At 36.8% G+C, this 561,563-nt stretch overlaps 6 long non-coding RNA genes across 12 annotated transcripts; 1 reads left to right on the top strand and 5 right to left on the bottom strand.

Moving 5' to 3' along the window:
• The first annotated feature begins 27,608 nt into the window (after nucleotides 1-27,608).
• Nucleotides 27,609-55,028, top strand: LOC140002468 (uncharacterized). 5 transcript variants are annotated; one of them, XR_011809137.1, is made up of 3 exons: nucleotides 27,609-27,827; nucleotides 29,412-29,477; nucleotides 49,903-52,398. It is a non-coding gene; the product is annotated as an uncharacterized lncRNA (long non-coding RNA). The 5 variants fall into 5 exon arrangements; XR_011809138.1 differs by lacking the exon at nucleotides 49,903-52,398 and adding an exon at nucleotides 34,851-35,632; XR_011809135.1 differs by lacking the exon at nucleotides 49,903-52,398 and adding an exon at nucleotides 34,804-35,632 and having other exon boundaries at nucleotides 27,610-27,827.
• A 79,309-nt stretch (nucleotides 55,029-134,337) lies between these two features.
• LOC106015737 (uncharacterized) lies at nucleotides 134,338-185,291 on the bottom strand. Of its 2 annotated transcripts, XR_011809133.1 has the most exons (5): nucleotides 185,218-185,291; nucleotides 177,031-177,161; nucleotides 152,814-152,925; nucleotides 139,375-139,482; nucleotides 134,338-138,002 (listed from the first exon to the last, which is right to left on the bottom strand). It is a non-coding gene; the product is annotated as an uncharacterized lncRNA (long non-coding RNA). The 2 variants fall into 2 exon arrangements; XR_002400217.4 differs by lacking the exons at nucleotides 134,338-138,002; nucleotides 139,375-139,482 and adding an exon at nucleotides 142,190-151,578.
• Nucleotides 185,292-241,866: 56,575 nt separating this feature from the next.
• Nucleotides 241,867-289,483, bottom strand: LOC106015751 (uncharacterized). 2 transcript variants are annotated; one of them, XR_003497286.3, is made up of 11 exons: nucleotides 289,409-289,483; nucleotides 271,805-272,049; nucleotides 269,577-269,845; nucleotides 267,949-268,003; nucleotides 267,501-267,581; nucleotides 267,191-267,316; nucleotides 245,232-245,324; nucleotides 244,783-244,845; nucleotides 244,047-244,168; nucleotides 242,420-242,521; nucleotides 241,867-242,117 (listed from the first exon to the last, which is right to left on the bottom strand). It is a non-coding gene; the product is annotated as an uncharacterized lncRNA (long non-coding RNA). The 2 variants fall into 2 exon arrangements; XR_003497287.3 differs by having other exon boundaries at nucleotides 269,675-269,845.
• Nucleotides 289,484-318,242: 28,759 nt separating this feature from the next.
• Nucleotides 318,243-323,531, bottom strand: LOC140002367 (uncharacterized). Its single transcript, XR_011808737.1, has 3 exons — nucleotides 323,433-323,531; nucleotides 318,711-318,807; nucleotides 318,243-318,320 (listed from the first exon to the last, which is right to left on the bottom strand). It is a non-coding gene; the product is annotated as an uncharacterized lncRNA (long non-coding RNA).
• Nucleotides 323,532-337,592: 14,061 nt separating this feature from the next.
• LOC110351974 (uncharacterized) lies at nucleotides 337,593-559,506 on the bottom strand. Its single transcript, XR_011809124.1, has 13 exons — nucleotides 559,362-559,506; nucleotides 392,637-392,845; nucleotides 387,757-387,877; nucleotides 387,514-387,595; nucleotides 384,631-384,738; nucleotides 381,576-381,740; nucleotides 376,254-376,394; nucleotides 375,458-375,567; nucleotides 363,902-364,061; nucleotides 355,626-355,698; nucleotides 347,147-347,223; nucleotides 338,179-338,279; nucleotides 337,593-338,084 (listed from the first exon to the last, which is right to left on the bottom strand). It is a non-coding gene; the product is annotated as an uncharacterized lncRNA (long non-coding RNA).
• Nucleotides 470,114-477,524, bottom strand: LOC119716921 (uncharacterized). The gene is made up of 3 exons (XR_005265738.2): nucleotides 477,112-477,524; nucleotides 475,223-475,350; nucleotides 470,114-470,699 (listed from the first exon to the last, which is right to left on the bottom strand). It is a non-coding gene; the product is annotated as an uncharacterized lncRNA (long non-coding RNA).
• Nucleotides 559,507-561,563: the final 2,057 nt, after the last annotated feature.

Genomic DNA, 561,563 nt, shown 5'->3' with positions numbered 1-561,563 from the left:
TGGTGACCTAACATTTGGTAATATGAAGGTTCAAAGTATTTTCAAATATATTGGAGATTTGCTTGAATTCTCCTACATAACACCAAAGATACCATAAACAGACTTTCTTAGTTTGGCTATGATTTCAGATTTATACTTTCATGTATTTACTGTTAAAGAATGTAGCTCTTCTACTAAAAAGACTTCTATCACACTTTGGGATTATCAGCAGAGAGTAAGTTAGGTGGCAGTTTTTACTTGCACAAAAAGAGAAACAGCAGTAAGTTGTAAGACTGTACTTTCTTATCGCACTTTGCAGTGAGGAAAGAATAGATCAGTATGTTAGGTTATTATTTAGCTGTGGTGTGACTGATGATTGAGTGCTGTTGCTTCTTGTAAGGCTGTGAAGGTTTCCAAGTCTGCATAAATAATGCTAGAACAAAACCTAGTCAGCTGGCTGGAGTGAAAGGTATTACAAACAATTTTGAATGATTAAATAGCTTAATAAAAAAAAAAAGAGTTAAATACAATTATTATTTGTCTTTTTTTGTTTGTTTGTTTTCAAGACAATGCTAACAGAACCTCTCAGCCTCTGTCATACTAACTGTAGTCACAAAGTAGCTATACACAGAAGTGATCTTATTTTGACCAGGCTGGACTATAATTCCAAAAAAAAAAAAAAAAAGAGACAAGCTTTGAATTTTTGGTATTCCATACAAGCCTCCCATAATACGTATTTTTCAGTGGCTTCCTCTCACCTTACGTCAGGGTTTCTCCTTTTAATTTCCTCCCTCCCCCTTTCTGGTCTCGTTATCAAGACTGGTTGTATAGATACTATATTCTTACCTGCACTATTGGGACCTGTAGAAAAACAGAGCTAAATATGTAGCATAAATATCGTGTTAAAAAACACCTTGTGATTTAATGTAACATTTTATTTTCTTCTCATACTTGATTAAGCTTTAGTTTTAATGTAGACACCTTACTTATTTATGTATTAATAATGTTACTGCATTTTGGTGAGAACTGCACTGTGATTGGTGCAATCTTGTCCACTGCTTAGTCTGGTTGCGATCCTTTCCAACAAGCTCATCTTCCTTTTCTCTGAGAGAGAGAGACTGTGCCTTCCTACCCACCCAATGTGACCAGTGACAGATGTACAGTAGTTTGAGCACATGAGGGTCACAGCAACGGGAATCTGGACACCTCATCACTGCTTCAGTTCACAGGTGGTAGTTACAGACAATCAGTGTAATCTCATGCTATGATAAGCAGTGTTATCTTTGCATTCAGCAAGACATTGCTTTTCTTCCTGTTGCTCCTGCCAGCTTAAAGAAGGAAGGAGGCATCCAGGAGAAGACGCAATGAAGAGGAGAGGCCTGGAGAGGCAGATAGGAAAGTGTGATAGAAGAACCAGATGTTTCCACTCCTACTTGCTGCTTCCCAGCTAGCTTCTGACACCACACCTTGCAAGGAGGGTGCTCCTCCGTGTGAACTGAGGCTGTGTTTACACTAACTGCTAAGGCTGTGCCTATTTCATCGGACACACAAGCAGGGGACATACGTGGGTACTGATCTAATTTTGTGTGGCATTGGTTCACTGCAAAGCATTGTGTCAGATCACTTTGGTCATATTCCTGGGTTCTCTACAGCCTTGGAGACAGTTTCATCCCAACAGATCCCCAGATGCCCTGGCTTTCAGCCTTGCCCTTCAGTCAGACGAAGTGCTGGTTTAAATGCCCATATTGCTCAGACAGCATGTTACCACTGTCCCTCATGTGGGTTGCTTCACTCATTTGGTATGGGTGCTGAATATAATGACCTCTTGAAGGTCTTAGACTATTAATCTTGGGATGGCTAAGTGAGCAACACTTGACTGATAATTTATTTAACTGGTCTGCCAGCCACCCAAAACTGTCCTCTGGTGCAATTAATTTGTTGAAAAGAAGACATCTCTATGATTTTTAAGGTGCCTTGTGTACCACATGGGTCTTGAGCAAGCTTCTGAACATGACATCACAGAAGATGTATATGACTTGCAAAATTAACAATGTTCAGCTGCAACCTTTTTGAACCTCTTTAATCAGAATCACTGGAAAAAGATGCAACAAATTCACTGTGGAGGGGTGCATTAAATACATTATCACAAGTATTTTCTTTTTAGCAGAGAAAACTCTAAGCTCAGACTGTTACGAACAACCTAATTCAGCAGGGCATGTGATATTCATGAGGAACAGATAAAAGAAAAGATTTAATAGTTTCAGTCTTTGGCAGTATATTTTGTTCCAGTAACCGCACAGAATTTAAGCTGTTTGTGTTGAACTTGAACAAAGCTAAACAGAAGAAGAGAGATCATGCTGACTTTCACAGCCAGGCAGAGGAATCCTTTTTGGAAACTTACAAAAGGATGAAATATTCCCTTCCCTAGAATGCTTTATTTAGGATGAATAAACTCCTATTTGTGGGGTTCCTCTGAGGTTGTTCAGAACAAGAAGGTGTCTTTCTTCTTGATCAGCTGAGTGATTGCCAGGTACAGAATGCCAGATACTTAAAGCAAACCAACTTATTATTATTATTAACAGAGTTATTTAGAATAAATAGTGCAATCTCAGATACAATTCCAACTGTAAACATGCAAACGGGTTTTCTGGTTCCTCCTTCAACCTGAGTTTCCTACAAGTTGTTTTATAGGCATTTTTCTATGATCTTTTGTGCAAGTATTAGACGAATTCCCAAAGCCTTTTTTTTTTTTTTTTTGATGCATCTTTCACCAGGCTTTCTAATCAGATTGAGTGTAAATTATCTGCTTAGCAGAAAGAATAATAATTTGTGAAGGTATCAACACCACTACACTATAACCTGGAGGGTGTATTAGGGTTTATAGATGCACCAAGGTGTAAAGGATGAAAATGTGACAGAAGTACTCTGAAAAATCAGAAGAAAAATAATAGCTGAGCAATAAGTTTTTGCTGTCTTGAGACACCTTTACTTTGATAGCTGGATGTGGCCAACCACACAGGAAAGAATAGTCTGAGCAGTTCTTTTTCTTGCTTGCTTTGTCTGACTTCCCTGGCTCTGCTGTATGTGTAACAAAATTAACATTTTGTGCAGAAAGGAACGGAGGAGAGGTTTTACAGTAAACCTGTGATTAACCTACCATGAAAACAGGGGATAAAGCAGGTTCATTCTCGGTCTTTTCTATGCTTCCTATTGGCAACCTACCTATTCTTCCTTGTCAGAGCAGAAAGTCATGAGCCAAGGCAAAGACTCAGGTGAAGGATTTCCAGCAAAGAAAAATGAATTAGTGAACAAATAGAATATTCAGTCAAATGTTGGTAAAGAAACATTTTGAGAGCTTGCTAAACTTCTTCTCAGCTCCCAGGCACTTGAAATTAATAACGTTTTAGTATCGGTTGGAAACTGGGGAACTTTTATAAAGATGAAGTAACTAAGAAATGAGGGAAAAGCTCGCATCAGAACATAATGGCATTATAATTTGCACAAGAACATTAGTCAGAGAGGAAATTATTACTAAATGCTACAAAAGAGTCCTATAACAAAGGAATCTTATGGGAGGAAATGTTCAGAGTTTTTTATGGTCTGTTCTCTATTTCAGTGCCTGATGTAACAACTAGCTCTAATGTGCACAGTCAAGGTCATTCAGTAGAAATGGAGCCAGCAGCCATTTGTTCCAACAGTCCTCTATTTCTTCTCAGGTCTTAACTGAATTCCTAAAAGATTTTCTTCCCATTGTTTAACAGAGGCTGTGTGAGGTCTAGGAGTTGTCCCCTATTCTTTTTATTTTTTATTTTTTTTATTGCCTTCTTTATAATTTCTTATTCTTTGTTTTCATTATCCCTACATGCTTCAATTTCTCCCACAGACTCTATGTGCAAATTCTCTATGTCCCAAATGGATAAAAGCTGCAGACATGCATGCAAATTTTTTATTTTTTTTTCCACTATTTTATGCACCTTCAAAATGTAATTGCCTCTGTTGGAATTTATCTAGTGTGCTCCAAAACCAGAATAAATTTCTCTAACTCAACCTTTCTCAAGCCAAGAAATCTGGCTAGAAGATATGATCTATTTTGCCTCCTATTTGTGTCTCCACACCTGTGAGGTCTCACAGTATTTTTGTGAGATGTAATATTTGGAGCATAGTTTCAGACAGTTCAGCATTATTACCTTGGTGAGACACATTGAATCTCAAGACTGCATTGCCTGTTTTCACTGAGTAAAACATGAGTCCTTGAATTTCATATACATGATTTTTTTAAAAACCTCCTCTCACTTAGGCTTGTCATTGCCGCTTATTGGAGGCATCTGAACACATCAGTATGTCATCTTGGAAACTTGCCAAAGATCCTAAACCCAGCCCAGCAGTTGCAAATTTAGCCTGGAGTGGGGCTTTTCCTTTGGCAGGACAAAGGGAACCAGAAGAGGCTTGAGCACCAAAGCCAGTCCTATCTGTTCCCTCCTGGGAACATAGCTCTTTGCTCCATACCCAGAGAGGTGACAGCAGTGAGCCACTATCTGAGGCTACTGGGACCCGCACAGGAAAGGGTGAGGAAGTCAATCAGTCTGAATTTACACTATCAAAAAGAAGCAATACTTCTGAGCAGTTCAAGATATTTAGACCAAATGAATTAGTCCAAATTCTTTCAAAGAATGGATTTTACTGGAGTAACTATGTTCACTCAGCAAGTATGCATTTTCATAACTAGTTGCTATAATTTGCCATTGTTTTCCTGATTATTTCCTGATTATCATATAGCTCTGTCAGAGCTAAATTAAAAATGGTATTTTCAATATGGAGTTTGGAGTCCTGGTTAGAAAAATAATTAAAACTTTTCAGACTTAGCCAGATCAGCCCAATCTTTAATCCATAATTTAAAAATAGATAACCCTCTGTTTCATTTTCACTTTCCCCTGGAAATGACCATGTAACTAAGGTATCTTCCAAGCTGCTGACATCCTAAACACCTACACATGGAAAATAGGTAGTTTATAAAAGTCTTTTTCCGATCTCTAAAATTAACTACACCTGTTCTTATTCAGGGAATTGAGTGCCATTAAATCATGAAATTGCTTATGATAAAACCAAAGAAAGTGTGAGTGAAAATGTAAACACAATGAAGACTTGGTGGTGCCAAAATTAAACTTATATTACACCAGCTGATAGCTAGCTGGAAGTCAGAAATATGATACATTAAAATAAACAGTTTGAGATTAATCTTTAGCTATCTGGCAGAGCATGAATTAAAGCAAATTTCAAACAATGTCAACATCAGTTTAATTCTCCTTCCCTTACACCCTCTTTCATTCCCCAGCTTTATATACATGCTTTTAGTTGAATTGCAAAATAGGGATGGACTTTCAGCTGGTAGCCAGTGGACCCATGTTCACGTGGCCTGGGTTGTCCAGACATCGGGAAGCACAGTATTTTAACAGGAAATTCCCCAAGCCATCTGGAAAAGGAGTGGGATTTTCTGTCATTTGCCAGCCGTACTGCTTTCTGAATAGGTCACTGTGAGACTTTGGAGTTGTTTGGGTTTGCTATTTATCTCAGTTTGTAGGAAAAAAAGCCATTTGCTGTTTGAAATTCAGGTTTGTCTCAAAGCTCTCACTCCTGTTTATCACCTACGAGAAAGCTTTTTGGTTTTGTTGCACAGAGCTGCATGCCAAACAAAATTGAGTAGTGTTTGGATTTAATATTAGAGCAAGGGCAGATAATGCAGAAAATAAAAAGCACTCCCCTGTTGTGCAAGATATACTTATATGGCTCTGTTCACTTGAAAATCTGTTCTCGTTGATCTTAGTCTGACTCTCAGCAGGGTTTCCTTGGTCAAGGAGGCTAAAATTGATTCAAGACCCAAAGCTCTTCAGCTCAGTGTTGACAAAACCTAGAATCCAAAGTTCTTGTGTCAACACGCTCTGACTTTCTTGGATCTTCAAACCACATTTTGCTGTATGACCAAAAATGGAAGGTGGATCGAAATGAGAAACACATGGCTGAGAATGGAATTTCAAACTGGGGAGAAGAAAGGAGGAGGAGGAGGAGGACAGAGATTGAGAGGAAAAGAGCAGAGGAAAGTAGAAAATGAAAAGAGAAATTAAATTTAGGCCCCTCTATTAAGAAGAAGAAAAACAATGTACTAAACTCTTCTGGTGACCTTCCATGGGAACCTGATAGAGTTTTGTTTTTATGACTTCTCCCTATTGCATTTATTTCCTTTTACTGTTATTTCTATAATATGTTAGGCTTTAGATTTAGGGATAAACTGGAAAGCTACAAATTTTGATTTACCCACTTTCCAAGGTATTCCAAAAGGGTGTGCGCCATTTGAAAACAGGAGCAGTGTAAAGGCAACAGCAGATTTTTAAATGAAGAAGTTTGGCTATGAATCTGTAGTTCCAGGCTATTCAGAGAAATGTCTGAAACAAAAAACTCATCCAATTAGTTCATAATTAAAGCTGACTGAAGGACAACAACAGCTCTGCTATGTGGCAACTTGTGAGGTCCAGAAATTTGGTTTTGCTCAAATATGGCCTTATCTACTGGGAATTTAAAAATTTCCACTTTTCATTCTGACATGAAAAAAAGTTTCGTACTTTTTTGTTTGTTTTTGCAAAATGACAATGTATTTTTATGGGGAAGGGAAACAGACTTTCAGCGAGCTGTACTTCATAAGGCTTAGTTGCAAGAAAGAGCAGTGCACGGGCAGGATCGCATCCAGCCCCTCCTGATATGTGCAAAGTGCTCCCTTGCACCTAAAGACAGTGCTGGTGGCAGCTGTGGGTGTCATCAAGCCAACTGTCTCTTTGTGAATCTCCAAGGCATGACCAAGGAGTCCTTCTGAGTGGCCATGAGATTCTGGATGTGACCAAGCATATGTAAGGTCGGTGAAGGTGAAAAAGTGTGCTCTGCAAGCTACCAGCCCCAACCTTAGGATCACCTGATCACCCCAAGGAGCTGGGAAACCAGCCAGGTGATGAAATAAATGACTGTGGCTGGAGACAAAGTGGTGTATTGCAGGGAATGGAGTGATGCCCTTTCTAGACACCCAGGCAAATTCTGCTGTTTATACAGAGCTGAGAAAGATCTCATTGTATCTTCTATAGCTGCTGTTACTGTGTGTTAGGTAACCTGATTTTCATCAGGGCCACAGAAACCAGGACATTCTTGGCTGGATTGAGGCATTATGTCTCTTGCTTTAGCTTTCCAGACTGCATCATACAAAGATAAAGGGCAAACATTCACAAATAAGAGAGGCACAGGATTCACACAAAATTCCCTGTTATTAAAAATGACAGTACAGTGAAGATGTTATAACTATGCTGCTTCAGATCTAATAACACTTGAGAGACCTAATCACGTTCCTTATTTTGGCAACATTCCCTGTGGATATCATGGGAAAAGCATCTCAGAGGTAAGATTTCTAATGCAGTGGATCCTGTTGGACTGTGCTTCTAAATATACCATGCACTAACTCTGCCATTATCTAAATGAATAACAAAGTTTCCATTGATTTCACTGAGTGGTGATAAATGAGCTGATTATAAGTGATTCTTGGTATATCAGCTAGATTTTAGACGTAGAAGAGAAAATCTGTTTACTACTGACAGATGCTTCTTCACGTGATTTTGACAATCTAAAGAGATTTGTATAAATGTAAAGAGCATGGTTAAACACTAATGTAAGTGTTGATCAGTGAAAAAAAATCTAATAGGGAACTGGAATATGTCTTTAATGAATTGTCATTGCTAGATTCAATAAACTCAGTAAACTCACTTCAGATTTTAATTTACAAAATTAACTTGATACAGAACTGGTCACAGTTATATGAATGCTAACTGTTCTATGTAATTGTATGTCTTGCAGCATTCCACTTTTGTTTACTTTCAAAAACAACAACAACAAAACTCATCTGTTTTGGACAATCTATTAAATACTGTAAAGTACAGACTGCTTTAAAAATAGCATAAGCTAAACATTGATGGTTTTTAATAAACCAGATTTAAACACCGAGTGAGTTTAATAAAGCAGATACTTAAGACAAACATAATGAAAGGTGAAGGTCTGTTTTCTTTTTATTCAATTTCTTAACCTCTACTCTTCAATCCTCTGTTTGGTTTGGGGTTTAAAATAAATTATTCTCTTAAATGAAGTAATAAGAGAACTAGAGTGAGGAGCCGACCTTGCAAAGAAATTTATTGCAAAGAAACTAACAGGCAGTGAGAAAAAGTTCCTACAAAACAGTAAGTGCTAAGACTTTAATAACTTTATTGCAATGAAAATGTTTTTCATAGAGTCAAAACAGATTAGTTACAAAAAATAATAATAATATAATATTTAGTTCTTCTACTTGGAGCCAAATGGTGAAAATTTCAGTTAATCTAAATAGATTTATGGCTCTCATCATAGTCTGCTCCCTCTGATGATTTGGCACCTTTCTGCTGTAACCAAACACCTAGAGACAGCACTCAGACTAGAGAGAAAGTGATCACACATGCCCTGCTGCCCTCTCACAGTCTCATGTCTCTCATCTGTAGCTTCTGATCATCATGGGTCAGTGTGACCATGATACTCTGGCACATCTCTGAGTGTTGGTGTGGAGGAGACACAGGTAAACTGACGCCTCTGCTGTTGCACCCCACATTGTGGGACTGTGCTTATGCACTGCCCAGTACCAGCCCCTTGGGAAAGCAGGGCTGGGTGAGGTGTATCAGTAATCAGCAAAACTGGCGGAGATCCTGTGCAATGCCAGTAAGGACTGTGTCTGCTTAGCAGGACACAATACCTCTCTTAAAAGAGAGCTCATGAATTGCCTTCTTCCCAGCTTCTACAATTTGGGCAGATGTTTGACTTCAGATTTTATGAAGCTTTGCCCCCCGTTTGCATTAGTAATTTTTGCAGCTGCTCCTGAATTTTTGCCAGCACTACCAGGCCTCAGTAAATGCAGAGAATTTTTTCCCAAAGCTTCTGTCCGTATTGAAAACAGCCTTGCACTCTGAATATTTCAAGCAGGATTGTTTCTGGCAAAAATGCAGTTTCAACATGAAATTAAATAGAAAGGAATAATTTTCAGCTATCATTTTACTGATTCCTGAAAAAAAAAAAAAAAACAAAAAAAAAAACACTAAGAGAGACCTACACATATTAAATCTAGATTAAACTTACTTATATGGGAATAATAGTGAAAAGGGTTTATTCATCATATAACAATATTAAAGTATTGTGTAAAGAAGCTCTTTAGAGAAAGGGCATTGTATAATTATAAAGTCTATAAACAATTTTATCTTGACAAGTGTCATATGAAGGAAAAGGAGAGTTTTGTTTTGTTTTGTGTACTTGTGTATGGATAAGCTCCCACTTACTTTATTTATGATCTTTATGAATTTTTATCAGGAGTGACCTCTTTTTATCACATACTTTTGCAAGTTATAATTTGCAACTATTGAATTATAGCACATTAGTACAGTTACAGCACATTTTTAACTGTTTTATTTATTTCTCTAATTTACTTTATATCTAAGGGTGGAACTGAAAATTATGAAAATGAACTAATGATGACAGTCAACTTAGGGCCACTGGCATTAAAGGAAACCTCTTCTCAGGTGATTCTGAGAAGTGACTGGAGAAGCAGATTGACAGATTTTTTTTTTCACTTTATGGAAAGGAAATTTTACAATATGAGTTTCCTTTCCAATTTTAAGATTGTTTTGTTGTTAAAACAGTGGATATAAGAAACAGAGTAACTCTGCTGAAAAAATATGTTAGTGAGGTTAACTAACTGAGTTACACAACACAGTTTTATAATTAATATATTATTTTTGGACTCTCTTCAGCTTTCTCATATTTAGTCTATTGTCTGGATAAAGCATCCTGTTGAAAACAAATCAACAAACTCCATATGTTCTATGTGACATACTCTAAATAATGTCTCCTTTACATGAGTTTAAAAGTTACAGATATATGTAAAAAAAAAAAAAAAAAAAAAAAAAGGATTTGTACATCTTTGTAAGGCAGTGCATATGAGTGTTTCAGCTGATTTTCTATTCCTGTAAGTAGGTGTATAACTCCTCTCTTAGATATCCTATGCAAGTTTGGGGTTCAGTGCCTGAGAAAGGCTTAATTCAGTGTCTGAGAAAAAAGCTTAATCAAGCTTTCAAAACATATAGGAAAAAAAATTAAAAGCATTCACTTTTATGGTGGTATCAGTACTCTATCTGACCAAAAGTTGCATTCTTACTTCTGCGTGTGGAAAACCATTTGCTATGCTCCTATTTTTAACAATATACTCCAAATATCTCTGTATGTTAAGTGGGAACATGTGTTTTCTGAGAGACAGCATTACAGCTCCTGATGCATTTCACCTGTTCACTGTGTTATTCTGAATTCAAGAAAATAATTTACAATTGCTGTTTTCAAGAAACAGAGAGAGAACCTCACTTCAAGAAAGATAAACATGCCTGTCAAGCTTATACAAGTAGGACAAGGGATGGCTTTCTTCTTGACATACTAGGCGAAGCACAGATGGACTGCTCCCAGAATATACAGCCCTGATCAGAGCTGTGAACAAGAAATCAGTGTTCCTTCTCTTTAACACTGTGCTCAGAAGAAAGGGAAAAACTTTAATGTTTTTCCAGCAAAGTCTTGATAGGTAACTCTGGGAAATTCTGGTTTCAAGGCAGCAGTGGTTTGGGGAGGGTTTTTTTTGTTTTGTTTTGTTTTTTAATAATTCACTGTGATAAAAATCTTAATGCATTAGGGAGTGGCACTTTCTGGAGAGGGAAAATTTCTGGAACTGTGAAGATACAAAAGTCCTGTATAGTATCACTGCATTGATTCAGACATCACTTCTGACCAGTCTAACTGTGATAACATGCACAGATGAATTTCAAGTGACTGTTTATACAAGATAATCTTGTTGTAGGACATCAGAAGGACATGACGCTCTCTTAAGCCATGCACGATTCCCAGCCTCCCTGTAGGAGCTTGTGTGTCACTTCATGTAAGGCTTGCTGTCTGCTAGGTGGAGCAGTTATTTCTCCCACTGCAGCTGCCACCCTTGAATTGGGCATGAGGCTTGTTAAATAACCCCACTCCTCATCCAAAAGTGGTTAACCATTGAGAACACTCAGGGCAGGACCCCAGGGCTCAGTTGGAGGGGATGCAGCATGCAAAACAGGGTGTTCATCCTTCCTCAGGATATTCAAATATTCCCAGCTGGAACAGGCAAGATATAAATGTCTGCTGTGTCTTCACATTGTGGGAATAGGGGAATGCAATGGAAACCTTGGGCAGATGAATTATGGCTGAGCTCATATATCTACTGCAGAAAATGTATTTAGCCCTAATGCTTGTCACATAAGTTAATCATTTATTTTTCTGGATTGTTTTTATTTAAATGACTTGTACTTAAGTTTATTCTACCTGGAAGCAGCGCAGAAACATTTTCATATTGATTCCCCTATGGTGACGTATATAATAACTTTTGCACATCATAAATTGTATATCAGTTCAATGAGGGACCATGACCGTTCAGTTTTTGAAGAAGAGTTAGGCTAATGTGATTTAAATATTATGAATACTTATTTCTTGAGGTGTATTTACATAATATGGTTAAGACTAAGATGTAATTTTCCTCCTAGTTGTATGAGAAATGTGCAGTTTAAGATAAAACATTTTTTTCCCTTTTACAAAGAGTTTTTTACAAAATTACTTTTTAATGCCTTTGTAAAGAACTTGGAAAGCACGGAAAGTGATGTTGCAAATTCAGACTACTCATAACACTTAGCAAATGCCTTACACCTCTTGAAGAACTGCTTTGAGCTGCTTGAAGAGCTCCTTGCAAAGAAATAAAGCACCTATTCGCTCCAGCTGCACTTTTCCTCGGTGGTGACACAGGGACTTTTTACTCGCACAGCTGGACCGTGGCTGAGGAGGTGGTCAGATGTGCAGCTGTACTGACTCAGTGCTGAGCTGTGGGGGTCACACTTTGCAGTTTCCTCCTTACTGCCAGAGGGACTCATCACCTGGCATACCTCTTGGAGAGACCAAAGGCATCCCAAGGCAGGCTGTCTGTGCACGGATGTGGTACTACGTGGTACTATGCCGGGCTAAGGTCGAGTAGCCTGCAATCACAGCTGTGCCACTTCCACGTAACACTTGGGTTTGCAGGGTTGTTCCTGTGCTGTACACATACCTTTTGGTAGCCCCGTACGTTTCACTCTCCAACATCAGTACATGTGGCTGTCTGCCTCCTTTAGTTTTTCTCTCTGTCTGTCTCCTCCTTCAACTCCATGTTTTCTTTTCACTTTCTCTTTTTTCTTTTTCTTAGAAAGCTACATTTGTGGTGGGCATAATGGAATGAGTTAAAAGGTGCCAAATTAAATTAGTTCACAAATCTGGAAGAAAGCCAGTCAGGAAATAGCAATTGCTTTTATAAGAGAGCATGAGAGAGAGGGAGACGGGGAGGATCTGTCTGCCTGTGTGTATGTGCAAATGGAAACTGTGCCCCAAAACAAAATTAAATGATTATAAATGCTTTGGATCAAAGCAACATATTTGTGAGTGATTTCTAATACTTCTCCCTGGAAAAAATCACTTATTTGTTCATAGGAACAGCCAGATGTACAGCACTTATTGGGAAGAGGATTAATTTCTGCACTGGTATTTTGTATATGTAAAAGTTGTGTTGCTATGCTGATCCATGAATGAGCTACCATCTATACCAGTTAACTTGATGTAAAAGTGTATAATAGAAATAAGGGCAATGTATGCAACCTAGTAACTACATAGTAATGGTCTACGTTACTTTAGCTCTCCTCTGAGTTTAGTAATGCAGCAGCCATGAGAGCCATGAGGAAATCTTTCCAGCTACAGCTTGCCTTTGCTTTACAAGTTGATCTCATTTCATTTGCTCATGTGACTTCCAGCAAAGTTAAATCTGTGGAGGCTTCCTCTCACTTCATTTTGTCCTGAGCTTAAAATAGTCAAAAACCTTTTATACGTCTTGCAACAGACGACAGCCGTGGTGGCTTTCAACCAATTACATCATGATTATGTAGTAATCTGTGTTTTCTCTGTGTTCCGATTTTTTTTTTCCTGTTATGGTAGATTTATGAAAGAAAAAGGGGCACACTTTCTGCTTTGTAAACTGGATATTTTATTATATAAGGGGATTGCCAAAGTTCTCCTAATATATTTTATGTTGGACTATTGTGGGAAACTATACGAAGCGGAATACATTTCTTACTTTCTCATGATTACTAATCTCTGAAGAAAAGTCTGGAGTAGCCTCCACCAGTTTATTCTCAGTGCAACACTAAACATCTATATGAGATTATAACACTTTGATAAATTTACTGTATTCCTTTAATTCACCATTATCAATGGCATACAATGCATTGGAATACATTGCTCGAAATATTTAAGTTGTGGTTATCAGGTGTGTTTTGAATCATTTGCGTACATGTGCTTCTACTGGAGGTCTTCAGAGTTCTTTACAAACGCTGACATACATTTTTATTCTACATTTATAAAGTATAAGTTACATCATATTTATTAGATGTATTATACATCTAATATTAGTACACAGTAAAAAAATAAAGCTAGAAACCAGGAGAAACTAAGTAAATGACTTGACAAAGCCAGAGAATAACTGTGTGGCCAAGTTAAGAAACAAAAATCAGGAACTGTGATTCTAGGACTGTTATTCAAAGCAATGAGCAGCTTTCAATTCTACATTAACATTTTAAAAAGGCTTGTTATTTTGGAGAGGGAATACATTAAAAAATTTAGGAAGTCATTTTCAGCTTCTCAAATCTGAAGTACTTTTAATTGAAAGAACCATATGACAATGGAATCTTTTGAGACTCAATAAATATAAAGTAAGTGAATAGATGGGATAATACATCATGCCTTTCAAAAGGGGATAGATAGTAACCCAAACAGGAGGTATCCTGCTGCTCTCCCCTTCCCATGGTCTTCTCCAGCTTTTAGACTCCTAATGATGTTGTACACTGACCATAAAGAAAAGAGAAGGTCCTTTCTTTACGTGAAACTGGAGATGTTTGCTAAGGCTGAGATGAGAGGGAAAGAAAAAATAGTTATTCAGACTTTTCTCATCTTTGTTCATACTGTAGTGGATTAAGTGACAATTTTCAAGTATATTTGCAGATTATCTCATACCTAAGAGTAGGGATTGGTGAAGATCACTCAGTTCAGATAAAAATCTGAAGTCTCAGAAACTGAATTCTAGACTGACTGAGCAGTAAAATGCAAACTGTTAAGAAAACAGTTTGCTCTGAAAATAAAGATGGCCCTAAACAAAATGCTGGCAATTCACTGGGTAGATGAGCAGTTGCTCCACTAAAAGAAGTAAGTGCATATTTCAAAAGAGAAATTGTTGCCATGTTCGGGAGAGGACCTAAGACTGCTTAATCATCTTGCCTTTCTACTTATGCTTCTCATCACCTTCCGTCTCAGTCACTTTTATTTTTCCTGTGAAGATCACTAATAGAACTAAATGCTTAATAATTTTTTAAAGTCTAACTAAAGCCTCTGGCCTAGCACTCACTCACAATGGCCATGGCTAAATTCCTTTCATGGATGACTCCAGAGCTCGGAGCTTCTTATACTTAGAGGAAAAACTTAGAGAACAGACTGTGTAGCAATATCAAATAAGATAACTTTCAAGTGTTGCAGAACCAAGACTCTCTTAATCTACTTGGTTTTGAAACATCATTTACCTCTTTCACACAGCTGGATGTCCAAATTCTGGGCACTTTGAGGAGTTTTGCTGTAACAGCACTTTTTCTCACTGACATCAAATGTGCTACTTCAATCACTGTATGGAAAGTGATAAAAGTAATTCATCTTTCTTACATGGTTTACAAAAGGAGCTTGTTTGTCCACAACAAAGGAATATTTTTGAACAGTATTTTGTGTTTCAGGGTTCCTTTTCTCCACCATACTGTTGCATCTATTTACATGCACTCATCCAAAGGGGCTAGCTGTTTTCCGTCCTATAGGTGTAGGATGGCACCTCTGAATGTTTCTAAAACAACTAAGTCATGTATTTGAGCATCTTGCTTCAGTTGGTTCCTATGTTAAATCAGTCCTCTGAAGATGTCCAACTGGTGAATAAAAATCACGTAAACGTATGATGTGTTAAGCATAGTACATTTCTTATGGCAAAAGAGGGTCTTGAGTTTCTGAGACTGGGAGAGAGATTGCATTTCTTTCAAATGAATACTTTATTTCCTTACTTAAATAGACAATCTTGGGAAAACCTCATATTCTGAGCTTAATTTCAATTAATTATTCATGTGATTATTTTTCTTTCCTAGGTACCATCTTTCTGTATTCCATAGTCTGACAATAATTAATATATTTAACATGCCTGTAGTCTTGGACCAAGAAAAACACACTCAACAGTGAACTTATTTTTTTGTGTGGCAATCAAATTTCAATAAATATAAAGAATTAATCCATTATGCATTTATATAAGCACAGAAATGCATTTAAGAAAATTCAGCTTCCTTTATGTTTCACACTCTTTAAACTCCAACTTGGCTTTAGTGACTTTTTTTCCCAACTTAAAACCTTGTTTGCCAAGATTGAAACTGAGTGAATTTTTATTGCACAGTTATAAACCATGGGGGAGGGGGGATTATATAATGGAAAAAAGTTGAAATAGCCTTAACTCTAAAAGTGCAAATAGCATACATCACCCATTAGACAAAAAAAGGTCATCACCAACATTTTCAGTGACACACCCCTATAATGATACAAAATATACCCAGGGTGCATTTCACAGGTGGACTCAGTGAATATATTTGGGGAGTAATGACCAATAGGGAGGGCATTTCCTTACTGCTAATGACTACCTGGGGTGAAAAGTATGGTGAAACTACCATGCCTGATCTTCACAAGTCATTAACTGACAGGAAATGCCAAACCTGAAGCTCATCATTACAAATGCAAGCTGTGAAAATCCAAATAAATAAATAAAACTAGTTAATATTTTTAGGTATTGGAAGTGTAGCTGTCTTTGCCTTTGATACATTTATGGGGGAGGCCTTCTCCTTGTTGGTTGCAGATGGCTCAGCCATGGGAGTCAAGTGAAAAGCAAGTGTGATATTGACTGCTCACTTCCCATGGAATTCATGGCATGGGGAAAGCCTGATGGGTGAGACTGTGTTCACAGTCATGATGAGAGAAGATATATACCAGGTGAAGATATTAGACACAGGAAAACATGTTTGCAATGTTTATTAGGCTCAATTTTAATTATGAACATAATAAATAAATAAATAAAAAGTTAAAATACATAGTCTAAAGGTCAGCTTCCAGTCTTGAATTCAAGCTCAAATCTTATTGGTCAGTACCCTGTTAATGCTTTTCTGCAAGTGAAAATATTCTACTTATTGCCCCTCTGATTCTCCCTCTGAGCAAGTTTACCAGGTGGGTGTAGGCGGAATGAGGACATTTTGGAGAAGAGAAACATTGGGATCCTGATGACATTCGGAGCTTTGATTTTGGTACGGCATGCTGATGTTCCTAGCTGTACAAGAGGAGAAGAGGGCAAAAATGCCAAGGGAGATGTCAGCTTTACAATGACCAGCCAGGAAAATCTGGAAGATTTTTGATCTCTGGTAACAATGGTTTGAATAAGCTTTTGTTTATTTATTTATTTATTTATTTATTTATTTATTTATTATTATTATTGACCCTGAGAAAAGCCAAGACATTCTCTGGTTGTGCCTCTGCATACTGGGATGGAGGTGTCAGTGATATCTATCTCAGCAGATCACAGGCTCCAATATTTTTCAGTATAAATTGTAGAGTCAAATCTTCTGCTGTTTCTATGACTTAGATTGGAATACCATCTGGCAGCAAAATGAAGTACAGTGCAGGCGTTGATTCTGGTGAGGGATCATGCTGAAGTGTAGGAAAGAACCAACTAAAAAGATACAAAAGGAAAAAAAAAATTGTTCTGTATCAGTACAGGATAGTACAAGACCCTTGGGTCTTGCTACTGTCAAGATATTCTCAGACATCAAAGTCTCTCTAACAAAGTTTACAGTAAGCTTTTTTGGTTCTCTCTTATGGTTAAGTTTTATAAGGGTACTGTTCATGAAAGAAAACAGAGTTTTGAGAAAAAGAACCAGGTTTCTCCTATCATAGGAAACTATTTTCCTTTGGTGGAAGATGACTATTGCCATTTACAAATGCATAGTAATGAAGGGGAACAAATAACATTCATTATAATTCTCTTGAACCAACAATCAGAGTCTGTTTAAAAGTCAAGTGTCTAGCAGTACATGAATTAACTTGACAGAATTAGGAAAGTACTATGGAAACTGGAAAATGTACTACATAAAGCTAACTCTGTTTTCTCAATTCATACTCCAATGCATTTGTATAATTTCTATACATAAATGAAGCATTGTGTAATCTGTGTAAATCATTTATAAGTACTGGGAGCTGCAGTATTTAGAGCATGAAGTGTATGGAGCCAGAGAAAAAACTTGGAAGAAACACTAACGTTAATGTGACAACTGAGGAGTAATCACATATCTTAACTGTCTGTAAAATGGAAAAAAGTTAGCTGTTACAAAAGAGATGTTGCAACACTTCCTTTTTTAAGAAATTTTGAAGGTAATATTAATTTATTCATGATTGTGTACTTTTATGCATCAATCTGTGTGCTAATTCAAGAGCAAACAGCTTTTAACACTTTTATTTTTTTATTTTTATTGTTTTTCTATTTTTTCAAAAATAGGATAGCAAAGTAATCTCAGGCAGCTTCACATAGCTTTTGTTAGCATTTGATCTCTAATTAAGTAAAAATACATTTGTAATAGTCCTTTGCTTTGAATATTTTTTTAAAATTAATTTCTTCAGGTTTCATATACATTGTGTTTTAAATGCACTTTTCCTGATGCTTTCAGTGTTTTGAAAGACAGTGATCAGGACAATAGGAACCTTAGGTTTTGTTCTTTAAATGAAGTCATCCTTAAGGGGCCTCAGCTCTTGAGTGTGTTCAGAAAGCAAGTATCCAAAGGCCTCAACCTTTGAATGCTTTTTTGAGGAAAAAAAAAAAAAATCCTCTTGGCAAACTCTCTTAGGTTACAGTGCTCAAAACCTTTTCCTTATTCAATATAAATATTCTAATTCGTAATAATGGAGTCTTTACCTGCCTGGTATGGTCCAGTAAATATGAATAACTATTATTTGTAACAAAACTGATTCTTTTGACAGGACATTCAAACACTATGAAATTAAAACAAACAAACAAAAAAATAAACTAAAAACTATTTAGATACAACAACCTCACATAAGAAAAGAATGGATCCTCAATAAGTTTTGGTATGAGAATATCCAGAAGCTTAAAAATATGCTGATATTCAGTAAATCAAATCAGTTTTGCATATTGCAGAAAGATTAACATTTAAAGAATTTGAAATAGTCACTTCATAACATTCACTAATCAACTATTCTGTTTGAGGGCTTTCAGATTGTCCCCCTTAAAATCACATTTACTTCTTCTCCTTGGATAACTGCAGTCTGCTCTTCATAGACTGCAGTTCTTCTTTTTTGACATCCACAATATGAGCAGTGGTCCAGATATCTAATACAAAACTACAGTTTGTATGAGTAAGTAAAGAGGGACACCTGAGCTGAATTACCTTTAAGTGAGCTAATGTGTGAATTTTTCTCTGGCAATAAGTGCTTTAGTCTCTGGCATGGCTCATCAAAGGCTTACCTGTTGGTTTTTGAGAACATACTGATTCAAAAACCTTGTCTTCTTGGTTATATTCATAGTTCATGCAAAGACCAACCACTTTCTCCAGCTTTTGGCAAAGTATGAAGTACCACTATTCATTTCCAGGCCAGGGATATTTGAAACTTAGTTGTTAACAGCCTAATAAAAAATTTTCTCTTGAAAAATTTGGAATATTGTTTCAATTTGTAATTCATTTTTATGTATTAATAATGACTCCAAAATCATAATTTCAGTGCATGTCATGACTGTAAAGGCTGCCTGACTGTAATGAAAACTCGTGTTAGATTTTTCTAGGGTATAGATATGAATACAGATTTCTTGTTCTTTTTTTAAGAGTATGAGGAACAAGGAAACTAATTCCACTGACTGATTTAGAGCTATGTTTTCTATAGCAGACAGCTGCTGAGAAAGCAACAATCCACCCATTCACTAACCAGAAATCAGATTAATCAAAAAATTGTATTTTTTCCCCCTGATATAAGGCTACATAATCTCCAACTGAAAATGATAGGTAGGTCAAAAATACTTTTTTTAGTTAAGGGGATTGCCATAGAACAAGGCTGAGCAAGTAGGAGAACATTTCATTACAGCAAGTAGGAGAACATTTCAAAGGCGAAATTCATGTTAGAATCTTGGCAAATAAAACATGAGCAGCCTCTGTCAAGCATTCTATGTCCAAAGGTGCCTAGCACCTTACACAGAATGAAACCTAGTGAAACTTTGAATACCTTAGTGAGCTAAAGAGGCCGTAAAAAAAAAAAAAAAAAAGTACTGTTTATAACATGTGCTTTGTGCCAGAGACCAAAATGAATCCACTTGTTCTCCACCAGTGCAAAGGATAAAGAGGGAATTCATGGCAGTGAAATAAAAGAAATTACCTAAGACTTTCAAGGTTTGTTTTTTTTTTTTGTTTGTTTGTTTTGCTGTTTTTTGTTTGATTATTTAAAACTTTTTATATTACTTATCAATTAATTACATTATGGTAACATTACATTATGGCAATGTTTATCTGTGTTAGATTTCAGTGGCAGTTCTGGCTTCTTGTGATTTAAATTCAAAGTTAACATTTAGGCCTTTCCAACAAAAATGACAGAATATATTGTTTCCATTAAAAAAATAAATAAATGTAAAAGTCATGTAAACAGCTTTTACACACCCTGCAGTCACCTGTGTATGATTCCCTAAGTGGCCCAAAGGACTCTGCGTGACAGGCTGTCGAGGGTTCTGGACCACCCTTCCACCCCTGTCCTTCCTCAGCTGGCACTGCAGCCTGTGCCAAAATGAGTGGGCAAGGCTGCTAGGAGCTCTGCAGTGCTGAGGTAGTCTGTTCTCCAGGGAATTCCCTTTTTCCTTTATCCATATTTTTACCTTTTTAATGTTATTTATCTATTTTGTATTTTATGTCTTTATTTTACATTTCTTACATTTATTTTGTTTTTATGTAAATTTACATGTATATAATATTTTCTTTTATCTATTTCTATCATGTAACCGGTAACAGAACACAAAACAACTCAGAAACACAAACGTTCTTCTCCAACAGGAATATATTCATATATTCAATATAGCTCGTATAGAATCATAAGGTTCTTCTCCTCCTCTACTCCAGACTACACAACCCCAGTTCCCTCAGCCGCTCCCCATAGGACTTGTGTTCCAGGCCCTTCACCAGCTTTGAAGGCCTTCACTGGACATGCTCCAGGGCCTCAATGTCCTTCTTGTACTGCAGGGCCCAGAACTGCACACAGCACTTGCTCAGTGCTTTTACCAGCCAGGAGAATTAAACTACACCCGATATTCAAGCAGACAGAGTGAAAGCAGCGCAAAATTTGTGAGCAAATAAAACAAAAAATCTGTCTTGGTCAGGCAGGTACACAGTATGGCATTTAACTTCCCTATTTAGCTGTTGTTCACAGTGTCAGTAACATGCTGACTATATCTTGAATGTCAGCCTCCTGAGCAGTTTCCTAATCTGCGCACAAAGATCTCATTGTAATGGGGAAAAAAAAAAAAAAAAAAGAAAAAAAAAAAAAGCTTGTTTAAGATCATGAAAAGCAGCATGCTTACACAGAGGAAGAGGTTGCTAACACTGTCAAGGAATTATTATTATGAGAGCATAAATTTGAAAACTTAGAATGTCTATTTGATTTGCTGGGTAAGACTAAGACGTTCACAGTTTTAAAGCTTTCTGTGGGAGGGTCTGGTGTCTATATATAAAAGACTGATTTGCCTTTATTGCTGTTAACTCCTACAGGTCCAGAAGGTAGCAAGAAGCTGGGCTGATCACTGCTCTGGGTCTGCTCAGGGCAATGGCCACTCTGGCTCCACAGATTCCGGGCTGGAGCTCTGCAAACAAATCTGACTCCATAATCTGTGCGCAAAGATCTCTCTGTAATGAAAAAACCTCTTGCCCAAAGCAGCGCTGACCATCATTGCAGCCAGAGAGGTTGGTAAATTCCCCAGGTGAGGTCTAGTGAACTATGCTGGCATGATCCTCAAAGGTCCTGGTGCTGGTGGCTTGCCCTGGCCCTGCTGCACATGTGGTTTAAAGGCTGGAAGCTTGAGATCAAAACCAGTTACTGCTTAAAATCAAAATGCAAGGCTGTGGTTGTGCAGTGTGAGGAAAAAAGGACCACTAGGCCCTTCCACTAGGTTGCAACAACTAGATGTTTTTGCAACAAGGATCTCTGACAGAAGGGCATATTGTTCCCTTGTGCCTATGAAATCACCTCAAAGTGAATCTTGACTTAGTTGGCAAAATCTCTCAGGTAGATTTCCTCTGCTTAGGGTTGATTTGCTTTGATGGCAGTTTGTCATGAAACACATTGCATAAGCCATGCTCCAGTGAGAAATATGAATATATACTGTCTTACAACGCATTTATGGTATTTCAAAGTAAAGTTTTAAGGACATGTTAAATGGACTTGCCAACCATGTCCAGTCTCTCCATTCCTTTCTCCTCCTGTTAATGCAAGCCAAAGGTCTGAAACCCTGGGCTTGCTACCTCCTTCAGGGGGGTTAATTGTCCCACTGCAAGGGAAGTAAAAAATGAAAATAAAAATCTTTTGTCACTTTTTTTTTTCTTTTCACTTTGTATTTCTTAAATTGCAGCATTGGCTTTATGTTGCTGTTATGAAAGCTCTTTCCTCACTGAAATATTTTCTATTCTGTCTTTACCAGTTTAGTTTTGATCATAGCTACAGGCTTCTCCCTAATTTTTGTCTTCCATTCATCCCTTGTGCTCAAGCAATAGCTTTAGGAAAAAAAGCTCCATTATTTTTGTTGTTGTCCTTGTAGTTAAAAACTCCTGCTAGATGAGTGTCACTGCTAAGCTGCTCACCATAGCCTACTGTATCAGGGCAAGCTCTGAGCAGCCTTGCGCTTTTGAGCCCCAAAAAGCGTTTGCTGACATAAAACACATCATTGCCACTTGGTGTGTCACTCCCCATGCTCAAGAGCCCTGCTGTGAGGGGCTGTGCTTTGAATTTGCTCTGAGAAGCCACCAGTGCCACACAGATGACAGTTTGCACAGGGCATGTGAATTGCTAGCGGACAAAACTCTGGTGGTCTGTCTGTTTAAAGCCTTAGGTCAGAGTTTCCATCTATAAACATTCTCTTGCATGTTTATGTTTTTCTACAGTTTGATTTATTGGAGGTGAAAAACACTGTATACTAACTTCTTAAGGCTAACTGATTAATTGTTGTTGATAGAAGACTATGCTCATCAGCTATAACTCAGATGATCAGCATGTAACACCATATTATTAAGTTCATCTGTATGATGTACTCTTTAGTTAGATATCAGAAAAGTGGCTGTCAATTTTGTCACCGTTTAAAAAAAATAAATCGTAATTGTAATGTTGTTGTTTTAAAATATATGTCTCCAGAACAGATGATATATCTCTATTACATTTTTGTCTGAATGAAACCTTAGAACTCTATTACACTCACTGGGTGTTCATTTGCAGATTTTCAGTATGAAGAGAACTTTATCTGGGGAGTGGGTAGTCATCCCCGGGTCTTCACTCTAGACACACATGCATCCTATGTGTCTAGAATCAGACATTTAAACTTTGGGCTGTTATTACACTTCCAGTAAAATAATGCTGAACTTCTGCTTGTAAAGTACAATAAAAGCTTCAAGTTTGTTTTAAAGTTAAATATACCAATATATAGCAAGCTGGTTTTATTACATGTACACCTACAGTGTACCTCCACATATAAGGCAGTTATACATGGGCTACAGCAAGAGCTGTGGAACAAGTTGTGTGATTCAGTCACAGCTGAGTGCTTTATTCCCAAAACAGAGGTGGTTCCACACCTGCTGGTCAGACACAGGTTTCTGTGGGCCTGCCTTGTGCCCACACTTAGCTGCCCAAGGACTAGATAACCAGTTATCTATGTGGTGTTGACATCCAGCGTGACTTTGCTTTCCACTTTCCTCAAATGCAGAACTTCCTAACTTAGTAGCTAACTTGAATGTGGAGCAGACAGCATCATTGTTGCTCTTCACTCCTACACAGTTCAAGCTAAACTCCAAGTAAATAAATACAATGAAGTGATAATGTGGGGATGAATAAGATTTCTTTGGGTGTATCTAGCAACGAACTGGTTGCTAGTAAAAATAAAATCACCAAGAAATGTTGTTTTGAAATCTAAAATTATGATGATGATTATGATGATTATTATTTAAGTTGTTAATGTCCTACTTTGAAAAAAATACTCTTTTTTTTTTTTTTTAATCTATTTGTGGGCAGAAATGTGTGTTATTTATTTTATGATGTGTGATTTGATCACAGGTACAAACAGCTTACGGCACTGCAGTCATACATAGGAACCGTCCAACATCAAAAAGCAAACAACCTCTCTGACTTTTACTGTTACATTATTCGGAATAAATTTAGTTCCTGGACCTGAAGTAGCAAGCAGGCATGAAATGTGATATTGTTAAATGGTGAATTTCAAACCTTTTACAGGGGGAATCCAAGAGAAAAATGACCTTTGAGCAGACAGAAATCACTGGCTGCCAACTGCTGACATCTGTACTTCTGGTGATGCTCTGAAATTCCTTGCATATGAGGTTGAGCAAACAGAGTAAATTAATAAAACAAACATAATAACTCTGCATTTCAGCCCAGTTTCTTCATATTAAAAATAGTGAGCAGAGAGGTTTAGCATGGCAACTGTTTCTGAAGAGAACACGTTTTACTTTGATCTTACTTAGACCCAGCTTCAGCCTTGCATTTGAATCAGTCAATGCCTCCAGAGTAAAGCTTTTATGCCATGGCAAGGAAGCACTCCCTAGCTGACCTGGTCTTGAATTCTTTCAGTGTAAGATTTTTTTCAGTCTTGAGATATCTTTTACTAGCAACCCAAAGGTTTGGGGCCCAAATCAAAACTTTCAGCACAATAAGCTCTGCTCCAACTGTTAAAGCTCAATTCTTTTTGTTCATGACTTTCATACTGAAGCTCAAATAGCTACAGGGAAATCCAGCATATAACCATCATTTTCCACTTTCTGCTACAAAGTTTTTATCTTTCTGTGTTTGTTTTTATGGTAGGATAGTTTCTGGTTTGAATTTTATCTAGCATAAAAACTGCCTAAAAGAGCAGACCTAAATACTATTCTATTATCCCTTTCAGATTTTGGCTGAAACTGAAACATGGAGGAAAACCAATTGTCCTCCTTTTTCCTGTTCTAAAAGATAAGTGTGACATGAAGCACATGCCTCTCTTAAACACTCTCGCATGTGCCTAGCATTTTTGGTCAATAAACCCAAGACTGGAACAAGGTTGAGGCAAGCATTATGGATTAAGGATTTGTCAAGAGGGCCAAATTCCAGGCAGAGGTTTCTTTGTTCCTCCAGAAGGGTTTATTCATACATCTTACTCCTTTTTTATGTGTCTGCTTTTCCATGTTTAGCTGCTAGATAATAACAGAACGCAGCCATGTTTCTGCCTTATACCTTCCCCATGCACTTCATCCCTTGCAACACAAACGTTAAAAGGATGTAGATACAGATGTTCACACTGAGTCTCCTTTGGTACACTGGAGGACACCATCACTTCTGAGTTTCCAGGGCTGCCAGTGCCCCAGAACTTGCAGCTTCTCTATGTTGATCTCAATGGGAATCTGAGGTTTTAAACACTTGAGAGCACCTAGAAGCAACTCCTGTCAGCAGGGGTGCTCCTGATGGCACTGCTTTTACCCAGTCCTCAGTTTGGACCCAATGCCTGTGGTTTGGATCCAATGCCCATGGTTGGTGTGACACCGCATGTTATCTCATTGTGGGCTGAGAGACAAAGCAGCATGGGTGCTACCCAAATCACAGAACATAAGGAGGCAACAACAAAGGGGTGGTATTGAGTGCAGCCAGATGAGAAGCAATTAATTTTTTTTTTTGTTTGTTTAAAAAAGACTTTCACATTGTTGTTCTAGTCAGCTGCTACTTCACACCTTGAGAGAAAGTGCACATATACTAAAAAAAAGCCCTTTTGTTCTCCAAGTAGTCCCTCACATTTATATATTTCTGTTGTTTTGCTCTGCTTCACTGAAAACCTCTGTCTTCAAGGACAGGCTGAATATGAGTTTGAATTTGTTGTGGCCTCTTGGAAAGCAGCCATCTTCTATTTGAAGTGAATTGTGTTATCCAAGCAGAATCTGTCCAGTTAGCATTTGCTGTTTTTCCTTTGTTACCTGCCTAGGGATACCGAGAACATGCACACCAGACATTCATATGTCTACCTTCATCAACTAACAGTTGATCCAAGTCTTTCAAGAGGAGACACAGAAATTAGCCCATGATTTCAGCTAGATAAAGCATATTGTCTTTTTATCATAAAAATGAAATTTCTTAGGTGGCTTCTAAATCACATCCACTTTCTGCTGCTCCATTTCCAAGTGCCCCATTCTCTTTTTCCTCTGCTAGTTTGATGTTTTTTTTCCCCTGAAGAGAGAGGGCACAAGCTCTGCTCAAGGAGCAGAGGGCGGGCAAGGGAGCTGGGAATGCTCATATGAAGATAGATTCAGCTTTGCCTTCCAGTGCCTCCACTCCTGGGGATTTTCTGTTACTAAATAATGCTCTTAATGAGATTTAAGACTCTCATAAAAAAATAATTAAATTAACTCTGTCGAAATCCTGTTTTCATTTCTGACAGCAGGATGGGAGATTAATGATCAATTGATTGCCTGTCCCCTTCTCTCACCCCTTTAAAAACATTATAAATATAGATTTAAAAGGATCTGAGAAAGGCAAGAAATGAAAATTACGGAAAGAGGGTGGCCTTGTTATATGTCTGAAGCACAGACTGTGGCTCACCATAGGAAAAGCTGAGTGGCCAGCATTGACAGAGCTGCTTGCCTCATGCACTTCCTCATGGTTTTGTTTAGCTCTTCTCCCATATTTTTGCCTTTCCTCAGCCTTGAAATCTATATCATTTTACTTGTCCACTAGTGACATTGCAATCAAAAAATTTCTCCTTGATTTCAGTCTCATGAGGTGGTTGAGGATTAGTGTGCTGGAGGCAGAGACTTGAACAGCCTTGTCCATGTGGAGGAGTTGGAGTAAATAATTGTGCAAACCAGTCCTAGAGGGATCAAAACCAAGAACCAGACTATGAAAGCAAGAAATCTCCTCACACAAAGGCAAGGAAAATGAAATAGAGTACTCTGAAAGAATTCAAGTGCCTTGAGGCTTGGATGACAGCTTAACAACCAGACAATGCTATGGAGCATTGCCACGTTCTAGATGAATCCTTGCTACAGAGGATGCGTGCCCCCATGTGGTGCTGTGACCAGTGTGCTGACCTCGCTGTCCAAGCAGAAACAGTCTAGTAGGAGAAATAGCAGAATAGACCTGTACATATATATATGCCATTAATGATGGGTGCTGACAACACTTTCATTTTATATCAACAGAATCAAACAGTGAAGTTTAAGTTGCAGCTGGAATATGCCGGAGAGCAAACTAAGCCTGCATATTTTGCACAGGTCATAAAAATTGTCATGGAACAAGGTGTTTTAAAACCTGTTATGGGCAGCCGACCTGGAGATGAGACTCTGCCTATCTATTGATGCAAATTGACTTTTTCTTATTCAGGGTTCTGAGCAGCTCTTTCCTCCACTGCACTGTTCTGCTGTGAGCAAAGTAGGACAAAGTAGGTCCCTTCCAGCATAGCATATTCTATGATTCTACGTCTGGAAGCTCAACTTCTGATTATGCCTTTCAAGTAATTGATAACTGTGTTCCTTAAGTTATCCTGCCTGAGTGTACAAATATATATCTACATATACAGTGTGTCTACCAGATTAGACTTCAAGCAAAATATAGCAATGTTCATTATTTCTTTTAAAATGTCTCCCAAGAAGAGGTGGAAGCGGTACCCTACTCATACATTTTACCATATGGTGAAAGGTTTTCTGTTCCTACGTTGTAGCCATAAAGTACAATGTAGGAAGTTGTACTTCAAAGAGGCTCTTGCAGGTAATGAGCAGCTGGAAGGAGGTTCACCTTAGAGTGTGCTCAGTAGGTGGAATTCAGATACCAAAGGAAATATTTCTTCTGTGGTTATTGAATGCTATATGGGACCAGAAGTAAATGACCCAAGAAAAATAACCTGATGTGGAATACTGGAATACTGAGGCAATAGAAAGCCCTACCAAAGCAGGAGGATTAGATAAAAGGATTCAGCTGTGCTTTGCTTTTTAATAGCATCAACAGCTAATAATTAAATGAAAACAAATTCCTGATGATAGTGTTGTCTGTAACACCTGGATTAGATCAATGCATTTCCTGTTCCACACAGAGGGCATAAAAGGAGCAAACTGAGCTCAGAAGAGGGACTGAAGTTCAGAATGGAGATTCTCTGTATTGGTACTGTATTGATGTCTAGGCAAAATTTGTATGCTTTCTTATTGACTTGCTTCTTCAATAGAAGACAGGTTATTATTTTAACTCCAGTAAGTAAGAATGTCTCCATATGCCTATTGGACAACAACAAGAAGGAAATATGGTCCCCATGCTGCAGCTTCTTATCGGGAATTGTGGTCTGTAAATTCTAAAACATGTAGTCTGGATTATGGGTGTGATTCACATACTTGTGTTAGAGTTCTCAGAAAAGGAAGAGTACCAGAGATAATGAGGACTACTGTCTTTTATTGTAATGCAAAAGCTGTGTTCTTTACTCTGTTGTATTCCTTAGCAGAGCAGGTTTACATTATCAGTAGCCCTATCATAGCTGAAGGCATAACTTCTTTCTTTTGTATTTTATGATGCACGTGTCCTCTGAGATGTAGAATTTAAATCTCATTCATATCCTCAATGTTTCATATTGAAAACTGGGCACTTGCCTATGCTGCAGTTCTAGCATGCTATATTGAGGTAGCACCTTTTATATCATCTGGTTTTAAAGATCACAGTCAGATTCAAGTTACTTACAGAGTATGCATATGCTTACTTTATATAGGGAGCCTGCATGCTTAAGTGAAAGCTATGAATCTTTATGTAGACAAATTGTATGGCTTTATCTGGTAAGAAACATTAAAGAATAGGGGTCCTATTTTGCCCTAAAGTAGTAATAATAATAATTAAAAATATATGTTTTGGCCCTGAGATGTCTTGTATGTTTACTTTGGCCATAACGTAAAGAAAGCAAATGAAATTATTTTCTGAGAGGAAATACTGTTACCTCTGCTGAGAAGAAAGGAAGTTGCATACACTCCAAGAAGCTTTTTCAAAGCTAATTATCTCAGCCATAGCTACAGTCTTAATGGGCAGGTCTTGCTTTTGGTCATTTAGGAGAAACCTTCAATAGCACTGCTCTTAGAAGAGTATTCTGCATAATTTTATTATCACAGCTAGGATTGCCTGCTAATTATTTAGCTGCTCTATGAAGAGTTTTGACACTAGTTTAATAAACGACTATGGATGCTACAGGTACTTTTGCTGGCTGTTCTCTAAAGGTCTCTCCTGCAAAAATAATCCTGGTCTGATTTTGATTTTGCTTGCACCAATCACCTAGTAGAAAAGGTCCATCAAAACCAGTCAATTCATTTTTGACCAATGTAGTCCAGAATGAAAACAGTAGTTTATATCTCGCTTTTGATATTTCTGATAGGAATAGTACGTTCTTGAATAAAACATTAAATGACTGACTGTTGGAGTTACTGACTAAAATGTCTGGGTATGTTCATTCTTTTAAATAACTTGCAAATTTGGTGTTCAAAAACTAAAGCTAAATTTCACTTAGCCTCATTAATACCTTAAGAATTTCTCTGAAAGTAAAGGCAGCAACAAGACAGCTACAATGGTATATTTAATAGCCTCTGTGTTATTGCTGGCATTTTCAAATAGTTACAATAAAGTTCATGTACTCTTCCTGGTAATATCTGGTTTGCCCCAAGGTATTGGCTGTCAGTTATGAACATATGAGGTCTGATTTTTAATCCTGGGCATGCCAGAATGCAGTGTTTGCCTGGGCACAAAGTTAGTTCTGCCTATAACCAGTCTTTTGCATGTATCTGTTACTCAGTGAAATGGCAGTTATGGCAAAGATGCAGAAATAACTTCATGCACAAACTTCTGAAAACCATACCAGCACTCCGAATAATGAACATTTGTATTTATTCCAGGTTTTTTGTATCCTGCCTAGCACTGGCTGAGGGAGCAGAAGAACTGAGTTGCACCACACATCCAAAGTAAGTAAGTCTTGGGTATAAGACCTGGGGATAAGGCGTGTCATTTTTGCTCTCTAGCAGTCTATTGAGCTTAAAATAAACACAGAGAAATAAATCATGTATAAATCATTTGGGAATATCTAAATATTAAGATTAGAGTTCCTTCACGTCTTGTATTGCTTTTTATTCTTTCTATATTCTGAAATACATACTTAAACCACATACGTATCTAATTGATCTAGGCTAGTGAAGGCAAACTTCTGACTGGTACAGCAGCATTATCACATCTCCTTACTTGCTGGCTGTCCATCCTCCTCCTCCTCCCTGCATCCTGGCCCTGCAGCTGGGAAGGCTGATCTGTCCTTGGGTGTCTGGGGAAGGGGAGTTTCTTGATATGAAACACACTGGCAAGAAATTACTGATAGGATCTTCTGGTCACATAGGTAAAGCCAAATCAGAGGAAGCTCTCTTAGGTGGAACCCTTGCAGAGGTACATGTATGCAGCACCTGGCCTGACCACCACAAGTCCTGCTGTGTCTTCAGGATTTAAAGCTAGTCTCACAGCAGTGGGACAGGGCTGGATAGCCAAGAGGTCCAACAAGCACCTTCTCCCTTCGGTCCAGGTCATGGATGAGGGCTTTTGGCTGTGAGGGCACATCAGCAACAAAGCAGGAGATGTCATAAGTTCATAAACTGAAGAAAATGAGCATACTCAAGATCCAGGCATCTTAAACCAGTGTCTCTCATGATAGCAAGAGCATATACTTTAAGAATATACTTTAGTTTAGGACTTCCCAGAACAGTCTCCTTCCAAAGGAGAGGGTATTCCTATAGATGATGTAGACATGTCATAGTATTTTTTGTTTATCTATGGCTAAAAAGAGGGTGTATTAAATTACTCAGTAGCAGCTAGGATAGACAGTTCCATTTTGTCTTTATTAAATTACATACCAAAGAAAGTTTAAACCACTTCAGCAGAACAGTGAATCAAAGTTCAGAGCTGTTGCAAACTCCACTGATTTCAGCTGAGTTGTATCACTTTCACCAGGGTTGAATTATTTGTGAAAGCAAACCCTTCAAGGCTATTATTGTGGTAAAAGGAATGGAATCCTACATTATTTAATATATGATATTGTATCTGTTTTTTCTGCTTTAAGTCCCGTTCTTTACAAAACTCTTCAGTTTAATTGGCTTCAAAGAAGAATTTGCCCACATTTAAGTTATCAAAACTTTAAGCAGAGCAGATAGGAGTAAAGCCAATTATTTATACTTTATTTTTAGTAGACCAAAATGATGAGAATATAAAAGGCAAAAAGATTAACCCAAACTGTCTAACGTTTTAAGGTCTCAAAAAAACAAGATTAAGGTATTGAAAAGCATCCAAGTAATAAATCTGCAGAACCAAAATACACAATTTTAATATTTCAAAGAAACACAAGAGCTGATGGGCACAGATGCTAAGCTGAAACAACTTTAGCAGCCTTTTGTGTTTGTGGACTTTTAAAAATAAAGTGGTCAGATGTAATAAGCTGATGATGCAGTTTATTTCTCTGATGCCAAACCCAGTGAGGTGCTGGAGGAGGGTAAAAGGGGTTGGGAAGAAAAATGCTCCCAGCCTTCTGCCCTGTTGCTGCAAGCAATATGCAAAGCCTGTGCTTCTCCCCTCTTGGATAAAGCAAACACATACTGTGAGATGTAAGTCTGTTTAACTAGAGTGTCCTGACTGAAGTTATAGAGCACCTAGGTGCAATGGGCTGCTGGTGAGACCACAACCATCATCCCTGCCCTAAGAGAGGGTCCAAGCTTCAGGTCCATCCAAAGCAGGGCAGGTAGGTCCAGGGTGGAGCCCCACATACGGGAGACCATATGCGAATGTGCACCTCAGTGAGATTTATCTATTGCTTCTGTTTTCAGATATAAATGTAGTCGCAAACATAAGCACTGGTCTGACACCTGAACTTTACCAATATCTTTTATTCAGCAGGTATATTTTGGGGTTTTGTTTAAAACCATAGCTGCTGGCTTTTTGTGTGTGTGTGTATGGGGGGGGGGGGGGGGGGGGGAAGGAGGGTAACTTTTTATTTTATTCCTCTATAGCCCCACAAATGAGATGATGAAATGAGATGATGAAATGAGATTATTCTAATTCTGAAAACCAACAGAGCTTTCCCTACATGTTGAATTTGGTATTCGTCTGTAAATCCGGTAGAGATAATTTAGTCTGCACACAGCAGGGAAAATAAATTCAGCTTTGCTCTGAAATTTCTGGTTGCATCCAGGACTGACAAAGTAATGCTCTATAAGCCAGCAATTTTGACATGGTAATGAATGGGAGATAGGTGTAGTCTGAAGGATAGTGTTCACTTCCAAGGCACCACCTTTGCAGTCACTTTTCAGAGTAGAATGCTGTTTTACATATTTTCTTTATCATCAGGCTGGGAGGTGGTGAATCTTGTGTTTGCTTTCCCTCAAGGAACATCTCATATAACAAAAACAAAGGAATCAGACCCCACTTCCCTGTAGCCTTTCTTTGTACTTCCTGCTGCCACCAAGAACCTGGTCATGTAGACAAAGGAGCTGTGTCCTTCATCCTATGGTTGCAACCAACATTTGAGAAAATATATTTGTCATTCTTCCTACCTGCAACTCCCATTCCTTCCTTTGTCATGTTCCCATTTATTTGGGGAAGTAACTAGATCGAAAAGCTTAGAAATGAGAGACGTATTCAGACCCAAGTGATGCATCACTGAACATGGCATCACATATTCCTATAAATTTATATTTAGCCTCTGTACTTGAATATCCCACTTAAGTTATATGGGTAGCACAAACTGACAAAGGTGTTAACTGATTGATTGGCGCAGCAGAGCAACTTCTATTTCATCCACGTCCTCCACCAGCTCTACATTTTCCATGCGGCTGGGCTGCCAATTCTCACACCTAACGGGTCAGCCTGTTATTTTCTCTTGCTTGAGCAAAATTCCATTGGCATTTCCAAACTGATGCTTGCACCCAGGCATTTCCTAGCTCAATGGGCAAGGGACTGGAAGGTGAAGGAGATCCCACATGGCACAGGCTCACTTACCAATTATTCTTGGAGGTGCTTCTTGCAGCCTTTCCAAGCAGTCCCAGGGCTCCCTGACTGTCATAGCCTTCTGACTGGTCTACATGTGTTTCATAGCTATTTTAGTTCCTATGGTTCTTTTTAATTATAGCAAAAGTGATGGCAAAGAATCATGGATTCCCTTCTCTAACATGTCTCCAGCCTTATCGGGATCTCCTTCATGGGTTATTTCCAGACACTGCTGCCAGCAGAGTGTTTTGAATAATGTTTTCCTTGTCAAAAGTATTCAATGCAAATCCTGGAGGCATTTGGCATTGACTGCACATGAGGTGGCTTAACACTAACAGATGAAAATCTAAATCCAATACTGTGCTGGAGCTAATGGCTCCAAAGAAAGATGAGGATATTCTGTCTGCTCTAGTTTGTTTTTTTGCAGTGCTGAGTGGTACGATCTGGAATAGGTATGGTGCTTCCATGGGTATAGCATATGGTCATAGATTATTAAGTTAAAATTTCAGGGATTTGTGTTTGTGAAATGAATATTCCATCCCAGCAGCCCAGCCATTTTGGAGGCACACCTGTGTATCCCATCACACCTTATGCTGCAGCAACATCAGGGAGACCACATTTCAGGATTGCTGCCACACCATCCAGCGGTTCTTGCTCATTGACGTGGGGAGAAGAAACAGGGCTGGTCAGTCAAAGGAAGGATGCAGTGGGCCAGGGGGGTTGTAATTTTCTCTGCCTCAGTCTGTCAGAGAAGTATGTTAACTCTAGGTTGCAAAAATGTGAGTTTGGCAAAGCCTGGAAAAGACAGAGGCTGATACATGACTAGTCTAGGCTATAGTCCTAAATGTTTTTTCAAGTATCAACAGAAATAGGAGGTAAAAATGTACTTCCAGTTGTTTAATAGTATCTGAGAGGCTCAGGACATTAATTCTGTTTTGTTAATCCCCAATTTTAGTCATTTTTCCTGTGCACAGAGAAGCAACTTCTACCAGTCTGCGCATGTTTTTTTTCCAAGCATAAACTACAGAGACTATAACAAACTGATTTATACTTGCAAAAATCATTTTTAAAATGGATTTCCCAGATGTAAATTCAATCATCTGTTTAGCCAGGTGTGAGAATCTATCAGCTGTGTATGCAGGTGTCAATGCTTGAAAAATGATCCAGTTTACTCCTCTGTAAAGAGTTCTGCATCACCTAAGTCTATCTTAAGCTGAGTTTTGAGGATTTAAGTGGAATTTGAATGGGGCTTTCTGTGCTGAAGGGCCTTAGCATAGGGCAAATGCTTCATAAAGTATATGCACAGATGGGCAAATTTGGCGGCCCATAAGTGAGGCTGGGCTGGCAGCCCAAATCGATAATCTTGCCCCAGATGTGTCTCCTCCTAAAATGTGTCTAGCTCTTGTCAGGCTCATTAGAGAGAGGTGGTTTTGGCTAGTCTGCCCTTTTTTTGAGTGAAAACATAGCATTTCTCAGTGTATTATCAACATTCCTAAACTGAAATATTTAATAACCTATGCTATCTAATACCTGACTTGGCTTTGCATTAGAAACAATTGCTTGCAAACTGTTTATCTATTGAGTGAGAATGATTAAAAGAAAATAAAAAGTTCTTCATATACTATTTTTGGGCAACAAAATGACCTTTCTGCTATTTTAAATATTTCAGTATAATTTATATTAGCTATAATACCATCAATAAGGCTGCTTGAAAATTAAGTGTCATTCTTGGCTTGAGATGCTGGGTGTGTTGTGGGACTGAATGCCATGTGCCAGAAAAAAAATTAAAACCAAAACCATGGTCAAGTAGCTAAATTTATGGAGAGAGCAAGCAACGTGGGCCTGAACAACACAGCAACTTTGGACAAACAGCCATGTCTACATCTGGGGAAACATTAAAGTCCCCATCAACCCCAACAGCTGCAGAGCTATGGTGGGGAGAACAGTGGCAAGATGACAAAGCCATAACTGATGCTGAAGGTGTCATCTCCCTGCCTGGTAATGCAAGTGGTGGCAAGCTCTGGGGAGTGGATGGGAACTTGCTAGCATTTATGTCCCTGTGTGTAGAAATATGGCGATCACCTCCCCTCAAAGAGGAGGCTAAGTTGTCTACCTAATTCTTTCACCCATTTCCTCACCTAAAGTCTCCACCCAAGTAGCTTTTGCCTCTACTTCTTCCAGTGCAAGTCAGATTTTGTTGAATGTGGAGGACATTATGTACACCATGCCAGACAAGGCCCCTCTAAGGCATTAATGCTTCCTTATCTCTGCTAGAAATCCCTCCCGTTTCATCCCAGGAGAACATTTTGCCTTTTTCACAGCTGCCTCACACTGATGGTTTCACGATCCTCCTGCGCTCCACTAAGACGATGTGAATATTGTGGGATTTGGCAGTGCTTCCCAGCTCCTGGGTCCAAGAGCAGGACCTGGACACATCCCAGCTCTGTGCTGGGATAGGATCTGGATGTGTACTTGAGACCTTTTCCTCCTACCTGTCCATACCATACTTTCCATGAAACTAAACACAGAAATGCTGGCCAAAACGCAGCTTCAGCACAGTACATTTTGGCCTGTCTAGATAATCAGAGAACAGGATCTTGGAAAACACTGAAGCTTATATCAGTTGTTCAGACACAGCCATATATACTCTGTCTTTTTTATTATTTATATTTACCTCAGGTGTCTATAATAGATTCCATTCTTTTCAGCTGATCCTATTTGACATCTTCTTTTTTTCTCATGACACCTGCATGACATAAGATTCTGTCATTGCTTTTTCTACAAAACAGCAAAATCCTATCTTTTCCCTCAATTTAATCTATGTATCTTCTACTTTGTTTGTGACTTTCTCTTCTCTGAGGCTTCCTGAATAACCATCTGCTAAAATTATTTTTTGTACTTCCATGTAACCTGGTTACTCTACATTTTGAACAAATCCACCATCAGTTTCTTCACACACTATCAAATTTCATCAACTTCTGTTGCTTTAATATGCAATCTAGACTGACATTGTATAGCTGACTGCCTTCTTTGTACAGTAACTTCTTAATAATCCTCTGCAGACAACACTGCTTAAAAGGTTTTCTAAGTCCAGTCCATTTAGTGATTTCCATCTACTTTTAGAGCATCTACAGAAAATCCTACTTCTTTTGAAGTATCTTGAAAAATTGAAACAATAAGGATACTAGGAAGTATGGTGCACTGCTAAAAATATTCATGATCTTAATGAGCAAATTGACCTGCTCCTAGAGCTGATCCCTTTACCCACTTGCAGTGCCAAGTCTAAAATTAGGACATAAATCCTTTGAGGGAGAGTTGTATTGCATCATATTTGGAAGTGAGATACATTTGGTTTCCAATGTATCATCCTAACAAGCATAGCTAATCACTTATAAAAGTCTATTGCTAATGACAGTTGTTTTCATTGTTTTCTTACAGACTTATCCCATGAAGGCACAATTCTGCTTTTTTTTTTTTTTTCCCCGAACAATCTCAGAAACGTTTTTGTAGCTCTGCAGTTGTCTATATTTTTGCAAAGTTGGTGAACCCCTAACCTTTTAGCATGCACAAAAGGTTTGTGACATTGAGATTTATGGTGCAAGCCAAAAAAAAAAAAAAAATACCTCTGGCGGTATGCAAAGTATTCAGGGGGTTAGGAAAATAATAGCTTCAGTCTAGATGTAGCAAACAGGTTTTAATAAGTAAAAATTCCCTCAAAAAAAGCTTTAATTAAAAAGTAGTAATGCATTTTATCTACAGAAATAGTTTGGAAAGCATTTCCCTTGTGTTCACCTTTTTGCTATCATAAATACTTGTGAAATATTGCAAGAGAATTTTCAGGGTGCTTCAGACATGTGGAAGTAAGATACCATGTAAAATCTCATGCAAAGTTCTGGAATCACAACATCACCAACCCACTCAGACACTCGAGCAGTATAAGAGCTAAGATGTGCTGCCATGACATCGCAGATTTTTTTTTTTTTTTAAGCTTCAACTCCTCAAGATGTTTTGCTTCACTGAAATTTTCTTTAGCACGAGTGAAGGGTGAATTTCCAATATCCTACATAAAGGTCTTTTACCAGAACTTCCAGTAAAGTCAATGGGAGTCCTGTGGCTAACCTGTCCATATAATGCACTTGAAGTCTGGGGCTAAATGTCTGACTGCTGCATGTTATACGTGTAGGATTTTTAAGAGCATTTTTTTAAAAAAAAAAACAACAAAGCTAAAATATTTTGCCAGGAACATAAGAACTTCAGCACACTAATCTTTTTCTTTCTCTCTTTCAATGATCCCGCCTGGATCAAGCAGGCAACACTAGAGGAGTCTCAAGCTCACACTGCTGGAAGGACTTAATTGCCCTAGGGGACAGAAAACAGAATCCAGCTACAAAGTTTTGGTCTCCATCCCAGATACTTAGTCTATTAAATGAGTCAGGAGGTTACGGCTGAAAAGAAATAAGCCCCTCAGCAGAAGTACATTTTGCAATCTGCTCTGTTTGGAAAGGTGCTGACGCAGAGTCAGGCTGCCAGCATTGGGAGATGTACTGATCGCTGTTGTACCAGATGGGTAGGGGCAGGGGCAGGGGGGACAGGAGAGGGGAAACGGGCATTTGCAGGCTCATTGAAGAGGGCAAAAGTCGTGCTTTTCTATACCTTTTAGATACTTGCTTCTCCCCCCAAATATTAACATACGGTTTCAGCAGGATATGACTGGAGACCGTAACACTTTCCCGATGACACAGGCTATTGAGTTTCTTTGTGACGAGGCTAAGGAGAGTGGGAGGTCTTGTAGCTGGGAGCAGAGGTCTAGGAGCCACTCAGTCACTTTGTCACTTAGGGCAAGTTACTTGACCTTTCTGTGTGCACTTGAGCCGTGTCAGATAAAGTGGCTCAACACCACAATTTCATGGAATACCAGAAACCTAATCTGAAATAAATTTTCTTTAGTTCATTGAACAGGTCATCTGTATAATCTTAAGATTTCACCCGTGTTAACTAAGCTAAAAAGCTGAAAAAATCATCAGTCCACTTTCTGAAGTTGGCACTACCTCTAAATTCTAGTAGACAGAACACTACGCGTTTAAAAGAAATAAAGAATATTGTTTGTACAACACAAACAAGGGCATAGAGTAGCTAACTGAATTGTAACTCAGCATGTGTAATTGTATGTTCTTAATAATTAAAATTTGATGACTTGTAATCATGCAAATCTAAAATTAGATGATTCTGAAAAAAAGGGTCTTTATAGATTTTTCAGTCTAAGTAGTTTGTGACTGGAAAAAGTACATAATTAGGTTGCCATCTCCTTCCAGTTCATTCTGTTATTATTAGACTATTAAACTATCTGTGTCAGCAGATAGTTTAGCTATTCTGAAAGAAAGCATTGGAGCATTTGAATAATTCACAGACATAAAAATATTGCAGTTCTTGTTTTTCTTTTCTTGCTTAGGTAGTTAAGAAAATCATAAATCTTCAAATATCATTCTTGCTTGAAGTGCTTTCCCTTTGCTCTTACTGAAAGGGTGGATATGTATGCTCTGGAGCTTTTAGCTGAAACTGCTCACAGGAATTGCACAGAAATTGATTTGAGGCCACAGCGTAGGTAGAAATACCTCTTATAATTCCATGGATGTTTTTCGTGAAAAAAAGGAATGGATACTAGTTTGGCCTTTTCAGTTTTTTTTTTTTTTGTTTGTTTGTTTTAATTTGGGGGGAGAAAGGGGAGAGTGTAAAAAAAAAAAAAAAAGAAAATCAAAAGAGAAAAGAAAGATTGTGCAATATTTGGGCTTGGGAAGTAAAGTTCAATAACTGGGCTCATGATGTAGATACACAGCCCATTTTTAAAGTAATTTTTCTCCCATTATTCACAGTGAATGTATGCCTGGTACTCACTGTGAGGAGTACAATCAAATGGTTGTGTTGATTAATGTACTTGCTGCAACCAGCTCCCTAAAAATCAAAACCTCTTATTCTCAAGTATAAAGAGCATACTATTTCAGTGGTTGAAACTGGTTCCATATGAATATGCTTATGTACCAGACTTACATGGTTAAGGTCAATTTTAAACCTGCAGTCCTTCTCCATTGGGGCTGCAATTGGAGTAGAGGAGATAATACAAAAATTTCTGTGCTGCTACAGTGCAAATAAAAGTGCTATGTGTATATTCTTAAAAAAAAAAAAAAAAAAAAAAAAAAGGAAAAAAAAAAAGCAACACATGAATATCATAAAGGAAAAGCTTTTTCTTCACTTTTAATTTAAGCAACAAATATATTGGAGAAGGTGTTTCTTCCCCCTCCCCAAGTATTTACTTAAGGTCTTGTTTGCTTACATCAGTATAGCCTCCTCTTTATGTTTCATACCAGTAAATGTATTGTGTAGAAAATACTGAACAGTAGTCATGTTGCAATTGTAAAATGCAGACCTGGCTTGACCTGTTTGATCATATAATGTGTTTTCCTGACTCCTACAAAAGCTTTTGCAGCTCTGCTCCTCCTGATGTCTTCTGCCCATAGTTTGGTGGCTTCAGTTAGCAAAAAGCAAAAGTTAATAACAGGGCCATCTTGTCAGTAGCGTGAGTTAAAGAACATGAGATGCTCATGCATCTTTGCTTTGCACATATGGCATTTTCCATGAGTTCTACTAGTCAGCTATTGCTGTGCAGCTGAAGAACAGAGGTACTGTATACCTTGCAGTTACATAAAGCACTGCTTGTTTTATTTTCTAGTAATGATCCCCGTGCTTCTTTCATGGGTTCAAACTCTTTGTTAAGATTGGAAAATTGTGTAGGTTATGTTTTCAAATTACCTGAAGGCTCATAAAGAGTAAGTACCTGGGGTATTTCTGTTCACAGCACATAGGTCACTAGAGGAGGTGTGTGTTGGGGAGTCAATGGTTTTCATACCTAAATATTTGTTCCTTAGGCCAAGAAAAGATCACAAGAGCAGCTAGCACAGACTTGTAAAACACACCATTATGCATCTGTTGAATACTCTATGTCAAGACCAAAGACTTCAGTTAGTCTATATATTAATACTCAAAAGCATAAAACATGACTTTGCAAGCAAAGACACAGCTGTGGGATTACTGGTGGAATGGATCATGGCATGGCTGGATGGATCCCCTGGAGGGTTTCTTCCCATCCTCATGCAGTAGTGAAAATTTAAAGCCAGAAATGTCTCTACATATCTGACTGGTGGGAAAAATAAATAAGTCTTGTGTTCTCAGTTAGTAAATATCTGAGAGTAACTATCTAAATCACTAGTGAATATTCAGGATACTGAGAGGATTTCTGTCTTACTAGATCCCTATCCCCTGGGCTCAACGCCTTTTCTTCTGCTGTAGACAGTATCTGATGCTGGGGGGAAGAACAAAGCATTTATTACTCATGCAAAAATAATTCTGCTTGACCTCAGCAGAGAGCTATCAGGAAAAGGATTCAATTACAGTTGTTCTGCAAATACGTAGCCATTCGATGTGAAAGTGCATTGCAAGCAGTGCTGTTTTTCAGAGTGAAAGTGAGCAAAGGTGATAAATTGAAGGATCTCATCCCAGTCCTAGCATATATACAGGCAGAAGAAACTCCTGTAAACTGATCAAAACATTTACAGGAAGTTATCTGATCTTACATCAAATCTCCTCAGTGATTCTAATGTTTAACCTTCACAGCTTTGAAGGTGTCCATCTCAAGGCTGCACTACTCTATCTTTAGCTCGAAGTCACTCTATGGCTTTAATAAGGAAGTCTTAACAGCCTTTGCCACCAAACCTCTTGTTCATGCATATAATGTTGTTAAGACTTGCATCATCTCAAAAAATAATATTCTAATTCTGAAATCTTTGAATTCTCACTGATCCTAGCTACATCTCCCTGACATGCAAACATGAAACCTGAACACAGTGTTTATACAAAATAACCTATCATTGATATTCCCATTAATATATTTATTAAATATATTTAAGGAAAAGAAGCTGCAATTGATGCAGCTTTGTACCAGAAGCTCATGTGTAGGTGATTATCCATAACATCCCATAAATCCTCTTCTGAGTCATAGCTTCTCAAGACAGTCTACTATTCTGTGCAAGTACAATCTGTCTCCGTGTTTCCCAAGTGTATTACGTTGCATTTAGTTGATTCAGCGGGATGTGTTTTTAATACATGATCATGTTACCCAGTGAGCAAAACTGTTCCAAGTGGTAATCTGTACTCCTCTCTTGCTGCCCCACTAATCTTTGTATCTGTTGCAAGTTTACCAGCAATCACTTCAGTACACTGTTCATCTCATTTTATAAAAGTCCTGAATAACAGAGATCAAGGATTAGGCTCTGATAGGCCACTAAAAGAAATTTATTGAATCTGTTGTGGTACCTTCTTATGGGTATGTCTCACTACCATTGGCATTCAAGGTGAATTAAGGACTCGGGTTTCTGCAGAAAGTGTATGGGCAAAACACCTGGGTGAAACAGCTGTGATTCTTCCACTTAGGAGCATAAGATTAATAGGAGAGAGAAAGAAGACTATATTAATGTATATCCATATTCCTGCTTCGATGCACCTTGTTTGGATGAAATTCCTTTTGCCTATGGATGTCTCAAAACTGAATCAAAGGTAGGAAACCTGGCTGTGTTAAGAGCATCAGTCGTTTTATCTTTTCTACATGTATGGAATCTTCCTTTAGGCTTCTAGTTTGCCATCAGCTTAAGCAGCTCTTTTTTTAACTGCCATGTAGCAGTGCGGCTGGCTTTACAGATGTGCTTCCCCACCTCTTAAAGTGGATGACTATCAGGATAATTTAATTTTCTGCCTTGCATACTCAGTGAAGTGTTTTCAAGTGTACAAACTGTCTCAAACATAACATGTATAGTTAATCAGCTCCCACAGGCCAAGTTTGGAGTTCTGCGCTACAGGTATTTTTCAGTTATCCTAAAAATCTGTTAAGTGTTTATTTTCTGTAGCCTTCTGCAATAGAAAGAATGAGAGGAATTTTAATTTATTTTAATCCTTTCCTTACTAAGTTAAGGAATGTAAAGTATTGAAAAAAAGAATCTGCTTTCCAGAAAACAGAATAAGACTTCTAGGAATGGATAAAAGAGAAGAGCTACTTGGTAGCTCATCAATCATGCAGTTGTAATCAGGCCTCTGTGATAATGTCCACCAGAATCTGACTATCGACAGAGTTCAGTGCATTGCCAAAGCATCACACACCTCTGTGCTTCAGTGCTAGCATTCTTTGCTCACTGTGGCCTAGGAAAAAATTAAAATGACTTTTATATCAAACCATCACACACTTCCTTTGTGCTTCAAAGTGAACATCCTTTGCTCACCATGGCTGAGGGAAAAATAAAATGACTTTTATACCAATTGCTTCAGTCTTTTTTGCCGTAGGTCCCACAGGGGTGCTTCCCTGTCTTCCTTTTGTTGCCTGGCACCACGTGTGGCAGGAAGCAGTCTCAGCAGTGTCCCAGCTGGGCTCTTGGGCACTGTATTGACTGATGAAACTCCAACCACCATCTGCTCTGATACCCTGACCCCAACAATTCCCCATGGGAATCACAGCCCAGGACTAGCAGCACAACCAGAGCCTGGGGACTAGAGGGCATCAGGGCAGCAAAGGAAAGCAGAAACAACATTCCTACTTGCAGTGTTAAATTCAACACTTGGAAGATTCAGTGCTGTTAGCTGACAGAAAATAGATGCTGGAAAATACTTCTGCAGCCAGAGTGTCTAAGTGCATGTTGGTCTCCAAGCTAGTGATGAATGTAGCTAGGCGAGGGAAACTTTTGGGATTGGAACCTTTTTTAGCTTACTGTAAAAGTGTCTAGCTTACCAGGCTTTCTAATGATTTAATACATCTTTACTTTTAAAACAGTAACTTGTGTGAAGAGTATAAGGTTATTTTTGGTGTAGTGGGCTTACTTTCTGTTCCATGAATGTTTTAAATAACAACTCAAGAAACAGCTTTCTTCAACACTCCTTAGAAATGGAACTAGAACTTATCAGCAATTCCAAGTCACCAGGAAAAATATGGCTAATTGTCTGTTTCATGTGTTTCCTGGAAAGCATGCAAACCTCGCACATTAGTTGAAGTTAACTCCTTATAAACTTAACATATGCAGTCAAATTTCTTGGACACAATATCTTAACAGTGAGGAAATGTGCAGGAAAAAAAAAAAAAACAACACATTGAAATTAGTTTTATATACTAGCAGAGATGATAACTAACTGTTGTCGGGTGACCTTTATTAAGACAGATACTGCACAAAAGTCCTCCTTGCACCCCAAGCCAGTGCCTTGGTCAGTCAGGTAAAATCAAGTGCCTGAATGCACAACACTCCCAGAAAGACATTTGCTTTCATTTCTTCTGTGTGGTAGTTATGGAGGCTGCAATAACAAAAGGATTACATGGATGTGTGATTGGATATTGCAAAGGGTCTTTACAACCAAGCAGAAGGAGGTACTTAATTTGTTTAAAAACAAAAGCTCATATTCTGAGGAAATCTACAGCACAATCTGTGTGAAGCCCTAATTCCCCAGTTCCATCTGTGCTTCCACCAGTATAGAGAATTACTGACCCTAGCAATGTCCCAGATGGCAGATAAGGATGCAGAAATGAATTGCTTATTTTATTAACTGTAGCTACCTGGGGGAAGGGTGTGTGTGCGCGTGCCTGCTATACCCACTGTCTTAGACTGAAGAAAGAAAATACGCTATGACAATTAAATCCAATGACACTATCTTTCACAAGAAAACTTGCTATTTAAAAATAACATCAGAAGGGTGCTTCTAATATCTTCTCTTTTGATGTGACTGGCTTGGAGAAGCATGTGTGTAAAGCTGAAGGACTGAGTCCTCCATGGCAGGAGATGAATTGATAAATGTCACATCCAGGAGGGGAAAAAGGCTATTTCTTTTGTGATTTTTACCTGGGAGTTGAGGATTTCCATGAAGTTTCATTCTCAGAGCCTTAATTAAATGCCTAGTCTTTGCATATAATTATTGGAGAGAGAAAGTCTTCTGCATATGGACTATGAGTCTTCCAAGGAGGACTTTTTGATTGGATGGGAATGTCGGTTCCTGTTAAGTTCTCTGTTCTCTGACATGAGATATGAAAAGGTAGAGTGTGAATATGCTGCAAGTTCTTTCAAGGTCTTCAGTTTCAGGAAATAAATAAATAAATAAAATAAAAGGTAGAACTGATGTGAATTTCACAGTTTTGCCATTGACAAGACAGATACAAAGCTGTTTCATCAGGCTAAAAATGATTTGCTATTTACTGACAATGTATTTGGAAAACAATATAAAGCAAATGTTTTCTTCTAGCTTTTTCAAATTGTTTCAGTGGTGAAAGAGAAAACAATTCATATGATGTGAGTCAGAACCTGCAAGTTTCATTAGAGAAAGTGAGTTTTGAGTGAGAAGACAACATGGACACACTGTGTCTTACAAAGTCAATAAATATAAAGACCAGAAAAAAAAAAAAAGTGAGAGGGGAAGACTATGAGATATAATCTGCTGTAAAGCTGTACTTGCCATTTGATAGCCTCTGAAATGAACCCATGGTATTTTCATGATATAGTTTAAAATCACCCATTCTTCTTAGTTTACAGCCCACATCAACACATAAAAAGGCACTTACAAAAACTACTTGTATTGGATAGGGGAGTACTTTTTTTACCCATCAGACAAAAATAAAACATAATAGAAATGTTAACAATAAAGGCATAAAAATATTTTTTTAATGAGGGAAAATATCTGTGATGGGACAAAGAATTGCAGTGAGACTGAAACTTGTTACTGTGTTTTTTGTAAAAATAGCATATGTAATCTTCATCTTACTGTGATTTTTGCCTAGTATCACACTTACTCTAGAGCCGTATACTTTGAGGATGAGTGACATCTGGTAAAAAGCAGCACTCTGAATTAAGATTGATTTTGACCAGTCAAAACAAGGCAGATTGTACCGTGTAAATCTCTTTAATGATTACAAGTTCAGCTGATGCAGGATGGATGCCAAATGTTAGTATTGTGTTCAATGAATACTTTAGTGTAGTATTTGCCTGATGGATCCCACAGAAAAGACATATGAAGCAAACAAAACCGATGAACTTTGGCCTCCCTTTACTTTCATGGAAAATGGTTACTTTTGCTGGAAAGGTTTTATCTTAGTTTACTCTCTTAGCAGAAAGTGGATTTTTTTTTTTTTTTTTTTTTTAAGCTCAAGCTTTCCTTATTGAAAACAACTGTACAGAATTTAAGCAGAAAGTCAGAGTTTAACTCCCTCATGCTGTTCCATGCTTCTTTGTCTGCAGTCACAGCTATGTGATCAACAGCATTTTAGTTGGGCTTGACAGCCCCCAGAAGAGCAGACACGACAGAAATCACAGAAGATCTTTTGAGACCCCTGTTGAGAGGGAGCTGTTTGGAAAGTGAGAGACCTGCACAAGTGTTTTTTGTGTACATTGTTTTCATATATGGAACATGTAGGAGAAGGAGGCTGTAAGGTCTCCATGGGTGAGCAGATAATGTACATGCGGGCACCACAGCAGAACATTTTCTAGGATCCTCTGAGACTGGGAAATTCTTTCAGAGCACTGTCCGTGTGCTGTACGCACCACAGAAATATCGCTAGACTGGCAGAGATGCAGAGTTACGGGGAAAAAAATATTTCAGCTGAAACAAAAAGTAAATTTAGAATGGCTAGAAAGTGTTTAAAATTTCCTTGCACTAGGATTAATGCAGTGTTCTCTCTTCCATTGGTGACAATAGGAAATGTTTTAAGGCTAATGCAATGACTACCATATGCCAGGAGAAGGTGGCACTCCAAAGGAAGTATTACTGGGAACAGTAGGGTGAAACTGAGCAATAGGGAATGTAGGCTAAGCAGCAGGAAAAAAAAAATCTGTTTTGTTAAGTGAACAGTGAATAATCAGTTGAGGAATATGGCAGAAATTCTATCCCTTGAGTCATAAAAGCCATAAAAAGATCTCAAATGTGTTTATGGGGAAACATCACCATGCTGGTATGAAAGTGACTTGACGGTAATTTTCTAACTGTAGACTTTCTTTGGTTCAGAAAGACCAGTCCAAGTAGACTAAACTTTAAAATTGCAGTTTAATATTTTTTTTCTTATTTATTTAACTTCAGTTTTAGGCACTGAAGTAGATGCTGGTATCAAGTGGGCTTTTTGGGGGAGGAGTTTGTGCCTAGTCAAAAACATATAGGTTTGTGGCACTGGCATATAGGTTTGTCTGGTTATCTGGGATTTGTCACTGTTTACTGAAATAGGACTTTTTCAGATGGGCCTTTTTCCTTTGTCACCTGTGAGAGAGTCCCTCTGTGCATCCCCAAAATGAACCATACCATGGACTGGCCCAGATAATGTGCTTCTCATTGTTTAGGGGATTACCATACAATAACTGAACAGTGACTCCTGTCTTTACTAAGCAATGGGGAGAAAGAGGCAAGGTCCTTCTAATACAAGGAGTAGACTCCTGTTTAAAGAAGTGGCAGAAATGCGAGCAATTCATTTTGAGAGAGACAAAATAAAAATCGAAGGTAGATTTAATTATGAGAATCTGATTTGTAAATAAGCTTTGAAGAAGAATGCATAATCAAATTATTTACCCATATTGTCATTCTTGATGATTTGGTATTTTGTTTCCTGATCACAACTGAAAATGGAGCTGTCAGCTGTCTCTCTTAAGCATTGTGCTAGGGTGCTAATGATCATATCAGAGCCAAACGCTTTATGCATCAGTTTAGGAATGTGTTTTCCCACATGAATTATTTTGTTTGTCCAAAATGATTGATTTCACTAAAAAAAATAAGTAGCACAGCTGCTTCCAAAATCTGCATGAGTGTAGAATTAGACATAAAATAGGCTATTAATGGTTCCTTTAGCCAAATATCTTCCTCGGGCATAAGTACAAGAAACATTGCAATAGCATTTATGACATCATAAAGAAAGATAATGAATACGTGATTTTGCATTTAGTGGTTTTATTTCTCCCCCACATAGGCCGATATATAGCTCTTAATTGTTTTTGTTTGTTTGGGGGTTTAGCCCAGTCCTCTCTCTCCCCCTCCCCCCCTTTTAATTGCAAGCTTGATCTAAATTAATACGGTTGTTACTATCATGTACGCCAATGTCCATTTGTGTTAGGAAAACTGTTCATGCCATTCTTTTCTTTCTGGATTCATGACTTCTCTTAAAGAATCACGCATTCTTTATTGTTGAGTGATGCCCAGGAAAGTTTGAACTACAGGAAAAGGTCAGACTAGTTTGTTTTCACTGGTATTTAGTCATTACTGGAATAACCCATTAGGAGTTGTTCAGGAATTGGATTATCGTCTTGGGAGAAAAAGAAGGTTCACAATGATCGTTAGTTTCTCTGAAGCCTTTCTGTTCTTCTGCAATGAACGCCAAGAGATTGAAGCTAGAAGGGAATGTGCAGGGTCTGTGGAATATGGGAATACTATGAGAGGTACTAACACTGCTCCACAGAAGTTAAACAAAGCAGAGCTGCCTTGATGAAACCTGGAGTCGTCTAAAGAGGAAAAAGGACAGAGGTTATAATTGCACAACTGAGCTATGCTGATAAAGCTACCTTTCAAAAACAGCCATGTTTTTTTTTTTTTTTCTCCACCAGTGAAATCTCTGGAAAGCCCTAAATAATTGACTGTTCAGGAGCCAGCAACTGAAATAGAAGTTGGAAGTGCTGTTTGCACAGGTGGCTGGCCTACTGGGAGACTAAATGCTTACCCTGTCGCCCATATCAATTATTCTGAGACTCTGTCTGTTTAATGTCTGCCAGTTTTGATAACAACAAAATCCTTTTAGAAAACTGCTGATGCAACATTTATCATGCTATCTTTATAGGACTGATTTTATTTCATTCTACTTTTGTGAACATGTGGTAAGCTAAGGTACTGGAGGAGTTGTTTAATTGGCTTGTCACTTCATGTCCTGACAACTACCTCAAATTCTAAAGTCTAAAAGTATACAAGATGAGACACCCCATGGCGATCTAGTTTGGTTTACTTTAAAAGCGCGGCATGGGCTTCTGTACAAACACTGAAATTCAACTGTTCATCCTTGCAGTTGTCAAGGGACTTACCTGTCTGCAGGCAGACTTCACTGCCTGCTCCAGACACTGCAGTGTCTCATACCACACACAGAGATTTGCTTGAAATGAAAGCTGTGACTTTTACTAGCTCCTCCCTGTGCAAACCAGCGTCTGGGACAAACCCTTGGAGATTTCCCCAAATAAGCAGATGCTGAGACCACAGCAGTCCTTAAAAGGAGGTAATGCCTCATCTTTCCACTGAGATCCACAAGCAGCAAGTGGAAAGTCCCCCTTGGAGCAGATGAGACTTTTGGTAGCATTGCACATCTGCACTGTGTGGTTCTCTTCTATGGGAAATGCATATGCAACTATAAATTGCTAGCTCTCCTATCTAAGGAGGAAAACCAGGGAAGAAGAAGAAGAAGAAACAACAACAACAACAACAAACAAACAACACTGTACTTCGCTTTGTGACCTCAGTGCCAAAAAGTGTACAGATTTTTGGTTCCGATTCCTGACTGCGAAACACTTAGGTTGCCAGCTCTGTGCAACTTAGAGCAGCAATAGGGAATCAAACAAATGCCACCCACCAAGTGTTTGGACTCAGCAGCAGCTCTGTTCCTCTTGTTACCTCAGTTAACCTAGACCTGCTCCCTACCCAAACTGTTTGTTTAACCTAAAGAATAATAACTATCCAGTGCTGCCAATTTGTCATGTGGGAAAAGTTATTCAGCCCCTTTCAAGGAGCTCATGGGCCATAGCCTTGGAGAAAGCATGCAAGAAGAGAGAAGTGAGAAGCAGGAAAGCCCCAGCAAAGGAAAAATTGTGGCAGAAGAATGCTATTAAAGTCTATTAACATCTTGAAAGAAATTTGAGATGCCATTTTAAAGTTTCACCGGTCATATAAGGAGTCATATGCACCAGGACAAGGGGTGAGGTGTTGATTTGACATTGCTTGCCATGGGATGGAGGCACCATAGGGCTGCCACTGCAGAGAACGTTTCTTGTCAAGGCTTCTCTATACTGAAGGTTGTACTCTTGTTCTTGTTGCAGTGCACTGTTTGCTCTTGCTCCCTACCCTGATCCCAAAGGCCTTTTTACTTGGCTACATAGAGTTGGAGTTAATCTGTTAGGTGCTGGAGAAAATGTATGAGCAAAGGGAAGATGTGGAAAGCAGGGCTAAGGAACAGAGAAGCCGTAAGTAAAAAGGACTTAAAATGTGTTTGAGTGGTTTCTTTCCTTAAAGAAAGCAGTTATATTGGAGCCTTCTGAAGCTGCTGATATGAATCCAGCATATACAGGCTACTAGAAATGCAAAGAATAATCCTTTACTTTTATTATCCTCAAATCATATTATTCAAAGTCAAAGTGGAAAGATATGGGGACTGTGGCAAGCCAGTTAGTGTACTGGCAGATATTTTTCTCCATTAATGGGAAACTTAGAAAAGATGATCTTCTACAAATATGCAGCATTTAGGAATTCACAATTATTTCATGCAGTTATTTATTCTTCTTTGTTCAGACTGAATGTTTAGGGAGGATTTGACAGACTTTTATGAGATGGAATACTACCATCATCCTGAAATCCTCAGCCACATATTTATGGCTAAAGAGGGGAACCTAGCCTCTGCTGATGTTTGTTCTGCACACCGCCCAAATCTTTGCATTTAGACAAAGTATAATGGAGATTAAGTGGTAATGTTTTCCCTATAATATTTTGTTTTCAATCCAGCTCCCTTTTCACAAGGACCCATTCTTTACAGGCTGTCATCAGGCTCATGCAAGTTAGGAGTGAGAGCACACCTACCTCAGTGACTAATCTTTGTCTTTTAGACAGGGCTGAGTGTGTAGTCTCCAGGTCAGACAAAGCCTATCCTCAAAGGAGAATGATTCGACTTGTGGATTTCCTGTATTTTCATATTGTCTGGGAGCTAGTGTCAGCACTGTGCCTAGTTACCATCAATCCACAAATTACATCGTTAGAAGGCCGAAAAGTCCTCTCTCGCGATGTTGTTTGGTTTAAATTTCTGAGGCAAACTTTCTCATTGGTCTGTGATAGTCTGGGCAGCAATGACTTTTTCTTTGTAAATCATATTTAAAAGTTCAACCTATAATCAAGTGAAATTAGAATAATGTCCTCCAATGTTTCTCTATGATAGTAGATTTTATGCAGTCACCAGTGACTCAGTGCCAACTGGTCATTTCTAATCATTATTGTCCAGTTGCTCTGCAAAAGAAAAGCACATTTAGCAAGTAGGTGAAATGACCAAGAGCTGAAAGAGTGGCACCCCCTTTTTTTTTTTCTTCACAGTTTACCCTTGTGACGGGACAATGGAGTATGTTGGCATTACCAGTGACTGCATTGTTTTGTGGAGAAAATAAACCCTGTTATCTCAGACGCTTGAGACAAAGAGACAAAAGGAGAATCTTATTTGCAGTTCTGCTTTGGATACAGATGCCTAAGTACAAATTGGAAGAAGCATTATGGCCACAGACAAACTAAGCTGTAAAATAACAATTTGTTGATGTCAAAACTGGATATGTAGAGAAACATTGCCAGTGCCTGTTTTGTGCTTGATATGTATGATCCTGGATATTTTTCCAGAGAAAGAACAGAGTCCTCTCTGTGTATCTTTAAGTTTATAAACATGTATATACTGAATCATAGAATATCCCAAGTTGGAAGGGACCCACAAGGATCATCTAGTCCAACTTTTTCAGTATTTGGTACAAAACACCAAAAAAAAATATCTCTGCGTGTATGTGTTATATACAATATGCTAGCCTTAATAACAGATGCATTGTGATAATGATGTCTGTGTGACAAATTGCAGGGTCATTTGATAATCTGAGTCCTCCTGGGATAAAGGGCACTCACTTTTGACCTCTTCACCTACAAAATGTTTTCGTACTAGGACCCTTCCTGGGGGACTCAAACCAATGAGGCTCTGCCTAACAACAGCTGCCTTTGAAAATTAAGCAAAACATATCCATTGCCCCCACTCACACAAGGTCTTCATTTAAGATAAATACATTGCTCTAAACTGGAGTGTACTGCAATAGTTGGCCCTTGGTTTATTACAGGTTTAAGATCCAACAGACCATTGCTTTTAGTGCTAGGAATTTGTTGTATCCTGGTCTGGTTCTCATCCATTTACTCTGAGCCTATCCATGATCTCTCTTGTGATCTCAATAGTTCTAAAGCACAACAGAGATTCTAATGACCAGTGTGCAATCTGGAAAGGACGAGACATTTATGTCAGCTGTACACGTTTTTCTATTTCTGAAGACTGTTCACATATTTCACTGGTACAGGAGTTCACAAAAGAAGCACAGAGAACAAAAGCCTATAAAACATATTTTGAGCTCTCTAAAGAATGTCCAAAATATGGCTGTTTTAAAATGTGACATATATAGAAGACAGAGCCATCTCATTCAGTATCCAGTTTTACTCTTGTTTGTTTAGTTTGACTTACGTGGCTTCCTTGTGGACGTCTAGTCTTCAGAGAAATTTCACTGTTTCTGCCAGTAAGACTTTCTAGGCTGCTCTCACAGTGGGTGGTGTAAAGTACCCACTTACAGCAGTATGGTTTTAGGCTATGATCTCTGTAATAGAGTGAAACAGAAGCTTTCACTAGAGAGCCTTTAGAAGATATAAATCAAGCTATTGAAAAAGATGGGGTTCAGGTGATGGGCACAGTAAAAGTTCTAATTTATGTGTAAGTTCCACAGGCTCACAAACCGCAGTGCAAGGAATACAGAATCTCCTTTACCATAATATAGAATCTCCTCTCCATAAACTCCTTTATGTTTTTATCAGTTAGATGCTTATACTCTTCTCTGTTACTTCCCATTGGCAGAGTAATGTACTACCAACAGTCATAATTAACAATTATAATGGTAAGGATGCATGGATGGAAGCAAATGTATATCTTCTCATGAAAACTCCAGTGATCATTATCTGAATTATTTTTAATTCAATTTTATGGGTTTTAGAAGATGCATTTGAATTTTCAGCTCTGAAAGAAGTGTTAAAGTCTCACAAAACCAAGCATTTCTCATGTACTTTTTTTTTTTTTTTTTTTTTTTTTAATACCATTGCATTCTGATTATTATTCCTTAAACTTATTCAAAATTTTGGGTTACATATTACACATTTGCTAGGTAGTGAATTAGAGGGAGTTGATCCTGTATAGATTAAAGCATAACACATTCAAGTTCAGCTTTTAAATCTTGGTATCACACAGCTTTTACTTGCAATATGTTTTAATGTAAGAGGTGTCAGATTGGAATAGATACTTAGTTTTCCATCCACCTTTTCACATTTTAGTGCTAGTAGGAGAGGATCTTTCCTGTTTCCTCACAAAGCTTGGTGTCAGTTCTCTAAAAGCCTGTCACAAAAAGAGGTTTGTTTTTGTATTTCAGAGAAGTATCTTTTTTAATGAAATTGCCTAATAAGCCCTTCAAGGAATTGGCAGTAACAGAAACTAAGGAAACATGAGCGAAATTCATTATAATTGTGACAAAAATCAAAGGCCACGCATGCTGCCTCTGAAAATAAATATTGTAACATTATGTAATGTTCTTTATAATTTAGACATTCTTTCTAACCCTTCTTTAGGATTTCATGATATTCCCAGTTGCCACATCCATTTATTTGAAATAAAAATCAGGGAAATGCCCTTGCTTGCTCTATTCTGCTATTGCAATTTAGCTTAAGGACAGGGGCTCACCCACTGTGCAGAAGTTAGAAATATTTCAGTACCATGCCCTGGGCTGCAGCATAGGGAATAATGATATTGCTCTGAAAACCCCAGACCAGAAGCATCTCTGGATGTCAGAAACAGACTTTGGAAGGAATACAATGGAAATTTGGAATGTCACTTGCTGTACAGAAGATTAAATGTTGAGTGGCTTGGATGGGTTGGGAGATCATTTTCCTGTGATGGGGAGACCCAACACTTGCTTCTGCTGTCATGCAACTCCTGTAGTTTGGGGTGCCAGAACTTTGTATGAAAGAGGATGGTATCATTACAAGAAATGAAGTTACAGAGAGAGGTGATTTTACCTAAATTGTCAAATGCTAAGTTTTTGATTTTTGTTTTTCTTTTCTTAATTATACAAAGAGGTATTTCCTCTTACTCTTATTTCATCTTGTGTAGTATGCACATCTACACTATGATAGATAGGGGCTGTTCTCTAGCTGCGACTAAGCTGCAAAGGCTTTATGGGGTGGAGCAACTAGTCTTTGAAGACCTTTTTCTTTTGTAGTATGCTGAAGCTGACGTTGCTTGCAGTGCCAGAAAAATAACTGAGGACTGATTTTCAAAATGAGATGCACAAGGGCAGTTGTGAAATGTTATCTTTCATCCTGGTATAAACACATAGACAGTGACTAACATTTTTCTTCAGCATCCATTATGTGCTTGGTTAACCTTGTTTTCACAGACAAGGAAAATATTAATTGGCTGTCTACTCATTTATTCATCCCCTAACTGCAGATGCAGCTGAAGTAGCTACAGTCCAGGTTTCAAAAACTAGGTTCCTAGAGCATTTCTAGAAGCATTTCTATAGAGTAGTTCTGATGTTGATCACATACCTAGCATGAAGACAGAAGTGTGACCATGACACTTGTGCAAACACATTTGGAATGGCTGCTTTTTAATTAGTGACTGTGAGTGCAGCTTGCCAAATCCTGGGGCCTCTCAGTGAAGAGGCGGTTTTATTAAGGTCAGCATCTAGTCATGTGCACTGCTAAATGTTCGCCACTTCTTGATTGCCTACTGAAAGCTTGCAATCCTGCAAGTTTTCTCCATCCACATCAAGCTGAACAAAAATGTCTTGTCAGGCAACTGCAGAAAATGAAAGCAGTGTAAGGAAGGCACTGTGAAAGAATTTCTCTTCTCTACTGTCCTTCCATAAAAATGGTGCCTTTTAACTTGGCAGGACTTACAGCCAGTCTTCTGTGAAGTTATGTCAGCTAAAGCCCTTTTGACATTTCAGCAAGCAGAAATGATTTAGTGCTGTTTCCTTATACTTTATTGGAACTTAGAATATCACCCATGCTCTGTATAAGGCTTGCTTTCTGATGTAGATAAACCACTGGAAATAGTTAGAAATGCACATAAAAAATAAACCTCTAGTGTCAACCTAGTGATTCTACATGTACATGTGCTTTTAACAATTTCTACACTAATTTTCCGGAAGAAATTTTAAGGAAAACATGCTCTACTTCCCCAAATGGCTTATGCTAAAGCAATGTCTTTAGAAAAGAAATTGAGGAAGAAAAGGTATTTGGTCTTCAACTTCTGTTGTCTAAGAATGTCACAGTCAGTTGAAGAATAAGCAGTGAAATGAAAATACATTGAATTAGATGTTTTCTGGGGCCTTACTTTTTACAGTTCTTTTGACATGTCTTCTAGAGGGACTTTGAGGGATTTGGGAGTTGTCATGGTGATTTGTGGATGCCAAAACATTCAGAAAACCTTAGGGATAAGATCTTAGAACAAATGTTTTTGTTTCTGAGTTTTGGTATGGTCAACACAGAATTATTGATGTTTGTGAGGTTCTTGAAGAACAAAGTATGCATTATGGACCATAGTCATGGAGTAGCTTTATTTTTCTCTGTTTCGTAGTGTCTGTGAATAACTCATCCAGCTGAAATGAAACAGTGAACTAGACTGCTGGGAAACACAGTGTAGGCAGGCTGTCGATACAAGCAATTAGCGAAGAAAACGATGTAAAATAAATTTTTGCTCTAAAATGAACTAAATCGTACAAGAATTTGCATCTGGAAACATCTGAATGTCTTCATTTATTGCTTGTCTTGCAGGCCTGGAGGCATGAATACCAAACACAATGGGAAAAGTTCTGAAGTTTCTGTAACTAAAAGCTTCCAAGAAGTGCATGGAAACCAAACTTCATAATACTTTCAGTAGGTTTCTAAATGCAATAGCTTCAGAGAAAGAAGAGTTGGCAGCATCTAAGAGACCAAATGTGTCTCAGAAGATATTTTGCAAGCATCTAGAATAGTTGGGCAGATAAAAAAAATTCAAGGGAATAGAAATGCATCCTCAAAGAGAATTTGCAACAGTATGGAAAATGTAAAGACTGGCCTGTTAGGTCGAAACAGTTGAGGGCTAAGTTGCTAGAAGAGATGGCTGATGTTTAGTTTGCAAAACTAAACAGATTGGAGGAAGACATAAGCAATTGGAAAGGGGGAAATAAAGAACTATTAAGTCACTGCTCACAAACCACTGGGACTAGAACTCCCAGCCTGGCAGCTTCTAGTTCTAATTTTCAGCTTGTTAGTCTTTTCTTTTTGTAATGTTTCTGTTATTGTGATTTATAAATAGAAACCAGCCAGTTCCAAAGTGTTCTGAGCAAAGGTTTCATAATCTTGACATTTTGTCTTTGGATGTAATTTGTGCATAGTGAATAAATAGTAAAAGAGACTCTTTTTAAAAGTGTGGTATATTTTGAATTGTTTTCTATCCTCTCTTCCTTCACTGTTTGGCCAAGGAGAAGTTCTTTCTCAATCAGTTAAACACACACACACACACAAAATCCATAAAACTTAAGGATTTCTATGGAGAAAGCTATGCAATAGTATAGCTTATGCATTTCAGAGCTGAATATGCTACAGCCAAGCTACATGATGTTTTATTCTGTCAGTAAACACTATCAAATATATGATAGCTCCACTTAGAAAAAAATGCAAACTCAACTGGAGCACACCAGACTTAGCACAGATCTAGCACTTATATGCCAGTGCTGCACTGAGAAAGCCACTTTCGTGGTTCTGTGCACAGGAGGACTTTAGCTTACCACCTCCTTGCAGTTTTCCTGGTGCATGATGCATAAGGCTTTGGTGCCTCTCAGAGAATAAAGTGGATGGTAGTACAGGAAGTGACAAATAGAGTGGAAAGGGAGAATCAAAGCTGTGTAGGCATGGCTTAGTTTTGAAAGACTGAATATTGAGCAGCCACAGAATTTACAGGATCTTGCTCTCTTCAATTTACCAGAAATATATAATAGAAAAAGCAACAAACAATTGTAGGTGACACTTCATCAGAAAGACTCTGTTCTCTTATGACAAACATTTTTGTATTAGCATAATCTATTTTTGTATTAAGCATAATCTATTAAGATGTCTATAATCTGACCACTGGGGTCTTAGAATACAATGTTTTCCCTTTTTTACCCTTCTTGAAGACATTTTTGAGTCTCCCCTCCTTGACAAATGAGTTCATGAACTTCACCCATAAACAAGATTGCTGCTATCTGAACTTTTGGTTTCCTTTCAAGAGTTTTGTTGAGACATCTGTGGTTGAATCTTCATGAGTCTGGACATACACTATTCCAAATACTTTTTCCTAACCCCTAATATGGCAAAGCCATTCCTACTCAGTAATGCTCATAAACATTTGCATAAAGTGAATTGTGTACTTGAATTGGGACCTCCAACATATCCTGTTTGATATACTAGACCTCATAAAAACAAGGAAAGACAGACATAATTTGTGCCCGTCTGGAAATGAAGTGCTTCTCTGTTTCACTCACATAAGGATCCCTCTCTCAATGGGAGCATAACTTCTGGGCACTGCTTGCTTTTGAAGCAGTAATGGCAAAGGATAAATTCTTTTATTATGCAAGCAAGTAGTAAGTATGAGAAAAATGTATGTATAAAAGATAAATAGCTTCTGGACAGTCCAAAGCATTTTTGTCTCCCATACTAATCAGAAAGCTGACAGGGCTTTTTTCTACTTAGTCTTCTTCTCTACTTATTCTTCCTCTCTCAGGAGCTGCTGAACATTGTAAGGTGTGAAATAAGAGTAATGGCAAATGACTGTTCAGTCCTATGTCCTGTCTCCAGCAATAACTTATGCTGAGCATAAGGAAGAGTGTAAGAACAGAACGTAAATGGAGTTGTATGTTGATAATATTCAATGTGTGTGCATTTCTATCTCTAACTTCCAAGCTCCACCAAGACTTGAAGTGTGAAGAGTGACTGACATGATTTAAACTTTACTTGATTGATTAACAAGCAGACAAGAAATGCCTATGAAAGGGAAAACACCTGCAGAGTTGCCTTTTTTTTCTCCCTCTTTATTTTATTTTATTTATTTTTAACAAGCATGGGAACAGGAGCAGTTAGGCTAGGTCAATGTACTTTCCATTAAACTCTCATCAGTAGAAGTGTAAGCAGTTCTTAGAGCAAGAACTGTAGTCTGTGATTTTGGTCTCCTCTTGGTCATGCTTTGAGGCCATGTTAACTCTTACTCCCCTTCTTTTCTGTCCCCATGAAGCTGTCTTTCTTGCAATGGAAAACTGCATAATAAGAAGGTGAACAAAGAAAAACAACATTTTGGCAGCAGGCAATTTTTAGTGATAGAGAAAGCATCTGGAAATGTGGTAGGGGTTGGAAAAATATCAGGCAGGGGATCTTCTATATTATGTGCAGTTGCTAAGACCTTTGCATTAAAATGAACCCACACAATCCAAAATTGTCTTACTCATTGACGAATAGGCTGGATGGTTACAGGCTGTGAAGATCTGACAGAAATGCATTTAATATACTGAGCACCTCCGTGCAGTCTAGAGAGTCTATCAGACTCTGAGACTCTCTCCATCAGAGAGTTGTCCTCGCTCACCTGTTCCTTTTCAGCTGGCCTAGAAGGGTGGTTTCTATGCATACCATGTGAAATACCTCCCTCTCCATCATCTCATGGGTGAGTCACAAGTGCCAAACTCCAGGTTATCCAGCTCTTTCCAGGGAATAGGAACCTAAAGACACAGGAAAGACAAACCTTATGTGATGTAGTTATGGGTGAATCTCACAAAGTCTGTGCTGCATTAGGAAATTGAACTTGGTTTTCTGGAAATCAGGTTGTACCACTAGGCCATCCTGCCTATGTACATGGAATACACATGTACATAAAGGGTGATCTTAAGTAAATTATTTGGCTGATACCAAAATTAAAAAGAATAATCTAACTGTACTTCTTCTATTATGTGTAACGATAGAGTTCTCTTCATTAAGGTTTAATTATTTGATATCCCACAAAGAATCAGTGAGGACAGTAGTGTTTTATGAAGAACTGAATAGTTTAGATCACGTTTTTTGACTATGTTTTTAAAGGAGAGAAACAATAGTAAGGTAGCCAGCCAGAAAGCCTAAGGGAATCATTCGCATTCAAGGTGTTAGTATTAAAAGGCACAATAGGAAGCAGATGTGCAGAAAAACAAAATAAAACTGCAGGCAGGAAGGAGTACCTCAGGCTATGGCTGTTCCTACTGTATGAGTTAATGAGAACTCAGCAAGGAATTATTAATTTAATTACAGTTTACAAGCAACATGTTAGCTTATCTTTTATAAATGATGTATTAGAATCATTTGTGACTAAGAAATACAAGCTCTTGCACAGTATGTGTAGTAGAAAAAAAAATCCAGCCTGCATTTGGCCTACCAGCTGCTGTACAGCACAGGGTGTATTATCTCTATATTATTATGGCCTGGCATTCACAACAATTTTGTTTGGTGACCTTATCACCAGATGCAAGAAAAGTGCTTATACAATTTTATGAGGACTTTGCTTGATAAGGATAGATAATTTTGTTATTAAGGATATATTAAGGATAGAATATTTTGGATATGCCCATCCAGCTGAAGAAATGGGGTTTAGTAGATCAGCATTTGCTCCTAGGATGCACATTGGATGTGTGCTGCAGTGATTCAAAATCCCTCTTCCCAGCTGTCCAGAGAAGAGCAAAACGATGTATGTCAACTTATTTCATGATGCAGGGCGTGTAACTGGGGTGAGGAGCACTGGAGTGACTCCAGGTGTCACAGCTGCCACCAGGTCAACACAGATCCCAGTACTTGCCCAGAGCACTGTTAGTTCTTGTTCAGGAGCTGTGAGCATGTCTGGCAGTGTTTCAGTGGTCTGCCCTGTGTTTCATACTGTCACCTGCTAGTGCTGAATTAGGACTACCATAATTAATTTCTCATGCGTCCAAGTCCTATAGCAAAAAAAAAAAGTCATAGTCTAAATCAAGATATACTGAAATTGTCAGACCACACAAAACACTTTGAGTAAGATTTCAGGTCATTCTCAAATTTATATGAATCAGCGGCTGTTCCTGAAATGCGACCGCATCCTTGATGTTAATACTGAAGAATGAAGGTCAAACCCAGGTTTGATAGACAGCTAGTTAGTTTAGAAGCCATGTCCATCCTCAGATGAAGAGGAAAGAAAGAAAAAGCATTGTTTGGAAGGATATTATAGGTTATTTAATCCAGAGATTTTCCATAGTTCTTGCTACTCTCTTTGACCTGATCCAAAAAAGAGGGAAGGCAGAATACTAAAGAAATAAGTCTGGTGCTATAAAATGGTCTCCTGAATGCAAAAGATGCCTTTAGGAACATTAAAGAAGGATTATGTACAGCTCCTGTGTGTCAGGCTCAGGTTTTTCCAAAAATTTTATTGTCCAGCTGGATGTGACAGAAATTAAACTGGGTGCAATTTAATGCCAAGAAACTGATGGTAAAGAGTACCTAGCACTATATATCATTGGGAAATCATTCTGGAGGGGATAAAGATATGCAATAGGAAAAAAAAAAAAAATCACTATAAAAGGGGCTTTAGAAGCATTCTTCTGTTATTCCATATAAAAAACACATCTTAGTAAAAGATTATGAGCTCTCAGTATGAATTACTATAAAGAAGAAGAAAAAGGGCCACACTAGATAGCTTATGATAGGTGCCATGCAATATAACACATCAGTAACATACTATTGGGCCTGAATCTAGGAAGAGACTTACGATGGGTAAAAATATTTTTTTACTTTATTTATTTGTTTTAATTAAAGAAGTTGCATACTAATGCATGTAGTTGTCCTCCGTCCTCCCTCCCCATCCCTCCCATGTGCAGACAGACCTTATAGTATGGCTAAGAAATTTCCATGTCAGGATTATTTTGACATTTGCTCCTCATGAGCTGGAAAAGAGCCAACTTGGAAAAGCTGGAGGGAAGAAACTTACTTCCAGGCATTTGGGGTGCTACAGAGACTTCTCTCCTAGCGTTTCACTCTGTTCCCTTGGCATAGAAGGGAGGGGGAACTGCTCAGACCTACTTGTCCTATTTGTGACTTGAATTAAAAATCTGTTACTACAAATGATTTCTTGGGTACAATGTGACTCAAATAGGCCTTTGGGTATTTGTGTCCTGAGCTGGGTGGAGGAGCTGGCTGCTCTTCTGCCCTCCTACACATTCCACAACCTCTGATCATGAGAGATGTTTATATAGAATTCTACACATGCAATCTGGAATCAATTTTGGCACCAACAAACCAGATTTTAGTTTGTCGGCAGCCCTCATACTAATGTGTGCGTGTGTGTATAAATTTAGAAATATAAATATATACTGGCAAGCTATGAAGCTGTCTAAGGTGATTGCACAGTCCTCATCGGTTTGAAGTGACAGGTGGAGATGCAGAATTGCTCTCCATGTTCTCTTGCTCTATATGAAGACAGTGTGTACATAATTGGACCCGTCTTTTCTGCCTCTTCTAACATTCCTCTGGCTCTTCAAGGTTTGTTGTTATCGCTACAGCACACCAGACTGAGATACTAATGATAGCACATGGGTCAGTGCCATACTGTTTTGGAGAAGGGGTGAATGCAGCAGAGAAAAACGGTTACTGAAAGTTAACACATAGTTCTGCATTTAATTCATGGCTGACCTGTTTCCCTTGCTCACCTTCAGAGAGATCAGCTTTCATTTTCCCACCATACCCTGTCTGAATTTACAGAGATGCCTTCTAGAAATCAGACTGCAGCTTTTAAGATCACAGGCTTTCTCTGGAGATGTCTGCTGATTGTAGTCCTGCCCAGCTCAGAAATGCTGCAAGCTTTCTGTTAGAGTTTCACTGGTCCCTTATTTGAAAGACATAGGTCAGAAAAGGTCTAGGAATTGTGATCAGACAGAGCCAACATCCACAGCTAAAGCAAACTGCTTGCAAGGTCAAAGATGAATAAAACCTCACAAAATTGTGTTCATGTTTTGTTTGACTATCAGAAATGTTATTTACTCTGTTGTTAGTCTGTATCAATGTCATTACCGAAATATCTTGATTGTCACTTGGGTTCTTTCAAGCTGAACAAGCCCGAAATATTTTCTCACAACCACATAATAAATATGTAACACATAGAAAGGTGGTGTAGAGCTATAGTTCACTATGTCATAATGAAGATAACTATCATTTTTGCTAAACTACATCAGGATAAAAATCTTTTCCTGTTTTTTTTTTTTTTTTTTTTTTTTTTCCTCTCTCCATTTCATTTTTAAATGTTTATTTAGAAGAGAAAGGCTCTTAAATGTTATTTCCAGTGCCAAGAGTTAGACTTTGTAATCCATAAATAGATAACTATGGAGCTTAATTTTGTAAGGTTTTGGACAATCAGACAGTAAACCACCTCCTCTGAATAGGTGACTAATTAAGAATGAATGAGGCTTGCTATGTTGTTGTTCATAACTTAGGCTTACAGATCCCTTCTGCAAACTAAAGTAAACTACAAAGAACATAGTTCACGAGCCCCAGAAGCCAAGCCAGCTGACGCTCTGTGTTGATGTTGTAATATACAGTTCAGCTGGTGGTAATGAGTGGGGTGATATATATTTCTCCCTCTGCTTAAACTGACTAAATGAATTAGGGTTTAGGCTTCAAACTGTATATTTGCTCTAGAATTTCATCTAATTCCACTCGCATCACAGCACAACATTTAAACATAAAATAAAACAGTAAACTCAATCTTTCCAAGTCTATAGCTTGTTGACATTGAACCTCACACAGTTCTTATACTGTCTGCTTGGGCCGACATGGCGCTATTAGATCAACAATACCAGCTGTTTTTTTAATTCTCTTGGGAGCCAAAATTTAAATAAAGCTAAATATTAGGTCTGTGCTTAGATCTACTCTATAAATATTGTCATTAATTTTGGAGACATTTGTGCTTTTTTTTTTTTCATTTAATTTTTATTGTTGATCTTTGCAATCTTGCTTTTGTCATTGTTTTTTAAGGTACTCATAAATGTTTTGTTTGTCATACTTTTGTAGTGCAGTTTTTCCATCAAGTTTAAATGTTTCTAATAGGATGCAGGGTTCATTTGGTTTGCCCCTATAATAACTTGAATTACAGGTCCACATACTTTGTCACAGCATATGTCAGATAGAGCACAGGACTGAGACTCAATAAGATTTGGAACCAGTTGCCTCCCTTCTGGGTGCCTTTGTGATGGGTTTTGACCAAAAAATAATCACATGCCTCTGTGATCTGAAATGTGATGTGCTCTCAAACTGTTAGTGAAGATACCAGAAGCTGAATATAGTCTGGTTGTTTTTGTTTGTTTGTTTGTTTTCTTTCTGTGTCTCATTTCTGCTGCTTCATGCCACAGCTGAAGACACTATGGGTATTACAGGCTTTTCCTTGTTGAAGCCTATCTACTGTAGTGGTCCTCTATTTACCAAATACATATGTGTACCTGAATAACAGTAGCTGCTCATGCTTGGTACAGGTTGATCATCTGAATCAGGGAGTGCAAGGTGAGCATACAGCTAAACTGACTAGTACTCATACCTAGACAACATGTCATGGGAAAGTTTATCTTCTATATACAGCCTTCCTAGCAAAAGAGTAACATAACAATTTTTAAAACAGAATAAGTTAAACTTTTTATAGCCTGCATGGTTAATCTGTGTGACGTATCAAGGTGAGATATATCATGGTGTCTCACCAAGGTATCACTGACATGAGTTTGAAACAGGAACCCTTGACCAGTCCTGCAGGTGGAATCTAAAATATTAACTTACCCAAAGGCTGGGAAACTTGCTCAAACCCAACATTTGGATGTTACCTTTGGAGTACCATTATAGCATAGCTTCATTTTGGTGCCTATTTGTGCCTGTATAACACACCCATTCATATATGGTCTGCCTTCTCTTTTATCTTCTGTTTTCTTCCTCTTGGTTTAATATTGATGTTCTGGTACGCCACTGACACCACTCTTCACCTGTGTGAAATTGCTCAGATAAACACAGTGTATCTTCTCTCTGTAGCAGGTATAGTAGTTCAGTGAGGGAAGAAACAAAGCATGAATATATATGTAATGGTTATTTGATAAAGGTCACTGGGTTTTATGCATGAAGATGCAACAGGGTTAATTACCTTTACACCCAGTAGACAAGACATTTTTGTAATGCAGCTGATAAAGTATCTAGTGTTATTTGTCCTTTAACTCAAAGCTCATGTGTTGTATACAAATTTATCACACATGCTTGCTGTATTTTTTTTCTTGGTATTATATCAGGCCATCCAGGTTCCACAGAAACTATAGCAGTGTCTTCCTGCCATTGTACACCAGGAAGTGCCGGCAGATCTCTTATGTCCCATGGTCTGCAATTTCCCTCCTTCGTTTTGGGAATGTGTTATTTTTAAACAGCTAGAGTAACAGGAAAAGAAAGTTGCTCCTCTACAACACAGGAGCAACAGCTGTGTTACTGGGCTGGCTGGTGTCAGTATCCCCACCACAGCACCCTGGATGTTGTGAGTCATGTTGGGTGGTACCAACATCTACAGACGTCTTGTTAGTGACAAGAGAGAGAGATGTGGCCATAAATGCCAAGTCCGTTACCATTTTATGCTTGGCATTTGCCAGCAGGCTGCCTTTCTGTGGGAAAGGAGTATGGTCCACAAAAGAGGAGACATAAGGGACTTGCACACATCCTCACCTTATCCCCATGTACCTTCACCCACTGTGTTTACAGCTTACAGTAAATACCAATTAAGACACATAAAGAATTTAGTGTTAGACCTACATAATTTTATGCTTACAGCATTCTATGAAGGCTATTAAATGTAATTTACCCATTTTACTAAAAGTGGAAAATGAAGCCTACCTTTATGAGAGCTCTTCAGGGTGAACACTTGAGGCATGATGTTTCAAGACCCTTTGTGAATCAGTGTAAAAATCAAAAGCAAAGTTAACTTTTTATTCAGTCCTTGCATTCCTTAATGTGGCTTTTTGACCAATGTCTCATACCACAGTGAACTATTATCCCCAAAGCTCAATACTGTCTGTCAGTGTTGTTTCCTGAAAGATTAAGCTATCATTTTGGTGTGGAAGGTTGTAATTTGCAGGACCTCAACAGAGATAACTAGATTTTGTTTGTTTCTGCATAGAATGGGAACATGGATAAGATTCCACTGCACAAAATAGCTTAATTTCTGAAGTATTAATGAGGACAAAAGAAAGCTTGAGAAGAGAGGTACTAAGTCTGACTCTCTCAGCATTTATACAAGTGCAAATCCACAGCAATTGTACTCATATAAATTCTCCATCAAATGCAGAGGCCCACATCCTTAATGAACTTGTGAAACCATGAGGGAAAAAAAAAAAATAAAAGGTCAAGACATGAAAAGAGTACCAAGAAAGAGATGTAAAGGGTTTTATACTGCAAAAAGTAAGTTAAGAAATAAAATCTGTGTGTTTGAGGGTTTGAAGTATCAAATATTTATGCACACAAATATTTATATCAGTTTATATGCACTAATAAAACGGAAAAATACACTCAGTATGCTCCAAATAACTGAGACTCATCTGGGAATTAGTGAAATGCTTCAACACATAAAAGAAATACATAGCTAACACAGAAAGAACTCGATTTCAAACTTTTACAGCAAATTAGAAAAATAAAGGATCTTCTGTTAATGATTTGACTGGTAGCCAAAGAGTTCTTGAATGCATGCTGCAGTTCACAAACTGATTAGAGAAATGGGATTATCAACTTAATTTTTGTTTATATTATAAAAATAGAAGACTGGAAATATTTTTTTCTTTTACATTTTAATTGAAAAAAATTATGAATAATGTAACTGGAACAGATTATGAATAGATTTTATTACAGAAAAATACAATTGTCTGGTGGCATTCAGTGTCAGGAAATATTTCTTCATGTTCATATGTTTTGGTCCTATTTTTCATGAGTGTTCAAAGTACAAAAAGGGATGAAATGTTAAGAAAAAAAAAGGAAAGGAAAAAGAAAAAAAAAAGAAACACAACACTGTTTTTAACCAGATTTCTCCTCAGAGGCATGTGCTAGAAAGAATTTTTCCCAGCTCTCACAGTAGTCCTCCATGCAGAGCATGGTGAAAGCCCCTCAGCCAGGCATGCTGGGTCTCTATGCAGGAGCTGCATATTCCTGCCTCAGAGAAGTGCTTACAACATTATGGATGCTACAGAAAAACAAATGTTAAATAATTATTTTGTTACTCTGTAAGACCACTTGGGATGAAGGCGTTTCACGTCCTGAACCTTTTGTTTTGCAAAAGTCACAGACCATTGTGCATTGCATTGGTGGAAAGAGGCCCCAAAGTGCTTTGGCAAAGATTCTTAGAAACACTATTTTCAGATTTTAAAAATCTCATCTAGGAACATCATTGTCTAGCTGAGCTGCCTAAAGCATATTATTGAGGCTCCAGTGTTATGCATTCTTGTTTTTGTGATGCTTAGGTTTTGGAAAAAAGAAGTAGAAAATATCTGTCTAATGAACAGAATCCAAGATTTAAAGACTTCTCAGATTAGACATTGCAATTAAATCCTTAGCCCCCCAAAATCCATGCTAAGCCTCTGAGCAATATCAGCAACAACAGGAAAAGACTTTTCCTCCATTTGTTTCCAGCACTTTTAACTTGGAAAAGGTTTTTACTGATGAAGCAGGATTTAACACTGTGGGCTAGAGCAAGGAGGGTGTCATGAAGGTAGGCTGATAAATCAGATGATTTATCCCAGTTAAGGATTTGGCTCCTAATGCAGTTAGTTTAATAGAGACATATTAAAATAATAAAAGGTAGTGAATCAACAGTCTTCACAGAAAACCAAGTAGTTCTGGATACAGAAAGTTCAATCCCCATAAGAAGGGTTGTTATTTTTTTCTTCTTTTATTTATTTATTTATTTTTAAATCGTTGGACATCATCTCTGTCTGCTAGGTCTTCTTGAGTTTCCTCTCTCTAATTCTGAGAAAATTACTGCTCTGAAGCTACTTCCATATTGAAGAGCCAGGGTCACACAGCAGCTGTGTTCAGAATATACTAGAGGCAAGCCCTGCTGCAGCATTGCAGCAGCTGGTAAAGCCGGGGAAAGAACAGCCTGCTCCCAACAGGATGCGCTTCTGAGACTGTTAGCACAAAAGCCTTGGGTTCCTGAAAAGTGTGACGGTCCTCGCCCATGAAAAAAGTGTGGTTTGACTTTATAAATGACTCCTCCTGTAGAATTCCTACAAAAATTGTTTTCTATTGCAGGAGTAATTTGCAAGTTAATGGGGAGAGAATAAGGGAGTCTGTCAGGCTGTAAACACTGGCAGTCTAAGCAAGAAGCTTCCTTGGGTACCTCAGTGCCACCTTGTCTCTATCTGAAGCTGAAAAGTGCACACGGATCATTATACCTTTCCATCAGTATGATTTGTCTTGCCTTAAGAAAAGGAGAAAAAAAAAAAAAGTATGTGTGTGTGTTCCACGATTTCTCGTGCAAGGTGATACACATACGTGGGTCTCAGGAATGCAAGTTCATAATTAAACTGGGAATTTTGGCATTTGGAACTTGTGGAAATTTACTGTAAATGTATTAGGAAAGTAAGGATATATGCTCATAATCAGGATTCTATTAGCAGTGTGTTTTATTAGCTCCACAGTGTTATTTTTTCCTCTGTATTTCCACTTTTCTTGGCTTGTACATAATGATTGGGTTCTGCTTTTGAAACTGAAAAAAATTGCCGTGGGTGAAATTAGACACACTTCTTTGGGGAAAAAAAAAATCCTCTGTGTCCCATTTTACTCTATTATTTTCTGCAGTTAATCAGTTTTAATGAAAACATCTTTGATGATGGATAACCTAACTGGCAACTAAGACCGGAGGAAGTAGACAATAAAAACATCTATTGTGGAGAGTCATATGTTCTTAAGACTTTTAGCCAGTAACCATATATTTTGAATTTGTGTTAATTCAGGTCTGGTAAATTGATCAAATAATTCTTCCAAACATATTGAACTGAATGAATGTTGCATGCAGAAATGTTTGTTCACGTTAACTACAGAGAAGTGTTACATTCACTATCACTTTAAATCAAATCTGCGTGTCTTGACCAAGAGAAAGTAAACTTAAATACGACCTCTATTTAAAATGGCAAAGCTATGTGTTTGTGAGTATTTTTATGCATCTATTAAACAGCAAAAATGTAGGAGTTCTGCATACTAAATCTAAATAGTGTACTGTGCTAGAGTGTTACACATTTAAGAGAGCCTGTGTGAGAATTACTTTTATACATGTTTCTGAAGTCAACAAAAATACTGTTAATAGTAATGCCAGTGCTTTTTCTCACAAAATCTGGCTTGCTATCCCCCAGAGATATTTCTGTGTTGCTTTTTCATCATTTCTTCATGTATTTAAATTTTCAAAGAAAATCAAAACACTGCCTTGTCATGTACAGAGATATTATTCTTGTTACACACATTTTTACAGTACTGTAGTGTTTATAGTTCAGAAGTGTCAATAGATGTGTCTCCTGAAAACAGAAAGATTTGCTATAGCTTTCCTTGAAGTATGCAACTTTGCTTAATGAAAGATATCTCTAATATGAAACAACCTGAAAAAAAAATAAATCAATAGAGTTAAGCATCATCCAATTTTTGTTTGTTTTCATTTATAAACAGAGGATAGATGATATTCAGAATTAACTGTGACTAGTGAAAGTAAAACCACCATACCTTGGTCTCACCTAAACAAAAATATTTTGTTTAAGAAGAGATTTAAGAAGAGATTGGACTGTGCACTTAGTCACATGGTCTGAACTTTTGGGTAGACCTGTGTGGTGTCAAGAGTTAGACTTGATGATCCTTAAGGGTCCCTTCCAACTCAGGATATTCTATGATTCTATGATTCTATGATTTTTGGAGTATGGTGAGACCCATCACTAAATTCTCATGATGCTATGTAATTTAAAATAAATAATTATTGGTAGAAGAATACTACAAGATGAGCTGTTTAGAAAAACCTGTCCCATGTAACACAAGACTTGCTCATACATGTTAAACTTCAACTAATGAAAAGTTACTAAAAACTGTTGAAGATCACTGTTTTTCCAACTCAGCCCTAAACCCATGCAGGTCAGCAGCAATGGAGAGACCAGCCATCCCCACAGAATCCCTTGACCCACATTATCAAACAGTGTTGAAATTCTAAATAAACCTGCACCTGAATGTCTGCCAGCTCTGTTAGACACCATCTTTAAGGTTTTTGTTGTTTTGTTTTGTTTTATTTTATCAGTTCAGCCCTAGGGCTGTACATGCCAGACCGGAACAAAGACTGAAAGGGCTCACAGAGTGAATACTCAGAGAGGTGTGAAGGCTGCTGCTGCTCTCCTGAGGACACTAAGTGCATTCAATATGCTGCAGGGCCAGGGGATCAATCCTGGGGTTTATTGTTTTTGCAGTGGTGAGTGAATGCAATAGGGAAATTATGAGTGGAAAAAAAACAGAGAGCAATTAAAGTCATAGGACTGCAAGTATATGAAATATGGCTGCAACTGTCCAGCCTCCATCTTTCCCCAAATAAATAAATCTGACTTGCAAGTAAGAGGGTTGTGAGCCAAGAAGTTGTGGAGACAGTAAAAAAAAAAAAAGAAAGCCTCTCATCCATCTGGGCACCGGATTTATATCCATAATCTCTGAGGAAACCAAATAAAAGAAGGATGCGTTTTTCATCTCTCTCCCTCTCTGTGAACTGTAATTGTGGTAGAGGTTCCTACCCAGTTTCACGTGGGAACGGAGACCAAGTTCCACCAAAGTGTAAGGAGTCATGTCTTCAGTATTCTCCAGAGATGAGAAAAGATGGAACCAGAAAAACCCCATCAGGTCTCCTTATTTCTGTTGGAATGCGGGAACTGGAGCTTTTAGGTATTGTGAAATCTCAGCTCCTTCTACCCAATGAACTTAGAAAAATTTATTGCAAGAAGAGATGATATTGAGGTTCAGTTTTATTTGTATTCAAAGATCTGGTTTTGAACTTGGCAGAAAAAAAATTTTGCAGGGTTTGGCTGTTCTTGCAGGACCTAATCCAAAGCCCATTGAAGTCAAGATGAATCTCTCCCTAGACTCCAGTGAATTTTGGGTCAGACCCCTACAGTAACATTGATTCTGATGTTTGCAGAGGTTGAGATTTTATTACTGTAATCTACATAAAATATGCCTGGGATTCATTTTAGATATTTCCCTCTTTCTTTCACATAGTGTTCAAGACATAATATATTTTTATCTGGAAAAATATTTATTTTTTGCTCTAAGAAATTATGAAAAAAATCATAATTACTATTACATGAAATTATGGGGAAATCCACAAAAGTCTGGACTCAAAATTCTGACCATTTCTCTCTTTTAATTTACTAACGTCTTTTGATGTTTATTACATGTTTGTATTGTAAAACATGCAGTTTTTAATTCCTTTTCTAGATGAAGATTATCTTGCAGAATGGGAAACAAACTGAGACTACAACATACTTTATCCAGGTTGTGGTCCTAATTCTGCATATACTTCTGGATATAGCTTTATTGACATGAACATCGATACATTTACTACTCAATGCATGCCTAGTTATCACTGAATATAATTCACAGTCTATCAAGTCATTTTGATGCTGTTTTAGTCTACAATGAATCAGAATATGCCATGGCAAAGACCATGAGTGGGTGAAAGCCTAGTGTCAGCAAAGTACCTACAATCCTCCCTCTTTCTCCAGATCTGTGGTTGACAGTAAGTAGGTGGAGGAGCTTAAGCACATTTTCCAACATAGAATGAGATAAAGTGTATGGAGTAACCCCTCTCCATCAGATTTTCACTTGTTATGAAGGTTAACGAGAGACAAATCTAATTACAGTAAACTGTCATAAAAGCAAATGTATCTATTTTAGCAAAAGTTAGAAGGCAATACTTGTAAAAGGAATGGGGTGATCAAGATGCTGACAAAGACATCACTTTGAATGTGAGCCACAAGTAGGGCAGAAGTATGTATATGTATATACATATGTATATGTATATGATGGCTCTCATTCTCCAGTCTCAAGGTGCTAGCTGAGGCTGGGGCACCTCCTTAGGAAAAGCAGTTCCCTTCTGCAACACTGAGTGATTTCTTCTGCTCCATAGGAATTGCTAGGTATTTGCTTTCAAGAACCTCTGTGATGTGAAGCAAGTGAAGAGTTCAATGATGGCAAGCCAAGCAACAATAGTCCTAACTTATTCCTCTATGAAGATGATACATGTAATGTATCTTTTTTTTTTTTTTTTTTTTTTTTTTTTTATTGCAACTGAGCAGCACTGTGCAAAGTCCTAAGAAAACTGCAGGTTCTGGGGCTTGAGGGAGGTTATCGAGTCCCCCCCTGATTTGAAGCTTCCTGAGTTAGATTCTTTGTTGTATGTAATCATTTCTTTCATTTCTATCACCCCTCCTTGCCCTCATGTTCAGTATATAAAGAGAGGTTTTAAACATCTGTCCCATTCTTGCTATATAATAGTCAGACGTTCCTTTTCTCATATTTTTAGTTGTGTAAGTTATAAGGTAAACTAGAAGACCAAATATACTAGACCAAATATACAAATATACTAGAAGACCAAATAGTGCTTTACAATTTGGTTTATATTTTTTAAACTTACAGCTCAGCTTGACTTTCAAAAAATTTTATATAGCCTATCTCCAAAAAATGGTGTTTTGTCTGATTAGTCAGACAAATTAGTATTTTCCTTTTTATTTTGTCTTTTTATCATTATAATTATTCCCATATCTTACAGTTAATTATCAAATTAGAAATCTATGTAAAGTTTTATTCCTATTTTCTTGGGATACAAATATTAAACATTCTCTGCGTATGGGCTTTCAATATGCCTAGGCTACATTCAAATCCCCATGCCTTCTACCCAGGTGAATCCAGTAAGTAGTGTCTTAACTTTTCAAGGTCTGCACTTTCAAAAATGAAATCACTGGGGAATTGGGAAGGGAGTGAGGAGGTGCAAAAGCTGTCTATGTTCTTTGGTGTTATAGTCTAAAAATCTGTACAACACAAATGTTAGGTGTAACTATTCCATATTTAGCAATTGTACTTTTCAGAGAACACAGCATGACAAATTGAAGTAGGTGAAATCGCCATGTTCTTAATATCGCTACTAACAAACGTGGGGTGATTTTATACCCAGTGCTTAATTCCCAGGGTTGCTTTCAGATGGAAGAGGAACAGAGAATTAGTGTTGTGGAGCTAAAGAAATGATGGATGGTGCTGCTGTAAATTCAAATCCCTCAGTCCTTGATTTATTCAGGAATTTTCAAGAGTGTGGCAATATATATTTCTAATTTCCACTGAGGATGAATTTGGTGAAAGGAAAGAGAAATTATTTGCTAAGAAATAAGCTGGAATCAGGTGCAGGGTGCCAATATTAACACTGCTAAAGAAGAGTTGTTTCCTGAACCAGACTGCAGTGCCAGCAGGGCTTTCGGCAGCAAGCTGCCAGAGCTGCTGACAGACACCTCCCTTACAGGAGGGTTGTGTGCTTGGTTAAAAGACAGTGACGAGGGCTTCCACTGCCAGTCCTGCCAGAGCCCTTGCCCTCCCCGGGGTCTCTCCTGGCAGAGGAGGTGGCAACTTCACAAGCAGGCAAAGAAGCTGTGTGCATTACTCTACCATTTTTCTTTCCTCACAGGTTCAGGGAAAAGAAATTATTAATTTCAGCTGCATTAATATGAAAAGTTACAGTTGCTTTCACAGCAGTCGTATTGAGGGTTGGGGGAGGATGTTCAATTAGCTCAGAGCTCTACATTCTAGCAGGGAAAAATGGCTGTTTTTTATTTTTTATATTTTTAATTTATTTTAACTATAGAAAGCATCCATGGCTGAATATCAACCATTATTTTCAGCTCTGAATATAATAATCTGAGTGTGAATAGCACTTTTCATCCAAGGAGCTAAAGTGGCTTACAGTTATTAACAAATTACCTCCCTTACTGATAGAGACAGGAAGCATTGCTATTGGATTTGGGATTTGGGGAAGATTAAGATACTGAGAAATTAGTTTGTTCAAGATGGCAGAGGGAATCAGTGGCAGAGCTGACTAAAAACTGAGAAGACTGTGAGTGCATTGTTGAATCCTCACTGTTTCTGTGGAATTTTTTTACAGAGAAAAGGCTCTCTTTCCTATTCTTGCACAGCTCATTTTTTGATTAAACACAAAAAGACTTTCACATATGTCAGACTGTAGCAAGGGTCACTTGAGGTATAAGATGACCCTTGCTGGACAGCAGCTTAGGACTTCTTTTTTATGTATGACACAGACTGTGCATTATAGTCATTTATAACTTTGTAAAGTGAGCACAAAATAAGCCAAAGGCAATGTGGCCACATCATTTTCACTTATTATTCAATAAGGTGGAAGACAAGGTCAAGCTCTTTTAGAATTGCAGTCATTTTTTAGCAATAGTTTTATTTTTTTATTGCTGCTGTGAGGTATACCAATAAAGTACATCTAAGCACATAGGAATTTCAACTCTGTATCTACCCTAAAGTCTGTAAATTTGCTTTAAACTCTCACTCATAAGGAAGGTGGTGAGTTTTCTAGGCTGTTGAAGGGTCCTATTTTGTTTCTGTTCAGGCCTGGTCAGTTGAGGTCCCTTTGACTGATCCCAGTACACAATAAAGAAAACAGCTAATGCCAAGCCTCAGCATAACCTGCCCTGGTTTTGTTCAAGATTTGGGAGAAAACTAGAACAAAACGGCAGGGAAGGAACAGTCGGTTGCAATCAGTGTTTAAACTACAGATTATGGCTAGTCTCTTTGCCAAAGCCTCAGGTCCACAGCTTGACTTTTCTTTTAGAAAAAGACTAAAGAGACAAGGGAAGTGCATTGGTCTAAATTTCTGGCTCTATAGTTTCTTATGCTGTCAATGAGCAAATGTCAAATACCATATATATATATATATGTATGTGTGTATCCAGGCATATAAATATATATATATATATGTAAGTACACATATGCACATAGATGTATGTATAAGGATTTTCTGCAGCCGTCCAAGTCCAAACTTTGTGTCTGTTGGCTCTCTCTGCACCAAGATTTAACAAACAATAGGTCTGTGCTTTGCAAGAATGCTGCCTTCATAAAAGTTATGTGTTAAATGAAATTTAGCTTATTACAGTGCAGAGAAGGGTGGTGGCAAGCAGCATTCTCTTGATGGAAAAAAAAAAAAAAAAGTCAGGAAAATAAGTATTTCCAAACTTTGAGAATCTGTTTACAGACTGCGGGGAATATAAAATAACATGCATTTATTGAAAAGGTCTTGATGGAGTCTGTTTGAAAGCCTAATCCTGAAATAGTCTGCTTTTAAGAACCAGAGCACTTTGTGATTTGCTTCCTCAGAATGGGGCCTATCGTATCTCCCAACAGCAACCTATTTTTGCAGAGGGAAAGAAATGTTAAATGCTATGACTGCTAGACTGGGAACTTGGTTCAGCTAACATCAGGTTTACGACCTAAAATGGAGGTAAATGGCCAAACCCGATCAACACCCCATTAATCTAAGGATGATCAAGTAACATTGTATTTGGCAAAGCCACAAATAGCCATGTAATAACTTTGTAATTCTATGGTAATTTCTTACACATGGTTATTGATGCCCCATAAAATAGTGTGTTACCAATAATCCCATACTACCTCTCTGCTCTTAAATATAAGGTCACTGACAGACCATGACTGTTTAAAGTACTTTCAGTCTCAAACAGAAATCTTATACAATGGCTATAAAAATGAACCTTAGTGGGTGACCTTCTTTGCTCTTTAATATTTTTTTCCTCAGAACATATCACGTATGCATCAGTGCAACTCTATATAGTTTGTGGGGTATTGGACTTATGGTAGACTTATCCCTTCCTTTTCATTTGTCACCTATCTACAACCAGAGTTTTAAGAAGTTTGGATTGCTTAGGCCATACCTGCTTTCAGGTGTAAAGACCAAGGACCTGGCTAAGGAGGCAAGTAGTAGAATTCAAACCACCCAAAAAACAACCAAATGCTATGGTACAGTGGCATGCCATTTTAAGTCACTGGTGAATCGATAAGAATAATCAGATGCTCTCATTTTAATCTCCTATTGTGAAGACACCAAGAAAGCAGCTGACTATGTACAGACCTCTCAGAACAAGGAAAACAGGCACAGAGGCTAGCCTAGAAGATAAACTGGTGCTCTTCTAGGTTGACGTCTCTCAGCCCCGGACCTTATTAGACTTAAAATGATTGTAAATTTCACTATAAGCCTTATTTTTGTACCTGTGTGCAGAAAAAACTGTATTCCTCCATAAATTACTTTTTCATGTTTGTAGGGAGAAAATTCATGTGGCCAAAGCCCAAGTAGAGTAGAAGCTGGCCATGTCTGTGGGAGACAATAAAAAAGGTTTTTTTAGATATGTGAACAGAAAAAGGAGAACCAAAGACAACATAGATCCACTACTTGATGGGGAACATCAAGACACACAATGACATAAGCAAAGCAGAGATATTTAAGGCCATCTTTGTCTCTGTCTTCAACACTGATGATGAGCTTCGGGACCCAGGGTGCCCTGAGCTGGAGGACCATGATGGTGGGAATGACAAACTCCCAACCGCCCCTGAACATTTGTGGGATTTGATGGTCTACCTGGGTCTGTACAAGTCCATGGGTCTGGATGGAATTCATCCCAGGGTGCTCAAATTGCTGGCTGACATCATTGTGGGACCTCTCTCAATTATTTTTCAATGATCTTGGGAATCTGGAGAGGTGCTAGTAGGCTGGAAGCTGGCAAATGTTGTACCAATTTTCAAGGGTAAGAAAGAAGACCCTAGCAATTACAGGCCTGTCAGTCTCACGTCAGTGCCTGGTAAAATTATGGAGAAGGTGATCCTTGAAGTTATTGAAGTGCACCTGGGGGACAATGCGGTCATTGGTCCCAGCCAACAGGGGTTCATGAGGGGTAGGTCCTGCATAACAAATTTGATTTCTTGTTATAAGATCACCCATCTAGTCATCAAGGGAAACCAGCTGATGTGATCTTTTTGGACTTCAGCAAAGCTTTTGACATGGTTTCCCATAGGATCGTACTGGACAAAATGTCCAGTGTACAACTTAAAAACATCATATGATGGGTGAGCAATTGGCTGACAGGCAGGGCTCAAAGGGTTGTGGTAAATGTGGCTATATCTGGCTGGAGGACGGTTGCTAGTGGGGTCCCTCAAGGCTCCATTTTAGGGCCAGTCCTCTTCAATGTTTTTATAAATGATTTGGATGTAGGACTAGAAGGTGTTTTGAGCAAATTTGCTTACAATGCCAAACTTGGAGGAGTTGTAGACTCAGATGAGGGTGGAAAGGTCCTGCAGAGAGATCTGGACAGATTGGAGAGCTGGGCGATCACCAGCCACATGAAGTTTAACAAGAGCAAGTGCCGGGTACTGCACCTGGGACAGGGCAACCCTGGCTATACGTACAGACTGGGCGATGAGATGCTAAGAGCAGCCCCGCAGAGACAGATCTGGGGATTGTGGCTGACAGCAAGTTGAATATGAGCCAGCAGTGTGCCCTGGCAGCCAGGAGGGCCAACCGTATCCTGGGGTGCATCAAGCAAGGCATTGCTAGTCGGTCGAGGGAAGTGATTGTCCCACTCTACTCTGCGTGGGTGCAGCCTCACCTTGAGTACTGTGTGCAGTTCTGGGCACCACAGTACTAAAAGGACATTAAACTGTTGGAGAGTGTCCAGAGGAGGGCAATGAAGATGGTGAAGGGCCTAGAGGGGAAGACGTATGAGGAGCAGCTGATGTCACTGGGCCTGTTCAGCCTGGAGAAGAGGAGGCTGAGGGGGGACCTCATTGCAGTCTACAGCTTCCTTGCAAGGGGGAGTGGAGAGGCAGGTGACCTATTCTCTGTAATCACCAGTGATAGGACCCGCAGGAATGGTGTTAAACTGAGGCAGGGGAAAGTTAAGCTGCACATCAGGAAGAGGTTCTTCATCGAGAGGGTGGTCACACACTGGAACAGGCTCTCCAGTGAAGTAGTCACTGAACCAAGCCTGTCTGAATTTAAGAAGCAATTGGATTGTGGACTTAGTCACATGGTCTAAACTTTTGGGTAGACCAGTGCAGTGCCAGGAGTTGGACTTGGTGATCCTTATGGATCCCTTCCAACTTGGGATATTCTATGATTCTATGATTCTGTGATTCTCTGTTGAATAATGTTTAGGTCTTTTTGTGTGGTGGATTTCAGTTATACTTGATTTTTTTTCCCTTCATTCCTATTAGAAAAGATTAAAAGATGAGATAAATGCTTGCTTTAATCCTTGGTTTTAGATACTCTTAAAATTACAAAACATTTGGAACTAAGTTTACTCTGCATTTCAGGGCTAAGCCTCTTGTCTTAGTAAACCAAGCATTGGAAAATATGTATTTGGAGTCAAATTTGATTTTGGCAATTTACATATAGCTCTAATTAGGAATATCACGTAAATTTGCAATGTGGTCATACAAAGCTGTCTTGCACTATTAAAATGGATGTGGAGTTCTGCCACGGACTGCAAGAAGAGCAAGATCACGCAGACAGTCCAAAAACACTGGAGCCACCACTGGAGTAGGTCTGACCATGTGCTGAGCACCCTAGGGCAACCACCCCACCATTGCTCAGCATCAGCTGGGGCTGGACCTCTAACAAATCCACAGTGTGAGGCAAGGAAATGCTTGTGCACTTTCAGGGGAAGTTAACATCTCATTTTTTAACTTTTGCTTATGTATAGTTTTGAGATTGTTAAAGTTATTTTTATGTCTGTAATACATCAGGGCTGCTATGTTTTGTATAGCAGAGCAGCAAAATTTGATTGCAGTTATCATTCCTACACAGAGATGTGTAACTGTGGGTTTATAATGCTCCCTAAGCAGCTTTTGTGGACAAGACCGGGTCAGCCTTTTTAGAAAAACAAACAATAAAAGGAGTGCTACAAGATGGAAGATGAATCCCAAGAACAGCAGCTTTCCACTATGCACAAGCAAACATGCTTAGTCCTGTGAGCTGGACCCTCATGTAAATAACATGAGCTGCCCCAGCATCTCAACCCTAAGGAGTGCAGTGCATAGAGATTCACTTGCAAGGAACTGTTTGCAGGATCGTGCTCCCAGCAACTTCGTATTCTCTTTGGCCTGGGTGGAATTAGCATATGACTAGACTTCCTTTCACCGACTGTGATTGTCAGGTAAACAGACAGAGGGGAGAATAGGACCATCTGTGCCTGGAAATAACAGAGAAATCCCCTGGCCTATAAATTTACTGGAAACCACATATACTGGGCTGTGCTGGGTGCTAATGAATAAGAGCAATGTCTCAGTCTCTGGCTGGAAACGATGTTCTTCAAAACACGCTTCTGAATTTAATTAGTTTTTAGAAGTCTGTTTATGTATTCTGTATACAGCTGTGGAGCACAAGGAATCATGCGGTTTTTGTGACCTTCTGTTGCTCCTTGCAGTGTTTTCTCTCATGTTGCCTTTCAGCTATTCCTTTCACCCCATCGTGTTATCACGTGCATTGTTCGCATCCCTTAAAGACGCACTTTGATGCACACATTATCTGCATGCTTCACAAGATATGTTTGTATTTTCTGTACCAATGAGAGAATCATAAAACTGCTTTCCAGTGTTCCTGACTGGGACATAGCTGGTGTTCTCCATGACGTGGAAATCCCTGTTGACCCTCAGTACTACTGGCAGCTTTCTTTCATTACACAGACCCTTATTAAACAGCTTTCCACTTGGGCAGTAGACAGTAGCTTTTGACTTGGGCTGTCTTATACTGCCAGAATCCTTCAAATTATTCTCCAATTTCAGTATTTTTTCATCTTCAGACAAGAAATAGATATGGCATTATGCAATTTCTAATGTAATGCAGCTTAATCATGAGTTTCTCTAGTAACACTTGTATGTGAAGGGAAAAAAAAAAAAAAAAAAAAAAGAGAGAGAGAGAGAGAAATATAACCAGAAGACTTATAAATAAATTCAGATAGCAAAGCAGAAATGGCAACCTTTTTAGCCTCTCTCCTTAAGCCCTGTGCCTGGAAGCCCAAGGGAGAGGTTAATTACTCAGGTGAAAGTCTAAGGCTCGGGGCTCAGAAAAGAGTTACTGAGGTCATTCTCCAGAGCAGAGACCAAATACTGAAAGCGTACTTGGCGAGATAATGAAGTGACAGACCGGATTGTTAAAATTTCTATAGTACTATTTTACTCATAACTCAATTTCTTCTTTGTAGTACTTACCTGGCATTGAATGCATTTTTCTCTGACCCTTTAAGGAAAAAACACCATTTTTGTAGCTTAAAAATATGTGTAACAGGCTTCAGGTAGAACACTATGACTAGGCAAGAAGTTCAATAATCACATAAAGTTTTATTTCAAGTAATGTTCAGCAGCTTTCCAGAAAAGAGAGAAAACAAACAAACAAACAAACAAAAAAGCAAACAAACAAACAAAAAAACACCTTAATGTTTTAAACCATTATTAGAAAGGAATTGCTAAATCCAGGCTCTTTCAAACTTCGGCTTTTGCATGCATGTATTGCAAACTCTGAGCAACATTCTTTTTACTCAAATATTGACTGTCTTGATAGTGGTGTCCCCAGGGTCCTTTTTCTTCACTTTCACTTGGGCTACAAAGCCACTTGTAGTGGGAGTCATTTAATCCTCAGGAATGCCCTAATGTATCATATAAAGCCAAATCTAATTGTACTCCAAGTTCAAAAGGTATTCACAGACTGTTGAGGAAGAGCAATTCTCTTCAGCTACTGTGCCCAGATTCACCTGCTGGTAACTGGAGCTATGATGGGTATTAAAGGTCATTCTCAAAGCCACTGTAATATGCATGTGTTCTGCAATGTACAGTGACAAGGAGCACAACTAAGCAGGCGTAAATTCAGGTCTCTTGCAAACATAGATTTTGCCTCACTTTGAATAAAATTATATAAAAACAATGTTCTTGTGATGTTAAATCATGTTTTTTCACTGCAGAATGATGTGATTCCTCTAAATATTTTGATTGTTCTCTATATACTGAGTCAAGTAGAATATTTCAAACTTACAATTACCTGTAAATTCTACACATGATTTTAAAGGACTAGATAAAGAGATTATGTATATCTCAAGATTACAAATCAAGCTTTTCAACATGCAGATACATAAGATTAAAAATCTACTTTTCACACTAATTGTGAGGCTTATAGAGTTATCTGTATTTACTAGGTAAATTCACCAAAAGTTCATCCTCAAGTCTGATGATCAGTAGGATCATTTACAGGTATGATTACTGTTGGCAGCAGCATTCTTTTTTTTTTTTTTTTTTTTTTTCCTGCAGCTTCCATCCCTCCTCTATGATAATCCCTGATTTTATCATTCAAAACCAACCTTTCCCCAGGTAAAATAATAGCTGCTGCTCACCCCTTATAATGTTTATGCTGTTTATAATGTGCATGGTGTTGGATGATTAGAAGAAAATTGTAAAATATGCATTTTAAAATTGTTTAATGAGGAGGTAAAATAACTGTAAAAATGTTGTTTATGTTTATAAGCCACCTTATACTCTTAGGTGTATACTTATACATAAGGATGTAAAAAAGATTCTTAACCAAGGGGATTTAAAATTAGCTTCCAGACACTTGTAAGCAGTGAAGTATTAATCTAAAGCTTTTGATGTGGTGCAATTCACTTCAACTTGTGGAGGCTAGTGCAGAAAGAGAAAGCACCAGCCCCCTTGGATGGGACAGCATTCCAGCACCAACAACGCCACCATTGTTCTCCTTCCCAGAGAGGCTGGAAGCAGTGGTGACCCCAAAGCAGTCCCTTTGGAAAAGTAAAACTACTTTGCAATAATAATTATTCCTTGAGTTCAAAAGACTAAGCCTTCCACCAAAAGAAATAAAGTGATTGAAAATTCACACAACAGCTGGTTGAAGTTGAATGAAGATGTCAGTTACTCAGATAAGGAAGAAAGAAATGGTCCCTCAATATCCTTTAAAGGAACAACTACATATAAATGTGTTTGAGTTTTGTAAAAATAGATGTACAGTGCTATGATCTGCCCAATTAATGTTTCTCTTTTGTCTGCCACTCCTTTCTTAAATGTTTTCTGTTCCTTGAATAACCACAGGTTTCTCTGGATGAATAAACCTTCCCATTACCTTTTAAAAGTGTCTGAAAGCCTGATCTAAAACATTACTTGATCCTCTCTATCATTCTCAGCCAAATAGTTGCTGTTCACAGACTGATCAGTGTGTCATGCTTACTTTATCAGCAGGAAGAATAGGCTTCTCTACCACCTTCCCTGAGGAATAGGGACAATTTATTTATACTGCTATAGAATAGACATCCCCTCCTGTAGTTAGAGGGATGGTTCATGCTACAGTTAGTGGGCATAAAACATGGCTGAAAGACTCAGGACACAACTGAAAATTGAAACATATGAATTACAAGAACAAAATAAGAATTATTATAAGAATTACCTTTCGATCAATGACAACCATGAATATGCAAAGGGCGTTTTCCACTTAGATTTAAATGTGTCTTGTGTTTGTAACTACTGTTCAAACCCCTAAGTGTGGCAACATTACTGTGCAAATTTCAATGACTTCAGTGCCTATGCACTCAGGACAAACCTCTGCATAGGGAGATGCTGTTTAGACAAAACATTTCAAATGCTAACACCATTTCTTTTATCTGGGTGAGATTTGTCTGTGTCACAGAATGAGGTTAATAGAAGGCTCCCCCCAAGGCCATGCAGTCACTCAAGGATGAACAATTTTGTATTAGGAAATCTCTGAGTTTAAAGCTTGGGGAAATGTGAATGCTATAAGACTTCCAAGAGAAACTGGGTTCTCGGTGCCTTTGTAAGGATGGCTTTTTGTGGAAGAGCACTGCCTTTGTGCAGTTTCAGATATTCTACCTCAGGTAAAGAGGAGGGCTGAGCATCTAATAAATATAAAAATGGAATGGAAGATACTGCACAGCCCCAACCTCCTAAATAAGAAATCAGCCTGCAAATCTCCCTCTCTGTTACCAACTAGCAAAAGGGAAATGGCCCTAGCATCTAAAGAAATGCAGTTATTACTTTATATCTTGTCAAGTCACCATTTTCAATTTATTCTTCATGCATTTTTTTCAGACAAATGATTTTGCTTATGATGTAGAAGTTCCTTTCTAGATGGAATCTATTTACCTTCTATTGGCTATATATGTATTTTATTGACTCAGACATTTGGATTTAAAAGTATGTTGCTGGTAAATGTTTTAGTTCCTTAGACCCTTTTTCAGCTACTTTGTGTCTTCATATAAAAGAAATTCCCCAAAAGGAACATATACTGACTATATAGTTTCATGTTGCACTGCCATTTATTTTCCATATGGATACAAAGAAAATATTAGAGATTAAAGCTTTGGGAGTAGTGATCTCTCTAAGAGTTCACCAGCCTAACAGTCACCACTGTCCTGGGTCATCCTGAATTGCTCATGTTTTCCTTAGTGCACAAGGTGTTGGTGTTACCACAGAATTAATATTAATAGATTCTCATCACTTAAAAGGCACAGACATGGGATGGAGCAGCAGAGCCAGTTCCCCTCTCTGAGCTCATCCCTGTAAAGTATCTGTGTAACACTGAGTTTGTGAGGTTAATAGTAAACATAATCCTTGAAATGATTTTCTTTGTATCATTGTAATATCTGGATTTTTCTTCATTTATTTATTTAATTTTGAAATGTGTTATAAATGCTAAGTGCTTTACAATAATCTGCTTTTCAGGGCTGGTACCTGTTTTCAGACCCGAGGGTCTATCTTTACTGTCATTGTCATCACTCAACAGGCAGTATATCTCTTGGATATTGCTCTTCTCCTCCAAACCAGGAAAATATTTTTTTTGAATTTCATTTGTGCTCTTATTGGTCTTACAGAATATCTGTTCCTGAAGAAAAGATCTGTAGACTAAGGAAGGTGTAAAGGAAAGTCAAAGTTCATACCAAACAAAAGATAATAGGTGCTGTTTCTTCATTTTTCACCTCCCTCTTTTGTACATTTATCTTTTGTATCCTTTCGTTATTACTTTAAGGATTCTAAATATCAATACTACATGCTCAAGCCATGCTGGCAAACATGACTTTTAGCTTGGAAATTCCTGAAATGTTTCTGAAATGCTACGTGTATTTCAGGCAAATCTTGGATGTGTATGGTCTTCAACCATTGTAAAAAATGAAGTTAGAATGAATGGCAGAACTGGGTGCATGGAAAATAAATTCATCTGGGAAATGAAGAGAAAGAATTTTTATCTGCTGAAAATATAATTAGAATGACTGAATTAGAATATCAGACTCTATTGAGTACTGTTATCTTAAGAAAACTAACTTTGACTCAGAGTAGATGGAGAGTGACGGAATAATAATTGTTGATTGGGTTCGTGCTACTATTTGTGTATACACGATAGCATTTTTTACTTTTGTGTGCATGGCACATTCCTAAACTGTAATTACTAGACTTTCCAAGTTTCTCTAGCTGCCAAATCCCCCACTGTGACTCTAGCAGTGTTTTGCATTAGCTGTACTGAACAGTAAATATTATAAAGAAAATAACCATCAGTATTTTGCTAATGCATTTTAACCACTAACCCCCTGAAGTTACTTTTGACCAGTTGTATATGGCCCCAGATTTCTAGGCCATTTACAAAAGAAATCAATCCATCTTTTGTTGTTGTAGTCATTATTCTTATTATACTAGGCATTAAAGCTGTGATAGTCTTTTTATCTTCTTTTACCATATCTGTAATATTTTGTCAACATCTATCCTTTGTGATTTGTTTTACACACCAAATATTGAAACTGTAATTACAACATTGAAAATTCTAAAAGACAATAAAAAAAGAGAAAAAAAAATGTTTCTTGATGGATAAAAAAAAAAAAAAAGAAGAAGAAAAACAGAATTCTGTTGACATAGTTACCACTGAAAGAATACTCTGTATAAAAGGAAGTTCAGCAAAATGAATGGGCATGAATGCTTGGCAACATCCCAGATTTTAAAATTAAATTTTAACTCCATTTTCTTTAGAAAGAATAGAGAGATAAAGTTAAAATATATATATTTTTTCTGCTATTTGGAACACTTTATGTGCTTTTAGACTTTTTACGATAGTGTTTTTAAAATGATTTTTTTTCTTGGAAAAAAGGTATTTTTTTTTTCAAATAAGGTGTACATATTTATCTCACGAGACTGCCTATTATCAATATATCTAGGAATGAGTTCTAACTATTCAAATAAATTGAGATAGCTGGAATCTTTGTTTAGAATTTGATGTAAAGCTATCTCAACTGCAAATAAAGTTTAAAGATTGCTAAGGAGAAAACTGCTTTTTTAAAAGGTGTGAAATGGGGGATTCCTTCAGAATTCCTAGTAAGATTTAGATGATCTAAGTAAGGTCAAAAGAATGAAATTGAATGTGAGACCAAACACGGAAGACCTCATTATGATCAGTTACTGTGAAACGATGCTTAATTTTGGCTGAGGAATTCATGGTGAGTGCTGGAGATTGTGAATCTAATCTATATGCATGTGACTAATGTGCATGGCATTGGTAAAAATGGTTTTAAAGTACAGATTAAATTTGCTGATGGAAAGGGACTTTTCTGCATCCTTTCAATCAGCTCTTAGCAGAGTTCTTGAATGATACACAAAATGAGGCTGGAAAACCATTTTTGGATTAGGAAGATTAATTTGCTAATCACAGCTTGCTGTGGATCAGAGAACTGTTTTAGTAATGCAGTTTTAGTAATGCTTGTGGGTTGGACAAAAAATCTTGACTGGTAAAGGTACACTGAAAAAAAAAAGTAAAAAAAAAAAAAAAAAGAGAAAGAATAGACTTTCTCAATGGGAAGAGAGTTTTCTCTATGCAGCTAGCTTCATCATCCTAAGTAAATGTCCGGGGAAATGTCTATTTGAGCATACAAAACACTTTTCTTCCTATAATATGCACTCTACCTTACCAGTTGGCTGCTGAGAAAGCTCTTGCTGTGAGAACTTCCAGTTCAGTAAGGAACTTTAGTTCTCCTGCTTGAAACAAAGTCAGGTAGAGAGAGGTAATTTGCCAAGAATTACAAAGAAAGATTTTCTTACTCACCTCTGCAGAACTGGATGTCAGTTTTAATTCATCTTTTCAGTCTTCCTGCAATAGGCAGAGACCATAACAGGATTTGATATGTCTTGATTTCTAAAACACTTTTTATGGAATGTGACTTTTGTTTGTCCCTTAAAAGTAAAATAAAAAAAATAATAATACAACTTTTCCTGGTTTACTGTGGTGTAGGAACATGTGGAAGCCAGATCTTCCACTGCACAGATTGCAGAAAGCAAGAAAAGTTGTTTGTTTGTTAGACTGTATTTGGAACAAATTTCACTGAGTACATAGAGAGGCAGACCGTGCGTGGAACTGCGTACTTATTTTCCTCTACTGTGAATTTATACATCTCTTCTGAAATTACATTTCTTTCCTGCTGTGTTGAAATGACAAAGAAACTGAACTTCATCAGCTCAAGTGAGAAATGGTTCACGTTTTAGCTGGGAATTCACATTCATCAGTTTAATATTCTCTTTCAAGATATACTAAGTTTAGGAGAACTACTTACTTCATATTTATGTAATGCCCTGCTAGTACTACACTGTTTCAACAAATCAAGGCATTTAAGTGTTCTATTTGTAGGATGAGGATGACAGATTCCACTAAAGAATATATAAATAATTAGCATCATCCAAGCATAGAGAATTGCAGCAGTGGCTCTCTCTCCTTGCTCTTTTATGTGAGATCTGTGTTGAACAAGTGTACCATTTAATTTTAATGAAATGTTGCGCTGCCTCACATTTACTGGCATGCCAAGTGACTGTAGTCAAAGCGTATGGTAAAAATTCTGTGCTTTGTCAGCTTATACTCTCTCTCTCCTTTAGAATAACGTTCCAACTTTAATTTATTAGCACTTTCCTGTGCTCTGGGAAGACTCCTGTATATATGAGTGTCAATTACCAGGCTCAGCTCCTGCTGTCCCTGGAAGCTATGGAGGAGTTTGCTTTATAAGGTGAGCTTAAGCACTGCTGTGAAAGTTCAGGGTCTTCATCTGCTTTGGGAGCCAACAAAATGTTCATATAAGTTTTCCCTGCCATTTGTGTCTCAGATCCCCTCATGTTACATGACATACCGCATTTTGGAGAGATTCTCTTCTGAGATTGTTGCCCACTTGTGCCATCTATGGCACCGGTGTTTTCTGCATAGGATTTAAGTTTGACTAATAAGTCTGTCAATAGCTTATCTGGAATGAATGCCAGGATGGCAGTGAGACTTTACATTCCATTATCTACTGATAACGACATAATGGTTGCAAAGAACATGGCAAGGTTACATTTAAAGACTATAGCAGAGCCTGAATAAAATAAAAAAATAAGCTTCTGAAACACATTACAAATATTTGTGGTTTGCAAAGTAGCAAGAAAAAGACAGAACTGCCATTTAAGAAAACATTAATAATGCAACTGGATGATTCTGTGACAGCTTATACGTTTTCATCCTGGAAGAAAACATCACTAGCTGGCCAGAATTAAGTAAAGATGAAGAAATCTTTTCCATATACTCAACTGTTATGCACTGTGTGAAGTTCGAGTGTTAACTCAGATACAGTTTAAGGTGGTTCTGATTTCATGCAAATATCATATGGAGAGGAACAGAAGAACTTTAACAACTGTGAAGTTAAAATTATGAGAGTTTCTGTAAAACAACACGTCAATTTAATTTCTCATATATATATATTTCAACCCCTACATCTACACTACAAGTAATTTTTGTTGTGTAAGAAAAAAAAAAAGTTTTACTTAGCAGAAGGTGTAATATTTTAATTGATTGGCTCAAATGATGAAGTTCATTTGACTTCATAAATTTCCTTCTGATACAGAGGTCATGAGCTTTTCACAACTTGGAGTGCTACATCAAAATAATGAATGCAGCAGAATTTCCTTATGGTATTAGCCAGCAAAAGATGCCTTTTGCCATTATGCTCAGAGAGGCAACAATGCGTGTGTGTGTGCAAACACCAAAGATGTTGCATTGCTTAGCTGGATGATAACCTGTTCCTGGAGCAGGCACAGTCAAAAATGTCATTCTGGAATACTGGAATATAACCCTTCTGCTTGATTTTCTGGCTTGTGATCCAAACTGGCAATCTCAAATATGTTTGTGTCCTCTTCAGTGGTTCATTTTCATGTTAAATCTCATGAGGTATATCAGTTAATACTTGAATACATATATATATATGCAAGTATTTAAATGGAAAATTGGAAGAGATTTACTGTAGATGTTCTTCCTACATACCCAACACAACTGCTGTTATCCCTCTATGTATAAGTATCCTTTATGCTCTATTCTACTTTACATGTTTATCTTTTACCAAAAAGCAGATAGATTAAAATTTGAGTACAATCCTCCAATTAAATGTACATTTTACCTCTGGAAAGGGCAAAGACATTCCTGTAGTTTCACAGTCATGTCAGTGAATTCACAGAAAATGGGATTTTTCCACCACTAAGAGGACACTCAGTAAGACTGCATCTACCTTTCTAATTATGCCATCAATGAAAGGTCAGGAAAGTCTTTATAACACATGGTCCTGCTAGGAAAATCTCTGTTTGACTCATCGGCAAGTAATGGTGTATAAGTATATGCTTCCCCTTTAGCAGGCTGTGAAGAATTTTTAAAAAACATACCAGACATTTATACCTCGTGTTTACTCCATAAGAAAATCTTGAGGATATTTTATGAGGAGGTCTAGGAATCTGTACTGACCTTCTCACAAAATGATTATGGATGTAGAAAGAACACCCAAGCACATAGACACCCCAGCAAGCACTTGAGAGTCATTTATGAGGTCTGAAAAGAAAATACAAAGTAACTTTTTCCTTACAGGCAGCACACTCTTAGGAATGGGTTCTCATTAATTTAGGAAGAAAGAACCTCAAATATTTGAAGATAAATAGAGGTTGAAATTTTGAGTTTGATTATTAAATGAATAGTCTAGTCAGGAGATCTGAAAGGGGAGATATAAACAATTATATAAACAATTCACATTGTTAGCGAAATTGGAAGCATTTTTTTTTTTTTTTTTTTTTTTATGGCTCATTTGAGCTTGCTAGAATCTTACCCAGTAAAAAAAAGTCCCATCAATGAGTTTGATATGTGTTAGACATGCAACAGTTTTGAGTGTTGAAGGTATGTGCTGCAAGACTCATCTGTTAGTGTGCATAGTGTTCCAGCTCCTTGGTGTATATTAGGAAAGTTTATTTCTAGTTGTATTGAATTTGTTTTTTCTTACGTGGATTATAAAGATTTGCAACTATAGCAAATACTTGCTTTCATAACAAATATTTTGGCTTTTACTCTGCATAATCAGTGAACCACCATACCACAGTGATTTCCCACAATTCAACACAGGAGAATAAATGAGTTAAAATCTAATAATAATAAAATAATAATAATAAAATCTGTTTGCAGAGACTGAATATACCATATTTTTTCTTTCTTTTTTTTTTTTTTCTTTTCTCATATGCACACATTATTCTCAAGTCATAAACTCAACACAGAGCAAAACTTGTAAAAGTCTTCAGATAAAGTGTATTTCTATCATTTCTATCAATCTAATTGAGTCTTGTCTTCCAGACTGCTGTAAACTGTATTTGGAGGTTTTGTTAAATTTGGGTTCTTTTATTTAAACTTGTTTGTTTGTTTTCTTATTGAAAAGCAAAGCGTAGAAAGATATAATGATTTCACTTTGAAAGTATGTATACGTTTTTCAGGTAGACACCATTATTCCAGTAATATCCAACTAATGTCTCTTAGCAGGGAAGATCCAGAGGAAAGGATCTACAATGACACATTAACTTGAACTTCTAAAGTTTGACCTTTCTCTGATCCAAAAAGTTCTGCAGTTACCAATCTTTCTACTCCAGAAATTTTTAAAGCCAACTTACTACTGTGTCTGAACAGTCATATGGAAGTGCCAATTCATTAATAACTACAAGTTTGCATAAAAGTGGTAATGGCTAATCACATTTACATCAGCATGACTTTTTACATGAAACACTAAATCTTGTGTTTAGTATCCCCAGACAGGATCAGGATATTTGAAGTGTTTGTGAATGTTCCCATAGCACTAAACCAGACACACTGTGCACTGCAGAAAATTTTGTGAATCCACGTTATCATATTATGCTTTTTGTACTTTCTCCCCCACGTTGAAACACTTCCTCTTCACAAGGGGCAGGCATATTTTTAGATGTGATCATCTTCTTTCAAAGGGAATGGCCATCTGAGACCACATAGGAATGATGTTCAGATGAAAAACTGGAAGTGATTTGGCCTTGCCAATTATTTTCCTGTGTGTTTTGTTTTCATCTGTCAGTCTCCGATGTTCAACAGCATCTTCACTGCATTGTTTTTGCAGCTTTTGGGTCCCTCAAATTCCCCTTTAATTGACGTCTAAACTTCAAAGTGTTTTCCTTGCAGGCAGGTTTGCAGATATTTGTTTGCATCATGGGAACCACAACTACTCAGCAAGCTAGAGGAAAAGGCCCCTCAATTGGCTCTGCCAGGAAAACTCATAATTAAACTCTGCTCAAGATTTATGGATCCGGTGCAGAGGGCTTGATTGAGCTGCTTATCAGTTTGGGGGAACCTCATTATTTCAATTTTCATTTGAAATCTGTTTCAGAACAGAGACAACTCAGCAGGACCCTTTATTGAAATATTTGGTCTGCTTAATAACGCGTGGCTACTTGTTAATTATCAGAGGAGAAGCAGGTCTCATTATCAGGATGAGTAGTCACGTCATACCAATACTTTTCACATCAGTTCTTTTAAAAAGTCAAGATGTGAACAATAATTGAAAACTTCACACAAGTCTGAAGTTTCTAAGGGAGTAGGTATTTTTCATTTTGGAGTAGGGAAAAAAAATAAAGCAAAAAATAAATTAAATGTTCTATGTTTCTTTTAATCCATATAAGAGCACTATCACTCTTAACAGATATACAAACAATCAAAGTAAAGTAGCAATTGTTTTACATTTGGAATCAATCTGCTACATCTTAAAAACATATCTCTGGTTAGTTGGTAATTCAAATACAAGTAAAAAACACAATCAGATTTGGATGAAAAAAGGGGGAAAAAATTATGTAACTGGAGCAAATCCATGGAGTTTATTGAGAGTCTTGTTAGGGTTTTGGAGCCAAATAGAAGTAATATTGGGACAATTTCCTACCACTAATGGAACTGTGGCACCTTTTAGATACTTGTTAAATCTGGCTGTTTCTTTTCATCCTCTTATACTATCCAGTAACCAGTCCTCATACAAAATCAAAAACAGAATTATTTTTGTCTATAAAGACATAGTGATTCTGTGACTTTTATTGTTTCCTAGTTGCTTTTTACTCTGCTCCACTAGAATGAATTGTTCGATGCAGTGAGGTGGCCATCACTTAACTTTATGGAGAATTTCTTCCCCTTCACTCAGCTAACTGTTGTTCTTGTGATACTTGAGAATATTTGTGATCAGTTTAATCCCTTCTGATACTTTTTAAAAGGGAACATTTGCCTGAGCTTGTCAAGTTTTCTCAGAGAGGTAACTCCACATCTTTGCTGCTACCAACACTATCACGAGTCAAACACCATATGCTAAGAGCTCCAGCATATATATATTTTTTATTTTTCAGGAATGAAGTATAAACATTTCCTGCGAAAGTACATATAATAGAGGTTTGTTTGCCAAGTGGTTTTATTTTCCTCTTTGGCTGTGATTCTCAGAAAATGTTTAAACAGTAATGTAAAAATAAATGAATAGATTTTCTTCATTACTATTTTCTTTCCCTGCAAGAATATGTGCCTCAGGGACACAGGGGTATAGAACAGATTAATAGGGAAATTTTGGTGGGAGCTGCTTGTTAAATATTGGCAGTACATCACTGCACTGAAGAAAAATGAAAGTTGGTGCCCATGGAGTTACTCCTGATAACTGATTGCAAGACGCCTTCAAGGCTGCAATTTATCTTCAAGAAATGCAATAATTAGATCTGTGTAAGCTTGGGCTGTCTCTTTTCAGTAAAGAGGCAGATATGATTTCATTATTCAATTCCTGTGAGGTCATTAGTGAACCTGGAAATCTATTCAGGCTGAGTTAACTGAGAAGGAAGAATAAATATATTTCTGATGGTGTCAAGAAGAACTAAAGCCTTACTGTTTATTTGAACAAAACAGGAAAGAAGAAAAAGAAACTTCCTTAGCGTTGTCGTGTCATTGTGTATGCCAGCAGCATCAGCATAGTGTCCACATGACGGCACAGGATCTTCCTGCCTTGGCACTAGGTCTGCCTGCCTTCCTAACTCTGAACTTCTTTCCTACTTACAAAAGGAACTTGCAGAGTCTTGCAAATTTAGTGATATTAGTGCATACCTCTTAACTCCTGGGCACCATCAACACCTATACTGGCTAGGTATTTCTAAAGTATAAATGAGTAGTTACTCAACATTTTCCAAATTTTCCCTTTTTTCAATTGAAAACTCACTTTTAGTGAGAAAAATTCTTCCCATGGGAGTGAAGGGGAATAAAAAACACATTTTAGGGGAGCAAGTATACATTTACACGTAAAAGGTTACCATCTATCACCATCTCAAAGCGTTAGCTCATATTTCATTGAAACAAAGTGTTACATAAGGCTTAAATCATTTCACTGGCCAGCAAAGAGGAAAAGCAATAGGTGTATATGTGATCTACCCAAACTACTTCTCATTGGAGCTGTATTATACATAGGTAAAACATAACACTTTTACCCAGTCAGAGCAGCCAAGGAACAGCACAGAGTGCCCAACAAGTTGTTTTGCTGTATTGCACTATTATCAGACATTGAAAAGTCTTTCAGTATACTGAGAAATATCTGTTAACACTTGATAACAGAAAACAGAAGCATAATTAAGGACTGAGAATTCTCAGGGGGAATTAATTATGAATTTACAGGAGCACCTGTATTTCTGGGAAACCCAATCTGGCTCTACTGATTTCAATTTGGAAGTGGCAACAGAGGAAAAAGTGTGTTCACATTGAAGGTGCCAGGAGGAGAAAGAGGAAGAATGGCAGAATGAAGTCCAAATCAACCACAGAAAGGTTAGAGCAATGATAACAGGGAGAAAGAAAGAAAAAAAAAAAAAAAAAAAAAAAAAAAGGAAGTAGGAGAGTAGAGGAATTACTTTGGGGTTATCACAGCAGCATCTTAAATTTTGTCCCTTCTTTGTTTTTCCTGGAGGCTGCACAGAGAGTGAGTAGGTAAGCAGACCATTAATGCAGTCTAAAAAATCCATTTGTTAGCTGTGACCAGCAGGAACCTCTTCTATTGTTTTTTCAGCTTGGATTTTCGGAAGTGTTAAAATTCATTTTTAAGCACATCTCAGATCTCTCTTTTTCCCCTCTCCCCACTCATTAGAATCCCCAGAATCCCCCAAACACTATTTATTGTTTTCATCTTTACGCTCACAAGTCTTATAATTTTGTATATATATATACATATATATATATGCATGCTTGTGCATACAAATATATTTGGAGTTATCAATTACCACTAGGCATTGAGTACATTGTTAAGGAGAAATGTTTCTTATCATCCCCTTTTGTAAGTGCTGTGCAGACTTGCCATCTGCATCATGAATGGAAATGACCAGAGGACTCCTTTACTTCCCATTACTATGTTGCGAAATGTCTACCAACTATCTTATTCTCTAAAAAAAAATCATAGTGGCACCACTTGGTGTGGCAGTAATGACAAGTCACTTTAGATGTACTGTTCAACCCAGATCCAAACTGAGGGGAAGACCAGAGAAGAAAATATAAAGAGCAATGTTTGTTGAGCCTGTCTGTTCCCTGGTTTTGATTAGGCAGCAAACTGCAATTCCACAGGCTGAAACTCAGAAACGTTGTGTATCTTTTGCCTAAGAGCTTATTCTTGTGCTAACAAGCTTGCCAGCTTTCCAGCCTCCTTTCTGGATGCTTATTTAAATCAGATGTCTGGACCGTAGGTCCAGCAGCTTGGTTCCGCAGTGGGGGGAACAAACAAACAGTGCAGAGACACATGCATACGTGCACAAGCCTTGGAAAAGCAGCAGATCTAGGAGGGAAGTGGGAGACAGCCAGATGGAGGATTTTAGGCTCTGGCTGGGGAGGGTCGAGGTAAGAAATGTTGCTGTGGCAGTTTAAGAGATCCTGACCCTAAAGAGGCTCTTGCCTCTTGTATGGAGCTGCTGTGAGATTTGCAAACTCCCTGCCTCCCCCCCACCAGTTGCGGGGGGGGGGGTGGGGGGGGGGGGAGAAAGGGGAGGGGAGAGTTGCATAGTTGATGTTCATGCCCGCTGTGCATGCTTCAAGCAGAGCAACGCCTCTGCTATGACAGAGCTTATTTACGTGCAGTGTACATGTTTTGTACCACACGTGGCTTGTTAAGAATGCTCATGGAGTGCAAGACCCAGTGCTTTGTAGTGTCCCTGAGAGTTACCACTGTTTCTGTCCTGTGTCCGTTTTCCAGACAGCATTTGAAGATCTCCATATCTGTATGAGGAGATCAATTCACTGGTGGACAATTCCCAAAAGGGGCTTCCTGGGCTGAAGTTTAAGTATGAAAGTCATTGGGCACCTCCCTGAGGACAGACTGAATTCAGCATACCAGCCCATGGTTAGGGGTCAGGATCAAGCCCAGGATCTCTCCAAGTCTATGGAGATAAAGGCGCTGTGCCGGTGTGTTAGTTGCGGCAGCATGTACATAGCTGGGAGAGGGACTCATAAATGCTTAAAATTGCCCTGTCGGCTCACGTCAAAGAGTTTGCTGCATCAATCCAGATGCTGCAGCACATGGTAACCACACATAGGCTGAAGCGCTGTATTTCTGCATTAACCAGCAAATTTTATGTTATGACTGGCCACCGAACAACAAAGTGATCCAACTGTACATTTCTCTTAATCATCACAAGTGCTTACTTTGTATTAAAACGAAATGCCTTCAGGGCTAGATCACAACAGAGTAATGATAAATCTTGTCAGAAATCCTGCTTGCCCTGGCAGCAAGCGGGTTCTGTGGTTTTGGCTACAGTGCATCGGTGTTCCTTGCTGCGCTGAGGGCATCACATGTGCCCATTTAAGGTTCAACTTTGGCTCTCTCCCAGCTTCTTGAGAATTTGTTTAACTTTAGAGACTGAGTGTGCCCTTCTTCACGTGAAGCTTATTTTCCAGGGACAAACTGGGGGCAAAAGGATGTGTTCTAGCAAGATGGCCTAACCATCTGTAATCATCAAGTCTAAATGCCTTTTAGACTATGTCTTGATTATGGAGTTAGTATTTAGCTTTTTGTGTGTGTGAGAGATATTTGTATTTGTCTTGAGTGTTGTCTTTTGAAAGAAATAATAAAATGTTGCTTCCAGTCCTCTAAAAGATTCAGTGTTTTCTACACTATTCCTATAAAAACTAATCCTTTCTTAGTTATGAATTGGACCCCACTGTCATATTCTGGCTGTATCTTCTGTAATTGTGTCACCTGAGAGGGACAGAGAAATTTGGTATTGAATTTAGTACATAGCTCAGAGGACAGGGCGGGTATGTCCCAAAGAGCATTCCCTGCGGGGCTTAAATGGTCCTGCTTGTTGATTCTGCAGCATCCTCCCTCACAGGTGCCTGTGTGTCCTTCCCAGGGAAACCAGGGCACTGGGAGAGAAGAAATATTTGTGCAAAAATCTCACCCTGACATAGATTTGGAGCCCAGCTGAGCTGAGGGGATCTGTCTCTAGCCTGTATAATTTTGACATGGCCTGTATGTAAAGCTTACCACCAACGAAAAGTACCTAAATGCCAAAAATGTTCCTGGGAAAATAAACTGTTTGATAGTCTTGCTGTTTTCTAGTTTTTAGCTTTTTTAACAAAAAGTTTTTTTGGAGGCTTATGTCTCCTTGATATTTTATCAGGGGATTTCATAGTGTCCTTCGAGTTATTTTGGTTTACAGGGTAGGGAACAATGGGAGAATGATAATATCAATTGCTTCCTCATATTGTTTTTATTTATTTTTTTTCCTCTTATATTTTGGGAAATAGTTTAATTTTGCAAGAGGCAGCACACTGAATAGTAATCTATTGTACTGGGTCAGTTCATGTCAGATAAATTACTCTGGGAAACAATTCTCTTCTGACCTTCATTTCTATGTATGCTTGTATTAATCATTTACGTGGATTATGTGTAGTAGTTTCATAAACATATTTCTATCCAGTGCTTTCCATCTCATTTTTTTGTGAAGTGCATCATGTCTTTGTGTGTTTTTTGTTGTTTTTTGCATGATGAACTGGTGATGAATTGAATAGTTAGATCATGACTTGATGTGCATTTATCACAGATTGCAATCTATTTACATTATATAATTTTCTCCAGATTTTCTTTTATTATTCACAGTCTGTAACTGAGACTCTTCAGTAAACAGGGATGATAATTCCACAGAATTTCATAGAAATAGTTTTATTTCATTTATTGGTAAGAAATGTTGGCCACCAAATTTGAGATGTCAGCTCTTACAGGAATAGAGAGAGCTCTAGAAAACCCCCTCTGGAGACTGCATTTTTTCCAGAAGAATAGCTATTACCCGTTCCAGAAAGTTTGTGAAGTCACTGTCTATAAAATACCATGGGAAGGTACATATTGGAAAGCCAGAAGGGCTTCTGATTATAGCCACTTATAATGAGTCTCATTCCTTTTACATTTTTTTTTCCCGAGTTTTCAAGGAGGATAGCAAAGTTTTTGTTGATTTTTTTTTTTTCCCCTCCACCCCTTTTAGAAGTGTATTAAGCAGTTGCACTAACTGTTTATTCATCCGGATCCACAGCTCAGTCATGGGTAAATTGGTCTTTTCTGATCCTCAGGAAACAACTTCAGCAGATGGTTTTCATCACTGCATCAGTACAAGCACTGTGACCAGAAGAGGTAACATGGCCAGAAAATTTCTACCCCTTGGTCAACTTGGTAGCTGCAGTGGTCCAGCCCAAGGAATATAGAGTAAGCTCCCTCACACTGTGTGAAGGACGACATGATGGGCACCAGAACAGAAGAGGATTTTGAGTGCCTTATCCTAATTTCGTGCATCCTGTCTTGCACTGCTCTATGAGCATAAAGACCAGAACAAACAATCTGGGCCATTGTGTTAGGAAAGTAAATCCTTAGCAGGGATGTCCCCGGTTAGTCATTTTGTGGTTTGATAACTATTTTCTCCACTAATCTGTCTTCCCTAAATAAACTGAGCTGCTTTGTTGTTTGGATTGAGATAGCCCAGACTTGCTGTGAGTCACTTATTTTTTCAATTAAGATATCTTTATGATTTTCTACATTTGTTGAACTGGGTTATGAAGGCAACTTCCCAGAGGGCTTTTTAGTTCACATGGCAGAGAGAGAGTATGTTTTCTTCCTTGTGCTGATTTTTTTTTTTTTTTTTTAAGTAGGATGTCATTCACAACACACATTAAAAAGATTATCTTTGGTATCAAATGTCCTTTTCATCTTTTAAGCAGCAACCAGGCATGTCTTATCAGGGAACCAGTATGTAGCGCCTTTTGTATGCAGCCCTGATGATCTTTGCATTTGTTGAGGGATCAAATGGTCTGGGACATGCTTCTTTTCCAAAATACCGCTGAAATTCTGCTTCTGTAATGTGTGTCTGTGCTGTGCGCTGTTACAGCATTTGCTGCTGCTATCTGACCAGCCACATTTTCTAGTATGCATTAGCTCAAAACAAATGCAATGAACAGACTGTGGTCTATATGTCAGGATTTTAAAGTCAAACTGGGTAAAATTGGTTTCAGTAACAGACACGAGGACAGGAACAAGAATGGGCATGTGTTTAAGGCATCAGACTGAGATTCTGAAGATCCAGTTTCAGTTTCCAGACCCATCAGAGATTTATTTTTATTTTTTTGTACAATCTCCAATAAGTTGCTAAATCTTTTGGGCATCAGTTCTCTGGCTGTAAAGTGGGGGGTAATATCATCTTGCCTTAAAGAATAATTGCGGGGATGAAGTTGTTTGCTAGGGCTCTAAGGTAAGATGGCAAGGGGTATTGCTTGCAGACTGATCTCACAGAAATGACCTCATTGCTTAATGGTTTAGGTTCCAAATCTGCCAAGTGGGAACAATAACTCTGCTACCTCTTCAGGTCTGTTATGAAACTTACTTCAGCAATATTTGAAAAACGCTTACTTTATGTCCTACCTTCTCTCAAGGGACTTCACAGTAAACCAGCAGCTTCCTCACACTCACCAGATAGTTTTGTGCTAAAGGGGTTTGTCTCAAATATCTAAGCCAGCTAAGGCTTTCAAAGCCTTAAAGTAAAGTAAACCTTCAAAGAAGGGATCATTTAATGATTACCATCTTCATTTAGATTCTAGTTAGTCTTTTTCCTTGTACACTAACCCTGGCTTGTAAGTTCACTGAGCAATATTCTCATTTTGAAATTGTTATTCCAAGAGCAGGAGAACTGTATTCATTAGATAAACTCCTGTGTAGCTGGAATAGTGAAGCCAACAATAACTGATGGTTAGTGCTTTTGTCTTCAGGATGACTACATTTATAATCTTTGCTGTCATTTGAGTACTAAATCACTTAATTGGGAGCCAGTTTTTGTCCCTTTTTAAAGAAATAATAAATAATGGGTATGATATCATGGTCATTTTCTTCAAGCTAAAAACTTGGAAAAAAAGAAGACCTCATAGGCTTGAAGGATGAAAGCAGCTGGCTTTGATGTGCACCACAGACATAGTTCCTCTCCTGATGCAGATTACACATACATGTATTTATAAATCTGTCCTTTTTTTCCTCTCAAGTCACATTTTGTTGCATGTTTTACATGTCCTACTGTTCTTCCCAAAACCTTCAACCAAACCATAGCAATCTAGAGTAAAACCTGCATTTTGTGAGGGATAATAAGAACCCACACTTACAAAGTTCTGAAGACAGTTATTGATTTATTAGCCTGTTATTGATGATGATATAGAAATGTGGCACTTATGAGAAATTGTATCTGTAGAGACAAGATGACATTTGTCACAAAGATCTGTGGTTTTGAGGGGTTTGTTTTTGTAACCAGAATATGCTTACAGCATATTTGAGAGACAAAGTTATTGTACTATGACTTCAACTAATACTTTGCAAACAACTTTCACAAACTTTCATGGTTGCAACAAACACACACTGTATTTTTTGATTAATAGGCTCTCAGATATTATACATGGTAAATTCAGCTAAAAAAAAATTCTCTGCCTACTGAGCCTTCATGTCTGCAGGTAGTGTCCAGTTGTGCTTTATTGTTCTTTTATTTCTCAGCATAACCCCTACAGAGGGAAATCTTGTTAATTTAGAACAGAGGGTCAACTGAACCAAATTTCTTTTAACTTTCATGTTTGCTAAGCTTTTTTTTGTTACCTCTTTTCCTGTTTGTTGTTTGTTTGTTTTTAAGGATAAGATAAAAATTTCTCCATTATTTCTCTTAATCATGTGAGGGGTCCCCTAAACATGTGGTTCCTCTGCAGGGGAAGATGCAGCAAATTTCTTAAAGATGTTTGGAATGTGTGGATGTCAGCCAAGTCTCAGGAACTTGTTGGGGGTTAGTGGCAGCCCTAACTGCATTTTCTGATAAGTTCTCTTTTAGATGGATTTCCTTTCTAGAGACCTAAAGAGCTGCTCATTAATCAGACACTGCTTCTGGGGACAGCAGGAAAACAGAAGAAAAAGGAGGCCCTTACACTTAGTGTTCCTCAGTCCAATCTCAAGACTAAACAACTTGCACAGACTTACAAGGGGAGGCCAGTGTTACAAGTGTTAGCAGTGCACATGCTCACAGTGTTTCAAGAATAAAAAACTAACACAACAGAAAAATAAGACTCAAAGGCAAGTTGTGGAATTTTTTTTGTCTTCAAGAGGAAGAGAGACAAAAATATACCAAGGCTGAAATGTGTTTGCTTTAATGTGAGCAAAGACGGTGATACTTCAGTGTATAACTGTATTGTAAATGAAAAACTATGGAAAAGAATGTCCTCAAAAACTATGGTTTTGTTGTTCGTTTAATTTTATTTTTATTTAAAGACCATAACAGTTTGTTGAACTACATATGTTTCAGTACTGAGATTCTTTACATAATTGACACTTAACATTTTAGGAGGTGTCTAAGGTTCTCTGTTTTGACAAAGACATTTACCATGGTTCCTCATTTAAGTTCAAGTAGAGAAATAACCAGTCTTAGAAATTAGAAGAGGTATGGAAGTTACTGAGGTCTTCTGCTTTTTTTAATTATTTTTTTAAGAGAGCATTTTTTCTTTTTCAGCATTTGTATTCTGTCTTCTTTTATCTTTAAAAGATAAAAACAGACATGGAACCATCTCAGAATTTAAAAAATACTGACAAAATTAATTTTTTCCTCTACCAAAAAAGAAAAGATGAAGGCTGTATCTGTCAGATAAAACAGACAAAAAACATAACGTGATTTCTGTCAGAGATGCATATGGTTTTGGCATATACATAGTCACTTATTATACAAATCTCTCTGGCAAATAATGAGAAGAAGTCCTCACGTTGCATCCACATTAAGTTATTTTAGTTCTGTTTTACATGTATGTGCCAAAAGTTTGCATTGCATTCAGATATTACCTATTCTCTGTGTACTTTCTGACCTTGTCATGCCAAAGAGCCAGCAAATAGACTTCCCTTTCCAGAATATAACAATAATTCAGGTCAGAGTAGGAGTTGTTGTTTTATATGGATGATCTTCACTATGAATAATCCAAAACTGACCTCACCTATACTGGTTGATATGAATGGTCTTAGATATTCATTCAAATATGACTTTATACTCCAGAGTATATGTGAACCAAGTTTGCTTAGACCCTTAGGCTCTATTGAGCAGGACTGGTGACCCCACAGTACAACGGGACTCCCAGGATGAGGAGTGGCTGGTACAAGCCCTCAATAACTCCATTTGGGATCACGTACCACACTCCCTTGTCATGGGTGCTTGAACCTTCTTAGGAATTGAACAGTGGATTCACCTTTGCACAAATGCTACAAAATATCCTGGGTACTATAGCATCACTGCAGTCCCCTGGGGCTATAGTAACAGGATTGTGCTGGAAGAAAACTCCAGTGTTCTTGTTTGGAGCCTTGCTCTAAGGCTGAAAAGCAAAAATAGTCATTTGTATAAAAACTTTGTTTTTCCCCTAATAAAATATTGTATTTCAGTCCTTTCTAACCCTGCAAATGTCACGGAATGGTGGAATTTTGACAGAATTGTTCATTCTACTAGTATTAATTAAAGGAGTGTCTCCATCTTTCTTCTTCTTAAAATAAATTTTCCTTGTAAGAACCAACACTCAACTTTATCCTAAATAAATCCTGTTGAAAATAATGGAAGTATTTCAATATATCTTTTGAAGTATTCATTTAACTATAATGCCCCAGTCTTTGCATTGTACATAAACAACATATCAGTAATATGGAAACAGATCCTTAAACAGGTTTCTAAAAAGTTATGTGATATTTTATTTACTAAGCCTTTTTCAAGGCCAGCTTTACAACTTGCAAAAATAATATTGTCCTTTCTTTTAAATAATTTTGCATAAGACAAACAACAAATTCACTTTGCCCAGTCATCTGTCATATGCTTATAACATTCTTCCTCTATTTCTTGTCTGTTTTTCCACTGGAAAAATAAATTTTCAACTCCCCTATTCTAGAAGCTTTGCCAGTATAGTGTGCCTGGTTTAATCATATTGAGATCATTCTTGTTGCTTGTTCCTTACTTGGAAATCTGGCAGGTTATCATTTATGAGAATACAAAAATGTTGCATTGTATGTTTTATTCTTCCTTATTTCTTGAGGGCACTAAAAATACTAACTTTTTTGAGGTAAAAGTTGCCTGGGGCTACGTTTATTCAATTCACTGAGGTTTTCAGATGTCTCACTACCTTATTGGCTCACTTCTATTTCTTTGATGTCCATTAATATGTGTAGCTTCATTGACTATATGTAAGGATAAGGTTTAAAATAACCTCTCCTATTTAAACAAAAGGTAAAGGTATTAAAAGAACAATTTAGGTGATTATGAATGATGGACGGTCAGTTGAACTATAATTCAACTCCTTATGTCAAGATTCTCATACTACAATGATTACCAGCTTCCTTGAGGTGGATTGTTTATACTTCAGCCTTTAAGATGCCATGTTAATTGACAACATATTATTAAGAGAAAAATCAAGATGAAGTAATTTCTGAAGTCCTCTCTGTATTCTTATTGGGGAGGGAGTATCCAAATCAGGGTTGGTAGTTTGTTTGTTTGTTTTGAGAGAGGGACTTAAGGTAGATTAAAAAAAAAGTTAAATGAGTAAAGGAACCAAATTTCCTTACAATGTCTCCCTACATAATCCCAGCTAAGTTACCTAGAAGAAAAAATGACTATACATCTACTTGCAAGCTTCTGGCTGGCTTGTGAATACAAGTGATACTAGCTATATATTATGTTTAATGCCATGTCTGCTGGGTTTTATCCATCACTACAACTGTACTGTGAAAAGCTTGGTGGCTTTTCTGAACACCCTCTGCTTTCTCTTGTCCATTTACTCTGAATTTCCATCCTAAAATACCATGCATGCCAGGGCAATGAATTTGAATTGAATTTGAATAAATTCAAATTACTGCTATACAGTCTGAAATCTCTGTTTCCTTGCTTATCTCCACAGATTATGTATGACAGATAATGCTTAATTAAAATAATCTAAACTTGATCAGTTTTTAAGGTCAGATTGATTTTAAGAAAAAGATACAGTGATGATGATAGGAACATGTTCAACACATCTTTTTGCTGAAATCTCGTGCTGAGGGTTAATGTGCTACTCACACACAAAACCTGGAGACTTGCAAGTGTGTGTATGTATGTGCTCAGTATTTATTGAAATGAGAGTTTTTACATAAAAAGATGGGATACATGGTTAGCAGCTGGAGCTTATGAGGATCTCTAATAAAATGGTGGTAACTGTAGTAACAGTAGTTGCTGCTGCATTCTTTAGTTGGTGACAAAATGGTGGCACACCAGTAAAGCTATGCTCTTAAGTTGAAAAACACTTTCCAGGAGTTAAGGGGATAGAGAGACAATGTAGTAGCAAAAACCTTATCATTTCCTGTGTTCTCTAAGTTGTTGGGTATTTATTGCCTTTTTTTTTTAAATCTCATGGTGGGTAGTTACTGTCCATACTTGTGGCTGCCCAGAGAGGTTGTAGACTTGTCTTCCTCTGAGGTTTACAAGTCTTGTTTGGCCAAAGCCACAACTCACTCGATTTAAAGTTGCTTTTAGTGGTACTTAGGAGGAGTTGGAGTAGATGGCAGGAGGTTGAAGTAGATGATGGCCAGCCATCCCTTCTAAGCAACATTTCTATGGTTCATTAATTCTGTGTTAAATTTACAAATTTATATCAAGTAACAAGCAGTTTCTCAATTCAAAAAATTGCAATCAGACTTTCTGCAACAGGAAAAAAAAAACAAACAAACAACAAAACAAACAAACAACAACAACAAAAAACAACACATATCACAAACATATTCCCTGTTTCAAGTAAAACCAGCTACCCTACAGGGATTTTCACAGATGTTGTTGAGGTTGCCTTCACAATTGCTGTCTTTCTCAACTCATTTCTTTGTGGGAAACCATTTGTTTCAAAATCTACTCCAGTTTGCACCCAATGTCAACCAAAAATATCCACTTGGTGCTGAAGAGTTATACCACTTTAAAAATGAAACAAGCAAAACCGACTCTTTTTTTGTGCAACAGGCCTGTATAAACATTTTGAAAGATATTTGTCATTCTTTCAGTCTTTCAGTATTGGACCCATACTAAAAACCAATAAACTTCTAAAGTGGGCTGCATTGTTTAGGGAGGCATTTTCTGGTTGTGACACCAAAAAGGCAAAGAAGGTCACTTCTCAAATCTTGCAAAAGTAGAAATATTCATGTTTGAAAAAATGCATAGATTTATATTGGCACCAAAAAGAGAACACAATATTGAAAAATGCCTGATTACCTAATCCTAATATTATTTTCAGCATACCAAACTTGTTCTATCTACCTGATCATGTACAGCAGAACAAACATTGTATAAGTTTATAAACAGTAAAAGAAAAACATAAAGCCTTGTTCTCAAAATATAAACATGAAAAATGATTAAATGTGTCCAGTAAGAATAATAATAAAAATTACTGGACAGGGGAGTAATAACATAGAACAAATGGTAGTCAATCTGAGAACACCTTTGGAAATTAAAGAAGAGATTTAAAAGTAGTTTTTAAAGGTTGGTAGGGAATAAATAAAATCAGATTTTAGGGGGTATTGTAGTGTTTCTGGAGTTAAAAAAAAAAAAAGGCACCTGCCAATTTCAAAAGTGGTATCAGATTCTTGAAAGAGGAGGTTATGTTACTGTATGTCTAAAATTCAGCCAGGACCAATACCTTTAGGCTTTCAAAACTAATAATCCCAATTCAAAACCAACTAAACTCATTGTAGGTAGTTGGGTAGTTGATGGAAAGAACATAAGGGGAGTATAATGTGATTACACTTGCTCAGAGCAGGACTTCTCCATACTATTTGCATTCTGGGTAAGCCCTAATCACTTAAATAGTCCCACCAAAGGTTTTGAAAAAGAAAAAACAAAAACAAGCAAACAAACAAACAAACAAACAAAATCAGTGGGAGACAATGATCTATCGACAGTACTCTTCCTAAAGTTTCTGTATGTGGAGACTATTGTTTGTATATTTTTCATCCTTACACTGTTGAACAGGATGTGCCAGTTGTCAGTTACTGTTACTAAGAACTGATTACTTTAATGACATTAAATGGTATTTCTAATATGCACTAACTAGGACTTTTGCTGGAGAAACCTTATCTTACGATTCAGGTATATAAAGTGATTCACAGTTAAACTGGTTAACTAGAGTTCTGGAAAAAATAAAATAGATGTTGCAATATTTAGTCAACTTTTTCCTTCTATTGTGCCTGTTTCCCTTTTCATGCCTGCCTTCCATTAATACACTAAAGAAAGAATTTAGAGACAGAAATGATTACAAAAAAAAAATAAAAAATGAAAATCAATGAATACTTAAGAGTTTTTTTAAGATGCAAATCCTACATTAGTGAATTACTGTTCACACCAGATCTCTCCCTTGAAGAGTATTGCAGTTAGAACTGGCTTCCAGTAAAGCAGATAGCCAAGACAGATTTAAACTAGATATTTTGGAAGCTTCTAGCTATCAAGCCTCATTAATGAGAAGTGCATACTAATTCACCTGTTTTTGTTGTTGTTGTTGTTGTTGTTGTTTGTTGTTGTTGTTTGTTATTTTTTTTTAGCTAGGTAGTAGAGATAAATTACACCAGACTGCAAACAAATCTACTTTATGCATATTTATATGAAAAATAAAAAGGTATAATAAAAAATATACATATATAGGTTGAGTGTAAGTTGCATATATGCCCATAAATTTATGCATACTCCATAAGCAAATGCAACTGTTTCACAGGATGAAAGCAAGCAGAAGCAGAATTGTCTGTGATAGTTATGTTTGCCAGGCCCGTGAACTGTTTGACGTTTCTCCAATGAAAAATGGTAACCACAGACACCACACCAACAGGGCACAGCATTAAAGGCCACCATGGAGTGAATTGTCCAATATGCATTGCTGTTTTTTTTTTTTTTCAGTAATATGTCACAGCTTGTGCGTTCTGTTTAAGATTTAACTGGTAAGTTAAATGGAAATGGTATTAATTATATGCTAGAGCTATGTCAACCTTCAAAACAGCTGTAGGCTTTTAGTCTAAGAGAGAAAAAAAAAAAAAAAAAAAAGAGTGAGAAGGAAAAAAACCCAAACCTAACCCTAAAAGCATTGTAAGCTTTTTCCAAAAGGATGAGCTTAAGATATGATGACAAGACCTTCAGTTATCTCATGATAAAAACTTCCGAAGTGTCCGTCTTCACCCGTCTTTTCACCTCTTCTCATAGACCTTAGTTTCCACTCTCCAAAGGGCAAAACCATATATGTCCAGGAAAAAAAGGGGACACGGGCACGGGGAGTGAATCTGGGGCCAGTTTCTTCTCCTTGCCTCTCGGCTTCTCTCAACAGAAATTCTGATAAAAGCTGCCAAGTTCTCATGATCTTTTCCTCATTCTGTTTCTATGCTACATGAGCTTCACCTGCTGGTAAACTTGGCTGAAGATTTTGTGTGTACCCTGGCTAAAAAGGACTCCATATAGCCTTATTCACAAGCCAGTGTTGAGATTTTGTGCTCTCTCTGGGGTCATCTTGATGATATAATAAAGCTCTTGGAGCCACTGGCACTGGCAGAACCCTTTTTTCTAATAATCTTTCAGCCAGGAAGAGAAGTGTTGACAACCAGGTACACAACCACAAAAGCATTGTATAAGAAGAATAGAAAGGACTTTTTTTTTTTTTTTTTTTAATATGTATATATATATATATTTTGTTGGTAGGTTGTTTTTTCAAGCCAAGGCACATATTTTGATGATGACTGTATGCTAATGAAAAACTTGCAACTATTTTACAGTCAACTGTGTTGCTGTGGAGCAACACACTTGGTTTCTTGTCTGGTATTTTACTTTTTGAAGTCAGCAATATTTGGTCTGGCATTTACATTTCAAACATAGTTTAGCTCTCTCTTGACACAGTTCTGTGGAGACACTTGTTAGCACTTAGCTTTTTATTAGGCTTCCAGCCTTATCTTGTTGTCATTAAGTGAGACACAATAAATGGAGGAGTTATGCACTCATTGTGTGAGGTAGGGATTTGAATGAACTACTGACTCATTGAAAGTGGTAAATATGAACCCAAAGTGAGATCTAAGTCATTATCTAATTACACTTGACATTTCCGACTGAGAGGCCTCTGTAGTAATAACAATGTATTAATTGCTTAGATTTCTTTCCCAGTCACTGGTGGTGTTTCTTGTTCTGCCTTCTGCCCTCATTCTCTACATGTCACAGTAGCTTGAAACATGCAATTCTATGTGCGTGCTTGGCATTGCTGATACAATGACACAAAGACAGTTTTGTGAATGTTCACTCTAACCAAATATGAACAGCATGGCCAATCACACAGTCAACATCTGCTACAGATCATACATAGAAGTCTAGAGATGAGTTTTCTGAAATATGAATCAATATTTTATATTTTACTTTAAGGCAGGCATGGTTTGGTTTGATTATCTAAAGATAGAGGAGAGATGAAAAATTCCAGAGTGGTTTTAAATTTTTCTTAACGCTGGTCTATTTTGGACCAACTTCTTTATAAAAGTTTTATAAACCCACAAATCTTGGCCACGTGCTTGCTAGCTCTCTTTGTGCGATGCTTCTTCAACATAATATTTGTGTGTTTTCTGCTGTTGGTGGACTTCTAGTGCTGTCCCAGATTTACCCATTTTACTTCTTACCGTTTCATGAAAAACAAATCTCCATCAGCTTAATGCAGCTATGTTCCAGCCACTCAAGCTCTGCACTAAAAATAATTCAAATAATTCTGTTGCTCAGGGGAACTACTAGTTTCAAAGTACATTGATTGTAATGTATCAGTTGACTCAAGGCCATTTAGAAGATGCATACATCCAGCAGGGCTTTTGTTTATTTGTATTTCCAGTGAGCTGTTCTTAGCTTCCATAAAAGAGTAATATTTGAAAAAGCTGTTTCTTGCTTTAACCCATAAGTTTATCTCATAATGAACAGGAAGGTATTTTAGAATTAATTTGTAATTAATATTTTTATTTTATTTTATTTTATTATTTTATCCTATCCTATCCTATCCTATCCTATCCTATCCTATCCTATCCTATCCTATCCTTGTTGGTGGGAAGAAACCCTTGTATATATTTTAGAGTTTTTACCTCAGGAAAACAAACCTGTCCTTAGAATCAATGAGGAATATCAGATCTCAGTGCTACCTCCTTAGGGATGGTTCAAACTTCTGAATCACAACATCAATTTATGGAATTACCAGACTAAGGAGAGGGCATCAGATCCTTGTGTAAATCTTTTTTGTTTGGTTGATTTTTATTTTTATTTTTTGATCTTATTTATGCACTATCCTTTTGACCCAGCCTGCTTTAAAATTGTGTGTGGATCACATATGCAGCAGTAGCAAATTAACCTGTTAGTCTGGATCAGTACTGCATTAACACAGCAGAGCCATCCACACTAAGCTGATTTGTTTAGGGAAAAATCTCAGTTATCTCTGTTATGATGTTACGGTGTGTGTAGATAGACTGAGCAATATCTGCAATGGAAAAGGAATGAAAAGTTGTGGAATATGTGCTTTAAACTTATAAAACATGCACAATGATGTCAGCTGTATTTTCTGAAAGTAGTAACAGATTTATCTTGTGATGAGTTGCATAAGTTATAGTTGGAAATGGTCTTATTGGTCCCGACTGTGAAGAGTTAATTCTGAGAAAATAGTCATACAGGTGACAATTTCCAGTGTTACTTCTTATTCTGAAAGCTCTTTGATGAAACCAAATAAATATTGAGATTCTTTTTCATTTCAGTGAGGTCTAGTCTGGATATCTTGCATTTTGTTATGGTACCCCAGGTCAAGTAGCCTTCTACATGGACACTGTACAGTGATCGCATCTAAAAGCTTTTCAGTCACCTGTGTCTGTGGAAGGGCTCCAGTCACTGTTCCTCCCTCTGACTGACCCACACTCATCATACCATGTTATGGGGGAATGCTCTTCGGAGCGCAACACAATAACTCTTCAGATCAGTGTCTGGGATGACATGAAACCTTTCCTCAGAACGCCATCTGCATTAGGCCTGTCTGGTTTCTAGTGAAAGCTCTTTACAGACAACTTGGCTGAAATTAAATTAGGCTTAGGAAAGAAAATTCTTAAACCACAGAAAGTACATATTAAAAATATGAGTTACTTACCTATGGAAACAAAACCAAAAATACCCAGACATATCCTTCCTTCTGTGACACCAAGCTGCTATAGACTTTTAACGAATTTAAAGAGCTTTAATCTCACTCTTAAGCTTTGTATCTTGTCATTGAAGTAATTGAAGTAATGTTTTTTCTTTCTTCCTGTACAGGAAGAATTAATTGTGATAGGCAAGCAAAGATTCATTTAAGAACAATGACACCTGATTGGGAGCTTGCCCAGCTCTTCGTTCACAGAGGTTTCAAACATTTTTTTTTTTGGACCCTCCCTGAAAGCTTCACAGTACATTATCTCTTGATAGGTGACCTTGGCTTTGGTCTTATGGCCAGCTCAAAGTAAGCTTCTGATTTTTATATAACATGTAAAATGCTGAAACAGTTTTCCTTGTACATCGCAAGAACTATCAGGATCTGCAGATAGCAGGTAGCAGGTTTTGTATTCTCCATATTCTTAGTTAAAACACTCGTAAGTAAACTGTAATGATTTAAGACTCTCTGCACACTCAATAACTTAAATTATTGTGCAGATTTAAAGCCAGAAATCCTGGAAAATATGTATAGAGTCCATTTCCATTTTACTTCTCTGATCTGTTCTTTCTCATTGAAAAGCTCCCAGGGGTAGTGACTTCTCTTCTCTCACTTTAATTCATGGATATGGTTTGAAGTTGACAGATATACAGCTATTTAATGTAGCTTTTGATCATGGTTTAAAAAGAAAGGGAAAAAAAAAAAAAGGAACATAAAATGAAAGAGTACTTTTCTCCATGGAGGATAGAATGCCATTCGAGGCTTTTACTGCTGGTAATTATAACATGGTTTAGTTATGATATCTAATAATAGCTTTTTAATGCCCTTAACACAGAACATTTTTTCTTTTCCTTTTCCATTTTTTTCCCCCAAAGCTTTCTAAATTTCATTTGCTATGCTTTCTGATCAAGAATTGATGACTGTCTATCATTTACCTTATCTTACAGAAGTTTACAGCAGACAAAATCTTTGACATAGATGTATTTATTTGATGAATAGTTGGATATCTTTGTTGTTTTCTTTTTCCTCTTTTGTCTATATTTCCCCCTATTTCTGCTTTAGAATAAAAGACAGAAGAGACTAGCTTGTGAAGCTGAGCTGGAGAGATTGAGAAAAATGAAATTAAACCTGATGACATACAGTTCACTGTGTTGCAGTCATAAAAATGGCCTCTGAATTTGAGACTTTCTAACAAGGCAGGAGATTTGTTGTCTCTTTATTGTCTTTTGAATATGCTACATTAAAAAGAAACTGAACCAATTAAAACAGGGCCAAGAATTCTGGAAAAAGTGATCTGGCAAGAACTAGATTTCTATTTATTTATTTATTTTACTACTCAGTAGGGATGACCAAAAACCATAAGCTGTTTATCTTACCTTCAGCCCTTGAGGTTTGTGTTCCAATGAAACAAATCTCAAATTGAATTGCTCCCTTATCTGGACTTGCAGAATTCAAATCCAACAACAACAAAATCAAATTGAAAAAATAAATTCCAGATTACTTCATTTTTTTTAAGCTGCTACATTTAAACATATTTATCATATGTTCATTTTTAAGTATGTGATAGGAGTAGGTCTGCTTGTTAAGATCAGAATCAGCTTGAACCTTATTGATATGTTTATTATCAACAGCTTACAGATTAGAGGCTTTAATAACTTCTTAAAATGAAGTTATAGCACTAATTATGAAAATCTGCTATCTATATCCCATTTACCTAAGCCTCCAGATAGACAGATCCCTGTGAAGGAGTGAAGAATGTCTTCAGTCACAGTAGACAATTTATATCTAAATGTATCTTTGACCATTGTGGCAGACATAGTTGGTGAATATGCACACCCATTGCAATCAACAAATACAAGAATTAGAGAGGATGCCAGAGGATGGGATATGCTTACATTTCTATTTTAAAAAAAAGATGGTTGTATTTAGGTGAGCCTGGTGGTACTTTACATTCTCTCCCTTGTGCAAAATTTTGCTCACCTGCTCTGGAGGAGGGGAAAAAATCTTATGATTCCATTCCCCAAACTGTTTTGATCTTTGTGATTTTGATCTCTGATATGAATTTATTTTGTGCCTTTTGAGTATAACTATTAATGGCTTTTATGTTTCATCATTTTTCATCTTAACATGAAGAAAGAAATGTGAGGAAAGTGGAGGAGGGGGTCTGCTGCCTATGACTCCTATTGAATCCCTTTGATTTCATGACACTCGTAGTAAGTCATCATGGGGATGTATATACTTGAAGTGAAATTTGTGTGGGAGAAAGAGATTTGATGTGTATGGTATGAAGTAACCATTGTAAAGTCTCTCACCTCAAGCAGAATGGTTTTCATTTCAGTAAGTTCTGGAGAAGGCGATGTTCTGAAATTGAAGCACACATCTGTGAGCTGTTAGGTGGAGTAAAGGAAAGCAGAGATTTTTTTTTTTTAGTTTCCATAGTTTGGCCTAACAGCAGTTCAGACTCTAGAGATAGAGGTGCAGAAAACAGGAACAAAGCAAAACAACTGAAACATTGATTTCTCTCTGACAAATACTGTGGCTTGATTGTTATCTTTATGAGGGAGCTTAACCTTGTAAAGTTTCATGCACATATATGTAAGAAATCTCAATGTAATATCTGTGTTAACAATATTTATTGGGTTCTTTCAATGTATACTGTATCTACAGTTTAGCTTATACCTGTGTGAAACAACTGGTCTTACACAAGATACTATAGGCATAATTAAATGTTTAAAGCACGACAACAGCCTGATTTCTCTCTATAGCCTGATCTTTAAAATAAATCCCAAGATCCATTTTTCAGTTTGGTTGCACCTTCAAAACAAATGGAATCTATATCTACAGTACTGGTAGCATGAGGTAAGGAGCCATACTGAGATTACATATGGTTCTGCAGCTGTATGCATTTGCACTCTGTCACAGCTACATGAGAGCACTGATTTGCTGGCAGTACATAATGTAAATGTGACAGTAATATTTGGTATGTGAGACAGATCTAAAGCTTTCTTGGATGATGCCTCATTGAAAGGTTATTTGCTAGATGTTCAAAGGTATCATTTATATATATATATATATATATATTTTTATTTTTTTTTTGGGGAGGGGGGGCGAGGGAGGAGGACAAAAGTAGTGGAAGCAGGCCCAAAGAAAGACTGAACAAGTGCAGTGTAGACAGGTGCTCTTGTCCATGAGTCAGGGCTGCCCTGCAGCAGCTTGCCAGTCAAAGTTTGTTGGAAATGGAATTTGAGTTTTCTCACAGCTCCAGCTCAATGTAATTGCACAAATGAGTCAGTATTTCCTGGTTGATTTTTTTTTCTACCAGGGAAAAACAAATAAAAACAATTAACTCCACTTTTCACTAATGAGTAAATTCTATTTTTTCCTAATCTATGTATGTTTTCCCATTTCCCAAATGAATGATCATCTCCGAGGGAAGCTGCAGAAAGCATCTCTTAGTTAAAGACTCCTAGTATCTTTGCTATCTCTGCTAAGGTCTTCTCACTTGAAGGGGTTTTTTGCTTATCCTATACCCTTGGCAGGGGATTTGTTGTCTTCCATGAAAACTTCACAATTCCTGCTGTGGTGATTCCCCAAAGTCACTATTAGCATAAGGTGGGTAGGAAGGGACTTTTCTTCACCTTCATTTTGAAAATTAGGCACAGTGGGAACTGATTTATTTTTAATTTATCTAATCAATTTTATTTATCATATTTAATTCATCAAATACTTCAGGATAAGAAAATATATATTGTATGTGATATACCAAAGCGACACAAGAAGATAAATGAATGAAATAAGCTACCTCAGTTAAATCAACCAAAATTCCTGCATAAAATTAAATTGTGTGGTTAAAAGAGCAACTACAGTGGCCCTGGGACAATCTCAGAAGGCTCAACAGAACTGCAGGAAACTGTATTTCTTTTATTTACATAAGCAATGATTAGTTAGCTATTCAACCTTCCCAGAAAACTGCTGAAAACGTCTTCAATATCAAAAAATGAATGATCAGTAATATTTTTAGCGTAATTTAATCTAATTATATCAACAATATGTTGATTAAAAATCCTGATACTAGATTCCTCAAATGACTGGCATGTTAAATCACATGAGACAAAAACAATAAAATAAGATAATTTATCCAGAATGAAAAGCTTATCTTTATATTTCATGCTTATTTGATTTCTGCCACTGTGGGTTTTTTTTTTTCTTTCTTTTATATATATCACCCAGAAATACTTGACACTGTGCCCAGAAATCAGTTATGCCCACAGAGATATTTATATATATTCTCCCTCTCTTTTTATTGTAATATGAGAAAATGAACTTGATCTTGATCTAGAGCAACAACACCTTAAAAGTCAAAACAGAGAAATGGAGGATGAATTTGTGTCTTTTGAGAAAGTCTCAAGTTTTCCTTTATTTTTGTGTCCATGACAGCACTGTCTACCAATAAAGATGACAAGACATATTAACAGAAGCCAAAGGAACTGGCACTAATATTAGGTACAGGATTGCAGAGCATTAAGACCCTCTGAAATCAATTCAAATCAGTATGAGTTTGCCAAATGCATCAGTGGGTTTTGGATTAAGCCCATAATTGAATATATATCTGAGCTGACGGTCTGCAAAGTATAATAATGATCATATATGAAAAAATTATAGGATCGTTGCAAATAATTAGAAATATCCAAAAGCCTGATAAGATATAGACAATATTGCTGTTTCTCTTTATTCTGTGGACTTAAGATTTGTTGGCTTCCATAAAAAAGGAATGCATGGTGAACGAGTTCCTCATTTCTCCCATTTCATGAGGGAAATGAAGATGGTGGAAGTATCCTATTTTTCTGCCTGTTGCTATCACCTAATTTTAACCAAAAGTAATTAAATGTGGCAGATGGCTTGTGCTCTCAAAGGTATACTGTTCCTGTAAATTTCATAGTAATAAAGCAGCTGAGCAGAAGAGACGGAAGGCATATTGAGATGGTCTTGTTAGAGAGAAAGGTTCCATGCAAGCAACCACATATTTGGTACCAGGGAAGGTACGGGGAACTTGCCCAAAAGATACAGATTTCAAGCAATGTACGCTCTCAGACTGGAGTGCTTCTGCTAGGCAAAATATGTTGATTTAGGTTGTCAGCATGTCATCAAGCACTCTTTCCCACTTTTGATCAACTTTTAAAAGCATGCATGATCTTTTGGCAATGGTATTTTTTATTCTCAGATACTGTTGGAACAGGCCTAAAATATCTAGTATTTCTATAGAGTAGAAGCATTTGAGGGACCAGATCATTTCTATCCACAGTGAAGAAATGCAGAAAATAAAATATAAAGAGGAAGATAAATCTAGTTTTTAAAGGGTTTCAAACATATTGAAGATTCTGTACCTTTATTCACGTGTGTACTTCAGCAAATGTTAATTGCCACAGGATCCCATACTGCCAAGCCTGCGTCCTTCTTTGGTGAAGAGCCAACCTTTATAACATTCTCCATGCTAAACAGCTTATGTACAAAATTGCTAGAGAGATGGTTAAAGATGTTTGAAAGCCCCCTGATGTAAATTGATAGATTTATGCTATACCTTGAGTGTAATCTGAAATCCAAACTGGATTCATGGTCAGTCTGATTGGATGAGAGTTTTTAGATGTATTCTCAATCATGGCAGAGGAGAAAGTTTTGCCATGTGCTAGCCCTCAGTCTATTCCCCACAGTACAAAGAATCCACAGAAACCAGTCCTTTACTGTCTATTCCACGTTGCTATATCATGGTGTCATTTGGCCAAAATCTAGGGGACAAGTCAGCGAGAAAACTTCTCACCCCTCTCTCCCAAGCCAGGAAAGCATATGATAATTGCTGAAATATAATCATTTCACTACTACCTTTGGACAATATAATGTGCTTCTGTTTGCTCCCTGATCATTGCCCTGACAGATAACAGAGGTATAACCTCTGCCTACTGACTGAGCCACAGTACCACGCTGAATCCCAGTGGGAGATCAAATGCTGAAGGTATTGTGGTCACAGACTGCAAACTGCAACATGATCTCTGTCTGAACCCTTCCTCTTCAAATAATTTATGTTGGCATTGCAAAGAAGGTAATTGGCAAAAATATCACCAAGTGCTGTAACAGTGCCATTACCAAACAGGCAAGACACTTAGAAAACAATCATTTAACAAGATATATAAAAAACAATCTCAAATTTGTAGTGAATTTAAAAGAAAAAATACATATATACATACACACATATATTTCCTTAACTACAAATAGACTGTCAGCATTGCTTTAAACAACAGTGTTCTGAGGCATCTCACCTAGATAGAGTGGAGCAGCTGCTTCTTTCAGCAGTGGCATGCCTGACAAAATCACACTCTTGACTATAGTACTTATTCATTGTTATCAAAATTAGTGCTGCATTAGGCACTATTTTTTTAATAGATGGATAACTGTGATTTTCACCATGCCCCTCATGGGTCCCTTGGATTATTTCACTTTTCTTTTTCCCCCCCTTCACCTTCTTTACAGGTTCCCTTTTGTTTCTTTTCCATCTCAAGAGATTGGTTCAATGTTTACCAATTGCATATGTATGCATGTCTTAGATAGTGAACTTGCCATGCAGGGAACATGCATTCTTGTATGGCTTGTACTGTCCCTCATTGCGGGATAAATACTGTGATAGCTCAGCCTTGAAGAAGTCTGCATATGCAAGGTGAGTGGGTATTTCAGGTAAACAAAATTCTATCAGTTTTGAAGTAGGTGATTTTTTTATAAGTAGATACAGTCATGACAACTCAACACAGCTGTAATAATCATAACAAAAGATCTTTTACTGATTAGGATAAAATGAGAATAGCCAACACTGGAAAAAAAAAAAAAAAAAAAGAAGAGCCAAATTACTAAGTATATCAGAGAATTTTCTTTTATCACTGGCTTTTCGAACAGTTTCAGTGAAATTAATAGGCTAAAAGACAGCTAGACTTTTAGCTAGGGGAATATAATGAAAAAATATAAGTATTTTTTTCTAGCTTTATGGCCAGTGGGACTTAAAAACTGGAATGAAGTGTTTGAGGATTTGATTGTTTCAGAAGTCTATCTCCTCTCTTGTTCACATCAGCCCAAGCATTCTGTGGAAGACCAATATACACTGTTACAGAAATAGCAGTCCTCACTAAAGTAGGTGAAAGACTGATTTAAATTTGTGAACAGAATGCAGGCACAACTTCAGTTGAGCAAACACTTACATTTGCCCTGGATTTTGTTTGTGTTAGACATTTAAAAATTTCCCCAAAATGGCTTGCAAAAAGGGATACAGGATAGAGTCTGATTCTACTGTTTGAAGTGAAGACAGTAAGCTTCAGAACAGACATAACAGCACTGTAATAGTATTGCAACTTCCCCTGGGCATTTTTAGAAGAACTAGCAAAGAGAAAGAAAGAGATCAGCAATTGATACTGTATATTGAATAAATGGATACTGATATTGGAGCACTAATCCAGTTTTCAACAAATCATAATCATGAATCCAGTAGCTGAATAGAAATGTCTTATTAAGTTTTTGAATGCTCTTGGTTGTAAACTTTGTTTTGCTTGATGTTTTAACAATCCATCTTCAAAGTAGCATTTTGAACATTGGAGAAGATTTCTCATGAACTATTCTCAATACTTTTTCAAATGTAAAAATTTCCATAAAAATCACAAAACAGGAAAAAAGTAATTTTTATGAGGAATATTACTGTGGGAGTTTGAATGAAGAAAAAAAAAAAAACAAACAAACAAACAACAGAACAACCTAGTGAGATGATTAAATTAATAATCAACTATAAAAAGTGTTAACACATGCATAAGAAAAATATGCTAAGTTCTGAAAGGAATATCTTCTGTGGTCTTAAGGAAGTTTGTTAAGCTTCTGTACTTTAATATATATCCTAATCCTTACCCCAACAAAGTTTATGCCAACATTTCTCTTGACATCAGCAGGAAGTGATCAGAAAAAACTTGATAAATTTTATGATTTGTATATCTTTAAATTGAGAGCTTTCAAAATATATGGGGTTGTAATATCATTGGCTTTCTGCTTTTTTTTGTTTTCCTCCAAATTATGTTTCATACATAATCTAAAGAATACAAGTAATGTAAGAAAAAGGTTTATTTTTCAATGATGAACTTTTCTGTCATTTTAATTTTAAAGGATTTAAAGCTTTTCTATTTCACTAATGTGGGATTTACTTTTAAAAAGTATGCAGTCTTACCCTCTATTTTACAATTTTCCATGAAAAGTTTCTCTCAAACTCAATCTACAATACAGGCTGTTCAGGAAAATGTTCGTTTCAAGGAGTAATTTTGGCTGTTTTGCCGGCATTGTTGTAAACTATAGTAATATAGAACAAGAACTACAAAAAATAGGTAAAAATGGAAAGCCATGCTTCTTGTTCTAGGACAAGAGTGCACTCTTTCTCTTGATAAGTGCATTTATTTTCAAGTTCCAAAAAAACATATTTAAATTTCTAAAATACTTCTATGTCCAATGATGTGAATTTAGTTTTTCTCTGTGTGTATCTTTTCCTTGTACTTCATTCAGGTGTTGCTCACTTTCTCCTCTATCTTCCAAAATACACATAATCTATCTTTAAGCGTTTGGCTTATTGTTAGGTCCACTATGAAACGGAACAATACTTTTAAAATATAAAATAAAAATGGCCTAAGTTAAAAACATATTTTTCTTTGAACAGTTTGGAACTGCTCCAAGGTTCAAAGGAGCTATTTTGAATGGCACTATGCACCTAAGGCTGGTTATCACATTGACACTCTTATTCACTATTAGTAACTCATGTATGAGTGCATACTCCAACAAATATAGAGAGTATATTATGGACTCTACTGATTTCATTCCCAGAAAAATAAACTATTAGATCTTTGTTTTCGTTTGTATGTTTTTTCCCTAGCTCTTTTTCATCCTATATGATCTCCAAAAAGTCCACGCGTATGGGAGGTGTACACTCCCGCTGCTTTATAGCAAGGCTTCCCACTGGCATAGACAGCAGTAATTAGCCAGAGAAACAATGGTGACATTATAACACAGATGTTCTTGTGAGGAGGGCTTTTTTTCAGTATAAAAGCTCAGTTAAAGCTGTTTGTTTCATACTCTGCTTTATCGAACAGTTTATTCAATCATCTCTGCAATCTGCTTAAATTTTAAAGTTATTCAGAGCACTTGGGAAATTATATGCATTTGATAAATAACATAATTTTAATGTAGTTTAAGGATACAAATAACACTCCCTAACACTCGAAAATAAACTTGAAATTGAAAGAATTCTGGAAATTAAATCCTAGTTCAGCCTGATGTTTTACCATGGGGTGAGCTCACCCTTCATGTAATGAACAAATTAACCTATGCAACCCATAAAATTCCTCCAAACTTAACAGTGCCCATCAAAATTCTTCCAGTTCAGGCATTCATTACTCTTATTTTAATGGATTTCAAACTGTTTTATGTTAGGCTTCTCTCCTGTCTCCTGTCTTGTCCTGTCCTGTCCTCTTTCCTCTTTCTATTCCCAATAAGGTGTTAAAAGGAATGTCTTTTAATATATTTTCTTTTAACTTAGGTTTGATCAGCATTTAGAAAATGTTAGCAAAAGTGTAAATATTTAAATTTCAGCTTTCCTTAAACTAGTCCAAGTGTTCATAAAGTTGTAGATAACTTCCTTTCCCTTCAACTACAAGTGAAACAGGCTAAATTAGTTATGATTGTGACAAACTACCAACTTTTATTAAATGATCTCTTTCTGAGCATCAGAATGTGTCAGATTTGTTTCAAGTTCTGGCAGTTTCATTTTGCTGAAATTTGTGCTAATATTTCCATCCAGATCGGTTCATAACCCTGAATTTAACTCTGACTTTCAGGACTGAGCAAACTCAGACTCTCAACTGAAATTTAAGGAAAATGACCTGCACTTGAAAGACATACAAAAACATTTAAATCCAAAGCTTGTGTTGTCCCTGGTTTGTTTGAAATTTAGGTCAAAGTTATGTATTAAAGCCACAAAGCTTACCTGTGTTTGATCAGATTGACCTAAGTTTCAACTAAAACCCAGATCCCTTTTCTTTGTAAGTATTGAAAATGTTGCCTGTGGTAACATCAGGGCCTAGACCAACCTTGAACACTATGATGGAGAAATTCAAATCTCTTCTTTGCTGGATAGTCAAGGGAGCAATACTGAGGGGAAGCTGCTTTCAGCATTCCTGTTGAAAATTATGATATGGAGACCCAGTCCAAGTCAGAAAATTTTACCTGAAACAAGAAGCTTAAAGCCATGCTGAAAGAAAATTCATAAAATGTTGTTTTTTTGTTGTTGTTGTTTTTTTCCCTGCATGCTGTTTTGACTCTGAACAGGTAGCTGACTGATTTTGAAATGAATTTGGATTATGAAAGTTTATATTGAATTTACACTGAGAACAAATCTTATTATCAATGGATTTCCTGTGTTATCTCTTGACTTTCCCAAATTTTGCAATAGACAGACTTATATGTATATTTTATCTCTTTCTTCACTCTAAGTGAGTGGAAACTGAAAGGACTAATCAATCCATCCAGCAGATGACACTGGGAGTTCTTTCCTACAGCCAGTATTCCTTTCCAAAAGAAGCATGTTACCTTGAAGGTATTGGACAAACCCTTCCAAGCATTTTCTGAAATAAGGTTTAATAACTTTCTTCAGCAGAGAATTCACTGATAGTGTGTGTTCACCCTAAGAAAGATAAGAGAGTTTGTCTTAAGAAGCTCTGATTCAAAATGTCTCCAGGTAGGGATTAGCTAACATGCTTCCAAGGGGCACATATTTTGCTTGGAGAAGTCCACAGACTGTCAGTCAAGTTAAGTCAAGGCTAGATACCTGAAAAAAATAGGATTTTCTGATGGATGTTTGGGTAATACTAACGGGGTCAGTGCATACATCTGAGCATGAGAATTTGCAGCACTGATGGGTTAGGTGCACTTAAATTTTCTTATGTGGATGTTTTTGCTTGGCTGTTTTGCCATGTGTTTGATTTCCTAGGTAACTGTGAAGTTTCCTAAGAGCGAAGAGAGAGGCATGGAAAACTGAGAGATGGATAAAGTTAATATTTTGTTTTTATTAGATGTTGTTTAGCTGCTGATCTAAGACTGATTACCATGACCGTTTGAGGAAATTTTTATATTTATGTTCATGCTAGAGAATTTAAGTAACAGATATATCATGGATTTTCACAAATCATGTACCTATGTTTTGTAATAGTTTGTATTTGTAGTAATAAAATTCTGTACTGATGAGCGAGGCACGTCAGTCAGCAATAAAAAAGGTACCTCCTCAGACTTCACCAAAGTAGAATAGTCACATTCCTCAGTCATTCATTCTTTAGGCTGTATTGGTGCAACTAAATCAACAGTAGGGTAAAAAGATTAAGATGCTCAGACTTTGGTGTTAACCAAAGAAATAAACTGGAGGCAATGGTAAAGATTAGACCATCTGTCACTGTAGAACAGCAGAAACTGAGAAAATTTACCTGAAAAAAATGAATGCAGATTTATTTACCTTGTGAAATGTCTGTGCAGCTATTTTAACCTAAATGAGTATATTGTATGCTCATTTTAAATGATCTTATTCAATAGCAGAGTTCATTATTTTCTATGTACACTGTATGGTATATTTATAAAATGTAGTGCATACTCAGAGGTACCAAGCCCTGTGAATAACTTCATATGATTTGCTATGTGGTTTATATTATTATTATTATTATTATTATTATTATTATTATTATTATTATTATTATTATTATTATTATTATTATTTTCAGATGTAAAAGTAATAACTTTCAAAAAGCAAACCTGGAATGTGGAAAATTGCAGTGAACTAGGAAAAGTGTCCTATAAAATACCTTTGAATTCCCTCTTAGGAAGTAAGTTTTAACTCAACATGAAGTCGCTTCACAATTCCTATGAAATAGGAAAGATATTGAAAGGATGGTTTGTTCTCTGACTGATAAAATTGGATTTTTACATCCATTATCAGATTAGAGAGGGGCTTTGGACAGCTAGTAATGTGACAGCTGTTTTCTGGTGGAGTTTCAAGCTAAAGCTAGTAAATGTTTACTGTACTGACTAGCCCCAGAGAACACACTAGGAAGTACTGTGCCTATTTAATATTTTTAAAATCTGGGGTGAGTTAATGGCTCCACTGAAATCAATGGCAAAATTCCCAGTGCATTTGTGGGGTCAGGATTCCATACCTCCTGTTTTCCACAGAAGATTTCAGAGCTGTTCATGTAAGGCTTGAACTGCATTTTAGCTGAAAAGATCTGTATGTGGCAGCTTTAATGATCATAAAAGTACCCTGGCTAGTTTTTGAGAGCTCGAAGATTTTTTTTGCCACTCTTTTTGGCAGTATAACAAGAATAAATGGTAAGTTTTTATTCTTTATTGCAAGATTCTTTACTGGCCTTACAAATTTGGACACAGAGAAGAAAGGTATAGAAGCTGGTAATTTTTGTAGCTTTAAGGTTCACTTTGAATAAATTAGGTGCTATGGAAGATTACTGCAGGTAAGTTTCTGGAAGCAAATTGGGAATTTAGGCCATTAATGAAGTTGAACAAAACGATGGTAAACAATATTTTTCTGGGCTTTCATCTGAGGACTGAATACTTGATAAATCCTTCTCTTTGAAACCTCATCCCTCGACCCACAGCTATGTACTAAGTCTGATCTACTAGGTAGATTACCAGAGTACTGGTCATGCACACTGGCCAGTACTGTCAAACCACAGCTTCTGCAGCTTGTTTCTATGTGACTTTTGCCATTTGGTGTAATGTTGTTGAGATCCAGTTTCAATTTTCATTGTGCCATCAAAACCATAGTTAGTGATACGCAGAGAGCTCTGATACCGATAATGTCTAAAAGGGCTAACAGAGTTAGGCAATAAATTAATATACTGGATTTCAATAGTATTCAAGTACCTGAAGGGCCTTCTGATATTAGCTTCAGGAAAAAAAAAAAAATAAATAAATTGATATAATTATCCAAATATATCTATCTATTTGCATGACTGCATGACTCCAGTTACTGCAGTCTCATAATCTCAGTGCATTTGTCTATGCCATACATGAGAAAGAAGAGATAAAACAGATTATGGCAGCTCAGAGATGATTACTTGCCCATTTGATATATTTATCTGAGGCCATATTTACCATGACTAAAGTGCTACAGAACATATTAATGTGGTCTAAACTCAGATAAATTTTCCAGCCTTTCTTTGTCTGTTATCTTTCTGAGGGAGTAAAGGAAGTAACCAAAAAAAAAAGATAAATCAGACCTGGGTTCAATTCTTTCTTTTGCTCAGGAACCCACCCTTAGGGTGTGTCTTCATTGCATGGTTCATTGATGTGAAAATGAACATCAGTCCTCAAGATACATCCATATGTCTTGCGGCAGAGTGATTCTCTTGTGTCCTGAGGCAGTATGACCACTTGTTCCCCGTGAAGTCTGACTTTTAAGTGGCGTGATGTACTCCATTTCATTTAATAGTGTTATTGGACTGTAAAACTGTATTCACCATCCCGCTCAGCATTAGTTAACCTATGCTTCCCATAAGAACTGCACTCCAGAAGTCTCCTAAGGGTATCTGTACAGTGAAAATCAGCAAAAAAAACCAAAAATCTAAACAAAATAAGCACACATTTATTTCCACAGAGTTGTTTAGATACCTACAGGCTTAGTCAAGAGACAGTTCCTGGTGGCTGCAAGGTTTATCTAAATTTTTTGTAACAACACAAGTGACATTTGGAAAAAATGTTCAGCATCATTGCCTCAGTGCCTTATTTATTCATCACTCCTCCAGCTCAGCCACTGAGCGAACGTAGAACATCATAAGATTATCTGCCTTTTTTACCCCCAAAAGGTTAGGCAGTTCTTTGACTTAAAGAAAGTTGGGAAAGACTATTTTGTACAATAGCTGTGAGTCTTTTTTTTTTTTTTTTAATGCTGAAGACACTTTTCCTTCATATCACATGGTCTGAACTTTTGGGTAGACCTGTGCGGTGTCAAGAGTTGGACTTGATGATCCTTAAGGGTCCCTTCCAACTCAGGATATTCTATGATTCTATGATTCTATATAATTCAAGAGGAACAAAATAATTTTACAGCTGCCTAAGACAATTTAAAAGGCTTTTCTGAATATCATAAGAACTTCTGAAGAACTTAAAAAGACGTAGAGAAATGTGTCTTAAGGGTTTCTCTCATAAATATTTTGTCTTAAATTTCAGTCCCAAGATTAATTGTCTCCAGTCTCCAGCCTTATTTCCAGTGCATCAGAGAACAGTCCAGAAGCAAACTCAGCATTTTTTTTGCCTTCTTAGTGGAGCATTAATCTGTAATTTTTGTGATTTAATAACATACTTAAAGAAGTTTTCTTGGCTAAAATCTGATACATAGTGCTGGTGACCTCCAATGACCTTCCTTTCTTCAAACCAAAGGCCTTAATTGTCAGTCCTCTAATATGTACAGAGAGGCCACTCAAAAGGATGAAATCCAATATAAATAAATGACATTTGGTGATGAGGTCAACTTTCAATTTAAGATTTATTTTACCCAGATGCCTGAAATGAGAGGCTAGACTACATTTCAAGGTTCAGGGAAAACTTAATAGATATTTGTCGGTGAATTGAAGAAATGACCTGTTGCAAGCATCTGCACTAAATTACACTTTATGGAGAGTATTCTGTATTCAAACTCTTCAGGCCTTATGATGTTGTCTTTCATGATGAGATTTTCAAGCCTAAGAACCTAAATAGCTCATAACTGAAAAGAAAAAAAAATATATATGATAAATAAGTTCCAAGGCATACATTTATATTTGGACTCTGCAAGGTGTTAGGTCTACCAGGTCAAGTATCTCCTTCTACTAATGTCAAAGGGATATATACTGACAATTTTGGTGGGAATGAACATCTATAAAAGGTATAAACTCAACTGACCATACAGCTGCGTGAGAGCTAAATGACAGTCAAACAAGATTTCTATAGTGACTGGGGTTTTCATCTTTATTCTGCCACTAGTTTCCTTTGCCTTTCTGGGAAATATAAAAATTGTTTCTTGTTCATAAACTATATCAGAAATCCTATTAAAATCTAATTTTCTTCATGCTACTTATGACATGTTTATTTTCTGTGATTCACTTGGCTTTAGTACTCTGGAAAGTACTCTAATAAAGTTCATTTTGTTTTATTTTCAGCTGTCACTGTAGAATTTTCATTCCAAAACTTCAGCAAAATGTTTATAGAAATTAAGAAATATTTTCCATTTAAATTTTAAATGCATATTCATATATAAAATGATTGCTACACAGGCAATTCCCCTTTCTAAATCCATCTTTTCACTGTAATCCCACATTAGTTGACAACACCATTCTCAGGCGGTTGGGATGCTAAATCTTCAGAAGTGGCATTTTTAAGCACTTGAACATCCTCAGGACACTGCACTTACACAGAACTGTCCTTCCCTCTTAGATTTCTAGCTGACCTCTGAAGGTTCATCTCTGAAGAAAAATGGAACATTTTTGTTAGTATGTCCACATCCCATTGTTCTCAAGGAGGAATTGCTGATGTCTAGACATCTGTCCTATATCCAGCACATACCTTGTTTGATATTTATCAGGCAGAACATCTTGACAAATGTAAGACTAAATGCAATGCATTTTAATTGTTATTCTAGAGAGTCAAAACATTTTCAAAAGGAGGAAAAAATGAGTCACAAGTGTTCCTGAGAACACTTTTGTGTGTGTGTGTGTTTGTGTGTGTCTGCAATCCCAGCGCTTTATTCTTCTTTAAGAATTACTGTCTCTATAAGGAAGTATTTACAAGTTGTCTGGTACTGTAGATCTGTTTGCACAAAGCCTACATTTATACCACTTCACTCAGAATACATGTTGTAAAATTAATTAAGAATAACATAGAAGTTGCTGAACTCTGTCCTACTTTGGCTAACTGGCTTCCTGTATGATAATAGTTATTTCAACTGAGTTCTAATATTGCAAAGTGTATAATACTGATGTACACAATACTAGATAACCTATTTATCTCTAAAATCATGGGGCATTTTAAACATGAGGTTTCCTTTCACTACACAGTGTTGTAAAGCCTAAAAATCAGGGTCTTGATATTTCAGAATAGGCATTTCAGAGCATACACCCTAAGATATGCCATATGAAGTTCTTATTTCTGCATGTCCAGCTTCTGAGAGCAAATAACAGGTCTTGTGAGAATAAATATACTGTGAAGAAATGACTAGTGTTATGATGTAAATGCTGAGGGAATCAAGCATTCTCTTAACCATAGTGTTTAAATAGCATCAGGGATAAGGACACACGTTAAACAAATCCATGCAGTGAAATACTGAACTGCTTGCTAATCTGCCAGAGTTCCTGTGATTCAGTGGGTTCTGAGGGAAAACAAAAATAACCCAGTAACTAGTAGGACTACCAAAACATACAAGGGTTCTGAAGTAAATTTATACAGAGAATCTCCCTTCTGGCATTTCCCATATTCTGAGTGCTTGACTTAGGCTGCTATTGTTCTTCCAGCTTTGTTTAGAAAAGTACTATATCCACACACGTCCTGTGTATAAAATACGACTACACATGGAGGACTGTTTTAGTATGGCTTTCTCATGAGAACAACAACTCTTACTGCCATATAGAGAACTAGATGAGATATCCCAATGCTGTTAAAGTCATTTCAGGTTTGCCACTGAATTCTATGGTGGATCAGAATTTCACCCCCAAGATTGTTAAGGATCAAAATACAACTAAAGGAAATGAAAGCAAGCAGTAGTAAAACATCAGCAGTAAACCTGTCCCACAAATTTCTTGTGGCTTTACAGGGGTGTAGTTAATACATTAAGTTGTTTTTACCTAATTGTTGACTTTTATTGTGTCATCAGACAGAAAACTGATGCCAAATGGCATGTGCATATGAATGAATGAGAGAATTAAGACAACATTAACAGGGTAGAAAACCACACCTTTAACATGGTTTCAGCATGGGAGCAGAAAACTTCTGAAGAACATATTTATATGTGGGAAATAATAACCAAATAATAATTAGTAAGAAGTTAATGGGGTTTTGTCTTTATGGAAGTAAACCATACTGATCATAACCAAACTCATACTTACAGTTCTGTTCTAATAATTCTGTTCTAATACAGTTCTGTTCTAAGTAATAGCTGTGTCAGTACCATGGCTGATGATGTCTCCTCTTTCTCTAAGAACTGCCTGCCGGAACTGCCATGGTCCATCCAGTGAGGTTTCAGCTCCTTTCAGTCCTTGTCGTAGAGCATAGATTGGGCTGGCTCTCACAGCAAGGGATCCTGCCATTGTACCCATCCCCAAACCTATTGCAGTCACCAGAACTGAAATGGAAAAAAGACTAAACTGAAGAGTGGATTGAGAAATGTCATAGGTGCTATGACTATCATGCTGTTCTTATCAGTTTCATTAAGCTGTCCTCAGTCTGTACTGTTGAAGAAGCCAGGCAGATACACTGCTCAGGATGGGACCATGCTAACGTTGCTGCTTTTAAAATGAATCCACAAGAAAATGTGAACATTTGTTATTCCATTATCCATTGTGCCCAAAGAACGCATCAGTGGGAACAGGGCTCGGCAACTGAGCACCAGTGTCACCTGCCCCATGGGAGTCTGGTTACTTTGTGCCTCCTGGGAAGTAAATGAATGGTGCATAAAAGAGATATGAGCTGGTTTTAGGTGTTCAAATCTTTTCCTTTATCCATCTCTTCTGCCACAGTAGCTCTACTTCTGTATGAGTTGTGCGTTTTGGGAGAGAGGCTTCCTCCTATGAAAGAGGAGACTTTCTGTGGGTAGATGACAGGCTGTACTTAACAGACCTACACAGCAGCCATTCTTATAAGTTCTCTCTCTCTCTCTTTTTTTTTTTTTCTTTTTTTTTTTTTTCTTTTTTCCTTTCCTTTTTCTCCTTTTTTTTTTTCTTTTTTCTTTTTGGAGCTGAGTTTTTCTACCGTGGAGAAAAATCTCAGTGGTTTACCTACTGCTGTATTTCTGTTGTCACAGATGAAAGGAAGAAATAAGAAGCTTCTTGATTTTTCAGTGAGGAAAATAAAAAATCAGGAAAGGAAGTTCTTCAGCTTTCCATATGTAGGATACTTAAATGTTGGACCAAAATATTTTATTCTGCATTATAGGTTATAAGAATCAGATATAAACTACTTCTTATACTGCAGTGATTTTTCTAGGAGACATTTACAAGAAGGAGTAAAGCCAAACTCTCAAATAAAAAAATGTATTTAGAGCAATTTATCAATCTTTAATAGCTGCCCTGCTATTTAATATGATGTTCTAGGAGACTCACCATGGCTTTGTGGAACAACATTTGTTAAACACAGGCTTCTTCTTATTTCAAACAGTCAGATTTCAAATACACCCAGAGTGTTTCATTTTCCAAAAAGCACTGGCATTTGGTTTAAGAATGATTCACTTGTCTGTCCTTTTTCTATATAGATTTTATTATTATTATTTTTCTTTTCTAGCTAAGGAGTGATCTTATGTGGAAATAAACAGTGATAATGATTTCTCTCTGATTATGGTACATTGCATGCTTCACTCTTTTCATTTGTTTAATTTTTAATGACCAGGCATTATGTCATACAATGAAGTAGAAAGGGGATAATAGCCCATTAAAAGTTTTTTTGTGAGCAATTTTTTAGTCAATTACTGCTATTTATGGGCTTCTCTTTTCAAAAAGAAAAAATTAAAAAAAAAAAAAAAAAGAAAGAAAGAAAATCAAACTAAATAGTAGAATGTTTTACCCATGATATTCAGAGAAATACAAAAGAACTCAGGGAAAGAGGATAGCTTTTATTAGATGAACTAACATATACTTGAATAAAGCAGACAAGCAGATGGTTACCTGACTGCAATTTTGGTCTTGTCATACAGAAACACTAAAATATTAAAATATTAAAAATAAGCTTTTTTTCCTAACAAAGAGTGAAGAAAGATCCTTTACTCCTGAATTAGATCATTGAAGTAAAAGGGAATATATACTTTAATAGGAAAGAGTTCACAGTCACCTAAATGAAAAAAGCTGATAGAAAAGGCACTAACAGCCTTGTGGTACGTTTGTTTCTGAATTTCCTTGGGCACAGACTGAACTTCCTCTCAAAGTAATTCTCTAATTCCTACTGGGCATGGGATTTATGTTAGGGGCTATACAAAGGGCAAATACATTAATTTGTAAATGTCACGCTACAGCAGATTTACAAAATATAATTAAAGTTTAAGAACAAAGCTTCCCTAATGCTACATGACACAAGGCTCAACAAAGAGTACCTCGACAGGTAGGGGGCAGAGGAGGAAAAAAATCCAATAGCCCGTCTGTCTCAGCAGGAACACTTAAATAATGCTTACAGGGAAAAATACTGAAAGTTTGAAAAAAATGCAGTACACAAGTCATACTGCTTTCTAAAACACATTATTTTTGTTAATTCTTTAGGTTCTTTATTACAGTATTTTGTATAAGTGATACCCTGAGAAATATTTTCTAGTTTACAATAGTGTCTGACATGCAGAAGTGCTAGACTGCATGAAGATAATTCAATCAGTCAGCAAATCCTCTTGTCTCTCAGTCTGTAAATTCGAGTGATATTTCTGCATTCATCTAATGTCAATCCATGGCAACAGGCCCAAAATAAGGATTATATCAGAGGAATTTTGTGTGTTTGAGAGAAAGAGAGAGAGAAGGAACTTTGATTTGGAAAGACTCTTCCCAGAGTTGTGCTTTGGGAAATAAACATGTACTAACTTCTCCCTCATATTACATTTTTAAATCCTTTTTTTTCTTGTTTAAACTAATGTTAATGTAGACTTTGCATACACGGTTGCTTTACAGAGCCTTTTCTTTCTGTCATCCCACCAAATATCTCTGATATTTGGATAATAAATCGAAGCCAGGTCTCAGACTGCATAAAGCTATAGTGATATAACCATACATTATATGTACTCATTATGTTAGCCTGCTCAGACATTCTGCCCTTCAAGTATAGAATATATTGAAATAATCAGTCTGAAACTTATACAAGAGTATCTGCACCGCAGTTTCAGTGGTGTGACTGAATGTTCAGCTTCAATTAGTGTAAGTATTCATACAAAGAAACCTAAAAAGTTATGACTTTTGGGTTAGTTCAAATGATAAAGAACTCGCATTTTTCACAATTGCCAGCTTCTTTGCTTTATTCTGGCTCTTCTGTTTCTTTGTGGAAACATCTATCTTTGGGTTGTGATTATAAAATCCTACAGGTACATTGACAGCATCTCTAAAAAACATCAAAATTATACATCCATAAGTACTTTCCTCTGTCTCCATGCGTAAGACTTTTAGTCCCAAAACATCACAGATGTGAATTTTGTCTTTCTTTCCTCTTTATTACTGATCGCTATCCTTAAACATAATCTGGAGCACTATTCTCTTTGCTACCAAGAAGCATGGACCTTAAATCAGTTCACACAAGTGTGTAAGTAGAGGAAGTTTGGGAAGGTGGGTGAGATGCCATGCACCCCAACGTGCATATCAGTGACTACAAGCCGGAAGAACCAGAATGCTGTTCAAACATTTTCACACATATCAAGACAAACCACTGGAAAATGTGGTAATGAATGGATAATCAGCAGCAGCTTCACAGCCCTAAACTTTTCCATTTCTTGAATGTTCCATATTTCTCTTCCTCATAGAACAAGTCTGACTTCACACTCTATAAAAATATTTCTATTTGTTTGAGCAGACTCTGTTAGTCTGAGCAGCAGGCAGAGTGATAGAAAAACAGGGCTGTTATGAAGGTGTTGTTGAGTCTCAGAGGAGCAGTTCACAGCTTTCTGATCTTTCTGCGCTCCTGTTGTCACGCTGCAAAGAATAGTGGCCAAGACAGCCCCAGAGGTGGGGTCTACCTCCCACTGCCACGGACTGCTTGACTGCAGTTCATCCCTCCCATATTGTCTAAGGTGGTAATTAGCACTCTGCCACTTGTATTACCAACTCTTGGCATCTCATTTGAAGCCTGCAGGAAACAGAGCATACTGCAGAATAAATGCAACTGAGGCATTTCAACCCAGCTGGTTTGTGATTTGCAGTGATGAAATGGACCTCTGCCCTCTTGCACTTGCATAAGGACAGAGACCAGGGTGATGTTTATTCTCCTAAGGTAATACTGAGAAGTCAATCAGATGAATGTGTAATGGCTTAGAGGTATTACTGTAGCCATGGATTTGCTTTCTCTCTTTTTGAGGGGAGAGGAGAGGAGACTGATACATATGAGGCCATTCTAATTATTAATTTGTAACAGGAACATTCTTAGTAAATTGAGAACTTCTTCCATAACAAGATGAGTCTCAATTTCCAAGGTAGGCTTCATTCCATTTGAGGATGAAAAGATCTCCAAATTTACTTCTGGAAGTGTGATAATGAAGATTTTATTTCACTGTGTTAGGCATTTCAATCCCATGTTGCCCTTTAACCCTCCTTTATTTTTCCAAAAGCTCCTCATGTGCATGCAGTGTGGAGGGGAATTTCTACTACAATTATTCCAGAAAAACATTGCTTGATTTATGAACAATAGATAGCTACACACTTTCATGGTGATGAAAGTAATTCTTGTTGCTGATGTGTTATGTTGCTGTAGTTAAATGGTTCTCTATACTGCCACTCTTTTATTATCAGTTGACATAGAAATAGAATACACCTAGAAGGAGAGGAGATAAATTTAGCATAGTTCTCCTGCACATATATACTGGCAGCTTTTCTGTCATACTTTATTTACACAGAGTTCCCATTAGTAGATGAAGCAGTCTGTCACAACATGACTTATTGGAAACCTGTGCCCCACATATATAGCACTCACATACAGTCTTCAGTCTCTCGATACTGAATTTGGTACATCCATAAAATAATATTCACAAATTTGCATCCTTTTCCTTAGCAGAACTTTTGTACAGGATTATCCTTTTCTAATTTGTCTTTGGCAGCTTCCAGAGCATGTAAGTAGTAATATTCAAATACAGGAGTCATGCTAGTAATTTTGCTGAGGGTTTTTACAAAGCAAGCTTATTTTGAACAGAAAGTAGATTGTCATGGTCTCGATACTTGCAAACCAGGAGAAACATTGTCTAGTCTGAAATTGTTCATGGTGAAATATCTCCCATCTTTGTATGTGCATGCACATGCATATGGATTTAATTTGTAGTGATTGGATTAGCGGATAATTCCAGTTATCTGGTATCCAGGCATTGACTGACGTTGAGTCCACTTTATCAAAAGTCAGTGCTGCAGCTATCTTCAGCAGACATATTTCCTGACAAGCACTTAATGGAGTTTCTCAGGGCTAAAGTACTTTTCAAAATGAGTCAGACATTGTAAAATAAGGCCTGTTCAATGTGAATCTTTTGGACCTCAATAATTACTGTTTATGTTTTTCCAACTTAGTTTATTCTGGTTCAGATTTTATGCTGGAATTAATTTCTCTTCTGCCAACTAGGTATGATTTCATCATAAATACAATGGCAAACCCTAGGCTCAAACCATAGGGATAAGTAAGAATGTGGTTGTTTTAGACTAACATCTGCAATGTCAAGCAACATAAGGAGTGTTCTATGTATTCTCGCAATGTCAGATTGTGTAGCCTGGGAGAGAAGTACACCAAAATTTAATGCCATGTACAGCACCACTCTGATTAATCATAGCTGCACTTGTCAAATTTAGGCAATGAAAATTAACATGAAATATACAAGTAGATATTTTAAGAACTCTATTGAAAGTAATTAAGGAAAATTACATTCTCCAATTATGTAGAAAAATCATTCAAGTTTTAGCCTGTTGCTTTGGTCTAAAACTAACATCAGTGCTTTATTATTATTAATTATTTTTAAATTTATTTTCTTCAAAGATTTTGTTCAAAACAAAGTGTTACATTAACTAGCAGAGCAACTCTAAAGTAATTTTCCTTACAATGCCTAGCTAAATTGAGCTCTTATATCCTTGTTTTTGTTTTCAGTGGCATGCCTTTGCTCTAACACATCCTGTCAATTAACCCTTTCTGTTGTCATATTTTTAAAAATCTTATTTGTTATTGTAATCTATGCATCCTTAGAACCTATAATAATGAGGGACATTTGGTGATTTTGAGCTTATTTAGAAAATAGATATAACCTAAAAAACATAACTCTGGTTTTAAGGGTAAAGCAACCGATGAGAGTAGAAAAGCAAACTAACCGTGAAGGAATGCATAACTGGGAGGATCATTTGGTGATCTTGGATTTATACAGAAAATAGAGCATTATGGTCTTTTTTGTACTCAACATCCAATGGCTACCAAAGCAGAATTTCTCAATATGACAGAAAAACTGCTCTTTGTTTATATGTATTGTTCTTTGTCTTGTTTTTGAGGTGCTTTCAGGTTTAGAGGGTTGATTGAGGATAGTAACAGCTTCAAAATACTAAGTACTGAGCTCATTAAGTAATCTAGCTAGAGTTCTTCTAAGTAATTTTGCAGTGACAGCCAAAAAGTAATTATTCAAATCAAATTAATTTTACACAAAATCTTATTCAACAGCAAGCACTGCATAGTTCTCATAAAGGAAGCATTTTTCCATTAACTAAGTGTTCTCAAAAAGTTTATCATAAAATACAAAGCACATGCTGTAGTGGGTTTACGTGGCAAGGTTTTGGTAGCAGGGGGCCATAGGGGTGGTTTCTGTGAGAAAGATCTAGAAGCCGCCCCATGTTTGGGAAGGGCCCCGTTGTTTTCCAGATCTGAGCCAATAAGCGATGTTGTTTTGCGCCTCTGTGAGAGCATATTTAAGACAGGGAAAAAAAATGCTGCGCCACACAGCAGCCGGGAGAGTCAAGGGAGTGAGAAACAGCCTTGCAGGTGCCAAGGTCAGTGTAGAAGAGGGGGAGAGGTGCTCCAGGCGCCGGAGCAGAAGTCCCCTGCGGCCTGTGGTGAGGACCATGGTGAAGCAGGATGTCCCCCTGCAGCCCATGGAGTACCACGGTGGAGCAGGGTTTCATGCTGCAGCCCGTGGAGGAGACCACGGTGGAGCAGGTGGCCCTGCACCGACGGAGGCTGCCGCCTGTGGAAGACCCCTGCCGGAGCAGATTCCGGGCCGGACCTGTAGCCCGTGGAGAGGAGACCACGCAGGAGCAGGTGATCTGGCAGGAGCTGCTGCCCGTGGGGGAGCCAGGTTGGAGCAGTTTGCTCCTGAGGGATGGACCCCGTGGTACGGACCCATATCTGGAGCAGTTCTGGAAGAGCTGCTGCCTGTGGGAAGCCCATGCCGGATCAGTTCGTCAAGGACTGCATCCCGTGGGTGGGACCCCACAGCACAGGGGACGAGAGTGACCGAGAAGGAGCGGCAGAGAAGAAGTGCTGTAGACTGACCATAACCCCCATTACCCCGTTCCCCTGCGCCGCTCAGGAGGAGGAGGTGGAAGAGGGTGGATGGGGGGGGAGGTGCTTTTGGTTTCTTTCCTTTGTTTCTCACTTCTCTAGCTTGTTAGTAATGAGCAATAAATCTTACTATCTGTCTTCTTATGCTGAGTCTGGTTTGCCCGTTACACTAATGATTGCGTGATTTTCTCGTCCTTATCTCAATCCTTGAGCCCCTTTCACATATTTTCTCCCCATTCCTCTTTGAGGAGGGGGAGTGAGAGAGCGGCTGTGGTGGAGCTTGGCTGCCCACCTGAGTAAAACCACCACACATGCCATTAATGTTTACTTATGGCTAAACAGCAGATCTGATGATATGTGATAATATCTCTAAACTTTTCAATCCAAATACTATTTATCATACAGAGTTCTAACATAATGACATTACTTGTTTCAGATGATCACACTGAAATATCCTTCTCCAAAGAACAACTCTCAACCTATTAATCTGTTTTACATAAACTGGAGAGATTAAGTGGAAAAACAAGACATTTCAGGTGCTTGAAAGAAGTTCCTAACATGCCACAATGCCTCAAGAAAACACACCATTTTGAGTGAACCGTGTCGGATAGAAGTGCAATCATCCATAGAGGACAATATGAGATAGGAATAGCTTTTTTTATGTAGTAGCATATGACTTATAGTAGTAGGTTCTATGCTCCATTAATCTGTATAAGACTTACAAAAAGGGATAGCAAATTCTTAGATAGTTCAATTTTTTAATATTCAACTACTATGATATAATGTCCTTTTAACCAGCATATCTAGAATTTGTATTAAAATTAATATTAAGTATAGTCTGTAGCACTATCAAAGTCATAAATTTTAAGCAATATAAGATGTTGGAACTATCATGACAATAGCTGAGCAAATAATTGGAAATATTAGTCACAAATTATTGTTTCTATGGGTTATTGAGTGAGTCATTGTCACAGCTCTACTCATAATCATCCATGCTTTCATTTTGTTTGCATGAACCCTGGAAAATCACTACTATTCAGGCAAATTATTCATGTGTACAGATCACTTCAGCTGGTACTGAATTCACACTACAGTTTGGATGTTTTCAGTTCCTTTTGGAGCTGCTGCTTCTCTATTTTTAGAGTTTCTAATACCAGAATTGCACTGCATGACTTGGGAAACCGATCATAAAACATGAAGAATAAAGGAGTACTTGAAAGATCCGTGAAAGCTTGAAAATGTCTCTGAAGTTCCTTCTGAGCTTCTCACCTCAATGCTTCCTTAAACAGCCTCTTGCAGAGCTGCCCTGCCTTCAGGACATGGGTTGTCTGGTGAGCCTGTTCACCTACTTGGAGCTAGAAGAATCTTTGGACATTAGAATTCACAATGCCCATGACACAGCAATGTCCATGTATTTCATATTTAAATATTTATGGGTGGGGAGAGTTCTGGAAGGTGCCTGTCTTCTTAGATATGTAGATGTTAATAACTGTTTCTGTCCACATTGGTTATAACTGCTTTGAACTGACATGTTAGTTAGTGCTATGCTTTGACATAACGCGTAGTCATTGCATTTTTGGGGCAATAATTTTCTGAGCCATCCATTTAATAACATGAAGAGTTCTGTCTTCATTCACTGTAGCATAGCATAGGTGCTGATAAAACAAAGGAATAAGCGATACCACTTTCTGCAAGTACAAGCAAGCTATGGGTTAAGATTTCAACATCACGTTTCTCTGATGTTGAAACAAATGCTTCTTCTTATTGCAGGTTTTTTAATATTTGATATGATATTACTACAGTGAAATTTTTAAACAATATTCTTTCAGATACAGTATTTTGTTTGCTTGAAAAGTTAATAGGCTTTTGCTTAAGGATGTGGTTTTATAGCTGAAACACAAATGTTGCATTAACATTACAAGCAGGGATAATTTTCAATCTGTCTTTAAAACAATTGTATCAGCTTCCGTGTTAATCATCTCCTGCTTGAGAATCTGTATTTATTTTAGCCTCAATATATTCTGTTACTATTTTATAACAGTAACTATTAATAGTGCAAGGCCCTATCCCCTCAAACAGAAGAGAAAGAAGTAAGCATGAGTCAAAAGCTATTAAAAAACAATATTTAAATTGTTTAAGCTTTAAAACATTAGAGGCTCCCTGTTTTATTGACTAGTCTATATTACAACCACTTCTACATATATATTGATACATTATACCTGTTACAGGCATTGTCGAAGTAGCTGTTATTTATAGATTTTTGCCTCTAATAAGGTCATTATTTTATGTTTTATTGAAGATACTTTAGTTCAATATTATTGAATAAATCTATATTATTACTCATAAAACAGCAATAAAAACATTCTCCTAGATGTAACTTGATAAACTACAAAAAGTTTCAATGTATGAGTGATTTTTAAGCTTTGTGGTGGGGGTTTTAACAAAAATTTATCACAGATATTTTTGATTTGTAGGATTCTGGTAGACTGTTATACTGTATTTACTGTTATACTGTATTTCTGGGGTGTAAGGTACCCATAGACTGAAAATGTACCCAACACTGAAAACGTACTGCAATGAACTAACTTAAAAATGGAAACAAAATGTTTAGTTAATTTGATAGAGTTTTCCACGAGTAACTTGATGATTTATTTATTTATTTATTTATTTACTGCTTTCTCATTAAAGGGAAGTACGAGAAGATTTCTGGTACATGATGGTTTCAGGAGTTTTCTTACCCTTGCTACCAAATTTTGACACTTTTATATAGTACATTTAAATTTATACCCGGCAACATTTGATAGTCTTTTTCATGCCACATTTTCAAAATAAAAAATTTCCAAGTCCTTTGAAAAAAATGCATCCTTTTTATTTTTATTTAATGGTAAATGATATAAAGAGATCTCTCTTTCTAGATACCTGTTCCAGCCAGTATGAAAGTTTCCATCATTGTGCAATACACACTGGTGCATGATAATGCACTAATTATACACCTAGAGAGAAGAATGGGATTTATCTTCATCTAATTTCAAAATACTATAATGCAGACCTCTCCATATGAGTTAATCATCATGAGTTAATCTTCTCTTCTGATCTTGGGAAAGAAATAGCCATCTTCAGGTAAATTTTCACATCATCACTTATTTCAGATCATTGCTTTGGCATTAGAAGAGCTGCAATTTAGAACTGGCTAGATAGGGACATTAAAGATATCAGGCTACAGGAATCCCTTCTGGTAACTCACAGAATCACAGAATCACAGAATTTCTAGGTTGGAAGAGACCTCAAGATCATCCAACCTCTGACCTAACACTAACAGTCCCCACTAAACCATATCCCTAAGCTCTACATCTAAATGTCTTTTAAAGACTTCCAGGGATGGTGACTCCACCACTTCCCTGGGCAGCCTGTTCCAATGTCTAACAACCCTTTCGGTAAAGAAGTTCTTCCTAACATCCAACCTAAAACTCCCCTGGTGCAACTTAAGCCCATTCCCCCTTGTCCTGTCACCAGGCACGTGGGAGAACAGATCAACCTCCACCTCTCTACAGCCTCCTTTAAGGTATCTGTAGAGAGCAATAAGGTCGCCCCTGAGCCTCCTTTTCTCCAGGCTGAACAAACCCAGCTCCCTCAACCGCTCCTCGTAGGACTTGTTTTCCAGGCCCCTCACCAGCTTCATCGCCCTTCTCTGGACCCGCTCAAGCACCTCGATGTCCTTCTTGTAGCGAGGGGCCCAAAACTGAACACAGTACTCGAGGTGCGGCCTCACCAGAGCTGAGTATAGGGGTACAATCACCTCCCTAGCCCTGCTGGTCACACTGTTCCTTATGCAAGCCAGGATGCTCTTGGCCTTCTTGGCCACCTGAGCACACTGCTGGCTCATATTCAGGCTCATATTCACCACTCTCAGTGGTACAAATTACTGCAAATCAATGCGTAGCTTTGAGCCTGCTCTACATTTCACTAAAGGCTGATGTGTCTCCCTTGCCACTCACATTCAGATCAGGACAAGTGTTTTTGAACTGAATTTTCCCAACATCCCTAATATCTGTGTTCATCACAGTATACATTGTCATGCAAAAACTCCATTCATTTTGGATATAACTGAACCAGAAGATGAGTAACTAGTGTTCTCCATCTGCTACTGGCTTTTCCCATGGCCAGACCAGAGCAAGTCCAGAGCAAAACCCCTGGAAGCCCATATCATGTGGACATAGACTGCTAAACACAAGGAAGTCCATGCTGCAGACCTGCTCCCATCAGCCTCTGTTGCTTATTCTCATGGATGTAACCAGTGTTAACCCTGTCCAGACACAGAAGCTGGCACAAAGCCTCTCTGTGAGTGCAGCCAGACCTGAAGTGCAGTTTCCGATTTTCAAGCATTTTGCTTTCAAGCACAAGAAACAGGGGTGGAAAGTAAATAAATAGCAAACCACCTGCATAAACAGGACCATCGTACATATATAAGGTAACAGTGAAATCTTTGATCAATTTGTTTATTTTCAGGATTTATACCACAATATCTTCTTTAGGTTTTGAAGAAAACTGTGCAATTAATCTTTTGATTCCTTTTTGCAACATATTCTTTTCATCCCAAAAAGTAGGTTACCAAGCCAGTTTTAGACAATATCATTTGTGTTTTTTTCCTAAGCACAAACTCATTCTTGCTGGACAAAGTAGGATTCATACAAATTAGATATTATGCTGTGTTAGAAATTTAAATATGAAATAATAGTCTGAAAATGTAAAGGCCTGGTAAATGTATAAATACATACATATATGTGTATGACTGTGTGCAAACATGATTTACTACAATGAACTGCATTTAGCAGAGTGCAAAATTCTGATAGTTTGTTACTATGTACATTTTTCTGTTACAGTAATTCAGACTGAATTAACTTTAAGAACATTTTAAGAATTTCAAGAAGATAATTCAAGACATGCCGTATTTTTATATTTTCAAAGACATCCTTATCTCTCTTTTTTATTTTTTTTCTTTTTTTCCTGGCATATTGCCTTTTGGTGTTTCACACAATAAATTACACTCCATCTTTGCACAGATTTATGATTTTGTTCGTTTGTTTGTTTGTTTGACAGTGTAATACCAAAAAAAAGGAAACAAAAAAAGGAAGGAAGAAAAGAGATTTCCTGTCAAAGGATTTTCCTTTTAATTCTTCCCTTTCTTCCAACAGAAAGCCTGTTCTTACAGCCATGGGAATTTCTATTAGTATATGTTTACATCTGAATAGGGACATTGATGATGCTAGTAATAACAAGACTAATGACAGAAAGAATCACTACTGAGAGAGTACTTTACAGATTGAAAATATTGTTTTGATGCTGAACTGGATTCTTCTCTGGAATAACTTTTCATTTTTCATTGTTATTGCATCAGGGAACTTTATCCCTTATGCAATCCCTTTATCTCTTAGTTAATAAAGATTCACAGTTTTCCTTTGATGTATCTATAATAATTTATTCTTCTTACAGACATAAATCCTCTCCAACTTTATCTCTAATTTTATTTCTGACTGCAGGAATTCTTGCTTTGCAATTTTTCACTGTCTGTTTAAATGCCGCATTGTGGTTTTAAAGAGCAAGGAACAATGGAACCCTCCATTTCTGAATGTTAGATATTAAAGTGTTCTTATGAAGAGCAATCTTTTTTTCTTGGCTTTTATATTCCACTGGCTTCTTAGGAACAGTGGATGGAGGGGAAATAAGGATACAGCTGGCTTAGAGGTTCATGTGCAACTTAGGACCTTCATGGACCCAACTCTTCTCAGTGGTGCCCAAGAATAGGACAAAAGACAATGGACACACAATGAAATACAGGAAATTTTTCCTAAATACAAGAAAAAACTTTTTCCTATGAGGGTGATCAAAGAGTGGCTCAGGTTGCCCAGAGAGGCTGTAGAGCCTCCCTCCTTGGAGTTATTCAAAACCTGACTAGACATGACCCTGAGCAACTGGCTCTAACTAACCTTGTTCAAGCAGAGCTGTTGCTCTAGACAACCTCCAGAGGTCTCTTCTCACCTCAACCACTCTGTGATTCTCACAAATCTGTGAAAGAAAACACTTCACAGGCCACAGACATTTTGCAGAGATGCCCCTAGATACCTTTTGGCTCCATCAAGTCTTCTGAGCCCTGACTAGAAGGGCCATCTGCAAGAGCAGGGGGAGGAAATCTCTTTTCCTCCCTGTTCATTGCTTCTTTGGTTGCACCCCCATGGAGATAATTAACCAAGACCTTCATCCTGCAAGTACTTACGTATGCGATAAACTACTACAAGAGTGATTCAATTGAAGCTAATAATGTTACTGATGTGGTTAGAGTTCAAACATATGTAAGCATATCCAGAGGATAAGGCCTCTAAATAGCTTTTTCTTTTAGTTGTTTTCACGTTTTTCAAGGTAGAATAATTTTACAGCTGGAATGTAGAAATTATCATCTCATTTAACTGCTAAGCAGCCATCGGATGATGATAACAGTGTCACTCTAGTGAATCCAGCACCATTTCAAGCTTCTGTAACTGCAGCTATTTAAAAGCTTTGAGTTTCAGGTCCGCTGTAAATCTCCAGTCAAACAATCACCATCAGGTGCTGAAAAAACAGGAGAAGGTTTCAAAGCCTCTCTGGTGCCAGGGCATCCGGCACACTGAAAGAAAAGGAGCACATAGAAAAGCTCTTGACTTCCTGCTGTTATTTAAAAAACCCTTCAACTGTCAAGCAAGAAAGAAGTAAGCTATTGTAATAGACAGCACTCTCACCTCCCATGGGGAAGGAGTATTTCAGAGCTTCATTACATCTCCAGATATACAATTAGCTAAACCCTCACTAAAATATCTGCCATTCTTAATTTAATCCTTCAAAGCAGTCAAAGCTGAATGTTATGCCAATGTTTCCTGTTGCAGAAAGAGACAAGATTATAAAGCATTATAATTTTACTTTAAGCATTTTAATTTTGCCTTTAGATATTTGTTATAAATGAACTTTCATGAGAGTACCTATTATCACCAGATCTATAGGCAGTGGTTGGTAGCAGCTAACTTATCCTGCCTTTCGGACTATTTCAGTGACTTCATATACTTCAAATAGGAAGAGAATCTGGTATTTAACATATTTTATAATCTGGTATCAGTTATTAAGATATATGATAAAGGAAGTAAAATATAACTTAAGAAATTTATCTAAAATGCCCTTTTCAAAAGAAGGAAGACTATTCCAGCCACAAGAGTTTGAACAATAACAGCTCATCTTAGATCCTACTCATATGTTTACAATCTTCTATTTAGTAGCACTGAACACTAGTAGGCATCTGCAATGCCTACAATCAAACAAGTGTCTACAATGCCTACAAACAAACAAACAAACTCCACCATTGCACACTAACTGACATCACACAATAATTTGTGGGCGAAGCTAGATATAGTATCCAGATACGATCCTTTCTAGTTGCTAGACCATGAAAAAAAGCCAGACAGAGGCATGCCAAATTCCATTTATTAGACATGAATATAAATGAAAATAATAAATGTTAGTCTTGTATGCCACTCTGGGCAACATTTAACAAATATAAAGACAGTGAAGTCAGTATTCAACCCTTTTAACCTTTTATGTAGTTGGCTATAAGCATCCCATTATAATGTCATTTTTTTTAGTTTTCACTGCTGTTATATTTGATTGCTTTACAATGGGTGGAAGCTAAAAAGATGAAAGTACTTTTTCTCTTCATTACCTTTTTTTAATCTACAGATTTGTTCTTCACAGAAAATGAATAATGTGCAAGAAGAACTATGCCAATTATCAACACACTTATGTCTTACAGAAGATTTATTTTTCCTGTACAGTTGTGAGCTTTAGCCAAATTTCTTGCATGAAAAAATGTGTCAGTTTAAGTTCCAGGGCAACAAAAAACAATTACTGACTAGGTCCATTTCCTTCAGAGATCATGTGTTTCCCGTTGTAAGAGGTTTTCAGAAGCAGAAAGTGGTGTGAAGCTGTAACAAAATCTGTAAAGACTACCTTACCTGTGCATGAAGAAGTCATCAGCTGATGATGATTTAAATTGATGCTTAGGTAAAGTCACTGTATTTTCAGTTGTCCAGCTTTTCTTCAGACATTTGCTGCTAATAAATCTGTAAATGTTTAGCATATGTTTGGAACATTTTGTAGGTTTTTTTGTTTGTTTGTTTTTAAGAATTCCCTCCACTGAAATTCACTGTTTAATGGTTCAAAGATTATTCATATATTCAGTTGTGTCACCTATATTTATCTGAAAATCCTAAATTAATTGGGAAAAATAAAACACTGCTTGATACTCTGTTATATGCTGCTTAGCAGTGATGCTCGACTAATTCAAAAGCTCTTTTAGAAGAATCATGGCACGCTTCCAAGAAAAAAAGGAGCAAAAGAAAAGCAGCCTGATAGCTTTATGATATTCATAATTAAGCCACTGCTAAAGAAAATTAAAATCATAGACTGGTTCTACAAATAATCACACACATTTCACTTTAAGCATGTCAGTAATACTATTGACTTCGGTGAGCCTCCTTACACTTCTTAGAGTTACTGAAATATTATCTACATGCCAGAGAGAAACTCACATTTAACTTTTGTCTTAAGTACAGGTCCTCCCATTTCTACTAACGCACACACAACAAAATCCAGGCAATTAATGATGCATTAATTTAGCATAGCTAAAATCCTAGCTGCCAGCTGAAAGCAGTGAACACCCACTCAAAAACTTAAACAGAAACTCCATTACAGTAGATGGAAGCATCTGCTTTTAAAATGAGCTTGTCTACCCAGAAGGCTAAAGAACTGAATGAAGAATACCCCAGCCTGTTCATTCAGCATACGCTTTCCATTGTTTATGATACTAATTCATTGTGATGGTATTTTTATGTTAATGCAATTGTATTACTTTACCAGTATATAATAAATTCATAAATATTTGTATACAAATTTATATATGTTAAGTATCTTGTAGGTAGACATATATCTCCTTATGTCAAATTACATACCTCTTTTTTTTTTTTTTTTTTTTTTTTTTTCCTTTCCTTAAGGTAACATATGAAAATATCGGGCAATTTAACCGACTGAAACAATTTCAATCATGTCTGATTGAATGGCTGCCCACCTCATCATGTGGAAATAAAAGCCTTTGTTACACAGTACAGATAAATTACTTCATTTAAACCCTGGGAAAAAAATATTTTGGCTGTGCATACATTCATTAAATCCAGATGTTACACTATTAACTGTCCATAACTGTTTTTATCAATAAATCATAATTGAAAGATTTGGTTTTGCAAGATGGCAGAAGAGTGGTCTTGTTTGTTTTGTTTTTCTTTTATATTACATTTTTATTTGTTTTGTTCTGTTTCCTACTTAAGACCTCCTGGCAATAACAGTACAATATTCAGTTTGCAGAACAGTGTATGTTGTACTGAGAGCTACAGTTAAAATGTCTACAGCTTCCAGAACAGATTGTGCAGCCATTTTGGACTGTGAAAACTGAAAAAGAACTGATTTCATAAATTGTTCCAATGTTTTGCTGCTAGTTACCTTGTGTCTAAGGCAAAAATACACATAGAAGTACATATATTCTTTAACACATGAAAGACCAGGCATTTTCCAGCAAGCTTGCAACTGTATTTAGTAGAAATCCCAAATGTCATCTCCTCCTCAGTCCTATCTCCCATGCAACATGGAACTGAGGGAGCACTTTCATAATTTTAAGTTTTTCAGGCTGGATGATATATAATGGTAACTCATCTATGCCACATAATCCTAAACAGCATTATTTCTGCTGGCTGAGACATCTGTCCATAGAAACAGACTCATTCCTCATTCGGAAAATATTAAGGATGTAAAGAACTGTTATCTCCTGAAAAATGCTTAAGCAACTATTTAAAGGAATTTGCAGTCCTCATGACAGCAGTGAGAGAGAAAGCTATGCCACATCTTGCAGAATTGGACTTTATGTCAGCCTATTCACATTAATTGTAACCTCGTCCTTTCAATGATAAACTGCAACATTGTTAGAAAATGGAGTAGACTCATTTTGAATACTATAAGAATCTCATGTTTATAGCATTGCATACATGTATAATAGTATCACACATCCATGATATAGTTGTACAACATATTTATTACCTCAGTTTATGAAATAAAACCTGCCAGCTAGTAAGCTTAGAAGGTATTGGATGGAATTATTCCTACTTTGCAACAGACAACACTGTGATTTTCCCTAATATAAACAATTTTTATGACAACCACCTGTGTTCTAACTGAATTATTTTCCAGATCTGATGTCATAATTTTAATGAAACCTTCTGTTCCTCTGGAAACAAATGTTTTCGAACCTTTTGTTATATATTTACAGCTTTGGTGGTGTTTATTTTCTGCCTTTTTTTTTTTTTTTTTTTTTGTCCTTTAACAATCAGCTTTCTTTTCTCTACAGAATGCTTTTCACACTCTTGAATCTGTTTTACTGACGACAATAATTAATAGACTTCTTAATAAAATCTCATGTAGTATGGAAGACATTGTGACAATGGTTTCTAGTCCTCTGCTTTTTGAAGTTCCCAAGATCCCCCTACACACATATTGCTTAAAGACCTGGGTAGTATGAAAGCAAAATCCTAGCAATGGTGCTCAGGTTTTATTTTGTTGAAGGCCATTATACTTGTGTATAATGTACTGTACTTACTCTGTTAAAAGCTCCCGTTGCATCAGTACTTCATGTATAGAAAAACAAAACAAAACAAAACAAAAAAAAACAAAAAACAGGTGAGGAGGTCTTCACATGGCTGAGAAAGACCATTTCAGTCACAATAGTTCACTTTTCATGTTTTTTTTTTTTTTTTTTTTTTTTTTTTTTATGAGAACCTATGCCAAAGAGGATAGTGCTGCTTTAGATTTAATCTGGAAGCTTTGGGGTGGCATAAATTATGGCAAATTCAAGTAGCCCAACAAACAAATCTCTTATCCAGAATTGCCAAAGGAATGTATGCTCCAGCCTTACTCCTCTCCGTGTCTTTCTTGACAGCAGAAAGATGCATACGTGAGGGAAAAAGGGCTCTTCTGAAAACAGCCTTACAAAAGTAGTCTTGTATCTCCTTCCCAGGGAGTCCTCTCCTGACTTCTGCATTGCCCCTTTTAAAAGCCCATCACTCTGAGGTTTAGTGTTTTGCAAAGACTGCACAGAATCAGTTATGTGAGGGAGGGAGCTGACCAGGTTAAGATACAAATAGAACTTGCGGCAAGTGGGCAGCAGGAACACAGCCTGCATTCCTATTAAAAATTAATAATTATATATATATATTGCAAGCTAAGTTGTCCACAAAAGAAAGTAGACCTGTATGGAAAAATAAATATATTACAAAAAGGAGGATAATATTCTGCTTTGCATAACTTGGATAAGGCTAAAGATACAACAAAATATTGTTATATTTTCTGGTGAAAACATCTCCTGTCTTACCTTTTCCTGAACTCTTTGATAAAACAGTGAAAAAACAAAAGTGAGTATGCCAGCTTGCATACTTAGTGAGTATGCCAAGATAATTGAGAAAACCAAGAATATTAGTTCTTTGGTTCTAACATATTCCCAGTATGCATTTATATTTTAGAACTTCTTTCTAAATATAATCAATATTGACTACACCCATACCATATGTCAAATGCACACATATATATGGATATGTATATAAAACGTACAAACTATTAACAGGTCCCCAGTTTGTTCAAGAAGAGTGATTGGTATGTCAAAAAAGAGTGATTGGTTTCAGTCTTTAGAAACAATAATATTAGGTGGGGGGAAAAGAAAAAAAGAAAAAGGAAAAAAAAAAAAAAAGAGGCAAGATTTGCTAGATATCATGTTTTATCTTTCATCATTTTCTTTCACAATTATCTTTATTGTCCATGCATGGACACTTGTGTTTGGATGTCCCTCATGTATACTTCAAGCTTTAGTTTGGCCTCAACCTTGATTTTCAGGGATTTTGACGTGTCATTGTTTATCTCCTGACTTTCCAACAAGGAAACATATTTACAGCCTTCTGACCCTTTGCATTGTGCCTTTAAGTACAATATATAAATTTATGTGCATACCAGGAATCCCTATGCATCTAGTGAAATCCACATGTAACTTTCAGTGCCCATATTCCATCATATTTTTACATGAACACATGGCTTTTATAACAGATCCTGCTCATAATTTGAGGCCCTCCTTTTTCTGCGATCCATCTATGGAATGGATTTTTCATTAATAGGGCCCTAAGACTTTACACTTGACTTTGGAAAAAGAGCAGGCACTGGTGCCAAGTTTTGAACTCCACACTCGTTACAATACAGTCTGTTGTGTCAAACACACTCGAAAATGTAATTCTAGGAGAAAACGGGGTCCAGATCCTCAAGCAGACCTTGGTGGGCAGCAGGCAATAAAGCACATTTGACAGTGTTTCCAGGCATGTTGCTGTGGACAATTGATGGCTTAGAGATGGTATAGACATGTGCAAGAAGTGGAACTTGGAGGATTTCTTCACCCAAGTAAGTACTTCACTAGGATGCATGAATGCTTTGGTGAAGTGCCTTAGTTAATTATTTAGTACAAATAACTTCCTTTTTGTCTCAGATTTCATTCAGCCAGCTTCTAGATCCCTTTATTATATCAGACTCCAACCCATTAGTACAATGTCCTAAAAGAAAGGCATGTTCTCATATTAGGATTGCCCTTCCTTACCTTTTTTTTCTTTTTTTTTCTATCCTTTCCTTTTTTTTTTTTTTTTCCAAACAGGCCTGTTAGTGTTGTAATTCAAAGAAACCAGTAAAATGGGGAATACTAATAAATGACTAATATTTTTAATTGTCATTGCCCTTTCCATCACAGAATCTTGTGGACCCCTAGAGGAACATAATTCTATTTTCAAGAAGTACTGTTTTTTATGTTTAACAGTAAGAAGGCATTTGATATCATTGTGGAAACTCTATCATCTATAGTTTCAGAATGGATAACAGATAAATGTTCTTACAGAGGAGACTTGAAATATGAAGAGTTACGAAATGGGAAATCTTTTGTCACATCCAAGGTACATCTTACACAGGCTAGTCAACATCTATCCTGCGTTCCTGATGACTTGATTGAATTGTAGATGAATTGTAGATTGAATGGTTCTACATACATAGAATTAAATAGCTCTTTCCAGGCTGGATGTATTTCTGATCTTACAGGATGTGCTGTGTAGTGCCTGGGACATCATGAGATAAATAGATATGTTGATCATAATTTAGGAGAAAGGCATGTACTGACAGCTCCCAAAGTTGAAATTATTAATTAATTGGCAAATGAAAAAACCTTGGGCATTACTCATTAAGGCTTTACTATACCAATCTGTCAATGGTTTGAAACCAGCCCAGAGGGACCATTCCTAGAAGTGCGAGAGTCAATATCTTGGATCTCCTTTGAGATGGTAGACTGCCAATCAGTGCTAATTGTGGTGATGGTTTATTTCATGTACACTCTGTAACTGTCAGCCCGCAACAAGGCCAAAACCATTGACTTATTTAATTCAACCTTTATTATCTGTTTATCATTATATGCATTTACAAGGTATGCATCATTGCAGCATCTGGACACACTTTGCAATTACATGGACCAGAACAGAATCTACTGGCACTGTTAATATTGTTAAGCATTGATTATATTCCAGCATTGTTCCTATTGTCCGGCACACAGCCCTCAACCACTGGAAAGACAGACTTTGTCCCATGGAGTTTACAGTACAGACGAGCAAGTTTTTATGAATAGCACAACAATGGCATTATGGAGTGGGGTTCTGACCTTTAGCATCAATAAAAACAGAATTTAAATAAAACTTCTGTGAAGACCAAGGCCAAAAAAATACTCTGCATTTGTGTATGGGTGAGAACAGAACATTTCTAGTAATACTTGCATAGCACTGCTTCCCCCAAAGACCATATATCAGGTAACAGAAGTGTCTTTCTGTAATGCATTCTCTTTTAGAGAAGACAAATTTTGATACATACACTTAATAGATATTTCATTTTACCTCCCAGAATTGCAGTTTATGTTTCTGTCTCCTGAGCTTCACATACTCTGAAAACTACAAAATTATTCTGCCCATAGCCATGGAGTCTTGGAGCTCTGAAATACAATGTGTATTGCTCCTAGCTAGCTAGGAATTAATTTAATTATTTTATTGAAAACTTACATCAGAACTTGCATCAGTTTCTGGTATTTTCCAGTGAATATGGGAAATGTTTTACATAAAATATTTCACATTGTTGGTATGGCTAATGCATGTTGTGGGTGCAGGCTGAGAAGGAAAAGCAAAAATGCTGTTCAATGAGGTAGAACAATAAATTAAAAAAAAAAATAAGGAGTGAATGACTCATGACTCTCAGATTTAGGATGTCAAGGCTAAAGTCAGGCAGCAGTGATGAGGGAAGGTCTTTCTGAACATACTTTAAAACTTCTGTTGAAGTGAACTAGTTTTATTAGATGTTATTGTTTCATGGTGTGTGATGTCACTAGAAATCTTGGATGGGTGTATAAGCTGATTCTGTTAGATTTTGAGAATAATTTTTTCCTTATGCATTAGCCATTTTTAACTGGATATCATCTTGGATTACACACATTTGGACATGTAACTACTTTTACACTCCTCTACTTACATCTCAGTAAAGCACTTGTACATTGTGATTATAAAGCCCCGCATACAGCAGGATCTCACTGTTAAGGTTCATTTGCTATCCTCAGAAAGCACTTAAATTTGTTCTTTTAAATTGTATCAGCATTTTTCACATTTCACTTTAAGCCAAAACAAATAATATATTTAGATTAAAAATGAAAACAAAATTCAAGCCTGCTGTGTTTTTCATTAACTCACGGGAATCTAAAATAAGATTAATGGATTTAAGCCAATCCATAGTGTGTGCTTATATCCTGTGAAATTTTCAGTTAATATTCATGAATTGGAAATGGGAAGCTGATATTTCAGGTTGAAGCATGCTATACTATTATCTTTTAACAACCTGAAAGAGAGGACTAGCAACAAAAGAGAAAAGGCAAGCATTTCTGCCAAAATGCTTACGTTGATTCCCAGGTCTCTGCTTACAATGAACAGAAAGTCTGAAACTGGTTATGCTGAACCAGCTAAAGACTCCATAGAGTAAGGCCGGTGTGTGCACCACAAGTTAACTGTGCCCATGTGTGCAAGGAATAGGAGTCAGCTTTCCTAAGCCTGTCATCCATGAGTCTTCCATATAAATGCTTCTCGTGCACCCTGCATTGCATCAAAAAACAGCTCCAAAATAGGTCTCTCCACCGGCCTTTTAAGCTCATGAAAAAACATTTCTTCTGAGACTAGAATCCCAGACCAGACAATGGAGATGCATAGAAGCAGAATCATAGAACCAATTAAGGTTGGAAAAGACCTCCAAGGTCATCTGTTCAACTGCCACCCCCCCCAATATTACCCACTAAACCATGTCCCTAAGTACCACATCCAAGTAAGTCTGCCAATCACCATGCCCAGGTTTCCTCTATCTTTTATGTTGGCCTGAGTTGTGAAAGAAAGCATTTAATAGCATACCAATTCAAAAATCTAGAAGTGTTGAGCTTCTTCACAGTTAGGTGCAGAAGCTGCTTCTACTTGTCTCACATGAAAAATAAATTCCTAAATATCTCAGAAGAAATTTGGAGAGATGTGGGTTATCTCACCTGTTGCAGCATTTGTTTGCTACAAGACTTGTGTTATTGACCTTTTTTAAAAAAACGTTAACAGCTGTGATTAACGCTATTTTCATTGTCACTTTAAATACAAGAAATAATTTGCAAAGAGGGTGAGAAGTTTGCTTCTCCCTGTATAGCTCTTTTCTCATGCCAGATGCCAGACATACACATGGTTGAATCTCTTCAAGCTCTGCTTACAGAGAAGTGGACATACATCTCATATAAAATTGATATCCACTTAAAAAAAAAAAAAAATGTATGCTTATGTTCAGGATAAACCTTGTTAGTAATGTCTAGCTGGGAATTGCAGGATTGCAGGAAAAAAAGTGAAGAGGATGTTCAAGTCCAAGCATTTTGCATCACAGAATATTGCCTTTAGATAGACACACAGGCAGGCAGGCAGGCGTGCACACACACACACACACACACACACACACACACACACACATTTATATCCATACAAGCCTTCCAAAGACTTAGTTAAACAAGCATAATTCTGCATAACCCAGGAAAACTTCTGGACACATTCTGCTTTCCAGAAATCCAGCTGACTCTGGTATTTTGTTAGGGGGAAGTGACTGCAAGTAGGGGATTTGAATAAATATTTATTTATGCACAATTATGTCATCTGCTGGATGCTCCATTATTTTTCTGTCAAAAGAACTGATTGAATGGAAAGAGCAAAATGCATCAACGAATGTACGACCTGTCACTGTTTTGTTTTGCTTACAGTGAAACAGGAAAGCAGTGGCACAGAAACCCTTACCCAAATCATGAAAATGTCCCACATGGCCTTGGTTTTACCATTGCCAGATGTATGTCCGCCATTTTAATTTTTTCCTCAGAAAGAGATTAAGCTGAGCTAGCTCATTTCACATATATATGTATGCATATATATACACACACTTATATAAAATTATTTTTTTGTAATTGCAACCTTTCCTTATTAAACATACTCAAAAATTTGGGGAAAACGTGTTGTTTATTAAAACCATATTTTGCTAATAACATTTTGCAAGAGCTCAGATTACATAATGCACTATTCTTTGCTCCTTTTTAAGGAGGTGCTGTAATTTTGGAAAGCAACCTATGCCCCATTTGAAGCCTGGGTTGCTATGGCAAATTCAAATTTTGGTTCAATCATGTAGTAAATAATAACATAAAATTGTGTGCAAATGGCCAGAGCGAAGGTTAAAAAAGCCTCCCATGTACCCTTAATTTGGGGCAAGATGCTTTTTTTCTGCCAAGTCTTTCAGTTCCTTCAAATGCTCCCCATACAGCCTGCATGTATATCATGTGCACCTTTAAGTGCTTTTTCATACTCTTGGTTGTTCTGAATGTCTTGGCTTACAGACAGTTTCTAGGATACACTACAAAGGGAGATTCCCAAGCCTTGATAAAGATGAGTTTTATGAAGAGGTAGGCTCCAGACACTGTCCAAAACAGCTGAATACTTTCAGGTACTACCTAATATATCTGTTTGTAGTCAAGCAATTGCTCTCCCCTCATACATGACATAAATGAGTGCTGCGGTGTAGAAGAAAACTCTCCAAACACCAGGCACTCCTGTAAAAACAAAGCTGGTAACAACACAGCCATGCTCCACCTCTTCACGTATTCGCCATTTGGGATAAGCACATCACTTCATTCTTCCCTAATCTACTGGGACATGAGATGATTCTTATTCCTTCATAACTGAGAAGAGACATGTGGCATTTAAAAAAAAAAAAAAAAAAAAGTAATAAAAGAGATCTCTATGGACATGAGCTTATTTGCTCTCTCCGTACCATAAGTCAGCTTGTTTTGGCATACATTTTGTGTTTGTTTGTTTCTTTGTCAATGTTTAGAACATTTCAGAGAGAACAAAAATGGTTTGCAGATAGTGTTATATTCACAGAAAAATGAAGAAATGTATGTTACTACATGGCAAATATAAATACATGCTGGAGAGGGAGCAGATCATACTAGTCATTATTGCCCTGCCTGTAAAATATCAGAGATAATGGATAGTGGCCTTGGATCTTCAGCACATTTGCTCCTGTGGGTTTTTGTGACCACCTGCCTTAACAGTGGTTATTTTATACTAACAGCTCAAAGGTAGAAAAGGAGGAAAATTTTTTCTCTAAAATGTAAAGTAATTGTTAAAAATAGATCATAGGAAGAAAATCTGCAAATCATGCATGCTCAAAGACATAATTCTAAGTTAGCAGAGAAATGAATTAGCTTATCTAATTTACAGATTTCCGAGGCTGAGGTCACATGATATACATCTGTGCAGCCAAATGACTCTGACTGAAGGTCTCTCTTCAGGAGACACTGCCAGGAAATGCTAGGTTAAATTTTCTCACTAACTCTGGTTTTTGTTTTCTCTCTTCCTTTGGCTTTTGGGTTTCTATTCCTGACAGGGTCCCAGAGCTGCAGGGACTCTTTCCTCAGCCCCTGGGCATCAGAGCAGCCCCCTGGGGAAAGCTCTGTGCAATGAGCCTTGTGCAGGGCTCCACCTCCCACCTCTTCACATCTGCCCTTATCTGAGTTGCCCTCTGATCCTGCTCTTTCAGAGAGGTTTTCCTGGCTGAGTAAATAATGCAAATGTTAGCTACAGAGCTGCAGAGATGGTGGTAGCCCAGAATTTCTGTCCCTTGGGATTGTTAATACTTTGAGACTTCTGTTTATGATGTGCCAGCATAACATGTTTTAGTGCAGTGATTGGATTATCTTCCCACAGTTTTCATTTTCTCTCATATGTCTTTAAGTTGCTACCAGCATGTATTAGCAGAGAAAAAAATATATATATATTTATAAATATATATAAAAGGCCTTATATATGTCTTTTCAAATCATGATAATGATTGTAATTTTAATGGTTTAAATTCATTCAAATAATTTTACAGATCACAGGGAATGTGATTTATATGACAATCATTTATAAAGTCTATTTCTTAATTGAAGTGCAGTTACAAAGCCACTTAATGCAGGCTGAAATTTGAGAGTTTCCAGTCCTCATTGTAACAGCTTAAATATGAAGCAAATATACAAAAAAAAAAAAAAAAATCACCTGAAGTTTACTCAGAAACTTCTAGTGTCCTTCAGGTGCTTGTTTTCCAGGTAATGTAAAATCAGAAGTCCTATATGATTACCAAACAACCCAGCACTAGTTACACTGGGGGTGTTTCCCATCAAAAGTAACAAACTACTATTTCCCCTACCCTCTGGCCTCATAATTTTGATAACACTTATTTATATAAAGGAGGAAAACTGTATCTGATCTGAATATTGCCTCTAGAAGAGAGAATAAAATGTTGGGTTTTTGCCAGGTCTACTGTCTTGGAACAACTCTTACTATGAAAGCTCACACCACTACTATTGTTATAAAAATTACCTTCTTAATATTGTCAAGACCTTTTCTCGAATCTTACTGATTTTAGGCCTACTGTCTTCTTCTGTAACAATGGCTTTTAAATCTCTGCAGGTTTAGCCAACTGCAGAGGCCACTAGCTGTTGAATCTAGTAAAAATAACAACAAGTAGACTTTATTTCCCATGATTTAATTCAAAAAATCTTGCACGTGTGCTTAATTTAAACTATGTGTGTATTCTCACTGGAATCAATGGGAATACACAGATGACTAAAGGTAAGCAGATGTGTAAGTCGTAGAATACGGGTCTGAAATTAAGACAAGCTTCAACAAGTGAAAGCTGCAACAGAAAGGGAAATCAAAGATGACAGAAGCAATAAACAGTAATAATATTGTGGAGTCAACCTAAGACACATGTATATCATGACCATCATCACAATGCATTTCAAAATAATAATAAAAAATAATAATAATAAAAAAAGATAATTGTAAAAATGAATTCTCGATCACAAATTAGTCTTCCTCCTCAAAGGGAGATAACTAAAAACAGGGTTAAGTATTGAGAATGGAGCTGAATGAGGAAAAATAAGGTTTTCAGGCTGCTGAAAGAGAACATTTCAATTAACATCATCACTGTGAATTCTAGAAGAATAATGTTACAAATGTATATCTCCAGTCATAGGTTGAGAGAGGAAAAAAAAAAAATAAATCAAAATGTGGATTTGAATTTGTCCTTTGACACTATGAAGAAAAAGCAAGCTTCTCTAGTGCTCTAAATGATAACTTAGTGGAAGAATTCAGGGAAGGTTTGACTCTAACAGTAGTGGTAAGGATGGAATTTCACCTACTGTAGCTGTGTGTGACCAAGCCTTAGATAAGTTAAAGAACAGAAGTTGACCATTGTTAAAGATGGTGATGATAAAGATATGGGTGAAGATTTCAGCTCTCTGAGCAGGAAGGCATTAGTCTCAGGAATATTTAAGAAAAATACAAGCAGTAGATGGCTGAGGATGAATATAATCAGAAATCGCCAAACTCTTTATTTTACTTTGATTGACTTCAAAATTCTTCCTTGCCAATTGTCTGTTCAGCAGTTTCAATCTGCATATAACATAAGACCTGGGGAAAAAAAAAAAAAAAAAAAAAAAAAGTGGAAAGAAAGAAGTACTGAAAATGTCATTACAATATCCTCTGATTCACACGTTCATTTTGGATGATGAGACTGGCTTGAACATTTTACATAAGCATCCCTGGTACCTTGCTGCTCTGTCAGAGCCAATGATGTACCTCCCATTGTTTTCTTTAGCACAGAATTGCCTCCTTCTAATGTCTGATCTCCACATCTCTACAAAGTCATCTTTTTGGTACATATAGCCAAGATTCATAAAAATATGCAGGCATTTAGTAAACACATAGGTGTTGATACTAACTATACGGATTGTATCTTTGACATTAAGCACCTGTTTGAAATGATTTTTTGTCTTGGCAACTACACTTTCAGAATGATACTGGGAATGACAGATGACCTCTAATGAAGGTGTGGTGACTAGTGTGTGGGCAGCTTGCAATGACAACTGTGGGTGATCTGGAAGGGGAAGGAGATAAGGTCTTAGTATGATTTTCAAAGCAAAAACACTTAAAAAGAAATTCTCAGTTCATATTTATGATGTACATTACCTGTGACTTGGAAGCTTTACGCTGACAGAGTCAGGGTGATTTCTCATGTCTTGCATTCATTGGGAGCTCATAGTACAACTGAGAACGGGGCTTTTGTCCTTAATATTCTTTTTGGCGCTCACTCTGGTGCAGAGACGGGGCTGAGTCACAGCTTTTGGAGTCAAAGCCACATCAGAAAACCCCTAAAGTTTAAGGGCACTTGGACTGATACTTTTGGCTCAAATCACCTCAGATCTTTTGTAAACAATTTGGCATTCTTCCGATTTGTACATACTCAGCGAATGATGTGAACCAGGAAAGAAAATAAGTATGCTAAAATAATCCTTTCCCCCCTGCTGGGCATGTGAATGAAACTGAGTCCATCAGAAAGGAGGATATCTGCCAGTATCAGCAGGGTGGTTATTATCTTTGCATATGTTGTTTGCTAAGAAAATCCACGTTAAGAACTGTTGTGGTGATATGCAGAATTGTGGAAGGATGCATTTGCACTGTACAAATTTGCTTCCGTCTGACTTCTTAATTTCCTGGAGCTCTCAAACCATGCTACATGAGCAGTTTGCCATCCCTAAATAAACTAGATTGCACTGCATTCAGCTTTATCAGAACAGGACAGAGTTCTTTGGACAACAAGGCTGCCAAACAGTTGCATGCTTGATGAGTTTATGAAAAGGACCTACCTGACTTGTTTGCTGCTGATGTCAGAGGACTGGGCTGGATGACTCAGGACTGTCTCTTTTATATCCCTGTGTCACAACCTGCTTTCCTTTCCACAAATGTACCAGCCTCTATCTGTAAAAAGGAAAAGGAATACATGGGAGAGTAGTGATCACTGTATTTTCTAAGCTGCTGTATTTCTTAAATTTAAAAAAGGTTAGCAAATTGCCAACAGGTGAGAAAGAGAGAGGGAGAGAAAAGGCACATATTTGTGTTCATGCCTGTTTACTCCCATTTGTTCCCAAACTCCTGCTTTTCATTTCATATGAGTACAAACCACAAGCAATTGCTGAAGGCTAGAGGGGAAACAGCACAAAATTAGTGCACGTGAAATCAAGATCAGTCCTTAATAAGGGACAGAGCAGAAGGATTCAAAAACTCAGCAAAGAGCTTGCTGAGGAAAAAAGTCAGTAATGACAATTTTAAAAAAGAAGAGCAAGATACTCAAAATAAAAACCACACCATTGGTGGTCACTGGTGCTGTGCTTAAGCTGTCATCTGTTGAATCTGGCAGTCTGCATGTCATTTAACAGATAAATGCCTTTACCAGAGCCCTCTGGACAACGAGAATATACAGCACACACATTTAAACCAGACTGTGAGGGCTGGGGAAGCTCTGTTGGTGGTCACAGACACCAAAGAACCAGGTATAGGAAATTCTGAGTAAGGCAGACATACTTCTGGAGAAAAAAGAAAAAATAACGAGAAGCAAATCTTTTTTCCTTCTTCTTACCCAAAGTTTTGGTAATCCAGGCTGATTGCACTTTAATGTAGCCACTCATAAATTTAAGAATACACAGAGATTATGTTTGTGTGGCTAAACTGGAAGTGGTCTTTCCTTTTAGATAGCCACAGAGACATACAATTTGCTCTGGGAAAGCAGGACATAAATTTTATCTGCTCTCATCCAAGTTGCTATAAGGAACCACATACGGCTAATGGTACCGCCTACTCTGCAACCCATTAAACACACAACAGCTCTTGCTAAAGCAAAGTGTTTTCAACTGTATGCCATGTGGTGAGTCTCAGCAGAGAAAGAAATGGTGGGATTTTTTGCAGATTATTACATGGGCTCAAAAATCCTGAGCCTGTGCAAACATTTAAAAATACTCAAAATATTTGAACTGGAAAACACCCTCATTTGCTGTAATGCCTGTGGATTTCTTAAAAAAATACAGGATCTTCCTTTCCAGTCATCCTCTCAAATGTGAAGTGGTTTAATGAAAAAGAATTCTAAACAATTTTATTGCAGCATGTTTTCATAGGCTATTTACAGCCGTTTCAGTTTATTCGTTTATGTATATTTTGTCTCAGTTTTCAAACAAAACCAAACCTTTCCTGGGGGTAGCTTCATCCAAGTTTTGTCTTCTGCTCCATTGTTCTTTGACGCGCTCCATGGAAACAGGCATGTTGCTGGAATCTCCTCCATTCACATCAGTGCTGGCATGAAGTTTCAAGGGACAGCAGTTACATTGATCAGCCTGGGGCTTTTAAAAGGCTATTTCTGGGGGCACTGCAGCCTCCAATAGGAGAGCTGAGATTTGGAACAAATGCAGAGCATTATTGTAGTTGTAGATGAAGATGCTTCTGTATGACACAGGGCAGCTTGAACACTCTCTTTTTTGTGTTTGTTACCACTGCTATGACAATGCTCTTTGAGTATATTATCCAGGTTTATTACATAATTCTCACATTTTTCTTTCCCTCTTATAAGACCATGACTAAGATTAGTGTTTTCTATGCTATCTGCTGCATACGCATATAAGGGGATAAGAAAACTAACCTTTTTATAATCAAAGGCAGAGAATCCTCCACAGACTATTTGCTTTACTCAATATATTTTCCATCAAATAACACAGAAGCAAAGTTTTAAAAATATCACTTCCACAGAAATTTCCAGTTCCTTTTGTTTATTCCTAATCTACATCACCCAGGCCTCCTGTGCTTTTGGGTGAGCAGTTGCTGTGTAGTCCAACACATGAATTATCTTCACATGCCAAAGAAAGCTTAGGAATTGCCCAGTCTATTTCAAAACCTAGAAAAAGTACAAGGTTGTATCTGGCAGCAGCAATATGCATTAAACATTCTCAAAGAAAGCTTTGTTATTAAGGAGAAGCAACCTGTTTGGATCAAGTAGGACCAACATAAATCTTCATTCAGGACTTAAGCATACCAGGAACTATTCTGAAATTAAATAAACTTTTTTCTTTCTTCTTTTTCTTTTCCCCCATAAAACATTTTTTCCATATCTCCTAGATCTCTGCACTTCCAGATTTTAGCCTCTAAAGAAATAAAAGACCTCTCTTTTTCCCTACAAATCCTGCACTCTTCAATACTTACTTTGGATTGACTTTCCAAGATAGACAACTTCGATGACTGTCCAGGCAAAGGCTGAAGAACAATTTCTGTTCTCGTTACACTAATTTATAGGAACTGAGGCCATTAGCTCTTAGATTGCCACATTCAGAACTGAGTGCTTGTCCTCCTTCCCTCTGTCAGACAGCACATACAGAATTACAAGCCGTAATAAGGAGTCAAACCTGACCTGACTGAACCGTCTTCAAAACATGATAAGAGGTCATGCAGTCATTCCTCCGTTTACATCGATTATTTCCTTTCATTGCTGTACTAGCGGTTTGGATGGTGTGTTGGAAAGCTCAGTGTCTGTGATGCAGTGTGAAGTAAAATGGACGACATATTGTTGAAAACTCCCTGGCTTGTTTTGCAACAAGCTGCCCATCAGTAATTGTTCCTTCCAGAGAGAAGTGATGTAATGTTTTCAAAGAATGCTATTGCTCCCAGAGGAGAAAACATAAACAATCCCAAAGAACATGCCAGAGAGCTGCCAATTCTTATGATCCAACCTGAAGCCCCCCAGTATTTTGGTGGTGGTGTTAAGGTCTGGCTTTTTGAATCATGTAATGTTGTGGAATACTCAGCTTTCATTAACAGATAACTCACTTTTAACCCTTTGTACTGCAGAGGGAAAAAAACTGTAAACAAGGACTAGAATAGCATAGAAAAGGGGCAAACATGCCCCTCCCCCCAAAAAAGTTCTTTGCAGTTGCATGACTTTTGAACAATGCAACATCTGACTCATGATCTTGAACTATTTAGCAGCAGCAATGCACATGCTTCATTGATTCCACCAGATAGAGCAAACACTCTACGTGCACTCAGGCAGGCTTCAGTGGAGTGAGACGCCCTCCCGCAGACACAAGCTGGGTGGGAACTGCAGCTGGCTGGCCCCGTCACATTGTTCATGCCATGCAGCTGACTAACCTACCACTGGGTAGATGATGCCTTGAGAGAGGGAAGTTCTGCTTAGGGAGGTACTATATACATATATATATATGATTTTTTTATCTTGCAGGGCAAGCTAAGAATAGCAGAAGTGCCAATAAAATAAAAATAAATCAAAAAGCCTTTAGCTTCTTCTTCCAACTGTATCAGTTTGGTCCAACGAATGACAATAATCCTCTGGCAAAGCCCTTAGACTGTGGCAGAACAACTATGGTGGCAGCAACAAGGTACAAGGAACAGGACATGAATGCTGAATAGCAAATTCTCCCACCCAAAGGGTTAATCCTGAATATATACATATATATAGGCTAGTAATCTGCTATTTTTTGGCTTCACAGAGAGGAATGATGAGTTAGGGAAGTGTGGACTTGTAGATGGTGCCTCATATCTGCCTAAGAATCTGAAATATATGGAACATAATTATGCACTGTGTTTGCAAGACTGTGGAATGTGGTTAAAATAATATGCAAATTAAAAAATAAAGATCCTACTGAAGTGTTTGACTGAATGTACCTTAAGTGTGCTGAGGCCAGATGGGAATTTCCTTAAGCCCCAGAATGAAGTGAGGTTTCTGATGTAGATAGCCCACAGTGGAGCAACAATGTTACATGGATTTTATGACTTTCAATAATTCTGCTTTAATCAGAAAATTAGAAGTAACCAAGAAAATCCCCTAAGGCCTAATTTGATACTCTATTAAACCAGTATAGCACTAGAGTAATATCATCATTTTCAATGGAGTTATGCTGGCATAAAATTGATGTCAGAGGCAGATGAATCAAACCCCAAGACAGTTGTGAATTATATTCCTTCTATCTGACATTTTAATGTTCAACTGAAAAAACGTGGTGGACTTGGGAATGAATCCCAAATGCAGTCAACCTGAAAGGCTTGATAGAGAAGGATGTGTTTCTAGTGCTAGTTTAATCATTCAGATATACAGAATATAAGTCTTAACAGAGAACACCACTGAAACGATCTGTCTGCCACGATTCTTAATAAAAGAGTAATGTCCATTTATGCACTAATATTAGCAAAACTTTGCAGGGTATTACAATGGAAAGACACAAATGTTTGGATAAGATTTAGAAATGATTATATATATATCATTATATATAGAAATGATTATATATAGAAATGATTATATATATATATATATATATATATATATATATATATATATATAAAATATATATATATATTTTTTTTAATACAAAGCTCAAATATTTACCCTCTGGTATGAGGAATAATTTCGTAAACTGTAATGTAAGCAAAGAACTTAGCTGCATTTTTTCTCTGTTATGTATCTACAAGAAAATATATAATTGCATTAAGATGAAGAATGCTCTGCTAATTAAAAGCAACAAGAAAGAATAGACGTTACAGTGCAATAAGATTTTTACTTAAAAGAACCTATTCACTTTTGTACCATTTGAAAAATCGCAGTATTGTAATGTTTACTAAATATTTGCAAAATTACATGAAATTGCTTTAAAATAGAAATCTGCAAAATAAGCAGAAAGAAAACATCTGTAAGTAATATAGCATCTGAATATAAAAATATTAACCAGGAGACAAATGTTGCCAAAAGTATACATAATTATTGTACTTCGTTAGACCCAAATCTGATCAATCTCAGTTAAACTTGCAAATACATTTTGAGATTCAACCCACTTTCACACCACTTTTATATCAGCGGAATCCTATTAACTGGAGTTTAGTGGAGACCTTATGTTGGTGTATGAGAAATGGGGGAACCAGTCACTCTCTTTATAGTCTGCCAGGAGAGACATAGCCACTTACAATTTTTGTGTCTTAAGTGGAATGAATGCAAAAACCCCAAAGTGAAATTTTTACCGCCAGGAATTGAACAACTCAAGCATGCAAAATGAAGCAATATGGTATTTTAGTGCCAAAGTAAGTCCACTTAAAATTTCTGAAAAAGTACAGTTTGCCAACTCAACGTCTGCTGCATACAACTAGGCTGTAATGAGGGATAAACATAGGAAGGTAAATGGCCAGCTTCCTGTACAAATACTTGACTTCATCTTAAATATTCAACCCAAATCCCCTTACAGCCTTAATTCAAAACTGTGTCTATTACTCTTTTGTCCCATACTTAAACGGAGCTTTAGCATTTGTTGCAGCAGTTGGCATCACAGAAGGAGTTAAAACCAGTCCTCAGCAAGTTCAACACATCTTTACGAAGTCCAAAATGGTAGGACTGACGAATTTTTTTTCTGCTCCATACCACTGTCAGAACACCTCAAGCTCTTCTACTTAATTTAGGGTTGGGTATTTATTTAAGCATACATTCATTTGCCAGTATACTTGCATCTTATAAAATGTTTTATCTAGAGTATCCCAAAAGCCACCTGATGTCTCAAACACCTTGCAAATAACCTGCAAAGGATGTTCTGTTTCATATCACATTTACCAAACCAAACAGATGGTAATACATTAAATAAATTTTGGTGCTTTGCCCCCTGCTTAAAGTCTCATACATTAAATAGCTCTCTGGGAGGAAAACTTGGGACCACCTGCCAGTCACTTAGTTTTGGCTTGTGCTGTTCACTTCAGAGATCAGTTAGCAATACTTCAAAGCTGCAGTCTTCCACTGAATTGCAATTTTACATACATAAGGAAGAAGAGAGAATAGCCAAGGATTAAAAAGACAACCTCAGATCTCAGTCTTGCTAGTCCAAATATTGCTGTGGCACACTTTCCCTCACCCTTGTTCTTGGCCTATGCTGCCTCCCATCCTACTGCATATAACAGCCATGGAGAATCTGGTTCCTAGCCTAAGGCAGAACTCCAAGGTCAGGAGATACCAGTTCACCTCAGGAAGAAAATTAAATCCACTGATTTTGTAAGTATGCAGCACTCGTCCAAGTAGAAATTCATACTCACTTAACTGAACACCTCATAGGCACACATAAAATGCTCAGCAGTTCACAAGATGCCACCACCAGGAGATTCAGTCAGATGATTATCTATCACTGTTACCAGTGCCGTGAAGAAAAGCAATCTAAAAACACCCCACGAAACAGCCAGCAAGAACTGCCACATACAGAATGAAATTAAATGAAATAGTGAAATGAAATGGAAAAATAAATAAATCAAGTGAAAGCAAAATGCATTTACAAATAATTAGGCAGAATAATAGAAAGTGTATAACACTGGTTGCATGAAGAAGATTCTAGGAATAGAAGAAAAGAGAAAAAGTACTATACCTCAAAAATACCACATGAATCACAAAAACAAATTTTGAGGAAATTTCCTGCAGCAATTTCAACAACACATCACTAAGAAAAACACATCACTGCTTCCCTCTCTTTACAGTAATTTTGCTGAGCAAGATCTAGAAGCAAGAAATCACAGTCAGGTGAAAAATCAAGGAAAAGACCAAGCTGCAATCATCAAAATTCTTAGTGAATAGTTACTTAAAAACAAAGCAGAATAGTCCAAGCAATAAAGTAGCTTTACATGGATTCCTAACCTCTCTTAAGAGCTGGGCAACAAACTTGTTTGGAAAAAAAAGGAATCAATACACAATAAAAAATTGCAGGAACAGGATTACAATTACACTGAATAGATAGTGCACTAGCATGAATCTGCAGGATTTTTTTTCAGTTGATGGTTTTTATGTGCAAAATTTGGTCTAAAATAATTGGGGTGTAAAGGTGGGGGGTGGGGGGGCTGTTTAAAAGAGAGCGAAAGTCGGGGGAAAGAATAAAAATTCTGCTTTACTTCATAATGTCAGTAGACATTTAATTCATGTTGAAATATGTTCAGCAACTTTTCAGCTACAATAAGACAGCTACGTAGAAGAGAGACTATTATATTAAGAAAACATATTTCTAAAAAAAATTATCAGTTCTTTCAGAAACCACCACGGCTGCCTTCTTATAACAGCTATGTAAATTGAAAATCAGACTTCTGTAGTCTTTATTAAAAAATAACTCTTGCCTGATTCAGATTTTTTATTAGTACTTTAAAAAAAATCTTAATAAACTGTAAATTACTTTATATTACTTTCACCAACACAGAAAGTGCATTAATGTTTCGTTGTCTGCTGAGCAATGTTTACAATCACTTTTCTTGACTGTGATCCTAATATGTTTGAAGCAATATCTCATTCTTAATCTAGTTGCCACTGAGTGTATAAATTTCTAAATGTCCATGTTCATTTCCTTATTTTGGTGATTTATCCCACTGTTTAACTCATTGCTTCTTCAGTTGCACAACTTGGGTGTATAATTTTAAATGAAGATATTATTTACTTGAGAACATCTTCTATATCCTTTGCTCAGATGACATTCTCAAAGAAAACACAGGATTGAAGATATTTAAACTTCCTTTTTCTTTAGTTAACTGCCAAATTCTAAATCTTTCATTTCTGTTCTTTCTGCTTTCTTTGAAAATAGCATAATGAACTGACATATCTTTTTAGGCATCGGGCTTCTATAGACAGATGATGCTACCAAGTTTTGCTAGATCCTATTCATCAGTTCTATTACTTGAACACAGAAAGCTGTTACCTGGTGAGATGAAAATACTCTTTGACTTTTTTGTGCTTTAGGGTCCAAGAAAGAAAGAAATGTTCCTTTCACAGTCTTATGAGCCACTAAATGTGTAAGACTTGATTAATGTATATATGCTCAGTGGTTTGTGTTTTTTGATTGTGTTGAGGAGAAGGCCAAGTGATCCTGTTGAGCCAGATATCTAAATTGGAAAGAAAATCTCTTAACAATTTCAATCCACAGGTCTTTCATTAAAAAAAGATTTTTCAGTTCGTCCAGAAAAACCATGTTCAGTCCTCTGGAAATCATTTCCCATGCTTCAGACTTGTTTAGAGTAAATAAATCATGTGCTGGATTAACAGAAAACCCATGTCATGTTTTAGCTTGAGTCTTTAAGCTTGAGAGTTTACAAAAACATACTGCTAAGTTATTCTTTTCTTCATTCCTACCCAAGAACAATTGAGAGAAATCAAGTCTCCAGCAGAGATGTGAGGGGTAGTTCCATTTTGTCACATGAGGAATCCTTCCCAAATGACTCTAGTTACGAATCAGCAGATCACATAGTAAGTTACACATGAGACACCAGACCTCAAAGGTTTAACTTCAACTCTAACTCAGCAAGGGATTTTTCTTATCCTCCAAATTTTTATTATGGTTGCACATGATTTTTGGTACTATTAACTTCAATAATATATTGTCAGAAACTCTTTTCTCACAGAACCATAAGATATGTACTTATGGTGCTGAAAGAAAGATTTTTCTCAGTATCAACAACCCTTCCTCCCCAAGAGCTGTTATATGTTGCCCAATAATAACATGAAGAACTCACATGAAAAATCTGTTGATTAATTCCTTGTGTCTACAGTTTATTAAGCACAATTTATCCAACCTGGCAGTAGGTATTTATGAAAACAATATTGTTATAGCGCTTGTAATTGTGATAACACACACACACAGGTTACCAATTTCTTCCAATGTTGTTGCTTTTGGAATCTAGACAGGCTGGCAGCTCCTAACAATTCCAAGTTTTTCTGTTTAGGAAGTAGAGCAAGTTCATCACAGATTCATCACTAGATCCATGAGAAAATATATGGGAGATAGTATAAATTATGAGCTAACTTAAAAAAACAAACAAACAAACAAACAAAAAAAAAAACTAAATGTGCTAACTTCTGGATCTACTATGACTTTGAATTATTGACATCATCAACATTAGTCAGACTGCAAGGTGAAACACTCAGGGCAATAAAATTGCAGCACCTCTTTCAACATTCCAAAATAAAGTCTAACATACATTATGAAAAGCTAAAATCCAGCAAAGGTGATTTTCTTTGCACCATTGTAAGCATAGATTAAAATTCATTGAAGTGTAAATTTTTCTTTATTTAATTTCATATTATTTTGTACATATGTAAATTCAGGTTTTTCTTTTTGCTTCTGCTATGTTATCACTAATTTTGTGTACAGTTAGTAGCTGCTCCTCTACAAAAGGCAAATACAATTTCATTTGACACAATTCAAAATTAGCTTTACCTAAAGGCTCTTACAATATTGAGGGCTTATTTGTCTCAGATATTATCTTTCTTTTTGGAGTTTTTGAGCCATAAGCATGACATAGACATGCCATCAAAGACAGTTAAATAATTCCTCAATTGTATGTAAGGCATCAGTAGATCTCTAACCCAGTGGCTCAAGCACGACTTTCTTCTCTTTTTTTTTTTCCTTTTTTTTTTTTTTTAACCGCCTTTTTTAAATCTTGGGAACAGGAGGAGCATATGAAAAACTCTACACTGTACATTTTAAGCCTATTTATTTTTACTCGGTGAAAAAGCCAGATGATCATTACAATATGGTTTGGGAATCTAATGAAAAATCTGAACTCTGAGTAAAGACAGAAAGGTCTTAATGAGAAGATATATACATATATATATATATACTCTCTGAATGAAATCTATATATTCTTCAGTCAGAGAGTCTTTGATCATAATTTTTTGCAATGTGAGTCATGTGACTGTTGTGTAGTCTTCATATAGTCACAATCCCTTTGTTGTCCCCTTGTGTCTTCTCCTCTAATGTATGAATTGAGTGGCATCATGTCTTAGTAAATAGCAAGGGTGCACAGAAGCACACAGAGCTTTTCTCAGCCTTTTGTTCGATCTGGATTTTAAAAATATATATTTAAATATATATTTTTTAAAAAAATAAATATAAAGCAAACTGTTTTATAATCCTAAGAATGATTCTGGTTAAAAAGCCTGGAAGCTGGAGAGAACATGCCCATTAATCATTTGGGAGCAGTAGTAAATGACACACACTCGGCTACTCCATACAACATTGTATTTTAATGATCTGCAGCTATTTGTTTTAAGACATCATAACCACTAGCTAATGACACATAAACAGTATTGAATAAATACACATATACATATAAACTTATAGGCATTTGGGCTAAACCCACCTCTTAGGGAAGTGATGCAACTTTCTCTGACCTGCATAAGCAAACAAGTGGCATTTTCATTTTTGTCCTTCCAGCACAACCAGGGTCATGCATCTGCCCCTGACAGCAGGCTCTTCACTCTTTCAAAGGGTATGGATCAGTAGAGAAGGGATTTATGTCAGGATGTTGCTGTTCATTCAATGTTAGAGTAAGACAAAATTCTTAAAATAGCGAGAGACCACTGCATTCCAAAGGGCTTCCAAGTCAGGTACCATGTTACAGGATAGGGCAGGAGGGTGCTGTGTATGACAACATGAATCAACAATTAGGTTAATACAGTTTTAAAATTCACCTGATCAAGATATTCTACCAGAGAATGGAGAGAAAAGTAGTGAGGTGCTTTTGCAGTGCATTGGCAAAAAGATGATCACTTAAGAGAGAGCCCAGTTCAATTTCCTGAAAGATTTTCTTGTTGTTGTTAATAAAGAGCGAGACACTTTCATTTAGGTGATGTTACTGGACTACAGTTCCCTAGCAAAAAATAAGTGATTTCCACTGTTAAGCAGCTGTAAGAAAGACAGAGCTCTCCCACCATTTTCGTAGTGTTCCCAAGATTCACAACAGGGCTGCTGGATCAAAGGTCTGACACTTGACTGCATAACTTTGTGAATAATGCCTTGAAGCTACATAATAAAGCAACAAGCTTTATTCATAATTGCCATTTTCAGGAGTGAGAAGGGTATCTAAAATTTTAGCACTCATCATTTCAATGTCCAAAAATGTGACATTAGAATCCCTGACTCACTATTCTTGTGTCCAAACAAGAAAACAGTGGGGAAAGTCTAAAAATGTGGACTGGCTTTACTAATTAAGGCATGTTAACAGCAAGCTGTGATACATCATTGCTTTTCCCCACTTCAGGAGCCCTCTCTAGTCCTGTCCTGATAGCTAGAGCAATGCTAAAGAGGTCAGCATAAACCTTTGTCACTCATGAGCTGTTTATTGTGTCTCTGTTCATGTCTGGGTATCCATAGAACTCATTTCCCCATATTTTGTGCACATTTAGAATGGAGACTATGTGATTTTGAGCAGGAATTAGATATTTGTTGCAGTAGAGGGCAGCAGTATTCATTCACAAGCCAGACAGAACTGTATACAGTACATATAAATACCAGCATAGTTGTCAGACAATTTAAGAAAATGGATTGATGTGAAAGAAAATGAATTGAATTTTTAACACCTTGATCAGAGTGTATATTGAACTCACATCACACTTTTTACAGATAGAGATAGGTAATCAGACTGTATAATCCCAATATTAAAATCAACCCACACATGTTAAAATTAGCAACCTCTTAGGAAATCACTCCAAATTTATGAGTGAACAGAGTGCAACCACTTGTGCTTCATGCAACAATATGTGTAATTTAAAAATCTGCAGTATTGAACTTGGGGCCATCCCCACCCCATTAAAAATAAAACTCTCCTCCAAGCCAGTGGAAACTGGCAATCTTCATTGAATAGCAACAGCTTACAGAAATATATCTCCATTTGTAATCATTTCAGTGTATGGATGATGACATTTTGAAACATCTGGATCTGATGATGTCCACAGGAGATTCCAAAATGGTAGTGTCTAAATGTGATGATACAATAAATACAAGATGTTTTATTTTAGATTGAAATAGCAGGATAGAGACAAGGGCAGACATAGATAAAGTATGCAAGCAGGGGACTTCAGGTGGCAGCGCATACGCCTCTTAATTCTTGAAAATACCCCCAGCAACAGCCACCTTCTGTGATCTCAGAGCAGCCCTGCAGCTGTTCTCCAGCCAAAATTCTTAACAGGCTTGTGCTCACCAAAATATGTGGCTGTAATTCAAACCATTCACTGCTCAACATAATTAAGAACCAATCTCTGAGTCCAGAACAATAGCCTGCTCAAGCACTAGCACATGGGAGCAAAATGAGACTTTATGTCTTGGCTCATGTTTGCTTTCATCATTTTTTTTTTCTCCAAACAAAATGCTTTCCCTCTCCTCCCTACAGCACATTCGTGGGCAGTTTTCAGGTTACCATAGCTCACTTCAGACTTTCTTCACAGAAATGGAGCCACAAAATTACCCCAAATGTATTGTTGCGCACGAATGCTAAAGCAATAAATTTAGGATCTCTGACTTAGAGACTGCTTGTTTGGAGATCTAACAGCAAGACACTCAAAACTGATGGGGCACTGTTATTTCTGGTCCACTACAGCTACTTTTGGTGCGGAACAAGAGGGGAAATAGCAGACTTTACACAAACTTTGCTGTTGCTTAAACCCCTGATGACTCAAGAACTACTTTACGCCTCAGCCTGACCAAGGGCAGCCTCAGGGACATTTCTGACAGCCAAGAATAGCTAGTAGGGAGCAGCCCAAGGTGATTTCTGGTTTCCCACTACATTCCCTGCTCTACCACGCAAAGGCTGAGACAGCCGAGAGACATAAAACCAGTTTTATGACCCAGTTTTCCTCTGTCAGGCAAATTTCCTGGTAGACTGGGCAGGCATTGCTCAGCTCTCCAGAGCTTCCAGCAGCCCGAGGAAGGCTTGCTGCCCATTGAGAGCAGGTCTTCCTTGCACCAGAGGTGTGTGACACCACTCACCACGTCCCCACCAAGTCAAGAGTTACTTACAGCCGTTGCTGATGAGTCACACCTTCAACATGGCTTGAAGGCTTAAATGAAGACATACAGCAGAGCAGAAAACAATTAACACAGACAAAAGCAGAAGACTTTCTAGGCCAGAAGCAGAAAGTTGCTGTAAAGCACAAACAAGTTCTTCTTCCTACAAGCATTTTACTTTTGAGAGAGGACTTTCCCTGCTTCAAACTACTGACAAAGATATAAAACCTGGAAATATTTTCTGTTTTGCAAAACAAAGTCCTGTGAAGGAGGCCAGGGAAGGAACATAAAATATATTTTGAAGATCTAAAATCAAAACCATGTGGGGACTGATGGAAAAATACTGCAGACAGAGGTTAACGAAGAGGAAATCTCAGGAAGGTTCATGTCATACTTTTTTTGCTATTTATTCCCTACAAATGAAACAGTTTTCTTCCCTGTGGACAGGCTGCCCCTAGTATCCACAGGCCTGGAATTTGCAGAAATTAGGGGGATCATCTGAAAATCAGCTGAAAATCTAAACAACCAGTGAAGAGGACCTCACTACTAACGATGGCTCCAATTTCACAGGAAATGCAATGGGTATGGGGCTCAGGTAGAGGCCCATTAATAGGAACAATGGGACCAGCTTCTTAAGGGTGATTACCCAGTGTAGTGATGGCTAAAATACCTGAAGTTCTTGGGGGTAGAGGGAAGGGAGGAATTCTGCTCTGCTGCTGGATGCCTTCCTCTGTAAGGGCTGTGGGAGATTAAAAACTTTCCAAACAATGCAAGAAAGATATTGCTGCCAATTTGTTTAACCTTGTGTATTTCATGAGCACAAGGGGAAGATCCACCAACTCCTCAGCGTGCTCCAGCTGGGCATGTTATATAGCCCATTATTTGGAGGAGCCAAAAAATTGTGCTTACAGTTCAAACCCTTTACGCTCACCACAGAGTACTGATCATGTTAGATTTCTAACTGAAATCTAATCAAATTAGCATCATTGAAATGCAAAAACATAATGAGATTGTCTTAGCAGAGCCTTTTTATCCCTTAATTAACCATTGCTATCATTAAATTAAAAGCTTCTGAGATTGTCCTTGCAAGACTGAAGTTAAGCAGTACCCACATCTCATTACTTAGCTATCCAAAAATGAGATATGTACACAGTTTATGTCATCTTTCCATGGATGGCTCAGAAGGAATTAGAGCCATTCACTTTCCATTCCATGGCTCATTTCTACTTGGGAAGCAAGGATTTGTTGCCAGGAATGTTTTTAGGAGCTTAAACACTATTGTCATTTCATTAAAATTGTTCCTAGATTTCCCAGCTGTTTTTCAGTGTGTAACGGGACATGCATGCTGCTCACTTCTGCACATGACCTGATGCTTCTGCATAGACGTGTATCTCAGAATGTGAAAGGAAGGAGAAAGCCACCATTGTTAATGTTAGTCTCATTTTGCTATCCACACCAGAACTACAACTCCTTAAAGTTAACATTTGTCTGATGAAGATACACGTGCTACTTATGTGCCATGATAAAGAACAGCATGGCAAAGTCCACATCCATCAGGCCATATTTGTCTTTGTTTCAGACCATGAAATCAGTGGGTGTGAATTACTTAAATGTTCCTATGCCTTTGAGCCAGTGGAACTACAGTCTTTTTAGGTGTTAGAGGTCCCCTTTTGCCTTCAGCATATCTGCCTTGCATAGATTTATCTTCCTCCGCCTTTTTTCCTTCAGGATCTTAAACATCATGTGTTTGCCCCAAATTCTGCCTTATTTTATACACCCTTGCACAGATGTTCAGAGTGACAAAGCTAGTGTATGACATCAGAGTTTATTCTACAGCAATTCATCTTTCTGCATTAACCGTGTGATAAACTATGGAAGAAAGTTCCTTTCCAGTTCTCTTATCTATGAACTGTCGTAAATATTATCGGCAAACTGGTGACCCACTTCCTCCAGTTTCTCATGATAATTTCATTGGATTTGTTTAAACAAACTTGTGTCCCAGTCCTCTGCTACACTAACCTATTTGTTGTGGAATCACTGAGGCTGTTAGTAAATAATATATTTTACAAGAAGACCTATATCAAATGTTTAAGGTCAGATTTGGCTCCATGTCCCTGTCAGACTGAATAATGATCAGTTTCCCATACTAATGAATAAGGGGAAAGTTTGCTGCAGTGAACAAAGGACTTATGTGTAGATATGCAACAGAAGCTAAAAGAAAGAGAGGAATTAGAACATGAGTTTCACTGAAATGCACCTAACTTTGGCCAGACTGGGTTAATAGTTGTTTCAAAAAATATACAAAGAAATGATCTCTTTTTTGTTATCAAGGCTAACATAATATAAACAGTCACACCTCTTATTTGTCATTGCTTTCTTTGTGTCCCTGCATTTTCAGCAAAATCAAATTGTTTAAAAGATTATATGTAATAATGCTGAAATGCTTCAGGTGAACACACTCCCTTAATATATTTCAAACGTGGACTATTCAAATTGTTTTCTACCATGTATCTCAAAACTTTAAAGAGTTGCAAATCCACATTACATGCCTCATGTTCTTTAGCAAGCAAGACAACTACTTCATTAACAACTTCCTACATCAGATAACCCTCTTTGCTATAATACCTGCAATCTGGACCACCCTAAATGCTCTTATCTCTTTGCTGAAGGAAGAATTACAAACGCTATAGACTGGAAGTATACATTACTTTCCTCTGGCTGCTAGCATTCAACCACTATTCTCCTCAGCTTTCTGCTTGCCCAAGGAAGCTTGTCTTTTGAGTAGGAGAGCACTATGCACCAAATACCAGCCAGATGCTCCAACAAAAATTACCAGTTTCAGACTTTAAAACCATGCTTTCATTTCTGTCATCTAAAACCAGGCCTCCATGGTGCTGTGAGAAATATGAAAAAAACATCACCTGAAGACAAAAGTCAGACTCACAGAACACTGGGTGGGAGAGTAGCCATATCTCAATCCAGAACAGTGACTGATTCCTTACCAGCCACACTGATAAACATAAGAGAAGGAATTTCTGCTTTTCCCTATTCCAGTCCCAGTACAATCTCAACATGCTTTGCTGAAGGAGGGGAAAGCCACCAGTTCTGCCTCTCCTTTCCCTTTTCCTCCCAACTCCAGAGGCTAGTTTTCCCTTGCTGCTCTTATCAGTTCCCAGGCACCACCCTGCTGAGATGGAAGGACCTTCCCTACTGCTTTTCTTTGGGAACCTTTTTAACAGTAAAATTCCCTTGCAGCTCCCTATGACTCACAGACTGTGCTTTCTTAGTGCTGGGGTCACTCAGCTAATTCTCTGCTGAATGGTGATGGAAATGTTTTTTCCAAAATGCAGCTTCTTTTCTAACTCATGCCTTCCCTCTTCTGATACTCATCAGTCCCACCTGTGCAACATTTCTTCACAGAAAGCAGCCACACTTTTGTCCTATTTGATCTGCTGAACAGCATAAAATACGTTTTAAAAAAAAAAAAAAAAAAGAAAAGAAAAAGAAAAGAAAACCTGCAAATACCTGAAAAGTTTTTTTTTTTCTGGGGAATTCCTGATCTGAACTATTTCATTGGAAGTGAATCATGTTAATGAAGCAATAAATAGAAACTTAAAGAAAACACAAAATTTGGAAAAAGCAAACATGGAATATGAATTAGCTGGCAGTAACATAAATGTTATAAGTTTCATTTACACTAGCAGGCTGTTTTAATTCCAGTTTTGTGCACTGAGTCAAATACTAAATCCAGGTACCCAGTCAACCTCCTTTTTAAAATTCTGGCTAATGTACAATTTCTGACTGAACATTTTATAAATAATATATGCTGTCTTTTTTTTTTTTTTTTTTTTTTTTTTTAAATGGCTTTGAGAGCTAATGTCTGTGTCTGTCTTGGTATTCAGCATGGAAACTGAGAAGAGGGAGGTGAAACAAGCACAGAAAATGTAAGTTCACAAACTAAACACCCTTCCCCTCAAGACAGCATATTGAAAGTGGAGAGTCCTTTTTCACTATCTTAACTCAGGAGAAAGAAAGCATTCAGATAACTGTAATTTTCCACAGAAATTGAGCCCAGACCTTTCCAAGGCAAGTTGGACTCATAGGCCCAACCTTTCAGGAAACTCTGGGTCTGATTGGGTTTGTATCAGCTTCTTGTAGGGGAATTTCTACATGGTGCTGTGACTGCTGTCGCCCCCTCACATGTGTGGCTATGCAACATCCCCCTCCTTGGGGCAAGAGGGAGAGGAGGTGGGAGGCTGGTAATGGGAAAAAGCATATTCTGTGCTTCTCACTCTAAACCAGCCACTTCTTTGTATGAAATTCAATGGTATATCTTGCCCAGTGTTGCTTTAGAATATGTTCTGCCTGCCAGTGTTTTAAGCTATGAAAAATAGACAACAGCTGAAACTGTGAGGCTTTGATTTTTATTTAATTGGTTGTGTGCACTGTACACCTGCAGCATAAATGTAACTTTTTATTGGAGATGGAAAGCATCCATATGAATTCCCGCAAACAGCGTAGCATATAACAAAAATAAGACTCTCAGGTTTTTGCAAAAATAATTGGAAATCTCAATTTATAAGAATTTTAAAACCCAGTATCAGCTGGTAGCTACTGTTTTTAGGGGATTCATTTGGGTTATGGTAACAAATAATTACGTTTCTTTTAAGGCAATAACGAATAGTAGTTTTAAGCTGAGACCAATAAGGCAAAAAAAACTTGCACCAAAATGCCTGTTACTACAGCTTCTTGTGAACAAAGCAAACATAGTTGTTCCTATGCAGACACCACTTGGAGTGTTTTTTTTGTTCGTTTGTTTTTTAACTTTTCAAGTTAAATGTCATTAAGAATCGGTACCATTGTCTTATAAACACAGCAGATCGTATGCAGGTTCTATGAGAGCTTTATATTTAAAATGAAACTTTAACTCTTGTTTGTCAATGCCAGTGGCAAAAATTAATATTCTGTATGGGAGGAAATTTGCATAAAGAAAATACTGTCCCAAGATCATTAGATACTCCTCTCCAGTTCCAGTAAAAAAAAAAAAAAAAAAAAAAAGTGAAACCATGAAAATAAGAATTAATTAAGAATATGGGATGTAGCATATATTGCCACATCAGCACATCAGCATTTTCTGCAACAGCTCCATACTCTTTGCCAGGCTGAATGTCTCTACCACATGGGTCGTTTGGTCCTAACCCCCCAGTGATGAGGACAAATGTGAGGAACTATGGTATCAAGTGAAACCACCATGTGGATGGCCAGCACAAAACCCTGCTTGTGGGTTCTTCTTTCTTCATTTTAGTCAGCACCATTGTAAGCAGTGGTAAAGCAAGAAAAAAGGCCTTTGAATCAGCCCAGAAAGCTGTCCTTAAAGGGCCTCTCTTGAAAGACTACCAACAAAACTGACTTACTCTGAGCTCTGTTATTGACAATACAGTAGGAGAAGACCATCAAGGTCTTGTCAGATCACAGTCAAACCTTCTGAAGTCACTAAATTTTTGTTGTTGTTGTTGCTTTGCACCAGCTGTAACATGGGATGTATTTGATATAATTCCTAATTTTCTCAAGTCGGTAATTCTAATATACCACAGGAAAGAGCAAATTGTATGAGTGCATTGCACTCCCCCTTGATCTGAGAGCTGACTGATGAGTCTAACTGATGATATCAGTAAAAGGAAAAGTATTTTTAAGGGAATGAGAGTCATGCATGCTCATCAGTGCCAGCAGTCCATCCATTTTACCCAGAGAGTGAGGTAAGCACACATTTTTGAACATTTTTACCAGTATCTCAGAAGCTTGTTTTTTCATATGTACAGCTTTAATGTCTGTTTTCTTACATATATGCAGAAATCATGGAAGTACTTACAAATGAATGCAGTAAATGTAACATCAGTTTGATGAAAGGGTTATACAAAGGATAGGAATTTCTGTGTCAGAAAGAGATTTCTGACACATTCAGGAGATACAGTGAGTGTAAATAGCAGAAGAGTTAGTAGGTTGAAATAAAAAAGAAGGCAACAGGAGACAGGAAGGATTCATACAAGTATGGAATAACTGATTCTGTGGGTATTCAACTGTAGGCTTTTCAATAATGTCTAGTTTCTCACAGGGTAATATTTCACAATTTGACAACTAGCTACAGTAACTATGTTCTGGAAAAAAAATAATATTAATCTGTGTCAATGATTTTGAGGCTAAAAAAGCTAATACTTTGTTTTTCAAAGAAGTTTTCAATTTATTTTTTTTTTTGACATAAAGTCCTCCATAGGTTTATTAGTTCATAGGCAGAGTTGAAAAATGATGGCTTGCAATAGTGAAAGTTTTGAGTTTGAAGGAGCTAGAGAGCCTGCATGAAGTAAAATATTGGCATGCAGATCACCTGCCTTTCATTACAAGGGTTGGATATGAGCCTGATGAGAAAGCAAGGGGACTAGTTCCAATATACTATGAACTGATGGCTGCAAGGAATGGCAATCCAAAAAAAATGGAGGGGACTGAATCCAAATGACATGAATTACATCTGTTGAAAGGGTGCAGAGGAATGGAAATAAACTACTGCAGCTGCATGTACTTCTGATGTAGACTAAGAGATGGGAAGAGGAAGAGGAAAAGGAAACAGAAAGTACAGCTGTTGCAGTGGCAGCTACTGAGTCAATAAAGAAGGGAGCCACAAAGCTGTTCTGTGAGCAGAAAACATCCCAGAGCAAAGGGACAAGAGTTAGCATAGGAGCTCCTCAGGTAGAGGACAGCAATACAATACCGAATCACATTTCTGCCTCCTGGGTGGAGGCACTTACAGTTCTTCTCTTACAGTTTGCTGGCTTATAAAACACGGTATTTCCCAGTTTAAGTTCTTCGGAGGGATGAATGTATATGCTACAGAGGTTTTTAAAAGACAAGTTGAAGTTAAATATCAGGAAAGGATGTAAGGATTCACCACAGTGAAGGAATGGAATTAATAACATTCCAGAATTGAAAATGTACCACCCTCATAGGCATTTCACACAATCACATCTGTAGGCAATCTCTTGAGGGCTGTGAAGGTTTTTTTGTGATCCCAATTTAAATGATCTCCTACGGTTGATTTTATGCACTACTTTAGGACCATAATTAATCATTTTCTTGGACCAAATACTGGATGTTTAGCTAAATATATGCCCTAGAACTTGGAAACAATATCCCTAAAAACTTTGGGCACTGAGATAAATATTTCATCAACTACATCAAAGATTAGAGACCTTTTCAGATTCTTTGCCAGTCTCCCTAATAAATCAAAATGGACACATGACATATACATATGTATCTCTGTATCAAAAAAAAAAGGGTTTAAAAAATTTGCAAGCACATACTACAACAGTTGAAACTTCAAGGGATTGTATGGTCATTAAACAAATTCTATGCTTCAGCTTTTTATGGTGGAGTAGATGTTTTCCGCCTGAGAAAGCATCATGAGGCATTGTAATATTAAAGAAAGTAATAGTAAAAAATCTGGGAAGCTATCGGGAAACAGGTAGCCAGGAAAACTTACAAACTTCACAGAAGAGTGACTGAGTGTTCTTATGAGATTATCTGAGAATCCACAATCACAATAGCAAACCTTTCACCTTTTGTGTGTAGTAAATGTGCTACACCTGCTAGACAAAATACATTCTGACCAGGAGAAGAGATAGTTTGGGGAAATGCATTTTTCTTTGTCATTTATGTTTTAATAAAAACTTTTTTTTTTTTTTTTTTTTTTGCTTTACAAAGACCATGTGTTGAAATGCAGACGATACGTCATGATAAGCCCCTGAAAGCTATTGTTTATTATCTCTCTGTACTAAAACAAAGTTTTCAATGCTCCTCAAGCAGTTTCTATCTTTTTCCTTGTTTGGTTTTGTTTTCTGAGTGCCTTATCCAAGACTTGCCTTTTAACTTTCCTCAGGGAAATAAATCTCACAGAGCAGTTTTCACAAAATTCTTGCAACCGTGAACTCAGAATGTTTAACCAAGTGTGTTGCAATTGCCTGAAGTAACTGGGAAAATAAAACTAGGCTAGGCTCTGTACTAGGTGGGGACTTGATTGTTCTTGTGCACACCGAGACAGATAAGCTGCACTTTTTGCTACTCTGAGCCAAGGACCTGTCATGTTTTGACAAATGCTGTACCCTAGTGTACTTTTGCTCATTATAATATCATTATAATACCAAAACACACCTCCATCCCAAAAGCTACCCGTCTCCAAGGTGCGACCACCACTCACTGAGCATGTGATATGAATTTCTCGAAGCCTATTACTTTAAACAGAGACAGGAGAACTTTTTACCAACCATAAGTAAGATATGCTTGACTAGTCACTCAAGCTCTAACTAAAAGATAGAAAATAATATAAATTGGCCTAAGAGAGAGGGGATGTTAGGGAAGATACCACTGTGAGGGAGATACCATCCCGAGGGAATACCACATCCTGAGGACCTCCTGACTCCTGGGACCAGTCGACGGGCTGAGCCTCTCTTCCCCTACCCCCCTTCCCCCCACCTCAATTTGGACACCTTTGGGTGAGATTTGAACACTTGGTTATAAATCTCTCTAGAGTCTTTGATCCTTTTAATGTGTTAATTTCCAGGCTGTGCACTTGTGTCACCTGTGTATTTCATGCATGCTAGCTTGCTTTTGCAGACAGTCACTATTGCTGGCAATCCAAAGAACCTGTGTACCTGTTGCTGTAATAAATTGCACTTGATTGCATTGTTCCTAGTCATGATAACTCTCATTAAATGTGACTAGAGTAAGGGTGCTTATATGTTATTGGTGAATCCGTGTCTGTGGTAGTTCAGTGTTCTGAATCCAAGCAGACCCCTAACAGTTAATGTGTTATTGGTGAACCTGTGCAGACCCCTAACAGTTAATGTGTTATTGGTGAATCTGTGATTCTGATAGTTCAGTACCCTGAATCCGACTGGGCCCATAACGGTTAATTGGCTACATCCCTTAATGTGACACCAAGCATCTACTGAAAGCACAAAATGAAGCTAGTGTTCCCATAATGTTTTATTAAACCAAAGAATCATACAATCATTAAAGAAATGCCTAGCATTGTGGATGTCAGTGAACTTGAAAGAATTAACAGGACTTCAACAATTAACAGGACAACAACAATGTTGGCACATCAACATTGGGCAGAGCTGCAGGCCCAAAAGGAGACAAAGAAAGAAGGCAATGGAAGAAGAAGAAGCCCCACTGATGGAAGCAGCATTGAAGACCCCCAGCTCCTTTTCTGTTTCTCTGTATTTGCATGTACCCCAGGCTAATATTATTATGGACATGCAATAAAGTCTTTTTAAAGGAAAGAAACAATGCCCTACAATCTCAGATCTACTCCCAGTATTGGGGCTAAATGGTGTTGCACTTCGTGATATAGAGACTCTCCTCAAGAAGAGTCAGCACAAGGATTGGCATCACTGGCATAACTTATTTGCTTGTGGGTAGCAGCCTGAGTCTGCACTGGTAAACATGTAAAAGTGTGGTAGAAGTTTCAGTGAGGGCCTTTTTCCAAGATCTGGATAAAAAAATGATTTTGTGGCATCCCAGGGATGTGACTAACAAAACTATTGTTTTTCTTTCATTTCTGTGCTATTGCTTTAATTAGGAAACCACAAAAGTTAATGCAATGAACTAAACATCTGAAAGATAAAGGTACAGTTAAATCTAAATGTCCTTGATATGAGTTCTTTGATGTAAGGTTTAGTTCAGCTGTGAGATATGTGTAGAAACTGGGGTAGGATGGCTTATGTCTGTCAAGTCTCCTACCATAGCTGAAAAGAGTGATTTGAACAGTCTGTTGTTAAAGTGTCTGAGGCAGATGTTACTTTTACCACCACAGTCAAAGCAAGGGTCCTCAGTGTTTGACTTTCAAAATCCCCTCTAAGTTCCTTACAGAGACGTAAAATGGTTTGTTTACTAAATCTGTAATTTTACAAAACTTGTGAGGTCCAGAATGAAATGTCTGATTCTCTGCAGTCTCCGGTGGGACATATATTTCCTTAATCTCTTTAAGAACATACATCCTTCAGCCCAACACCAAGTGCTATATTTATAATCTAAGAAGACAGTAAAGATCCTTTTTCTTTTTGTTATCATTTTTCCTATAGTCATCTTAAATAGTTTCAAATTTTGCCATTTTATTCTTGTGAAAACATGGAATTGGTAAACTCAGCTTCCTGATACATTTCTTTTTGAATACCTAAATATATTCATACTTATTTGCTTTCTTTGTCTCAAAAGATTTCAAAGGTGTTTTCAAACTTCATATACAAAAGACTCACTTCACCAGTCACAAAAGATTGATCATCACTCAGCAGCAGAAAGCTGTAAAACTAAACACTGCAGAACAGTTTATGTCAAGAAATACAAGTAGAGGCTTCCCTGAAATCCCTGTTCAATTAGTAGATTTTTGTTTCCTCAGCAGTCCAATCAGTCAGTCACATCTTTGCGTAGCAGAAATCAAAAATGGAATAACAGCTCTGTAGCAACATCAGGAAACAATGCAGTTAAATGCATCTATTTTCTCTATTTATATTTCTTCATAGTGAGATAATAGTGATTAATTCATGTCAAAATCTGAGGGAAAGAATACAGCCAGACTCCAAGCAGTGAAAGGGGTTATGGCTCCAAAAAAGTATAGCGTGAACCTCCTAATGCAAAGCAGCATTTAAAAGTCACAGAGGGGACTGAACCCACTGAAGCTGAATAGAGGTTCAGCTCTGGAAGTAAATGGTAGCATTTCAGTGAAGCGTAATCTAATTCTAGTTATTTAAAAATACATTTTTAGGTTTGCTAACACTGGATTGATTGGATTTGCATCTCTTATGACAGGGCCGCATTTAACTCAGTGATATTTGTTTGAAACTTAATTAAAATAATTGTACAAAAAAAAAAATATGCTTTTTTATCTGATGCATTACATTCACCCACTATTCCATGTCTAATGTCAAACAGAAGTTTAAAGACATGAATGGCAGCCCAATGAGACACAGTCTGTCACCCAGAAGGTATCCATATCAGTCTTATCACAGTAATCATCAGCCTCGTGTTTAGAATCACTGCAGTTGTCTGAGATCTGAACCTAAACTCGGTAGACAGTCTGAAAGAATCAACAGCTGAGAAACATGTTACTACAGCATTAGCTAGTCATCATCAATCCACAAACACCACTGTAATGTCACCTGCTGATTGCCCAAATCTGACACTGAACTGACATAAACCAACTTACCTGTGGGTCAAACGTACGGCAGTCTGCACTGTGACACAAGGTGAGCTAGGAACAGTAGCACAGGGAGAAGTGGGGGGTACAAAGCTGGGATGAGGAGTCACCTTTTCTAGTCAGGGCAGGTCTCGTTCTCCCTGAAATGGGAAGTGGAAAACACAGTTTAAAACAAGCAAGAACAAGAAAACAATATTAATAATAACAGAATATTTTCCAGCTGAGTAGCCTTCAAAACCTAAGACACCAAGTATAACTTTAGAGAAGGACTTGGATTTTCTGTTCCATTTCTTCAGCACAAAGCAAACAGGAAAGATCCCCCTCACGTCAGAAATTTTGTTTCTTTCAAATTATTATACACATTATTATTATCCACTGATTCTAGGGAAAAAAAAAAAAAAAAAGGAAAATACATTTCTGTTAAATAAGTATAGTAAAAAAATTCTGTAGTAGCTGTAGTAGCATAAGCAGAAGGATCAGTTATTTTGTGTATAAATATTGTGTGACTTGCATATAAGAGAGGATAAGAGTAAGAAAATCTATATTCTTCAGTTAGTGCACCAATCAGTAATTAGTACATTTTTTAAAGTGAATTCAACCCCTTGATTCAGTTCCGCAAAATAAATGGAAATAGATGACTACCACCAGACAGATTTTTTGTGTTTATGAAAATAACAGAAAGATGACTTCTGTGTATTATAGGGAAGCCAGATAATCAAATACACATCCAAAATGATCTAAAATCTTTCTTAATATATCCCATTATCTAGGTGTTCAGGAAACTCTGAGGTTACTCTTAAAATATTGCAGGATCTTTTTCTTTCCTGAACAACATATCTTTTTTGACTCCTTTCCAGTGTCACTCTTCATCTCACTTCAAAAGTGAGATCCTGTATGTACATTTTTCAATTTTTATTTATTTATTTATTTTTTTGAATGTGTCTGCTGTCTACTTTACTTGGAATAAAATAGTCAAAAATAGTTCAGGGCTGGAGTAACCGGTCAGACCCATGAATGTATAGTTTATTCAGAAACTATCTGAGATAAGCAAGAAGTTTGTAAAGAACATCAGTGTTTGCAAACCATCCATCTTATAATTCCACTGCACAAATGAGAGGCCAGGTCCTGGTGTGCAGTGAGCTCGCCAGGAGCAGCTGCAGTCAAGGCCTACATCTACAGGAGGACACCTTAGACCTTCTGTCACGCCATCCAAGAAAACAACCCAGCCAAAACAACCATAAAGCAAGAAATGTTTTTGTGCACCAATTCTTACAGCCTGTAGCTACATTAAAAGTGTCAAATTTTCAAATGCACATTAGGTGAACTCAGTTTTGGCTTCAGGAGCATATCATGAAGCCCACTTAAATGTAGCATCCTGCACAACTGCCAGCAGAGAAGCATGGGGTTATTTTGCTGACTGATGTTTTTCCTTGTTTTAATTTTACCCCAGAGGGAGCTCTGGGTCCTCCCATCTCTGCTTTCTTATGGTCTCCCAGTAATGCTTCTGGAGGCCTTCTCAGGGAGGCTGAGTTGGGGGGGAGCAGGGGTAGCAGTGCTAAGGTCCTCACTTTCCGTATTACTAGGAACCATCATTAGGGCTCTGGTGGGTTGTTAGCACTGAGTTAATGTTCCCTTGCAGAACACAAGTAGATTTCTGAAAGTCTGTTCATGGGTGTTACACACCATAACATACATAACATACCAATGTTTTCTGATTCTGATAGTATATCTAAAGCATATCAATACATGTGAACGCCTTCCAATGTGTTATTCATCTCACTCTCTGTATGGTTTTTATTGACATCTGGTCACAAAATGTACTTCCACTAGTCAATATAACATTCCTGTCCATAAAATATACATGTTCAGGGTTGTATGAGAAGTTCAGCTAGCCCCTGATAGCGCCCCATACTAAATGCTTAGTAAGGAGTATCCAGACAAGCCAAGCACACAGTGATAGTTCCTGAGAAAGACAGTTTCATTTTGTCCTCCAGTTCTTGTGTCTGCTATATTCTGATACAGCTGCTGAAGGAGATACATAATTCATAATGGAGACCTCCAAACATTCAGACAGAGAGCAAGATAATGCCAGTAAAAGCTACTCTTTAAAACACTGATCTAGTGCTCAGTATTATGACATGCTTAGACACACCGCAGTGTTCATCCTCCCTGGTTGGCAGAATTTCAGTAGCAGTTTAATGCAGAATATCACACTAAGTAAGAGAAAACCCCAACAGCCTGCATTTACACATACCTTTAACTGAAGCACTTGAAACCTGAAAGGAGTCTTGGGTTTTGGAAAAAGAACTTCTTGAAAAGGACATGGCCTCACAGTTTCTGTGATCTCTTTTGACAGACTGTGAGCAAACTGTATTTTAAGAATCTCTACATTAAGTTCTAACCACAGCAACTTTCAGTACTATTCCAAATATATTTTCCCTTTCTAGAAGTGAAAAATTTTATTTCTACTACACATGGCAAACAGAAGAGTTCAGACAACATCATTGAGGAACCTTCTGTTGACGGAATCATGGCAATTTTTATAGCCGAGCTTACATTTACAAGCAGGAGTATCACAGGGGTCACAGCCCTGCTTCATGTCATGTGGCAACTGAACAAAGTTGAACACACACAGGGAGACACTGAGGTGGCCAGCTGGCATGGGGGGTAAATGCTGCAAAATCATTTTGCCCACCCACATAGACAGTGCTTTAAAACCAGTAAATAGAAATGCAACAGTAGTTTTATAGAAAGGCCAGACCATAAATAATTAATCCATTGGATAAATACATTTACATCAAACAGAAAGGCAGAAGCCACAAGCCAAACTTTACCTTGTAGAATTTTTTTTTGAGCACGTGCTGTTTCCAAATGTCATTTATACAAAACATACAACTCTGAAATTACCCAAACCTTTTGTTGCTTCATGCCACCAGTTACAGTAGTAGAAACCTTTGTTAGGAGGCATGCTGTATGTTCAATATACAACTATCTTTACACCATGGAAACAACTACAGTTCATGTCACTGTTTCCCTCAAGATGCAACTCATTCTCCAGTATTTCATTTAATGTGGTAAACATGATAATGAGCATTTTAACAAATGTGAAAGTTGCCCGTGTTTCTCACTTTGGTAACCGTATAGCAGATTTATGGGAATTTAGAGCACAATACAGGAAGATACTAGGTACTGTGCTCTACTCTCTTTTATTTCCAAGAATATGGCTATGTAACTGTATCTGTTGGAGAAAGCCATATAATTCTTCTTAATTATTAAATTAAAAAATATATGTATATCTTATTTTTACACTTTAAAATTAAAATATACACTCATCATTTGCATTGGCCTTATTGGAAGGTAGGTTGATAGCTTATAAATATCAGAGCTCAAAGTAAATCACTTAATAAAATATATTCAAAGGGTGTTTTGCCACTTAATTATAAAAATAATGCTCAAGTTTAATATCACCAAGGACAATTCTGGGAGGTCTAATTCTTAAAGTACAGTTAAACCATAAAATAATACTTCCACTTTTAAGAAGAAGATAATTTCAATAATTTGAACTTTATGTTGTGTAAAGATGACTTTTCCCTTTCCTACACAACTTCTATGTTTCTTTGGAGACAGCTACATTTCACTAGGTTGAGATCAAAGGTAAGGAAGGGGCCAAGCAATGATCCTTCTATACTGATCAGCTCAGAGCTGAAACAGGAAAAAAAGTTTAATTAAATTGTTTTCCGTAAGCTAGTGGAAGGTAATCAAAGCCAATATACCATTGTTCTTCTAATCCCTGCCCAAGGAAGTTACATGGTTCACAAATCAAATTACTGGGGCAGCATGAGCCCCTGGTGGAGACAGGGAAAGATGCAAAGTGGAATTAAGGATTCAAATATCAGCACATACCAATAAATCCAATTTGTTCCTTATTCACATGCTTTGATACGATACATTAAAAAAAAAAAAAATGTGGTTCACTGTATGAACTAATTCCCCTATGCATTTCCACTTTTTTTTTTTTTTTTATGGCAATTTTCTAACAAGTCATAAAAAATAAAATAAATAAAATAAAATAAAAATAAAAAACACTTTAGCAACAACAATAAAATTAAAAAAAAATAAAATCAAATCAAAATTTAAAAATCAAGTTGTTTGGGAGAGAAAAATTTATTAGCCTAACATAATTATGCAGCATTACAGAAAAAGGTAAACAACTCTTAATGTAGTATAAAACTAGCTTTTATTGGCAGCAAGATAACATCAAAGCTAAGAATTTATTGGCATTCAAGAAAAGACTCTACAGTTATGAGACAGCAAGAATAGTCACCATCATATTGAATGGGAAAAATATATTTTGCTAGAGCTATGAAAGAGAACCGCAAGTTTCAGAACATGATCCAACCTGTACCAAATCAGGGAATGAGGAAAATCCTAAATTTCTTGAGTCATACAAAACACTTTTCACTGTTGACAAAGGAACAGGCAGTATTTGATTCCAGTCCGACTGACACTCCAGACACCACACAGCTGATACAAGGATAGAAAAATGTCTGCATTTTGTGCATGCTTTAGAGACCAGTCTCACTCGCCCTGTGTTGCACTGTGTTTTCTGCAGCTGCTCAGTAAATCCCGTTCATCAGATTTGCTGCATATTGCTTACTCAGAGCCCCCTGGGATTTTAAAATAACGCTGCACAAAGAACTGAAGTTTGACTCTCCTATATCCTAGGTTGAGTCAGGCAGACTGCCAGCTACTTGTAATTTTGATTAGAAAATAACAGAAATAATAAAAGGGGAACCACATACAGTTCTTTTGCATGGCCTTTTGTGTGTGTGTGAGAGAGAAAGAGAGAACAAATGAATTTTCAGGTTCTGTTTGAGGTTTAGACACATCACATCAGTTCTTATTTCATCTTTTCTTAGTTTTAACCTGGTTTCACTAGAATTCCTAAAGCTTTACTTCATACATTTGCTCACTTACACTTTATCTCTTTTAAATCACAGGTATGGTTTCATTCTTGGCAAGCTCCACACAGCTACTGAAGCATGTTAGCAATTAGGGAAGTTCACTGTTTGGCTGCAAGAAATAAGAGTTGCAGATCTCCACATCAGATGAAAATGGATCACTATTGTAGCTGACAGTTGGCTCTCCAGAAACATTTTCCCACTGGGTATTTTGTCACAGCATATTGCTAAGATAGTTTTCTACAGGAGCAGGAGACTGTCATTGATTGCAGTCACCGGTCCTTCATGAAAAATCACCAGTAGCTTCACAGACAGGACCTTTACCTTGACTTTCTCTGTTTCACACCCTTCTTCATCAAGACCTTGGATTTTGTTCACTGCACCCCTGTGACAGGACCCCTCTCCTTCTAATTTTACACCACATGTAAAAAAACAGGGCTTACACCTGCTTTACAGCTAGAGTAAGAGTTTCTTCCTCATTAGCATATATCAGATACAATTAAAGTTTTCAACAATATGGTAAACTAATGTGAATGGGATCCATATGTTTAACATAAAACAGTGTTTTGTTTACATATTTCATTAATTAAGGCACTTTGTGTTTTTCTTAACCTCGTTAGGCTATTTTGATAATCATCATGTATGATACCTATTATTTATTTGTTGTTATATAAAAACTAAATTATCACATGTAATCAAGTTGCAAGTTTTTTGTGCAGGAGATTCACATTACAGGAGAATGAAAAATATTAAAAACCTCTATGTTTTTTCACAGAGGACATAAATTACCTCATAATAATTCTACCTCTATTACCAGTGATTTCAGAATGAATAATGAAAAAAATGAATCCTCCACGAGTGATATGATTTTCAAAAGTAATCTCTTCATGGAAACATGGTAGGTTGAATAACATAAGAAGACCATTAGGAATAGAAAATCTTTAAGAGAAATAATGAAGAGGGGCATTTACAATTTGTATTTCCACATGAGTAGGTATTTCACAAAATAACATTCATTATTATAAGAGCAAATCCAGTTTCCTTCTTCAAATTAAAATATTTGATGTTTAATACAAATATCTGTTTGCTGCTACAGAATCACAGGATGTCTGAGATTGGAAGGGACCTCTAAAGATTATCTAGTCCAACCTCCCTACCTAGCAGGATCACCTGGAGCATGTTGCTCAGAATGGCATCCAGGTGGGTTTTGAATATCTCCAGAGAAGGAGATTCCACAACCTCCCTGGGTAATCGGTTCCTGTGCTCTGTCACCCTCACAGTAAAGAAATGTCCTCTTATATTCAGACAGAATTTCCTATGCTTCAGTTTGTGCCCATTGCCTCTTGTCCTGTCACTGGGCACAACTGAGAAGAGACTGGTTTCATTGTTTTGACACCTTCCCTTCAGATATTTATATACGCCAATGAGGTCTCCCCTCAGTCTTCTTTTTTCCAGGCAAAACAGACCCAGTCCTCTCAGCCTGTCCACATATGACAAGTTCTGCAGTCCCCTAATCACCTTAGAAGCATCTTGTTATCTTTTTTTTTTTTTGGGTGCTGATGGTGAAATGCAACTTAAATTATACATCTCAAGTAAAGGCTCTTACAGCACACATGGTTAAAGACGTATTTGTTGGTAATATTTTCCTATTTTAGTAGTTAAAATACAGCTTTATACCTGGGCTGCCTTGTACTTCTAGTCATATAAAGTTATTTCAAGTTCAACACTTCCATCCTTTTAATATTCATCATGGAGAAAACAAACAGGTCACAAAAGTGATTTCTCCTGTACAATGAAATTTCATGTAGACTTGAAATAAGCTCTGAGCTCATAGGGCTGTGACCTCACTCAGGAAGTTCAGAATTTCTAGCATGAGGTCTACAAGCTCCTCCATCTCAAGACCAACCCCAGAAACAGCCACACCCATATAGACCAAAAGAAATGGCTACCATTATGTAAAAATGCTTCATAGCTAAATGCTTATTAGTAATACCTAGTAAGATTGTTATGTGTGAACATATTGGCATTTTATTCCTACGGAGTTTCTTTTTCTTTTTCCCCATTAAAAAGGAGACACCTTCAAACAGATGATGTTTTACCACCAGGAATGAATATCAGTCCTGGATTTAGGATACCCTCAGCTCTTTTTACCAGTTTGAATCTGCCTTGATACCATTTAAAACAACTTCTCTTTCAGTTCCTCTCTCTGTAAGCTGGAAATAGTAGCTCCATACGTCAAAAAAAGAGATAAATGTTTTAATATTCTCCAGGTACGTAGCTGGTACGTGGACAAATGTTCTAAAAGAGACCAAAAGTAAATGTGCAATTCCACACTTAATTCAAGCCTTAAAGATGTGAAAGAGCTCTGTGATGAATAATGAAAAGCAAGAAGAAGTAGTAGGAAACTGCCTAGAGTATGTGTGAACATGTATTTAAAAACTGTACCTTAATGCAAAAGGCAGATGAATTAGAACTGCAAATCCACTTACTGTTAGTACTCCTAACATCAGAGAACCTTGTAGATTAATGTTCTTTTAATGTATTTCCAAGTAATGATGTACAAGCCTATATATGTATAAAAGCACTGAATGAACAATAGATAAGTCTCTGATTCAGGAACTGTATAGCAACCATAGGGAATAAAAACTAGATAAGAAATGTCTTGTACTGGAAACTAGTTTCAAAATAATCATCAGTTATTAATAAGACTAATGAAAAGGAGAGATTTTGCTTTCTAAGTTAAAATTGAAATGTTCTTTATGAAAAGCAAACAACAACAACGAAAAAGACACCACCCGACTATTGTCACAATCAGGCTGAAAAGCATTTTTTTTTTTTTTTAAGTTTTACAGTAAATTCCTATACCATTGCCTTCAGTGTTCAGAGAAAAACTTCACAGGTGCCTGAATATTTTTGTAGATCACAGTCCTTTAGGTTGGGAGAGTGCCTTGGTTCACATCTCTACAGCTGGTGAAATTTTCTCAGCATTGACACAGACACACATGATGCCACATCTTCACATGTGCAGACAGCTGATTACATCTCCTGCACCTGGGGAGACAGTGGCATGTGTGGGCACTGCACGTTAGCAGTGCCAGGCAGGGCTCCCCAGAACCAGCAGCATGCATGCAGGTGGCATGCACCACCAGCAGCCTGGGATATCTGTGATATCTTGTAACAAAAAAAAAAAAAATAAAAAAAAATAGAGCATGCTATGGGCTAGGTAGATACTCACTCTTTTCTTTCAAAGGCCTGCTCAAAAGCTACCTGCTCTGCTCCATCTGTCTCATCACAGATACCAGATTTTTCTACATAACAGGATGTGCATTAGAATGATGCTTCAGCTGCTGTTAATTCAGCTCAGTTAATTCAAAGCCCCAACAAAGGAAAGGAACAAAGGGTAAAACAAATAAAAATAATGAACCAGTTGCTCAGTTGGTGTAATTGCACTAGCTTCAATAGAACTACACTAATTTTCAGCAGCTGCAGTTTTGGTTCTTTTTTCTTTTTATTTACTTTACCTCCTGTTCTTAATTTTCTACCCTTCCATTTGTTTGCTATTTTCATTCATTTGGAGTGTAAATCCCTTGAGGAATGACCCTCTCCTCTCCTCTGCTCTCCTCTGCTCTCCTCTTTCCTTCTTTTCCTTTCCTTTCCTCTCTTCAAAATCATGCAAGATTAGGTTAGTTCCATTATATGATAGGTAGGACAGACATGGTAGGTATAGGGACAGTATAGAACTGGAAACACAAAACAAAGCAAAACAACAACAAAATCTAAATCTGGCTCCATGTATGATTTTCTACCTTCACCAGCCAACTATCTGAGTAAGATCAGGGTGGATGATCATTATGGCAAATGCTGCTATAAGACTCTGTTGCCTTACCTACTCCTAGCGACAGGACATACTTAAAAAATACCAGTTTAATGTACTCTTCCATTTCAGAGCTGTTTTCTACCTGTCAAAAGAAGGAGCTTTGAGAGAATTGCTAGTTTTGTTTGTTTGTTTGTTTGTTTTTTGGTTGGTTGGCTGGCTATTTTTTTGTTTATTTGTTTGTTTGTTTTTTTAGCTAGTGTACATTCTTTGGTGATCTTTTCTTCTTGTATTTGTTTTCCTGGCAACCTGGCAAACCAACAAGGTCTAAATCAGCCAATCATAATTTACTGAAAACTTTTCATAGAGAAGACCCTAATTCAAGTTCTCAAGTTTAAATCTGTTGAATGGCAAAACAATCAAAACGGTAAAGATTAAAGCCACAAACAGATAAGGAGATGAACTGAAATACAGTATAGCACCTTCACTTCTGTAACAGTTCCCCAGAGTCCTCACTACTTGTTTGCAGGCAAGAAATATATTACTAATGATTTATTATGATCATCCTGTGACAGAGCTCATAAAAATTGTTAATAAATCAATCTACATGCTTGTATGCTTGAAAGTTCTTTCTGAATAGCTTAGGTGATGTGACAAAAATATTTAGCATTCTCATTTTTCTCAGGAATTGTATTACTTTAGATATCACAGAGCTAGGTATCAGTAAGTACTCTATAACTATCACTGCAAATTACTGGCTTATTTAATATGCTTCAATGTTGAATTTTTTTTTAGCATTTTTTTGAAGAAAAAAAAAAACACAACAATCTATAAAGGAGTAACAATTCAGTCAGTTCTTTCAGTACAAATTGCACAAAATGTTTACTACTAGGCTTCAAAGAACATAAAGCCTGCAATGTTGTAATGAAAATATAATTACATCTTTCCTGTTCCCAAAGGGTGAAAAAGCTTTTCTAATACAAAATGTGCCTGTAGCTGACCTGCCAGTCTATGTGCAGCAAGGGGCAATTCAGCAGACAGTCTTATTCACAGTGGTACAAAGTTTCATTTTTAGGTCTTGGCTAAAAATTTAATTGTCTTTTTGCAGATAAAACATAGAGTACAAAGACTGTTCTTGCTTTTTACCTTCACTCTCTCTGGCAATTTTCAATTATATCCTCAGACATATTTATCAGGAACTGATACAGAAATCTGCCAGCATATGACACGAAGCAGTGCTTTACTTTCTACATACCTCCCATCTTCTCTGTTCTCAGGGTGCTTCCACAAGTGAAGTAAAAATTTCAGGTTAGAATCTGTTAAAATATTTCAAAATATGAGTTGCTACCTTGGAGTTGTATTATGTGTTCAAAAACATAATAGATTATATATTCATCTTCTAACAATGGATAAGGATGATGTCCTGAACTACAATTCGGATTAAAGTAATTATATTTAATGGTTTCTGCAGCAGAAGTTGCAATCTTCCTCTATAAACCCAATTTATTATCGGTATTCAGTGGTATTCAGTTCTATTAATGAAATGTTAAATACAAATAACTAAGCATTCCTACATTTCAGAGCTAAAGCTAGACTTATTAGGCAAACCTGCTCATAACTTTTCAAAGAAATATAAATTCAGTTAAGTGAAAATACCAACATGTCCCTGTACAAAAAATGAAAATAAAAAAATGAAAAAATGCAGATTTAAATGAACTCTAAATCACTGTATCACCCATATTCAAAGATTTTGGCAAACCATTTTCATATAAATATGCCATATACATTTTCCCACTAGGTTTCTGTTTCCTTACATAGAAATGTCACTGTGAGATATAATTTACTGAATATCATCCAGCTAATTTATACTGATGTGGCACTGTAGGAGGAAGAAAGTGTAAAAACTGTTTTGTGGAAGAACGACTGAATGACAAGGAATCTGGTGCAACAGTGTTTTATAAGAGGAATCATATGTCAGAAAATAGGTTATTTGAACAGTAGGTGTGAATTAGATTTTTGACAGAAGAGTATTACTGTTATTTTCACTTGCATCTGTTTTTTCTTAGAATTTGCATTACAATTTGTGGATGACATAAGAAGCATGAAATAATGCAAATAATATTATAATATATAATAATATAATAATGCAAATAAATAATTTACCACATCTCATACTGATCAAAAATCACAGAATTCCTCCTGAAATTAAACTGGCACTCATGTAAGGATTTAATAAGGATAGCAGCTCAGAGACCAAGCTGAAGATGGAAGTTAAAATGGAAGTTGTAAAATTTGGTTTGGGACTATTACAGAGCCAGTAGTTAACAAGTTTACTCCAGCAGTAAATCAGAAGTCTAACAGCAAAGGGACTCACATGCTTAGTGTTGTCTTTAGTATTGTTCTTGGATTTCAAGAGCTTTCATCTGAAAGTCATAAGGATAGATGAATTTGTTCAAACAAAACCTCCAGGGATTCATTTTTTTTACTATCAGACGGGAGTTTGATTATTTCTTCAGTACAGACCTTATCCAGTTTATGACTCCTCTGAAATTCTTTTGTATACACACATTTATATTTATACATGTATATATATATATACACATATATATATAGTGTGAGAACTCTTTCCATGAGACTAGATATAAACCTCTTTTACCAATAATTCATTAAAATTTATAATAGCTTTACACAATAAATATGTGTATTAAAATGTTCCTAAAAATATCTGAGTTTATTACTGACATAAAAATGACTATCAGTTTTCAAAATTTATTTCTCTTATCTCAGTTATTTTGTGTTGGAGAGTTTTGCATGCATTTGTAATGATAGCAGTCATGAAAGTCTTAAAATCCCTGGTGAGGCAGACTTTTCCTTGGATGAAGCCCACCTAAATGAAATCTGGTGAATCAGGAGACAGGAAACCTAGGAGTTAATGGCTTTATTAGCTTTGATTTTTTTTTTTCTTCTGCTTGACTTCTGCTTTTATACTAAACCTTTCAAAAACTGTATTGTTCTGATTGTCATTAAAAGCTCAGCCATTAAGTACATCTTGGAACAACTTATGCAAGGCCTCTAAATAAGGTTGATTGTATGGAAAATACATTTTTTATTACATTTCATATTTATTTTTAGTTTTTCATCAGTCATAACACAAGTCATAAAGAAAACTAAAAAGCCTATAAACCCCACATATATGCAATGTTTTCTCTTCTTTTCAAATTAACAACTTGGATTTTACATCAATAATAAAATGGACTTTACTAAGCAATGTTTATAGATGACTCTTCAGCTTAAGCACATGTTATGAGGTGTTTTTTCCATTTTTAGTTGTAAAAATAAATTTTAATAATAATAAAAATATGAATAAATTTTAATATTCCAATATCAGTATCGTTAATTTAAAAACCACACTAATTTAACTAGAGGCTACAGAGTTTATTGGTAAGTTATTAATCCATCAGCAGAAGCATTTTTCCTATGATACACTTACTTTTTAATGTTTCTAAGATTTGTGAAGCAAAAAACAAGAACTTAAATATAATTTGCTCTAGATAATGTATTATAATATAAATTCTATCACACATACAAAACACTACACTTATAGATCACAATGTGTATTTTGCAATTATTAATTATTCCTGTTATTATTAATTATGTCCTGCTGTCAGGTAAGAACTAAACTTATAAATTAATGCAAAATAAGAACTCATCCCATTGGCTCAATCTAATTACACAATTAGCATTCATTTATAGACTCTTCCAATAATACTGTCACTTCATTTACAGACTTACTATTTTGAGGGGAAATAAAGGTCCCAAATTGTTTCAGGCTTATATAAAGTACAAATTGCAATTCCAGGTGTAGTGATAATGCAATGACTGATAATGCAGTGAAGTTATGTGGTGGGAAAAAAAAAAAAAAAAGTGTTCATTATAACTACGCCATGTATTTTCATTAGCCTTTCTAATACAGCTGAGTTATTGATATTTCTATGCACCTTTATCAGGCAAGGCAGGAGTCTCTGGATATTGAAGTTTTCTAACATTTTAGGGAAGAAACTTAATTATACTCTTGTACTGATGTAATTGTGAAAACCCAGAGTGCACCTTTACAGCCAATCTACTATGAATCTATGTCTAAAGTGCCTCCAGTGCAAAATTAAACAATTATTCTGTAAAGTAAATGTTATGTTATTGTAGTACATATTATATTCCTTGTCCTGATAACAGCTTAAAATAGATTACTCACGAAGAGATAGGTGTTTTTTTTGTTGTTGTTGTTTGTTTGTTTTTATGTATAAATTCTTACTTGTCAATGACAATGAGTAAAATAAAGATGAAAATCTTAAAACATTTAGGTCCCCTATTGGCCTTTCCTAAATGTAGAGTCCTTTTCCATTTGTGTACCCACCTGGTACTGAATGAATTTGGCCCATTTTAGGGGTATGAGTACATTATAAATATATATAAGTAACAGTTTGCCTTTAAATGTCTTTTGTCCAGATTACATTTCTTGCAGTAAGAAGGAATACCTGCAAATCATCACTATGCAACAACTATGGGCATTTCAATCCCATTTAGCATTTTTTAGAAGGAATAATAGGAGACTGCTGAACTTCAAGGGGTAGATTTTGTTGCACAATAGCACTGCAAAGAAGAGAATAAAAAATATATTCTGCAGGTACAAGAGACTCATCTGAAGAAATATTTAAAACTTCAGAATTTTGAAACTAAAGCTCATAATCCTCCTATTTATAACCTACATGAAACAATGTAGTACTTCATATAGAATATGAATCCGAATATTTCATCAGAAATCAATATACTTTTGAAAATGATGTTGAAAATAGAGAAATGAAGCAAATGAAAAATACACAGGAAAAAGATATTTTTGAACTCTGAATGCATTTAAAAAATTAAAAAAAAAAAAAGGAAAAAACTTTAAGATTTCTACAATAATAATAATAAAAAGAAACATCTGAAAATATGCTTTTTTCTTCTTTTTTAGATGGAATGTGAAAAACCCTTCAACAAATACGTCTGCATTTGTACAACAGTTTCAAATTACAAACTGCATTCCCTAAGTATTACAGAAAACTATTGTATTTGGTGGCAGTATTAATTTTTTTTTTTTTTATTGGCCTAGGATATGTACTAGTAAAAGCAGAACTATTTGGTCAACCACACAGAAAGGACTGTTTACCCATGATTAATACAGAACATGTTAATCATGGGTGAGCAGTATCTGTAGACAGATAAGGGACTGATTGCAAACCCCAAGTTTACCTCCATGATCTGTAAATTGTCTTCAGTTAACCACACAAACATTTCCTCAAAGCACAAGGAGGTGGAAAGACAGATCATCCCTGAATAATAAACAACTCAGCTTTTGAAAGAAGCTCCTCAGATTTAAAGCTGTTTCTGCCACCAGAGCTGCCAGTTTTGTTGATCTTACTGCTGCTTGACCAGGCCAGAGGATGCAAGATGTTTTGAGTTCATTTAGTGACTACATAAAGCAGAAGGAACTGAGGACCATAATCCTCAAGTCTTCTGGAAACAGTACAAGTAACATTTTATTCTAAAGCAACAAACCTTCAGATTTATTGTTGAAAGCACATGGGAAAAAATAAATAAATAAATAGATAAAAAATAAACATAAAATTCCTAGAAAAGTGGTGAAAAAAGAAAAAAAGAAAAAAAAAAGTGGGCTAAGGAATAATATCCTTCTCTCTTACTGTCAATACTGTCAACATATGCAGCAAAGTCAAGTGCTGTATAGAAATGAGTCTACAGTGCTAGAGAAAGAAACCTTCGGCTAACTAAAATAACTGCTGCAAGGTGGATGGTAATGATATTTGCCTCTCACATAGTCCTGAGAAGGTGCCATTAGTTTGTCACTGTTATCATTCTCCATGGAAAAGGAATGCAAAAGCTTTCAATGCTCATCCTGCTTTTATACAGAATTTGTAAATAAGTAAATGTTCATCCTTGGGTTCTTTCAGACTAATTCCTACAAATCTAAGGATCATATTCAGATATAAAGTACTGTAACTAGTAGCGCTGTTTATTCATTAAGATAGCTCACATTGCTGTGTTCTAGCTGATTCTATGATAAGAGGGAATCTTACATTCAATATCCTCTAAAGTCTGAATTTGTAATAGTCATAAAATAATCCAAAACAGGGGAAAGTCTGGTTCTGCACTGTTATCTCTCAGTGATTAAAGAATGTGTAAATGTCATGTATATCCTACAAGGTTGCCCCCCATAAGACTGCCTGGAACACCTTCAGTGTGTTAATCCTACGTGGAACCATTGTTTACATTTCTCACATGAATATTCACCACATCGTAGGAAGCCTTTCCTGCTATTTGCCAACTTTGCTCCAAATGACAAATTCAAAGGGGTGAGCAAGTTCTTTTTAACCAACCTGAATGCTAGATTCTAGATGTGGTACTTTGAAATACCTCTAAAAATGTCATTTTATTTCAGATTTAAATGTAAAAGCATTATGCTCCCATTTCTACAGTGCCTGGGAGACTGTCCAAATAAAACCCAGGGTTGTACTATCCACATTTTGCAAGTCTTTCACAATGTTCTATGCTTTTTTTTCCACAAATAATGTAGCCAAATAACTTCTGTCCAAATTAGCAATGGTGACTTACCCAGAAAAAAAAAAAAAAAAAAAAAAAAAAAAAAAAAAAAAGAAAAAAAAAGAAAAAGGTTAACACTTTGACAGGTCTAAGTTTTAGAGCATGAGAGGATAAGGAAGAGGGAAAGCTCTCTGTCAAATCTCTTCTTTTTGTAGATGATGCAGAGAAATCTACTTCATCAGCTTAGAGGTGAAATTGCATCAACACTGTAAAAACAAAATTTTGTACCTTTGTTCACCTTTAAGTAGGTGAGACAATAAAGAGAGAAATATACACGTCCCCTGTAAGTCATATGAAACTGTTCAACTATAAAACACTAGCATTTCTCTTCAGCTCTAGAAATAATCTCTTTAGTGTGAAGCTTGGACCATTTCTAAATTTTTTTATCCCAGTTCCTTGTCCTCTAACATGCCACCCAAGAAGACTTTTGGTAGAGCTTATGTGTGTTTGGGTCACAGAAAAAGAAAATTAGTCCCTCCGCTTTACATGATATTGACAGTGTGGGATTGTGCTGAATGCCATTAGTATTAACATTCCAGGACATAAAATTATTGTTCTCCTTTGAATTTTTGTTATTACTAGTCAGGGCAACTGGTATTTGGACTTCTTCACAGACTTTAAAAAAGAATAATCACAGGCTCGATCCTGTTCCCATTTAAGCTAACGAAACTTTTGACACAACTTCAATAGGGTCCCAGGCCCTCAAGGACAATTTTCTGAATATCCAGATTTAGCTTTTGAAGTTCCACATGGTTCAACTCAAAAGTTGAATCACTTGGGAGGAACAATTTTTCAAATTCTTATTTGCACACCAAAATTCACATTACAAAAATTGTGGAGGCCAGTTTAAACTAGAAATAATATTATTAAACATGCCATCCTTTTTTCCTCCATTGTTTTCCATACTACCTGCTGTTCACTGTGAACTTAGCAATTTCACATGTGACTTCCTATTATTTCAATAGGATGTGGTTGCTGTAAAAACAAGACAGCAACAGCATGCTCTGTGTCACTGAGTACCAGCTAATTTCTACAGACTGCCTGTCCAAAATACGGAAGCTGAGGGTGGCTTTTATCTCTTTACAGCCTCACTATACTCTAGGCTAAAAATATTGTCTGAAAATGAACTCGCTCCAGAACAAAAATATTCATGGCTGACTGGACCACCTTCTGTGCACATCACCTACCCACAAGATGTGTCCAGCTAATGGAAAGATCTTATATTTAAACACCAAAATATACTGCCACTCCACCTTTGCTCTAATCAAAATCAACCTTTTAGTGACTTACTCATTGATTCAAAAAGAATAGACTAATACTGTATTTTTAAAGAAATGTGAATAGGGATTTGTACTGTGTGAAGAAGTCACTTTCACATGAAAATCATGTTTGCAATCATTTCCACTCCAGTGCAGGAATAGGATGATGTTCTCCCATGATGCCAAGGAAAATAGTATGGCTGCTATGGCAAGGGTGAAACAGCTTTTACTGGGGAAGTTGACATGTTATTTCTTCTGCAAAAACCTTTAGAACTTTCTGAAAAGGGACTCAGTATTTGGTGAAGCATTAAGGGCTTTTTTTGGAAAAAGTGCTTTGCTTCATAAGAAGTTACTCAGAATGTGGTTCAAAATGTGTTTTTTTAACTAAAGAGAAACGTGTGGTGCATATGAAAAAATACAGAAAACCATGAAAGATATCTTTGTTAAATGTCAGTGATATGTGTCTGTTATTTTTCTGTCTTGCAAGCTAATAAACTTAAGACCAGTTGCTTTACAGACAGGGTAGTTATTAGCTCTCAGTAGAAAATAATGTACCACGGGGAATTTACTGTATAAGAAAAATGCTCTTAAATATTTTGGGCCATCTGAGCCACCCAGGGTAAGTGTTTTCTGGCAGTAGAGGTGTTATTGTTGCCATGGCCCTGCCACATGATGTTATTCTCCTAAGTAAAATGTAGTTTTCCTGTTAAAGAGCTCTGCTTAAGCCCAGCAGCAAGTAGCCATGATTTTGTTCTCATACCCAGCATGGAAGAGAGGATCATGCAGTAGTGGTAAAGGAAAAGAGCAAAACTGCAATCTGTGGTTTAAATAAAGCAGGTGGAAAGAAAAGCATGTCATTTCTGACTGTGCTCAGAAAAACTAGAAGAGCTAAAGGAGAATATTATTGATTACAGAGATTTAAATGCAAATTTGTTGCTTACGACTTTCAGAAAGCCATCCAATCTATGAAGAGATATATAACCCTAATGGTTTTAATGGTTTTATTTTCATGGAACCTTACTTTTGCTATTAAATGTCTACTGGTTCTTATTTTGTTTTGCTTTTTTTTTTTTTTTTTGATGAATCTAGTTATTGAAGATCCTGATTAGCAAAAAGAAGAGTTACAATTCAAAGCCCAACAGCTGGACAATGTGGTGATTGTTGGGATTTAGCAAACACCTTCTAGATAGAAAAATAAACATGAAATTGTGTTTTGAAACTCTGAAACAATGTTTGGCTGTACACACTCTTGGCTTTAAAGACTGCTTTTAATACTGTAAATATAAAATGATTCTGCATTAAAACTTGACAACATTGTTTCATCTTTTATTCCAGGGCACCCATACTGAAGTTGAGGTTTTATGAGTGTAAGTAGATTAGACCTGCAATATTATTTTTAATCATGTACTTATTCATGAGCAAAGGTCTTTTTAGATACAAACCAGGTGCGGACCAGCTGCTTTGTGTATCTGTGAAAGTGGCCCCAAATTGAACACAAAAATCACAGATACCTATCTTTGAATAATAGCATTTATGTGTCATGCAATTCCTTTCTGTTATTCTTGTGCAACGATTTTCCATAACCAAATAATTTGTCAAACTATGTCTTGGTGGGCTCCTCAGCTAAGGTCACAGCCGTGTGATACGATCTGCCGCAACATTTTGCTCAAGAGTTTCCAAAGGGTACCCACGTACTGGCGAGAGCAGCCCTCTCCTCCACTGGCCTGTGGACCAGCTCAGCGCAGTGCAGACACGGGGCTATGCTTCTCTAAGGGGCAGCACAGGCAGCTGGAGAGCTGAGCAAGCCCCCACTCCCACTCTTGCCTATTGTCATGGTCACGCACAATTGGTATGTGCTGACAGAACCATATAACACTGGCATAGATATAAAACTGGCAAGTCATGCCAAATAAAACAAGCTGCGGAAACAAGGACTGTAAATCCCAACAGAGGTCAGTGTCTCCTTGACCAGAATCAAACAATAATAACTAATAATAACACACAAATTTCTATAAGAGGAGGGGAAGAGATGCCTGGAGGAATGCTACAATACATAGTGATTTCTCAGAGTGATTTGCAAGTGGTAGCTACTGAATAAAGGTTGGAAGCAATATTTGATTGGAAAAACATTATGCAGCTAGAAAGTGAGAAAAACTTAGAGAAAGGAACCTACAGCATTTGAGTCTGAGGACTGAAAGTTTCATCTAATAGAAAAAATGAATGCCTGTTGATCTGCGGAAAACATAATGTGAAACATGTTTGCTGAGTGAGAAAAATGTTGATTGGGCAATATCAAAAGCAGCTGTCGTGTGACAGTGGAAAACCAATTAAATAAATGTGACATGGCAGCAAAATAGTCCATGTGGATTGGGGTCTGTGACGTTATTAGAGGGGGCAGTGATGTAAAGTTCCTCACTAAGCTGTAACTGTGCCGACAGCATCAGTGACCTGCCAAGGTGGTCACAACATGCATATTGCTCGATGTCTTACTGTATGTCTTACTTTTATAATTACGGTCCATCCCTGATCTTATTGACTGTCATGGCTCCTGACTAATCTTGATCACACACTTCCCATGTTATGGTGCAGATAAGTTACCAACACACGTAGGTTTGCTTACCTGGTAGTTCCACAGAACCACACAGAACCACAGAATTGAAGGGGTTGGAAGGGACCTCGAAAGATCATCGGGTCCAACCCCCCTGCCAAAGCAGGTTCCTTAGAGCAGGCTGCCCAGGTAGGCGTCCAGGCAGGCCTTGAATATCTCCAGAGAAGGAGACCCCACAACCTCCCTGGGCAGCCTGTCCCAGTGCTCTGTCACCCTCACCATGAAGAAATTCTTTCCCATGTTAGTGCGGAACTGCCTGGGTTCCCTGGTATTCTCCATTCTCTGGTCTTCTCTTTGTGTTTCTTGACACCAATCCAGATTAAAAACAACAACAACAAATGAAACAACAAAATACTGATAAGCAATGGGCTCTGACAGACAAAAATGTTATACTGATGACATTCTGTGCCGTGACTTTCAACTCAATAGGACTATAATGAAGTATTTATTAATTTTTACTGTCTAGCGCAGATTTTCTATGGCTGTCATTCTTCTTGTTTGAAGCAATATGCAGTGTCTGTAATGCGTATAATGTATAATTTAATGTGTCAAACACAAGTATGTGGCCTTGATTTTTTCAAGTTTACCCATTCTCCAAAAATACGGTGATCTCAGTGGCACTCTTGTCCTTGTTATGACAGCCTCGTTCCTACACCTGCAGCAATCTAGCCAAGGGAGTATGGTGAGATAGATTTCATTAAAGGCATTGCTACTAGAGCCAATATGCAAATCATCTAATTAGATATCTCTGCTGTTCTACAATCATCTTAATTCAAAGGTTTTTGGGTGTTGGAACAAGTAATCTTAGCATCTATGTCTTTGATAACTAGCAAGCCGTTATCCTCAACGGCTTAATCCTAAGCCTTAATCCTAAACTTATCCTCAACTTAAAAGAACAGAAAGTAAATCCAGTACAGCTGATTGCATGCTGTAGTTTAATGGCCCACCAGAAATCTTAAGAGAATGTGTTATTTGCACTTCGCAAGAGATGAGGGCACTAAGAGAAAGGACATCAGCACTAGATAAAGAAGGGCCCCAAAATCTGCCATCTCACGGCATTCACCAGAAAGAAACTAAGCTGTACATTAGTTAGGTTAATGTATTTAGTTAGGTTAATAACTATTACTACAAGAAAAATCATTCTATGTACAAATTTAAATTATGACACATTGCATCACAAGTTGGGTGCATGAAACATACTGGCTATCAAAGTTTCATAAAGTGGCGTGGGATGAGAAACAACTCTGAGTACCTGAAAACACTGCAAAGTCCAAAGAGGGACAGAGAGGAGCAAGGTATCAGTGTTTACATCCTCTTCTTAATCATTCTCTCTCTCTCTCTCTTTCTTTCTTTCAATTTTGTGAGTTCCTTTTTGAATAAAGAAGTCAATATTCAATCTTCGTGTTTATTTGAATCCCTTGAAATGTTTTTCCAACATGCCACTGTGAAGAGACTACATGAAAAGATTTTTTTCATGAAAAGATAACGTGACAAAGCAAAACAATTTTATGTTCTAGATTATTATGTAAGCATTTAGTTTTCAAAGTATGCTTGCAACAATTCAATATATATATATATATATATATTTTTTTTTTTTACACACCCCAGACAGTATCAACATTTTTTATTTGTAAAGCTTTCTACATTTCCATTGAATGGAAGCAACTTTCATTCAAGCTTCCCCAACACTCTCCCACCTTTTTCTTAAGGGACCACTTCAGGATGAATGCATGGTTTAGTCTCCATGACCCACTCACTCATTGATGCCACTACAATTGCAATTAAATGACTGAAATTAGTTTTAACTGTAATGTGAATACTAGAAGTAGTTAGACAGATGCAACTAATTCATCCTTCATTTAATATACATTTCTGCTACTGTTAATCTGCTTGTAACAGTGACCTACATCTAATGGATTCAATAGGCTTTTTGCTCAAGTCTGATCAAACTATTAGTAACACAGTTGGGCAAAAACAGAGAGAAAAATACTTCAAATCTTAATATGATTTTTTAATGACCTTCTCTTTTCCTAATGCCTACAGCCCACTTGTTTTAGGTCAGGCTAATGTCTAAAGCAATCATCCCAAGCAGGAATGGCTTATCTTGGTGCTTACAATCCATTCTGTTTGGTGTGCTTTCCTTCTTTTTTAGCAGCAGCTGGGAAAGCAATTGCTGGTGGAAATACACGGACCCAGTGAGCATTAGCATCGCCAGGACTGCATTAGACCATGTGGTTAACTTGAATTGCATGTGTTTAGATTCCCTGTCTTAATTTTGAACCCACAACATAAGGGGAGCATATTTCCCTGCTCCCACATCATTAATTGCAATCACTGTTATCCAAATAATCTGGTTCATAGATAAAAATTGTTTAAAAAAACTTGGAAGAGACACAATGGATCAGCTAACAATAGGCCGTCTGATCGTTTAGGAAAACTAATAAAAAAATAGTGACATATTAATAAACCATTCTGACTCCTGGCTTGTCAAGGATTTGGATTGTGAAGTATAACAAATCCAAAATCCATCAGTTAAATTCTAGTGACACTGAAATCTATAGGAACTCCGATTCTTGCATAGGGTGATGGGTCAGCTTAGTGAGTTCAGCCAAGCACTAAGGCCTGAAATTTGGCTTCAGAAATTCTTACATGCTTCTTGTTGTAAATAGCCCAAGCACAAGCATTTGAATGAACACAAGAAGAAGCTGCATTAGGTTTTAGCAATAAAAATGTTGTTATTTTCTGCCTTACACAGATTTCCTACGTGACAAACATCAAAATTAAACAGTTGCAATATTCAGCACATTTTTATCCAGATAAATATTGAAAACATATTTAATGCAATATTGAAGGGATTACAGAATTCAGAAAAGGGAAAGTCTGACTAATGCTGCAGCTGTGCAGCATTCCAGTGAATCCAAGCCATTGCCAGCATTTATTAGCCACTCAGTCTTTGACAATAAACAATCTTCAGCTCACAATCATATATCCAGACAGATAGATGTATGGTATTGCTTACACAGCCACATTAACACTGTCCTGTCTATGAGCCATGACTACCCTTAACTATTAGCTTTCGCTTTGAGTCTGTTACAAAAGGCACAGTCCAATTTTGCTTTAATTTTCTTTAATGACAAATCAATTACAGTATTATACCTTTTGCTGTACATTTATTTTTGTTTTCTGGAAGCTTTACTATGGGCACTTCATGAAAACTTTACTGCTGACATTGAAATAAAAACTTCAGCCATTTTACATTTTTTATTTTTATTTTAAAAAATAAAAATAAAATAGAAATTTTAGGTTAGAAAACCTGTTTATCCAACACGATATCTGGAAAACAAAAGAAAATCAAACTACTTAAAGATGTGACAGCTATTTCAATAGGAAGCAGGATTTCACCCATCATAGAAAGTGTGCTTTGTAAAAGAAAATAGCAATGGAAATGGCTGCTTTAATATTCCTCCAAAGAAGCATGTACAATACTAGGAATAGCAAAGAAATCATTATGATACTGTCTTTTTAAATCAGGTGAAGAAAAATCTCTTGTATCATTTTAAATCATTTTGTGGAATAAGTAACACAAGTTTTGAGAAATCTCTTCTATTTACATATGCACACCACACTGCTTTCAGATCACCAGGCACAAGATGGACTCAGAAAGCTGCTTCTCTTATCTTCAGTCATCACCATATTATAAACTTCAGTGAAGGGCCTTATTTATATTTGGTGAAGGTTCAGAAAGAGAAGAAAAGAAAGAATTGTCATTAACCACACGAAACAACTCAAAGACTATAAAAAAGTGCTTGGCTTCTGAAAATACCTGGTTTGCACAGGAAATGCTCAAGAATTTATAACAAGTATGCCAAAACACTTGTTTTGAAATATAGCATTAGAACTGGAATAATACCAGCCAAGATGAATCTCAGATCAGCAGTTCTGAAAATGGTGTAAACGAAACAAAATAAAACAAAACAAGAAATAATGTTTTGTAAAGTAAAAGACAGGGAAATGTTTCAATGCTTCCAATAGTACAAAGCAGAAAGTCACACAAAAGAACTTCTAATTTACAATAAATATTTTTCAATACATGAGATAAAACAATTATTTGGCCCCCTTTATTTTTTAGTTGCTTCAAGAATGAAATGCCACCATTATTATTCTGTTGTGTTCTTGTCAAAGTCAGCATATCAGAAAAAATCTCAAAAAATATTGAGAAAGAGGTTATTGTCAGCTGGAGACTGTTTTATTGTGGTACCTTGCTAGGATAGTTTTATAAATACTATCCAAGAATGAGTGGAAAAAGCAAGAAAATCTTGTAATATATGGAAGGATTATGGTAAGAATAATATATCTATTTTCATTTATACTCAGCACTGAATGTTCCAATATTAAATACAATGGGAATGTATTTTAAAAGCGTATTTTTCATTAACACAGAATTTTCCCTACAGTGCAACCATCTGTGGGACATCCAGACTTCTAAAAATGATATTTCTCAATCATGGCCTGGATGGTTAGGAGTCAAGGCAGCACCAGTGGGACCAAGGGCTAAAGTGGGGATCCAACTAACATAAGCCCTGTCCTGAACAACCCCCATGGGTGTCAGAGCTGCCAGACATGCAGAATAGTGCATTTTAAGGCAAAAGTTTTGATGTAGAGCAAACTGGACAAGGATGCACTTTAAAATGGCACAATGTACCTTACATGAATGAATAGACAAGAAGCTCATAATGCAGAAACAAGATAGAAAGTTCTAGCTTATACTTTCAGTATTCATTCTAAATTGTCTGCACTTGTTAATCACTAAGCTTCAAAATATTTCTCATGGAATTGTAAAAGATTTTAATAGAAGATATGTCCATATACATATATATGGACATATATGGATGGATATATATATATATCCAAGTCCAGGAATTAAAAAAGGAAGCTATATGGATTTTGATCCATAAGATAGCAGAGCAGTGACATCAGAGAACACCACCAAGGAAGACAGAGCTGACTCCATTCATAGCGAATCATTGCTGATGAAGGTGATCTATGGGAAAATGTTCCAAGCTCAGAACTAGATACTTCTGACATCAGATAATTAAACATTGCTGTGGTTACACTATTTTCAGATATATTTTTTTCAAGATACCACTTTAACATCAAGTGTTCATTGGCACAAAGATGACAGGTGGTCAACCAAAGAAGCTCAACATTATGGTGACATAATGAATCATAATGTTGATAGCATTTGCATCCCTTTTTTTAATGATTGAAGAATTAAGAAAATCTTTTTTTAAAACAAACAAACAAACAAAAACATTAGCTTTGAAAGTCTCAACATGGTTAAAAATTCACATTTACTATAATTTCACTATTTCAGACAGAATTCCACTCTGCAGAAGCAGGATATCACCTCTGAGTTCATGTCAAGTTCAGCTTGAAAAACACAATGGCACCGTATTTGCTGCTGGATAGAACAAAATGAAGAAAATGACTACAGCTAAACTGAGATTATCGAACCAGAGAGAGTTTCTGGAATCCATGATCTGCAATTGAAAGACTACCATGGTGGTCTGGTCTAGAGGACATTTTTTACTGTATAAGGAACACTGGACTAAAAGACTAGACAAAACTCAATAAATATATTTTTCATTTATAAGTGCAGTGATAACCTGAAGAGTCAACTAAGATCCTTTAACAACAACAATAAAAAATAATTTCTTTGGCCTTTTGTTAAATCTTTGTGATGCTTCACGGAGGTTTAGGAGAAACTGTGGTCAGGGATCAGGAGCTCACATGCAACTGCCTGCAGGTGATAGTCATATATAAGATAAAAATCTGTAATACCATATGGCATCCAAGCAATCAAAATGAACACTGACAGAAGAAAACGAAAAGAGAAAGGGGAAGGGGAAGGGAAATACAGAAGAGATACACAGTTAAAGGTGTATGTTTCTTTTTTAAAAAAGAATAAAATCCCACTTTTTAGCTTTTTAATTACTCTTCTTTTTTAAATAACGTGAAATGAAGAAAATTATGACATAAACAGGCAAAAGTAAAAAAAACAGCTTCTAACTTGTCCTTTTCAGAATAGAGGATATAATATTTGTCATTTTTAGTAGTAGCTGCCTATAAAGTCACATCTTTAATGCATGTTCCCTAAATAAATGCCATTATTTTTCAAACATGAAAAGCTATTGAGTTCTTTTGACTCTTGAAATGAAGCCAATTATTTATGTGTATAATGTGGTTTTATCACAGCCATTAAACACCCACACAAGCACCTTTTCATTAGTCATTTCTTAATGAAATGCTTCGTAGATGCTCATTTTAAATATATTATTTGGTTATGAGGAAAGTTTTAAACAGACCTTCTCTCTTACTTCTTACACCTCAGTTTAGGCACTTACATTGGAAGACAAGTCACTACAGGCAAATTCTTAAGGTGATTCATGCAATCACTTGTATCTCAAAGCCTTTCCACTGCATAGACTCCCAGCAGTTAAATCCAAGGTGAGGCCTCTGGCTAAAATTAGGTGGGATGAAACACACCAGAAGGCAGATTTTGGAGTGGCCTTCAAAAGAAGTTTTGCATTTATTTAAGACATGGAATTGAGATTCTCTCTCTTCCCCATTGCTTCCTCCTCCTTAATTTAGACAGTATTTCCTTTTGGCTAGCAGAAGTAATTATTGGGATAATTTCTTTAGTAATTCAAAATCTTATATTTCAGTAAGCAGGCAGGTAGACAGGCCAATGTTAGGCATGTTGTCAGTTGGCATTTTCTGTGAAATTCAGTTCATTTGACAAAATGTCCTATCTGAACTTTGAGCAATTCACAGAACTTGGACTATGTTTGAAGATAAAAAGCAAGATAAAAATAATAATAATTTTGTGTGTATTTCTTATTTCATTAAAAATACTTCACCTTGCCAAAATGTACTTTGTGTATATTCTGAAAACAGAAGTCTTCCTGGAACAACAACAACAAAAACAGAGCCAGACACAAAAGCTTATTTTCTAACATAATCAGGGGAACATTGAGTGTAACAGAACAGCTATCTCTGATTTTAATGAAACAGAAAAACTTACCGAACATTCCCTTTTGTGTTGTTTTCTATTTCTGCTTATAGCTCTGATGGAAGTTAGAAGTAATGTTATAGGCCAAACACAATTATGTGACATTTGTGAGCCTATAAAATGGACACCAAATTGAAGGACTTTGTATTTTATTTGATTTATTCATTAATTTACTTATTATATAAAAAGTAAGGAGACCTCACACTTTCATAGCCCAGAGTACATTTCATTAAGGAAAACAAACAAACAAACAATAACAAAAAAAAAAAAAAAAACACAACACTAAAATTCCTCCCCCTTTGCAGAATGCAGAATGTTGAAGTGACTTTACCTGTTCTTTATCTGCTACCAGAGTTGAAATCACATTTGCATTTTACTGGCATTTCTATGGCAGTCATGAATAATCGTCTGCTTTGGAAAGCAGCATGAAGTATTATTAACTGTTATGCCTTTAACATGACCTTTCTATGACGTAGAAGATGGTAGAAAGAAGGAAAAATAACATTATTGACAACCAGCTGGCACCCCGTACACCACTAACAGACCATCAGCAAGGGTGACCACAGGGTTTTGATGTCTTCTAGCACATGAACCCAGTCAGAAACCCTGAAAAGCCTGGATTAAAAATACGTTAGCTGTGAACAGATACATCACAAATGCTTTGGAGCAAGTCTAAAGACATAAACAACTCTTAAAACTAGAAATTTTGCTCCTCTGTATTCTACTTCCCTGGACAATTTGCTTATAGGTTAACCAGATAAGTTACCAGCAAGCACTCATTTCAGCACAATGTTGGAATCGGAATTAAATCATAGTAGTTATTAAATCATAAGTAGTAATTAAATCATGGCAGTTATTCATTGGGGAAAAAAAAACACACACACACAAAAAAAAAAAAAAAACACAACAACAAAAAACTCTACTTTCTATGCAAAGTAAAATACTGAATCATGATGAAGAGTTGCATCAAACACAAGCTATATGCGTGGCAAGTTGAGGCAGAGACTTTCAAAGCTTTGTAAGGACCACAAACCTACCCCTTCCTATATTGTTCATTGGCTATCAGGCATACAGAGACAATGTCACCTTTGAAAATTTCAGAGTTGATTGGGAGTGTTTCTTCAAATTCCTATTTCATGTTTAGAGGGTCTATTCCGTCACAGTTCAATAAAAAAGATTTTGAGTTCACTTCAGTAGGAGGACCAACATCTTTCATGAGACTGGACTAACAAGGATTTGTGTCTTCCTATTGTTTGTTGTTATTGTTATTGTTGTTTTGGTTGGTTGGTTTTGTACAATCTCAGAAAGTATAACCATGAAGTACTGGCATCTGATATACTCAAAACAGGGAGATATACTGTGCTGCTCTGACCTGCAAAGTCATATCCTGCATTGTCATATCCTGCTAAGATCCCCTAGGTTATTCCAGGGTGAGATTCTGATGTTCAGAGCAGGTCTGGTTTACAGCAGAATATTCATCTCTATAAATGAGATGGGAAGAAATGTCCAGAAGCATTATTTATAAATGAAGATAAGTGCTGGCTAACTTTCCTGCCTTATGCTTATATCATCTAATTACTTTGGCATCGTGTTTTCCTCTTTCATGTTCCAAGTCTGCTTTGTGCTTTAGCAGTTCACATCATTCTCCTTCCTATCTCATACATTTTCTTTCCCCTCCCTTTAGATAAACCATTAACAATCCTAAGTAAACTGAAATTTGGGGGTTTAAATATGCTCTGTGTTACATAATTTCTGCTCCCAGTGTCCAACCAACACTACTTATTTTTTTGTCTGCAAGACAAGATGCTACATTGGGCACACTTTTAATGGGATCTCCCACATTCCTTATCTGTCTTAAAATAACCCAAAAATAGCAAGAAGAGCTATGAATCCCAATGACTAGGTTCAGTAATTTTGGAGAGAGAGGAGGACCTGAGAGCCATGTTTGGCTCTATTCACTTTTCTCTTTATAAAGCCAGGTCTATTCTCCAGAATTGTTTTTAGTTCAGCAACCTTTAAATGGCTTCCTGGCCTACAGCAGATCTTCCCAGATCTTTTAACATCCTAAGAGGAGTGGCTTTCCTCCTTTTATCCCTGGCTGTGTGATTCTTCCCATGCCTGTCACAGTCACTCCCAACAATGCACATTTCTTCAGCAGTGACTTCTTTCCATTTCAAGAACTTCTCTCAGCTGTGCATGCTCCATCTCTTTCAGGGAAGGACCTGATTTCCCTCTGTCCCCCCATCAGGGGGGTTGTTGGACAAAGGACTGCAGACAGAACAAAGCAAAGAGACAACCTTTCTAAGGAACACAGCACATGGTAAAACACAAAGAAATAAAACAGGTACCATCCTGTACAGATTTCAATATTGTTTACAAAATTGTATTCTTTGGCATTCCCTCATATGTGAATATTCTAGACATTTTTCTTACCAGCTCTGAAATGGAAAAAGACAAAGATGGCACCAGGAGAAAATACCAGTCTGGCTGGAGCCATTATGGGCATTTGGGTAGTTTTCGTGGAAGACTGAAAGGTCATCTAAGAAAAAGTGGAGACCAAAGAGGTGCCTTCCTGGACAAAATTTTGTCCTTCTTGATGCAATACCAGGATGCTGAGCCTCTACAGCAGGGTCCTCTGCACTAGTCCCCATCTGTGCCTTAATCCTGGAGTAGGTGGCTTAGCATGGTGTAACATAGCAAAAACAGCTTAACCCTCAGCCAGAGAGGGCAAAGAAGAGCCTTGGTCTCATCCTAACACATTGTCTGCAGTGTTCCGTGGATACAGAGGTTCGTCCAGCTTGGGACGAAAAGCATAAATAATGCTTTTGCAGAGGAAGCTAATGTGTTCATGTGAATATTTTCATGTCAAATTATTATCTTCTACAACACGTTAAATTAAATGGTCTTACAGTCTCAACATCTGCCTAAAAGAGTTTTTTAAATACTTCATCTGTTTGATTTTCCTAACACTAACAAATAATTCTTTCAACCTCGATACCTATATCTCCTTCTTTTTGAGTTAGCTGTGTTTTTACAGTCCTGTTTATGAGAACTACAATCTATATGGAAGCAGTAAAGTTTCATAAATGTATCTTATGTATACAGCATTTCCTAATCCCAAATGGAGGTAATGAGACCTAATTTCTCATTCAAATTGTCTAATTACAATGTATTAGAAAATATCAAATGGAAAATCAGGAAAATAAATAAATAAATCAGCAGGTATCTGGCAGAATAGATTATGTTTAATTATAAATATTTTAACTATATTGTTAGATTTAGAAAAAAAAAAAAAAAAGATTGAAAATGTAATGCAAATCTTTTTGCATCCTTTTTTAAACAACTCTTGTTCTATACACATGCGTATAGACACTATGCATATCTGGCTCTAGCATTAATTTGTTGAAACTAGACCAGTACCAAGGGGATCTTTGATCTGCACAATTATCAATTATATAATTAAAATCAGGAAAGTGAAGATGCTCTGAAGATTTGTTACTAGTTTAATTTATTCTCAGTTATTAATTTCTATTGCATAAAGTTGAAAAACATGAAACAACAAAGCATTCATACTGGCTCTGTAGTGGTCTTTGAACTAAAAAGTCTCCTAAGAGTTCCAGAATGTATATTCTGGGTTATTCAATTATATAGTACAATATTCCTAAGAAAATATAGGCACAGTCTATGAGGGATAGATTTTTGATTTGTATCATAGCAAATAATATATTTATAGTTTTGATTTTAGAAAAAAAAAAAAAAAGCATAAACTTTGAAGTGTTCAATTAAATTATCTTCATTTACTCTAAAAATTCCTTCACATTGGAATGAATTACAGTTCATTACAGTTCAGCTTTTTTTCTTCACTTCAATCTACTGCATGATGGGAGTTAATGCAAATCATCAAACAACTTAGATCATCTAATGATTGTACACAATACCCTGCTGCTTAAAATGAATTAATGAACCCTTATCCTTTCTTACATAGATTAAAGACAAGATTTTGAAACTTACGTTGTCTACTTTTTACCAAAGATGCTGCACAATGACATTGTACATGTATTCTCATGTACAAAGGTACCCAAGCCACATGATTTTAGCCTTGTCCACTTTGGTGCAGGGGTTACTCCATAATTACTCCTTCTGTGAAGCTGAGTATAATTAAGTTAACCAAGTAGTTACTTGCAAACCTAGAGGACAGAAACCTCTGGACTAACTAAGGCAGTGGATTGACCAGAAAAAACATGTTCTTCATGAAGCACTTGAAACAGCTACAGGCCAAAAATTAAAATAAAATGAAATAAAATGAAATAAAATAAAATAAAATAAAATAAAATAAATAAAATAAAATAAAATAAAATAAAATAAAATAAAATAAAATAAAATAAAATAAAATAAAATAAAATAAATAATAAAAATTAAAATAATAAAAATTAAAATAATAAAAAATAAAATAATAAAAAATAAAATGTTGGCTCAGCCTATTTTAAACACTTAGATACTTGAGAGTCACATTGAGCATGAATACTACCAAAATAAACCAGTGTTTTAAGTTTTTCAGTGTAAGGAAATAAAAATAAATAAATAATAATAATAATTTAAAAAAAAAAAACAGCATGAATGTCAATAAAACACATTGGGTATTAAATCCGTAAATTATAAAAATTAGAATCAGTTAAAGCTTTTTCAGTTCAGAAATATTTTTCTGGACCTTTTAAGAAACCAAAGTGTTTGAGTGTTCAAGAAAACAAATTAAAACCTTTATGGAAAATAATTTTTGATGAAGTAGAAACATCAAAAGACACAGGTTCCTTCTGTTAAAAAGTCATTCCAAAAACAAGGTCCTTGTCATCAGAATGTTCTGAGGGAATACATCTGATCAACATCTAAACAAAGAAGGAAGCACATCAGAGAGTTTGAACAGCAAGCCATTGGCCTGATATGACTGATATGACTGAGGTGCACCGTCTACGTATTGTAGAGAATTAGATTGGAATAAAAGGGAGAGAAGGGGAAAGTGGAGGGAAAGGGAAAGAAAAGGGGAAGGGAGGAGAGGTGAAGCAAGGTGAGGAAACATTGGAAGGGACCTCCAAAGACCACTGAGTCACAGTGCCTAACCACTTCACAGATAACCAAAAGTTAAAGCACATTACTGAGGGCAGTGCCCAAACACCTGTTGAGCACTGACAGGCGTGGGGTATCAACCACCACTCTAGGAAGCCTCTATCAGTGTTCAGCTACCCTCACGATTAAGAAATTCTTCCTCATGGCCAGAGCAAACCTCCCCTGGCACAGCTCTGTGTCGTTCACACACGTCCTGCAGGAAGCAGAGGGTGGTGCCTCCCTCTGTGCTTCCCCTCCTCAGGAGGTGCAGAGGGCAGAGAGGTTGCCTCTCGGCCTCCTCTTCTCCAGGCTGGGCACCTCACATGTCCTCAGCCTCCCCTCACAGGATGGGCCTTCCAGACCTTTCACCAGATTCATTGCCCTTCTCTGGAGGTTTTCAACTGCCTTAACATCCTTTTTATATTGTGAGCCTTGAATTGCTCACAATACTCAAGACAAGGCTGTATCAATGTTAAATGCAGTGGGTTAATAACCTCTTTTGACTGGCTGGCTATGCTGTGTCTATAGCATCCCAAAATGCAATTCTTCCTCTTGGCTGCCAGACAGTTCCCAGAAATAAAGCTGTGTATCATAACACCTACATAAACTTACTTCCTTAAGGAAGACCTACAGAGCTCTGTTGTTCCAAATCTGTTTGCAATCCCAAATTTGAAGGTTTGTATCGAATACTCTGTTCATTCACCTCATGCACTCAGTAGAGGAGATCACAATTTTACTATTCTGTACAAAGAAAATAATAATAATAATAATAAATAAATAATAATAATAAACCACAACAAAAAATATATATCCCTTGTCATTAACAGAAGTTCAGACAATGAGTATTCTGCTTGTCAGACTACAGTCTCTATGTAGTTTTTCTTTGTGTATAAAGAGTGAGTAACTGAAGATTCAAATTGCATATCAGATGAAATCCCAAAAGTTATTCTGGTCAGTCACATATTCTACAGTGATTTGTTCTAAGAATCAGGCCTTCCAACATCACCTCATCCGTGTGATATTTTTAGTGTTGCCTGGTTTCAATCAGGCTAGAAATCTCAGAAAGATAGCTTTTATTTTGTCTTTTTCTATGTATTTCTATTGTCATTCTACCTCAGAAGGGAAAAAAAAAAAAAAAAAGCAGGGAAACAAAGCACAGCAGGACAGTAAGTACTGGACCATAAAGACCATAAAAAAAACTGTGCTACCACTTCCATTCAGATGAATAAACAGAAGTCATCAACATGCCTTCAAGGTAAAAACAAAAATCTAGTCCAGCGAACTATTACAAACATGAAATAGAAAGTATCATCTATGTCAGGTGAAAATAATCTCTTCTTAATGTCATGGAACTGAGTTAAGACAAAGTTACAACTGACACTTAAAGCTCTCTGATATAAATAATAAGTGGAATGATATAGTCTCAGACATTCACCAGAAAAAAATATAAATAAATAAATAAATAAAGCCACCTATTTTTGCTTATTATTTCTGTAATGTTTTTACCATTGTTTGGAGTAATTAGGCACTATGTTGAGCAAATATTAACATAAGCTATTTTCCTCCTCCTTAATTTGTTCCAATAAGGCCTAATTATTATTATTATAATTACCATTCTTAAAGCATGTGCTTGCTGTTGTGTTATTCCCAGGGAGGAAGCTGGGAAAGACCCTGTCTTTGACCCTAGTCCATGGCTGGCTACTGGCTTTGCTACCACTGTTGAAGACCAAGTAAAGAGGACAGCTTCATTTCTTACTTATACATTACACAGCACATCTCTCTTTCCTACATTGCTTCTGGACAGTAATAGAGCCAGCAAGTTTTTACCAAACTATTTTTTATGATATAGAAATGTCACTGCTTTCAAGATGAATAAAATACTGTTGATTATATAAAGCATTCACTTGAGAACTCACCAAATTTTCCTTCCAACAGAACATAGTCTGATCATTTAAAAAAGGCTGGAAATGTATCTGAAATTTGAACATAGTTACTTTGAACAGCACATTTCCAGGGATTTACACTACTCTGATAACTTGGAATAGTCAGAAGCTCAGCTCATGGCTGCTTTGCATTCCCAACGTGATACAAAACAAATGAATTTTACTAGGGAATTTACCTTTTCCTAAGTTCTATTCTCTTTTCTCCTTTCTTTCACCAATGCTATATCAAATAATTATTGGGTATATGTATTTAAAACAAATGAGCAAACAAACCCTTTGCTGGAGAAATAAAAAATTTATACATAGAAGCTGCAATTTTGCTTTAACAGAAAATTTTCATATTCCTTTTCCCTTTCTTCAAAAACTTTGTCTGAAAATCTATAACAAACTCATTCAGTCATGAAAACACGCTTAGTACTCTGTATGCACAGTGCATGAAAAATGTGTGCCTTTCCAGAAATACACCCTGGCCACACACATGCACAGTGCAAGTGATCAGGTACATAGGTATAGGGCACTCTAAGGGGCTGATGGGAAGTCTGCCCTTTTGATGCAAAAATGTAATTGAGCAAAGAAATAGGGGGTTGTAGGCTGCAGTTTGCTCTGTGGACTGCCCACAATGAGAAGAGAAGAATTAACTTCAGCCAAAACCAATAAAAGTACCTCTCCTCTCCTCTGTCTCTGAAATCCTCTGGGACACTGAGGTTCACCCAGACCATCACATAAGCCGGACCTGTCAAAATTGTCAGTGAAACTGTGCACCCAAATCCTATCCTAGCCCTCACCATGTGTTATAGACATACGTATGGAGCCCTTTATTTAGTGGGTACATGCTCATACAGGTTCCTTGTAGGGCCAAGGAGAAAGCTGCAGTGTCTGAAATACACATCCACCTACACAGAAGCACAGTGAAGTGGGTAGAAATAGGTGCCCTAGGAGAGAAAATGGGAGTAACAGTTTCCTGAGGATTGCTAAGCCAGCACACTATTAAATACACCATCTAATATTGCTCTGTTCTTCCACTCTTGCAGCTACCACATGTGATGGACAAAATCCAAGTTAAACACTAACACCAGAGCATGCTCCAAGACAGACGACCAGGCCTCAGGCTTTGCCAATACAATACAGTTCTATTCTCTATTTATTTTTGTAGTTCAAAGACCTGGCAGTAGCCCATTTGATGCCTGCCATAAGGACCAGTGCATTCCTGATTACTGCCATGAGATTTCCAAGCCCACAGATGGCTTGTACTCCAGCAGATGCCAGTCACCAAGATAGACTACGTACAAATAGCAGGGGGATTCTCTGAAAGAAAGAAAAAAGCCAGCTCCCATTTCCACTTTGAAAGCCCCGATGATAGGCTGCCAACTTGAGGACCTTGCTTTAATCACAGCAACCACATGAAAGACTTTATTCTGTTTATCTTGGTTCATTGAGGAAGCCAGTGATAAGTCTGCCATGAAAAAAAAATCCATCTTCTCCCCAAAGCTGGCACACTTGTCCCAAGATATGGGCTTTGATTTCATTTTAAGTGCAGTTATTTACAACCATATCATAGAGGGCATGATTTATTTTTTTTTTGTCCTACCAAATGACCTCTTCCTCAAATTCCTCCAAAGCACAGTGGCATCTCTGAGTGGCATCACAGTGGCATCTCTGAGTGGAAGTGGTGAGAAAAAAGAGCAGCAGATCTTCCTACAGCTGCAATGCAAGCATGCAGCCACATTCTTGATGTGTGCACCCAGCCAGGCAGCAAGAGGTCCTGAAAAGAAGAGCTGTGGCCAACACGTAGGAGCGGATGAGGCGTGTAATGCAACTAGTCTTTTCTTCTCCCACTAGTATTTCTGAAGCAAATAGGACAAGTAAAACATGAAATAAAAAGATGAGACTGGTGCCCAGCTACTGAATCTGGAGTATTACTTTTCCATGGAATAGCAATAACAAAGAAAAACAAAGACACAGACTAATTGCAGATAAAATCATATACCGCTCTTCCATATAAGCTAGCTGTGGTTGTTTGGCTGTGGAATACTGTGAATAATTGAGCAGGTACTGCTGTTCCTGTAAATTAGAGCAGTATACTTTTGCTTCTATCTAGAGATTACTGGCAGGCCCCGGTGTTGCTTATGGTGTAGCCAGATTCTATAGTTTTGTTGCATTAGTTTTCTGGGCTCACCAGGTACTTCATAGGGTTTAGATGGCAGTGAGTACAAATGTCTGTTGACTAATAATAAATTTTAGAAGGTGTGAAATGGCCAACTAATTATTTTGAACCCAATGAGTGCAAGGCAGTGACTGTGACAATGAAGGGAGTATGCAGTAGACACTATTTAGGGACAGGTTGCTAAAGGACCTTGGAAGCAGGCATATTAACAGGGAGACAACTGAAAGATATTTATAGCCGTTTGATTCCTGATAGCTACACAAAGCCTCAGCTCCTGGCAAAGACATAAATGGAAATGGAGAGGAAAACTCATTTGAGATTTGCAGAAAGACGCATAATTTTTTAATTCCGTAGGTCCACTATTTTCAGCACAATCATTTTTACTCTTGAAATGTAGGTTGTATTACTACATTTACTTCTGAATTCCCAGCCCCTGGCACCCATAATTCAATTTTCCTGTCTAAAAAAAATGCTGAGGCCTCTATGCTGATATCTCAGCAAACATAATACTTCATCTCTAACTGTATCCTGTTTAGTCTGGATTTGTTCACAAGCAGCAGATTTGAAATACGGTCTTGCAGCATATTCAGTAATAAACACACAAAAATGACAGGCAATAATTTCCTATTTTTTATGGAAGATAACATAAGATATTCTGCAAAACTTTGCCATATTGTGTGATTGTGCCAACTTACCTCTCTCAGTGAGATAGAGTTATCCTTATTGCAAGATAGTAGGAGATGCTACTATAAATCTTGCAGTATCTTGCAAATGTGCAATTACTCTTCACAAGTGCCCAGATGGGGATTATATCTCATTATATCAAGTGCTATACAAAAAACAAACGTCTGGCTGTAATTAATGGGATTGGAAACTTCAAGAAGAACAGATCTGGAGATGAAAAAAACACAAATGGTCAGAGATTCAGCTTGAAAAACAACCCAAATGACTGGATGTTTATCTTAACCTTGTCCAAAGTATGTAATCATCCTGAGAATGCAAAACTGGACTGAATCACAAGAATGACCTTTTTTGCAAGCTTTCCACTATGTCCTTTGTCTATATGTTGAAAATATATCCAAAAATTTTCTTTTTCATGCTACAGTAGCACTTAGATTTCTGACCTTTTTTTTTTTTTTTTTTTTAGAAACAGAAATAATAGAAATAGCAGATCCATGAATAAATAAATAAATAAAACAAGTTTTACACAGCATAGGGTGAGAATAAAGGTCTGTTTTGGTGAAAGCTTAAATTGATTACTACTTTAGGAAAAGGAACTCGTGAACACGTAGATGTAAAATAGCATTGCCAGATTCCCAGTTACAAGCCCTAATCAACATTTCCAGCACAAAACATTCCCCTCCCCCCTCTTAAAACATATCACTGATTAATCACTTCACTTCATTTACCACTGTAGTGTTCTGCAAATACACATTATCCCTGGATTATCCTTCTCAAGAATAGCTTCTGGCCAATCCATAAACTTTTCAGTATTTCATTCTAATTTGACCCACAAACACATTTACCCAAAGAAACATTTTTGGATCATCTCAAAGGCAAGGCAGGGAGAGGTAGCTGTACTGGTTTCTTTTTTTTTTTTTTCCCTTTAGTTTTCTGTAGCATTATTTGCTGAACAGGTTCAACTGAGTATATATTCAGACGTGCTCTTACTGAAATTTGCTTTAATTTTAGTCATTAACAGATCTTCATACTTCTAAATATTCTTTTTACTGCCAACACAGTTAAAAAAAAAAAAAAAAAGTATTCAAACATTTTTTTTTCTCATTGTATAATAATTTTTTGATTAAACACACCAAGTGCTAATCCATCTCTAGAAAAAAATGTTATACTGTGAGATGCAAATTTTCATGTTTTCTTGAAAATTTCATAGTAAATCTATTCTACAAGCATAGGACAGGTCGGATTAGATTTTTAAAGTATAAAGTGAAAACAGCAGAAATCTTTCATTCAAGAAAAATAACATCTTATAAAAAGAAGGCTTCAAATTTATGATTCTACCAGTTTTCCTGTCATTCTCAGAAGTGTTGTGAAACTAAAAGGAAAGCAATCCCTTTTTCTTTCTATTGGAAGAGCAAAACCAGCCCAAAAGCAGAGGTGGGTAAATTCCATTTACCTACTTTTAATTTCAGCTTCAGTGTCACTTGTCGGTCAGAACTTATGTCAGAATTTCACACTTATTAACTGAGACACTTTTATTGAATCCTTGCAACCTTTACTAATGTGTAAACCATAAAGCATGAAGGTATACTTTCATTTTGAGTTAAGTTTACAGAACAAGTAAGCAGGAAAGCTACTGCTCTGCTTTTCAGCTCCCCAAGCCTGTCTTCAAAATATTTAATGACCCTAACCCAGAGAAGTCACTGTGCAAATGGACGCCATAAACAGCCATAAACACATGATGAACAAGTGGAGCCATAACAGCTATTTTGAGATGGATGGCACCGGTTTCAGAGAAAACTTCCCTTAAAAAGAAAGGCTATTGAATTACCCTTTCATATCCGCAGCTACATTAATCAGCCTTGGGTATCTCCATGATGAAAAACAAGCAAGTGATGTCCAGCATCATGCTTGAGCTTTGCTAAAAAGAGAGGAAATGTCCTGCAGGCTGTGTGGAGCTGGAACTGCCACTTAGCAGTGACTTGTTAATTGGTGGGAAACTGAAATCTGCAAATCTGTTCTATTGACTTAACCAGTTTGCTCTTCTAAATTTTCCTTGCAGTTTTTTATATCCTGTCTACAAATAATCAACTTATCTCTCTTTTGTACTTGTTTCTGTTTAATGTTATGCTTTTACAAGAGAACTGAAATATTTGCACTAATTTGTCCTAATACTTGTCCTTGAAAGATTACTGTTGTTTTATGTTTGGGAATACAAATACTGACAAGATATGCCAACACTTATTTTGTTCTTGTACCATTTAGTAGGTGAGTTGACTTTGATGACCCTTAACACCTAAAAAAAAAAAGGGGGGGGGGATTGAACAATGTAAAATAAGTATGCTGAAACATTTCTGCATTCCTGAGCTCTCTTAGCCTCTTTTTTTGATCTGTACAACTCAGAACAAGGTATGAGGCATATTTTGTGCCATATTATTTATGAACAGTTTGTTCAGGAGAATTTCTCTTTATCTGGGAGTATATACTTGATAGTGTATGCTTGTCGAGAAATACACATACTGAATTGTTGTTCCGAACTTTTAATGGATAGCAAGCTAAGACAGAACTTTGCCTAGAGATAAACACAGTATTACCCAGATGTGATGATATGCTCTTGCTTTCATAAAAATAGCGTAACAGAAACCAGAATAAGACTCTGATTTCTTTATCTATAAAATATATTTTTTCCAACAGAAACTAGAATAGTTTAGTGTGTTGATTTTTACATCTTTCTAGAGTCTTTTAAGAAAACCAGCCTGGAGTTTGGAATGTTTGGCCACTGTATTTAGAAGATACTAGTGTCCAGATTGTAAATTTAATTATTCCTCTTTCTCTGCAGCATTAAAGAACATTATGACAAACAGAAAAGAAACAAACTCTGCTTGTTAGTATACTTACATAATTTCTAACATTAAAAAATTGTTCTGTGTTATGTCTTCTATGATTTTTTTCTAACAAAACCAGTAGAATATACTTCTAGCAGTTGACTCAGTGTCCGTCAATATCAACTGAAATACCCAAGACTAGAACTTGACAGAAATAGTAATACTATTCCTAAGAAAAAAGAATAAAGATAAAAAAATTGAGAAAAAAACTTAAACCCAAATCCTTAGAATCCCCCAGAAACCCTTAAAAATACTTACTTTTTCATAGGAAGAAGAAACAAATAGAAAGTTCTGGCCTCCTGAACGAATGCCAGGAAAGCTCCTGTCATTTGCTAGAAAGTGAACTTACAGCAGTGAAAAAGGTGCCTTCAATAAGCCCAAGAAGGGAGCAATAAGAACAGTAAAATGATACAAACAGCCTTGTAGGTAGTAATTACAACCATAAAACTGTTGCTATTTACTCAGTCAGCTTTTTATAGCTATCATAGCAAAATAAATGTGAAAGGGATGATGAGATAATTTGGAAAATTTTAATCATTTGAGAAGCTCATCATGTTCAAGAGAGCTGTAAAGATTGAAAGCCCAAAAGGGCTCACTGGGAAATTTGATAAATGGGCAGTCTAGTGTGTTTTCTGAGAAAACCTGATAAAGACTACTTTATGTGAATACAGAAGTTGTTTAGGATTTTTTTTTTTTCCTGAGCAATTAATTTTTTAATTAAATAAATTTATTTATTATTAAATAATTAAATTAAATATTTAATATATAAATTAAATTAAATATAAATAAATATATAAATTAAATTAAATATTAAATAATTAAATAAATCATTTTTAATTAATTAATTAAAAATAATTAATTAATACATGTTTCTTGTATTAATACTTTCACTATTTCTAATTCAATTTCATGACAACACAAAAGATGTAGAGTTAATGGGAATTTCATACTCAAACTAGTTCTGATACTGCATAGGAAACTGTCAAAATTAAAAATTGTGCAAAGAACACAATTTGTGAAATTTTAGTTCAGAGCCAAAGCATTTTTTTTTTAAATAGTAACTTTCAAATAATATAATTCATAATAGTTTATAATGTTGATATATGAATGTTTAATGTTTTCTAAAGGAAGATAAAGTAGTATGTAAAAACTATCACATATTTGAATTGTGTGTAGTTAAAAAAAAATAAATGAAGTTTCAAGGTTTTAATTTGGTCCTAATTTAACTTTAGCATGCAATGACATTATAGAAGGATTATTAAAAGAAATTGCAGTTTCCATAGTCGGAACCTTTCTGTGTGACAGAAGACTTAAAGTTTTGTTAGTGGGAGGAGACCTAGAGGAGATAAAGAAATACGGTGAAGAAAGTCTATACTGAAGAATTCTTTTCTGTGCTTTTCATATATTTTTGTTCATTCCATATTTTGCATCATGAGCATCCAAGAAACTATTCTTGATTAGTTTAATTAGTAAGTAGTTTAGAGAAACCAAAGCCCACCTAATTCAGTAATGATATTAATATCCAATAACTAGGTCACATTACCGCCAATTACTATAGAGATTACAGAGTTCCTTATGGAAAAAATCTTTCCATATCATACAGGACATGAATAAAAAGCTGGGATATGTCTAGTGCAGTAATGGATTCAGTCAAGCAGAAAATTAACCAACTCACAGTGGAGGGTGGCGGAGGGGATATGGTTGTCTCGCAAACTGTTTAAAGACAAGTAAATTTCACTCAGAAATGAAAGACTAGATACTTTCATCCACCAACCAGAAATTAGTGGAGCAGGTAGCCAGCGAAAGATATCCTTCAGGCAAGATTGGATTTGTTCTGTGTCACTCATGCTCATTTCTCCTTCAACATACTTACTAAGCCTAGCATGGGGAGTCTTGGCAATTAGCAGAGCAGTTATCTCTGGCACTGACTTCCACATGTGGGCTAAGAAAATTTAAAAAAATCCAGATCATGGAAGTCCTTATTATTTCAAATGTCTTCCATCTGTTTTCAGTCAATGAGAGCACTTTCACACACCATGAAAGTACCATGTTGCTCAGAACGTCCAATACTACAAAATATTTTCAGATGACGAATAGCAAAAATCAATCAGAAGAGAGATACGCATATTCCCTAAAGGAAAACTCTTGAGGAAAAGGCTATGCCTAATCTATTTAATCTGCATGTAATGGGTATTAAGGTCCTGATCTCACAATTTTCAACACTCTTCAAGCCTATGCTGAAGCCTTCAGGACTGTTCTGCTTTTCCTAGAAACAATATATTACAAGGAGGATAAAAACTAACATCAGTTTTCTTCCTACCTGAAATCACAAACACTCAGAGTCCCACAGATCAGATATAGCTAAAGATTCCTTATTTGATGGTGTGCACATGCATAGGGTTATGCAAGAAGCTGACATAGGGACCTCATAAGCAAGATAAAAACTGTATCCTTTATATCCATCTACGTATACAGTAATCAACAGTACAAGAGATTTAAAGATTTTTATCAGTTTAGCAGTATTATCAAATGTTTCTCACATGAAGAGAAAGACACTCAAAACCACAATAACAACAACAACAACAACAACAACAAAAGACCAAAGCCAGCCAATAGCAGTTGTAGACATTGTAGACATGATAGCCCACTTAATTTAGATTGATTTATTCAGCATACAGGACACAAACTTCTACGTCTGTAGAAGTAGTAGGTAGAAACAAGCAAATGCTTGCTCTTTACGGTAAACTAAGACGTTATTTATGCTTGAAAAATACTTTTATATATATATATGTATTTACATATGTTACATCAACCATTAAAAATAATTGTAATGAACAATGTAACCAAACCAGACATTCTTGAAATTGTTCATCTTTAAGCTGATTTATTTCTTTTCAAAGCCTACACTAGGTTTGTTGATATGCCTTACTATGATATATGTCATCAGACAGGCATGCATGTTCAGTACTTCCGGGTGATTATGTGGTTATACAGTAGACAAATGTCAAGGTCCTTAAATTTTCCCTGCAGTTTCATTTCAGAGGTCAAGATTTTAATTACTAGGGACAAATTTATTTTCAGGATGGGATTATTATAAGGTTTTTCACCGTGATTTATTCTTCATTGTAATCAACATTGTTAAGAGCTCCAGTAATGTACAATTTATTAGAAATAGTCTTTTTCCTGGTCTTTTTTGAAAATGTATTCTGTTTTGCAACCGTATCTTTTCTTCATAAAATAGTTACAAGTCAAAATGACATGCATCAGCGGCCTTTAAGAATAAAAATAAAACTATTTTCCAAACTGTTTCCCTCATATTAAAACACTGTTTAAGAGAACTGTAGTTTTCAATTTGCATGGTAGAGATACAGTAACCAACTGGAAGACAGTTGCTGCCAGGAACATTTGGTGTCAATTACTGTATGGCTGAAGAAATATATATATATATATATATATATATATATATACACATGCATGTATATGTATGTGTGTGTGTGTGTGTAATTTTTAGAGAAACTGATGAAACCTCACGTTTTCCTTAGGTTTGTCAGAATTGAGGATTTCCTGCGTTTTCTGTTCTGTCAAAAGGCAGTCTGTCCCAGCAAAACGTCAAGATGTCTTTATCTAAGTAATTGCCCCACTTGCATTCTCAGCAGACCAGAAAGTTGTACTATTTTCAAGAGCAATAATGAGAATACTAGAATGTGATTATTAAATGCAGACATCTGAGGGACAGAAATTGTAAAAATGGAGGACAATTTTCCACTTACACTTATATAAATGGCTGCCACTATTATTCCTGGAACTGTCCCATGACCACTGCTATTGGTGGTCACATACCTTGGAGTTCAGGTCTGTCACTGTGCTATGTGTAACTTATCCCATGAGTAGACAGAATCAGGCCCTTATGATCTTAACAAAAAAAAAAAAAAGTCTGATGGTGGATAAGTATTGGTCTTACACTTCTCTTAAAATAATTTTTTAGGCTATAATAAATTATACATAGAGTTTAGTTTTCAGTTCATAAAGAAAACTAGTGATTTCTGGGTTGAAAAAATGACCTCCAATGAATAATAATGTCCTTGCTTGTGGCTTCAGAACTTAAACCCCATAGGTTTTCACCTTTTTCAATCCCACAGCGCAATTCCTTTCCCTATAAACTAAGGCTCCAGCCCACATCTGTTTTATTACATATCTTTAAAATGTCATTTTAGGCTAAAAATGTGCTAAATGAACTTTAAGTATGTTCTACCAATCGTAAAAAGAAAACTACAAATAGACCTCCAAAGACAATGTAGAGTATAGAAATTGTGTCATGCTGGAAAAGAAAATAGTCTAGCCATAGCTGTTCATAGTCTGCTGGCAAACCAGCAGTAGGTCAATCAAGCTGTTCTTGATTCCTCCAAAGAAAAACAGTATTTCCCCTTCAATCTACCTTTGTATCCTAGTGTGTGGAGGCCGCATTGTTGTGCATAGCCAAAACGATCACACTCAACTTCCAAGCATGCTGGTTCACCTGTGCTACAGCTGGACAGGCACCTCCTGGAGATAACCGGGGGAAGAAAGGGTGTCACTGGGATAACAGTTACTATTGAAGTTCAAGTTGCTCAGCATATTATCAAGGTCTATGGCTCATCATTAGCAAACTCCAAGTATATCTACTGAAAAAAAAAAAAAAAAAAGGACAAAAAAGAGCAGCTTTCTTGAGTTGGCACAGTCTCTTCTGTAAGTTTAGCAATCTTGTATATCACCAGAGCTATAAAAGGAGGCCTAGAATGTGATCTCATTTCCATCGCATCTGGAATGATTCCACTGAAGTCACTAAAATCCCTCTCTGGTGTCTCCAGAACAGGCTGCAATTACTCAAAAAACTGTCTACAACCAGAAAGGGAGGTAGGAATTCTCCTTTTCTAGGGGCACATTTGGCTAAACCATGCAAAATCATGTCCCACACTTCAGGACTTCCACCTACTTATGCTGGGGACTAGCTTTTGGAGTTGCTACACATTTCACTCTATTGAAATTTTTAAAAATCTAGTTTTAGGTGCCTCATGAGTTCATTGTGAAGTATAAAACATGTAGTCACTGAAGTTTTGAGCTCTTGCTTCTAGTCACAAGATGCTCAATATTAATGTGAAGCTTTCCTGTACATGAAAACTACTGAAATAACTTATTTTTTTTTCTTTCTTTGTCAGACAATACATTTGGGCCCCGTAGAAATGAGGTTGACTTGAAGTGGTATGTGTGGTGTGAAAAAAATTACTGCAAAGTATAGTTTTTCAAAAGTTCCTAAAATTTTAATTAGAAGAAAACACATTTTTTCCTGCACTTACCTTCAAAGTAAAGTCTGCTTTCACTAGGGAGGATAGCTGATAGGATACCCTCTCTCACAGTAAAACTGGAATTAAAATTGAAATGACATGTAATGTCATTTCAATGGGGTAATGGCCACAAGATAGAGCACAGGAAGTTCCACACCAACATGCGAAAGAACTTCTTCACAGTGAGGGTGACGGAACACTGGAACAGGCTGCCCAGGGAGGTTGTGGAGTCTCCTTCTCTGGAAGGCCCGTCTGGAAACCTAAATGCCTGCTCTAAGGAACCTGCTTTGGCAGGGGGGTTGAACCCGATGATCTTTCGAGGTCCCTTCCAACACCTTCAATTCTGTCTGTGTGATATTTTAGCCTGGTATCTTATACCACAAATCAAACACAATCAGTACAACTCATCATACAGACATCTCAAACTAAAGGCAAATAATACACCACATTTTATTCAAACTTATTTAAGTGTGTTTCTACAACAAATTCACATATTTCTCTTCACAGTACGTATTTCTTCATCCAATTAGCATCCTTATAATTTTTTCTGATCATTATTTACCTGAAGATGTGTGATGAAAACTAGAAAAAGTGTGAAATTAAAGGTCTTTATTCCATTTACAGAAGAGAATATTAACACTAAAGGGAACCCACACAACAATTTCTCTGGTCACTCACTGCCAAGATTCTTTCTAGTTTTATTTTGGTGAAACCCGGGAAAAACATTGTTACCGCTTTTTTGTCTCCTCCTCTTAGCATAATCAGAGAAGAGTTGGCTTAGTCTTATTTTATTTATTTCATTCAAACAACACCTCACCTTCCTTTAGCTTATTTTTCCTTTCCTTCTTTCTCCTCCCACCCACTCCCAGTCATAAAGCTTTCTGTAAATTATGGTAAGCTTCACAGCTCTGCGGGTTTTTAAAAAATCCTCATAAAATAAAGCCTCCCCCCCCTTTTTTTTTTTAAAGCAGAACATACGCAGGCCACTTAAGAGAGATGTGAAAATGCTCTTGTTTGACTACCCTCATCTGAGGGCAATTTTTGGCAACAGATGAAATTCATAAAGAACACAAGGAATAAATTAGCAGGTCATCAACATCTTTGCAGACACAGAGCATAAGGAGGAGCAAAATATTGAGAAATAGGCTTGGTGAATCAACAGATAAATTATATATATGTATATATATATATATTAAAAAATAAATAAATAAGCCAAGAGTGTCAAGTTTGTGTATGTCTTGACACTGTTTCATCCCCCTGAAACTATTAATTTTATTTTTTTTTTCACATCTCCTAGCTTTCAGTGTCTCACTGCTGAGTGCCTATCTTGGGTCTCCCAGAGTCTGCTCTCAGAGATGAATATTTACAGTTCCAAACGAAGTGCTAAAGCACAGTCTCACAGTAAGGTTTAACATTTCTCAAAACGGTCACCCAAAGTGTGTAACCCAATGTTAGTGGAAACATTTCAAAATAATGTTCCACTACAGCACACTGTGTGAAAAAGAAAATAATATTAAACGAAATTTTTAACTTGCAATGTCTACATGTGTAAAACAAGTATTTTACAAGTGTTGTCATAACATATTACTAAGAAATACAAGGGATTTGTCCTTTCTCTGAGCATAAAGTAATGTTTCCTGCTTTCAACTATCTTATTGTTACCAGATCTTTTTACTGCTTCAGAAACAAAGTGAATATATCAACAAATCAACAAGAAAAGATTTATTTTTCTTAATAAGTTAAATGAATAAGAAATGACCCATCTACAGTGGTCTCATGCCAAAACTAAGAGTTAAAACCAACTAAATAATGGGAATAAAACACCTTGCTGCTACAGTTTATGCATTCAGAAATTCACCATATGCTTGACATATGCTAAAGGTCATGGGCAGCCAATGGCAAAATATAAGAGAGTTATAAATGGTCATCTTCTAGCTAAAAAGTTACTGAACCCAACACATAATAGATTTTAACACTGGAAGGACCTAAACCACGATTACATTCTAGTCTGATCTTATGCCGTAAATTTTTTGGACTGGTTGTAACTGATAAAAGACGAATTAACCTGTTTTCTGTATATCATCCACACTCAGATAAACCAGCTTCCCTTGAAAGAATACCATACAGATAACTCTCAGATAAGGTAGAAGTTCATACACAAAACATTTGGCTCCAGACAGTAGTCAAAAGCTGGCAAGAGCAAAGGGCTTTGGCAGATTCCCTCTCTTGCAGATTCCCTAGGGCCCTTTCCCTCACACCCCCTTGTCCTTCCCACCACCCCATCTTCTACACGCTCTTCGCTGAACCCTTCCCTCCTCACAGTTATGGGTAGATAAATCAGTGTGGAGAGCTGTGAAAGCCACTGAAGGTACAAGAAAGCGGGGTACGCAGAAAGAGGGAGGAGAGCTGTGGAGAGGAAGGGGGAAGTCAGCACCAGACACCAGCCAGGACAGCAGGATAAGGAAAGAGGAAAGGGCTGCCCTCACAGTGCAGCAGGTTACATGAGAAAAGTCACACTAACCTTTATTTTTACGTATTGACAGCTCACTCTCCTTGCTGGAGTCAGGTCAGCACTTGAAAGGAAACTCTGGAATTAAAAATCACCTTGTTACTATCATGTACATAACCTATTCTGTGGAGTCACTTCTAACTGTCTACATTAAATACATAGAGATGTGTGGGAAAGTTTATTTATATAAATAAAGGTCTACAAATATGGGAACTTCATGTAAAATGTCAAAAGTTCACATTTCCATAGTAAAGAAAGAAATTCCACAATGAGCCCTGATTTACTATGCTTTTGTGTGTAACAGTCCTCAGAGCTTGACCCCATGCTCTCAGCACTTTTCCAGTACTTCTAGTTTTTCCCACATTTTCTAATTTAATCCTTTCCAAACCCACAGATTATTCTATTTACTAATTAAAAACTGGACCAGAGTTAATTTATACTAGTTGGCTGACTAATACAGCATTTAGATTGATCAGCCCACAACAGCTATGAGCTCAAAAAGACAAAGGAGAAGAAAAGGAAGGGGACACTACCTTTAAGTTCTTTACCTTCCAACCAATTTTAGCCTACTTGTAAAAGCATTTTTTTCCTGAGATCTTTCTACCACTTTAAATGTTCTTGAAACTGCTGAACAGATCACAAAGGGTCAAAGGTACAGAGCTCTGTATCTTGGTAAAATAAATTTGTTTCTCTCAACTTGTCTCAGCTCTCAGTTTTTGCGCAATGCAAAGGCAGTCTTTTTTTTTTTTTTTTTTTAACCTTATGACTCATACCAGTCTTGCAGTCAGGAAAACATATCTTGGCATGTGATTTTTTCTTTATTTTGATTTAGCTCATCTTTAGTTGACGTAGCACCAAAGCTTGTTCCTGAACTTGCATCACATCTGTAGGACATGAATCCTTGAATGATTAAAATTTAAAATCTCATGAAATGGGTCTCACAGACCACATTGTGTCTTGCATATTGTAGTGTATTATATTTGTCTATGGGGTATGTATTTATGCGTAGTGTAATTGCATTAGAAATGGATGTGTATGTATACCACAAAATATTTTTCTGCAGGCTATATTATGATTTATAAAAGCAGGAGGTAGGAGTAGATACAAAAATTTGTCTGCCTTTTTGGCACATGACTCACTAAGCTAAAATTTAGGAACGGCTATCTAAGTGTGATAGCTACTGAAGATTAGCTTAACATTGCATGAGGAAAGAAATCTTGTTAGCCCTTGACATGAAAAGAATTCACCATGTTGGTTTTGGCTACTCAGTTTACTGCCAGTAACACTATTCAGCATGCCAAAAATCAAGCTTATGGTTAAATTACTACAGACCTGACCTTGGGCAGACATAACAAGACGTACAAGTATTTAAAACCCTTTCTTACAATTGGTTGTTACTGCATAAGCCAATGGACTTCTCTTTGGTGGCAATGGTTACTAACAAAGTCATATTTTCCTCTTCAAGCTTTTGGAAGTTAAAGTCAAAATATTGTTCAACAGAGCACTGTGCAAGAGGTTTTCATGCTGCTTTGAGAAAAAAGATCTGTCCATTTGAAATAATCCTTGCAGTATCATGTCTTCCTTAGAATGCAAGTATTGATCTCTTGCTTCAGGATAAAACAAGAAAAAAAAGGAAGTGCTTCACCTACTTTTTTTTTTTTTTTTTTTTTTTTGGAGGTGGGGTAGGGGACAAGGGGGAGCCATCTCTTTCAGAGCAATCAGAGGCTCAGGACAGAATGGAGGCAGTGAGAGGGTAAAGGATGCAAAGCAGTATCCCTGACTACTCTTGCTGATGCTTTACTATGTTGTGGTGAATCACAGAAAAGGAAAGCATACAAACATGGACAGCTGGGATGGGGAAGATCTGGCATCAACACAAAGCCTATTTTTATATTCTATCCCCAAACTGCTGGATGTGAAACTCAGAAACAGGCTTCAGAGTAGGAACAGGAACATAACTACATAACTCTCTCATCCCAAATGGATGAGATCCCACAACCCCTAGGCTGCAGATCTTTGCTCCCTGTTGAAAAGGCTTACACACAGATTTGTACCCTTCTGTACTCACATAAAAGAGTGGAGACAAAAAGGGTTTCCATTCTTTAAAAATTAAATAAATAAAAACACAATTGAAAGAATGCTACTTTTTGACATAGTCCTAGGTGTTTGAACCCTAACGTTCTGGTCTTTACAAGAGAACTGAAATACCTTCATGAAGTCCAGGCACAAAAGAAACTGCAGGAATGAATGGCTAATTATGCAGCATCCCACCAGCTGGATAGACTGATACAGCTCTTGGGCCCTGGCATGTACTCTTGAAAGCACACTCTCAAGTCCCTGCTCTTGCTGGTCGCTGCACTGAGAACCATCACCCCCCCAGCCACATGCCCTCAAGTACATCCTGAGCATCAGGCGGCTTAGTGCTGAGCTCTGAAGTCCTTTGTCAGAATTAGCTTTAATTAACATGCTGCAGACGCCCAGCCAGTTGTGTTGGCTGGTGAATAGGTGAAGTGGGCTTATGAATCCCCAGTCACCTCTGCTTTCTCTCCAGCCACTAATGCTGTCATTCAACTGGGAAAGCAATAAATAAGGTACTTTCAGCCATCGAGTAAGATCCAATTTAATTTTCAAAACATAAAAGCTCTCTGTAAAAGAAATTCCACATTAGAGTACCCCAGAATGTGTTGGAAATGCATTTCACGTCATAGGCAAAACATTTCTTGTTTACTACTGGTGCACTTGCCCAGCTGTCCATAACGACCACCTCTCACATGCATTGGCGTAATTTTAAACATATGGCTTTCTGATAATTTCAGTGAGGAATATATTTTTGCAGGATTAGAGTTTAGAGACTAACTTTTTTTCTACTTGATGTTGTGGCATAAATTTAACTGAGGTAGAAATTTAACATAATGAGTGGTAACCATCCAATCAATTTTTATCTATTTCTTTTTAAAGATCAGTGTTATATTTATTTTACTCTAAGTCTATCAACCTTACCCCCTCCCATCCACACAATTTTGTTAATTTCTCAGAAGTAAATTAAAAGAAAGTAACTCAACATTTCCTGGTGGCCTTCCAGAAAATGGTCATCTTTTCACTGCCCTAAATGAAAAAAAATATATAAATAACAAGCAACTTGTTATTTTAATGATATTTTGAATGCCACACCCCCCCCCCCCCCCTTTTTCTCATTTTTAGGTGGAGTTTTTATTGCTCTTCTTTTCTACAAATTATACTAATTGCTTTAGCAGCACAACCAATATCATGTATTATGGAAAGTGGCCTGGAATACCGCCAGTTTCATTATAAAAGCAAAGAGACTTGTATAAATACTTATTCCTTGTGAATTCTGTAAATTAAACCCACATCAGCCTTTTAATACTAAATCCTATTTATTTTTCAATGCAACTTTTTAAAGCTGAACACAGGCTGTATTTTGCCATTATTTTTCTGTTCTGTCTCATTTCATCACATTTGTCACAATCATCAAAAGCTATGAAATGGTCAAAAACAGATTATTGAAGGTTTTAATCAGCCATTTTTTTACACAGAGACAAATTAAACTTCTTTGTAAAACATTATTTTTAGTGAAGATTTGCACAGGAGAAATTCAAGCGGTCAATAAACAGTAATGAAATTAAAATCTGTTGGAAATGCGCCACTCCCTTTTGATCTTTTTTTAAAATTGTTGTTTTTTATTTTACTACTGTGTCCAGTACTATGTGTATACTACCATGGATTAGACAGGACTCAGCCTACTCCTTCCATAATGGAATCATTAGACACTTTGTAGGCTAGATACTTGGTTCTATATAATTTATTCTTTTATTATATGTGTACTTCCTTTTTTTCTTTTTTCTTTCCTTAACATTAAATACATTGTAAAGAGAGATTAAATTTGTTATGGTGTTTTTTAAAGAAAATATACCATTGCCTTAAATTTGCCCACCAAGGAGGCTTGCTGTCCCACAAAAATCTTCTTAATTAACTCCCTTTTAGGCTGCCAATTACAGCAAGGCTATTTTCTGAAGATAATTGATCAGGGCACAAAATCTTCATTAAAGCACTATAAAAGTACTTCAGATTTGCATGGGAAATGTCTGCCAGCTGCGAGACTCAGGTAATTGCACTATTATCTCTCAAAAGTAGACAAAATACAGCTTTATTTTTCAGTTAAATCCATGCCATCCCTAAAAAAAAAAAAAAAAAAAAAAAAAAAAGGCTGCTTTCAGTCACACACAGGCAGTAATTTCTCTGTAGTGCTTTCTCTGGCAGTCACTGAAGTGCACAGATTGAAAGAGTAGAGACTTATTTCTAGAAATAATACTGCACAAGGCCTTTTTTGAAAGTAAACACATATATGAAATCTCAGGTTATTGTTTTCATTACTCAGTGCTCAGTTTATTGTAATCTATTTTCACCTTCACCATTATTAAAACCTAAAAATGCAGATATTACAGGTACATGTATTACAGGCAGACCACTTAGCACATCTGTGGTTTGTTTGTTCTTCTTTTGAATGGAAGTTCTTGTTCTTTTTTCTTCATTTTACCTATATTCTAATGATTAATTTATGTTCAATTATATTCTTTTTTTTTATTATTTGCCACTGATTTAAATCACTATTTGTATTTATTTCTGAAAGCTGCTTATAAGATTTTAATCCTCAAAAACTTTGCTGACAGAAATGATGTGATAGAAGCAACCACAAGGAATTGTCTTTCACAGAGGAATTAGCTAATCAACTCACAGAATAATTTTCTTATTACACTTAAGAAGAAAGAAAATAGAAACAAAAAGCGATCAGCATACCATAGCCCAGTGGGCTAGTGTTGTTTACACAGCTTAATAGATTCAAATCTGTGATGTATCAGTACCTCTTTTTTCTTTTACCCTGAGGTACCTCCATTCCAAAGAGGCCAGGGGAATCATCCTTCATGTGCAGCACTGTCATGAGAGTGCTGCTCTAACCTCGTATTATGGGTGAGACTTATTAGCAATACTACTTTGTTCTCAATCTCTTAAAACACTTCACAAACATTAACTCTGCTTTCTATTCAAGTACTTCTCTGCAAGTTTGAAAGCATCAGGGAGCAGATTTTCAGCTACAATGAATTAATGAGGATTTGGTGAAGCATCAGGGAGCCACATCTAATTACACAACTGAAAATGTACCACCTTCATGGCTGCACTCATTTTCCTGACACACTCTCTCTTGCTTGAGTTTTGAATGCATTTCAAGCCTCATAAGAAGATATCATGTTTTTACTTAGTACATTAAAGATGTATTCAATATATACCTCAATTATTGCTTTGCCTTTAGACAACTTTGACAGTCAGACATTTTGGTGGATATTACAAAAAATATTATACACCAGAAATCTGTGTGTTTTCTGTTTCCTAAACTGAATATTTGTTATCTGTAATCAGTTGATTCTGCATCAATAATCTATACCCTATTGGTTTCTTGCACTTGTTACTGTGATCTTTCTTCACTATTCTTCCAATTTATTTTAATTTGGGAAGATTACTTAAGAGTAATCTAATCTAAATTTATTTCCATTCTACATATACTTTCTTCTGCTGTTTAAATACAGAGGCATTCTTAGTACAAAAGTTGTAGGGGTTTTATCCTTATGATACCAAACTTATCAGGGTCAGTGCTGCTTGATAACTAGTTCTTCAAAACATTGCCCCCCTTTTGCCCCACAACAACCATTAGAAAAAAGCTTACCACTTCATAAATTCAACTAAAGCTCATTTTACTGCTGAGCAGCTGTTTTAAAATGTAACTCGCTTCCAAAGTGAATGGTGATTTATATTATTTAGCATTAAATAATGGACCTTTGTTGCATCCGATGCATAGATTGAAAAGCTGAGTACAAAGGGGTTTTTTTGACATTAAAGAAATCTTGGAAATCATATTTAAGGTAAAGTGTGTTTGTTTAGAGTTGAGAAGGCTTCAAATATGAAGTGATATTCTAACTCTGCAAAGCTTTTCTCTTAGCATCCAAAATTTAGAATAAGCACCATGCTGTATATGTGTATTTAAAGAACGTAAACTTTAAACTGCAGCTACAAATATTTACTATAGATTAGATACATAAGAAGAATGATCTAGTCATTTTTTACAAGTCCCTCAGTTCACATAGTTAGTAGTAACATAGGGCACACGCATATTTCCACAAGTAATTTCACAGCTGCTATCACAGCTTCTTCACTACACCATTGTTTCTTTTCAATACTAAATACTCACAAGTAATAAAGCCTAACAAGTGAGGTCTGTGTTCTTTTCTTTCCCATGTCTTTAAGGTAACGAACTCCTTCAGTAAATATATGTGGTGTGATTCACATTGCAGTTGTACTGGTTTTATTAGAGGAGCAATTCTCATTACTGATACATTGGCGGATCAAGTGGCTTGGTGAACCAGAGAAGTAGAAGGCACATAGTGAGGGGAGAACTGTGTCTATGAAACAGACATAGAAATTATAATGGAGACTATGAATAAGACAGGGCTGAGCAGGAAGACAGTATGTAGCTAGACATTACCTCTTTGTAGCAACACCCAGTGCTATTACTTCAACAGGCACAACACTAACCCTAGTATTTGCATTCCCAAATATCTTAACATGCATATAGACAGTTCCTTTAGCCTGACTTTCATGACTTCCCATCTTTCCTGGCTTCCTTTGCTGTCACTGATAAGCTTCAGCTTGTAGTGAAATAAAATTGTCAAGTTAAGAAAAATGATGTTCTTCTTGTAAATTCTACTGCCCAAGAATGAACAGCAATAAAACAGGAAAGGGGAAGACAGAAGCTGGAGAATTTACACAGTATTGTAGAAATTCTCTTAATAGGATTTTCCCCACCAAATGAACACCCCTCCCTCCTCCTTTTCAAAAGCTATTAACAGCCTTTTCCAAAGCTACTTAGTGGATTTTTTTTTATCATGTCTACAATTACACTGCTCTTGCAAAATGGAAAGTCTGATTTTAAACATCTCCTGCTTTCATTTAGTGAAATGTCTCATTTGTATAATCCAACTGCTTCTGTTCTTTAGAAAGTATGCTGTTGTGTATGCTTGCTTTGTTTGTTTGTTTGTTTTTTTAATGTAATGTGTCTAGGTTTTACCAGATCTTAGCTGGGACAAAACCTTGCAGCTGTATTTGAAAGAAAGGATTTAAAAAAAAAAAAAAAAAGTAAAAAACAATATATGCTGAGATAATTTTGGTACAGACATGTTTGGTCTTATTCCTAGATTTGGTTTAAGATATTGACCCATGAATTGCCATATCATGACAAAGACCTGCTTAGAGAAATTGTCAACACTAGCAGCCAACAGTAACAATTAATGGACTATTCTGTGGCTTTCATTATGTCTGATCTCACACCCTGACAACTCAAATCAGATCAAAAATTAGCCCCATAGCCATCAAGTATTCTTTGCCATATATAAAAGTTGTAAAAAGATTTATCCAGAGATAAAGATCTCATCACACCAATAGATCTCTTATATGCCCTTGTGGAAGATGTCCTGGGATTACATTTGAGGAAGGCACGTGGCCAGAGCAGTATTTTGTTACAATATTTATTACACAGCATTTAAACGTAATAAATATTGGAGAACCTCAAATCCTTGTAACCTGTGCAACAGTGCTGAACTAAGTAAATCTACTAAGGTCAAGCAAATCAGATGACACCAACATAATTTCTTCACCTTTGAGCATTGAACATCGCTAGAGATTTAGATAATAATTCCTTCACCATGTAAAATATCTAAGGTTACCTTGATGACAAATCTATTGATTTCAAAGGGTACAGTGATGTTTATGTGCTTACAAATAAAATTAAGCCCCACCCTACTTCTCCCCTGCTGTTGTAGAACATAAACGGAACTACATGTATATGCAAATGCAATCCTACACAAATAATTTAAATCTGTCTTTATGCCTGTACGTGTTTTACAATTAAGAAAGAAAGAAAGAAAGAAGGAAAGAAGGAAAGAAAGAAAAGAAGAAAGGAAGGAAGGAAAGAAAAAGAACGAACAAACACAGGCTGAAATCTGACATGCTTTTGCAACATTGATTGTAGTAGCAAAAGTTTTGAGGGACAGTTCCTACTAAATTAAGGAGTGGTGTAGTGTGGAGTTTAAAGGGTCCTCTTAACACTGCATGTCCTCTAAATTTCTAGCCTCCTGGAAGAGTTTATATGGAAATCTTAAGGAATTCTGCATCTCATAAAAAATTCCTGAGCTTTGGCATATCTCATGGTCAATGGAGCTGATTCCAGGACAGATTTACCCCTCTGTGGTGCTCCAGTTGCTTAACAGTGCTACGTCATGAGGACATGATCATAGAATCATAAAATAGAATATATCATAGAATATCCTGAGTTGGAAGGGACCCTTAAGGATCATCAAGTCCAACTCTTGACACCGCACAGGTCTACCCAAAAGTTCAGACCATGTGACTAAGTGCACAGTCCAATCTCTTCTTAAACTCAGACAGGCTCGGTGCAGTGACCACTTCCCTGGGGAGCCTGTTCCAGTGTGCAACCACCGTCTCTGTGAAGAACCCCCTCCTTATGTCAAGCCTAAATTTCCCCTGCCTCAGCTTAACCCCATTCCCGCGGGTCCTGTCGCTGGTGTTAATGGAGAAAAGGTCTCCTGCCTCTCGACACCCCCTTAACGAGGAAGTTGTAGACTGCGATGAGGTCTCCCCTCAGCCTCCTCTTCTCCAGGCTGAACAGGCCCAGTGCCCTCAGCCGTTCCTCGTACGTCTTCCCCTCCAGGCCTTTCACCAGCTTCGTAGCCCTCCTCTGGACACTCTCCAACAGTTTCATGTCCTTTTTATACTGTGGTGCCCAGAACTGCACACAGTACTCGAGGTGGGGCTGCACCAGCGCAGAGTAGAGCGGGACAATCACCTCCCTTGACCTACTAGCGATGCCTTGACCTACTAGCGATGCCTACTAGCGATCTTAATCTGATTTATATGGCCACAGAAGAAATGTCAGGAACCCCCCACTAAGCAAGGTTGATGTATTGTCAGAAATTCTATTAATAAATAACAAAAAAGCCTGATATTAAACACCTTATGCATAAGCCTCTCTACCCACCCTTAGGTAGAAAGGCAAGTATACAATGGCCATAGGAGAATTTTGTAGTTTTCCTATGGGCTGGTGAAGGTACTAACAGAAGGCTGCTTGTCCCATATCTTTGGGTTTCCAAAACCAGGAGATTTTGCAAAGTCTTCAGCTAATGGACATGATATTCCTAAACATCTGCTGTAACTATCCCAAATAATATTGCAGGTATAAGAAGAAAACATCATGCAGTTCCCTGCATGCCTGTTGTTTCTTCTGCAATACTGGTGGATCTTTTGTAGCCATTTTGTGTCATTCATTCTTAAAAAAGCGAGAAAATGTAGAGATGAAAACCTACCAGAGATAGTAAGACGACCTCTGTGTTTAAGGATGGCTGGATCCTTCTGACTGTTTCTAGGTCTAGACTTTGTCAGGGAAGGCAGGATGAGTAGAGGAATTTCCAGTGGCAGTTCGTCCCTTTTTAAAACTTTTTCTGAGCTAAGAAAATACAGCCTCTCAAAGGTGCCTGTCTCTCTCCATCAAGTAAAGCGTTAGTTTTCACAAATTCCTTAAATAAAATATCTCTGTTTAGGTGGTTAAAAAATATGTAAAGTGAACCATAAACTAATTCCATACTATGGCTCTCTACTTTTAGGGTAAGATTCATTCTTAGGAAACAAATATAGCTTCTAAAACCCATTCACACACCAATGTTTGAAGATTTATTTAGGGCTGAATTTCCTGTGGGATAATTTTCTCTTAAGCTGTAACTTCATGCTACACTATTTCTTATATTGTGATAACAGTGACATACAAATAACCGTTGAACAAAGTTTTCCAGTAGAATTTGTAGAACTAAATTGAGAGATGTTTTCACATAAAATGAAAGGTTCTTTTTACCAATGGAGTAATGACTATTCCATAAACTATTTCAGTTCAATTGCAGTACAACAGTTTTACTCCACAGCTGATCCAGCAGGACATACTTCTTAAAAAAACTCTAGTAAAGCTTTTTATCTTGTATTCTAAAAATATACTGGCTGTTTTCACAGACCGGAAAACAAAAGTACTCCCTTTAAATTCCAACCACAATTTAGAAGGGTGCAAAAGAGCAAAATGCAGTCCTATTAAAAATATATATATATATAAAGAAAAAAATCTTTGAAGTCTGTGAAGAATTTCCTTCTTCTTAGCAATTTGAAATGTAGTGCCAGAAGTCATCCCTTGTACAGCTACTTCTCTGAAGTAGCTCCAGTTCCAGTAGATGTAACTTCCTCCATATATCTCTGCCTGAAAAGTCTGATGAGGCTGCCGCCAGAAAAATTCAGGAGCCAATGGTTTGGATCTTCAAAGATGGATCAGAGGGTGTAAGGTGTCTTAATACAACTTATGTGTCTTTGTAGATCTGTGTCTAAATAGTTTGTTATTTATATTAAGCACTTGTGAAAACATCAAAAAAAAAGAAAAAGAAAAAATCCACCATGCTGATTTGAAAAGTACTTAACTAAAGTCATCTATTAATTCAGGTTTGGTCATTTGCACTGTTTTCAACATGGATCCACTCACCAATTAAACTCTTATATAGGAGCACAAGGCTAAATTTCTTAGCTTGAGCAGTTGCTCATGGCATTGGGAATGCAGAAGACAGATGGAAGCAATTCTGCTCATGAGTTAATACTCCCCATATTTAAATATACCTAGAGAGAAGAAAGGTACTAAACTGAAGTTGTAGAAGAGGGTATTCTGACCCACCCTGAAACTACCTTATATGCTATTTACATACACTGTTTTGTTTCCTATGGATGAGGTTCTACATCTGACTTACCATCAATTGGAAGTTGAAGAGCATGCCAGTTTTAAACCACCCCTGAAGTTTTGAGTTGAACTTTGACACCTCCAGCAGTGATAGCAATACTGATTTCTAAACAATTTAAATTCCACCATACTAGATCACTCAATTCAAAAACCTCGGCAGTCAGTCAAAAAAATACAGAGGACTGCAGCTGTGGCAGGCAAATAGCACACCGTGTTTTTTTTTATTTTTAAATTTTTACAGTTTGTTTGTTTTTTTGTGTGTTTGTGTTTTTTCCTTTTTTTTTTTTTTTCCCCTACTGAAGAGTGCAGAAAGGACTGCTACAGTGTCTCCCAAGATCTCAAGGGAGCAAGCCTCTCCAGCAGCGGCTGCAACAGACCAAACAAGTATAGTTGAAGCTTCTAAAATATTCTCAACTCCCATCCTTTTAGGAAGGTCTAAAAAGACAAAGCTCCTGTCTTCCCCCCCTTTTAATTTACAAGTTAATTTCAAAAATAAGTGATTCCAAAGGGCCCTCCTCTCTGACTTGTGTAATTTAATTTTCAATTCAGATGTGAAGGACTCATGGCCAAACTCCACGTTTGTTTACAGCAGTATATTTCCATGTTTACTCAGTTATAACTAAATAGAAGTTTTCTGCTACAGCATTATGTTTACTTGATTCATTTGGCTCCCTTTACAGTGCCTTTAGTAACACATCCAAACATTTTGTGGTTGGTAGCTGTTGTCTTGTAATCTTTAGTGACAGCTCAGCTAGATCACTGGTGCTTTCCAGGCTTGGACAGAAGACAAAAAAAATAAAGTAACTTTTTTTTTTCTCATTCTCATTGACAAATAATTTTCCTTTTTTTTTTTTTTTTTTTGGTTTTGTTTTTTTGTTTTACCAAAGACTCTTTTCTATAAAGTTTTCCTTTTTTTTTTTTCCCCACATATAATGACTGAGTTTTCAAACTCTGATTTTTAGTTTTTCTTCTCTGTGGTCTAAGAGATGTTTCTCAACTTTTATACATTCTTAGGAAAAAGATTTCTACAGATAAAAACTTTATAGAAACAATTTATTTGTTGTCTAATCAATTGAAGTTGCTGTAAAAAAGGAACAGGTAACTTTTTACCCTTCTTTTTTTTTGCCTCACCTCCTTTGCTTTCCATTTTAGAAGGGAAGGAGAGCTAAAGAAAAGGGAGTGATGCTGAAAGAAAAATATGATGAAGAATGCTCTCAGAAGATGTCTGCAGGACAGACCCCTAGTAGTTTTAAACAGCTCTGGTCACTTGTACTCATACAACCAAGAAGAAAGGAAGAATTTATCAAGCTGACACTAGCCTCCTAGTGCAAAGACCTATCAATTTCTGTCTCTTGGCTAGTCTTTGTAATAAATATAGGCTTGGTGTGTAATGAAAACCAGCTGAGTGTTTCTCAAGGTACAGATGCTTTCTTTTCTTCTGATTCCAGCTAAGATTGTTCTTACTCTTCATAATCTCTCACAGCTGCCAAAAATCCATCTTATCTTTGCATGAGGTGAAGTTTCCATTAACAGCTATTATGGTAGCAGAGGTCAGGCATCCAGTGTCAAATGAGCTGCTAAAGAGAAACACTGATAGAAAATGCTGTACTAGGGAGAAAATCTCAGCTGAGGTGTGTTTTGTTATTAATTTGAATAGTTTTTATGTTCAGATATGGCTGGGCTAGGCTGCTGACAGATTGGTTTCTGATGTCCTAGAAAAAGAGAGGAAAATTTGGGGTGTGGAGGAAGTGGTAATACACATCCACTTGGCTGATTGAAATAAAATTTGAATAGTTTTGATGATACTCAGTTTTCAGTATGTCAGCCAACCAGACTGACTGCCTCTTTGGGTTGGAGGGCTCTAATGAGGGAAACTCTGACCGTAAATACCACTTGCAATTTCAACGCTCACTTCACTGCAGCTAAGGTTCCTGACTCAAGGAAACAAAATGAAAGCAGTAAAAATAATAGTTCTCATTTCCAATCACTTAATGGAAACCAAGAAGTTCCTCCAAAGAGAAACAAACCCATCTCAAATATTTTCATTTTAGAAAAATATTCCTCTGGTAAAAGCATCTATATTGAACACATGATTTGTTGATAGTAAATTACAGTATTTTAATATGCTTCTTGTATGAAGATAGTAAAATTTTCTTTTGGTATTTCATGCCTGGAAGTGCATATCACCTGGAAAACATTTTAAAACTAATTCCTTTTTATGTGTTCATATAAGTATCTATCTGTATAATATGTGTACCAAAGCTGTAATCACACAGACATTTACAGTGTGAAGGTATCAAACGTTAATAGTAAGCATGCTATACTCCGAACAGAGACAAAAAGTAAGCAGATTAAAAAATAAAGTTGAATTAATCTTGGACCTGTACTACAAAAAAATAAATAATAATAAAGATAATGAGATGCATAATTATTTGGAAAACCATTATAAAAATATTTAGTATCATGATATATTTATAAAAATAAAACTGAAAACATCAAGGAGTTCAATATTTGCAGAAAATAATGGCTAAATTTCAAAGTCTCACAACATTATTCTTTCTACAGTACCTCAATAATGAAAGCTCTGTCTGTGTTTTGTCTTGCAAAGGTTTCTACAAGCCCCTTATCACTCATGCTTAAAACTCCCAAATGTTCTTCTACAGACAAATACATCTGAAGTTGGCAAACTCTCCTCAGGATTAAGGGACAGAGCATGGAGGAAGCTATGACCTCCCTTCAATTTTTTTCTTCATCATGTAGATAGACAAAGGTGCAAGCACATTGGTTACAGTAATCTTCTTTAGGCATTGTCCACAGGGTAGCAAACACACAGTATGTAGTGTCATTTAATACACACTCTTACAAACAATACCAAAACTATCCAACACCAACAATGTTGTGATGTCTCAGCAACATCCTTCTGAGCCCAAGGCACCCTTACTCTATCAGAAATATCCTGAAATATTTTCAGTCAGGCTCAAAGCAAACAATCTCTTATCCACAGGCACGAAGATTCTGCCCTGAATTCAGTCCTATACTATCACACAATTTCTAAGACATTAAATCCACAAATTAAAAAAAGCTGAAAGGAGGACAGAGGGGAATTGCTGTCTGCTCACTTGCTGGGCAGACAAGTGGGAGGACAGGATGGTAGGCCACATAGCACTCTCGCCAACAAGGCCTTGTCTCACCACCCTTTAGCAATTATACCTCTCACAGCCTACACTGCAGTAGGATAAGTGAGCCAGGTTCTGCTAAATACCTGTAAAGTTGTTTCAATATTTTCCTGAGGACTAGGACATCTTCTCTGGGATAGTTTCAGATTTTGATGGTGTTTTCTGCAAATGAAGAGGAGAGTCTACGTGAGCTCATAGTCCTTCAATTGACATCAGGCAACCTCTCAGTGGCTCAGAAATGATCCCGTAAATTACACAAACAGGATGATCTCCCACATCATTGTTGCTAAATACTTTATTCTCCGCTTAGAGCAAAATTTCTTGACTTTGTTAAGACAGCCTTCAGCTTGCCAATAAAATTTCATACAATTAAATTAAATTAAAATTTCATACAATTTCTGTTTGAGATATAAACAATATTGCACAGGCTGTTGCTGCCTAGCTACAAGTTATCCAGCTTAAAAAAATAATAATAATAAAAAAATACTATGTTTAAAAACGTTTTTAAACATTAAAACCAGCTTTTGCAAATCACTCACAGAAGGCACATTAAAACCTACCTTTGGTGACGGGAGACACCTCTGGCAATTAACTGGAGCTCATCCAGTAGCAGCATGCACAAAACTACCACCAGGAGTCAGGCAGCACCTCAAAGCCAGGAGTAAATACATGGATGCTCTGCAATGGTGCCCAGCAGTGCAGGCAGATAAGAAGCAGTATGGCCTTGGGGTAGGGGGAGGTGGATACATGGAAATTAAAGCACACGTATTATATCTCTCCAGAGTCCTATACATCTAACTCTTATTCTGTACCTTCCACAATGAAGAAACTTAGCAATAATGTAAGAGCAGAAAATCTAGTAATAAGTGGCTTTTTCTATCCTCTTCCCAGAGGGGAGTATATTGCAAGCAAAGGTGGACATCTCAGTGATGAAGATGAATCATCTCTGAAGTAGTATGCAGCCACTCCTTAATTAGCACAGGGATAAACTGCCTTACTTAGTGCCATATATTCAGGGAAGGCATTAAGTCATAGATCTGATTTGAAAGGATTGTTGATTAAAAAAATCCACTTTCTTTTAAATGGATTAATGAAATTATTTTTCATTTATCTCAACTACACAGAACTTTATTTTATATAACATGTGGTTGACCTATAGACACCAAAGTGTGGTGTTTTATCTTTTCTTTTTCTAACTGGGAGAAGATTTACACATATGTCAGGATTTCTGGTGGAAATATGGTCTCTTTCAAAGTATGCTGATAATAGGAATACCAGATTAATGAGCATCCCAGTTGAATTCATGGAAACAATGCATGAAAGTGAAAATGTACAGCACTGAACAGAAGTAAAGAAAAGGAAATATACTCTGCTATTTAGCACTGTACTTTGAGTGAGCAATAGATCTCCAAGAAAATTTCTCAAGATGTTTTTTAAATTAAAAGCAATCTTGGTAATCTGTGCTCTGCTCCCTAAAATCATGTTTTCCTTAAATGTAAGGCTGAGATTACAGAAAGACGAAATACTAGCACTTCTATTATCCTCCCAAAATTACAAGAAAAAAAAAAAAAAAAAAAAAAGTAGCTTGTATGTATGCATCTCAGACAACTTATTTTTCAAGGACTTAGCTCCTGTAATTTAGTGCATTTCTGTCTCCCACATAAAAACAGGAAGCCAAACCCAATTCAAAGGCAGAATAAAATGGGATAAGAATGGCTTTGCCAAGATTGGCTGAGGAAGACTGGAATAGCCTTTGCTGGTCAGTCCTTTAGTGCTTGCAGTCTTATAAATTGCCCTTTACATCCCAAGAAAATACAGTGCATTTGGTTGGGCTGCAGTCTCTTCTCACCCTCTCTTTCACTCACATATCCACTCTTTTCTTCATAAAGAAGAGAAGATTTTATCACCCTGCTTACAAATAGATGCAGAGAAAGGTTTAGGAAATGGCATCCAAGCTAGACAGGATCTCTGAGAAACTCATACAAAAAAAAAGTGATTGATGATGTCAAACAAAAACAGTACAAGTATGATAAATTTGAGACAATAACTACAAACAAAAATTAGGGAATACAAAGCCAAAAAAAAATCTACCATCAATATGAAATTGTAACATTATTAGCACAGGAAGCTGCAGAGAAAAAAAAAAAAAAAAAAAAAAGTCATGCAATATACATGAACATCAGAAATACAGACTTACAATTATTGTTAAAAATGTTTGGCTTTTATCAACATCACACATGATATGGTTCATGACCCTATTCCTATTTAGTAGTACGCACTTCTTTGTGGACTACCACCAAATACCCCAGCAGCTGCAGGTGATAGATTTAAGGTTTGATTTTGTATGGCAGCTTTTGTATTCCCTCTAGTTTCTCTCTTTCTCACAGTATGAATCCATCACATTCATATGTGCCAGAGCAGGAATAACAGCATTTCCAGTTAAAAATGTTACTTAGATTTTAAATTCTGCTTTGTTGATTACTACTACATCAGGAGTTATTTATTTATCACAAGATTTTAATAAAACTCTTTCCATCCACATTTGTTAACCAAACTTTTGAGTTTACTCCAAACTTGAAGTATGAAATCTATTGAAAATGTTTTTGAATTGATAAAATACTATCGCAGTTTTAGTACTTATGTCCATATTCTTATCTCTAGACTAGGGTCCTTGACCAAGCAATCTCTCTCATGATACCTTACAATCCTTTTCATTGTTGAACCACCTGGTGCTTCACAGGAGTTAGCTGGGCCCTGGCCTGCAGGGGAAGGTGAGTGCAAGAAACATCCAATGCAACTTTCACTAGTCATCATTTCCATGCATTTACTGTAAAGCTTTTCATTTGGGATACTTTTGTGCTACTTTTCATAGATAACTGAATTTCCAAGTCAAACATTAAATGCACAGATTTACATTAAAAAAAGAAAAAGAAAAAAAAAAAAGAGAGAGAGCTTTCATGTATAATTTTCAACCTGTCATACTCGCTATTATTCTTTTACTATTTCCATGTGAGCAGAGGAGATTATATTATATCTGGGTTAATGATATACGCTCTGAAATATATAACTGCATCTTGAGCATCTGCAAGATAGTCCTGACAGGCCTGGCAAATAACCTGGGAGCTGTACCAAACTTTGTTTCCCAGTTTAGTAACTGGCAAATAAAAGCATCTGATGCAACAGGGCAATAGAGAAAAACGTATGTACCAACAGGGGCTGAGCTGGTTTTATTCTTCATGTAACCAGAATATTGCATGGCTTAGTTTTCTGTCAATGAGCCAGAAGTTTGTAGGTAGCAGAGCTAAGTCGATTCTGAGGTTACTGGAAGGGAATTTCACTCACACCGCAATGTGTCCTTTCAGCACAATGCTGGCTCCTTCTAGCATCTACTTTCTTCCTCACCCCACCTCTTCCACACTTTTCATTATTCTTGCTACATTCAATCAGGTAGCAACAGGTGTTGTTTTTTCTCAGTCCAACAACAGTAAGTGTTAAGTAGACGACAGTTCCAAAATGCAACGTGTATATCATATTTTGTGACTAACACCATCTCCCACTCAGGTCATTTTGATCTTCCCATTATAGCTAGGAACTTTTTCAGGAAATGATCTTTTTACATGTTCTCATAAACTCTCAGAATGTCTGGTTTTGTTTCGCTCTCTCTGCTAAAGAACACGAATTGTTTCTCTTTGGTTTTCCAGTGTATGTTTATTGAGCTGATAAAGACTGCAAGATGTATTGAAAGAAACACTTGGTTTATTTTATTTTATTTTGGCAATGATAACAGAGTGGAATCCATTTTAAAACCAGGAGAAAAATAATTGCATGTCCCAGTTATATTGTATTATATATATATATCTATATCTATGTACATACACACACATACACAAATGCATGCATACACAGATTTTTATTTTTTTTATTTATTTTTATGGGTACCTTCCTGACTTGCAGCCAATCCATGGAAATGCTAGCCAGCTTGTGCATTTAATTGTACCAGCATATAATAGTAGACAGATTTTCTTCCCTTCATGTTGCAGCATGCGTGGAAACTTTCAAAGGAATCAGGAGAGTACAAGGTAAGGGAAACAACAACAACCAAAAAAAAACAACAACAACAAAAAAAAAAACACACAAACAAAACATTTGCTTGCATAATAGAGATTAATTAAAATGGATATACATCTAGGTGATATACTTAAACATAGCATCATGCACTCTGTATAATTCATAGAATGCATCCTTACACTAATAATCACCTTAGGGGATAGTTAGTGGTAAGCAAAGCCTTAAGTGCAATGGTTACATTAATATCTGCCTAAGCTAGCTAATGCTCTGGTTTAGATATACTCACACAGGAGCTGCAGCTGAAACAGAAAATCTGCTGAATTTTCAGTCCTCTTTGTGTCTCTGTCTCCCCACATCACACACACAAAAACACATGCCCCTTGGTAAGCTTCAACAAGGAAATAAAGAAAATAGCTTTAAGAAACTTTAAGAAAACAGATATTACTGTATCATAATTCTGGCCAACATGCAGCAAGGTATGCAAAAAAGAAAAAAACAAAACAAAACAAAAAAAAAAAAAAACACTTTGTGCCTTTTATGTTTTTAAGTTTCAAACTCATGTTAAAGAATGAAAAAGACTGCAAGTTCTTTATCCAGTACATTGAGTTGAAGGTAAGGTCATTGCTTGCCAGCAGGCTATGACTGACTTTAATTAAACATTTTTATACTACTCTGCTGCTGCTGGGGAACATGTCATTAAAACACAGGAAACATTAATCTGCAGACTAATGCTATAAAAAGAAAACTTTTACACAATCTTTAGTTCCAATTAAAAGAAGCTTAAAAAACATTAACCCTTAGAATACTACAAAACCACCACCCAATAAGAGCTCCAGGTGGATGTTTGTCATGCTCTGCTACCTATTTCTTCATCTAGTCACATCAGCTTTGCCTTAGCATAAGTGAACTTACCTTAGTTACATTTGCTAAAAGCAGATATAGTGCTCTGTTGTGTTTTTTTTTTTTTTTTTGCCTACATAATCACATATCTTAAATGAGAGAATTGGTGCCGTGTATTTACTATGTGTTGTCTATTTGGAACAGATTTCAAATACTTGTCAGAAAACTGGTGGGTGATCTTTACATAAATCCCCATGTCTTAGGCTAGTCAAAAACATAGCGCATACTATTATTTATTCATTATTTATTTTTATCAACTGCTGTGGTCCATCTTGAAGCAATTGCTTTCCACTGTAAAGGCATCTCTATGTTAGCTCCATCTGCTTCTAAAAGAAAATGTTTTGGACTCTTTTGGAGGCTGAGGGGTTGGAGACAAAAAAGGATTTATGGATGGGCACAGATTTCTATGCCCTTGTCTTTTCAGCAGAAGTATGCAATTTGTTTTCAGTTGTGAGGTGCTAGTCTGTCTGTTGAACCTCTAGCTCCCTCCCTGAATCTCCTCACTTTTTTTTTTTTTTTTTTTTTTTTTGTAAGGACACCTGTTTAAGGTTCAAAGCCTTTAAAAAAGGGTTCGTATCCACCAAGATTAGAAATATTTGGTCAATAAGGTGTGACTAGAAGTGTACATTTTGTCTTAGACCTTATAAATCTGTACACATACAGAGAACAATTCAGACAAATCAGTATTTTAGTTAGCATGCTACTAAGTTAGATGAGTCCACAAAATTTTAAGGCCATTGCTTGCTATGGATATATGTATATAAATAAGAACAGATGAAGAAATTTGCACACAAACAGCAATATTTATATGTAACACTATCTCAGTCTGCACATTTGTAATTTTAGCACACAGTTTCAACAGTAGCATATTATCACTCTTTTTTACTTCTTTTTTTCCAAATAAAAGAATCTGTCATCCAGGCCTTGATGTTACACAAGCATTTAGTTAAACCAGTTAAACAGGATCAGATTGTTGCTGGAACCATGTGGGAAATATTTACAATAAAACTCACCTGGCGTTGAGCATTGTTCCAATCTTGAAATTCAGCCCAGTCTTGAAAGTTCACAAAGTTTCATTAACTTATTTGAGCAAAATGCAGGCTCATTTTCAAGTAATTTTTGGCTGATATTTATTCTAGATAAAGGGAACAGTATGACAGTGATATGATTAAAATATCTTGAGTGCAAAACCTGTTCAGTTGTGTGGAGTGGAAGGGAAACACTGTTTTGGTTACCCATTCAACACTCATAAAAATCAGTCACTCGCTTTCAGAGGGAGGCTTACTTCATATGCTCACAAATACACACCATTCAGCTGAAGGATTTACATAGTCAGCTAAGAAGAAAACTCGTATCAAGGTCAAGTGAAAGTATTGCTGGTTGTTTAGGAAGTTAAAATGTCTCCTAAACTGGAATGAACAAAGTATGTTCTACCTTAACAAGTGACAAGAAGGGAAAACAGCATACACTAAATCTGTTCAGATTTAAAAATATATTCCACATCGTTATCATAACTTAATGGATTTATAGATTAATTGTCCATTAACCCAATGACCCAGCTTTTACTGCAGTTCAGATCCAAACAAAAATCTTTCCAATCATATGGGAATGGAAAACCCTTAATGAAGTTTAAAGACACACTTTAAACCTTGTTTGTCCTACCATGCCAGATTGTGCATTGCTAATCCACAGTGAGTTACAGCTAGTTTGTCAAGATTAAATGAGGGAAGAATGAGAAAGTATTATTACCTCCTCTGAGGCTTCAATCAGTTTTCAGTCTGCTGAGATGACCCTGGCCACCTTCAAGGTTCCCTGGAGACAAGAAGGAAAGGAAATGAATAAATAGCAATTCATAAAGATGGCTGGGGCTCTAAGCAGCATCCATTGCTCTCTTTTTTCACCCCTAAATATATTGTCAAAAAGAATGCCTCATCCATATGAAAATATAATAAAATGCATATGCTTCTTTTATATATGGGAAAGGTATGTAATTAGTTTTAGTTTAAGTAAAACAATGAAGACTGTATGAATGTACATTCAAAATAAAAGAGAAAACAGAACATTTTGCCTTTGTTTAAGTCTCTAAAAAATTCAAGTGAAACCAGAAGATGGACTGATTTCATTTAAACTAAAAGTGAGAGAAAGTTAAAAATGACTCATTTTCTAGGGAGTGTCACTACACATTCAGAGAAACCCACCTTTTCCTTGGCCACTTGGGACAGTGCATCACTCCAGACAGATCACATCGCAGCAACATAAGTTTTCATCCCAGTCTTCTCTGGTTCCTTTGCCTTGGAATCAAAGGACATATCCTTAATGTTTAACAAATCACTGTCTTTACCTTTACTGCTTAAGAAAAGAACACCAGAACTCTCATTTGAGTATTGAACTTTTTGAATGTCCACATCATTTTTGGTTCATTGCCTGACTCTGCTTTGGATTCTCCCAGCCTGATCTCTTCAAGAATAATGTGGAATAGAGGAGTTTTATCCTAAAGCTGCATGAATGTGAGGAGCCACTGCTCTGTGACTAGAAGGTCTTCCCACCTGTTTTGGCTTAATCCTACAAATACAACTGATTGTATTAGTGTAAGGTATGGTAATGTCTTCAGGAGGCAAGAAAGGTTTTTAGGAAATGGACACCTTCTGCAATGTTTGGGGATGTTAGAAAACCTAATGCAAGCTTATTTTGTACATCTTCACATGGGACTGATTCCCATCATATCATATATTGCCTCTCTTTTTAATAGATATGTCATGACAGATCAAGAAAAATTCACATAATTCCAGGTACTTTGATTGTGGATACTGTTCATAAACTGAAATAATAATTTACCTTCTAGTTAAAATATACATCTGTTCTGTCAACAAACTAGAATTCACCAGTTCCATGTTTGTCCTAGTTAGCCATATGCAATTTTTCTATTTAAAATGAGCATTTTTATTTCAGTTCAACTACCTTTACCGATAGTATAGATAGAGCAATTATGGCACATTTTAATTACAATTAAGGTGCAATTGATTAACACGTAACTTGGAATCCTGTTATGTCACACTGCATATATAGTTACAACATATCTAAACAGAAGTCCCAGCACTCACATGGGATCAGAAAGAAAAAGAATGAGTAATAATTAAAAACAAAACAAACAAACAAACAAACAAACAAACAAAAACCTACCCTGAATCATTCAAATTAAAGCAAACAAACAAGAAAGCAATGTTCTCTCCTTCCCTGCTTTCCTGATTGATGATGATAATAAATAACTAAACAAATAAAATGTTTTGGACAAGCACCTCAGAGGTGGAAAGCACAGTCTATGAAAGCAGTTATGTTATGCTGGAAGCTACTCAAAAATTATACGTATATATATTGGGGAATGGAGGAAGTAATGAGGAAGGGTAAAGGTTATTTTATAGAAGTGGTAAAATAAAATCTAAAAATACTCTTTTTACTTTTAAAAGATAAAATTAAAACAAGCTTAAACATACAAATTTTTTCATATTTGAATAAAGTTGTTCTTTGAAATATAATTACATTTTAAATTACATTTTAAATCATGATTTGAAATATAATTACTGTGCAGAGTAAACAGCATTGGGTACACTAATTTGTAACTATAATTTAAAGCATTGCTCACAGAGCTCACAGAGTGAAGGAGGAATGTAAACTCAGAATCTATGTTCAGCAACATTTGCGTAAGTGAAAAAAACAACATAGAGTTGCTACTGTTGTTGGATATTAAATCTGAGCAGCTGGGTCTGAATTATTTATGTGCTGAGTTATTAAATGTAAATCAAATAAACACATGGGAACACCAGTCATTCCATTTGCTTTCTTTAAAGCCCTCTCAGATTAGTTTTTTATATATATCAACAATTTGACCGAGTAGATTGCAGGACTGTTCAAGTGTCATGCTAATATTTTGGCATGTCCAATAAGCAAGGATAGAGGGGAACTTTTTTTTTTTTTTTTTTGCCACTCTCACCAAGTGCAAAGCGTTTATGAAGTGTTTATTCATATAATTTTGACAAGTTGTGTTAATTAATACTGAAGGACACTTCTGATGTGAAGTTCCTAAAATTACAGTAGCCTCACCTTTTTGAGCATTTACAGGACGTTTCTGAGATGATATAAAATATACTAATATACATGTAACTTTAAATAGATTTTCAGAATAGCAATCATGAAGTTTTACTGTATTTTCTGCTTCCAAGTTTCATAGTGATTAACTTTCAAAATCTAGCCAACTGATTTTAGTGTAATTCAAATTAAACAAATCTAAAACATATCTTCAATTAAAAATACTTACAGACATTGTTTTCTTTTTTTTTTTTTTCTTTCTTTTTTTTTTTTCCCGGTATGATTTCTTAGTACAAAATAGTGTAAAGCATGTATAAATTCCATTCATTTTTTAAAGATATCTTTAGGGCTATGTTCTCTGTTTTGCAAAATTTCCCATACACAAAAAAGAACTCCATCATATTGTACTTTATTTTACTCCCAGCTATGCTTCTCAGGACTCATGAAAGCTTCAGTGCTCTCATCCAACTTGTGAGAGAAAAGATGTTAGAGGACTACGCCTTTTTGGACTGGACTTCTCTCAGGTTCATCTATGATGAAATAAATAGTCTAGTCTTGTGTGGTTCCTCAAGGAGAATTACAAAGAAATTGTCCATATGTAGGACCTAAGCCAGTGAAACAATTTCCCTTTCATATTCTTTCATAACAGACTGCCAGTATGGAAACTTCATCATACTGGCTGAAGTTTTACAGGAAGAAAACCTTAGTTTCATGTATGAATATACTCCCTGATTAACCAAATAACCAGTTTCCATATGTACATATATTAATAGTTTAAACAACTAGATATTTGTGATGTCCTGTGAAACTAGCATGGCTTCTGAATTGGAGCCATATCTGTGCAACTGGAGAATCTTTGAAAAAGTCTACACATTCTTTGTGAAGACATATCTATACTGCTTTGCATTGTCACCCGTTATCTTCCAAGGACTTTGAGAACATGTGGAATTAAAATAAATTGCTTGGAAAATATATTTGTAGTCCTAACACCATCTCTTTTTCAATATGCAGCTAACTTGCATATTCTGAAACATTCTATGAAGTCACACAGAATTACTAGTCATGACTAACATTGCCAAGTATTTATTTATGAACAAAATCAGGAGTTTCACATAAAAGAATATTTGCAGCAACGGTATTGTCTTTCCATGTAAAAGGTTGGCTTTTCATGAAGAAATAAAATATATATCCGAATATTTTCTTTCCAGAGATCTGTTTTTAGTGTCTCATGTAAATTAAGGTTGTTGGTTTGTTGGTTGTTGGCTTCCTATCTAGACTACAAAATGTAAGTTAATGTGAAATTTCATGAGGTAAAGCCATTCTGTAAAGGCCAAAATATGGCAGATTAAAATGGCAGTACATGTATGCCAGTACATGCAGCACAAGCAATTCTGTTGAGGAATCATCACATAAAAATTGCTGCCAAACTAAAGATTTCAGCCAAAAATGTTGAATGTTTGAATTGCTCCTAAATCACAACCACAAAGAGGAAACCTTTATTTTTATTGTCATGGGAAAAACAAACAAACAAACAAGCAAGCAACAACAACAAACATTTTAAAATACCTTTCCTTTTTCTACTGAACAGAATAGCACTGCCATAAAGTAAAATATTCATGTTGAGCTTCCTGTGCTGAACAGCAGTGAATGGCAAAGAGAAAGCAATAGAAAATAAAATTATTCTTTTTTATTCTTATTTTACTAGATCTGAGCAATAGTCTATAGATATAATGTTAAGGCAAATCTGCCAACTAAACTGATAAAAAATGCAGTTCAAGATGACCTCTGAGTTTAATATCCTATCCATTCCATGTTCCCTGAAACATTTTCAAGTTCATAAGAAGAAATTGTAGAACTGTCAAAAACTTCAAATATTATGATAGAGAACAACAAAAATCATTTACTGATGTTGTAAGTCGTTTCAAATGACAATATTTTATTTTTAAAAATATGACCTCAACCAAATAAAACAGTAACTTTCGCCAAAATAAAAATTGCCCTTGGGCATCACAAATTATTATTAGAAACTTCCATAAGTCTTTGCAAATTTTAAAGAAATATGCAAGTATTTGCACAAAGCCTTTGCCTCTGTAGCACAAAATTTGTGCTTTGCATCTTCCTCTAATTAGAAAATGTTAAGCTATGCTCTGAGCAACTTATTTTCAGCTCAGCAAAGTAAAAACACTGCTACAATGAAAAGTTTCATCTTTCAAAAGCAAATGTCTGCCTGGCATAAGACTTACTTTCACAGCAATCGTAAGTTTATGATAGCAATGCATTATGCTACAAGGAAAAGTGAAGAAGGTTAGCAGTATGTACTAGATGCAAAACTAAGAGCATTGCTCATTTTTCACTTGAACAACCAGAAAGAAAAACAAACAAACAAACAAACAAACAACAACAAAAAAAAAACAACATTGCAAGCTGTTTCCATTATAAGGGGAAAATGGTGTGGGAGCTATAATGCTTCCTCTAATGGTTCTTCATTTATTTACAGCAATTGACAAGGTGCTCTCTTCCTGACCACAAGTAAAATAAAATCAAAGGAAACAGTTTATTTGCTCACTTTTCAAAGCGTCTGTTAGCCAAAATGTTTTCCATGGTACATGTTCTCCATGTTAGACTCTGCTGTGTCTCCCTGTCCCCTTACTAATTCCTATATCAGCTTCTTTAGTCTTCTCCTGGTCTCTCCCACAGACATACAAATCGTCACATAACAGTGGCTTGGAAAATTGTTATTGCTTCCAGTTGCCTTGAGTTATCTCAAAAACTTCAATCGATAAACAAGGAAAATGCCTTAATAATAGATTTAGTGTTTATTTTTCCATACTAATAAACATAGTTTGAAAAGCAAGGCTCCTATTTAATCATTAACCTCCAAAGCACATGTATAATTGGTAAATTGGTGTTTGTAAGGGCACATAAAACTATATATAAAATCTAACATGTACTTGACCATTTATCTGCCTACCAGGTTAGGTATATGCAGAAATACCTGGTTTACACATGCAGATTGAGAATCTGTATATATGAACAATATATGCCATTTCATCTTACAGTTTTTCAGCCATTCAAGTAGAACTGTACCAGTGGTAAATTTTACCAAGATGTAAACATGATCACTGCTTGCAATGGATCCAAATACTTCAACACGCCATTCTGAAAAGTATACCAATAAAACCCATGGGACATCCAAGGGGCAAGGTTCTTTTTCTCTTGAGCCCTGAAAGCAATCAATACTCTGAAAATTCTATGTATATCTCTGAATTACAGCAGCAATATCATTCAATAAATCTGACAAAAAAAAAGAAAGAAAAAAAAAGTGTTAGCTGAGAAGGATTTACCTCCGCTTTAAGGATGGAGGTTTTGTATAAGCCCAGTCAGACTACCAGCTCATTTCAAGCTCACTGCTGAATTTATATTGAGTGTTAATGACTTCCAGCTAATTCTAAATTGGAGTTAAGAACTTACAACAGAAACTGACCCTTGCTGTCCCGGAGGGAAAGTGGAAGTGAAATGATTATTTTGGGCTGTTTGTTAGGCCTGAAAACCCATTTAATGTATCAATAAATCAAACAGCGAATGAAGCTGAGTTTGAAAGTAGGTGTGTGGATTCTGGTACTAAATAGGTGTTTCATGTGAAGGAATGCTGTGGGTTATTACAGACTGAATGAAATCAGATGAATTGTATCCTGAAAATTCCTGAAGAAGTATGACATTTGTTGTAACTTTACTATCATCACCCCTTCTTGTAAATATTCAGTAAAACACCCTTGTACATATATCTTATTCAAAATGTATCAACATAATATATGTGTAATATCTGATAGATTTTAATGCAATGCATTAGTAATATATTAATGTATGAGCATTTTGTGAGTAGAAGAGTCAAGTGCTGACAGGAAACATCATAGATAGCTTAGTACTAATGTTCAGGTTATTTTCTGGTTTAAGATAATAAGTATATGTGTATCACTGAGCTGCTGCAGAAGAAAATTATGTACAGGGGAAAAGGAAAACAAACTTGCTTAGGAAGGTAAATAGAAAATGAAACCTAATACCTCAGCTTTCCTGACTATGACATAGCATGGCATAAGGGCACTCCAGAGAGCTGTTTTCTCCAAGTCACATCCAGTTCAGCAGAAGATGTACACAAAACCACCACAAGAAATGCTGCAAAAGTCACACATTTTGCCCCAACATTCTGTCATTAACTCATCAATCAATCAATAAGTCTTCATTAAAAGACTGACATCTAAAGAACTACAAGAGGATCTGACCAAAAGAGTCTTTTTAATATATATATATATTTAATGACTAAAATACTTAGATTTGCACTTGCATAATCACAAGCAGCACGTGTCAGACTACTTTTTAACAAGTATGGTAGAGCAAATAGGTGGGCTCGCTGACCATACGATATATTTATGCAAACTTGAAAGGCACTGCATAGTATGATTTGCTGTAATGTATAGCAATGCTCAGAGTGTTCATGTAGCAGAATGATTCACTCAGTAAAATCAAATTTTTCAGACTGTCACCTCATTATATTCTTATATGTTATGGTGGAATAGGCCAGAGCCTATTGTATTCAGTATTAAATAAATAAATTCAGAATAAATATGTAACATAAGACCTTACTTTTTATATCATAGATCTCTTAAGTATACCCTGTATACTAGAAGTATAAAAGTATGCCCCTTGCCCAGGGTAAAATTTGTAACAAAACAGTCTGGCAAATGATTCTTAAGCTAAAAGCCATCTTAACCATGCCTATAAATATTAGCGTCACAGCACTTTCCTCCAGAAGAATTTATCCATATCCATCCCAGACAGTACACTTTTGAGATAAATCCCAAGAATCATCCTCAAATAACATTTTCCAAACAGCTTTCAGTCCATAACAGTCATTTCCAAGATGCATTTAGCATACTTCAATGGAAGGAAACCTATACTTCCAACAAATGAGGACACAGCCCCAGAAGTTTTATTACTAAATGTTCAAAACATATAAAATTGGGAGGAACAGATTAGGACACAGTGAAAATTCAGTATAATCTTCGAAAATTAGCTTAGAAAATATAAGGTGAAATAAAATCAGCAAAGAAAATACTTAGCATAGATTGTGAATTGTACTCACAAAAACAGAATGGAGAATGGTTAACCTGTAGCTGTTGAGAAAAGATTTTAAGGAGTGTGGTGGATCACAAGCTGAACATAGATCAATATTTTGCTCTGTGTAAAGCATTAGGCATCACATTGGTCATATTGTACAATATTCCCCGTGAAACACAAAAGAAGGAGCCCTTCCTGTGACAGTGACAGGAAGTGTCTGGATGCTTGCCCTGGAAACACTATTTAGAGTCAAAAAAGGGGGGGACAAAAATGAGAAAGGGTGAAGAATAAAAGGGAAGGTGACATGGAGAGAGGGAAAAGGAGATGCAGAAAGGTAAAAGCAAAAGCTGAATCTGAGGCTCAGACAAGACAGGATAAAGGTGTCAGAGGCTTTCAAATCAATGAAAATAAAATAAAAAGAGAATAGCTATTAAACCTTTTATAGATATAACAGTAAACAGACAAAGTTATGGACTTAAACTTCATCAGCAAAGGTAAGTTATGCACTGGGGGAAAGTTATTGCAGTGATCTGGTCCATCACTGGAAGCCCTTAGACAAATGTGTTAAGAGAGTTGTAGGTATATTTGATTCTCCTGTTGGGGCATGGGAGATCTCAGGAGACACTTTCCAGCCTTAAATTCAATTATCTTGTAAATCTACAAAACTACTGCCGTTGTATTATTCATCTCTTTAGAACCTGCACAGCCATGCTGTTTCCACAGAAAAAAAGTAGAGGATTAAACAAGGTGATGAGTTTTTAAATATTTTTGTTGAGTTTAATCTGAAAGTCCCTGCTAGGGTACTGGGTACTTATTAAGGAAAACACGCACCTCTAATATTTGCCATTTTGTCTTTCTTTTTCCTCCTCATTACTATTCTTTAGATTCCATTTTGTTTGTATTAATTTTAGTGTATCACATCCTCCACAGCAATGTTCAAATACATCCCTTCAGAGTAGTCCAAGAGATCTCTGCATGATAAAGAAGCGCCAGGAATCTTTTTTTTTTTTTTTTTTTTTTTAATGAACATGTTTTTGAGTTAATAATATGCTGAGGGAGCAGCTGCACTCAGCAGAACTCCAGCTATAAAACCCCCAAAAGCTTGTGTTTCTTTCACATCATACTGCAGCCAAGCCAGCTGAGTCTACATCTGCCTCAAATCACTGGCAGGTAAAGTCTGTCTCTTACTACAGGGATGTGGTCCCACTGGGTTATTTTATTTATTTGAGGCAAACTAAAACATTTGGTATAGTTTGAATTTGTGTTTCTCCCCAAAGTTCACATGAATTTCAGCATTTTTTTTTCCTTTGTTTTGTTCCTATGTATCTTTCTATAGTATCTATTGTATATTTGTAGCAACAAACAAAATTCATAAAACTGATAAGAGGATTGCAACCATCAGTTATGCTGCTATGTGCTACAAGGACGGTAACAAAGTAACGCACGGTTCCCATATTTGTAAATTCTGCACAGAAAATCAAGATGGGCTACACTTAGGCAAATTGCAGTTAACAAACTTTATAGTTTGTCAGGATATATATATGCATAATGGGAGTCAAAGAATCTATTGTTTTTCTCTTTATATAGCTCTCAACCCTTTTAGTTATAATAATTATGACCTTCCTGTTGCCATTCGTGTCCACATTCCAGTAAATCATTTATGTTCCCACTAATCCTTTCTGTATTGACAGCACTGCATTGAGTTTGCTTTCAAAATATGTAACATGAAAAATTGTTTTCCAATCTCTTAATTTGTGCATGCATATACAAAGTGTTACTGATTTGGGGAAAATTGCCTGAACAAATCAGAATGCTAAAAATGCCAGATAAACAAGACACAGACCAAATTTTCTAATGTGCGTTTGCCTTGCAACCCTACATGCTCATTTTTTGCTGTCCTTTCTGCTCCCACCTTTCCCTCTTACCTGCTCCTTCTTACAATTCAGGATCTTCAGTCACACAGATCTGAAGGCTGGATTAAAAAATTTTCTTCTGGTTACCACTTTAGCACCTCTCTTTCCCAGGTATACAATTGGAGTGTGCTAAGGAAGGCTCATGCCTTGTGTGAATTAATGTCATAGGAGTAATCACTGACCTACCTAAATTAAAAAGACAACTTGACACATTGTCAAGAACAAAAAGACTTAAAATAAATGTAACAAAGAATGAATTTTCTACTCATTTTGAAATGTAGGTGTAATCCCAGTTATCAAAGCAGACCTACTGCAGCTTTTATTTCACTTTCATGGCAAGAAATTGATGACATAGTGATGAACTATAGTTTCTTAATTTCCCTCAGAACATTTATAGTACTATATAATGTGTTTGCCTTTATGCCAATGCACCTGTGACGGCAGTGTCATAGAGATGACAGCTTAATCTGCTTTTGCTGTGGACATTAGTAGGAAAGCTAAATAAAATATACACATCAGCTGTATGCATAAATTAGCAACCATTAATATAAAATTTGCAAGTGGTTTTTCATGTCCATGGATTCACAGAAACGCCAAGAAGTCATCCAGTCCTTTCCTTAGCTCAGACATAATACGAGGTATATCTTGGTCATCCCTCACACACATATCTTCATGAAAAATCTCCAGTGTAGGAAATCCTACAAGCTCGCATTGTAATTTCTGCAAATGTTTATCTATATGCTTAACTGTCTAAACTAATGCTCTTTTTTTCTGCAGACCAAGTCAATTCTTATTAATCCTATTTCAAATGAACACAGAACATTTTATTGAATTTTACAATGCTGACTTCAATACATTTATGCAAGTTCTCAAGTCCACTTTCATATTTAAACTTACTCTCTTTTCCAACCTTATACACACTTTATGATTATATACTGAAAGCTATCCTCCATGCCATAACCAGAAGGATTAAATTGCTCTGGCACTAGGAAAGCCTTCAAAATAAATCCTCATTGACTTACCAATGTGGTTACATACCAATGTGGCCTGTAACTTACAAGAACTGGACTCAGGCTATGTTAAAGCTAATACCAACTCCCTTTGCACCATCTCCCTAATCTGTTTCTGAAAACGTGTTTCAGAACTGTCACAACTATTTCTGAAATGAGTACAAATCACATATGCTGCTGCCCCCCCCCCCCCCCCAACAACTTGTACTTTGGAAAATCAGGGGTGGTTCTACATCGCATCTTGTTATTATCATTTATTGCATCTGGGATCTCATCTATTCCCAGTGGGTCCCAGGAGGTAACTATTAATTATTTAGAGTGTGCAGTAAACATTTGCAGACAACTTTCAGCTTCTTCAAAGAATACACCTGAATTATTATTATATTTAAAAAAAACAAACAAACAAAAACATATTTTGGCTTTTCTGGCTCTTCCCTTTTTGTTTCTCCTTCATATTACTGCATTAATTACAATAATCATGTTAGTCACAATAACCTTTTTCAATAAAGGCAAGAAAAAAAAAATCTTGGCACCCTACTCTGTATTCTGTATCATCTCTTCCAAAAGTAACTTAAATAAATGTTAGACCTGTCCTTTTCTTTGTCTTTTTTGCTTTAACTAACATATGATATATTTATAGAACCATTACTTAATTCATTTTATGTATGTTTTCCTAACATAATTGACTTCTTATGGTAGGATTTTTTTATTCTTCTGCTAAAAGCTTGTGCTGTCCTTGTTTTTATTTTTCCATGATCCTGTTTGGATTTTCAGGTTATGAAAAAATCTTGTGACTCCGATTCATTGACAGCCACTTATTCTTCCTGTCACTGTTGTGCATCAGTTTGTTTGCCAGAATGTTTGCATTCTCTCCTGATTTTCTTTTTTCTTTAGTTACATTACATAGACCCTATCTTTGCAACTCTGATTTTGCTGAACCAGGTTCTCTTGAATCCCTTATGACTACCTGGTTCTAATGATTTCCATATATAAGCTTATATATACACATATATATATATATATTTGTGATGTAGGTAAATACCTATTAAGAATGAGGCTGGGCACTCACTGTATTCATTTTACAAACAGACCTTTCCCATTGCAAACACCCTGTCTTCTTAGGTGCAAAATGGTGACATGTATCTCACCACCTGGTCCCTTGAGTTCGTAAGAGTTTTTTTTTTCATGTCGTAACTCACATGTGTTGACATTTAAGATTCCAAATGTAAACCAAACAAGCAAAGGCTGAGGATGTGGAAGAGGCAGTTCTTACAGATACAAAAGGAGAAAGGGCAAATCCTGGCAAATCCTTCCCTGACTACCACCAGTGGATTCTGTGTGAATTATAGAGCTTTCACTTTTGTTTTCTTCTTGACTTTCAAAAATCTTTTAATACCTTCAAACCGACTGTACAAAAGGTTCATGGTATTTATTTGCCTTCATACACTGAAAATGCACAATTGCACAGATGGCCAGTTTCATGTGCTTTTGATTAACTTTTTTTTGTTTTTAAACACACCTTCTTTGCTCAAGCCAGTTTATGCTGGTTTTGTTTTACGACATGATGGTTTATAAAATTTCTGTCAAACTGTGTTACTGTTTGATCATTATAAGAACAATCAGAGTAAGTGTTGCCAGTTACAGTTTTTGAACCCAGCCAAGTCACAGTGTACATATGGTACATGAAATAAGGCAACACAAAGACTGATTAGCGTGCAAAGTGCAGTGCAGTGGTCTTTACTATTCATCATTAATGTCATAGTGGATTTTAAGAAGCAAGAGACTTTTCCCATAGCCAAAGCAGTCTTACACACAACCACAGGGAAGAAAAGCCAACCAGAAATTACGCAACATGTGGGAGCACAGTCTTCAACTATAACCTCCTTTCCAGAAACAGAAAGATTGTTCCTATCACATATTCCTGCTAATTCCTCCTAAAGTTTCAGGAAACATATGTCCGAACAGCTTTCCTTAAGATGGAGCTGTGAAGTTTTCCATGCATTCCCTGGAAGAGCTTCACTTCCTGAAAACGTTGTAACATCAGACCCAGAATAACTGAAGTATTATACCCGAAAGTTCACAAAAAAAAAAAAAAAAAAAAAAAAAAAAAAAGGATGAAGGTAACTGTCACCTTTGGACTTCCTGCTATAAATGGATATAGATGTTAAGGACAATTCTGGATTACAAACAAAAAAGGTTAGCAAGCCAACCTCACAAAAAGTCTAAAGACTTCCTGGCTCTTCCTGGTTTATTCTTTGTTTCATAGCCAAATTTCCAAGTTTCATTCTGATTTTTTTTTAATGGGTAATATATAATTCTCCAACCATCTCTATGTATTAAAGACTATTCTTATTTGATATTCACCCAGAAAATTGTATGTGTACTTAACCTGTTCAGCATGTGCAGACATTAATGAAGTTCACATACTTAATAGCATGAAAGGCATCTTTTCAGCAGGAACTTTCAGAAGGTGTACCCTCAAGGAATCTCTCACAGAAGGACCCATTTTAAATACTTTTCTTGCTAGGAAAAAATATCATTTCTAGCAGCCAACACATTTTGTGTTTGACAGGAATGAGCAATAATTTACAGTCCATTGCCTGTTTCATTGGTTAATATAAGAAACTGACATTTATGCATGTCGGAATTAATATGGAGCTGCGTCACCAGAGGAATTGTTTCGGGAGCACTTCAGCAAGCACAACTCCATCACAGTGTTTAAAAAAGTGTGCATATGACACCCTTCCTGTAGGCGGTTTAGCTCTCTGAAATCATTTAGGAACAACCCATGACCACTCATGACTTTAAAAAAAAAAACAACACAACAACAACAATAAAACCTCCCAAATGTCTTCTCCTCCATCAGATGATGTTCCTGAAGTTCCTGATGAATCATAATCAAATATACATGATTAACAGAAGGTGAATCCAAATGCATGGAGACCAAATGAATATAGTGGCTTGTAGCCACAACATTTTGTGTTATGAGCCAGTCAGACCTCCCAAGTTAAGCAGCGCTGAGCCAAGTTTGAATTTAAATAGGAGATCCTCCAAGGAAAACTGAGTGCACGCACTGAAGGAAATAGTACTGGTAGCCCTTGTCTGTCTGAGTTACTACTGAACTGAGGCTCTTACAAGATGCCAACAACACAGGACTGAGACTGTAGAAGAAAATCAGATCTTTGAATCCTAGCTCCTAGTGGTCATTAAAAACCCTACGGCAGGTTATGGAAAAGTAATGATGTTCATGTAGCCAAATTTCATACTAGGTAATTAGAACACAGAGACACACAACAAATGTTCTGGCAGTCTGAAGCGGATACAGTGTTTTCTTTCACTTCTTCCCAATCAACTTTCACAAAATGTTATTGTAAGCAGTTGCAAAGTTTTACCCAAGAGGTGATTTCATTCATATTCTAACGTTGAATAAAGACACTATTATAGCATATCATGTGGAAATCACTACCTGCAATTCCTTTTATTTTAACCTTCATGTTGTGCCTTAAAAATAAATAAATAAAAGCTGCTTTCTTACTCACAAATGGCGTCAAATCTCTTTGGTCATCTCCATCTTGTACTGCTTTAAGCTAACCAAGTAACTCATGATTCTTGGACTCAGACCTTAGAATTCATGTAGTTCAACTGCCTGCTTAAAGTAGAGCTGAAGTGAATGTTCAATCAGATTGTCCAGGGCCTCAGTGTAACTTATACGCACAAACCATGCTCTTTGTATTTGATATGCGTTGTAAAAAAAAGAATAACAAGGGTTAAATTTTTGGCTTTTGCTTGTTTTGGAGAAATTCTGTACAATCCCACTTCAAGGTTTGACCCATTTTGTTCACACTTTATTTTTTTAAACGTATTCACAGCCTAATTCAGTGTATTCACAACTTAATCATAATTATTATTAATTCCAAGAATGTTTGCTGGCATGAACCTGTGAAACATACAAATAAGTTAAGGAAAAGGTGACAAAGAAAACACAACTACAACAGCTACCAAAAAAAAAATAAAAATAAAAATAAAAATAAAGCAATAAGACTTTGTACTGTGGTCATAAGGTCAAGAACAGCAAATAAGCTTTTTAAGCCTTTTGACACTTCTGGAAACTGCAGGTAATTGTCTCCTATGGCACAGGTGTTAAGTAAGCACATTCATATATCTGTTGTAAAGTTTAATGCTCATTACAAGTAGATTTTATTAGATTACAAGATGTTCCTGCATACACGAGGAATGAGGAAATGAACAGTACAATACCTCAGGCAAAAAAAGGGGAGGTGTATGAGGAGAAAAAAGTGGAAGAGAATTTGTATTTGTATACCAAATATTATTTAGATGAATGATAATCCATATATATGTCTTTTATATGAGTTCAGTACATGGATTATTTGCTGGTCCTAGAAGTGTGCTCCTCACTGCAAAAGCACAAAGATGGTTTGTGTTGTAAGCTCAACAGACAGACTTTGAGAAGCCACAGTGCAACAGGAATCTGTGGGATGGGATCATTCAAACTGGTTTTGTGCTTGTTTGCATGTATCTGCTGCTTCAGCCTGCTGTTAGTGTGAGACAAAAAGAACTTTTTAGGAGCATGTGGAGTGAAAAAAAAGAATGCTTCCTTCAGCTCTGACTAATGTTTGATGATTAATATCTAGCCAGAAGCATTTCCCGACTTTTTACTAAGGGAAAACTTACAGTGCATCATCTCCCTGCCCAGGCTGCCAAGGAAAGAAAACTGAACAAATGCAGGCCAGAAGGACTGGGGATAATGGGAAACGAGGACAGCTGAGCATGCTACAAACAGCACTGGCATGTACACAGAGTTTTGGAAGACTGGGATTCTGATAGTCCTACTGGTCAAATAGCCTGGCAAAGAAAATGAATGGAAATGAGTGCAAATACGATTTAGACAGTGCAGGGCAGAGAATAGAAGTTGTTAGGCCCACCAACAGTACATGCAGCAGCAACAAAAGCATGGTTTAACCTGAATTGATTAAAGTGCATGTCATAGCTGTTTCTCCCCTTCCTTACACCTATGTAACTAGATCTCAGTTTCAAACTGCTGAGACCTTGGAGGGTTATTTGAGTGAGCTCAATGAATCTTTGAGGCACACCTTCTTGACAGCAGACACAGTTGACTGTTATACCTATGAAAAAGCAATGACTGCCAATGTTTACTACTTGTTACCTTTTGTGCCATTTGGATATGATTCTGTTTTTCACTTCTGGTCTCCAACTCAAAGAGGTAACCTATAATTCATCAGCTTTAGGGAAAGTATGTGTGATCTCATGAATCCTGGATGTTGTAAAATATTGTTTTTTTTGGTGAAGAGACACAGGTCTGTGCACCGTTATACTACTAAAACTTGCAATTTTCCATAGGTTTGCCAAGCAAGTCTTGAATGCCTCAAATCTTCTACAATCTGATATATCAGGAGAGAGATGCAGTAAACTATCCACAAGGGTAGCTAGCACAGATCATAGAAAACTAGCATTAAATGCATGACATTTACACACTATAAACTAACTTTAAACTCTATATTACAACAAGTACTGTAACATTAGAGAGGGCAAAGTTGGAGAATACTGATTGTGACCATGTGTAGAATGAGGATAATTTATTTTTACTGTTGCATTTCTGTTCTAATGTAATTTTACCACCCAACACACACACATATGGATGTCTAAAACTTTATCTAATATTTTAAATAACTGCCATAAGCAAGAGCCAGAAAAAGAAGAGATGTACGTTTGTTTTACATCATGCTGAGTACAAAATATATTGGTCGTGGGGAAACTTTTATTCGCTTCCTGGATTCACTGGATCAGGTTTTCCTCTCCACCTCAAAGTGCTACACTAAAACTTATTCTGGAATAATAACAGACAATCAATACCTCTCTGCCTCAATATTCCAGAAATTGGTAGCCTTAAGAAAGGAACAATGAACTCACTGATGATACAATTAGAGAGCTTCTATTCTTCACCCCAATGGTACTGAGTACACTGCAAGGAATAAAATAAAATAAAATAAAATAAAATAAAATAAAATAAAATAAAATAAAAAATAAAATAAAATAAAATAAATAAATAAATAAAATAAAATAAAATAATAAAAATGCTGTAACAGGATGGCAGTGAGAAGGGAAAAAGACAAACTTTCCACCATGCCTGAGGTTAGTGGTGTCCAGATATTACTTTATAGTTCTTCAGTAATACAAAGCCCTTATGCAAGGGTTGTGTATATTTGTAAAAAAATTTGAAAATCAGAAGTAGGACATTCACCCTCTAATTCCTGCAGCTGGAAGCATTGCTTGCATCTTTTCCAGCTCCACTAAGAGGGGCCTACTGGGAGAGAAAAGCCCACAATCATCTTCTGTTGAAACATTTATGGCAAAGACTCATTCCCCACCCTCATCTTCAGCCCCAAATAAAAAATCCCTGTCAAGATATACCAATAAGCACCCTGTCAAGAAAACAGCAGAATGCATTAATGCAAATTGACTGAAGTAAATGTCATGGCTGCATCTTTTCCTGCTCCTTTAACCTGTACAATTAGAACTCCATTTTGACTTATTAAAACCTTGGAAGCCCTGTTATTTGAGTGAATTCAGTGAATCTTCTTTGAGGCACACCTTCTGACAGCAGCCGCAGTTGAATGTTAAACCTATAAAAACCTGATGTCTGACAACATTTTTAATGTCTGAAACATAATTGAGAACTTCACTTTCTCTCTCTGATCCCACAACTGGTAATTAAAAAAAAAAAAAAAAATGAAAGAAAAAAAAAGAAAAAAGAGCTTGTCTGACAAGAAAAGCTGAGCAGAGATGACTGCATGTCATAATAGTCACCTGATGCAAATACAGGTCAAATAACTTTTTTTTTTTTTTAATTATGCTAAACCAATGCCTCTTTCACTTCTCCTGAAAAACTGCAAGGGTCTCCATGAATTTCCTGGAAGGAACAACATTTCTGCATATGTCTCATCATTTTTCTTTATTCTCTTTTATGTCCTACCTAGAATTGTTGTTGTCATGCCAGCCCTGGAATATAGCATCTATGCAATATCAGCTCCAGCCATATTGAAAAGCAGAACAAAGAGGACTGTTAAAAAGGTGGGAGGAAGGCCAACATTATGTTCATCAAAATGCTGAAAGTCTACCCTAAGAAAATGCCATGGCATTTTCAAATGTGAAGCAGAGTACATAAGATATTTGCATGTTATCCACTTTCCTTACCTTTTGAAGGAGGAGAGGCTGAATCAGTATTGCCAGAAACTGATTTTTGGGTACAGGTATTATACATATTCTGAACTTGATGACTAGGTCTCTGACTTATTCCCTCCTTGTTTAGATTTTTAAAAGGCCATCATGTTTTCTGCCAGTTGGTAACGTCATAAAAAAATAATATTGCTGTTACAGTTTAACAGGTAATAGTGCTTATTTCATGGGGTAGATTTGGCTCCAGATTGGGATTCAAATTGATTTGTGTTAATGACTTAACTTGTTGACAAATAAACATTTGAGGAAAAGATGTATAATATAAGCTCAGAAAACCAAACTATATCTTTAAATATGCCCTAAATTTAAATTCAACTATTTATTACATCACCCTCTGCCAGAATTGGGCAGTAAACTGCTTTCCTATTGAAAAGAATGTTTCCATTAAAAATTTACATTTAAAATTGCATTAAGATGCTGGATCTCATTCTTTTTGAGGAAACTGTGTTGCGTTACTTTAGCTACAATGCTAGAGAAATGGTGCATTCTGCTTCCTGTATAAATTTTAATTAGCTGGGTACATTACTCACCCATTTTATCATTGGATGTTGAACTTAAAATTAGTGTAATTCGAAGTGTCAAAAACACACTTACAAAATTGAATGGTTAATTTTTAGTTACTTAAATGCTGCATCTTGTGCATAAACAACTTCTTACCTACATTCAAAATATATTATTGACAATTTGGAAGACAAGCTCAATTGCTGTCCAGCATAATTCTGAAATATAATTTATAGTGGTTATTTAGAGAACTATATCGAGTACATTAAAGCCATATGGTACTGTGGTTTCATCCCCAAGAGATGCCTCATCAGCTAAGAGAAGCATTATGATCAATATGTATATTACTCATTTTTAATAGAGTGTACTAAGCTGTAGAAGATTACTGTTCCTGCCAGTTACTTGAAAATATGAGGTGTAACAATTATTTTAGGATTGTTGGAGAGTTTCAGTATCCTCAAGATGTAGAAAAAATGTCTTTGTTTTGTTATGTTCAGAGCCTTAGACATTCTCTAGCAGCTGAAATCCCCAGAAAATAGTATGCTTAACTAGACAAGCTAAAAGCTATAAAAGGTAAAACCTTATTTGAGTTGTAATGCTCAAACAATTTGCTAAATATGGTTCCTCGGAAGGAGAGAGAGAGAGAGAGAGATGAGAACATTGTCATCCATCTTGGCAAGAGGACATAGCATCTACCACAACTATGCCTATTTTACTACTAAAAATAAAAAGTGGTAAGTACTACAATGATTATTGCAGCCTTGGAAATGCTGAGAATGTTGAATTTTTTAAAAGATTCATGCTACATACAATCATTCTCCAATATACTGAGAAAAATACCACATAAATACCAAGCATTACATTAACCTCTGACCTGGTAGAAATATTAACAACTGCGTATACAGAGCAAAACTGCAATGCCTAACTAAGACAACAGATCCACAGACATGGGAAAAAAAAAAAGAAAAGAAAAAGTCAAATTTCAGTTATTTAATCAAATGAAGTGACTGAGGGAGAATAATCCAGCTATAGCAGAAGTGCAAATACTACAACACTAGGAGGGAAGAAGTTGCAACAAGGCTGCAACAGAGGCCAAGTGTCAGGAGGTCTGTGAATCAGTCAGTGCTGACCTACACAAGAAAGTCCTCAGAGCACAGTACTTCACCAGTGTGCCCCTTCCTGCTTCTGGACCTGAGCTGATCTACTAGCATGAAACCTCCACTCAAGCTGTGGTCTGTCAGCCTGCAAATATCAGTCTGCAGCTGGTATGAAGGCATACCACGCGCAAGGCAGGAGCAAAAAGAATAGGGTATCAGCTCTGCCAGAGCAGCTGGCATCACGTCTTCTGCCTGCAATGCTGCCGGCCCAGTCTTATTCAACTGGGACAAGCCCAGCTGCACTATGCACTTGGAGGGCAGTGAGCAATTCCTCCAAGTCTGAAGCTGTGGGCAAGAGGCAGGATAAGGGGGGTTAGAGTTGGAGCAGGGAGGCAAGCTAAGGACCAGATGGAGAGTTCATACGTAACTGTGACTAGAAATAATTTCACACTGCACTCCACCCTAGCTAATAAATCTTTCAGTGGTGATTTCAGGTCCAACTCTTTTAATATTGTCTGGGATATCTACTCCTTTATGCTTTAAATATCTGATTCAGTGAAAGATTTTTAAACTTTACATTAAAATGGTGAGGATTCAGGGCAGCTCAGCAATCATTCAGGTATGCTTAATTAGCTGTAAACTTCCTTTTCAAAACAGACGTGACTGCATTTCCACATAGATTGATTTGTTTGTTGTTTGTTTTTTGAAGCAATTTTCAATGCTATTTGAATGTTTGCTTCAATGCTTGATTAAAAACAAATTAAGAAAAAAAAAGACACAACTACTTTTATTCTGAAATAGTATAATGAAAGTATGGTACCATGATACAGAAAAAAAAAACACCATAAATGTACTGTAATACCATAAAAAGCATTATGTCCTTTTTCTTCTGAAATTCCTCAGCTGGACTTAAGCTGTCATGACAGCCCCAGGATTTCCATGTGCTGCATCTCACCAGGAACTCCAGTAGAGTCAACGGTCTGTTGTTTATAAGTCATTCACTTGCCCTCTAATAAAGCTGCTCTGATAATGTGGGGATGCAACAACACTCAGGACAGCTAAGCAGATACCAAGGATGGGATTGCCAGATTAGAAAGAGCACTGTAAAATGAGGGTGGCTGTAGTTCTATTTTTCTTTGTTAAAGAAATAACTCAAAAATCTCCAAACTGTCCTACTTAGATGTACCAGAAACACGTTCAACAACTGGAAAACCACTTTCACAGACAGTGGGAGCTGAGGTTAAGCAGAGTTTCTAAGCACGCCCAAATTTTTTTAACCAACTTATGTCTTCTCCCATAATTCTCAGAATTATTTATTTCCAAACCTTCTCCCCCATCTGTTCCCTTCTCCGTGATCTATATATTATCTTATGGTATTTATCCCTAACAGATTTTTGCTTCCTCTCCCTATTCCAGTTAGATTAATGATGCCAATATTCTGTGTGTTTCTGGTCTCTCTGTTTTCTTCGACACGCATCTTGCATTCATACAGGCACTTTTAAATACTTATCACTCTCTCTGACCCTTCTACAACAGCCCAAGTTTTTATTGCTATTGCACAAATGTTCTCAACGTTTCCCTTCTGTCCTCCTTTAGGCCCTGATTGCCAGCTTTACTACTGAATAATAGTTCCTCTAGTCCTGTCAAATTCTACCTTGTTTTAGCTGACTTCCTTCCGTTTACCTTTTCTGTCTTCTTTGGCTTTGTTTCTTGACCTTTATTCCTGTACATTAGCTAAAGGTTCTTTACTAATATCTACCTCCTGAGACAGTTTAATGTACTGATGTGTCTTCTCTTTTCTTGTGATACTGTGTTCACTGCAAACTATTCATTAAACATGTCTAAATAACTGCTTCATTAAATGTCCCTGCACACCATTTTGAAACACATTCAGGTTTTAAACTATCTCATGACCATGGTACCCAATTTTGCTTGTGACACTACAAGTGTTCCTGCAAAAATTGCTTCTGTTATCCTTTCTCAACATTAATTTATAAATACTGCTATATTTTGGTTTGGAGTAAGTCCAGTACTGTTATTTTTAATGATGGAACACACTTTCTTCCTTTGGGAGATAAAATAGTCAAATTATAACAAGCTGTTTTGCATTGCTGCTTCAGGCTGCCTCTGGTCCAAAAGAAATCATAGTAAAACAAATGCCTCATTTGACTAAATAATCAAGCACATCACTCTTTAGAGAGAGCAGTACAAAGCTGCAAGGTTTAAGAATATGAAATAAACTTGCAAAAATCGGTCAGTGTACATATGGCAATAAGCATACCTGAAGTTTCCAGTTCTGTTTAAAAGACATGACTTAGTACTACAGACAAACAAAATCTAGCATATGATGTATGAAGCACACTGCAGTGACCCATTTAGAGAAACTTATAGGAAGGACAGTATTGCCACAGACAACACACAGCAGAGAAAAACTTTATAGCCTCTGGACTCTGACCATTTTAGGGACATTGAATTTCCAAACAAGCTTTTTTCCCTCCTCTCAAATCTTTATAGGAGTCAATAGCTGAGAGTGTAAAGAGAAAAGAACACAGGAAATAAAGATGATAAAATTTAAGACAGGTCTTTACATTGTTACATGGGACAAAGAGGATGAAATGAGAAAAGCAGTTGCTAGACAGTGCTATCAGTGCACTATAACTGAATGTGAGATACTTGATGAGTGCTCATATTCAGTTAAAAAGACAACAAAAAAAAAAAAAGTGGTGAAATACAGAGCTATTACACAAAGTTATCAAACCAAAGTCCATGGAATGAAAGACATATCCCAAATGCCATCTGTACTTACTCTGATAATTCTACAGTCAAATCTCAAACCATAATTGTAATAATCTGCCTCAGAATAACAACAACAAAAATACAAGATATTTTTATTATCAAGTAACAGTAACTTGGTAATTTATGTTACCAAATACAACAACAAGAAACATCACTGCAATTGCCCTTTAACTGTTTTGAGTACCTGTATCTCAAGGACATAGTGGAGTTCAATACCATACAAAGAGCCACTAAAGTGGAGGAATATATGAAAGAGTTGGCTTCTGGGAGACTAAAAAGACTGTCTCCTTATTTTGGAGAGAAGAGGGCTGAAAGGGAATGTTTGCAAGTTTGCAAAGGATGAATTGCATGTAAAACTGCTACTCACCAAATCCTGCAGTCCTTGTAGTAGGTGCCCATAGCATCCATAGAGATGAAATTGAATGCATGAAGAGTAACTGACACTCCTACACTTACAAGGTTGCGGTCAAAAAATTCCTCTTTATCAGGTGGCCTGAATCAGCAAAGCAAAAGAATTATAGTGATGAGCAGGACAGAGGACTAACACAGAACTGCTAAGCAAGGCAAAGGCAAACAGTTGTTATAGGCACAAAACAGTATCACAAGCCAGATGCTAGCATCTGATGTCACTGAAGGTCTAAGACCGTGCCTAGAGTATAGGACATGGCATCACTCACCATTTCCCAGTTGCAGATGTATCCCAGCTTGGTTGCGTCCAGGATCAATTTCAAGGTGACAGTCAAGCACACACCATCTGCCTGTCAACATGATTCCCAAACGAACTAAAATTAGTAAACCTCATCTCAAGGCTTAACACAGACCATATTTGCCCCTCCACCTAAACAGAGCCTTTGAACTTTAACAGTTTGGTAAATACCATCCACCTGTGGTAGGCCAAGTAGCAGTAAGCAGCAAGGCAGCAAACACACATAAGCCAAGCAACAGTAAAGTTTCTGTTAGAGGGAAGAAATTGCTCCAAGCTGCAGTTTGAAGGAGGCACTGAGAAATCAAACTATATTACTAGGTACAGCTACATCACCTTTAAGTAGTTATGTTAGCAAAGAACCAGTTTAGTTTAATAAGTACCGAGCCCCTTCATTGCTATTAACCAGCATGAGCTACTACCATGTACTCATTTATCCAGTGTGAGCCAATCCGTCTTCTGTCTACAGGGTTCTGTCTGTAACAACAAAAAAAGAAAAAATCAGCCAGTCTATCATCAATTGTTTTATCTCAGTTACACTTACATTAATCTGGAGTAAATTGAGGGAAGAAAATTGAGACATTTCTGATTCCAAGCCATATAATTGGGATGAGGGTCTGACCACCCAACATGCACACAGAGGAGCTTTTATGCCCTCCTAAGCATGAGCTGCATGCATGCAGGCTGCCAGCTTGCACCTGGTGTGTCTACAATTACTACCACTTCCTTTTTTCCCCTGTCAAATCTTCCTCCCTTCAATGAATGCACTTCATGGTGTTTTGATGGATGGCAAAGTGCAGGTTAAACTCCTGTCCCAGTTTTAGATAGACTGTTGTTAAACATCAGAAAGGAGAGTGACCAAAAGACCACTGCATATCATTCTGCAGATCATTAGCTGGTAATGTAATCTGCCCTACTCTAGGTGTCACATCCAAGAAAAGACCACAGAATTAGAAATGTAGTGCTCTGAATGGAGGAGTACTTGGTTTTCCTCTCCTTGCCCTTTATGCAAGCTTTGTGGTAAGCAGCCAAGCAGAAATCAGTGTTTTACACAAAATGTCTCAGAACCTGATAGCAACTCCAAACAGCTATTTAGCGTCACACACTCTGATGTGGTCATGTAATTTATATATTATGATAATCTGGTTTTCATTTAGCCTACTAATTCAATAGCTGTTCCATTTAAATAATTGGCTATCTGACTCCCCACCCATGTTGAAGAATATGCACACCATTAGATCACAAGGATACCATTAGCTTAGACAAAATGTCATGAGGAGAAAAAGAGAATTTTCACAGAAAAAGTCATTCACTTTCATGTGAGTTTATCTGTTAATATATACTTCAAGATAGCCAAGTTTTCAGACATTTAAAAGAAAAAAAAATAATTCTAACACTTTGAAAGGATCACATTCAATTCTTAAATTTGTTTCATGAAGCAAAAGGTTTGTTTTTGTGGATTTTGTTTGGTTTATTTTTTACGTATATATTTACAGTGCTCTTCCCCAAAAGTCTTGCAGAAAAGCAGGCTAACAGTGGCTACTGAAAAGCTAGCAAGAGACTTTAAGAAGATCAGCAAAGGTCACAATGAACACAGCAAGAATGACAAGGCCACATGATGTTTCCAGGGTCATTTCTACTGTTAAATATTCCTTGTCCTGGCTCTGTAAGGCCAGAACAAGGCCTCTCTGTTTCTAGCTCAACAAAGCATCTTTAAAATACAAATATTACATTCAGTTACCTACTCATCTTTAAAGATGATTCTTCAACACATTTTTACATATTACTTTTCTAGAAGCAGTGTTGTGCAAACACCATTCAACATTTAGTCATTTTTAGCCATCGTGTGCCTGTCTCTTGTCAGACTCAGGAAAGGCTACCATGTGCCCAAGATTTCCCAGCTACAGGTTACCTCCCAATGCATGTGATACTACAGGATGCAAATAGCCAGAGTTTTCATCTTATACACTCATTTATACCTAGGGAATATAATCCTTTCCATTTTCACAGTATTTGATGCAGCAAGTGCAAACCAAAATGTAATGCTTACATTAATCACGAGGCTTGTGGAGTTTTTTAGTCTTCCATTTCTGTTTGGAGCAGGCAGCCATCTCACAAAATTACAGGTGACATAAAGAAGTTACTGACCCTTTCAACACGTGAACTAGAAGGTATCGACTGCAATGAGGAGGACACTTTCTCAAACCATTCTCCAGTTCTCTGGTTCTTCAGCTGCACTGTGTCAGTCTTAGCCACAGGGTGCAGTGCTGTGTCCCCTTTCCAAGGGAAGGATGCAAACAACACTCCTAATGAGACCAGCTGTGGAATTAGGAAGTACAATTTTACAGTATGATACCAAAATCATAAGAAAGCTAAGCATTTACAAAATAGGATTTTTCAAAGTTAACGGGTATTTGCCATTGTCTCAAAGGAATATAGGAATGACAGTCATATAAAATGCACAAGCAGAAGTAGTTTATAAAAATAAGAGAAAAAAAAGGCCTAAAGAAACAGTTGGGACTTTTAATAGAAAGTTATGATAAATGTAAATGAATTTCCTATTCCAGTTAAATAGTTAAGGCTACGTAAACTGTATGAAAATTCAGGAAGCTGATAATGACAAGTTAATTATTCAGATATTCAGAATGTATTGCAGTGCATAATTCAATATTATCTAAGTAGGCAATGATATGTATTATGTCTTGTACCTCTTCTTTATGCATTAAGATTTAAAAAATAAATAAAAAGGAAGAAGAATTGAAAGAAAACAGAAACATCTTGGGTACTATTCTGGCAAAAAAAAAAAAAAAAAAAAAAAAGGCCTGGATTTCCTAGGTGTTTATTTAGCATAGTGCTATTTTCACAGATCACTTCAAATTTTACAAATGGTCTTTTTCATTGCAGTTTTTCAGGCCAATTCTGTTAAAACAAGAACTGAAATGTTTCCATATACTCACAGATTTGAAAAAGTTTATTTTCTCATCAAAATTTTCTGTTTTCCCTTTGTTTCCTTTCCATCCCATAATTTAAGTGTATAGGTGGAGGTTCTACTCCCCCAAAATCTTATTTTTTTTCCCTATTGCTTCAAATATCACATATATTTTCTATATATTCAAGCTATTCATGTTTTAGATGGTTTTGTGGGGGTTTTCTTTAATTTTGACATTACTTTCTTCAGCTTCCTCATCATTTTCAACTTCCTCTCATGTCTTAGACACAGATCAAGATGTGCTTATAGCCAGTCTGACCCTTCTGATAACCCTGTAACTATGTCTTACGTACAAGCCAAGTAGTACTTCTGCCTAAGCCAGAAAAGACTGAAAGCAGGATGGCACAGGGTGCTGAACATTTCTACTCATTTTAGCAGGGCTTTATCTAAACCTGGAACTGATTTGAGAAGAGCCCAAAACTCAGTGGTAATGGGCACACACAAACTGCACCAGTATAGAAACTTAATACCTTTCAATGCAGGAGTTAGCTCCCAATGCAGGAAACCTTTTGCTCCCAACGTACCTAGGCTGCCATACTTAGGGAGTACTTTACCATGCTTCTTTGTAAACATATGACAGTGGGATCTGATTGCAAAGCATACAGATTAAGCAATGAGAGGAACTGTGTGGACTTGTCCCTGCTAGCCATGTCAGGTGTCAAAAATCAGACCCGATGCAAAGATCCTTCCTTGAGAAAATTTCTGATGCAAAAACTGCTGGAGTTTGGGGGCTCTTGGTCTGAGACTGAATTCAGGTTATGAAACTCAAGCACCAAACCAGCAGAAACACCGCAGGCTCTGGTGTCTCTCAGGCATAGCCACTTGGAGTTTAACATAGCCTAAACATTTAGTGGCTTGTTTTAGCTGATGTTCCCTGACTGTCCCGCAGCTTTTCAGTACAAACTTCAACTTGCAATGCCCTCATTTGTCTTTCACTGATTTCAAGCCCTTGAGTTCCACCAGATGTGGAATGGTGGAATTCTGTCACTGACAAACCAACCCATTTATCTTAGGAAGAAGAACCAAAAGCGAATAAGAAAATGACCTTGCATGCCACGTAAAGTCCCCTCTGATCTCTCCCTCTGGAAATAAAAAAACAAAAGACAGAAATTCTTCTTTCTTACTCTTACAATCTAAGCATATTATTTCTCAGTCACAATTTTAAAGGAGTTGAATTGGCTAATAGTGCTTAACACTGTCAACTCTTTGCTTTTTACTGCAACAGTTGGGATGAAAAAATAGTTCATTTTTATCACAAAGATCTGCCTACAGTTCTTTGTTTGATTTACCTTGTGCAGCATAACAGCTTGTTGCTATGGTATTATGTCAAATAAGCAAAAAGTACTCCTCGGTCCACGATTCCAAGCCCTCCACATCCTCTGCCTCAGCTTGGCCCCAAACTGTGATTGCCAATTTCTGTAGAGCACACAGCCAGCTGCTGCGAATATACTCATCTTGTTTACTCAGCTTCAGCCTCCCTGTTTCCGCAGCAAAAGTCAATGCCCAAGAGCTTTAATTGTTGATCTCTGTTCACCTGCAAGATAGCAAGACAAAGAGCATAAACACTACTTGTTCTACCACCACCATAGACTGGAAACTATGAACTATAACTATGTCATTAATAAGATTCATTACGTTTGGAAAGAATAACTAAAACAACCTATAATTTCTTTGACAGCTCCAACTGAAGGGCAAATTTCTTCTGCCTGCTCTACCCTGTGGAGTTTTCATTGTACATTTTTATCCAGAGGTCCAAAACATACTCTCAGTTAGTACCATGATATAACTAAAGTTAATGGAGTTACTCTGGTCTAATTTAGGGCATAGTTTATTGCAGCAAATGTTATACTACAAGAAATCATTGAGAAGAGTTCCAACCATCAGCTTTATATATTTTTCAATTTCCAGAAGTCTGACTTTTGTCTTTAAATAAAATTCTATTGTAGTCTGTAATGGTTATCATGTTCCTCCCCAAAAATCAACAACTAAATAATAAGCATGTTAACACAGATTAGCAGATTCACTGCCTCTGTCAGCTTCAATCACTATTCCGGTGTCTGTTTTTCTGTTGTTTTTTGGTCAGTTGTTAGGTTGTTTTTTTTTTTTAAAATTTTATTTACAAAATTTTGTCTAATGAAGAAGCTGTGTCAGGTACATTTTACATGCATTGGAGTACGGATGTCGATTTCTGCCTGTGTGGGTATACACAGCAGAGAGAAATGTCTTGTCCTCATCTCAAGTGTATTACTATGCTGTAGGTAAAGGTATCATTCTAGTACCCGTGGACATAGCAGATATAACTGAGTTTAACCCAACTAGCTCAAGTGCCAATAACAGTAACATCATAACAAATTTGACATTTTGAAAGCCGTTATGTGGTAAAGTGTGTCAGAGGCTTGCTGCACCTACTTTTCTGCTATTGCCACCATGCTCACAGCCAAACTATTTCATTACTTCTTTTTCTGCAATTAGATCTTTCAAAGGAGGTTAGATATGACCTAGAACGTGTAAAGTGAAAATCTTTGAATGTTAAAATGTCACATGAATTTACTCTACATTAACCTTACTGGAAATCTGTATCACTTTGTTCTTACAGAGGAAGTATTATCACTGTCACAGTTCTACAACTCTCTGCCATTGCTATCCTTCATCTCATCAGCAGCCCTTTGACATAAAATGCCATCAAAATTAAAAGCCTGTACTTCAAACATTGATAGTTAATACTGAGATTTGGTGCCTTAAATCTGTGTGTATTTTAATTTTTTAATTTATTTTTTATAGCTTTAAATTCACTCTTGTCTTAAAAGTAGCTGCTTGCATTCTGGTTATTCTAGGTAATGGAGTACTTTTAGTCTTCTGATTACTTAACTAATGCTCGGGAGAGTTTCTCTCTTTCACTTTTGCATCACATTTCCTTTTTGTTTCTCTGTGCATTTTAACACCTTTAGCGATAGAGTATTTCATTACTGGAACAGGTCTGCATTAGCTAGAAGCACATTTTTTTTTGATGTGCATCTCTGTGACTTATTCACTCTTATTCTCTTTTTGAGAATTCTGAGAAATTGAAATTTTCTTATGCTCCTGGTTTGCACAAGATGCCTCAGAAACTGCTGCTGTCAAAGAAAAAATACAAAAACAAACAAACAAGAAAACGCCTCTATCTTTCCTACATTTCTTATCATCACAGGGAGTCTGATGAACTGAAACCCTGTCCCCAGCTATTAAATATCTCTTTCTTTAGTTCACCATTTTATTCTGTAAGCACTGCTCAACCACACTTAAGTATTTACAACACAGGTCTGAATGGAAGGATTCTTCTTCCCTCTCCCCTCTCCCCACTTTTTTTTTTTTTTAACTTTTTTTTTTTGTATCACATGGCATCTGATTTTAAAATTTAAGCAGTCTTTTGTCCCATGCTTGCCCTGTGCACAAAAGTGCTCCAAATGTAAGGCTCCAGCTCACTCACACCCTTCTGTTTTCCTGCCTGATGGCAGGAAAAAGGCAGGTCAGGATGCAGATGAGATGAACTGTTTCAAGCTCCATTTGGCCTTACTTGTGTGAAGAAAGCATGGCTCCCTGTGTCATTTCTCCCAAAAGAAGCAGACAGGCAAAACATTTAAGGACCCTTTCACAAGGGATCTGTCTTCAGGTATGTTTTTGGCCAGCGAATTGGAAAACACATCATGTCTACTCACCCACATTTGTTTTTCTGTTGATATTTTGTACTGCTTCACATCACTATAGCTTTTGAAGATTTCTTATTTTAAGTAGAGCCAACAGTTGGAGACTGCCTGTCTGGTTCTACCACTGCTGAGCAATTTTTCAGTCCTCAAAGGTACTTTAGGTTAGTGTCTATGTATATACACATATATATGGAGAGAAAGAAATATATTTATACGTATGAAAATCTATAAAAGCAAAAAAACTGGGACGTGACTTTTTTCAAAGTTATGCCTTTACACTGTTTTCTGTCAGAGCTGATTTTTTCTACTTCAACGTTCTTTCCTCCTGTCCAGGTCTACTTTACTGTAGATTTATGTAACAGTCACCTTCAAGTATTTCCAAGTTGCTGGAGTTTGTTCAGCTTTGCACACATTAGAGATGGCTTCCCAGGGTTTCCTGTTGGCTTCCTTTGGTCTTAAGAAATTGATCTGTGCAATTCCAGTTTTGTTCTCACAAAAAGCCCAATTTATTCATTTATAGGAAAGGAATCTGTTCTTCTTAGCTTTTCCTCACAGACAGAAGTCCATTACCTTCTGTTTGCTGCAGATAGATACAGGGATCTGTTGCACCAGGGCAACCTACACCCTTCACTAACTGCTTACACACCAAAGCATGGCCCTGCACAAACAGTTAAGTGCTGGCCTATGTTGATAGCTGAATCACACAGGCAGTCAGAAAACTGTGCTGGCAAAAAAGGATGAAGAATTCAAATGTCTGGCCATGGAAGGGAATGAGCCAACAGCAGCTGCAAAAGCCAAAACCAATGGGTTGCTCAGGGATCCAGCAACACGGCTGGCATGAGCCAGACCTGCTCCACCATAAATGAATGGGTCCTCTGGGAACTGGAGTTAGCTACTGTCTGTGAATCACTCCAGGACCTGCCATGCCCCTCTGTAGACATTATGCATCTTCTGTGGCTTGGGATCACATGAAGATGTGACTCAGAAAAAAGGAGTTAGGCCAAACCAGCACTAGCATCCAAATACCACACACATCTTGCTGCATATGTATCTGTCTTTTACAGTAGAAGGAATGACTCAAATCAGACACGTTGTTGAGATTATTTTACGCAAAAGCGTTTTCTCTAAGGAAGATTTATTCCCATTCTACTTCCTAATATCAGGCACACAACAACCATGATAGCACTCTTCTGAATACCATGAGTAGCTGTTTCTGAGACAGTTTGGTTAACAGAAAAACATCTTTTAAACTGATGGTTTATTTCAGTTTGTGTTGTTGTGGTTTTTTTTGTTTGTTTGTTTTGAGGGATCATCTTCATCCCAGCCCAGTGCTACTGTGAATTTTACTGAAGATTTGGCATGTGATATAAAATATATTCATTAAAATCTTTGTGAAAAGTGTTTGTCATTAAAAAAGTGTTTATCATTAAAAGCTATTGAAATATCAAATATTTATCACAGTTTAAACTTCTGTGATTGGTACTATGAGATGTGGGACACAACTGCACAAGAAACTAAAAATTTTAACGTACCGGAGAGCACCAGGTGCAGGCACTTATTCTGTATTTTTATACTTCATTACATAGAATTTTTTATGACACATGACACTAAGTCCATATTGCCTAGAGGTTTGATTTATATTTTCTGGAGAATATATAAATTTATTTTTTTAAGTAACTTTCTATTGATCCAGGATTGTATCAGACTGTCATTGTAACGTCTAGCCATTTTCCAGGGAAATTATGTGTTGCAATTTTTTTCTAGCCTCTAAACATTTTTGCACTTTTCCTAATCTTACATCCTGAAAAACATGTATCCTAAGGATGCTGAATGTTTGAAAAGACTATCATGGGAAAGCTAGGTTGAATAATTGGCTTCTTGCATTCAGTTCTTAGTGGGGCACATATGCTGGTCATTCTTATTTTGCCTGGCACAGTCCAGCTCCTGTGAACATTTGTTTCCTGTGGTTAAAAGTCTTTCCCTGTGTTGTTGACAGCTTCATTTTTCCAGAGAAGCAAAGCTGTAGCGTGAGGTCATCTCAGTTCACTGGCTATCCCACAATAAAATAAAATAAAATAAAATAAAATAAAATAAAATAAAATAAAATAAAATAAAATAAAATAAAATAAAGGAATAAGAATATCTGGTATACTACAGAATTTAGTATGTTAGAACATACTTAGAGTCATCATGTGTAACATGTTATAATATATATATAAATATATATTTACTCATAATTTCTCTCCTGAGAAATAATGCAATGAGTTATAACTATAGAATTAATACATGTCAGAGTGCGACTAAAATATCAAAGTAAATTAATTCTTTCTAATGTTATACAACTATCAGTTAACTTTTTAAATAAAAAGGCATAAAATCTATATAAGAAAATACATTTCTCATCCTCAGTCTAAGGCACTATACGACACAAACCAACAATTCTTCGGGACTGTTTTTTACATTCTGTTTGTGCAAGATCTGCCTTGAACAGTCACAGTATCATCAAAGTTTCCAGCTAAGACTCTTAGTCACCACTGTACACAGAAATTATCATCATTGTTACCACTGTTAATATTATTGCTATTGGCAATGTAGGAGAGTTTCTCACAAGTATGCTCCTTTGAATTCTCCCTGCCCCTGAGCCCTTCTACCTTGATTGAAACTCAGTCTGGAGCAAGACAAAGGCATAAGACCCGGGAAAACATTCTGAATTGAACAGGCTGAGAGAAGTTCCTAAACCTAGGATATCAATGAGAACTCTAACTACAGCAGTCCAAGATTTCACCTTGTCAGTTTACCTAGCCATCAACAAGACCTGTTGTAACAAGGTGCCAACTTCAAACTCAACAATTTGACTGCATTTTTAAGCATCTAGATCTGTGGGCCCACATGTTAAAAGTTAAAGGAAGTCTGTTCTCACAGATTCTGTCGTTTCTTCCCCACTGTAAACCAATGCAGGCTGGAGATGGAGGTAATAGAGAGACATACACATCCCACAGCACTGCAAAGAGCTGTTCCTAGAGGCCCTGCTGAGTTCCTTGAGTTCAAGCCAAGAGGCCAAAATGAAGGTGGCTAGGATGAAACTGCACTATTCATAGAGTACCAGGCTGCACAGTGCCCTCTCAGTTATCATCTCAATCACAACAAACACTTACAAAATGAATAACTGCCTTGACTATTTAAACTGTTAACCTTTTTTTAACATTTCTGTTTATAATTAGATTTCACAGAAAGTCAAACTGGTGGGTTTCTCTGAGCTTGACATTTTTATCATGTGAAATATGTTGGATCAGGTAATCATAAGGCCTTAAGGTCAAGTAACATGACTGAATTGCTGTTAGCAATTAAATGTGCGATAAATAACAGTATCTGCTGTAGCTAGGAAAGATCATGTAGGTAGCTTCATGTTCTGTTTTATAAATCATATTAAAAAAGTGTATGAGTTGTTTTATATTAAACATGGTGGTTACATGTGCCAAAGATTTATTAGTCCAGTCTGTCTTATGGTGAGTGGCTGCAGTCCAGATTCATGTGGTAGAATAATAAAAAATTTTAAATGGCTGTAGAAGCTGATGGACCAAAATGGAGTGAGTTACTTGATTGGCTACCAGTGATGTCATAGCCATGGCTGCAGCTCCATATATGTTTATGAGAGGTTTATTCTCCTTAATTTCCACCTATATCATAATAACAATCAGACACTCTTAGCAGTCTGTTTCTAAGAGGTCACTGACCTTTCCTGGTGACTAGAGTATTTCAGCACCATCTGCTTCACCCTGAACCTGGGGCCTGCAACTGTGCCCCTGAATTTCCCTGTCTCTCAGGGCTGGTCATCATTTTCCTATGCTCTTTGCTGGAAAGGCTGTATTTAGGGTTAGGGCTTACACAGGCTATGGAAGAGCTTTCTGTTCCAAGTACTTAGCAGGAGATCCTGCAAACACTTAAACACGTATATAATTTCCCTTTTGCAAGTAGCCCCACTCACTTCAATGTCACTATTATGTGAACAAAGTTATATCCCTGCATAAAATTTTCAGGAGACTTACTACATATATTTTCAGATGCCAAGAATGCTGAGGACTCTTAAAGAAAATAAAAAGAAATAGAGAGATGCATGATTTGGACTACATTCAGAATTTTCCCTAATTGCTTTAATCAAATTCCCACTAGGCATTAAAATTAAATTGTCTACGTTAGCTGAATTCCACTGGTCATTACTGGCTGGCAGTGGTTGATGTATCAGATTTTCTTTTCCTTGTTTTTCTTACACATGGGTGTATTAAATATAGGCGTTACTGGGATGTCTGGTAGCCTCCCAGAGAAGTTCCCTTAACTTAAAGAAAGGATTTTTCTAAATACACTATTTGATGGTTTAAAGTGATTGCAAATTCAAACTTTGCTCTTCCTTTTATCCTTTTTTTTATATTTCTTTTATATCCCTGTCACGCAACCTCTTCCATGTATTTTAAACTGAACCTTGTATTTCTATCGGTCTAACATGCAGGCTCCATACAGTACAAGTATATCTATTTGAATGATTTCTTACAAATTCAAAATTCCAGTCTGGTGTGCACTGAGTAAACTGTTACACTGAAGAACAGAGCATGTTTCTAGAGCTAAAACCCTAGTTGCTAATAACAATAATAATAATAATAACTCTTAATTATTGTCAAAATAAATAAATAAAATCATATGGGCAAAATTTTTAACATTCATGTTTATCTTTGTCTTTCTTTTTCAAATTCCTTCCTTTTACATATGCATTACTGCCTTTCAATTAGCATTAGCTGTTACAAACAACACTTTAGTAATTTCTTTCAATAATCTACTTCTTAAAAACATCTGAATGGATTTTGGTGTGATTGTTTCTCTGGTAGAATCTTTTTGCAACCACAGTGACTGCAAAATAATTTGATTCCTGTGTCCAAATAGTGAAGTGTCAATACTGTGTCTCAGCATTCCCTGAGGAGCAGGCACTTTGTCTAAATTGAATTATAATACTCTGATGCAGGAAGTAATAGTCTAGTAGCAGTTTACTCTTAATGCCATAGTTTTGTTTATTAGTTTTGTCTGTCTGATAAATATAGAGAGGTTTTAATTTAACATAACAGTTCTTTGCATAGATAGAGAGCCGTTACTGGTGTAGCTAAGTAATATTCAGTCTCATGGGAGACCTTGTCGAAAGAGGAAACAACATCAATTTAATTATTTTACTTTCTGAACACACTGCAGTTAAGTGTCTTGGGTATTGACTTCATGTTTTTCTTCAATATATGTAGCATGTATTATGGTACCAATTTTAATGAACCCTTACTTTTTTTTTTTCTTTTCTTAACTGAGAACTGAAGGATTCTTTATTAAACAGACATGTAAGGAACTGCATTAGCTTTCTTCTATACAGTTATGATTTTTCTACTAGCTCTGCAATTTCACTGAAAATTTGGGGCCATACTGTAGCAAAACTCCAAGGATTTCACATACAGGAGGTGTTTAATGCTCAGAATGTCTTTAGTCATACATTAGTAATCATAAAGGATTTGTTTTTTGAAACTGTTCTAAGTAAAACATTTTCAGGAGTTACCAAAAAAAAAAAAAAAAAAAAGCTAGAAAAAATATGCACTCCTAAAAAATATTTGAGAGGCCTAATTATAATGTATGAGCTCCTGTAAGAACATTAGTAATAGTAGTAGAAAATTACTCTTGGATTATTGCTTCCTGCACAAGAGAATGTTATTCAAAATATAATGGAGACAAATCCATTGCTCAGAGAGTGCTGAAATTTTTGTGACTGCAGAAGGTTAGGAGTTGGACATTGACCCCACAGCCATTTGAAAGCCTCAGTGAGGCCATATGGTGGCTGCACAGAATGTGTTTTCTGACAGTATTACAGAGCTGGTATGTCAAGTATCTTGAAGATTAATCTTTATTTATGTTCACAGGGATTTCACATTGCATTGATAAGAGGACAAGTGACAGCCTATGATGATACGGTAATCTCTGTGATATAAGCACTTACAGTTTGGAAACATTTGTGTTTTAAGTGGTAGTTCTATCTATAGTTATGGCTGCCAAAGAACTCTTTATCTTCTCTGTTTTCGGTTGCTTGTGAGTTTTTCAAAATGGAAATTTTAGCCTGATATTTTCCATGCATCTCATGCATCTTGTTTTGCTTAGGCTCAAATGTTCTGGATAGCTGAGTAAAATTCTGAGAAATATCTTGTCCAGAGTTATCCTTCCTCTCTGCCCCAACTACTTTTTGAAGAAATGTTGTATTACTATGCAATGAAGAAGAAATTAAGATGAGTAATGCACTCACAAGTGCCTGCAGGGAAATCCACACAAATTCAAATACATCAGTTCAGGCTTAGAACACATATCCAGTAGAGCTTCTTAGGGGCTAGCCACTATGTCGCTTTCACAGACAATTTGCTAAGAGCAAGCTGCAGCTCCCAGTAGTCACAAGTATACCAAAATAAACTGGAATGTGCCTGGGCTACACTGGGCATCCTGTATGATTTGCATGAAAAAAAATATATATATAAATCTATTTTCTACAATGAAATACAGCAGAAGATGTTACTACTCACACTCAGAACAGAGCATCAAACTGGGAGCAGGAGCTGACCTTGACCTGTAATCCATTCCTTTCCATGAATTACACCTTCAGTATTATGGAATAAGCTCTCAAAAGGGATCTGGCAAGGATTTAGTAGTAGTCATTGTCATTGTTGTCTGTAGTTATATAAAATTATGTTCCAGAAAATTCTGGCTGTCAAGTCAGAAACAGCAGGAAAAAGGGTGTGGGAGGAGACTCTCAAGCACAAAGATTATAAAGTTTCACCAAAGGCAGACTTTCAATGGCAATTTCAGTTGGTCAAAAACTCAATTTCACACATCCATTATAAAGCAAACAATTTGAATTAAATCTGCCATTCTCTATGCTACGAATAGCAGCCATCCAATTTTATTAATGAAACAGCTGAAAGGCTGCACAGGAGAAACTAGTAGAACTGTAACCTTAACCCATGGTCCTAATGTAGCCAGTGAATGCCATGCTTCTTGTTAGGATATATTAGCCTAATTAGTTTAATGTGCCATCTATATAGGTCACTATGCTCCTCTCTAGACCCAGAATGGAAATCAGAATTTCTAGCTCCCATCAGTGATGTACTGTATAAAGGGTCCACATTTTTGGACCACAACCTCACCTCTCCCCCACAATATTTTATTATAAAATTTTCATATTTACTATGGAAACAAAAACACAGAAATCTATAGAACAGAAGGGAATTTCTGGCTAATTTTCAGGGGCAATGAGAGTTGTTATTTTATTAAGCAAACATTGTTATCCATTATTATTTGCTGATTTCTAAAAGCTAGGAAAATCAGTCCTAAAAATATTCATCAAAAGAATGTTACACTTCCAAAACCTAAATCTGAAAGTTCAAAGATCAACCTTCCCTTGCACTGGTAAAGGTTCTGCAAAGAGCTGGAACCATCTGAGAAAATTTTGGATGTTGAAAAACTAGGCATAATTTCATCTATGCTTGTCATTTGATTCAGTGACTGGACCAAGAAAGATGCAGGTAAGGTAGATGAACTTAACTCCAGTTCCTTACTGACTAATGTAGGCTATACTACTTTAAAACTAAAAAGTGAAGTAAATGAAATGATTTCTACTTCAACAGTTCTGTAGTAACACCCAATTACTATGAGGGAAGGGAAGAATAGCAATGGGAGCTGAAATGAAGAAAAACGTACAGCAGGTTTCTTTTGAAAAAGTGAGTTTTGTGGAATGAGAGGGAATTGTGTCTGTTATACATAAACCTTCTCACCCTTGGGCCAGGTTTGCTTTGATCAACGTTTGTGCCTGACAGCAGCTCTGCTAGGGACACTAACACTAGCATTGTCCCCCTCTGAAGTGCCACAGTAGAGGCACTCCATGCCGGGGCTCTGCTTTGCAGGATTCCAGGCTACCTCTAAAGCTGCATGGGTGCATTCACTGTGCCTGTCTGACAGGCTACTGTCAGATACATGACAGATCCCACCAGACCTTGCTGCTCCCTCAGTCAGCTCCTTTTACCACTACCTACATACCCCATGATACGATGCCCTGAATTGGCTGTTTTCCTGATTTGATATGGTTCCTGCTGTGTTTTGCCATGTGAACAATCTCCTATTAAAAACCTGTTGTCTTTCTGGAAGACAGTAACCGATTTCAATCCCACTGTTGTGACTGGCTGCTGCAGATGTTATAGGAGGAACAAGAATTCAGGAATGCCACCTTCTGCAGAGAGAGACAATGAGCTCCACTTTTCAGATCTCCTAGAAAAATTGATTGTCATTTGTCACAAGGAATTAGCCCCAGAAAAATGGAAAACTGTCCTAACACTTAGTTGTTTCTTAACGTCATCAGAAATATTCACCACATCACATTGGTCTGGATATATACCACAAAGCCTCACGTATTTTACAAAATCAACTCAAGTTACATTGAAGCTGTTCTAAACCCTTTTAAACTGTTCAGACACTTCTAGTATTACTTTGAAAAGATCTCCACATAAAGGAAGGGTGAATGGCTGACTGACAGATATGATCGTCCTATGTGTATCAGTCAATCTGTGTGTCTGTGGTGTTATGTGTCTGTGTGTGTTATGCAATGTGTCAAACTCTGGAGACATCTTCTTTAAAAATATTATCACAAAGGACAAGGAAACACCAGCTTCATTGTTGTTAAGTAAAATAGGTATTTAGAGTCTCTCTGGGAAAAAAAAAAAAAAAAAAAAAAGTCCCAGATGGTTTTAAAATGTCATCACGTTGCTCAGTTTAAACGCTACAAAGATGATAATGTTAGTCTAGTAATCCTTGTCCCACTATAACCAATTACCCTTCATTTGAAATTACATAGAGGCTTTGCTTATGCTGAAATACTTAGAATGGTAGCAAGTAAACCTAATGATCCATTCATCACACATATGACCAACAGAGTGACATGCTCCAATACTGTAATCAGTTTCTCCCTAATTAATTGAAGTCCTTTGAAGTCCTGATAATGAAGAGCAATGATTTTCTCCATGTTACTGAAAAAGGTTACCAGGATAAGGCTTGGCTCCCAGAATACCTTCTTGTTTCATAAAAGAGGCCCTTCCCTTGCAGCTGGTTTCTCATCTTACTGATTACCTGCTATATGAGAAATTTCAGTCTGGCTTCAGGCCTGGACCTAGCCCAGAGGCTTCTGTCAACAGGGTTTATTATAATTTACTTATTGTAATTCAGAATCCCATTAAAACAGGTCTTTATCTGGCTTGCTGCATTGGAAGCATTTAGTACTGTTGGTCAGTGACTGCTGGGCCACCTTCAACACCTTATGAAACTTTCAGCTTAGAAGTTAACACGATGCAGGCCCCCATTCCCAAAGACGCAAGTATATGCTTAAGTCTTAATGTAATCAATGGGACTTAATACCTGCTAAAAGTTAAGCACGTGCTTATGTATTTCTATGTATGAAGTACAATTCCTCCACGCCTACAGAAATGGAAGTGCTCAAGCATTTGGAGGTCTTGAAGTTTTAATTTGGAAAGCCAAGTCTTTTTTTGTGACTTAAAAAATAAAATAAAAAAAATAAAAAATAAAATCATGCCCTGTTTGAGTAAAACAAAACATTTTTCATGAAAGAATTTTTAGTGCAATGTGTCAGCCCAATAATTCTTTCAAGTCTTAATAAAAAATGTTAAATAGAACTGGGAAAAGTGCAACTCAAGCCAAATTATTTTCCTAGTCTTGATTTTAGGGATCAAATCACTTTCAGGCATTTCCTAAAGATCCTCTTCATTGATCTTATACTGACACAAGGTCCCTAAATTCATCCAGAATCCATTTGTATGTTTCATTAGTCCATAATTTGGGATTTATTCTATAACTTTTCCTAATCAATAGAGTTTAGAGATGAAATCAGGCTCTTGACCAGTGGAAAAATAATTCTGTTACTCTTCTGCTGCCTGTTCTGTCTCAGCACACATAGTTTAAATATAAACAAAGGAAAACACATGTAACATTCTTTTCAGAAAAGAAATGGTTTGTAAATTATGAGTAACAATTTCGGATATAAATGCTAGAAAGAAACTGATAAAACCTAGAAGTTTACCCAATGTACTGTTAGTTCTAGTGACAGTGTATATATATATTCATATAAATGTCCAATTACTCATATAAAAAGGAAAATTAAGGGATGTAATTAATGTTATTTAAAACCTGTCTTCCAGATGTCTTCTCTGTTTGTAGAAGAAAATCAACACATCTTTTGCCATTTCAGATTTCATCTATAGAACAAGAGAGCTGTCTTTCCTTTATATAACATATACTAATAGGAAAAAAAATCCCCGAGGAGAAGTGGGGAAAAAGAACACTGGAATATTTCATTGCAGTAAAATAAATAGATAAATAAGAGAAAGAGAAAGAGAGAGACAGATTAGAAGTAGGGCTTTATAAAACACAAGAGCCAAAACCCACTTTCCTGTGTCTCCTAAAGGAAATATCAGTACATTGGCTAGTCTACATTTCATTATCACTTCATGGTATAGTTGTTGTTGTTTTCCCCCATAACCCCCCATGCTCCTTTCATTTAAATTCTCTGGGACCAAAATCTGTTAATGTATTTATTGTATGCTTCAGGGTTATATTCAAACAGTAACAACTTGTATGAATGCATTAAATTATCCTGAAGAATGCAAGCACAATTTAAGATGCTTCTGGCCTAAATTATTAATGAGGTTACACACCATTAGTGGTGGAATTCATTTGCACAATTTACCCAAAAATAGCATAGAATATATGTAAAAATGGATGTCCCATGGTTTTCTTTTTCAGTGAAACGTCTGTAATGCTCACTGTAGTAAGCTCACTATTTCTACAGCTTTAACAAAGCAGGCATCTGAAAGAGGAGTTAAATCAGCTGAAACCAATGAAGTGATAGGCACATCCCTTGCTGTATGACTACTTTCAGATGTATAACACAGGCATGCCTGTGTTTATACAGCATAGGCAAAACTCTGTGTCACTGCATGAGCTGAGTTGCATTCAAACAGAAGAATTCCTTTAGCTTTCTGAATATTTCTTCCAACCCCCTTACCTCTGATGCTTGTTAGCTTAGTATTATTAATTATGCAATGTTATAGTTAGAAGACCTAACTCAAAATACTTCTCAATCATCATCTATCCCAACCACAGTAATACATCTACAAGAACATTCACCATTTTCAGAGAGAAGACAGGCAGACATTAGAAGGCAAAATTGTAAAATCTGGTCCTGTTGATTAAACTGCCAGCACTATATAAATAAAACAAATGATATTAATAAATAATGGACAGCACCAATAACTGTAACTTTTGCAGCATATACAGAGAATGGATAGATCTGATTAAATGGTGATTTCTGAAATATGAAATTATTAACAAACTAAGCAATAATTCATAATAAAGTACAAATAAGCAAAGGTGTCCAGTGCAATTGCTCATCTACATTACTTACATGAGCACATCCTTTCAGATTACCTTGTACCAGAGCTAAGATTATGCTGCAGGAACAGGAATTTTTGAGAGAAAGTTGCCTGTGCTCCCATACCAGAGTGATGTCTACAGTCTGCCATTATTGAAACATATTAGGACAGTCAATTAATATTCCTTTAAAGACATTCTTCCACATCTAACATGCACAATACTCTGGGCTGTTGAAATCATAACTCACATGTAAACTAGTAAAAAAACAATCACATGAGTTTTAGGTTTTCACACTAATGGATGAAAAATTTATTGTTTGTAGTTAATGTACTCATTGTAAATACAAATACTGATTTGTATTTAATACTGTATTTGTATTTACTGATTTGTAAAACTCAACTGTAAACCTTGTCACTCTTGAATTTACCTTTCATTAAATAAATTGCCAGTCAGTTCTTTGCTTTCCTTTTTCTGTAACAGTCCAGACCTTACCAAAGAACATTCCTCTGTTAAAGCTTTAAAGAGATTTGCCCACATAAAGACTGAGTAGGGGTCTAGGGGATTTGGACTAATAGCTGTAACATGATAATGTTAGAAAGTTGTCAGGCTGTCAAAAGGTGAAGTATTCCAAAAACTGAAGTGTTAGGATTTAGGTATTTGTTTCCACTGATATTAAGAAGAGTTTCATGGCCTTGTATTCTCTATAAGTGTTCACCTCATTGTTCCACAGAAACTGGAGATGACTCAGGGATAGTTTTCAAACCCCAACTCATCAAACCAGTAATTTCACTGACTGCAACAAAGGCATTCATGCATGAAAGTGCTCATCACCAGGAATGTCTGGCTCAATGTGATTCTGAAAACAGTTTGGTTAGGGAAATACAAAAGCATTACTGTTCTCATTTTACAGTGCAGGAGAAGAGTGAAGCAGAGAAGGTTACTTTTCCCAAGACAAAAGCGAATACAAAGTAAAAGTGCTGTTCTATGTTAACAGTTTTAGACTACCCTGTTCACTAATTCATCTGGCATCCTTTGCTTGTAAGATCTGGAAAATAAATAAATGCAAATGAGAAAACAAACCAGAGCTCTTGGGCTAAATTTTGCAAATTTGGCCCCAAGTGGGTTTATTAACTCAGGAAAATATCATGGAAAAAAAAAAAATCTATTCTTGTGATAAAAATTTCTGAAGAATACAAATTTGCAGAGTATTAAGATGCTCTGGTGATATGCAATAATAGACAAAATGTGGAGAGTCCATTGTCATACCAATGTGAGGAATGTAATCAGATTGGTATCTTGTGACCCCTTGGATGCCATCTCAGAGCTCAACAGAAGACAGATGCTTTAAATTTTCAAAACACTTAACAACTCATAATATATGCTATGCCAAGGCATATTTTTTACTAAAGGCAGGAAGCTTTTGTCACTTACTTCAGTAGTAAGTTTGCCTCCCAGCTGAAAGTGCAACTGAATTAAAGGGTAGATGTGGCCTCACCCTAAAGAAGTAAACTAAAGAAAGTTTTAATTATTTCAGTGGGACTAGGACCAGGACTTTCAATCACCAGACTGTGAGGATAGCCAGAAAACATCTTCCCAAGCTGCAATGTATGCATTATATTATTTTTAGCTGTACACATTCTTCCTTATATTCACTGTATATTCACTGCTGCAAATACATATGCAAAGTACAGACACCGTTCCAGGCACAGTAAGTATATGATACATATAGCAGCACAACTGCTTCTTCAGCAGCAGCATCCTTTATGTTTTCAAAGCACTATGACAAGGCTGTTACACATATGCCCAAGTCATGCTTTGCACACATATATGGCTTCTTGGCTTTCATCTGCTCATACAGTTTGCACTGACAGTCAGTCTGACTATAACAGTAAAGACAATCATAAGCAGTAAAGATTAATGGAAGTGACATTATTTAAAACTATTAAAGGCACAAGAGCCACCAAAATTTAAACTAGATCCAAAATTATATCTTTCCCTCAGTGTGCAATTTGTGTAATAATAGTATGACAATGGTAAAAACAATAAGAAGCACCAAATATCCATAGGGGAAAAATGTGGGTAGGAGTAGGTTTTAATTTTTAAGTTTTCTTGTATCTTCACTGTAAGACATTGTTTTCAATCACTTAAAAATTTGCAAAGCTACAACACTACAACTGAGATATTGCCATGCTGCCCACTTGCCTCAAACCCTATGTTGTATCATAAGTATTTTCATCACAGTGAATAATTAATATCAATTTCCTTTTTCAAAATGATGACAACTTTGCCATTCTTATCATTATTGTAGATCTCACTGATCTATGACTATTTATCTAGACAGAGCATTTTAAAATGATGCTAGCCTGCATTTGTAGATGAAAAATCTAAGGTGCACTGACATTTTTCAATACACACATGAACACTGGACTTGGTAATTCAGTAACAGGACTTCTGGAGCCAGAATTTCCTCATACAACAGAATATATGCTTCTTCCTGGTACATTAACATTTCTACTTATTATCCCACTAAAACACATATTCACCTTTTCTCACTCTTCCAGGAATCCTTGGTTTAACTTACAAATATTTGCATCTTTTATCCTACCCCAGATTCCCTACCCTACCAACAAAATATTAACACCATTGCACTGTTTTTTTTGTTTGTTTGTTTTTGATATACCTATCGTCCCCTTCTCTGTACTATATACACTACATCATGCTGTACTACATCATGCCTGTAAGTCCCATCCAGTCAGGGACTGTGTTTTGAGTCTATAGTCAGGCACTACATAGCATGCACTGTGTTAAAGCTATTGGCAGGTGTCCTAAGCACAGGGCACAGTTCAATGAGCAAGGACCACTAGAACAATTCACAATTTCTTTCCTGCAATCTAAGCAAAATCTAAGCAAAGTGACATCTAAACTGCAACAAAAATCCTAGGTTTTATTTTTGACTACAGGCCAGATCTTCAGCAGCAGCTGCTAATTGCTCCTGTTCAGTGGAGTCCTGCAATTGGCACTAATTCTATGAAATCTCAGGAAGAAGTGTTAAAGACAAGCTTGGCTGTATCACAATGTTCCCATTAAACTACCTGTAAAAGATTTTGGTAGCAAATACCAAGGGTCAAATCTTTTCAGTTCCAGTTCAACCCAGGGAAAAATAAACTTGTTTTCAATTAAATAAAATGAATGTGTAGCAGTCAGAGATTTTCAAACTCATTTCCAACAGAAACATCACTAAATACTCTAATGTGTATATCTGCATCTTGGAAAAAGTATTGAAGGTTTGAAAATATCTGGCTAGGCTGGACTCAATATTCAATCAAATGCCTATTTTCTCATTTGCAATAGACCCCAACAGCAGCGAGTTCCACAGCGACTGGCTCAGTTTATATATTAATACAGTGAAAACTGCAGGTTTTGAGATGTTCCATCCTGTATTTCTTGCAAACCCATGATGAAAACCATTTGCAAGTATATTTTTTTCAGGCAAGAATACAGAGATTGTTCACTTTATGAATGAGTCAGCTGTAGGTTTAGTTTAACCTAATTTGCGGCTGCTTGACCATTAAAAAGCCTGCTGTAACTGTGTCATTAGGACTACACAGTAATCTTTTAAAAGAAACAACTATCTACACGTCTGTCCCATCCTGTGATATGGAATGAGGGTAGTGTGGATCAGCATATACTACAAATTGCTCCATAATGACTCACGGATTAGCTGGGTCTGCTTCAAACAGAACATTCCTGAGGGGTAAGGTAAAGCTGTCTTTAACAGAGACTTATCTGGAAAAGAAAAGAAAAAGGAGCATTCAGCTGCTTGCATGGATTGCACTGGGGTATTTTAAGTTCCTCTTCATCATCCTGTAATATTAAATAATTGTTTCAACTTAGTTCTGTAAGCCACTTGAATAGAGAATGTGGTCAAAATACATCCTTAAAGAGTATTAGCTGATGGTTGGTAAAATATTGATAACAAAAGAACCATTTCTCTATTTTCCAAGACACCTCAAGAAATGTTTGATTAGACTATCACAGGAGTAAGGGCAAGAAACCTTTACTATGCTGACTCCTAAAGGTCATTGTCATGAATAATGAAAACTTAAAACAAAAGGGTACTTTAATGAATAACGTTCTCAGGTACCATCTCAGAGTTACTAATGTTGTCTTTGACTTCCAATCAGAGGAGGATAGGACCTAAAGAAAAAAACAACATAGATTTCTGTTCCTATACAATGCTCAGGTTTTTAGCCAAGAAAAATGTTGTTGCATCTTTCCTGTCTTCTGATCTTCAGCAGTGTAAGGCAATTATTGAAATTAGCATTGCAATGTAAAAAGTGTTCAGAAAAAAAAAAAAAAAAAACACTATGTTTTTGTAGCTTTTGTAGCTTTTTATGGCTTTGTAGTTTTGCTAATTCCACATCCCTAGTGCCTGGATGAAAATCACAGGCTCATGACTGTATTTCTCTACCACTGATAGGAATTCTAAAACATTCTGTAGAAAGCAATAGAAAGGGGTCATAAATGCTACAGACTTCTGGATATTGGTGAAGCCATTTCTGTTGCCTTAATCAAGAAGGTAAGGAGAAAACAACTAAATACGTAAGCCTAAATAAATGGGTGTTTTGCCTGTATCGTACCCAATACTGGAGAGCAAAATCTAGAACAGGAAACTACTTTCTATGTTAAATCTAGTTCCTCATTATGCCAACCATGACATCACACAACCCTTTCAAAACTCTACTAATTCCTTTCAATAAACTGAAGCATGGATATTTTCTCATCAAAAACAGACTGTTTGAAAATACAGTAACTCTTCTGCTTATTTATACATGAGCGTAATGTTTGAACTTTTCACTTGCAGCTCAGTAGGGACTTTGATGATGAATATGAATCAAACAATGCTTCATATACAAGCAGAGTTTATTGCATTAATTTAGTTTCAAGGTGACAGGAAATGAATTATAATGGTGAAGTCGGTGTTAGGAGGAAAAATACTGAAAATTCCTAGACAGATGGAAATGCACAAGAGCAGTATTCTAAAAATTAAGTGGGGACCAACTTAGCATCACAGAAAACGAATCTGTGGAAATACATTCAGGCAGATGCTTAGATGCATATTTTAACATATCTGTAGATGCTATCCAACACTGCCAAGACAAAGGCCCAAACTCAACCTTTTTCACCTTCTTCTCAGCCTACCTGTAGGAATTTCACTTATCTATTCTGTCTAGTTCTGAAAAATCACACAAAACTCCAATGAATTAGGCTCTATTGAGGAAGATTTCTTCAAGAAGGGGCTATACAAATTTCCAGTAAGAAGGGGGCCATACATATTTTCCAAAGACTTTTGGCACTGCAATGGCATCCCTTTCAGATTTCCAGCAGCAGTCTACTTCTTCAGAAACCTTTAATCATCTTTGCTTCTGGCAAGACATCTGTTGGAAGTTTTGGAAAGCTGAGAATGAAAAAGCTCATAACTCTACAGAATTCACTAATAGAAAGTGAGAAATAAAACCTGCACAATATTACTTGAAACTTCAAAATGTGCTGATAATAAATGGAATCTGGCTAGAAACATTTTGGAGTTGCAGTCCTAAAGTAAGCATCTCCAGAGCTAGGTAAAGCAGTTTTTAAAAGAACGTAAGATTCTACCCACACTTTGACCTCCATCTGAACCCAACAAAACTGAGAACTTGCTCTGTATTCATGTAAAAAGAATCTCCTCTCTTGTCCCAAACCTACTTCTTTTCTTCTTATCACAGTTCCTAACTCTGTTGCTCCAGTTGTCACGGAATCTGCTACTAAGCACCTCTGGTGCACTGCATAACAGATTTGAAGTGTACTATTCCCAAAAAATGCTATAGAGAAGGGGTAGGTTACAAAAACAGAATCTCAAAATACGAGAAATTCAAGATCATTAACACCTAGAATTTCACAGAAGTTCTTGCATTCCTGCATCAGAAAATATTTACAGTTGCTGGGAGCAGAAGAGGTACTGATAGCATCTTGAAAGAAAAGAGAGGGGGGAAAAAAATGGGGCTTGCCGAGGAAAGACTTTTCAGTTCTTGCACATTTATGAAAACTGACATTCAAATTCTGAAGGTTCTAAACTTCATCCAAATTGATCTTATTTAAACTCCTTTATAAGCAATTCTAGATGATTGGATACTTCCAGATTTTAAGACCGTTCTCAGTCCTCTCACCATTGTTGGTCTTCCATTCTGTAACTACTAAAACCAAGTGGTTTTGAAATTATATCCAAGTTATGTTTGCAACTCACATTGTACACAATTAAACAATTGTGTTCTGTTAAACAAAATTATAATTTCTGCTTAAAATCCGTGTAGATTTTGACAAACTCAAATGCTACTACTGACTCAAATAATAGGCCTCATAAGTTTTGAACATGAATCAAAATTTAAACCCACAGCACACGTGTGTAGCTGTCAAAAGAAGAGGTGGGTATGATCATGTCTTCCTCTGCCCAGAAGCAGGAGGAGCAGCTTCCCATCCCTCTGGCAACAGCACTGATAGCACAAAGGATGATTTTTCTACTTCTGAATAGAGAAAAATTAAAGAGGAAACTTCTATTTCCTCATATTACATAAATCTAAAAGTAAAAATCTCAATTTTTATTTTAACAAAGCATGGTGAAAAAAAAGGGTGTATCTAAACTGTAGATTTTTGTGAGCAGATTTAAAAATAAATCTAAAGGAATCTAAATATCTCTTTGCTCAAAAAAATACAAAAATGTAAGTTAGTTGTCACATTGGAATATTAACACAAATATATCCATTACACAGGTACGTATATAAATGATAAATACACCCACTACAGATATAGTAGACTGAAGTATTTTTCATGCAGTTGATAACCAGACTCATCTTTGTATGATGGAATCTATAGAAGCAGAGGAGTAAGAATAGTAAAACTGAAAACTTTTAGTTATTTGCACCAACATGTGCAGAAATAGATGCATGTCAGCTGATGTGCAAGTCACAACTGTCTGTGATGATTGCAGAAATGAAAATACAGATTCATGTCTGCAAGCTCTGAAGATAAACCTGGGCAAGAAATAATTTGTCTGCCCCATGAAATTATTAGACAGTTAAAGACTGTTGTACCAGGATAAAGCCAAGACCCTCAACATCTACCCCCATAAAATACCAGAGAGACAATGGCAGAGGGAAAACTTCAATTTATTATTCTGTTTCTCAGGAGAAGTTGTTGAACTTCGGACACCAACACTCTATGGAGGTGATCTATAGGGTGGGCTACAGAGCTGCCTTTTCCAAACCTACTGAATAACATACACAGCAGATAAGATTCAGACTGAAGCTTTTCTTTACTCCTTTTCACAAATAGAAAATCAAAGTACTTACGTGATAAGCTACCAAGCTTCATGTCTTTGATTTCTAAATTGAAACGTGTTCAGAGCTGAGATGCCAGTTCTGGTGCATAAGTCAGAAGGCATTTGGTCATCATTAAAAAGCACAGTTATGCTTTCACCCTCTGAGAAGTATGAAGTTAACCATTACACCTTTGCTTATTTCTGCTCCAGGGTGCAGCTCTGGATAACTCCACCAAAGATCAATCCTCACTGGTACCTCTGAACAGCAGAGCATAAGGAAAAAAGATCCCTCTAACATATCCAGTGTGCCTGTCATGACAGGTCCCACCTGGTAACCCTTTGTTTTTGACCTTTTCACCTGTGGTGAAATTTAGTTGTTTTGAATGACAAAAAGTAAGATGGGTAATAATTAGGGCAAGTAGGAGCAGGCAAATAATGAGGCTTTCACTCACTCTCCTTAGCCAGTTATAAAGTTACAGGCTGGACCAATTGATAGGGGATGGCTAGGTTCCCTCTCAGTCTAGAAAAAATGCTCTCACTTCAACCATTGACTAATTAAAACATTATGACTAAATGCCTAATATAATCCCACTGTAAATGCAGTCTCCAATTCACTGCTGTGTGCCGTTTTTTGCACTTTTGTGTGCCCCTTAACAGGTAAATCAACCTTCAGTTGTACATAAGCCATGGGACACAACAGCATTGTGTGCAACTGTTGTAGAAGAGCCCTTTACAATTTCAAATGAGACATTGCCAATCCTCTGTTAAATTTCATGGGATAATTTAAAACATATGTAAATAGATGAATGGTTTAGAATTCTTTTGGATTGTATTATAAAGACAGCATGCCATCAATTGCAGTAACTGTTTTAACATGCAGAAAATGATAATAGATTGCAATCCCTCAAGTACAGCAGTGATGAATCATTTAGGGGTGGGAGAGGAATATTTTGTTATTTAAACTTGCTTCCCTCCTAGAATCGTATTCCCTAGGGCACTGTTGTTAAGAATGGTGATCCTAAATGAGAAGCAGGTAGTAAGACGATAGAAAAATACTAAGAAAGAGAAATGTTCATGCACTGACTTGATTCCCAAGACAAATCAAGTCTATAACTGACTTCACCTATAAAGTCTAACTTAGTTAGGTTGAACTTTTCTGAGATACTAAAGTACATCTACTGTATACTTATTTGATGTATTTCGGAGTGAAAAACACTATGTAAGCAGGAAGATTCCAAGCACTTACCTTTGCAAGATGGAAGACTAAATCAATAAAACTGGTATGTAAAAACCCAAGTGTACAACCTCACATTTCACATACCTCATTTCTAAATTCGTCCTCATTTCTTGCATACAAGTTGCAAATGTAAAAGCTGCTATTCAGCAATGGAAGGAAAGATATATATGCAGGCAGCTACAAAAAACACAGAGAGTAGTCATCTAAAGCTGTGAAAGGAAGTACAAATTACTAGCTAAAGAAATTCCATCCACAGCAAAGCTCCATAGGTGCTAGCAAGAGTGGAACAATAGTAGAAAGAGTTGAGCGTTTTAAAATTGTATTGCATAAAATAAACACCTGTAATATGTCTACAACACCACCTTATCCCTTCTACTAAAAATAATGTAGCTGCCCTCAGAGTGAAAGTTTCCCCACACTACCATTGTAGAGCCAGACAAAATGCTGGCAATTTTTTTTAAGAGTTAATGGTACATGTGCTATTAAAAATCAGCAACATATTTCAGAATGTTAACTTTAAAAAAAAAATATATATATATATATATATAAATAAATGTTTTTAACAGCTAACATGTCATGTAATAAAGTATATGATCCAAACATCAAAGCTTTTATGTATTCATCCAAGTGTCCTTGATCTAAAATGAACCCACTTTGACAAAATTGAATCACTGTTATGATTAGGGATTTCTCTGTACTAGCTCTCTGTATTAAAGAATGGGATAATGCATTTTTGTCTCTGAAGGCAGAAACCTCTTCCAGGCTCTAAGGTGACACTCAGTCACAAAACGTGTAGAATTTCCCTTTCCACATTGAAAAAAGAAAAATCATCTTTCACAGACAAGTCTCTCATCACTTTGCATCAGACCAAACAAATCAAAATATTTCCATTCTGTTTCTGTCACCAGAAAAGAAACCAAGAATGGCAACATTCATCTACTGGAAACCATTTTACATGCTTTCTTCTGAGTCAAAGCAGAGTTCTCCTGAAACCATGTCCTCAGCAATAGCAGTATCCCAGTTTTGACACAGCACCAACGTAGGATCTTATTTATCTCATTGTTGGATTGGTGTGTGATTCCGAAAGGTAATGGTACCTTACAGGAGTGTGTTGTCTCTCCTCTCCTCCAACCATGAGAAGGACTCAGGACAATACAATGGCAGAGTAATCCCTTATGCCACGATTCAGGTTTTACAGGAAGACATGTAAGCAAAATAAACATCACATGAGAAAAGAATATGACAACAAATATCTGCATGTTCAGTTTCACATGTGTAAGTGGTGTCTTTGGTTTCAGCTAGTCTAAAATATCCAAGTAAAAGAGCATTGACTTGAACTTTTTAAAAGCAAATATTGTGCTAATAGATAACATCCATGTAAGAGGGGAAAGTTAGTTTTGTGTACCAACTTGTGCAATTAAAAATATAAGTCCATGACCTGTATATCATATGTAATTGTTATGCTAAATATTCTAACATTTTTTTAGTCTTAATTTCACCAAGGTTCCACCATCAACTCTAGCCCTGCATTATTTTTTATAAAGAATAAATAGAGGAAGAGGTTTACTGAAAAGCAATCTCCCCTGTAGCTAGGACTGACTTTATGTGTGATTTTACAGGGAAAATAAATATATAAATATATTTCATTGGAGTGGGTTAGCACATAGGCTGTTACATTTTCTACTGTGTCAAGACACTTAGTGGAGATAGCTGGCTTTATTTCTACATACAAAAGATCATACTATTCACACACAGTATGATATACGTCTGTGCTTAGCCAGAAACAGTAAAACAGTAAAAACGTTTGGTGTCTATTTGGAATCAGGAAGCATTTTTGAGGCTTGGTCATATCTGCAAAAATTATTTTTTTCAAACAACAGCCTGTAATTAGAGAGGAGATATTCTGAAGGGATTTCCAAAGACCATTAATCTAGCTCAGCATTAGTGCAGTCTCAAATGGAGTTCAGCTTTTTCTTCCATATCTTCCATTGAAAAGCGTATTTTAACAAAGCTTTGAGAAACCCATAGGGTGGCATAAATTACTTTTCCAATTTACAGAATGAGATTTTGAAAGAGTTGTCAGTATACTGCAAACCATGTTACTTTTCTTATTTCCTTCTGTATTTCAGATAGAGAGCTATAGACATGGAAAGTGGTGGAAGAGAAGAATACATCTCAAATCTCAAAAAATGTTGAAGGCTTGGTCAGAACATTTCTCTTAGTATGGAGTACTACTTTTCCAAGATAGCTAGGAAGTAAAACATATCAGCATCAAGAGTCAGCTAAAAGGTTCAGTTACATGTACTCACCCTGTTTATAGACTGGAAGAGGTAACATACCAGCATTACTGTATGTTTAGTACCTAAACCTGACTTGAAATTATTCCAAGATATTAGCAAGGACTTTTTGTTTAGCTTGTTTAGAAAAAGATATAAAACACAGAGACAATTTTATGCCACAGATTTTTTGGAAGACTTCATCTCAGCTAATTTACATTTTACGTATATTATCTTAATCCACCAACTGGGCACTCAGGTTTCTCTGTGGCCTGCAGATAATTTCAGTTCTTCCCATCCCCAAATAGGCATGTTGCAGTGCCATATGGAATTACCTAATTCCTCACCAGTAACTATAAGATCTTTCTAAATGCTTCAGGATGTATCACAAGTATCTCTCATCAGCAGAAGGGTTTTTTGTTTTGTTCTGTTTTTCTACAAAATCAACCTTGTTATGTTTTAAATACATATATCAGAAGTTTTCATTGAAACAGATTTTAAAACCTTACTTTAATTTCAACATATATGATGGCACAGATTTTCCTTTAACAATGAAAATGAAGCAGAAAGCTTATCATTGTCTCTCAGATTGTTTGGATTATAAAAGTCTCTTCTCCCTGGAAGTTTCAGTGCCAACAAAACTTGGGCTCTGTCCTTGCTTTTAGCCCCCCCAAAACCCTGACCTGTTCTAGGAAATTTTAAAAGAAATTTCTAGAACGTGCTCACATGCTCTGGAAAACATCCATATTCAAGCAGCAGCAGCTGAAAGGTCTTGATGCTTAACTTATATGTGTATCATAAAATCAAGTTTGAAGGTTTTTTGGAAAAAGAAATACAAAATGCAATGTATGAGGCTCGTCTCCATTCAAACTTCTGTGATCCAGACTATGACAGGTTGCCAATTTGCCAGCATAAATAGGAAAATGGTTATAATTAAGTTTCCCTGTGCTGCTGTTCTGGAAAGTTTTGACCATTTTGGTTGTTCCAGACTCAGTGGTTATCCAAGAAGCAGAAGTAAGAGGTAGGCCATAGCAGGAAGGAATTGTGCATCACTGAGCATGAGGATGCCAGCCCACACATATGGTACCAGCAAATGTACTTAGACAGAAGGAAAAAGAAACTGCTGAGAGGCCCTAATGAACCTGAATTAACCAGTGGGTTTCCATGAGAGGCGTATCCAATGGGACAATGAATAAATGCTGCATGAAAACCTTCAACAGAGATGGAGTCTGGATGATTATGTTAGTGAACTGTCTCATATTTTTACCACAGACTGTACTGAAAAAATTAGCAGGGTTTTGTTTCTGGTTTCTACAGATGATTGCAGTAGTAGCGAAGATTTTTGAGACTGTTAGGATTTTTCTTCTTTGGAGCAAGAGTCTTGAAACATCTTTTATGTGCATATGTATGAGAGAGAAAAAGGGAAACAACTCATTCACATCTACTGACTTAGGCATCTAGCTTTCTGCATAGCACAAGTTTCTCTAGAAGGTGAATCTGAATAGGAACACAACTGAGGTCCATAAAATTCACAGAATCACAGAATTGTCTAGGTTGGAAGAGACCTCAAGATCATCGAGTCCAACCTCTGACCTAACATTAACAAGTCCTCCACTAAACCATATCGCTAATTTCAACATCTAAACATCTTTTCAAGACCTCCAGGGATGGTGACTCTACCACTTCCCTGGGCAGCCTGTTCCAATGCCTCACAACCCTCTCAGTAAAGAAGTTCTTCCTAATATCCGACCTAAAACACCCCTGGCGCAACTTTAGCCCATTCCCCCTTGTCCTGTCACTAGGCACGTGGGAGAATAGACCAACCCCCACCTCTCTACAGCCTCCTTTAATGTACACTTCTACAGAGCAATAAGGTCGCCCCTGAGCCTCCTCTTCTCCAGGCTGAACAAACCCAGCTCCCTCAGCTGGTCCTCATAGGACTTGTTCTCCAGACCCCTTACCAGCTTCATCACCCTTCTCTGGACTCTTTCGAGCACCTCCATGTCCTTCTTGTAGGGAGGGGCCCAAAACTGAACACAGTACTCGAGGTGCGGCCTCACCAGAGCCGAGTACAGGGGGACAATCACTTCCCTAGACCTGCTGGCCACACTGCTTCTTATACAAGCCAGGATGCCGTTGACCTTCTTGGCCACCCGAGCACACTGCTGGCTCATATTCAGCCGACTATCAACCGTCACTTCCAGGTCCTTCTCTGCCTGGCAGCTTTCCAACCACTCATCCCCCAACCTGGTTGCCCTGTAAGTGCTGTGTGATTACACTGAAGATAATCTGCTCCATGGGTTTCCCTGGCACTGAGGTCAAACTGACAGGCCTATAGTTTCCCAGGTCTGCCCTCCGGCCCTTCTTGTAGATGGGCATCATGTTTGCTAGCTGCTAGTTGACTGGGACCTTCCCTGATAGCCTGGACTCTTGATAAATGATGGCAAGCAGCTTGGCCAGATCCTCCACCAGTCCTCTCAGTATCCTTGGGTGGATCCCATCTGGCCCCATTGACTTGCGTACATCCAAGTGTGGTAGCAGGTCGCCAACCATTTCCTCATGGATAGTGAGGGCCACATACTGTTCCCATCACCTTCCACCAGTTCAGGGTACTGAGTATCCAGAGAGCAACTGGTTTTGCCACTAAAGACTGAGGCAAAGAAGGCATTAAGCACCTCTGCCTTTTCCTCATCTTTTGTAACTAAGTTACCCCCCACATCCAGTAAAGGCTGGAGATTCTCCTTAGTCCTCCATTTTGCGTTAATGTATTTGTAAAAACATTTTTTGTTGTCTTTGATGGCAGTAGCCAGATTGAGCTCCAGATGAGCTTTGGCCTTTCTAATTTTGTCCCTGCACTGCCTCGCAACATCCTTATAGTCCTCCCAAGTGGCCCACCCTATTTTCCAAAGATTGTAAACCCTCTTTTTCCTCCTAAGCTCAAGCCACAATTCTCTGTTCAGCCAGGCCGGTCTTCTTCCCTGCCAGCTCATCTTTGGGAACGTGGGGACAGACCGCTCCTGCGCCATTAAGATTTCCTTCTTGAAGAGGGCCCAGCCTTCCTGGACTCCTCTGCCCTTCAGAACCGCCTCCCAAGGGACTCTACCAACCAGTGACCTGAACAGATCAAAGTTGGCCCTCCGGAAGTCCAATACAGCGGTTTTACTGCTCCTCTTCCTGGCTTCTCCGAGAATGGAGAACTCTACCATTTCATGGTCACTCTGCCCAAGACAGTTTCCAACCACCACATCTCCCACAATCTCTGTGAAGAGAAGTGGGGCACCTCCCCTGGTAGGCTGACTAACCAGCTGCATCAGGAAGCTATCTTCCACGCTCTCCAGAAACTTCCTAGATTGCTTTCTCTGGGCTGTGTTGTGCTTCCAGGATATATCTGGGAAGTTGAAGTCCCCCATGAGAACAAGCGCTGATGATTTCACAACTTTTGTCAGCTGCCTGTAGAACTCCTCATCAGTCTCCTCATCCTGGTTCGGTGGTCTATAACAGACCTTGTTGGCCTTCCCGCTGATTCTAACCCATAGGGACTCAACCTTATCATTCCCAGCCTCAAGTTCCACGACATCAAAACTCTCTCTGATACAGGGAACCACACCATCACCCATTCTATGCTGCCTGTCCCTTCTGAAGAGCCTACAGCCATACATTGCAGCATTCCAGTCATGACAGTGGTCCCACCACATTTCTGTGATGGCAACCAAGTCATAGCCTGCCTGCCACACGATGGCTTCCTGCTCCTCCTGTTTGTTACCCATGCTGCGTGCATTAATATAGATACACTTCAGTTGAGCCATTGCCTTCTCTCCCAGCCTTGACATTGTTACCCCTGGCACAGCTCTAACAAGCCTTGTTTCAGCCCCGTCCCCCTTCTCATCTAGTTTAAAGCTCTCTCAATGAGCCCTGCCAGCCCCTGGCCCAGGATCCGTTTTCCCCTTAGAGACAGCGACCCGTCTGCAGACATCAGGCTGGGTGCCGAGTAAAGTGCCCCATGGTCAAAAAAAAACAAAATTTCTGTGTTGGCGCCAGCCTCTGAGCCACATGTTTATCAGGTGGGCTTTCCGTGTCCTCTCTGTATCCCTCCCTGCCACCATAGGGATGGATGAAAACACCTGAACTGCCGCAGTTATGAGCAGGTAGTCGGTCTGGGTGCGTACAGACTTCCTGGAGAGCACGCTGTGCCTGGTGTACACCATTGCAGCTGAGCTAGCGGTAGACCACCATTAAAGAAGGTGGTCATATGGGTGGGGGGGAACGCTCTGCCCTTCCTGCTCGCCCTGCCTGCACGAACTGCTAACTGCCATGCTGCCACGCTTCACCCTTCTGATGTGCTATGCCCTGTTTGCCCATTCTGTTCGCGAGCTCCTGGTCGCTCGTGCTCCCTAGGGGCAGCTTATGAACGGCCGGGGAGGGGGCGCTGCTGGCTCTGCCTCCACCTCGTTCTCGCCCCATTCACCTCCCTCAGGAGGGCTGCCGGGTCCTGGCTGCTCACTCGAGTGGGCTCGGTGCCAGAAAAATTAGCCCTGCCTGTCCGATCCCCCACTCTGCTGCAGAACGCGTCTGCCCTGGACTAATGGGGCCTCTTAATACCTATCTCCTTTAAGGTATACCCACATTAAGATAAGTAAATAAAGGCCCTGATTATATGGCTTACTCCTGAAGTTAGTCCTCAGAAATGCATTCTTTTGTTGAACACCGTGTTTCTATTGGGTGGTAAATAAAAAACAGACTTTGGCCATTTACATATTTCTGGTTCCTAGAACATTTAACTGAGACTGGAGACAACAATCTTGAATAACTGAGGCAAAACAAAACTGTATCTATATGTTCAAAAACATAATTAGATACTTTTCATTTTATACTTACTTTTTTTTTTTTAAGCAATTTAACAAGAAAAAAAAATGTCAAAATTGTATCAGCGTTAAGTTATAGATCTGATCATTTTTCCAGGAAAGTTGATGAGATTAAGAAAAATAAGAGACAAAATCTACAGGTCATTTAGGGATCGAAAAAAAATAGATTGAGAGGGCTAGCAACATTTATTTTGGTCTCAAATGAGCAGCAATAGCGAAGAAACTGCCAAGGTTTTTTTTTCCCTATGCCAGAAATATAAGCCAGGTCCTATTCCTGGAATAGGAAAAGTTAAGTCAGTGCAGAAAAATCGGCCAACTAGCTTACCTTGGGCAGAAGTTGTTCTAGACTGTAGCTCTAATTTATTTGGACTGGTGTAAGATACTTTACCTAATCCATGTGCTTGCATGTAAAATCAGTTCTTCCTAAGGAAGTTAAATTTGATGGCATGGGCTGCAGATGGCTGAGTGACTTCAAGAACTTTGCAGCAAAAACTGGGCTTATACATGTAATTTCTACTCAATCAAAAATAACTTGATACCAAATTGTGTCAAAATAATATATAACCTATTGAAAATGCTATAGGCACTGATCCATGCATTTAGTGTTATCCAGTTACAGGCAGGTATCAAGGAAGCCTAGGTCATCATCAGATGACATTTTTATTTAACTGAAAAGTGAGAAATGAATGTCTGCCACATTAGCAACTAACATTAGAGGAATTAGGAATATGCAGAAATGTAAAGGGTCCAGGTAGGCCAAAAATAAAAATAAAATAAAATAAAAAATAAAACAAAAAATAAAAAAAAAAAGCTGATCTGAGGCCTCAGGAGTTACCATTACTTCAAAAAGAGACAAAGACAACACCATTGACAATCTGCAATTGCAATCCCAAAGCATGTTTCCTTTTTCTCTCAAAGCTGTCATTTAAATTGAGGAGCTGGCAGCACATTTCCCATCTCCAGAAACAAGGTCTAATCACACCAGGGCAAGGGATTTGGGGGACATATTTTTTTCCCCACTACAGTAATGAGTATTTTCCACAAATTTATCTTAAATTCTCTTTTCTGCTTTTCTCTAAACTGTCTGTTGATTTTTCCTCTTAAATCATTGGCTTCACTTACCTTTTGCATAAATATCTCTCCGAACACATTGCAAATAAAAATTATTTCAATTTACTGACCATGAAAAGTTTTCCATAATTTAATCAGGGATAGTAACTGTACTTGAAATTGTGAAATGCCTCAGCTGCAATTTTCCATGTAATGAACAATAAACTTTTATATTCAATAATAACGAAGTGTATATTCACTGAGGCATACATTTCTAACCACATAGTTTTGAGGGGAATGACATTTTTAAAAGCAGTTACACTCCACACTAATTAATTTTGAGAACATAAACACTCTGCAAAGTTGCAAAATTACAATGCATTATTGTATAATTGTCTAATTATAACAGATTTTTGCTCTGTAAATTTTTTTCCTTATTATTTTCACCACTACTAGGCTCTTGGAGCATATGTATGGATACTACAAAGCCAATCAGCAATACTGTATGCTTTACATGCTTTGACTTCTGGTGTTTGCAGAACAGTGTGCGTCAAACTGCTGTTCTCACAGCTGTAAAGTTTTAAAACTTAAGAAAGCATTGAACCAGACTCTGTCTTCACATAATTGGAGCTGTACTAAGTTTTGTTTGGGGGTGTTCATCTAAAATACAAAGCTCTAGCTGACAAAACCCAGGTTCCTCTCCGCACAATAAAAATGTGGGATTATTCATTATTCCGAACATATAATTAACATGATGATTGGCTCTATGCACCTTTTAAGCAATGAACACTTTATATATATATATTTCACTTTTAACTAACACTGTCTAAAATTGCCAGGAACTTAAAAAACAAAACAAAACAAAACAAAACAAAAAAACAGATAGAGCCACTGAGGGAATTTCCAAATTAAGAGGTCCTTGAGACTCCAAAGCAAGCCCCAAAACTGTAACAGACACTCTTCTTTTCATAAAGCATTCACAATAGCAGAGGCCCAGCTTACAGCTTTTTACTACTGCAGCGATCGCACTTCAAGGCAGGATACTGTGAGGCCATACAAAGGGAGCCCACAGCTACTGCGCATCACGGACTAATGAATCTTTTCCCATGACAGGTACAGACCTCAGGACTGGGGGGAGAGCCAAATTATCAGAGGAAAAGTTCAGTGAATCTGCAGTGACACAGGCTCAGCATGCAAGATCCTGCAACAGTCTGGAAGATTTGCCACTACGCACAGCCATTTTACTGAGTATTTCATAAATCCTGGTGTATATTTATCTGTCACCATATGTTTCAGTCAGCTCTGTGAGCTATCAACAGCATACATGAACTGAGCTGCTGTCAATCTTTAGGTTGCTTCCTGAAGACAAATACACCTATCAGAGCTGCGAGGAAATTTTCCTTTTGTTCTGTCAAAACCTTGAGTGGTTCAATACCTTACAGGCATTTGAAATGGAGTGGGGAAAGTTTTCTCCAACTCTTATTAATTGCTGTTCATCAAACACAGCATTATAATTCTAACTAATTCCAACAAATTAGTGAATAATCTCACTAATTCTGTTTGAAGTATAGCATGCGAACCTGAATACATTTTCCAGTTATCCACGGTGGACTTCCTTGTGCCTTGGACTTTCTAGATTTGTGAAAAACGGGGCACTAGACTCATTGCCAGAGCTAATGTATAGAGATGCAACTTCACCAGAGCAACACAGATCTTTTCAGCCTCGATTTGCAGAATATGGGGACCTCTAATTTCTCATGCACTTGCCACAAACCAGCACTGGCTGTTCCTTTGTGACCTATCTACACTTTTTACCTTTCCTTCAACTTCTTTCCTTGTTTTTGAAACCCAAAGTCTCAAAAGGATTTAAAACCATTATTCTTCTCATCTCATTTCAAATGTCGCAGTATGCATGTCTACGTGTGAGCCAGTCATCTGAACTACCTCTTTAGCCAACAAAGTGAATAAACACTTCCAGATTACACATTTGACTTATTTTAAAGTCTAACTTGAGCAGAGATTAGTTGTGTGCTAGACACTCCTTTCTTCTCTGCTGACCATGAAGACAGTCTAAATGTCAGATAAATCCCTCTATGGCTAACCCACCTTGTAAAAGAATAGGTTGCTTACAGACACATTTTAAAAGAGGTGCTGCACAGGTCTCTACATAACGTCTTCCTTTCAGTCTCATTGAGAAGCATATCCAAGTGAATTTTTTTAGCCAAACTTGTCCTGACAGTAGGCACAGATTCTGGTCAAGTAACATATTTCACAAAAAAAAAATAAAAATAAAAATAGAATGGTTTCTATTAATTCTTTTGGTCAGCAAAATAAATTTATTTTTTTTCTTATTCCCTGAGGAGAACATTTCTGTTTTGACATTTTTCTACTGAAACATTTTGCATTTGAAGCCACACTTTATTCTGAAATTTCCTTGCACTTTAATCACAGAACAAATGCTTCTGGAATGAGCCAACCAAAAAATCAACAGTTCTAGTTGTGAGCTCATGTTCCACATTTAGGGTATTGTCTTGTGGCAGAAGAGAATCTCTTTTGCAACCATATCTAATCTCAGCCTGTGTCTCAGGGCAGTAGTACTTGCAAAGGTGGAAGTTTTGGGCATCGCAATCTACCTTTCCCTTCAGCTTTTGGCTCATCCCTAGCATACATCCCTAGGGTGCTAATCCACCCTAATTAGGCTACTGGGAAAACAACAGATAGCTTGCAAGCCTTGAAATGCTTGTTCAGGAAAGTCGACATCTCTGGCAAAGAGCTTACTGTGTCTCCAATCAAGACAAAAGGAGAGATTGGATCACCATAATGAACTCTAATTTTGTATTGCTCTAGAAGGATAAAACGAGGGTGAACTAAGGCTCTGAAATCTTTTAGCACAAGAGCTTTAAATTATGCATTTTTTCTGTCAACTGAATAAGCACGACTTTATAAGCATGATTTAATCCAAAAAACAGATGCACTCTTCCCTTAAGACAGAAATCTAAGCCAACTGGCTTGCATAAGCATTTTCTGTGCGTGATTATTGGACGTGGCAGGTTGAAAGAACCAAGAAGCAGGATTTTGAGCCATGGCAGGAGATGCAAAGAACAGAGGTCCAAATCTTCACAGGAAATAAAAGCAGGCAAGAGAGAATGGGGGGGGGGGAAGATATTCAGCAGTGTTTAATCACAGAGTTCAGGAATCAGGCTATGAATGCAGTGATGACATGTATAAGTGGCGGTCTCTTTGTTTGATTTTGCTGCACGAGCAGCATTGCAAGTTGTTGTGCATCATCCATAGCCATGGTTACAATTTTTACCTAGTAATGATTCCATTGTAATTAATAGATGTTCCCACCACATAAGGCAGAATACTGATGAGGAGTTTGAAGGGTAGACAATAGTTTAACTATCTTTCAGAAAGTCTCACTTTATGTTGAGCAAGCTGCATTCATCATGGTGCTTCTCTCTTAGTATCCTATTCTTTCTGATTATCGATAAACTGAACTTTCCACTCCAGTAGACCTTTTACTATATTCTGCTTTGTGTACTGCAACTCCTGCCTTTTCAAGACAGACCGTAGACAGAAGTAAGAGCCTATTATGCTCTCAGTTATCTTTGTTGTCAGACCAGAATGGATGGTCATTCTGTACATGTTGCTGCAACCACATCCTTGGATTATTAACAACAAATCACAGAGTATGTCTGATATAACTGAAAACCATTAAGTTAGATTTGTTGCTAATGTATCAGTGCATGTAAAATTTATTGCTGATTGAACTTTTGAATCTGTAGACAGCTTAAACAAGTCACATTTTGTATTGCTCTACTAACCGTAACATTTTCAGCTGTCACTCAATACAGAGACTTTCAAACATACAGTCATTTCTTATTGCTGAGAAGTTATTTTTTACAGTATCTACCAACTACAGGATAAAATTATGGAAAAAAATAACCTCTACACGGACATGCAAAGGGATAAAAAGAGAATAAAAGTAACATGCACAGAAGTCATTGCCTTATTGCCTTAAATTGGTGTCAACACTGGCTGTGGCATATAAACACTGGTTTTTCTTAAATGTTATCCTTCCTGTCTATTGAAGAGTTACTGGCAAAACCCACACATATATCAATGGTGTTGTATCAGAACTAACAGGTCCTCATTGCCTAGCTCACATTTGGAAATATGAATATTTGAAAATATTCACCACCTTTCTCTACTCAGAAACCTCCCCGCATATTTCTTCCGGCTGAAATGACAGGAAAATTGTGCATATCTGTTTATTTTTCATACTGATTTTTTATTTTAACCACAGTAAACAGCAATTATGGGTTATATTTTACCATTTAACTGTCCATTGTAAAATAAAACAATTGATTCGATTATTTATGGAGTTGTCTCCAATCTTGAAAGAACACAAGTTTCTCAGAATGGGATTCAAATGAATGAATCAGCCTTCAAGAAAAAAAAAAAAAAAAAAAAAAGAGAGAGAGATTTTATTTTTAATTTGAAATTCAATTATCTTAAACCTCAGCATAATGTTGCTTATGCCAATGCTTATGCCAATTATGCCAATGCGACAATGAAAGGACAATATCCTCAGCTAATTTTGGATTTGTGAATATACAAGATTGATAGCTTGATAAGGTACAGAGGCTAAATTCTAGACTTTACTCCTTCTACTTAAATAGCATTGATTCAGAAGCAACAGCAACATGTTTGCATGGGTGGAAGCTGGCAGAAAAGGAGGACAATAGGAGCTTTTGAAGTTGACGGTAGGCCAGTGACAAACCTATAATTTCCTTCTTGCACTATTACATATATTTGGAAAAATGTTCTCCCTTGAGATTTCTTTTAATCAGTGTTATTTTGCAGTTTTGGTATTTCCATGGCATTTAATTTTTTCCTGACATTTCCAGCTCTTACTAGGAATTTCATCAAGTTTGTGATTTTGATGCTCAGTTAGAAAATAAACAAACGCACTCATTCTCTCCCTCTAGTCACTCCCTTGTACCTAGTGGAAAGCAGAGAAGCCTGAGGAGCAGCAGAAGATGAAGTAGGACCACAAAAAAAAAAAAAAAAGTGAAAACTGGCTGCTGCCAGCTCCCCAACAACACACACCATATGAGAACAAGAGCCTGTAATCCCATATACGTGCACATGCATATGGATGACTGCAGTGCCACTATGAATAGAAATTTTTGTCTCAGTTGTGAAAAGACATCATCTGTTTTTGGCTTCAAAGTCAAGATGTCTGTTTTTAGCCTTTCTTCTGTCAGAGACACCTGATGGCTCTGGACTGAATCCCACACTGACAGATCAGCAATAGTTAGCTAACTTTTCTGTAGACCACGTAGAGTTAAGGAAAACATTTTAAGTTGTTATCAATGGTTTTCAAAGTTTAGTTAAAGTCTCTTTTTTTTTTTCTTTTTTTTTCTTTTTTTTTTTTTTGTTTCATAAAGGAAGATACTGATATGCTGAGAGTTGGTAGAAAAGAATGGAAGAGCTCAAATCCAGGTTGTAGGACAGAGGAGAGATGGACTAGATGCTGTGCACAGAATAAAAACTCTTTAATCCTCACTGAATATTTACAGATAATCAAAAAAGAAAAAAAAAAAAAAAGAGAGAGAGAGAGAAAGACAAGAGAGACATGTAGAGATAATACTAATTTAACTTTTAAAAGAAAACCATGCATTATTTTTTCCCCCATTCCAAAACAGAACTTTTAGTAACTGTCAACTTTTGCAAATTGGTAAAGAAATTTCAATTACCACAAGTACTGTATCCAGTTGTCATGTGCCACACAGTGATATACAAGATTAAACAGTAGTCTGTCACTTTTATTCTTTCCTGTTTTTAAATTGTACCACTCAAAAGCTGCTAACAAGCACTTTAAAGGCAGATATTTGTTTCTCAAAACTATTGACTAAAATTAACATTTTTCACTAGCTACAAGTCTAAAGCTAGGAACTCTGATAAAAATGTCAAGAACAATTTTTTTCCTATTTTCTTCTTGATTTGAAGGACTAACAAAACCACTACAACCAGGATGAACTGTTTTCTGTTTGTTTTGTTTTTGTTTTTAAATGTACAAATATAGCCATAACCAGATCATTAACTTTCTCCAAAGTTGGATAAGTACACTGAGATTATGTTACATCGCTTCTTTACAATTTCATACATTGACATAAATCTTAAGAACTTTGTTTTCTAAAGGGATGTTGACCTACAGAGAAAATAGGAGTTAGGGTTTCTTCAAAAATCTTGGAACACGGTTAAGGAAAAGGGAAACTCTAATTTGATAATATTATTTGTTAGTTTTAAACAAACCATTTCACATGTGATTGAAGAAGTCCAAAAGAAATTACAGAAACTTGACCACTTGAGCTATTTAAAACTCAATTAAGTAAAACATGAGAAATACACTATATGGAAAAAGGGTGCAGAGGTAACAGTAAAAGAATCAGATGGCTCTGCAGGGTTTTTCAGTCTTTGACTTTAGCATCAGTATGATAAAGAGCAACATAAAGAACAGTCACTGCTACGGCCAAGCAGGAACACACTTTCAGCACAGCCAAGATATGACATTTTTAGGAACATGGAGTGCATCCATTTTGTTCCTGTGTTTGTACATTTCTGTAAGGATAGCCAGGTTTTTGCAAGGCAGAACACAAAGAGAAAGACCAGGAGGCTGGATATGCTGAGTGTAGTCTAGCAGGATATATTGGACTATTGGTTTCCTTCCAGATGCTTTTCAGTGGAACCAGTGTTTCAATGGCCAAGTTTTACTGAGCTCCATGATGTCAAACATAAGGTCCTCTATCACATGACTCAAGAAATTAAGGATAAAAGCTCTGTCTTAAGTGTGATTGTGAATCTGGACAAATTCCTGGTGATAAATTCCTGTTGCAGAATGCATATATTGACAAAAGACACACGGGGGAGGCTGAACTGAAGATAAGTGAAATACAACAAATGTTAAAAAAACATGAATATGTATTAAAATAAACTATTGTAACAATTATTAGTAGCAGAAAGTTTTCCATAGGCACCTCAAACTTCCACTGAAGTCAGTGAACCATTTTAGGGATACAGTTCTGCTGGCAAATCTTAAAAATTATTTTAACGGCAATTGAGAAGCCTAACTTTTTGCATTTCTTTTGGTTATGATGGTCTATATGATTGTCCTGTTCTGGTGACCAGCAAGCTACTGAAACACATAAAAATCCCAAAAGCAGATATAGAGAAACTGCATGGTGTCCCCTTTTTTAAATTGAAAGCAAGTCATCTTAATTATCAAGCTTTACACAGAAATCCGTCCTCAGAAAGAAAAATAAAGATTAGAATGTAGTAGCAGACAAACAGACTTTTTCCTCTGCAACACAATGAAAGACAATGGGGGGAAAAAAAACCCTGTCTTATTGCTGCCCTGCTTACTATTTATATATCATTTAGTAAAGAATGTGTCATACCTGTCAGAAGTTGAGACTATACCATACAGTGACAGAAGCTGAAATACCAGCTGCAGATTCATTAGTCAACATAACTATAGATTTTTTTCTCTAAAGAAAGCAAACAAAACAAATGACAAGTGAAAATTTTATGCCAAATTAATTTCTCAGAAGAAAAATTGAAAATATATTATCTATGAGAAATTTTCCTTCCTTGACTTCTCCACACCTGAGAAAATATTTGTATATGTGTGTATATATATATATAAAAAAAAAAAAAAGTAACGATAGGTGTGTGCAAGAAAAAAAGTTTGACTTTTCTCTCCTGCTTAAAATAGAAATATTCACAAAATCTTTGTCAACCTTGTATAGCAGATAGCTGTTTCTTTCACAATACAGAGCTAAAACCAGTAAAACCAGTAAGATAGAACTGAGTTTACTTTTTTTTTTTTTTTTTTTTAAGAAAGGAACATTATGATATTTAATTTCTTGCCCATTTTATAAACTCCAGTGTTCAAGAAACGAGCTCTCAGTTGGTTCTCCAGCAAACCAAATCTCTGTATACTTTCTGATAGGCTCCCATCACTCTTAATTTATCAGGCAACCTCTGCTAAAGGCCTTGCTACCATAAACTTGCTACACCTATAATTCTAAACCATAGTATCATATGATTTCACAACTGTCTCTTATTATCTTCTACCACACAAAATCCTTTGGATGAATATGCCATACTTACATAATTCACTATTTTTTTTCCAGTTATGGAGAAATAGAGAATGTCAACATACCAGGTTAAAATTCCTTGGAATGTTTGAGAAGAGGACGTATGTCTATAAATCATTTGAAAATGAACATGTACAGATGGTTTTAATTGACATAAGGACAAGATTCATAACAAAATATAACAAAAACAAACAAACAAACAAACAAGAAAACAAACTAGTGACTCTTTTAGTCTACTGATTAACCCTTCTGCACAACCTCTGTATGCAACCAATGATGGGACTTGGTATTTTAAGTACCCTGCTGACAAACTGTACAGATTTTAAAATTGCTACCACTTGTATGTCTTTTTAATATTTTCAAGGCTAACCTTAGAGAGAGAGAGAGAGAGAGAGAGGTAGGTAGGGAGGGAATTAGCTTATTAGACTTTTACCTAATTTCAATTTTAGACCAATAATTTTAAAAATGCTCTAGACAGTATAGTGCTCTGGGTAATATACTACTACTAAGTAAGACTTGTGAGACTTGAAGCTCTGCTTAATATTAAAGAAGCCGAGTACTTCCTATAACTGTGCTGTTTCTCACATGACTCTGCCAAATGTGACTTTGGGGCTGATGATTCCCAATGCAGGGGTCTGCTTTGCAGCACTTCTTTTGGAAGCTTTAGCCAGAAACATTTATCTATTTCTAAGGAACAGACAGGGAGAAAACATGGGATTTTGTTCCTGCTGAAAAATAAATAAATAAATAAAAATAAAAGTGTATTAATAAGCTTTCCTTATTATTTTTGTTGTGAAACAAAGCATAGGATTAAGCAGAAAAGTTATTCTATGTCAAAAATACTCTTTCAACTACACCTGTAAAAATGTGCCTATACTTGGCCCACCCGGACTCCTATTAAGAAAAAAGACTATGTAAGCAAACTGAGCACAAACTGGAAGTCGGAACTAAACTGCAAATTTCCCTGAAGACCCCTACTATTCTCAGCCCACTATAACATGGAGATGAGCAAAACATCTCCTCTAAGTATAAGAAGAGAGCTTGTAATGACACTTTTGATCCTCTGTGACACTGACTTAAATCTCAAGGAGTGAAGCTGTGACTAGATGTAGGGTCTGGAAGTGTGAAGATGGAGACCAATTAGAGAGTAAAGGAAGACATTTTGTAGGAGGAATCAAGAGTGAAGCTGGGCCTGCTCAACAAATACCAAGGATGGAAACAGACAGAGCAGCCTGGGGAAATGGACTAATGGAAATATGTGTGGGAACAGAGAAAGGAAGTGCAAAAAAAAAAAAAAGTCTGTACAGGGGCTGTAGCATTGCTCCAGACTACCAAAATTACCAGTTTGTCAGTAGGAGCAAATTTACCACTTATCTCATGATATGTGGAGATATTTTCAGAGGTGTCTCTAGTAACAGTACAAGCAGTGTAAGCCATGAGGTTTTATAAGATGGGAATCCAGTATGGTAAATTAGTGCCCATTGTTGAAAGTGGGATTAGGCTACCTGAATATCTGAAAATTCTGCAGCAGAGGTAGTGAGAGAATTAAATTTCTCTGGAAAATGCACAGACCTCCTGTGGCCATTAGCAGATAACTAGAGAGGTATGAGATATGGAAAACAGGAACTTCCTGTCCCAAATCCAGTGTCTGTAATCAGTGTTTTTCCTTTTTCTTCCATGAGGTTACCTGATAACTTTCAGATTCTGAGTAAATTTTAAGCACCCACTATGTCCCAGGCTATACTATTCCTTATGTGAAGTTACATCTTTTGGTTAGTTTTGAGCCTGTTGCTGACCAAGCCCTAATTCCTGTACTAAAAGAAACAAGATGTAATCATTCCCCTCTTCCACTCCCCTCTCAATCACATTTATGATTTTACAGACTTTTGCCCTTTTGTGGCCAAAATGTTCTGCAATTTTATCAATGAAGCTGCATCAGAGGAGGTTCAGATCAGATATTAAGAAAAGGTTCCTCACCAAGAGGGTGGTCAGGCACTAGAACAGGTTGTCTAGGACAGTGGCCATTGCACTGAGCCTGACAGAGTTCAAGAAACATTTGGACAATACTCTCAAATATATGGTATAATTTTTAGGTAGTCCTGTGTGGAGGCTGGAGTTGGACTTTATGATCCTTCTGGTTTCCTTCCAACTCAGGATATTCGATGATTCTATCATTTGACTGTAAATAGCTATGAAAATCCTGGTTCCTTGCATTTATGTCCCAGATTTGGTGTTTTCATGCAGGTATTACAGATGAGCTTTGAAGATATATATATATATATTTTTTTTTTTTTTTTTTTTTTTTTTTTTCTAAAGGGTGAGCGGAGAAGTATCCTTCTGGAAAAGCTCCACAAAGAGACATTTAATATTTAGCCCTGGTTCACATAGTGAAAGAGCAGACGAAGACGGTTATTTTGACAAGAGAAACAAACTTATGAAGAGCCTCAAAGGTGACAATAAGAAATTTGAATTTGGTACCAGAAAGCTTACTGAGAATATCAGTGAGGAAAGAAGTATGATTACTCAAAAGTTAACAACTGTGTTCATTATGGGTAGGTGAAATGGAGTCAGGGATAGTAATGGGGCTACAGCCATAATAAATAAAAAGGTGGATTATAGAAAGGCCTTTGTGTGTTTGAGACAAAGTTAGCACAAGTACTAATACTAAAAATAAAATACAAGGCTCAAAAAATATATATTTTTACGTGTGTGTGTGCATTTCCTCCACCACACATATTCACTGTCAATCAAGACCTGGGGCAGAGCATATTGGGGTGATCTTGCCCGTACCAAATCACACAGTAAAGAGCAATATCACATCATGAGATTTCAAATGATAGGGTTTTCCAAAGTACTCAGAAAGCAGGACAAAGAGGCAGGCATTAGACACCCTGAATCAAAACCTATCCAGACCATTCTGTGTTTCTGAACATCAGCCCTTACAGGACTTGCAATCATGCAGGACTATCATCTTAACAAGCAAAATCTTGAACAAGTAGTGTTAAAAGCATTTGAATGGGCTCTAGAGAGCCAATATTACAACTCTAAGAGACAGCAGATCAGGCAAAACAAGATTATTACAGATTCTCTAAACAGAAATTAAATGCTAGTAACCCTTCATAACTGGAAAAAAAAAAAAAAATCTCCAAAACAGGCAGCTTTTCACCAAAAGGCCTGTTTGGATCTTTGTCTGTTTTCAAGAGAGCTATGTACATCTTCCATTGCTGAAAATGAGATCAGTCTTGGGTTCCAAGCATACGTCCAGAAGCCATTATACTTAACAACAAAAGACATTACATACAAATTATACGGGAATGCCTATTTTAGGGGCCAATTTTAATATTTTATATTTAGACAAAGTATTCTGGAGAATGTTTCCAAGTTACCAGAAGATAAATACATTATGAAATGATACCAAACAAATACAAAATGCATCCTTTCCAGTATAAATATGTGAGCAAATAATCCAAAAGTTCATGAAGTTCAACTTCAGGAAATTTCAGTCCACTTTCACTCCTGGTCCAAACTTTAGAAAACTTATTTTAAACCTTTTAGAAGGTTTGGAGAAGGCAGATGCAACATTTCGGTTGATGTTTACTGTTGCTGTAATGGCCACTGTTTGGGGAATGACTTACTAAAGTACAATGAAGCATTTTAATTGTTAAGACTCAGCAAAAGTTGACTACTTAATTCCACTTTGTTCCTTTGAAAAGTACTCTAGATATCCTAGTGTTTCACACAGCAGCCCAAATAAACCTAAAAGACTATGGTGTATATGTTGTCAAGAGAGGAAGAAGTTGACTACAGCACTATAAACTTCTGTACTAACACCTTTGTTTGATAGAGAGAGCAGTACATAAAAGCCAATGGTAACATTCCTTCTCCACAAGAACAAGCCAAATAGAGGACAACAAATAGAGCCAAACGGAGGACAACCAGGAGAACATATTGGGTGTTACTTAATGCATTGCTGCAAAACCATAGGTGTTTTGAAGTGCATATTAGCCCTTTAAATCAGACCATGCAATTTCATATAAACCTCTGGATAAAAAAGAAATTAAATATACTACAGATCATGTTACATAAACTGTGGAACAGATGCTTTATATTTATTTTTTATTCTTGTATAAGGTTTTACTCATTCCTAATCAACTGTTTATATGACTAAAATTTGGATTAAATTGAAATTATATGTTTTATTTGAATTTTTGAAAGCATGCAATGCCCATAGTTGTCCTGGCATCATTTAAAAAAAAAAAAATGAAGTCATTAAAACATTTTCCAGTCTAATAGGGAAGACAACAAAGTTGAGCATGCGGTACAGCAACATTTTACTATTGTATGCACTGCTGTATCTGGCAATTAAAATCCATCAGCTTCTCATGCCACAAAGGAAACAGTATCAATCCTTTAAGCACAATAATATATACACATCAACATACATCAATTACATACATCATGTGAAAGAATAAAATATATCAAGAATTTGCCATGAAATATATTGTATATTTGGATTTATTTTCTGAAAGAAAAGAATTAAAGTTGATTAAAGGAATTTAATCAATTTTATTGTTTTAAAAGGTAAAAGCCAGAAGCCTGCTAGAATAAATATTTTTAATCAATATTGAAATGAAAAATGTAAAATGATTTATGGCATAAATTGCAAAAGGGGACCTTCGTCCAAAATTATCCCGTCTTTAAACTTCAAAGGTCAGCCTATTTAATAGGTTCAAAATTACCAAGGAAATGATTCCAAGAACTTTTTAATGGCCATTAGTACTCAATGGTGCAACACAGAGATTTTTTGAATTGTCAGATTATTTCACTTCAAGAACCAGGCAAAAGACTTATCAGTAGGCTCATAGCAAATGGTGGCCATGTTGCTTAAATGACAATTATATGCCAATGAAATAGAAGATATAGTACAGTTGTGACATTCTGTTTTATACTGTGGGGTCTAATGTTTGTTGTGAGGCTTACGGCACCTGCAGCAAAATGCTCTTTGGAGTAGATGTTATTCAAGCCATCTAAACCTGCCATGTGTTTGGCCTTCAGTTATGTGGGACAGCACTTGCTGGCCCAGGCCAGACACCCTGTATTATTCTTAACAGGTTTAAGATGAACAGTGAAGAAATGATTTATCCTGAATATTACAAATGTGACAAATTTCAGAGGAAAAAGCACCTTGGCAGGGGAGAAATATTCACATGCATGTCTCTCGGGCTGGGTACTTACAACCAGCGTGCTCTGGAGGAGCTGAGTTTGCAGCTTGGCTCCAAGCCCCTGAACAGCCCCATTTCCCTTATACATCCCAGGACCACACCACTAAGCTCTTGTAAGCGTGCCCAGTATCATGATGTACCCATCAAGCAAATTTACTACAGTTTCAAACAAAATTCCTGCAAATTATTACTCTTAGAGATATTTTCCCTCAATGTAAATAAAACCTAGTAAAAGTAGGAAAGAATAAAAGACTGTAATGACTCAAAATTATCAGTGAGTTATATCTGTCCCATACTCTTTCCAAGGATGATATGATTGTTCTGGCTATAACCTGGTAAGTGTATCACAACATTTCAGCAGATAGAAAACCTCTTCCTTTGACAAAGTCAGGAACCATGAGGCATTTATACAACAGTATGCATGGTACATGCCTGCAATCCCATGAGTATAACAAAGAAAAAACAGAAGCTCTCAAACTGTGAAGTTCAAGTACAGACTTTCCCCAGATTTAAAGATAGCTGAAACCATATACTGTTTCAACACAATAGAAGGTTTTGAGCCAGACACAAATTTTGGCTACATAAATGACTTTGTGTAATTCAAGAGTTTTCATGAAATAGGCTTTGGTTTGATATACAAACAAGATAAAGACTAGCCACAAAGCTCAGATCTGAATTTGGGCACAAACTAAGTCTGGGCTAAGATCTACATAGTTCAAAATGAGAGAAAATTGACATTAATTTACTCTTCGGGACAGATGGTACATCTGTCCCAAAAAGAAAACAATACACTCTGGATGAAAGTGAGTATTTTGCTTCTCTTTTGTCAAAGTACACAATTGTGATGTAAAAAATGGCAGTGTAACAGACTCCACAACAACCCTTAGGAAAATTCTCCAGTGATAATTAATAATGTGCTCCTTCTTTCTAATATTAATTTATCCAAGTTTTCAACTTGGAGTCATTGGATCTTCTGACAACTTTCTCTGCTAGACTGGTTATCCCAATTTTCAAGTTTTATTCACCTTAGAGGTATGTATCAACAATAACACCTTGTCATAGTAAGACTAAACAATATAAATATGAATGCAAAACATAGATATTTCCTAATGCCTTCTTTATCCTGGCATTTGTTTTCTGATCAGATTTTGACCATCCAACCTGAAAACTTAATGTTTGGGCACACTTAGAACCCAATAACCACTGTATCAAGACCAAATAAAATGTGTCTTGAGATTCCTTTGCTTGTTTGTGTATGGATCATATCAGCTGTTTTGGCCACAGCAGTGGCCCAGAAGGTAACAATCAATAATTATCCATTTTCATTTCCAAATCTTTATTCATTGTTTCCAAAATTGGGACCCCTCTCCTGTAATTACAGCTGTCCCCTTAGCTAGTAGGTGTAGGGAGAATTTGGCCATATTCAGACATGCTATTTGTTGTATCCAAATGACCGTATGATTTAAATTTTCCTTTCTCATTAATCACTCCCCAGTTTTTATGCCACTATTACACCATTAGGAAAACTGCTGAATTTTATTCCAGCATGTTAATATGGACAAATGTTCGAGTTAATGCCAATTAAGTAGCATCAATACCTTTTGCAGAGTATCATGATTATGGTTGTGGAGGGAGATGGTATTTCCACCAGAACAATAATCACAACATGACCTTGGTAAATTTTAAAACTCCAAAACCATCAAGCAACAAAATCTGCCAAGTTATAAGGTCAGTCTCTTGTCAAGGAGAAGATATGGAGCAAGACAGGCACTAAGAATTTTTGCAAAGTTCTCAGGTTACTTTGTCATTCTTCCAATTCTCCTTTTCCAACCCTCCATCCAATATTATGGGATGAAACCATGTGAAGGACTGAGCTGGAAAAATCTGAAGGATAACTTGAAACTCTTCTTGGCCTCTGGAAAATTCTGAAATCCGTCCTATTTAATTACACCACAGTTTGTATAACACTTTGGCTGCATTTCCCTTTCTGCTTTGTTTTGTTTGTGTTACTAAGAATATTTGCATGAAAACAGGATATTTGTTTATTAAGAGTTCATCATCTCCTGCTGTGTATTCCCTATTTTAAGTCATATTCCTTAACATTTATTAGCAGAAGGAGACCATAAATTCTCTTTCCCGTAAATGTTCCTAATAATAAAATGAGCAAAGGAACTGAAGTGAAGCAGAGATATTCAGAAAGAAAGAAAGAGTGAGGAGGAGAGATTAGATGATGCATACTATAAACATAACTTGTGTTTTTCAGAGCAACAGCGTAATATATTTCCCATACTGTGTGAACTTTTCTTTAATATTTTTTATCCACTCCTCCATTACCAAGCAGTCATTCCTTAAACTAGTCAGACATACATGAAAGTCCTACCTTGCCATCAGAAAGCAAGTGAAAACTCCCCCTCAGCCCTTTTAATTCTGCTGATGTGTTCTGAAAAGGGTCACAACCTACAAGAGAAAAATACAACATGGGAAAGAAGTATTCATATTGCCCACACAGCTGGCACCCTAGATATGGAGTATCAGAAGAAAAGATTAAAGTGTTTGCCAAGAAAAGACTAAGCAAGCCTCAAGTACAGTCTTGGGTTCAGCTTTATACCGTCTTCTCATTTATCATTTTCCTTCAGAATATGGTTTGCATTTCCAAGATGTACTAGATTGATAGATTCTCACATGACTGAACATGTTTACAATTTTGAGGGCTTTTTTTAGCACTAAAATCTGCAAAGATCTACAAGTAGTTGGCTGCAGAAAATGAGTGAGGAACTATTCTGAAGTACTAAGCAGTAGTCCAGACCATTAACATATACAACACACACCCAAAGGGTTTCTACTTACTCTTTGCAGGATAAAAATGCAGATTACATGCAGTTGCTAAGCATTTTCAGGGCTAGACATTTATAAATCTGGGGATATTCTTCCTCCAAATAGGAATCTAGACATAAGAAAAAGATGTAAGAAAAAGGTTGGGAATGATTCCACCATTCTGGCATACAGTACAATCAGTATTATATGATCATATCTTCAGAAATGTTCAGCAAACAAAAACCATCTAAAAATAGGATAAATATTCCCTTTTGGAAATTGGGTGATAAGCCTCATTGGGTGTTAAAATCTGTCTGCCTATACTGGTCCCAGCTAGTTTAAAGCCAAGGACCCACTCGTTGCAATTAAAGAGGAGTATTTTAAATGCCGTCCCAGGACAAATTATTTTTATTGGTTTGATGTGAAGCTGAGATGTCACTTGTATCCCTTTCCTTTGTCTTTCTTGAAGCATTGTTTTGTTATGGCTAAAGTTAGGTTCAAACCATTCCAGCCTTCTAGACCACTTATTTTCATTGATAGAGGGACAAATTCAGCAGCTATACCACATATCTCCTCAACTTGTGCAAGCTTCACACAAAAAAATCAGACCTAAAACAATTTCAGTTAAAACCCTAATAGGTACAATGGGTTTGACAAGAGAAAACAAGAAACTGAATAGGGCATTTATGTATCAGCCCAAATATATGTGATATTCTTGGCACCTGTTTTCATGTGATATTTGTTAGCTACTTCAGGACTATCCGAAGCGTTATGATGGATCAGATCCCAACTGCTTCAGCATGCTTGTCTGACAGTGTCCAGTACTGAACACAAACAACTCCTTGTTAGACAGATATGAATTAACCCACTCCCTAGAAAGGCCAATTGCTAAAGACAGGCTTATATTGTGAAATGATAAGACCTTTTCTTTTTGTCCCCCATACACAAAGAACGCACCAAAAATAACTAAATAAATAAATAAAATCCTGAAGTTACATGAGAAATTAACATTTTCATAATCAATTCAAGCTGGTGAGCTCAGTGGGGAGTTCATCCCCACCTGGGATAAACTCCTTTTTGGAGTAAATCCATGTAGATGGACACACAAAGTGCCATAGTGAATTCCAGTAGCTCCCTCTGTACAAGTAGCTGGGTAACCAGGACTGCACTCTTGTTTTACAGCTTTAAAAGCTTGCACAAATCAAACTCTACTGGAGGTGAACCCTGACATGCCTTCACTTTCTCCATTTGTTCTGTCAGGAGGGCTGAGGACAAGACCACTACTAGCAGTTCCCTACCTTCAGTGGTCTTTCCATGCTCTTTATGACAGAGGCAGAGAGGTGTAGGCTAGAAGAACATGAATTGCTCGAATCTTAATTGGAGACTTGATTATCTGCCAGATCATTCCAGAACTGGTAAGGAATCAAAAGATATTAAGCCACATTTTAGACTCAGGCCTTAAATTATCTGGACTTTACTTTTACAATAAACTACATGCTTTATACTTCTTTATATAAAACTCCATCAGTAACCACTCCAGCCAACCACTTGCTAACACCAAATTATTGCCATGACCAGAAGTGCAGATTATTTAACGGTATTAGAATTTGAACAAAGAAGTCATAGCACTATTCCAAAACTTAAACAACAAATTTTAGAGACAAAAATATTCTCAGTCTCAGGTACCTGATGTGAAATTCCTAATTCCAGATTTATACTACTAAAATACAATGGACTTACTTTCACAAGCAATGAGACTTCACAAGTTCCTCTGTGGACAGAGGTCTAAAGAACTTGAACAATCCTTATTTAGGATAATCTCAGCTTTACAACACTTGCTATTTTCCATTGTAAGGATACAAAGTGCTAACTATTACATCTGATGTATCTTGTTGGGAATTCGGGACCTGTGTGACTTATGTTAAATAATATTTGGATAATTCTTATTTTTCTTGGACTCACCTACCCATTTGCCTTGGTGCCAGAATGAGGAGAAAATTAAGAAATATTTTAAGAGATCCCAGTTCTCAAACCATTTTAGTTACAGTCATGAGTGTTTTCTCATTACTTGACTCCAGCAAAATGAGGTTCATGCAGACATGGAAGTAGGGACCATATTTTATTTTAGAAAGATTAATGGTCATCATAACCAGAGAAAGCAGATTCCTTGCACTGTGACATGAATGGCAGAGATTATAGCTATGGCATAGGCCAAGATGTAAAGACACATATTTATGCCTGGATGCTCACCCTCAACTTCTGGATTAGTATCGAGTTGTTGGCATATTAAGACCAAGCCTTACAGTGGGATCTGTTTGTAGACTCTATTCTTGTGTGGCATTCCATTAAGTTCAGTGGGATTATACATTGAATAAAAGTTCAGTGCAAGATCAGAACTTTGATTGCAAGCTCTTTGTGGCAACAAGGTTGTCTAATTCTATGTTTTATAAAGTGCTGCAAACATCTATAAAGCTATATAAAAGCATAATAAATAAAGTGACAACAGAAGCAATAAAACAAATGTAAGGCTAGTTGATGTAAGCAGTCAGTAGAAGAACAGCAGTGTTGGATGCAGAAACTAACTACCATACATTTAGCTACTGGAAACCATGTGTGTCATATCAGGCAGCAGCAGCAGCAAAAATGCCTCATCCATAACGCATACTTATCCTAACATTTTGCCAGGTTTGTGTTATTGGCCTGTACCATTAGGTACTATGCACATGGTATTGCAGTCTCATGCATATCATCCTCTTTTACTGTACTAAACTTAATTAGGGAGTTTGGTGGCATCCAACCCAGAATGCTAATTTAACCAAGGAAAACAGCTTTTCTTTGGTGGTTTTGCTACCTATGTATTTACAAAACATAGAAGATTTAGTAAGCAGAACGATAATTACAACAGAGTCTAAAATTCCTCTACAAAGACTTAGTAATAACCTACTACATTTTTGTGAGTATCTGCTACTTGGTACACTCTAATTCATAATGCAGAAAAAAAATATATGCTTTTTATGACAATGCCAATCAACTGCATAGAGTCATCAGTTGAAGCTTATCAGAACCCAATAATCTCTACATGCAAGTAATCAGTATGCACATCTCTTCACCTGAAACAGTATTTCAGCAAAGAACTCAAATCTGGCAGAGCTCCTTTAGTAGCCAGATGAGAAAACATGAACTGGCCCATGTAAGAAGTGAATTTTTATTTTTTTCCTGATAATGTTATATATGAGACCAAGTGAAAGATTCAGATTTGTACTTAGAATTTCCCAATGCTTGGAAAGGCTATTCCAGTGTTTAGAGATTTGTCTCTGGACAAAATGGAGGCATATAGAAACACAGGATCATAGAATCATTTACATTAGAAAAGACCTCTAAGATCAAGTCCAACCATTAATCTAGCACCAAGTCTACCACTAGACCACGCCCCTAAGCACTACATCTATTTGTCTTTTGAATACCTCCAGGAATGGTGACTCATCTGCTCCCCTAGGCAGCCTATTCCGATGCCTCACAACGGTGAATAATTTTTTTCCTAATATCCAACCTAATCCTCCCCTAGTGCAACTTGAAGCTATTTCCTCTTGTCCTATCACTTGTTGCTTGGGAGAAGCGACTGACCACCACTCTGCTACAACCTTCTTTGAGGTAGTTGCAGGGAGTCATAATGTTTCCCCTGAGCATCCTTTTCTGTAGGTAAATACACCTATATACAGGTATTCTTTATATATACATACCTCAAATCAGATTCTACAGAAGAACTACCACTTAAATGTTAAACAGAGAATAGAGTAACTTTGATTTCATTTTTTTTTTCCTGTATCTTGAAATCCACTGACAAAATAGAGATAGATAAACTTGAGGGATCTTCCTTAAGAAGAATTTTCTTCTTTAAGACAGCTTCAAGACAGTCTCAATCATCATGAATCACATAGAAAAAATGGTGATGCAGATCCAAAACTCTGTGTACAAAAATATGTAATCTCAACAAGTTAAAGCTGGAACTCTGTTAAAACAATGGTTACTAATAATAAACACCTACATCTACATTATCGTGCACTACACACCAATGCGAAGAGTATTTAAATGTGAAAAAGTTGTTGCTGAGGACCCAAATTCCACACATTAAGCATTTGAGGGATAATGCTTTGGGCCTTTCTGATTTTTTGGTTTGCTTTTTTGTTAAACTTTGGATCATTCTTCCCATGGCCTGGAAGTCCTGTATCAGCTGGAATACATTAGCCTCAATGCTGTAGCATATCTTCCAACATAGTTTCATCTGAAAGGAATCCAGTTCATGTACTCCAAGATCACTTGCCAATGCATATCAAAGCAAGTAAAGTGGGGACAACTGGGAGACTGTTTGAAAGTATACACCTGGGTTGAACTAAAATATACAGGTAGATGCTCCCCATTTACGTTCTTCAACAAACAATTGCAATGTGGAGACTGGCAGAGTTCACACAGCCTTTTCTACTGGTTTGCAGGGACAACGATGTTTGGTATGGTCCTTGTATAAAAATTAATAATAATAATAAATCATATGAAGAGAAAACTAATACAACGTTATTCCTTCCCTCCAATACATATTTTCCACATACCAATTGGTCAGGCTTCAACAACAGGTTTGCTATATAAATGTAAATGGAAACAAGAGATAGTCTATGCAACTATGAAATGAATAAACTGATTAGTTACATCATCTTTCTGTTAGGTTATGATCACATTACAGAAAAGTCTGAGAAATCCTACCCTTAGAAATTCCTATGTCATTTCCTTTCAAGCTTCTTCAAAAATGATGCAGTGTGTTGGCTCCAGTATTATGGAGGGAGACTACACATTTATCTTGATTTACTTAACCTTATCAGAAAGGAAAAAAAAAAAATCTTTAGGTTAAAACAGCTTGGTGTAATGACATAGATTGTCTTCTTGTAAGCATCAGTGTATAAAACACGAGGTAACTTTTTTTTTTTTTTTTTATGGAAAACTAAAAATTCCTCCATATGCCCTTTTCTGTAAAATCTAAACATCTGCTTAGGATCCTGATGCAGTAACACAATATAGCTGCAGCTTTCACAGTTACAAATAAATACATCTTAAAACAAAGTACCATAAAACTGTTTCTCCTCCATTTGCCTGCCAAATTCAGAGTTCAAAAATCTCTGACCTGGGTCCTCTAATCAGTTTCTGACCTCTCTTGGGAGCTGCAAAGGTGGAGGGAACCAACCATTGCTGGTACCACTCCATCCTCTCATAGTAGAGCTCTCCCTGGTACACATGATCCAGAAATATTTCGTGCTTCCCACTCCCAGCCCTCAGAAAAGAAAAGGTGTTGGAGGAAACGGGAGTCACGCTAAGTCTGTGGCCAAGGCAGCAGAGCTCAGAAGGAAGATCTACTTAAAGGACTGAAATTTAGCTGTGCAGCTCAAACCTCCTGTGAATTTTGTTTCATAAGCAGGATTCACAGGCATTAATGTCGTCTAGAGTCAAAATCTTGCCTAAATACACCTTTGATCTGGCACACTATGATCAAGTATACCCACCAAAGACACCATAATGGATATGAAAACCTGAAAATGTTTTTAGAATACTAAAAACAGAATGGTTACAACAAATAGAGCCTGGGATCCAATTAGACAGAACTAGCAGCTGTATTTTAACATCTTTCTGCTCAGTATACACCTTGTGAACTGAAACAAAATCTCACGATGCTTCTTCAGACACATCCTATGAATAGTGTTTGTGCTACTCCCATCTCACAAATACATAGATGAAGACAAAATAATACTTAGTAATTTACCGTGTATATATAGGAAACAAAAAGGAAAAATAAGAAAGATTTTGATTGTATTTAGTTTCATGCTAATACGAGATCATAAATCTCTTTAAGTCACTGTTGTGACAGGTTCCTGTTACCTGGGGCTGTGAACCAAGATCATGGAACTATTTTAAAACTATATTTTAGAGTTATTCATGAGAGCTTAATTTGCAATTGGCTTAGCCAGTGACATTTCTCTACATTATTTAATGTGTCATATTTGTCCATCAAGGTAAATGAATAGAAAGATATTTTATTTGATCTTAAATATCAATTCACCTTGTCAATATCATAGTATTCAGGCAGCTGTTCTAAAAATAATCACCTTTAAGTTTGGAAGGGTTTTTATCTAAGTGTGTTTTGTTTCTCTCTGATAACACTGATAAATTATTTCTGATTGCAGTTACCTAGTATGAGTTATGCAGTTAGCAGCTCTTCATAAAAGGACTAACCCCCCAAACCTGCTATTTTATTGTGGGGGCTGTTTGTTTATTGTGTTCCACCTCATTCCCTTTTTTAATTTTCTCCTGGTGGAAGACTCTGCCAAATATTTCAAAGATCTCCTTGGCAAGTAGTAAAATAATTTGGACAGAGTATACTGCAATTAGAATTTTTTGGCAGGTTCTATATTTTTGATGCTGATGTGAAGAGTATCAGTTTTAATATATTTGTCCAGTTCATTATTTCAGATAATTTCCTGCCACACAGGACCACTGCTGCAGATTGTGTTGCTAAGAAAATCAGCAAGGAGACGAGATGCATCACAATTTCTGTTTATTTGTTTTGTTTGTTTTTAAGTGCAGATAACATTAAATAAATCTGTTTTTCTCAACCCATCTGTCACTCACTCAAACTTAACTCACATAATCTTACTTTTCTCCCCAACCTTCTGTGTCAGAAAAGTGTTTCTTACTCTTCAGAATGTAATATCATGTCACTTACTATACAAGCAAAGGTTGTAGAACACATGGAGTGACACATTTGCATTGCTGTCATTAGAGGCCAAATTCAATTATTCTCTCTTTTGCTTGGCTTTGCTACCACAAAAATCCACATGCACCTAACAACAGCACATTTTGAGGCTGTGGGGGGTTGAGGACAAAAGCTGTGACCTTATGCAGGTTTGTGAACTCCATAAGCCATACAACATTTTTATTGGATCCTGTTCTAAATTTGTGTCAGCACTTCCTTTATAAATCCTTATTTTGATATGGATTATAAACTGCTCATAAAAAATCCTGCCTAGACTGAAAGGCTATTTTGTTGGAGTGTGGGGTGTTAAGTACCAGCCTTGATGATTTGGTCTTTCAAGACCCTAAGATTACAAACAAAACATACCTTGTGAGAGTTCAGAAACATTTTTACCAGTTAGAAACTTGTTCTCTTTATGCTTTACAGTTAAAGTATTAGGCAAGCTGTTTGGTGGAAGTTTTATTTCCCCTGCATCATTTTTCCAATAAAAATTTCCAATGAAACCATCAGTAACAGGCCACAATGCAAGACATACCATTATATACATTTCTTCCCCGTTAGAAAATGTCATAATGGTTGGTGTAGTTTCTTCTTTACAGTTATCACCTCACGAGAAAAAAACTCATAAAACTAAGTCAGGGTCTGAGTGCACTGAGGTCAAAGAAGAGTCAAGATCCATGTCCTGACAGACAGGGAGGGTTGCTTTTCCTAATCTTTCTGTCTATATTGTGGTATTTAACAATAAAATTGCATATACCTATCACTGTAAACAACATTGCTCAGGAATCAGCATCTGGCTTGCTAGCATTCTCAGTTTCTCATTGCTGCCTCTCATACATGCCATCAACCTTTCTGCAAATGGAGCAGTACCCAAATAGACCATAATAAAGTTAGGATTACCTAACAGTCATGGTGGTTAGCACACTAATTTTTGCCTTCAGAAAGTAAGTGCATTCTTTCTGAGGACAAGATAATGGAGCAAGGAAAAAAAAAAAGGACCAAAAAAGTACACTATTAAAAAAATCTTAGTGATTTCTCCAAAATTTTCTCATCAACAATGATCTCACATTGCAGAGCAACCTATGAAAACAAGCTGGTCTTCGTCAGTGTACTTCTCCCTAGTCACAGAGTAGCTTTGCTATTTAAGTATGTCTTACACCTGCTACTTCTCAGAGTCATTAGTATGTTCGTGAAAATGCATGTAACATTCACTGTAAACTACATATTCCCTACCAACACCGTAATATGCAGAAGTCATGCAAAACCTCCAAGAATGACCACATGCCTTAATGAGACCTCAAAGAGACAGAGAATGAGCATATCAAAGTGATTTTAAAAGTTCAATTGTGAAAATGCTATTCAAAACTGACAGGAAGAAAAATCCATGAGTCTGTAATGCAGTTGACAGAACTGCATTGAATGTAGCTTTCTGGAAGCACCAATCTAGAGTCACGTATTGCAAGGAAAGATATCCACTTGATCTCTGGTGGTGGTGTTTTCACAGCTATCGTAAATAGTTTGATATGAGTGTTCTTGGCAACATCAGTGGCCGAGTACTGCAGAAGCTGCATAATGCTTTATTGATGATTTGCAGAAACCCTTGAGTGTTTATATCTTCAGTAGACCATCAAAACCAAGAAATGCTTTGGTCAGTTAGCAATCACCCTGGGAAGCAAAGTACTGCTGCCATTATTAAGGACGCTAGCTTCTATCTAATGACTTAAATCAGCTGTCGTTCTTTGGGGTGACATATATGCTTGAGCATTATGCAGAATATATTCTAAAAGGGGATTGTGATTGGTTATTGATCTCTATTGCTCTCATTACCACATCCACACCTGCTATTTATGTCAATCTCAATAACTGGTTACATGTATGTATATACACAGCAGATATATGACAACTATGAGAACTTCAAGAAAGCTTGTGAATGTTGCTTATTGTATTCCACGTTTGTGTTTTTTTTCTCAGCTCTGTTTGATGGCAGTTTCTTTTTCAAATAAAGATTTTTTTTACTTTTTTTTTTTTTTTAAACTGTTGAATACTAACACATTTCTTCACTAAAACTCAGATTTTATTTGTTGTAACAGTATTCAGGTCTTGAGTAGCTTGGAGAATCTTAGTTTCATCACATATAACAAACAGGAAAAAAAAATCCATATGTTTAAAGTAGAGACATTTATCAGAGATAATCACTAAGAGTTTAAATGTGCACGGACATACTTGTAACATTCCCACCAAAAATACCTATTCAGGCTAAACCCTACAGAATGTAGAGAAATTAAAAATCAATAAAAGGAATAATAAACAAATTACTTAAGTTTCATCCATGCTTTCAGCTTTCTAGTTTAAATGTCTCCTAATGAAATCCATGATTCATTATACATGTTAGATACCTGCAAGGATCTGGACCTCTGTTCTCTGCAGTTTCAACTCCTGATGTTTCACTTTTTCCTTCTTGCAATATGTAACAGACTTAGAAATATAACTGGAATTGCAATATTTTTCAAAGTTTTTGTTTGTTTGTTTGTCTTCTGTTCTCAAATCCAAAGCCAAGTACATAATTAAAATAGAACAATTATATGAACTCATCTGTATGAGTTCAAAAGAAACAGAATGAGTATGAAAGCAAAGGAATCCCTCACACATATATCTAGTCACTAATATGAAATAGAAGCATAAATCACAAACAAGGACATATTCTCCAAGACAACTAATTCTCCTGAAAACTGAAGATAGAGTCAAAACTGCAGCTTCCTCCAGTAAACAAGGAAAAGTATTCTTTACCTTTGTTTTATTTCAAGTGTAATGACAGAGGTCATTTCTAGCACTGACTTCATGCTTCAAGGAAAAGAATTTTCTTCTGCAGAGTATTCCACACAGCATACTGAATTTAGCAAAAGCAGAAAACAAACAAAAAAAAATCATTATCTTAAAGACTAGAATTAGGAGAAGAAAACAAATGGAGATAAGTTTTAGAGACTGTTGCACAGCCGCCAGGCACAAAATATCCACTTACTGATGCAAAATAAACAACAGCATTCACAAATGTAGGTTATGCCTGAAATCAAATTAAATATTCATGTACTTACAAATTTACAAACTAGAATGAGCATATGTTAAGTGAGATCTACAGCCAGTACAAATCATCAATCAAGTTTACATGCTCTGAGAATTCATCCCTCAGAAATTATTGTGCCTAGGTATTTGCATTCTCTATGCCTATTTTTGATCCTTAGATTACTAGATGACTGAGTAAAATGGTCACAGGAAAATCAAACCCATGTCTGCATCAGTAGCATCAAGGTCTGCTAAACTGAACACACTAGATATAATTTATTTTTGTTTCTTTCAAACATTTGTATCACAACATACTGAAGGTATGCTATGAAATGTATATAGAGAAGGGTTAAATGCTATTTCAATGAACTTTGTGACATCAACAAAACCTAGCACTGAACCCAAAATGGTTCAAAAGTGAACTTTTGAACTCAAGAAGGCGGATAAATTATTAGCCATCCTCTGTCTATTGAAATACTGATGATAATGCTACATCTACATCTACTGTAGATAACCTTTGCTGAGTCATAATTCTGAAACAACACATCTTTATTTAGCTAAAAAAGCATATAAGAATTCTGGCCACAAAACAGTGTTTCCCAGGAATAGATTTTTTTTTTTTTTCACAAAATTAATATTTTGGAATGAAATCCATTTTAATTGCAAAACTGGCAGGATGTAACTCAACCTGGTAGTTGTTCTGTCTGCTGGATAACACAGATTTGAATTAATTTCAGGGTCAACTTGAGGCACTTGAGTGAAAGTATACCACAATGCAGATTTTTCTCTCATGTCTCCTGTCTCAAATCATGATCCACTTCTCTTACACTTTAAAACAACAGGATCCTATCTTGTTCTTTCAAGAATTAATATGGATTAAATTTCTCTCCACTGCGCTCAGCATACTACAATCTTGTAGCTAGTCTGCTTACGTTCAGTGTTGTTTCTCATTATATCAACAAGTACGTGAGCATGCTAGAACAGTCCATGACCTCTTGCTCATGCTGCATTCAGTGAGAGAAGCATGTTGCAGAAAGTCATGCTATAGATGCTATATACCTAGATGTTATGGATGTAGGTGCTATATACCTAGATTTTTGCATCTAGTCAGCTGTTCAATAACCTGGTCCAGTAACCAGATTTTGTCCCAGCAGTTATTATTCAGTAACCACAGCATGTCCCAGTAGTTATTATCCCACTGCTGGAGTCAGCAGAAGTTGTCAATTGCATACAAGACTACAATAAAATGAAGTACAATCTGCTTCAAGAAAACTACGGTATCCTTTTTTTTCTCAAAAAAAAAAAAAAAAAAAAAAAAAAAAAGTTCAGCTAAGCAGGGAATGAAGGAAGTATTTCTGCTCACATGTGGGTAGGAGATATGGCAGGGGTCGTTCAGATATTTTGCAGGTGGAAAATCTTTTCCTAGATGGAAACAAAAGATAAAAGGAAATGAAGGTCTTTATGCTTGTGTCTTCACTTTATCAAAACAACTGCCATAATATCAGCTTTGCTTCAACTCCCCTGTTTGGCTGGATGAACCTTTCTGGCAAACATGAGATCAGAGCTGACAGCACAGAGACTGCTAATGAAGAGTTTCCCTGCCACTATTTTAATGTACTTAATGTAATGCCCCTACCCTATCACCTGTAAGATACAGGTGATTCACCCTGCAGAGTGCTTTTCTGGAATAACAAAGAAAATCCTCTTCTGTGAAAGATGCCCAGAAATGCATAGGCCAGTGAACAATTCCTAGAGCTACTTCTTTTTTCAGGGTGTTTATGGATTCTGGATGACAGGCTGGCATCAGCAAGAGCCAGTTGAACTTAGCTGAGCTAAGAACTTCCTTCAGAAGAATGAAAAATGAGTAGTATTTTAGTGCAGAGTTCTGGGGCCCTTGGTACTCTTCTGTAGTATCGCTGATCCATTTTGGCCCTATGATGAACAGAGCTCATATTTAACTGTTGACTTGAAAACTCCCTATAATTATAAGCCCGAGGAACAGATGAGTTTATTTGATTTACACCATATGATAAAAAGACCTTGGGCCAGATTAGATAGCTTAGTTTACAAATAATAAATGAGGTCATTTGACCCAGAAATCTCTGGTTAAAAGTTTTTCAAAGTTTGTCTAACATATGGAACGTGTACATAAACATATAAAACATAAAAAATGTTTTCCCAAGTGTTTTCTAAAGCATTTCACAAATACACACTTCTTCACACAAATATCATATTCATCTGAGCTTGCATAAATAAACTTGGTAATACTGTTTGAAAGGTACCTGAAGCTATCTGTAAGGGCTATTAGCTCTTTTGTAATTTCCACAGGTGTACTTTAAGCACAATGTTTTGCAAGTCTGACCACAAGGAGACTGTTTAGACTGGATGTATTTCTTTTCAATCAGAAAATCTCTGAGCAGTGTAGACAATGGAAGCTCTTTGAAGACAATTATTGTTTTGTTTTGCCTTATGAAAAAAAAAAAAAAGAAAAAGAAAGAAAAAAAATACATCTGAAGTTTCTTTCAGGTGTTTTTATTTTCTAGCAAAATATATCCCTCATCTTGCAATGTTCTTTACTGAGGGAACATCCAGAACTAGAGAACAGATCTCTATTATGTTTATGAATTATCTGAGATTACACTAGAAGTTATTACAACTTTTACTATCTGAAATAATTTAATGGTCACCCACAAATTGTGCAACAGGTTACCTAATATACATCATGTGATTTTTCTCTTACTTGATTAGATTAAGCAAATCTCAGCCAGGGGCTCAAAATGTGCTTTTCATGAGTGTTCCTATGAACAAAAAGGTACTTTCACTAATATTCACAGAAGGAAAATAAAAGCCCCAGGTCAGGAAATCACTAAAGCATGTGTTTAATTCTATCCCTTCTTAAGAAAGGAGTTACGCATATACTTAAGTTGCATTGCTTTACTGCTGTCTGAATAGGGTTGCTTTTCTGAACCAGAACCAACAAAGAGGCAGCCACAGTTCAATCCTTTTTAAACCCGAAAAACAATTTACAGAGAATGAAGACTTCTGATTTACTCCAGAAAACATACCCTTTTAAAAGCAAGCAATTTTACTTTCTAACCTCTAATAGTTTGTACTCAGTTAATATTGGCCTTGAGTCCTCTGTCCGTAAATTCTCATGCCCTAGACTGTTCAAAATACACCTAAAAGAAGAGACTCTATATGTCTGATTATGTAAAATCTGTCTATTTTCAAGCTGGATACAACAACAATTAGAGTTAATGGAGATATTTAATTGATTTCAATGAGAGCTGGATGAAGAACTGGTAGTTTAACTCTGGACACTCTCTTTTGAAAATTTTCACTAAGGTGCTGATCCAACTCCCAGTGAAGTCAATGGAAGGATTTGTATTGGGATTTGGATCGTACTTCTGTTCTCCTTGGAGTCAAATTCTCTTTGTCAATATGCACACGCACATATACACAGATCTAAATGAAAACAAATGTTTGGCAACCTGTGACAGAAAGTCCAAATCTGTATCTGTATATTTGGGCCAAACCAAAATTGTTACGCTTCACAAAAACATCGTTATGCTGATCTGGTTTTGTTTTTGCTTACTAGTAATTGTTTGGTGAATATAAATCTAAATCCTCCTTTTTTTTTTCTTTTTTTTTTTTTTTTTGGAGGGGGGGATTGCATAAATGTATTCTACTGTCACTGTAGACAGTAAAATGAGAAGGGATTTCTATGCAAAACTCTGTGTTCAGACTTGTCATAACTTGACAAAAATAATTCTCTCAGACTAGAACTTTCCATGCTTGTTCTCCATCAAAAGTAATTCTGTTTTTGCCAAGTATGAAGAAATTTGGTTCAGTTCCTCCTAGTTTCCAAAATACAAAAGGTTTTTCATTTAGGGTCCATTCTACACTCAAAACAAAAGGGATGTGGGCCGGATTCCCAGAGGTGCGGAGCTCTTGCATTTCTCATTGGCTTTAGTGTTGCTAAAATCAGCTTCTGTGTTTTTAAAATATGAATACCAAGGGGATTAGAGAATACAGACTTGGACACAATGAGAAAAATGGGGTCTTGGCTATCCCAGTCACAGGGTGTATAGATGTTGCTGATTGCTTCATCTGCTGAAAGAATCATGCTAACATAGCAGCTTTCATAGCAGCATATAAGGACGGGAACAAGGCAAATAACAGGGAAGAAGAAGAGTTGAAAAAGAATCTAAATCTTACAAACCATTGCAGAGCTTTGTGTTCAAAACAACTTTTTCTGTTATATGGATTAAAAAATAATAATAATACAATGTATACAGTTAATGGCTCAGGGCAGTACATAACCCTAAAACTACAGACCAATCCACAGACCTAGTGACAAAGTAATTATTCCAGCCCCTTGCACCTTTCCAAAGTGGTGCAGACACCCTTCCAATTTCAGCCTAAGAAGATCCTTTCCATGTTGTCCTACCCCTATAAGCACCAGCTCAGATTACTAATCAACTGTCCAGATCATTCTGCAGTTACTTGTACCAGTCTAGTTTTTCCTATACGAAACAAGTATCATCAAACCATATACATTACCAGGTTCTCAGGGTATCAGGTAGCCAATTTTAAAGTACATGTGTATCACATAACAGCGATATGCAAAGTAAACAGCTACTGAAAGATTGTACCGAAGAATCACTGAATAGGCAGCAAAAAATAATGCAAGATTGACCTAGTAAGAATATAATCCATATGATTTGAAAACTGTCTTATAAATCTCATCAGCAAGGTAACACAAGGCTTTTGGCTACTTATTCTCTGCCTGACATAAGATACTTTTCTCAACTCATCTATTTGTAGGAGTAAAAGGTTTTCAGATTTTTGTGAGCATTTTGCCCATTTTTGTTTGTTTTTTAACAAAATCAAAAGATTGCAGAGCCTGGATCCTTGTAATAATAAAATCCTTGTAATAATAACTACCAAACTAAAATCTTGCAGTGAAAATTTGGAATGATATTAAAAGGCAATACAGTGATCAAGAAGCTGTTTAGTAAGTGGATATTTATTAAAAAGTAAGGAAGTCACAAAACATTTTTAAGCATTGAAGAAATGTAACATTCGAGTAGCTAGGTTGAAGAAGGGAGGTCCAATGGGAAGCACCATTGAAAAAGACAGTATATAGAACTAGATGAAATATAATTCTACACAAGTTCTCCTTCTGATTTGTGGCAACCTATTTCATTTCTGGTTTATTTTGTCTGCTCCAGTTAGAAATCATTCTTTACCACTGTAGGGCTTTTTTCCAATTAGGGCTTTAAAACATTATTCTAGGAAAAAAGATGACAATGATGGAAAGAATAAAGTGACTGACATCAAGCCCGTGACTTGGGACCAAAATACTCAGAAACATATGCAATCACCTGGGGCAAAAGGTGACAGTGATCTGAAGGACAACTTTATCTAGACAGAGAAAATAATAGAGATCACACCAAAATTCTTTAGCTTGGGTGGCTACTAACAATTTATGCATGAAAACTGGGTCCCTGAAACAGTTCACCAGACTACTGTCTATCTAAGTTTTTGTTTATTTTATATGCCTTACTACTGTTTTTAATGCCATAAAGTCAGCAAATTAAAATAAATGAAAAGAGAACACATAAATTCCCCTCCTGTGGGGGATTATAAATAGGTTGTGAGTTAGAGAACAGCAACAGCCACTTCCAAATGTCTAGACCCATGAAAGAAAACATGCAATAAGAGTCCCAAGGGGTGATCTATGCCAAAACATCTAGATAATCTGTTTGCTCATCTCCAGAAAGGTACTGACAACTCCTGTCTAAAGGGGAGACTTCATGCTTTGTTGGCACCTTATTTAACTTCTACATCAGATGAATAAGAACCCATCAGGATGCCTGTGCTACACAGTTTTTAGTTTCAAGACCAAAGTATAATTTTAAGAAATTAGTCTAATGACTGACTTACAAAAGGCAGCAACATCCTGCTGGAAATGAGGGGTGCCCTTTCAAAGACATCTGTCCTCTCAACTGCCAAGGTTGTACTCAACTGTCTAGTTTTTCTAGACTGATCACTTGTCTCAAACAGCCATAATATATATAATATACAATATACAATTATATACTATATATATATATATATATATATATATATATATATATATATATATATATATTGTATATAATATATTGGAAAGAACAAAAAGAAAGATTTATCTTCCCAGAAACGGTTGCTCTGGAAAGTGTATGTTACCATTGTAAAGAATCTATATTTTTATTTTTTTCTTTAAATCTTGATTACCTTGACCAATTTCTATCACATCTCCTATCATCTACTAAATGACATGTATAACTTTAGCATACCTCCTAATTTAGATCTGAAAAGTTTTCTGCACTTTCTGCACTTCAACAGATACTGCTTGTTGAAGAGCTACTTCACAAACAGACACTAGAACTCTATTTCTTGGGGATCTAGCAGTGTTACTCATATCTAACCTTGTTGCCTATGCCTCTATACAGGCTAAATCACATCAGTTTCTGAGGGAGGAAGATTTAAGTCATGAGCCACAACCTCACAGCACTAGAGAGGCCTGTCTTTGAAAGAACGAGATTAAGTGTATATAATCTGTCAGACAAAGTTCAGATTGGTAAATTTGGCAGAACAAAAGGACAAGTCTTCAAATTGCTTTACTTAGCAAGATTTGGAAGAAATGCGCCGACTGTACATTCCCTACCCTCATTATATTCTTGGAGTTTTGACTTCCTCTGTTACTCCCTAGCCACAGATAGGTATCTAAACATAGGGAAGGCAGACTGTTTTCACAGCTGCTAATACCGTGTTATACCTATGTACTGTAGGCCACACAGGGGGAGCACAGTCACTTGAATATTAAAATAATAAGATGTAGTTTAAATCAATGGGCTTTAATTGTGTTCCTTAGCATTCAGTTTTGTACCTAGAAGAAAAGTTGCTAGTAAAAGGAGAATAGGTAGATTTTTTGAGGGAATCAGAACAGGAGAGAATGCAAACCGCCAACATTTTGCAGCCCTTTATCTGTGCTAGACACACATACATGGCTCTGAATTTCAGGACATATCAGTGCCTCCCAAAATCTAAGCACCTGGTAGGGCTACAAAATATATATTTTTCCCCTCCTAAATAACCATTAGGGATTTAAAAAAAAAATAAATCTGATTTCATTTGAGGAACAAACTACTTATATGCTGTACAGGGTTCAGTGCATTTCTAGCACAAAGTCTTACCTCACTATGTGATGCTGGCCTTTACTGGTCAACACAATTGTCTAGTAGCATAATAAATAAATAAATCATTTTCTTCCTTTTATTTACAGAGGGGCATGTTAGCATCACAATAAATAAATAAATAAAATTTAAAAAATGTTAAAAAATAATTTTAAAAAAGGATCCTGGTACGAAAAAATCGGTATGTCTGTTGATAGTGATTCTGAAACATTTACTGTCCAAACCTGCAACTTCTGGAAATACATGTAGGTCCATTACAAGGAATGGAGTTTTGCCAATAGGCCAACTGATGACCTGCCTGGTAGAACTAAAGAAATCTAGCCTTGATCATTCCTTTATTATTCTCACACTTTCTTTTGCAGATTTAGACATGTAAGACAACAGCTTAAAATAACCCCACTGTTTATTATTCCAGGAGCAATGTTTTCTTAATGGTACAGTCAAAATGTGTCTGGAATTTAGAAAAACAGTGTATTTTCCAACAATACACCAACCAATCAAAAAGTGACATTTCATATCCAGAACAAAAAGTCACGGCTGTTAGAAAACAAGAAAAAGTATATTATAAAAAAGAAAATACTGCTAAGGCTAAAAATCTATAAAGTAACACTGACCTTTTTATATACCTCATAAACAGCACAGAAGTGTTTTGCTTCTGCCAAACATTCCAGTTTGCAGTGGCGTTCCAAATTTTCATTAGCACCGTAACCACTCTGACAGATAGCCAGTGGCTCAGATTTGTTCACTTCTGCTTCTGGAAAAAATCTTTAAAAAAAAAATAAAAACTACTCCCACAGATCTCTGTTATATCATCATGACATCTCTAGATTGTGAAGCTGCAGAGGGACAAAGCTGAGATGTGCCCTAACCAGAAACACAGGTTCCAACACAGATTTCTGAAGACTTTCTTTGAAATAAGCCCTTTCCTCAAAATTGAATGCTGCAACAGCAGCCATTTACTTTCCAAACTGGGCAACATTTATGAGGCCATTAGTGAGATTAGCCTCACTATCTTCCCAAATAGACTTCAACAAATCCAGTGGCAAAACAAATAGAAGCTCATTTTCACATTTTTTTTTTTCTTCCCAGTCTTGTAAGGCAGACAAGAATAAGGAGGCAGGATGGTTGGCTCTGCAACAAATTTCCTCCCTAGGAACACAACAATAAGACCTCTGAGGCTACTGAATCCAGTTCCTTCTTATCACAGGCAACCATGTCATAAAATACTTTCCATAATCTGTTTCTAACCCATTTTAAAAATAAATGGAGGAGGATATTTTGTTTATATCATACCAACCATGGTACTGAGTCCCACACCTCCCATGGAGCATGTACTCCATGTTCATGTACTCCAACCATGACACATTTCACTTTCCCATTGTTTTTTCTGACTGGCTAAGCCATGTAAACCTCTGGATTTGTTTGGGTTTTTTTTGCTTGTTTGTTTGTTGGATTGTTTTTCCCTCCAACTCTTAATCTATTTAAATAGCTATATTGATGAACAGAAATTAATAAAATTAATAATGCTGAGTTGCAACACTTTAGGCCCTGACTTGGTAAAGTATTTAAACACAAATTAAAACTTAAGATGCTTCTTCAGAGCTGGAACCTCTTGTTGGAACAGCACATACATGTATTGGTAACCAAGGACACCATTTAAGACCCTATTGAGCATAACTTGAAGACTAAATGTGTGTGTGTTTATATGTGGATAACCTGATTATTCTGGAAGACTGCAGTGGAACATTTGACAACTGTACATTTAAACAGTTTAAATTGTACATTAATCTTTATTTTATTTTTTTTACCCAGTTCAAGAACATTTAAAAATGTATTGATTTCTCAACCAGGACATGAAAACAAAATGCCACAGAAAGTCTTTTACTGTCTTAGAAATACAGAACAGGAGTTCATGAGGCAGTGTAGACCACAGACAAAAGCATTGACCGTTTAAGACTCAGACATGGATTCTGATGACAACTATCTCAAAACTTGAGATAATACGATCTAGGATTACAATAAATTAGCAGATACATCCAAATATTTATTCTGACAGTTTTTGAGATGATGGTATTTACCTCATTATTGTACAAGACATTTTGATATTTAAGATATTCCAGAGTAAGAAGTGTAGTTGGCGGCTACAAGTGATGCTGTTATGTAGGTATACAAAAGACTGTGCTAGAACGATCACTAATAAAACAAAAAGGAACAAGGCAGGATTCTTTTGTTCTTTCTCCACTGAAAAGAAATGGAGGAAAGAGAACACAAATGAAAACCCAGTAGTTCGTGTTTTTCCAGTTCTCTTCCCTGTAATATATGGATGGAGAACAAAACTGATTAACAGGACTTTGGCTTGGGGTATGATATTTAGGTATCACAATAAAGTCTATGAAATCCTCACCAAATATTGTTTCAGCTGCTTTGGAGTCACTTCACAGTCACATAGTGTTGAAGGTACCCAATTCCTCATCAGAAATGTTCAACACCTCATGGGTCTGGGTCCTGTTACAAGAGAAACAGTTTAAAGGAACTGGAAGTTAAAATAATCTTTGTAGCAGATGATGTGGACAACATAAGCTCACTGTCAGAAAATACTGGAACTTAATGAAAGGGAAGCAAAACTATATCTTTGTATAAGGAGTGCTAAAGGACAGTAAGGATCATGCTAAAAGACAGAGAATGCCACTTAATAAATGATAAAAACAGGACCAATCAAATGTGATTGAAAGGTGGAGTTTTAAAAGGAAGAACTTCATTTGTAGAACTACTAAGTAAAAAGCATGAAATCTATAATTCATATAAATTTATAATCTATAATCATATAAATTTATTCTGGTCAGCAATCTATTTTAACAATGCCATATGACACAGTAGTGGGATCATTCATAAGATGTGGTTAAATATGCAAAATGTTATTATTTTAATGTTAAATACAATTATCATTACTTGCTTTCTCAGTTCTTTCTCTCACAAGGGCAGTCATAATCAATCAATACCCAAATTTAGCATGTCTTCGCATGTGACTTTATTATTTAATTCCACACTCATAAAATTCACAAAGAATAAACCTGATGAAGTACACGTGCATTTTAATAAGCAAAAGGGACAAATGAATTCATTGTCTATTGAAGCAGTTTTATAATATCTAAACATATGCTGAACCAAGCTGCTAGCTATTAAAACAAATCATACAGGCTTTAATTACAATCCAAATCTTCATTATTAAAGTAATAAAATGACCCTAAAACAAATATTATGGAAGTCATGTTGTCCATACAAATGAACACAGCATGAGAGACTGATACAATAAAACACCCTAACATTAACGTGCTGTATGTAACAGTGTGGTGTCCCACAGAGCTGAAACAAGACATAATTCTCATCTTCCATAGCTGTGGGCAAAATTATCCTCTCTTTTAAATTTGCCTTTGTTGGCCATGTCCACCAGATTTGCAGAATTCCCTAATACCAACAGGAACCACGGGTGCAGAACAGGAGGATCTTTGCCATCTGCAAGGAACAGACTGGTAATTCAGAGCACGGGGGCAGTGCAACCAGTTTGTTTAGACTTTCTGTACACATCTATCTTCCTGTCTGCACACTCCCCACTTCTAAAAAATTTAGGTCAGTCTCCCAGAGAGGAGTAGGAGGGGAGGGTTATACACTCCGTGACTTCGGGGTGATGATCACTCACTCCCTGCTAGGTGCCAATTGCTTTCTAACTCCTTCTGGCCTCAACACCGACTGTACTTTATGCCACACACTGCAGCTGAGGTGAGCTTTCCTACAACAAGGTGATGGAGCTTTTGTGGGGCAGCACAATTCTGCTGGGCCCCATCTTGCACCCCCAGGGAACAAGCATTTCCGAGGGTCCCTGGAGATCTCCAGATCTGGGGCACATCAAGACACAGAGATGTCAGAAGCCAGATGCTGCAATACAGGGCTGGGGACTAATTCAGCTTCGCTTTGAAAACAGCCCCAGTTTAAACAATAAATTTTGGCATTAGCGTGGCAGCAAATTACAATGGAGGAGTCATACTTGAGATTATCCATGCAAAGGACATTATTCATATGACATTCATATATGAGAATTTGGAGGGTCAGCCGTAAGTGTTGTGTTTTGTTGTGTTTTTTTTTTTGTTTTGTTCTTTTTTTTCCTGGGCAATTGCTGATCTCCAAATACATGATCTGATACTATTTCTTAAAATAATCTACTATTTTAGAATACTTGATATGTGATCATGACATTTATGATCTGTTGCAGAGCCTACACTGAAGCAGGCAAAGCCTAGAAATATTTTAACCACAGTATTTGCTGCCATTTCCTACATCATCACATCACACATTGGTTCTGACAACAGAAGAAAGGATGACACGGGCACTGAAATAGTTGAATTTGAACAGAAGGCCACAGTTCTTATTTAACCATGTATTTTCCAGAGACTGAGATAAAACAGATACAAGACTCTATTCCCCTCCTCTGTAGTTCAGACTGGGAGATATTCAAATCCTTTAGTCCAATTCAAGGAGATGAGGACAACAGCGTCTCTCTACTTACAGATACCCATAGGTTGCTGCGCCTTCTGCCAAAGCCCAGAGGCCACCAACTCACTTCTAGATCTCCTTCTGAGAGCTGGCCTTGAGCATGAGGTCTAACAGCCTGCTACGCACTACTTATCTGTGACTGTTACCAAGCATCAAGGGAACCCCACTGCCTTTGTAGTCTGACCTACCAAACATGAGCCTGAATATTACCTACTTCCTGAGCTGATGCTTGCTCTAGAGGATACTCACCAGCGTCTCTATGTGTAAGTGTGGTTCCCAGCGCATACAGAATATGATAAAGTCACATCAGCTCCCATGCCTGCTGGTACTCCCCTCAATCTCACTGGATAGAGCTATCTCAAAATTTTGCCAAAGCTCCCTGCTCAACCATCAGAGAAAAGCATCTATCACTCATCAAGCAAAGAGCATATTCTAATGTAGAAAATGTGTTCAGACCCTAGGAGAATGGGAAGCCATTTAGAGTTTCTGCAGGAAGTATCACCATCTTAAATACTAATTATTTGAATTATGTTGAACTACAACTGAAATAGGTAGAACATTACGTATCCATTGTGTCTCATTATTCTTCAGGTGTGTCTAAAGGAAATATATGAACATATGAGGAAAGAAAGTGAAGGAGGGTGAGAGTAAAAATGATATACCTGAATAACAGGCAAGGCAATTATCCAAGCAAAACTGAAAATTACAGTATGGCAATGGTTCCCAAACAACACACCAGGATACAGTTATTTCTCTGTCTTTACAGTAATTGCAGAATGTTGATTTTATCTGTGTGAGAGTGCATGTATATAAATCAAGTAAAAAAAAAAAAAAAAAAAAAAGATTGTTACCTGCTCTAAAAGATGCCAAAATTCTTAAAAGCTGCATTGGAAATACAATGATTAAGCAAGAAGGGGCTAATTAAAATGTTTGAAGTTTTTAAATTCAATAAATATTCAAAGACTGAATGCTTAACAGACTACTCTTATATTTGCAGTCAGATACGTAAAAGAATGACTCACAAAATTACTGAGCCCTGCTCTTTGCCCATCATGATCTCATGGTGTTTTTGTTTTGTTTTGTTTTCTTTTGAAATTGCCTTTTTGGCCATGTAACATGATAGGATGTTGATTTTTCACTCAGGTAAAATAAAATCATTCTACGAGGTTCAAATATTGTATTTCAATATGTTTAAATTATCCTGGCTGACTTTGCAATGAAAGTAGAAGAGCTCACATGCTCAAGCACTCAAGCATCTCCCTTGTACAGTACTGGGTTTTGAAATTTTCTCTCAGCAGTAGATGACCACATGAATACTCTGTGTAAAGTCAAAATAGTTACCTCAAACCATGGGTGACCACTTACACTAATAAGGGAACTTAACAAGCTATTACTTCTCTTTAATTACCAAATGCCATGCCCATGTTTCTGTATGTTTGCAATTATTTCGTCCACCAATTTGTAACTTGTATGACAGAGGAAGAACAAGTTCAGCCGTATTATCTGGCATTCCTCTGGCTCTAAGGTCAACACAAAGTTCAGTATGTCGGTCAGTGAGTTAAAGCTCGAGACTGGATGCTAGCAAAACTGTGTGTATATAACCAGAGCACACAGTAGAAGTGCCTTTGTAAAAGTCAGCTTACCAAAATTGAAATGTGTAAATTAATTCCCATGTGGGGAGTTAGCAGGGAGTAGCAAGGGTACTGTAAATTCACACTGTTGTTCACTGCACATTCACTTTTTTTCATGTAGAAAAATCTAATTGAGTGCAATCTTAGAACATATATAATCTAATGGTTATGGCACTCTCCTGGAAGGGGAGATATCAGATTTCACCTGGGGACTGTAACATTGGTCTCCTCCTTCCATGTGACTGTTCCAAAATGCTAAAATATAAACCGTCTTTGTGTGAAATTTAGTCATGCTCTGCATATGCCTGCCAGATGAAACCTTGAGGTGGGGTGTGTAAAGTACCTAAGCTGTACACTGAGAGTCCTGTACAGACTTAGGCACAAATTGAAGGCAGCTGCCTTCAACTTAGGTGTCTGTGTACATATCTAGTAATATAAATATATAGAGATGCTTTGGGGACTTTCCTAGAAAGCTTTGGTACGTAAATGCATTACATACCTCTGAGGGTCGGCAAAACTGAATTTTTCCATATATGAGTACATGTAACCACTGAATCCATCATCATACTTAATTTCCTTTAGCAATCGTCCATCTATTGAGGAATATACAAAATATCTTTAAATATTATTTTGTAAATGATGCCTTTCTCACTATCGTGAGGTTACAAAACACTGTTCTTCAGGTCAGCACTGTGAATATGCAGCACTGGGACAGAACAGATGGTAACTTCTGGTGAATGCCTGTTACCTAGCCTTTTATGGACGCAAGTATGCACAAGTATTCTTTATATTTTAACTTACAAAAAAGCAAATGGTCATATAAAAATAAATGTTTGCCTTACTTTCACTTTAGAGACCACTTTTAAAAGACGACTGACTAGTACATTACCTTCAGGCCTTTGTTACCTTTTCATTTTTCAAAGTATTAATAACATTTAGATGTTTAGAGCATTTTTCATTTTAACTTCTAAGTAATATTTTGTAACACTATAATTGCAGAAAGTCATTCTGGTTCTCTTTCCATTCATTTCATTTGGGAGCTTAGTAAAAATTAATTATTCTCAAGTTTAATGTATCCATACTGCCCAACATTTTATCCTTTGGAGAAATGACTTCAGAAAGGTCTTAGCAGCTATAAGACATATTCTTTTAGCACATAACTTCTCTGATTCAGATTCAAGTTGGGAATAATCAATTTTAACCAGCTACTTTATAGGCATGATGTGAGAAACTCTAAGATTTATTTGGAGTACTACTACTGTTTTTCCTCCTTCACAGCCTACTTTCACAGTAAAGCAAATTACACCACATCAGACACAAAAAAAAATATTACTCACTTCCTCCTCATCACTCTTAATTGGGATCAAGTGGTTTTAGGTCAATCACTTTGATCAAGAAAATTTATGTAAAATACAGGCCTGTTTATACATCATAGAGGTAATTAATATTTCTTACAGATAGTCATGTCAAAAACTTTCATTCCTTGTCCCTCACTGAATCACTGTGAGCAAACTCCATGGATGAAATGAATACACAGATCATAATATTGATTTCCCTCTACTTTCTGGTGTAACACTCAGTGTAACTAACAGCTTAGCATCACTAGCTTACTAATCACTAAACACATATAACAGAAAGTTTGTTTTATTTTCTAAATTTGTACAATTTTTCCAAATGGTATATTGGTAACAGTGTCCTTTGAATTGATTTTAATATATGTAAATAATGGCATAAATCCTGAATTAGTGATCAATAAAAGCTGATTCTGACACTTTATTTTTAATCTCACTTCTGTCTTACTGAATATGGAACTTAATAATTCAAAGGAGACTTCAACAAATGCCTCTTCAGTCTTAGCTACTTGTCTACATTAATTATCCAGCAACTTCTTTCCCACAGGCAGTGAACAGCATATATTAAGTTGTACAAATACTAACTATGGAACTACATAATAAATCCTGGGTTTGCTTATCAGTTTAGCAAACAGAATCTATTTTTCATCACTGACTACAAAAAAACTGTATCAACTAGGCTCACCTAGATCTTTAAACCAGGTGCCTCAGATTAGGTGGTGTGAACAGGCCCCTTCAGAGGAATTACTTATTTCAGCCAGGTTAATTACAATGTTATTTCTGTTTTGTCAAGAAGCTTTAGTACCTCTACAAAGTTCTTCTCAGATCAGACATATTTTCCCATACTATCCAAGACTTACTCAATATAATTGCATATAGCCAGGCAATTTCAGTTGGTCAGTAGAGACATGAAGAGTTCGGAAGTTAAATTCTGCCAAATGTTCTATGTGCCGAGCATGCTCTAGCCCTACACAGCTCATAGCACCTGAAATGCACCCTCTCCACACCAGGACAACAAGAGAGGAAAAGTAAAGAAACTCTGGGACAGATGTGGGAGAGAAAACAAAAGTCTGAGAGAGGACACAGACTGGAATGAGGAGGAACAGAACTCTGACAGAATAGACTCTTTCAGGACCCCAAGACTGTGCAATCACAACACCATTTTGAGTAAAGAGGTGTGAAACCCAAGGGCAAAATGTGTACTTCCATTCCCCTCTAGTGGCAGGTATACTGAAAAAAAAAAAAAAAGCACTCATCAGTTAGTACTTTACTGCTGTGATGCTCACAGTAACCTAAAGTTTTAAAACTTGCCAGTGACCTCTGTAGGGTGAACATTTTCATTATCCCTTCCTCCCTTCCTAGTTTGTAACATTTAAAAAAAAAAATACAGATGTTTAATATGCAAAGTCAAGCACAGATAAATTGGAAAAGTAAGTTTGCAATTTAATACCTAACCAAGAGTATTGCTAGGGCAATACACAATGTAATAACATACGTACATTTTCCAAAGAACTATCATCTACTTTGCTCCAGACTGGTTGGTTCTCACTGAATGCACACATAATTAGTACTGCAATCCCATAACATATAGTGGGAAATTGCCATTTGGCATTCTGGCACTATCCATTCTGTGCAATTATATCTTTAATTTGCATGTTAATAAATGTCAAAGTATGCCTTCTGCTCTGACTTGCTTTCTATTTTTTGTGATAAAATTTGTTTCTCTGCGTATGCATTTCCTGCATTACACCAACATAATGATTCACCTCTAGAAGTCCTAAAACTTGAAGTTTATTTTACTATATTTATTACAGGAAGAGAGATTCCTGTAATACACAGATTGGCATTATGCTAAGAATTAAATAAGTCTGTGATACAAGACAAAGTCAGAAGATCTTCTCCTTGTTCAGTGCCTACCAGAAGAAAAAAAATCTATCCATAAGAACCTTAAAATGGTTGCCATATCAATAGGTAAGAGGTGACCAGGAAATTAAATGTTAGGCAAGATGAAAAGAGATGCCCAAAAAAGCCAGTGGTAACACTGAGAAGAAAGCCCAGAAACCATTCTGTGGTTGTTCAGTGACCCATTCACTGAACTGTGCTTTTCTTCTAAGCTATGACTTGTAGTCCTCCAGTATTTATATAGGATTTATGTAGTTCTTGGCCATTTATGCTAGCAAGACTTCCTGGAAAATCACTGAGAAAAGGAAAAAAAAAAAAATGCATGCTTCACACCAGCAACTAACTTTGTTGGATTATAAGACAAAAGATTAACAGAAAGTACAGTGTGGTAAGACTAGTACGTAGATAGAAGATTAAAGCCACCAAACAACAGACATTGAAAATGAATATGCATGTCTAAATCAAAGGTAGTGTAGCATACAGACAGAAAAAAATAAAAAAGCAAAACAACTCCAAAAAACAAACAGCAAATAAAAAAAACCAACAACAACAACGTCAACAAACACTGAAATAATTATTAGATCTCCCAATTAAAGCATTATTACTCCTCATCTGGGTTTCAGTTGCTGCAAACAAAGGAAAAAAAAAAGTCATATCAGATCCTGTACATTCTAGAAAACAGTACTTCAACATGTTCTGTTGTTTTCTTCTAATTCCAAATTCAGAAATGTGATTGCTCAAGTGAAAACTGCAGTAGAAGAGAAACTATTCTGCTTAATGTATGTTCATTTTCCTGTGGAGTACTGTGATGACTTTATTGAGACCGAATGGAGCACTTCAAAGTGAATTAATTTTTGGTTTGGAGTTTTGTTCGTCTTCCAAATGGTAGTAGATAATTAAAGTGAATTTAAATACTTGTCAACACTAAAACTTATTAAGTGTTGGCACTCTATATATGACCCAGTTTGAAATTCAAACCAAAGCAGTCATGATTTGGGTCACTTGATAAAACCTACAAAAGTCAAGCTCATCTTAATAGCTTCAATAGGATCTATTACATTTTTTTAATATTGTTTATAGAAACACATCAGAGGGACATACTGTAAAAGTTAACAGATCTTATTTAATCTGTTCCCTTTATCCTTAATTGTTTTTATCTTGAATTTCATTCTAGATTTCCAACAACCTTGCCTTCACAGAATTATGTTTGCTCATGGTTTGGATCCCAGAAACCTTTTTGAAACAATATTTCACACTTGTGAACAGTAGGTTTTCTATTTAAAAGTCCGCTTTTCACTAAGCATATAAAAACAGTGACAAAGACTCTACCTGAAGCTGCAGCTAGTTAAAAGGTCCAACTAAGAAGACTGATTTGTTACGTTTATACTGTTAAATTAGCTGTATGAGAGTTTCAAAGATAAATGTGGTAAACAGTTTGAAAAGCCTGAAAACACCAAATGTCAATTTATTTTATTTAATTAATTAATTAATTATTTATTTTTAAGAAAAGCCAGTGTTAAGGAAGCTTATTTTTTTGCTGAAACTCTATGGCATGCTTCCATTTGCAATGTAGGGAAACTTCTCTGTTTTTTAATTGCATGCTCATAAAGTTTTAATTAGCAAAGTTTTAAAAACATGACAATCATGCTGCTGAATATCAGCCACAGTTCTGATTTACAAGTCTGCAAAGGATTACTTGGTAGCAGTCAGGATGGACTGCAGTGCTTAAGCCCAGAAAACTCTAATATGCTATAAACACAGGCAAATGATGGAGTAATTGTCCTTGATAGCACAACTAAGAAGATGTTTAGAAGCAAACCAAAGAGAAGTTGACAGTACCTATCTTTTTGTCAATGGAAAATAGTTTGTGAGTACATCAAACCTGCATTTGAAATTCTGAAGCACTGTTTCATTTTTAGTAAATGCAGGTGCTACTCACAAGGTCTGGGAAAGTCACTTCCAGTGTAGATCATCATCAGCTCTGAGGACACTCAAATCTGTCACAACATAAAGGAACTGTGAAAGGACAGTGAGTATAAGTTATGACACAGTCTAAAAGAAAATATTATTTTTAGTTCACTGTTAAAATCAACAAAATTGTTAAAGCCTAGAAATGTTACTGAAGATACCTGACTAGAAGAGTATTTTGTTTGTTTGCTTGTTTTTTAACTACCTTGTTTGTCTGATGGGAGTGAGCTTTCATTTTATTATTTAAATAAACTGCATCATTAACTACCAGGAGAAGGGAATAGATGAGAATTGGGGTTGGAGTTGTAAAACCTGTTATAATTTTACATTGCAAGACAACTTTCATAATTACGATAAACAAAACAGTTCGCATTCTCATTATTTATCACTCCAAAAAACTCAGAGCCCTTATGTTTAGTACGTAACTGTTCTTTTTTTCTTTTTTCTCTAAAAGGCAGATTCAGACTCACTAACATTGCTCTCACCAAACTAAATGTGAAGTACTTATGTAGAGGCCTATGTTGAATTTACACATATAAACTTCCATAAGCACACATTTCATGAACACAAACATTAATTTAGCTCTGTGTAAATCTCTTCATGGTTTATTTTGTAATTGACTTTCCAAGAATAAAAATTTCCTGGGGGAAAAAAACGAAACAAAACAAAATAAAAAACTGCCAATCTGTGAGCCTCATAGTCTGAAGCATGTTAGGCAGCTGTGGTGGGCTGACAGTGGCCAGCTGTCAGACACCCACAAGCCACTCTTCTCACTCCCACTCTTCAAACAAGGCAGGAAGACAAAGTGAGATTAAAAAAAAAAAAAAAAAAAAAAGAGAGAGAGAGAAAAAAAAATAGAAAGAGGTACAGGCAAAAAACATCTTTTCTTTGCTCTGACACCTCAGAAAATAAATAGTCACTAAGTACATGAGTAACTTCCCAGAACTTGTACACAATATGTAAGGTTAAATGTTGTCATCCTGACTGAGAGCTCAGAGTTACTCGAAGCAATAGCAAAAGAGACATATATTTGTGTAAATCTCTCTCTGTTGTGGTACCTGTGACAGCAAGGGCCCCTCTTGGATATCAGCATGACAGAACGGCCAGAGCTGGGGGAAATGAAATTGCAACCATGCATGGACCACAGTGCTATCTTGAAGTCTTCATCACACAGCAACACTCTTTGCTGTGATGTTGGCTACTGCTGCTGGTAACCAGTTCAAGTCTTGTACCTCAGGGAAGAAGCTTATTCCTAAACCAACCAATTTACTTTTCCCTTAAAACGATTCTACGTTACCAGTCTAGAGGTGGATTATTCTACCCACATCGGTAGAAAAAAAAAAAGAGAGAGAGAGAGAGAGAGAGAGAGAACCAGCATGACAAAGGAAATTCTCAATTTCTCTCTAATATCTAACCATGCACATTAAATTCTGAAAATAGGTTAATACAAATTCTAAATTCATTAAAGTATTAGTCTTTCCAGTGGTTATGCTTGCAAATATTTTACAAGTAATAGTAAATACTGCTTTCAACACATAACAGAGACAGAAACTGGTTTCTGTCAATACTGACTTCAGTGGCAACAATAACTTGATACCTGCCCATTATATCTTTAAATTTGATCATAAAACTTATGATTTATATTAAATACAGTTAGGTCTGATCAAATTCCTAATCACAAGGTATTAAATTTTGATTGTTGTTAAAGGTTTACTTTACAATGACATGCTACTGTCATTTTATCATTTATCTGACTGTGGTCAGATAAAATAAATGTTCAATTTTAGTCAGATTTGAGAATGTTATTTCCTGAACTAATATTTAAGATCCTTAATGTTCCTAAAGAATTATTTGATATCAAGAAGGAGCTATATCTCAGCAAATTCACAGGCAGTATTGCTCCCAGCAATATTGTTACAAGAAATTCAGAATCTCATAAGAAAGCATTTGAAGAGCTATTTGGATTCTAGCCTCAAATGAAAACAGCTAGATAAATGGAATGCGGATTTAAGCATTTTTTGTCATCTATACTCCTTTACAGATAGTCTCTAATCACACTAAAATTATTAGGCTGAGCGATGATCTTCTAAATTCTACACTAGCAGTAATCTCATCTGGTTTAAGCGTTAATTTTTGGCTAAGCTCATTGAAGTCAAAAGATTTTTTAAGACAAATCACAAAGAAAGAGTTAATTATATATTTCAGTATTGAAGGTTCTGTTCAAAGCCTTAAACAGAGCTAACATGCTTGTAATCTAACAGACATATATATCTTTAAATTAAATGCAAAGTAAAGTTTTCTGAAAAGAGTACTTTTTTAAAAAAGAAGGATAATATTATATGTCAGGGTTAGTATCCAGAACAATAAAGTAACTGATATCAAACATGCTTTGAGGATATTTATATGCCCTGAAAATTGTGTTTTAGATAAGTGTTCAAATAAATATTTAAGAAACACAGTACCTTTACTGTCTTCTGATTTTCTTTTTCTTCTTTTAGTCATCAACATTAAGCTACTATTGCAAGATCATAGACATAGCACTCCAGCTCCCGTTTGATTCATATGTATACATAAAGCAGGCCAATTCCTGAGTAGCTTTATTTAAGGCTAACTGGATAAAGTCCCAGAAGGAAAATGAATGAATCAAATGGTAGCTGAAGTCTTGTGATCTTGTTTATGACAACTATGGTCTTGGACAAGTAGCTTGGTGATAGTAAGCAAAAAATGTCATTAATGCATATGGGTAAGTATTTGCTCTAGCATTTATCTGTAAATGTCGTCTTAAAAAAAATAAAATAAAATAAAATGAAAGAAAACAAAAATCCCCTCAGGTTTATTCTTTAATCCCGTTTGATCTCTATTACCATACACACACACACACAAATGGAAGGAAAGTGAGAGAAAAGATTTATACCATATTAACAGCATTACATTCCACTTCAGGAAGTGAGAAAAGGATTGTAATTGTTGTCTTGCACAATTTAAAGATCCCTGTATTTGAGTTAATTAGATAAGCACTTATTTGCTCTTAAATGAAGAAAATTATTTTTGTAATTAGACATAAAAAGGTGTGTCCATTTGGTTTAAAACACATAAGATCTATTCTCAGTTTGAGGAAGTTCAAAGCAACCACCAGTTTCCTCATCAAACATAGGCAAAATATGTTTTTTGGGCAGATTTGTGTATTTTGAGGCCAGAAGTACCATTTTGATTATCTAGTCTTATTTCCTGTATAACATCATGTAACTTCCTGTATAGACCCTCACCAAGTTATTTCTTCGTCAAGTCTTTACTTTCTGATTTTACTTCACCATATGGTTTATAGAACAACCAACCTTAATTCATTCTATGTTGACAGGTTTTTATGCTAGCTCATGTAGAAAAGGGACCAACTGACTTCTGTAAGTACCAGAAAGGAAATGAGGTGGCTGTTACAAGTGACTAGCAAATGTACCTTTGAGCTTTACATTTTCCTGTTTCTGAAACTGCCAATTTATTCTCAGTTTATCTTCTCCTACCTCTTTAAAGTCTAATTAGATCTAAGTCCCTCAATATTTATGGCAAGATTCAAGAACCTCTAAGAATACACACAGCAGAGGCACGCTCCTATTTCAAAGAACTTGTAGCAGATTTGATCAAATTATTTTCATTAATATTCTCATTAACATGAAGAACGGATAAAATTATCCTTGTCATTTGAAAATGCAGTGAGACACTCCACAGACTTAGAATTGCTTTTCCATTCCTTCGTCTGTGTCAAATTAGCAACCAAGTACTTAGTACTAAATCTAATCTTTTTCTGCTTAAGAGATCAGGGCATTCCAACATGACTGAGGGCACCTTGTCCCTGAAGCCAGCAAAAGAGGTGACCTGAAACTGTGCCTGAATGTGCCTGAACTGTCCTGCCTATCAGTCAACACTGGCAAGGTCACAGACTCCATTTACCTTTTTCTCCATTACAAAAGTATCTGAGTAACTCTTCAATTCAAGGTGAGCATTGTTTCTGATGCATAGCTTACCTGACAGAAAAACACTACAAACAGGACAACTAGCAGAGATTTCCTTTCTCTCCAACATTAAAAAAAATATTCACTAAGTTTCCTGGTGCCTAGGAGTTCAGCGGAGCTGATTTATTGAATCACTCTTTAAAAACAGATAGATACCCCAAGTTCCACAATTGACCTCTTGTTCAGGAACATCTGGTCCAACAAAGACACAAAAAAGTTTTCTACACCCATAGATACTAAATCTATTACCCATAATGGTACTTGTGAACCAATAATATAAAAGTATGGCACACAGAGTAAGTAATGATGGGTTTTACTGAGTTTGAAGATACCTTATGACACATATGGTTCCAGGGTCTTCTTTCCTAGGGTGTCACAATCTGCCTAAAATTAATGATGAGGACTGATTCTGGGTCCTACTTCCACATACAAAACATTTTTTACTCTAGGGATCGGGTCATGCTTGGATTACATCATCATCTGTTGGCCCTCCAACAGTGGTGATAAAAAATACTTTGACAGCTACAGGCTAATCTATAACTCAACAATGACTGCAACTGATATTAACAGTTGTCAGTTTATAAACTAAGGATTATCAAGTCAATCCCTTCTTTAATCTCTTGGATTACTGTTCTGTTTATTTTTTCTATGTGTCGAAGAGAAGTTTTATTAAGATAAGCTGAATTTGCTTCATGCACGTCTACTAATTTGGCCTCATTTTACTTTATGTTTCATACTCTATGACTTGCTGGAGAAAAAACAATAGAAAACATGACAGCAGATCTGTACTTGACATAAAACAAGTATGGCTCATGCTCCGCAAATGTCAAAAGTGACCAGAAAACACACCAAACACTCTGATGTCTGGCATCTAAACCCTCTGTGATATTCCTAGGCAAGAAAATGGGTAGGAACCATGGAATGGGAAAAAGAACATATACTGTACTGAGAAGAGCACTGTCTCAATTTTTCACTCAGCAGTAAAATATCCAGAATGGGCCTACAGTAGTTCTCAGGAAGGTCCTTCTACTTGGACTGCCAGCATGAAGCATCTCTTTGAAATGCCTGTTTCACTCTGATGACAGAGTGATGACTATCAAGACATCACTTTGATGTCTTGATACCCCCTCATTTACTGAGTAACCTAGTGCTCACAAGATGTATGTAGGAAATGGTAAACTGGGATTAATTTTCCTCCACAGCTGTACATTTCTCACTTCCCAGGAGAGCACCTTACTGCATGACTGCATGGGAAGGAAGGGGAGTTAACTGCTTCAGTTCTCCAATCTTGCCTCTGAGAATTCAAGACCCATTTTCAAAAGGAGAAACCTAAACAGAAGCTTAGAGAACAGCATTTTGTTGGAGACAGACCTGAAGCATTAAAAAAAAAAAAAAAAAAAAAAAAAAAAAAAAAAAAACACCTTTCTCTAACTGGAGCCTTTCAGAGATTTCACGTGTAGGAAAACCTGCTCTGAAGACTCAGTTCTGATATGTGCACAAAGTAGGCACAGAGACATCCACCACACTCAAGTTCAGGCAACTGAACAAAGTATAACTAATCATATGTAGGCTTTGGGGAACTACAGGATCCTGTTTTCCTCAAAAGCCTGTTTTGAAATCAAGTTTTTGTCATTGTGTTGTAGTAAGGCTAGGTCTGGTCATTAGATGTGAAAGAATCCAGAATTAATTCTCTGTTGTCTAATAGGGCAACTCTTGTCCTGTCACTGATGGATATTTCAGTGGATAACCTCTCATTCTGTTTATTCCTCCATACTGATTCTTTGATATTTGGCTGAGTTATTCCTGAATATTCCCATCAAGAGGAGCATTAAAGAAATATCTCTGCTATGTTAGGTCTCATCTATCTTTTGTTTGGGATAGTTTTCTCTTTAGGTCCCTCATTCTCTGTTAAATGTGACTAATTGGTTAAAAAGTCTGGGAGGGAAGGCACTCTTGCTTCTTTGTTGTTTTTTGTTTGTTTTTTTTGGGGGGGGGGGGGGGAGACCTACTAAGAGACATTCAGCAAGTGACTCTTAAAAAACAAAAAACAAATGACCAAAGCTGTAACTTCTTAGGAAATTAAGCTGAAAAGTAAGAAATCTATTAAAACAGCTATCTCCCAAATCAAGTGCTAGGCTAACAGGTGCTTTCGAAGTGACAGCTTTTAATCTCAATTCCTGCCTTCTTAGGAGTCATTAATCACAAACGATTTAGTCCTGTCTGTAAGCAAACTTTCAAACACTGACTGGTTACACCACTGCCTGGTAACCATGATATGCAATTCCAAACTTCTTTTTCTCTGCCCCAGCATCTCTTTTTTCTGTCACTGTTATTTAGCAGTTGCTTTTATTTATTTATTTATTTATTTTACTTATTTCTGAAAATGATCTTATCTTCCATCGTTTCTCTCCTATTTTTCTTTCTCATTCTCTCAACAGTTGGAGATAATTCTTCCTCTATCTGCCTCCCCTATCCCCTTACCCAAGCGGATTTGTTTGGGGACAGCAGAGGAATTGTCACTTCAGTTCATATTTTAAAGCCTTGTTCAGTCTCCTGCATGAATGCAACAGCACTAAGTAACACTATCAATCCATACTAAGCTCTACTGGATTTACTTTTATTGTTGAAGACTATTTTACTTTTTACTTTGTTGAAGACTACTTTACTTTTATTGTTGAAGACTACAATGGAAAATAGAAGCTTCAAAAGTCATTCCTTGATGAGTAACTGATGCATGTTTAGTTGAGCTAGTGTAGTGGTTTTCTTTTATGGTTCAGTTGTGTTTTCATAAGACTGGAGGAAGGATCTAATTAATGTACTGAATATCATTTCCAGCTGCAATATGCATTTTTTCTGTGACTTAGCATTTTCTGTGCTGTGAAATGGTTGGAAAAATAAATGATTATTTTAAAGAATGATTAGCTCTGAAGCATAAGGAAACATAAGAAAGAAGCTTGCCACATTTAGTAGGTTGATCAGAAACAAAGGAGAGACTGGGGAATGTAAAACTGTTGCTTACAGGAAAGAGGATATTAGTTTTGCAACATGAAAACTGGTATATTTTTCAGAACAGAATTCAAAACATAGTGAGTTCCAGTAGGATTCCTCAAGAGCTAAAGAAAGTACGTAGCTCTTCTGTTATTGGTAATTTCCTCACTTGTATTTAACTTTAAATTATACAAACTGAAAAAGTGTTCCAGTTGACCCAAGCATATAGCTAATATATGTAGGGAGTTTCATATTGTTTGCATTAGAAGGTGAAATTGGCAATGGCATCAGACATCTCTTTGATGCAATCCCACTTAAGTTAAAATAAATGTGCATAAAGTTCTGTCTTCCCCAAGCTCTGCACGGATCCATCAGGAAGAGATAGGGGATGTTTTCTTATACTTCCAAGACTCTTTCCGTCAGATTTTCTACCCCAAATGCTACCCAGCATGCTCACTGTCTCTGGCCACCTCTCTCACATGTGCTACTTTTTCTCTAAAGGAAGAAGCAGTCCAAGCATTTGTTTGGCTTTCTTTCAACTACTACACAGGCCCCTCTACATATTTCTCTGCAGTTCTTTTTAATTATCTGTTTGCCTCTTTCTTGTATATACATACTCCTCCACTACAAAAATTCCCTGTACATGTACTCAGATCCCAGGGGAAATTTCAGACTCTTCTTATGGTGGCATTGCATGTGGCCTGATGCTCCAGGCATTCACAGAATAAGTAGGCGCTGCCTAAGCAAGAACAAGGTAAACTGCTACTGACATTTAGCTAAATGACCTCTCATGCTTATCAGCTGCAATGAGATATCCTGCAACTTCCAACATAACTGGCAGATTTAATTAAATATAATAGTAATATGGAGAAATCTGATTATCATTTTTACAGAATTCTCTTATCTCATTGCAAAGCTTAATCAATTACAAAAGTGTTAATGAGTTTTCTACTTCACTTTATAGTGATAAACTGAATAATGCTGAAGAAGTGCTCAGATATTGCAACAAGGCAAAAACAATACATAAATAAAACAGGTATCTCCACAAATGAGTTAAACAAAGGTCCTAAGAGGGATTTTTTCAGTTTTTCATAGTGCAAAAGTGACATTTTCTTTAAAGACCATAGTTTAATCACTGGCTTACAAAAGGAAATAAATTAGTTCAGGTAGAATAGTCTATACCACAGAGGAAATTAAGTCTGAAAATAACTTACAATGAAGAAATGAAACAAAACAAAAAGAGAAACAGAAGCTGCATAATGGAAGTGTACTGAGTGACTTGGGGTGGCCACCTTCAGGAGCTATAGTGATCATTCATGGTTGTCTCAGACAGGTGTTTCAAAGCAAAACTGGAGCACTGAACCTTATCTAGATAAACTTTATTGGTCATACCACCTGTGGGTGCCAAATTTCACTGGTGCAGGACAAAGTAAAAAGAAATAGCCACATACTCACAGGAAAGGCAACAGCTGGGATTTGATTCAGAGATGCTCCAGGCAGGCAAGAGGAATACAACTTCATCCACTACCTGGTAGAAACAGAGAAAAAGAAACACGTCCAGAGATGGGGAGTGTCAAGAGGGAGTATTAAGCTGAAAACTTTCTGAAATGCAAAGAACATAGCCAACTTTCAGACTTTCTCATTGTACCTTTATACTCTTCTGCCAGTATGTTTCTCTCTTTGCCTATGCTTACCGGACAAGCTGCAGTGGTATAGATGGCGATTCATGTAACTGTGCCTCTTAGAAAACAATTGGAGCTCAGCAAGGTGAGTGGCAATTACTTCTGCTGCTGCACCATGTGCTTCTTGAAATTTCAGACCTTCCACCTCTCTCCAAGTTTTCCCAGCTCCCACGGACACCCAAGGACATTTTGCCCAACCAAAACAGTTTAGTCTGTTTGCTAACATCCTGAGTTTTCATCAGGGACACATCCTCTTTTCCTCCCAGTTGCAACCCACATAACTCACCTGCATCTTTCCAGAACAATCTGGCAAACACTTTCCGACTTTTTGGTCGGATCATTTATACACATATTGGCTCTAAAGCAAGTCCGACTGATTTAAGAATACTTTCTTCTCTCAGTTCATCTTCTGCCTACTCGGCAATTTAGAAGTACTGCCCTCTTACTAGTTCTGGGCCTTGTCTAGCCACTTATATTAGCATCAGTCAAAGTCTCTTGCACAGATCTTAATGTTTTCAGTTATGCTGTCAGATTAACTCTTTCCTCCAAATGTGAGCATCTTTGACTTACTAGAGTCACTATTGCCTCCACAACATTGAAGTCTCTAATTACCAACCTAAATAAAATTATAAAATTTTGGCTTCATATTTCAGCTGTTTATTTTTTGGCAATTTTTCTCACACTTCCACACTCAAAAAATACATATGCTGAGCATGAAAATATAAGAGTCTAAATAAAACTAGGTGCTTGAGAGGTCAGCTGACCAGCAGACTAGCAGAAAATCAAAGATGGAAGAAGCAACTGCATTTGGTGTCAGTAAGCCTCAAGACCAACTTTAATGACTTTCATTAAAAAAAAAAAAAAAAAAAAACTTGTTTCTTTTTTCTTTCCTTTGATACTTTATGAGAGATGTTTTCCATAAATAAATAAATAAATAAATCATGAAGAAAATCAGTTCTTGAAGAATAAATTACACTTAAAAGTCATCTCTGAAGAAGCAACCTACATACTAAGATATAAACTCTACTTAGCATTTATTACTCTTTCTACATCATAAATTCACTTGTAAAAAGCACTAAGTCAACACCCTGAACTTCTACCTGTCTTATTTAAAGAGAAAAGAGTACAAGGAAACTGAAGCTGAAGATACAACATACAGAGGAACTGGGACAAAAGAGAAAAGGTGGCATTCAGGGACTCCACTAAGCTTTGTATGAATCTTTCCTATTCCCACGTAGACTAGGCAAAGCAGAAATGTTCTTTTACTTGCACTTGGTGCTGTGGTTTGCAAGGGTATGTGTTTAGCTGCAACCAGGCAGCCTGCCTTTCCCTGCCACAACCACCCATGCTGACGGGGGCAGCAGTACAGGGGTGGCTGCTGCCCACACTACTGACTCCAGATTTCCTAGCACTTGGGAGTCACCAAACAATTCTGCATCACCTACAACTCTCCAAGGCAGTGAATTTCAGCAGAGCTTTGTACCAAAGGGTCTGCAGAAAGCAGGCAAACAGCATGCTCTGGGGAAGTGCAGTTAGGGTCATCAAACCCAAAACTAGAATACCAGATGCTATTGCACAAATAGCACTGTGAGGGCACCTGCTTATGTTAGGTTAGACTATGGCACTGTATAAACACTGTCTTCAGCCCATCCTTAACTTAACTCAGCTAAATAACGAGCTTTGTTGCATTTGGTCTCGTTTCTAGGAAAACTAACACCGTGTTTACAAAAATAAGGTAATTTAAAATACTTCTCCATTTGATTATTTACTGACTTAAAATCATTTCCAAGGAGACCTTCTGAAAATAATCCAATAGCTTCTGGCATTTAAGAGGGAAGCCACACTCAGTTTATATGGGTCAGCTCTGCCCTCAGATATGTGGCTTTCATTTCAGTGAGACTCCTACACCATATACTACCATCCAAGAACAAAATTAATTAAGCCCTTTGTGTCCAATTATTGGTTCTATTAATATGTGCTGAATTACCTATCTGCTTCCTAATGTGTGTTATGCCTGTACAGAAAAAGGGGACGAAAGTCACTTTTTTTCTTCTCTGTGAGAAGAAAAAAAAAAAATCCCCTCTCTTCAAGACAGTTATATTCCAGTGTAAATGAGAACTAAATCTGACCCTTACTGTTTGTGCACAGTGGAGCTTGTTATGATGAGAATAGCAGTCCTGTGATTGCCACTCTGAGTCATATTTTGAATAATTTTATTGGTGGTCTGGTTGTTTTCTATAAAGATGAGACCACATCTGGTCAAGTGTGCAGTCAGTCAGTTCAGGGCTTCTATTCCCAAATGAATATTGCAAAATTCAGACACTTTACTGACCAGTTTCTTTTTTTTATAGATCCTGGATGTACAGAATTAAATAGTGTATACCTCCCAGAAGCTGTTTCTATCTTAGACCATCTGGGTAAAGAGAGTATCATTTACACTACATAAAATTGTGACATCTGGAAAGAAAAAGGCCAGTCTGATAAGATCACACATATGAGCAGGACTACCCTGTTTTTAATCAGCATTTGTGGGTTTTTGGTTTTTGTTTTGTTTTGTTGGTGGCTTGGTTCATTTTTTCCCCCAAGTGCTTCTGTTTTATTTATTTTATTTTATTTTATTTTATTTTATTTTATTTTATTTTATTTTATTTTATTTTATTTTTAATAGTGGAGTTGAAGTTAATGAGTGTTGGTTTTAAACAAAAGTTGAAATGGAGACAAATTCAACCAAAAAAAGCATCTTCAGTACATATTGCAACCACCATAACTAAAATTATTAGTATGATGAAGAATCATATAAGTATTTATTTAGAAATTAAAAAACAACTGTGTAAGGTAAAGCTGGAGTTTATAGTTTATAGGAGAAAGAACAGATGTTGTCTGATTGAAAGACAAATGAGAAGATTAATACAGCACAAAGTTAACAATGAAATATTTGAAGATGTTTTACTTTTGCCTACCTAAAAATTAAGTGGATTTTCATTTGCAGTTGATGCTACTGGACTTAAAAGCAGGGCTTTCCTCAGAACTGATCTAAGGTGAGGTTGACTTTACACCGGTTCAGGTCTTCTGGCCTAGCACAAATGAGAACCTTGGGACTCACCAATGGTTTCACACTTTCATGGGGTCTTAATGTTTGCTGTTTTGGTGGATAATTATCTCCCTTCACATTCAGGACTAATAAACATTATCCACTAGGTCAGATCATAACAACCATTTAGGCTCCTACTTTTTAAGATTTATATATTTCTTAAAGAAATGCAAAGTTAAACATTAAAATTGCACTGCTTTACCAACATGATTAAATTCTCAAAACAAAACAACAAGAAAAAAAAAAAACATAGTAAATCTGTCTCTTCTTTCTACAGAAAATTCACACATACACTCACTTTTTTTTTTATCTATCCAAGTGCAATCATTTTCAGCTGTCCTTCTTCCCCTCTTTATTTGAGATGACTCATTTCATGCACAACCAAACATCTCATCATGCCCATGTCCAGAATCATCTCTCTGCAGTCAGACTAGACAGTAATACAGAAACCAAGCTAATTTATGCGTCTCCTAGGGAGTTGCATTAAGAGGACCAACATTAATGAAGCAAGTATCTCTGAAGGTTCCCAGGTTATATAAAATCACAGCCCTCACCTGCATTCAGTAGATCTGTACTCCCACTATGATCCAGCCGAATTCCTAATTCTGTATTGTTTCCTCACATGAAACCAAGGCACTCTCTTTAAGATCAGTGTTCCCAGGAAGGCTGTATGAATACATGGAGAATAGCTGGCCCTAGCTGTTGTGTGCGATGAACTTCCTTACCTGGCCCAGATTCAGCACAGCACTTAAGTTCTTACCTTCTTTTTTTCGTCTTCTCTTTTTCCAGTAAAATGAACTAAAAGGAGCATAAGTACTTTGTTGAGTCTAATTTTTCACATTTAAAAGTCAGCACAAAAAAAGTAAAGTCTACTACATTGAGATTCCATTCCCTAAACAAAAGCCCCCACTACATCTGGGTTGCTGAAAGACATTTAAAATGTCTGCACAGGACCTACAGGAGACCCAAGCTCTTCTGGAACTGCAGTTGGAGGCCTTGCAAAATACTCTAGAGTATCTCAAATGGTAAGAGTGTATAGACAGACGAGTTTCATTTCCATTGTGTTTGCTGCTGGAGGAAATTATTACATTTTCACCTCTCCAGATTGCCTCTTTTCAGCCATCCTCACTTCTAAACATGGATTTCTTCCTATTCTTTTTCATCTGGGAATACCAGGTTAAGTGCTATATAACTTCATAAAATCAACAACAGTTCTTGTATTTCCCAACACAATTCCACTATATTGTCTCCTTGTATATAATACTGGGCAGATTTCTCATGTACGGCAAGCTGTCATCTCTTTTCTCACATGCTTTTTTCTGGAATTGTCTCTCAAACATTAAAAATATCTACTCATCTATGCTAACCTTTAGATCCCCTTTATCTGATGACAAGTACTGTACCCACAACCTGGCAGGAAGTGCCACCATGTCCATCATTTTGTTTCTACTCCTATTCAGTATCTGACTTAACTTAATACACTGTAATGAAAATCAGAATTCTGAATTAATTAGGTTTATTGGAAATCTATTTTAGGTTTCCAGTGCCTGATTCACCTCACTGAGGCCTCCTTCTTAAACCATTTAAGGGCATGAATAACCCAAGTAAATAGTCCCATTGACATCAGTTAAAACATACGAATATACATCTAGCTACACACAGCCTGAATCAAGATAGGAATGTAGGCACCTACCTATCACAGAGATACCCAGAAAACCCACATCTAAGCCTTAAAGTGCCTACATTCTTATCAATAAGGTCATATCTGACCAAAAGCCTGCACCAGCCAGTGGTAAGTTACTTAAGACCCTCCAGGCAGCTGCTCGGAGGTACACAAACTTCCCCCCAACAGCAGCTACACAGTCACAGCAGCTGACACTAAATCAAAAAGGCAACGGGAGATTTATGATAGACCTCAAAGGGGGCAGAAGCAGGCCTGCAGCAAGGCGGGCTGTGTGCTTCTCTGGAGGGATTCAATTTGCTATGTGTGTTTAGGTTGCGTATCTCTTCTATTAAACACAAGTTTAACGCTGACTCCTGTTTGCACACCGATGGTTAAAACTGGTCCACAATCACTTCTTAAACATCCTGTCCAAGATATCAGGTTTTATTAACAAGGAAAACTAATTTCACTGACAGATCAAAGTTGACTGTGGCTTCCTTGCAGCTGTTAAAAGTGTTTGAAAGCAGGAATATTTCTTCCGGTTGGGAAAAGCAAGACCAAGCTGTACCCAGGTTTTCAAATATTTTCTTTAAATAAAGGCACAAATAAATTTTTCCTCAGAGAGTCTAGAATAACTATTTTTGAGAGTGAACCAAATACACAATCATTGTGAAAAGGCCCAGTTTGTGATCATACTCAGCACCGCCTGCTCATAAAGAGGCAGCCTTTTAATCTGACTTGGTTTAACATATGCTGTGAGTTGGAATAAGCAACTCAAAATGGCTTGTATGCATCTTCCCTTCCCTGTTCATGAGATTAATCCCATGGAGAACCGTTTCTTCAATGGCTTTTGTTATTTGAACTTCAGTTAGCAATATTTCTCATAAGTGTTGCAATTTCTTACTTCAAGTGTCACTAGTCAAGCTCCAAATTGCGTTAGGCAGGCTCCTCTACTCAATACGGATGCTGCAGTAACCCATCACACCAAAACAGACTGTGGTACAAGCACTTCAGGGTGTACTGCATGGCCTCCTCTCCTGGACCTGTGGCATACAGCAAGAGCTCTTCAAGGCCAGGTGGATGAAAGCTCAGCTGCGTGCAGCAGAAATAGGCCTCAGCCCCTCACAGCAGGCTTGGGAGGATCCAGCACAGCTGCCTCAGTGTGCCAGGAGGCAGAGGGTGACTCTGCCTGGCCATGGCATTAGCCACAGCAATGCTCTGACTGAGAAACCGTGTTCTTCATTAATAATAAATTTTAAATTCAGAGATCATAATTCTGAACATATATTTGACTTTGCAAGGCCCAGCAGTGAGTTGTGTCAATGGAAGTAGGGGAACACAACACTAAAACAACAAAAATAATAATAATAAACAAATCTAGGAAGATGTTGCTACAAGAGGTCTTGTACCTTCTTGTACCTTAAGCCACTCAACTGAGGCATTTTACCTCAATGACTTTCTTTTCCTCGGATACAGCTACCAGAAGAACAGATGGAGTAAAGATGAGTGCTTCAGGAGACAGGGAGGAAAGAGGAGGTTGTGTTAGTGGCCAGTGGCACAGAGCTCCATGTGGCACCCTCCATAACTTTCCCATTTCCTCTTTCACCCTCAACGTAACCTTCCTCCATGGGCACAGAAAAATCAGGCTTGTGTGCATTACCAAGGAATTCTGAGGTACACCGCAGCATTTTCAACCTCCCCAAGGAGCTGAGAACTCCTACCTGCAGACTGCTATTGCCAGAGCGAAGCTATCACCCAAGCAGTCGCTGCCTGAGGGAATCGGCTCCAGTCTTTTCAGCATAACTGTTTTTCTACAGAAACTGAACTGCTTAAATGAAGATTTTCTTCTTCTTTAAATATGTGTGTGTGTGTGTGTGTGTGCGCGCTTTTTTTATAATTTATATATTTTTTGCATATATATTTGTGCCTTTCCTCTGTTTCTTGTTCTTAATCCACCAGTTGATTCCAATGTGCTGCTGATTTAGCTTCAACTTTTTTAGGTAGAAAGTTTTGCACTGAACAGACCAAAATCTTTGGCAGTGTTGCTGCTTGGAAAATGGAAACTGTACTACCAAAATAATTGCTCAGGATGAGGTTAGACTGAGTCTGTGGAGGAGGGATTTCTTTCAAATCACTAGCTTTCACCTGTCAGTATACTGTCCATTTTGGCTCCATGTGGCATATGTATAACTCCAGTGAAAACAGGAAAACTCAAGACCAAAACTCTAACTGGGAAGGCAACTTAAAGTGTTCTGTCCCATTTGAGAAGGGGAGGGGCAGGAGTGTAGTGAAAGTGTATGCTAAATATACTTGAAATGGCTATGTGAAAGATGGGGGGAAAAAAAGTTTACTCAATAAGTGTTAAGCTCAACATTTTTGTAATTCTTTCAACTTTTATTGCTTAATTTAAGATAGTTCAGGTTTGTTTTTTTGAGGTTCTGCACCATTTCTCCTTGACTTCAACTGGATTAACAGGTTTCTCACATTTCTAGAAATTAGCTCTTTCAGTGCCTCAAATGCTAGCCATAGATTTATTTATTTATGTATTTATTTTATCGTGTAAAAGTAGGACTTAGCTTTTAGTTTAGTATAGTCTATCTCTAGATCTTTATTTTTTATTCAGGGAATGTAAGGTAGAAGGGATCATGAAGGGATCATCCACTATCATCTTCTGCATAAGTTCTCCTGCATTAAGTTCAATAATTTGCATTATTCATAAATGCATCTATGAGGAAAAGCTAAAAGGGAATGTTCAAATTTGCAGGACTAATTAAAAAAAAAAAAAAAAAAAATCTCTAGTTCTCCACAGAAATCATTGTATGAGGTTTTCTTCTTCCCCCGGTCCAACTGGTATGACAGCCTGGGATGTTCAGGGGTAGTTGGCATTTCCAGTCAGACTAAATTTTCACTATTCCTTTTGAAGATGCTTTGAGGACCTCATCATATATGAATTGCCTCCACCACCTCAGTCAACTGGAGAGTCACCTATGTCCTTCATTACTACATGACTTATTCTGAATTGGACTGAAACCTCTGAAACCTCATTTAGGACTTAATCTCCCCTATTCTTTAATTGTTAAACTGCTTTAATTATTAAATTATTAAACAGGAAAATGACTTGAAAAGAGAAGTTCATAGAAATGACCCCCCTTCTGAATATAGGCAGTACTCTAAACTGCAGCTTCAAGTGTAGAATATATATATATATTCAAAAACACTTAAATCCATTTACTCTAACTCGCTTTCATTTAGTAACTTTTCAAATCGAGTCCAGACAATTCAGACATTGTTTTACCTGCAGTTGACAGCAGAAATATCTGGGTTGTGCAATAACATATGGAGCCATCTGATGAGAGATCATCCAGCCAGTTGAATACATAGGCAGACAAGCTTCTCCAAAAGTAGCCTCTGTGAGCTGGATCCTGCAAGGTGCTGAGAGCCTTGTCTCCTGCTGACTGCAATGGGAATTGAAAGCAGACAAAAAGTTGTAGGAGATGATCAATATCTCTGAGAACTGGGCCCTTAAGGGGCTCAGGTTTCAAATGCCTGGTTTTTACTGCAGATGTGCAACAGAAATAAAACTTCCTGCAGCTCCACAGAACTGTTACATTGGAACAGAACATAGCCAAATCTTAATGCTTACAGCGACATTAGACCTCTTTCCTAAAACATAGGAGCCAGAAGTACAGATGAGCAAGTTCTAAAATCAGGTTGAAAGCAAAGTCCTTAAGTGTAATAGCCAAGAGTGACAGTTAATTTAATATGCTTATGGTTCAAATTACAAATTTCTGCCCTTTTCAAAGTACTAGATAGAGAAAAAGAAGAGAACAAAAGGGAGAGGGAGAGGGAGAGGGAGAGGGAGAGGGAGAGGGAGAGGGAGAGGGAGAGGGAGAGGGAGAGGGAGAGGGAGAGGGAGAGGGAGAGGGAGAGGAAGAGGGAGAGGGAGAGGGAGAGGGAGAGGGAGAGGGAGAGGGAGCTCAGTCAAATTTTAGAGGCCAGCATTACCTTTTACGATGCCTCTCCATGACATCAGAAGCAGAGGCAGCTGACACAACATAAAGATAACTGGCCTCCAACTCAGAGGCTCCATCTAAATTGTGGGTCTCAGGGATGTATTTGTGTCCTAGATCCATCTTTAACTATGCTCCCAATCTACATTGGCATGAGTGTCAGAGGCTGCTCACAGTCTCCGCTCTGTCCAGGGCAAATCACCCCAGGAACAGGGTTACTCATTTGAGAAGGATGCCTTCGTCCAGGACTCCTGCTTTGCACCCTTTTTGGCCCTTTTTCACATTCTTGCACTACTCCAAGTTGTACATAGCATTACTTCCAGGAAAAACAAATGATTCCTCCACCTCTACCCATTTACCACCATTTTATTACTATTTGTTAGCTTGGTGTTTGAAGCATTGTCCTCCAAGATGTGACCAGAGAACTGAGATGGGCACAATGTAGTGGTTTTTTTTTGTTTGTTTGTTTGTTTGTTTCCATTTATTTCCCCAGAAAAGTGCTCTTCCCAACAGACTGTTATACCAAACATTTACACTATAACTATTATTCTTTATTTTGAATTGAAACTACCACAGCTACCATGATGTTAGACAAACTCTGCATTTCTGCCTTTGGTTAGCTTTTTATCTGTCAGTTAATCGTTTATTGTTTTATTTGGAAATGTTTGCACTGCTAAGTTTGTGTCTGGTCACAATAGTTGGTTGTTTAGAAAAGATTTGAAAACTTCTCTAAAAGGGTGTCAAACATCTCTTAGATAATACAGAAGACTTACTCACTACTAAAAAGCTGCATAGTCAATTGCTCAAAGACACATTATTTGATGGCAGGCCAACGATCCACTTTACAAATTCATGACCCGATATATTTAAGTGAAAATAGGTAGCTAGGCAAAGTATATGAAAAAAGAAAAATGACATATGAGACCAAATAAAAAAGATCCTTTCAACAAAAAATACTAAATATGTACAACTATTCCAGATGTTTCTTGAGATGAAACAAAACATACAGCGATTGTTAACAGATTGATGATAGAGGATTAAAATGGATGGAAAAAAATTCCAAGGCATTGAATATATATGACACCTGAAGGCTTCGAGGTTAGGCTGGAAGCCCCAGGAGAATTAAGGCTCCAGGACATCGGTCATCCATCAGGTATCTGTACAAGGCTAAAAGAAACCCACTAGTGGGGGAAACATTAAAGAACATTCATGAACAGGAGGGGAATGAAAATGTCCAAACATATGGAAGAATTACTGCACTTTCTTCATGGATTTATTTTTACCTCCAAGAAGATAAAGAACAATCTCCCAGAGCATTTAGCTGCATGGTGGCTTGGGATCCAAGGTTTTGGATTTGATTACAAGGCACATTAAGGTTGCATTTTTCACCTCTGCAGTAATAAGAACCTAAAGTTACATGCAGCTGAATTGATTCTCTAGCAGACAAAAAACAGCATATGATATTTTGATGTCTTTGTTTTAATCCTTGAGTTCCCCTTCGTAACATTTAAATCTGCAAAATCTTACAGTAGTAGTCTTCATGCATTAGTTACTCTACAAAGGGTTTAGCTAAACCAGAAAAAAAAAGCACACGCTGAAATCACCATCCTCTGGTTCAACATACACAGACAAGTTTGTTTGTGCCTCCAGAAAAAATCCAGTGTAAACACACAGTCAAATGCATGGAACCACACCTCCTGTCTAGGTAATGCTTTTTATGAACTACAACATGTACCAAAGACGTGGAAAGACTTCTAGTAAGACTTCTCTTAAAAACATACTAGGCTTTTGATTACATCTGCATTGCTAATAACATCTAGAGAAGTCAGATAAATTGCCAGACACCAGTTCACACCACCTACTTTTGGCCAAAAGTCTGTGTGTTGGGGAAGAAACCCATTTCCCTTTGTTGCTTCCCAAAAGGCAGTCATGTCTGCCAGAAGTCTCTGAGGTGGAAAGAGAGGCCCTCTGCAGCATTAATCCTTTTCTCAATAAGCCTTTGCTCTACTTTCTAAAAATTGTCATTTCTTATTTGAGTCTTTGCTCACACAGAGATTGGTTAAAATGTATTTAAGTGGCATATTGTATCCATACAATGCTGCATGTGCTCTCCCCATTCCACAATGCTTACATGTAATCATCCTTTTTCAGAAAATAATTTAATTGGTAAAAAAAATGTCTTTCTTACAATTCTTTGCTCTTCTCTTCATATACAAAAATCAAGTCCTGTAAAGTAGAGTACACTTTGCTCTTAAGATATGTAAAATACATTTTGTCTTCCTTTGTCCTTGCCCCTGACTTTTTTACACTCAACATCTTGTTATGGACCAAAAGGAAAACACTATGTTTGTAGAACCAGGAATTTACTGTTAGTTCAACTGTGTTTTTTTTTTGTTTTGTTTTTGTTTTTTTTTGTTGTTGTTTGTTTTTGGTTTTTTAACAGCATAGTCCAAACTATCTAATATAGGAAAGCATCATTAATATTTTCTTAAATTTTATACCAAAAAACCTTCCTAGTTTCTCAGGTGTTATGCTTACCCTTCCAGTGTCTCTGGGCATCCTGATGGTGACAGTTTCTGTCTTGCTTAAGAAGAGCAGGAGAGGATGTTGATGAGCCATCAGAATCCCAAGGTCTTTGCTGGGAGGATAACATTCATGATAGGAGGTTGATTTTATACATCAGCTTAATGCAATCTCCTTCCTGAACACTGGCTCCTAGCAAAAGCCTACAAGTTGCAAAATCCAGGGGGCTGCTGCTGGTTCCCCATTAATGGGAATGGGGGTCAGGCCTCTCCACCCCAGCACTGTGGGAGCCAGTGCCAGCAGGGGAGGTGCTGAACAATACTGCAGCCATTGAGACAAGATCAGCCCTGAAACCCTGGTTTCAGGTCACTACCAAGCATTTGATCTTTTTCTAATACCAGCAAAAATCATACTGAGCTACAACTTGCCATCATAACAGCGATAGTGGAAAATAGTGATCTTGCTGAATCTAACTCCCTTGCTTATTTTACCAGGATCTGGATGTCCCTTAGCATTAAAGTGCTAGGATTAAAAATAATTATTTGTAAGTGGATAGAAGGCAAAGAAAATAACCCAGAATAACCTCAGGTTTGTTTAACATACACACTGAAATTCAGAGCAACAGGTTAAATATAGTAAATATTAAAACAAATATATAAATAAGTTAAACAGTTCAAACGTCAATACTGATTTGGGGAGGAAGGCAAGGGAGTCAGGTTCAGCTGAGGAACTTGCAGTTCACTGAAAGCCTTTTTGGCTGCTGCATCAGCTCTCCAGGTTCTGGGCTGCCTGTAGCCCCAGCAAACTAGGGATGAACAGCACCTCACTGCTGAGTTCCCACTGCACACAACTCCAAGTTACCTATACACTGCACTTCGAACAGAGCAGTTTCTTCAGGAGAGGACACTGTGCTCTTGGCATTAGAAAAGCAGAACAATAGGAAGATAACCAGAAAGGCTGGGTGTAAGGAGAAGGCATATCTTTGGCTGTGAATCATCCAGATCTAGAGCAGATTGAATGCAGAAGATTCATTCAAATCAGAAAAACGTATCTGAGAAGGTGAGTTCTGCAACCTAAAATGAACAGTGCTTAAGACTGGTGAGGAAACTGTAAGAGTGCAGGCATTTCTTGTTTTTTGCCAGGAATGCCACAGAGAGATGAAAATGCTACAAATATAATCACTCTGAGTGTATTTGTCATCCAAAATAACTGCATGAAGTGAATTGTGATTGTGTTAAGAAATGGACTGTGACATCAACATATACTTCCTTCACTGTCACATTAGCCTGAGAAGAGAAATAGAATGGAAATAAAAGTTTGACTTTGAGGACTGTGCTTCAGATACTGGGGGGCTGCAGAACCAGTACTGACAAGTTCATAGCAAAGGATGTGCTGAGAGACAGAGTGCTTATGGCAACACCCAAACCGTCCTCACAGTTCTCAAGCCAACAGCAGATGGAATTGACACTGGTATCCGATTGTAACAGCCCAGGTCCAGTCCAGAGCCCCTTCCTCTCCAAAAGTAAAATAAAAAACAGTGATACTAAAACCTAAACTCAAAATTCCTATTCCAAAACAAACAGATCTCTCAGCTCCCAAATAAATGTTTGGCTTGTTATGGGAAATGTTATGGTATGGGACTCCAAGATAATAAAGATGAGATCCAATTAAGGAGGCCCAAATTATGAGCCTGAGTGATTGGGGAATAAGGTGATAGAAGTAATTTAATGTAGACAAATGTACAATATAGCACATGGAGAAAGAAAAAACAATCTTAACTTTGTTCATAAAAATGTACTCTAAAGTGCTGATTACCTCTTGGGAACAAAGATCTTGCAGTGATAGATGCAGTGTTGTGAAAATATGAGTTCTATACCTCTAAAAAAGGCAATTCAAATGAACAGCCTCACTAGGCCACCTGTTTTTGTATCAGGTGCTGGACATCCTGATTAAAAAATGCAACCTCCCATCTCAAAATGTATTTAAGAAAACATGCTAGGAGGAACATGACCAGTGAGGACATAGCTTCTGCTTCTCTTTTCCATGCACAGAAGCTAGACTTCAACCCACAGGTGAGAAACAGACAGCTCTTATGTAATCATCACCGTTCAGATTCTGCTCATACATTTTTTCTATGAACATCTAGTTTTGGCTTCAAAGACAGGTTGCTGATAGAGTGATCTGATCTGGTGAAACTGCTCTTAGGTCCTCTTCTTCCCTCAGAAAGGAAATGAATAGAAAGCTTTTACAGGGATGTGAAGAATGCTTTCACTTACCCGCATCTTCACCAGCCAAAACAAAAGCACCCCATGGTGAATTACAGAGGGAGTTAAACTTCCCCAGTTTCAGAAAGATTCAGAAAGGAAATTCTTGACCTTTCTTACAGAAATTCTTTTCAGAACAGTGTCATATTTTCACACGGGCAGCTAGTGAAGCTTCTCCACTCTGCTTTCTCACTCACCCTCCTCAAAGGAAAAGGATGATAAAAGGCTCAGGGGTTCAAATAATTACCTATTACAATATTACACATAATCATTACATATTTCATGGTTTGTTTTTTTTTTTTTTTTTTTTTTTTTTTTTTGCCATCATATCTGAGCATTTAAATGACATGATCACAGAATCACAGAACTCTAGGGGTTGGAAGGGACCTCGAAAGATCATCGGGCCCAACCCCCCTGCCAAAGCAGGTTCCTCAGAGGAGGCTGCCCAGGTAGGCATCCAGACAGGCCTTGAATATCTCCAGAGAAGGAGATACGATAATCATGTTTCTTGTTTTCTAGGATTAAGATTTACTAGCTGTGGTCATTTATTACCAATTTTAATAAACAGGTAGTATCTTAAACACATTTGAAATTAGAACTACCAGAAAATACATATAAGGAAGATAAATTGGTGGTGGGTTTTCTCAAAAATACAGGAAAATAAAAAGTTATTACCAGCTCCAAGAGAGGAAAAAAGAAATACCCTTGAGGAATGAGAAAAACATGGGTAGATGTATAGAATCCTTTATCTGCTTAACTGTTATGTAGGTTTTCTCCCACTCTCCAGATAATGAAATAAGCTTTCTAGAAATTTCTGGCATTCACTGACAAAGATTCATTGAGGGAAAAAAAAAAAAAAAAAAAAAAAAAAAAAGAGAGAGAGAGAAAGAGAGAGAGAAGAGTTAGGATCCCAAAGAGGTTTGCAACAGCTGTGCTTAAAACCTTGATGCTGCATTGTTTCACGTGAAGGATACTAAATGGGTATCATTCTTGTTTCTTGCTCTGCTGAAGTCATTATCAATGCACCTCCTTCTGCTCACCATTGGATATGCTAAATTCCCTAGTAGATTTTGTCTTTACCGGCTAAATAATAATTCAGTAGTGCTCTATTCCCATAAAGGAAAAAAAAAAAAAAAAAAAAAGCTCCTAGAATGCCTAGAATGCAAAGTGGATTGAAATTGAAGTCAGTCTCAAAAGGATTTTCAAGGACATCATTTAGATTTGTAGCTTTTTTAGTTTCAGAAGACAAAATTATGACAATCTAAACTGAGTAAATGTCATTGTATATATCCAGCACCTCCAATTTAATTTGTAAACTCCTGCCTTGTTACTTCCCCTCCCAACAGCCTCTGCAGAGGAGATAATACCATTTCTCTCCTGTGATTTGAAATCTCTTGATCTCAAAGAGCTGGAATGTCACACTTATTAGCATTTGGTTATTTATTAAATGGTATTAAATGCAGATTCCCTGATGACACTTCACATGGAAAACAGGTGAGTGAACCACATAACATTTCATAACAGGTAAATCTAATAAAAATTTACCTTTTTTAAATTGGAATTACATAACTATCTCTTTTTAACTGTCAGGTCTAAGTCAAAGCTAGCCTGTGTGGGGTGGGGGGTGGGAACTTTGAAGAAAAAATTGTCACTCTCCTACTGAAGTAATAATACATAATTTTTCATAACATTTGTTGAGAGATCAAATATTTGTAAAATAATTCTTGACCTCAAAGTCAAGATGAGATGTGCATCTGGAATATCTGTGTAATACTTTCTGCAAGTTTCTGTTTTAGATAAATGAAGAATGAAGTTTCATCCAAAAAATCTGCTCTGATTTTACTCGGACACCAGTACACGCTGGGATTGACCTATGGGCAACCTAATGTAGTTGGAATTGCATTATATTATATACATCATTATGTTAAATTATAGTTTATTATGCAGTGCAGTTATGTTTGTCAATCTTGATTATATATATCAAATATGTATATAGAATAGTTCAGTTGAAACGGACCTACAAAGACCATTGAGTCACAGTGCCTGACCACTTCACAGATAACCAAAAGTTAAAAGCACATTACTGAGGGCAGTGCCCAAAAGCCTCTTGCGCATCGACAGGAGTGGGGCATCAACCACCACTCTAGGAAGCATGTGCCAGTGTTCGTGTTTGGTCACCCTTATGATAAAGAAATTCTCCCTCGTGGCCAGATCAAACCTCCCCTGGCACAGCTCTGTGCCGTTCCCACATGTCCTGACACCAGTGAGCAGGGAGCAGAGGCCGGCGCCTCCCTCTGTGCTTCCCCTCCTCAGGAGATGCAGAGGGCAGGGAGGTTGCCTCTCAGCCTCCTCTTCTCCAGGCTGGGCGCCTCACGTGTCCTCAGCCTCCCCTCACAGGACAGGCCTTCCAGACCTTTCACCAGATACATCACCCTCCTCTGGAGGTTTTCAAGTGCCTTTTATCCTTATCAATATCCTTTTTATATTGTGAGCCCAAAACTGTTCACAATACTCAAAGTGATGCTGAACCAACACTAAATATAGTAGGGGAACCACCTCTTTTGCTTGGCTGACTATGCTAAGCTTAATGCACTCCAAAATGCGATTTGCCCTCTTGGCTGCCAGGGCACACTGCTGGCTTCCGTTGAGGCAGCATGTCCAGCTCCCTTTCTGCGAAGTTGTTCTCCATCCACTTGACTCCCTGTCTTATATAGATTAGAAGAGCTCCTGACAATCTATCAATAGAGGCATAGCATAGAGAGTCATCCATCTGATATGAAGCTTGTGTTTTAATATCCATCTCTCAGGCCATCATGAGATTTAGACGTGTTGAAAATACCAATTGGTTAAACAGTGCCTGCCTGAGGTTCTTACAATATACTATCTTGTTCTGACTTCCTTTTGTTCTGTTGCAATGTAGCTAAAATTTCACTAATAACACTAAAGACAACTTTCAAAGGCAGAAGCTTCCCCTTGCCAGCCTAAAACTTCAAACCTCAACAGCTCATCAGTCTTCCTAAGCAAATCTTTGCATTTTTTCCAAAGCCCAGAATCTCAATTTGCTCACATTATGCCTGCTCAGAAACAACAGCTCTGAATTCATGAGTTTTTGTGGTGACTTTGATGATACCCTAAAATAATTTTTGTATACCTCCCATGTAAACCCAAGTTCCTGATTTCCTCCAAAATTCAGAGAGCTACACTGCAAGAAGGTGAACTCTATTTTTGAAGACCAGTTCATTTTACAAACCAGTCACTTTACATCCTGTAGATGTTAATGCTTAAATCTTTTTTCATGTCGGTAAGCACTAATAATAACCATGCTGATGCAGATAAGAATTAAAGATAGTTCAATGCTGAGTTGAAAATAGGATTTCCTAAAGCACAAAAAAAAAAGGGGGTGGGGGGTGGAGGAGGGAATTAATTGCTTTCTTATTTTATATTAAACCCCAAAGAACTCATCTTTAATATCAGGAGTATGTTTATAAATGTGCTCTGTAGTATGACAGTTATTACTAGGCTTTTGGTGTTTTGCTTTTTTGTTGTTGCTGCTAAATTATTTTTTTGGAGTCTGGCAGGGCATAAATCCAGTAGTAACTACAGGTTGCATATTTATACATTTATTTATATTGCCATAGCATACATGTTTGTTAAATTACTATAATACTTATTTTATCATACATAGCTTCACAATTTGCATATCACATATGAACTTTAGTCCAAATCCTGGGTAATGCTTTATACCTTCTGCAGAGGATCTATTCTCATGGGGCTGGGGAGGGCCACATCCACCTGCTCCACTGGGGGCTCCTCCACAGGCCACAGGGGAACTGCTGCTGCATGCCTGGAGCACCTCCTGCCCTCCCTTCTTCACTGAAAAGGTGTCCCCTCTCCCAGCTACTGTTGTGCAGCAGTTTTTTTTCCCTGTCTTCAATCTGCTCTCCCAGAGGCCAAACCAGCATCACTCCCTAGCTCAGCTCTGGCCAGCGCCAGGTTTCTTTTGGAGCCAGCTGGAGCCAGCTCTGATCTGACACAGGGCAGCTGCTGGGCTCTGCACACAGAGGCCACCCCAGCAGCCCCCCTGTTACCAAGCACTTGCTATGTAAACTGAATACACTCTTGGGAATATGTGCAAAGACACAGCTTGGAAAACTAATGGAATTTTTTTAATCAAAGAAACACATTAAGAATCACAGTTTTATACCTCTACCTCACGTGAGGCAATGCCGTGAAATCTGGCCCACCAGGACTGTTGTCTGTTTACTGTGATCTTAGTCAAAAGTTCACGGCTGAGCAAAATGCTGACATATTTAGCCATTTGCAACCTATCAAGCTCCATTCATATTCTCATAAGTCCTAACACCTTCTGTGAAGGAGCAAGTGATGATCCCCAAATTATTGGCTTCCCAGTGCTGAAAGAGCCAGAACTGATGAAAACAATAGGCTGAGCTCCCAAAAACATTATTTCAAAACTCTGAGATATGATTAAAAGCTTATAAACGATGCATAACCCCTGCAGGGAATCAGACTGACTGCCATCTCAACTTTCCAAAGGACCCAGGCTCTATCTGGCATGTTAGAAATTCTCTACACGTGCCAAGTGTAACACTTCCAAATGGTGTTAGAACTCACATACTGTGCAGTCAAAATAGGTTACATGCATATATGTATATATACGTGTGTGTGTAGAAGGAAAGGCAGATAGACAGAGATGGCTCATAAAACAGGCTCAAAGTACTTAATTTTCCTGCCTTTGATGATTGGTTTAATCTAATACGTTCTGACTCTGTTGTCCCAAGGTAAGGTAAGGACTTTCTGAGAGGCTGGAAAGAGTGCTCTTTTTAATCTTTTAGCATTCACAGCATAATTCCTTCATGTAGCTGTGGGACTGCTTGTACCAACCCCTCCAAAGATGCCCCCTTGCAGAGCAGGACCCTCTTCCTCACATGTGCTCTTCCTTTCAAGGCCTTTTTCCCCAGGCAAAATGATTCCACCACGATTCCCCAACTGGAAAGCTTTCCCAGCTTCACTGCCAAAAGCCAGAATTGCCAGAAAAGGCTGGCAACTGGTTTTCTTGCTCCCAACTAGTAACACAGTTCAGTTCATGGCCTGTGCCATGAAAAAAAAAAAAATAATATATATATATATATTATAAATTATATATTATATATTTTATATATTTATTTATTTATATATTTAGCTATACCAAACTTCCCTTCTTCTTGCTCATTTCTTTATTTCTTTAACCAAGTGCACTGGGAGAAGTTCTTTGTCACACACACTGGAAACTAAAAATAGTCTGATCTAAGTCTTGTTTTTTCCCTGTATTAGTTCATAGGATTTAAATAAGCACAATAAGGCAAATGACATATTAAAATATATGCAGCTTTTGGCAGGTTACTTTACAAGATGAGGTGATTTTTCATCACAGTTAATATCCTGTCAGATCGTTTGCATGATCATTATTTATTATTTCTGTAATAATAATTATTCATTGGTTAAGATCTTTGCTTCCTCTTCCAAATTTCTTCCTCTTTTTTCCTAAAAAGTAGTTCTTCAAATTAAACAACATAAGATGAGCAGATGCCTCCCAGCTCATCTGCAAGTGACAAAGTAGCAGTAGTAAGCAGCAGTGGTCTTCTTTGAAACCATGCAAATACTGCATTATGGCTCTAGAACTTGAATCTGATTAAAGGCTTTATAAATATTTCTAATAAAGGTACTAATAGTCACATTTTTTTCTTTTGAGCCACTTACAACCCTTTTTTCTTTTGTTTTCATTTAAAACATGGTGTTTCTTATAATCATTATATTTTTAATTTAAAATAAATTTAAAAATATTACTCTAAGATTAATTTGGTCCACTGTGTCTTGCAGGAAACATCTTTACCTTTGTTTTTGCTCACATCCTACATTCTTCACCTAAAACTTTTTGGCTTTATCTAATTCAACAAGACAATCCTGGCATATTGTTTAACTAAATAAGTTAATTTGCAGTTTCTTGACTGCCACTTCTGAGCACAGTTTAAATAATACAATGGATTTCATCTTTACCTGGAATTTTAGGCACGTTCAACTAAGGTTTACATCCTGATTTCTGGAGCCAACATGGAAGAGACGGAAAAGAGTCAGAGATTAACATCAACAGGCAATAAATTTTCTACCTGGAAGGAATAACAAAAGTAAATGCCACCATGAGGAACATCTGTGCTAAGGCAGCTAATATGCAGTTTCTAATAATTATCGTACACGTGTATCATATACTTCTTATCTACTTTTGAAATAATTATACTGAGCAGGAAACCTGGTGATGAAGTTTTATTTCATTTATTCTTAACAAGCATTAACACTGTCATGCATTCTACACATACAAAACAAAGAAATGATACATGATTCAGCATTAGTGAGGACAGGGAGATCAGCAGCAGTTCTGTACTGTGTTCAGAGAATCCAAAACGATTCCTTAAATCCAAGTATGTCATAATATAAAACTTCATAAAGTCAGACCTTGGTGTATTTTTAATAAGAACACAAAAAGTATCACAAGGCATGAAACACCAATTATTTTCCTGTAGCAATGAAGAACTTTTATTTAAAGGGAAGCAGATCCACCTCTCTTTCCTTGTTTGCTGTTGGAGCCCCTTGGCTGCAACTACAGCAGAGACACTCTCTGCCAGAAGCAGAGACCTACAACATGCATCAACCCAGGCTACTCAGAATTTTTCTCGTTAAGACATACTGTTTACATCTACTTTACAGTTGTCAACTTCAGAAACTTGAAGCAAGTGAGAAGACAAGGTCCAGTAATGGCTACTTTTAAAGACAGAGAAGAAAAGTGAGTAGAAGTCACCTTCTGATGATCAAAAATCACTGTACAGTGATCAAAAATCACTGTACAGAGCACAGCTCTTCACTCCCATTTCCTTTCATGGATGTTTGTGAACATAGACTACTGGTTCTCATCAGCACCCGTGAACTACTTTTAAAGGATCTGTGAAAGGCAAATGAGAAAAGCAAGTGAGTATTAAATGGCTTAAATTCTCTATAAAAGGTTCTACACCAGCAATGGGAAATGTTTCCATCTGTGTGCTCTTATTTCACTTCTAAGCTTCCTTAACTTTTTGGTCAGGTGGAAACTCCTTTCCAATTCATTCTCAGTTAATTCTCAGATTTCCCTATTCCCCCTACAAGTAAATAGATCCTCTCTACTAGGGAGGTGACGTTAGTGTGGCCAAGGCACATCAACTACTCTAAAACTCACTGAAGAGATCCTCCAAGCCAGACACTTTTCACAGCAACCGTGACTGAAGTGATAGACAGGGGCTCAGTTTGGGTGATGTTTAATGGGTACATCATGACCATTGTTCCATTAGTTCACAGGAAAGTCTTTCACATGGACCTAGCTGCCCAAGAGAAAAACAAGCAAAAAATCTGATGAGGACTATGGTGAACATACTGAATTCTTTCTGCTGAAAGCCACCTCCCTGAAGAACAGAGTTTTGCTGTGTAATTTAAGAACAACTTCAAACACGGTTGTCCAAATGTCTTTTGAAAACCTGGTCTGGCAAATATAAGAGCTGCATTAGCAGTACACCAGTAAAACTACCTCAACAGTTGTCAATCTATCCATCTTTCATGGAAATTGGAGATGAAACAGAGCTCATAGTTCATATAATTGCCAATCTAAGACTGTTCCAGTGTTCCTAGAGGTTTGTCCAGTTTTTAATGACTCAAGTAAAGGAGCTCCCACCATTTTCCTCCAGGGACTACTCTTTATTGTAAAAGATTTCACTGTAAAAAGAAACAATTCCTGACATTCAGCCTAAAATATTCCCTTGCTGACTTTTCCATTCATCTCTATACATACATAGACTATACAGCAAAAGCCAAACTGCTCCCAGTTACATCATACAGTCCCTTAGTTAGTCACATTGCCTCAGTGTAATGCTGAAAAGAATTTGTCCTCGCACTTTGTTCTTCAGAAAATCTTGATGGAAGTAGCAGATTTATTTTCATGACACACACTAAAAGAATAAAGGGTATAAACTGGCAGGAACTTCACATCATATGAAAGTCTGCAACTCCGCATTAGCCAGGCCCTTTTTGAAGGTAGTGAAAGAAATAAAAGGCCACAGTCCATTGGGATTTTATAAATAAAAGGTGCTGGGGAGTGAGTAGATAGTGTATGATGTCATTTACCAGTAAACAATTTGAAGACCAAGTGCAGCCTCTGTGCAAATTTTCCTCATTGTAATACGTCCATTCCTGTGTAGACCTGTTACGTCTTGCTTCTTCGATTCCATTAAAAGGTATCATAAACAATAACAGCAACAATAACTCATTGTTAACTTGCAGAACCCTTGGCTCCTAACCATAGTATTTATTCAGGGAGTGTTCTGTATTTACACATTCTTATGTTATGAGCAGCCATCTCCAAGGTTAAGGAATTGCTTCAACTCCATGCAACATGTGGCCTGGGGATTCATAAGTACATAATCCTACATTGCCAGTTGCAAACTGTTTTTGCTAATTTTTTTTTTCCTAGATATCCCCTAAAATAATCTTTTTTTAAGAGAAGCCTGTTCCTTTCAGACATCTAAGGTTCCTTTTAAACCAGGAACAACCAATGCAATTTGCCTTTAAATTTTAATCTGGGTGCCTTTGATTATTGATCAGATTGCTTAATGCAACTTCATAAAAATAGTGCCATAGGTAATACTAGAAAGAGCTGTGCATACTTCAGAGTTTATATCTTTATATGTGAAATAAAAGCTGAATTTGAGCCTATGTAGATATTAAAAACAGATGACTTTTTTCTGACTTTCACTGACTGGTCCTTCAATTAATTTGTTCTTTAGTTCTGCCAAAATTACTTGTGACATTTTATTCACTGGCACAATAACAACAGGTCATTTTCAATAACCCATGGCTAGTCCCATACAAAGAGATTAAGCAGATTCTTTTATTTCCCATGGGAAACCTTAAGGTCAGTATACAGGTTCTCCAGAGCAGAAAGGGTTAAAAATTCCACCACCAGAGTCTCTCCAGTCATTACATAATCCAAAACAAAAGAAATCAGTGTTAGGTCCACCAGTCCCTGAGGGACTGGGGAAAAATTGTACAATCAAGGTTTATTTACTTATGTATTTTACATGGCTCACTGAATTATTTTATTACCTTCTTTCATTCAACAGCTCCCCTGAGGAAGGAATGCCATGGAGACCTCAAATATGGAATGCTAAGCTAACATGGGTAAACCTAAGTGCCAACCTGCATTTAGGTTGCCCTTACCTCCTGCCAACATCACTACTAAGTCTGTAGATGTAGGAATACTGAAAAAAGCCCCCAGAAGTCTCACAGCAGTTGCTAGGTCCAACAAGCAGATTCACTACCTTGCTCTATTTCCCCTCACTAATTGCTGTCACCATCACAGCTCTGACTAAGACCAGCCTGAACCCATCTCTAGCTGATGTAGGTGTTACCAGGTAAGACTTCTGGATCCAAAATGGATAAGAAAATTGGTACATTTTACAAACCATGGAGCTGAGAAACAGCGTCTCTTGCTGCAGCACAATTCCCAGCCTACCCAGTTTACACCATTCATACTGGTTAGCCCACCAATTTAGCTTGCAGATTACATCAGTGCAGTGAGTATGAACTGTCCCTGCAGCAGAACTTTTACAGAGGAAAGAAAGATATGAAGAATTCCATTTACACAACTGTATGTCTTCAGATCCCCTAAAGAAAAGCAGGGCAGCAGTTTGACAAGAAGCATGCCGCCTAAGCTACTGCATTCTGTGTTTGCAGTTCCAGAAAGATTACACATGCCCAAGTCAGCACTGTTGTGCTTTAAGATATATATATATGTGTGTGTGTGTGTGTGTATATATATATGTTCCTAGTTGATCCTTTATGACCTGTAGAGCGTGGTCGTTCTGCAAAAACAACAGTTCAACATTGGCTTTGTGAAAGTTCAAGTATCTGGCTCATTGAAGCTAGCTTGCAGTTCTGTTTGGTTATTTAACTGCAAATACAACCTAGCCCCTTAGAGCTTACCGGTATCTAGGGGTTTGGGATTTTTTTCTTGGCTTTCTAAGATATTTTTTCTTTACTAGGTTAAGAAAGAAAAGAAAAATTAAAAATAATAATAATAAAAAAAAAGGCTACAGGTAAAATTAATCTCTCAGTAATACTAATGCTAATTAATTAATTATTATCATTAATAACTACTAATACAGTTGATATTAGAATAAAATATTCTGGCAATATCTTAACTGTATTACTAGTTAGTTTATTGAAACTCATTTCTCTGGGAATGGGAGTAGTATCTGAAAACTTAAGAAATGAAATCCTAGAAAACCATCTTTGTTATTCTTACAAAAAAAAAAAACTGCTTTTCTTGCTGATAAGGGACAACACAGGTAAACAAAACTTGCCTAAAAGAGTAAAAAGGGCAGAAACACAGTCACACATAACTAACATAGTCAAACATACCTAAAACAAGGACATGGTATAAAATTACTTATTTATTTTCTCCACAATGCTTTAGCATGTCTGTTTGAGTTCACATTCTAAAGATAAATATCTAAGATCAGACAGAAAATTGAAGGAATTATCTGGGGGACTTTCCTTACACTTCACACTTAATTTGAGATTACTAAAGCAAATCCAGAATGTGACCGTGAAATAATATTGTGGGCTTCTGCCACTGCTATTGTATGTGAAAGAAAGTGTAACAGTAGAATGATTCTCACAAGTACCATGACTGACATGTTTGAGATGGAGTTTTACCAGTAAATCCACAAGGCTTCCATATTCCTCCATTATCATTTTTATCTGTGAAATTAGACACTGTAGAAAAAATTGGACTATTCAAATTGTACAGAAAATCCATCTTAAAACATTCAACTAGATGGTGGAAAGGGTTTAATTTGTTACTTCTGTTAATTTCTGTTAATTTGTTACTTCTGCTTCATGACAAAATCACTAGGTGCATGTTTCACAATGCTAACTTTTGGAGGAGTGGTTGCATCCATAAAAGAGAAAGGTCAAAGACAAAATGTGAGTACTCCCAGGCAAATCAAATTTCCATTCACATTGCAAGAAAATTCAAAGTTTTGCTGAAAATAAAAAATAAAAATAATATATATATATATATATATATATATATATATTTTTTTTTAAGTAGAAGGGTAGAAGACCCCTTATTGAAGAGCTTAAGGGAAAAGGAAATGGCTGAAAATTCACTCACCAGCTTGCAGGAGTGCTTTCTGGGGGTGTGGATAAACAGACCTTAGATCTTTGCTCACGACTCAGTCACGTCAGAGCTGCAAACCTCTTACCACAAGGCCTTTCAATTCTACCTCTGGCTGTTGAAATATTTGCCCTAGTCTTCTAGGAGAAGAATATCACACTAGATATGATGAATGGCCAATGTGGATTATTTGAGAGAATAAGACTCTCTCAAATTCGTCACTGCCCCAGTACCAGGAGAGTGGCATTAGATGGGAGAACTGCAAAAACTCCATTGGTATGACAGATTACAGGATATGAAGCAACTGTGACTGCAAGTGTGCATTTACCATTAAAAATTAAAAAATCAAGTCACAGAATTTAACCTACATTTACAATGGTAAGTATATGGGATCTTTCGTTTACATCTGAAGATCACTGATTTATATTGTTAGGGTATTGATTCAGTTCCTACTGGTATAGATATTATCATCTGGCTCTCAAGTCATATGTCAGGGCCCCTTTCAAAACCTTTGAAAATGCTTAACTCTTTTCAAACATTAAAGCATTTTGGAAGTCAGCAGTCTGGCTAGTTTTGCCTTTTTAACAGGTCTTCCTCATAGCTTTCTTTTTGGTTTGCTAGCATTCGTCTTTTGCAGCCTAAACATTTCAAGAAGCATAAGCAAAAAGATGTTGATGTTCATACTGGACTACTTCAGCTGAGTTCCAGATTTAGATTTATGTGCTGGCAAATGACACCCCCCTACTTACACCCCAATTTTTTGATGAGATAGCCAGAGTAAGTGATTTCTCAGATTATTCCCTCCCAACTTGCATCATTTTATCATGACATATTTCTTTAGTTTGGATTCTAAGTTTGAATAGTTTCATGCTCCAAATCCTTAGAATAATGAATAATATGAATCACTCATTGTACTACCTGTGTTTTTCTCTCAAACTGGACAGGGCTGGTGTTCAGATCAACATTTCTAGTTGTCGTTTTTATGATCCCAGTAGTACCCTGTAGAAACTACAGTAGCTGTGTGAAGAACCAAAGATGATTGTATCCGCCTTCTCATCTCTCAGATCTCCCACCTTGCACAACCTGAGAACAAGAATGAAACCTGTTCAGCTGAAAGCTTGTGGGTGGTAATTCAATCAAAAAGCCTGGGGGAAGAGGGAGGGGGGAAGAAAAAGAAAAAAGCACATATACATTGTTCATTAAGCCTGATGAGGACTTCCCTGGTATCTCTACCACTTTGCACTTCCAGGAGGAGACTTGCACACTTAAGAGGTTCAAAGAATGGTGACAGTAGGTCACTCAACCAGCACAGAAGAACAGTGCTCAGGCTGTATCAGAACTGGTTCAGATGTATGATATGACATTTAAACATAAATGCCAGGAACAAGTGGAATGATAACAGAAATGAAGGGCAAAAATTGATGGGGGAAGAAAATAATTTTATAGAAATAAAGCCCTGACAGTAGTTCAAGCTAAACCATAGACTCCTTCAGGTTCCTCTGCACTTGAATGCTGAAACCGTATTTGTCTTTGGCATCTGGCAATGTCATTTAATATGTTCTTATGGCCCTGCATGCAGTTAAGCATGCACTGTATATTATTTTATGATGTTTGAATTGGAATCACACTTTCTGGGTACAAGTATTCATGTTTTTGCAGATTCTTGTGTAAAGCTGGGAGAACCTGTTTCCAATTTCATGACCGTTTATCGCTAATCCAAAATGACTGCAGCATTACCTACAGACAGGAAGCTGGATGAGGACTTGTGTGTTTTGGATGCATCATGCTCTTCCCAGGAAACTCTGTTAAACTAGTTTTATGCTTACATGAGGGGAAGACAGAAATTACTAATGGACATGACTGTGCCTAATCTATATATAGTTTAACAAAATAAAGGTAAAACTGAGATGGGTCTTATAGCAGCTCTTCATCCATGTGAGCTCTAATACTCATTTCAGCATTCCATTCAGGTTTCTGCTTTTGCAAAACTCAAAGTGCATAAAAGGGTCCTGTGCTTACTAGTTCAGCCAACTTTAAGGAATTTTACAGGTTTGGTACCTGGGCCTAACAGTTAATTTTTACTGAAATAACCAAAATCTTATTGCAAAAAATTTCTTCCATATATTTCACACAACCATCTTGCAACAGATTATGCTGAAATGCAGTTGTATCATATGTCAAAGGAAACATACTGTAGAATATTCCTTTGGGAACCAAAAAACAATGCTGATGAGAGGACAGATTAAGCTGTCCTCCAGAACAACTACAAACAGAGTAAAGAACATGTGCTTAACATTTTATGAACTTCATTTTGTCCAGCAGCTGATTTAGGATTGGTCTAATAACTCTTGTGAGAGAAGGATCTCTCCTGAGATTTATAGTGGTCCTCGATTTGAATGGATAGAAAGAGCTGTAAGACTGCTCTCTTCATAATTCTAGATTTTTAAGTTTAATCATCATAATCAAACAGTATTGGAAAGCTAACCATTTCACTGGAAATTTGTTGAAAACAATTAGTATTTGGTTTGCTTTAAGATTTAGTCTGATTGGATTGTTATTATTCTATTAAAATAGATTGTTCATCATTATGCTACTCAAGCAACTTAACCAAGATTTTTCAAGGGATATATATTATTGGCCACAATTATAAAGATGCCTCCAGGTTTAACTTCCAATTAATTGAACCTGTAAATACTTAACAGTAAGCACAACATCCAGAAAGTAATCCTGTTTGCAGAAGTTTGATTATGCATGTTCATTTGATTAGTAGACATCTACATGACCTATACAGAATTGCAGGACAAAAAAAAAAAAAAAAAAAAAAAAAAAAAAAAAAAAAAAAAGAGAGACTTTAAAACTTTAAAGAGTACTGTTTATAATGGTGAGAAAACAGGAACTGAAATGCATAAGACTCTGAGTGAAAATACAAAACTATTTGATCCAATGTATTTTTAGGTCTTTTGTTGTCCTTTACAAGCTCACAGTATAATACATTTTCAAAACACAGAAAAAAAATATGCACTTTTACATTACAACAAGCATAAAACTATTCCCAATTTCAGCTGATTCCAAATTCCTAATCCTTTCCCTCCAACAATTCTTCCCCAACATTTTGTTAGCTGAGAAGATGCTATCCCTATACTTCCTCCTTGCCCCTAGAAGAGAGTTACAGGGAAGGAAGCCTACTTCACACAGAATACAGCTTGCAGTGCTTCTTCAAGTAATGGAGATATCTGGAGACAGAGTTTTCTAACAGTTGCTTAATCTATAAGTGGGCTTTCTTTCTATAAAAAGAAATCATGGTTGAAACCATGAAATACACCATGCTTTGGGGCTTTTTTGTTGTTGTTTGTCCGTTTTTTACTTTTATTCTATATTACTTTATTAATGTCTTCAGGGTTTTTCCCCATAATTTTATTATTGGATTTTACACATTTAGTTCCAGTATATTATGATTTCTATGCCTAACTTTTAACTGTCTAGCCATTTAATGGAAAAGAAATTTAAAAGTCAACAAAAATGTCAAAGCATGTTCACAATCAAGTTGACAATCCCTTCAAAATAATTAAATTTGTAGGAAATGAAGAACAAAGCCTTGTTTCTCCCTTGCCACTAGAGCTCTTTAGCATGGAGCCCACCATAGCTCAACAGCTGTGAAGCCACAGACACTATTGCATATCCTGAGGGGAAAATAACCTGTCTGAGGCAGCTCTAAATAGCTCCTGGTATTCACTCAGTATAAGCTCTCCTTCCCTCAAAAATAGTCTGTAACTCAGTCCCAGTGTTTCCAGGCAGCATCTGGGTAGTCTAGGAAAAAAGCTGAGAACAATGTCAACCTGTCCACAAGGTACTTTAAGGAGCTAAATATCTCAAAAGGAAAAACTGCCTGTCATCTTCCCTGAAGTAATAAAGGCAGAATAAGAAATGAGTTTCTAGGATGAATGAAGGGTACAGGACCATGAGAATTGATTACCTTGTCCAAACAAGCAAGGCAGACACATGAGGATCCAGAAATCATGTGAGTGGCTGCACCCATAATGTAGTAAGTCATAAGACACTCCACCCCTTCTACCTTTGCATCCTGCAAAATAAACACAGCTGATCACAACTGCCATTGTACACCTATGTGCCAAGTAAAGGTGCTGCATTCAGGAGACAATCAAGAGAGCAAAAACTCAGTTTACAGGAAAATATCAAAGTTGTAAATACTTTTGGTACCATTACTGACCAAGAAAACAGAGCTTATGGCTAAAATAGAGGACAAGGTACCAAAAGGTGCCTATTCCATTTTCAGTTGTTAGAATCTCTTTGTATACCCTTAAACAAGCTGCCTAGATTTTCTGTGCCCTAATATTCCCTGTTCTAAAATATTCTATAGCTTACAGAGAAATAGTCTCAGTCCCTTCTATTAAATATTATTATATAGTAACTGGAGCAAAGAGTAAGCATGAGATCACCATGGACCTTCCCAGCATGAGGGAAAACTGAGCTACAGTCCTTGTTCTAGTAAACATTTCAAAATCTTGTGTTAAGCAGTAAAGCACGTTCTCTGTACTCCTTGGAGCACTGCACACGTTAACGGCATCCATGGAATGAGAAAGCATCATCTTCCCTCTCTCATGTTCCATGCTAGGCATCATAGCAAAAGTGTTTGATTTACTTCAGGCAGAGAGAAAAACTCAATCGTCATCCTGGAGACCGGACAGAACGTTGAGCAGTTGGATAAGATGGGAGCAGCCACGGCAGAGCTTCCTCTGTTCAGGGAGCCCGCGCTATTTATTAGGTGTGCTCAGCTAGTTCATGTGAACTTGCACCCCAGTGGTTTACTCAGACAAGAGACTGATGAGAGCGCGGCACACTGACATTGAATACTCCCGAAACAGAAGGCATTTCTGGGCACAGTGCTTTTGGAACCCAAGAAACTTTGGCGCAGCAACCTGAAGCATCAAGAAGCACTGGGGCTGGGCAGCAGCTGAACATGACTTTTGAAAAGTGGAATTTCGTTGTTAGATGCTTAGTACATGAATCACAGGATTTAGGTGCTGGAGTGCTGAAGCAGATTTGGCCCAAAACAGCTGCTTAACTACAGCTGTTAAGATTTAGAAAAAGAAAAAATGGGGGGAAAAAAATCATTTCTCTTCAAATACAGCAAATCTGCCAAAACCAAAAGATTTTAGGACTATATCAATTTAAACTTCAATGACACAAATTCTGTTTAAACATCAAGATTTCTTTCCACTACCCCTTCTACAATATCTGAAAGGCTAGACATCAGGAATCTCATCTCAGGTACAAAAAATAGGTGTGACTAAGAGAGAAGGTCTTGAACATCAGGCTCCTGCAAAGCTGAAGCAAGCTACACAATCTATGGGTAGAAGGTTCTTGTTCTTTATTTTTATTTTTAATTCTAATTGCTATTTTCATCCAAACATAAAGTAGGAAAAGTTCTCCACTCCTTTTTTTTTTTTTTTTTCTTTAGTAGGCATGGAAATCTATTTCATGTTCAGCTTTAGGCATAATTTGCTCACCCCCGCACCATTTGGCTGTCTAAGGATTTCCTGGACCTTCAATTATTCTCTCCATTTTTGTTAAAATGCTATCAGAGAATTAGTGCTCCAGGCTCATTTCTGAGCAACTTCCAAGAAAAAAAAATCTGCCAATCAAAGCAAATGTATTGCTCCCGGTTACTTATATCCTATCTCTGAAGGCAGAGCTTGGCCCAGACACTGCACATCAAGGCACTATGAGTTCTGAACCATGCTGGCTTCTTATTTCAGGATACAAAACAGCCATTCCCACAGAATATAGCCATTCCCACAGAATTCTAGAGTAGTGTTACACAGAGCAACCTGCTGTATGTTTTTGTGTTTGTTTTTTTTTGTTTGTTTGTTTTTGGTTTTTTTGTTTTGTTTTGTTTTGTTTTGTTTTTAAACATACAACCACATTGGTTTCTGAATGCACTGAAAAGATATAAGACCAGATTCACCAATAAGTTCCAGCTGCTTTGCACTCCTTTGGCAACTCAAAACAGCTGTAAATATGGCTTATCTGGGTTTAGACAAGCCTATGGATACTTTGCATCATTGCAGCACAGGAAAGTCAGGACTTTCTACTGAGTCTCTCTGATAAAAAGTATTACATTGCTACTACACAAAGCACAGGGAGATAACATTAAAAATAAACTTCAATCTGTTAAATACTATCGTTCTGGACTAAATCTTATCACAGGTTCTACAGAAGGGTAGGAAAAAAGTCTCCATTTTCTGTTCATCAGTTATCTCTCAAAAATCTTCCACGCAGATGCCTCTTTAAAAATACTCAGGACAACATATAACTAGACTTTAAATGTTCCAAAAGTATCAATTTTTAATGATACTTTGAATGCATTTTGTTATACCACATATTTGAAATATCATGAAAATTGGCAAAGTTGTCCCATTTTAAACATACAGTATTTTATACAGGGGATATATATTTTAAATATATGTGCCATAAATTTTAAGCAAATGTATTACAAATACATAGAAAACTTATATTTTTTCCATATGGGAAGAAATGATCCCAGTTACAGCCATTTTATTGTTCACTACAGACAGTTATATGAAGCAGATTGCATTCATTTTATTTTTCTCCTACAAATCTGGAGATTTTTTTGCAGATCCCTCACATACAGTTAGCAGAATAACTGAACCCTTACAGACACAGTGTAACTACAATGTAAAAGCTATCTCTCAAGCTCTAGTGACTGAGCTGCATGTTTTAATGTGAGCTCTTCAAAAACTGGAAAGCAAATCAGTCCTACTTGGGTTCAAGTCCCAGGTCCTCAGAGATCCATGTCTTTATATCTTCGACTTACTCATGCTGTGTCTTAAGACTTCTTATAGATTCCTTTTGGTATTGGAAATACATCAGAAACTGAGGGTCACAGTTATGATAACCTGGTGATGAAAATCATTATTATTTGAAAACCGCTCTTACTGTTAGCAGAGACGCTTCATCTCACAGCCAATCTGTTGTTGTTTCCAACTTTTCAAATGTTTTGAGCACTGAAAGAACCATTGCTCACAGCTTAGCACTTGAAATGATAGATTTTGCTCACCTGTAAAACAGCTTATTTGTTAAAAGTAAATTCTCAGCTGAAAGCAAATTCATTCATGTGAGAAAGCCCATATTCGGCTCTGGATGCAAGGCTTCTAGCCTTTTTGTAATGCTTGAGGTGCCTGGAAAACAAAGAAATTAAGAATCAGAAGGAAACGAGACATGTTCTTCATTGATGTAAACTTTCAATCCTACTTAGAAGAGAAACAATTGTCCAGAGGTCATTTCATTTTTAGAACTAAATGCAGGTTCTTCAGAAAATTTCTGGTCATGTCTTCTTATCCCACTATTGCTATTTTATTTCAACAGTCAGCAGTTTTAATGCTCCCATTTCCATTTCTACTCATTGCAGAGTAGAACTGTCCTCTTTTGACTGATCCTAAATACCAAGGTCTACAGAACATGGAGTCATTGCACAGCTTTTTCAGATGATAAACTTTACTCTCCAATAAAGAATTGTTTAAATCATATCTAGACTTAGGAAACTACTGGTGTAAGCCTCTAAACACTGTCTGCTTCACTACTACAGAAAGTCCCAAGCATACAACATTATTCAGTTTACCACACCAAATTCCACCTCCATTGGAGCCAGGGAATGATAATTCAGACTTGCTGAGAAATCCTCACTAAGACTTCAGGCATTTTCTGGCAATCTGACTGCTTTGTTTATGCAAAACAATCAAAAGAAAATGAAGATATACACTCTCTGAACATACAAAAATTACATGTGGCTCCATAAACAGTCATGCAGACACCAACAAGGCTTCAGAATCACTAGGTAAAAGATGACAGAAACTTTAACTCAGCAAAATATTAAATTACTTAATAATTTCTTAATTATAGTGCAATCAACAGCTCCTTTAGTCTCAGTGCTTTTTCTCTAGCTCTCAAAATTCTCATCTTATAATGGAAATGTTGAAAGTTGGTATCTTTTGTTCCTTGATTGTACTGCAGTGGTACACAGAAGATTTTCAAAAGTCCTGCAATGACTTCAGATGTCATCAAAAAAGAATTGAAAATGGTGATTGAAGCACATGTGACAGTATGTGTCCTATCTTTAACCAATTCAAGTAAAAACAGAAGTGAATAAAAAGTGTCATGAGTTCTACCTTGTGTCTTGGATCACAGTTTATAACCACAGTCTTGGGAGAGTTGGTATTCCATTTCTGATATATATAAAAACTGGTGCCATCTCAACTTCACTGTTATTTTATCATGCTAAGTAGAATGAGTTAAGACAGGTATGCTAGCACGTGCCAAATACCTCTGTTTTTATAAACAGATTTACTTTTAAGATTAAAAGTTACATTGACTGTGGTGCTGGAAACCAATGCAGTGCAGTGGGTATGAGAGCCTTTAGGAAACATCTCCCAAAATGGGAAAGTTCTGTAAAGTTCATATGTCTTTGTATATTTAAATGACAGGTATGATACACAAAACCCCATGCATATTTATATATATTTATATAGAGTGTGCATATCTGCAACTGTGTAGACATGCATGATCAGTTATTATATAAATTTTAGACATCTATTTTAGTCATACAATTGGACACCATCGTCATTAATAGGTAAATAATGTTGCAAAACTTACATTAATCTGTATCAGCACTACATAAACTATCACAGATCACAGAGTTAAGTTTGTGCTTGGATTTCTTTTTCTGAAAGTCAAATATTGTTATAATAAAATGTTGTTTTGTGGGGCAAATGGTAGCAAAAACATTATCATCTTGGACAGCTTTACTCAAGAGTGTATGTTTCCTAAATTTCATTGAATATATCAGGACCAGCCCCCACACTCCTTCAAGTCTTCCTAAAAAGCAAGCCAGTTGCAGCTGTGTCAATTTATTTATTACTTTTGCTTCAAGACACCTCTCCTGGAGTGAGCTATCTTCTTATGCACTATAAATATACTGATTTGAAAAATCAATATGTACCTGTCCTTCCTCTTACCATCTCCCTATGTGGTTGGCAGATGCTGCCTCAGATGATAACTTCATGATAAAACACCAAGGAAACCATATAATGCATTTTGCATCCTACATCAGAAGAATCTCTACCCATTAGGTACCACTATGTAAATGAATCTCCACCAATTCTGAAAAAAAAAAAAAGAAAGAAAAAAAAAAAGTGGAAGCAAAAACTAATGTAATTTTGTACAGGGTTAAGCTCAATTTGACTCTTCTTTCACTGCAGGCAGTGATAAGACTCTCACAAACAATGGGGAGCATAATCCAAGCAACGCTAAGCACTTTGGAAAATCCCCATTGTATTATTAAGCAAGCTAAATTTTGTTTCGCTTTTCTGGGAATATTTGTGCAAAGTATTTTTGTGTACATAAATGTTTGGGAGGGAGTGTGTATTCCTCTGAATGAGGCACCTGAACAAATACGTTTGCATATAAATCCGTAAATATCTAGATTAATGTGGATCAGCAGAGGAATTGCTCCTTTGACCACCCTGTCTGTAAAGCAGTGTCTTCAAGAAATGTGACCAGAAAGAAATTAAATGTAAAGCTTGTAGGTCAGCCAATAAATCTGGCTTATGTCTTTCTCTCTTCCTCAGGCAGGAAGGAACCCAGCTATTTTTAAATCTGGTGTCCAGGTACATAGCCAAAAACAAATGCTACTCCTTTTGGAGAAGACAGGAAAACGTTTTATACATTCTAAAGATTTCCCAAGGCCTGCTAGTCTCCTCTCAGTTTTGTCCTTGGTGTGGAAAACACACTCATCCTAGATAACTTACTTTCCAATGATATTTTTCAGGTGCTGCCTTTTCTAGTTAGGAAACATTATGTAAGTAAGTTTTTTAAAAACAAACAAACAAAAAACACTACTTAATTCTGTATTTGCAGAAGTTAAAACAACATTTGCTTCAGTTCATTTATGAATCCCATAATCCAAACATATTCAATTTATTTCCTGTATTAATTTCAAAGAGTAGATACTATCATTAGTAGCGCAATTTTTATTAAGAAGTCAAAAACGAGATCAATCCCAAAAGCTTTACTCCAATAATCTGTTGCAGATTTTTTTGTTTCCTTAAATGTGAAAATTATTCAGGAAAGGAATTTGTTTTCACCATATTACTTCCTACTAATGAAGCTTTACACACATAGTATATATCATTAGAAAGGCTTCTGCACTTTCTCAAATACAGCTAAATTTAAACAATTAAATTTATTGCAATTATTTTCCATACCCTCACTGTTTACATTTTCTCTCTTTCTTGATAATCAATTAAAAAGCATTATAACTAGTCTTTAAAATAACTTCAAACTTCCTTCATCATTTCTGTTTACTTCTCTCCCTTTCCTTAAAACTTTTAAGGCCTGACCATGGTTTTTGAAGATTACAGTAACATTTATCTTTCCTAAAAAGCATGTATGATTTATTCAACAAGTTACTTCTGCAGTAATTCTATGTTATAAGTTAAAATCTATACGCAGTTATTCTTCTGAGAGTTTCAGATGGTAGAGTGTTCCAAACATGGGAAGGTAGCATCTCAAGTGTAGCGTATGTTGCCTACAGCAGAAATATCTAACATCCAGTCAGGAGCTAATTCAGATTCAACCGATGCAACTTTTGAAACTCTTCCCACACAGTCAATTTGCCAATTTCACTGAATTAATATGATGTTATAGTTGCCAGAGGAACTTTTGAGACATGAAACAATATAATTCTTTTTTATTCCTGCAGAAAAGGCATCTGTGTACTCCAACATTTTTTCTGATGGATACAGCTGTATCAGTGATAAAAACAGAGAAAAACACAGTACGAAGATGTCCTTCAGGTATGCAGGGAGTACAGCTAAGTGACAGACTGCTGTATATGCAACAACTGTGTAGACTCATTGGGCAACAGACCTAAAGAATATTTTACTCCAGGCTTTTTCCCTTGAAACTTATAAAATCTCTCAAGTATTTCAGTAAAAAATCTGCGTTCAGAATTAATAATTAAATAATAATTACATATTTAACGGTGTGAGAAACGAAGTTGTGTTTTTGCAGTAGAGAACTAATTTTCTGTATTCTAAGGCAGTTGGATATACTAAATAAGGAGACATACTAAATAAGAAGAAATGCTAAGTAGATAAGTGGACTCCAAAATAAGGTAGAAGCTTGAGAAAAACAGGATGACCAGTGTGAGAACTGTAAAACAAAGATCACAAGTTCTCAAAACATAAGAAATGAGAAATTAAAGGGTTGAAAAAAAAGAAAAAAAGAAAAATTGTACATATAGGGTGTAGAGGAGCATTGAGTAGCTTGTGAACCTGTAGTACTTAGCCAGTGAGGAAACAGGGGAGGTGATCAGGTGTTGGGTAATAGGGAATCAAAGGTTATGATTTGTTTACTAAAATGCACTCCTCACTGACAGGACACCCACCATTGCAATCGCGAATAAAATAAGCTTCACAGAAGATCCTGTCTGAAGAAAATTATTTGAGATTTTTCTCACAACGGTTTCTCAAACAGATTTTCACTGATTTTCAAGACAATATTCGGAATTCGTTTGACTTTGTGCATAGAAGACATTCCAAAATAAACAATGGAAACAGCAAAATGCTTTAATTCCTCAGTGCCAATTGATTTTAAAGGTTTTATTATTTCCTCTGTATACAGAAACCAGTATTTTGTTGCTGGGACATTAATCTATGCACCAGGATTGTTCAGCTACCATCGGTCCATGAAGTCCATACTGTGCACTCAAGCTCATGCACTGCCATCAGATGAAAACAAGTCTAGATCCAGCAAAATGCTGTACTTACACACCCCACTGACTGCAAATTAGTTCCTCTGCCTACAGCCTTCACCTGGGCCACCAAGAGCAGAACAGAACAGTGAAATTGCAGCTTGATAAAATAGCAGGCATGCACTTACTTTTTGGGGGGCGACATCACTGACTTCAACCCAGGTAAACTTGTCAGAGGAAACATGGGTATTTCCCCCTTTACATTTTGGAATTCTCCTCCTTGTGCTAAAGGTTAGCACAGAGCCCCCAGATGGATCCTTTCTGGACTGGAAAAGTAGGAAGCTGTTGTGCCAGAAGGAACAGCAAGAGTAAGCCAGAAGGCAGGGCACAGGGAGGTCTGCAAGAAAAACAGACATTTATCAGCAGCCTGAAGAGATTACTAGGCGGGCTGGCAATGAGTGACTGAGGTGATATTGTCTGAAAGAGTTGAAAGAGCAGACTGAAGCCTAAATAGAGCATTTAAGATGTTTATAGAAAAATGCTTTATGACCCTATGTTCTCTAATAAACTTTTCTCATTATAAAAAGGTAATGAAAGGATTCAGTTTAATAAATCCTCTGGTATTTGATATAAAATATAATATTCAATAATGAGAAAAAGAAATTCTCTGCACTTTTTTTTTTTCTAAATAGATGGTTCCAGAAAATTACCAGAAGAAATACATTAAAAACTCTTTTCCTTTACTTTTATGAAAAAATGAAAATGTCTAGACAAAAACATTTTCTACTGTGGGTGCAATGAACGAAGCTCCATAGAGCCCATCCAGGGAAATGCACATGGAAAAAGTATGAACTGTCCTGGCAGGGCAGCGTGGAAAGCACATTGCGGAGTCCTCTGTCATAACTTCACCTGGCCTGCAGATCAGCAAAGAGATCTGCAGGCTGACATGCTACAAGTCCTTCATTTCATCACTAATACTCAGCAGCATATCACTGCAGCCATTTTACAGGTTTTCTTCCGAGTGATGAGGAAAGTGATGGACACTAACAGTAGAAACAGCTATGATTTGCTTTCCCCAGAAAGCTGGCCTTTCATGCGTATTAGTAACATTTCATAGCAAGTAAATTCTGTAAATGCCCCCAAAAAATACATATCAGACAGTTCTGAAGCGCTTGTGCCACCCAAAAGGAATGCATAAGAAATCAAAATCCAAGAGGAAAGACAAGAATGATGCATTTCCCATCCATACAGTACAACGTGAAACATAAAACATTTGACTCACACTAGGATGCTTCAGGATGCAGTCATAAAAAATAAAAGTACTCCAGGGAAACAGAGGCATTTGAGGGCTAAAAAACTTACTGGTTTTATTCCAAAGTATTTGAAGACATTGTGTTCTCTCACTGTCCTTTTCAACTCAGAAGAAAATGCTTAGTCTGTGCTTCCACGTTACAGTAAATTCACTTCTGAACTCCAACTACCAGACCTTTGTTTCAAGTGTGGTGGCCACATGAATTTCAGTCATATTTGTCTTTAAGCCAGGGTAACAAAAATGTAATGGTGTCCAATGTTGATTCAGATCCAATCTGTTCTTCTGGGCAACCCAATAACACACGTCTCTCAAATTAATAGCAATAACATCAGTAATAGAAAATAGCGTTCCTAAGTAGGGTCAGAAGCAAGAGAAACACAGGGACTTTCTGTGGCTGTAACTCTTATTCTTTAACCCGTATGTAAAGCAGCAATTGCTTCTTTAGGCAAAAACACAGAGACTGATCAAAGATAGAAGGATCAACAAAATCAAGGGATCATAGAAGAAAGCTGGAAAATCCTATTGCCATCAATTACTTTGCATTCTTGTACTGATGGTTTTACTTACATTATTAGATTTCTTGTAGTAAAGGGTGATTCAATAAAGACTATTATCAAAAGATTGTGTGGTAATTCAGTTTGGAAGGAACCTCGGGAGGTCATTTAGTCTGGCCTCCTGCTCAAAGCAGGGTCAGCTATTTGACAGGACAGGGCCTGCATCTCCAGGACCAGGCTGTCTTTTCCAGAGACAGAAACTGGAAGAAGCGGATTCCTGAGGACACAAGATTTGACTCTTGTACCTGTGTCTATAGTAGCTGAGCTGCCTGAGGCAGCAGCTGTCTGCTCTTTGCTTGAGGGCAGTCTTCCACTTGCTCACCCTTCAGCTGGAGAAATTAAAGGATGTAGAGCTTTGACTGACTCAGCCCCTTTTTTATTATTATAGTGATATTCTCCATGCTTCCAGTGTACCTCTCTCCAGTGGTTTTAGCATTGCACATTAGCCAGAGTAACTTCCTGATGTGTATTTTGCTTCCTGGACTGTTGCAAGGTTACAGCTTTGCCTGTCCCAAGTGGCAAGAAAGCACTTTACACATATATACACAATGCAAGACAGGACTGTTAGAAGTCATCTTCCAGGTATTCAGTGATCCTTACTAGAATAACGAGTTTGTACATAATTTGGGATTCCAAAAGTGCTATAACACTTTGCACTAGGATAAGAGGAAGTCACAGGTCAGAACTGCATAGAAAAGCTGTTGTGGTCCTAGTAGTTACTAAGATTAGTTCCATTTCTTCCCTCTCAATCTACAAATACGAAAGAATGGAGAAGAAGCAGAGAGAAAGGGAATATCATCACACCATAGGTGCCAAAATGTCTCAGCTTTGCTACAGATTCCATAACAGGATAGAATTAACTAAGACAGGGAATTCAAAAGAGAAAGTCAAATCAAACAAAGAAATGCCAGTGTGGCCCAGTATGGCATCATTTTTGGAAAGAAAAAAAAAAAAAAAAGGCACGATAATGTGGCATAGGCACGGAGCTAAGATGAAAGGAGGAAGAAAAGCAAGACCAGATGAAGAATTAATTAGAGAAAGCAATAGATAAACAACATCAGACAATCAGCAGATAAGCATGATAAATGCACACTATTCACAGACACGTAACACATACAATTTAAAGTCGGCCGAATTCAAAAACCTATGAAAAGCAAAGAACCTGCTGTTTCTTCTTTTTTCTTCTGCTCTTTTTCCAGTAGTACAGACAAGCTGAAGTAGTATAGGAAAGCCTGTATCTCTGTATTTCTGACAATAATTTGTCCCTTCAGAAATGCAGTGAGTTTGTAACTTACATGACCTACACACTCTCTACTCATGCTCCTCTAGGAATCATACAAGTGCCCACATTTTCACCTGTAGCAGCTTTGCTAACAAAACAATATTACATCTCTACATCTGTGTGTCCAAATTTCACTCTGACAAGACAGACGGTACAGACACTAAGTCTCAATGTACTTTTTTTCACTTTCAAGGTCATTCAGACCAAGAAACAAGAACAGAAACTTCTAGCAATGTGGACTTCAAAAGCCTCAAGAGAAAACTTTTTGCAGCATCTTTTTTTTCTGAACAAGGCTTTTTGCAGCGTGATGTTCATGAAGCAAAGACAAGTGATGAGTTAAACTGTCAACAGCTACAGTGTGATAAATGGAGTTAATCACATCAGTACTTTCTTCTAATCCAGTTAACATCAAATGGCTATATAAGGTCACCACACAACCTGGGAAGAATGGAATATGCCTTAAGCAAAAATGTTTAAATAGCACATCCCATACCAAAACAGCCCATGAAGACCACATCTGAATGGCCTTCAGGTACTCGAATAGACACCAAGGTTTCAACATGCCATTCAAGGTCAATATGTAAATGCAGTCTTAAAAATATTATTTTTTGTTACCAAACACATGTCTGGTATGAAGTCAGATAAATGTATTGCAAAACTCAAAACCTCAAGAAAAAAACGTAATGCTCATCAGTAAGAAGCCTCTCAAAGGGGAGAAAGATGGTTAGGGCTACAGAAGAAAGGCAGCCCTAAATGTGTTCTGGATATGGAGAGAACCATGTATGGTGTTGTGTTTTAGGTAGCCTAACCTCACCAGAGTGTCTCCTGACCCATTCTGTGTTAACGGAATGATGAGACTGAACAGCTTTTTATCAAGCTATAACTGAGGACAACTGTCCTCATCATTTCTCTTTGCCCAATCAATAGGAGGAAAAACAACAACAACAACAAAATACTTCCAAAATCATTCTTCTTGAAGCTCTTTGAAGTGTTCCCTACTGGAATTTTCCACTTTCTGCTATTCGATCTGGATGACAAGGGATTAGAGAGCTCTACTACAATACCATGAGTAGCTGGAAATGGACCTAATTTTGCCAGAGCTAATAGAACCAGTTTCATTTGTACAGGTATTGGACTATAAATTATTGCCTTCATTTATCTTTAGATCGAGTTACCTTATTTTCTTTAATTTAATCTTTCAGTTGTAATTGCAAGTACCTATTAATTTTTTAATTTTTTTTTTTTAATTTCAAACTGAGAGCTTGATCTGCAGTTAGCAAATGGTAAGTGTGTCATGGAGCAGCATTAAGAAATGTGGTGAGGTATCTGTCCTCTGGAAAAAAAAAAAAAAAAAAAAAAAAAAAAGGAAGGGGGATTTTCATTTATTGAGAAATTAAAATGGTGAACTTTTTTTTTTTTTTTTAAAAAAAAAAAAGCAAAGTAAAAAGCAAAGTAATAGACACAAACAGTTTAGCACTTGAAGAAAACAATTCACTTGCATTGCTACACATCCTATCTCAGGGTAAAATGACTTACCCCTTGAGACAATTCATTACACCCCATTGACTATGAAGTGAGCTTAGTCTGACTAACATAGACATAGCCGTCTAATTCAAGGCATGGAAATCTCATTTTGTCTAAGATGATCTGCATGTTTAAATGCCCATCTGTTTCCTGCACGCACAGACCACATCACAATTCTGGAGGACGGTATACAAAATATTATGCTAGGACTGCTTTAGCAGGAGCCTTTATATAATCACTTTCAACAAAGACATGACACACCAGTCTTTCTCATCTATTTCTTAAAGACAATGAGCAGGTTATCCCTTGTAACTTGGGAAAAAGTCTTTACTTACATTCACTGTATTCCTGTCTCACATGCTATTTTAACCAAAGTATTCTATAGTATTACTATATTTCTTTAGTACTGCTAGGACTCATAATGGCAGATAAATGCAAATCTACACCAAAGAAGTATTTAACATTATATTCTAAATAAACATATTTTGGCCCAGATTTAACACTATTTCCTGCATGAGCTACTTATTAAATACACTTCAAGGTGCATGTTAGGAATCAAACATACACTGTTTGTTTGTTTGTTTAGAGAAAGAAGTGCTTAAGCTAGCCCTGAAGCTATTCATACTGTTTTCACCACTGCTTTACATGCTTTATCAGTGGTGGAATGTAACAGACTCTGCTTTTTTGATTAACCCATTTCCTCATGCCCTATAACAGCAACGCATATGCCTGTTGTTTCATGTTCTGGGCTATTACTCTATGTTTCCCTTTTGTTCATATGCCTTTTTACTAGCTGAGGAAAACTAACCTTTATGTCACTAGATTGATCTGGGTTATTTTGGGGGGTGGTTTCTTTTCCTTGTTGTTGTTTTGTCTCCTGCAGCAGACAACCATTTATCAGCTCCTGTTAGGCATTTGGAAAAGATCCCAAGCATATAAGGTGAGCCATCTCCTTCTGAGCTCTCTTCATCATTCCTAGTCCAGGCACTCTGTAGTGTAAATCCATATAACTGTACAGGAAAACCAGTGAACATTTTATAAGGATCTATGCTGAATTTCACCAGATGAAGGCCCGTCCTTCTGAGATTTTATTAGGTATTTGAGTCCTGCAATCTTCCCTCGCAGTTACATTTCCCATAATATTCTGCTATATCCATTTCATCACTCCCCATACACTCAGAATTACAGCAAGAATTGTTCTTTAACCACTTTGTGTTCAAAACAACATAAGAAAAAACAACAACGAAAAAAGCATGGTTTGTTTGGACCAAGAATCTTCTTTTGTAAGGCTATGTTTACTTGAGTCTTTGCAAGCTAGAGATTTACTGCCTTGTTGATGAAAAATACTTAGACTTGAAGAGATTTTGTACTTAGCTTCGGTGAGTTCCTGCAGAAGTCTATAGCTTTATCTGATAATTACTTCTAGATTGCATTCATGTGTAATATGAGGCAAAATACAGAACATATCTTTTTCTGTCCACCACAGCTACCATTTTTCGAAACCTTCCCTATTTTCTAGCATACACATTCCCACACGCATTTTCTTGCAGACATATTTAAATTTCAAGTTACATAGCTGAAAGGAACCAATGTGTCTGTCCAAGATGACCTTCTCCATAATACAGACCACAGAACATGACTAAGTTTTACATCAGGGTTATAGCTTCCATGCAAGTTATGGCATGTTCTTCAGAAAGAGGTCTACTTCTGATTTAAAAACCTGAAGCAATACAGAAATCATTACAGCTCTGTGAGAATTCCATTCTGTGTGATTTTCAACATGTCCTTTTGACCCGTCTGCCTAATGTCCATGCCCATAAAATAATTATGGCTTCCCTTGAGCACAAACAGTACTACAAGCCCAATTAATGAATAACAAAGTATTGTGATATGAAGTTGAATAATTAATAGTATACAGATTATATATAGTGTCTTATATACAAGAATATATAATAGTATGGAACATATATAACAGTTACTTTAATAGTAACTTGAGGTTCTCACGTGGAATCTAAACCACACACAAAGTACTAATATGATCTCAATTCCACAAAAGACTGCCATTATTTTCTATTTGCTACATACATATATATATACCTCCTAATTGATTTTCTACACTAATTTATTTAATTCAAGTTTTAAAAGCCTGATATTCATTGAGATTCAGAATCTTTCTTCTATTTCATTTTGACTTGTCTACTTCTAAACGTTCAGAACACAGATAGTTAAAACTACATCAATTAAGAGTCTAAGGCAGGATGAGATATTTTCCCACCAAACTTGAAATTCATTCATGCCGTGTTAGGAGCAAACTCTTACTGCCTTCATGCTTCAGACTATCACAAGGCTGAGCTGTATGAGCTGATTTACTGCTTTCTGTATGTACAAGTGCATTCAACACCACTAAGCTTTCTCAATACACAATCTCATAAATTCAACTTTAAAAGGCCATTCAAATGACCAAAGACAAAACAATCTCTGGAGAAACAGGATTCATTTCTACAGATTTCCTATGAGACAACCTTTCTAAAGGCTGTATTTCTTGGCTTACTCATCTGTCAAAAAGCACACTTATTGCATCTGTAGCATAATCCACATTATTATTTATCAGGTATTTAGAGGTGCGACCCTCTGCCAGGCTGACTTTTAGGACATGAGTTCTTAACTCTACCACAGACTTTCAGTGTGAATTTAACTAAGTCCTACATTCTTTGTGCCTCAGTCCTTCAGCTTTAAAATGGAAATGATTCTCTTCACCCTCTTCTAGCTAGCAAGACACACAGTGATAAAACAGTATCTCAGAAGATACAAAGAGAACTTCTTCCACATGCTGAAGAAGAAATAAAGCTTTGAGTCCTCATTAATCCCTTTCATTACTTTGTTGTGATTTTTTTAACATTTTTTTTTAAGTATTGGTGATTCTTTTTTAAAGTATTTCAATGAAATACACTTTGAGTCTACAAGCCGAGTTAATGTTTAAAGAGCTCTTCAGTTTAAGACGCAGCTGAAACTACTGTGTCCCTGAAGGACCTCCTGAAGACAGTGACCACTTAACACTAACAGAAGCTCTTCTATAAACCTTTTACAGATCACCAATTTCAACCAATGTCCCACTCTTTCAATATCTCCTTGTAGATATCTGCATCCCAAATCCTATTTCTGACCCAAATAGAAGAAATAAACAAAGGTTCCAAGTTCAGCCTTAGACATTTATGGCTGTGTTCACACAACATATATATTTTTAATAGTAAAGTGAATTCAGAAGTTCTCCTCTGCCTCTCCTCATAGACCCAGGCTGTTCACCATGTGCCACTGTTTGCTGCTGATGGTGCTAATCATTGAACTCCTTCAATTAATTCAGACAGTAAATAAGTTGCCTAAAGTGAGAAAAGATGCCTGCTTCCTCTCCCCAGGGATTATAAAAACCTCTGTCCAAGTAAGTGAAGGGGTTTTTGTTGTTTGCTCATTGCTGTTATTGTTGGTTGGTTGGTTTGGTTTGGGGTTTTAGTTTGTTTGTTTTACATAAAGCTTTGCAAAACACAGTTCTGATGCCATAGGCATATGTATAATATAGGCTGTTACATATAAAACATTTAGTTTTAAGACAGAAGCTTCCTGTTGCAACAATGGGAGTCTGCTGGCTGAGCAGTTTCAAGACTACAGGAGAATTGAATCAGCTCTGGCAAGTTCAGCCTCAGGAAAAAAAGAAAAAAAAAAGGAAAAAAAAAAAGAGAGAGAAAAAGTTTCTCAAGCCTCTTGAAGTCTCTATTTTAAGTGGATCTACGCCTTAATGAGTATTTTCTTGCAATGCTGTTTGAGCAGTGTTGTTATAGTAACTTTTGCATATTTATTGCTGGTTATGACATATTTCTAGTTTCCCAGTTACAGAATCATTCACTGCAGCTGCATACTGCAGTGTGTGCAGAAGTAAATTCTCTGTTACCAATATCTTAGAAGAAAACCCCACTTGTCATGATTTTCTAGATTTTCCCACAACTGTTGATGGCCAAGTGAAAGGAGTTAATCTTTACTGAATACTGAGAATCAGTCTTGTCTTTACATACCAAAGGCAGACCAGCATGTATTTGCATTATCACAGAAGTCCTGGAGCACAGCTGCCATCTCCCACTAGCCCATCAGTCCCTGGGGACACTGGTTGACTGATGGGAGCCCTAGGCAGGACATCAGTCACCTCTGAAGTCTCCTGGACAGTTTTCTCAATTCTCCCAACAGTTATTGGGAGATTCTCCCTCAGTTATTGTGAGGTCTCTCTTGTTCCTTGGGTAATCAGGGTTTTACTGAACTGTTTGTTATTTTAGCTTTGAATCTTACCTGTGGAGAAACAAATTTTTCTCTCACCTACACTCCCCAAAGTCAAAGCTAGCCTGGGTTTGAAGTGGAGAGCACATCTGCAGAATGTCTCCATTTGTTTTTTGGTGGTAACAAAACAGAAAAGAGAGAGATCAGTTAAGAATACTCAGGGATTAATCAAAAGCATAAGATGTCTTCTTCAGAGTTATTCAAAGGCTTAAGGCCATCCCTGAGCAACTTATCTGCAATCATTTAGGTGATTACATTTTTGGCCTGCTTTGGTTTTCATTCATCTATGTACTTAACTGCATGTTACTGATTAAAGGAATCTAACCTATCGTATATTATTCCTTGGTGAGCTTATCTTCACGAGATAGAAACTTTTGCTAGCGATAACAACTACCATAAAAAAAATACTGTAACACCAATGGTTTTGTTTTATTTCTTGAGCATGCTGAAAACTGGAAAAGTTTGCTGCCACTTCATGCACTCTGGAAAAAGGAATGCAAAAATTATTTTGACTGTGACCATGGGAATGAAACCACAAGTCATGTGCTTTCAAACATGTAAAATAAGGACATTCTGAAGAATAATCATACTATTAACATTCATACTCTGATAGATCCAATCAGAACTAGGGTCCTGAAAGGACAAGCGTCCTTCAACGCTGTGGCAGAAAAAAAAATAAAAGTAAAAATAAAAAATCCAAGTATATGTGATTCAGGAAGAATTCTTGAAAACTGTAATAGTTTTTCTGGCTTTTTGAAGGTGGGAATATGCCTTTTGACTGTAACTCGTTCCTCAGACAGAAGGCTACCTTCATATATATACGTCCAGCACTACTTTAAGGCAGCTTACAACAGCACAAAGGACAAGTTCTCATTTGCAAATTGCTCAAGACAAATCCAGATGGAGGAGTCTCAGTGTAGCCTTGCAAGAGGCAGCTGTATGCCTTACCAACAGCAAGAGACTTTGGGATTCACATGCTCTTAAGAAGCTGCGGCTAACACTGCTGTTTTACTTTCTTTTTACAAGCATAACAATGTGGATGATGAGGCTGACGAAGAATCATGGTTAATTCTTTTTTTCATTAAGTCCTGCCTAACTGAGGCAAGACCAGCTGTTCCAGGAAAAAACATGAGCAAACAAGCTGTTCTGAGCGAAGCTTTGAAGGGTACTTCAATCATCCTTTCACAGAAATCCAACCAGTATGGTATTTCACCAACCTCCATTGAGTGAAATAGCTTAAAGGTTTCTTCCTTATCCTGCCTACCATGAACAAATGGCTGTGGAAAAACCCAAACATCTGTCCTGGTTGAAGGGGGAAGCCCCAGCATGCCCCATATTTATTATTTCAATTTCAGAGACACAGTACTGTTGTTTATCCCTTCCAGTGCTCCGAGTCAGACCAACAGTCAAATTCTCCTATTTATGTACCCATCAGCTATGTCCTTTCACAACTTTCCAATACTTTTTAGCTGCATTCAGCTTCACTTAGCACCCTCTCACCCTCCTCAAAAGGATGCTACCACAAGATATTGAGCCAGTAGAACTACCACAGTTATGTTCATTTTTCCTCTTATATGAGAAATATGAAAGCAAAGAGTGTTCTTTACACGTTCAGTTTCTAGAGGGATAATAGTTTACGTAATTGGATACCTCAATAGTTTTTATGGATGTTGACAGAAAGATTCTTCCCTTTACAGTAATATACATAATTGAGCACTTCTGGATTCAGCTACAGAAAAATGGATGGGTGCCGACACCCATTTTTCATGATTTGTCTTCACTCCAAAATATGTCTGTGGCTGATCCTGGCCCTATAGGATTGACTGAACAAATATGATACTGCCCATTACTCGGCAGTTAGGGTACACCAGGACAAATCACATGAAACATCTTGCCATTTCACTACAATTAAAACTTATTGGAACCAGAACAAATGTTGTATTAATGAATCCAAACCTTTATTACTGTGGTATTGGAACAGGCAACTTCCAGAAGAGGAAATGGGAAGGCAGCCATCAACCTCAAGAAGACAGGGAAAGAAATAGGTTTTCTGGAGCATCCTAATGAGTACACTGAAACAGTGCTCAATCATATGAATATCTGCCAATAGACAGTGGGAGAAAAAAAAAAAAAAAAAAAAAAAAGGAAAGAAAAGAAAGAAATGAAAAAAAAAAAGAAAAAGAAAAAAAAAGTGAGGGCAAGACAAAAGGAGAAGAAATTTGTAGGACCCTTTCCACCAAACATCTTTTATTTTCTTAAGTTAAGGACAAGTGATGATCTTTTGCACAGGAAAATGATTTTTTCCTCCCCCACAAAAGTTTAGCATGAATGAATTCCTGTTTAATAACGTCATATTAATGTTCTTTTATGGATACTCTGCAAAGAAGTAGTGTGAAGTGAATGCTACACACTACAAATATTAACAGTTTGCGTTACAAATAGCTAAAAATTTAAAAATCTGAAGGGATGATAACTATAAACAACTGACTTAACTTTCTGAATTCTGTAATGATTTAAAGTGATTCAGAAACCAACTGTTGATCATTTATTAAACCCTACAATATGTATGCATTTTGACATGTATATGTTCATTAACAGAGTTACACAATTCTTATAGCTATGCCAACCAAAACTATTCCTCTTAAATTAGAGGGAGGTAGTGAAAAAGAGGTAGAGAATGACTCTACAAACTCCACACAATGCATGACATTAGCAAGCAACCACTTTAAGAATGCCTGCCAGAAAAAATATTAACTAGCAAATGACACATACCAAAACAGAAGAAAAGAGACAACAGCTCCATACAGTATGTTGGAAAATCATAAGACCTGTGTGTTGGAAGGCTGTAAGAAAAGAGAAAAAGGAGGAATGGGAAGGGGCAAAGTCCTGATATGAGGAATTTTCTAATATGAAAACCCCACAACCACCTACAGAAAGCTTCACCTCAGCAAACAATTGACAATATGAACAAACAGCCAGTTATAAGTCCCCCCAGCTTGTTACAGGGTGAGAAGCTATGTCGTAGATAACAGGCCCCAGACATGCTAGGATTTAAAGATAATAACCAACAGATTGAGTTGCACCTGGATGGGAACAGGAAACTATTGCAGAAACATGAGCACAAGCATTATCCTCCCACAGAAGCTTGCTTCACAGATGGGAGCACTCTATACTAGCTGTAAATTCCTCATACATTGGCTTTAATTAGAGCCTAACCTTGCCACAAGAGGGATAGATGGCCATTATACACACTGTAGGAGCGATCCCACTCTCCTGCCCAGCTGTAGACAATGAAAGGCACTATTGCTTACTGCTCCTACTCTGCATTGCAAGGGCAGTGACAGACTTTAAAGAAAGTCAAGACTGCAAAACATCTTCATGGTGAGAAGTACACTTATGATGTGAGAAGGCTGAGAATTCCTACAATCAGCCTGAACTGGACTACACTAATTCCTTTTTGGCAAGTCACCATCGACATTTAAACTCGTTTCCTTATTCATGGTCATAGGATTTTACCATGCAATACAAAGACTACAGTAATGCAAGAGCCACATCTTATGGACACTTAGGTTACTTCCACACTTAGAAAATACATCAGTATCTTCCTGATCCCAGTTATGTTCTGCACCCTAACTGCATCCCACCTATATCAGTGCAGGATCATTTATGCACTGGTCCCTTCTTCTGTCTCCTGGTTTCAAGGCATGGGAAACCCAGGTGCAAAGACCTGGGAGACACAAAGGAGACACAACACCCCCCAGCAGGTACCCTCTCTGAATGACAGCAATGACAGGACCAGAAAGTACCCCCGAAGCTTTCCTCAGCCTGACAATACAGATGCAGCTGGAAGTGCTGTCCTCCATCACCACTACTACTTTGCAGATAAAAGTTGTTTTGTGTTTATGGTATATGCTGACATTTTGGAACCCACTGGAATGTAATACTAAGAGATTTAAGAATTAAGCCAAAACTAAACACAAAGTGCGTGAAGCATCTACTCTTCAACTGAGAACTTGCTGACCTGCACCCAGTTCTTTGTCCTCCAAGATTTGCATAGGTTCAGAGATTTCCATAGGTTTTCCTGGAAAGTCCACATGCAAAAATAACAACAAAAAGAGCTGCATGAAAATCTGGAAATGAAAGTCTCTAAAGAAGATGAACAATTGCCCAATTATAAGGTACATTTGAGCAAATGAAACTCTTGTCTATTTCTCGCGTGTACTGATTATGTGTAAGCAAAAACAGAGCTACAGGTACCTAACTGAAGTAAAGAGAAAAGCTTGGGTGAATGAGCAATAAAACAAGAAGGGAAGCTAGTGACTCACTGTGGGCCTAATCCAGAGCCAACTCACTAACATGAAAATTCCCTCCCAGTGACCATCAGTAGGACTAGAACTGACCTACAGCTTGAGCACCATTTGTTCCTTTTACCAGCCATTCAAATTAGGAACGTGCACTGAGATAGCTGAGCCCTAGACATATGTTCCTCTTTGCTACAGGGATGATAGCCTCCAGCAGAAGGATGAAGCAGACAGCTGTGGGAATAGTTTCTTCAACTTGTACAGCAAGATTAGTCTGTGCTTTCTGCTTTCAAGCTGAAGTTCTCCAGTCTGTTTAGAATATATTGTCCACTTAAGTTTCATAGAATCATAGAATCATAGAATATCCTGAGTTGGAAGGGACCCTTAAGGATCATCAAGTCCAACTCTTGACACCGCACAGGTCTACCCAAAAGTTCAGACCATGTGACTAAGTGCACAGTCCAATCTCTTCTTAAATTCAGTCAGGCTCGGTGCAGTGACCACTTCCCTGGGGAGCCTTTTCCAGTGAACAGGCTCTTGAACTCTCACCATTAGTTTCTCTTGAACTCTCACCATCAGTTCTTTCTTCCTGTTGTCTTCCAGTAAAAAACTAACTTATTTGACATTAAGGATGTATAGGCTTGCTCTGTGTGCATCGAAAAGTGTGTTGGAACCCAACGCCTTCTGAGGAATGCAGGAGGAAAAAGAAAATCTTCGCATTTAGTCTATCATAATGTAAATAACCCGAAGAAAATATGCATGTCAAAATCAAATGAAAACTCAAGAACTCTTCCAAGAAAATGGACAAACAGATTTAAAAACAAAAACAAACAAACAAACAAAAACACCTCAGCATACTAAGAGACAGATGCTGTGAGCACTTTGTTGAGATTTTACCACAGTGTTTGCCTGACCGTTATCCTGCAAATCAAAATTTATCCAGGCAATTTGTGGTTCCTTTCTCTGCCCTGTAATTGTATCCTTGGGATCACAAGACCCATGGACATAGCAGCAGCAAACATTAGAGAACATGTTGGAAAAAATGAAAATTTTCTCGCATTATTCTAACTAAGCATTTTTAAACACAACCCTTTCACAATACTAACTAGTGACTGCTCTATGATATGTTTTCCAGTAAGAATGTGTCCTCATCACTCTATAATCAAAACTATTAAGGAAAAAGAAAAATACAATGGTCTAAATTTAAAATATTAAATTTTAAATGCATGCACAGATCATATATATATTAATTTAGAACTGTTGCAAGTTTTCCGAGGCACACCAATAAGCAAACAAAAACAGCTTTGCTGTATATCACTGCCATCTAGTGGATTTACCAGTGAGTGTGACTGCACTATCGGGTTAAACACAGGAGTAATGCTCTGTCTTATTATTTTTTACCCGAATATTAGAGATTATTTCAGTTCACAGCTCTTCTTGTGTCATATAGGACTTCAAATTAAAGAAGTAATTTCAATGTATATGGTAGGATAATCATATCACAATAATAGGAGATTTATTCATTTTGCAAATTGTTATACCCATAAATTACATATAGAACAATGGCAATAATTGTGGACAGGATTTTTTTTCTGTGACAACAAAAAGCTATATGCATCAGAAAATCAATAGCATTATTAAAATATAATTAGCAGTCACACAGTTCACTACTGGCCTATGACATTTGCATTAAATGAGTTTCAATAGCTTGTACAAAAGCAGTCATTTCAGTCACTGCTGTTTCTTTCAGTTGCTTATGATAAGATTTCCATGAGTACTTGATTATGAAAAGATTCTGACAATGACAGTGATTTAGGAAATGTAAGGACAAAATGTGCCACGTTATTATTAATGAGTGGGTATGTCTGAGTTGCATGGGAGAGGCTGCATTCATTGTAGGAAACACTGCTAGCCTGCTTCGAGTATCCAGGCTAACACAGATGAATCTGTCCCAGAACAGACAACGTAAGTCTGAATAAAAGAGGACTTGAGAGGGACAAGTATTACAGTGGCTGCTATAAAAAGAAAAGGTAGATCTTGGGAGAAGAGGTGGAATCTGAGAAGCAGGTTGATAACATATATGAGTAATAAATGTAATAGCGATAGTTTAATACCACAGCCCAGGCTGTATCTTCATTTCTTTTATTTCATTTTCTTTTCTAGACTTCTGGGAGGTATTACACAGTCTAGTATATGGCTGAAAGTAATTTACAAGCCCGTGGCAAGGGCCAAAATCAAGTAAACCTATATCAGGCACAGTACTCCTAACAGGGAACCTCATAAAGGTATATTGGGGGAAAAAAAAAAAAAAAAAAAAAAAAAGTCATTCAGCATATTACAAAGCCCGTTCTCTAAGGGGGTCATTGAAGTCAAATAAATATCTAAGGTCTTTCCCATGCAACAATTTAGGTGCAGTTAATATGCCCCAGAATACCAATAACAGCTAGATACAGAGGTCATTTATTAACATTTTATCAATGGGATTTTTATGAGATGCAGGCTCCTTCTTCAAGATCCACCCCACGCCAACAATTCAGAGCATCAATAATGTGCAGAAACCCACCTCAGTGCAATCGTCCATTTCAGACAGCTGACTAAGCAATGCAAAGTTAGCAAATGTCTTTGGGAGATACTCAACCTTCTGCCTCCATCTCAAGCCAAAACTAACTTCAGACATGCCGGGAGAAGGAAAAAGCTGCCTTCCCCCAACCATGGGAGATTTTCATATGAAGTATGATAGCATCACATTTCTTCTGAACAGTAACTCAGTTCAGCTTAATGTTCATTTTTTCTTTGCCTGGGGTTCATTGTTTCAGTAAAAATAATGCTGTTTTGTGCTACAAACCCTGGACCTAACAGCTTTCTGATACTTCAACTATACTGAATGCAGGAGGGAAAAAAAAAATAGTTTAACAAACCATGTAATTAGTTAATTGACTATACCCCCTATATATATATCATAGATTTTACTACTGCTTCAACTAGGGTGGCTTTTCAGTGAACTTGAGATAATATTATTTCAGTACACAAGAGAAAAATATTTCCACACAACTGAATATAGAAAAGCCAAACTCACTTGAAAAATCTTCACTCACAGCAGTGAAGCATGAAAGTCTATAGGCTTCATACCATCTGCTGATGAGTGCTCCATTGTTCTAGGCTTAGAAAGGTCCAGGAGATTTTATTTTTTTATTTTTTTTTATTTTTTTGAGGTTCATCTGTATAACAAAGATACTGAACATCCATACAGGGGAGTATTGCCATTTCATCCTACCATTTCAGACAGCCAGGTGAGTTAAATGGGTTTTGGAAATCACATAGACCACAATGGAGAACTCTATTCAAAAAGCCAATGGGATCACTCCAGCTGGACAAAATATTTGAGAAAAAATAAAATTTGGCCTGGACATCTAAACTGCCACTCTTTTACACTAATGATTTAACACCTACAAATGAAAACTGAGAAGTCTTAAAACAGTTTTCTCAGAGTTTTTAGAAAATCTACTTACAAGTACATTAATTTTTAGGTAATGCTTTTCATTAAAATGCAGCACAGTTTGTAAAAACATCCCCCACCCCCAGAAATTTCTAGTGAGCTGCTACATCTTGTTTCCTCTACACTACAATCATCCTCCCTTCACCCCCGCCTACCACACATTAGGAGCCAGATACAGATATCAAATATGGGGCATAATGGGCATTAAATGAAGACCTCCCAGCTGTCTCCTGACAGTTCCATTGCATAATGATGACCTTTGCATGTCTTGTTCGGAACATATACAAAGTGAAACTACACAATTCTGGACTGATTATTTAAAAAAAAAAATCCTATGATACATTTGGGGGCAGGGTGCACTTATTTGCATGTATGGATAGCCTTATTAGGACCGCTTTGATGCTTCCTAAAGGCATAATATTTTATTTCTTAATAGTCATTCTTGCCTTCCTTCTTTCTGAAAAGTGATAGTTCACTTTGAAAGCAGAGATTTATACTGCAGGCTCTTCATTTAAACCTTATGTAAAGAAATAAAATCTTTATGTCCACACATATTTGAGCTCCTACCTTCATGCATTTATAGCGTGTTACATTTCCCAGCTTTCCCATATTTAATGTTTTACAGCCTGTTCTCCAGATTCAGGTAGTAAAAGGCCTGAAGGCCAGAAATCAGAAAGCAGGCAGCAGCTCAGTATTTTAATTAGAATTGGACCAACATAGAAGTCTCCAACCTGTTCAATAGTACAGAGGTAAGTAGCAAAACCTTCCACTAAAATAAGAGTGATCTGACCTATGACTTCTACCAACATATTTTAATTTACAGATGTTAAAATCCTAAGACTGAACCCTTGTTGGGCCAGGCATTGTCTTGTATCAGTACTATCAGTATTGAGAAACACCACCGCAGGAGGGGAAAAAAAAAAAAAAAAAAAAAAAAAAAAAAGTGGAAGGAGCTATAAGCTAAATATAAGCTAAACAGAAAAAGAATACGGAGAAATAGATAGTTATTCTTGCATTTTAAGTAGGCTTCAGTCCTGTCCTCTCAGACCTGCATCTCGCAATCAAGATATATAACATTTTCTGTAGATGCAAGCACGGTTGTATTGGGATTTTAGCTTGTATCTGACAAGCACTTGCTATGCATGTGGAGAAAGAAGGGTAACTTCTTCATAGGAAGATATCAAAAATAACTTACTAACTTATATCACACTTTGTGTAATTTAACCACTGCTTCACATCCTTTCCCCTTTCACTCTCTGTATGCTCTACCCTTTCCACCTCTGCCCGTACCATTCACACTGTACTTCCTGAAAGGTGAAACACAAGATAGGAAATATCATCAGTTGGGGACCTCAAGACAACCATCCTACAGCCCTCTACATTTTGCAATAGACTTTAGATGTTTCTCTAATCCAGAAGTGTCCTCTGTCCCAAAACGCACCTTGCAATGTCTACCACCTGAGGGTAAAGCACACTTCTACTGCCCAAATTACTGGATATATGGCAGGAATGCCCTTCAACAGGCACTTATATGGCTCATATGTGACTGAATTGTGGGTCCAACAGCATCCTAAACCACACATGCTGGAGAAATGTGAAAGTATGCACCAAAGCTTGGGTCTTGTCCATGAGTTAAAGGCTCAGAAAGCAGGTAGGCAGGAGCTGACAGAAGCTGCAAAAATTATTTTGGAAAGCTTCTTCTGGCCCTCAGCCTACACGCTACTCCCTAACATACTTTGCTGAAGTTTTCCCTTAGTTGTTCCATGTGGATCATGCTTTCCAAACCTCTTATACCTGTTGTTATCCTCACAATTCTCTCTCTCTTATTTTTTTAAATAAAGTCTTTAAAACATGGTGCCCTAAAAGAAGGACCTAACTGCATTGCTGATGTCTCAAAAGCACTCAGTTGACCATGGCAATTGCTGTACAGGAGTCATTCTTTCCAGTATGTCTCTGAACAAAATTTTTCCTCTGTAACAGCATGACAGTGCTGACTATTGCTCAGTTTGCAATCCCTTCTGCCTCCTAGATCATTCTCTGTGCTACTGCTTACCAGAACATTACATATGCTTATGCAGCAGGTTTAAACATTAAACTACATTTCTTATGTAATTTCCTAAAGTTTGTACAGAAAGCCAAGCATAAAACTGGGATGAGATCTCAGACAGTTGAGATTCCAGGTCCAACTAGTTACAGTGCCTGTCTCCAAACTGCAGCTTGGCTGTTCTTCACAGTACAGACTGTAGTCCTGAGCCTTTGACATCGCAGACTGTGGGTCTTCAAGAGAGCAGAATACTTCATTCTGTGACCCTTCATCCAAGGCTCCTTTCCGATGGAAATCAAGGGATACAGAACATTTTGGAAAAGGAGTCCCAACATGCAATTTGGATATAAACCTGCTGTCTTTCTGGAAGCAGAGTGCTCCATGGGCCCCCCACGTTAGACACTACCAGCCAGATTATTCATTAATGCTATTGGTAGAATCATCCAAGAATTATAATTTGCCACATAATAACTTGTTTTAGTCAAAAGAGCTTTCCTGTATAACACAACAAAATAATTAACTGCAACACTTATAAATACAATGAAATAAGGCAGACTACAGCACAGAGAACCTAAACAGTGTTACATGTTCACTCCCATGTTGTGCTTTGTGATACAGTATCTGCAGACTTGTAATGTTAAATTCATAGCAATAGAGCCAAAAACAACAGTGAGATTACAATAACAATTGACAAATCTCTGCAAGTTTCATTTTTTCACTCTACTTCCCACCTCCTCAGCTCACACAGAGTTTCACTTGCCAGTGGGAAGCCAGCATCCAGCAGGTATTTCACAGTGAGAACAGAAAGGGCTGTTCAAAAGACAAGAACAACCTAGCCCACATAAGCAGAAAGAGCACGGTTGCAAAAGCATCTCTATACTGCAGGCACAAGCCCCCTTCACTTCACAAGCATAACTCTTCAGACTGGAGTATGGAGTAATAAAGGTCAGATAAGTCACTAATAGCGAAGAAAAAGAGAAAAAAAAAGAAAAAAAAAAGAAAGATACAGAGATACAAAGATGAATTGTTGATTTGTTTCTACACAACCTCTACTTCTGCATGAACACTGCTAAAAGGAGAAGAGAGGAGGGGAGAAGGGAGATGAGGCAAGAGAACCATGCGTTTAGTTAAACATTGCTTAAAACAAATTCTACTCTCTTCCCAATCTTTGTTACTGTGAAATGTAATTAATTCTCCCAAGAAACAAGGGTAAGCTCTCAAGCCTTTCCTCCTGGCTCTTCAATCACACTGATGAGTCCTACATAAAAGTAACAACTGCATAAGCTATTATTACAGGTGAAGACAAAGAACTGGAAAAACACAGAAAAAAAGTTATGATAAAATGAAATGATTATGACCCAATAAATCATAAACCGACAGTGTGCACCTCTTTAATCTTTTATCACTGATTGAAGATAAGCAGGTAAAATCTGAGTAGAACCCACAGCTCAATACCTTCCAGTGTGACCTAGGTCTTTGCTCAGGCACATTATGCCCAGAATGCTATAGCCCCTCTCCCTGAGCCTAGCCTCTGTCAGACAGAATTATATCTTATTTCCAAAGAGTTATTTTAGGAGGATAAAGGGATTTATCCTGTGTGGATCTACTGTGATATGAACTTCTTTCTGATTTCAAAAAAAATAATAATAACTTTGTGAGGACTATTAACCAAGCAACTTCTGAAAGAAGCTCTTCAGAATTACAAGCCTCCTTCTTCACACCACACTTGGGCAGGAGTGAGTGGAGGAGTGCAGAACTTGCTCTGGGGATGGTTTATGACAACTCACTGAGTACTCTGTATTTTGTCTTTAGATTTCTTTACAAAACTCAGAAAGTAAATTTTCATGTGAACGCTTATAGGTTTGGAGGCAATGATTTACAGCAGTGTCAGGCTGTGGATTTGAGCAGACTGATGGTGTGTGTAATGTGGACCACAACTAAAAAGTTTCCCATTTCTCAAATGAAAACTCAAATTGATTCTTGTACCATGGGGTACTATAGAGATAGAAGAAACCATTGATTCCAGTAGAGATGCTGCCTAGGAAGCACAGGGAGGAAGGAGATGGGTTCTGGCTTCCTTTACTAGAAGCAGTGAGCAAGCTGTGCTTTTGCTCTGCTTCCTCTGAAGGGGGAAGCACAGCACACTTCCCTGCATGTCAGGCTGAGGAGTGAAACCTTTCTCATTGAAAGCACAGATGCTCCAGGGAGTCTGATGGAAAATCTCTCCATCAAACCAATCCCTGTGAGTTTCCAAAGAGTCCCAAACCTCAATGGTCTGTCAGAAATGATGCCTAGCTATTGCTAAGCTCTTTTAGAAAGATGCAGAGAGCCAGCTGTATGTCTTTGGCAACAATCAGTGAACCACAGCAGAAGCTTGCCTTTTTTTATATAGAGTATTTATATAAATATTGTTGCTGCTGTTCTCTTCCAAAATTTCAATTTGCAATGGTGTCTCAATCTCAGATAAAAAAAATAAAATAAAATAAAATAAATCAGGAACATGTAAATCCATATCATGTGATCCATTAACCCCATCACGTGACAAGCTGTCTGAAATATCCTGCTCTATACATACAATAAAAATTGTGAGAAACTGGGATTCAGAGACATGCTTATTTAGTTTACTGAGCTGAAAACCTTGTCTTTATTCAACAGAGTTGTACTTGTACTAACATACCCTCACCTCAACACACAGACTTATGCGTATTCCTCTGTATAAGTTTCTACAACTGAGCTGCAATTATGTTGTAATATGGTTATGCTTGGTTATGTTGAAATAACCAGAACAAACTTTTCACAGAATACAGCTACCATGTGAAGAGGAAATCTAAGTTCTTATAATCAATAAATGCCAGATCTGCAAAGGCAGAAAAGAAAATTAGCTTTGCAAGCTATTAGTTCACAAACACATGTGAAACAAAGAATGGAAAATTGTCATGCACAATGGTAGTGCTCAATGCGGGAATATAGACCAATGACTTGAATTAATGAATTAATTAATTAAATACTGCTTTTGTGGCATCTGTGTATGCATGTGCATATTGCACACAAAGTACCAGTTTTATATATATAAGTCAGAAAGTTGGTTAGCATGCTGCGAGTCATCTGTAGGTACAAGAAGGGTATCCATTGTTAGATCAAATATGACAAAAACTACAATGAACAACAGTAGCAAAAGTTGCCAGGAAATTCTGATTTAAAGTACATTTTGATTCATATATATATACGTACAACTTTCTACAATAAAACATGCTTTTTATTATCATGTACCTTTTACCAATATGTGCTGGGTTTATCAACATACATATATGTTCAGACACGACATCATTAAGAACGTTACCAAAACCTTTCCAGTCCTAATATACAACTGCATGGAAACCTCTTGCCTGTCCCATTACATGTTACAGGAATCCACAAAGTTGTAAGTTAAATGGAGGGGGCCAAAACTTAATCTCACTGAATTTCTTCATTGCAGGTGTTCTGACAGAACTGAAAACAGTTTGCCCTAACAGTTCTAAAGGTAGAGAACCTAAGTCTTTCCCACCAAGTTTGTCATTGAGGTTTTGGGATAGGAAACCTCAAGAACATAAGGACCTATGGGGAAACACCTGAACACAAGAGGAAGAGACAAAGATATTCTTTTAGTCCCGGTAAAGCTGATGAGCAAATGTGCAATAATAAGTAAACTGAATGCCCAAGCCTCATTGAAAAGCAGCTATCCTGGAATGAGAAACTTAAAATTAATATACGGGGGATGGTGAAATCACTGAAACCAATGTATTCCACTGAAATCAATGTTTTCCTCTGATTTTCAAGGAAAATGGACCTTTTAACCATTACATTTACATGAACATGGAAAACTTTTAGAATTTAATAAGACCGAATAAAATAGAAATCCTTTACATTTTGGTACAAATTAATCCTTAGGAATGGGTAATTTATTAGAATTCTAAAATAATCACTGTAAAAATTCTGCAGAATTAAAAGCTGAGCATCTGTTCCATAAAACTTTTTAATTGTCCTACAGAATTTGAGAAGAAATATATGTTTTCTTGTTCTTTTTTATAGGTTGGGCCATAATTCACGTAGAAAGGTTATCAGTTTCTATTAAATGCCACAGCACATTTTCATACAAGAGTCTTATTTCTTTCTCTCTGCTAATGTCTTATTAGAGGGAATGTAGTATGCAGCCAAGTCTCCATTATTTGCTTTGGACAGTCAGTTTTGCAGCTGAGCCCATAAGGTTTCTCCATATAATTATAAGCATGTCTGAATTTTTCAATGGTGGGTGGACAATTACATATGTCAAAAACTTTCCTTCCAGATAATAACAAAACTGTATGGATAACAAACCTGTTATATGAACCTTCAAACTAAACACCCAACATCATATCAATACTTCAACTGAAACACCCTGCTGGGCAGCACACATGGAAACTACCTTATGTGAAAGAAAGAGCTATTCAGCAGGGCAAGTATTAATACTATCTGGCATAAAAATCTTGCTTTGGCATAGGTTTTAGGTCAAAAAAGAATAAACAATAGCACAAGAAAACCTCTCGGCTGAGTATATTAATGCTCGTTAAAGAAACTAATAGGTGAAAACTCCCTCAAAGACTTTTTATTCTTCATATAGCCTATGAATTATCTAAAACAAACTCAATTTCTGCCATTAATTCAAAAGAATTATTTCAAGTATTATCAAAAAAGCATCATCCTGGCTCAGAAAGTAACATTTTCAATTGGATCACCTACTTTGAACCTTGTTCCCTACTTTCTATGGATTTATTACAATACTATATACACTTATTTTCAATCATTTTTTTCACACAAATGTAGTTCCATCTGCTGCAAAATTGATTATCGCCATAGAAAAGTATATATTCAAAAATGCACTTTCACATCCAAAAGTGAGCAACAGGAAAATCTTTTGAAACCTACCAAACTAAAGATTCCTAACAAAATAAAATGCCTGTGAGGTAGGATGCCTGGTGCCCTTGTTTGCAGAGCTTCCACAGAGCCCTTCCAGAACACAATCTTTCCATTAAAGCTATGGTAGTTCTGTAAACAAAAAGCAGTTTATGACCGTTTCTGTATGTACCAAGATGTGTTTGGCACTGCAGTTTGCAAAAGCGAATTTCCTGTTTACAAGCTCATATTCTTTTCTGAATTCAAATGCATATTTAAACAAAACCCTCCCACGCAGCTCATCCGATTTCAACTGAGAAAATGTTTTTGCTTCAAGTTTAACATCATATTGCAAAAGTTTGACCTCTTCATTTCTTACAAAAAGCATCATCAGTCGAATATTAAAAATCAGCTATTACGGCTATTACGACACAATATATGGATATAAACAACTTTATAGATCTGAGAAGTTGTGTTTAGTTCAATGACGCAACTCTACCACATAGTTAGTCATGGGTAAATGTAGGAAAACCAAAGCCTTTGTTTGTCAGGTTTTCTCAGCAGCTGTTAAGCATCATTTGCATGTTTGACTTTTTGTTATATTTATCATAATCTATACATTATTTTAGACAAAAGACTCATGGAATTATGCAGAGATGTTAGTTTACCTTATTTTTATATTTCTAATATAACCAGATTTTTTTTTCTACTTTTATTTGCCCATATGATCATGGAAGAACATACGTTAGTTATGCTCTCACTAGATAATCATATAATTTCAAAAGCTAAAACGTGTTTTATTAAGGAACGTGAATATTTATTTCTGAAAGGGAATGGTGCCAGAGTCACAAGGATGGAAATTAACATGAGGTGAACAAGCATGGTATGAGGAGTAAGATTATGTCATCCACATACCACTTAAACATTGACCTGGAGCTCTTCCTGGGAGCAACAGGAGAACTCAGTCCCCTGATTGAGGGAAATCACCATTATTATGGTGAATTAACACTGCACAAATCCCTAGCTTATTTCCAGTCTGACTCTGCTAGTTTCAGTTGAATTGTTTCTGACTTATAGTAGAATAAAGCATTTATTATCAGATCTACAATAACATATGGGATGTAAGCTAGCCACAAACAAACATGTGGTTACTAATAACCTCTTTTAGAATCACATTAGAACCGAACATCACTGCATTCAATGTTCAAGACAGTATATTCAGAAAAGTGCTATATTTACTTACTTGGGCACTATGTTGCCTCAAATAGCTACCAGGTATAAAGTCTGTTATTTTACCACTTACAAGCTTACAGTCTTAGCAACCCATTCCATAAAACTGTGAAAAATTACAATGATGTTTGCCAAATGATGGTAAGCTTAATTTAATATTTATATTTTAAAGGATATAACAACTCAGCCTCTGAGGCATGCCGGAAAACAGCCACAGGGCTAAAGGCTCAACTGAGTCATTTGCTGTAATGCAGAATGGTTTTTGGGCATATGTATTTGCTTCAATAGCACTTCTTATAATGTTCCTTTAGTCAGGAAAGCAGGTCAATTTTGTACTTGCAAATGAGTCACCTTACTAAGTATTTTTTTATGAAAACTACATCCAGTTGTGTGTGTACTATGATAGAAGTAACAGCCACTGAGCTAAAAGCATTACTTGTATACTGTAGGCAGAATCCAGGTCTGATGTGTTGTACCCTCTGAACACAATGTAGCAAGGCTGCATGAGAACCAGTAAAGCTAGTCAAAGCACGGTACAGCCATACAACTCAGATACTAGTAAATGTGTCTCACTTCTCCACATAAATACACCTATGGCTTTAAACCTGAGGTTTTTTATTCCCTTGAATCTAAAATACTTAGTTACTAATGGAAACAGCTATTGCCAGTAGGCAATACTTGCTTCAAAGAATCCATTACTAAGAAATACTTATTAGTTCTGAAATTTAGGGGAGGGAAAAAAAAAAAAAAGTGATGGATGGGACTTGTTGCTCAATACTAAGGAAGTGCAATCCCTAACAATTTAAATTAGGTATTCTACAACCACAAAACTCCATTAGAAAATCCACATCTCATTCTTATGCACCTTTAGAGGGGATGTGATGAGCAAGAGGAATCTGCTGTGGGAAGCACAGCTCAAATCCCATATGGAGGCAAGTAGAGCCACTGCCTGAGAATGGTAGGCAGAGCAAGCCAATTTAATATCTTTTAAAATGTACACATGTTTGGCAATCAGCTTGTACGTTAACATTTTCAGGTGCTATTTGTTTTGCTTTGCAAATACCTTGGTAACTAGAGTAAAACCTCATGAGCATTTGGAATATGCCACATCTGAGTACAGGAAGCAGAGCTGTGAGAACCAGTCCTTCTGACTGAACTAATGTGCTCAGAGGCACAGAGGACACGGTAATGAGGAGAACCTTTGGCTGATGCTCTCTGCCAGTTTAACTGCAGTGATATAAATTGAAGATCTTCACCTCTTCTCCAAAGATACGCTGCCTTCATTCCAGATGCTTGCATGTGGAACAAGCAGAAATGATACTCTCTGCAAATGTTCTTTTTCACTTGACAAACATTCATTTTGCAAGAGGCTGGAGCAGTTAAAGATGCTGTTCCTAACAAATGTTTGCTATTAGCAACCAAGCTGCTCTTTTTCTGAGCAGTGATAGCTGACTTACATGAGCGCTCAGCCCATTTCACTGCAGGGTACAGCAGGCTTCTTTAAACCACATGGGCTGAGCAGTGGAAACAGTCTTTTATGCAGCTACAAAATGTCAATGCCTGACAGCAGCCCTGGTTTAACAGGGCCAAACAGGTCAAAACCTAGCTTACATGAAATCAATCAGGATTTGGAAAACAGAAATGAAACTGTCGCCCCTTGAAGAGCTGATCTAATAGACGCACTTAATTCATAAATATATAAATTCATGTATGTATTCAAGAGGATAAAGCTCCTTGCAAAACGTAGCTGTAAAAACTGCCTCATTTTAGACCATAAGTTATCCTTTCATGCAAGAATCTGATTGTCAGAACACTTACGATGTGTGAGACCCAGGTCATTCTCTTTTACATCTGCCACCACCCAGGAGAATGATCTAACCACCAGACTGGAAAGGGCATTCTTCAGCCTTTGTTGAATCACTGCCACATTTCCCAGTAAAACACGAGGTTCACTGGTCCAAGAGAAAAGCATACAAGAGATGATGTTTCTAAAGTCTAATAGTTATGTCACTGACTAAGAAAGGGACAGCTTGGGTTCTAGTTCCAAGACTGCCTGTATTTCACATTATTGCATAAAATACATAAACACCACATAATTCCTTCCACCACTTGTTTAAAATAAAAGAAGGAGTTCTGTTCAGTTCTTTGAGAGAAAAGGCATTTTCAGAAACACTTACTGAATATGCACCCACTCAGCTCAGGAGGAGGCTTTGTGACTTTAGTGCCTAAATCTCAGAGGCTGAAAAGACTAGATACACTATGCTGTGCTTTTGCCTTCAACACCCTTTTATTATATTATTACATAGATATATCTATCTTGAAGCATCTTCTAGCTCAATATGTTCCCTTTTCCAAGACACCTTCTTCACTGCATGGCTCCATTAGGACAGCAAGGCACACAGCATTTGGATTCTATATTCCCTTTTTGGGGTGAGACCAAAAATAGTTTTCACCTTCTAAGCAGATCTCTGCTACCCAAGAACAAAAGTAACTCCACTCTCCAGAAAATAAAACAAACATGCACATTTTAGATCAGTCAGGCTGATGAAGCCTACTTTCCTCTAGATTTGCATCTTCTGTCTTCTCCTGCCTCTCAGGCTCTATGGCTTCCCTCTTCTACCGGTCAGTACCACCCACTGTTTTATCAGGTGGGCAGGCAATACTTGCTCATATCAGTAGCTGTGCTGATCAGCCAGGCAGCATGACAAACTCATGAGTTCAGGCATTCCAGCTTTCCCTTGGTGGAATGATTCCTCTGGAGCCCTCATCCTTACCAAGTTCCTGTTTTTCAAACAACATGCAGTAATTTAAGACCTATAAGCTTTTAACTCTTGCCAAAGTTAGTTGAACTAGCAAGCAGATTAAAAAGTTGTTGGAAAGTAATATGGACCAAGATTTTAACTTCTAGACAATTAGGCTAAACATTTAATAAAGAGATTAGGCTGGGGTGGAGGAAGAAAGAAGTATGAATTAAGCACATACCTAAACATTTCAAAAGGCCAGATTCACCCAGCCTTTATCCTGTAAACCTCTTGAGCACACGCTGGATAAATGATCAACTTGACAGCCAGGTCTCTGCAGAGACAGAGACTACGTCTATGTTAGCAAACCAAATACGGTCAGGGAATGAGCCCAAGACCTAACACACAGTCCAAGCTGTTGAAGTTTTAGCAGTAGCATGGGACACCACTTTGGTTTCAGCACCCTAGTGCTCTGCAAGATGATGCACGAGTGTCAGCCTGAACAAGGAAAAATTCCCAGTGGTACTTCAGATGCAGTCACTCTCTTCTGTGAAGGTGACTTTAGCTACACAGATGCAAGCCAAGCTGAGCCAATTGGCTTCAGGACTCAAAAATAATCCCTGAGGCTTTATATTTAGTATGTAGAAGTAGCCAGAGAAACTGAGACAACATCATGTGTTAATGTTGGCCCAACTTCTTGATCAGGCAGCATGGATGGCTCAGTCATAGGGAAAGCACAGCTCTGTCCACCACTGGAGCTCTTTGGCTCTTCCCAAGCAAGCTGCTCTGAGCCTGTACACATTAGTGTGGACAGACAGTGTTCCAGTTCCAGGAACTCAGTGTTCCCACGTCTCGAGCTGATGTGCTCACAGTGAAACGTACATTGAAAATATAATTCTTAAGGCAATGATCTAATGTTTTTCCATAACACAGGGGCTGCTAAATCAATTTTTTTCAATACTTCTGTGAAAAAGTGGGATTCAAAAACTTATAAGACAACATTAATAGAGCCCCATCAACAGCAATTCCTGTTGCATATGGGAGTTAAAGTTCATTCTAGGCTCAGTGACTTCAGTCATGAACTGAAGGATAGCATTAATAACAGGAGTTATTCAGAGATTCTTAGCCCTGGACTTGAACCCTTTAACCTTTTTTCCATGTTTCACTTAGTGCACAGAATAGGCAAAATATAGGTACAGATATACACATGCACCTAATTATTTGTATAAATATCAAGGCATATACTGATGTATACTAATGTATTTACACAATAGATGTGTTTATATCTATCCTACTTCTTAAACATGTCGAGTATAAATACGTAAGTATATATATAAATATTTATATATGATTGTTTGGACATATGCTTACATGCATATACACATTAAATACTTGTTGGGAAACAGCTCATGACATACACCCTGAAATATTTTGGCAAAGGTGTTCTTAAGGATCATACTGGACTACTGAACTGCTAGAAAAGTACCTGTAAGTGTCGGTCTGACTTTGTGTTTTCCTGTGCTGGTCTGTAGCATGCATACGGATGTAGACAGACAAAAACTGCAATAAATCAGCATGAGTTTTGGGCAAACTACAATACTGAAGCACCCTTTTATGAGCATTGCAGCTGAAATAAAGCATGCCTTGGGTCATTTCCATGAGTGACAGACCAACCATTCTAGCTAGCATGATGAATTCTATTCTAACTACTCTTGGATTTTTAAACAAAACTTCCACAAACTAGAAAGCAGAACATAAGGTCAGGTAACCAACTTCTCCAGCACTAAATCACACATTCAGAAATGGAAAGAATGCACCATATTTCAAGACTTTCCAGCTCTACTGAATAGTAACCACTTTTTAAAGCTGACCTGTTCTTCAGGCCTGTTTTCCTGTAGGCTCCTGTTCCCAATACACTTCAGCTTTTGTACAGATAAATGCAGGATCATATTGCGTCTCTGAAAGCCTGCATCTCTGAACTCTAGCTAGCCTGACACCAGGTTAGAATCAGAAATACTTCCACCTTTTGGATCACACACTGGTTTTTACTCTGTAGCATAACTGCTGTAAGGACACTGAAACCAGTCTTTTTCCCTGCAAGTCAAAGTCTAGCATTGAACCTCAGGCTCACTTATCCACCCCCACTATAAGGTCTGTTCTCCTCTCCTCATACACCCTGGGCTCCAATTTTCATGCCCATAGCTGTGTTGTTACTAAAAGTTTTTAACACTAATGGCAGAGATAGCACTGACTATTAATGTTAAGATCAATATCACTGGCTTCGTTCTTACCTGACCTATTACACTGAAGCATTTATTACATTATATTACATATATTACACTGAAGCACGAATTAGCATGATTTTTAACTCACACTTATATACAGTTCCACTATTAACCTAAAAGGCAATACCTTTCAAAATGTACTCTTATACAATTATCGTTGATTGACAACAGCAGATAGAGAGCTGTATTCCTACAGTGACTTTCCCACAGAACAAAGCCTAGATTCTTTACCAATGAACTCAGTCAGCAGCAACAATTTCTTTAGGGCAGATGAAATACACTGTTTTCTGTAGCTATGCGTTTACAGACTTTTGAAGTACATCCTAACTGCCCCTTTCCAGTCTATAATAAGGAAGAAGCAAAGCTCCTAAGAAAATTCAGTAATTCAAAAGTATGGCACGATAAGCATGTATATGCAACTTATTGAAAATAATATAGACAGGACAATTATATTTCTGTTAAAAAATATATATTTTTTTTTTTTTTAAAAAAAAAAAAAAGGACAGAAAGCAAAACTATAAAAATACATAAAAATAAAAGTTATGGTAGCCGAGTCTACAAAATTTCATTTTCTAACAAGCAGAGGTTTTGTGTTGGAGACATTTAACTAGAAAATTGTAAAGCTGGGGGATAAGCAGCTGGATATTTCAGAAAGGGAAGGAAAAAGCTTATAAATTAACCAGTTGGCACAGTCCTAACTATAGTATCATGAACAGTGCTGTTATAATATTATTGCTGTAGGTTAATGTGATCCTTTATACAGCCTTTTTTCTTCCACAGTAGCCTATTTTCAAGAAGTAAAATGGTTTCATTTGAATTGCAAATCCTATCACATATATAGTTTTATTCTTTTGGACTAGGATGAGTGACAGTGGTATATTAGAGTTAACAAACCTTACCCACTTTTAAATACATTTCTGGTATTGAAAGCTAACAGAGCTGAAAACTGAATGGGTAAAGGCTCTGCTCTGGTATTCATTCCTTTATTGGAGCCTTGAAAGGACCGTATGGAGGGAACCTGATAGAAATTTCGTGTCACTACTAAACAGAACTCAGTCCAAGGTAGAAAAAGAAAAGGTTAGCTGTGCTGTCTTTTATATCATTTCATTCCTGGGGGCCAGTGCTTTCAAAAGTAAAACTAGGGGACTGTGCAGCTTCTTTGATTCAACTGGTCCCTCAGTTTAATGGACTACAGGCCTCACAAAATTGCTGAACCAAACCTTTTGAAAGACTCTGCCTCCTGTACACAAATCCACTACCGTGGGTGGTAAGAACAGAAGACTAAAGAAAAAGCTGCAGAAAGATGTGCTGTGTGAAGTAGATATTAGTGTCCTTCCAACAGCCCAGCACTTCCTAGGCCATTTTTAGGTCTAGTATGGAAACTTAACCTAAACAGTGCTACAAAGCAGTGACTGATTTTCTTAACACCAGCATTTTTTTCCTTTTTCTCCCTTACCTATATTAAAATTCATTTTATAGATAACATCGGAGGCATATTGAGAAATATACATGTAAGAAGTGGTGGGGTTGAATAGGGTTGGCAAGAATAATTTTACTATCCCTTCTCCATCGAAGTTTGGGTCAGGTGTGGTGGTCTGGTAATTGGGCCATGGACAACAAATAAGGCCTACAGTGAGATGTGTAGGAGAACAGACAAACAAGACAAAAGTGACAGAGCGATGGCAGACAGCTGATTGGTTTATCTTCACCTTAACTATTTTGTTTGTTTTTTAAAAAGAAATCATTAGACACATACAGATATTAATATATTAATATTAATTCCTGTTTTTGTAAGACTGACACCTGGAAACTTCCTTCAATTTAACCTTTCACAGTCCATGTGAACCTAAGTGTAGGACACAAACTTAGAAACTAGCATTTTTAATGCACTCATCCAATCCAAGTATGTGCATCAGAGATACACAAGCCAAATACCCACCTTTGCCAAAGTAGGTCAAAAGACAGCCTTACTGCTTTGAACTAGGCAAATATCATATTATTTTACCTATTATATTATGTATCTGGGCCATTCTGCATTGATTCTACCAATCATTGCTTGAACAGTCACTCTTAGGAGCCTCTCTCTCTAAGTGAAGACCAAGAATGCATCTGGTTTAGATGTTTCAGGAATGAATTTCCAAGATAAGATGAAGGTATGTATTCACTCTTGGATAGATGTTTACTCTTTCAAGAAAGGAAAAACTGTCTTAGCCTGGGGTAGAGTGGTGGCTTTCTTTACTTCATCAACCTTAGAACCAGACAGAAAGCCAATAAAAATGTTGTTAGCTCACTACTGCAAATGCTGCACAGACAACATGTTTTTCATACATCACTTCTTTTGCACATTTTCTCAATTTTGTATTTTGTGGGTTTTCAAGAGATGAATGACAGATGTAGCAAGTAGTTTTAGCTGCCAAAGCAAATGTTGGTCACTCCAGTCACTGTCCAAAATCTTTGACAAAACAGATCCAGGATGTTAGTACAAGGTGAAATTCTGTTCTACATAATGCATTGTAGGTTTTGCAATATTTCTTTGGAAAAATAAATAAATAACTAAATAATGTCTGAACATGAAAATCACTTAAAAACTTGGATTTTGAATAGTCTCCTTGGGAACAGAAATTATACAAGTTAGAGACAGAAACAGCCTTTCAAGAAATCTACATTTTAGCTAATGAAGATCATTACTTCGAACACTCTTGTTCCTATTAGCCATTCTCCCTTTTTCCTAACAATATATATACACAATATACTCTCCTTGCTGAGCTATGTTTAACTAACGTTTTGAATACTCTTAACAGAACAGTCTGTAATAAACAGCCTGGATTACACTTTTCCTCACAGTCTTTTACCTTTACCACAGACCTTTACCACTTTCATCATTTGATTATTTTTTTAATGCCCCAAACATAAACACTTTCATTTTAGTAGTTACCATTTAAGATTCTTTAACCATGTTGATCTACGTTCAAACGAGCATTATGGGATCATCTGTACAAAGCTAGTCCTTTTTAATTTATACATTAGTATATAGGCCAATTGTGGAGAAATTCAAAGCCCAAAAGGTGGGGGAACTAAGGGCACAAAATTCATTACATTCCTCAACATTGGTAGAAGTAGAGTGCAAGAAGCCTCCAAGCCACATATGAACCTAAAAATCTAATTAAAAGAATCTGAGCTTTGCTAGAGTTGTGGAAGAAGCTATTATCTCTCTTCATGAAACTGGTAACTGAAATTAAATATATATACATAAATATATATATATATATATATTTTTTTTTTTTTTTTCATCAGAGGTTATTGTGAAATGGGTTTGGATTTTGGTACTCAATCTCAAGGACTGGGAAAAACAAGGAAAGTGGTTAACACAGGAATAGCAAATTATTTTCATATATTCATTTATTTACCTACTTATGGACAAGTAAAAGGAGAAAATAACAACTTCCAATTGATCTGACTATTTTCCTATAGTGCAATTTACTCTCTGTTGCCTTCTAAGCAAGCAAAAGCTCTTTCTCATGTAACACTAAAAAAGGGAGCTATTTTTCACTGTTAATCATACATGTTTATTATAATCTAATGATAATTCAGGCACTTCCATCAAATGTAAAGAATACAGATAGACGCACAATAGGAACAAAAAGACAGCTGATATAATGGAAGGTTTGTCAGCGGAATTTCCACATAGGAAAGAATCCTAACAACATACGAAACACTCAGCCCACTATCTGCGTTCATCTTCTCATTACCTGCCAACAAAATTGCAGTGAAATCGGTTTTTGAAGGCATGTTGTAAGCATTGCTTCCATCATTCAGCCCAGAACCCTGGGAATTCTTTTCCTGCAATGTTTCATAAAATTACATGTTGAGGGTAATCAGAGAGGTTTTAACAAGCTTGCTTCAAAGCAAGCAACAACAGGCATCTCATTTTGGCTCATCTCTCAAATTCCGAGGCAGACAAGTGTAACTGGTGAATTAATGTTGAATATGCGAACAATAAACACTCTAGGTCTTTTCTCTTGCTCCAGTGATGCAAAGCTTAATTAGACAACTAAATAGGCATACGACTGTTTTGCATCATTTTAGGAGCAGAAAACATCTGACATTTGCTCTGCTCCTAGATATTTAGAAGCAATGTAATTGTTGGAAACTCATCTTCTTAAATGCCAAAAATAAATGGTTGGGGTTCTATAAAAAAAATGAGGAATGTGACAGGTTTTTTTATTACTTCTTGTAAGTGTCAATATTTATAAGCAGAAGATTGAATAAGTACCGACTGAATATGTAATGATTGAATAGTCATTATTTTTATTGTGGCACCATCAATAAGTCAGACAATATAAATATACTGAATGAATGACAACTGTTTTAGATCTCTACCTTTGTTAGCTAACAACTCCAGTATTTAACACTCTTTGAAAGTAAATTTCAACTTTGAAAACTGATAGCAACTATTGTAAATAATGCTACACGTGTAAAGTTAAATTCTGAATGTTTCCAAATGGAATTTTAAAAGGCTGAATATTGTTCATCAGCATGAAGAAAATAATGTTTGTTTTTCTATGTAGAAATTTTCAGAAATTAAACACTAACAAAGCCGAGTTTTTCCTTAAGAAAGTACAGCTGCTTCAATTTCTTGAAGTTGTAATCTAAAGGGTCATCATCTCCTCTAATGTATTCATTATTTAAATTTATTCACCAAATAGGTTGCATAAAAGATACTTGGTCTACTAGAAATTTATAATCAAATCTCACAGAACATTAAATTTTAAGAACCCAAGCTCTTTTGAAAGCTGAAGCCCTATGCTTTGGTTCTGCTTTTTTGCTGAAGAAAGATGATTCTTAAAATTATGTCACCAGTTCTGATTCACTGGCCTATGGATTTTAAATTAATGTTCATTGCTGTTTTGGTGCAGTCATTTTCAATTATCTTTATCAGTGAGTGTTCCAGCCCTCATATGCTTGTTAAGAAAGTTACAGAAACAAGAAAAAACAAAGTCAAATAAGAAAATTTGAATGACTATGTATCAAAATTGTCTGGCACAAGAAGAATGACTTTTAACATTTTGGAAACCATAGACATATTCACAGAGCTGGCAAGACACTTTAATGCATCTAGGTGTTGGTTAATTAGGAAGAGGCTGGAATCCACAGGGACTGTAAAATTCAATCCAAATTCTCTCCCTTCTTTATTAACTTTTATTATTTTAACAGAAATCAGACTTGTCATTTAGCCACCCATATCCTGCAGTGGAACTTTCTATATGTATAAGAATGCTATGAGAATAAATCCCATGGGCTTTCTACTATGCAATGTTTGTTTCTGCTGAGTTAATAAAATTAAAGAACCTGAGTTATGCATAATCTCACTCACTAGATAATGAAGAGACTGGCAGTGAAGTCCCACACAGTGTTCTCATGCCATAGTTGAGTATTTTTGTGATTAGGTATATTTTCATCTGTCTTGGCACAAGTCATTCATTAGAACTGACGCATTGCAAAGCAAAGCAGAAAAGCCAAATACACTCAGTTGGCCAAGTTTGCTCATTCCCAATGGACTTCATTCATTTTAGGACATATTTTTACTAACTGCATTATTTTATACAGCATGGAATACTTTTCGTCTTTTTCTGTCAATGTCACTTGAAAACTAAAACAACCCACCTCCTCTTCCTTCACCAAGCTTTATAAACCCAGACCTTCCTCCAAGTACTGCTGTTAAAAATATATCTGACTCAACTGTTTAGGTTGCTGGTCCTTAAAACACATTTTCTTGTTTACTGAGTCCTTCACATTCTGTACCTTAACATCCTGTACTAATGAGCCCACTGCAAATGATAAACTGGATTACTACCTCAGCAACCAACTTTATACATTCTACATCTGTCATTCTTACAGTGTTGCAGGCCTTATGGAAATGAGTCATTTGGAGAGGGCTGGGCTAACCATTCTATGCTGACAGATAAATACTTCAAGAGAAGCATAGGAGATTGCAAATTAAAAAAAAAAAAAAAAAAAAAAAAAAAAAAAAAAAAAAACACTTTGAAATGAAATGAATAAATATCATGAAATAACTAATGTGGTTCAGTGGTACAGAAAATAATGGCAGTAGACATTCTCTGTTTTATCGGCTCACACACATGATTATTAGCAAGCAGTATAGCCTACAAGAAGAAGAAGATTCCTAGAATCAATAACTTTCATGTGAGGATCACACACAAGCCACATACCAATTTCAGTCGTGTTGGTATTTCAAAACTTATCTGTACCTATTCACTTTCTAGGACTTTAGAAGAAAGAATTAAAACAGTCACACAAACAGTATCCCTCAGCAGATACCACAACCTTTGAAGCCCCTTTCAACATCAAGCACATTGCAACCACTCTTTTAAAAACTTCTTTTTTTCCCTTTCAAAATTGCACAGAGAATAATGGGCTTTAGCCACCACTTGTCTTTTTTACAAAGTGGCTGCTGCCACTTCCTCTCAGTAGGAAGTGATCCCTGTGAGATCAAGGCTCCTGTTCACATTTTTAAAATAACATTTCTCCCCTTTAATGTGAAGTGATCTTCAATCATTTCTTGTAGATGAAAGGAGAAGTTGAAACCTATTCCAGCTTTTTATGCTCTTTCCTATAATTAACATTTACCTATCCCAGCTGATGTGTCTTACATGTAAAATTCAGAACAGTCTGACATGAATGAACAAATCTACCTTTTAAGAGAGCAGCATGTAATACGTAAGAGAAATAGTGCTAGCTTCCTCCCTGGAAAACCAGAATCTGAAATATAGAGTAAGGAAAATTTTATTTCAGTGGAAATGAAAAGAAATAAATCTTATGTGGGAAAAGAGAGGATTTGTTCCTAAATTTAAACAGTGTATATGAACAGCATAAGGCTACCCTTCACCAAAAAAATAATAAAAACTTCAAAAATTAAAATGTCTAGGTAGAAATATCTACAGCTAAACATCTTAGAAAGAAAAGTTCCAGTGTAGAGCGGTATTTGGATTCAGAAAAGAGTATTCCAAGCATCAATGCACCCAGGCAAAGAAGGAAAAATTCACCCTGCTGCAGGGAAGAGGGGAAAAAAAATAGGTTAAGATGAAAACAAAACTGAGAGCGACATAAGTGATTCCCCAAGTACACAACATGCCTGAACGTTCACAGGAGCTCTAAGAAGTAATCCACACTACATCAGAAAAAGCTGAGCATGTTCTGCTCTTCATCACTACTGGTACAGAGAGACCCATGCCCACCCATTTAGGTCTCTGCCATTTTTACTCCAGTCACAGCATCATCAACAGTCCAGCCATGACAAGCAACTCTTGCATGCCATGAGGTACAAGGTACAGGCCAGAGACTCACTCAGGTGGTGCAAGTTGGCATGGATCCAGCCGGTTCTGTGGAGCTACCTACAGCAGTTCCCACCAGCTGGAGAATGAATCCCCCATGGCCCATCACTCTGCAAGCAACAGTACTGCGGAGAGCTGAAAGGGCTCTGTACATCCCACAGTCCCATTAAAAGTATCAATCCTTTGAGGTGATCACAAAGCAATGTTGTCACTTTCTCTACAATGCAGACAGGTAACATGAAGGGGGAAGGAAGTAGGGAGGTAACCTCAGTACCAGTTTTGTTGAATGTCCAAAAATGTTTGCAAAATGGATTGAGAACAAACACTCCAGGAATGAGGGGGCTTTGAAGATAAACTCCCACAAAGAGTGGCAGCCTCTGAAAAGAACAGTGGATTTTTGGCTATTTCTGTTGTTAACATTAATATGCTTTCTGGTAGCATGGCCAGTGCACAGAATGGTACCAGCTTGCGCTCAACGCTTTGGAAAGATAGAAGCATATAATGGTTTCTTTCCAAAGGACTGACAACGTCAGAAGGTTTTTTTGATTGTTTTTTCTGTGTGATCTTGACACTTTAGTAAGCATAAGACAATTATACTATATCGCCCAGTTACTCTATGTCTTAGGCACTGAGCTAAGTTGCTGCAGTCAGGAGCTGAGCTGCACAGAGGAATTAACAGAGAAGAATGGGAATCTGCAAACCTAAGTCAGAGAACACAAGTGAAAATCCCAGTTCTGTTCTGTGTCTTGAACCACTTTCTGAAGGCACCTCTCTCACCCTCCCCTATAAGCCTTGAAGAAACTCCAGCTTTTAAGTCAGATATCTGAACTAGAAGTGATAGGGGTGTGTAGTTACAAGAGTGAACAGTGTATTTATAATAATTACCTTATTTCTATCAAAATGACATTTTATTCAAAAATACAGCCAAGAAACTTTTTTTATGTAAGAAACACCTCGAACCAAAACTATTATCTTAAAAGAAATATTTTATTTGATTTGAAACCACATATATTTTTCTCTTTCACTGGGAAATATATGAAATTTCTTTTCCCTGATTTTTTTCATTTAGTCATTTTAAAAAAATCACATCTCTAACAGCCTACTTATGAAAGGCATACACTGTCTCCTTCCAGACATGTTCTGGCCCTTTTACTTTCCAACTGAAACACTTAGCTGTAGAAATACTTCTTGCAGTAATGGACATGAACATATTTAAAAACTCAAGCAATGGAAGTGAACTGCAAGTGGATAATAAGCAGGGAGGTGGGCTATTATAGATTGCCTCATGGATCGATTAAAGTTCAGCCTCACTTTTCACTGTTGCAGCAAATCAAGCAATTGAAATCTGAGACAGGTAATGAACTAACTTGACAAGTGACTGCAGGACACAAAAATCTATGTTTAGGACACTGAAAAAAAATCCTGAAATAAATGGATTCATGTTTAAAACCACTAACCACAGGATTTTGCCCTGTGCCAAAAAATAATGCAAAACTTTAAGCACCGAGGGCATGACAGAATGTTTTGTATTCGCCCCTTTATCCCTCATTTAGCATGATAAAACTCATGAAAATAAATAAATAAATAAATAATCTATTTCAGGTCATGACTGGATGTATCTTATAGATATGAATGTAGCTACATACACACACAAACACTCAATGACAAGAATTCAGCACACTTCCTCAGAAAACATGCTTCATAGTTTTCCTAATTTTAACAAAATTAGGTTTTAATGTATTTCTGTATGTGGTGCTTTCATCAAGTTTTGGAGTGGACTGAACTGCTCAAAAATCTCCTACAAAAATATTTGTGAGGATTGAGAAATAACCTCAGGAAGTTAGACTGACACTCTTGGTATGCAAAGATCAAGGGTTTATTTTTACTATTTTTATTATAAACAAAGAACCCAGTACAATTGCAGTGGCATCACTGGGAGAGGCAAAGGGAGGAGATGAGGAACGCTTGGAAAGCTGGAAAAAATACAAATATTATTTAAAAGCTATGAGTATATTTCTCTTGTACTCTCCACATCACTGTTATAATTAATATACTTGAATAGACTTTTCACCAAGATCTTCCCTCCTAATTGTATTAAGGAATAACACTACAAATTTTGGAATATGAATTGAAATACAAATTTCTAAAACATCTCCCTGTACATATAAAAAAAGAAAACCCAGGAACAACAAAAGAAATACATAAACTGCTCTCTCTTTCCTGACCATGCAAACCATCAGGGATTGTATCATCTTAAACATTAAAAGCCCCAGACATTGCCAGCATGTAGAGATAAGACATTTACACCTCCACACGAGAGCTCATACACACTGTTCCTTGTTTATATCCTATTAGGAGTTCACAGCAGTCACCAGAAATTCACAGCAGAAATTATTTCACTTGATTTGATTCCCTCCCTGTTCTCTACAGCTCATTTACCAAGTCCTATACAAAGCTATTCATGTCCCTTGAGAAGAGCCAAGTGAGTATTTGTACTCACAAAAGCTGCAGACAGATAACACAAAGTGGAGCCCTTGCCACCACAATGCCACTTCTTTCACAGCACTTCACAAATGATCTCACCGAGGCCATCTTCTAAGGCACAGGCGTAAAACAATTTTCCATGCTGCTTCCATGTTACTGCTTTTCCCATATCTCCCCATCTATCAAGGACAAAACAGGGTATAACGACAACGTGCTGGGGGACAAACAGTCATAAGGTTAATGTCTCTGGTTCATGTGGCATTCTTTATATCCTAGGTTTCCCACTTCAGCCCTTTTGTTGCAAATGATTATAAAAGTGAGAGTGCCAGTGCCTGAAGAAAGAAAGCACATCTGGGTAAACGTGAAATACATTCCCATCAAATACACTGAAATAAGCATTTTTTTCTCATGTACAAGAGCACAAGAACCGAGTGTATGGCTGATTACAGTGAGCCACTGCTTTTGGTTTTTGGTTATTGCTCAGCTAAGAGGCAAAGGGAATCTCATTCTTCTGGAGGAAATGTATAAAAGCAATTTCCTTGGTTTCTACACAAAAATTTTTTAAATTGCTCCACTCCCAGTAATGTTCCCCACTAACTGGAAACTAAACCTTTCACTTTATTTTGTGTAAGTGACTTCTGGTAACTTGTTAGTTTACTGTCAAACCATATACTTACTCTGTCCTTGTATAGGGTAGAGCTTAATTCATAACTTAACCATCCGTTTCTGCTCCAAAACCTGCTGCAGCAGAACAAGCCAAAGGAGGAGCAATAAAAGATGGTTTAGTTACTGTAAAATATTCACAGTTGTTTTTATTAATATTTGTCACAGTTCCTGTGTTACTGCTTTTGTTTATTGAAGAGAATACCATCAGCACTGAAAAAACACTGTAGGATTACTTTTAAACACATCCACAGCATGCAAAACTAAGTAACCATTAAGAAAAAGATAGTTCAAAAGAATTTTTCAGAAAAAGGTAACTCAAACAGTGGAGGATTTCTTGCTTCTCTTTCTGGTTCAGAACAACCCCATTTGAACGAACAACCCCTATAAGGCAGGTAAGCTGAGCAGGAGGCTGAACATGAGCTTGGGTCCAGATGCCCATGCTCACTGGGCTCTGGCTAACCCTGTTATCACCACCACTCCGATCTACTCAGCTTTCCAAATACTGCAGGACCGAGCCATTTGCTGATGAGGACACTGTTCTCATGTGAGCCATGGTTCCTCTCCCCAGCTCCCATCTCGCCTTCCCCTGCCTTCAACGGTATTCAAATGGCTGTGCTTGCTACTCTGAAATAATACAGACTCTTTAGCACGCTTATGGTTACAGTACTTAATTTTCTGCTGCAAAATTTGTGGAGACCAACAGTAATCTTTATCTTCCTGTTTTCAGGAAAAAAAAAAAAAAAAAAAAGTATTTATTTTACTGATGAAGGGAGGGCTTTTGCAAGAAGTCAAGAAGAATTTAACAGCTAGTTGATGAGAATTTACTACAGTGTCAAGCAAAAGCACAAAAGCTGTAAGAATCAAAACACAACTTTTCAGCCAGCAATGCCTGAAAATTTACCATACTTTATTAGCCACAAAAAGTGTCACATACTGTGCCCAAAACACAATGAAAACGTTGGCCTATGTTTATTCAAATGCAACTTTTTACTGGAGTTACAGAAACAGGCTAATTTTTCCAGTCACTTATTAGAAGAAGGAAAATATTATATTAGGTGTAGATTTAAAAAAAAAAAAAAAAATCCCTACATCATCGTAATACTGTTTCTTTTCATTCTACCTTTAATATTAGAACTCATAACTGTTTTAACTGAGATACTACCCTCCTGAGTGTTAAAACAGCTCAATATTACTGTCTTAACTTCATCTGTAAAATATTAAATGAACTGAAATTGTAACCCTGAGCACTGAAAGCAACATTCCAAAAAGCTTCTCAGCCTTTAATTTAACCTCCATACCGACCAGATCTCTGCACTCATATCACATACCAAAATAGACAGTATATGCCACACTTACTAAAGAAAATTAAGGACCTGTGATTACAACTAATAAAATATTCTTTCACATTTTTTGGACGCAACCAAAGAACAGAGGCTTCTGGAACATCATCCAACAATAAACGATAGAAATAGATATCTGAACTTGGTACAATTCATTTGCATGTGTGAGCTGGGAATGAAATCAAAATCAAGTATTCTGGAAGAAAATTAAAGACAGAGTTACTCTGAAGAGTTTGAAAATAAGAGCAGGAAGCAATAAATGATATTTAATCTAGACTGAGGCAACTAAGTACAGTAGTGGAGAACCCAGAAGCATGTCTTCAAAGGAAGAGAGGCAGGTAGAAGTCAGTAGTACTTAAACAGATCTATAGCTAAGGGCAAGGACGATGTTTTTCACGTCTGGTCAGAAGCAGTGGGGCCTGCTGCTGAAGTACTGGATGTTCATCTGGCTGTTGTGTTTGGGTCCTGTGGTCTGCTTTTAGGTTTCCTCTTTTGGTTTGGGTGGCTTCCAGCCTTGTTTCCTCCTCTAGCCTCTCTGGCTCAGTGCCCTTCTGTCTAATTGAGAAGCAGGACCTCACAGATCAGGTTTGCTGGATTAAGCACTGGCTCTCCAAAATCTTCCACTAACTTACAAACATTTTAAAATGGAATTCCATGTTAGGATGAAGCTAACAAAGAGCTGAGTCATTCTAGAAGCTTCATTACTTTTTTCCTTCCTGGTTCTCTCATCCCTGCTGCAAGGTTCAATCCCTTCCCTTGCACAGGCACTAGAGTCCATCATACTTCTATCTGCTTTGTTGATTAAACTACCCAACTGGTAGAAAAGTAACCGGGGGGGGGGGGGGAATACCCCAGAAATTTGTTAACAGCTTCCTGCCAGTCAGCAGGTTGAACCAGCTTAAGGTGGGGATCCAAATAGCACCAGAAGCAGTACAAAATAAGCAGAAATACATGGGGAGAACAAGAATAGTGGCATATAGAAATTTCTCCTTCAGGGAGTTAGACTGATTTGGCCATATCATGTAACTTCACCTCAAATTGTTTTCTCATTTACAGTGTACCTCTGTGAGGATATACAATACACAAGCTTGTAAGGGTTCTTAATGCAATGCAACCCTTTTATTTTAAATAACACTAAACACAGATTTTGATAAAGTCAGGAGCTAATTATGGACCATTCTTGCCTGTTTTCCTCATCATTCTGAGACAGTTTAAATTGAAGTTTAAAGAAATGCACTTTCCCCTTGAATACAAGCAACTCCTCTTCTTTCTTACCTTTTTCTCTTTTTTCCTATACTCAGGCTTTTTACTTGGCTAATTCCTTAGTCAATGAAGTATTCAACGTTTGCAAAGTCAAGACTTCTTTCCTTTCAATATTTTGCCTCTAAATTCTTGCTGTTCTCTCACACTCCACAGCCAAACTGATGTTCCAGATTAGACCCTTCTTTACCAATGTAATGGATATACCCTTGTTTGTGCTACTGCTTCTTCCAAATATCAGGCTATATGTATTAGCTACTTCTGTCAGCCCAGCTGACTCACTACTTTTCTCCAGTCACCACACAGGGCCCCTTCCTACTGACATCTCTATCGTGATTATGTGTATGTTAGTACAAACAACTGTGGGCAAGTCCCAGACTGTCACTGGTGATATCTAGAACTGCTGGCCTGAAAAATCCCTAAACAAGCTGTATTTTCTTTTGTTCATCCATACTCACCTCATATTCGTTCTTGCACATTTTACTAGCAAAAGAAAAAATAAAATAAAATTATTACTGATAATCAAGAAAAACAATTGACTTCATTGAGAGGCCAAAGTTAAAAAGACTACACCACAAATGCAGAACTGTGACTTGAACTGTGACTTGAACTGTGACCATGCAGTCTATACCTGAAAGTTGCAAGTACATCAGCAGAAAGAAATTCTGAAATGTTCACTCCACCCCTTTGCTTCTGTCAGAGAGCAGTTTGATGGATGCTCCTATTTCATCCAAGTTCAACTGCAAAGGAAAAATGAGACCCTGATTTCGTGCTCAGAGACTAACGAGGTTTCTCTCAATCAAGAGTACAAAAGCAATTTTTAGAAATACAGATTTGGGAATAGATGAATGGTGAGAACAGGGTCTCAGTGGAATTATATTAGCTGGAACCTAGAAAGGAAATTAGAGAGAAGTCTGAAGGAGACTTTGTGGGATTAAACATTGTTACAAATTATTTCTCATGTTTATATTTCATTGTCCCTGTCAGCGGAATTTAGCACAGAACTCCTATTCTCCCTCCCTTTTTCCCTGGTCTTGAATATTTTGATCCATTGCAGACATCTCTTACAACCACATAAGATTGTTTCATTTTATACTTGACATTTTCTTCCATCTTAAGATGTCATGGTATATTTCTAAAGGAAAAGTATTAATGGACTGTAAATTATGGTGATGCTGAATTTAGTATGGTGCCTGGGAACTGCAGCTTCGTAAACTCAGATAGCAACAGTGTAAGTTCTCTTGAAAATACATCTCTTCTAGCTGAAATATCATGAGCATTGAATTCTAGAATTTTCTAAGAATCAGTTCTTTTCAGTACTCCTGAAAATTAGCTTTGTATTTTGTTTTTAAGTATGAAGGAAATTACACCATTAAAAATGTGAATCACAGAGGACATAAAGTATCAGATATGTAGGAAAAGAATGAGCAGATGATGAAAATGGAATAAAATGGAGACAGAAGTGGGTGTCAATTCAGCTCTGTGAGTTTTCCTACTGATTTAATTTCTGAAAAACAGTAGTTGGTGACTTCCATTAAGCTACTGTTATTTAGAGTATTTCTCTGGACTGTAACCCAAGGTCAAGCCTCACCTGTTTTATGATGTGCCAAGTTCTGCCTCATCCCCTCATGTTCTTCTTTCTAGATTACAGCTTCATAAACTACTACTGGGTATTCTCTAATAGATGTATTACTCATGTTACAATCTAGTTTCCAATCCTCCTTTTTTCATCCAGTGCCACTGTGAGAACAGAAAGCTGGTTTTCATCTTGCCATTTCCTCTCAGATGAGCCTTCTCCAGGATTCTTGGAAAAGCTTCAGTTCAACCATGTCTTTGCAATCTTCCAAATGCAGAGCCCTGTGCTGATTGGTTTTGGCTCCTCACACAATGGCACTAGAAGAGTCTGAATTCTATTTTTGTTTTTGAAATTAATTTGTAATGGCTTTTCAGAAAAAAATAAGGGGCACTTTTAAAAAAAGTATTATCTCTAAATTGGATGCCTATATATAGAACCATTAGACCAGACTTTCTGAAGCAACCAGCACACATTTAAACACCTAAATAAGGGTCAGATTTCCAGAAATGATCTGCAGCTGGAAGCTCTCACTGCGTTCAACACGCTAAGCTCTTAGAAGCCTAGCAATATATTTAGACACCTCAGCAAGAGTTGAGTTCTGAAAATCTGCTCTCAATTGTGAATACATGTTATCTCCTGAATATCTGCTAACTAGAGAATGATTTCAGAAAAACTGACTACCTACAACTCCCACAGACTGTCTTATCCCTATCTTATTTGAAAACCAAAACCTTAGTTGCCTGATTGGGGATTCAAAAAAGAAAACACACTTTATAATTTCTTTAATTTGAAAATATCCATGCACTGTTGCAGCAGCAAGGAACTTAATTTGTTAGCATTTCTTAAGAACCCAATGCTCCAAGGTAGAAATTGCAAAGGACATACTAAAACTTACTAATAAAGATGTCTGAAATTATCCACACATTCAGTGCTCAAGAAGGGTACATGCAAGTTAAACCAGTCTACTTAATAAAAATACCACTATATTCTTGGAAAAGAGAGGAGAGCCTTCTATTGGGAATTTTTGGCTGTGCATGATTATGAATCCATTTATACATACCATAAATATTCCACAACTTGGAAACCATCTATTTTTTCAATTAAGATGTCAGCAAAAATAAGGGTAGGGTTGGTCTTAAATGGTTGGTCTTAAACAGTTGGTCTTAAAAAACATTATCAACCTCAGTCTAATACTGACACTTATTAGCTTATTTTCCAAATACTTTGATTCCCACTCTCACAAATTTAACATTTTCTTCAATTGTCACTGTATCATAACGATGATGGTACAAAATAAGTATTTTTCATCACTCATATAAAATGAAATTCTCTTCACTTTAGCTTGTACTAAAAAAAAGTTCTCCAAAACTGAAAAGGGTGTATCCTGTCCATACTACTCCTTTCATTTTATAGCCCTGCAATGAATGCTATGATATGATAGCTTTGTATTCTGTATCCTGAAAGCATAGGAGTGGTACCATTTTAAATGCATAATTCTCATTTCAAAATCTAGTAACAAAAAGCCTTAGTGTTTCACATTGGAATGCACTACTTCAATCTCCTCACAGCATTTTTCTACAAAAATTATATTTTTTTTCCTTAGAAAAAAAAGACAAGAATATAAAATGCAGCAATAAAAATCGAACATACTAATGAATTACACTATAATTACTTTATTTTTCTAAAGCAACTCAGAGCATTAACAAGAGCTGATGAACTTGCCCCTCAAATAAACTCACTGCAAGGTATAAGTATTACACCAGTTGCAAACTGAAATATATAATTTCAAGTGCAGTAGGATATCAAGATTAGGAGACAGACATCAGGAATTTTTTTAACTACAATACATTTGACCAAAAAAAGAAGGAAAAAATAGGAAAATTTTAAACCAAGTCTCCTATAACTCTCAATATTCTGAACTGCAAACTGAGTGCTCTTGATTTTTTTTCTGCACATCAAAAAAAAAAAAAAGTTAACAGATTTTAATGACTAAATATCTTTATTCTACTGAATGTGATCCTAAACCTCGTTTAGTTATACATGCCAAAACTCTGGAAACAAGCCCATCTGAAAGCAGTTTTTCTTTATATATAACTACTCCATTTCAGCCTGGGAAATCTGCTAAGGCATACACAGAATTTTCCCTTTGCAACGCCAGGCAGTTTGCTTTGTTTTTTCTGTTGTGCATTTATGAAATCAGGTTGCTGATTTCAGGAATACTAAAAGTGAAGCGTATCTGCACAGGAATATAAGAATGTCAAAATTTTAATTCAAGCTCCCATTTCAAAATCTATATCCTTGTGATATCAAATATGGACATACGTATTTCAGGGCAATGGATTTGGACACTGCATTCACTATAGCTGTAGACTTAAGCAGCACCACTGACATGAAGACTCATTGTTTTTTAAACTACCAAAGGACCACACTTAATATTTTGCAGAGCAGCTGAGAAGGCACAACCTGAAGAGGAGTGCCTCCCTGTGGCAAACGAATACGGGAGAGACCTGGCAAACTACACACCAGTTCCAGTTTCTTTTTCCAGTAGCCACAGCACTGTTTTACAAGTGAAGGGATTATGAAGCATGAGGACAAACTAAGATCCTCTATTTCCAAAACTGTTTGGAAACATAGTTAAATATCACTTATATCACATGGACTCAAGCATCTATAGCATCATACTTTCCTCAGTTCAAGTTCTCTTCTCTGTATGCTAGAGCAGAAACTTCCAGAACAGAGATAAAAGAAAATCCCCCCCCCTTTTTTTTCTAACTATAAATTTTAAAGTTTACATTCTATTTAGCTTTATGTATTTTTAATAAAATAGCATTATGCTAATCTTCACTTTCAGCATCATGCTAACCTAGATACATGCACATTTTTATAAAATCAGAACTTCAAAGCACAGAAGGAAAAGCTGTTTTGTGCTGAATCCCAGTTATCACCTATTCTTTCTCAGTGCTCTCCTATTCTCTGCTTCTTGTGAACAGACTGTTGATCTGAGTTTCTTCTCTGCTGAGGGAGCCACTCTTTGGAGTAAGAACTCCAAAGTGCCTTCACTTCAAGTTCCATTTTCTATTTTCCACATCTCCTGAAGCTTAAAAAAAATCCACTTTAAGAACAAGTCTAACATTATCATGCAGTATTAGTTGTCCTTCTTTCAGTATTTTTAAAATTTAATCTAGCCAACAATATCCCCAGAAATAACCATATTGATTTGATCTGAATAAAGACTGAAATAGTGACAGCAAAAAACAATTACATGACTCAAAATGGATCACATACATGCTACCCAAGTTTTCAGATGTTTCTTCTTTATTCCAAAAACAAATATTCCCAAAGAAAGACAACTGTTTTTTTAAATTATCATTTTTAGATCATTCTCCTTTCCTTGTTCTTTTCCTTTCATTTTCACTTTTTTCATGTGTACAACGGAAAAAAGAAAAAAGAGAAAGAAAGGGAAGAAAAATAAGACACACAGCAAAATCAAAAGTTTTCCAGCAATTATGAAACTTCTGTAAAAAGAAAAAAATATATATATATATTTATATATAACCTTTTGTTGCATTAATTATTATTCAAGGGAATTATTACAGTTGTTCATGATCAACCTTGCTCAAGGTACCATCAAAACTGAATTTGTTCTTGGATGCTGTTTCTGGCTTGAGCTGACAAATCTTTCCAAACACCACACAAAACACTTAGGCTCTGGAGATGAACAACTGACCCAGAATCACTGCACTCTTTGATACTTTACAAGCCACAGCTTCACCCGCCAGACATTACTGCAGCTGGAACAACATCTCCACAGTCTACCTTTTTCTATAGTGTATCTGCAGCACAGCACATCTTTAAACAGAACACATCTCTGCTGGGGGTTACTTAATGCTGTTCTACCTATCTGGATAGCCTATGGTTATAAACTCCCTTCTAGATTAACCTCCATTTTCCACAAATTCTGTTCATTAAATAATGAATACACACTCAGGTTTCTGGTTAGTGTACATGGGTCATACTCTCTCACTTCCTCAAAATATTTAGCTACCACTTTTTCAACATGTTAAATAATAGAACAATAAAAGACAAGGAATTGATTCTTTGCTCTACTGTGGACCTGTAAAATGACCAAAGCAAATTTTTCATTTCTACACATGCTTCCCTTCTCAAGCTCTGTCAACTCATATTATAACATCAGGACATGCCACAAACAAACTCTTTAATATTGTTTTTAGGAGCCTAATTCTAAATACATCTTCTACACATATATTTTAGTAATATAAGTTACAAAATGTATTGAGAAAGGTATAAGGAAGGAACTGAAAAAGTGACTTTCATTCTATCAAACATAGAGGTCAACAACAGATAGGAATTTTCAAGATCTTAAATTTTTACTTTTTCTAATAATAAGTTCTCATTTTCATGAATATTTGTTCCCTCATTTAGAAGAAAGTTGAGACTAAAATGCCTTAGCAAAACAGAATGAGAACAACGGAAGTTAAAGAAGGAAAAGATTTACACTGAGTCATATAGCCTACCCCTGCAGATGTAGAATTGTTCCCTGCAGAGCATTTTTAGTTAAAATGGAAAACTGCAACTTTCCAATTGAGTCCAAAAGGGAAATGTTCAAGGGTTCTTACAGAGGAGCTTGAGCTGATTCAGTTTCCAACAGACATTACTATATGTTCCAGGGAGGGTTATAAATAAAAACAAACTACATTTCAAATGTTGGAAGAAAAAGTGCAGGGCCATCAGGTGAAGCAGCTGCAGTTGGGTGAGAGCGAGCGGAATGCTGAGGCAGCAGGATGGATTTTAAGCTGCTGATGGCTAAATGTTGAGTCTCGCATTGCAAGTCTTTGGAGTTACTGTCATAGAAGAGAGGATGGGAATGTGGCTCCAACTCTCTCAACGCAAGAAAGACGATGAGATCCAGGCAGGAGAGCATTTTCCTCCTTAGCAAGAGAGTTCAAGACATCTTCCTTTTCTGTTTGTAAAAGTCAAAATCTAAAAAATTATAATAAATTAAAATATTAGTGATATTAGTGTAAATGGATGTGTTGGTTTTAGGTCAATCAAACATTCCATCAGCTTATTTTCAAAATTGGTACTTCTGCTTTGAACTGGTATCTCCACTATCATCAGTTTGCACGTCCAAAGAAAAGTCATTTCAACCCTTCAAAATTGGTTATTTTGCCTCATAAACAGACAAAAATATAGTTAAATACATGTGTTCATCAAATTCTGCTTAACATAAGCATTGCTTTGTGAAGAGTTTAGATTTCACAGAGAGGAAAACAAACAAAAAAAAAACTTTGAGTCCCCTGAGCACCATAGAGCCCATATCCTTCAGCTTGCTGCTCTGTGAAAAGAAATCTAAGAATGACTGGGGGAGTACACTAATTCTCAGCTGGTGAGCTGGTGTTATACCTCTATGGCCAGCACAGGTAACCTCAAAATCCTTGAAAAGGCAGATACACATGCTGTACAAACACTGAGTCAAAGCATGGTCTCAGACATTGTCACTGCAAGTTCTCCAGAACATGAAGAGATCTGGCTGTTGTGAAAACTATCATCCTCAGGAATAGCCTAATAAACTTCATGGAGAAAGTCTGCTGGAAAACCACCTTAATGCTAACAGCAAGAGAATGCTCTTTCAGAGCAATATAGATGTAGCCTTAGATGTTAAATCACTTGCATTTTTTACCCCCCTAAACTTCTTTAATTTCTGTTATTGTCAGGGCTTCAATTATCCCTGAAGGAAGCAAGAGCCACTTCCTGAAAGACTTCTTCCCTCTCTGTGCTGAGCACAAAGACAGGAAAAATCCAGTTGTGGTGTTTAGATAGGATATAGATAACATAAAAGAATAATAGAATATTATTAAGAATAGAATTGTATATATATTCCCTAAAATAGGATATTATTTATACATATATTACTAAGATTGGGAATGAAAATAGCACTTCTCAAAGCTCAGCACTCCTTCATCATGGTTGAAATTAGTGTACTGCGCAACACTTACACACCACATAAGAATATATCCATTTGCTTAAATCAAACTGAAAAGCACACAAATTTTAATTAGCTTAGGGGCCAATGAGTTAATGTATACCCAAATAACAGCTGAACTCATAGGAAATAAACCTAGGCAGTACTGTTTCTCCTTCTTGAGATACTTAAAAATATATTACATGTACTTCAAAAAGAGCCTTTTAACAATTTTGTGACAAGGCAGTTCAGTGAAACGTGTTTAAGAAGTACTGAGATTCTACACATCTTACCTAGCAACTTCAGGTACCAATTATTTGAGATTGCCTTGAGAAGGTACATATGTAGACAGACAGGAAATGAACCTGTGAAATTTTTATCTTCTATTTGTTGGAAAGCCATTGTAAAGTAATTTTTTCAGCTCCTTCAGGCCATTCAAGTTTTGGTCATGCTGCCTGAAGACTTGGCATAATCTCTTCTGCTGTTTTGATCACTTGCTATTATTCCTTGATGCTATTATCCTACACATTACCTTTATCATTCTCAATTACTAGATCACAAATATTTTGTGATTGTCTGGACAATGCATTTGGTGTATAAAATCACATATCACGGGAGTTTAATTATATAGCAGAAAATTGTTTCAGCATATGCATATAAAACATCTCCCTAAGATATGTGCTTGTACCATAATACCAGTTCTTCCCCTTGGGTAAATGGGCATCTAAAAAATGAATATAAAAGAAAACAGCTCTAGCTTAGGAAGCTGGTTTTGCAGTTCAAGTGCAAAATACAAATTTAAGAGGTACAGGATCAGTGCCTGGTTGCAGAGAATTATTGTGGGTTTTCCTGCATATTACCCTAACAGGAAATAAGATTGAAAGTTGAGCAAATAATTCACTATACTAGTAAAATAAACCTTCAATATTTAATGAAAGCAATAAATAATAGATTGTAACTGTCAATTTAAAACCTCAGTAATTCAAAAGCCTGAATAATAGCTATTCAAATACATTCAGCTGTTGACACAGGCAAAGTGAGGGCTTTCTGGTTTTAAAATATACACAAAAAATTCTTCAGATTGTTGTTCCTCTATTCTAGAGTCCACTGCAGGCAGATGAAGCTTATCATGGTTATCATTATGTTCTGAAGCAGTCTAATTTGAAAATAATTTTTAAGTCAAGGTCTTAAGAAATGTTATGACCTCCTTTTCTCTTTCACTGAAATATTCTTGGGTTCACTTAAAAGAGAACTACACATATGGTCTACTCGATTAATGGGGAGGTAGGAAGGCCAGATTATTACCAACATAATTTATGTTTCCTTTTGTATCGGCTGTGTATTAGATGGGTAGTAAGCAAATGAAATTCTTCAAAATTTATAACCAGCTATAGTATGGATTAAAGAAAAGACTGTGAAAAGAGATTTTAAATTAACCAGAGAATGGAAAATATGACCAAAAACTGGAGATGAAGGGATGAAGAGATGAAGACTAGAAAGATCTTGGCATGCAAATGGAATACAATTCTTCCTGTAGCATATACTTCACCCATTGTACATAATATTAAGTCGGGATTTCAAACCCTGTACATTTGTAATTGCTAATCACATTATCAATCAAGATTGATTTTTTTGTTTTGTTTCATTAGCCTTTACTCTCTTGAAAGTGACACTTGAACACAATATGGCATTAGAGAGAAGTAGTGTTGCCCATTTGGTGATATACTGATACCTTTAAGAAATTCTTGCTAAAATTTACTGGAAAGATCCTGGTGCATAAAAGGACCTACAATATGTCTAAAAAGCAGAATTATTTTAAAAGGTGCATATTTTGAGATAATCCTAGTAAAGCTGATCTTTCAAAACCAAATTATGGAAAATAAGAGTGTTTTTACATAGGATTAAAACAAACGAACAACAGTATGGACTTTCTGTTCTTTAGCATTCTTCAGTCACATTTGAGAAACAAAGATTAAGAACTAGTTCTTTACAGGCAGATCATTGTATTATTACCTAACAGAGGATTTCTTATGACTTCACCTTATAATCACTAGTTTTGTCTGACTGTAGATGAGGTGCCAGTCTGATGCAATATTTCAGCTTCTGTGTTTTAAGGCATATTTAAAAGTTCATCCTAAGTAATCACCCCAATAAATATAAATAAAAAGAAAAAAAATTGGTTCAGGGAAGGGTTTTCTCTTCTTAGTAGAAATAAAACCTCAGGAAGTGTTTTTGTCAATCCCAGTAAGACATTGACAGTAACATGTAACCTCCATCCTTGACCCAGCAAGCCTGAACTGCATTTAATTGGTCTGTCTGCAAAGCTATGAAAAATTTCTTTGTGTACTGTAAAATAAAATGCATATATTTCATACAGCTGGGAAACAGTATCTTCTATTCAGAGCTGCTGGCAGCACAACAGAGCAGTTTCCTTGTTAAACCCTCTGAAACCATCCTTTTTTTTTTTTTTTTTTTTTCCAGCCCTGCTTTTAGGTGCATTGAAGAAGCCAAAAATATAAAAGTCAACAAGAGGAGAGCATAATCATTGGAAAACTAAAAGGACATAAATCATTCCTAGTAGAAGCACAACATCCAGTGTAAATCCTGAGAACTTTTCAAACTTGTTGGGTTGGTGTGACAAACTGGGGAAGGACCTATCAGAAGACGTTGAGCAGCCTTACTAAAATGAAACCCTCATGTATGCCCTGTCCATTTTTTTCCTCATCCTACAGATCTTCCTCAGTATCAAACTACTCCCCATAAATCCACATGACTAATAGCATGTGAACTTATACAAGATAAATCTCAGCACAACTAAGAACCCTGTATACTTAAAAAAAAAAAAAAAAAAAAAAAAAAAAAAAAAAAAAAAAAAGCCATTCAATATATGATCAAATAAGCATTTAGAGATGAGAAATTTCCATAGGAAAAGACAGAAGCTTTCTAATGTATGATTCATATGACTGTCAGTGTGAGTACTCATGAAAGTTTTAACATGATCTCAAAATGCATTCTTATTTTACTGTTGGAAAATAGAATGGTGTAAGAAGTATCTACATTACAGAACAAATTGGCCAACAAATCTATGCCAGGAGACTCCCTAGCAGAGAGTGAACATGCTGGAAGAGCTACACCTGTCACATAAAGGTATAAACAGAGGTAACAGGACTTACTTGTTTCACTGCTGAGATGCCAGTTCCCTAGCCATTGCATTGGCAAGAAGGTCTTAGTAAGGGTGGAGGGAGGACACAATCTTCCCAGTTTCCAGTTAATATACATGAACCAGCAAAATTTACAGAACAAGATGAACCTAAACTATGTAAAGATATACTGACAATTTTGGAAAAGCATCTGTTTAAAAGAAAGGAAAAAGTTACTGAAAGCATGTAGAGAGATATTCACAATGAATGTAGACTTTTCATTGATCTCATACTGATCCAGCAATAAAACATCTCACATTGTGAACATCACCTACTTATAGGACTGAAAACAATAATACTGACGCCTTGGCAGGTCTTAGCCAATTGACACATATAGGAATGAAGCTACTCTCCCACGATGTCTCAATAAAATGCTCAAGCTGCAGAGCAGCAGCAAGTGAGCCCACAACTTGCCCATCACTGCTTCTCTGCAGCGCATGCAGCTTTACAACACCCAGGGCTCCTGCATTACTACATCTACTAACTGCATTCTGGAAAAGCAGCCCTTTGACCTCATCTCCATCTTCAGCCTTTTTTTATTTTTTGTTGTTGTTGTTTTTTTGTTTGTTTGTGGTTTTTTTTGTTTGTTTTGTTTTTTTTTTTTTTTTCAAATGGGGAATACTTTGAATAACATAAGCTATAAAATCAAATATAACAGGAAGTAAGCATTATTTTTGACCTTCTCTGTATGTTGCCTCAGAAGCACAAAAATTTGTTCAAACTGACCTTCAGAATTTCCCCTTTCCTTAATATCAACTTTTTCTCTGCATCCTCCTGAAATCAGATGTCCAAAACTAAGTATATTAGGAGGTGTCCTGTGTAGAAAATACTTACAGAAATGACGTGTATCACGTGTAAATTAAAACTGTTTTGATTCTTCCAAATACCTTCATATGTAATCATAACTAATTGGAGAAAAATGGAAATGAAACTATGCATATCTACAGTTATAAAAGTGCAAGAATAAAGCACTTGTTACCTGTCTTTGTGCTTTCCCTATAAACTCTTCAAGGTAGTGAATCTCCCGCTATGTGCCTGGAACAATTCAGGCACATAGGGCTGTTGGTCTTGCAGTGCTATTGTAATGCAGAAACAATACAGTAATATTAATAACACCATGTTTAAGTATTACAAGAATTCCCCACCTCCACAACAATGGCAGAACTAATCTACCAAACACACAGAGAGCTTGCATGAGGCTTGCAGAACCTATTCTGAAAATGTGATGATGTAAAGCAAGTGATCAGTCACTAGGACTACTCCAGAGAGCAGTGTTGTGTGCAAGCACTGATAAGATGCAAGGTAATTTTGAATCTTTAGAAGTGTTCACAATTTTAAAGCTGGCAGTAAGAAAGGCAGAAAAAATAGTCTCTTGCAGATCAGTGACTTGGACAGCCTTCTGACACAAGCTTTGTTGTCTTCAACTTAAATACATAGAAATAAAATGGGAATAGTAATGACAAAAATATCAGGATCATTTTTAATTAGTCCTAAGTAGAAAAAGAGTATTCCCTTAGGTATTATTGTGGCAGGCACTGAACAGGTGCTAGAAGAACTTGTTCCCTGTTTCTCCCTGGAACTTGTTTGTTGCTGCCTATTGTTAAATGGTAAAGTACTAGTATTCGTATAGTTTTAAACCTACAGGTACTGGTGTGAATCAAAGACTTTTTTTAAACTACGTTCTGCAACTATGCAATAGTTGCATGATGCAAAAAATACATGTTTTTGAACACTAATTAAAATAATAATAAAGTACATATTCCATTGCTTTGGAGCACCAATTATAAAACCAGATGTTAGACCAGATGTCAATGAATTATTTTTCATAAGCCACAGTTTATAGCTATGTAGTCTCCATTTATCATCTCAGATGGGAACACTTAATTTGACAGCAAACATTTTGGTTAATAGCCAGTTTCAACATTAGCACTTGTTTTTGAAATTTTATGTAAAGAGATGTGATAAAACTGTCTAATGAAAATTCTGTTATTTCAGTCCTGTACCTCAGCATTTAAAAATCATATATATCTGTGCATAAGCTGCAAATGCTTTATACATACACGAACATCTGTAGGAATGTCTCACACAGGAATATGGCTTTATATATGCAAGCATAAATAAAATATATGTACAGATAAATGGAAATGCAGTGCTCTTCTTTTAACAAATTTGCCTTAGGACAACCAAAAATAAAAGGTCTTCACACCCATGTTTCTGGTGCATTACAAATGTTTATCGATTTCCGATACTTATGGTGAAATAATCTTGCAAGATCAACTGTGTTGTTTTTGCTACCTGGCCTAAACAGCTTATTTTAGACCTAGAACTCTCAGGGCAGCCTATATTTAGCAACACAAATCTTTTCTTTGTGTATGCTTCTTGCATTTCTAGGTAAAATCTACGCCAGATATTCAGCTTCTGTTAAGCTGGCACAGGTCCATTGATTTCAACACTGTATTCAAGCTTCTTTTACATTTATGATCCAGCAAAAATCTAACAGTTCTGCAGACAGAAATAGTGAGGAAGGGTTTGATGCTAGCACACCTTACAAGTCTACCAGTAGACAGTCTGCCCTGATTTTAGCCCTGAAGGAGAACAGTCCCACTGCAAGATTTTCTTTGAGCAGAACTGGATAGTCATATCAAATCCTGTGACAGATTTGTGAAAAAGGCAAATTCACTTTCATTCTGACTGAAGCCATGACTTGATTCCCCAGCTAGTGGTAAGAAGCAAGCACACTCTTTCAACTATGACATTTCAGGTTTGAATTATTTTATCCAGACTGAAAAACACTTTTTTTTTTTTTTTTTGGCTGTGGATCACACATTTTCAAATCCAGAGGTTAATTTTAGAAAAAGAAAAAAAAAATCCTTATAAAAAAAAATCAAGATGTCAATATCGCCCTATCACAAACATATTTACAAATAAAATGCTGTGCTTCTGCCAATGTTATAATCGTGAAAAAATTAGGGACTGGACGATTTGATTGTTCCAATTCACAAATGAAAAAAAAAAAAAAAAAGCTTATATATAAAGGGACTGAAAGGGAACATAGCATTATCATGTATCAAATAACTCCTACAAAAGAGAAATGGAGATGAATCATAACACACCTGTAATTTTTCAATGGGAGAAATGGCCAGATCACAGAGTGTAACTGCTAATAAGAAAACCAGAGTCTCTTAACTGCAGATTAACACAGGAATCATGGCCAACGTCCTTCCTTTCATGCTGACATAGAAGAAAAGTACATGCCTGCAGTACTTTATTGCTAAAAAAGGTTTCAAAATATTTTTGAAAGAAAAGAAATGAATCAATAGGATTTTTTTCTTCCTAGACTTAAACCTACAGGTAAGTATTCACAGTTCTCACTAAGAAAATAAACACTTCATTGGAGAGGCAAAAAAAGTCTTGATGGGAATGGGTATTATGTTCATCTACAGAGACTGACCCAGGTGAAAGAACATGAGAACAAACCTAAATGTTGCAGCAATTTTTTAATGAAAAAAAAAAAATCCAAGTTCAAAATAAATAAATAAATGATTTTTTCTTAAAAATGGAAATAATGCCGAAAAATCAACTTAAGTGGGGGATCGTCAGTAGCCTGCTTGGTTTCCTGCTAGTTTGCTTAGTAAACTATTAATAGAAATCCCTAGACTATTTTCAGGTTCACAGCTGTATGTTAGCATCACTACCTTGAATCAAAGAGCCCAAGACTCTTGGGGACCTTGAGGTAGGACAGCTTTGCCATACTGACTGCGCTGATGTTGGTGGCATTAGGACATAAGAAGTCACTGATAACTAGAGAATGCCTGAAGGCCATAAGGCAATTGGACTCAAAGAGCCTTCCAGATTCTGACGAAGATGGGAATATTAGGACTTAAGCTGCAAAGTAAGTGTTTTCATTGTTTTTATGATGGTTTCAGAATTCTTTTCCATGACTTTTTCCGCTGTCTCAGAGACTGGAAATTCTGCCTTTCAAAAGTGGTAGACTGTCAGCCTTACAAGTGCTGGGTGGTAGGCAAGCAAAACAAAATCTAACATACTATTTGAGAACATTAGTAGATCAAAATTTACTTCTGACTTTTCTTTCCAGTTCTGGAAGAAAAGCAATTCTGAAACATCAGAGTTATTCATACACTGAAAATTCTGACCTTTCAATATCCTGTAATAGTAAGTCAGCACAAGGCTTTTAGGCACATCTCAGTTCCTTCTGTGATTTTGAATACAAGCAATTCAGTGTAAAGGGATTGAATTGAGTGCTGAATTTTTGATATGTACAAAATGAGGTTCTGACACCATAATACAGAGGAAAAAGTCTGCATACAGTAAATGTAGCTTTTGGCTTAAGTTGTTATGGTCTGGCAAAAGGCTTTCAGTGCTCTAATATCTGGTAATGTTATAGGAGCAGTGCATCGCAATTTAATTAACATGTTAACAAATGCGTATCGAACGTGAGGCAGCGAGAAAGTAATATTCTACCTTTTCATATATATTCTGCATGTTGAACAAGTCTAACATTCAGATCATTAGCCACAAGAAGTTGTTTTTCCAGTCCCTGACATCCATGTTTTTACTTCAGCAGCCATAACACTCCTAATGACTAAATGAGTTTGCTTTCCCAGAGTGTCTGGGAAATGGTTCTGCTAATCTCAGTCTGCAAACTCATTACCAAAGTGAATTCCAGCATCTTTTCTAGTGTCTAGCCAGAATATCAAGTTTCAGGCACCTTTCACTACTTCTTATTTATGTAATTCTTTATTAAACCTGCACTTTACAACCATTTTTTACAACTTGGGTATATTAAGTTACAAGGTTCTGGATAATTGGAAAAGATTCAACAACAGCTCCAGAGGTACCAAAGATTTGGTAGGGAGCTGTAAAACAATTTACAGAGCAGTGATATACACAATGTTGGCAGAGGAACAATTTGATGTTGATGCAATTCAAGTGGCTGCTGCTGTGTGCTTTCCATTTTACACAGGAAGGTATGCTACATTCCTTCCTATCTCATGCTAGTCTAGGAATTTATTTCTAAAGAATAGCTGTTTCAAGAGTAATATCAAATTACCACAGCAAGATGACCTACACAGCAGCTAAATATTCTATATTTATGAAGTACTGCAGATGTTTGTAACACTGTGCAGACATTAACTCACTAAACCTTCACCATCGTTTCAATGCAGGCAGGCAGAAGGGAATACAGAAGAAATACAGCAATGTTGTGATAGCCAAAGGAGTGCACCACATACAAGAAAGAGAAACAGGCTCTTCTCAGAAGCACATGGCAAAATGACATGGGGACAATGGACAAGAGGGAAAAGGTGAAATTACTATTACGTATCAGGAAAACACTCTTACAGAAAGGGTGGTCACACATTGGAACAAGTTGCCTTGTTATGAAATCTCCACCCTTGGAGCTATTCAAGACTTGCCTGGAAAAGGCCTCAATTGACTTTAAAGTTGTATTTAACTACAAAATCAGCTCTGCTTTGACAGGGCTTGGACGAGATGACAGCCCGTGGTTCCTTCCAGGCTAAATTGTTCTATGACCTTACCTCATTTTCCATCCCACATTCAGGATTCCACAACAATTTTGAAATTGATAGGGGAAGTCTCAGCTGTGGAAAGCTGAGCCACCTTTTCTATAGCAGGCAACAGGAAGCCTGGCATCAGCCTGAGGAAAACAAAAGCAGTTTCAGTAGCATTCCCAAAATTCTTGTTCGTTTTTAATGCTTGCTTTGTCCTGTATGGCCTTGAAAGAACATAGTATGCACTAAAATTACAACTCATACATTCTAATTTGGACTTATCGAACAATGTTTTGCTGGCAAATGCTATGATGGGCTAAGGTTTTGAATGGACTACTAAAGGACAATAATCTCACTGCAAGCTAAGGAAGACTACAGCTGGAAGCATGCCTGATCCAGGCAGCCTTTCACTAAGTTCATCGAAGTAGTTATACTATTAAAAGTAAAAAATAAATAAATAAATAAATAAAAGTTACTAATTTTTGAAAATAGATTTTTGCTGATTAAATGTGTCCTATGCAACAGTTGTAAGTGGAGTTCCTTATTTTCTTTTTGCTCCTTCTGAGTCTTGTTTTGTTACACATTTTAAAAAGATGTTGAATTACCTACTGAAAGACAAAAATAAATAAACGTCCAAGTATCTAGTTAAATCTACAACAATCCACTTAATTACAGTTTTACCTTTGAAGCAAAGTTGATAATTCCAACACAGCATTGATCTTAACAGCTCACAAGAAAATTAAATTACATTTAAACAGAAAAAAATAAATAGTTTTAATCTTCTTAACTAACGTTACTTACTGATTAATGTTACTGAAGTAAGTAGTTAATGTTTCTATCACACTACTAGATAGACTTAAGTCTCATAAAGAAGTCCCAAATGTTTAAAGACTGAAACTACAATGTCTCCTTATCTCATCCTTTCCAGCTTCTAGAAGAAAATAGAAAAAAGAAGAAAAAAAAAAAAGTGAAATTTATTTCAAGATATTTTAGGTTGTTTCATCTTCTTTTTAACAGTGTTTTATGAGGTAGTTATGCTTTTGTTAAAGAGTAAGTAATGGAAGGAAAACTAAATCAAATGCAAAAACACAAACTAATAATGCAAAAGTATACATTCCATAAATTCTCACCTACATAGAGAGACAGAATTCAGTAAAATTATTACCACTTCTAATTATCATCTGCAAACAGCTGGCATGTAAAGTTCTTACTAAGGGACCAAAAGTATTTGATCTTACAGAACAGTAACAGATCTGTTACTTAAATTAATCTGAGCCTGGAAACAGGCTCTTGGAATGAAGCAAACACATAACTAATTGATTTATACACTCGGATTTGTTTATTTCAGTTAGAACATATACACATCATACACTGCTGAAAGACCTGGCATTGAAATTAACTATGAAGCACTTGCTCTTTCTTTCCTGAGCATTTTTTCATTGTTCTTTTTATTATTGGTTTCTTCTGGTGGATACACAGCAAGAGTTCCCGTTGCTGTAATACAAATATAAACTAAAGAATTTGGCTTTTCCCTGACTCATTGAAAAGAAAAATAAAGCGAAATTTCATATATTGTCAGAGTTATATATGGCTGTATTTTTTCAAAACTACATTTGCTACAGGCTCTAGATGCAAGAATTCAGACCAAATAACATCCTGTTCTTCCACTTGTCTTTGTACGACGCAGACAGCCTCTATTTTTTCCCACCCCTTGGAAAGGTTTGTTGACACTTTGAGCAGTTCTACTGAGAAGCCAGAGGGAATACCCCAACTGGAAACATGCACAAAAAGGGGCACTGGTCTGAACACCACTTCGTGCATAATTAAAAAGATAGCAGGTGCAGTTTTAGTCATCTGATTTCCAAACAAGACACAATAAACAAACTAGTTAGCATTAGAAACTGAATGAAACACTTACTCAAACCAACGGTATTTCAAAGACAGAACTTCAGCAGAGGTGTATTCATATACTGCATATGTACTGTACAACAAGAAGCTTTCTACATAATGTAAAAAACAAGCTCATTGACAGTTACTTCATAATGTTTGAAGTTGAATTTTTTAAAAATTATGATTCTATTTAGTTATGTTTTATGTTTTACTTTATTTTCACCATGGAGATTTAAAAATAAAAAATAAAATAAAAATTGTCAGCAATTTGCCTGATACATTTCTTCTGTTGTGAAGTAAAAAACATACTTGATATGGACAACAAGTTTTAAAAAGTAATAGGAAGCCAAACCCATCCTATGTTAAGCCAAGCTGTATCGATAAAGTTCTGTCGTGACACATTATTAGTACCAAACTATTCACTTCAGTGTAGTTAATCTGAATTCTCTTCAACGTAACTGAGAACATATATTGTCTAAGTTTCCCTGGCTTTACAAATCCATTGTCTCTAATGGTACTACTTCAGGGGAAGTTATTTATTTACTTACTTATTTTTAGAATTAAACCACGTCTAGACTAATCTACTGCTAAAACTTTTCCATTTTATTTGCTGTTCACTAAGTCAAAGCTAACAATTTTCCTGAAGTTTTACAGCTTTAAAGATTTGTTGTTGTTGTTGTTATCTTTTTATGTTTGCTTGTTTTTGTTTGTTTGTTTGTTTTTTGTTTGTTTTTGTTTTGTTTTGTTTTTTCCAAAGCTCTACAGAATTGGGAACAAAACCTTCATTTTTTTCTTTAATTATTTTCTTCCGTGGGCTTCAGTGAATACAATGCTTCATGATATAATCCCAGGTACACTTCAGTCCTGCTTTCATTTTGCTGATACTTGGAGGAAAGCATGCCTACATGTGCCAACATGCCCACATCACAAACCAAATGTGAAGGCAAGCTAACATGCACAATCTAACCCAGCTTCGAAGCTGGCCTCACCATTTGTCAAAAAATAGAGATCAAACAAACATCTTACATTGTAATGCAACTGTAAATAGAAGTCTTTCTTCATACAGTCTGACAAAGCAGTTTTTGGCTTGCATATGTGTGCATACAAATGCACGTAAAACCCAATAGGAAAAGCACTAGAAAGAAATTGTGAGGTTTCAAGAAGCCTAGACAGAACCACATAATTCATTTTTCTTTCATGTCTATACTCAGAAGTCCTGTGAAACTCAAAATCACCATGCACAGTTGACACGTAACACTTGTTTCAGATGAATCTGAAAGGTAAGAGTCTAAATTAGAATCCAATCATTAACCTGGATCTCGAAAGAAACAACAAGGCCCCTTCAGACTGGAAGATTCAGACCCTGACTGCTCTGACAAGTTCCACATCCTTTTGTGGACTAGTGAGGCTGAACACAAAATCTAAGGAGGAATTCACCTACATCTGAGAGCAGAAGAGACAGTCAAATCACCTAGTCTTACCTGCTCACGCCACTGATCCTGAATTTCATCCAGGTGCACACAATCCTGCATTTACTATGTTGCTACTAACAATAGGGAAATTATTTTTTTGTGTGCAGTGCCTGATATTACCAGCAAAAGAAGGAAAATGATCAGCTCAACATGAATGAAAAGCTTCCTATCTTTCAGGAAGAACACAATCCTGTATAAATACTTAAAACTGGCTTCAAATGCTTTGTTTGGGACCGCAGGTAACAGTTTGATTTTCCATTAAGGACCAATTCAAAATTTCATATTGTACCCAAGCAATATAACTGATTTATCATGGCACAGCTCTTGATTGATTGATTTGTTGTTTGTTTAAAAATAAAAATTAATTAATTAATAAGTTAACTGGGTACTTAGAACTGGCTAAAGAATGTATAAAAACTGGTTTGTATGAGTTTACACTCAATCGTTAACTGATTTTAATACTACATACTAGAACTCTGCTTAATCTTTAGGTGTACAGGTTTTTGTTCTTCACAAGATGTAGTAAAGGCAAGTGAAATTGTGTTTTAATACAAAGCATATAAACTGACAAGCAGTCTATAACCAAAGCACACACCTGGAGGCAGCATGGAGTGCCCCAGCCCTAAGGTGCCTGATGAGAGCTCTCCCATCCAGCGCCCTCATGGTCCCACCGCATTCACACCTTGGCCATTCCAAAGGTGCAAAGCGAGGCATTTGAAGCTCTCCATAACTAGTCCTCTCCATGCCTCCAGCAACACCCTCCACAAGATGCAGTCTTGCATTACGATGTTGCTGACCGTTTGCTCTTAGCAACTCTGTCTTAAACAAGACCTCTTTCCAAGATCTCAGAGCAACCACAGAAAACTGGACCAATTTCTCCTTCAGCACTGGGCTTTCACCACATACCTGTTACCCTCCCTTGACTTTCCTCCACGTTTCTTTTATGTTCCCTCTTACACTAAGTGGTTGCATTTCAAATGCCAGCACAGGGAGCCCGCAGGAGCTGCTGTCTGAGGGAAGCTCAGAAGCAAACATGGAGACAGATGGGGCTCAAGAGTTTGGGCTCACGCATGATTTTTCCACACATTTCTGTAAAAGTTTTAGGCCAGCCCAGGCAATATGGGAACCCCCAAGTGACAGATGATCCATTTTCATTACCATCACATTTTCATAGCAAATATAAATCATATTAGACTTGCTAAAAAGAAAAACACCTCAAAAACAAACAAGATGTAGCATGTTTCAGAATACCCTTTTTTACAGCTCTGTTGTTATTCCCAAAGGAAATAATGTAGAAGGTAGCCCAGCCCGACATCTGCATTAATACATACATGTCGCACCTATGGATTTACTCTTTAATTAAAACAAGAACCTTTATGTCATTTGTACAGAGTGAGGTAAAGGACATTTTTCCTGCCTGTATAAGCTTTGGTACACCAGTTTCCTCCCTAAAGAGCACATAATAGCTACATTTAAGTAAATCAGGCCAACACGTCCTCTTTTATTTTATGTTAAGGTAAACTAGCCTTCCTGTCCCATTGCAGTCTAATTTTTCTTTATGGATATTTAAAACCTATTATAGGTTAACATTAACATTCAGACTGCTTCCTGAACTGTCTGATTCTGCTAGATGATAAACTTAATAGCTTTTAGTGACAGACAGCAACTAAGAAGTTGGAGGAAGGGGGGATTTCATCTCCAACAGCAGCCTACAACATTTATAGCAGTTTAATAACAACATCAATAAAAACGCAGATCTACTGTAAAAAGCCTGTGGTGGCAATTATGCGAGTTTGTTTACTTTGGCTGCAGCCAGCAGTGAGCAGGATCTATTCTGCTTACTAGGCACCACCTCTCCTTTTCCAGTCATTCATATACCCCATGTCTGGCCCAGGATTTTTTTTTTATTTTTTTTTTATTTTTTTTTGAGGGGCAGAGAAGGGGTGCACGTCAGTATAGAGGGCAGACACCATACTGCATACCATACCTGGCACAGACTGTATTTCTTCACTGCACAGACATTTGTTCCACTACATAATTTTTCAAGATAGAATTAAGCCCTTTTGGGTTAAATAGGAACAACGGTAGTTTTGAAACTCAAATCTGATGCTTATGTCACTCTGTGTTGCCTCAGAGGTTCAATCACTGCATGCTTAAAATCTTTCTGCTGGTAGCAGGTAGCAAAAGTCCCTAGAGAAACTTGCACATGATTTATCAAGAGCTTTCTCATTCCCAAAGTTGGTCTTTCTTGTTGTCAGGAGTAGCATGGTTTCTTCAGACTGCAACTCCGCGATCCTGTTACTGGGTTGCTTTGGAATATTTTCACTACCCAGAGGCAGTAACTGTATTATGAAGGAACATTTACTTCTACAACACTTAATTTCCAAACACACTCTCACTTAAAGGGAAAACTTTCTTTTAACCTTGACTACTGAAAAAAATGGCTGTCTTCACCTCTCTGGGCTTTCTCTTTTGCAGATGTGCTCCTTCAATCTGCACAAAAACAACACTGAGTTATGTGGACACAGCCCAGAAGGACCAAGCTGGAGCTATGCAAAGAATCATTTGTTATTAGGTGCAAGGGAACTTTAAACAATATTTCAGTGAACAACGACCCAGCCAAAAATCCCATTTAGACGGGTTTGATCTATATCCAGGCCTCTCATGTTTTCATGCTTTGGGCCTTAAAGACAGAAACAACAAACTCTTGTTTTGCAAAAATTTGTCACGTATGTGAACATGTTTCATTACCATACATATCCAGCTAGCTACGCCAGCATTTTTTCACCACATATGCAAACCTAGTGTCAATGCTCCAGTCAGATGGTATGTTCATATATAACATATTACGTTATTTTGATTTCAATAGCTCCTGTACGGAACAGATGCTACATGTAAGAAAGAATTTCTAAGTCACGTGAAGATAAGTTTCAACCTTTTCATGTGATTTGCTCCTTTTTAAAAATATTTTTGGTAACAATGGCCAGAACATTTTGCATTAATTATGTTTTGTTAAAAGTCAACTTGCCTTCTACATTAGAAATTCACAGCTGGTTAGTTCTTGTTTCTTTTGGAAGGCTAGAAGCAGCTTGAGGATTACTTGATGGTGACAAGTAGTAAGTGAGCAAAACCTAATTATTTTAAAGAGGAATGGATTTTATTTTGTTTCTTAAAGTCTAAAAGAGCTTTTGGAACATAACAATATATCACAGTACAACCGAAGAATATAAATAGTGCTAAGATTATGCTACACTTGCTGTGGGTCTTCCTGTCCTCAGGTCTATTTGGTACAGGCCAAAAATGCACAGAATAAAATGAAGAAGCTTCAATACTACAAAAAATGTTGGGCTCTAGGATTTGCTTTGGCTGATAGTTTCCATATGGACAGGGAAAACAGGTGAATTTCAAAAATGTCAGTTTGCCCCTTTGGCCAGATTTAGCTAATTTTCTCATGCCTATAGGGAAGTGTCAGGGGAAACACAGAATGACACAGAATCACAGAATTTCTAGGTTGGAAGAGACCTCAAGATCATCGAGTCCAATCTCTGACCTAACACTAACAGTCCCCACTAAACCATATCCCTAAGCTCTACATTTAACACTTATGTCCTTGCCAGAGAAATATGCCAGACAGGTATCAATCAATTAACAGAGTAGTACAAAACAGCCCAGGCCTTTTGTATTTGATCTTCTTTATCCCAGTTTCCCAGTTCTGGGCTGGGGGTGGGGGGGATGTAGCTGTTTTAAAGCACCCAAAAAGGACTTTCTATAGGAAAAGACATGCCTATCACAATTCCAGGTACTTGTTTATCTTCACAGCATATCGTGAAGATTTTTTTCCATCCCAAAGAATGAGGCCTTAAGATGTGCCTGTGAGATGTGAAGGGAGGAAGCCATGAAAAGGTGCAGCCCTGCAAAAAGAGAGATACGAGGCTTTATAAGGGAAGGCTGCTGCCTAGCAGGGCTCTTATGAGTGCACAGCTAGCTTATCCAAGTACAACATATCTAGCTTGCCTGTGCTCCTTGGCATTAGAAATGAATTAAATGCACATGTAACGTCAGGAAATGAGGCAAAAGTCAATCATGTGAGTTTCATTCCCGATGTGTGAGACTCAGAGGTATTCAGGCAGTACCCACAGCCCAAGGGGCATGCAAATTTCTATAATCAGAAAGATAGGCACCATATAAGTCCCTCCTGCTTCCCACCCTCAACGCACACACTAGTTCCAGAACATGGTGGCACCCCAGAAGACTGCAGATGCTCAGGAATAGGGATGGATCACCTGCCTCTCTGGCAACTCCTTGGAAAAAGGTATAGCTTAGCATAAACTACGAAAACCTTTAAACCTAACCTAAATCTATATCTAGGTAGGTTCCTAGCCAGTCCAAAAATATGGAGAGTCACAAAATGTGCTGTAAAAGCACCTTTCCACTCCAACTCCCTTGAACTCAGCAGGAACTGAGTCCCTAACCTCACAGCAGGAGGAAAATATGGTTGGTTGGAAAAGGAAGACTTAAAGTCACTTAGCAAGCCAACCCTTGACTGCTGGGCCACAGATGAGAGCAATACCTAAAGCACACATGCAGGTGGCATGTACAGAAAACATATGAAATGGCCACCAGGGCAGAAACACTCTACCTGCCAGCTAACATGAGGTGACTGAATGTTGGCTGAACATACAGTCACAGATGGTTTTACTGACTGTGATGGGCAGCCAGCATCAACTGAGATAGTCTGGCAAGGGAAACCTGGATGGTGGACAAGGTAAAAAGGGGGCAAGTATTCCACTCCTTCTCAAAATAAGTTGCTGTATTCTTTTCAAAGTTTCAGACTGTTTGGGTCTAATCAAATTTGAAGAAGGAAATGAGGAGTAAGCAAAATTCTTGGACAAAGGGGCTGAGGTTTTTTTCAGCTCTACTGGGACTGCAAGCAATGCATGAAAGGCAGTGTCAGGTGTTAAAGCAAAACAGTGTGTACTTTAACAGCAATGAGAAAAGCATGAACAAGAGAGAGGATTCATCTATTTTAGGAATGTAACTTTTATAGAAAACACACTAACTCAAGCATTTTTCTAATCCTGTTCACTAATAGTTAGTGTTTGGCACCCTGCAAGTTCTTCCAGTCAAGGAAATCAATGTTTTCACTTGACAGTATAAATATTTGTTCCACTTTTTTTTTTTTTTTCCTTTTTTTCTGTTGTAGTTTGGAATGCTTACATTGCTTACTCAACATTGATCATTTGAAGAATTGAAGAATTAGGGAGCTGTGCCTTCAACTACCCTGTGCAGGCCATCTGCAATGCAGGGATGCAGAGGATCATCTGGGAAGCCACTCGTTAACGATCACCTCCAAACCTTAACAGTAGCCTTAGCAGTAGCTCACAGAATGATTTGGCTTGGAAGGGCCCTTAAATCCCACACAGTTTCAACCCCCTGCCATGGGCAGGGACAGCTTCCACCAGACCAGGTTGCCCAAATCCCCATCCAACCTGGCCTTGAACACCTCCAGGGATGGGGCATCCACAGCTTCTCTGGACAGTCTGTGCCAGTGCCTCATCACCCTCTGAGTGAAAAATTTCCTCCTAACATCTAATCTAACTCTCCCCTCTTTCAGTCTAAAACCATTGCCCCTTGTCTTAGCACTATCTGCCAAAGTAAAAAGTCACTCTCCATCTTTTTTATAAGCCCTCTTTAAGTATTGAAAGGCTGCAATGAGGTCTGTTACTGGTCTTTAACAGAAGAGACCAATTCAACCCTGGAGTAAAATAAGTAGACCATTTTACATTTGCAGAATTCATGCCCATTCAGGACAAGACAGCTATAAAGCACCAGTTCCTCCAGGCAAACCTCTTAACTGACTGTTAGTCTGCAAGTTATTTAACAAATGAGAGCCAAAACAGCCTCTTCAGAAATAAACTTACTGAAGGTCTACAGTGCATGTCTTTAATATTCATGTTAAACAGAGATAGAAAGAAGTTTTACTACAGCCCTGTGGATGGTTTCTGGCAAGGACTAATGCAAAACTGTTAAAGACTTTTTTAAATTTCCCCCTCAAAACTTGCCTGGATTTAATCCTGCTTATCCATACATTCATTACACCTACCACTATGACCAAGTGCCTTGCACAGATTTCATTAACTTTTTACTGTCAGTAATTACAGAAAGATGACAGGTTAGATCTTTCTGTCAGTAGTTCAAATGACTTCCACCTATGCAATTCCAAGCACAAACTTGACAAACTCACCTCCCAAGAGGAGAATTTGGACCTCAGCACCTGCATTTTAATAGCTGGAATGCAGCGTAGAAAGCGAGGGAAAGAGGACCTCTTGGAGCAGTGACTTTTTGTCTGGAAAAAAATGCTATGGAAAAGCTAAGACAGAGGTGTACTTTGTAACCTCTCACATTTGATGCACCATAACACCCAGGACATGATAACACTGAGACCTGAAGCTATTTTGATCCTTAGCAGCAAATATAATACTATGATGGGTCTGTCTTGTCAGAAGAAAGTCTCTCTGTCTCCGTTTCATCACAAAGAGCTCTGAGTTTTATGTGAACCACAGCTTTGGAGGGCCTCCACAAAGAAAGACTAGTGTAAGAGTTTTTCCTACAGATAATACAGACAAATACCACTCGAGTATTCACTTGCCCAGGTACAAATGCTGAGCCAATCAAACACAGAGGCCATGAATGAGCCAGATCATCAAACATTCCCCAACACCTTATTAATGAATACAATTGCAGACAATTTGGCAAAGTATTTTCCAGAAACAGGTAAGATCTTTTGAAATTAATAAGTATCTGTAAGATATAACATAGTATTTTTCAAACTTTTCATGATGTCACTCAAATGAAAAACAAAGCATAGCTTCATGCCATAACTAATGAAAGTTTTACAAAAAAATAAAATAAAAATGGAGTATGCATTTCAAGAGTTTCATGCAAAAATGATCAATTATTGTACATGCAAAATGCTGCAAAAAGATTAAGTCTTTTCTTTGCCTCATGCTACCTTCTTCAAGAGTCTTTCATGACATTCAAGGAGTCATAACTTGTCTGATGATGTAGACTGGTGTGGGCCACTGCTCAAACAGCTATACGTAATCTGTATATCTAAATTTCTGCCACAGCTGTTCCTGTATTGGTTATCCATTGATAACAAAGGCTTCATTGTCTTCTGACCCAAGGAGAAAAAAAAAAAAATTGGGCTTCCTCTAAAATAATAAAATACATTAGATCTTTTATCCCTTTAATACTTTTGGTTTTAGTACTCTATTGGGAAAAGAGTGTTGCATAGGTTCTTTCTTATGCCAAATCTTCAGTAATTCTATGCTCTTACAAATACAGCATTCTGTCATGGTATCAATTCATAGTACACCAAGTATATTGACATTATAGTACAATAAACAACACCGATTTCTAATTGGTACCCTTAAAGCTCAACCTAAAAATGTGAAAGTCTCCAGTAACAAAGAATTCTCTGATCACTATTCAGGCAAGAAATTCATACATTCTCACTTACACCAGACCTAGGAATTAGGCAAAACCAATTCTAAAGTCTAGGTATTCAACACACAAGTACTGTCAGAGAAAAAGAACACAAATAAAATGAAAATATGACCATGTTAAACAAACAAAAAAGTTCAACTCTACTAAGTATTATTTGTGCCTTGATCATATATGCAAATCAATTATAATTCCAAAAATCCAAAGACTACTCAACAGAAGAAAATAGGAATATCTAAAACAGTATCTTTAGAAAGTAACAATTTCAGTTATTCACAAGACCAGTAATTACTTACTGAGAGCTCAGAAGTAAAATTAACATGGTATTTGACAGTATAAGAATGGCCATATACTGCCAGATGGAAGTTGTCTCCATTCCTCAACAGTGGCTAACAGCAAACACAAGGAGAAGAGAGTACGACAGAAGCAGAGTGGTAACTTCTTGATATCTTCCCAGCCCCAGCAATCTGTGATTCTCAGACTTCCTGAAATTCACGTAATTCTGTTTTTAATAGCTCTGAGTGAGATTTTCTTTCATGATTTTTTTTTAATTGCACTTTAAATTTCTCACTGTTTGGAGAAATACGTGGTTCACTGTTTTAAATCTGCAGCCTGTTAATTCTGATCTTGTGAAAATCTGCCCGGGGAGAAGAATATCAATGGGATTTTTGTGGAACCTGCATAAGAATCAGAGGAGATAACTGCACAGAGAGGATGTTATAGTGGTTCTTGTGAATAGTTTCTCAAGTTATTTAACTTGTTCATAGCTCTGAATCTGCTAATACTAGTTTAATAATTTTATCTTTTTTTTTCAGTGTCCCACATGAAAAGGTCTTTTCTGTCCTTTTCCAAGTTTTAAAATGTTAATACAGAGATTAACAAAAAAGTCTGAGTGTAATTGTTACTGTCATTGACCATCTCAATACGAAAAGTTATACTTGTGTGGATATAAGGAATCAGTTATACTTTAAAATTCTTCAACTAGAATCAATACATAGCTTTGATATGTCAATGTATCTAGCTGTTCATATGATCTCATTACTGGGGTCACTTACAAATTTTACTAAGAGCCAGTTAGGAGTTTCTATTCATTTATTAATCTAATTAATTTTAAGGGAAAACTCCCATTTGTTTGATAACAAAATAAATAAATAAATAAATGTTTGTGAGCTGAAATTAATGGCTGGAGCAGAGGTCTTTGCTGAACAGGGTCCTAATGATGGCTACTGTCTCTATAAGCCTAGACTGCCAGAGAAGAGGCCCTTGGAAGGCCACCCCTGGAGGCTGCCGTGTCTCAGTGCTGCCCACTGACCCCTGTAGCCCCAGCTGCTGAGTGAAACCCAACTGCTAGTAGGTGCTGTAGATGTGATGACAGTTTTTGCATTTACTTACAAAAGTAGTCACTTCTCCATGTCCAGCTTGTGGGAAATTGTGAAAAAAATAAAAATAAAATGTAAAAAGGATAGAAAAAAAAAAGCGTAGCCCCAGTTCAACCAGAAATGCATGCTATATAAATTCTGAATTTTGGCCAGCTTTAATTTTTATTTGGCATATGCAAATAACCCTCTCTCCTTCCTTGGTGCAGGATAAAAGAGGATTAGTACCAGATGGCCTTTCAGGCACGAAGTGGCAAACCGGAAGACCTGAACATGCTGTACCAAGTGCCAGAACAGCCCACTTACTGCAGGACTATTTTCCCTGCCTGTTCTGAGCCATTTAGGATACTGCTGTTTGATATAGTATTACAGTCAAAGTAAAGTAAAAAAGAAGCAGACTTTAAGAACCACCCACATCACAGGTGTCTTGCAGCTGAGTTGTAAAAGGTCTCATCAGATTTCACCTTTTGTATCCTCACATAGTATTTCTTTCTTTACTAGAATTTGGATAAGAATTTAAAGAATATAAAGAACATATATGATCCCTCTTGTGTTAATAGAGTTTTTAATCTGTTTATACCCTCAAAAATGTTAAGAGATCTAGCAATATTCTGCTAATAAGTATCTGTAGGCTTCCTACTTCTTCTCACATACACCACCTTACAAATGTGACTTTGCAGTACTGGTGTTTTAGTGCAGCTTTCCACATAAATCACCTGAAAATGTAAGTGCAATTTAAATGTTGGTATGTTTACCTCTGGTGAATGGTTGGTATGTTTACCTCTTTGCATATGGTAAAACAGACATAGGTAAAAGCTAGCACTAGTGTATTGTCCTGTTTTTTAACAGTTCTTCAATCAGTTCTCCAATAATTCCTTTAAAAACTGTTATTCCCTAAGGCTTAGCATAAAATTGAGGAAAAGTAATAAAATCTTATTTATGAAACTGCTCTAAAGCTTGAAGAATCTACATATTGTCAGGTAATAAAGTATTAAAAGAAAAAATCCAAAACACCAAATTCTAAGTGTAAGAAACTGCAACAAAAATCAGTTCTCATTCCCACAAGAGCACAATGGAAACATCTTCAGCTCTCCAATTATTTTGACAACATCTAAAAACCCTATAAAATATATATAAAAATGAGATTTTTACTGGATAATTTTGAAGGAAACTATTTTATTTCTTGTTTTCTGACAATACCACTACTCTGCGGAAGCCTCACTGAGCACTTACTAGAAGCGGTCTATAGCTCATCTCACATATTTGCACAAATCATGATGCACTGTCTGTAACAAATAATACATAAGCATTATTCACTTTCCAATTAGCTTAGACTACCTACAAATTCATGGTTCTCAGGAAACAAATCAGTGTAAGCAATCCCTTTTAATTATGAGCAGCATCACAGCAACTTCAGTGATTGCTATATTTTCTCTCCAGCAATTGTCTCAGGTCATAGATAACAATAGATAATAGATGTGAAGGCCTGATTGAAGACAACAAAAACCAATATGAAACACTAGACATCATCATATGTAACAGTGCCATCTGGTGACCACTACCTATGAAGTGAGCTTCCTCATTTCTAATTTAAAAGTCCAAAACTCGCTTCCCACACGACTTATGGTTTCTCTAGTCCCAGTTGCCTATGCACTTTTATCTCTCAGAAGTCACAAATCCATCTAGAAGAGACCTACCTAAGAAGCGGGAAAGGAGAAACTGCAGCGATGGTAGGTTCAGCAACTACATTAATGGTTTCTCTCCCCAGCCTTAGATTTCCAGGAGAGAAAAAGGATGCTCAAATGGTTCCAAGCATGAAGCACACAACTGTTCTGTTGAGCTACAAAACTCAGGCTTTGCTCAGAGTATCATACTTAGAAAGTAGCAAAACATCAAACCAGTTATAACTTGCTCTTTTGTCAAGAGATACTACTTAAAACAAAGAGATGACTCTTCAAAGTGCTTCCTAGGTGAATAATTACTCCTTTCTGAAGCATGCTCTTGATTTTAAGATGATGAATTTCATACCATATTGCTTCCTAGTCAAAACAAGATTTCATTATCAAGATTCCTGCACAATTACCTTAGCTTACAAATTCAAGATGTTTCACATTTTCATACACCAACAGCGACAACAGCCAGAAAATAAAAACCATGGTCCAATTCCCCAGTGACTTTCTTATGTGAACCATAAATAAGGAATATGAGATGGACAGAAAACAACTAAACATTTTTATAAACCTAGAGAAACCTGCAGGGTAATAGGGGAAATGTCTGTTGTTTTGACTGACTACAAAACTTACTAAAGTATATATTATGTACAAACTACAAACATAAAAAGACATTAAAGAAAAGAAAAAAATATTAGTTTAGTGTTGTCTTTTGCTTTCCAAAGAAAGCTTCACTTTCCAAAACTGAGAGTTGTGATTTCTCATCCCCTTTATAGGGCTACCTTTAAGCTTTTCTGTTAATCACAGTTTCTCTTTCTGTAACTTTCTCATCCAAAAAAAATGTAGTTCCCAAAAGGGATGAATTCAAACAATTTTGAAGCCACTTAATGTTCAACACAGAAAGTACAGACATAGTTGTGATGTCTGTGACTTCAATTTCTGCACAGCTCTGGCCCTGTTCTGAACAAACCTACACTGAAATCTATCAATCACAGAATCGTCTAGGTTGGAAAAGACCTCCAAGATCACCGAGTCCAACCTCTGACCTAACACTAACAAGTCATTTATTTCACGTCATTTTAAGATAATAATTTTAAATGGAAGGTACATCCAGATATTCAACCCACAGATTGTATGGTGTAATGTTTATGACCAAAGTATTTCTGAAAAAACATCTGAAATACTGAGAATTTTATTTTTCTTTGAAATAATTTCACCATAATTTATAAAATATCCAGACTTTACTTAGCTCAACACAATAGTCATAAAGCAACAGAGAACTTAAACATCACCTACAGGCCTGGGAAAAAAGAAATGCAGGACTGCTGCTGCAACAACAACAACCTTGAGAGCATCTGAACCTGGGATTTGGATAAATGCATTATAGCAAGCGAAGACGGATGACAACCTTGGATCTAAAACCAGTTCAAATTCTGAATTCTGGACAAAGTTGTAACATTCAGAACTGTCTCTCTCTCTCTCTCTTTCTCTCTCTCTCTCTCACACACACACACACACACACAGGCCAATGCACATGGGCTGCTTCCACAGTACTGGGACCCATGTTTCCTGTTTTCTCACTTCCATGTGAAGTTTAATATGATGATGGTTTCCATTTTTAGTGAGCAATTTTCTGAACTACTATTCAGATCTGAATCATCTGTAAATAAAGATGCCTTTAGCTTGGCATCAGCTATTTTCTCTGCAGCACTAGACTTTGTTCTTGCCCTAATGACTTCTCAGACATAATTTTCCCCAGATTCTGATAATACTAAATTTAGATCACAACAGATATTTTTTATTACATTCTATGGCATCTTTGCACCACAACCATTGCCTTATACTATCTGCACTGAGTACCATTCCTTTACTCCCACAGCTATTTTTTCCAAGAGCGGTCTAACATCTAATTACATGAGCTAATAAGTAGGAAAATATATATATTTTTAAGATACTTATCATATGTTAATACAGTTACATTGTTAAACAAATTTCACCTACTTTCATTCATATTTTTACTTCAAAAAGTAACTGAAATCTGATCTTTTATTATCATTTTCATACAAGGTTAGAGACTTAAATACATCAGATCTCTCTTTTAGGCTGGAAAAATCAGAACAAAATAAATTATTTCCAAGACTTAAGCCAAAATCTAGAAATCTTACAATTTTTAGTAATATCAGCTTTTTTTTTAAATAAATGCAAACAGGTAACATGAAAACTTAGAACTCACCTGACATTCTCTCCCCACGGTGATCGTTGTGAGAAATTAGAGGTAATTTATCAGACAAAATTAGGTAAACCCAAAACATTTAAATAATTAACAAGGCAGAATTAACAAACATTTTCCTCCAGCTGTTCTGGGGTTTTATTTATTTTCTAAAAGACTCATCAACATAATACCTCAACATCTTTCGGTAATACATTGAACCTATGTCTACACCAGGCACACTTCCCAGTTCCCAGGACCATGGTGCCACCTCACATCCATGAGACAAGACCTATCCCACAGATGCTGATGCAAGGTTATGTGCCCTCTCCTTCTTCATACTCTGTGCTGTTTTTGTTTGGTTTTGTTTTGTATAAAACAGTAATTATGCAGACAAAGCTTCTGTCCTATTCCATATTAGACGAAAGGAGAGCCAGTGTTCATGCACAGAAAGCACCTGCCTCACACATTAGACAAAGCTGAAAACGGATCAGCTGCATCTGGCTCTGTTTGGTTTTTAACGATTTATACGTGTAATATTTTTGCAATGCTATTGCTCGATTTTCCACATGCTCTTTTATTAGCAACATCAAAGCTAATTTCCTATATGTTTCCTATAAATGTTTTGTACAGTTCATGTTCTTGGCTTTTTTTCTTTATGTTTGTCTTGTGTTGTTCTTGTGATAGTAAGGCAAAGCAAAGATTATTTGAAGGAAGCAATAAAAAATTGGGTGCTTTTTTGGTTAAGTCTGAGTATATTGAGATAATAAGGAAATAAGAAAATCTCAGAAGACAAAAATACCCCATCTGTGAATCCAGTGACCATAAAACAGAGTTTTGTTCCATGTTTCACCCTGCATTTGATGACTTTTTTTTTTTTTTTTTATAAACAATTTTAAACTTGACCAAAACATTAATTATTTCTATCTTCTACAGTTAGGTCAGATAAAAAGACCACTCAAGTCAAGGGCTTGTTTTTTTAAAATATAATTCAAAGGGCTCTGAATCAGTCTCCAAGTAATATTTTGCTCTGACATGTTTCGCTACTATATTGTTTTCTTTCAGGCTACTTGGCAATAACTGTTCTTTTATAATTACAGTTCTCTTTTTGCAAAGACCAATTTTTATTCTTACCCTCCTAGCTTATTTGTACTATGCACCCAGCCTGTCCACTTGTCTTTTCTTATTATCAATAACTTTGCCAATTCTACCTGTTAGTAGGACCACTAAGATAGATTTATTATCTGTTGACCAGTTTACTTCAGAAAACAGATGAAAATGTATATTCGGATTGTTCACAGACCAATAGCCATATTTGCACAAACTTATCCTTTTGCTTCTCAAGGCTTCTCATTTTTATCAATTCATTAACTGAAGAGCTCTTTGAAAATGATCAGCAGCAAGGCAGCCAATTTAGCCAAACTCTTAAATCACTCAAACATTAACATTTGAACACCCTATTTCTGTCAATTAGATGGTACTAAGCTCTGAGAAAATTGATTTTAATAACTTACTCTTAATTTTTTTCAATTCCAAAATTGGAAGAACAGCATGGGGCAATAATAAATAAATAAATAAAAAGTTCAAGTGGGAGAAGGAAGGAAAAAAAAAAAACCTTCTCTCAAATTTTGCAATGATTAAATTTCGTGAATCCACTGAACAGAACTCCACTCCATTCGTCTGCCCAAGATGTTGGCATCTGGAATAAACTAGCTGTGTGGGCAGTCCCTGCAGAGAGCACTGGGAGAAAAGCACCTTTTGACAGTGAACTTTTCCAACTCTGTACATACCTATAATTGACTCAAAAGGTTAAATTCAAGCAAGATACATCCTCCTCTACTGATTTTTGTACTGGCAGTTCATAATGTCGTGTTTGGCACTATGTGGCTACTCTGTGAAATCCATCCTACAGTAGTTAAAAAAAAAATCAATCATGTATTCCAGTCCAATAACCCATCCTTGCCTGCAAAACATTTCCTTTTTCCTTTCTCTACAAACATGTCATAATCAGCATAATGGCTGCATGCTCACTCTGTTTCTAAGTAAATGTTTTATTCCAGTAATTCTCAGTCCATGGAAACATAAGTGTTTCAGAACACAACTCAATTCTTGATAGACACAATAAATCTTTCTCTGTCTTTTCTTTTGCCAGTATTCTCATCAGTGTGTTTTTGATCAGACCTAACTCACAGCACTTTTATGATTTTTTTCCTGAACTGGTTTATTTCCGCTGTAATTAAGCTTTTTTCCTCTTTGAGGTTCTAAGACTCCCACTATTCAGTAAAATTGATGGTATCCACACTACTTCAGACTGATATTGATCTCAAGGATTTCCATTTATTTTCCAGATTTTTTTTTTTTTTTGCCGAGTTGCTACCTAGTCAAGCTATGTTTTTATATCCAACTAAATATTTGTATTAAAGGGAGCCATTTCAACAAGGAGCATTGGCAGGTACTTCACTATTTCTATTTTTGTCTGTAATCTGTGCTGTGCTAGTCAAAATAATAAAACAATGACTCCCTTATAATAGCAAACCTGAGGTGTCTACAAAGTAAGTTTTCATTCCTTGGCAAAGTCAATACAAGATTTCAAGATTCTCAGGGAGTTGCAGGAAGAGGTTATCACTTACTAGGTGTCCAAGCAATACCCCAAAGATTTGCACATTAAAAGCAATATGGAATTCTGCATCTTGGCCCCTCCTCAAGGTCTCTGCATCCATGCAGTGGGAGAGACACGTACTAAAAGAAAAGAGAATTAATATTTTAGGATATTGGTAAAGGGACCTTGATGATTTCACTAAATCTCATTTGAGAAACTTCCATTACTGAAGAAGAGGATGATTACTCTAAGTATTGTATTCTTTAAATAGTCTGATCAATTCTAAAGAATAAATCATATGTTTTGTGGTATAGATGGAAGAACAAAGGCAACCTTACAAAAGCAAGAGGTGCTTCTTTCTCTACTGATCAATTCAACTTCCCCCCAAATCCACAACCAATGAAGTGCAGTTATCTTCAGGTAACATTTTCAATAAATGATTATCCTAAAGTAGAGAAGAGTACATAAACAACCATATCTTCCATCTTTCTAGGTTCCTCCTTTTAAAAGACCTGGTAGAGACCGCACTAGACCTCGACACAAGTAATCATGATAGACAATCAACATGTTGTACATGTAAAGCCTTACAATGTGATTTATAAGAATTCATATATCAGAGCTTTCTTTGATGTGTTCAGCAAATAAAGTTCTCAATGGATGGCATCACAGTTAGCAAAACAGTGTCAAACAGAACAAGCACTCCAGATAACTGGTCTAAACTATATTTATTGCTATACTTTCATGTTATAATATTTAAACTATGCTATGATCACCAGTTACCAGTTTCTGAAATCAGGTAGTCATCAGATAGCAGAAGCTTAACTTTATTCATGCAGCACCTGCATTGCTTCCTTGAAGAAGGAACTTGATAGAATTTTTTAAATTAAACATGCTACAGCATAAGGAAATATCTTTCAGCTTGGTCTCAGAGGATAATTTAGCTAAGGTTCAGACTTCAAACTGTTATGTAACACTGAACATGAAACATGAACACTGTTGAAATTCTTATTCATTCAACATGAAATTCTCTTACGATGGGTGGCTTAAGAACAAACAATGAATTCAGCTTCTCCAAGTCCTCCCAGTTCTTTTAGTTTTAATCAATAAAAAAAAAAAAAAAGTACCCTGAAATAGTTGAACATGAAGGACTTGCTCCACAGCAAGGAGAGCTTTTGTCTGACTCCAGTAGCAGTGGAAATCAGGACTCACAATCTTATATGTTGTCAAACAACAAACTTTCTGAAATGCAGTATCTTAGCCATAAGATACTGCATTAAGCTTGGAAAAAAAAAAAAAAAAAAAAAAAAAAGGCTAAATTCTAGTGTTATCCCAATGAACTTGGCCTTATTAACCACAGATCAGCTTTTGAGTTGATTCTCAGCCTTGCCAAGAATCATTGACAAGTTATCATCTGAATCTGACTGAGCTGCTGAGGGTAAAGCTGTGTGGGAGGCAGTTAAAACGGCTGCTGCCTTGATCAACTGTCATCCTGAGAAAGTTACACAGTTCTCCAATGTTTTCTGATAAGTGTTATGCCAGACATCCCAGAAATGCAACTCAAAACCTTGATTTATTTTTCCTTTCACTACCCTAAAAGCTGCACAACCTTTATTAACCTGGTGTGATGATTACAAGACTATTTTAGCAGATCAGTCAACAGTGTGGAGGTATGTTCAAGAAGCATTTCCCCACATATTTCTTCCTGTATACCTTAGACTATAATTCTAACTTTATTAAGAGCTATTCCACTTCAAAATAAAAAGTCTAACTTTGCATATCAATGTCTAAGTTGTTCTGATACTTAAATCATACATTTGAACCGAAAGACAAATGTGATACTAATAAAGCTGAGCATTTCACAGAATAAAAAATTATCTATGGGATACATGAATTAGAAGCAATATGTTGTGTAGGAAGAGATTTATTTTAAAGACAGACTGCCCTTAACTATCTGCATGTAGTTAATCCTAATTTATATAATGTGTATGGGAAGCTGTTATCTTGTTTGAACCACCTTCAGAGACTCGAAACTAGTCTTCCAGTCATATAAGCAAGCTCCCTTGGGTGTTACATAAAAGCAATAGTCCCTAACTCTAATCAGAGCACCAAAGACAGTCCCGATAGCACAGGCAGAGCAGTGCTTAGACACAAGCTCAAGTTCTCAGTCTCTCAAGGATGTAACAGAAAGCCCTAATGACAAGTCTACATGCTTTTACTGCAGTTTGTTCTATAGCTACATTTCAACTTTTACATACCTAAATCAATGATTGGGAACTCAAATGTGTGTCTACTGAATACTATAATTGGACAGTAATGTCAGATTCTGAGTTTGACCAGAAGTTTTACCCTGGAGCCAAGAAACTCAGGGGTAAAATTTCACAAATTGGCAGTTTTTGACATTAAAATGATCGTCAAAAATAAATAAATATGACAAATAAAGATGAATGTTCCAAAAGACCACATAGATCTTTCTGCTTAATAAACTGCTAAGGACCAATTGAAAGGAACAATAGATGTTTAAAAACAAGAATGTGATGAAAATATTGGAATGCTGTAGATATTGACATGCCAAAACAATTAGATCTTAACAAGGCTGTGAAGAGAGGGTTAAGAAAGACTGGATTGAGCCACTAGAGACCTAACAGAGAGAAAAGAAAAATGGAAGGACAAACATTTTCAAAGTCATGAACATCTGAATATTTTTATGATTTTTATGTATGCTAATTCCCTGTGTCCACAGGAGGAAAAAAAAAAAAGTAATTACAAAAGCATAATTTATTGCTTTTAACTGTTTTCAGATATCTCATTAGTAAAGAAAATGGCAGAAGTAATGTGACAAAACTACAGCATAAAGTAAGAAGTTTTCATGGCCAATGGGGCTTGATTTTTGTGGGTACTGCACACCTCACATTACTCACCCTGTGAGGTAGGTGTAGGTTCTCAGCTATGGTAAAACCCTGTTCACAATTTTACCTACTGTATTTCCCAGGATCAAAACTTCATGTATGCTGACTCCAATATTCTCCCCCTAGTATGTCATCAAGAACGTGTTGTATTTTCCTGTGAAACACCTCAGGTGCCAAACACAACCTAAATGGCAGTTTGAGGAAACTGTGCCTCATAGGGGGATGGATGTTGAATGTGTGCAAACACGTGCTCTGTTTTTGTAAGGGCACCAGCCAGATCCCTGCTGATGCATCAAGTGCAGAAAAATATTTGGCACCAGTCTCCAGCCCAAAAATTTATCCCGTTGTAGGTAGTGGAAAAATGTGCCGTTTTCAGTTATTCAGTTCTATTGGGCCTATGCATAAATGAAGCATTCTGTCTTTCTTGTGTAAAGGCCAGTAAATCTATCTGCTTCTCTGGTGCTTCTAGGATAGTGAGGCCCAGAGGCTTGAACCTTTCCTACTTGTATTTTAGTCTCTACTAAAACTGAGAGATACTTGCCAACAAGAATGAATCAGGGGTGTGAAGGCTGTGCATGGGGGTGTCTTTGTGTTCTAAGTGCAGGCCCTAATCTTTGCTTTTTAAATAAACCCAGTCTGCTCTTTAAAAGCTCCTCACTAGTCTCCCACAGTTCCAATGAGTTTCAGTTCTGGTAGAGTTTTTAAGCACCTATTCTGTAACTCAGACTAATCTCTTGTTTTATTCTGCAAAACTTTTAGTATGAGGGACTCATTCAGAGGCAAAGTACCTAACAGAAGTCTAGTTCACTAGTTTAATGCAAGAAAGGCCATACTTCTATATGAGTCATTCACACTGGTTCAACATAACACCTTTTGAAAAGTACCGTTTGTCTGAAGGAGAAACCCAGTGACAACAGATACAAGAACAGGCACTCAAATTCCATCTTGGAGATTAAGGCCTGAGCTCACCCAGGGATTCCAGCTTTAACACTCATGGTTTTACCATTTTTTGGTACCAACGTCAATTATATTTCAGTCATGCTGTGAGGCCTCAGCCATCCTGAAGCCCTTCCAGGCTCATGTAATAACTGTAAACATATTTCAGAAATGTATATTTGTACTTTAAAACTTAAATCTATTCAAATATAACACATTGTATTTCATTAATTTCCAGTAAAAACAAAATAAATGTGTCTCAATACGCTGAGGTTTTTTTCTTAAGTGCTGAGAATCTTTTAGCTGACATCTCTATAACAAACTTTAATAAAAAATTAGAAGTCTACTTGATAAATGCTTGGAACAAATATAAGCAGTGAAGAGACAATTTCCTTTTTGTTTTACATGAAGCAGCAGAATGCAAGACCTTCCAAATAACAGAAGAATGTTTATTGCCTCCCTTCATCAGGATTGTTATGGGAAGAAAGACACATTTCTCTTCAGTATCTCATGGTGAAGAGACACAGAAAGACTGTTAGGGGCCTTCTGACACAAAGGTTGAAACAGCTGTTTTATTGGAATACTGAAGAGAAGCAAAATTTAGGATATCTTGAAATTTACTGAGGTAAATAACAAAGCACATACAAATTAAGGAACCAAGTTTCTCCTAGCTCAGCTCTCTCCAAGTCATGCTGTAGTGAAGAACATATTTTTACTCTCACAGAATGAGCTACTTCACCAAACACAACCCTCAGCATGTTTCCATTGAAAACAATGTCCTAACAGAAGATGAAAGAATATGGATAGCAGAAGAATCTCACCTCTTTCCAGGAATCATCCAGATTTATAGTGCACAAAGTGACCACCATCACAAGTTTTAGCACCAGAAAAGCAGAAAGCTTCTGACTGAGCAGGAACCTGAAGGAGGGACCTTTCCTTAATTAACCCCCTACGGAGACGAGAGGACCATATGATCAAAAACTAGCTTTTCCCTATCTTCACAACATAAGGCAAGTCATCTGTAGCATTCAAAGAGAAGCAAATTAATGCTGTACTAGGCCAGATAATAAAAAGCAGGAACTGAATATTCCCTATTGTCAATCTTAAATCTTCTTAAAATTGAGACACATTAATGAGCAGATTGTTATTTTGGCAAAATTATTCTAAATTATTATCCTATGTTTATAATGAGATTTATTATTCTGGGTACCCTTTAATTACAGATATTGTCTTACGGCTTGCAGTTTCAAGGTTTGAATAGGCAATCCATTTTTGTACTAGGAAGATAAGAACTTCCCTCTTTTGGTTAAGTACTCATACCCATTGTAGCATAACTCCCAACAAGGAGCGGAATACTTAATGGTAAAATTAGCTGTGATTCATTACTACATTATGGTTTTCACTCCTGCTGTCTCATCAGTGATGCACTCGTGATTCGAATGTTCATTTTTTATGGACAGAAATGAAACTGACAGTATGAGCAATCTTTTCATTAAGATACACTGTCATAGGTAAACGCACAGATATGTGGAAAAACACAGCCTTTCTTCACAGCAGACATGGGTAGTCATCTGTACTGCAATTTTGATTGTCTTACTTCATCTATTACCTTTTTTTTTTCCCCTCCCCTGATTGAATTGCATCCAGTGAAGTTTAAAAATTCAGTTCCCAAACAACCCATTTCCACAGTTTCATCTCTCTGTACAAAGTCTTAAATTCATGTTCAAAATACATTATTTCGTAACAGTCTAGGTAAGGAAAAGTAGGATTTTTTCTCCCATTTTCAGCTAGTGTATCTAGCAGCTTTATTAAGCAGCCTCTAATGCATTAAAAAAAAAAAAAAAAAAAAAAAACTGACATCAAGGGATGGAAATATTATAAGGATAAGGTTTGGCTGCTGTGATGTGTTTTAGATTAAAAATCACCATGCATATGTCATTTAAATGTGACTAGTACTCTTTAGGTTGGAAACAGGTTTCTCTAGAAATAGCTGATGGAGAGGGGAAAAAATGAAACCTGGCAAACAAAAAATTGGCTTTCTTAAGAACTATTAATAAGATATCCGATGAGAAGGGCATTTGTCTGCAGAACTGGGTAAATATGAAGTATTTCCACCATTAATTTTTTCATACAGTAAATCACTAAAACATAAACCAGTATCAGAAAAATACTCCAGAGCTAACACATCTCTGGTCCAAAATCAGTTGGTAAAAGTAACTTAATAATTATACCTCTTACAAATATTTTTATGTTCTAGCTAAGAACTGTTTTTAAAATGCTTCAGAAAGGCAAACAGCCATACAAACACTTTACTGCATGAAGTGCCAACTGAAACAAGCATGTAATAACTTTGTGAAATTACATTATCTGACACATTTCAAAAGCTTATTCAGGTGCTTATTTAAGCCCATAAAACCTGTAGGGAAATAAAGACAGAATGACATTTCAGTCAGCTTAACATAACATTTTTCTAGTGAAATTGCATAGCAACATATTAGATGCCGAAAAAAAATGTCAGCAGTAAAAACAAATGCCAGTAAGCTAAATGCTTTTGTGGAAAAAATAATGCAGCTACTATTAAGGTAACATCAGCATGTTATAAAGGCATGACAGTCTTAAAAGCAATTTACATTGTCAAATATATGCAATGAAAATACCAAAAAGTATCTTCTACACTCTAAAATGAGAAAACAAGGCAGTTTATACCCACATGCCGTGTGAAATCCACGTCTCAGATTGTTCTGCCAATACATACAATTTGGAGGAAACCACCGAACTTTTCATTATGCTGTGAACAAGCAGTCAACAAGAATCTCATTGTCAGATCTTTTCATAGACAAAATAAACATTCATCAACACAACTTAGTCATCAATTTACACACTGAAATGAGACATTCCACTCTACATAGTGTGATTTCTGATACAAAACAAAAATAAAACAAACAAAAAAAAAGACAGATAGTAAACACGAATTGGCTGTCTGAAAGGTCTTGTTCATATCTAACTGAAGTTGTTTCAGTGACAAAGATACCAAGACAAAGAATCACCCTCCCCATGACCCAGTTTGTCTGCACTTTAAATCAGATCAGACTACACAGATAAAGGTATACTTTAAGGCAAGAAATGAAGGGGAAAAAAAAAGTTGTGGTTCTAAATATCACAAAGAAAATATAAGAGACAACACTATTCAAAACCCATAGAGAACAAAAATCATGAAGTTTTAGTCATCTGTTTTCCATAACTTAGTAACAGTCACCCATATATTCTTTTCACACCCAGAAGTGCCACTGAAGTTGCACAAAAAGGACTGTCAGATCAAGATTGAGATGCTAAATGATTCACAGTTGGAAAAATACAAGTAGAATAAGCACTTAACCATCTGAAATTTTATTTTTCCATTCTCTCCCAAACATGCAACATGCTCTTCCAAATCTATTTCCCAAACCATTCTTTACCCATTATACTATTTCCCAGGAGAAACATCTGTTGCCTTGGCTAAGAAAAAAATAAGATGGAAAAGAAACCAGTGAGAGATGAAAGTTAACTGTCTTTGATAGTTACATCTCTGGACACATATGAATGGCAATATGATCTCCTTGATGCAGTCCACCTCTCTATATACTTCACAGTCACCTTTAATTCTTCTTATATATTTCACTTGTATTATGTTTCAGCAGTGTCTGCTTCTTAAACTCAGTACAAGTGGAATTTAGGTGGAGCTCACAGCAGTACTGATGCCTTGGGTTGCAAGTCGTCTAGCTCTAAAAGAAACTCTTTATCTGAAAAAAAAAATCTGAATACCTAATGATATTTTCATCTAAACTCTTCCTTCAAGAGAGATATGTGATTCAACCATACTAGCAAAAAGCTTTTTCATATATTCTTTATAAACACCTGCTCGTTCTTAATTGAGAGATTAAGAGATTCAAATATTTTCCATCTATAGATGAAGAATACATCATTTGTTATACACAATACAGTCTGTAGAAAGTATTTTATTTTCATTCTATTATCCAACTACTACAAACAATAGTTTGTAAAATGAAAGAGTAGGAGATGAATTATAACTCTTACAGACTGAGTATATCTGGAACAAAGAAATAGAAGAAACAAACTTTCCTCAGTCTGTTATACGAAGAAAAATATAAGTATGAGCTCTTGCACATTCCTGTGCATAGTTGTTCATCCACAGCCTTATTATGCAGTGAGTTAAGTCAACCGTGCCACTCACACTGCTATAATCCGTCCTTAAACTAACACTTCAAATAAAGGGGCAGAGGGAATATTTAGTCCAGCTAGCAGTGCAGGCCTGGAGAACAGCTGACCAGGCATATCTAACAAGAGGCAAACCCCTACAGGCATGTGGCCCACAAGGCAGTCTGAATCTTATCTAGATCTAAACCTGCCCCCATGAAAGGCAGTGGAAAAGACTGAATTGAGGGTCTTCAGATGAAAATACCAGTCCTTATCCATCACCATTGTCTTGCCTAAGCCATGGTACAATAGAGATCACTTGAGATAAGGAGGAGAAGGAAGAATGGAGGAAAGAGGACATCTGAACAAAATAAAAAAAAAAAAGAAAAAAGAAAAAAAAAGGAAAACAAAAGCACTTCCTGGAGGGATATAGGGAAGAATTTTCCTTTGAGTGTAAACAGTGCCAATTAAACTGATTGATTAGACAACTTCAGAAGTTATTAGACAAAAATACTCACAAATACAAATAACACAGCCAAACCCCAAAGGTTCCATTTATAATATTTGTGAGGGCCTACTGGTCTTAATTACAATGCATACTAGAGAAAAAGTTGCACCTCTTAAAGGAAAAAACATTATTTTTTTTTGTCAGCCCTCATGACATCAGACATAGAAGCCACAAGAACCAGCCAGTGCCACCTTTTCTTGGCATTCATTTGTGTTTTCACACTCCCACAGGTAAAGTGATGACAAAACTTAATTTGGGTTATGATGAAATTCAACAAGAATACAACGTCCTGTGGGAAAAAAAAAAAAAAAAAAAAAAAAAAAAGACTATAATGTGCCCAGTAGATCCTGATTATTTATTTGTTTATTTTTAACTCTCACCTTAAAATCACTAGCTTTGGTTAAGCTTAATTCCAATAAACAAAGAACTCTGAAAATGGAGAAAATGGTTTCTGGATAAAGAGCTTAAAGCCAGGACTGTTGATTAACACTGTTTTTCTAAAATGAAGATTCAACATTAGTTCAGAAGGGAAAGAGAGGATTTAAAAGCTATACAGAGAAAAAAAAAAAAAAAGAAAAGAAAAAAAAAAAAGTGAAGAATTTAAACGCCCACTAGAGTTTCGCTTACTTTTATACCTTTCAGAAGGCATCAATATTGAATGAATGTCATGATTCACCATCTCAAAATCTGCTTTGACTACTAATAAATCTGCAAATAGCCATGATCATTCCCTACTCAAGGGAACTCTAGCAAACAGAATTTAGATTCGTATAAAAACGCAAATAAAATATTAATTCTAAGTTAAAGCAGGCCCTTAGTTGAGAGAGATCATATGAATAGCTAAATGGAATTACAGATCTAGTACTGCCAAAAGTTCTTCTCAACCACTCCTCTACCAAAAGGAAGCTGTGTGATCTTTGCAGAGAAAAAGAATTACAGATATTATCAGGCTTCTTTTTTCCTCCTGGGAGGAAGGGGTGCAACCCTGCCTCTATAATACGCTTGCAGCAATACCATGGTTTGCAGGTAAATCCCCTTACTGTCCACACTTGCATACTTTCGTTCAGTCTTTACAGCACTTTTGGTGATCTTGAACTATAGTCCCTTCTGATGAAGTCAAACTGGAAGCCCTGCTCTGGAAGCACATTCCCAGCACAGCTAAGGACATAAGGGTACAAAACCAACAGCTTGTCCTTTGGAAAGTTTCAGACCACAAGGGGTAGGGAAACGTTTTCTGGAGGACAAAGCTAAACCCTCAAACTCACAAACCAGGTATACACAGAGGCCTCAGCAACAATCGTTTCAGTGTATTAATCTGTTCTTCTTGTACCAAACTACTTGTTAATGTAGGTATGGCTGAACCCACCCATATTTAAGGAGAACCACATAAGGGATATGAAATTTCCTGACTCCTGACAAAAGATCCTGTGAGCAACGCAAAGATTTACCACATCTGCCTTCTATTTGTCAGAGCTATTAATGGAGGACTGAAGAGAGACAGCAAAGGAAGGGAGAAGGGAAAAAAAAAAAAAAAAAAAAAAAAAAAAAAAAAAAAAAAGCTATAACAATAAAATGATTGTAAATTTTAATCAAACTCATGATTAGATGTTGCAAATTGATGTCCTACTTCTATTTCAGGAAAGTGTCCAGTGCTAGCATGTCCTCAAAGTTTGATTTATTTACAATTACCATTTCACGTAGCTTCATTGGGAAATGATTTAGCATAGTTTATAGATTGACTAAATCCCCCCTTGGGGTCATAAGGCTGTTTCAAGGTGCAAACAAGGCCTCTTTTGTAGCAAAGTGAAAATAAAGTATGTACATATGTATTTAGCTTTCGTATTATTTGGCTGTCATATGGCTTCACAATAGTTGCAGACCACATGAACTACGTCAAGCCTCGGTCCTTTGTGGGATACATGGCAATGAAAGCGGAATCTTGTTTTCTTTTCTTCAGATCATACAGCCAACATTTGTCTTCTTAAAAAAGTAAACTTTCTGAATTGCTAAATACCATTTTCAAGAGTCATTTCAATACTTAAGAGTTTATGTGATAGTACTAATGACTTTAGTTAGAATTTCCCACGAGTGATTGAAACACAATTTACCATTAGGAAACCAAAGGGGGAAAAGAGTAATTAAATGTCAAGCACCAGAAATAAATATTTGCAGAAGTCAGGGAAGAGCAATTCCATGCTAACAACATTTATTACATTAAGAGTTACTGCAAGCTTCTAAAAAGTTTGAAAAAAAACTTTTATCCTAACATAAAGCCACCAGCTTAAGTAGAATTCTTCCACAATTCTCTGTCCATTGCTCAAACTATACCAGTATCAAATTCTGATACAAAAGTAACATGGAGGATTACACTAAGTCTTGGTTCTACAGTGATGCCATGCAAAGCAGATGGCTGATCACATACCTTTTTCTCAGTGATTTCAGTTCTACTCTTTCCCCACAAAGATCACAACTCCTGCCAGAAGCTGTGTCTGAATCTATAATCAAGATTAATAGACTGTAGCTAAAAGCTGGAAATACAAAACTCATGGAAATCACCTTTCAAAGGATTTCTAAATATATACACCCAGTACTTTAATCATAAGAAAAAAAAAATAAAATAAAATAAAAGGCAAAAACAGTGTTCTCCACTATCCCCTTTTTCCCATAGCCATGTCAAAGCATCTGAGCAGAATGCATTTATGTAAAACTCTAAGCACTGGTAGAACTCCTGTTATTTTCTAGAGCATGTGCATGTCCCATTTATAGATTGCATTTTCTCATTTAGCAAATTCATTTCCCTTCTACAGATATCAAGACTATGTAGAATTAGCTTAGTTATAGCATTCCAGTGGTAGATAAATTAAAACCTTCAAGCCTTTAAGCCCAAAGCCAATTGGCAGAGAAACTTCAAATGAAAACATGTACCCCATATAGTATTCTGAAAAAATAAATAAATAAATAATAATAATAATATAATGCACTCTTTGAATCATTATTTTAGATCAAACCAATGGTAAAGTAGGACTTATGGAGATTTGCTCCTAGCACATTTAGGTATAATGTCTGTTTATTCCATAACATGGAACTTTCAATAATACACATTTTTTTGATTTATATTTTCCATGGGTTTCTTGGTTTCTTCTGAATATTCATGCTGCTGTGTCTCTCTTTACTGTTACCTTTCAGATGTGGGCACATGGTTAATGATTTGAGGGTGATTTTCCCTCTTCTTCTTTTTTTTTTTTTTTTTTTTTTTAACCATCCACACCACCTTTAGGTCAAATGTTTAGTTGTTTCACGCTCTTGCCACTGAACAAAGGTTTACAGAGACACAGATGCTTTAAAGATAACTCACTCTTTTGTTCATTAGCTTAAAAACATACATAACCAGGGCCAGCCTTCATGTTCTTTGAAATGTATGTTCTAAAACTCAATGTTTTTAACAAGAAAATTCATCATTCATACAAAAAATAAAATAAAAAAAAAAATAAAAAAGTAAAAGAAAGAGAACAGGGACTAATATCAAAGACATTTAAATTCCAATGTTACTATGTAGAGGAAATTTTCAGTGTTTTCCTATTATATTTCCAGTAATAGAAAACCTACATTTTAATTCCAAGCTGACTAAGAACCCAAAACAAACTTAGGCTGGTAATACGCCTTTTTCTCTTAGCCAACAATATCTTAACCAAACTTTCCATTTCCTTTGTTTACAAAGTTCCTTCTAAACTCCCATGCTACATTCAGCACAGATTCTGAGAGCACCATTCATTTAGGAAATTACTGCTAAATGGAGTAGAAAATATTATGATGTGCAACAGAACTGCCACTGACCATAGGTCCCTATGCTTCCTTCTATATTTTATGTACACAACTGTCAAAATTGATTCTGAAGAGATACGGATCTGCAAATCCACCTCATTTTGACTTTTTTCTTTGTCATTTTTCTCCACAACAAACTATATTTTGTCATGCTAGAAAATAATCTTTAAAAATATATTTAAAAATGTGTTTGTGAGAAGTGGTAGAACAGTAAAAATGTCAAAAGACAACAAGAGTTTATCTCCAGAAAAGGTTCTGCAATAATGCCTCAACTGCCAATAAATCTCAATCCTTATCGGCAGGAACTGCCTTGGAGGCACAAGTGGATAGTTGTCTCCATGCCCATTCATTCCTTGTTAAAGTTGCCAATTTTGTGTCTTTACACAAAGGAACACAAATCCAGTATTTCTCCCAGAAATACTCTCCAGTATTTTCTCCCAGACTCTAGGACTGCATCACAGGGAATGCCATAACCACTAGTAAAGCTATCTGTATTAAGTCATAAGGCAATTAGTGAGGTAATTCAGGCAGCCTATATCTGTTAGCTGTGGCTTTTAACCAGGCATCAAATCTGCTCATTTGTAACAGACACAAGTCATTAAAAAGTGAAAAAAATGTCATGGAAACAATTGGCTTCTTGCACTTTACGACACAAGTAACAGGTTTTAAGTAGAAAACTTGCTTTTCGTGAATCTTTTAATTGCCAATATGATACCATCTGTTCTAGGCTTACTGAAAAAGACATGAAGGGCTGCTATAAATTGCAATATCAATTTATTTGAGAAATCAGTTGGAAATTTTAATTGTACATAGGAGACCCCACCTGGCCTAATTTTGGTCCTATGTTCTACATGCCTGAACATGGGTACCATGGCCAAAGTTGATACTACTTTTGAAGTTCTGTCCCAGGTTTCTTCTCAGTTCAAGGAGACATCACTTTTCATTCAGTCTACAGTGCTTCTTGCAGAAGAAATTATATTTTTGTTAGAAACTATTAGAAATTGAAAGTTGGAAGGAAAACAATTGCCCCACATCCCTGGCCTGATCACACAACTAGGAGTCATAACAGCTTTAAAGAAAATCAGGGTTACAGCTGTGATCCCTTCAGAAGAGACTAGCAGCACATCTTTTTTAACTCACCAGCCTATACTTAAAATACTCCAGCCAGTGCTACAGAAAACAGAACTGAAGTTAATCAACTTCATGTGAAAGAGAAACAAGAAAAGATGTGGGTGTCCCAAGGATGTATTGCCACTTCATGCTTAGAAACACATCTTTGACACTTGAACTGTTGTATCCTATTTTGGAGCTACGGCAGAAAGCACAATCTATTCCTGACCAGGAGAATAAATGTGGTTATAAAAATTAGACAGGATGAGACCTAACAGAGGGGATGGAGTAACACCTGAATAAAATTGAATTTTTGCATTTTTCTTTAAATATATGAAGTTGCTAGCTGTCAAAACGAGATACTGAATTAGATAGAATGAGCCAGCCATTGGGGCATGTTCTGATGTTTTGATGTTCATAAAAGGAAAAAACATGCTGCATTTCCTTCTATAAATCCTAAAAGCTATTTCAAGTATTAAGTCTTTCCATGCAGATAAGACTGCAAGTGTTAAAAAGTGTAGCTGTCTCTAAATAAAAAGCTAAAAATTGAAGGAAATGTCTTTGCCAAAGCATAATAGCAACCTCTGAACTCTTTCTTTAATTTCATATCTGGCTTCTGTTTAATCAAAACAATCTCTTCCCCCCATTAAAAGCCACTTTGGCTTAGATCTCTAAAAAATCCAAAGCACAAGGTCCTAGCTGGAGCTGTTACTTGAAAAAAAGTGCCATTTTGTGAATATAGAGGCTACATTGTCACCACAGTATGGCATTCGTCATGTTAAATTTCATTAATCTGTGAGGTAATAAAACGATATATGCTGTCTTTTCCTCAGAAAAGAGTCTTCACACCAAACCATAGAGCTTTTTCTCTTTTTCAAGAAGTAGTAACCCAGCAGCATGCTTACCTCTTTGCTATAAGCAACAAACTAATACAACCAGCTCTACTTACCATCTATTTTCACAGAGGGCACGGATTTTTATAGAGGTAGTTTTATAGAGCTAGTGATGCTTTAGAGTAGGAAAAACAAAAGTTAATCATTCACTTACCAGAAGTTGGATGTAAAGTGTTGTTTTAATTCGTTCCACATGTGCAATGCTTGCACCCAGAGCAAGACTGTGTTTCTGGGATCAGTGTCTTCCAATTTTTAACAAGTGTTTTGGGGTTTGGGGGGCTGGAGAGAATCTTTAATATGATAACAGAAAGAGGAAAGCACATACGTAGTGAAGGTATAAGAACCACCAAAATCCTGAAACACTTCAAATTTAATTAGTGCTGCTTGATGTTCCTAAGGTTTCAGGGTGTTGTGCCTACCTGAGCTGAATAGAATGACATAGAGCTCTCCAATTAAAAAAATGGGGGGTGGGGGAGGAGAGGAAGACATGACACATTAATACAGAATAGAGATATTTTACCTTCAGACAAATGCCAGATTTTCATGTATTTTTCATACCAAATTTTCATGCTTTTGTTTAGGGTAATTGTGAATATATATTTCTGACTTCAGAGAAATTTCACCTAGAACAAAGTTACAAAGATCTTCTTATACAATATTATTAAGAAACTCATCCTCAGATATACAGCATGCAAGCAGAGAGCTTCAGAGACTTCTGTAAAGTTCCCTGCAGCAGCTGCAGTATGCCTTTTCTTTGTAAGCTGAAGTACTTGTAATTTATACCTGAAACATTTTATTCCTTACGGGTGCATTCTCTCTAGGATGTCTAAATACATCTTTTTAATGAAAACTCCAACAGTGGAGCACCAAGATGATTTACACTATGGCTGAAGGCTACAATAATCTTTTGCCTTGATAGGATGAGAAATCAAAACTTAAACACTGTGCGTGAAAAATAAGTGTCCATTTCAGGAGTAATTTTTAACAGTCAAAAGCAGTATTTCAACATATTAGTATTCTGCCCTAGAATTTCTTATTCTGTTTCAGTTTTGCTTTCTTTTGTTCCATTAATGGAACAAAATTGCATGTGGGTATACCCAGCGCTTTCTTGAGAAAGGCAAATATATTTTTAATTAATGTAGCAAATTATTCACACTGCTGAGGAAGAAATAACCTCTGTGCTAATACCAAGTTCAGTAGCCCTTTCACGGCAGCTGTTAACACCTCATCTCACTGCCAGAGACTTCCGGATGACTTGGAGCAAAGTCTTTTCATTTCACAGCAAGATAAGCAGTTCTAATTCTTTCTCTGTTGAAGCAAGAAGACAATATTTTAGCCCGGTGGGGGTGGGTGGGGAGCAAATAAAAGCATTATGAAGTGAAAAACTCCTAACTACTTCTAACTACAAACCAATAAATTCCTTTTCTAAAACCAAGGAAGAAAATTAGGCTGAATGGAAAACAGCCCAAAGAGAAAAAGGAAACCAACAAAACCACGGGAGAAAATCAGGGTGGAGAAGAAGCAAGAGTGTAAGTACTGGGAGCTGGGGGAATCAATAAGAAGGTTATGGTCTAGAGGGAGAAATACAAATCACATGCCATAATTCAATTCCAGCTCCAGATGGACAGAAATGAAAGACAGGAAGATATCAAAGTGGAAAGAGGAGAAAGGGGTGGGGAACCACAGAGACTATTTTAGTTTAAACATCATACGGTTTATTAGAAAAACTAAATGATAGTCTAAAGTTAAAGAAATGACAGCTGTAAAGTTCATCTGCTATGGTTCAGCTTTGCCCTTGTGTATTTTAACCATTTTAATTAAAATGTTACATAATTCTAAGCAAATTTTGCTAATACACTTCTGCGCCAATGTCAGGCAATGAAACATGGAATACTCCTTACTCAGACCTCTAAAACAATCAGTAAGTTCCATAAAGTGTGTACTTACTGTCAAAAGGCCAAAACCATAAAACTCCTGACTCTCTTATACAATGTGAATGGAGCATTAGAAAATACACTGTAGGGAATAATCCTACACTGGCAAGAAGACAGACTAGATGACTTTACAGGTCTTTTCTATCAATTTCTATGATGTTATCAGTGCAGTACTTAACCTTTCCTTGTTAATCATATCTCTACTGACACATAGGTAGTTTGAAGAGCTATCAATGTTTTCATATATCCAAGGAGTTAAGAAGTGGCTTTATCACTAGACCATCTGACCTTAACCCTTGTTGCAGGACAAAAAGGTTCTTCTTCCATGCTTACAAAAATAAAAACTACAGTAATTTGGGGATCATCTATGTCTACCCACTCAAGAATTTAGGATATGATTTCCCTCTAAGCAAGACTAGAAGGAACTGGCAAAATCATTCACTTATCCCAGGAGGCACTGATTTCTTGAGCTGAGGAGCCACAGCAAACTGAGCTGTTTTTTTCCTGTGCAAACTTAAATTATGCCAATAGAAGGTGGTGCATGTAAGGCTCAGAGAATACCTCTTCTCTTCAATCCATCTGAATTATTTTGTACATTTATGCAAGCCAGAATAATACCTTTTCAAGGCTATTATGTGGTACAAGTCTAACATCTATAATAAATTTTTCATTTATATTAGTTGCCACATTCTGACTTTTCTGTGGATGTGTACTGCTGTTGTTGCCCAAACATCTGCAGAGAGTTAAAGATGAAGAGTTGTACAATATTTGTGGGACAGTTCCCATCAAAGGGGTTCACATGGTTGTCTTGGCTTCTCATTTGCTTCTATCATACAGAACCTGCAGAGAATGTGACTTCCAATGGTCATGAACCACAGACCAGTGGCTGAACTGATGTATCACTGATGGAATTTTTTCAGGTGGAAACATTCCACTGTTGAGTGTAATCACCTGTCCATCACACATAGCTAGACTAAACCCAACATAATGAAGTGCACAAAATCTGTTCATGGAGATCATCCAAATGCAACAAAGAACAAAATTTATCAGATTATTGTCCTTGATAGTTCACCTAGAGCCATAATCACTCACTTTTCTATTCTATTTGGAATTGTCTCTTTCCATTAAGATAAATTTTCCCTAATAACCTCTATCACAGAATTATTTTGCCCTCACACTCCATGACTCAACCCCCCTGCATCCTGAAAGGAAAACAGCTGTCTACACCCGAACAGCTTTACTGATCCAACAGAACTACTGTAAGCAAGTTCGAAATTCATGTTGTTGTTTTATTTGGACCTAGCAGAGATTATGGAGTAAAAGCATTCTCAGTTTGAGCCTCCAGGGGGACAATATTGATTCTTTCTAACCACAGTGAGTTACAAAACATCTTACATGAGCAGTTCTCAGTGGATTTGCTGCCTTGCCAAGTAGCAAAGAGGAGATTAAATTAAATAATAAAATACAAAATATGAAATGTCCTCCACTGTTACAGGATCTTTTTCCTCACTAGTTACAAGTGGAGGCAGAAAGATGGTTTCACCCACAGATCACTCTTTAAGGGCTGGGTATGCAGCTGGCAGGTATTCAAGCCTATATTTAAAAGCACAGTGGAGATGGGGAAGAACTGAGAGGAGGGAAAAAGGGAGAGTTGTTGAGAAGGAAGGGCTATTTTCAGCTGCAAAATGACTCTAATCTAGAAAGAGTGTGGGGTTTTTTTGTTTGTTTTTGTTTTTTGTTTTGCTTGTGGTTTTTTTTTTTTTTTCTGGGGAAATGGAGGGGAGAGAGGAAGGGAAAGGCTTTACAGTTCTTTCATAGCAATACAAAAAAAAAAAATCTTAAAATATGTAAAACCAAAAGAATAAGAAATCTTTTTTAAAAAATAAGTTCTGATAGTCCCTCCCTCAGCAATGGATGGACAGCTCTGTCACTGCAAACAAACTGTAAGTGAACAGAAGTGACAGGAATAAAATGGTTTGCACCCTTGGAAAACAGATCTGTTCCGTATGTATACATTTCAAGCATGTCCAGCACAGATTTATCAAGTCTACATAGTTTGATAGTTAACATTTAAAACAAAAATTGATCTACATAAAAGAGCATCACTATCAGTTGTTAAGATCTGATAAATCTCTACCAAATATATTAATTAAGAAAGACTAGGCTAATGAAGTGAGAATGGCATTTCACTTTCCAGTATGTTGCTAGAGAAGGATTTTTTTTCTTTGTAGATGCCTTCTTACTTATATGATATATTAAAAAATATACTTTATTTCCTGACTAGCAGACCATACTGCCTTTATTAAAGATTATTCCTCTGACAACATTTTTTTTTTTTCCACTTGTTTAAACTTTTTGTAGAATTACTTAAACTGCACAGAGATTACTTACAATGCGGTTCAGTAGATAGCTCTCTCGTAACTGTTACTGTATTTCCCCAAGAGATAGCTGAGGGGAATGTTATACTTGATGCAGTACAGTGCATGGCAAAACAAACAGTATAATAATTAAGAAAGCCTTTACATTGTAAGAGAATCTTAAATTGGTCTTAAAACGACTGGAAAACTGCCCAAAACCTTTCTAGGGAATAACATCGTTTAAAAAAAAAAAAAAAATGCTTAAAATTTGCCATATTAATCATAAGCTCATTCCTGTTTCTTTTAAACCAAATGAGAATGATAACATGAGAGCAAAAATTACATTTAGGAGCAAATAATCAAAATAGCTTTTTAACATGTAAAATATGTTCTAATTACGCGATTGCCAAGCAGATTTGCATATAGAGGTGACCTTTCTTCTCAACTGTGCTGCCTTCCTGAACCATTTGCTCCACTTCCTTTCATTTCTCATCTGTACACAACATCACTGAATTATTTTACCTCCTTTACAGTGTGGTGTTAAGATTAATTAGTGTCTGGGAAGTATTATAAAGATAAAAATCAATATTGAAGCACAAGCAATCATCTGAGAGGCACAAAGTGGCAAGAGACCTTTGGTATCATTGATCCAAGAGGCAGAACAGTAATGATAAAAGGAACAACATGTGGGAGTTTCAAGAAAAAGAATGAGCAAGAAGAAAGAAGGGAAACCCTGCAAAGGTTTGATACTTAGTTTACAGAGACTCTGGACTTTGGCTTGTGTTCTCATTAAAGCTAGAAAAATCAGAACTTCTGCCAAATATATAATGTAATATAAAAAGTATTTTAAAATAGAAGTCTTCCTTTCCACAAAATGCATTTTCCAAATCCCATATTGTGCTCTTCTCACTTACTCATTACAGCTCTGTCCTGCTTACCTATAAAAATGTACTCTAACTGTTTTCCTTTTTTACTATTTATCGTAGTCCGGCCATCACAATTCATTCTTGTCTATCTCTTGTATTACAGTGTTGCATATCAAGATTAAATCCAGATGAGATTTCCTGACAAAACAGAAATAAATTCCTTCATGGATTGGACCCGTCTGCCCAGAGATGTAATGGGATTGGAAACAATAATCCTACAATTTCTCTATTGCTCTAGAAAATATGTTCCTTCCCTTCAAAAAGTTTTCTTCACCTTCAAAATGGATTTCAAAAGATGGAAATTTCACACCCTGCCTTTATTCACCAAAAACATAGCACTTGAAGTAGAGACGATTTCAAAGATGAGGCACAGAGGGGCACTTTCCCCTAACAGTAAGTGGGAGTCCATCATCTGTAGGACAGGGACATAAAAAGGACTGCAACAACATGACAGTATGACTGATGCTTCAGGAGCTCTCTTTCACTGATTCAATGGCAGGCTTACCAGTACATGCACACAGCAAATTTTCCAAGTTGACTGCCAGCATTACTGGTTTTGATATTTTCCTAAACTCTCCAAACTGCTGTAAGTCACATGACTTATTTCAGACTGGCACTAATGAGAAATTTCACTGTATGGTGAATGATTTTGAAACATGAATTCCAGCCAACCAAAAGAAGTAAAGGCACTAAGTTTAGTATCTTTAATGTAGTGTTTCTCATAGCTATATATGTGTATACATGTACAGACCACTCTAACAAAGGCAAAGGAGATTTTTCTTTCCTTCCCCACACATGTCAAGATGAAAGAAGATAACAGAACAGCCAAGAATCATCATCATTCACTTCTTCACTGTGGCTTCAGTCTAATTTAATGAAACACAGAAAAGTCTGGTACTCTCAGATTGCAAATCCTCTTGGTAATTACTAGACAAAAAGATGCATTTCAGGACAACAAAGAAAAGGATAGGTAGAAATATCTCATAAAAATCACCCAGGATATTTGGATGTTTTGCCCCAATATCACAGAAGGAAGTTTATAGGTATTTTCTGTGAAGAGATGAAGTAAGAGTATGAAAATTCTGGGAAACTGGCCCCAGAAATACAGTAAACAAGGCATAAAGGATTTTAATTTTTATTATTTTTTTTTTAATTTTTACTAATGAATAGGGAAGGAGAAAACAGCTGGCCTTCAAGGATATGTGCTCAGCTTTCTAAAAGAAAATAGGCACTGGTAAATTAAAACCATCTTACTCACAATGTGTTTGTTAAAAACTTTCAAGAGGATTCTGATTTTTTCCACTAGTATTAGAGCTGAAGGTAAAATAAAGTTAGAATTCCTGTCTATGCAGATCAGATATAAGAAATATATTCAAGCACACTTTAAATTCACTTAAAATACACAGCATTAATTATTATTACTATTGTGTATTGGTCATTGATTAAACAAAGTTTTGTACATTCAGACCCATAACAACATCTAAACATATTATCAAATAGAATACTTTTGTCAGAAAAAGACATATAATCTGAGAGAAAAAAAGAAAAGGCTTCTAAAGTCATAGCTTCCTTGAGCACCTTGGCAGCAGCTTTGCTCCTAACCCTCCCATCACCCATTTTGTTTTCTATCAAAAAACAAAACAAAAATAAAATAAAAAATAAAATTTTAAAAAAAAAAAAAAAAAAAAAAAAAAAAAACAGCTCTTGTAAACTTTTACATGACTTAACACTGCATGTATTTAACCAGGTTATGGTCAACCAACTCACCATCTGCTTCCTTTAAATATTGGTAAACTCAATTTCTGTCATTTCTGCAGACTTTTCAGTATGTTTCTAGATTTGTAACAAATATCCCCATACCAAAGTCTCAGAGAATCCAAGATCTCTTGCTAAGACACCTGCCTGTGAATTGTCTTTGAAAGTGCTGGCCCATGCAAGACCTTCCCAAATGTAAAGCAGAAATTTGCAGAACGTTTTTATAACAGCTAGTTTTATTTGTCCTGCTCAGCAGTCAGCCACTGCTATTTCTCCCTCAAATGAAAAAGACCTCAGTGGATGAGATCTTTAACTTGTATTAACCAGCCCAGCTTCACTGAATTAGAACAGTGTATATTAGAACACAGCTCTTCCTGCTTAGAAAAGAGGAGGAATAATTTCATTTCCTAAGCAAACCGATGGCAGTTGCTAGGAGTCCTTTCAATGGAAGCTTTCAAGCAATTCAATATACCAATAGTATAGCACAAAACAAAATATTCTATGGAAAATGTGTGCTCACTTGTACAGATAAATGTATTCAATGTAGCTACAATGATATCCTGTTGTTTTCCCACCAGTATATCTGTGGTTCAAGTACAGAAAGAACTGTGATCTTCAAGGAGAAAGCAACAAACATGACTGAGAGAAGTCTTCCAGCATTAACTCTGGAGGCATAATTACTCTGGAGAAGAAAAATCTGGAATTCATAAAAAGCATTAGCTACCAAATATGTGACCACAGAAATTGCCAACACCAACTATTTGACCACAGGATCCAGGATACTTTAACCACAGCCGTTCCCAATTTAAAGCCAGAAATATTAATGTAATAGATCTAAAATAGTCAAATATATCACATGGCAAATCCCAGCAGCGAAAGGACTCCTCCGCTTGCCTTCCCCCATCTGGGAGCAGGAGGGCTGGGCAAGACGCTGGCTGCCAGTGCATTCCTGGGGACTGGCAGCACAAGCTGTCTCACTTGAGCTGAGCTCAGGCCAGCTGGCAGGAGTTGCAGCCTGCTTTCCGCTTCCCTCTCTACTGAGTTCCTGCAGCTTTTTAGGAAATTATTCTCAAGGCCTTCACTCTGCCTAGATTAGTCCTTGACAATCACAGAAGAAAAAAAAATAATAAATAAAAATAAAACAAAATGAGTTTTGAGGAACTCAACTGTGGAACAGCAACAGGAATATGAGGAGAAATGTGTTACAGACACACACCAAAAAAAAAATAATAATAACAATAATAAATAGAAAATGTATATTTTTCAGAGTACAATAAGAAATCTTTAATGCAGAACTGCATGCTGCAACTGCAAGCCTGCACAAGCATGTAACTCTCTAGGCACTACGAGTAGGATCAAAATGCTCTTGTAGACACAATTAAATGACCCAGAACTAACCCTTGACAAGGCACTGGTAACTTACAATGCAAAAGCAGCTGGTTTCTGGAAGAGGGATACCCCTCTGTCACTATAGGTCTATTAAAAATCTGAAATAAGAAAATCTGACAAGAAAAAGAAAGTAGGTAAGAAGACATTTTTTCAGTGTCAGAATTTCAGAAAATACGTTGTAGCCAACATCATCAACTGAGAAAAAAATCATCATTTGGGAAAGAAGATGCAAGAACTACTAGCAGAGTTTCACTGCTTTGCTACAAAGTTATAAAGGGATAGCTAAACATGAAGGTATTTCACAGACAAAATATCCACCCTCAGCTCAAAACAATTATTTAGAGGAAGACAGTAACCCACAGAAAAATAACAACCTATCAGTCAGAAAACAATACAGGCCACTTGCCCTTTTTGTGTTGGAAACAAGCGTAGAAGCTAACATGACACTATAAAAATGCTCTTCAATATAAATCACAACCAGTAAAGATGAATCAGTAAAAACTCAGGGTACCGGTGAAGGAAGATATCAAAAAGATATAATGTGTAGCTATCTCAAAAAGAAGCAGCAATTGCTGCTCTGAAATGGGGGACACCTCTCATCAGCAGGACAGGCTGACCAGGGGATAGCAAAGCAATTCAGGAAAATGTTGGCTACTTTTGCAAGGACTGGGAAAATCCTTGGAATACAAAATAAAGTTCAGAAAGTCTTCCTTCTTCATATAAGAGATCTTAAGGAAAAGCAGAAAAAATAAAAGGTTAGGCACATTATTCTGAGAACCCCATACTGAGCAGAAGTCCCAACAGAACAGGTGTATCAGCAGAAAAAATAGACAGAAAAATTAGTATTCTATTTCTAAACAGACACAAAAGGATTAAATGAAAATGTACAAGAATTTATATTTCCTAACATGGATATATTTTTAAGATAAGGCTGATGCAGAATTATTTTTATAAAATGGATGAATCTGCAAGATTTTAGGGCAAAAAAAAACTTGCCCATGTATCCTTAGGAGGACCTCTTGCACAGACTGTCACATGGGTTCTGTGCATCTTCCACCTTGCTTCACTGGGAAATACAAAATACAACAGCTGCAAAAAGAAATAATTTCTATGCAGAGCACATTTATGATTTGAGAGAAAACAAGGAAAAAGTGTAAGTTTAGGCTGTATCAACACTTTGAGTTGCCATTTCTTCCAGTGTCACCTTCCTTCAAGCTCTCCTACTTCCTTACCACTGCAACTCTTCTCCCTTACAGTTGCAAACAATTTGGGGCTAAAGTGAAAATCCGCATCCCAGGTTGCCTCAAAAGTGCATAATGAAAGGGAACGCAGCAAAGGGAGACAGGCTGCCAAGAGTAAACCTGAGGAGATTACCAGTGTACCTGCTCCAGACAGTCAAGTAAAAGCTATAAAGGTTTCTTGAAGTTAGCAAACTACATAGGGTTTTTTCTTCCTAATCCAGATGCCAACCTAGCAAAAGTATCAAATTCTCCTAGTTTGGAGGAAGGACCATGCTCTAGCAAACTGTACTAGCTAAGCAGTAAAATTTTCTACAGCACAAATAAAGGCATCACAGTTGGTCTTTAAATTCTTCTCTTGGTTAAGTTCTTGCAGCCAGACCTGAATATGCTTTCACTTACATACTAGAAAAAAATATCATCTGTTGCAACAGAGGAGTTGGAGGAGGTGAAACTCTCTAGTACCTCTGAAACACTGCAGTTGTTCTAACCAACAAAGGTTAATAAAAGCAAAATGTTTTAAATATAAAAGCTTTAGATTTATTGTCTTCATACTGTGTGCCAGCTAACTTTATCATTCAGTCACGTAAGTATAAAATAATGATTTGCAGTTGCACCTTCTCAGTGATGAGGCAAAGGATTATGGCAGGGAGCTCAAGCAACATTTGCTGAAAACAGAGACTCTACCTAATTGGCTAAGGACAAGCAAAACCTTTAAAATAGAGTTGTCCAAACAACAACTCTCAGCCTTTAAAACAATATGACTATATAATAGCTTTTCCTCTCACAGTGTCTCTGTCAAAAAAAAAAAAAAAATTGATTACTGAATAATAATTAATCCCAGTGTTCCCCCGATGAGTGCGCCAAAATTGCTTGAACTTTTCCTACCCCAAATTAATTGCAGACCAAGCAGTGCTGAAGTCCAGTTGTCCAGGTTTTTTATTGTTAAAACATACTGTAAGCATTGTTTAATTCTCCCACTTTCTGAATAGCTGGCTAAGGAGATGGAAATCCCCCGTCATGTTTATCTATTCCTGGACCCCAGTTATTAGTCCTTGTAAATGCAAACCAGCATTATCACATTCTAAACACCTAAGCAAACTATCAGTGTCCCAGGAAAACAACACATATGCTATGGTCTACTGTGAAAAAAATATTCTTAACAGAAAAGGCCTGAAGGTTAGGGGTTTTGTTTGGGGTTGTTGTTTGTTTTTTTTTCTTCCTGCTATTCACTTTTAACAAAGAGTGCTATGGAAAAGCCATTTTGGAATATCAATTAGGAAAAAAAAAAAAAAAAAAAAAAAAACTAAAGCTGCTGAGCTGACATTTTGTTTCCACACAGTTGGAGAGAAAAATATTCACCTGTGCACAATCAAAAAAAAAAAAAGGAGCATATGTGTTTCAGTTATTTTTATGTTTAGAAGGAGAGTTCAAGGAGAGGTGGGCATAGAAAGCGAGTAAGTTTAAATAACAGGAGCATGGAAGAGCAGTGGGTTTTGAACAGGAAATTTTCTCCTTTCTTAAAAGAAAGAAAATTCCCCACGACTGCATATTACATATATTCAGCCTAGGAGCTGGATTCTGCAAGGTGTTAAGTGTTCTGGCCTTGTTCCAATGAACCACTTAATCACGTACTTAACTTTAACTACATCCACAGTCCTGTAGGACATCAATTAGGCTGATCTTACAAAGACTACTTTAAAATGCTTGAAATCACATGCTTGTAACTCCTGTTGGATTGAAGTAAATCAGCAGCCTTTAAAGCCTCCTATTTGACAAGTAAAGGCAAAAACTGTTACAGCTAGAGCTGAGGGAAATTTAATTGGTCTGTCTTCAAAATCAGCTTTCATGGAAATTTTGCATTTCTCATAAGGCTAAAAATTCTAAAATACTGGTCCTCCCTGTTCTTCTGCTACTAAGCACAATAGGAAGAAATAACAGTTTGCACTCTCTTCCCACTCTCCCTTACCCCATTTTCCTCTTTTTTTTTTCTCTTAAATTTTCATTCAAAAAATTAGGGTTTTTACTCCTCATTTTTGTTAAAAAATTAAAAGTAGCAAGAAGACAAAGTCATGGGACAAGACCTTGTACATTTTATGGAAGGAAAGAAAGAAGGAAATATCAAAGGTCTGGAATAAACGAGTAGCACAAGAATTGCAAACACAAGTGAACCATGGAGCCAAGTTTATCTGACTGAACCCAGATAATCCTGCTAACCAATGCCCCTTAGATCACAGATCTATGATTCTGTGATCTATGATTCTCCTAAAACTACACTTTATATTGCTGCAAAACAGCTGTCATAGAAACCACCCCCTTAAAGTATGCTGGCACTTGCTACAACTTGATGGAGGAGTCTGCATCACCGTGATCCCTCAGAACCCCCTAACATGTTACAGTCTGCTGGATCTACAGGTGAATTTTTAGCTCTTTATTATTAACAATTCTGAATCCAACAAAAAAAGTGAAAGGATGAGTAGGACTGGAGGTCAGTAATTTAAAGGCCTACCTACAGGAAGCAGAACAGGAGAAGAAAAGCATATTCTTGCAAGTCTATTTATCAGTTCCCAGTTCCAGGTAATTTCTCTTCCTCATCTGATATGCCTGCTACTAATAATTTAAACATATTTAAACTGCTGTTTAAATATGATGACGTACTTACTATTGTACCGTTGACTGCATCCTGGAGAATTCTGTGTGGCTGCCCCCCTGCTAGCAGTGTGAAAAATGAAACCACCACAACCCAGAGGTAACTGGACTCACAGAATACTGACCACTTTTAAATTACAGTGAAAGGAAAAAAGCATCACAGTGGTTTTGTAGTTACAAACTTTTCTAGATGAGAAGGTCTAGCAGAATATGGTATGTTACATAACAATCCAGACTGGGAATTAACTAGCACAGCAACTATATCTATCAATGCAGATTCCCTAGGAATCCCAGCATCAGCTCCATACACTGATTGCTTCTAATGCATGATATGGAAGACACAGGAGACATTTCCCTAAACATGTCCTCACCATCCCAGGACTTCTGTCAGTGTCGATATTGCTTTGAAAATTTAGGAAGCCTCTGTCCATCCATCCATGGCAAAAGCATACACCAGATTCAGTTTCCCACTTAACAAAAAAAGAGACTGAAGAATGATATGTGCTTGTGGAGCATGATGAATAGTCATATTTTAATGAGAAAAGCATGAAAAAGCAAGGCACTTGGCATAATCAAACAAATGTTACATAGATTTCCCTGAAGAAACTGAAAAACTTATGTAGCTTCTTTCTCAGCTGCTTCCCTGAGCCTCCTCTTTCTAGGAGAACAACTGTTCAAGATACACAAGAAACAATAGTTTGAGGGTCCTGCATAACGTGAAAGACTTTTATATTCACTATCAGCACATTGTCCACAAATGATTTCCAGCTGAAGCATTCCCTGTCAAGATATATTTTAAGTGGGCAGACCCAGCCATGCAATATGGCAGAAAATGTTTGAGAATTGGAGATATTTTAATTAATTTTATGTTAGCATCAAGATCCAAGATGACAACATCAAATTACCATAAACTTCTGTTGTAGTCCTTGCTTATTTTTTAACACTGACTCCTGAGGTCAAATTATTACCCGTTCTTACTATTAAAATAAATAAATAAATAAATTAAATCAAACCTTCCTAATTGCAGATGAAAATTTAAAAATATTATATGCTCGACATCTAAGTGTTAAGTTATATTAGGGAAGATGAGGGAGAACAACTAGTAAAAATAATCTTATTTTAAGCCAGCTTTCCACAATCCCAGAGACCGACATTTTTTTCCCCAAGACTTGGGGAAAAAATAGGATTGACGGTTCTGAGCTGCATCAAATAGGAGAATTACAAAAGGATCTGGTATAAAATTCTAACCTTACATTTATTGTCTTGCCAGGTCTTTTTAAATTGGTGATTTCATAAAACCATTTTTACTGCTGTGGTATGTCAAAGCACAAGGGAATGAAAAAACCTAAAGTTCTTGTGTATTTTAAGTCTATGCTTAAGGAGGTTCTGATATACTCTGAGCCAGCTATGAAGTCTGATTATTTTCTTGAGTCATATGTAACCTACTAACCTTGTTCTTTGTGTTGTTTTCATTTTCTAAAAAAACTTCCCAATACTAATTTCAACACAGGCAGCTGATAAAGAGCAAAGATGCGGGGAGGGGGGGTGAAGGGTAATAAATATCCTTGGCTATTTTCCATGACTGTATTTCTGTATTTGCACATGAATTCCTGCATCTGCATCATACCTGCTTATCTTGTCTCAGTTACCAAAAAACAAGGCTAAACATCAGTGCAAAGAGCTAGATCCTCATGCTGTTTCCTTTCTGACACCCATTCAAAAATGCCATCCCTTCTCTCACCGTTGGGCTGTTAATCAATGTTGAGAAAAGCAAAAGGAAGGCTAGAAAGAAATGCAAGGCTAGAATATTTTCTGGAAGACTGACTTTTTTCTCAATTAGGTTACCTCATTTACATGTTTCATCTCTTCCTGGCTGAAAGAGAGAGTACAGAACTCACCCTAAAACTACTAATACACACACTGCTGCAATGCTATTTCTCATTCACTCGCTATAAGCAATCCCCTCAACCTGGGCAGCTTCCCAGGCAGTAGACAGTGGGGTTTCAGATGGCACAGGCCTTAATGCGGCCTAGTCATGATGGCCACAGTATGCACCGCTTTCCCCACTGCGATGGTGCACGCGTTGTGAGGGGTCTGCTGGCACAGCCCTGGCTTCTCCTGGACTTATTAGCCTTGACTAATTTAGCCAAACCCTTCAGAGAGATTGGTGCATGCAGACATGAACCTGTGTACAGATCAGGGGACTGCTCCATAACACTATACAACAGGCTGCAGTCAACTGTCTTTCAAACCTAACTATGTTCATATTAACCCAAACAAGAAAAAAAAAAAAAAAATGTATCTGATACTGAAGTTAAGCAACTAGGACATGGTTCCAAATGCCTTCCTATCCATCTGGACTACCCAGATATAGTAAAACATCCACTGTCTTCTTTCAAGTACTGTTCGTCACTGTGCGAAATGTGCAGCTCATTTCTCCTCTTCCACAAAGTTCATGCGGTATCTTCCTTGGATGATCAGGTTACAATAACCCCCAGCTTCTATGATTTGCTCCTTGTATGTATTTATCATTGTTAGATAGTTTAACCAGCTGATTACTTAGTTGAGTGATCCGTGCTTATTTAGGATGCAAAAGCTGCTTCTCTACTATAAATCAAAATGGCTGCCAAGATTATTTCTGACACTATCAGCTCTCCATCAGAACATACAAATGGCCCCATTTAATTTCTTCCATTCTGACAGAACAACAGTTCTGATAACGGTGTGTTGAGTAGTCAAATCCCCAGCTGAAAGAGCCAAACCAAACACATGCCCATTCGCTTACACTTGTACAGGGAATTAAGCCACCACATTTCCAGAAAGCTCATTATCTAGGCTCAAGAGGCAAATGTCAATTTGAAATCCCAGACAATGTGCTAATAAAATATGACCTATACTGCAATAGTTTTCCAAGTACTCTTAAATCCACCCTTCTCCCTGCAGCAGTATGAGAAAGGCTAGTGCATAGCACAAATAAACATTGGTCAGCTCTGGAATTATTGCCACAGAGAGCTCTGCGTGGCTGGCATATTTTCTGTGTTGCTTGCAAAGCAGCAGGCATCTCCCTTTGTTGCTGATGCAGATTGTTTCCAATCTCTCAGCATGTCTTTCTCAGCCACTTGCTCCTGAAACTTAAAAGGAAAACACTGCACACTTAATTTGAAAAATGCTTTGCAGATTTCAGAGCAGAAGGGGTTGGGTAGGTTGGAGGGGGTAAAAGAAACGGTTTCAAAGTGTTATTGAGGCCATGTGTGACAGGCTAAACAAAACCTTCAGGCCATTCCGTCACAAGTTATTTTCACTTCTTACAATTTGCACAACCAAGTGGGTGGCCATACATCTATCTGTTCTCGTTGTTTTTCAACAAATGGAACTAGGAGGGTTTTAATTTTTTTAATAGTTGAGCTCAGAGCAGCTATGCCTTTATTGTTTTCAGATTGACTATGTGCAACTGAACAAGTTTCCTCATTAAACTTAAACACAAAAGCAGATGATGATCATGCTGATGAGACGGGTTGTTGCTGTGGATTACTTCTATACATCAGACTATATTTATCTTTCATACTGCTAACAAAAAGGTCATGCACTGTCTTACACACATCATGAAGCCAGAGTGTAAATGCAGAGCCAAAATACCAGTTTTTGTCTAAGATATTTAAAGGAACATAGACAGAATCTGAACAAGGTTGACATAAAAATAATAAACAAAATCTCATTCCTCTTTCCTTTTCACACACAAGCAAAGGTTGATACAAATACGCTTTTCTCCCCATACTTATAGTATAGGACAACACTAGGGCTCTCTTCACAGTCTATACAGACTAAAGAGAAAGGAGACCCAATAAAAGTATCAGTTGCAATGACATAAGCAGTAATGGGACAGTGCTCTAAATAGTGGATTTGTAGAAAAGAGCCCTAGGGAGACATAACAGAGCTTCACGTCTCCAGTTTGTCTCACAGCTCAATCTGTTAATTTTTTTTTTCTTTGTGCCTGCTGATTAACTGTATTATCTTTTCAGTTCATAAGCACATTGAAGCTGCAGAAGTATGTATTTAACTCAGTAATCAAGTTCCCCCTGAGAAACAGGAGTGGACCTTCATAGTCTTATGATTTCATTGCTTTACTCATCTGCTCCAGTTTAAGCTGTTCAACATTTCTGATTGAGTTGAGGACATTTTTCCCTCATTCAAAAGCAGCTAGTCTATACAGAAAAGCAACTGTTTGGGACTAAAAGCAATAAATTCGTATACATTTTTTAATATCTTAATATTTAATATTTTAATATAAAGGATTTCCAACAATGGAAAGTGTAAAGATAGTTCTTTCAAACAGTTCAGCATATCTATGAGATATGCTAAAACAATCACTTATCCTATTTCTTATTTATCTAAAAGCTAGTCAAGCTGCTCTCTGGGATAAGTATTGAGAATACCACTCTTCAGGAAGGGGTCAGTTCATGCAACACAGCTCAGTGCCAAGCATATTAGAAAGGTTTTCTATTGTAATGTTACTCTCAGGGAGACGGCCCTCTAGAAAATGATATTCCAGTGTGGCAATTGTTTTACCTCAAAAGTGCAAAGTGAGCAATATATATGCACATGTCAGGGGAAAAAGAAGGAAGCTGGCTGGTTTGCTTCTTTCTCTACCCTGGTGCTACACTTCCCATCCCTTTATCCAAATTCCAATCTCTTTTCATGCTTGTCAATCTTTATCAAAGACATCCCAATTTTATCTCCTCTTCAGAATATAAATTAGCACTCAGAGCACCTGCACAGGACTACTTTTTCTGTCCTTGTCTCATTCCTTACCTTGACATAATGCCTTCAACTCCCTACACACATTTCATGTAATCTTTATTTTGTAAATTCTAACCAATCTATCATCTACCTGTAACTGAATATCCTGAACTATTCCAAAACGACAGTCATTTATAGCTCTTAAAATGCTGTAATCAAACCTGTAACAAATAATTTTTCTCCAGTGTAGTCTGAGAGTTAGTTTTCCAAAATTTCCGGCTATTTACTATATATATACTCTTTGAAATCAATGCACAACGCCAAATGCATACAGGTGTTCTGAAACTCATTCCCAGTTTAATCAGCTTGAGCCTGTAATGCAAAATCAACAGTCACACAGTTTTGCATGCTTTTGACTACTCACACATCATCTCAATTTGCCATCAGTCTCTACAATATATTTTTCATTTAGTATTGATGCATCCTTGGGAGAGAAGAAAACTTTTGTTTATATACATACATATGCATTATTATTTGCATGTTCAAATGCACAAACTGCAAAAAGAGCAAGTAAAACTCAATGTTGTCAATAATTCTTTCTAAAATTAAAAGCTCCAAAATCAGTTTGACATTCATTTGCAAATTAAATTCTTGATCTGCTACTTTGGTTTGAGAGGTAACTTAATTAGAAAACTTATCACAAATTCTGTGTCATCTGCAAAAACCTCAATCAAAAACACTAAAGAGGAAAATAATCTAAACTAGCCTTGCTGTCTACCTTTTGAAAATAATTAACAAATTGCTACTGTCCGGTTTTTGGAAGGAACGATTATTCTTGTCTTCATGTATTGGTTGGTTACATTTTCTTACATATCTTCTCCCACCAGTCCCGGGGCAGTTCCAATTACCCCAGTTCTGTATTTAGAAAAGCCAACTGGTTTAAGACAACACATATTGAGCCTTTATATTTCAACATAACCAAATTATGTCTATTTATCATAAAATGTAGTTACTATATAAGATCTTTGAGTTTCAAGAAACTTCTTAGCGTAATAAATTTTTAATCTAATATGGATTGTTTTTTGTTTGGCTGTTTTTTTTGTTTGTTTGTTTTTGTTGTGTGTGGGTTTTTTTTGGTTTTTGTTTTTGTTTTTTTTTTTTTAAGTGCTTGGAAATCATTTGGTAGTATACATAGCAAGTTCACTAGAGTCATTATTTTCATCTGTGTAGAGCTAATGAATTCCATTTATTAAAGGCTCCATTATAAAAATTTGCTAAAAGTTAATATTGACCAAAAGAGTGTCTCACTATCCCACTCTTTAAAACTATTTCCTACAGAAATTAAGTATCAAGCTTTTTAAGAGAGACTTTCCTTCCATATGGCTCCATCTTGTTCCCTCTTGATCACTCACACATTTGAATCATAACAAAAGAGATGTTAATAGAAATGAGATCAACAACAACATAACTGATTTGCTTTGACCATCTCTCCATTTCTCACACTTTGGATTCATTAGCTCCTAAAAGAGGTGCCCAAAATGAGTGGAACAAACCTCCCTGCAGAGACATTTATTGAGAGGAAGGGATACATGACTAACTTTTCCATTGGTAAAGGGAAATGATTTCCTCCTTGGAGACAGTTTACTACATCATTATTTTTATATATTTACATTGTACATGGCTACTCGAAACATTACCTTAGCAATCGCAATTTGACCCAGAATCTATTTTTTCTTCTTTCTTCAATTGATAGCAATTTAATAGAACAGTGATGTATCATATAATACAGCAGCTTTTACTTAAACAGAAATATGTACAGTTCATTCTACACTTTATGTAGAAATTATTACATAGAAATTATCCTCTTATTTGCCTTCTACTCTTCACATGGAGCAGACTCCTGCCTCTTCCTTTCATTAATAACGCCAAACCAATGCAGCATAAGAGAAAGAAACAATTTCCCAAAGTCCATAGATCACAAACTACTCAAGACTTAACATCTCCCAGGAAATCAGCAGGCAGGAGATGATGATCATAAAGACCTGGATAACACCTCATCCTCAAGTAGCAGTTCATTAAGCAACTACATTGCTGCATTGCTCATCACCTCTGCTCTGCTTTGATTTAATGAACCAACTATTCCTGGCCTTTTCTGGTAAGGAGCAGGGAGAGAATCTAATTTTACTACTACCACTCTTTCACATATTATTTTCTTAGCCTTACATCAGAACAAGCATTTTACTTCTGTTTCACTTTACCCCGGTGGACCACAGCACAGAGAAAAAATTATGTCAAATGAGAAATAAATAGCATCAATTTATATACCAACAAATCATGCTATGTTTCAGCAAATGTGTGAGAGATTTGGGAGTTTCCTTCACCCTGAGCAGCTGTAACAATAAAAGAACAGTGACACAACATGAATCAATAAAACCTTCTAAAGGTCCTCTTTTTACAGACAGATACAGCACCTGCAAGAGACACCCAAGTCATACACATATTTTGCTATGCTTGCTTTTTTTCATCAAATTTTTGATATATATTGAATAAATGTTATTCAATAGTTATGGATACACCATGCTTCCAAACTCTTGCTCTTAAGTGAAATATATGTATCAATGCAGTATAAACAATCAAAATTAATACAGTAAGGCAAGGCACAGATACTACAGCAAAGGCAATTAATTACTTCACAGATCTCCTCTGGAGAGCTGAGGTTAAAAGTAACTTGGGAAATAGCAAGTTATTGGCCAGGACTCTAAGTAGACATGAAGGAATTTCTCATAGCCCCATTTACAACATCTGTGGCAAGAAAGATCAGTTGAGTCCTCTTCAAGGACACAATTTTTAATGGGTATTCAGTATAGCATGTAAACTTGAACTAACAATTTACAATGGGCAACAATTCCTAAGCCCTGTTCATAATGCAGATACATATCTGTAAAAATGAGACCAACATAACCTTGCCAAGGGGCAATGAGATAGGCAAAAGCCAAGAAGTTACAGAAAATTAGGAAAGACACAGTGTTCTTCAGCCTGGCTAAGCTAGGTAACATCTTCCAGACATTAGGATGAAATTAAGTAGAGAGAGAGAGGCTGAATTACTTCCAGTATATAGATATTGCCCTCATGAAATGTGACAGGTGACCTACAACATAAAAAATTGACTTAACTATAAAAACTAGAAAGTGAGGATAAAAATGAGAAAAATAAGAGCTGTACTCAAGTATCTAGTAAAAGACACATTGACATAATCAAAGCAGGAGAAGGAAGAAAAAATATCCACCCCATCCAAAAGCTACACCATTAAGTTACAAAGAAATCAATGTTTTTTAAAAGGCAAAAAGCAAAACTACAACAAAACATACCTAGTGACATTCAAAAGAATAATATTTATTAGAAAATCATCTGCCATGGTGCCTGAAGCAATTTTTCCCATCTGTTCTACCATTCCTCCAAACTCAGAACCTTGAGTACATTATTGAAAAGTTTTTAAAAATTGCTTCCTTGCCTTATATTCCTTCAGCTCCACTGCTGGACGGCCTCTATGCTAAGCATGGTGGTGTTACCTTCCAATATGAGTAAGAGCAGAGCTTTAGATTATTCAGAACAACATAGCACTTGTCTAAGAAGGAAGTTCTCAACAGAGGGACACAAACCCGGTCTTGGTTCAAGTAGGAATGAAGATCAAAGTGGCAGAAATTGACTTTAATAAGAGTAGGGGACAAGAACTGGAAGGCTGTGCATTCTATCTGAGCAACAGCAGCTATAGGTGTAGTGGTTCAAAATTGACAGCTCTCAGAGAATTCTTTATTCAAAACAAAATACACTAGATGATTCAATTTTAGCTGAATTTTCTCCTTCACTTGTAGCAGTGCCAGCAAGAGAGGTAATAAAGCCAGTTCTCTAGCTTTCAGGCATTTGCACAAAAGTTGTGGATATATTCATGCAAGCAAATTTCAGGTAATTCAGGGACTAAGATACAAAGCTAAGCTGCTTTTAATAAAACATAGAGAGAGTTAGGTTTCTAGCAATAGTATCAGACTCATCATTCTGTCTATATAAGACACAGATAATGTGGACAACATGAACACCTTCCATAACACAGATTCAGGACTCAGGCATCAAAACCATGCCAAGAAGTAATAGCACCAGCTACCCCTCACTTTTTGCATTATTACCCCACACTTTTTGCATTATTGTTACAGGTGAAAAGCCATTTGAGTACATTGGAAAAGCAATCATATCTCATAACACTTCTGTGTGCAGAGTAAAACAAGTTGGTGCAAAGCAAAAAAGGGGAACAAAGAACATGAGGAGTCTGAAACCAAAATTTCAGCTGCTATGTGCAATCGTGCAACTTCAGTGATATTTTGCAGAACAGCAATCACATGACTGATTACAGCTGACTAGGAGCTATGCACTGTGTAACTGCCCAACAGATCAGCTGCTACAACCAATTATGGTCAAACTCTTAGCACAAAAAATATTACAGCTCCAAATGAATAGCACTATAAACCAGAGGAGCACTGATTTTTTGTTGTTGTTGTTGTTGTCATTTTTGTTCTTCTGGCAAGTTTATAGTTCTCAGACGTAAGAAATTCTGTAGCTCCTTTCATTTTTGTTTTTCCTATTTTTGTCACTATCCATAAAGTTTACCATAGTAGTCACGTAAGAATCCAGAATTACTATCATATTAACAATAAAGAACATAGATCTAGGAATGCATTGTACTGGATGAAGTACCAACAGAGAACTGAAGGTAATCTTCTCCCTCTTTGGGAAAAAAAAAAAAAAAAAAGTGAAAATACATTTAAATACACAAAAAATATTCTGAATGCACATACAACACAAGCTACTGTTAGGACAGACCTGATTTTGCTACATGCTCATTACCTGTATGTTCATAAATGTTTATGTTCGTGAATGTTTTTAAATTGGAAATAGAGGAAATTAAAGAGTAAAAATAGGAATAAAGAAATTGTAATAGTACAGAGCAGAGACAGAAAGCAGAGCATGTACAAACTCTTTGGTTAAGAAGACTTCATGCCAACATTAAAACAGTCAAGTAAACTCCACATTAAAAACAATTAATACAGCATAAATGGCTTTTAAGATTGATTTATTCTTAGAAACTTACAAAATTTCAGACAAGTGTCTTTTTTTTTTTTTTTTTTTTTTTTTTTTTTAAATCAGTTCAGGATACCACACTCTGTGCTAGCAATATCTCAAATGAAACTCCTGCCTCGATATCACCTCCTGAGAAAATCAAAAAGGAAGCAAAATCTTACAGGAGAAATAAATAAATAAATAAATAAATAAATAAATAAGTGTCGTATGTTAATCTGTTTACTCTCAGACATGGTACATGGTACAAATATCTGATTTATTCATCTGATTTATTTTCTTAAGGAGAATGAATTGATTATTCTTCCACTCAAGACTACGGCATTAATCCTGTTGACTCCTATCAGAGAAAATTCAAACTCTCCATGAGTTCCAACTCTATTTGCTTTTCTTTTAGTATTCTCTTTCAGTGACAAGTAAAAAGAAAAGTGTCAGACATATAAGCTCCTCCATATGTTTTTAATATGACAGAAAATGTTGCGTTTCACCACTACAAAATTTCACTGCTACCTGTATTAATTTAATACTTTCTTCACTGCATTGAAATCAAAGTCAGTGATTTTAGCCGCTGTTAAACGCACTGGAATAGAAACATGGGGACTGTTGTGGATTGAAGTATAAAACATTTGGTGCCCTCCTCCACTTCTAAAGCTACAGTCCATTTGGAAAAAATCCTAAGGAAGCCCAGGTCCTGAGGTTTGTTTATGTGAACTAGAGGCTGTTCTGAATCACACTGGAATTTGTAGTGAAATTGTCTCTAAGGTATAGAGACACTCAAAATACACAAACTTTACACAGAAAATACCTACTTTTTGCTTTTGAAGAAATGAAGAAGACAGACAACCCGGGCAATGGAGCTTGAAGCTGAAGCTACTACTGACATGCTTTACAATCTGAATAAGGGACTCCTACTTCTCTAGTCTATGAGCAGACTATTCTCTTGACTGTGTGAAGAAAGGGAAATACCGTTAAATGGCACAGCTGGTCAAAATGAATTCCCAGATAATGTAGTTCTGTCAGCAGTCCTCTCAAGATTGTCTGTCCACATTATACCTGCACAGTGATGTTTCGGCAGTTCTTGCATAGCAAGGCTACAAAAGCTTCTTCCAGGCAGGTCTGAAATGATATCATTTCTTTAGAGCCATAGCACAAGCAAAGGCCACACACACATGCACACACACACACTTGTCATAGCTCTCTACAAGAAGCTGGAAAATGATTTTTTTTTTTCTTTAAAAGGATAACGCCCATTCTCATTTGCCTAATGTCAGTGCCAAAGGGGATGTTCACGCTTGCATGAGAATATTCAATAGTCCATAACATTAAAAGTTTTTGGACAGATTGAGCTAGGGTGAAAATATACATGGAGACAGTTTGAATATGTATAGAGAGATTTTGGAGTTTACCTCAATATATTTTGAGAATAAATTGATTTTTAGATGAGTATTATTGCAAGTGAAGTTTTTTTTTTTTTTTTTTACAAAGAGAACACTTACAACTCTGGACAAATATCTACATGCAAAGACATTCTGCCTCATCCACCCTGTTTGAAAAGCAAGTGATCTACAGATGAGGGGGTGAGGGAATGACACTTGCAGTGTTTTTAAAAAGATGTTTTTGAAACTATACTGCACACATCTGTCAGTAACTGCAGAATTAATACATAGAAAGTGCTCCTGCACAGATCTTTTGCAGAAGAAACACTCTGGAAAACAGCTGGGGAAGGCATATAGGAGTGATATGAAAGTATATTTCATTTACTTTATTTTTTCCAGATGAGCCAGTAGCAGAACCTCAGCATGTACCAGTCTGAGAATTTTGGAATGGTTTAGATGGTAACAGATCAGCAAATATCGCTGACAGTAAATGTTGATGGGGTGCATTGCTTTTGGTGCTATGTCTGGAAGAGGAAGGACTTCACACAGTAATAAAAGAAGAATGGGAATCTTAAATAATCAAAGGTATAGAAAAGGCTGACTGGCTGTATGTTTTGTGGCAGCCAACTTCTGAACTGTTTGAGCAAGCAGATCTGAGGTTATTTTACTGACATCCTTGAGTATTTATTATATCAATCAGCTGCTATCTCTTAGAACAACTCTACTAACCTGTTAGTTTAATGACAATAATTGTAACATTACAGGGACGTCATTGAAATATCCTTGGGAACTCCTCCTGTATTACAATGTAATTATCTGTTTTGTTTTTCTGCCTCCCCACACTTCACTCTGCACATTCCTCAATCGTAATCTGTATCCACCATATCCATATGGAATTGTTTGCTCACAGTGGAGTCATAGGTCTCAACCTGACCTCACACTGGTGTTACATAATGGCACACCTGTCAAGGCACATAAAATGACTCATCAAGTTGTTCCTAATTTAAATTAACAAAAGCAAAAACAGAATAAGACAAAAGATGACAGTACATTCTTATATCGAATGGTATTTTAAAAATTTAAATAAAAACATCAAATTAAAAAAGTTACTACATTCAGAATCAAGATAAAGACTCCTATCCAGTGGGCATAAACACTTTCAGGGAAATGGGAGAAACATTCACCTTTATTCTATCTATATTAATCCCAGAATGTTTGCAAATACACTGGTAAACAGTACTACAGGAACATAAAATTAGTTCTATTCATGCTCCTTCTTGTGGAGAAGTCAAAATAATCACAATTTAGGAATAAATGTTTTGTTAAAGTATTGAAATTATGCCATTTCAGTTGGAAAATTAAAAAAAAATGTTTTGTTTTTTTTTTAAATGAATTATACAAGCACAAACTTGATCTAGAATTTTCAAAGTTGAATGCTTCATAGAAGACTTATAAGATATCTAGTAGATATCTAATAGGTATCTAATACCTCCAGTAGGTAGTATCTTTCCAAGTTACTTAAGAATTTGAATTTGGATCCTAATTTTGCACACTAAGTCTGAAATTTTTGTATGTAATATATATGTCACTAACAACAAATGTAAAAGGAATTCATAAATATGCTGGAGCTACACTACCCCCAAGACACTGAAGAGAAAATGCAGTTCTCAGCTCTCTCCAATGGCACATTTTTTTCAGTGCTGCAATAGCAAATGATCTTAAGGTTTTAATTATCCACAGCACTTTTTCCCTTGAACATTTATCAAATATACTGATACTTCAAAGCTTTTGTGACTAAGGTTCTAAATTTCAACAAATATTTTGCACAACCTTTTACTGAATCGGTGCCCTTCTCCATCCTCTGAAATGTTACACTCCCAGATTCTCTGTATATATTATGCAGAATAATATAGTTGCTTTAAAATATATTTGTTTAATTAGGGTTAGAAGAAGTGTTCAAGAAAGTCAGCTATGCCACAGATGAATGAGGCAGCAGGCAGTATATCTAATATAGCTAGCCTCCTAGGGTATTATCCCCAAACTTGCCTCATATTTCCCATATCTAATGATCTGGAGAAGCTCAGCACTGCCTGAGGTCAAGATATTCCTCACATGGTTGCCCTAAACAACAATGACTTTTTGTCAACGTATTCACACAGATTCTCACGAAATGCTCCCCACAGGGTCTTGTCAAGAGCCTATGGTTATATACGTCCTGCAGAAAGAGAAGGAAAGACTGAAGAACACTTCCTTTACCATTCAAATATATCTTCTTCTAAGCAAACAAGTAAAGGATGAAAACAAATATGTGTGAAATATAATTTCAAAATAAGGCTACTGAGACTTTTACACACAAAAGAAATTTGCATTGCTTTAAAGTGGAGGTGAAAAAGTACAAGTACTTTTGATTTAACATAAGGCTTGCTTCAGTTGGGAACAGGTTCTAGCTCAGTTGGAAAAAAAGATGTGGACAAATGCATACCTGTGGTGAATTCATAATTCATAAATTCACCACTTCTTGCTCTTAATTACCACCCTCAGCTATACATTATCAGCCTCCTCTCAGAGATGATAATGGACCCACTGAGTTTCAGTGAAATGTAAGGCACACTAGTTTAAACTGACAGGTGATAAAGCAGATAAATTAACCCATTTTACTTTGCACTGAAGCAAATTAGGACTGTTTACACATGTAATTCCAACATCTCAAGTGCAAAGACAGTAAGTCCTGGTTGAGGGGCAAGAATAAACAGCTGGATACCATTTAAAAGTCAGATTGTCATCACTCCACACCTTTAGAGTTCACAGTTTGCATTTGATACACTAAATCACTTTAAAAATCAATTTTAGTTAAATCAGTGGGTTTTGTGCTTTATTTTTATTATTATATAAACCACATTAAGCATGATATGTTTAATGGCTGAATGTAATATCCATCTTGTTCTGTCTGGAAAGAAGGGTAAGAAAAAACAGTTTGGTTTTTTATTTTTTGAATATTTGAACAGATTTTTCACAAGGATAATGTTCTGAAGGGCTTTCTTTTATAGATTTTTTAAAGTACCTTCTGATACCCTATACAAATTTTGAAATCCTTAACTAAACAGATAGATATTTATCCAACACCTAATTATATAGCACCTTCTCCAGAGGAAAAAAGAAATAGTAATTTCAAAAAAAAAACAAACAAAAAAAAGGTTGTTGTTGTTTGTTTGTTTTGGGGGGGGTGCTGGGGAGGAGTGTGTGTGTGCGCATGCACGACGGGCTTTCAGGAGTACTCTGCAGCATACCACATAAAACCAACAGTGGGAGTCGCTGCCTAGAAGACATCCTGAACGCAAAAATCTATCATCTGCAAAGCACACATTTAGATGTTCACTGGGTTTATTACTCTGACTTTGGCTGGAAGGTTGATAAAGATTCTGGAAACTGCAAAGGCAAATCTATTTTTTATTAAAAGTTTTGGCAGCAGGATGGGTGCGTGCTTTACAATAGGAGAAGGGTGGGGGCAATGGAGTGCTGAAAAAGCTCCAGTCACAGCACAGAGTTCCAGCACATCTGCTGGAGCAGTGAGCACAGTGATTTCTGAGAGGCTTGTGGTTAACCTCATGGCACGGAATGAATTATTCCCTGATTCCATCCTTCATTAAACCACCCATTCTCTGAAATGTGTCGACGAAGTCAACACATGGCCAGCTACTAATCAGCAAGATGACGGTCCATCCCCAAGATGCTTTCTTTTTGGCCAGAACAAAACAGAGCTGTTCATCCCATACAATTTTAAGCTGTTTATATTGTGTCCTGCCTAAAGGTATGAACAACTATCATGATTTAATTTAAACAGCCTGTACGTACACACATTAATATTGGATGTCATGCAACATGCCTTCCAAGTGCAAACAGTTTTCAGGCCCTCACAACTGCAAATGCAAATATAAATCAGATACAAAGACTAGAGATGCATTGTTAGAAATATTCTAATTCTGAAGGGTAAGGACAGTTCACAGCAAAAGTTGCAAAACAAAACAACAGGCCTAATATAATATCTAGGCACCTCTCAAGAAATTTCTACAAGAAAGCCTTAGGACAGAAATGGCTGGAAGGCTGAAATATTTAGGTATAAATGCATTTACCCTTCCTTGTCATTTGCAAGATCATAGCGTTAGCAATCAGAATTAATTGCTATTATCTGACATTAAGTGACAGGGAGGGAAGGAGAGAGAGAATAAGCATCCTGGGATTTTTTCCGAACTATACGAGTAAACTAAAATGGTGTGTGATCTTGGACTACCATTTAAATTAAGATTTTCCAATGGGGCCACTAATTATATTTCTCTTGCTTTTTAATGTTCAGATTGAAAGGTGTGATTTGCTGGAGTACCATGTTAATAACTGCAACAGGTGTTGAAGAGAGCCGGTCCCTGAACAAATGAAGTGCCACAAAATAGCTCTGAGAAATTAGCCTCCAGACAACTCCAACAAGGCACTTCAAGCCAGCCACTTCAGGCACTGGAGTCTTTATGCTTTCTTTCCCCATCTTTTACAAAGGAGATAATATTATCCTATTATTTCACAGGCAGGCAATGAATTGCTGAACTCTTGTAATGTGCAATCTGGGAAAGCCCTCTGACTGGTATAAATGGTATAAAATACATAAGGCATGTGAATTACAAAGAAGAAGAATAAAGCATAACTTTGGTTAGCTACTCATTCAGAGTGCACTGACTATCCTCGCAGTGTATTTGGACAAAGAGCTCGCTACAGGGTTGTTCTATCACCAATAGGCTGGCTGGGGGCTCCAGGGAGTTCCTGGATGCAGAACTAAACCATTTTAGGAATTCATCTAAGTGCTCACTCTTTCTTCTACCATGTCTTAATTTTGAGTTTAAATAAAGTGGGGCTCTGTCACTGCTGATTTGAGGGAAGAGTTACTGTTGTCTGATGGTGGAGGGTAAGCTTCCTTGATCATGGGAAAAATAAAATAAAATGTCATTGGAGAAAGGATTCTGAAAGAAAAAAGAGAAAAGATTAAATAGCTATATGTGGCAGCAGTTTCCAATGTAATAAGAGAGGAAGATTTTTGCAAAATGCATTAAGACATTCAGTCAATACATTTACACGAGAGGCTGTTTTGCTCATACTGATGGGGGGGGGGAGGTGGAGCTGAACACATTTGCAGAACTAAAAGATTTATGCTTTGTACAACAAGTGGGTGAGATGAAATACAATGGTATAATAGCCTCTGAAAAAAAAAAAAAAACAAAAACTGTGCCTACTTCACATTTTTTAAAGAGAGCGAGAGAAGTTTCATTCATCTCAGGAGCCAACTAAAAAGTATCTCTGAATTTTTGGCAAAACCAAAAAGCCATTAATTGCTGAGTTTGGATTGAGGATAGTGGTATATTCTTAAACAAGATTCTCCCTTTTTTTCTTTTCTTTTTTTCCTTCAATAAAACACCCGAAGGCCAAGAGAAAAGCCCTTCAGTGTTGTATGCTAAGAACATGTGACACTAGGGGGAGCTAGTATGAGCTGGCAAAATTTAAATTTTAAACCAGTATTACAATAGGAAGTTCCAAGCAACCTTAAATTACAGACACCAACATTCAAGTCATCTATCATCAGGAAGAGGGCGTTACTCCTAAAGTTCAGCTGGCTGAGCTCTCATTTGAACGTTCCTCCAGCCTCCTCCTTTGTGTCTTCTTCCCATGCTTTTTACGAACAAGTGAGCCTAAATTACAGTAACACAACTAATGGCCTCTTTTTCCTCACTTTTTCCAGTGTTCAACCTAATGCATTATAAATGGACTAAAGAGACGTTTCAAAGGGACTAAACACCATTCTGAAATTTAGGTCTCATTAGCCTTTTTTAATTTTGTATCAAAAAATAAACCAACATATTACTGTTTACATTTACAATTTCATCCTGCTTGCACAATTCCACAATTGCTTATTGTCACAGTTTTAAACACCCTTTGGCATCACTCCTTTTCTCCTCTCCATCAGGGCAATATATTTCATTGTCTTTGCCAGCTCTGTATTGCCTCAATGCACCATTCCAAATTTCAATTTGCCAAAAAGAAGCTGTTTCTTCCATCAGTTTTACAAATACTAATCCTCTTCACTTGCTTTATATTTATTACATAAATTGTTGGGGTGTAGGAGAGGATGTTCAAGGAAGAGTGATGTTAGTGTTACAGTTAAATAAACAAAATAATGTAAATCAAGACATGCACCTAAATGAACCTGAATGTCATTATCACTGTAAACCCTGAGCTTTCCTTTCCCTGCCCCACACACATACACATGTTCATTTTTCCTCTCCTACACTGAGTCTTGTCTGAAATAAGATCTTTTGCTCCTCAGAACTGGATCATTTCTTTTACATGTTCTGTAAAATGCTTTGTACAAGTACCACAGAACAAGCAAAGAACAAGTCAAATAGCTGTTCAGATACCAGTATGGAATTAGCCTAATTCCCAGCTGGCAGGTATGCACCATAATTAACATTTCAGTGAACATGTCCAAAAGCTTTATTGTACCTTATTTTCTGAGACAATATTTCACATAGAGGCTAAGGTGGATGAAACAGCCTGATGAAGTGTGAATAAAACTGTAATACTGCTTCTGCTCATTACTTGCCCATTTTTATAACATATATAATGCATTATAAATTATAATATATAATTTATAATATGCTAAAGCTGTCAGCTTTCATAAGTATTATACAACACAAAGGAAAACTTTATTTCACTGCTCTAAGATGTGTCAAAATCATCCACTCATTTTTAAGATAATAGATGACATTAGCAAATAAACGTGTTGTTTGCAGTCACTTATCAAAATAAACTTGGTTCTTACAATCTAATTTACTCAATATAGTTTAAAAACAAACAAACAAAAAAAAAAAAAAAAAAAAAAAAAACAAACAACAGTGAATTAACAAGTCCAAATAAGAAGAAATCAAAACCAAAAGCCACATATCAAAAGCAGTTTTGCACATTAAGAAACATATCATCCTTATGCTCATGTTGTTACTTGGAACATTTTAAATGGCATTTCCTGTGTTTACTACAAAAAAGGTTTCCTTAGTTTATACATGAAAACCTGCTGGGATTTAGCCTTCAGTAACATTAATACTGATAATGTTCAGGAAAAAAAAAAAAGAAATAAAAATAAAATTAAAGCTGAGCAAGTGACATCTGTTTCAGACATAAATCACAACACCTATAAAGGCAATAATATATACATATATATAAATATATACACACCCATCTCTCTGCGCATATATATTAAGTATATATATATATATATATTATATCTCTGCATGTAATATATAAGTCTTATGTAGGCTATATCACAAAAGACTTGCCTTGTGTGAAGTCCTTTATGTTGCAAAATAAGGAAGAAATTTGGATTCATATACCTTGGTCTGCATATTCCCCCGTGATTTCATTTCTTACTCATATTAAAGCAACCAAAAAAAATTTACCAGAATCAGCAAAAACAAAAATAATATCATAATCAAAATAGTAGTCTTATTTTTCTATTCCTGCGGCATACTTTGAATAATTTGGTCATAATGTTACCAGTAGACATGAAATAATTCAAGAATAGAAAAGCCTGTATACTAACTACTCAAAGGTAAACGTAGCCTATATTTAGCATTCAACACGTACTCTTCCCTAAAACCTAATTCACATGGGAACTTGACCTTTGGTCTCAGCCCTATTCTAATTACAATTATTTTGCTCCTTTTGTCTGCTGGGCCAAGCTCCAAAAGAATTTTTTTTGTTTGTTTGTCTTGTTTGTCTGATGAATAGAAGTTTTGGCACTGTGGATTTATCAAAGCTGAAAACAGAAAAAGAGATTTCTTGTACCCTGTGGTCTGGGTAAACTTCCAGACCTTGTCAACTGATAATCATCTCACTGCACTGTCATTCTCCCAGCATTTGTTATTGCTTCAGACATAAATGTCATCCACTCATTTGTGCTTCATAAACAGGTATGGCTGATCTTCTGTTTGCTTAATCAGAACATAAAGGCAACTCTGAAACGATTGTTTCTTTTGCATGGCAGTGAACATATATCTAAAGAACAACTGCTGCTATGATAGCTTAGTCTGTCATGCCATAGCTGAAACCTGGTTCCTAGCAGTAAAGAGTGTATTAACATTTCAGCTCACATCAGAAATACACTTCTGCAATAAATCTCCTGATCACCTCTGCTTACTGATATTTCTTTTGCATCATGAAAGGGTCTCAGAGAGCATCAACTACCATACTCTTCAATGAAACTCCAGGAGCACACCTAACTCACCTCATCTGCTCACAGATGTTCACTTTTTGGGGCCAGACTAGAGCTACTCTGAAGTAAAACACACAGAAATTAGCATATGTTGGACATTGGGACCTCAGCACTAACTTTAACATGTTACTGAGCCACTTCTAGTGACCAATCTCATGACTTGCTAATGCAGCCAGAACCAGCAGGACTTGCTACCAAAAAAATCAATCCATTAACAGCCGCAGTAGCAACAGAGGTGAGAAGGCAACATGAAAGAAGGTCAAAAGCTGTAAAGCCTCAAACCTAATAAGCAAAACGCTACAAATGAGAACACATTCAAACTTTTCTGAATGAAATACTTCTCTATCAGGAATACAGTTTTAGCAAAATCTAAATATTTCATCAATAAGTACTAATTTCGTCAAAATAATACTGCAGTTATCAAAGATCTTTTTTGTAAATGGTATACCTGCTCAACACAATGCAGAACCACACAGGGATGCCTTCACGAGGAATAAATAAGCTACTAGGCTAAAAACGAAGTCTGTCATGTAATTCCCCTAGAATGCCCAGACAAACATCACGCCAACTTTTTCACCAGGTTTATTTTATTTGAGCAGAGTTCTTTGTTGATGTAGCTGTTTCTGGTCCTCTGAGAACTAGCCCTGGCCTCCCTGAACACCACTGCACCCAGTAAGCATACCTTTTTTTCCCATCCATTCCCTTTAATACATGTATTACATTTTCAGCAATTACTTTCCTTTTTCTTTTTTTTCCAGAAGATGCATCAAAAGAATTACTTCAGCTTGCAGACACAGACACATCAGGCATAAACTGTAACACATTTTGCTGTTGCACTGAGAGTTTCTTCAGAGATGCCAAGCCCCACCACCACAGCTCACTAAAGACCACTAACACACTCCTTCCTGTAGCCTCCATCGTCCAGATAGAGGCATACTGACAAAGCATCTGAAGTTTTGACTAAGGATGTATCTAACTTGTTTACCTGCGTATTATTGGGTATTATACGCTCAGTGTGCTAACCAGATAGAGCAGGGAAAAAAGATCACCTTTTCACCTTGCCCTGTGGCAGGTTGCTGCTCCTCAGAAGTAGGGGAGCATCTTCAGATGAAAGAGGTTTCTGGGGGATGAGATGACACAATAGCTGACAGCACATGGGTGGTGACTAGACTGTTTCTGCAAAAAGCAGGGAGCTGAAATAAAGGTCCTACAGAAGAGAGAAATTCGATCTTTTTTCTTAGAGTCTTAGAAGAGTCTGATTAGAATTCACTGTAACTCTGATAGCCATGATGAGCTTCTGGACTGAGAGCATGGAGAGAACAATCCTCCTACAAGGGTACAGTGGAAAGGGGGGAAATCTGTTTTCAATCTTTATGATTTTTATTTTCCCTATGATTTTCAGTTTCTGAAATTTACTATTGTAGCTTTCTAGAACTGGGAGATTCCAAGGCCAGCTGATGTATTTGTGTCTGAGGAAAGGTACAAAGTATCTTCCTTCTGATAATAACCTGCAGAGAGGCTGAGGAGCCAAGACTACTTATATATTAATTTTACACCCCACAGGCTAATAGCGTCATCTAAGAAGCTATTGCTGTCAACAATTCAATAGCCATAAGTGATCCAAAGTAGTTATCATTATTTTTGATAACCAAAATACCATAATCTAATCAATCTTTGGTATTCATGCATATTTTGATCCTTAACAGAGATCCACATAATCACACAATGTTGCACTGAAGAATTAACAAAACATTTTACAGAAGGGTCAGCAATACAGGGGATGACTTTTTGCTAATGTCATTTAAAACAGACCTAGAAATTAACTTTACTCCCTGACTTCCACGTACATTTTTAGTCGTGTGGATCCACAATCTTTTCCAAATAATTTGCCAATATTTATAACATCCAAGAACAGAATTTTATAACACCTCTTAAAAAAAAGTATAACCAATACATTTATTGACAAGATCCTTTTTTTTTTTTTTTTTAATACTTCCATGTATATGAACATGGACAAAATATCTGTCTTTTCAAGTGATAAGTGGTTTCACTGTACTGCTGACATGAAATGCTTATGTTTGTGGAGGGCCAAGACATACATTACAACAAGAGGTGTGCTACAATGGCATAATTAAAGTTACATAAAAATACAGGTGACTACAACAAAAATACACTCATGGTTCGCAGCTCCCTCTCTCCTGCAGCAACATCAGACACAAAAAAACCTAGGCAGTATCAACAGAAACATCAAGATATCAAAGTTCCCTTCAGAATTTCCAACAGAAATACCAAGCACAGAGATGGAGCCAAACTATGCTTATGTTTTTTTGTTTGTTTGTTTTTTATGATGCAGAAGATTTTAGGGATCCATTATCCTGGCATGGACTTTCATGGTAGACAGAATCTGGAGAAACTCTGATCTGGGGAAAGTTATCCCAATTTCTTTTCTATTCAAAGCCCAGTGCGCTAAGAAGCTTTAGTGAACCCTACAAATGAGTAGTACCCAAATAGTCTGCATTTCCCACGAATTACATTCGGTCAGTCCAAACACATGCAGAAGTGTTAATTCCACCTAACAGTTTGGCTCATCATACTTTATTCCCTGAGACATCAGCTTTGGAAGAGGATACTTCTAGGGAAACTATTAGAAGCCAGAGTCCTTAAAAAATAATAATAATCCAAGTAAACAAGTACACTTTTCTAATCTGTCTTTAATACTCAAATAGGCCAATACATCTTTCAAAATAACTGCCTCTTCTGCAGCAGTACTGAACTCTCCTACCTACACCATTACAACTATATGCTTCTTTCTAAGTAAGGTTGTTAGCTTGGGGCTCTCATATTCTTAAGAGTTTGTGAAGCAGTACAACAGGTAAGAAGCTGTTACAACGTAAAGTAGTGCACATATTAATGATAGGTGCAATTTGGTTACTAACATAAATGATCATGGACAGCATTGTTAAACAGACTTTTGATGTAGAAGTAGAATGAGCAGAGAGAGGGGGGAAAGCCAATTTAAATCAAGAGTTTCCAAACATGATAGAAGTGCAACAGATGAGGCATATATGTTTGTTGTGAACAAAAGGAACATCTTTTAAAGGGAAAAGACTATACCAGTACAGCTTGCTTGTTTCTATAATATTTTTCGTACATCAGCAAACATGGCTGGTGGTGGAATAATTCAGTTAGGATTATATTTCCAAGCCATTCCAAAATACAACTGTTGACCAATACTGGGTTCATAGACAGGTGTAAAAAAATATGAAGCTCTACTCTGGAACAGGAAAGGCAGAAAAAAAAAAAAAAAAAAAAAAAAAAGATTTTCTCAATTGACTGATTTGAGACAGAACATATAATATGGACCAGATATCAGACTGTCCTTGTTCCAGCAACTATTAGCCTCAGGGCAAAGTGTTTTGAAGGTATTTTATACCTAAAGTGACATTAAAATTCTTGGGTGTTTTGTACATAGAGAGGGCATATAAGAGGATCCAAAGCAGTCCACAGGTGCCAGATAGATTTGCAGTGTCCAGTGTAATAATAAACAGTTCCAGAGCATGGTTATGGTTTCATGTAGGCTGAGCAACACTACCACATTCAAGTATTGACATGCCCAACCATACACCCAGTTCACTCTTCATACTGAATTTTCTCCTCTTCTCTTCTCCATTGTGATTTGTTGCCTCACTAGTTGTAGGAGCACAACTCTCAGTGAGATTGCTGATATGCATCAAAGTACAAGGAAAAAAGCAACTGCAGGAGTATTTTCAAATAAGAACAGTTCTTTTATCTGGCTCACAAAACAGTTTCAGAGTTTTGCTTCCACAGAGGAGGAATATGGGTGCTGCAAAGTAAAGTTAGCATAAAAATACATTAAGCTGGTACTGTTGCTGAGTTTTATACACCAATCTGTAGCTGATTGCAACAGGTCAGTGAAATGGGAACATCAACAGTAAAATAGTAAACTCTATGGAACTTACAAAGTGGAGTGGGGAGCAGACAGCAAGTATGGGAATATCCTGTCTTTCATAAAACAGTTTTTCTAATAATTTTTGATAACTCCCTGTTTAATATTGCCAGACTTTTCAACAATAAATGAAGAATTATTTTTTATCGTCTTCTACATATCCATGGGTGGGCTAATTTTCATCTGATAGCAATAAGTAATTTCATCATGAAGAGACTTTGTGGGTTCCTTTACACTGCTGGAGTAGTCATTTAACAAATTAGGAAGTGGAATTGAGCAATGATGGGACAAAACGTCTTCTGGCAGTAACAAGGAGTCAGAAGAAAATTGGGAGGATGTCAGAACAAAGTACTTATATTAAGCTGTTCTTGGCTAGCTCACTCATTCATATTTACGCAACATCTGCACTTAAGGTAGGATTCATGAAGCTGCCTCTAGAGGAACTGGCCCAGGACAAAGGGGACTCAAAGGCTGCACACATTGTCATGGTACAATTGACTTCATCTGCCCTTGAAAGTTCTTTGCTTGTTAGGCTTTCTTCTCACACAGTTAATATTTTTCTCAAGAAATGACAGTAACAAGATCTGATGACTTATGTAGTCAGGTCAACAAGTCAGATGTTGCAACACAAATCCATTTGTAGTTCCAGAATCAATTTACATCAGATTTCAGCAAAACTTAGCCTAGTCTGCTTAGTTTCCATTCTCTGGTAGAGGAAGCTATGAGGGAACAATACCAACCATTTGCTTTCAGTAGTAGAAAGCTCTTCCATAAAATGAGAAGATTAAATAAACAAGTAATAACTGTGGAATTACTTGCTAGGTTACAAATGCTGCACAGCTATCTCTTTCTCTATGTTAATTGCTCCACATTTAGGAGAGAAATGACCTTTATTCTTTAGTTCTCAGAAGGTCACCAAAAGGCTGTTTCTACTCCACATACTTGAGACATTTTATCTACAAGAAAGATGAAGAGTTAATTGCCTGTGGAGGTTACAGAAATCTACCTACACAGTCAGTATCCAAAACCATGGGTAGATCTGTTCACTTTGGGAAGAAAGTAAATGGAATGTCAGAGTTCTTTCTGTAAAACGAACTGAAGTTTACTTCTTGGCTAGGTTACAACACCTCACAGAATTTCACTGAAGCAACTACATCTAAACGAGTATTTTTATTCTGAAAAATGTATTAATAACAAGTGCACTACAGGGTTATAGCTTTTTGAGATGCACCAATTACTATTTCAATAAGTGGTATATCAACACAAAGTTGCCATAAATAAACAAATGAATCAGTTTGACACACAAAGAACACCATTCATAGTAGAATCCTAAATAAGTAACACCGATCAAAGTAAAGCATAGAACTGCAGCCAACAAAGAAATAGCAAGGTGTCAACGTATGTTAGAAGACATGCAAAAATAGCGACAAACAGATCCTAGCATAAGGAAAAAGCAGCCCCATCATCTGTATCACATTTTCTAGTCAAGAATTTGGGATACTGATGATCTGCTGCAAACATAACCACCCTTCCCCAACACACACTACTTCTGCTAAAGGAAGACTTTGCACCACAGGGGCAATGAAAGAGTTACCAAAACAAAAAAAGGGGCAGATACTTGGAAGTATGAGTGTAATGGTTTTAACTATATTATTGCTGAGAATATCTTTTCTACAGTAAATAGATATAGAATAATACATCTTTGACTATACTGCTAAGATTTCAGTTATACCAGCTCCTGGCTTTTTATCATACAAGGTTTATTTCCTGCCCCCTCCTTTTTCCTCCCATCCTATAACAAAACAGGGTACAATGCACAGAAACCATATAATACCAAATTAATTTAGGTGTAGTATGGTTTGGATTTTTTGTGTGGTTCGTTGGTTGGTCCAGATTTTGTTGCCAATGGGGATGTGTGTGTGTATGTTTTAACAAATATCTGTGGTCCCAGAGGCTGGGAAAAGAATAACTTGTCTGAACCAAAGAACCTTGGAGAGCTCCACATAGATTTTTGCCTTGAACCCCAATAATATTTCTGTGCATCCTCTTACTAGATGGTCTTAAAACACAGAAATAGAACTTCAAGTCAAGCATTTGTTATTAATCTTTTTATTAGCCCCTCTTTCTGTACAGCTACAGAAATTATTGCAGAATACTTCCATAGTTTTAATATCACTTGTTTCAGTCACATTTGTCTATTGTAATGCATGGGCATGTGTATGCATGGATTTTTAATGAAATCATTCACACAATTATTGGTCCCCTACTTGCTTCATAACTCTAAGCTTTATTGTTTGCTTAAACACATCAAGGAAAATCCAGAAATAGTGAAGTTTGCCACTGCCTAATCCAAAATTCATGTGTTTGTGTGTATGTAAGTGTACACAGACATGCTGAGTTCTGGCTAACAGTAATTTTTAAATGATTATGTCCAGGCAAAATTTGGCAGCGACAACTTCTGACATCTGTAGTGACACTGCAAATAATATGTTTAAAATGTTAATGTTATTTTTCTTTTTCTTTCCCAATTTCAAGTGCTGTAAAGTAAGCCTAAAGAGAAACATTCTGTATTCCTTTTGATCTAATTTCCTTTTTTATTTCCACCACAATATCTTTCCAGGCTGTGCCTTTAAATACCATGTTCACATGAGCTGGCTATGGCCACTCTCTTCAAGTGATATCTGGATCAAATTCTATTCTTTGAAGCTAGCCTTTTCCTTCTTTAAAGGCAAAATTGCTTCAATAGCAACTCTTAAGTTCAGCTTAACCTCTGTGAGCTGGGAAACCAGACCTGATTAAGCACAGGTTAAGCAACAGGCCCTTTCATCCATGAAACTGCAGAATAATTTAAGTTGGAAGGGACCAATGGAGGTCACCTAGTCCAACTCCCAACTCAAAGCCTCAACATCGTATCAGGTTGCTTGGGATCCACTACAGACTTTGCATCAAGCCTAAAACTGAGGACGTAGTTTTGTCTCAGATGCTATTGCAGGTAATGGTACAAAGAAGGAAACAGCATACATGCACAGAGAACAAAGAGTAAAGGATAACTATGCAGCTGTGTGTAGTGCTGCCGAGATTCAGTTAGTTTTACCTATGCACTTTGACACACACCACCAACAGCTAACATGTCATGATAATTTCACAGAGCGTAATTACTGGCCAAGCAAAATTTATTTCAGAAGTGACAGCATTAGTAGTTAGTAGTAATTGATATAATTAAATTCACAGCATAGTATCTTACTTTTATTTGGGTGGAGCTGCATTCAGATTTAGAGCTCACTGAACTGCGAATATTAAGAAACCTACTATGACAGCAGATAATGTAAACAATCTACAGCCAATTCTTGGTTAAAGTAACTAATTCTGCTATTGAAAATCAGCAGCTCAGGATTACTTAGTAATGCTCTTTGTTGATAACTTCAGGTCTACATATCATGCTCCCGTTGGACTAGGCTTCCTCTGGGATTTGCCATTAGAATTTGTTAGTTGACTCAACTTGTAATAAAAAATAAATAAATCACTATTTCTTTCATTTGACTACACGATATGTTTTTGGATTCCATATTTCTGATTACCACCATAAAAATACATGAAAATTAGTTGTAGGACTAATAAAAATCTGAATCTAAGAACCAGATCAAGGGGTAAAGAAGAACATTCCTCTTCTTTTTTCTTTGTTTCTATCTAGCTGTTACTAACATACCTGAGAACAGTAATACTACTTCTAGCTAAAGATGATTGAGAAATGAAATACAAACTTGCACTTCATCTAAAGTTTGGATCAATAATCCACTCACTTCATTTAATCTCTGCAACAAAATACAAGCAAAAATAGAAGACACTAACTAGTAAGAAAGAAAAAGACTGCAATAGTGAAAAGAGAAATACAGGAAAGTCATCCATTTGGAAATAAAACATATTTCAAGCTTATAGTGAATCATGCTGTCTTTTACATGATGCCACGTACAATCATACTGAGCAGAGGTTTACACAAAAATATCAAGTGGTACTCTCAGAGGACAGCTTGAAGCCTCTGATTTTTTTCCCTTAGTGTTTTGGTTTATCTGTGCACATTCTTTGGGGAACAAGGAGGTAGACAGATGAGAAAGATTTGTTCCTCTACCTGTCTGAAAACAGATTTCTTTTTTTTTTTTTTCCTAATCTCTCTCTTCATGCACTGTGAATTCTTCCTTCTTTCTCAAACACAGCTCCTCCCACTGTTAAAAAATAATCAAATAAATAAAAAGGTAAAACAAAATCACATTCTCCTTACCTGTGATTTCTCTCTGAATTAAGGTGTTTGTTGAAGGACACTGACAAGATTAAGAACAAACACATTGGAAATCCTAAGTCAGGATATGAAGTCAAGAAGACGAAAAGATGAATGAATTCAATTTACCTGAATTAATTCAAATAAGGCAGTCTTCTTTAGTCAAAACTCAAACTGAATCTATATCAGAATTCTTTAGAAAGCATCTATCAGTATTTGATAAAATACTTGCCTATATTTATAGCAACTAATTATATTAATACCTATATGTATAACTATACATTTGAGTGCCAAGAAAGCTCTTAGACTAAAAATAAATGCTGACAAACAGAACTAATTTCACATTACAATGCATTTTTTTTCTTTTTACTTGGCCATTGAGATTTCTTTGCAATGATGAGTAAATAACTGGAATTACAATATTTCACATTACTTTTCTGTGCAAGTGAAAGCCTTAGCAAAACTAAAAGGGCACTGAAAAGAATTCATGGAAGGTCTAAGACTGGCATAGCATCAACCCTCAATGTACCATCTGGCAAACTGTTTTGTTTACTTCTTTACTTCGGCTACTTCAGACGGGTGAGTGGATGAGTAGGAATTTACTGGATGTTTTCCATCTTTGGCCTTTTTTTTTTTTTTTTTTTTAAATGTGTGTGACCAAAGAATCCCTTTAGTCATTGTGGATGATCGTCGCTTCTCTAATCTCCTATGGATTGTTCACCTGTTTTTCTCATTTATTTATTCACTCCATTTTTTTTTAAAGGGGGGGGAGAGGGGGACGGATAAATATTATGTATTTGCCATGTAGTGCAGCCCTTCAATTTCTCTCTTCCACTTAGGATGTCTTGCTGCTCTTTACTCCTCCTGGCCCCTTTTGAGTACCAAATGTCTTGTAAAGGTCATGATCTGGTACACATTGATTTTTCTTATTACAAGATGGAAAAAACAATTCTTGGCAGGGTTTGGGTTTAATTTGTATTTGACACTGTATTATCACTGTAGGAATTTGTGCTTTGCTTGATAATTTCTGGGATGTCTCTCTTATTGGACTTTTTGCCTCACCTTAAGGTAATGAACAGAAACAACTTGATATTTTCTCCACTTACAAGTCTTTTAAAGTCTTTCCCTTGTTGAGTGTTTTACTTCCAGAAGATCCAGTTTCATCCTCTTGCATAATTTGTTGTGGATGAAATAAAAAATTCCTTGGGAAAAAGCACAAGTCTCTGGATAACGGGTTAACTATGCTTCCACTCTTAAATTATTGTGTATATTGATACAGCTACCATATTTCACTCAGAAAAAGCTGCAGCACTGTCATATGCAAGATGAACCTCCTATTTACCAAATGAAATATATGTAATGTTTTGCCATGAAAGCATGTACTTGTGTGTATATACATTCATTTTAAACGCACAACAAAAGAAAACTGTGTGTTTTCAGAAGGAGCACTGAAGTATCATGTATGTACGCTCCATGAAGTTCAGTCACTACGCACAGTGTCAATGCAGTATGCTGCACGCGGTTTCCATTCTGTTCCCCTCAATGCTTTTGGAATCAATTGAAGTCAAAACATCCTGGAAGGAAAGTTCAGTTTTTGCACCCCTGGTTTCAATTATTTTTAAATCTGACGCACAAACACAGCTTTTTAAGATATGTGAGTGGAGTGCCAAATAAGGATCTTTTGATTTTTTTGAAATACATGTGGTTGAAATCTGAGACCTGCCTGCTGCCAAGCCACAGTATTTGGAATAGAGCACTGGCACAAGAAAATAAGCCATTGTTCAGAGTATAATTTTAAGAGGAACTGTCCTGCAAAAAGGAAAACGTGAATTCCCAAACTTTAGCTCATGGTTATAAGACAATCCTATAATCCTTTTTTAAACACTTGAAAGTTGAAATATAGATTCTATCAATGTTTATCCAAGCTCTCAGAAGTAATCTTTTGATATAAACTATACTACAGTCTTCTTAATTCTTTTCTACATTATAAAAGGAATAAAAATTACATGAGATGCAATACACCATTTCATCAATGTTATTTCTTGTCCTGTGCTATATGTGTTCACACTATTTGATTTTACATGTAGCTCTTTCAGTATTTTTACTGTTGATTGTAGTAGGAAATAAATTATTACAATAATAATAATAGGCTCTTATGAGATAAAAGGTACCTCTTGAGGGAAATACTGTATCATTAAGTAAAGTTGAGTATTCACATTACTGATATCAGATGCCAATGGGCCAGATTTGAAATACATATATATAAGTACTTGAACATTTATTCGCTGTCATTGTAACGAAGTCACATCTTCAACCACTGGCATTCCCAGGATGGATTGAGTTTACAAAGTTATGAGAATTTAAATGCAAAAAGTGCTTCATAGGTTAATGAGCACTGAGAAATGAATACTATTACAGATAACTTTTCCTGGGATGATGGATAGAACAAGGTAGACATGACAACATAAAGAGTGGATAGAGAAATTTGCTATTTAACTTTTGTGACGTTTAAGACTATGTTAGAAAGCAAATTGCTACGTATCATGGACGTTCACACGTAAAACGGATCAAAGCTGAAAGGTTAAACTAAGAGAAGACTGTCACCTTGAATGAGAAAGTGAGTAACTTACTCTAACCTCAGGTAGCAAAACAAAGGAAAACCATCTAAATAGGAAAGCAAATCATCTTTCAGATCATTAAACAGAAGAACAAAAACAGGAGATTTGCTGATAATTTATTCTAATAAGAGAAATAATACAGTCAAAGAGAAGAAGCATAACAGCTATCTCACAGCATACATGTATATAGTAACATCTCCACTGGTTTTAGGTCTTTAATAAATGTGCTCCTTCCAGCACTCGATGCCAGACTCACAAAATCACAATGTCTAAACTGAACTTAGAGGAGGGAAAAAAAAAAATAAAAAAATTAAAAAAAAATAATCTTAATGTCACACTCAAGGCTGAAGCTTCAGCTTTCTCACTTTGTGCCTGGTGAATACACATACTAACTGAAAGTCTTTCATCAGTTTGCCACCCAGCTTTCACTACAATACAAGCTGGAGCCTAGTTAGTCCTAGACCTACCTTTGAGAGAGTAGAAAGAAAAGAAAAATAACACGTTTACTAAAAATGATGCTTTCTCAGAGAAGAGCAGTGATATCACTGAATTTTAAGTTGTCGGCATTAAGAGAAAATGCTGGCTTGGACAACCCAAGAAACAAACTCCTAGGTTAAATATTCCAAGCTGCCTCCTGGAAGATTCTGTTAATTAGCAGGTTAGGCACCTGCTCTAGAAAACTTTGGAAATCAGTGTCACTGCAATTAGCCACAGGGATGTTTCACTGAGAGAAAGAGATACAAAATCCACCTTTAATAAGCAAGATGAAGGAACCAACAGTTTTCCTCCATGCAACAGAAGGCAGAGCATGGACAAAAAGAGCCTGCTCCTGCACAGGCTCAGTCATGGGAGACAATGCTGAAATTCTCAAGTACTTCCTAAAGAGACCATGGGCCAACCTGCCCAAGCAAAGCAGCCCCTCTGCATGGAGCTCCAGCTGGCCTGCAAAGCAAGAACAAAGACGGAAGAAACATCTGTCAACATGAGACACCAGGACCCTTGACTTTTTGGTTCAAGTTTGCCCTGTTTGTTATTGCACATAAAGCCCCAACTTTAACCAAGTCCCAGAGCATGACAGAGATGGGGGTTATAAGAAAAAAATCAAATTTGCCTTACAATCAGAACACCATTTCCCAAACACCAACATACTCCTCACTGCCCATGGATTAGACTGATTTTACATAGCTTCACATTATAACTGTCTTATTTAAGTCATTTACAGAAATGGAAATTACTCCAATGTTTATGCTGTTCTTAAGAGCTTTTTCTCAGATTGTTTTGCCTTGTAAATAATTGACTTTCCCTTTTTCTACTCATCCTTCATTTAGATTAACACCACTCAGGATGCGATATGTCATGCATAGAGTGATGTAGTGTCAGTATGTACTGACATAGTGTGGACAAAGCCCACCCTAGATAATTAATATTGAAGTGGGGTGCGTGTTGTGCCTGTGTGTGCATATGTGCATTTGTTTGCACTGAAAAGAAACAGAGCAAAACTTATTGTAGTGCCTCTCATCTGGCTTCAAGTCTTTGTTATGTCAATACTCTGAAATAATCCTAACCCAAATATTTTCTTTTGATGCCATAGAAGCATTAATGCATGATAGATACATTTGGAAATTATTTATCACTCATTAAAGATCTCTAAATAGAAATGATGTGAAACACAAACTACATGCAAGGTCTAAAAACTAACTCCTTTGGTCTCTGAGGTACTGAAAAATCTCACGACATTCTCAGAGCAAACAATGCTCAAGAAACAGTTGATAAAAAGGCTCAGAGCTTAAGCTGAGTTCGAACAGAACTTTCAGACATTTTTTTCCTCCTAGAATTGTCTTCAGACAGGGATTCCATTCTCCATCACTCATTGTGCTTGGTTTTCTAACTAGAGGATTTCCTTCAAAGAAGATATATGGAGCAACTGAATAAATATAGCTGGGAAAACTAAGGGGTATGCTACAGCAAGCCACCAGGCAGTACTAACAGAAGAGTATTTCCTGAAATAAACATCTCATGATTGCTGCTACCTTTCCTCAGGCATTATTAGGAAAGGTAAAGTGATTCTGCCTCATCTGGAGGCCTTCAACTGGCCTCCTTTAACTAGCATCCTCATGAAATTTCTGAACTGTGTAACAACATTTCTATGAAATCCATATGCAAATGATTCAACAAAGCTAAGCAGGCATTGAATGCTACTTGCAATGAGAAGTGATCTCTTCAGCAGGTGCCTAGTTCCTGTACATGTGCTTTTTGTTTGTTGACTCCATTTTTTTTTATTAGAACCATGCAGATTTAGATCAGTTAGGGTTGCCCTTTTCAGTTACACAAAGTATCAATCAGGCTGTAGCAGAAGCAGGTGGACCTACTTTCAGCTGCCCCACCGTCCTCACACAGAGTCTGTATCTTGATACAAGACTTCTACTGCCTGGAAGTAAATATCCTACCTCTAAATATGTTGCCCATGAGGGGAAGATTAAAAAAAAAAAAAAAAAGCAGTAGTGCTAACAAAGTTTATTTTATTTATTAGGTTGATCAGACCTATTGGCACCAGTATAATCAAAGGTGAAACTTTGAACAAGAATCTTTTGAAGAACTTTATGACTACGAACCCTACGACCACAAGCCACATAAACTAATATTCTGACATCTTGTGAACAGAAGATCATATTTAATAAATCTAGCTGGAAAAAAAAAAATCAATTATTCAGATACAGTATTATGTAAGCAAAAAAAAAAAAAAAAGTACCTTTATGATGCACTCTTGCTCACTGAAACTGTTGTACTTCTTTCTTATCTACAATTAAACCACCAATAGTGCATTCATGGGATGTGGTCTAATCAAACTGAAACCCAATGTGCTTGATTGTACTGGCTTGTGCTATTGAGCTAATAAATGCATTTACAAAATAATGCTTTCTGTTTCTCCAGTGAAATGTTTTCCACGTGTAAGAATGTTCAGGTCTGACTGAACTTAAGCTGTAATAAGGCAAATTTAAAATGAGCATGGCCATTCTGTGGATTAAAAAGTCAAGGATGACCTGTCAGCTCTGTTGACACAGGATTTGTGGTTTCCTACAGTAATAAATGCACATTCCTAACTTGATAGGCAGGTAGAGCCCACTGATTCATACATCTACCAGTACTTTTCTTCCTCTACACTGATACAGTTTCATTATATTTAAAAGACGTTATTAGAATCGGATTAAATGTGTGGGCTCACTAAGGGCTGACTATGTAGCAGCAGCATCCAGTAAAATCACATACCTCTTAATAGTACTTGTATTGAAGAGATTCAAAGTAATTTATAATTTCAGAGTTAAATTTCCTATCATTTTATGTAGAGGGAATATGGTCGTTCCCTCATTATGGACTAGGAAATGGACACACACATATCATGAAACATCTATCACAAAGCATTTTGGTGACAAGGCTGGAAAGAGAATTTGATGCTGTGAAGTGTTTAAACTATTAGATGAGGGAAACAGTTTGCCAGCCTCCCAAACGCACATAAATGGAGTTTTTCTGTTGATCTATTCAGTTATTTGGCACTGAAAATGCTTGCAAATTTAACAGCTACAGCCATAACCTCATTAAGCAAAACATTTCACAAGAGTGACAATTTCTTTATAAGGAAACCCATTCTCCCCGCAACCTGATCTGCTGCCCTGACACCAGTGATGTAATCCAGGGCAGAGGCTCAGAGTAGCATCTGGTAAAACTTGATGATTCAGTGGAATCTGGTAAAACAAGAACTGGAAGGGCCAAATATATCTTTGAAGAAATTCCACTGATGCTTGAAAAAAGAGGAAAGCCAGTACGATGATGCCAACAAGATTACATTAGGGATTAATCTAGCCTGAGATCAACTTCACCTTCCTCTCTAACTACTCCACTTAGATCTATTAATTGGCTCCACAGCACCATTCCTCTCGGGTTAGAACAGCCTCCCCAGCTTTAAGGTTTCACTCACCTCTGCTCCTGACAACTTCATCTCAATTCCCATGACTGTCTGGCTCCAACACTATGCTAGCTCACCTCCCCTTTGCCTCCTTCTCCCTTCTGTCTCATGCAACTACAATTTCATCATTGCAGGCCACTTGCTGTCTGCACAAACTGTACACCAAGGAGAGATGTACTCTTTCTTCACGCTCACTTTCTTTTTTAATGTACAGGCTGTGCTAATTAGCTTGATAACCTACCAAGTCTTCCCAGGAAAGCCCCTAGGAGAACTTATGCGAAGTTCCTCCTCCACTCAAATTTCTTCTGGACCTTACTGCAGGGAGAAACACAGATGCTAAATGCAATTATTTCCACTGAAATTTCTCTGCATAAATAAATAAAGGGGAAAAAAAAAAAAAAAAAGAGAGAGAATACTTTTAACTTACTGAGCATTTTCACAGGCAGTCTCAGTATTTATTAATCTAAAATCATGAAAGCTTTGTAGTGATTTTTATTGGAGGGATACAGCTGGAGAGGAGGTTGGTTGTTCTTTTTGTTCACAAAATGGTCACGGATAGGTATCTGTGGTTAGTTTATGCTTGTTTGTTTGTTTATTTTTTTTAAGGGAAAACCTCGAAACTTCATTGGGAGAAAGGAAAAAGATTCCAACCTAGTTCTAGTGAAAGACACTGATCCTGCCCTCTCCCCCAGCCTCTTTCCCACCCTCACCAGTGCTAGGCTGAGGGCTTGTTTAGAAACCAAAGCAGCACTGAAATATCCATAAAAACTGTGATGGTTTGTGGGTTTTTTTCTTCCCCCAACAATATTTCCAGGTAATGAGCACAAAATTAATCAATAAAAAAGTACAAACCTAGAATGACTGGTATGCTGTGTACTTGACAGACCATGAGATATAATGCACCTTTTTTTTTCTGTTGTATTGTCATCTTTATTTAGTCACTGCATGATCCAGCAAGGACTGAATGGATGCTTTGGAGGGAAAATGAGATCAAACAATCATGTTAAATTGATATTTTGAGCTTTCAATTCTAAAATATCCTGCATTATGGTTTCAGAGAAAACCCTCAAAATTCCTTCCATTGCGTCCACAGACAGCCTGGAGCTACTAATCAAAGAGCTGAGTTACCTTCCCTTTCCCTGATGGGACTTAAGTTAAAACCATTATCAGGCCTGGTAACAACCGTTGCCAATAAAAATTCATAGTACTTCTGGGCTGCTGCAAAGGAACTGAACTTTTTTCAAAGCCTGGATTATCTCGTTTCAGGCAAGTGTCTTCGCGAGTGCCTGACCTGTCAGTCAACATTATCTCCTCTCTCTCTCTTGTGAAGAATGAAGGAGAACAGAAGGGAAAACTCCTCCCCACTCCTGGCTGGGATTCCCTAAAGCTCTTAACCCATCAGAAGATATGGAAAGAGGATCTTCTCTTGGAGGCCTTGTTTCACCACAGCGAGTGCCTCAGCCACACACACTCACAGGCTTACACACACAGACTTCTATTCCCCATGACAAGTGGCAATTGGAGCAATTGCTGACTTGGAAAGTAAATGGGGAAGTGTTTAGTCTATTTTTAGCGGTCTTTAACGCAATTTAGCAGCTGCAAACAAACAGAGAGAGCCAGCAACATACAAGCAGCCTTCTGGAGACCACAGTTTTGGAACCACTGTGCTACCACATCAGATTTAGCAAACACACACCGCAGTTGGCTTCTATGCAAGACCAAGACCTCAGTGCAGTGGCAGGGCAGGACTAATGAATAAGAAAAACAAGAATATACTGGCAAGCTAGAGACCTCAATGAAACTTCTGGATTGGGCAGGAAAATGCTAAGATGACTAAAGAAAATCTCCTGCACAGAGTGGACCAGAAAATCTTGGTTCCCCATGGACATGTGTGCTCTGTGCCTACGTATTGCCGTAACTCCTCTCTTCCCCTTTCTCATAATAGTGCACCCCCCCTTGGATGCCCTCAGGATCTCCCCCATGCTCCACCTGGATGCTGGGCCAGGACGTGCCTGCTTGCTTCCAAGGCACCTGAACAGTCAGGAAAGGACTTGTATCAAGGGCCAGAAAAACTGCAAAGAGAAAAGAAGACTACCAATTTGTGCCATAACCTTTGTGCCTGGACATAAAGGGAACTCTCATATGGGATTTACTCATACTACCCAGGTACTTATGTCAGCAGTACTGGTAGGAACTTCCCACCTTGTACCTCCACCCTGATCTTTTTAATGGGTTAAAAATATGTCAGCAAAGAATTACTACAGAAGCAAGTATAGAACAGCCACATAAACATCACTTCCTAGGAAAACAGTATCTGTGAGCTGCTAACCCTGCAGCTCATTGAAATCCAAGGTCCAAGAGACACAAGGATGTATCAAACTGATTTGATATATGCCCCTTACAGGGGGAAAACATGAAGGTTTGGGGGGACACTGAATAATTCCAAGGCATTACTGATGCATACCACTTTTCTCAGAAGTCCACTGCCAATGATAATTAAAAAAAAAAAACTGTTTCAGGGAAAGAAAAAAAAAAAAAAAACACCTTTGTGATCGAGTAGAATTAAATTCTCTTCCGGTACAAAACTGCATAAAGCCAGTGATTGGAGCTGCTTTCATTGAGGCCGGCAGAATAACTGTCAATTGAACTGACAGAAGCTGAAGTAGCTTATCACAGTATACAACAGAAAGGATACCGCAGTAAAAGTAAAATAATTTTCTTTTAATTATATTTTCTTTCAAGGCTTTTTTAAGGTTTGCATTCGGCTTGTACAGGTTTGATTTCAAGATCTGGTCAAAATTTGCTTGTTTGGTGTTAAAAGCATATACTTTTCCTTTACTATTTGAGGAACAAGGCATTTTACTACTGCCAGCCACACCAAATTTTGTTCAGTGTCCTGCACTGTAAGAGATTAGATCCACTAGCAGATATTTTAATAGCAACACTAACATCTAACTGGAGGGTCAAAAAAGCTTTTTAGAGTCAACTGTTGATGAGGCCAAGATGAAAAATCCTCAGCAAAATTACAAATGTAGGTATTAGCCATAAAACCTTAAGTCATAGAACCTAATATAGTTCATGGCATTAATTGGTTGCATTAAGCAGTTCATTAAGGACAGATATCACCTATGCCATGTTCTTATTTGCTGATTTTATCCCAGTGAAGACAATCTTTCTAAAATTGCAGAGGACACTGACAAATACAGAAACAACTCTTATGGCACAATTCAAAAGCTTTTGTTAGTGCGACAGGAAAACTTTTTTTCCGAACAAAAGGAAGAGGTGGCACACACTGGCTGTCTAGTCAGATAATAAACCTTCAGCTTAGGGCCTGGAGTTAGGAACACCACCACAGGCTCTGCAGGTACCAGCAGTCATGGCTCTTCCAGCTCTTATCACTCCCAGGGTTCTTGCAAGAACATACATACTGTTCGAGAAACGAGTGGTTTGTTGTTCCTCCAAATTGGCTTATTCATTCCTAATGATTTTGAAGTACTTTGCACTTTCTTTAACATGACATTTTCTGAATTAAGAACATTTCAAAACAGATGCTTGGGATAAAAACATCTGATATTAAAAACAACTTTTTTTCCCCCTTCAGCACTAGACTGCTCTCTTATGGGAAGCGAGTTTATATGTATCATCTGGTTGCAGAATGTTGCTTTAGGGCTCCAGCACTGGAAGCATTTAGCGATTTTTTTCTGGTCTCGGCACTATAAAACCTCAAGAGAATTCCAGGACTTCAGAACTTGCTGGATGTCAGCAAAAGTTATCAGAAATATGTAATATGCCAAAGTCTATATTAAAAATACCCAAGCTATTTATTATAATGAAAACAGCTCTATAAAAACCTGTTTTGTAATGTATATTAATTATTCTGAACTGTTCATGAATACTGCTACTTTCAGGAAAGACCCTGACCAGACCTTTTCTTTATTGTCTCGCAGTCTCACAAATCGCCTTTTTGGTACCAGCTGCAAAGTTGTTTTCCCTGTGTTACAGGTTTTAGTTGTTGGCAGTTACACTATCACGTTTTCTTTACAGAATAAATAGAGAAGATGTGATTTGTGTTTGTAAATAATTGCATAAATATTTTTAAAGGTCAGGTAAAGGTTCAGAATTGTACCCTTCAAATTTCAAGATGGATGTAAGAGACCAAATTAATTCTGCTAATTATCTGTTAAATGTATTTGCATGCTTGAAAAATAGGGTGATGAAAAAAAGACCTCGGTGTTCCAGAAAATGTAACGTAATGTCAAGATTATTAGGGAACTAATGGAAGTACCAATAAAAACATTCATAGACCACAGCGCCATTATGTTAAACTTTAAAATACAGTGTTAAAAGGTCAGCAATTCATATCTATTTTCCAGTATTATTCCTTTAAGTTAAACCACATTTTCTCGCCTGACTGGAAATAGTGCCAGAGTCCATTCCTGTGAGCTGATTACTAAAAATCCAGTTTGGGACTCATGCAGAGCACCTAGGTCTGCTGTTTGCAAAATGTGTCAGATCACTCCATAAAAAGAAACAGACTGAAGAGTTCTGGTAACAGCCCGACACATTAATTTATAAGATTTATGACTTCTATATAAAGGTAGGATTAGCACAATGTATAAAAATTCCAATTACTGACAGAACATTTACAGAAGAAAAAAAAAAAATGTTTTCAATAATTTGGAAACAAAAATGTTACATTTTCCCCACCCAATGTTTTGTTTTTTTTTGTTTTGTTTTTTCTTTGAAATGCTCCATATCTTTCATCGCTGTACCTTTACAAGCAAAGACTGTTCTCCTGTCTATTACATACCCTCATTCTCCAGGGGAAAACTATTCCTGAACTTGGTCTTGTAACTAATGCGGTGCAAGTTCAAATGAGAAACTGAAAATCCTACTCTGGTTTCCCAGCCTGTCCTCAGTTAGTACTCAGTTCTCATGCAATGTCAGCTGTTTGTACCAATTACAAAATAATTAAAGAAAAAATAGCTCAGTAAGAATTCAAACCTACTAATAAATACTAATTTGCTCCTATATATGTTCTCCTATTATGCTAAACATAAGTAAATGCAGATTCCAAATATAACATGCCCCATTCTTCTATTTACTAGTTTTTCCATTATTTTAAAGAAAAATAGGTTCACATTCTCAGGCGCAGATCAAGCAATGCTGGAAGCTGTAGGAAGTCATATGCTTAAAGGTAAAACATAGTTGTGGGCTTCAGTGAACATAGATTTCCTAATTCTGCCTTTTTTTTTTATTACTATCAAAGATATCCTAAAGCTTGACCAAAGGAAATTCCAAGCCTGCTACGTCTTCAACCTAACATAAACTCTAATGGAAATCCATGGAGTTTCTGGTAGCCATACAAAGTTCATCCTAATGGATTTACAACTAGCATAACAAAGCTATAATAATAACAAAGTTATAATCCCTATGATGATATCTACATTATAAAAGAATCAAACTAATAGATAATGCAAGTGAAGGCTGGAAAAAGTATAAATTGGAAGTCAGTGTTTGAGTCTGAAACTGTCGTTAGAATTAGCCATGTTTGCATAGCTACTTTCCACAAATAACAAGCCATAGTAATTTGTTGCCATTGTAAGTTCACAATAAGGAAATTTAATTATAAATAGCTTTAACTATCAAATTGCTTTTGCAAATGCAATAGACTCTGCTCTATTTTGCAGTACAGTACATCCTATCAGAAAATAAAAACATTTCTGTGACTGCAGTGAACAAAGCTTTCTAATGGTCCCTACTATTGCAGGGTTGTTACAATACTGGAAATCTTCACACAGAGAAATCACTGGTATTTGAAGCACTTTCTGATTTAGATTCACCCTGAACATTATATGATGTGGTGGTGAACAGTGCAGTGGCTTCCAATAGTCCCAATGACAGGGCTAGCAGTGCTGTTATGGGGGGGGGGGGAAAGGAAGGCATCCTGGCTTGTATCAGAAGCAGTGTGACCAGCAGGGCTAGGGAGGTGATCGTCCCCCTGTACTCAGCTCTGGTGAGGCCGCACCTCGAGTACTGTGTTCAGTTTTGGGCCCCTCGCTACAAGAAGGACATCGAGGTGCTTGAGTGGGTCCAGAGAAGGGCGACGAAGCTGGTGAGGGGCCTGGAGAACAAGTCCTATGAGGAGCAGCTGAAGGATCTGGGCTTGTTCAGCCTGGAGAAGAGGAGGCTCAGGGGCGACCTTATCGCTCTCTACAGATACCTTAAAGGAGGCTGTAGTGAGGTGGGGGTTGGCCTGTTCTCCCACGTGCCTGGTGACAGGACGAGGGGGAATGGGCTTAAGTTGCGCCAGGGGAGTTTTAGGTTAGATGTTAGGAAGAACTTCTTTACCAAAAGGGTTGTTAGGCACTGGAACAGGCTGCCCAGGGAAGTGGTGGAGTCACCATCCCTGGAAGTCTTTAAAAGACGTTTAGATGTAGAGCTTAGGGATATGGTTTAGTGGGGACTGTTAGCGTTAGGTCAGAGGTTGGACTCCATGATCTTGAGGTCTCTTCCAACCTAGAAATTCTGTGATTCTGTGAAGGTGGGTTTAACAAAACTGTAAAATTTATGAAAAATACTCCTGCTATACACAATTACAGAGGCTTTGCCAAATGAAAGAATGTTTGCTGAAGGAATGTCACAGGTATTTTCAAAATCTGAAAGTATATATTTTCACAGTTTTGTACAAAAGCCCCAAAGTACAGTGAAATCAGTTGAACATTAGTTACAAATTTTTCGTTGTCCTACTTCATATAGCACAACCAACACTGAGTTAAGAAGAAAGCAGACAAACAGTGTTCCGAAAACCTGAATTTACTCTTGATTGACTTCTGTGCCAGATCAAGTTTGGAATTTCTTTTCAGGGTTGTCCCTTAGAGACTACTCTTGAAATTATCAACACTAGAATCACTGTGGCATATTCTAAGCACAGACACTTCTCCAGCAGCTCAGACAGGAGAGCACTGCATACCTAGAAGGCCACGTGTACACCAAACTACTTCACAGCACTGCCCAGGACCACAATTGCGCACCACTCTGACCAGAATTCAGCAAAGGTAAGTCACTCTCTGAAAAACAGTAGAGAATAAACACACCACAAAGTGTAAGTGTCTAATATGAAAACCAAGTGTCTAATATGTATGAAACCAGGGTTGGGATTCTGGACAACAGTATCATCTTTAAGTGTAGGCTACTACATATGGCAGAAGACCATTCTGGATGAGAAATTCCCCCCTACAACAGTCCATCAATACCACATTGGATCCATGGCTCAATACTTGCCTCCACATGCCATCATGCTACCCACTGCAAGAGTAGCCAGCAGTGACACAAATAAAACTTCTGCCAAACTACCAATGCCTCTTGAAGTAACATTCCTCTTTCTGAAAGCATCTAGAAAGCATCCTTAGAAGAATAATGTCCTCCAGTCACGACAATCTCAAAAATTGGTTCCAAACTATTTTTATATGACAATTGTCATTTTTTCCCTCCACTGGAACTACTGTTAGGAATGCCCTCATATACAAAGAAAAAAAAAGATATTTATATTTAAATAGCCTTTTTATTTTCAAGTGGAAGAGAACTTTGGGGGATTGCCACACAGAAATTAGTGAATGAAAAAAAAAATCTAAACTTTTACATATCTTTGATATGGTGATATCAGAGTGACAAAATCATCACCTCTGACAAAAAAATGCACAATTCTCATTAAATATTTTTTTCTGGGGAATATCCAATGGAGTGCTGAAAGCAGCTATTATTACATCCTTGGTCTGAAATCTTTGCTACCTCACTTAGAAGTGGCACTCCTTAAGGCAGCAATTTCTGCAATTTCTCCCTAAATGTCCAGATGTCTGCTACTGCCCTAATCTCAGATTACTGTAAATTCACATAAAGAGGAGATGAAATTATGCATGCAAAGGGCAACATGCCTGGGGGGTTCTGGTCAAAATTATTTTAATTTGCCCTTTGACACTACACGCAGGTCAAGTGAATTGACAGGTAGAATTCCTTTCTCTTGTTATTACTATTCTTATAACAAAAATTCAGCAAAGGTGTTTTTTTGTTGGTGGTGTTTTGGTTTTTGATTTATAGCTAGTTAAAACAGTTATTGAACAGCAATTGTTCAAAGCTGGGTACACTAATGAAAACAGATGAAAACACACAGAAAATCTCATCTGCCATCCAGACATGCAAGAAAGTTTATGCACATCATTACATTAGAACATGCATTAGAAAATGTAAAGATTTATGCAAATGTTAGAACACTTCAGAATTTGACACATTTGGAAAATTCTGGCTGAGCAGACCATCTAGACACTTGTAGGATCTCACGGCGGCTGTGTTATTTTTTCTAGGAAATTATGCAGGAAATTAAATAAAAATGTGTTTTTCTAACTAACTGGAAATGTGTAGCATGAAAAAAACAGAATCTATAATTTAACACTAATATACGCCTGCTGTCCTTATGTCCTACCAGTTCATAAAATCAAGAGCTGTTGTGCATTCAAAATGTGCTAACCAGCAATCCATAAAACTATAGTATCTAGATGAAAAACAAACTTCAAACCTCAGTGCCACTCATATCAGCCACCCACTCCTTTCTGCCTATTTTGGCAATAATTATGTTATTGCTGCCAAAGCACTGTCACTTAGTCACTCTCTCACCACTCAAGAGGTCCAAGACCCTTTTCCAGTTTTCTACTTGATTCGTTGCAATGTAACATGAGATGTCAGGTAGCCAGCCCTAACTGAAGTACATCTTGGGACAGATTGTAGAGTTCCTGCATAAATATCATAGCCACTCAGAAAAGCTCATGTCACCACTTCGGCAGTCCAACACTTGGCAAGGTATCAAGAGTTAAGGCACTGGAGTAGGAGATGCGGTTTGCAGATCAGGAAGAGAAAAGTGATGGACAAGGTGGTGAAGCAAAGCAGATAAATTCCTGTTACATTTCCAAAGTTAAATAGAAGAGGGTGTTCATGGAGAGAAGAATGGTGAAGGAGAGTGGGAGGGGACTTTTCCTCATGAGAGATATGAAATAAAATAATTGATGGGATTTCCTAAGGGTTATATGAATTCATACAACAATCATAAATTTCTACTGTGTCAGACACACACAGTAACAGCTCTTCTCTTGTTTAAGCTCTGTGCTAGAAGACTAAGATTTTAAGTAGACCAAAGCAGGCATACAGTCAATAAAGCAAACGTAGGAACACAGGAAGATGTTCAGTGGAAGAAAAAAAAAAAAAAATGATAATATGACATCTAAAAGCATTTCTAGAAAACTAGAAAAATGTTTGTAAAGTAAAATGATAGAAAACAGGACAGCAGATTTAGGTCTGGCTAAATCATATAACAGTGCCAATTTGGAAACCACCAACTAGTGAATTTCATGTTCTTACTTCAGAGAAACTTAATTTTAAACTTTGTGGATGTTATTGAAACTTAGGTAAATGACAGATATAGGTAAGTTATATATATATCTCACTATCCTAAACCTCTGTACCTATACTTTGGTAATTGGTATGTATAAAAAGATCCAGTAAATAAGCCTTAAAAGATGTTGACAATGTTATATTTGTATGGTATTTAAATAACATAAAAGTAATGTAGCAATCAAACGTAGCTAAGTTTCCTTGTATTTAGTATTCCATTATTAAATCTAAAAGAAACATGCTTGCAATAAGTTTTTGTATTTAGTGTACAGGAACCATGTTAGCAGGCCTGAATCAAATCCTGGTCTGTTAAATTCTCATAAGTGAAACCCCAAGCACTACAACTACCAGAGCTCCACACAATGAAATGCAGTAAATCCACTTTAGTTAAACTAATACTGAGGATGACGTTAAAAACATAAGAAATTACATATTTTCCCTCTTATTCCTTCTGGGAAAAATGCCTTCCGCTGTTCTTAACACTTCCTTTTCCCCGAGCACCCAGACAGCAATCCATTCCTCACCTACGCTTTGCAGAAGCCACTACAATACAGAATGCGATGGGGCTTTTTTCCCCCCTTCTCCATGACGTTCAGATGCACTGGTCTGTTTGGGCTCATGCTCGTGAGAAGGCACCCACCAGCCAGGTGCTTCCAGGAACCAGCATGGCACGACATGGCATGGCATGGCCCAGCCCCTGTCCCATGTCTCCCAGCCAGCAGCAGCACCAGGAACCCACACAGTGCCATCCCCAGCACTGGGAAGAGCCTGCAGGAAGGAAGCGCCACAGGAGAGCTTCCTCCGAACAAATTCCTCGTGTGAATAATGTTGCCTCACTGGCTAAGGGTGAATTACCAGATTTAAAGATGACATCAGAAAGGAATGGAAAATACTTGAAAAATACCATTTAATGTGCTTAACTTTCTTCTCTTGCAGCCAAGAAAAACTCAATTTTACATGCTTGCGAAAGAGCTTTGATCAGATGTTGGATCCCCAGGTGTTTCAGCACTGTGCTCTACTGAGAACAGTGAAACGCTCCCAACCTTCATTTAAACACCATGGAAGGGAAAAAAATAATTTTCCAGAACATCACATGCATGCACCTCTAAATTACCTTGCAGGTGACACACTGGGCAAGGGTACATGAAACGAGCCACCACTGGCAAGCCATGTTATAAGGTGCAGACATTACTGCTCCTCTTCCATTGCCTGTACTTCTGTACGGGGCTCAGATCTTTGTAAAGTGGCTCATGAAACAGCAGCACAAAACCACACTGCCAAGCAAAGAGAATTTTCTGATTTATATGTTACTGCATCTTACTGTGATTGAGCAGCTCTCTTAGGTCTTTTCATGTTATGGTAGACATACTACATCCTAAGAGCCAATTCCAATCCTGACCCTAACACTGATTTTCTTAAATGCCACTGTAACAAGTTTGACAGTTCTCCTATTATATTTTAATTGTTGACATGCCAACTATTGTCATTGCAGTATTCTATGATGTTCATTCCATGTAGACTATAAATAACTCAATAAATAATGCTCAAGAATCCCAAATGAATACACAAACTTCTTTCAAGCATCAAGATTAATTGCAGAGACAGTTCTGTGACTCTAGAAAGCAATTTGATTAATCCAACACAAACTCCTTAAAACAGGCTGTGTAATATGACTTCTCAAGCACATTTTGCAGGAAGCTGAGAGTAGTCCTTGCTCCACAGATGCTATTACTTAAGATATCAGCTTGCAAAGCGGTCAGAGATAGCTGAAGCATGTGCATAAGGGCTTTGCTTAGCTGGGGCCTAACTGAACAAAACCAGAATGACATAAAAACCTCAAGCTACGCAGGGATGTAAGCAATGCAGTGCTCAGTATCATAACTTCTAAACTGCAGTCACCTGGCCACCAGAAGAGAGCATCCCGTGCTTCCCCAGGCTTCAGGCAATCTGAATTAGCAGGATGACTCTTACCGCTCAAGATTCACAACTTTGAACTCTCTCTTAAAGCCTTTACTTACAAAGCCACACATGGGTCACAGTCTTTTATTTGTTTGGATTCTTTTTTTCTTTTTCTTAACTGGATCAGGAAGGGGTGGTTGTTTCTTAACATGAAGCATGTGTCTGTAGCATTGTCCTATATAGAACAGCTGAGTTGCTGCAGCAGTCATTAGCCACCTTGCTTAGCCAACTGACAACACGTCCCTTTCAGGAGATCCTCAACAACCAGGTACAGGCTAAACAGCAATATAATCTCCCTCTACCCTGAAATTATTTTATGTTGCATAGAGTATTGGGAGCAAGAAAGAAATATGTTGAAGCAGGATAGGCACATATGAAGAGAGTGGGAGATTTCACCCTAGCAGTCAGGGGCCTCATCACTAAGTCATTAGAGCAGGAGCCAAACTTCAAAACTATCTGGAATGCCCCAATACTCTGATTCTGGGGGAGAAAATAATAAATTAATAAATAAGTAAGATGAAAAGAAAAATCCACACCACAAACTCATCTATCTTTTTTACTTACATGAGTAAAGTAATAAGGTTAGCAAAATAAGAAAGCACAACTCTAGACGTCTTTTGGCCACTTCTGTGGTTAAAGAAATAGTCATGATCTTGAAGAGCACAAGGAACTTGAAACTACTTAGAAGAAAAGGAAGAAATGGACAAGCTATTCAAATCCCAGTGACAAGAGAGCAGAAGATGTGTTCAGTAAATCAGACTAACAATATTTGTGTAGCTTAGGATGGGAGACAACCAGATAAGTAGAAATCTTGTAGCCAAAACAAAGGAAAAGCAGATATGGAATTTAGCAGTTCTGTAACAAAAACAGGATCGATTTCTTTAGACAATGACCTGAACAGCCAAAACACAACAAAACTGTTTTCCTCATGACACTCCACTGATTGATTGCCAGGGACTGACTAGGAAGGGAAATATGAATACTCCCAAACACTGGTACATTCCCTTCAAGAAAACCATCTTGGAACACCTCCATTTATTTTGTAATTTAATTTCTCATGTTCAATATTAAAGTGATACAATTTACATCTCAAAATACATTTTCTCATTTTAACCATATAATCTGAGAATTTATTTGCCAACTAGCAAAGCAAATTTATCATATTACCTTATATTTTGTAAGTGCTTGTGATTAGGGTTTATCAATAGTACGTACATAAAAATCAAAATATTAAAATAATATAGAATGGAAGTCAAGATGAAATACACAGTGCTGTTCTACTTTCCTTTGCAAATATCTACTTGGAATGAAAATACCTTAACCACTTAAAATATTTTGCCTTCTATAATTTAGCTTCCATGAAAATATTTCATTGTTATGTTAAGGTCTCAAATCTATTATTATTGTATTCTTTTCATATCATAAAAGCACAGATTGGGGCCCTCATGGACTATAAAAACACAATCTAGGACTGTATGCTAGAGTACAAATGATATCATGGGAATTATTATTTATTAAACCAACCAGAATATATGTTGTTAAAACTTTCTAAATAAGTGTAATGTAAATATTCCTCAAAATTGCTAACAAGGGTTCCAAAAGGCTTTCAATCAACAATTTAAAAAATAATAATAATGCAAGAAGTCAATGTGATTTAGTCAAAATTAATGAAAGGTTTACGGTTTCACAACAAAACTACATAAAACTATGCTGATTAATTGGAAACCTTGTACTATCTGATTTTTTTCAGAAAAAGAGGCCAATACCCACAATTATAATTTTGCTGGGTTTTAAGTCTATATTATTTTTTCTTTAAAAAAGAAAGATGGGCTGAAGTCATGAGCTGAGCCACATATGAATATAGCAGAATCGAGATACAACTGTGATGAGATAAAAAACTAATTTGCAGCATTTTCCAGCCTTGCCACAGCCCTGCCTTGTCTCCTTTCCCAGCTGTAAGACCAGCACAAATTAAGGAAAACCCCACATTGGCCTGGCTGCCCAACAAGCCCAAGGCTGTTGTATGTGGACAACGGCCCTTCATGTTTTACATTTGCTTCAACTACACCTGGGCTCATCTTTTTTGGTTTTTAGACCCACTTCTTGTAGTATTGCCCACAGCTTGCTGTTCTCCCAAGAAACTCTCTGCACCCAGAGCAAGAAAAATCTGTAATTACCTAATTCAGACAGCTTCTGACTGTTTTGCTTTGTTTCAGGTGAAGCTAGGCAAATGGGGCCAGGTATGGATCATGAGCCCATATGCACGTTGAAAACAAGTACTTGCATCAGAGAAATAAAAGAAAAAAAAATCAGAAAAACGTCATCCTCTGCTCAACTTCTCTGCGGAGAAGTCTTGCAAGTACTTTTGTTGAAGAGAAATTCAATTAGGTAAGAAGTATCACAGGCTGCTGGGCAATTATGATAAAGTGATGTTATGGAGCCTCTCAAAGAGGGTTAGCAACATTTTACACACATTTGTATTGTGTTTGTTCATTCATGAAAGTGCATTTTTATGTATCGTCATTAAGAAAAAATCCATCACTTCACTTGTTATCATTATAACATTACCAGTTTCTACTACAAATCCCATAGTTAGATTGGTTTTCCAAATGTGAAATCCAAAAGGTTACAAACCACCACCAAGTTTCTGAAACAGCTTTTTCAAAAAATACAAATCATTGCGCTGTGACATAATGGTTCTTTATCAGATGATAGCTATTTGTAAGGACCTTGTGCTAGTTAACGCTTCAACTATATAGCCACGTAAGGTTTATACACTCTTCTCCTAACGTTCTCCTAAAACTCAGATGTAGAAAAGAAAGAAAAAATGAGATACTAAGAGAAACAAAAAAAAATGCAGACTATAAAACTTTAACAGTAGGTTGGATGTATATTTCCATCAATTCATAGTAAATGGTACAATTGTCAAAGGAGAAGATTCCATATCAAAGGTCAGGCATTATTACTGTTCTTCGTTTTTTCCTCATGCTTTCAATAAATTGCTTAGCTTTAGCAAAAGAAAAAAGTGGCTGTGGTAATGTAGCAGCCATATGTTATGCTGTTAAAGAGGTTAGCCCAGCTTTCACAGATTCTTGAGTTCAGCTACAGCTTGCTTGCATCTGGTCTTTGTCTAAATTTATTAATAGCATGGAAAGAAATCTAAATTATGTAGCAGTGTCACTAAGATCATGCAGGATATATTCACTCCAAACTGAAGTACAGTATTTAGGAGTTTGAACATTTTAATAGACTTTAAAATAAAACTGGACAAGGCACCAGAAAATACATTTGAGAACAATCCTGCTTTGAAAGGCTGATGAATTAGATGATCTAACCAGCATTTTCCAGTAATATTTTCCCCAAACCACTTCATTTTCTGTTATCTCATTATTCCAGTTCAGCATCCAGCTCTGCTCAGAGATTATCCTTTGGGCTCAACAGCCCAGCAGCGGGACATAGTGCCTCCCACTGGCTCTCACAGCTATTTGGGAAATGCACGGTGTCCCCCTCTTCGCCCTTCCCACCACTGCACCTGCACAGCTCAGTTGGTGTGCAACTCCAGGCTCTGCAGAAGCACTCTTCAGCCCAAGGCCAGCCCAGCCCACACACAGGTGGTGCTAAGTGAGACAGGAAGCTTTCTAACCCCTTGTCCTCCAGGGCTGATGTGCACTGGAGATAACATTTCCTCTCCCATCCCTTAGGGCATTTTCTGCAGTAACAGATGAATGAGAGCTGGCATGATATGTAACGTATGGCTCCAAAGGTGTCTCAGCTACAAGGGCTTGAGCGTTCTCATACTCCCTTACTGCACACACACTCCTACCCCAGTAAAGGCTCTCCTTGGTCTTCCAAAGACCAGTTATCCTGTTAAAGAAAACCATGGTTAAAAAATTCCTTGATAGACCACAACAGAGGCTTCATGAGGCCTGCAAGCTACACTTCAGGCTCCATGTCACGTTCAAAGCCACTTTCCACATGACGAAGGACCTAATAGCTACATCCCCATAGATCACTGAAAAGCAGACCCAGGCACATTACTAGCCTCTTCATGCTTCCTGTCCATGCCAGTAATCAAAAGCCTTGTTTGTAGCTCTGGTTTAATGCCTCCAAACCATGCTCAGAAAAAGGCAAGCTTAAGATACCTGTTGGTAAACAGTACCATTATCAATTCATCTGGACCTGGTGCTCAAGAGACTGAATCCACCCTGGCTTAACAATACTCAGCCAGAGCCCAAACTGCACGCGCGCAGACAAGGAATATGGAAAGTGAGTCTGCAGTGAGGAACAGGCATTGGACTTGCATTTCACTGGCAGCGAAGATGTTCTACATTGTTCCCAGTAACAGCAGCTAACAGACGTGTATCAAAATCTTCATCACAGCTTTGCACTACATCAACTTACTAGTATCGAGTCATCAAAGGCAGAGCCTTAACACCAAAGTTAAGGAGAAAACAAATAGTACAAGCGGCACATTTTGTAGCTCGTAAGAAGCAGAGCTGGCTTATGTGTAAAGGCTCATATTTTTCTTTTTATCATGTTTGGTGTCTCAGCCAAAATGCCTGGAAAGTACAAAGTACCATGAAGGGAGAGTATGCAGAATGGGCAATGTAGATACTACAGCTGTGGGAGCTCCACCAGAACAATGGGCAGGCAGGACCAGCCACACACCAAATTCATCAGGGAAGAGAACTGACTGGTGGAGGGATCCAGTGACCAAGACACAATTGTTCCAGATCTATTATTGTCAAGAGTGCATGTGGGAACTGTACTGCAGTATCTTTCCTGTCACTGGATGAGAACTTGAATAAAAATGCTGTCCCAGTGGTTTCCACAACTACACATACAAATCCTCATACGTAAAAATAAAATCTGTTAGGCCTTTCTAGATTATTTGTTATGGTGCCATCATGGAACTGACGTGAAATGCAACTTAGACTCTGTCAGGTTTGTATTACTGTTTTTCTCCGTGTGTATTATATATGGTTCTTGCATATAGGTAAAAATCAAGACTAAAAAAACTGGATTTCACATTATTTAAATTCAAGATGAGAGAAAAAGCCAATCTTCTCCAAAGTGCTGTAAGGCTTAGCAAAGATGCTGTTATGGGAGAAGGAAGTAGTACAGCCTTCCTTCCAGCTGGGGGGCAGGAATTTGCACAGCATGGGATGGAGAAGCAATGCTGCAGGGCCAACTGGCAGTGAAACTGAAGCACCAGAAAAACAGCAGAGTTGGCATTCAATCTAATTTTCTTCTGTGAAGTACCTAGCATAGTTTTGTGCCAATGTCCTGTGTTCATCCTGATATATTGATTGTTCACATGACTTTCAAACAAGTTCAGCTGGAAAATATCATGGAAATGATCAAAAGACAGCCAAAAGGTCATCTCTGATTTTCTCTTCTAATTCCCAAAGGTAACAGTTACCTTATTTTCATTTTGATGACTTGAGCTTTAGACTTGATGGAACTGCAATAGGTATGGGTGTAATAGATTTACATTGAGTGTCCATTGAGTGTCAGATAATCAGCCTGTAATTAGGATCACAGTCTCTTAGAACCAAATGGAGTTGCTCTTTCATTCAGACACCAGATGCGCACAATAACAGGGATGATATCTGACAAACTAAACTCACAGCCAGGTGAACAGTTTTCTGACTTCAATGGAGATTCTGCGTGGTTCTGGAAGAATTTAGCCTTTGCTGTTTATAGAGGTCCATGTTGCATTGTTTGATCTTCCAAAAATCAAAGCAAACTATGGTTCTGCATATTTTCCTTTAAATTCAGAGATCGTAAAAATAATCAATTTTGGACAAACAAAAACAAATCTTCACACAACAGAAGAAAGGCTTGAGTTTTTTTCCTAAGCATGTATCTTCAAACTTTATTAGTTTCAACAAGCTAAATGAAAAGGCAGCTCTGGAAATATTTTTGTTACAGATTTTCAAAGAGAAACATGCAGGAAAAAAAAAAAAAAAACATGATTCTGCACCATACTGAAAATTCATATAAAAACAAAAGACAAAACCTTGAAGTAAAGCTGATGTGGAAAATGAAGAAATTACTTGTTGACATTATGGCCCTTGATCTGAAGAAAAAAAAGGGGCAAGCTAAACATATTTGAAGTAGGGGAATTGTGACAAAGCCATCTCTATAATTGGAGACCCTTTGCCCTATTTCTTTGTTTTAAAAGGGGAAGGATGAGCCTCATTTATAGTGCCAATATCTCAAAGAGGAGAAAAGCCTGAAACCTCAGAAATACTCAGCTAAGCTCTCAAAAAATGAGGCCTGTGATTCTTCTAGAGGAAAGGTTTCAGTGCACAGGCAACAAGAGCCTTTATCAACAACAAAAAAGGAGTTACAAGAGAGGATATATGTATCCAGCTCTGCCAATATCACATTATTCTGCCTCTGTCCGATTATTGACGAGGTACAGCACCACAGAAATTCTGCAACTGAAGCCCTAAAATTCTTTTTCAATAATTCTCTTCACTCAAGTTCCCAATTAAAAAAAAATAAATAAAATAAAAAAAGAGTGAAAATAAAATAAATATATGCATAATTAAATCTCCCTTTGTTGCCAGTACACTTCTTACACATATATACTAACAAAGGCTGCTGTAAGATGATCACTAAAATCAGTGATGACTCACAGATGCAACAAACATACTGAAGCACATGCCATTGGCTCCCTTTATGTCTAGGTACTGGGTATACACCTAGCAATAAAAGTTGGGTGCCATCCCAATACATTGGTTATGTGCATGAATACTCATCATTTTTGTTATTTCAGTCAAAAAGCATGTGCTTTAGGTCAGACAAAGTCTTCATTTGACATTCTGAAAGCCTTTCCAACCAGATGGCATATACGTGCACATAATCGTTAAGGTCCCTTCCAACCTGAGCCATTCTATAATCTGAATCCCTGACCCTGAATTACTGCCAGGCACTAATCTGCTTTCACATAGTGCGATTTCCAGGAGGAGTCCCTGGAGGGAAAGGTGACATCCAAACCTGAAGCAGTGCTCTCAGAAGATCAAAAAATAAAAAATAAATAAAATCAACTAATAAAAATAAATTACATAAACTTCTCAAAAAAAAAAAAAAAAAGCAGCCATATAGGTTTTCAGGAATTCCCTCACTCAGACGCTGCACGTTTAACAAGTATAATTTAACTTTGGCATTCTCCATCTAAGCATGGAACAGGCTTACAGCCCCAATTCCTAGAAATCATAAAATCTGCTACAGAATTCAGGAATGCAATTTAAATTGTATGACTCCATTAACATTATTGGAAAACAGCCTTTAACTACCACTGATTCAATCTCCAGCAACAACAACAAAAGCAGGAATTAGATGTGAGCACCTTATAGGAACGATATATTTCATTCTTCACCCCTAACCATTAAACACTGCTTGATCTTTTGTAGTTTTCTGTTTGTTATTTTTTTTGTTTTGTTTTTCTTCCTTAAGAGAGAACTTCCTCTATCATAGAGCTCTCCAATGATGCTTTCCAGAATGACATCCCACAGTTATTCCCAGATCCTGTTTCAATGGCAAACCAATTCATTTAGAATAGCATACTTCAGTGCAGTGTATTTAATAGCAATTGTTGGGGAGTTTTATCTGTTCTGGTTCCCTCTGACATTTAAAAACATCCTGTCTTTCCCAAGACTTATATAGGCAAGTCTTCCTAATAGAAATAGCAACAATCTTTCTCTATCATCCTAGCAAAATCACATGCCAAAATTATTTTGGCACGTTATTTCCTTACCATAACTAAACACAAAACTTTGTTCCACCTATTTTAAAGGCCCTGACTGAGATACAAAATGGGATCAGTCTTGTTCCACGATTCAGGAAAGAATGCTTAGGCCCTCTAGAGAAGGCTTAGCTGTAAATAAGAGAGACTGGCATCCTGTGCCTCAGCTGGAAGGCCTTACCCCTCAGCTGCTGAACAGCTCTTAGCCATATTTGAAAGAACAGCCCAATCCCATCATCGCATTGTAGCCTAAAGAGATGTGCAGCCAGCAAAACGGTTGCTCTATTTCCCTCTCATTCAAAGCCAGTCTTTCAATTTTCATGTTCTCAGCTACTTGAAATATCTTTTCTGCTAAGCTGCGGCAGCAGGGAGGTGGGCACAGGGTCTAGGGTTTTTAAACCATTGTCTCCCTTAGTCCCCGGTCCTTTTCCCTTTTGATATAGCCCCTTCACTTCAGTTGTTTTTTATTTGTCCAAATTCATGCCAAATTCTAATATATCAATATATTCACATAGCAACATTTTTTTCTCTTTGGCTCTTCTCCACAAATATCTTACTGAAAGCTAGTTTTCTGGCAGCATTTCTCAGAGGCAAGCAGTACCACTGCTATTCGAATGCCTCAATGCTTTGTTCATACTGTAATCAATTATACTGCAAGCATCCTTGTGATATATCCCTTCAGGGATGAAAGAAACACTGCAGCAAGGGTGCAGAGAGTAAGATTTTTAAGAAGGAATTAGATGCCAAAATCCCCCAAGATTTCAATACTTGCTGCTCCTTTGAAGAAGCTACTTCAATAGATTTACTCAAAGTACAGAGCAAAAGCAGAAAATAAACCATGTGTTTGAGCCCAGTTTCCCCAAGCAATATTAATGCAACAGCCTCATTCACAGATTGCTTTGTGAATAATACAACTCTATGAAATATGCATAACCTTCACTCAGAAGACAGTGACTTTCAGAGCAAGATATGTATTAAACCACATTTTGACACTTGACTGAGGTGTTTTCTTCTCAGAGACTGCAGTGATAAAAAGGTCTCTAAACCAAGAATTTCCTACACTTGAAAAAACATTGCACTCAGCCATTTCAGCTAAAATATATTGAAAAGGTATGTTAAAATGAATCCACGTGTATCATTTTCAACAGCTCTAACATACCAAGAGACTATTTCAAAAATCTTGTGCTGAGAGTTAACATAGCATTTACCTCTTTCCATTATTCCTTACTCAACAGGTAAATTTAGCGTGTTGAGCAAATTCAGAACACCTGAAAACATTTATTTTAGAGTACTAAGTTGCACACATACTTGAGAATAACAATTTTAAGCCTTTTATTTGCACTGAATTCCACAGTACTAATTTAGTTTTCCCCCTACCTGAGAGTTTCAACACTCCTGTCTTGTGTTTAGCTATTTTTGCCCTGAATTTTTAAACGCTGACACACACTTTTAATGCCAAGCACACACAAAATACTCATTTAAGGTTACATGAACAAATCTGCACACAACTTTGTGGAATGAAGCTAGTGTAATTTTCTGTAATGCAGTAGTTGTTTCTAAGTAAGTGGGGGGGGGGGGGGGAGAGGGTGTAAGAAAAATGCAGATGACAAATAGCATAAATTGACAAAGTTCACATTTCAATACACAGCCTCTCCAATTCACATGTTCCAGGATTTGCTCTGCAAAGTGACTTAGAAAATACAACATAAATTCTATCACCATTTTCAAAAAAATAAAAATAAAAATAAGTATGAAAACACCAAAAAGAAGACAACCAGCATTAAATAAATACCAGACCTAATAAGGTCACTTTACAGCAAAGACTGAAGACATGTAAAGACACACGTTTTAAGAACAAAATTCTAAAAATGGAGCCAAAGATGAAACTGGATCCCAGATCTAAATGAGAGTCCAAACTGAATCAAGGCCACAGGAAATCTTGGTATTGTGTTCTTTGTTTGCTCAAAAGTGGCAAATACCTCAAGTAAATAGCCAGCCACATCAAATTTCCCCCATTATGGACTACTCAGATCACATTCAAATATCAAGCCCTCTAAATTCAGACCTTATTCAGAGTAAATTCAGATCAGAGTAAGTTCAGAAATGTAAGTTCCTCTATTCAGAGCAAATGTCTACCAGTAGCATTCCTTTAAAATCAGAAATAACATCCCCCAAAATATCTATTTTTACACCACCGCCCACATTTTTCATGTTTAAACAAACATTTCTGCAGATTTTTAAGCATCAGTATAAACTGCAAGCTCAAGACTCCAGCTCCACATAACCTAGGCCAGAAAAGCAAAATGTCAGAGCACAGTGTGAGACAGGGTTGAATTAAGTAGGTCTGCCCGAGGCAAAGCAGCTCATGCTTATGTTCTTCTCCCCATGTTACTGCAGTTCTATAAATCCCACTGGTGAAGCACAGGGAATTTAACAGAGAGCTCAGGAGACCTCTTCTCTTTGATTTTGATGTATTTGGACAGATTGTGTAAAGGTTGTTCTTGTTTGTTTCATTTTCTCTGCTTAGAAAACCTTCTCTAAAAGCATTATTCTAGTCCCTCGGTAGCAATTGTCAGGCTTTTGAATCAGGGAAAGCAATGCACATTGTTTGAAATATTCAGGCCTTACAGGTATAACATTTACATATCTGTAAACACCCAATTAGCAATCTTTCTTCTGTTAAACACCCTACTGACATCAGCAGAGTTATTCTGGATGTGCATCATATAGATAAACAGTGAAAGACCCTCCTCTCCAGGAAAAAGCCACTTTACTGAAATTTCTAGTTTAAGTTTTGATAAAGACCTTCCCACCTCAGTGACTAGCTATGCTGGTAGTCTCTTCAGTCACAAGTGCTAAGAGAATTAAGTTCAGAATATCAGACATTTACTCATATCAAAATATTTTGCTGGTGGGAATTTCAGAAGCCTGATGTCAATTTACCTTATATGTTTACGCTACTATTTCATCTCTGCAACAGTTTATTATTGAGGGTAAATGTTTGTAGGATAGAGCTTTTTCTATAGTAACAAATTACAGTTCTTCTGGTTGTTTACACTGAAGGGTCAAGACTGAACCCTTTGTTTAGGAAAAGAGGCATACTAATGATGACTATGCTCCTGAAGTACCTACATTTTTGGCAGTCCATTCATGTCTTGGGAGGTAATCCCTGGCAACCATCACATGTGGTAATCCCTACACCTCCTCCATCCAATATGTTGAAAAATAACTCATTGAACAAAACAAAAACCAATGAGTCATTGAAGATACAAATATAAACACAGCAAAATACTGAAATGAATCAGGAGATAGAGTAGACATGCTGGTAACATCACTCTGAAGCTACATCAAAAATCCTTAACCACAGAAGACCTCACCTTGTCCTATGACTTGGGTCATCAAGTCCAGTCTAAGCAATCTCACACAACTCAAATTAAGCATACACAGCCTAGACTACAACTAATTGTTTTGACTGAAAAGTCTCTCTATAATGATTTCAAATCCTCTAATTCCTAACCTGAATTTATTCACGGACAAAATAACCGGTCATCTTATAGAAAAAAAAAAAAATTAGATTCAATACCAAGAAGTCATACTTGCTTTCAGCCTTTGTGGGGTTGCTATGGCAAATGAATCAAGCCCTATATTCAAAACTGACTTGCCATTTCCCCTAAAATTCTCCTTGACCACATGTCCTTTAATTAACAGACAAAGGTAACTAGAATTGTACTAACTGCACACACTGCTGCAAGTCAGACTTACATACTTGGGGGGTTAAAACTACTTCATATTTCTACTGAAAACACCACTTGTCATAACTTAGGATGCTGTTTACCCTTTCTACAACCACATCATGTAAGAGATTTTCAGAGAGATCCTACTACAGCAGGCAGTAGTTTTATAACATCCCATTAATAAATCTACCCAGCACCAAAGTTTTGACTTTTCCATGCTCATTAATCCCTTTGTTAACTTCCTGTGGAGTCACTAGTTACTTTTTCTAATACCTTTATTGAAATGTTTATACATCAGTCTAACAGTGGTGCCCTCCCCAAAGTACTTGCTATTGGCTTTTGCATCCCTGGAATTTTCAACCAATTGAAACCAACCAAAAAGTCTTTATCTTACTTAATTATTGATCTGTTTTGGTGAATCTTCACACCAAAATCAAACTGAATCACCTGGGAATGACTTAAACCCGTTATCTTCTATGATCAGCTCTTCCATGATGTCCTCCCTGATTAACATAATCACCTATAACTTCTCACTCCCAGCCTATCTATTGATGGGATATTTAAAGCTTAGTTTTGAAATTGGCAGTTATGTTTTGTGGAGATGCAGAAACCTGGGGGACAGAAATATCTTTTTATTAACCGCATCTGTGAAACACACTTGTTTTTCCTCAAAGTTCTTTCATTGCTGCTCAGCAAGCATCCAGAGGTCAGGCTGGAAATGCTGGTGCTTCAAGGCCAGAATACCCTTGATTTCATCCATAGAAGAGTAGGAACTAGAACGGTATATGAAATGTATGCTTTTTGTGTTTAAGGGCTGCAGTACGTTTCTCAAAATATTTGAACAAGTAGGGAAATAAATCTCTGAAGTAGAAAGCTAATAAACATTCACATATGCATTTTGCTCATCTCTGAATGTGGTGGTAGTTTAGTTATTCCCTTATTTATGCAGTGGGACAAAGATCAGGAAAGATCATCAGTGAAAACTATTTGGCCGTCTGTTAACTTTCTTTACTTCTGGTTGTTTAACATTTATTTTTAAAGTTATAACAAATGGTTCTTTTCTGTTTGGTAGGAAAGTAGGATGACAGATTGTGGGAAGGAAAGTGTGAGCTGTATGGAAAGAGAACAAGAGCAAGTAAAGGAGGGTGACTGATCCAACAAACCTGCTAATAACAAATGGAGAGCAGAAAAATGAAAAAGGTCCTTTCCTACCCCACCTCACCACATCATAGTAATACAGTTCTCTGCAGAACTTAATTTTAAGACAGTATTACAACAGTGGAGACTCACCCCATTGCAGGAGTGTGAATGATTTTGTAAAGGGTTAACATGAAGAAAATACCACAAACTAATCTAGGAGGAGAAAACAAGCTACCTTTCCTGAAGACATGTATCACAGTACAAAGCAAGACTCTCAGGATATGTCATACCAGAACAAAAAGTATTTTACCCTGCATCACCAATGTTCAAAGAGATGTTATGCATCCTCTGTTGAAAAACAACTTCAGCAAGTCTTGTGTGTCTCAAAGAACCACCACAGGGAAGTAAAATAAAGATATGGGGCAATCTTTCGGGAAAATCATTTAAATGCTTTCAGTCTGCTGGTGTCTGTTTATCATTGATTTTTTCCTTCCTATCTTAGCAAAGGAAATTTGTCCCAGACTCTGAATCAATAATTCCTCTCAGATTTGAAAAGCAATACAGCATTTCCTTATCCCCTGTTCTTTTAGCCACTTCTTAATCTCTCTGCTGCCTTCAACTCCTTCAAAGACTGAAGAAATTGAAAAAGTTTTAGATCTAATATGCCAGTAAAACCACACAGTAGCAGTGAAATAACACCTGGAAGTGACTAGTGGAGTGGCTATCATTAAAAAGAACAGAAAAAAATAAACCAGAGACACCTATAGACACACAAGCTTTGCTTCAACAGAATTCAAGATTTAAAATAATAATAATAAAAAATTTAATACATGCAAAACAAAAAAGTGAAAAATTTCATCAAATGCAGCATGGACCTAATGAAAGGAGGCAAAGTCAGGCAGAGCTTTCTTTGGCAAGCTAATCAATCCTCCAGGTAGTGAGAGCATCTCATGAATAAGCCCTTAATTGAAAACTATGGCAGGTTTCTGAAATTTAAAAGCACATAAAAAAACAGCTGAAGTGGAGATGCTATTTAGTTGTACTGATAATCTTGGTTTGAACAGAAAGTGAAAATGAAATTTCTAAAGGTCTGAGATTCCACATTGAATGACATTCGATGACACTGAATAATGACATTCCACAATGTCTTTTATCAGTCTGTTAATACAAGAATTTCTTAATGACTCAAAACTTGAAAGAATTATCAGTTTGTTAAGTTAGTATGAAAGAGGAGGAAAGAGTCTAATAGCCTGACACTCCAATGCTAGAACTGAGATGAAGTTACCTGATGCAAACTATGAGGTCAGCCCTGCAGGGGAAAATACCAAAAGATGATTCTGTAGACTGGGGGGTCACCAACTGGAAACAAAGCAGGACATTACCTAGAATACATAATGCTTTTTCAAGGAGTAGAGACTGAGAGGGTCACTACAGGCAATATGACAGACATTATTCTCTCCTTTCACAGTTGGATTTCCTCATAAAACAGTTTACAGTTTCTTATCAGCCTTTAAAATTTAATAAAGCCATGTATTTAAGTGCTTGAAGGTCAGCACAGAAAGCCATTCTTCAGTTATACCCAACTATTTCTACAATGCTAGTAAGTTTCTCCTCATGCAGTGCTGAGTGTCTATGCCACTTCCATCCTCTCACATAACACTCTCTTCCTACCAAGCCTAATACAGTGAAACAACTTACCTAGCAAAAAACTTGCAGTACTTTATTTCCTGCAACTAAAATGAAGTAGACTTAAAATACATTTTTCCCCACTTGAAGCTCCTGATTTCTTGCCTGCATTTACCACTCAGTGCTTAAAAATCACTGGCATGTTTTTTAGATTAGATACCCAGTACCTGTCCATGCTGAGCCAAATCCTGTCCTGATTTAAACCCCAGGCAACCCTAAATGAAATAAAAAAGACACTGAGTCACTTTAAAATTGCTCCAAGACATACCTAACTATATGGTTAGTGGCCCTTGCCCCCAAACCCAATGTATACTATACCATAACTTTGAAAATGCTTGCCTGGCTTGTCCCCAGAATACACTACACCCTTTTCTGGTTTTCTCCCATTAGCCAAAAATATCCTTCAGAGAATATTTGCTCCCACTCATTGAATAGCACTATCTGATACTGCATTTTATATTTTACTGTTCTGCGACTTGCATTTGATCTGAAAAGAGATGAGGTGAAACATTTGCTACTAAAAGATTTGACTTAGAGTAAAATCATATGTTTCCCCTCATTGCTCATATTCATGTATGGTGCATTAAAATTGACTCCCATAAGTCTTCATTATTCAGGCATTTAATCATATGGAAAATGTGGTAATTTAATTAAAACAAGCAACATAGGTTGGATATCCCAAGGGATACAGACAGAGGAAAAATGATCTAATTCACTGAATTTCCATTTGAAAATGTATTAATATTAGACCACAAGACCACAGGAAAAAGAAGAAAAGAATATGTTGCTCATTTGCAAAGCAGTAATCCGATGCTGAGACAATTTCTGTTTAGGATGCCAAAACTGCTTTCTTACACTGCTTTCTGTTGTGTCTGCAGTGGGTGTTTGTCAGAACATAACACTACTAGCAATTATTTGCTGTAGAACAGTAAAGCCTGCATTTATTTATTTTTACATGAGACAGGGAGAGTTTAGAGTGTTGTTAGTTTAGAAATCACTGCTAAAGATGGCACTTGCCAGAGGTTCATGAAAGACTTTCAGTCTTCCTTACCATTGAGTACAACATTTAATTCTTCCCAAAGCTTATGTCATGTACCTGGCACTTCACCTCAAAATGATTTATCTGTGTGGTATTGGGAGGAGGGAATGCAGGGACCAGATCCATACACACACATGGTTGCCATTCCCTCCAGTATCTGAGATACACTGAATAGTCTTCTACTTCCTTTTCCAAACCCCCTCACACCACAATTCTAATACCAAAACCTTTATTATCAGAATTTGCTCAAATCACTCTTCAGGAAAACTTTCATCCGATACAAGCACACTGTAAGACCTCACAAATGTATATGAAGGATGATTAAGTTTCTTTCCCAAATTATTTATATGGGAAAATAAGTTTATATTTATTTTTGTTGCTTTTTTTTTTTTTTTAAATAAAAGAGCAGTTAGCACAGACCACCTACACCTACTCACAGCACCTATGTAGCTATTTTCTCTTCTGCAATTCTGCCTTTTTTTTTTTTTCTTAAAATGGGCTTGACCCTACATTCTCCGTCTGTAAAACTCCCACAGAAACCAGCAAAAGATACAACCCCTTGCAAGTTAGGGGTTGAGTTCAGTAAGAGTTGCATTTTTTTATTTATGATATAAGAGATGGGAAAGCATAGGCAAGCTACTCAGCTGGCCTATGTCAGCATAGTTTCAATGACATTCCCATAGTTTATATGCAGTGTTGTAAAATACATCAACATACTATATACAAAAATATTTAGCTTCCCACACATTTACTATAAACATTAAACAATATTTTATCCCAGTTTTAAATGTCTTTCCAATATTATGCTTCCCTTCACTTCCAGCATGTTCACACTTTCTAATCTCTGGTTTGTGCAGAACACTCAAAGAAATAACAGAATATAGGTAGCAAACAAACAAAATATACAAAATTTCACAAGTTCTGCATTTTAAATACTTGTTACAGCATATTCTCTGTCCTGTTGCTCCTCCTCCTGTTTTACACAGCTTAAGTGCAAGTAATTGCTCCACCTGTTACGACAAGATTTCATTTCTCAAATAGCTGAAAAGGACATATAAACTAACTGTACCTTTCAAGGTTTGTAGATAAGATATCCCAGAACCTGTGCTGGACCCCACAGCAGCTCAAAGTAGGGGTCTAAACTTCCTGGCAGCAGAACAGCCGTAGGGAGGAAGAGTTAGAGGTGCTAATCAAGACTGCACACTTGAGGGCTGTCAGGGAGTTGGGTTTTTAAGGAAATCCTTCAGCTTTAACTTAACCAGAATAAGGAGTAATGGGAGCACTGCTAAACATTTGCATTTCATGCTTTCCTTTTAACAATCTGTATATCTTTTCTATGAGCTATACATAATGCTGTTGTTTTAGGATCTTTCACAATAATACAATCAAGGACATAGAGCTAACAATAGATGTATAATGAACATATCTATACCAAAATAAATCTGAAAAGTATTTTTTACCTCATTCCATTTTTGGAAAAAAATAAAAAGCAAATTTTATTATTCATTACTCATTGTGTGGAGAGCTAAATCAAAACACTTTACATTTGATTCTGTTCAATGGGGAGAGCTTACTTGCAGAAATGTCTCTAACTCCAGCTCTCTTCCACTGCCCCCTGCATTTAGCACCAGCAGAACCCACAACCCTCCCAGGCTGCAGGATTTCAGGCTGCAAGCCGCCTACTCACAATCATATATGTTTATTTTTTCAGACCATTTATCATCAGATGGATGGCACAGACAGAAGTGTTTTGCCTACCAGTAATCTTTAAATTAACACAGTATGATTTATTTTGGCAAGAAATCAATGCATTGAGATAGCAGCCTTCCATCAGCTGGCCACAACAGGGGAATTCACCTGACCTGGTGGGCATGGCTTAAAGGAGCATTACATGGTGTAAACAACCTTGTACACAGACTAAAGCTTATGTACACGGAGGGACTGCTGCATAATTTTGCCAAGTTTCTGAGCTATATAAGTCCCTGTTTTGCCTCCATCTTACTTTCTAGATACCTCTCTGCATGTTTTGGTTATTACTTCTGCAGAGTCTTTTCCTTCAGGTCTTCACAACTTGCACAATGGAAAATGCTTCTCCAGGCCCTCTGTTATACTGCAAAAGTCCCAACCAACTGAGCACCACCAGAGAGCTGTTACTCATCACTGACAACTTATACAATCAGTTCAGCTTGATTTGTTTTAAAGGTATGCTAAGCTTGTGCATTCATCTGGAACAATTTTTGATATAACAAATGCAAATAAATTCTCATTTTTTTCCATCAAGAATACAATGTATTTTGCCTGAGGCAAACTGCTACCCCATAATCAGCCAGAGAAACGCCACAAACCATAGAAGTGCTAAGTCCTGAAAAGTGATCATGTTCAAGTGTGTTGAAGATCCAGGCAAAGAGCTAAACTTTACCACAGACTACAATATATCACTTTAAGCTTCCCATTTTCTATCTGTTATTGAACACTATTAAACTAATCTATAAAAACTGGTATGTTATCCGCTAAACAGTAGATACCACAAATATTCAATTACTCTTATTTTTGTTTAAATACATCTGATTTTACAAAAATAAATAAATAAATAAATAAACAAACTCTTTGAGGATTGAATCTGTGCAAAGAATTCATCCAGCTTTATATCTTTTGAGAAAAGTTCCCATTTGCACTAATTGTTCATGTTCCAGTGAGTTTTGTGTTTAAAGTTGCACACACAGATGAGAAGACAGCAGCTAAACAAGTAGATTCCTATGATAAAAGGAAAATACAGAAATGGACTATTGAACTATGCTGTAAAACAATTGCAGAAGGTCATTTGTACAGCAGTTACTGTAAAATTTGCATTTCTGATGCACTTTCACTCATTCTGACCAGCACTTCAACAGTCACATCACAAATCTGTATTAAACTAAGCTGCAATTCCCATACAAATGGGTAAGAAAAATCATCTTAGAATCTGGCCCATGGTGATTTATATGCCTAGCTCAAAATGTTAAAAATGGGGGTGGCTAATAAAAATTGAAAGTTTCAAGGGGGGAAAAAATAGGTTTCTTAGCATTTCAGGGGACTTATGGTATTGATGGTTCTGAATATTTCTTGTTAAATTTCTGGTTTCTAAAGTAAACAAGTTAGACTCTAACACATTCCAGGTTACATCATAATCTGTCCTGTCCTAACATCATGGAGGCAGAAGAGGGATTTTTCACTCTCCAGTACTGGGAAAATCCGAGCTGCAGGCAGCATGGCCCTCTTTTCCTAAATGACA

The sequence above is a fragment of the Anas platyrhynchos genome, chromosome 4 (assembly GCF_047663525.1).
Source record: "Anas platyrhynchos isolate ZD024472 breed Pekin duck chromosome 4, IASCAAS_PekinDuck_T2T, whole genome shotgun sequence".
NCBI classification, from domain to species: domain Eukaryota; kingdom Metazoa; phylum Chordata; class Aves; order Anseriformes; family Anatidae; genus Anas; species Anas platyrhynchos.
Note: the sequence above shows the minus strand (reverse complement) of the source record. Positions and strands in the feature narration are given on the sequence as shown.